Source organism: Nicotiana tabacum, chromosome 17 (genome assembly GCF_000715075.1).
Source record: "Nicotiana tabacum cultivar K326 chromosome 17, ASM71507v2, whole genome shotgun sequence".
Classification (NCBI taxonomy): Eukaryota; Viridiplantae; Streptophyta; class Magnoliopsida; order Solanales; family Solanaceae; genus Nicotiana; species Nicotiana tabacum.
In genome coordinates this window covers 84,282,863-84,859,578 of record NC_134096.1, presented here as the reverse complement: position 1 = coordinate 84,859,578, position 576,716 = coordinate 84,282,863, and the positions used below count along the sequence as shown (strand labels likewise).

General features: G+C 46.8%; 1 long non-coding RNA gene across 1 annotated transcript; it reads left to right on the top strand.

Moving 5' to 3' along the window:
- The first annotated feature begins 153,102 nt into the window (after positions 1-153,102).
- LOC142171416 (uncharacterized) lies at positions 153,103-153,576 on the top strand. The gene is made up of 3 exons (XR_012700981.1): positions 153,103-153,142; positions 153,233-153,316; positions 153,516-153,576. It is a non-coding gene; the product is annotated as an uncharacterized LOC142171416 (long non-coding RNA).
- The last annotated feature ends 423,140 nt before the right edge of the window (positions 153,577-576,716 follow it).

Genomic DNA, 576,716 nt, shown 5'->3' with positions numbered 1-576,716 from the left:
GTAGGTCAATATTACACTGATTAAGTTCATTCATAAGCCCAATGATAGAATTCATGTCCGATTGATAAATAGAACTGTCCGACTTAATCTGAAGTAATCAAACAGCAACAGACAACTTGGAATGCATTGAGCCTTCATACAACGGACAACTAGCTTCCTCTAACTCTTTGAAAAACTTCTTAGCCTTATCATTTGGTTTAGATTGAGCTCCCGGGAACATCTCAAAGGCATCCCTCATCATGTCATTGAATCTAAAAATTTTGACATTATTATCCACTACGGAACTACCCTCCTCACTACCAAAAGAATTATGAAAATCACCATCATTTACGCTATCAAGATTCTCCCCATGAGCAATCCATACATAATAATTTTTCATAAATCCCTTTTTAAAAAGATGACATGTAACAATATCTTTTCCCAATAACTTAACACAATTGCATTTCACACAAGGGCATCTAATCGTTCCTTCAATACGAAAAACATCAAGTGTCCTTGCCATAGCAATAAATCCAGCAACCCTTTCTTTAAATTCATCCCTTAACCCGACACGATTAGAATAATTTCTATTATACATCCACCTACGATGCGCAAATGCCATCTATGCTAACAAAAAAAAATTGAAATTTATAAGATATTTAAAATTATTTAGTTTATTTAAAGTAATTAATAGGTTACGCCAATTCGAAGGTTCAATTTTTTTAAAGCATTATATTCTTTTAAATTAAAATTCATTAACACTCCAAATCGTACATTTATCCCTATTCTAGAATTAGCTGATGCCTTGGCCACCCTAGCCTCAATGCTTCCATATCCGGGTAATACTCACATTGACCTATTAGAAATTAAAATTCGGGATCAACATGGTTATTGCAATACAATTGAAGCAGAACCAAATGGTGAACCATGGTACCGTGATATTAAACAGTTTCTGAAAATAAGAGAATATCTAGAACATGCTAATAGGGATCAAAAGAGAACTATTAGGCGACTCTCTAATGGTCAGACTTTGGTTGTGAGGTTACATGATTATTCGCACGCATGTTGTAATCCCGTTTAGGCCTTATGGCTATATGGGCAAGATGGACCTCGTGATGCACTTGTGTATGAACTTCCAGCATATTATGCTGGAATTCCAACACACGAAAAGTTCCAGCATAATATACTGGAGATTGGAGCACATGTGTTTGAACTTCCAGCATATTATGCTGGAATCCAGCACATGGAAAGTTCCAGCATAATATATTAGAGATTGGAGCATCTGTGTATGAACTTCCAACATATTATGCTGGAACTCCAGTATATTATGCTGGAAGTTCACATGTAAAAAATTCAAACTCTAGTATATTATGCTTGAATATTTTCTGGATTTTGAATAATGTTTTTATTAAGATTTATCTTTACATGAGAAGTGGCTAAATTTCGATTACTTTTGAAACTGTGGCTATTTTTTAATTACCACTTGTAAATCTGTCTATTTTTGAATTTCACCGTGTATTGTGTGGACTCTTTAAAATGTTATCGTACTCGTGTTAGATCCTTGAAAATGCGCTCATAAGGGAAGATGGGCTATATAATATCCATACACTATTAGAAAAAAGCCAATTTCTGACCGTCAAATCAGTCGGAAATCGGTTAGAAATCGTGTTTATACGACGGATTTTCGACCGAAAAAGGTCGGTCGGAAAACACGTGGTCACAAAATATTTGCGACCAAACCAGTCGAAAATTTCCGACGGATTCCATCGCAAACTGAAAAATAAAGGACGCATTTGAATTTTAATTAAAAAAATTCAGAAATTCTCAATTTGCGACCAAATCAGTCACAAATCTGGGTAATTTCTGAATAAATTTGCAACTAATTCAGTCACAAATCTGAAAATTTTTAGCAGAATTCTGTTGTATTTTTAATTAAACCACATGCCAAATAAAACAGCCAACCAAACACCTAACAAAACTGGGTTGGTCTGGACAGGTTTGCGGTCCGCAGACCAGTTATGCGGCCGCAAAATAAACCGCAGAATCACCCTTCAAAATTTTTCATGCTAAATATGCGATGGAAGTGCGGACCGCGAAACGGATATGTGATCGCATAAAGGACCGCAAAATGACCCTCAAAATTCAATAAATTTTCTGCTCAACTCCGCGATGGATATGCGGCTCGCGGAACGGATCTGCGGTCACGAAATTGACCGCATAATTTCCTTCTTCCGCCAAAAATTTCCACCAACTCCTCGGCACCACAAAACCTTAAATTCTTTGGCAAAATGTTACGGGGCCTTACAATGTGGTTAGGCTATGCCGGTATTTTGTGGTAATACTCTTGGTTTTGGCGACCTGTATGAGTTGGTTGAGTTAGAGGGATTCAGTTCTGATGGCGTGATCTTGTGCTAATGGGTTTCGAAGAGTTCTCGATGATTTCTATCACGGCTTGAGATGGATATTTTCTACATGCATGGGGAGTTTGTTGCGCGTTGTGATTTCCTCCTGGATGGGATCAAGTGGAAGGTTTTTGGCTGATTGAGAAAGTATTTTGCTTGCGATTCAGAATCGATAATGGGATTCTCGTGCTTCTATATGATGGTATGATGGGGGCGGTGCATCATGTAGGATTGATATATACATGTGCAAAGTTACAGTTCAGTTTCAAAAGGAAGATCATGAGTTTTAGACAACACATACGGTTTCAGATGTCTAGAAGAGTTCTAGTACTTTTCGGTATCACCTGAGATGGGTGTGCATTTCAGAAAGTCGTATTGTGTTTTGACTTGTGGATGCTTGACTGGTATTACGGTAATATCTTGGTTGACCGATAGTTGATGTTCAGATTTTGCTGTGTGAAACAGAAGAAGTAAGAAAGTATTTCTCGTAAGATGATTGTGCTTGAGAGATGAGTTAGTGCATTTGGTTAAGTGACTTAGTAGACCTAATAAAATCAAGATTTTTCATATTATGTGACAGCTCAAAGTCCTTTCAAACCCTTTTTGAACTGCCAGCTTGAATGTGTTTAATAATTTAAGAAAGAGGAAAGAAAATAAAAATGTAAAAATTGCACGGGCGTCTTATTTGGTCGTTCCCATTTAACCTATACCTATATTTTTAAAATTTTTTAACCTATACCCTAATTTTGACAACTTCAGACGCCTCATCTTCTTCCTCCTGACCCATGCGCTCCTTTCTTCCTCCTCTTCTTTTTCTCTTCTTCTTTTCTCTCTCAAACGCATGAGACTTTGTATAAGTATTATTGATTGGATCTGTAAAGTTTTTATTAAATCTTATCAACTACCATATTCTATGTTGAAGGACGAGTAAATAAAACTCCACAAGTTGGTTAAAGTAGGTGTGATTTGTGTCTTTCCCTGATCCATCCTTCTTAAATATACAACAGCAACTGACTACTACATGTCCTCTCTTCCAAGTTACCTACCACAAGAATGGCACATGCATGTTAAATTTATTATACACAATAGTTGCTCTCGTGATCTCTTGGAATTAGCTTACCCCTTGCTTTATGATATCATTTGCAGGAAAAACGACAGAAAAGGGCTGCAGTACTGAAAAATAAAATATAGGAAAAATAACTTCAGAACATTATTAAAAAAATCAATTAAAATTTCAGCACAATTTGGCTTAAGTTATATTTTAAAGCCATCTAACTTCAAAGAAAGGAAGAACACAACTTCAGCTCTAAGACTGGGTGAAAGCAACTGTGGAAAAAAGAAGTATGATAAGATCTTCTATGGATTTTGCTATAGTATAATTATTTAGTTGGAGCCGGTAACTATCTATATCTTGAATATTATTTCATCTATTGCATATTAGATCATCCACATGACAGGAAGACTAGTAGTTGATGACATAGCATGTTTTTTCTTTGCTAGTTAAACAAATATGTTAGATTCCCCATGACGTATCGCTGCAATATGCTTTTGCTGCACAAACGTTTTGTGTCAGCAAACATTGATGCGGTGCTACAATCATATATTGGGTCATAACCGATGTTCACTAAATACTTTGCGACTTATTATTTTCTTACCTCTATTATCTTGTACCCCTTGAAGGGCTCTTGAATTAAGGGAAGTATATGAAATTACAGAAAAATTGAAAGAAAGCTGGTTAAATATGTGTCCTTGTTGCTAAAAATTCACCAATCACATTGCATCATTTATTTATAATTGGTATTTGATATGTAGGAGTTGAGAAATTTGCTCAGTTTGCCTGCCATCCCGCACCACTTTTGTATTTTCTACCTTGTCTGAGGTAGATAGGGACTCATCCATCTCATGAGGAACCTCTAACAAAAGAGCATCATCATCCATTTCCTCCATATCCTCAGGTAAGTACCAAGCATCAGCAGATACCACCCAAAGGGCCAATGAAGTTATCCGCATGACCAACTCCATAATCTTCTCCAATACCACTTTCATTTCGGATATACTGCAGACTACTGCATCCGAATCCCAGTCCAGTTCCTCAAAAGTATATCGAAGAGCAAGCAAAGCACCATGAACAAAGCTGCCCCTACATGCTTCTGAGAGATCCTTCTCTCCAACCTGAACAACCGCATCCAACCAATCAATCAGTGATCTTAAATACTCTATTGCTGGAGGTGCAAACTTACAAGCCTTATTCTCCCCATTTGGCAGCTTCAACAGTGGTTGCGGAGAGACATCGTTAGATGAGGCATTAACAACCCAACCAAGATCCAAAACATACTTTCTGAATATAAGCCGTAAGGTCAAAGCTCCAGCATCACTCTCTCTGACACGTGGACTACAGACTAGCTTCTTAGCCCAAACAATTGCTTCACTAACCCTGTCCTGGCTATCAATTCCAGGAAGAGGGGTAGGAAAATGTAGCAGAATACGAAAAGAACTCTCTCTAAGTCGGTCCCAACTATCAACAATTGATCCAACCAGCAATAGAGTTGATTCAGGTAAAAGAAGACCCTTATTGTAGGGATAAAGACAGAATTGAGGAGAAACAGCATCAATGTTTCCTTCTGTAGAAAGCACAATAGACCAAACATTTAGCATTATCAATAAAAGCTCCATGGCCATTATCTTTCTCTCATATGGAGCAGATGGGTAGCACGAAAAGAACAGAAAGCAACTCAACCACATCATAAAGTTAAAAAGTTCATCTGCCCTGTCTTCAAACGTATCCCCTGTTCTTTTGGCAACAGAATTTCTCCTTGTGTCATTATGTGCAAGGGGTTGCCAACCTCCCTGCTTAACTTGCCTCTCCAATGCTGTTCGAACCCGGGAAAAGAACTTCCTAAATAAGCTTGTCCACTTCATCTGGAAAGCAGTTGAGCAACATCTCATGTTCAAAGGAACTGCTACCTTCATCAGACTGAGTTCCAATGACGATGGTAAACTTGCGGTCTTTGGATTTATGAACAGAGATTCTGCTGCATCAATCCGAAGCGACTCATCAATATGGGTAAGTGCCAAAACCAGATATTTCACTGGGACTTTAATCTCAATCCCCTTAATGCAGGCAACAGCATCTCTATTTTCCAAGTTCTGCTCCATGTCTTCCGTTGATGACAAAGAATTATTAGACCAATCAATATCCCCTTCCAGCAAAGCAAGTAAACGAGAAACCTTAAACAATGAAACTAAAACAGCCACGCGCTCTTCAAGCGCAGGAGTCATACCCCTAAAATCCAGCTCAGTAAGAAATACTTCACCATTGTCCCCACCACATCCAATGCCAATAAAAGCAAGCATGGGAAATATAGCATCAACATCCAGTTCAAGAACTACTGGCAGTGCATAGGTGTTAAGATTTGAGCGGAGTTTGGAATGTCCAGAAACTAGGCCAGACAAAAGTGGAGGCAGGCAATGACCTCTATATTTGTTGTACCCACTTTCAACACCATAACTACTCCAATACTCATCACGCAAACACTCAAGGAAACACTTGAGGAATGTTGTTGAAGCACAGCACACGTCATCATCAATGTATGCCTTTGTCGTTTCAAACAACAGATCTGGTCTCATACTTAAAAGTGTCCTTGCGCCCAGCCTCTTGGTAAGGGATGCTAAAGGAACGTATCTTCCTTTACAACGTGGTCCCAGGCGAAGAAGATCAAAAGCAACCTTCCGTTAATGTAATTCCTGGTTGTATAAGTAAGAATATAGGTGTATTGTTGGTTGAATTTTTATTAGAAAGAGAATTGATAACAATATCTAACGATTTATCTTTTCCTGATCAAAAGGTTAATAAAAAAGAGAAGGGTGGTAAGTATTACAAACCGTTAGATATGATTAAAGTGGAAGGATGAATTTATTTTACATGACTTACTATTCATTAACATTTGAAAGAATGACCAACACTGTTCAATTGGGGAATTAACAATTTAACATGTTGTTAAGTTGTTTCGCAAAACAATTCCAAATTTAACATTTTAATGTTCATCTGTAGAGGGATTTTGGGTTGATACGTAATCATTAGGTTCCCCTGGTGAAGCATCTGTTATGGCTTCTAGGTTGAGATATTTGCTCAAGCTTGCATCTAGTGCAGCTTCTTGAGGGCAGAGCATGGAGTACATGAAATAAAGATCAGTACAGTAAATACCCTTAGAGGGGCAGCAACAATAAAAAGGAAAGAAACAGGAAAATTAACTCATACCTAATAGTTCACTGCCAGGAAACTAACAATAGGCTCAAACCATATGAACTTTTTTTCCATGAAAGACCTAGAAGCATACCTCAACTCGGCATCACCTTCAGTGATGATATTGTTAAATTTACACTGCAGCCCAGAACTGCAAATTCGCTATGTCACAGAAGCTTTGGATTTTGAATTCCTCGGAAAGCTAGTCTTACGAAGTTGAGGATTTTCTATCGAATAAACAAGAAGACTTCCATCCTTGGTCCCAGCAATAAAGCATTCTTCTGGTGTCAAGGTTATATCTTGCATCCATTACTGATGATCCCTGGCTTTGGCACAAAAAGCTTAGTCATGCTAGCATGCATTTGATTGAAAAACTCTCTAAATATGATTTGGTCATTGGTCTTCCTAAGCTAAACTATTCTAGAAACCATGTATGTGATGTATGTCAGCTTGGTAAGCAAACTATAAACTCTTTCAAACCCAAGGATATTGTTTCCACTAGCAAGCCACTTCAACTACTGCATATGAACTTGTTTGGACCAACTAGAACTGCTAGTATAGGAGGAAAAGGGTATGTTTTTGTTATTGTGGATGACTACTCACGTTGTACTGCCCTCTTGAACCGTGATGTAAACTGCGTACCCCAGTCAGAGATGATAGATATCGGTATGCCGTGAAATCTGACAATCTCGAGAATATAGATTCAAGCCAACTGCTCGGAAGAGTAGGTAGTCACCATAGGATTGCAATGAGCTGACTTGGTCAATCTATCCACAATCACCCAAACTGCATTGAACTTCCTCCGAGTCCGTGAGAGCCCAATAACGAAATCCATAGTGATCCTCTCCCATTTTCATTCTGGAATCACTAACTTCTGAAGCAATCCACTCTGTCATTGATGCTCATATTTCACTTGTTGACAATTTAGACACTTCATATTAACTAGGCAATTTGCGTTAATAAGATCAAACATTACCCATAGTCACAAGACTCTACTAAATCCGTTCATGATTCGTGAGACCTATTTAACCTAGGCTCTGATACCAATCTGTCACGATCCAAACTAACCCTGCCGTGATGGCGCCTATCATCGTATTAGTCAAGCCGACCTTTCCAAGACTCTTTCAAAATTTAACAAAAATGAATTTAAGACATTTAAAATATTCGGAGTTTTTTATATATATATAAATACGGGGTAAAGCCCAAATAAAAACATAAGTGCGGAAAATATCCCGACATCGATGGGTGATGCAGCTCGCCCATGGCTAGCTGAGATTCTTGCTGCCCCGGGGCCACCACAACCATCGATCACTGCTGGGGTTCCTATTCAACAGAACACCCTAAATTTTGAGGTGAAGGGATGGCAGACCTTCGTATGTAGCAGACTAGACCCGTTCCAGAACGAGACAAACTTACCTATTCCACGGGGTGTTCTAGTTGCATCTATTATGGTCGGGTACCCGATCAATGTGGGTGCCGTGATGTCAGCCAACAGGTCAGTAATCACCAGGCAGGATGATACTTCCTATCCGTATCCCAACACTCTCATTGAGTACCTTACAGATGCACGGGTAGAGCCCAGGGATTTTGACACGAAGGTTCAAGAAAAGAAGCCCTTTTCTTGGTATTCTCTGATCGGTGTGGCATGGTAGGGTGTTGCTGTATCAACCACCCATTCTGACTCTTGGCTTGCTAAGTGCATGCATTCCTCCTCCTCGTGAACAAATAAACATGAGTATTGTCGTGGACCATAAAGTATTAGGTATCTTATGAATACAAATGTAAAGACGTAATGATACTTTATATATCATAAATCCATAGTGAAATTTAAGTATAAGAATGATTCTTACCTTTTCCATGTTAACAATTTTCATATACCAACAAGGCTTGGAAGCATTAAAGTGCATCAACCCCATGTTTGAGTTTCTCTTTTCAGCAACGAAGCAATAAGTTACAGGAGGAACAAAAGCGTAGCTTGGAGAGAAACACATAATTCCAATCATACATGTTCATATTTGTTTGGTTAAATGCACACATTTAGATTAATTGGGTTTGACTTTGATAAATAAAAAATTGAGATTGATGAAATACTTGGCATATATATAAGTGAGAGCAGGGTGTACGAACACTACATTAAATTATTGTACACATAGTAATCGAGATTGTACTGTGGATTTGGACCTTTGTCATTGGTGATTGAATTTATTTATCCTCGGGGGTGGACAAGCGATTCTAATTTTTGCAATCATATATTTCTCTTCCTTGGGACGACACATGTCTACTTATTTGGGACATCTGGCATGCACTTCTCTTCTATTTCCCGATCTCTTTCTTTTTTCTTACTATGTGGTTTCTGTTTCTGTTACTTTTCTCTCTGAAAAAGAGTTGCTACATGTTGTTTTTGAAAAATTGGTCGGCACACCGATCATACAAAGTCTCAAATGGAGCCATCTCAATGCTGGACTCATAACTGTTGTTATAAGCAAACTTGGCCAAAGACAAGAATCAATCCCGCTGCCCTCCAAAGGCAATCACATATGTTCTGAGCATATCCTCCAAGATTTGAACCGTCCGCTCCGACTGCCCGTCGGTCTGCGGATGAAAGACTATGCTGAGCTCTACCCGAGTCCTTAACTCACTATGCACTGCCCTCCAGAAATGCAAAGTAAACCGAGGGCCTCTTTCTGATATGATAGAAAGAGGCACACCATGCAACTAAAAAATCTCATAAATGTAAATCTGGGTCAATCTCTCTGAAGAATACGTAGTCACAACAGGAATAAAGTGTGCCGACTTTGTCAACCTGTCGACAATGACCCAAACTGCATCAAACTTCCTCAAGGTCCACGGCAACCCAACTACGAAGTCCATAGTGATGTGCTCCCATTTCCACTCAGGTATAACCATCTGCTGAAGTAGGCCACCTGGCCTCTGATGCTCACACTTGACCTGCTAGCAATTAAGACATCTCGCCACATACTCAACTATGTCCTTCTTCATCCGCCACCACAAATAATATTGTCTTAGGTCGCGATACATCTTCGTAGCCTCTGGATGAATAGAATACTGAGAACTGTGTGCCTCCTCTAGAATCTTCTTCTCAAGCCATCAACATTAGGAACACATAGGCGAACCTGGAGATGCAGAACACCATCCTCACCGATAACAACCTTCTTGGCACCATCCTATAGTACCATCTCTCTGAGAACCAACAAGTGTGTATCGTCATACTGACGAGCCTTGATCTACTCGAATAATGAAGACTGGGCGATGGCGCATGTAAGAACTCAGCTGGGCTCTAAAATATCCAACCTCAGAAGTCTGTTAGCCAAGGATTGAATGTCCCAAGCCAATGGCCTCTCCTCTGCTGAAATGAATGCCAACCTACCCATACTCTCAGTCTTTCTGCTCAAGGCATCTACAACCACATTCGCCTTGTCCAGATGATAAATGATGGTGATATCATAATCCTTTAGTAACTTAAGCCACATGTGCTGCCTCAAGTTAAGATCCCTCTGCTTGAATAAATGCTGCAAGCTGCGATGATCGGTGTAAACCTTACCGGACACCTCATAAAGATAATGCCTCCAGATCTTGAGAGCATGAACTATCGCGGCCAACTCCAAATCATGTACATGGTAATTCTTCTCGTAGGGCTTCAATTGACGTGAAACATATGCAATAACTCGCTCCTCATGCATCAATACAGAACCCATGCCAATGCGTGAAGCATTGCAATACACTGTATACATCCCAGAACCAGAAGGCAACAATAACATCGGTGCTGAAGTCAATGCGATGGTTTTGTGGTGTTGAATGAAATGGTATGGGTTATTGTGCACATGAACTATCCTAGTCGTAGTTAGTGTACCACACAAGCTATATGATGTGGTGTTGAATGAAATAGTTACTCGGTTGCTTAGGCTATGATGTGCACAATAGCGCCCAAAGAAGTAATCCACACCTCTAAGCAACCGAGTAAATTCCTACTTCATGTGCACTACATCTTTCACGAATAACAATTCAAATCATTCCATGATTCTCATATACCCATAAAGTGTAATACAACCCATACCCAGAAATTCCTTTACTCGAGTCATAACTGATTCACCAGTATACCTCAAACCGAAACCAATATAACACATAACCATGCAATCAACTCGTCGATAGCAGACTCTCCTACTTAGCTCAAAGCCTTGGAATAAAACATCTGATAACTTACAATAACCATACCCTATTACTGTCATAATACCGCTGTGAGGTTCAACTAAATCCTTCATAAGCCCTTGTAATACAAACTATCTAATACCTCAAGTCATCTGCAACTCTTGCATTCATCCTCGTGATGGTCAGGTCAACTATTACAACCAATCCAAACTCAAATCGCACAAATATAACCCACTAGTAGATAAGAAATCCTCCACACAACATCATAAAAATCACACATCCGTAGATTACCTCGCAGGTTGTAACCCACCTGCTTAGCCTTAAACTAACACCTACATATCAAGTATGCATGTCTAATGCAATGTAGCACAGTATGAACTCATGTACTCACATTCTCAGAGTACCCAATTACTCAATACTGTATATGGCCAATCCAGCCGAGGGAAGATCCATCCCATATATATATATATATATACATAATAATTGTCATTCAGTCACTCAATATCGTACAGGGCCAATTCAGCCCATGAAACTCCATCCCAAATATAATAAATGATTCAGGCAAAATCCATGCCCAGGTAAATTATAAATAAATAAGGCAACTCCATATCCTAGGAAGTCCATTCTAAATATAAATAATTAAGGCAACTCCATGCCCTTGGAAGTACAATACAAATTGGCAGATCACCTAGCCAATTACTCACTCGATGTAGGACCTATTGAGTGACATTCCTTTGCTCAACTGGACTGTACATGGAGAAGGCATGTGAACGATGATAAACTACAATGCCCATATTTGAGGATAAGAGTTGCAAGACAATGAAAGGGAGAAATGTGATGAGCTCAATGAAGGGGGAAGAGTCCACATATACTCACCTTGTTCAAATCTGTGAGGAGGAGAACATGGTGGGAATTTGTTTTACTAACATTGTGTTCTTTTTTGCATGACAAACTACTATACTCATGTCTAACCATTTAATATAAATTCATTGGGTGATATTAGCACTGGTTGCTCATTCCCATGAACGAATATTAATGGTAGGCATATGCATGGAAATATGGAGTAATTCGATTACCTTAGGGACTATCTGAGATATTAATATTGAAGGACAACTGCGTGGAAATCATAACACAAAGGAAAGACAGTGCCCAATTGTGATTTACATGCTATGGGCTGAACATGACAGATACAAAAGAGACATATGGAAAGAGTTAATGAGGTCATTTGTACTGATGTATGGTGGTATATGCGGCCAGGAAATTAATATTGAAGGACAACTGCGTGGAAATCATAACACAAAGGAAAGACAGTGCCCAATTGTGATTTACATGCTATGGGAAAGAGTTAAGGAGGTCATTTGTACTGATGTATGGTGGTATATGCGGCCAGGAAAAGATGAGACTAATAATGCATAATCATCATCTTCGAAACCTTAGGGAGGAGAGGAATGAAGAACTAAACATGAAATGTCGGGAGGGGAAACACACTGAAGGGAATACAAGATAAAGGACTACAACAGAATGAACACCGGAGCAGTCAATATACCATGAATCAACAGGAATAGTGAATACAGTAAGGAAAAATGCACGGCATCACCCTTTGTGCTTTTACTCTCAATCTCACCATAAAATTAATAGAAACGACACGGCATCACCCTTCGTGCTTTTACTCTCATATCATGGCACGGCATCACCCTTCGTGCATTAACACTCACAATATAGAACGGCATCACCCTTCGTGCATTAACACTCACAATATGGCACGACATCACCCTTCGTACATTAACACTCACAATATGGCACGACATCACTCTTTGTGTATTAACACTCACAATATGGCACGGCATCACCCTTCGTGCATTAACACTCTCCCTTACCATAATACAATGCATAAATAACAACAAGGAGACAGAATGAAGAGTACAAACTTTACTTCAATATTTGGTTCCATAATGTCAATCTCAACTTTTAAATAAAAACTTCATTATCACAAAAAAATCCGTAAATATGATAAGGACGATAAATTGAACAATACTAGCATAACACGTAGCAATTAACATAGGAAAAGATAATATAAGAAAAATAGAGAAACATAGAAAAACAGGTAAATTTGGCGGCATATAAGTACTCGTCACCTATACGCCGCTCACATGGATTTCACTTAGCAAGTAATTTAAGGTTCCTAATTCTCTCAAGTCAAGGTTAGACACAACACTTACCTCGCTCCGAAGGCCACTTAATTCTCAATCACAGCTTTTCGTTTGGAATTCACCTCCAAATCACCCGTATCTATTCAAAAATGACTCAATAATATCAAATATTGCTAAAGGAATCAATTATATTGCATAAATTCAATTTTTCATTTTTTCCTCCAAAAAGTCAAAAAATCAACCCCGGGCCCGTTTGGTCAAAACCCGAGGTTCGGACCAAAATCTTTTTACCCATTCACCCCCGAGCCCGAATATGTAATTAGTTTTGGAATCCGATCTCAAATTGAGGTCTAAATCCCCAAATTCCCGAAATTCCTTTTTTCTACCATAACCCCTAATTCTACCATGAAAACTCTAGTTTTAGGTTGAAAATTCAAGAAATGTAATGGGTAATTGAAAGAAAATAGTTTCGAATCACTTACCAACAATTTGGGGAAGGAATGACTCTTGAAAAATCGCCCCTCACCGTATAGTTTTTGAGAAAAATGAGTTTTTTGGCAAAAATCCCGTTTTGGATTCTGTTAAGTGCTGGGCGACAGTGTTCATCGCGTTCGCGAAAGCACTGTCGCGTTCGCGAAGGGTACTGGCAGCCAAGCCTTCGCGTTCGCGAGACCCAGCTCGCGTTCGCGATGATCTCTCCCCTCTGGCCTTTTGCGTTCGCGCTGAAGGAACGACCAACCCCCCTCCCCTCCCCCCCCAGGTCCCCACATGCTTCGCGTTCGCGTTGAGCCGGTCGCGTTCGCGAAGGGTAAATCCCCCATCACTTCGCGACCAGGCCTTCGCGTTCGCAAAAAAGAAGTCTCAGCCTCATCAGATTACTCTTCGCGTTCGCGAGAGGACTGTCGCTAACGCGAAGAAGGATATGACAGACACTAGAATCTGCAGAAAACCAGATTTTTCCCAAGTCCAAACATCCCGTGGCCTATCCGAAACTCACCCGACCCCTCGGGGCTCCAAACCAAACATGCACACAAGTCCAAAAACATCATACAAACATGCTTGCGTGATCAAATCGCCAAAATAACACCTAGAACTCTAAATTTAGCACCAAATCAAATGAAATTCTCAAGAACACTTTAAAACTTCTAATTTCTCAACTGGACGTCCGAATCACGTCAAATCAACTCTATTTCTCACCAAATTTCACAGACATGTCTTAAATATCATAATGAACCTGTACCGAACTCCGGAACCAAAATACGGACCCGATACTAACAATGCCAAATATCAATCAATTCTTAAAAACAAATAATTTTCAAACTTTTAATTTTCATCAAAAATTCATAACTCAAGCTAGGGACCTCCAAATTCGATTCCGGGCATACGCCCAAGTCCCATAATTCGATACGGACCTACCGGGACCGTCAAAGCATGGATCCGAGGCCGTTTACCAAAAATATTGACCGAAGTCAACTAAAATTAACTTTTAAGGCAAAAATTCTTATTTTCATTAGTTTTCAACATAAAAGCTTTCCAAAAACCTGCCCGGACTGTGCACGCAAATCGAGAAGGGTAAAAATGAGATTTTTAAGGCTTAAGAGCGCAGATTCGAGTTCTAAAATATAAGATGACCTTTTGGGTCATCACATTCTCCACCTCTAAAACAACCGTGCGTCCTCGAACGAACATAGAAAAATACCTGGGCTGGTGAAAAGATGGGGATATCTACTCCGCATAACGGACTCAGACTCCCAAGTAGCTGCCTCAATAGGCTGGCCTCTCCACTGCACTCGAACTGAAGGGTAACTCTTTAACCTCAACTGACGAACCTGCCGGTCTAGAATGGCCACCGGCTCCTCCTCGTAAGTCAAATCCTTATCCAACTAGACAGAACTAAAATCTAACACGTGGGACGGGTCACCATGATATTTTCAGAGTATAGACACATGGAATACCGGATGAACTGAGGATAACCCTGGAGGCAAAGCAAGTCTATAAGCTACCTCCCCCACTCTCTCGAGGATCTCAAATGGACCGATATACCTAGGGCTCAACTTGCCCTTCTTCCCAAATCTCATAACACCCTTCATGGGCGATACCCGAAGCAATATTCTTTCTCCAACCCAGTCCCAAGAGCAACTATATTGCTATAGAGGGAGAAGCGTGTATGTAAAGGATAATAAAAAAGCATGTATCTCCATAGCTCCTACTATAACCGGAGGAAAAAAAGGCGCAGAGAGATGCTAAAACTCAGGCAAAGGGGAAGGCGATGAATGGAAAAGCTCTAGAGGATTTTAGATCCACAAAGAAAGAAAAATAGAGGAGGGGTATGTGACAATTCTTCATAGGGTAAAAGAAACGCATACTAACTTAAGTGAAGAGTAGAAAAGTCCAATATGCCCTTAGTCGGCCATCATAGGTTTCTATAGTATACCTATCTTCGTAGCAAAGAAATATTCTAATCTTCAACTAAGATTGTTCGCTATCAACCACATGATCTAACTGAAAATGAATGGAAAAGCAACTCACTAAATGTTTGTGAAGCATGTTTCCCTAGAAAGGGAGCAATGTTGTGTTAAGTTTAACATATTTATAAAAATTAGCGTACTAATTACACTCCTTTAAAAGTTAAATTCATAATTAAAATAACTCTCATCACTTTTACTTAAAATATTTTCACCACCCAACAAATATTGCACACATGCCTAAAACGCAACACAACCAACATAATCGGAAGCAGATATTAGTATTTTATCTTCTGAGAACAAAGCTCTTGGGTTCTTATATCTTTTGTCATAATTGAAAGCCATTAGATCAGTGTAATTCTCCAATGATTCAGTGATCAATGATCTAATTATATTAATAAACCGTGTACTTCTAAATGCGCTTGGAGCAATATTAAGAAAGTAATAGGATGATCTTCATCTTCATCATAAAGATGATCCTCCAGAATTCAGTAAAAGGGAACTTTTATTTTTTACGACAATCCAGTAAAAACATATAGGAAAAGAAATCCAATAAGCTTCTGGATGTTTTTTATCACCAAGTTTGAAGCAGAACAAACAGAAAAAGGGAGGAATGCACAAGCATTCCCTGAAGAACAGGGTCAACTTTCAATTTTCAAGTTCAAGGTATAGAAGCATCAGGAGCCTGCCTGAAGAACAACATCAATTTTTAGTTTACAAGTTCAAGTCAAAGAGGCATCAGGATCCCGCCTGAAGAACAGGGTCAACTTTCAGTTTTCAAGTTCAAGTTAGAGGCAGCAGGATCCCGCCTGAAGAATAGGGTTAACCTCCAGTTTTTTTCAAGTCAAATCAGAAGTAGCACGAGCCGCATGAAGGACAAGGTTTGAAAGCTCGATTATACCGCATGTTCAAGTTTATTTCAAGTGCAAGCAGCAGGGTGCCCGCCTAAAGAATAGGGTCAACTTCCAGTTTTCTTCAGACTCAAGTCAGCAGGATGCCCACCTAAAGAATGAGGTTGAATTTTCAGTTTCATGATTGAAGGATCAAGTGGATATTCAAGGAAGATTCGAGACAAGAATTAGATAGGATCTTGTATTTTTCTTTATTTTTGATATAATTTTTCCTTTTATTTTTGATGTAATGGCAAGAACCGCGGACCAGAACCTCGACGGCGCCTCAATTGGCTCTCCACCTTGTATACTCCATCACTCTTCTCACTTTTGAACTACATGTGGCCTGATTCCTTTATAACCAAGGATATGTAGGCAGCTCAAATACCAGGGCTCGGTCGCAATCTCTTGTCCATCTTTGTTTCGTTTTGAATAAGCGTCGGGTCATAAATCAATTACGTTGCTTATTGTTCTTTGCTAAAAAAACTCTTCGAGTTTCCGAGCAAAGAGAGGCAGCTGTAAGCACGTAATTTTTGACCCGCGCAACTTTTAAAAGTAGTATTGCTCCTAAGAATATGTCGAGTTCTTGCTCGCCTATTCAAGCTAACCTAACACCTATATGTCTATGGAGTTAGAATCAACAAGAACGCATTTATAATTCTTGTAAATCAACCAAGCAGGGCAATTAGGTATATATTTATCCTAACCATGAGCCCGAAATCCAAATATGTGATTAGATTCCAAACCAAGTCCAAATCGACCTTCAAATCCTCAAAATTCATTTCCTTAAGTTTCAGTGTTCGCTTAATTTTTACTCTTATTTTTTTCTTTTTTATTTCTCAGACCAGTTTATGAAGATTCAACAGCGCAACTGTCAGCTTTTATCCAACTTTATGAAAATAATCGGGCGGATTTATTATTTATTATGTAGTGTATAATTTGATAGATATAGCACTACTCTATCTCTAGTTCAGAGTAGATAAACTTTTACCATTCTTCACCATACTCCTTGATGGTACTAGGGTTCTTTTCTATAATATCACCATGACAAATATTATCGTTCCTCAGGGTTTGGCTGCTTGGTCTTTTGTTGGCCGAGAGTAAGTTCTCTTTATTCATATACTACAAAATTTTCTTCTCATTTGAGTTATATGTACAGATAGTATAAAAATATTTATATTAATAGTGTAAAGATTTTAGTTGAAGGGAGCCTTGGAGCAATGGTAAAATTATCCCCATGCATGTGATGCCCTATAAGTTATGTGCTTGCATCAGTGTAGGACCGGTAAGCTGACTACATCACACCCCCTTACAATGCGACTGTGTTAGTTGAGCTAGCTTCCTATAGACTTCGGGATGTTGCAGTTAATTTGTACGAGTCTTGGGAGTTGTCCAGAGGCGAGGATGCCCCTTTAGCAGTATGGCAAGAGTTTACAGAGGCTTTTCTTCATCATTATTTGCCACCAGAACTTAGACGAGCTAGAGTTTATAGGTTCTTGACCCTTCGACAGGGTAATATGAGTGTTTGGGAGTACAACCTTCAGTTTGATTCTTTGGCTAGGTATGTTCCCACTATTTTAGCTAAGATGGAGGATTGGGTTCACCAGTTCGTGATGGGGTTAGAGCTGCACCTGCTTAATGATTGTATGCCAGTCTCACTTCAGCCAGGCATTGATATTTCTTGTAATCAGCCATACACTCAGGGTGTAGAGGAGTGTAAGCAGAGGTAGAGGGCCTTATTTTCTTTCATTCTCAATTATGTAAATAAATTTTGAGTTTTCATTATTAACATAAAAAGTATCATTACTAACAAATTGTTCTAACTAATTTTTTTACTATTGTCAACATTTTATTATTCCAACATTATACATGCTTAAATACTATTTTTATCTTTTTAATTTATAAATAAAATTTATTTATTCTATAAGTAAAACTATAATATTAATTAAAAGAGAAAAAAAATTATAATATTAATTTTTTTAAAAATAAAAATAAAAAGAAGACAAACGTTGATAATTTAGACGGTAAAATAGGTATATGGTAATTGATGGTAGGCTAGGAACACGTGTTTTAGCCGTATTTTGCACACTAATTCACTATACTTTACTTGTGTTTGAGCTTTAATTGGTAGTGTTTTACACTGATTTTGTGTTTTATACTTTGTAGGAGATGATGCCGAGTTAAGAAGATGTTCTAGAGCTAAATCGGATAATTTGGAGCTTTGAAATCTGAGTAAAAGCCCAAGAAATTAAATCGGAATCGCATCCGGTGCTCGTGGACCGGCGTTGCATACGAAAGTTGGAAGAAAGAGTAAGGGCTAGAGCAAAAGAAAGTACTAGTGTGAGAAATGAGGTATTAAGGAACAATTTATTTGGCAATGTAAGTGTATATTTATCATAATAAAGATCAGACGTGATTTGATGTATTTTGGCGCAAGTTGTAGAAACTAGAAATTTCAAATGCTATACAAATAAATGGGGTTTAATGTACTAAAGAGCACAGAGTGCTGGGTGATGCAATTTCTTAAAGGCTAGAATTAAAGTTAGACCGAAATAGTTAATAAGAGGCAAACAGTAAAACTTGCGATAAATACTTAGTCAAAAAAAGAAAGAGAGTGCAAAACTTGCATAAACTTTCAAACGAAAGAAGACTTAAACAATACTTGAACAAAAAGATGTCTTTATTTACAATAACGTGCCAAAGTGGCACGAATACAAAAATTGGAGAAAAAGAAAAGCTAAACTGCTGCATCTCCGGAACTCGGAGGAAGAGAAGTGTTCGCGCCCTAGGGGAAGTGGGTAGATCCGCCGATGGCTCAACATTTTGGCCTTCAACATCTTTACCTTCCATTTCCTCTCCAGTTCCTGAAGTTTCAGAACCGGAAGCATCAGGCTCTGTCAGGAGACCATTTTTAGTAGCTAACTCAAGCTCATGGGCCTTAGCAATTTCAGCATCAATGTCAATGATACCAGCTTTGGCCTCTTCCTCAGGCTGTACATAACATAAGTTTTCTCAACACTGAGGGAAGCTGCTCGGTGCTTAAGTTCTTCTTTGAGTTGGGTTACCTCGGTAGAAAGGTTTTCTCGGGTGGATCTAACAGATCCGAGGCTAACATCTGGGTCACAGACAGTTGAACTAAAGCGCCTATTATGCTCAATAGTCTTCTTATACCTCTCTTCCAGCTGAGCATGTTTCACCCCCGGAGCAACAAGCTCTTCAGTTTTGGAGTTCAAGCCTGCCTCCAAGTTGGTCAATCTTTCAGTGGAGGCAGCCTCACAGTCGGTTGTAGCAAGAACGACATTATGTACTTCAGCTCTAGCTTCGTCAAATTTAACCCTCAGCGGGCCAATCTCTTAGCTAAGTGTTACCACTTCTTGCTCGCTTTACTGCAAACGAGTCTCCAATACAACGGCCTCAACATCTTTGGCTTCCAATTGTGAGAGGCGAATGTCAATTTGGTCCCGCTCGGCCAGAAGCTGATCCCGTGTGGAGGTAAGTTCTTCCTCTCCCCGAATCAACTTTAGGAGGCCTTTGGAAGCAAGAAAGTTGACTTACAAATCTTAACGGGTGGCCATTTCTTCCCCAAATTGTTGGTAAGTGATTCTAAACCATTTACTTTCAATTACCCATTACATTTCTTGAATTATCAACCTAAAATCTAGAGTTTTCATGGTAGAATTAGTGATTAGGGTAGAAAACTAGGGATTTCGAAAATTTAGGAATTTAGACCTCAATTTGAGGTCGGATTCCAAAACTAATTACATATTCAGGCTCGGGGGTGAATGGGTAAATGGATTTTGGTTCGAACCTCGGGTTTTGACCAAGCGGGCCCGGTGTCAATTTTTTGACTTTTTGGAGGAAAATTTGGGAATTTAATTTATGCAATATAATTGATTTCTTTAGCAATATTTGATATTATTGAGTCATTTTTGAATAGATACGAGTGGTTTGGAGGTGAATTCCAAAGGAAAAGCTGTGATTGAGAATTAAGTGGCCTTTGAAGCAAGGTAAGTGTTGTGTCTAACCCTGACTTGAGGGAATTAGGAACCTTAGATTATTTGCTAAGTGAAATTCATGTGAGCGACGTATATGTGAGGTGTCGAGTACTTATGCGCCGCCAATTTACCTGTATTCCATGTTTCTTCCGTTTTCTTATATTGTTTCTTTCTTATGCCTAATTGCTACATGTTTATACTAGTGTTGTTAAATTGATCGTCTTTATCATGGTTACGAATTTTCTGTTCTGGCAACCTCGATGGCCTCCGTAGACCGGACTACCAAAGCTGAGGAGCTATTTTCTTCTTCTTCTCTTAGTCATTGGACCGAGTCAATCGAAAGGGCAATTATTTTTCTCTTCACCCAGCGAGTTTTGGGCTTGGGATCCTTTGACCGAGAGGAAGCTTTTCGCTTCTTATCTTCCCCCTGTTTAGGGACCAGGGACTTGTTTCCTTCTTCGCCGCTCGAAGGCCTCAAAGCGGCATCCCTGGTTACGCCTGCACAAGAGGAAATTGGTAACGAATAGAACGCAAAGAATACTTCGACTATATCCGAGCACTATATCTTGGTAATCTTTTCAATACCTCAAGTATTCCTCCCTTTATTTCATTTTTTTATTTCTTCTAATAAGGATAAATTCTTAAAGGCGTGGGCCTTGACAAAAGACCTTTGTTTAGAGTTTAAGTTCATGCAAGACTTCCGTTTGTGGTAAATGCTTCCTGGATAATCCGGGAACTTCTTGTCGAAGCACCACAGGAGGGTGCCGCCGAGTTCCCAATAGTACCACCTTCTTTAGGAGATCCCAAGAGATCGGACTTCCCGAAAGAAAATTGCGCACCCTAGGGATGATAGAAATTCTTCCCAAGGCAATCCCTAGGCTACTCAAGATGGTGCTATTGAGGGGTTGGTGTATCCTGACCCTATTACAGTTGACTCTGATGAAGAAAGTCCCAACCCAGTAGTTGTAATCGCGGAGGAAGTGATAGGAATGATCCCGAAAAAAAGATTGGTTCTTGGGTAGTGCACCCAGTCTAGGGGGAAGCTGTAATGCTTCTCCAAGATCCAGAGGTTCAAATATCTCGAGTTCGGCCATTTGCTGAAGAAAGAATCCCATCATGGGATATTGGCGGAGTAGCCGTTCAAGCTTTGGAAAGCTCTACTAGTCATGTTGTAAATGAACAATAGGTTGTTAGTTTCTCGATGCCTAGCGGGGTTGATGTTTTCAAGGATCTCATGCCTATATCCATCCAACTCCCCAAATTGGTGAATCCACAAGAATTGGCTCAAATGAAGCCTATGAGTGCATGAGTGTTGGTGACTCAAATAGCCTACACAACTATTAAATTAAGTTTCATTGATATATTTTTCTTTCATTTGCTTAGTTTATTGTCGTACCAATTCATCCTACCTTCTTGTTTTTGTTAGCTTGCTGCACTTTTCTCGGGGGCCTTGAAGAGAGTCTGAGGGGACATGGCTTTGGCCAAGGAGGTAGTAAGGTATGATCGAGTGTTAAAGACTGAAAATGATAACCTTTAAAAGGAGATTAAGAGCCTCAATTCCAAGAAGGAATCGATCTTATTGCAGACTAAAGCAGTAAAAATGAGTGTTGAACAGAAGATGCATGAGTTTCTCACTAGTGAGGCAACTCTTAGAGTTAACTGGAGCAGATGGCTCTTCAAGAAGAGTTGGCCTCGAAAACAAGCATAGAGGTATGGTTGAAGGAAGATTTCTCTCAGTTAAAGGCCGAAATTCAGGGGGCTAAGATCCGAGTTGGGGTGACTGCTCAAGAGGCCTTTGAAGCTTCACAGAGGAGTATGGTGTTGGACCGAGCATGACAATTTTGGAAACCCGCCTCATTGTCTCCACGAAGCACATATTAGCGAATTGAACATACCCCGCAAAATTTTCCAACTTAAAGCAAAGGCAAGGGAACTTCGGGGCGGCTCTATCTTCCTTCTCCCGATAGGCAAGGACTCATCACCGACATAGATGAGGATTACCTCGAGAATGAGGACGAGGATGAAGAAGAGGTTACTTCTCTCCCCGAATCTTTGGCTCCTCATACTGTGATTGATGTTGAACTGGATGCTCCTTTAACTTCTGCCTCTCAAGGCCCGTCCTTAGACCTTAATCCTGGACCCAAAGCACTCTTCAATATTTCCTAACTTCTTCCTCTTTCGATATGTGAATTAATTATTTTTTGTGAACCTCGTTATGTCTTTTATACTCTCATAGAAGTTTTTGCATTTGGTCTTTGTAGACTTAGAAATTCTAAGAGTTGTTGCTTTGGAAATAGTCATTGCTAGTCATAACATAGAATATTTTTCATAAAAGTTGCCACTATTTTATGTTTGTTAGCAGGTGAAGTTGACGTCTCACCTTCACTTAGGCGCAAAAGAGTGGGAGAGCTTGTCTTAAAATAAAGTGCTACAAATATGTTCATAAGTTAGGAATGAGATATAAGTTCCGGAAAGAAATGAAATTTTATTCATTCCAATGAGGTAAGGAACCTGAATACATTTGACATATCAGATGAAATGAATACATTTGTCATATCAGATGAAATCTGAGTACATAGTTTGGATGGACTCTATAGGACTGAATGTACAATTATGTCTTTCTTTGGGGTGGCTTTATCTAAAGATCTTGTGAGTTTTTCGAAATCTTTCGATCTTCCAATTTGCGCTCTGACCTTCCAGTTACTTTTGTATTTTATAGATCTAATTGGTGTCAGTCCCCTAGTATTCGAGTTTGAAGAATGAAGACTCGAGCACTAGTATTGAACCTTTTTAGCAGATGGTCAAGCAGTCAATCCTGTCATGACTTGCTCTCCAATGGTCATTTTTCCTGTAAGGAAAGTAAAGTGGCAGGGAAGGATTTTTAGATGAAGACTGTACCGGAGCTCTTTTAGTCAGACGTTTCGACCTTGGCTATAAACTATAGTGGTTCTTGAATTTTGATAAGGGTTGGTGTAGTCATCACTCAAATCGAGTTAGCTTAATGCATATCATCTAAAAATGTTAGTAAAAATAAAATAAAATAAATTCGTAATGCATGCATAGGGAAGGAAGTAGAATAATTTTTTTCCTCAGAAGTAGAAGCTTTTGAGGTGTGCCACATACCAGTTCGCCTTCACGGTTTGCCATCCGTTTCTTTAAGCTTATATGACTCCTTGCCTGTTATCTTGATAATCTAGTAGGGCCTTCTCCAATTAGGCCCCAGTTTTCCTATATTCGATTCTTGGGATGCTGAGAATACATTCTACAGCACATGGTCCCTGCTTTGAAGCATCAAAGATTTGACTTCTTATTGTAGTACTTCTTGATTTTTTGCTTTTATGCTACCATTCGAATCATGGCTAATTCTCTTCGCCCTTCTAGTAGATACAAGGCGTTGACTACATCTTTGCTATTTGACTCTTCGGAGGCATGGGAAAACCTTAAGTTTGGTTCTCCTATTTCAACCGGATAAAGGCCTCGGACCCATACACTAGGGAGAAATGGGTTTCCCCTGTTCTCGAAATTGTCGTTGTATCATAAGCCCACAAGACTCCAGGCAACTCTTCTGGCCATTTCTCATTGGTTGCTTCAAGCCTCTTCTTTAAGTTGTTGAGTAAGACCTTATTTGAGGATTCAACTTGTCCATTTTCCCTTGGATGACATTGAATAAAAGTGATTCTTCTGATCTGCCATTCTTCAAGGAATTTAGTTTTTTAGCCTCAATAAATTATGATCCATTATTGCATGCGGTTTCTCGTACGACATTGAATCTACATATGATTTTTCTCCAAATAAAATCTATGACTTCCTTTTCCCGAACTTGTGAGAATGCACCTGCTTCTACTCACTTGGAAAAGTAGTCAGTTAAAATAAGTAGAAACTTTACCTGTCCCAGGGCCTGCAGTAGTAAACCTACTATATCCATTTCCTATTTCATGAAGGGCACATGGTGAGCACCCGACACCTCCCCAAAACATGCAGAATCAAAACCCACCACTGAATCCTCCCGCACCACATCAATACGCGACACCTCCTCAGAACCACAACCCTCCACCGGTACCTACTCCTCAACAACACCATCACCATCCAACTCAATATCCACAAACAACCACATACCACACCCCTCAGAATGCACCACAACTTACTCCTGATCCACAAAACTCAACCAATGACCACCATTACGCCCAGATTCTCAGAGTCCATCAAAGCAATCCCATATATGTGGAAAATTTACCCCATACCCCACCACAAACCCTATATATACCCGAATCTACCGAGAAGGACCTGCTCATCAATAACATGGCGGAAGAACTCAAGAAGCTTACTGGCACAGTTCAAAGTGTCGAAGGTGGAAAAGGCATTGAGGGTTTGAATTATGAGGATTTGTGTATTCAGCCAGATGTAGAACTGCTAGAGGGTTACGAACCTCCTAATTTCGAAATGTTCGACGAAACTGGTGATCCAAAGTTGCATTTGAGAATGTATTGTGACAAACTTGTAGGGGCTAGCAAGGATGAACGAATCCGTATGAAGCTGTTCATGAGGAGCCTCACCGGAGACGCCTTGTCTTGGTACATCAGTCAATGGGTTTATACTGCTTATTCTCATGATAGGGTTAAATATGTCATTAATTTAACCGCGCGAAGCGCGTACATATTTACTAGTTTTAACAATAAAGGGTGAGAGTTGAAATGATGATTTAATTCATTATAGGGTCTTCTTCAAAGTGGGGCGGACTTTGGGTTGGGTAGTGGGTTATTTTAACTGAATCGGGTTAAAATAAAGGGATGGTTCGATTTAATCCGGTGCAGTTACGTGGCACTCCGTCCAAAATAAGAGTATATTTATTATACGGAAAAGGGCCAGAACTACCCCTGAAGTATTGGAATTCGTACAAAATTGCCCTCCGTCCACCTATTTGAATAAAAATGCCCATACCGTTATTTTTTTGGCTCAACATTACCCTTATTACTAACAAAAAAATTCATCTTTCAAATACAATTCCTTCAAATACTACTTTTTGAATAAAAGTCCTTCCAAATAAATATTTTGAATATAATTCTTTCAATTAAAAGTCACCATGTGACACCTCATTTCATAATCATAAATATACGAGTCTCAGCCCTTTTCATATTTTCATAGCACTTCGTGCCCATAATTAAATCATCATATTTTTCCGGGTTCGATGGGAGTTTTCTGTTCTTTAAGTATTCAATATACTTATTCCTCCAATCCCAGGTTAAGCTCGCGGAATTTATTTTGGCATGTCCCTCCTCGATTACAGATCTCGAGAGTTGAACGACATTCCCCGAGTTGATCTTATCTTCCTCGACAGACGACCCCAAATTTGCGAGTACGTCAGCCTCACAGTTTTGTTCTCGAGGCACATGTTGTAGGGTCCATTCTTTGAAATGGTGCAGAATTACCTGTAATTTATCCAGATACCTTTGCATCCTATCTTCTCCAACCTCGAAAGTTTTGTTTACCCGGTTCACCACTAGTAAAGAGTCACATTTAGCTTCGATGACTTCTGCTCCCAGGCTTTTAGCTAGCTCGAGACGTGCAATCATGGCCTCGTACTCGGCCTCATTGTTAATTCCTTTGTAGAGGAGGGCTCGCAGAAGCGAGACATAGTCCGCATAAGCGGTTTGTGACCGCATAAGCGGAAGGTTCTGGCTTAAGTGAAAGTCGCACTTGCGATGGAATTTCTGTAGGTGAGGGGTCGCGGATGCGGCTATTGGTGCACAAAAGCGGGACCACTAGGCGGAAAAGGGGCAGATCGAGGTTTTTTTCCCATGCATCATCTTTTGAGTTATAGACCTCGGTTTTGGGCGATTTTGAGAGAGATTTTCAAGGAGTTGATCGGGGTAAGTGATTTCAACTCGGATTTGACAATTATACATGAATTCATCATTGTTTTTATTATTTAATTAGTGTTTTGAGTTGAAAAAATTGGAAACATTTGTGAAAACTTCATAAGCTATATTTTGAGGATTTGAAGGTTGATTTGAGGTCGGAATTGAATTCTTTTAGTATGGTCAGACTTGTTATTGAATGAGTATTCAGATTTTTGTAAGTTTGGTCGGGTTCCGAGATGCTAGATGGGGGTTGACTTTTTGAGTTAACGTTTTGATTTTCCTTAAAGATTGCAACTTTATTTTTCAGAATAGTTTTCTATGGTTTGTATTTATTGTATAAAGTTATTTTTTCTAGATTTGAACCATTCCGAGTCTGATATTTGCGGAAAAGGCTTACTAGTGGATTGAGTTAGCTTGTTTGAGGTAAGTATCTGGCCTATCTTTGTGTGGGGGAATTACCCCTTAGTATTGGAGTTGTTGTGTGTTATTTGTGGTACGTGAAAGCCGTGTACACAAGGTGACGAGTGAGTACACGGGCTATATGTGGTAATTGACCGGTTTAAGCTATGTACACGTCTAACTCTTTTGCCCTGCAAAACAATCTTGTGAGTGGTAAGATTAATCACAAAGCATTTAGTAGAGGTGAATGCTACCAAGTTACCTCTATCACACAGTTGTGATACACTAATTAGACTGTATTTTAAGCCGTCTATCAAATAGACATTCTCAAAACCTTCATTAGTAGCACCTCTAAACAAGGATACTTATCTGAATACATTTAATATATGTTCGAATTATTGAACATATATTAATTATTTTATATAACTTTTGGATACTTTCGGATTTTTCGGCATTGAATCGAGAATTTTGGTTCTGACCCTACTTGGTATATATACATGGAAAAATGGTTTTTTGAGGACTTTTGACATAATGTAGACCTAAGGAAACTAAGGATAATAGGGAGAAGCAAGAGCACAAGGATTTCACCATTCATCCTCACTCAAGATAAGGGTTTGGATGTTTTATGTTTTCCTTTGACTTAAACTTAATTGTGATGAAGTAGAACATGTATATAGTTTTTTAAATGCATTCATGTATTAACCTTTATTATCTATTTAATTTATTCATTAAAAATATAACAAATACTTCAATACTCTTTACTCCAAGAGCAACTTTTAAAAAATAATTAATTTTTTCTTAATATTTAAAAAAGTAAATACTATAAACCATAAAAAAAAAGGTTAAAAATGAATCAAAGTGAACCAGTTTCGACCCAATTGTCATTTGAAACAATAAGACAAAGAAAAATTAAATACACATCAAGTTAGTTCCATCTTGTGCTTGCATCACCCTCGGATAGGAAAATACTTCGTGCCAATAGGGTCTCGATAGGTAAATTTTGTAAGGGTAAAATAGTCGAACGAACCATGCCCATGTAGATTACTCGAGCCCTAATGGTAAGCATGTACACATGTTAATCTATTGAAAAAAGTATTTTTCCTTATCAGATAGTTCATGCCTTAGAGAAATTTTTACTTTACAATGTCGTGCTTGCAATCTATTGTGGAAACTGGCTTAAGGGCTTGTCACAACTAAAGTTCGAACAATTGACCCCGCACTCGGGGACCACCATCAGAAAAATTGACATGATCGAATTATTAAAACCTCGAGATCGTAAGAACTTAAAAAGGCAACCCTCAATTTTATTGGCCATGGCCACCCCACTCGGGGACGGATACTTCGAACAAGTTCGAAGTATAACAGGGGAATAAGCCCATGACTTCAAATTTTGCACACAAGTCATAATTGACATAACGAAGCTATTCCAATTTTCAAAATCGGATTCCGGCCCCGATATCAAAAAGTCAACCCCCCGGTCAAACTTTCCAAAAAAAATCATCTTTTGCCATTTCAAGCCAAATTCCTCTACAGACCGGCAAATAATTTTTTGGACACGCTCCTAAGTCCATAATCACCATACGGAGCTATTGACATCATCAAAATTTTATTCCGGAGTCGTCTTCGTACAGTTTCGACTACGGTAAAAATTCTAAGACTTAAGCTTCTGTTTTGGGGACCAAGTGTCCCAAATCACTTATATTCATCCGGTATTCTTCGAAGGATCATTCATTCACTGTGTTTATGTATATGTTCATAGGACCTCTTATTAGGTGGATTAAGGGAACACTCATTCATTCGGAAGAAGAGTTTGAATCCCTAAGGTAACCTAATCATCTGTTGAAATCGAAGGAGTCAATAGAAGTTAAGAATGAACTTAACTCAGAGTTACCCGGAACAATAGTTGATCATATATCTTGTCACAACCCTTACTTCTCACCCTGATATTAAATTGTTGTTCCTTAATCATTAAAGTGCCATTAGTTTCTTACAGTAGACAATCTTAGTTTTATTTGTAGTCGATAATAACATCAATCAAAGGTTTATTATCTCGGATAGTGTTGAGCTAAATATTTATTAGAACATTATTTAAATCAATCCTTGTTGAGACGATTTAATGCTATACTATCTTTGATTAGCAAGCCTAAATTTTCTACACCGGTTTTGCGCTCGTCAGTATGCCCGGATTCTGGAATTAAAAAATCACTTTGCCTCGGCTAAAATTTGAACCTGAAATTCACTAACCACTAGGCCATACCTTGATACTTTTATACAATTTCTTCTCATTTTTTTAAATACTATTGGAGTATATCAACTTGGGCACTTCGACTATTCCAATGAGTACATACTACTCGTGTATATATTACGTTTAATGTGAGCGAGACTTAGCCGCAGGTGCGGCTGGTCATGGGTTGTGCGTGTTCCGCAGAAGCGGTCCCGCAGAAGCGGTCCCGCAGAAGCAGAGATTCTTCCGCAGGTGCAGAAAAGCCGTTGAGCAGAAGGGGTGCACCAAGTCCTTAAAATTTCTACTGGGTTTTGGGAGTTGTGACTATTTGAATCGCGGTTTAATTTATTTTTTATGTTGAGATTTGAGTTTCAGTTTTGTATTCCGCATAATTGATAGGCTTACCTAGTCTTAGAGACTAGGTGCCATCACGACATCCTATGGAGGGAAATTGGGGTCATGACATAAAAAGGATTACTTATAAATTATATACAATCTATTATTAGTGCCTTAAATTAGGGGATTTAGTTACATCTTTTCCCTATTTTCTCTCCTCTTGTCTTTCCCTATTCTCTGCGATTCATATTTAGTACTCCATAATACCCCGTCATAACACTACATAGGGAAAGGTGGGCTTATATAGTAGTCGATTAAGCAGACAAACAAGGAAAGAAAATTAATCAAATTCAAGCAGGGAAAAGAAAAATCACATGCATAGCCTATTCCAAATCAGAATAGGTGAAAATCGGACAAACCCTAGTTTGACAAGTAGTAAAATATTAGCCAATAATCTCGATGAATTAGGCCCAAACAACCTTGTTGAGAGTGTATACAGACGGATTTTTGTCTGAATCGTGTAGGTTGAGGACGATTGCATTCGATTTGGAGAGGTAATACTTGCCAAAATCAGGCAAGTACAAAGTAATACCACTAGCGTATGAATGACAACGAGATAGTGCAAATAAGGTAAGCATATCGTGAAAGAATTTCATGATTTAGCCGGGTTTTGAGGGTATTTGGGAGGAGGCGGCTAGGGTTTTGTGTGAGAGTGAGGCGATGAGGGAATGTAAAGGCGGCTGGGCAGGAGGAATGGTCTTTAGGGTTTGGGGTGAGGGATATAAGGAGAAAGGGGGAAGTATTGTGAGTCGTTGATCATTGTTTATCAACAGTTGAGATTTAGATGACATGGGTCTGGTGTAACGGGCCATGGTATTGGTCTAGGAGTTATTAGGCTAGATTTTAGGGTGTGAAATGGATATGTTGTGTGATAAAGAGTTAAGAAGAAAGCAAGCCTCGTGCCGTCGTCATCGTCGTCGCTCGGCTCGGCTTCGGCTACGGCTACGGCTACGGCTTCGGCTTCGGCTTGATCGATTGATTGATTAATTTTTTGGACCAAATTTATTTATTAATAGTAAATATTATGGAGGGTGGACGATTGGTCTTCTTCAACACTGGCTGCTATATATATGTGCAGCAGCTGTTGAAGAAAGACACACACAATACACAAGACCAACAAATTGAAAATCGCTCAACAGATTTGGCTATACATTGCACTCCTTCCTCTCAGCATTTCCATACAATTATCTGAGTTTCTACTCCCTTGTTCTGCATTGTTTTAACTTCAAACAAAGTAACTGTAAGTGTGATTTGCTACCGAACTTTGTGTTCGCTGAAACACTGGGGTTTGAAGTACCGCTACACCAGTGTGTGATTCGTTCTATCTTGGGAGGAAATAATCCATTACCTTAGGTACTAGGAAGGGATTAAATTCCTTAAGGAAACACTGTGAATTCAGTGGGCTCGAATTAATTGCTGTTTCATTACGATAACTTATATTTTGCAGAATTGTTATTTACAAATATAGCAATATTGGCGGGAATAACAATCTTAAGGAATTTAATATTTATTTCTATATTTGTGTTATTCTTATTATTCTGCAAACTAAAACCTTTGTGGTTTTGTGTACTCCCGTTTTGGAGAGTAAAGCCTTCGTGGCGTTTTGTTGGAGATTAAAATCTACGTGATTTTTTACTCCAGTTGGAAAATGTGTATTAAACGTTTGTTTGTGTCATTCTTTTACAGAAAAAATGACGACTGAAAGCGAAAACCAAGCTATTCCGATGGTGACTGCCAACGCATCGACAAGCCGAACACCGGCGTTGGCACCGGCAGAAAAACCCGAAAATTTTTTCGGGATTGATTTCAAGCGCTGGCAGCAGAAGATGTTCTTCTACTTAACTACGTTATGTCTACAGAAGTTCATCAAGGAAGATGTTCCTGATCTGCCAGATAAAACTCCAGAGAATGAACGCTTTCTCGTGATTGAAGCGTGAAAGCATTCTGATTTTTTATGCAAGAATTATATTCTTAGAGGACTGGATGATAATCTGTATAATGTTTACAGTAGCGTGGAGACGTCAAAAGAATTGTGGAATGCGCTTGAAAAGAAATATAAAACTAAAGATGCCAGGATGAAGAAATTCGTTGCCGCAAAATTTTTGGACAACAAAATGGTAGATAGCAAGTCTGTTATTACCCAAGTCCAGGAATTGCAAGTGATTATTCATGATCTACTTGCTGAAGGTCTTATCATCAACGAAGCATTCCAAGTAGCAGCAATGATTGAGAAGTTGCCTCCGTTGTGGAAGGACTTTAAAAATTATTTGAAACACAAACGAAAGGAAATGTCCCTTGAAGATCTCATTGTTCGGTTGAGAATCGAAGAGGACAATAAAGTTGCTGAAAGGAGAGGCCGTGGAAATTCAACAATAATAGGAGCAAATATTGTTGAAGATAACAAAAAGAGGAAGAAGGCTTCTGGTCCGAAATACAACCCAAGCAAGAAGTGGTTCAGTAGAAACTACTACAACTGTGGGAAAACCGGACACAAATCTACGGAGTGTCGTGCTCCGAAGAAAGACAAGAAAAGGGGTCAAGCAAACATGGTAGTAAAGCATGATGATGTTGATAACTTGTGTGCCATGCTTTCTGAATGTAACTTGGTGGGAAATCCTAAACTGTGGTGGTTTGATTTAGGAGCCACTCGCCATGTTTGTGCAGTTAAAGAAGCTTTTGCTACTTATGCTCCTACTGGACCCGGAGAGACAGTTTATATGGGAAATGCTTCAACAACAAAAGTTGAAGGATATGGGAAGATATTTCTGAAAATGACTTCTGGCAAGGTCATGACTTTGAACAATGTCCTTCATGTTCCCGAAATGAGAAAGAATTTAGTCTCTACTGGACTTCTTGTTAAGCACGGTTTTAAGTGCGTTTTTGTGTCCAACAAGGTTGTCATTAGTAAGAATGAAATATTTGTAGGAAAAGGTTACCTCACTGAGGGCCTTTTCAATCTGAATGTAATGGTTGTGGAAAACAATAATAATATTTCAGCTTCTTCTTACTTACTTGAGTCAAATGATTTATGGCATGTACGTTTGGGTCATGTCAATAATAAAACCTTGCGGAAAATGATTAACTTGGAAGTACTACCTAAGTTTGAATGCGAAAAATCAAAATGTCAAACATGTGTGGAATCTAAGTATGTTAAACATCCTTATAAGTCAGTTGAAAGGAATTCAAATCCTTTAGACTTAATTCACACAGATATTTGTGACATGAAGTCAATACCATCTCGCGGTGGAAAGAAGTATTTCATAACTTTTATTGACGATGGTACTCGATATTGCTATGTTTACTTACTGAATAGTAAAGATGAAGCAATAGACGCATTCAGGCAATACAAAAATAAAGTTGAAACGCAACTTAACAAGAAAGTAAAAATGATAAGAAGTGATAGGGGTGGTGAATATGAATCTCCTTTTGAAGAAATATGTTTAGAATATGGAATTATTCATCAAACAACAGCCCCCTACATGCCCCAATCTAATGGGATTGCGGAAAGAAAGAATCGCACATTAAAGGAGATGATGAATGCGTTGTTGATAAGTTCTGGTTTGCCACAGAACTTGTGGGGGGAAGCCATTCTTACGGCTAATCGAATATTAAATCGAGTGCCCCATAGCAAAACACAATCCATTGCTTTACAGCCCTCCAAAACCATGATATAAACTGCGTACCCCAGTCAGAGATAATAGATATCGGTACACCATGAAGCCTGATAATCTCGCGGATATAAATTTGAGCCAACTGCTCGGAAGAATAGGTAGTCATCATATGAATGAAATTAGCTGATTTGGTCAGCCTATCCACAATCATCTAAACTGCATCTAACTTCCGCTGAGTCCGTGGAAGCCCAACAACGAAATTCATAGTGATCTGCTCCCATTTCCACTCTGGAATCTCTAACTTTTGAAGCAACCCACCTGGCCGCTGATGCTCATACTTCACATGCTAGCAATTTAGGCACCGAGCTACATATTCCACTATGTCCTTCTTCATTCTTCTCCAACTATAATGCTGCCTCAAGTCCTGATATATCTTTGCGGCACCCGGATGAATGGAATACCGCGAACTGTGAGCCTCCTGGAGAATCAACTCATGCAACCCATCCACATTGGGCACACATAGCCTGCCCTACATCCTCAATGCACCTTCATCCCCAATAGTGACCTCCTTAGCATCACCGTGTTGGACCGTGTCCTTAAGGACAAGCAGATGGGGGACATCATACTGATGCTCCCTGATATGATCATAAAGAGACGACCGAGAAACCACGCAAGCCAATACTCGACTCGGCTTAGAAATATCCAATATAACAAACTGGCTGGCTAAGGCATGAACATCCAACGCCAATGGCCTCCCTGCTGCTGGTAGATATGATAAGCTCCCCTAACTATCCGCCCATTGACTCAAAGAATCGGCCACCACATTGGCCTTCCCGGGATGGTACAAAATAGTGATATCATAATCCTTAACCAACTCCAACCACCTCCGCTGGCGCAAGTTAAGATCCTTCTATTTGAACAGATACTACAAACTCCGGTGATCAGTGTAAATCTCACAAGGGACACCGTACAAATAGTGCCGCCAAATCTTTAAGGCATGAGCAATAGCTGCTAACTCGAGGTCGTGGACAAGATAGTTCTTTTCATGCACCTTCAGGTGTCTGGACGCATAGGAAATCACCCTACCATCCTGCATCAACACTGTGCCGAGACCAATATGCGAAGCATCACAATATACAGTATAAGACCCCGAACCTATAGGCAATACCAATATTGGGGCTGTAGTCAAAGGTGTCTTGAGCTTCTGAAAGCTCTCCTCACACTCCTCTGTCCACCTGAACGGATCACCCTTATGGGTCACCTGGTCATAGGTGCTGCAATAGATGAGAAACCCTCTACAAATCGACGGTAATACCTCGCCAAACCAATAAAACTTCGGATCTCTGTAGCAGAGGATGGTCTGGGCCAACTCTGCACCGCTTCAACCTTCTTCGGATCCACTTGGATCCCATCACTCGATACTACATGACCCAAGAATTCTACTGAGTCAAGCCAAAACTTACACTTTGAAAATTATGCATACAACTTCTTTTCTCTCAAGATTTGAAGCACAGTCATCAGGTGTTGTTCATGATCCTCTCGAGCCCGAGAGTACACCAAAATGTCATCAATAACACGGTTCATATAATGAATCAGGCCAAGAGAGTGTGCCATACCTAAGGTGCTCTTTCTATCCACTAGAAAACCTGCATAATCAGCATCACCATATCCCACTAGATTGAAATTACTACCTTTTGGATACCATAGACAGAGATCAGTGGTGCCTTTTAGATATCTCAAAATTCTCTTGACAGCAGTCAAGTGAGACTCCTTTGGATTTGCCTGAAATCTTGCACAAAGGCCTACACTGAAAACAATGTCAGGTCTACTAGCAGTGAGATAAAACAATGAGCCAATCATTCCCCTATACAACTTCTGATCAACAGATGAACCAAGTTCATCTATATCCAACTTTGTAGCTGTTGCAATAGGAGTGTCAATTTCTTTGAAACCTTCAATTTAAAACCTTTTAAGTAACTCTTTTACATACTTCTGCTGATTTCCATTTGAATTTTGTTTAATTTGTAAGCCTAAAAAGAAATTAAGCTCACCCATCATGCTCATTTCAAATTCACTCCCCATTAGTTTAGCAAATTCTTTACTCAACTTATCAGTAGTTGCTCCAAAGATTATATCATCAACATATATCTGAACTATCAAGAGATCTTTACCTTTTTCTTTCAAGAACAAAGTATTGCCAATTTTACCTTTCTTGTAGTCATGCTCAAGCAAAAACTTTGATAATATTTCATACCATGCTCTTGGATCCTGCTTGAGCCCATAAAGTGCTTTGTCAAGTTTGTACACATGATCAAACTCTCCTTGATTTCAAACCCCGGAGGTTGTTTGACAAACACTTCTTCCTTTAGATAGCCATTGAGGAAGGCACTCTTGATATCCATCTTGTGAAGGGTGAATTTCATGTAAGCAGCAAAGGCTATGAGGAGCCTTATTGCTTCTAACCTTGCAACTGGAGCAAAGGTTTCATCATAGTCTATGCCCTCCTCTTGGCTATATCCTTGAACAACCAATCTTGCCTTGTTCCTTGTAACTGTTCCATCTTCATCAAGTTTATTTCTGAAGACCCATTTTGTGCCAATTACTGATCTGTCCTTGGGTCTTAATACCAGATGCCAAACTTGACTCCTTTCAAATTGGTTGAGTTCATTTTGCATTGCATTTACCCAGTCTGCATCCTGCAAAGCCTCACCAACATTTTTAGGTTCAATAAGATATAAGAAGGCATCAAAAGCACAAAGATGTTTTAATGAAGATCTGGTTTTGATTCCAAAGGTTGGATCAGTGATTATGTTCTCAATGGGATGAGAACTTTGATACTTGTAAGATTTTACAACCAACTGGTTTCCCTTTGATGTTCCTTTAATGCTTTGTTGTTGTGGAACAGGTTCATGGACAGGTTCCATTGGGGTTTGAGGATCATTTCCTCTCTTGTTCTATTCCCCCTGTCAGGTTTCCCTGGGTAGAAGGACATGTTCCATCACCTGTTCCTTCTTTCAGTGCAGCTTTAGTCTGGGTTGTGGTTTCATTTAAGTTTCTCACCAGCCCAATTGCTTCATCATCATATTCATGTCCATCATGTTCTTGTCTCTCAAAAAGAATATTAGTTTCATTAAAATCCACATGAACACTTTCTTCAACACACATAGTTCTTTTATTATAGACATTATAAGCTTTACTATATGAAGAATATCCCAAGAATACTCCCTCATCACTTCTGGGATCAAACTTACCTAGGGAGTCTTTACCATTATTGTGCACAAAGAACTTGTATCCAAATGCCCTAAGATGGTATATGTTTGGTTTTCTCTCTTTAGGTAACTCATAGGGAGTCTTCTCTACAAGATGTCTAGTCATGCACCTATTTATGATGTAGCATGCAGTATTTACAACTTCTGCTCAGAAGCATTGGGGCAGTTTACTAGAAAAAAGCATAGTCCTAGCCATATCTTCATGTATCATATTCTTTCTTTCAACTACTCCATTTTGTTGTGGAGTCCTAGGAGCAGAAAAATTATTATCTATGCCATGCTCATCACAAAATTCGGCAAATTTAGCATTTTCAAATTCAGTACCATGATCAGACCTAATTGATGCAAGTTGATTACCTAGTTGTTTCTGAGTTTTTCTAACAAAAGAAGGGAACATGTCAAATGCTTCATCTTTAGATGTTAAAAATAATGTCCAAGTAAACCTAGAGTAATCATCAATAAGCACCATCACATATCTTTTACCACCTCTGCTTAATGTTCTCATTGGACCACAGAGATCCATATGGACCACTTCCATCGTCCTGGTGGTGCTTACCACTTTCTTGCATTTAAAAAAGGATCTTACCTACTCCCCCCTTGCACAAGCCTCACAAACTTTGTTTTTCTTGAACTTGATGTTAGGCAACCCTATTACCAGGTCCTTGGAAACTAATTTGTTGAGTTGACTCAGACTTGCATATCCAAATCTCTTATGCCAAAGGAGTGGATCATTGGCCAATACACTTAAGCAAGTAAGTTCATTTTCTGAAAGTGTGGATAGATCTGCAATATATATATTGTTCACTCTTTTTTCCTGCAAAACAATCTTGTCAGTGGTAAGATTAATCACAAAACATTTGGTAGAGGTGAATGCTACCAAGTTACCTCTATCACACAGTTGTGATACACTGATTAGACTGTATTTTAAGCCATCTATCAAGTAGACATTCTCAATAGAGTGAGAATCAGTATTACCTACCTTTTCAACCCCAATGATCTCACATTTCTTTCCATTTCCAAAGGAGACATTACCTCTTTTGAGGTCCTTAAGTGAAAGGAACTGATTCTTGCTTCCTATCTTGTGCTTTGAGCAGCCATTATCCATGTACCATATTTGGCTGCTTCCCAATAGGACCTACAAAAGGAAATCAGGGGTTAGTCTTAGGAACCCAAACTAGTTCGGGTCTCTTTCTATAGGCAAAAGGATCAATCAGATTCTTTTTAGCCCAACTTGGTAGCCTATTCTTCCCTTGATATTTATTATTCAGAGCTTAGTTCATATATCAATAAACTAAGCTCTGTATCTTAGCCATTCTGGGCTCGCTCATAGGTGCTCAGCCATAGTAGGCTCGGTATATAACTTACCATCTGATCAGAGGTTTCCCAATAGGGTCCTGCCCACTGATTATAGCTCGATGGTGGTGAATATACTGTAATATTGTCCAATAGGGGCCTGCCCACCGATTATAGCTCCATGGTGGTGAAAATACTGCAATACTTGTATATATATATATATATATATATATATATATATATATATATATATATATATATATATATATATATATATGAGAGAGAGAGAGAGAGAGAGAGAGAGAGAGAGAGAGAGAGAGAAGCCCTTTTCTCTCTTGACTGGAAGAAGACAATGCTTAATTGAATATGAAGTCCCGATAAGGGAGAATACGATAACTTATGAGACTAGGATAATGTATATAAATTCATGAATACGAACTTCTCTTTATGTCTCGTTATCAAACGCAAGTAGTTACAGGATCATGCCAAAATGAAGGAAAGGTTTAGCCTTAACATAGTTTAACACAATCTGTCCAGTAACCATGTTGAACTCGTCTCGTCGCACTTCAATCTACATCAACTATAATAATGCTATCGTTAAACGACGAAAGATATAACTATTGTACAACAAATGATAAACTTATTTTATATTAAAACGGGCAACATCTCCCCTGTTTTCCTTGCTTTCCCAAGTCCATAAACCAATAGGAATCCAGACAACCTTCATATGTATACTTTGAGCACCACAACACAAATCAAGCTACAAAACAACAAGTACATAAAACATCACCAACGAAACTACTATTTAACATGACGAACAACAAGCTTGGATTGAATCCCTTTTGCACCCTTTAACCCCAAAATCATTCATTAATTAATTTAAAAACATATCCAGCATGATATTAAGTACAATGATAGGATCCTCCAAAGGCTCAACTACAGGCACCTCATCCTGCTCCTCAGTGATAGGATCCTCTATTGGATCCGTTGATGGTACAACGAGAGTATTTCTAGGATGCCCTCCTCCTCTAGCAGTAGCTGGAGCCCTACCTCGACCTCTAGCAACCGGGGGAGCAGCTCCTCCTCCGTCGGGTACATTTGCCGCGCACGTTCTCACCATCTATGAGAGAATAAGAGAAACATACTTATCAGAACATCAAATGCACGATAGGAGATGAAGAAAAAGAAGTTTCCTAACACCCTATAGCCTCTCAAAGATAAGTACGCACGTCTCCGCACCGCTCCGTAAGACTATTAGGCCCGCTCATGACTTGTGAGACCTATGTGAACCTAGTGCTCTGATACCAAGCTGTCACGACTCTCCCAACATCGCCGCTAGGCAAACCAACGGTGAATTATCTATTTAATTATTCATTTTAATATTTTTAAATTCATTAATTTTACTCATTAACGAAACAAATTATAGGAGATCATAGTAATATAATACATAAATTGGCCATGAGAGTAAAATAGTGAATTTAATAATCAAAAATCATGAATATCTACTAAAATTTCTCAAAACTCGGTGTCACAAGTGCACGAGCATCTAGTAGAATATACAAAACTCCCTAAACTATTGTCTGAAATAGAATAGATAAAAATAATAATTAAAACAAGAGGAGGATCTGAGTGATACAAAATGGTGCATGAGAAGCAGCTCACCACTAGGCCTTCGAGTAAGGCGGATGCACGCCTGGACGAACACCAGATGTACCTGCCTCAGAACCTGCACAATTTGTGCAGAAGTGTAGTGTGAGTACGTAAACAACTTGTGCCCAGTAATTATCTAGTCTAACCTCGAAGAAGTAGTGACGAGGGGTCGACATCGACACATACTTGTGGTCAATATACATAAAGTGCAAGAATTATAAATAGCCATGAAATACAACAGTAATATTGGAATAAAAGACAATAAATAAGTGATGCTTAATTAAATAACAAGTTAAAAGTCCTCAAATATCACATGCTATTTTCAATAAGTAACTACAACTTCTAGAGTCATGAAGAATATATCAAGTATAATCGGACTCCTAGCGACAACACGCACGAGTTATGTCGAGGTGGTACGGCCTAGTAGTGTGCTAGGAATATTACGTTTGTCCCAAATTTTATGACGAATACAAGAAGGAGAGTAGTACAAAAACCTTTGGATTGTCTGATTATTTCCTCAATCGAAACAAGAAAGTTGAGGAAGAGTTGATCAAGTTGAGAAAGATGAACATGCAGAAAAAATACCCATGTTGGCTAGAGTTCATGAACCAGTTATCTGAAGTTAAGTTAAGGGAATTCTTAACTTTATTGGATGACAAAGTTGAAAAGGTTAAGTCTAGAATTGATTTGCTCAAAGGGAGTTTTTCCAGCGAAGGATTAAGCCAATTGACTAATTACAATGATAATGTTAATCCTCTATTGGTACAAGGAGGAATGGAATATGGAGGTAATTTCATAAATAATAATCAAGAACAAGTTGCAATTTATCCTTATTGTAATTCCATCATTAATCATCAAGAAATGATGATGTTAATGATGAATGAGAATGATTGGCAATATAATGGTGCATCATCATCTTCTTCCTCCAATGGCATTGACAGCAATAATATGAGGTGTGCATTAATGAAGTATGAGACAATGATGTCTCATAACATGATGCTTAATAGTCAAATGCCATATTCATCACCTTATGTAGCTCCAACAATCCTGCAGCCAAAATTATGACATCTCACCCAACGACATCGCTAGAAGGGTTTAAACAGAGTATTTTTTTATTTTGTATCATATAGAAAATTTTATATCCAATACACAAAGCACATATGATATGGAATCACTTTGGATTTTTTATGCCCAAAACTTAGGTTAAAAATTTTCCTACTAAATGGCAATCCTCCTTGGAATATCCATTATTTTGGTCTCGACCTCCATTGTTTCCTGACGAATAATGGCAGGCTGCTTGGTCTTTTATCTCAATCAAAAGCCACATATTATTTTACTAAATAAGAAGTGTCATATGTTAATCCATACAATACTGTAAGAGCCAATTTACTAAATTTGGTACGATCACAATCACATTATTCCTCCCATCCCATATTTCACGTTTTCTTTTCTAAAATGCAATGTATACTCCTAATTTTAGGTCTCTTGATATAATATAAAGGAACAATTTCCTTAACTTGATTCGGTTCTGAGTATCGAGTCGAGTCCTCCTATTGTGCTCCACTTATGAGTGAGTTTCATAATTCTATAATTTACTTATGTGTTTACTCCTGTTGGGAGATTCCATGGAGATAACTACGCCTATCATTCCATGTTGGTCACTAATAAGATCTGTGAGGCTAAATGTGGCTTTCTGTTACTCATTTCGGTAAGTTTTGATGTAATTTACGGATAATTAATTACAAATTATGAATTATATGCCCTACCAGTGTGGGGTTCATTATGTGTTGTGATTTGGTATAACTGAAATTATTTAAAAGGAGAAAATGGAAATTTTTAATTATCACGATGTGCATATTACTTGTGATTCAGAACTAAGGACGAGATCCTCACATTTTAATATAAATTGATATGTTTAAATTGGACTACGAGCTGCGGTGGAAGTTATATAAGGACGAAATCCTTGTGAGGAAAATTCTTGCGTTAAAATTCTCCCTTGTAAAATTAACGCAAGAATTTTCCTTGTATTGCTAAACTCCCTCCCAAAGCAAGGGCTATCAAGTTTATGTACTTACAGGTCTTGTTTCACCATTGATTGGTCTATTGGCAAAGGTTTAATTTCCTTTGGCTTGAGGTGGAAAAAATCTCTTAGCCCGTAGATCTCGTATGCTTTCCATCTACTCTCGTAACTTTCCATTAGCTGTTCAGTACTACATCCGTATTCTGTAAAGTAGCTATTCTGTGCTAGCTTTCTAGTCTTTGAAGTAGTCGATTCCCTAAGCATTGGTTAAGTAGCGGGGGTTGCGGGTCTATCACCATTCGGGTATCGTTTAGCCAGCGTTGTAGCCCTCCTTTCTTTCTCTATTTATCTAGAACCCCCTATCTCTTTTTACTGCGCCCGAGAAAGAAAAGATCCAGTTCGGGACCTCGGGAGAAAGGACTGACTGCTGCTTCCTCCGCTACAACTGGTGGTTATGGATTCCGAAAAGGAGAAGGTGGATGTAATTCAGCTCGAACGAAGTGAGAGGGGTAATAGACTATTACTGTTCAGTTCATGTGACGAACCGAACCTCTCGGGTGACCTTCCCCTCCTTTTCGCCTTCGTACGACTAGTCTTATTTTCTTTATTCCTTCCTTGTCGGAAATCACCGGTTGGGTTGGTCCGACCAAGAAAGGCATGGGGCTTTTGGGCCTTACTTGGGCCGAGTGTTGTATGGCTACCTAGTAATTTACAACCACCACTCTATCTAGCCTAAGGAATTTGCTATCCGCACTTTTTTTTTCGATCTTGTACCTTAGTACACTGAACACTTACCTAATCTTGAATCTTGAAAGTAGAGTTTCTTTTTCAATCAACTGGCATACCTTGAACCTAGCCCGAAATTCTTTCTTTACTTTATCTTATCAAATTTCTAGTTTGTGATCGAGGGCGGCCAAATATGAGATAAGTTGCAGCTATAGTCAGAACTGAACCTGGCTAATTTTGTAATGTTGACCCCACGGAGCGGTAGCGAAGGAGACAGCAAATGGATGGAAATTCTCCACTTTATGGCTGCCGCCGCTTCTATCTCCGGCGCTCTGAATATCGGGTATGATTGTTACTTTCTTGCCTTGCCCAACTCCCACCCACCTCTTCCGAAAAGACAACCTCGATCATTTATTACATATGATATATCGAGAGTTCAAGACCATAACGTAATTCATTTAGAGAATGTCGATGAGAAAGTAGATCTGGTTCTGAGATCTGGAAAGCTGTGAATACAGTTAGTGAAGCTAGACCGGGAAGTGGGGTATCCCTGGAAAAGAGGTCGGCCTTAAGTTCTAGCTTAGATAGCTTAGACTGAAGAGTTGTAGCTTTGCTTTCTGAAAGAGTCATTTTCTCGTTATTAGAGAGAAGCAGAAGCCTTAGAAGGGAGCACTCGTGGCACACTTACTATATCCCATTCCAGCCTCACCTTACCCTTTCGTTAACTAACCTACCTTGCTTTTCAAATATAAATAGAAAACCACTCAGGTCAATAGCTCCTTTCATCATGGGTCACTTTCCCTAATCAATTTTGATCACTAAAAAAGACCTCCGCAGGACCTTCACCCGGAAGACAGAATCAAAGGTAGACAACAGTCAGTTGTTTCACTTCAGTAAGAGGTAAGGCAGAAAAAGGGAAAAGGGAAAGGCACCTTGCCTTCTTTTCGTTTACGTGGCTATATATCTAACTATTTGTGTATTTTGTTTTTCTTTCCTTCTGTATTTCTAATTTTTGTATGTCAATTGCTTTTCGGTACCAAATGGCTCTTAACGAGGTCCTCGGACATATTCCTTGAGGGGGAGGGGGGGGGGGAGGGGGAGGAGGTATATGAAAATGAAGTGGATGAGGTTCATCTTGAACCTCAAGTACAAAGAAGAGGCCGACCGCCTTATGATAACGTTCCAAACCCTCCCCCACATCCTCCAAGGGCAGCACACCGGGTGTTGCCCAATGAAGGCTATGCAAGTGTAATTGTCCCGCCCCGGATTCAGGCGGGCAATTTTCAAATAGCGAATGTCATGCTTACTCTCTTGGAACAAAGGGGTTTCTTCACCGGAGCTCCACATCAGAACGCATATAAGCATCTCAAAGGTTTTGTAGACACATGTTGGGGGAGCAAGCAGATGAATGTATCTGAGGACGCTTTGAGGTTAAGGCTTTAGATTGGCTTGTGAGGCTACCCAACCATTCCATCTCCACTTGGGATGAGTTAGCCGAGAAGTTCATAGCGAAGTTCTTTTCTCCGGGACATATGGCAACATTGAGAGATGAAATCCTTGCTTTTAAACAAGAGCCAAATGAACCGTTACATGAGATTTGGGAACGGTACCGGATAATGGTCAAAGAATTCGCCAAAAATGATATGACTAAAGCAGGTTCAGTGATTGAGAACTAAAGACGTATCTTCGGTTAATGTACTTTTGAGGAACAATAATGTGGAGGAGATGACTTGGGAAGCTGAAGAAGATATGAAGTCTAGGTATCCTCACTTGTTTCCGCTTCCGGAGGTGGATCAGACTGAGACATCACAGCCTTAGGTGTGTATATGGTACTTGATTCTTATGTTAGTTATTGTCATTGGTCGTGTGAGGCCATTGGTGTTATTGATGATTGTGGCCCTGTGTGGCTTTGTATTGTTGGGTTTTCTATCTGACAGGTTGGTAGTGGTACCATTACAGAGGAGACTCTGCCAAAAGTTTTATAAATCTCTGGGAGTTTAACATTCGAGGACGAATGTTTCTAAGAGGGGGAGACTGTTACACTCTGTACATCCCAAGGTGACGTATAATGAATATAAGACTTGTTAATAATGATTTAAATGCATTTAAAGTCATTATATGACTATATATGATGTTTGGACAAAAAAATATAAAGTTTGGGAAAAATCGGATTTAAGTTGCGGAAAAACCGACTAAGGCTTGTAACAGAGCTTTTTGAGAAATAAATTCGGTTTGCTATATGAGGTATTTTTGGGACATATAATATACTAAATTGAATATCTTGGAATTTAGTTTCAAACGCACTTAACCGTTCATTCATATGACATCCGAATAAAATGATATAAGCGTTGGAAGATGGACCAATGCGAGGATGCCAAGCTAGCACCTCCTTGTCTTTTCAAAAGTTGATATATAGGTCTTAACTCGTCTATCTATCTTCATTTTTACATATAACACGACCATAGAACACCATGAAACCTATCCTTGAGCTCTATAATAGGGTTTCAAAGAATACTAACATCCCGGGTACGAAATCAAGAAGCGATAACATCAGAACGATCCCTAAGACGTAAGTATCACTATACTGCCTCTCTTTTTTCTTTGTAGTTCGAGTTTTGTAAGGTACTTCATAGTTAAGAAACGTCTAATTTCTGAATTTAAGTGTTTAAATATCAAGGAAGGTTGATAAATTGGTTTCCTAATAGTTAGAACTCACGGGACGGTGATCGAAAGCCGTGAGCTCGATTGTTTTTCACTTTTAGTGGACTGTTTTGTAGTCCACTCGTGTTGGCCTATTGTGCTACTGATTTATGGAGTTTTGAAGGATAAAAGGGCATGGAGAAACGCCACATGTGGTAGGGTTGTAGATTGGTCGCTCGTCGTTGCAGTTTCAGGCTAATTGATAACTTGTTGATTGGGTATGTTATGGTATATTTGGGTTTTTTTGTTGTATTGAAGGTTTTGAATTCATGAATCGCACCCCATTCCAAGCTTAATGAACTTTAGAATTTCAAACTTCTACATTTGATGCCGAAACCTATCAAATCACGTCCGATTGACCTCAAATTTTGCACACAAGTCCATTTGACATTACGAACATACTCCAACTTCCGGAATCAGATTCCGACCCCGATATCAAAAGTCCACTTCCGGTCAAACTTCTCAAAACCCTTCAAAAAAAGGATTTGAGAAAACCTACTCCCATCCAAGGAAGGCAGCAGGCGCGCAAATTACCCAATCCTGACACGGGGAGGTAGTGACAATAAATAATAATACCGGGCTCTATGAGTCTGGTAATTGGAATGAGTACAATCTAAATCCCTTAACGAGGATCCATTGGAGGGCACTTGTGGCAATCACTCCAGTGCCGACATGTTAGTTCGAAAAGTGATCAGAGCAGGGTATTATTGGATCAATATGGGCAAAGACGCAAAAGAATTTGTTCGTAAATGCGATAAATGTCAAAGGTTTGCTCCAGTGATCCATCAACCCGGAGAACAACTTCACTCGGTCCTATCCCCATGGCCATTCATGAAATGGGGAATGGACATCGTCGGCCCCCTACCTTTCTCAAGAATAAATACTGCAAAGAGCTCATCCGGTGAACAAAGGATTAAGTCCAGTCGATTCTCATATATGGAGAAATATGTTAAAGATTAGAAACAAAGCGAATCATAACATTAGATGGGGAGTTCAAAAAGGTAAATGCAGCTTCTGGTGGGACAACTGGACCGACAAAGGTGCATTAGCCAATCTCTCACAAGGTGATGGTAGGTTTGCTAAAGTACAAGTGAAGCAGTTCTTGAATAATGGAGGATGAAATATTGACAAACTTCGTTTTCCCTGTTCATCTTACTGACTGCATTGTTCAGTTGGACATTGGTCTTCCGAATGAAGATGACTTTTCTGTTTGGTTTATTTCTAATAATAGGCATTTCTCTTCTAATTTAGCATGGCAATCTATTAGATTTAAAAAGTAAAAGAATGATTTTATAAACAAAATATGGCATAACTCTATCCCCTTTAAAATTGCTTTTATCACTTGGAGACTTTTTAAAAATAGATTGTCGTTTGATGATGTTACATATAGATTTGGCACTAATATCATTTCTAGATGTTCCTGTTGTTCTTCAGCGCAGGTGGAGACAGTGCAACATGTTTTCAACAGTAGTGATGCAACCAATTTCATTTGGAATTCCATTGGATACTTGTTTTTGATAGTGACTTTGTTCAACTGCCAATAATCTATACACATCCTCATCGATCCATCTTTCTTCTTCACAAACCACACAAGTGCACCCCAGGGTGAGACACTAGGTCTAATGAAGCCTTATCAAGCAAATCTTGCAACTGCTCCTTTAATTCTTTCGACTCTAGTGGGGCCATGCGGTATGGAGGAATGGAAATAGGCTGAGTGCTCAGAGCCAAATCAATGTAGAAATCAATAAAAATGGGCTGAGACACGTGCCCCTGAGTGTTTTGACAAAATATATCTCTCCCAAGTTTGGGACAATTTGTTTCTCATGATGTGCCTGGTATCGCGGTATTCATAACAACCCCTTTGCGGGTTTGGCTGCTCATATTTAGTCTGTGCCAGATAACTGGAATAACCATTTGTAGGAACTCATGTCGGTGGTGCATTAAAAGAACTTACTGAAGCACCCTGGGTAATCCGATGTGCGGACTGGGCTGGCCGACTGCCCGAGCCCCTTCCATAATGATTTTTACCTGCAGAGTAAAATCTACTGAATCCCCCAAAACTTCGAGACGTCTTGGCCTCCTTATCTTGGCAATTTCTACCACTAGTGGAAATGAAGTATTAGCCTGTAGCTCCCGAGTCGTACAAAATTTTACGATAATAATTGGGTCTTTCAATGAGTTTGTTGACTCGCTCCCTGGCTGTAGGAAGCAAAGTAGGAATATGATGGGCTAACTTATTGAACCTGATGGCATATTATGACACCATCATGGTGACTTGACGCAACCGTTCTAACACTATGCGCCACGTATTATGGAGAGTCCGAGAACAAAATTTTTCAAAAGTGTTTCTGAGAACTGAGCCAAGTGGGCGGTGTTGCATTGGTTGGTCTGCCCTCTTCATAGGCTTGCCACGGACACATGTGCAGAATTATCTCTCCCAAGGACAATTTCTTCTTTTGTTATGCTGACTTAACACTGTTGAGCTAACCCATTTCTTAACATACTCTTCAATTCTTTTCAGGGGTAACCCTTACCCCTATTTATACACAATGATCACAAAAGTAGAGCTCCATACAGACAAATCTTGGCAGGAACCACATAGTCCAGAATCTCGTCAACCACTGTACTTCCTCTGAAGCACCCCAAAATCCGCAACCATGGCGTCCACGCTGAGTAGACCTTCTGTAAATTTAAAGTTGTTTCTCTAACTCCTTGGGTACTGAAGTATAGGGCCTTCCAATTACATCACTACGTATATAATTTTAGGCGATCCGGTTTCGAGGGGCCCGGGCCCACTCGGAAGGCGTGGGCACACTAAAAAATTGGAATCAGGCGAAATGCTAGTTTTTTGGCCGTAAAAGGCAAAAACATGAGGAACGGTCATGGAGGGGCCGTAACTATGGTTCCTTAGGTCGTATTTGATGACCCAAAAAAATATTTAAGGCGATCCGGTTCCGGGGCCCCTACTTACTAGGAAGGCATGGGCGATAGCACACGAAAGAATGGGAATCGGGCGAAATGCTAGTTTTTTTTGCCGTAAAAGGCAAAAACACGAGGAACGGTCATGGCTGGGCCGTGACTATGGTTCCTTAGGTCGTATTTGATGACCCGAAAACTTTTAGGCAATTCGGTTCTGAGGGGCCCGGGCCCACTGGGAAGGCGTGGATTATAGCACATGAAAATATGGGAATCGGGCGAAATTCTAGTTTTTTGGCTGTAAAACGCAAAAAAATGAGGAACGGTCATGGCGAGGCGGTGACTATGGTTCTTTAGGTCGTACTTGATGACCTAGAAAAATTTTAGGCAATCTGATTCCGGGGGGGAGGGGTCCGGGGTCACTCCGAAGGTGTGGGCTATAGCACACGAAAATATGGGAATCGTGTGAAATTCTAGTTTTTTGGCAGTAAAACGCAAAAAAAAAGGAATTGTCATGACAGGGAGGTGAATATTGTACATTAGGTCGTATTTGATGGCCCGGAAAACGTTTAGGCGATTCGGTTCCGATGGGCCCGGGCACACTCGGAAGGCGTGGGCTATAGCACATGAAAATATGGGAATCGTGCGAAATTCTAATTTTTTGGCCAAAAAATGCAAATAATGAGGAACGATCATGGCGGGGCGGTGACTATGGTTCCTTAGGTTGTATTTAATGGTGCGGAATAATTTTAGGCGATCCGAGTCCCGTGGGGGGGGGGGCACTTGTAAGACGTGGACAATAGCACACGAAAATATGGGAATCATGCGAAATTCTAGTTTTTTGCCGTAAAATGCAAAAAAATGAGAAACGGTTATGGCGGTGCGGTGACTATGGTTCCTTAGGTCATATTTGATATCCCGCAAAACTTTTTAGGCGATCGGGGTCCGGGGGCCCGAACCCACTCGGAAGGCGTGGGCTATAGCACACGAAAATATGGGAATCGGGCGGAATTCTAGTTATTTGGCCGAAAAATGCAAAATATGAGGAACGATCATGGCGGGGTAGTGACTATGGTTCGTTAGTTCTTATTTAATGTCCCAGAATAATTTAAGGCGATCCGAGTCTCGGGGGGGGGGGGGGGGGGGGGGAGATCGGAAGGCATGAAATATAGCACACGAAAATATGGGAATCGGGTAAAATTCTAGTTTTTCGGCCGTAAAACGCAAAATAAACGAGAAACGGTCATGGCGGGGCAGTGACTATGGTTCCTTAGGTCATATTTGATATCCTGAAAACAGGTTTAGGCGATCGGGGTCCAAGGGGCACGGACCAACTCGGAAGGCGTGGGCTATAGCACACAAAAATATGGGAATCGAGCGAAATTCTAGTTTTTTTTCCATAAAACGCAAAGCAACGAGGAACGGTCATGGCGGGGCGGTGACTATGCTTTCTTAGGTCGTATTTGATGGCCCAAAAACATTTTAGGTGATACGGTTCTGAGGGGCCCGGGCCCACTCGGAAGGCGTGGGCTATCGCTCACGAAAATATTGGAATGGAGCGAATTTCTAGTTGTTTAGCTGTAAAACGCAAACAAAATGAGGAACAGTCATGGCAGATGGAGACTATGGTTCCTTAGGTCGTATTTGATGGCCCGAAAAAATTTTAGGCGATCCGAGTTCGGGGGGCCTGGCCTACTCGGAAGGCGTGGGCTATAACACACGAAAATATGGGAATCGGGCGAAGTTCTACTATTTTGGCCAAAAAACGCAAAAAATGAGGAACGATCATGGCGGGGTTCGGGCTCACTCAGAAGGTGTGGGCTATAGCACACGAAAATATGGGAATTATGTGAAATTCTAGTTTTTTGGCCATAAAACGCAAAAAATGAGGAACGGTCATGAAGGGGCGGCGAATATGGTTTCTTAGGTCGTATTTGAAATACCGCAAAAATTTTAAGCGATCGGGGTCTGGGATGCCCGGACCCACTCGGAAGGCGTGGGCTATAGCACATGAAAATATGAGAATTGGGCATAATTCTAGTTTTTTGGCCGTAAAACGCAAAAATACGAGAAACAGTCATGGAGGGGCAGTGACTATATTTCCTTGGGTCGAATTTTTAACCCGGAAAATTTTTAGGCGATCCGGTTCTGGGGGTCCCGGGCCCACTCAGAAGGCGTGGACTATAGCACACGAAAATATGGGAATCGGGCGAAATTCTAGTGTTTTGGCCATAAAACGCAAAATAAACGAGAAACGGTCATGGCGGGGCAGTGACTATGGTTCCTTAGGTCATATTTGATATCCTGAAAACAGGTTTAGGCGATCGGGGTCCAAGGGGCACGGACCCACTCGGAAGGCGTGGGCTATAGCACACGAAAATATGGGAATCGAGTGGAATTCTAGTTTTTTTCCCATAAAATGCAAAGAAACGAGGAACGGTCATGATGGGGCGGTGACTATGGTTTCTTAGGTCGTATTTGATGGCCTGGAAAAATATTAGGCGATCCGAGTCCGGTGGGTCTGATCTAATTGGAAGGCGTGGGCTATAGCACACAAAAATATGGGAATCAGGCGGAATTCTAGTTTTGTCCGAAAAATGCAAAAATTGAGGAACGTTCATGGCGGGGCGGTGACTATGGTTCCTTAGGTCGTATTTAATTGCCCGAAAAAATTTTAGACGTTCCGAGTCAGGGGGGACCGGCCCACTCGGAAGGTGTGAGCTATAGCACATGAAAATATTGGAATCGGGCGAAATTCTAGTTTTTTGGCCGTAAAACACAAAACAAACGAGAAACGCTATGGCGGGGCGGTGACTATGGTTTCTTAGGTCATATTTGATATCCCGGAAAAATTTTTTAGGCTATCGGGGTCCGGGGGGCACGGACCCACTCGGAAGGCGTGCGCTATAACACACGAATATATGGGAATCGGGCGGAATTCTAGTTTTTTGGCCGAAAATGCAAAAAATGAGGAACGATCATGGCGGGGAGGTGACTATGGTTCCTTAGGTAGTATTTAATGGCCCGGAATAATTTAAGGCGATCTGAGTCCCGGGGGAGGGGGACACTCGGAAGGCGTGGACTATAGCACACGAAAATATGGGAATCGGGCAAAATTCTAGTTTTTTGTCCATAAAACGCAAAAAAAAAGAGAAACGGTCATGGTAGGGCAGTGACTATGGTTCCTTAGGTAATATTTGATATCCCAGAAAAAAGTTTAGGTGATCGGGGTCCGGGGGGCACGGTCCCACTCGGAAGGCGTGGGCTATAGCACCCGAAAATATGGGAATCGAGCGGAATTCTAGTTTTTTTCCGTAAAACGCAAAGAAACGAGGAACGGTCAAGGTGGGGCGGTGACTATGGTTTCTTAGGTCATATTTGATGGCCCGAAAACATGTTAGGCGATACGGTTCTGAGGGGCCCGGGCCCACTTGGAAGGCGTGGGCTATAGCACACGAAAATATTGGAATGGGGCGAAATTCTAGTTTGTTTGGCCGAAAAACACAAACAATGAGGAATGATCATGGAAGGGTGGTAAAAATGGTTCCTTATGTCGTATTTGATGGCCCGGAAAGTTTTTAGGCGATCCGACTTCGAGGGGCCTACTTACTGGGAAGGCGTGGGCTATAACACACGAAAATATGAGAATCAGGAAAAATTCTAGTTTTTTGGCCGAAAAATGCAAAAATTGAGGAACGGTCATGGCGGGGTGGTGACTATGGTTCCTTAGGTCATATTGGATGACCCGGAAAAGTTTTAGGCGATCCGGTTCCGGGGGGCCTGGGCCCACTCGGAAGGCGTGGGCACACTAAAATATGGGAATCGGGCGAAATTCTAGTTTTTTGGCCGTAAAATGCAAAAAAAATGAGGAACGATAATGGCAGGGCGGTGACTATGGTTCCTTAGGTCGTATTTGATGGCCCGGAAAATTTTTAGGCGATCGGGGTCCGGGGGTCCCGGGAGCATTTGGAAGGCGTGGGCGCATACGCAAATATGGAAATCGGGTGGAATTCTAGTTTTTTGGCCATTAAAACGCAAAACATGAGGAACGCTCATGTCTGGGCGGTGACTATGGTTTCTTAGGTCGTATTTGATGGCTCGGAAAACTTTTATGCGATCTGAGTCCGGGGGCCTGGCCCACTTGGAAGGCGTGGGCTATAGCACACGAAAATATGAGAATCGGGCAAAATTCTACTTTTTTGGCCAAAAAATGCAAAAACTGAGGAACGATCATAGCGGGGCGGTGACTATGGTTCTTTAGGTCGTATTTAATGGCCTGGAATAATTTTAGGCGATCCGGTTCCAGGGGGCCCGGGCCCACTCGGAAGGTGTGGTAGCACACGAAAAAATGAGAATCGGGCGAAATGCTAGTTTTTTGGCCGTAAAAGGCAAAAACACGAGGAACGGTCATGGTAGGGCCGTGACTATGGTTCCTTAGGTCGTATTTGATGACCCGGAAAAATTTTAGGCGATCTGGCTCCTGGGGGCCCTACTTACTGGGAAGGCGTGGGCTATAGTACACGAAAATATGGGAATCATGAGAAATTCTATTTTGCCGCAAAATGCAAAAATTGAGGAACGGTCATGGCGGGGCGGTGACTATGGTTCCTTAGGTCGTATTTGATTACCGGGAAAAATTTTAGGCAATCCGGTTCCGGGGGGCCTGGGCCCACTTGGAAGGCATGGGTTATAGCACACAAAAATATGGGAATTTGGCGAAATTCTAGTTTTTTTAACTTTAAAACGCAAAATAATGAGGAACGGTCATGGCGGGGCGGTGAATATGGTTCTTTAGGTCGTACTTGATGGCTGGAAAATTTTTAGGCGATTCGATTTCGGGGGGGGGGGGGGGGGGGGGTCCGGGCTTACTCGAAAGGTGTGGGCTAGCACACGAAAAAATGGGAATCAGGAGAAATTCTATTTTTTTGGCTGTAAAACGCAGAAAAATGAGGAACGATCATGGCGGGCGGAGACTATGGTTCCTTAGATCGTATTCGATTGTCCCAGAAAAATTTTCAACTATCCGGGTCCGGGCGGCCCTACCCACTAGGAAGGTGTGGGCTTTAGCACACGAAAATATGGGAATAGGGTGGAATTTTAGTTTTTTGGCCATAAAACACAAACACATGAGGAACGTTCATAGCGAGGAGGTGACTATGGTTTTTAGTTCGTATTTAATGGCCCAGAAAAATTTAAGGCGATCCGAGTCCGGTGGGCCCGACCTAATCGGAAGGCGTGGGCTATAGCACACAAAAATATGGAAATCGGGCGGAATTCTAGATTTTTGGCCGTAAAACGCAAAAAATGAGGAACGATTATGGAGTGGCAGTGACTATGGTTCCTAAGGTCGTATATGATGGCCTTGAAAATTTTTAGGCGATCCGGGTATGGGGGCCCATGCCCATTTGGAAGGCGTGGGCTATAGCACACGCAAATATGGGAATCAAGCGGAATTCTAGTTTTTTGGCCGTAAAATGCAAAAAATGAGGAAAGGTTGTGGCAGGGTGGTGACTATGGTTCCTTAGGTCGTATTTGATGGCTCGAAAATTTTTTAGGCGATCCGGCTCCGGGGCGCCTAATCCAATGGGAAGGCTATAGCACACGAAAATATGGGAATACGGCGAAATTCTAGTTTTTTGGCCGAAAAATGCAAAAATTGAGGAACGATCATGGCGGGGCGGTGACTATGGATCCTTAGGTCGTATTTGATGGCCCGGAAAATTTTAGGAGATCGCGGTCCGGGGGTCCAGGGATCACTTGGAAGGCGTGGGCTATAGCACACGAAAATATGGGAATCATGCGAAATTCTATTTTTTTGGCCGTAAAATACAAAAAATGAGGAACGATCATGGCCGTGCGGTGACTATGGTTCCTTAGGTCGTATTTGATTACCTGGAACAATTTTAGGCGATCGGGGTCCGGGGGTCCCGAGACCCCTAGGAAGGCTTGGGCTATATGGCACACGAAAATATGCGAATCAGGCGGAATTCTAGTTTTCATGTCCGTAACAGGCAAAAAATGAGGAACGGTCATGGCAGGGAGGTGACTATTGTTCTTTAGGTCGAATATGATGGGCCGGAAAAATTTTAGGCGATCCGAGTCGGGCGGAATACTAGTTTTTTGGCCGTAAAATATAAAACATGAGCAAAGGTCATGGCGGGGCGGTTACTATGGTTCCTTAGGTCGTATTTGATGGCCCGGAAAATTTTTAGGAGATTCGGGTCTGGGGGGCTCGGGTCCACTCGGAAGGCGTGGGCTATAGCACATGAAAATATAGGAATCAGGCGAAAGTCTAGATTATTGGCCGCAAAATGCAAAATATGAGCAATGATCATGGCGGGGCGGTGACTATGGTTCCTTAGGTCGTATTTGATGGCCCAAAAAATATTTAGGAAATCGGGATCCTGGTGTCCCGGTACCACTTGGAAGGAGTGGGCTATAGCACATGAAAATATGGGAATTGGGCGGAATTCAAGTTTTTTGGCCGAAAAACGCAAAACATGAGGAACGATCATGGCGGGATGGTGAATTTGGTTCCTTAGGTCGCACTTAATTGCTGGCAAAATTATATCCAATCCTAGTTAGGGGGGGGGGAGAACTCGGAAGGCGTGGGCTATAGCACACGAAAATATGAGAATCGGACAGAATTCATGTTTTTTGGCCGTAAAATACAAAAAATGAGGAAAGGTCATGGCGGTGCGGTGAGTATGGTTCCTTAGGTCGTATTTGATGGCCTGGAAAAATTTTAGGCGATCCGGCTCCGGGGGGCCCTACCAACTGAGAAGGCGTGGGCTATAGTACACGAAAATATGGGAATCGGGTGGAATTTTAGTTTTTTGGCCATTAAAACGCACATGAAGAGGAACGATCATGGATGGGCGGTGACTATGGTTCCTTTGGTCGTATTTGATGGCCCGAAAAAATTTTAGGCGATCCGAGTTCGGGGAGCCTGGCCCACTCGGAAGGCGTGGGCTATAGCACACGAAAATAAGGGAATCGGGCAGAATTCTATATTTTGGCCAAAAAATGCAAAAAAATGAGGAAAGATCATGGAGGGACGGTGACTATGGCTCTTTAGGTCGTATATGATGAACTGGATAAATTTTAGGTGATCCGAGTCCGGGGGGGCGTCCCACTCGGAAGGCGTGGGCTACTGCATATGAAAATATGGGAATCGATTGGAATTCTAGTTGTTTGGCCATTAAAACGCAAAGAATGAGGAACGATCATGGCTGGGAGGTTACTATGGTTCCTTAGGTTGTATTTGATGGCCCGAAAAAATTTTAGGCGATCCGAGTCCGGGGACCCGACGCACTTGGAAGGCATGCGCTACAGAAAAATAGGAATCGGGCGGAATTCTAATTTTTTGGCCAAAAAATGCAAAAAATGAGGAACGATTATGGCGGGGCAGTGACTATGGTTCTTTAGGTCGTATTTGAATGGCCTCGAAAAATTTTAGGCGATTCGAGTCCGGGAGGGTCGGCCCACTCGGAAGGCGTGGTCTATAGCACATGCAAATATAGGAATCGGGCGGAATTCTAGCTTTTTGGTTGTAAAATGCAAAAAATGAGTTAAGTTCATGGCGGGGTGGTGACTATGGTCCTTAGGTCATATTTGATGGCCTGAAAAAAATTTAGACGATCCGGCTCTGGGGGGCTCTACCCACTGGGAAGGCATGGGCTATAGCACACGAAAATATGGGAATCAGGCGAAAGTCTAGTTTTTTGGCCGAAAAATACAAAAAATGAGGAACGATCATGGAGGGGCGGTGACTATGGTTTCTTAGGTTGTATTTAATGGCCCGGAATAATTTTAGGCGATTCGAGTCCGGGGAGTCCAGCCCACTCGGAAGGCGCTGGCTATAGCACACGAAAATATGGGAATCGGGCGGAATTCTAGTTTGTTTGGCCGAAAAACACAAAAAATGAGGAAGTATCATGGCAGGGCGGTGACATTTTTTCCATGTCATATTTGATGACCCGAAAATATTTTAGACGATCGGGGTCCGGGGGTCCCGGGACCACTTGGAAGGCGTGGGCTTCCACACGAAAATATGGGAATCGGGCAAAAATTTAGTTTTTTGGTCGTAAAATGCAAATAATGAGGAAAGGTCATGGTAGGGCGGTGACAATGGTTCCTTAGGTCGTATTTGATGGCCCGAAAAATTTTTAGGAGATCGGGGTCCGGGGGTCCCGGGACCACTTGGAAGACGCGGGCAATAGCACACGAAAATATGTGAATTAGGCGGAGTTCTAGTTTTTTGGCCGTAAAATACAAAAAATGAGGAACGATCATGGCGGGGTGGTGACTATGGTTCCTTAGGTCGTATTTGATGGCCCTGAAAATTTTTAGGCGATCGGGGTCCGGGGGTCCCGGGACCACTTGGAAGGCGCGGGCTATAGCACACAAAAATATGGGAATCGAGCAAAATTCTAGTTTTTTGGCCGTAAAATGCAAAAAATGAGGAACGATCATGGCGAGGCGGTGACTTTGGTTCCTTAGGTCGTATTTGATGGCCCGGTAAATTTTTAGGCGATCCGAGTCCTAGGGGCCTGGCCCACTCGGAAGGCGAGGGCTATAGCACACGAAAATATGGGAATTAGGCGGAATTCTATTCTTTTTGACGAAAAACGCAAAAATGAGGAACGATCATGGCGGGGCGGTGACTATGGTTACTTATGTCGTATTTGATGGCCTAGAAAAATTTTAGGCGATCCGGCTCCAGGGGGCCCTACCCATTGGGAAGGCATGGGCTATAGCACACGAAAATATGGGAAACATGCGAAATTCTAGTTTTTGGCCGAAAAACGCAAAAAATGAGGAACGATCACGGCAGGGCGGTGACTATGGTTCCTTAGGACGTATTTGATGGCCCAAAAAATTTTTAGGGCATCGGGGTCCCGGGACCACTTGGAAGACGCGGGCTATAGCACACGAAAATATGGGAATGGGGTGGAATTCTAGTTTTTTGGCCGTAAAAAGCAAAACATAAGGAACGATCATGGCGGGGTGGTGACTATAGTTCCTTAGGTCGTATTTGATAGCCCGGACAAATTTTTGGAGATCGGGGTTCGGGGGTCCCCGGACCACTTGGAAGGCGTGGGCTATAGCACACGAAAATATGGGAATCAGGCGAAATATTAGTTTTTTGGCCGTAAAACTCAAAAAACGAGGAACGGACTTGGCAGGGCGGTGACTATGGTTCTCTAGGTTATATTTTATGGCCCAAAAAATTTTAGGCGATCCGATTCCGGTGGGCCCTACCGACTAGGAAGGCGTGGGCAATAGCACACGAAAATATGTGAATTAGGCGGAGTTCTAGTTTTTTGGCCGTAAAATACAAAACATGAGGAACGATCATGGCGGGGTGGTGACTATGGTTCCTTAGGTCGTATTTGATGGCCCTGAAACTTTTTAGGCGATCGGGGTCCGGGGGTCCCGGGACCACTTGGAAGGCGCGGGCTATAGCACACAAAAATATGGGAATCGAGCAAAATTCTAGTTTTTTGGCCGTAAAATGCAAAAAATGAGGAACGATCAAGGCGAGGCGGTGACTTTGGTTCCTTAGGTCGTATTTGATGGCCCGGAAAATTTTTAGGCGATCCGAGTCCTAGGGGCCTGGCCCACTCGGAAGGCGAGGGCTATAGCACACAAAAATATGGGAATTAGGCGGAATTCTATTCTTTTGGCCAAAAAACGCAAAATTGAGGAACGATCATGGCGGGGCGGTGACTATGGTTACTTATGTCGTATTTGATGGCCTAGAAAAATTTAAGGCGATCCGGCTCCAGGGGGCCCTAGCCATTGGGAAGGCATGGGCTATAGCACACGAAAATATGGGAAACATGCGAAATTCTAGTTTTTTGGCCGAAAAACGCAAAAAATGAGGAACGATCACGGCGGGGCGGTGATTATGCTTCCTTAGGACGTATTTGATGGCCCGAAAATTTTTTAGGGCATCGGGGTCCCGGGACCACTTGGAAGGCACGGGCTATAGCACACGAAAATATGGGAATGGGGTGGAATTCTAGTTTTTTGGCCGTAAAAAGCAAAAAATAAGGAACGATCATGGCGGTGCGGTGACTATGGTTCCTTAGGTCGTATTTGATAGCCCGGACAAATTTTTGGAGATCGGGGTTCGGGGGTCCCCGGACCACTTGGAAGGCGTGGGCTATAGCACACGAAAATATGGGAATCAGGTGAAATTCTAGTTTTTTGGCCGTAAAACACAAAAAACGAGGAACGGACATGGCAGGGCGGTGACTATGGTTCTCTAGGTTATATTTTATGGCCCAAAAAATTTTAGGCGATCCTATTCCGGTGGGCCCTACCGACTAGGAAGGCGTGGGCTATAGCACACGAAAATATGGGAATTGGGCGGAATTCTATTTTTTTGGCCGAAAAATGCAAAAATGAGGAACGATCATGGCGGAACAGTGACTATAGTTCGTTATGTCGTATTGGATGCCCCGAAAAACTTTTAGGCGATCGGGGTCCGGGTGTCCCGGGACCACTTGGAAGGCGTGGGCTATAGCACACGAAAATATAGGAATCGGGCGAAATTCTTATTTTTTGGCCGTAAAACTCAAAAGACGAGGAACGGACATGGCAGGGCGGTGACTATGGTTCTGTAGGTTGTATTTGATGGCCCGGAAAAATTTTAGGCGATCCGGTTCCGGGGGGCCCTACCGACTAGGAAGGCGTGGGCTATAGCACACGAAAATATGGGAATCGGGCGGAATTCTATTTTTTTTTTTGACGAAAAACGCAAAAATGAATAACAATCTTGGCAGGGCGGTGACTATAGTTCTTTAGGTCATATTTGATGGCCCGGACAAATTTTAGGCGACCGGGGTCCCGGGGGTCCCGGGACCACTTGGAAGGCATGGGCTATAGCACACGAAAACATGGGAATCAGGCAAAATTCTAGTTTTTTGGCCATCAAACTCAAAAAATGAGGAACGAATATGGCAGGGCAGTGACTATGGTTCTTTAGGTTGTATTTGACGGCCCGAAAAATTTTAGGCGATCCGGTTCCGGGGGGGCTCTTCCGACTAGGAAGGCGTGGGCTATAGCACATAAAAATATGGGAAACAGGCGGAATTCTAGGTTTTTGGCCGTAAAATGCAAAAAATGAGGAACGATCTTGGCGGGGCGGTGACTATGGTTCCTTAAGTCGGATTTGATGGCCCAGAAAAATTTTAGGCGATCGGGGTCCGGGGGTTCCGGCAGAACTTGGAAGGCGTGGCTGTAGCACACGAAAACATGGGAATCAGGCGAAATTCTAGTTTTTTGGCCGTAAAATGGAAAAAAACAAGGAACGAACATGGCAGGGCAGTGACTATGGTTCTCTAGGTTGTATTTAATGGCCCGGAAAAATTTTAGGCGATCCGGTTTCGGGGGGCCCTACCCAGTAGGAAGGCGTGGGCTATAGCACACGATAATATGGGAATCGGGCGGAATTCTATTTTTTTTGGCTGAAAAACACAAAAAATGAGGAACGATCATGGAGGGGTGGTGACTATGGTTCGTTATGTCGTATTGGATGCCCCGGAAAATTATTAGGCGATCGGGGTCCGGGGGTCCCGGGACCACTTGGAAGGCGTGGGCTATAGCGCACGAAAATATGGGAATCGTGCAAAATTCTAGTTTTCTGGCCGTAAAATGCAAACAATGTAGAAAGGTCTTGGCGGGGCGATGACTATGGTACCTTAGGTCTTATTTGATGGGCTGAAAAAATTTAGGTGTTCCGAGTCCGGGGGGCTTGGCCCACTCGGAAGGCGTGGGCTATAGTACACGAAAATATAAAAATCGGGCGGAATTCTAGTTGTTTGTCGAAAAACGCAAAAAATTAGGAACGATCATGGCAGGGTAGTGACTTTGGTTCCTTAGGTCGTATTTGATGGCCCGGAAAATTTATAGGAGATCGAGGTCCAGGGGTCCGGGGACCACTTGGAAGACGCGGGCAATAGCACACGAAAATATGGGAATCTGGCGAAATTCTAGTTTTTGGCCGTAAAATGCAATATATGAGGAACGATCATGCGGGGAGGTGACTATGGTTCCTTAGGTCATATTTGATTGCCCGGAAAATTTTTAGGTGATCGGGGTCCCGAGTCCACTTGGAAGGCATGGGCTATAGCACACGAAAATATGGGAATTTGGTAGAATTCTAGTTTTTTGGCCGTAAAACCCGAAACAATGAGGAAAGGTCATGGCAGGGAGGTGACTGTGGTTTTTTAGGTCGTATTTGATGGCCTGGAAAAATTTTAGGCGATCCGAGCACGGAGGGCCCGGCCCACTCGGAAGGTGTGGGTATAGCACACGAAAATATGGGAATCGGGTGGAATTCTAGCTTTTTGGCCGTAAAATGCAAAAAATGAGGAAATGTCATGGCGGGGCGGTGACTATGGTTCCTTAGGTCGTATTTGATGCCCAGAAAAATTTTAGGCGATCCGGCTCCAGGGGGCCTACCCATTGGGAAGGCGTGGGCTATATAGCGCACGAAAATATGGGAAACAGGCGAAATTCTAGTTTTTTTGCCGAAACACGCCAAAAATGAGGAACGATCACGGCGAGGCGGTGACTATGGATCTTTAGGACGTATTTGATGGCCCGAAAATTTTTTAGGACATCGGGGTCTGGGGGTCCTGGGACCACTTGGAAGTCGCGGGCTATAGCACACGAAAATATGGGAATCGGGCGGAATTCTAGTTTTTTGGTCGTAAAAAGCAAAAAATGAGGAACGATCATGGCGGGGCGATGACTATGGTTCCTTAGGTCATATTTGATGGCCCGGACAAATTTTTGGAGATTGGGGTCCGGGGGTCCCCGGACCACTTGGATGGCGTGGGCTATAGCACACGAAAACTTGGGAATCAAGCGAAATTTTAGTTTTTTGGCCATAAAACTCAAATAACGAGGAATGGACATGGCAGGGCGGTGACTATGGTTCTATAGGTTGTATTTGATGGCCCGGAAAATTTTAGGCGATCCAGTTCCGGGGGGCCCTACCGACTAGGAAGGCGTGGACTATAGCACACAAAATATGGGAATCGGGCGGAATTCTATTTTTTTGGCCGAAAAACGAAAAAATGAGGAACGATCATGGTAGAGCGGTGACTATGGTTCGTTATGTCGTATTGGATGCCCCTAAAAATTTTAGGCGATCGGGGTCCGGGGGTCCTGGGACCACTTGGAAGGCGTGGGCTGCACACGAAAATATGGGAATCGGGCGAAATTCTAGTTTTTTGGCGGTAAAATTCAAAAAACGAGGAATGGACATGGTAGGGAGGTGACTATGGTTCTCTAGGTTTTATTTGATGGCCCGAAAAATTTTTAGGCGATCCGGTTCCGGGGGGCCTTACCGACTAGGAAGGCGTGGGCTATAGCACATGAAAATATGGGTATCGGGCGGAATTCTATTTTTTTGGCCAAAAAATGCAAAAATGAGGAACGATCATGGCGGGGCGATGACTATGGTTCCTTAGGTCGTATTTGATGGCCCGGACAAATTTTAGGCGATCGGGGTCCGGGGGTCCCGGGACCATTTGGAAGGGGTGGGCTATAGCACACGAAAACATGGGAATTAGGCGAAATTCTAGTTTTTTGGCCGTAAAACCCAAAAAATGAGGAACGGACATGGCAGGGCGGTGACTATGGTTCTCTAGGTTGAAATTGATGGCCTGAAAAATTTTATGCGATCCGGTTTCGGGGGGGGGGGGGGGCTACCCATACGGAAGGCTTGGCTATAGCACACGAAAATATGGGAATTAGGCAGAAATCTAGGTTTTTGGCCGTAAATTGCAAAAAATGAGGAACGATTATGGCGGGGCGGTGACTTTGGTTCCTTAGGTCGTATTTGATGGCCCGGAAAAATTTTAGGCGATCGGGATCCGGGAGTTCCGGCACCACTTGGAAGGCGTGGGCTATAGCACACGAAAATATGGGAATGAGTCAAAATTATAGTTTTTTGGTCGTAAAACGGAAAAAACGAGGAACGGACATGGCAGGGCAGTGACTATGGTTCTCTAGGTTGTATTTGATAGCCCAGAAAAAATTTTAGGCGATCCGGTTCCGGGGGGCCCTACCGACTAGGAAGGCGTGGGCTATAGCACACAAAAATATGGGAATCGGGCGGAATTCTATTTTTTTGGCCAAAAAACGCAGAAATGAGGAACGATCATGGCGGGGTGGTGACTATGGTTCCTTAGGTCGTATTTGATGGCCTGGACAAAATTTAGGCGATCGGGGTCCAGGAGTCCCTGGACCACTTGGAAGGCGTGGGCTATAGCACACGAAAACATGGGAATCAGGCGAAATTCTAGTTTTTTGGCCATAAAATTCAAAAAATGAGGAACGGACATGGCAGGGCGGTGACTATGGTTCTCTAGGTTGTATTTGATGACCCGAATAATTTTAGGCGATCCGGTTCCGGGGGGCCCTACCGACTAGGAAGGCGTGGGCTATAGCACACGAAAATATGGGAATCGGGCGGAATTCTAGGATTTTTGCTTTAAAATGCAAAAAATGAGGAACGATCATGGCGGGGCGGTGACTATGGTTCCTTAGGTCATATTTGATGGCCCGGATAAATTTTAGGCGATCGGGGTCCGGGGGTTCCGGCACCACTTGGAAGGCATGGGCTATAGCACACGAAAATATGGGAATTTGGTGGAATTCTAGTTTTTTGGCCGTAAAACCCAAAACAACGAGGAACAGTTATGGCAGGGAGTTGAATATGGTTCTTTAGGTCGTATTTGATGGCCTGAAAATTTTTTAGGCGATCAGAGCCCGGAGGGCCCAGCCCACTCGGAAGGCGTGGGCTATAGCACACGAAAATATGGGAATCAGGTGGATTTCTAGCTTTTTGGCCGTAAATGCAAAAAATGAGGAAAGGTCATGGCGGTGCGGTGACTATGGTTCCTTAGGTCGTATTTGATGGCCCAGAAAAATTTTAGGCGATCCGGCTCCAGGGTGCCTACCCATTGGGTAGGCGTGGGCTATATAGCACACGAAAATATGGGAAACATGCGAAATTCTAGTTTTTTGGCCGAAAAACGCAAAAAATGAGGAACGATCACGGCGGGGCGGTAACTTTGGTTCCTTTGGACGTATTTGATGGCTCGAAAAATTTTTAGGACATCGGGGTCCTGGGACCACTTGGAAGGCGCGGGCTATAGTACACGAAAATATGGGAATCGGGCAGAATTCTAGTTTTTTAGCTGTAAAAAGCAAACAATGAGGAACGATCATGGTGGGGCGGTGACTATGGTTCCTTAGGTCGTATTTGATAGCCCGGACAAATTTTTGGAGATCGGGGTCCGGGGGTCATCGGACCACTTGGAAGGCGTGGGCCATAGCGCACGAAAATATGGGAATCAGGCAAAATTCTAGTTTTTTGGCCGTAAAACTCAAATAACGAGGAACGGACATGGCAGGGCGGTGACTATGGTTCTCTAGGTTGTATTTGATAGCCCGAAAAATTTTAGGCGATCCTGTTCCGGGGGGCCCTACCGACTAGGAAGGCGTGGGCTATAGCACACGAAAATATGGGAATCGGGGGGAATTCTATTTTTTGGCCGAAAAACGCAAAAATGAGGAACGATCATGGCAGAGCACTGACTATGGTTCGTTATGTCTTATTGGATGCCCCGGAATATTTTTAGGCGATCGGGGTCTAGGGGTCCCGAGACCACTTGGAAGGCGTGGGCTGCACACGAAAATATAGGAATCGGGCAAAATTCTAGTTTTGTGGCCGTAAAACTCAAAAAACGAGGAACGGACATGGCAGGGCGATGACTATGGTTCTCTAGGTTTTATTTTATGGCCCGAAAAAATTTTAGGCGATCTGGTTCCGGGGAGCCCTACCGACTAGTAAGTCGCGGGATATAGCACTCGAAAATATGGGAATCGGGCGGGATTCTAGGTTTTTGGCCGTAAAAAGCAAACAATGTGGAAAGGTCTTGGCGGGGCGGTGACTATGGTTCCTTAGGTCGTATTTGATGGCCCGGACAAATTTTAGGCGATCGGGGTCTGGGGGTCCCGGGACCATTTGGAAGGCGTTGGATATAGCATACGAAAACATGGGAATCAGGCGAAATTCTAGTTTTTTAGCCGTAAAACTCAAAAAACGAGGAACAGACATGGTAGGGAGGTGACTATGGTTCCTTAGGTCGTATTTGATGCCCCGGAAAAATTTTAGGAGATAGGGGTCCAGGGGTCCCGGGACCACTTGGAACACGCGGGCAATAGCACACGAAAATATGGGAATCAGGCGAAATTCTAGTTTTTTGGCCGTAAAATGCAATATAGGAGGAACGATCATGGCGGGGCGATGACTATGGTTCCTTAGGTCATATTTGATGGCCCGTAAAAATTTTAGGCGATCCGGTTCCGGGGGGCCCTGCCGACTAGGAAGGCGTGGGCTATAGCACACGAAAATATGAGAATTTGTCGAAATTCTAGGATTTTGGCCGTAAAATGCAAAAAATGAGGAACGATCATGGCGGGGCAGTGACTATGGTTCTCTGGGTTGTATTTGATGGCCCGAAAAATTTTAGGCGATCTGGTTCTGGGGGGCCCTACCGACTAGGAAGGCGTGGGCTATAGCGCACGAAAATATGGGAATCGGTCGGAATTCTAGGATTTTGGCTGTAAAATGCAAAAATTGAGGAACGATCATGGCGGGGAGGTGACTATGGTTCCTTAGGTCGTATTTGATGGCCCGGACAAATTTTAGGCGATCGGGGTCCGGGGGTTCCCGCACCACTTGGAAGGCACGGGCTATAGCACATGAAAATATGGGAATTTTGTGGAATTCTAGTCTTTTGGCCGTAAAACACAAAACAACGAGGAACAGTCATGGCAGGGAGGTGACTATGGTTCTTTAGGTCGTATTTGATGGCTTGGAAAAATTTTAGGCGATCCGAGCCTGGAGGGGCAGGCCCACTCGGAAGGCGTGGGCTATAGCACACGAAAATATGGGAATCGGGTAGAATTCTAGCTTTTTGGCCGTAAAATGCAAAAAATGAGGAAAGGTCATGGCGGGGCGGTGACTATGGTTCCTTAGGTCGTATTTGATGGCCCAGAAAAATTTTAGATGATCCGGCTCCAGGGTGCCTACCCATTGGGAAGTCGTGGGCTATATAGCACACGAAAATATGGGAAACAGGCGAAATTCTAGTTTTTTGGCCGAAAAACGCAAAAAATGAGGAACGATCACGGCGGGGCGGTAACTATGGTTCCTTAGGACGTATTTTATGGCCCGAAAACTTTTTAGGACATCGGGGTCCGTTGGTCCCGGGACCACTTGGAAGGCGCGGGCTATAGCACACGAAAATATGGGAATCGGGTAGAATTCTAGTTTTTTGGCCGTAAAAAGCAAAATATTAGGAATGATCATGGCCGGGTGGTGACTATGGTTCCTTAGGTCGTATTTGATAGCCAGGACAAATTTTTGGAGATCAGGGTCCGGGGGTCGCCGGACCACTTGGAAGGCGTGCGCTATAGCAAACGAAAACATGGGAATCAGGCAAAATTCTAGTTTTTTGGCCGTAAAACTCAAATAACGAGGAACGGACATGGCAGGGCGGTGACTATGGTTCTCTAGGTTGTATTTGATAGCCCGAAAAATTTTAGGCGATCCGGTTCCGGGGGGCCCTACCGACTAGGAAGGCGTGGGCTATAGCACACGAAAATATGGGAATCGGGGGGAATTCTATTTTTTGGCCGAAAAACGCAAAAATGAGGAACGATCATGGCAGAGCACTGACTATGGTTCGTTATGTCTTATTGGATGCCCCGGAATATTTTTAGGCGATCGGGGTTCGGGAGTCCCTGGACCACTTGGAAGGCGTGGGCTGCACATAAAAATATGGGAATTGGGCGAAATTTTAGTTTTTTGGCCGTAAAACTCAAAAAATGAGGAACGGACATGGCATGGCGGTGACTATGGTTCTCTAGGTTTTATTTGATGGCCCGGAAAAATTTTAGGCGATCCGGTTCCGGGGAGCCCTACCGACTATGAAGGCGCGGGATATAGCACACGAAAATATGGGAATCGGGCGGAATTCTATTTTTTTGGCCGTAAAAAGCAAACAATGTGGAAAGGTCTTGGCGGGGCGGTGACTATGGTTCCTTAGGTCGTATTTGATGGCCCGGACAAATTTTAGGCGATCGGGGTCCGGGGGACCCGGGACCATTTGGAAGGCGTGGGCTATAGCACACGAAAACATGAGAATCATGCGAAATTCTAGTTTTTTGGCCATTAAACTCAAAAAACGAGGAACGGACTTGGCAGGGCGGTGACTATGGTTCCTTACGTCGTATTTGATGGCCCGGAAAATTTTTAGGAGATCGGGGTCCAGGGGACCTAGGACCACTTGGAAGACGCGGGCAAAAGCACACGAAAATATGGGAATCATGCGAAATTCTAGTTTTTTGGCCGTAAAATGCAATATATGAGGAACGATCATAGCGGGGCGGTGACTATGGTTCCTTAAGTCGTATTTGATGGGCCGGAAAAATTTTAGGCGATCGGGGTCCGGGGGTTCCGTCACCACTTGGAAGGCATGGGCTATAGCACATGAAAATATAGGAATTTGGTGGAATTCTAGTCTTTTGGCCGTAAAACACAAAACAACGAGGAACAGTCATGGAAGGGAGGTGACTATGGTTCTTTAGGTCGTATTTGATGGCTTGGAAAAATTTTAGGCGATCTGAGCCTGGAGGGCTAGGCCCACTCGGAAGGCGTGGGCTATAGCCCACGAAAATATGGGAATCGGGTGGAATTCTAGGTTTTTGGCCGTAAAATGCAAAAAATGAGGAAAGGTCAAGGTGGGGCGGTGACTATGGTTCCCTAGGTCATATTTGATGGCCCAGAAAAATATTTGACGATCCGGCTCCAGGGTGCCTACCCATTGGGAAGGCGTGGGCTATATAGCACACGAAAATATGGGAAACAGGAGAAATTCTAGTTTTTTGGCCGAAAAATGCAAAAAATGAGGAACGATCACGGCGGGGCGGTAACTATGGTTCCTTAGGACGTATTTGATGGCCCGAAACCATTTTAGGACATCGGGGTCCGGTGGTCCCGAGACCACTTGGAAGGCGCGGACTATAGCACACGAAAATATGGGAATCGGGCAGAATTCTAGTTTTTTTGGCCGTAAAAAGCAAAAAATGAGGATTGATCATGGCGGCGCGGTGACTATGGTTCCTTAGGTCGTATTTGATAGCCCGGACAAATTTTTGGAGATCGGGGTCCGGGGGTCCCCGGACCACTTGGAAGGCATGGGTTATAGCACACGAAAACATGTGAATCAGGCGAAATTCTAGTTTTTTGACCGTAAAACTCAAATAACGAGGAACGGACATGGCAGGGCGGTGACTATGGTTCTCTTGGTTGTATTTGATGGCCCGGAAAATTTTAGGCGATCCGGTTCTGGGGGGCCCTACCGACTATGAAGGCGCGGGATATAGCACACGAAAATATGGGAATCGGGCGGAATTCTATTTTTTGGCCGTAAAATGCAAAAAATGAGGAAAGGTCTTGGCGGGGCGGTGAATATGGTTCCTTAGGTCGTATTTGATGGCCCGGACAAATTTTAGGCGATCGGGGTCCGGGGGTCCCGGGATCATTTGGAAGGCGTCGGCTATAGCACACGAAAACATGGGAATCATGCGAAATTCTAGTTTTTTAGCCGTAAAACTCAAAAAATGAGGAACGGACTTGGCAGGGCGGTGACTATGGTTCATTAGGTCATATTTGATGGCCCGAAAAAATTTTAGGAGATCGGGGTCCAGGGGTCCCGGGACCACTTGGAAGACGCGGGCAATAGCACACGAAAATATGGGTATCAGGCAAAATTCTAGTTTTTTGGCCGTAAAATGCAATATATGAGGAACGATCATGGCGGGGTGGTGACTATGGTTCCTTAGGTTGTATTTGATGGCCCGGAAAAATTTTAGGCGATCCGGTTCCGGGGGGCCCTACCGACTAGGAAGGCGTGGGCTATAACACACGAAAATATGGGAATCGGGCAGAATTCTAGGATTTTGGCCGTAAAATGCAAAAAATAAGGAACATTCATGGCAGGGCGGTGACTATGGTTCCTTAGGTCGTATTTGATGGCCCGGAGAAATTTTAGATGATTGGGGTCCGGGGGTTGCGGCACCACTTGGAAGGCATGGGCTATAGCACACGAAAATATGGGAATTTGGTGGAATTCTTGTTTTTTGGCCGTAAAACCCAAAACAACGAGGAACAGTCATGGCAGGGAGGTGAATATGGTTCTTTAGGTCGTATTTGATGGCCTGGAAAAATTTTAGGCGATCCGAGCCCGGAGGGCCCGACCCACTCGGAAGGCGTCGGCTATAACACACGAAAATATGGGAATCGGGTGGAATTCTAGCTTTTTGGCCATAAAATGCTAAAAATGAGGAAAGGTCATGGCGGGGCGGTTACTATGGTTCCTTAGGTCGTATTTGATGGCCCAGAAAAATTTTAGGCGATCCGGCTCCAGGGTGCCTACCCATTGGGAAGGCGTGGGCTATATAGCACACAAAAATATGGGAAACAGGCGAAATTCTAGTTTTTTGGCCCAAAAACGCATAAAATGAGGAACGATCACGGCGGGGCGGTAACTATGGTTCCTTAGGACGTATTTGATGGCCTGAAAATGATTTAGGACATCGGGGTCCGGGGGTCCCAGGACCACTTGGAAGGCGCGGGCTATAGCACACGAAAATATGGGAATCAGGCGGAATTCTAGTTTTTTGGCCGTAAAAAGCAAAAAATGAGGAACGATCATGGCGGGGCGGTGACTATGGTTCCATAGGTCGTATTTGATAGCCCGGACAAATTTTTGGAGATCGAGGTATGGGGGTTCCCGGACCACTTGGAAGGCGTGGGCTATAGCACACGAAAACAAGGGAATCAGGCGAAATTTTAGTTTTTTGGCCGTAAAACTCAAATAATGAGGAACGGACATGGCAGGGCGGTGACTATAGTTCTCTAGGTTGTATTTGATGGCCTGAAAAATTTTAGGCGATCCGGTTCCGGGGGGCCGTACCGACTATGAAGGCATGGGCTATAGCACACGAAAATATGGGAATCGGGCGGAATTCTATTTTTTTTGGCCGAAAAACACAAAAATGAGGAATGATCATGGAAGAGCGGTGACTATGATTCGTTATGTCGTATTGGATGCCCTAGAATATTTTTAGGCGATCGGGGTCCGGGGGTCCCGGGACCACTTGGAATGCGTGGGCTGTACACGAAAATATGGGAATCAGGCGAAATTCTAGTTTTTTGGCTGTAAAACTCAAAAAATGAGGAACGGACATGGCAGGGCGGTGACTATGGTTCTCTAGGTTTTATTTGATGACCTGGAAAAATTTTAGGCGATCCGGTTCCGGGGAGCCCTACCGACTAGGAAGGCGTGGGCTATAGCACACGAAAATATGGGTATCGGGCGGAATTCTATTTTTTTTGGCCGAAAAATGCAAAAATGAGGAACGATCATGGCGGGGCGGTGATTATGGTTCCTTAGGTCCTATATGATGGCCCGGACAAATTTTAGGCGATCGGGGTCCGGGGGTCCCGAGACCATTTGGAAGGCGTGGGCTATAGCACACGAAAATATGGGAATCAGGTGAAATTCTAGTTTTTTGGCCGTAAAACTCAAAAAACGAGGAACGGACATGGCAGGGCGGTGACTATAGTTCTCTAGGTTGTATTTGATGGACCGAAAAATTTTATGCGATCCGGTTCCGGGGAGCCCTACCGACTAGGAAGGCGTGGCTATAGCACGCGAAAATATGGGAATCAGGCGGAAATCTAGGTTTTAGGCCGTAAAATGCAAAAAATGAGGAACGATCATGGCGGGGTAGTGACTATGGTTCATTAGGTCGCATTTGATGGCCCGGACAAATCTTAGGCGATCGGGGTCCGGGAGTTCCGGCACCACTTGGAAGGCGTGGGCTATAGCACACTAAAACAGGGGAATCTGGCGAAATTCTAGTTTTTTGGCCATAAAACGGAGAAAACGAGGAACGGACATGGCAAGGCAGTGACTATGGTTCTCTAGGTTGTATTTGATGGCTCGGAATATTTTTCAGGCGATCCGGTTCCGGGGGGCCCTACCGACTAGGAAGGCGTGGGCTATAGCACATGAAAATATGGGAATCAGGCGGAATTCTATTTTTTTGGCCGAAAAATGCAAAAATGAGGAATGATCATGGCGGGGCGGTGACTATGGTTCCTTAGGTCGTATTTGATGGCCTGGACAAATTTTAGGCGATCGGGGTCCGGGGGTCCCGGAACCACTTGGAAGGCGTGGGCTATAGCACACGAAAACACAGGAATCAGGCGAAATTCTAGTTTTTTGGCCATAAAATTCAAAAAATGAGGAACGGACATGGCAGGGCGGTGACTATGGTTCTCTAGGTTGTATTTGATGGCCCAGAAAATTTTAGGCGATCGGGGTCCGGGGGTTCCGGCACCACTTGGAAGGCGTGGGCTATAGTACACGAAAACATGGGAATCAGGCGAAATTCTATTATTTTGGCTGAAAAACAGAAAAATGAGGAACGATCATGGCAGAGCAGTGACTATGGTTCGTTATGTCGTATTGGATGCCCCGGAATATTTTTAGGCGATCGGGGTCCGGGGGTCCCAGGACCACTTGGAAGGCGTGGGCTGCACACGAAAATATGGGAATCGGGAGAAATTCTAGTTTTTTGGCCGTAAAACTCAAAAAACGAGGAATGAACTTGGCAGGGCGGTGACTATGGTTCTCTAGATTTTATTTGATAGCCCGAAAAAATTTTAGGCGATCCGGTTCCGGAGGGCCCTACCGACTAGGTAGGCGTGGGCTATAGCACACAAAAATATGGGTATCGGGCGGAATTCTATTTTTTTGGCCGAAAAATGCAAAAATGAGGAATGATCATGGCGGGGCGGTGACTATGGTTCCTTAGGTTGTAATTGATGGCCCGGACAAATTTTAGGCGATCGGGGTCCGGGGGTCCCGGGACCATTTGGAAGGCGTGGGCTATGGCACACAAAAACATGGGAATCGGGCGAAATTCTAGTTTTTTGGCCGTAAAACTCAAAAAACAAGGAACAGACATGGCGGGGCGGTGACTATGGTTCCTTAGGTCGTATTTGATGGCCTGGACAAATTTTAGGAGATCGGGGTCTGGGGGTCCCGGAACCACTTGGAAGGCGTGGGCTATAGCACACGAAAATATGAGAATCAGGCGAAATTCTAGTTTTTTGGCCATAAAATTCAAAAAGCGAGGAACGGACATGGCAGGGCGGTGACTATGGTTCTCTAGGATGTATTTGATGGCCCAAAAAATTTTAGGCGATCGGGGTCTGGGGGTTCCGGCACCACTTGGAAGGCGTGGGCTATAGTACACGAAAACATGGGAATCAGGCGAAATTCTATTATTTTGGCCGAAAAACGAAAAAATGACGAACGATCATGGCAGAGCAGTGACTATGGTTCATTATGTCGTATTGGATACCCCGGAATATTTTTAGGCGATCGGGGTCCGGGGGTCCCAGGACCACTTGGAAGGCGTGGGCTGCACACGAAAATATGGGAATCGGGAGAAATTCTAGTTTTTTGGCCGTAAAACTCAAAAAATGAGGAACGGACTTGGCAAGGCGGTGACTATGGTTCTCTAGATTTTATTTGATAGCCCGAAAAAATTTTAGGTGATCCGATTCCGGGGGGCCCTACCGACTAGGAAGGCGTGGGCTATAGCACACGAAAATATGGGTATCGGGCGGAATTCTATTTTTTTGGCCGAAAAATGCAAAAATGAGGAATAATCATGGCGGGGCGGTGACTATGGTTCCTTAGGTCGTATTTGATGGCCCGGACAAATTTTAGGCGATCGGGGTCCGTGGGTCCCGGGACCATTTCGAAGGCGTGGGCTATAGCACATGAAAACATGGGAATGAGGCGAAATTCTAGTTTTTTGGCCGTAAAACTCAAAAAACAAGGAACGGACATGGCAGGGCGGTGACTATGGTTCTCTAGGTCGTATTTGATGGCCCGAAAAATTTTATGCGATCCGATTCCAGGGGGCCCTACCGACTAGGAAGGCGTGGCTATAGCACACGAAAATATGGGAATCAGGCGGAAATCTAGGCTTTTGGCCGTTAATTGCAAAAAATGAGGAACGATCATGGCGGGGCGGTGACTATGGTTCCTTAGGTCGTATTTGATGGCCTGGACAAATTTTAGGCGATCGGGGTCCGGGAGTTCCGGCACCACTTGGAAGGAGTGGGCTGTAGCACACGAAAACAGGGGAATCAGGCAAAATTCTAGTTTTTTGGCCGTAAAATGGAGAAAACGAGGAACGGACATGGCAGGGCAGTGACTATGGTTCTCTAGGTTGTATTTGATAGCCCGGAAAATTTTTTAGGCGATCCGGTTCCGGGGGGCCCTACCGACTAGGAAGGCGTGGGCTATAGCACACGAAAATATGGGAATCGGGCGGAATTCTATTTTTTTGGCCGAAAAACGCAAAAATGAGGAACGATCATGGCGGGGCGGTGACTATGGTTCCTTAGGTCGTATTTGATGGCCTGGACAAATTTTAGGCGATCGTGGTCCGGGGGTCCCGGGACCACTTGGAAGGCGTGGGCTATAGCACACGAAAACATGGGAATCAGGCAAAATTCTAGTTTTTTGGCCGTAAAATCCAAAAAACGAGGAACGAAAATGGTAGGGCGGTGACTATGGTTCTCTAGGTTGTATTTGATGGCCTGGAAAATTTTAGGCGACCCGATTCTGGGGGGCCCTGCCGACTAGGAAGGCGTGGGCGATAGCACACGAAAATATGTGAATCGGGCGGAATTCTATGATTTTGGCCGTAAAATGCAAAAAATCAGGAACGATCATGGCGGGGGGGGGCGGGGCGGTGACTATGGTTCCTTAGGTCGTATTTGATGGCCCGGACAAATTTTAGGCGATCGGGGTCCGGGGGTTCCGGCACCACTTCGAAGGCGTGGGCTATAGCACACAAAAACATAGGAAGCAGGCGAAATTCTTTTTTTTGGCCGTAAAACGGAAAAAAAACGAGGAACAGGCATGGAAGGACAGTGACTATGGTTCTCTATGTTGTATTTGATGGCCCGAAAAAATTTTAGGCGATCCGGTTCCGGGGGGCCCTACACAGTAGGAAGGCGTGGGCTATAGCATACGAAAATATGGGAATCGGGAGGAATTCTATTTTTTTGGCCGTAAAAAGCAAAAAATGAGGAACGATCATGGCGGGGCGGTGACTATGGTTCTCTAGGTAGTATTTGATGGCCCGGAATATTTTAGGCGATCCGGTTTCGGGGGGCCCTACCGAATAGGAAGGCGTGGGCTATAGCACACGAAAATATGGGAATCGGGCGGAATTCTATTTTTTTGGCCGAAAAACGCAAAAATGAGGAATGATCATGGCAGAGCAGTGACCATGGTTCGTTATGTCGTATTGGATGCCCCCGAATATTTTTAGGCAATTGGGGTCTGGGGGTCCCGGGACCACTTGGAAGGCGTGGGCTATAGCACACGAAAACATGGGAATCAGGCAAAATTCTAGTTTTTTGGCCGTAAAATCCAAAAAATGAGGAACGAAAATGGTAGGGCGGTGACTATGGTTCTCTAGGTTGTATTTGATGGCCCGGAAAATTTTAGGCGATCCGGTTCTGGGGGGCCCTACCGACTTGGAAGGCGTGGGCTATAGCACATGGAAATATGGGTATCGGGCGGAATTCTATTTTTTGGCCGAAAAACATAAAAATGAGGAACGATCATGGCGGGGTGGTGACTATGGTTCCTTAGGTCGTATTTGATGGCCCGGACAAATTTTAGGCGATCGGGGTCCGGGGGTCCCGGGATCATTTGGAAGGCGTGGGCTATAGCACATGAAAACATGGGAATCAGGCGAAATTCTAGTTTTTTGGCCGTAAAATTCAAAAAACGAGGAATAGACATGGCAGGGCGGTGACTATGGTTCTCTAGGTTGTATTTGATAGCCCAAAAAATTTTACGCGATCCGGTTTCGGGGGGCCCTACCGACTAGGAAGGCGTGGATATAGAACACAAAAATATGGGAATCAGGCGAAAATCTAGGTTTTTGGCCGTAAAATGCAAAAAATGAGGAACGATCATGGCGGGGCAGTGACTATGGTTTCTTAGGTCGTATTGGATGGCCTATACAAATTTTAGGCGATCGGGGTCCGGGATTTCCGGCACCACTTGGAAGCACACGAAAATAGGGGAATCAGGCAAAATTCTAGTTTTTTTGTTTAGACGATCCGGTTCCAGGGGGCCCTACCGACTAGGAAGGTATGGGCTATACCATAGGAAAATATGGGAATCGGGCGGAATTCTATTTTTTTTGCCGAAAAATGCAAAAATGAGGAACGATCATGGCGGGGCGGTGACTATGGTTCCTTAGGTCGTATTTGATGGCCTGGACAAATTTTAGGCGATCGGGGTCCGGGGGTCCCGGGACCACTTGGAAGGCGTGGGCTATAGCACACGAAAATATGGGAATCAGGCGAAATTCTAGTTTTTTGGCCGTAAAATTCAAAAAACGAGGAACGGACATGGCAGGGCGGTGAATATGGTTCTCTAGGTTGTATTTGATGGCTCGAAAAATTTTAGGCGATCCGGTTCCGGGGGGCCCTACCGACTAGGAAGGCGTGGGCTATAGCACACGAAAATATGTGAATCGGGCTGAATTCTAGGATTTTGGCCGTAAAATGCAAAAAATGAGGAACGATCATGGCGGGGCGGTGACTATGGTTCCTTAGGTCGTATTTGATGGCCCGGACAAATTTTAGGCGATCGGGGTCCGGGGGTTCCGGCACCACTTGGAAGGCGTGGGCTATAGCACTCGAAAACATGGGAATTAGGCAAAATTCTACTTTTTGGCCGTAAAACTCAAAAAACGAGGAACAGACATGGCATGACAGTGACTATGGTTCTCTGTGTTGTATTTGATGGCCCGAAAAAATTTTACGCGATCCGGTTTCGGGGGGCCCTACCCAATAGGAAGGCGTGCGCTATAGCGCACGAAAATATGGGAATCGGGCGGAATTCTATTTTTTTTTGCCGAAAAACGCAAAAATGAGGAACGATCATGGTTGGGCGGTGACTATGGTTCGTTATGTCGTATTGGATGGCCTGTACAAGTTTTAGGCGATCGGGTTCCGGGATTTCCGGCAACACTTGGAAGGCGTGGGCTATGGCACACGAAAATAGGGGAATCGGGCAAAATTCTAGTTTTTTTGCCGTAAATTGGAGAAAATGAGAAGCGGACATGGCAGGGCAGTGACTATGGTTCTCTAGGTTGTATTTGATGCTCCGAAAAAATTTTTAGGCGATCCGGTTCCAGGGGGCCCTACCGACTAGGAAGGCGTGGGCTATAGCACATGAAAATATGGGAATCGGGCGGAATTCTATTTTTTTGGCCAAAAAATGCAAAAATGAGGAACGATCATGGCGGGGTGGTGACTATGGTTCCTTAGGTCGTATTTGATGGCCTGGACAAATTTTAGGCGATCGGGGTCCGGGGGTCCCGGAACCACTTGGAAGGCGTGGGCTATAGCACACGAAAACATGGGAATCAGGCGAAATTCTAGTTTTTTGGCCATAAAATTCAAAAAATGAGGAGCGGACATGGCAGGGCTGTGACTATGGTTCGCTAAGTTGTATTTGATGGCCCAGAAAATTTTAGGCGATCGGGGTCCGGGGGTTCCGGCACCACTTGGAAGGCGTGGGCTATAGCACACGAAAACATGGGAATCAGGCGAAATTCTAGGATTTTGGCCGTAAAATGCAAAAAATGAGGAACGATCATGGCGGGGCGGTGACTATGGTTCCTTAGGTCGTATTTGATGGCCCGGACAAATTTTAGGCGATCGGGGTCTGGGGGTTCCGGCACCACTTAGAAGGCGTGGGCTATAGCACACGAAAACATGGGAATCAGGCAAAATTCTACTTTTTGGCCGTTAAACTCAAAAAACGAGGAACAGACATGGCAGGACAGTGACTATGGTTCTCTATGTTGTATTTGATGGCCCAGAAAAATTTTACGTGATCCGGTTTCGGGGGGCCCTACCCAGTAGGAAGGCGTGGGCTATAGCACACGAAAATATGGGAATCGAGCGGAATTCTATTTTTTTTGCCGAAAAACGCAAAAATGAGGAACGATCATGGTTGGGCGGTGACTATGGTTCGTTATGTCGTATTGGATGGCCTGTACAAATTTTAGGCGATTGGGGTCCGGGATTTCCGGCACCACTTTGAAGGAGTGGGCTATAGCACACGAAAATAGGGGAATCAAGCAAAATTCTAGTTTTTTTGCCGTAAAGTGGAGAAAACGAGGAGCGGACATGGCAGGGCAGTGACTATGGTTCTCTAGGTTGTATTTGATGCTCCAAAAAAGATTTTAGGCGATCCGGTTCCAGGAGGCCCTACCGACTAGGAAGGCGTGGGCTATACCATAGGAAAATATGGGAATCGGGCGGAATTCTATTTTTTTGGCCGAAAAACGCAAAAATGAGGGACGATCATGGCGGGGCGGTGACTATGGTTCCTTAGGTCGTATTTGATGGCCTGGACAAATTTTAGGCGATCGGGGTCCGGGGGTCCCGGGACCCCTTGGAAGGCGTGGGCTATAGCACACGAAAACATGGGAATCAGGCGAAATTCTAGTTTTTTGGCCGTAAAATTCAAAAAACGAGGAACGGACATGGCAGGGCGGTGACTATGGTTCTCTAGGTTTATTTGATGGCCCGGAAAATTTTAGGCGATCCGGTTCCCGGGGGCCCTACCGACTAGGAAGGTGTGGGCTATAGCACACGAAAATATGTGAATCGGGCGGAATTCTAGGATTTTGGTCGTAAAATGCAAAAAATGAGGAACGATCATGGCGGGGCGGTGACTATGGTTCCTTAGGTCGTATTTGATGGCTCGGACAAATTTTAGGCGATCGGGGTCCGGGGGTTCTGGCACCACTTGGAAGGCGTGGGCTATAGCACACGAAAACATGGGAATCAGGCAAAATTCTACTTTTTGGCCGTAAAACGGAAAAAACGAGGAACAGACATGGCAGGACAGTGACTATGGTTCTCTATGTTGTATTTGATGGCCCGGAAAAATTTTAGGCGATCCGGTTCTTGGGGGCCCTAGCCAGTAGGAAGGCGTGGGCTATAGCACACGAAAATTTGAGAATCGGGCGGAATTCTATTTTTTTTGCCGAAAAACGCAAAAATGAGGAACGATCATGGTTGGGCGGTGACTTTGGTTCGTTATGTCGTATTGGATTCCCCAGAAACTTTTTAGACGATAGGGGTCCGGGGGTCCCTGGACCACTTGAAAGGCGTGGGCTATAGCGCACGAAAATATGGGAATCGGGCGAAATTCTAGTTTTTTGGCCGTATTACGCAAACAATGTGGAAAGTTCTTGGTGGGGCGATGACTATGGTTCCTTAGGTCTTATTTGATGGGCCGAAAAATTTTAGGTGATCCGAGTCCGGGGGGCCCGGCCCCCTCGGAATGCGTGGGCTATAGCACATGAAAATATGGGAATCGGCGAAATTCTAGGTTTTGTGCCGTAACATGCAAAAACTGTGGAACGATCATGGTAGGGCGGTGACTATGGTTCCTTAGATGGTATTTGATGGGCCGAAAAAATTTTAGGTGATCCGGCTCCCGAGGGCCCTACCCATTGGGAAGGCGTGGGCTTTTATAGCACATGAAAATATGTTAATCGGGCGGAATTCTAGTTTTCTGGCCGAATAACGCAAACAATGAGGAACGATCATGACGGGGTGGTGACTATGGTTCCTTAAGTCGTATTTGATAGTCCGAAAAAATTTTAGGCGATCGGGGTCCGGGGTTCCCGAGTTCACTTGGAAGGCGTGGGCTATAGCACACGAAAATATGAGAATCGGGCAGAATTCAAGGTTTTTGGCCGTAAAATGCAAAAATGAGGAAAGGTCATGGAAGGGAGGTGACTATGGTTCGTTAGGTCGTATTTGATGGCCCTAAAAATTTTTAGGCGATCCGACTCCAGGGGGTCCTACCCATTGGGAAGGTGTGGGCTATTATAGCACACGAAAATATGGTAATCGGGCGGAATTCTAGTTTTTTGGCCGAAAAACGCAAAAAATGAGGAACGATCATGGCGGGGTGGTGACTATGGTTCCTTAAGTCGTATTTCATGGCCCGGAAATATTTTAGGTGATTGGGGTCCGGGGTTCTTGGGAATGAGAAACAATCATGATGGGGAGGTGACTATGGTTCCTTAGGTCTTATTTGATGGCCCGAAATGTTTTTAGGTGATCCGAGTCAAGGGGGCCCGGCTCACTCGGAAGGCGTGGGCTATTGCACACGAAAATATGCGAATCGGGCGGAATTCTAGTTTTTTGGCCAAAAACGCAAAACATGAAGAACGATCATGGCGAGGTGGTGACTATGGTTCCTTAGGTCGTATTTGATGTCCTGGAAAATTTTTAGGCAATCGGGGTCCGGGGCACCTAGGACCACTCGGAAGGCGTGGGCTATAGCACACGAATATATGAGAATCGCGCGGAATTCTAGTTTTTTGGCAGAATAATGCAAAAAATGATGGTTCCTTAGGTCATATTTGGTGGGCCGAAATTTTTTTAGGCGATTGGGGTTAGGGGATCCCGGGACTACTCGGAAGGCATGGGCTATAGCACACGAAAATATGAAAATCGGGCGGAATTCTAGTTTTTTAGCCGAAAAATGCAAAAAATGAGGAACGATTATTGCGGGGCGGTGACTATGGATCCTTAGGTCGTATTTGATGGCCCAAAAAATTTTTAGGCGTTCCGAGTCCGGGGGCCCGGCCCACTCGTAAGTTGTGGGCTATAACACACGAAAATATGGTAATCGGGCGAAATTCTTATTTTTTTGCCGTAAAATGCAAAACATGAGGAACGGTCATGGCAGGGCTGTGATTATGGTTCTCAAGGTCGTATTTGATGCCCCAGAAAATTTTTAGGCTATCCGAGTTCGGGGGGCCTGACCCACTCGGAAGGCATGGGCTATAGCACATGAAAATATGGGAATCAGGCGGAATTCTAGTTTTTTGGCCGTAAAATGCAAAAAATGAGGAAAGGTCATGGTGGGGAAATGACTATGGTTTCTTAGGTCGAATTTAATGGCCCGGAAAAATTTTAGGCGATTCGGTTCCGGGGGCCGCTACCCACTGGGAAGGCGTGGGCTACAGCAAACGAAAATATAAAAATCAGGTGAAATTCTAGTTTTTTAGCCTAAAAACGCTAAAAATGAGGAACGATCATGGCGGGGTGGTGACTATGGTTGCTTAGGTCGTATTGGATGGCCCAAAAAAGTTCTAGGAGATCGGGGTTCCGGGGTCTCGGGACCACTTGGAAGGCGTGGGCTATAACACACGAAAATATGAGAATCTGGCGGAATTCTAGTTTTTTGGCCGTAAAATGCAAGAAATGAGGACCGATCATGGCGGGGCGGTGACTATGGTTCCTTAGGTCGTATTTGATGGCCCGAAATTTTTTTAGGCGATCAGGGTCTGGGGGTCCCGGGACCACATGGAAGGCGTGGGCTATAGCACACAAAAATATGGGAATCGGGCGGAATTCTATGTGTTTATCCGTAAAATGCAAAACAATGAGTAACAGTCATGTCAAGGTGGTGATTATGGTACTTTAGGTCGTATTTGATGCCCTGGAAAAAATTTAGGCAATCCGAGTCCGGGGGGCCAAGCCCACTTGGAAGGCGTGGGCTATAGCACACGAAAATATTGGAATCATGCGGAATTCTAGTTTTTTTGTAGTAAAATTAAAAAAATGAGGAATGATCATGGTGGGGCGGTGACTCTGGTTCCTTAGGTCGTATTTGATGGGCCGGTAAAATTTTAGGCGATCTGGGTCCGGGAGCCCCGGGTCCACTTGGAATGCGTGGGCTATAGCACTCGAAAATATGGGAATCGGGCAAAATTCTAGTTTTTTGGCCGTAAAATGCAAAAAATGAGGAAAGGTCATGGCGGGGCAGTGACTATGGTTCCTTAGGTCGTATTTGATGGCACGGAAAAATTTTAGGCGATCCGGTTCCGGGGGTCCCGGGACCACTTGGAAGGCGTGGGCTATACACACGAAAATATGGGAATCGGGCGGAATTCTAGTTTTTTGGCCGAAAAATACAAAAAATGAGGAACGATCATGGCGTTGAGGTGCCTATGGTTCCTTAGGTCTTATTTGATGGCCCGAAATAAATTTAGGTGATCCGAGTCCGAGGGGCCCGGCCCACTCGGAAGGCGTGGGCTATAGCACACGAAAATACGAGAATCAGGCAGAATTCTAGTGTTTTGGCTGAAAAATGCAAAATATGAGGAACGATAAGGGCAGGGCAGTGACTATGATTTCTTAGGTCATATTTGATGGTCCGGAAAAATTTTAGGCGATCGGGGTTCGGGGGTCCCGAGACCACTTTGAAGGCATGGGATAGCACATGAAAATATGGGAATCGGGCGGAATTCTAATTCTTTGGCCGAAAAATGCAAAAAGTGAGGAACGATCATGGAGGAGCGGTGATTATGGTTCCTTAGGTCGTATTTAATGGTTCGGAAAAATTTTAGACGTTCCAAGTCCGGGGGTCCCGGCCCACTCGGAAGGTGTAGCACACGAAAATATGGGAATCGGGCGGATTTCTAGTTTTTTCGCTGAAAAATGCAAACAACTAGAAATGTTCATGGCGGGGCGGTGACTATGGTTCCTTAGGTTGTATTTGATGACCTGGACAAATTTTAGGCGATCGGGATCCGGGGGTCCCGGGACCACTTTGAAGGCGTGAGCTATAGCACACGAAAATATGGGAATCGGGCGGAATTCTAATTTTTTGGCCTAAAAACTCAAAAAGTGAGGAACGATCATGGCGGAGCGGTGAATATGGTTCCTTTGGTCGTATTTAATGGCCCGAAAAATTTTTAGACGTTCCTAGTCCAGGGAGCCCGGCCCACTCGGAAGGTGTGGGCTATAGCACACGAAAATATGGGAATCGGGCGGAATTCTAGTTTTTTCGCTGAAAACACAAACAACTAGGAACGATCATGGCGGGGAGGTGACTATGGTTCCTTATGTCTTATTTGATGGCCCGAAAAATATTTAGGTGATCCGAGTCCGGGGGTCCCGGGCCCACTCGGAAGGCATGGGCTATAGCACACGAAAATATTAGAATCGGGCGGAATTCTAGTTTTTTGGCCGTAAAATGCAAAAAATGAGGAATGATCATGGCTGGGAGGTGACTATGGTTCCTTAGGTCTTATTTGAAGGCCCGAAATAAATTTAGGTGATCCGTGTCCGGGGTACCCTGCCCATTCTGAAGGCGTGGGCTATAGCACACGTAAATATGGGAATCGCGCGGAATTCTAGTTGTTTGGCTGAAAAATGCAAAATATGAGGAATGATCATGGCGGGGAGGTGACTATGGTACCTTAGGTCGTATTTGATGGTTCGGAAAAATTTTAGGTGATCAAGGTCCCTACCCATTGAGAAGGCGTGGGCTATTATAGCACACGAAAATATGTTAATCGGGCGGAATTCTAGTTTTTAGGCCGAAAAATGCCAAAATTGAAGAACGAACGATCATGGCGGGGAGGTGACTATGGTTCCTTATGTCTTATTTGATGGCCCGAAAAATATTTAGGTGATCCGAGTCCGGGGGTCCCGGGCCCACTCGGAAGGCATGGGCTATAGCACACGAAAATATTAGAATCGGGCGGAATTCTAGTTTTTTGGCCGTAAAATGCAAAAAATGAGGAATGATCATGGCTGGGAGGTGACTATGGTTCCTTAGGTCTTATTTGAAGGCCCGAAATAAATTTAGGTGATCCGTGTCCGGGGTACCCGGCCCACTCTGAAGGCGTGGGCTATAGCACACGTAAATATGAGAATCGCGCGGAATTCTAGTTGTTTGGCTGAAAAACGCAAAATATGAGGAACGATCATGGCGGGGAGGTGACTATGGTACCTTAGGTCGTATTTGATGGTTCGGAAAAATTTTAGGTGATCGGGGTCCCTACCCATTGGGAAGGCGTGGGCTATTATAGCACACGAAAATATGTTAATCGGGCGGAATTCTAGTTTGTAGGCCGAAAAATGCAAAAATTGAAATGCAAAAAACGAGGAATGATCATGGCTGGGAGGTGACTATGGTTCCTTAGGTCTTATTTGATGGCCCGAAATAAATTTAGGTGATCCGAGTTCGGGGGGCCCGACCCACTCGGAAGGCGTGGGCTAGCACTCGAAAATATGGGAATCGCGCGGAATTCTAGTTGTTTGGCCGAAAAACCCAAAATATGAGGAACGATCATGGCGGGGAGGTGACTATGGTTCCTTATGTCGTATTTGATGGTCCGGAAATATTTAGGCGATCGGGGTCCAGGGTCCCTACCCATTGGGAAGGCGCGGGCTATTATAGTACACGAAAATATGGTAATCGGGCAGAATTCTAGTTTTTTGGACGAAAAATGCAAAAATTGGGGAATGAACGATCATGGAGCGGAGGTGACTATGGTTCCTTAGGTCTTATTTGATGGGCCGAAAAAACTTTAGGTGATCCGAGTCCGGGGGGCCCGGCCCACTTGAAAGGCGTGGGCTATAGCACACGAAAATATGGGAATCGCGTGGAATTCTAGTTGTTTGGCCGAAAAACACATAATATGAGGAACGATCATGGCAGGGCGGTTACTATGGTTTCTTAGGTCCTATTTTATGGCCCGGAAAAATTTTAGGTAATCAGGGTCCGGGGGTCGCGGGACCACTTGGAAGGCGTGGTAGCACACAAAAATATGGGAATCGGATGGAAATCTAGTTTTTTGGCCGAAAAATGCAGAAAATGAGGAACGATCATGGCGAGGCAGTGAATATGGTTACTTAGGTCCTATTTGATTGACCGAAAAAATTTTAGGCGATCCGAGCCCGGGGGCCCGGACCACTCGGAAGGCGTGGGCAATAGCACACAAAAATATGGTAATCGGGCGGAATTCTATTTTTTTGGCCGAAAAATGCAATAAATGAGGAACGATCATGGCGGGGCGGTGAATATGGTTCCTTAGGTCGTATTTGATGGCCCAGAAAAATTTTAAGCGATCGGGGTCCGGGGTTCCCGGCACCACTCGGAAGGCGTGGGCTATAGCACACGAAAATATGGGAATCGCGCGGAAATCTAGTTTTTGGCCGAAAAATGCAATAAACTAGGAACTATCATGGCGGGGCGGTGACTATGGTTCCTTAGGGCGTATTTGATGGTCCGGAAAATTTTTAGGCGATACGGGTCTGGGGGTCCCGGGACCACTCGGAAGGACACGAAAATATGGGAATCGCATGGAATTCTAGTTGTTTGGCCGAAAAACGCAAAACATGAGGAACGATCATGGCGGGGCGGTTACTATGGTTCCTTAGGTCATATTTGATGGCCCAGAAAAATTTTAGGCGATCGGGGTCCGGGGGTCCCAGGACCACTTGGAAGGCGTGGGCTATAGCACACAAAAATGTGGTAATCGGGCGGAATTCTAGTTTTTTGGCCGAAAAATGCAAATCATGAGGAACGAACATGTAGAGGCGGTGACTATGGTTCCTTAGGTCCTATTTTATTGCCCAAAAAAATTTTAGGAGCTCCGAGTCCGGGGGGCCCGGCCCACTCGGAAGGCGTGGGCAATAGCACACAAAAATATGGTAATCGGGCGGAATTCTAGTCTTTTGGCCGAAAAACGCAAAACATGAGTAACGATCATAGCGGGGCAGTGACTATGGTTCCTTAGGTTGTATTTGATGGCCCAGAAAATTTTTAGGAGATCGGAGTCCGGGGGTACCCGGGACCACTTGGAAGGCATGGGTATAGCACACGAACATATGGGAATCGGGCGGAATTCTAATTTATTGGCCGAAAAATGCAAAACATGAGAAACGATCATGGCGGGAAGGTGACTATGGTTCCTTAGGTCTTATTTGATATCCCAAAATTTTTTTAGGTGATCCGAGTCTCGGGGGCCCGGCCCACTCGGAAGGCGTGGGCTATATCATACGAAAATATGTGAATCGGGAGAAATTCTAGGTTTTTGGCCAAAAATCGCAAAACATGAGGAATGATCATGGCGGGGCAGTGACTATGGTTCCTTAGGTCATATTTGATGGCCTGAAAATTTTTTAGGCGATCCGGCTCCGCGGGTCCACTTGGAAGGCGTGGGCTATTATAGCACACGAAAATATGGGAATCAGGCGAAATTCAATTGTTTTGGCCGTAAAATGCAAAAATGAGGAAAGGTCATGGCGGGGCGGTGAATATGGTTCCTTAGGTCATATTTGATGGCCCGGATAATTTTTAGGCGATCCGGTTCCGGGGGGCCCTACCCATTCGGAAGGCGTGAGCTATTATAGCATACGAAAATATGGGAATCGGGCGGAATTCTAGTTTTTTGGCCGAAAAATGGCAAAAATGAGGAACGATCATGGCAGAGAGGTTACTATGGTTCCTTAGGTCTTATTTGATGACCCGAAATAAATTTAGGCGATCCGAGTCTGCGGGACCCGGCCCACTCGGAAGGCGTGGGCTATGGCACACGAAAATATGGGAATCAGGCGGAATTCTAGTGTTTTGGCCGAAAAATGCAAAATATGAGGAACGATAATGGCGAGGCAGTGACTATGGTTCCTTAGGTCTTATGTGATGGCCCGAAATAAATTTTGGTGATCCGAGTCCGGGGGGCCCGGACCACTCGGAAGGCGTGGGCTATAGCACACGAAAATATGGGAATCGCGCGGAATTCTAGTTGTTTAACCGAAAAACGCAAAATATGAGGAACAATCATGGCGGGGAGGTGACTATGGTTCCTTAGGTCGTATTTGATGGTCCGGAAAAATTTAGGCGATCGGGGTCCAGGGGTCCCTACCCATTGGGAAGGCGTGGGTTGTTATAGCACACGAAAATATCGTAATCGGGCGGAATTCTAGTTTTTTGGACGAAAAATGCAAAAATTGAGAAATGAACGATCATGGTGCGGAGGTGACTATGGTTCCTTAGAACTTATTTGATGGGTCGAAAAAATTTTAGGTGATCCGAGTCCCGGCCCACTCAGAAGGCGTGGGCTATAGCACACGAAAATATGGGAATCGCGCGGAATTCTATTTTTTGGCCGAAAAACGCAAAATATGAGGAACGATCATGGCAGGGCGGTTACTATGGTTCCTCAGGTCGTATTTGATGGCCCGAAAAAGTTTTAGGCAATCAAGGTCCGGGGTTCGCGGGACCACTTGGAAGGCGTGGTAGCACACAAAAATATGGGAATCAGACGAAAATCTACTTTTTTGGCCGAAAAATCCAAAAAATGAGGAACGATCATGGCGAGTTGGTGAATATGGTTACTTAGGTCCTATTTTATTGACCAAAATTTTTTTAGGCGATCCGAGCCCGGGGTCCCGGCCCACTCGGAAGGCGTGGGCTATAGCACAAAAATATATGGTAATCAGGCGGAATTCTAATTTTTAGGCCGAAAAATGCAATAAATGAGGAACGATCATGGCGGGGCGGTGACTATGGTTCCTTAGGTCATATTTGATGGCCCGGAAAAATTTTATGCGATCGGGGTCCGGGGTTCCCGGGACCACTCGGAAGGCGTGGGCTATAACACACGAAAATATGGGAATCGCGCGGAAATCTAGTTTTTGGCCAAAAAATGCAAAAGCCTAGGTACTATCATGGCGGGGCGGTGACTATGGTACCTTAGGGGGTATTTGATGGTCCGGAAAATTTTTAGGCGATATGGGTCTAAGGGTCCCGGGACCAATCGGAAGGACACGAAAATATGGGAATCGCGCGGAATTCTAGTTGTTTGGCCGAAAAATGCAAAAAATAAGGAACGATCATGGCGGGGCGGTTACTATGGTTCCTTAGGTCGTATTTGATTGCCCGGAAAAATTTTAGGCGATCAGGGTCCGGGGGTCCCAGGACCACTTGGAAGGCGTGGGCTATAGCACACAAAAGTATGGTAATCGGGCGGAATTCTAGTTTTTTGGCCGAAAAATGCAAATCATGAGGAACGAACATGGCGAGGCGGTGACTATGGTTCCTTAGGTCCTATTTTATTGCCCAAAAAAATTTTAGGAGCTCCGAGTCCGGGGGGCCCGGCCCACTCGGAAGGCATGGGCAATAGCACACAAAAATATGGTAATCGGACTGAATTCTAGTCTTTTGGCCGAAAAATGCAATAAATGAGGAACGATCATGGCGAGGCAGTGACTATGGTTCCTTAGGTTATATTTGATGGCCCGGAAAATTTTTAGGCGATCGGGGTCCGGGGTACCCGGGACCACTTGAAAGGCATGGATATAGCACACGAAAATATGGGAATCGGGTGCAATTCTAATGTTTTGGCCGAAAAATGCAAAACATGAGAAACGATCATGGCAGGAAGGTGACTATGGTTCCTTAGGTCTTTTTTTATGTCCCGGATAATTTTTAGGTGATCCGAGTCCGGGGGGCCCGGCCCACTCGGAAGGCGTGGGCTATATCATACGAAAATATGGGAATCAGGAGGAATTCTAGGTTTTTGGCCGAAAAACGCAAAACATGAGGAACGATCATGGCGGGGCAGTGACTATGGTTCCTTAGGTGGTATTTGATGGCCGGAAAAATTTTAGGCTATCCGGTTCCGGGGGGGCCCTACCCATTGGGAAGGTGTGAGTTATTATAGCACACGAAAATATGGGAATCGGGCGGAATTCAAGTTTTTTGGCCGAAAAATGGAAATAATGAAGAACGATGATGGCAGGGAGGTGACTATGGTTCCTTAGGTCTTATTTGATGACCCGAAATAAATTTAGGTGATCCGAGTCCGCGGGGCCCGGCCCACTCGGAAGGCGTGGGCTATAGCACACGAAAATATGGGAATCAGGCGGAATTCTAGTATTTTGGTCGAAAAATGCAAAATATGAGGAACGATAATGGCGGAGCAGTGACTATGGTTTCGTAGGTCATATTTGATGGCCCGGAAAAATTTTAGGCGATCGGGGGTCCCGAGACCACTTTGAAGGCGTGGGCTATAGCACATGAAAATATGGGAATCAGGTGGAATTCTAATTCTTTGGCCGAAAAACGCAAAAAGTGAGGAACGATCATGGAGGAGTGGTGATTATGGTTCCTTAGGTCGTATTTAAGGGCCCGGAAAAATTTTAGACGTTCCGAGTCTGGGGTGCCCGGCCCACTCGAAAGTTGTGGACTATAGCACACGAATATGGGAATCGGGCGGAATTCTAGTTTTTTCGCTGAAAAATGCAAACAACTAGGAATGTTCATGGCGGGGCGGTGACTATGGTTCCTTCGAGTCCAGGGGGCGCTACCCATTGGGAAGACCTGGGCTATTATAGCACACGAAAATATGGTAATCGGGCGGAATTATAGTTTTTTGGCCGAAAAACGAAAAATATAAGAAACGATCAGGTTGGGGCGGTGACTATGGTTTCTTAAGTCATATTTGATGGCCCGGAAAAAATTTTGGCGATCGGGGTCCGAGGGTCTCGGGATCACTTTGAAGGCGTGGGCAATAGCACACAAAAATATGGAAATCGGGCGGAATTCTAATTGTTTTGCCGAAAAATGCAAAAATGAGGAATGATCATGACGGAGCGGTGATTATGGTTCCTTAGGTCTTATTTAATGGCCCGGAAAATTTTTAGACGTTCCGAGTTCGGGGGGCCCGGCCCACTCGGAAGGTGTGGGCTATAGCACACGAAAATATGGGAATCGGGCGGAATTCTAGTTTTTTCACTGAAAAATGCAAAAGATGAGGAACGATCATGGCAGGGCAGTGACTATGGTTCCTTAGGTTGTATTTGATGGCCTGGAAAATTTTTAGGCGATCGGGGTCCGGGGTACCCGGGACCACTTGAAAGGCATGGGTATAGCACACGAAAATATGGGAATCGGGTGGAATTCTAATGTTTTGGCCGAAAAATGCAAAACATGAGAAACGATCATGGCAGGAAGGTGACTATGGTTCCTTAGGTCTTATTTGATGTCCCGAAAATTTTTTAGGTGATCCAAGTTCGAGGGGCCCGGCCCACTCGGAAGGCGTGGGCTATATCATACGAAAATATGGGAATCGGGAGGAATTCTAGGTTTTTGGCCGAGAAACGCAAAACATGAGGAACGATCATGGCGGGGCAGTGACTATGGTTCCTTAGGTCGTATTTGATGGCCGAAAAAATTTTAGGCGATCCGGTTCCGGGGGGCCCTACCCATTGGGAAGGTGTGAGTTATTATAGCACACGAAAATATGGGAATCGGGCGGAAATCAAGGTTTTTGGCCAAAAAATGGAAATAATGAGGAACGATCATGGCAGGGAGGTGACTATGGTTCTTTAGGTCTTATTTGATGACCCGAAATAAATTTAGGTGATCCGAGTCCGCGGGGCCCGGCCCACTCGGAAGGCGTGGGCTATAGCACACGAAAATATGGGAATAAGGCGGAATTCTAGTGTTTTGGTCGAAAAATGCAAAATATGAGGAACGATAATTGCGGGGCAGTGACTATGGTTTCTTAGGTCATATTTGATGGCCCGGAAAAATTTTAGGCGATCGGGGGTCCCGGGACCACTTTGAAGGCGTGGGCTATAGCACACGAAAATATGGGAATCGGGCGGAATTCTAATTCTTTGGCCGAAAAATGCAGAAAGTGAGGAACGATCATGGAGGAGCAGTGATTATGGTTCCTTAAATCGTATTTAATGGCCCGGAAAAATTTTAGACGTTCCGAGTCCGGGGGTCCCGACCCACTCGGAAGGTGTGGGCTATAGCACCCGAAAATATGGGAATCGAACGAAATTCAAGTTTTTTCACTGAAAAATGCAAACAACTAGGAACGTTCATGGCGGGGCGGTGACTATGGTTCTTTAGGTCGTATTTGATGGTCCGGAAAAATTTTAGGCGATCGGGATCCGGGAAGCCATACCCATTGAGAAGGCGTGGGATATTATAGAACACGAAAATATGGTAATCGGGCGGAATTCTAGTTTTTTGGCTGAAAAATGCAAAATATGAGGAACGATCAGGGCAGGGCGGTGACTATGGTTCCTTAGGTCGTATTTGATGGTCCGAAAAAATTTTAGGCGATCGGGGTCCGGGGGGCCCTACCCATTGGGAAGGCGTGGGATATTATAGCACATGAAAATATGGTAATCGGGCGGGATTCTAGTTTTTTGGCCGAAAAACGCAAAATATGAGGAATGATCACGGCGGGGCGGTGACTATAGTTTCTTAGGTCATATTTGTTTGCCACCATAGTCACCGCCCCGCCATGAACGTTCCTAGTTGTTTGCGTTTTTCAGCAAAAAAACTAGAATTCCGCCCGATTCCCATATTTCCGTGTGCTATAGCACACACCTTTCGAGTGGGTCGTGCCCCCCGAACTCGAAACGTCTAAAATTTTTCCGGGCCATTAAATTCGACCTAAGGAACCATAATCACCGCTCCTCTATGATCGTTCCTCACTTTTTGCATTTTTCGGCAAAAAAATTAGAATTCCGCCCGATTCCCATATTTTTGGGTGCTATTGCCCACGCCTTCAAAGTGGTCCCGAGACCCCCGGACCCCGATCGCCTAAAATTTTTCCGGGCCATCAAATATGACTTAAGAAACCATAGTCACCGCCCCGCCCTGATCGTTCCTCATATTATTCGTTTTTCGGCCAAAAAACTATAATTCCACCCAATTACCATATTTTCGTGTGCTATAATAGCCCACGTCTTCCCAATGGGTAGCGCCCCCGGACCCCAATCGCCTAAAATTTTTCCGGACCATTAAATATGACCTAAGGAACCATAGTCACCGCCCCGCCATGAACGTTCCTTACTTTTTGCGTTTTTCGGCCAAAGAATTAGAATTCCGCCCGATTCCCATATTTTCGTGTGCTATAGCCCACGCCTTCAAAGTGGTCTCGGGACCCTCGGACCCCTATCGCCTAAAAATTTTCCGGGCCATCAAATATGACCTAAGAAACCATAGTCACTGCCCCGCCATTATCGTTCCTCAAATTTTGCATTTTTCGGCCAAAACACTAGAATTCTGCCTGATTCCCATATTTTCGTGTGCCATAGCCCACGCCTTCCGAGTGGGCCGTGCCCCGCGGACTCGGATAACCTAAATTTATTTCGGGTCATCAAATAAGACCTAAGGAACCATAGTAACCTCCCTGCCATGATCGTTCCTCATTTTTTCCATTTTTCGGCCAAAAAACTAGAATTCCGCCCGATTCCCATATTTTCGTGTGCTATAATAGCTCACGCCTTCCCAATGGGAAGGGCCCCCCGGAACCGGATCGCCTAACATTTTTCCGGGCCATCAAATACGACCTAAGGAACCATATTCACCGCCCCGCCATGACCTTTCCTCATGTTTTGCATTTTACGGCCAAAAAAATTGAATTTCGCCTGATTCCCATATTTTCGTGTGCTATAATAGCCCACACCTTCCAAGTGGACCCGCGGAGCCGGATCGCCTAAAAAGTTTTCGGGCCATCAAATACGACCTAAGGAACCATAGTCAGTGCCCTCCATGATCGTTCCTCATTTTTTGCGTTTTTCGGCCAAAAACCTAGAATTCCTTCCGATTCCCATATTTTCGTATGATATAGCCCACGCCTTCCGAGTGGGCCGGGCCCCCCGGACTCGGAGCTCCTAAATATTTTTTGGGCAATAAAATAGGACCTAAGAAACCATAGTCACCGCCTCGCCATGTTCGTTACTCATGATTTGCATTTTTCGGCCAAAAAATAGAATTTCGCCCGATTACCATATTTTTGTGTGCTATAGCCCACGCCTTCCAAGTGGTCCTGGGACCCCCAGACCCCGATCGCCTAAAATTTTTCCGGGCCATCAAATACGACCTAAGGAACCATAGTCACCGCCCCGCCATGATTGGTCCTCATTTTTTGCATTTTTCGGCCAAACAACTAGAATTCTGCGCGATTCCCATATTTTCGTGTCCTTTCGAGTGGTCCCGGGACCCCCAGACCCCTATCGCCTAAAATTTTTCCGGACCATCAAATACACCCTAAGGAACCAAAGTCACCGCCCCGCCATGATAGTTCCTAGTTTTTTGCATTTTTCGGCCAAAAACTAGATTTCCGTGCGATTCCCATATTTTCGTGCGCTATAGCCCACGCCTTCCGAGTGGTCCCGGGAACCCCGGACCCCGATCGCATAAAATTTTTCCGGGCCATCATATACTACCTAAGGAACCATAGTTACCGCCCCGCCATGATCGTTCTCATTTATTGCGTTTTTCGGCCAAAAAACTAGAATTCCGCCCGATTCCCATATTTTAGTGTGCTATAATAGCTCACGCCTTCCCAATGGGTAGGGCCCCCCGGAACCGGATCGCCTAAAAATTTTTCGGGCCATCAGATACGACCTAAGGAACCATAGTCACCTCCCCGCCATGTCCTTTCCTCATTTTTTGCATTTTACGGCCAATAAATTAGAATTTCGCCCGATTCCCATATTTTCGTGTGCTATAGCCCATGCCTTACAAGTGGACCCGAGACTCGCGGACCCCGATCGCCTAAAATTTTACCGGCACATCAAATATGACCTAAGGAACCAGAGTCACCGCCCTACCATGATTGTTCCTCATTTTTTGAATTTTACTACAAAAAAACTAGAATTCCGCCTGATTCCAATATTTTCGTGTGCTATAGCCCACGCCTTCCAAGTGGGCTTGGCCTCCCGGACTCGGATTGCCTAAAATTTTTTCAGGCCATCAAATACGACCTAAAGAACCATATTCACCACCTTGACATGACCGTTCCTCATTGTCTTGCATTTTACGATTAAAAACATAGAATTCTGCCCGATTCCCATATTTTAGTGTGCTATAGCCCACGCCTTCCAAGTGGTCCCGGGACACCCAGACCCCGATCGCCTAAAATTTTTTCGGGCCATCAAATACGACCAAATGAACCATAGTCACCACCCCGCCATGATCGTTCCTCATTTTTTGCATTTTTCATCTAAAAAACTAGATTTCCGCCCGATTTCCATATTTTCGTGTGTTATAGCCCATGCGTTCCGAGTGGTCCCGGGATCCCCGGACCCCGATCGCCTAAAAAATTTTCTAGCCATCAAATGAGACCTAAGGAACCATAGAAACCACCCCGCCATGATCGTTCCTCATATTTTGTGTTTTTCGGCCAAACAACTAGAATTCCGCGCGATTCCCATATTTTTGTGTTCTATAGCCCACGCCTTCCGAGTGGGCCGGGCCCCCCGGACTCGGATCACCTAAATATTTTTCGGGCCATAAAATAAGACATAAGGAACCATAGTCACCTCCCCGCCATGATCGTTCGTTCCTCAATTTTGGCATTTTTCGGCCTAAAAACTAGAATTCTGCCTGATTAACATATTTTTGTGTGCTATAATAGCCCACGCCTTCCCAATGGGTAGGGACCCCGATCACCTAAAAATTTTCCGAACCATCAAATACGACCTAAGGTACCATAGTCACCTCCCCGCCATGATCGTTCCTCATATTTTGCGTTTTTCAGCCAAACAACTAGAATTCCGCGCGATTCTCATATTTACGTGTGCTATAGCCCACGCCTTCAGAGTGGGCCGGGTCCCCCAGACTCGGATCACCTAAATTTATTTCGGGCCTTCAAATAAGACCTAAGGAACTATAGTCACCTCCCAGTTATGATCATTCCTAATTTTTTGCATTTTACGGCAAAAAAACTAGAATTCCGCCCGATTCTAATATTTTCGTGTGCTATAGCCCATGCCTTCCGAGTGGTCTCGGGACCCCCGAACCCCGATGACCTAAAATTTTCCGAGCCATAAATTACGACCTAAAGAACCATAGTCACCTCCCCGCCATTATCGTTCCTCATTTTTGGCATTTTTCGGCTAAAAAACTAGAATTTCGCCTGATTCCTATATTTTCGTGTGTTATAGCCCACGCCTTCCCAGTGGGTAGGGCCTCCCGGAGCCGGATTGCCTAAAATTTTTCCGCGCCATCAAATACGACATAACTAACCATACTCACCTACCCGCCATGACCTTTCCTCAGTTTTTGCATTTTATGGCCAAAAACCTAAAATTTCGCCCGATTCCCATATTTTCGTGTGCTATAGCCCACGTCTTCCGAGTGGGCCGGGCCCACTGGACTCGGATCACCTAAAATTCTTCTGATCCATCAAATACGACCTAGAGAACCATAGTCACCGCCCTGCCATAATCGTTCCTCATTATTTGCATTTTTCGGCCAAAAAACTAGAATTCTACCCGATTCCCATATTTTCGTGTGCTATAGCCCACGCCTTCCGAGTGGGTCGGGACCCCGAACTCGGATTTCCTAATTTTTTTCCGGGACATCAAATACGACCTAAAGAACCATAGTCACCACCCTGCCATGACCATTCCTCGTTTTTCTGTGTTGTTCGGCCAAAAAACTAGAATTCCGCCTGATTCCCATATTTTCGTGTGCTATAGCCCACGCCTTCCAACTGGTCTCGGGACCCCCGGACTCGGATCGCCTAAAATTTTTCCGGTCCATTACATACGACCTAAGGAACCATAGTCACCTCCCCGCCATGATCCTTCCTCGCTTTTAGCATTTTACAGCCAAAAAAACTAGAATTCCGCCCGATTCCCATATTTTCGTGTGCTATAGCCCACGCCTTCCAAGTGGTCCCTGGACCCCCAAACCCTAATCTCCTAAAAAAATTTCGGGCCACCAAATACGACCTAAGGAACCATAGTCACTGCCCCTCCATGATCGTTCCACATTTTTTGCGTTTTTCGGCCAAAAAACTAGAATTCCGCTTGATTCCCATATTTTTGTGTGCTATAGTCCATGCCTTCCGAGTGGGCCTGGCCCCCCGGACTCGGATTACCTAAAAGTTTTTTGGTCCATCACATATGACCTAAGAAACCATAGTCACCGCCCCGCCGTGATCGCTCCTCATTATTTGCATTTTTCGGCCAAAAAACTAAAATTCCGCCCAATTCCCATATTTTTGTGTGCTATAGGCCACGCCTTCTAAGTGGTCCCGGGACCCCCGGACTCGGATCGCCTAAAAATATTCCGGTCCATTGAATACGACCTAAGGAACCATAGTCACTGCCTCTCCATGACCGTTCTCATATTTTGCATTTTTCGGCCAAAAAACTAGGTTTCCGCCCGATTCCCATATTTTCGTGAGCGCCCACGCCTTCCGAGTGGGCCGACCCCCCGACTGGGATTGCCCAATAATTTTTCGGGCCATCAAATACGACCTAAGGAACCATAATCACCGCCCCGTCACGATCGTTCCTCATTTTTTCCATTTATCGGCCATAGAAGTAGAATTTCGCACGATTCCCATATTTTCGTGTGTTATAACCCACGCCTTCCAAGTGGTCCCGGGACCCCCGAACCCCGCTCTCCTAAAAAATTTTCGGGCCATCAAATACAACCTAAGGAACCATAGTCACCGCCCCGCTATGATCATTCCTCATTTTTTAGGATTTTCGGCCAAAAAACTAGAATTCCACCCGATTCCCATATTTTCGTGTGCAATAGCCCACGCCTTCCGATTGGGTCGGGCCCCCTGACTCGGATCGCCTAAAAAAATTTCGGGCCATCAAATACGACCTAGGGAACTACAGTCACTGCCCCTCCATGATCGTTCCTCAATTTTTGCATTTTTCGGCCAAGAAATTAGAATTCCGCCTGATTCCCATATTTTCGTGTGCTATAGCCCATGCATTCCCAATGGGTAGGGCCCCACGGAGCCGGATTGCCTAAAATTTTTCCGGGCCATCAAATACGACCTAAGGAACCATAGTCACCGCCCTGACATGACCTTTCCTTATTTTTTATATTTTACGGCCAAAACACTAGAATTCTGCCCGATTCCCATATTTTCGTGTGCTATAGCCCAAGCCTTTCAAGTGGTCCCGGGACCCCCAAACCCCGATTTCCTAAAAACAAATTGGGCCATCAAATACGACCTGAGGAACCATAGTCACCGCCCCGCCATGATCGTTCCTCATTTGTTTGCGTTTTTCGGCCAAAAAACTTGAATTCCGCGTGATTCCCATATTTTTGTGTGCTAATAGCCCACGTCTTCCGAGTGGTCACGGGCCCCCCGGACCCCGATCGCCTAAAATATTTTCGGTCCATTAAATATGACCTAAGGAACCATAGTCACCGCCCCGCCATGATCGTTCCTCACTTTTTGCATTTTACGGCCAAAAAACTAGAATTCCGCCCGATTCCCATATTTTCGTGTGCTATAGCCCACGCCTTCCAAGTGGTCCCAGGACCCCCGCACCCGGATCGCCTAAAATTTTTCCGGTCCATTAAATACGACCTAAGGAATCATAGTCACTGCCCCGCCATGATCGTTCCTCACATTTTGCATTTTACGGCAAAAAAACTAGAATTCTTCCTGATTCCCCTATTTTCGTGTGCTATAGCCCATGCCTTCCAAGTGGTCCCGGGACCCCCGAACCTCGATCTCCTAAAAAAAATTCGGGCCATCAAATACGACCTAAGGAACCATAGTCACCGCCCCTCCATGAACATTCCTCATTTCTTGCATTTTTCGGCCAAAACACTATAATTCCGCCCGATTCCCATATTTTCGTATGCGCCCAAGCCTTCCAAGTGGGCCGGGGCCCCCTACCTGGGATCACCTAAAAATATTTCGGGCCATCAAATACGACCTAAGGAACCATAGTCACTGCCTCGCCATGATCGTTCCTCATGTTTTAACATTTTCGGCAAAAAAACTAGAATTTCGCCTGATTGCCATATTTTCATGTGCTATAGCCCACGCCTTCCGAGTGGGCCGCCCCCTGACTTGGATCGCCTAAAAAATTTTCGGGCCATCAAATACGACCTAGGAAACCATAGCCACCGCCCCGCCATGATCGTTCCTCATTTTCTGCATTTTTCGGCCAAAAAACTAGAATTCCGCCCGATTCCCATATTTTCGTGTGCTAGCCCACGCCTTCCAAGTGTTCCCGGGACCCCCGGTCCCCAAACGCCTAAAATATTTCTGGGCAAACAATCAGTATTCCGCCTGATTCCCATATTTTCGTGTCCTATAGCCCATGCCTTCCCAATGGGTAGGTCCCCACGGAGCCGGATTTCCTAAAACATTTTCGGGCCATCAAATACTACCTAAGGAACCATAGTCACCGCCCCGACATGACCTTTCCTCATATTTTGCATTTTACGGCCAAAAAACTAGAATTCTGCCCGATTCTCATATTTTCGAGTGCTATAGCCCACGCCTTCCAAGTGGTCCCGTGACCCCCGAACCCCGATCTCCACAACTATTTTCGAGCCATCAAATACGACATAAGGAACCATAGTCACCGCCCCGCCATGATCGTTCCTCATTTTTTATTTTTTCAGCCAAAAAACTAGAATTGCGCCCGATTCCCATATTTTCGTGTGCTATATAGCCCACGCCTTCCGAGTGGTCCCGGGCCCCCGGACCCCGATCACCTAAAATTTTTCCGGCCCATCCAATACGACCTAAGGAACCATAGTCACCGCCCCGCCATGATCGTTCCTCATTTTTTACGTTTTTCGGCCAAAAGACTGGAATTCCGCCCGATTCCCATATTTTCGTGTGCTATAGCCCACGCCTTCCGAGTGGGCCGTGCCCCCTGACTCGGATCGCCTAAAATTTTTTTGGGCCATCAAATACGACCTAGGGAACCATAGTCACCGCTCCGCCATGATCGTTCCTCAGTTTTTGCATTTTTCGGCCAAAAAATTAGAATTCCGCCCGATTCCCATATTTTCGTGTGCTATTGCCCACGCCTTCAAAGTGGTCCCGGGAGCCCCGGACCCTGATAGCCTAAAATTTTTCCTGGCCATCAAATACGACCTAAGGAACCATAGTTACCGCCCCGCCATGACCTTTCCGCTTTTTTTTGCATTTTATGGCCGAAAAACTAAAATTCTGCCTGATTCCGATATTTTCTTGTGCTATAGCCCACGCCTTCCAAGTGGTCTCGGGACCCCCGAACCTCGATGACCTAAAATTTTCGAGCCATAAATTACGACCTAAAGAACCATAGTCACCTCCCCGCCATTATCGTTCCTCATTTGTTGCATTTTTCGGCTAAAAAACTAGAATTTCGCCTGATTCCAATATTTTCGTGTGTTATAGCCCCCGCCTTCCCAGTGGGTAGGGCCTCCCGGAGCCGGATTGCCTAAAATTTTTCCGCGCCATCAAATACGACATAACTAACCATACTCACCTACCCGCCATGACCTTTCCTCAGTTTTTGCATTTTATGGCCAAAAACCTAAAATTCCGCCCGATTCCCATATTTTCGTGTGCTATAGCCCACGTCTTCCGAGTAGGCCAGGCCCACTGGACTCGGATCACCTAAAATTCTTCTGATCCATCAAATACGACCTAGAGAACTATAGTCACCGCCCTGCCATAATCGTTCCTCATTATTTGCATTTTTCGGCCAAAAAACTAGAATTCTACCCGATTCCCATATTTTCGTGTGCTATAGCCCACGCCTTCCGAGTGGGTCGGGACCCCGAACTCGGATTGCCTAAATTTTTTCCGGGACATCAAATACGACCTAGAGAACCATAGTCACCGCCCTGCCATGACCATTCCTCGTTTTTCTGTGTTGTTCGGCCAAAAAACTAGAATTCCGCATATTTTCGTGTGCTATAGCCCACGCCTTCCAACTGGTCTCGGGACCCCCGGACTCGGATCGCCTAAAATTTTTCCGGTCCATTACATACGACCTAAGGAACCATAGTCACCTCCCCGCCATGATCCTTCCTCGCTTTTAGCATTTTACAGCCAAAAAAACTAGAATTCCGCCCGATTCCCATATTTTCGTGTGCTATAGCCCACGCCTTCCAAGTGGTCCCTGGACCCCCAAACCCTAATCTCCTGAAAAAATTTCGGGCCACCAAATACGACCTAAGGAACCATAGTCACCGCCCCTCCATGATCGTTCCACATTTTTTGCGTTTTTCGGCAAAAAAACTAGAATTCCGCTTGATTCCCATATTTTCGTGTGCTATAGTCCACGCCTTCCGAGTGGGCCTGGCCCCCCGGACTCGGATTACCTAAAAGTTTTTTGGTCCATCACATATGACCTAAGAAACCATAGTCACCGCCCCGCCGTGATCGCTCCTCATTTTTGCATTTTTCGGCCAAAAAACTAAAATTCCGCCCGATTCCCATATTTTTGTGTGCTATAGGCCACGCCTTCTAAGTGGTCCCGGGACCCCCGGACTCGGATCGCCTAAAAATATTCCGGTCCATTGAATACGACCTAAGGAACCATAGTCACTGCCCCTCCATGACCGTTCCTCATATTTTGCGTTTTTCGGCCAAAAAACTAGGTTTCCGCCCGATTCCCATATTTTCGTGTGCGCCCACGCCTTCCGAGTGGGCCGCCCCCCCGACTGGGATTGCCCAATAATTTTTTGGGCCATCAAATACGACCTAAGGAACCATAATCACCGCCCCGTCACGATCGTTCCTCATTTTTTCCATTTATCGGCCATAGAAGTAGAATTCCGCACGATTCCCATATTTTCGTGTGTTATAACCCACGCCTCCAAGTGGTCCCGGGACACCCGAACCCCGCTCTCCTAAAAAATTTTCGGGCCATCAAATACAACCTAAGGAACCATAGTCACCGCCCCGCTATGATCATTCCTCATTTTTTAGGATTTTCGGCCAAAAAACTAGAATTCCACCCGATTCCCATATTTTCGTGTGCAATAGCCCACGCCTTCCGATTGGGTCGGGCCCCCTGACTCGGATCGCCTAAAAAAATTTCGGGCCATCAAATACGACCTAGGGAACTACAGTCACTGCCCCTCCATGATCGTTCCTCAATTTTTGCATTTTTCGGCCAAGAAATTAGAATTCCGCCTGATTCCCATATTTTCGTGTGCTATAGCCCATGCATTCCCAATGGGTAGGGCCCCACGGAGCCGGATTGCCTAAAATTTTTCCGGGCCATCAAATACAACCTAAGGAACCATAGTCACCGCCCTGACATGACCTTTCCTTATTTTTTATATTTTACGGCCAAAACACTAGAATTCTGCCCGATTCCCATATTTTCGTGTGCTATAGCCCAAGCCTTTCAAGTGGTCCCGGGACCCCCAAACCCCGATTTCCTAAAAACAAATTGGGCCATCAAATACCACCTGAGGAACCATAGTCACCGCCCCGCCATGATCGTTCCTCATTTGTTTGCGTTTTTCGGCCAAAAAACTTGAATTCCGCGTGATTCCCATATTTTTGTGAGCTAATAGCCCACGTCTTCCGAGTGGTCACGGGCCCCCCGGACCCCGATCGCCTAAAATTTTTCCGGTCCATTAAATATGACCTAAGGAACCATAGTCACCGCCCCGCCATGATCGTTCCTCACTTTTTGCATTTTACGGCCAAAAAACTAGAATTCCGCCCGATTCCCATATTTTCGTATGCTATACCCCACGCCTTCTAAGTGGTCCCAGGACCCCCGCACCCGGATCGCCTAAAATTTTTCCGGTCCATTAAATACGACCTAAGGAACCATAGTCACTGCCCCGCCATGATCGTTCCTCACATTTTGCATTTTACGGCAAAAAAACTAGAATTCTTCCTGATTCCCCTATTTTCGTGTGCTATAGCCCATGCCTTCCAAGTGGTCCCGGGACCCCCGAACCTCGATCTCCTAAAAAAAATTCGGGCCATCAAATACGACCTAAGGAACCATAGTCACCGCCCCTCCATGAACATTCCTCATTTCTTGCATTTTTCGGCCAAAACACTATAATTCCGCCCGATTCCCATATTTTCATATGCGCCCAAGCCTTCCAAGTGGGCCGGGGCCCCCTACCTGGGATCACCTAAAAATATTTCGGGCCATCAAATACGACCTAAGGAACTATAGTCACTGCCTCGCCATGATCGTTCCTCATGTTTTAACATTTTCGGCAAAAAAACTAGAATTTCGCCTGATTGCCATATTTTCGTGTGCTATAGCCCACGCCTTCCGAGTGGGCCGCCCCCTGACTTGGATCGCCTAAAAAATTTTCGGGCCATCAAATACGACCTAGGAAACCATAGCCACCGCCCCGCCATGATCGTTCCTCATTTTCTGCATTTTTTGGCCAAAAAACTAGAATTCCGCCCGATTCCCATATTTTCGTGTGCTAGCCCACGCCTTCCAAGTGTTCCCGGGACCCCAGGTCCCCAAACGCCTAAAATATTTCTGGGCAAACAATCAGTATTCCGCCTGATTCCCATATTTTCGTGTGCTATAGCCCACGCCTTCCCAATGGGTAGGTCCCCACAGAGCCGGATTTCCTAAAATTTTTCCGGCCATCAAATACGACCTAAGGAACCATATTCACCGCTCCGCCATGATCGTTCCACACATTTTGCATTTTACGGCCAAAAAACTAGAATTCCGCCCGATTCCCCTATTTTCGTGTGCTATAGCCCATGCCTTCCAAGTGGTCCCGGGTCCCCCGAACCTCGATCTCCTAAAAAGTTTTCGGGCCATCAAATACAACCTAAGGAACCATAGTCACCGCCCCTCCATGAACGTTCCTCATTTCTTGCATTTTTCGGCCAAAACACTATAATTCCGCCCGATTCCCATATTTTCGTATGCGCCCAAGCCTTCCAAGTGGGCCGGGGCCCCCTACCTGGGATCACCTAAAAATATTTCGGGCCATCAAATACGACCTAAGGAACCATAGTCACTGCCTCGCCATGATCGTTCCTCATGTTTTAACATTTTCGGCAAAAAAACTAGAATTTCGCCTGATTGCCATATTTTCGTGTGCTATAGCCCACGCCTTCCGAGTGGGCCGCCCCCTGACTTGGATCGCCTAAAAAATTTTCGGGCCATCAAATACGACCTAGGAAACCATAGCCACTGCCCCGCCATGATCGTTCCTCATTTTCTGCATTTTTCGGCCAAAAAACTAGAATTCCGCCCGATTCCCATATTTTCGTGTGCTAGCCCACGGCTTCCAAGTGTTCCCGGGACCCCCGGTCCCCAAACGCCTAAAATATTTCTGGGCAAACAATCAGTACTCCGCCTGATTCCCATATTTTCGTGTGCTATAGCCCACGCCTTCCCAATGGGTAGGTCCCCACGGAGCCGGATTTCCTAAAATTTTTCCGGGCCATCAAATACTACCTAAGGAACCATAGTCACCGCCCCGACATGACCTTTCCTCATATTTTGCATTTTACGGCCAAAAAACTAGAATTCTGCCCGATTCCTATATTTTCGAGTGCTATAGCCCACGCCTTCCAAGTGGTCCCGTGACCCCCGAACCCCGATCTCCACAACTATTTTCGAGCCATCAAATACGACATAAGGAACCATAGTCACCGCCCCGCCATTATCGTTCCTCATTTTTTATTTTTTCAGCCAAAAAACTAGAATTGCGCCCGATTCCCATATTTTCGTGTGCTATATAGCCCACGCCTTCCGAGTGGTCCCGGGCCCCCGGACCCCGATCGCCTAACATTTTTCCGGTCCATCCAATACAACCTAAGGAACCATAGTCACCGCCCCGCTATGATCATTCCTCATTTTATATGATTTTCGGCCAAAAAACTAGAATTCCACCCGATTCCCATATTTTCGTGTGCAATAGCCCACGCCTTCCGATTGGGTCGGGCCCCCTGACTCGGATCGCCTAAATTTTTTTCGGGCCATCAAATACGACCTAGGGAACCACAGTCACTGCCCCGTCATGATCGTTCCTCAATGTTTGCATTTTTCGGCCAAGAAATTAGAATTCCGCCTGATTCCCATATTTTCGTGTGCTATAGCCCATGCCTTCCCAATGGGCAGGGCCCCACAGAGCCGGATTGCCTAAAATTTTTTCAGGCCATCAAATATGACTAAGGAACCATAGTCACCGCCCACCCATGACCGTTCCTCATTTTTTGTATTTTACGGCCAAAAAACTAGAATTCTGCCCGATTCTCATATTTTCGTGTGCTATAGCCCAAGCCTTTCAAGTGGTCCCGGGACCCCCGAACCCCGATTTCCTAAAAAAAAAATTAGGCCATCAAATACGACCTGAGGAACCATAGTCACCGCCCCGCCATGATCGTTCCTCATTTGTTTGCGTTTTTCAGCCAAAACACTTGAATTCCGCGCGATTCCCATATTTTTGTGTGCTATAGCCCACGTCTTCCGAGTGGTCACGTGCCCCCCGGACCCCGATCGACTAAAATTTTCCCGGGCCCTCAAATACGACCTAAGGAACCATAGTCACCGCCCTGCCATGACCATTCCTCATTTTTTCTTCGTTTTTCGGCCAAAAAACTAGAATTCCGCCCGATTCCCATATTTTCGTGTGCAATAGCCCACACCTTCCAAGTGGTCCCAGGACCCCCGCACTCGGATCGCCTAAAATTTTTCCGGTCCATTAAATACTACCTAAGGAACCATAGTCACCGCCCCTCCATGATCGTTCCTCACATTTTGCATTTTACGGCCAAAAAACTAGAATTCCGCCCGAATCCCCTATTTTTGTGTGCTATAGCCCATGCCTTCCAAGTGGTCCCGGGACCCCCGAACCTCGATCTCCTAAAAAATTTTCGGGCCATCAAATACGACCTAAGGAACCATAGTCACCGCCCCTCCATGAACGTTCCTCATTAATTGCATTTTTCGGCCAAAACACTATAATTCCGCCCGATTCCCATATTTTCGTGTGCGCCCACGCCTTCCGAGTGGGCCGGGGCCCCCTACCTGGGATCACCTAAAAAAATTCGGGCCATCAAATACGACCTAAGGAACCATAGTCACTGCCTCGCCATGATGGTTCCTCATGTTTTAACATTTTCGGCAAAAAAACTAGAATTTCGCCCGATTGCCATATTTTTGTGTGCTATAGCCCACGCCTTCCGAGTGGGCCGCCCCCTGACTCGGATCGCCTAAAAATTTTTCGGGCCATCAAATACGACCTAGGGAACCATAGCCATCGCCCCGCCATGATCGTTCCTAATTTTCTGCATTTTTCGGCCAAAAAACTAGAATTCCGCCCGATTCCCATATTTTCGTGTGCTAGCCCACGCCTTCCAAGTGGTCCCGGGACCCCCGGTCCCCGATCACCTAAAATATTTCTGGGCAAACAATTAGTATTCTGCCTGATTCCCATATTTTCGTGTGCTATAGCCCACGCCTTCCCAATGGGTAGGTCCCCACGGAGCCGGATTTCCTAAATTTTTTCCGGGCCATCAAATACGACCTAAGGAACCATAGTCACCGCCCCGACATGACCTTTCCTCATTTTTTCCATTTTACGGCCAAAAACTAGAATTCTGCCCGATTCCCATTTTTTCGAGTGCTATAGCCCACGCCTTCCAAGTGGTCCCGTGACCCCCGAACCCCGATCTCCACAACTATTTTCGAGCCATCAAATACGACATAAGGAACCATAGTCACCGCCTCGCCATGATCGTTCCTCATTTTTTATGTTTTTCAGCCAAAAAACTAGAATTTCGCCCGATTCCCATATTTTCATGTGCTATATAGCCCACGCCATCCGAGTGGTCCCGGGCCCCCGGACCCCGATCGCCTAAAATTTTTTCGGTCCATCCAATACAACCTAAGGAACCATATTCACCGCCCCGCCATGATCGTTCCTCATTTTTTGCGTCTTTCGGCTACAAACCTAGAATTACGCCCGATTCCTATATTTTCGTGTGCGCCCGCCGGGCCCCCCGGACTGGGATCGCCTAAAATTTTTTTGGTCCATCCAATACGACCTAAGGAACCAAAGTCACTGCCCTGCCATTACTATTTTTCATTTTTTCTGCGTTTTACGGCCAAAACACTAGAATTCCGCCCGATTCCCATATTTTCGTGTGCTATAGACCACGCCTTCCGAGTGGTCCCTGGCCACCCGGACCCCGATCGCCTAAAATTATTTCGGGTTATCAAATAAGACCTAAGGAACCATAGTCACCACCCTCCATGATCGTTCCTCATGTTTTGCGTGTTTTGGCCAAAAAACTAGAATTCTGCCCGATTCCCATATTTTCGTGTGCTATAGCCCACGCATTCCGAGTGGGACGGGCCCCCAGACTCGGATCGCCTAAAGGTTTTTCGGGCCATCAAATACGACCTAGAGAACCATAGTCACCGCCCTTCCATGATCGTTCCTCATTTATTCTGCATTTTTCGGCCAAAAAACTAGAATTCCGCCCGATTCCCATATTTTCGTGTGCAATAGCCCACGCCTTCTGAGTGGGCCGGGCCCCATGACTCGGATCGCCTAAAAATTTTTCGGGCCATCAAATACGACCTAGGGAACCATTTTCACCGCCTTGCCAAGAACGTTCCTCATGTTTTGCATTTATCGGCCAAAAATCTAGAATTCCGCCCGATTCCCATATTTTCGTGTGCTATAGCCCACGCCTTCCAAGTGGTCTCGGGACCCCCGAACCCCGATCTCCTAAAACATTTTTGGGCCATCAAATACGACCTAAATAACCATAGTCACCGCCCCACCATGATCGTTCCTTATTGTTTGTGATTTTCGGCCAAAATACTTGAATTCCGCATGATTCCCATATTTTCGTGTCCTATAGCCCACGCCTTCCGAGTGGTCCAGTGCCCCCCGGACCTCGATCGACCAAAATATTTCCGGTCCATCAAATACGACCTAAGGAACCATAGTCACAGCCCCTCCATGATCGTTCCTCATTTTTTTGTGTGTTTTTCGGCCAAGAAACTAGAATTTTCCATGATTTCCATATTTTCGTGTGCGCCCACGCCTTCCGAGTGGGCCGGGCCCCCCGGACTGGGATCACCTCAAAATATTTCTGGCCATAAAATACGACCTAAGGAACCATAGATAGCGCCCTGCTATGATCGTTCCTTATTTTTTCTGTGTTTTTCGGCCAAAAAACAAGAATTCCGCCCGATTTCCATATTTTCATGTGCAATAGCCCACGCCTTCCGAGTGGGCCGGGCCCACTGACTCGGATCGCCTAAAATTTTTTTTAGCCATTAAATACGACCTAGGGAACCATAGTTACCGCCCTGCCATGATCGTTGCTCATTTTTGCTATTATCGGCCAAAAAACTAGAAGTCCGCCCGATTCCCATATATTCGTGTGCTATAGCCCACGCCTTCCCAATGGGTAGGGCCCCACGAAGCCGAATTTCCTAAAAATTTTCCTGGCCATCTAATACGACCTAAGGAACCATAGTCACCGCCCCGACATGACCTTTCCTCATTTTTTGCATTTTACGGCCAAAAAACTAGAATTCTGCCCGATTCTCATATTTTCGAGTGCTATAGCCCATGCCTTCCAAGTGGCCCTGTGACCCCCGAACCCCGATCTCCTAAAAAATTTTTGAGCCATCAAATATGACATAAGGAACCATAGTCACCGCCCCGCCATGATCTTTCCTCATTTTTTATGTTTTTCGGCCAAAAAACTAGAATTCCCCCCGATTCCCATATTTTCGTGTGCGCCCACGCCTTACAAGTGGGCCGGGGCCCCCGGACTGGGATCGCCTAAAAATAATTCCAGCCATCAAATACGACCTAAGGAACCATATTCACCGCTCCGCCATGATCGTTCCACACATTTTGCATTTTACGGCCAAAAAACTAGAATTCCGCCCGATTCCCCTATTTTCGTGTGCTATAGCCCATGCCTTCCAAGTGGTCCCGGGACCCCCGAACCTCGATCTCCTAAAAAGTTTTCGGGCCATCAAAAACGACCTAAGGAACCATAGTCACCGCCCCTCCATGAACGTTCCTCATTTCTTGCATTTTTCGGCCAAAACACTATAAATCCGCCCGATTCCCATATTTTCGTGTGTGCCCACGCCTTCCGAGTGGGCCGGGGCCCCCTACCTGGGATCACCTAAAAATATTTCGGACCATCAAATACGACCTAAGGAACCATAGTCACTGCCTCGCCATGATGGTTCCTCAAGTTTTAACATTTTCGGCAAAAAAACTAGAATTTCGCCCGATTGCCATATTTTCGTGTTCTATAGCCCACACTTTCCGAGTTGGCCACCCCCTGACTCGGATCGCCTAAAAATTTTTCGGGCCATCAAATACGACCTAGGGAACCATAGCCACTGCCCCGCCATGATCGTTCCTCATTTTCTGCATTTTTCGGCCAAAAAACTAGAATTCCGCCCGATTCCCATATTTTCGTGTGATAGCCCACGCCTTCCAAGTGGTCCCGGGACCCCCGGTCCCCGATCGCCTAAAATATTTCTGGGCAAACAATTAGTATTCCGCCTGATTCCCATATTTTCATGTGCTATAGCCCACGCCTTCCCAATGGGTAGGTCCCCACGGAGCCGGATATCCTAAATTTTTTCCGGGCAATCAAATACGACCTAAGGAACCATAGTCACCGCCCCGACATGAACTTTCCTCATTTTTTGCATTTTACGGCCAAAAAACTAGAATTCTGCCCGATTCCCATATTTTCGAGTGCTATAGCCCACGCCTTCCAAGTGGTCCCGTGACCTCCGAATCCCGATCTCCACAACTATTTTCGAGCCATCAAATACGACATAAGGAACCATAGTCACCGCCCCGCCATGATCATTCCTCATTTTTTATGTTTTTCAGCAAAAAAACTCGAATTTCGCCCGATTCCCATATTTTCGTGTGCTATATAGCCCACGCCTTTCGAGTGGTCCCGAGCCCCCGGACCCCGATCGCCTAAAATTTTTCCGGTCCATCCAATACAACCTAAGGAACCATAGTCACCGCCCCGCCATGATCGTTCCTCATTTTTTGCGTCTTTCGGCTACAAACCTAGAATTACGCCCGATTCCCATATTTTCGTGTGCGCCCGCCGGGCCCCTCGGACTGGGATCGCCTAAAAAATTTTTGGTCCATCCAATACGACCTAAGGAACCAAAGTCACCGCCCTGCCATGACCATTTTTCATTTTTTCTGCGTTTTACGGCCAAAACACTAGAATTCCGCCCGATTCCCATATTTTCGTGTGCTATAGACCACGCCTTCCGAGTGGTCCCTAGCCACCCGGACCCCGATCGCCTAAAATTTTTTTGGGTTATCAAATAAGACCTAAGGAACCATAGTCACCACCCTCCATGATCGTTCCTCATGTTTTGCATGTTTTGGCCAAAAAACTAGAATTCTGCCCGATTCCCATATTTTCATGTGCTATAGCCCACGCATTCCGAGTGGGACGGGCCCCCCAGACTCGGATCGCCTAAAGGTTTTTCGGGCCATCAAATACGACCTAGAGAACTATAGTCACCGCCCTTCCATGATCGTTCCTCATTTATTCTGCGTTTTTCGGCCAAAAAACTAGAATTCCGCCCGATTCCCATATTTTCGTGTGCAATAGCCCATGCCTTCTGAGTGGGCCAGGCCCCATGACTCGGATCGCCTAAAATTTTTTCGGGCCATCAAATACGACCTAGGGAACCATTTTCACCGCCTTGCCAAGAACGTTCCTCATGTTTTGCATTAATCGGCCAAAAAACTAGAATTTCGCCCGATTCCCATATTTTCGTGTGCTATAGCCCACGCCTTCCAAGTGTTCTCGGGACCCCCGAACCCCGATCTCCTAAAACGTTTTTGGGCCATCAAATACGTCCTAAGGAACCATAGTCACCGCCCCACCATGATCGTTCCTTATTGTTTGTGATTTTCGGCCAAAAAACATGAATTCCGCACGATTCCCATATTTTCGTGTCCTAAAGCCCACGCCTTCCGAGTGGTCCAGTGCCCCCCGGACCTCGATCGCCTAAAATTTTTCCGGTCTATCAAATACTACCTAAGGAACCATAGTCACAGCCCCTCCATGATCGTTCCTCATTTTTTTTGTGTGTTTTTCGGCCAAGAAACTAGAATTTTCCACGATTCCCATATTTTCGTGTGTGCCCACGCCTTCCGAGTGGGCCGGGCCCCCCGGACTGGGATCACCTAAAAAAATTTCTTGCCATAAAATACGACCTAAGGAACTATAGTCACCGCCCTGCCATGATCGTTCCTCATTTTCTTCTGTGTTTTTCGGCCAAAAAACAAGAATTCCGCCCGATTCCCATACTTTCGTGTGCAATAGCCCACGCCTTCCGAGTGGGCCGGGCCCCCTGACTCGGATCGCCTAAAAAAATTTTTAGCCATTAAATACGACCTAGGGAACCATAGTTACCGCCCTGCCATGATCGTTGCTCATTTTTGCAGTTATCGGCCAAAACACTAGAAGTCCGCCCGATTCCCATATTTTCGTGTGCTATAGCCCACGCCTTCCCAATGGGTAGGGCCCCACGGAGCCGAATTTCCTAAAATTTTTCCGGGCCATCAAATACGACCTAAGGAACCATAGTCACCGCCCCGACATGACCTTTCCTCATTTCTTTCATTTTACGGCCAAAAAACTAGAATTCTGCCCGATTGTCATATTTTCGAGTGCTATAGCCCACGCCTTCCAAGTGGCCCCGTGACCCCCGAACCCCGATCTCCTAAAAAGTTTTCAAGCCATCAAATATGACATAAGGAACCATAGTCACCGCCTCGCCATGATCTTTCCTCATTTCTTGCATTTTTCGGCCAAAACACTATAATTCTACCCGATTCCCATATTTTCGTGTGCGCCCACGCCTTCCGAGTGGGCCGGGGCCCCCTACCTGGGATCACCTAAAAATATTTCGGGCCATCAAATACGACCTAAGGAACCATAGTCACTGCCTCGCCATGATGGTTCCTCATGTTTTAACATTTTCGGCAAAAAAACTAAAATTTCGCCCGATTGCCATATTTTCGTGTGCTATAGCCCACGCCTTCCGAGTGGGCCACCCCCTGACTCGGATCGCCTAAAAAATTTTCGGGCCATCAAATACGACCTAGGGAACCATAGCCACCGCCCCGCCATGATCGTTCCTCATTGTTTTGCATTTTTCGGCCAAAAAACTAGAATTCCGCCCGATTCCCATATTTTCGTGTGCTAGCCCACGCCTTCCAAGTGGTCCCGGGACCCCCGGTCCCCGATCGCCTAAAATATTTCTGGGCAAACAATTAGTATTCCGCTTGATTCCCATATTTTCGTGTGCTATAGCCCACGCCTTCCCAATGGGTAGGTCCCCACGGAGCCGGATTTCCTAAATTTTTTCTGGGCCATCAAATACGACCTAAGGAACCATAGTCACCGCCCCGACATGACCTTTCCTCATTTTTTGCATTTTACGGCCAAAAAACTAGAATTCTGCCCGATTCCCATTTTTTCGAGTGCTATAGCCCACGCCTTCCAAGTGTTCCCGTGACCCCCGAATCCTGATCTCCACAACTATTTTCGAGCCATCAAATACGACATAAGGAACCATAGTCACCGCCCCGCCATGATCGTTCCTCATATTTTATGTTTTTCATCCAAAAAACTAGAATTGCGCCCGATTCCCATATTTTCGTGTGCTATATAGCCCACGCCTTCCGAGTGGTCCCGGTCCCCCGGACCCCGATCGCCTAAAATTTTTTCGGTCCATCCAATACAACCTAAGGAACCATAGTCACCGCCCCGCCATGATCGTTCCTCATTTTTTGCGTCTTTCAGCTACAAACCTAGAATTATGCCCGATTCCCATATTTTCGTGTGCGCCCGCCGGGCCCCCCGGACTGGGATCGCCTAAATTTTTTTTGGTCCATCCAATACGACCTAAGGAACCAAAGTCACCGCCCTGCCATGACCATTTTTCATTTTTTCTGCGTTTTACGGCCAAAACACTAGAATTCCGCCCGATTCCCATATTTTCGTGTGCTATAGACCACACCTTCCGAGTGGTCCCTGGCCACCAGGACCCCGATCGCCTAAAAATTTTTCGGGTTATCAAATAAGACCTAAGGAACCATAGTCACCACCCTCCATGATCGTTCCTCATGTTTTGCGTGTTTTGGCCAAAAAACTAGAATTCTGCCCGATTCCCATATTTTCGTGTGCTATAGCCCACGCATTCCGAGTGGGACGGGCCCCCAGACTCAGATTGCCTAAAGGTTTTTTGGGCCATCAAATACGACCTAGAGAACCATAGTCACCGCCCTTCCATGATCGTTCCTCATTTATTCTGCGTTTTTCAGCCAAAAAACTAGAATTCCGCCCGATTCCCATATTTTCGTGTACAATAGCCCACGCCTTCTGAGTGGGCTGGGCCCCATGACTCGGATTGCCTAAAATTTTTTTGGCCCATCAAATACGACCTAGGGAACCATTTTCACCGCCTTGCCAAGAACGTTCCTCATGTTTTGCATTTATCGGCCAAAAAACTAGTATTTCGCCCGATTCCCATATTTTCGTGTGCTATAGCCCACGCCTTGCAAGTGGTCTCGGGACCCCCGAACCCCGATCTCCTAAAACTTTTTTCGGCCATCAAATACGACCTAAGGAACCATAGTCACTGCCCCACCATGATCGTTCCTTATTGTTTGTGTTTTTCGGCCAAAAAACTTGAATTTCGCACGATTCCCATATTTTCGTGTCCTATAGCCCACGCCTTCCGAGTGGTCCAGTGCCCCCCGGACCTCGATCGCCTAAAATTTGTCCGGTCCATCAAATACGACCTAAGGAACCATAGTCACAGCCCCTCCATGATCGTTCCTCATTTTTTTGTGTTTTTCGGCCAAGAAACTAGAATTTTCCATGATTCCCATATTTTCGTGTGCGCCCACGCCTTCCGAGTGGGCCGGGCCCCCCGGACTGGGATCACCTAAAAATATTTCTGGCCATAAAATACGACCTAAGGAACCATAGTCACCGCCCAGCCATGATCGTTCCTCATTTTTTCTGTGTTTTTCAGCTATAAAACAAGAATTCCGCCCGATTCCCATACTTTCGTGTGCAATAGCCCACGCCTTCCGAGTGGGCCGGGCCCCCTGACTCGGATCGCCTAAAAAATTTTTTAGCCATTAAATACGACCTAGGGAACCATAGTTACCGCCCTGCCATGATCGTTGCTCATTTTTGCAGTTATCGGCCAAAACACTAGAAGTCCGCCTGATTCCCATATTTTCGTGAGCTATAGCCCACGCCTTCCCAATGGGTAGGGCCCCACAGAGCTGGATTTCCTAAAAAATTTTCGGGCCATCAAATACGACCTAAGGAACCATAGTCACCGCCCCGACATGACCTTTCCTCATTTATTGCATTTTACGACCAAAAAACTAGAATTCTGCCTGATTCTCATATTTTTGAGTGTTATAGCCCACGCCTTCCAAGTGGCCCCGTGACCCTCGAACCTCGATCTCCTAAAAAGTTTTCGAGCCATCAAATATGACATAAGGAACCATAGTCACCGCCCCGACATGATCTTTCCTCATTTTTTATGTTTTTCGGCCAAAAAACTAGAATTCCCCCCGATTCCCCTATTTTCGTGTGCGCCCACGCCTTACGAGTGGGCCGGGGCCCCCGGACTGGGATCGCCTAAAAAACGTTCGGGCTATCAAATACGACCTAAGGAACCATAGTCACCGCCCCGCCATGATCGTTCCTCATTTTTTGCGTTTTTCAGCCACAAACCTAGAATTACGCCCGATTCCCATATTTTCGTGTGCGCCCGCCGGGCCCCCCGGACTGGGATAGCCTAAAAAAATTTTGGGGCATCAAATACGACCTAAGGAACCATAGTCACCGCCCCGCCATGATCGTTCCTTATTATTTGAGTTTTTTCGGCCAAAAAACTTGAATTCTGCGCGATTCCCATATTTTCATGTGCTATAGCCCACGCCTTCCAAGTGGTCTCGGGACCCCCGAACCCCAATCTCCTAAAACTTTTTTGGGCCATCAAATACGACCTAAGGAACTATAGTCACTGCCCCACCATGGTCGTTCCTTATTGTTTGTGTTTTTCGGCCAAAAAACTTGAATTCCGCACGATTCCCATATTTTCGTGTCCTATAGCCCACGCCTTCCGAGTGGTCCAGTACCCCCCGGACCTCGATCGCCTAAAATTTGTCCGGTCCATCAAATACGACCTAAGGAACCATAGTCACAGCCCCTCCATGATCGTTCCTCATTTTTTTTTTGTGTTTTTCGGCCAAGAAACTAGAATTTTCCCCGATTCCCATATTTTCGTGTGCGCCCACGCCTTCCGAGTGGGCCGGGCCCCCCGGACTGGGATCACCTAAAAAAATTTCTGGCCATAAAATACGACCTAAGGAACCATAGTCACCGCCCAGCCATGATCGTTCCTCATTTTTTCTGTGTTTTTCAGCCAAAAAACAAGAATTCCGCCCGATTCCAATACTTTCGTATGCAATAGCCCACGCCTTCCGAGTGGGCCGGGCCCCCTGACTCGGATCGCCTAAAATTTTTTTTAGCCATTAAATACGACCTAGGGAACCATAGTTACCGCCCTGCCATTATCGTTGCTCATGTTTCAGTTATCGGCCAAAAAACTAGAAGTCCGCCTGATTCCCATATTTTCGTGAGCTATAGCCCACGCCTTCCCAATGGGTAGGGCCCCACAGAGCTGGATTTCCTAAAAAATTTTCGGGCCATCAAATACGACCTAAGGAACCATAGTCACCGCCCCGACATGACCTTTCCTCATTTTTTGCATTTTACGACCAAAAAACTAGAATTCTGCCCGATTCTCATATTTTTGAGTGCTATAGCCCACGCCTTCCAAGTGGCCCCGTGACCCACGAACCCCGATCTCCTAAAAGGTTTTCGAGCCATCAAATATGACATAAGGAACCATAGTCACCGCCCTGCCATGATCTTTCCTCATTTTTTATGTTTTTCGGCCAATAAACTAGAATTCCCCCCGATTCCCATATTTTCGTGTGCGCCCACGCCTTACGAGTGGGCCGGGGCCCCCGGACTGGGATCGCCTAAAAAAAATTTCGGGCCATTAAATACGACCTAAGGAACCATAGTCACCGCCCCGCCATGATCGTTCCTCATTTTTTGCGTCTTTCGGCTACAAACCTAGAATTACGCCCGATTCCCATATTTTCGTGTGCGCCCGCCGGGCCCCCCGGACTGGGATCGCCTAAAAAATTTTTGGTCCATCCAATACGACCTAAGGAACCAAAGTCACCGCCCTGCCATGACCATTTTTCATTTTTTCTGCGTTTTACGGCCAAAACACTAGAATTCCGCCCGATTCCCATATTTTCGTGTGCTATAGACCACGCCTTCCGAGTGGTCCCTAGCCACCCGGACCCCGATCGCCTAAAATTTTTTTGGGTTATCAAATAAGACCTAAGGAACCATAGTCACCACCCTCCATGATCGTTCCTCATGTTTTGCATGTTTTGGCCAAAAAACTAGAATTCTGCCCGATTCCCATATTTTCATGTGCTATAGCCCACGCATTCCGAGTGGGACGGGCCCCCCAGACTCGGATCGCCTAAAGGTTTTTCGGGCCATCAAATACGACCTAGAGAACTATAGTCACCGCCCTTCCATGATCGTTCCTCATTTATTCTGCGTTTTTCGGCCAAAAAACTAGAATTCCGCCCGATTCCCATATTTTCGTGTGCAATAGCCCATGCCTTCTGAGTGGGCCAGGCCCCATGACTCGGATCGCCTAAAATTTTTTCGGGCCATCAAATACGACCTAGGGAACCATTTTCACCGCCTTGCCAAGAACGTTCCTCATGTTTTGCATTAATCGGCCAAAAAACTAGAATTTCGCCCGATTCCCATATTTTCGTGTGCTATAGCCCACGCCTTCCAAGTGTTCTCGGGACCCCCGAACCCCGATCTCCTAAAACGTTTTTGGGCCATCAAATACGTCCTAAGGAACCATAGTCACCGCCCCACCATGATCGTTCCTTATTGTTTGTGATTTTCGGCCAAAAAACATGAATTCCGCACGATTCCCATATTTTCGTGTCCTAAAGCCCACGCCTTCCGAGTGGTCCAGTGCCCCCCGGACCTCGATCGCCTAAAATTTTTCCGGTCTATCAAATACTACCTAAGGAACCATAGTCACAGCCCCTCCATGATCGTTCCTCATTTTTTTTTTGTGTTTTTCGGCCAAGAAACTAGAATTTTCCACGATTCCCATATTTTCGTGTGCGCCCACGCCTTCCGAGTGGGCCGGGCCCCCCGGACTGGGATCACCTAAAAATATTTCTTGCCATAAAATACGACCTAAGGAACTATAGTCACCGCCCTGCCATGATCGTTCCTCATTTTTTTCTGTGTTTTTCGGCCAAAAAACAAGAATTCCGCCCGATTCCCATACTTTCGTGTGCAATAGCCCACGCCTTCCGAGTGGGCCGGGCCCCCTGACTCGGATCGCCTAAAAAATTTTTTAGCCATTAAATACGACCTAGGGAACCATAGTTACCGCCCTGCCATGATCGTTGCTCATTTTTGCAGTTATCGGCCAAAACACTAGAAGTCCGCCCGATTCCCATATTTTCGAGTGCTATAGCCCACGCCTTCCCAATGGGTAGGGCCCCACGGAGCCGAATTTCCTAAAATTTTTCCGGGCCATCAAATACGACCTAAGGAACCATAGTCACCGCCCCGACATGACCTTTCCTCATTTCTTTCATTTTACGGCCAAAAAACTAGAATTCTGCCCGATTGTCATATTTTCGAGTGCTATAGCCCACGCCTTCCAAGTGGCCCCGTGACCCCCGAACCCCGATCTCCTAAAAAGTTTTCAAGCCATCAAATATGACATAAGGAACCATAGTCACCGCCTCGCCATGATCTTTCCTCATTTCTTGCATTTTTCGGCCAAAACACTATAATTCTACCCGATTCCCATATTTTTGTGTGCGCCCACGCCTTCCGAGTGGGCCGGGACCCCCTACCTGGGATCACCTAAAAATATTTCGGGCCATCAAATACGACCTAAGGAACCATAGTCACTGCCTCGCCATGATGGTTCCTCATGTTTTAACATTTTCGGCAAAAAAACTAAAATTTCGCCCGATTGCCATATTTTCGTGTGCTATAGCCCACGCCTTCCGAGTGGGCCACCCCCTGACTCGGATCGCCTAAAAAATTTTCGGGCCATCAAATACGACCTAGGGAACCATAGCCACCGCCCCGCCATGATCGTTCCTCATTTTTTTGCATTTTTCGGCCAAAAAACTAGAATTCCGCCCGATTCCCATATTTTCGTGTGCTAGCCCACGCCTTCCAAGTGGTCCCGGGACCCCCGGTCCCCGATCGCCTAAAATATTTCTGGGCAAACAATTAGTATTCCGCTTGATTCCCATATTTTCGTGTGCTATAGCCCACGCCTTCCCAATGGGTAAGTCCCCACGGAGCCGGATTTCCTAAATTTTTTCTGGGCCATCAAATACGACCTAAGGAACCATAGTCACCGCCCCGACATGACCTTTCCTCATTTTTTGCATTTTACGGCCAAAAAACTAGAATTCTGCCCGATTCCCATATTTTCGAGTGCTATAGCCCACGCCTTCCAAGTGTTCCCGTCACCCCCGAATCCTGATCTCCACAACTATTTTCGAGCCATCAAATACGACATAAGGAACCATAGTCACCGCCCCGCCATGATCGTTCCTCATATTTTATGTTTTTCATCCAAAAAACTAGAATTGCGCCCGATTCCCATATTTTCGTGTGCTATATAGCCCACGCCTTCCGAGTGGTCCCGGTCCCCCGGACCCCGATCACCTAAAATTTTTTCGGTCCATCCAATACAACCTAAGGAACCATAGTCACCGCCCCGCCATGATCGTTCCTCATTTTTTGCGTCTTTCAGCTACAAACCTAGAATTATGCCCGATTCCCATATTTTCGTGTGCGCCCGCCGGGCCCCCCGGACTGGGATCGCCTAAATTTTTTTTGGTCCATCCAATACGACCTAAGGAACCAAAGTCACCGCCCTGCCATGACCATTTTTCATTTTTTCTGCATTTTACGGCCAAAACACTAGAATTCCGCCCGATTCCCATATTTTCGTGTGCTATAGACCACGCCTTCCGAGTGGTCCCTGGCCACCAGGACCCCGATCGCCTAAAAATTTTTCGGGTTATCAAATAAGACCTAAGGAACCATAGTCACCACCCTCCATGATCGTTCCTCATGTTTTGCGTGTTTTGGCCAAAAAACTAGAATTCTGCCCGATTCCCATATTTTCGTGTGCTATAGCCCACGCATTCCGAGTGGGACGGGCCCCCCAGACTCAGATCGCCTAAAGGTTTTTTGGGCCATCAAATACGACCTAGAGAACCATAGTCACCGCCCTTCCATGATCGTTCCTCATTTATTCTGCGTTTTTCAGCCAAAAAACGAGAATTCCGCCCGATTCCCATATTTTCGTGTACAATAGCCCACGCCTTCTGAGTGGGCCGGGCCCCATGACTCGGATTGCCTAAAATTTTTTTGGCCCATCAAATACGACCTAGGGAACCATTTTCACCGCCTTGCCAAGAACGTTCCTCATGTTTTGCATTTATCGGCCAAAAATCTAGAATTCCGCCCGATTCCCATATTTTCGTGTGCTATAGCCCACGCCTTCCAAGTGGTCTCGGGACCCCCGAACCCCGATCTCCTAAAACATTTTTGGGCCATCAAATACGACCTAAATAACCATAGTCACCGCCCCACCATGATCGTTCCTTATTGTTTGTGATTTTCGGCCAAAAAACTTGAATTCCGCATGATTCCCATATTTTCGTGTCCTATAGCCCACGCCTTCCGAGTGGTCCAGTGCCCCCCGGACCTCGATCGCCTAAAATTTGTCCGGTACATCAAATACGACCTAAGGAACCATAGTCACAGCCCCTCCATGATCGTTCCTCATTTTTTTTTGTGTTTTTCGGCCAAGAAACTAGAATTTTCCACGATTCCCATATTTTCGTGTGCGCCCACGCCTTCCGAGTGGGCCGGGCCCCACGGACTGGGATCACCTAAAAATATTTCTGGCCATAAAATACGACCTAAGGAACCATAGTCACCGCCCAGCCATGATCGTTCCTCATTTTTTCTGTGTTTTTCAGCTAAAAAACAAGAATTCCGCCCGATCATACTTTCGTGTGCAATAGCCCACGCCTTCCGAGTGGGCCGGGCCCCCTGACTCGGATCGCCTAAAATTTTTTTTAGCCATTAAATACGACCTAGGGAACCATAGTTACCGCCCTGCCATTATCGTTGCTCATTTTTCAGTTATCGGCCAAAAAACTAGAAGTCCGCCTGATTCCCATATTTTCGTGAGCTATAGCCCACGCCTTCCCAATGGGTAGGGCCCCACAGAGCTGGATTTCCTAAAAAATTTTCGGGCCATCAAATACGACCTAAGGAACCATAGTCACCGCCCCGACATGACCTTTCCTCATTTATTGCATTTTACGACCAAAAAACTAGAATTCTGCCCGATTCTCATATTTTTGAGTGTTATAGCCCACGCCTTCCAAGTGGCCCCGTGACCCTCGAACCTCGATCTCCTAAAAAGTTTTCGAGCCATCAAATATGACATAAGGAACCATAGTCACCGCCCCGACATGATCTTTCCTCATTTTTTATGTTTTTCGGCCAAAAAACTAGAATTCCCCCCGATTCCCCTATTTTCGTGTGCGCCCACGCCTTACGAGTGGGCCGGGGCCCCCGGACTGGGATCGCCTAAAAAACGTTCGGGCTATCAAATACGACCTAAGGAACCATAGTCACCGCCCCGCCATGATCGTTCCTCATTTTTTGCGTTTTTCAGCCACAAACCTAGAATTACGCCCGATTCCCATATTTTCGTGTGCGCCCGCCGGGCCCCCCGGACTGGGATAGCCTAAAAAAATTTTGGGGCATCAAATACGACCTAAGGAACCATAGTCACCGCCCCGCCATGATCGTTCCTTATTATTTGAGTTTTTTCGGCCAAAAAACTTGAATTCCGCGCGATTCCCATATTTTCATGTGCTATAGCCCACGCCTTCCAAGTGGTCTCGGGACCCCCGAACCCCAATCTCCTAAAACTTTTTTGGGCCATCAAATACGACCTAAGGAACTATAGTCACTGCCCCACCATGGTCGTTCCTTATTGTTTGTGTTTTTCGGCCAAAAAACTTGAATTCCGCACGATTCCCATATTTTCGTGTCCTATAGCCCACGCCTTCCGAGTGGTCCAGTGCCCCCCGGACCTCGATCGCCTAAAATTTGTCCGGTCCATCAAATACGACCTAAGGAACCATAGTCACAGCCCCTCCATGATCGTTCCTCATTTTTTTTTGTGTGTTTTTCGGCCAAGAAACTAGAATTTTCCCCGATTCCCATATTTTCGTGTGCGCCCACGCCTTCCGAGTGGGCCGGGCCCCCCGGACTGGGATCACCTAAAAAAATTTCTGGCCATAAAATACGACCTAAGGAACCATAGTCACCGCCCAGCCATGATCGTTCCTCATTTTTTCTGTGTTTTTCAGCCAAAAAACAAGAATTCCGCCCGATTCCAATACTTTCGTGTGCAATAGCCCACGCCTTCCGAGTGGGCCGGGCCCCCTGACTCCGATCGCCTAAAATTTTTTTTAGCCATTAAATACGACCTAGGGAACCATAGTTACCGCCCTGCCATTATCGTTGCTCATTTTTCAGTTATCGGCCAAAAAACTAGAAGTCCGCCTGATTCCCATATTTTCGTGAGCTATAGCCCACGCCTTCCCAATGGGTAGGGCCCCACAGAGCTGGATTTCCTAAAAAATTTTCGGGCCATCAAATACGACCTAAGGAACCATAGTCACCGCCCCGACATGACCTTTCCTCATTTTTTGCATTTTACGACCAAAAAACTAGAATTCTGCCCGATTCTCATATTTTTGAGTGCTATAGCCCACGCCTTCCAAGTGGCCCCGTGACCCACGAACCCCGATCTCCTAAAAGGTTTTCGAGCCATCAAATATGACATAAGGAACCATAGTCACCGCCCCGCCATGATCTTTCCTCATTTTTTATGTTTTTCGGCCAAAAAACTAGAATTCCCCCCGATTCCCATATTTTCGTGTGCGCCCACGCCTTACGAGTGGGCCGGGGCCCCCGGACTGGGATCGCCTAAAAAAAAATTCGGGCCATCAAATACGACCTAAGGAACCATAATCACCGCCCCGCCATGATCGTTCCTCATTTTTTGCGTTTTTCAGCCACAAACCTAGAATTACGCCCGATTCTCATATTTTCGTGTGCGCCCGCCGGGCCCCCCGGACTGGGATCGCCTAAAAAAATTTTGGGGCATCAAATACGACCTAAGGAACCATAGTCACCGCCCCGCCATGATCGTTCCTTATTGTATGAGTTTTTTGGCCAAAAAACTTGAATTCCGTGCGATTCCCATATTTTCGAGTGCTATATCCCATGCGTTCCGAGTGGTCCCGTGCCCCCTGGACCTCGATCGCCTAAAATTTTTCCGGTCCATCAAATACGACCTAAGGAACCATAGTCACAGCCCCTCCATGATCGTTCCTCATTTGTTTTTGTGTTTTTCGGCCAAGAAACTAGAATTTTCCATGATTCCCATATTTTCGTGTGCGCCCACGCCTTCCGAGTGGGCCGGGCCCCCCGGACTGGGATCACCTAAATAGTTTTTGGGCCATAAAATACGACCTAAGAAACCATAGTCACCGCCCTGCAATGATCGTTCCTCATTGTTTCTGCGTTTTTCGGCCAAAAAAAAAGAATTTCACCCGATTCCCATATTTTCGTGTGCAATAGCCCACGCCTTCCGAGTGGGCCGGGCCCCCTGATGCGGATCGCCTAAAAAAACTTTGAGCCATCAAATACGACCTAGGGAACCATAGTTACCACCCTGCCATGATCGTTGTTCATTTTTTGCAGTTATCGGCCAAAAACTAGAAGTCTGCCCGATTCCCATATTTTCGTGTGCTATAGCCCACGCCTTCCCAATGGTTATGGCCCCACGGAGCCGGATTTCCTAAAATATTTCCAGGCCATCAAATACAACCTAAGGAACCATAATCACCGCCTCGACATGACCTTCCCTCTTTTTTTGCATTTTACAGCCAAAAAACTAGAATTCTGCCCGATTCTCATATTTTCGAGTGCTATAGCCCACGCCTTCCAAGTGGTCCCGTGACCCCCGAACCCCAATCTCCTAATAAGTTTTTGAGCCATCAAATACGACATAAGGAACCATAGTCACCGCCCCGCCATGATCGTTCTTCATTTATTATGTTTTTCGCCCAAAAAACTAGAATTCCGCAAGATTCTTATATTTTCGTGTGCGCCCACGCCTTCCGAGTGGGCCGGGGCCCCCGGACTGGGATCGCCTAAAAAATTTTCGGGCCATCAAATATGACCTAAGGAACCATAGTCACCGCCCCGCCATGATCGTTCCTCATTTTTTGCGTTTTTCGGCCACAAACCTAGAATTACGCTCGATTCCCATATTTTTGTGTGCGCCCGCCGGGCCTCTCGGACTGGGATCTCCTAAAAGAATATTGGGCCATCAAATACGACCTAAGGAACAATAGTCACCGCCCCGCCATGATTGTTCCTTATTGTTTGTGTTTTTCGGCCAAAAAACTTGAATTCCGCGCGATTCTCATATTTTTGTGTGCTATAGCCCACGCCTTCCGAGTGGTCCCGTGCCCCCCGGACCTCGATCGCCTAAAATTTTTTCGGTCCATCAAATACGACCTAATGAACCATAGTCACAGCCCCTCCATGATCGTTCCTCATTTTTTTGCGTTTTTCGGCCAAGAAACTAGAATTCCGCCCGATTCCCATATTTTCGTGTGCGCCCACGCCTTCCGAGTGGGCCGGCCCCCCCGGACTGGGATCACCTAAAAAAATTTTGGGCCATAAAATATGACCTAAGGAACCATAGTCACCGCCGTGCCATGATCGTTCCTCATTTTTTCTGCGTTTTTCGGCCAAAAAACAAGAATTACGCTCGATTCCCATATTTTCGTGTGCAATAGCCCATGCCTTTCGAGTGGGCCGGGCCCCCTGACTCGGATCGCCTAAATTTTTTTTGAGCCATCAAATATGACCTAGGGAACCATAGTAACCGCCCTGCCATGATCATTGCTCATTTTTTGCAGTTATCGGCCAAAACACTAGAAGTCCGCCCGATTCCCATATTTTCGTGTGCTATAGCCCAATCCTTCCCAATGGGTAGGGCCCCACGGAGCCGGATTTCCTAAAATTTTTCCGGGCTATCAAATACGACCTAAGGAACCATAGTCACCGTCTCGACATGACCTTTCCTCATTTTTTGAATTTTACGGCCAAAAAACTAGAATTCTGCCCGATTCCCATATTTTCGAGTGCTATATCCCATGCCTTCCAAGTGGTCCCGTGACCCCCGAACCCCGATCTCCACAACTATTTTCGAGCCATCAAATACGACATAAGGAACCATAGTCTCCACCCCGCCATGATCGTTCCTCATTTTTTATGTTTTTCGGCCAAAAAACTAGAATTGCGCCCGATTCCAATATTTTCGTGTGCAATAGCCCACGCCTTCCGAGTGGGCCGGGCCCCCCAGACTCGAATCGCCTAAAGGTTTTTAGGGCCATCAAATACGACCTAGAGAACCATAGTCACCGCCCTTCCATGATCGTTCCTCATTCTTTCTGCATTTTTCGGCCAAAAAACTAGAATTCCGCCCGATTCCCATATTTTCGTGTGCTTTAGACCATGCCTTCCGAGTGGTCCCTGGCCATCCGAACCCCGATCGCCTAAAATGTTTTCGGGTCATCAAATAAGACCTAAGGAACCATAGTCACCGCCCTCCATGATCGTTCCTCATGTTTTGTGTGTTTTGGCCAAAAAACTAGAATTCTGCCCGATTCCCATATTTTCGTGTGCTATTGCCCACGCCTTCCGAGTGGGCCGGGCCCCCGGACTCGGATTGCTGAAAGGTTTTTCGGGCCATCAAATACGACCTAGAGAACCATAGTCACCGCCCTTCCATGATCGTTCCTCATTTTTTCTGCATTTTTCGGCCAAAAAACTAGAATTTCGCCCGATTCCCATATTTTCGGGTGCAATAGCCCATGCCTTCCGAGTGGGCCGGGCCCCCTGACTCGGATCGCCTAAAAAATTTTCAGGCCATCAAATACGACCTAGGAAACCATAGTCAGCGCCCTGCCAAGATCGTTCCTCATGTTTGGCATTTATCGGCCAAAAAACTAGAATTCCGCCCGATTCCCATATTTTCGTGTGCTATAGCCCACGCCTTCCAAGTGGTCTCGGGACCCCCGAACCCCGATCTCCTAAAACTTTTTTGGGCCATCAAATACGACCTAAGGAACCATAGTCACCGCCCTGCCAAGATCGTTCCTTATTGTTTGTGTTTTTCGGCCAAAAAACTTGAATTTCGCGCGATTCCCATATTTTTGTGTGCTATAGCCCACGCCTTTCTAGTGGTCCCTTTCCCCCGGACTGGGATCGCCTAAAAATTTTCCGGTCCATCAAATACGACCTAAGGAACCATAGTTACCACCCCTCCATGATCGTTCCTCATTTTTTGGCATTTTTCGGCCAAGAAACTAGAATTCTGCCCTATTCCCATATTTTCGTGTGCTATAGCGCACGCCTTCCAAGTGGTCTCGGGACCCCCGAACCCCGATCTCCTTAAAAATTTTTGGGCCATCAAATACGACCTAAGGAACCATAGTCACCGCCCTGCCAAGATCGTTCCTCATTTTTTCTGTGTTTTTCGGCCAAAAAATAACAATTCCGCCCGATTCCCATATTTTCGTGTGCAATAGCACACGCCTTCCGAGTGGGCCGGGCCCCCTGACTCGGATCGCCTAAAAAAATTTTGAGCCATCAAATACGACCTAGGGAACCATAGTTACCGCCCTGCCATGATCGTTCCTCATTTTTTGCGTTTTTCGGCCACAAACCTAGAATTACGCCCGATTCTCATATTTTTGTGTGCGCCCGCCGGGCCCCCCGGACTGGGATCGACTAAAATATTTCTGGGCAAACAATTAGTATTCCGCCTGATTCCCATATTTTCGTTTGTTATAGCCCCCGCCTTCCCAATGGGTAGGTCCCCACGGAGCCGGATTTCCTAAATTTTTTCCGGGCCATAGAATACGACCTAAGGAACCATAGTCACCGCCCCGCCATGATCGTTCCTTATTGTTTGTGTTTTTCGGCCAAAAAACTTGAATTCCACGCGATTCCCATATTTTCATGTGCTATAGCCCACGCCTTCCGAGTGTTCCCATGCCCCTCGGACCTCGATCGCCTAAAATTTTTCCGGTCCATCAAATACGACCTAAGGAACCATAGTCACAGCCCCTCCATAATCGTTCTTCATTTTTTTGCGTTTTTCGGCCAAGAAACTAGAATTCCGCCCGATTCTCATATTTTTGTGTGCGCCCACGCCATCCGAGTGGGCCGGGCCCCCCGGACTGGGATCACCTAAAAAGTTTTTGGGCCATAAAATATGACCTAAGGAACCATAGTCACCGCCCCGCCATGATCGTTCCTCATTTTTTCTGCGTTTTGCGGCCAAAAAACTAGAATTCCGCCCGATTCTCATATTTTCGTGTGCTATAGACCATGCCTTCCGAGTAGTCCATGGCCATCCGGACCCCGATCGCCTAAAATGTTTTCGGGTCATCAAATAAGACCTAAGGAACCATAGTCACCGCCCTCCATGATCGTTCCTCATGTTTTGCGTGTTTTGGCCAAAAAACTAGAATTCTGCCCGATTCCCATATTTTCGTATGCTATTGCCCACGCCTTCCGAGTGGGCCGGGCCCCCCGGACTCGGATCGCCTAAAGGTTTTTTGAGCCATCAAATACTACCTAGAGAACCATAGTCACTGCCCTTCCATGATCGTTCCTCATTTTTTCTGCGGTTTTCGGCCAAAAACCTAGAATTTTGCCTGATTCCCATATTTTCATGTGCAATAGCCCACGCCTTCCGAGTGGGCCGGGCCCCCTGACTCGGATCGCCTAAAAAATTTTCAGGCCATCAAATACGACCTAGGGAACCATAGTCACCCCCCTGCCAAGATCGTTCCTCATGTTTTGCATTTATCGGCCAAAAAACTAGAATTCCGCCCGATTCCCATATTTTCGTGTGCTATAGCCCACGCCTCCCAAGTGGTCTCAGGACCCCCGAACCCTGATCTCCTAAAACTTTTTTGGGCCATCAAATACGACCTAAGGCACCATAGTCACCGCCCCGCCATGATCGTTCCTCACTTTTTGAATTTTACGGCCAAAATCCTAGAATTTCGCCCGATTCCCATACTTTCGTGTGCTATAGCCCACGCCTTCCAAGTGGACCAGGGACCCCCGATCTCCTAAAAAATTTCTAGGCCATCAGATACGACCTAAGAAACCATAGTCACCGCCCCGCCATGATCGTTCCTCAATTTTTACTTTTTTCGGCCAAAAAACATGAATTCCGCAAGATTCCCATATTTTCGTGTGATATAGCCCATGCCTTTCGAGTGGTCCCGGCCCCCCGGACTCCGATCGCCTAAAATTTTTCCGGTCAATCAAAAACGACCTAAGGAACCATAGTCACCGCGCCGCCATGATCATTCCTCATTATTTTTGTTTTTCTTTCAAAATTCTAGAATTCCGCCCGATTCCCATATTTTCGCGTGTGCCCACGCCTTCCAAGTGGGCCGGGCCCCCTGACTCGGATCGCCCAAATTTTTTTTGGGCCATCAAATACGACCTAGGGAACCATAGTCACCACCCCGATATGATCATTCCTTATGTTTTGTGATTTTCAGCCAAAAAACTAGAATTCCACCCGATTCCCATATTTTCGTGTGCAATAGCCCATGCTTTCCGAGTGGGCCGGGCCCCCTGACTCGGATCCCCTAAAAAGTTTTCGGGCCATCAAATACGACCTAGGGAACCATAGTCACCACCCCGCCATGATCGTTCCTCATTGTTTGCATTTTTCGGCTAAAATACATGAATTCCGCGCGATTCTCATATTTTCGTGTGCTATAACCCACGCATTCCGAGTGGTCCCGGCCCCCCCGGATCCCGGTCGCCTAAAATATTTTCGGGACATCAAATATGACCTAAGGAACCATAGTCACCACCCCTCCATGATCGTTCCTCATTTTTTGCATTTTTCGGCCAAAAAACTAGAATTCTGCCCGATTCTCAAATTTTTGTATGCGCCCACGCCTTCCAAGTGGTCCCGAAACCCCCGGACTCGTATCGCCTAAAAATTTTCCGGGCCATTAAATATGACCTAAGAAACCATAGTCACCTCCCCGCCATGATTGTTCCTCACGTTTTGTATTTTACGGCCATAAAACTAGAATTCCACACGATTCCCATATTTTCGTGCTATAGCCCACGCCTTCCAAGTGGTCCCGGGTCCCCCGAACCCCGATCTCCTAAAATTTTTTAGAGCAATCAAATACGACCTAAGTAACCATAGTCACCGCCCCTCCATGATCGTTCCTAATTTTTTGCATTTTTCGGCAAAAAAATTAGAATTCCGCCTGATTCCCATATTTTTGTGTGCTATAGCCCACGCTTTCCAAGTGGTCCCGGGACCGCCGGACCCCGATAGCCTAATATTTTCTAGGATATCAAATACGACCTAAGGAACCATAGTCACCGCCCCACCTTGATCGTTCCTCATTTTCTGCGTTTTTTGGCCAAAATATTAGAATTCCGCCCGATTCCCATATTTTCGTGTGTTATACGTCTTCCCAATGGGTAGGGCCCCACGGAGCCGGATTGCCTAAAATTTTTCCAGGCCATCAAATATGACCTAAGGAACCATAGTCAACGCCCCGACATGACCTTTCCCCATTGTTTGCATTTTACGGCCAAAAAACTAGAATTCTGCCGATTCCCATATTTTCGTGTGCTATAGCCCACACCTTCCGAGTTTGCCCGGGCCCACCGAACCCCCAATCGCCTAAAATTTTTCCGGTCCATCAAATAAAACCTAAGGAACCATAGTTGCCGCCCCGCCATGATCGTTCCTCATTTTTTGAGTTTCTCGGCCAAAAAATTAGAATTCCGCCCGATTCCCCTATTTTCGTGTGCGCCCACGCCTTCCGATTGGGTCGGGCCCCCCGGACTGGGATCGTCTAAAAAATTTTTGGGCCATCAAAGACGACCTAAGGAACCATAGTCACCGCCCCGCCATGATAGTTCCTCATTTTTTACGTTTTTCGGATAAAAAACTAGAATTCCACCCAATCCCATATTTTCGTGTTCTATAGCCCGCTCCTTCCGAGTGGGACGGGCCCCCTTTCTCGGATCGCCTAAAAATATTTCGGGTCATCAATAACCACCTAGGGAACCATAGTCATAGCATGTCATGATCGTTCCTCATTGTTTGCATTTTTCGGGTAAAAAACTAGAATTTCGCCCGATTCCCATATTTTCGTGTGCTATAGCCCGCGCCTTCCGAGTGGGCCGGGCCCCCTGACTCGGATCGCCTAAAAAATTTTCGGGCCATCAAATACGACCTAGGGAACCATAGTCACTGCCCCGCCATGAGCATTCCTCATTTTTTGCATTTTCCGGCCAAAAAACTAGAATTCCGCCCGATTTCCATATTTTCGTGTGCTATAGCCCACGCCTTCCTAGTGGTCCCGGGACCCCCGGACCCTGATAACCTAAAAATTTTCCGGGCCATCAAATATGACCTAAGGAACCATAGTCACCGCCCCTCCATGACATTTCCTCATTTTTTGCATTTTATGGCCAAAAAACTAAAATTCCGCTCGATTCCTATATTTTCGTGTGCTATAGCCCACGTCTTCCGAGTGGGCCGGGCACCCCCGGACCCTGATAACCTAAAATTTTTTCGGGACATCAAATACGACCTAGAGAACCATAGTCATCCCCCCCCCCGCCATGACCATTCCTCATTTTTCTGCGTTTTACGGCCAAAAAACTAGAATTTCGCCTGATTCCCATATTTTCGTGTGCTATAGACCACGCCTTCTGAGTGGTCCCTGGCACCCCGGACCCCGATCACCTAAAATTTTTCCGGGCCATCAAATACGACATAAGGAACCATACTCAGTGCCCCGCCATGATCGTTCCTCATTTTTTGCATTTTTCGGCCAAAAAACTAGAATTCCGCATGATTCCCAAATTTTCGTGTGTTATAGCCCACACCTTCCAAGTGGTCTCGGGACCCCCGGACTCGGATCGCCTAAAATTTTTCCGGTCCATTAAATACGACCTAAGGAACCATAGTCACCGCCTCGCCATGATCGTTCCTCACTTTTTGCATTTTACGGCCAAATAACTAGAATTCTGCCCGATTCCCATATTTTCGTGTGCTGTAGCCCATGCCTTCCAAGTGGTCCCGGGACCCCCAAACCTCGATCTCCTAAATTTTTTTAGGGCCATCAAATACGACCTAAGGAACCATAGTCACCGCCCTGCCATGAGCGTTTCTCATTTTTTGCGTTTTTCGGCCAAAAACCTTGAATTCTGACCGATTCCCATATTTTCATGTGCTATAGCCCACGCCTTCCAAGTGGTCCTGGGATCCCCGGACCCCGATCAACTAAAAGTTTTCTGGGCCATCTAATACGACCTAAGGAACCATAGTCACCGCCCACCATGATCGTTCCTCATTTTGTTTTGTGTTTTTCGGCCAAGAAACTAGAATTTCCCATGATTCCCATATTTTCGTGTGCGCCCACGCCTTCCGAGTGGGCCGGGCCCCCCGGACTGGGATCACCTCAAAACATTTCTGGCCATAAAATACGACCTAAGGAACCATAGACAGCGCCCTGCTATGATCGTTCCTTATTTTTTCTGTGTTTTTCGGCCAAAAAATAAGAATTCCGCCCGATTTCCATATTTTCATGTGCAATAGCCCACGCCTTCCGAGTGGGCCGGGCCCCCTGACTCGGATCGCCTAAAATTTTTTTTAGCCATTAAATACGACCTAGGGAACCATAGTTACCGCCCTGCCATGATCGTTGCTCATTTTTGCTATTATCGGCCAAAAAACTAGAAGTCCGCCCGATTCCCATATTTTCATGTGCTATTGCCCACGCCTTCCCAATGGGTAGGGCCCCACGAAGCCGAATTTCCTAAAAATTTTCCTGGCCATCAAATACGACCTAAGGAACCATAGTCACCGCCCCGACATGACCTTTCCTCATTTTTTGCATTTTACGGCCAAAAAACTAGAATTCTGCCCGATTCTCATATTTTTGAGTGCTATAGCCCATGCCTTCCAAGTGGCCCTGTGACCCCCGAACCCCGATCTCCTAAAAAGTTTTTGAGCCATCAAATACGACCTAAGGAACCATAGTCACCGCCCCGCCATGATCATTCCTCATTTTTTGCATTTTTCGGCCAAAAAATTAGGATTCCGCCCGATTCCCATATTTTCGTGTGCTATAGCCCACGCTTTCCAAGTGGTCCCAAGACCCCTGAACCCCGATCTCCTAAATTTTTTTGGGCCATCAAATACGACATAAGGAACCTTAGTCACCACCCCGCCATGATCGTTCCTCATTTTTTACACTTCTTGGCCAAAAAACTAGAATTGCGCCCGATTCCCATATTTCTGTGGGCTACTTTCATATGGTTCCGGGCCCCCCGGACCCCGATTGCCTAAAATATTTCCGGTCCATCAAATACGACCTAAGGAAGCATAGTCACCGGCCCTCCATGATCGTACCTCATTTTTTTGCGTTTTTTGGCCAAAAAACTATAATTCCGCCCGTTTTTCATATTTTAGTGTGCGCCCACGCCTTTCGAGTGGGCCGGGCCCCCCGAACTGGGATCGCCTAAAAAAGTTTTCGGGCCATCAAATGGGACCTAAGGAACCATAGTCACTGCCCCGCCATGATTGTTCCTCATTTTTTACGTTTTTCGCCCAAAAAACAAGAATTCCGCACGATTCCCATTTTTTCGTGTGCTATAACCCTCGCCTTCCAAGTGATCCCGGGATCCCCGGATCCCGATCGCCTAAAATTTTTCTGGGCCATCAAATACTACCTAACTAACCATAGTCACCGCCCCTCCATGATCATTCCTCATTTTTTGCGTTTTTCGGCCAACCAATTAGAATTCTGCCTGATTCTCACATTTTCGTGTGCTATAGCCCACGCCATCCCAATGGGTAAGGCCCCACGGACCCCGATCTCCTAAAATTTTTACGGGCCATGAAATACGACCTAAGGAACCATAGTCACCGCCCCGCCATGATCGTTCCTCATTTTTTGCGTTTTTCGGCCAAAAAACTTGAATTCCGCGCGATTCCCCTATTTTCGTGTGCTATAGCCACGCCTTCCGAGTGGTGACGGCCCCCCCGAACTCCGATCGCCTAAAATTTTTCCGGGCCATCAAATATGACCTATGGAACCGTAGTCATTGCCCCTCCATGATCGTTCCTTATTTTTTACGATTTTCGGCCAAAAAACTAGAATTCCGCCCTATTCCCATATTTTCGTGTGCTATAGCCCACGCCTTCCAAGTGGTCCCGGAATCCCCGAACCCCGATCGCCTAAAAATTTTCCGAGCCATCAAATACGACCTAAGGAACTATACTCATCGCCCCGCCATGATCATTCCACATGTTTTGCATTTTTGGGCCAAAAGGTTAGAATTCCGCCCGATTCTCATATTTTCGTGTGCTATAGCCCACGCCTTCCCAATGGATAGGGCCACACGGAGCCGGATCGCCTAAAAATTTTATGGCCCATCAAATACGACCCAAGGAACCATAGTCACCACCCCAACATGACCTTTCCTCATTTTTTTCATTTTTTATGGCCAAAAAACTAGAATTTTGCCCGATTGCCATATTTTCGTGTGCTATAGCCCACGCCTTCCAGGTGGTCCCGGAACCCCCGAACCCCGATCCCCTAAAACCTTTTCAGGCCATCAAATACGACTTAAGGAACCATAGCCACTGCCCCGCCATGAGCGTTCCTGATTTTTTGTGTTTTTCGGCCAAAAAACTTGAATTCCGCGCGATTCCCATATTTTCATGTGCTATAGCCAACGCCTTCCGAGTAGTCACGGCCCCCCGGACCCCGATCGCCTAAAAAATTTTCGGACCATCAAATACAACCTAAGGAGCCATAGTCACTGCCATGCCATCAGAATTCCTCATTTTTTGCATTTTTCGGCCAAAAAACTAGAATTCTGCCCGATTCTCATATTTTGGTGTGCTACAGCCCACGCCTTCCAGGTGGTCCCGGGACCCCTGAACCCCGATCTCCTAAAAGATTTTCGGGCCATCAAATATGACCTAAAAAACCATAGTCACCGCCCTACCATGAGCATTCCTCATTGTTTGCGTTTTTCGGCCAAAAAACTTGAATTCCGCGCGATTCCCATATTTTCGTGTGTTAATAGCCCACGCCTTCCGAGTGGTGACGGACCCCGATCGCCTAAAAAATTTTCGGGCCATCAAATATGACCTATGGAACCATAGTCACTGCCCCACCATGATCGTTCCTCATTTTTTGCTTTTTTCGGACAACAAACTAAAATTCTACCCGATTCCCATATTTTCGTGTGCTATAAACCACGCCTTCCAAGTGGGTCGGGCCCCCCGGACTGTGATAGCCTAAAATTTTTTCGGGCCATCAAATATGACCTAAGTAACATAGTCACCGCCCCGCCATGATCATTCCTAATTTTTTTACGTTTTTTGGCCCCAAAAAACTAGAATTACGCCCAATTCCCATATTTTCGTGTGCTATAGCCCACGCCTTTTGAGTGGTCCCGGGACCCCCGAACCCCGATAGCCGAAAATTTTTCCTGTCTATCAAATACGACCTAAGGAACCATAGCCACCGCCCCACCATGATCATTCCTCAATTTTAGCATTTTTCGGTAATAAAACTAGAATTCCGCCCGATTCCCATATTTTCGTGTGCTATAGCCCACGCCTTCCGAGTGGTGACGGCCCCCCGGACTCCGATCGCCTAAAATTTTTCCGGGCCATCAAATATGACCTATGGAACCATAGTCATTGCCCCGCCATGATCGTTCCTTATTTTTTACGTTTTTCGGCCAAACAACTAGAATTCCGACCGATTCCCATATTTTCGTGTGCTATAGCCCACGTCTTCCAAGTGGTCCCGGGATCCCCGAACCCCGGTCGCCAAAAATTTTTGCGGCACATCAAATACGACCTAAGAAACCATAGTCACCGCCCCACCATGATCATTCCACATGTTTTGCGTTTTTCGGCCAAAAAGTTAGAATTTCGCCCGATTCCCTATTTTCGCGTGCTATAGCCCACGCCTTCCTAATGTGTAGGGCCCTACGGAGCCGGATCGCCTAAAATTTTTTCGGGCCATCAAATACAACCTAAGGAACCATAGTCACCGCACCGACCTGACCTTTCCTCATTTTTTGCATTTTACAGCCAAAAAACTAAAATTCTGCCCAATTCCCATATTTTCGTGTGCTATAGCCCACGCCTTCCAGGTGGTCCCGGGACCCCCGAACCTCGATCTCCTAAAAACTTTTCGGGCCATAAAATATGACCTAAGGAACCATAGTCACTGCCACTCCATGAGCATTCCTCATTTTTTCCATTTTTCCGCCAAAAAACTTGAATTTCGCGCGATTCCCATATTTTCGTGTGCTATAGCCCACTCTTTCCGAGTGGTCACGGCCCCCCCGAACCCCGATCGCCTAACATTTTTCCGCGACATCAAATATGGCCTAAGGAACCATAGTCACTGCTCCGCCATGATCGTTCCTCATGTTTTGCTTTTTTCGGCCAACAAACTAAAATTCCACCCGATTCCCATATTTTCGTGTGCGCCCACGCCTTCCGAGTGGGCCGGGCCCCCCGGACTGTGATAGCCTAAAATTACTTCGGGCCATCAAATATGACCTAAGGAACCATAGTCACCGCCCTGGCATGATCGTTTCTCATGTTTTGCATTTTTCGGCCAAAAAGTTAGAATTCCGCCCGATTCCCATATTTGCGTGTGCTATAGCCCACGCCTTCCCAATGGGTAGGGCCACACGGAGCCGGATCGCCTAAAAATTTTATGGGCCATCAAATACGACCCAAGGAACCATAGTCACCACCCCGACATGACCTTTCCTCATTTTTTGCATTTTTTACGGCCAAAAAACTAGAATTCTGCCCGATTGCCATATTTTCGTGTGCTATAGCCCACGCCTTCCAGGTGGTCCCGGAACCCCCGAACCCCGATCTCCTAAAAACTTTTCAGGCCATCAAAAATGACTTAAGGAACCATAGCCACCACCCCACCATGAGCGTTCCTGATTTTTTGTGTTTTTCGGCCAAAAAACTTGAATTCCGCGCGATTCCCATATTTTCGTGTGCTATAGCCAACGCCTTCCGAGTAGTCACGTCGCCCCGGACCCCGATCGCCTAAAAAATTTTCGGACCATCAAATACAACCTAAGGAACCATAGTCACTGCCACGCCATGAGCATTCCTCATTTTTTGCATTTTTTGGCCAAAAAACTAGAATTCTGCCCGATTCCCATATTTTCGTGTGCTACAGCCCACGCCTTCCAGGTGGTCCCGGGACCCCCGAACCCCGATCTCCTAAAAAAATTTCGGGCCATCAAATACTACCTAAAAAACCATAGTCACCGCCCTACCATGAGCATTCCTCATTGTTTGCGTCTTTCGGCCAAAAAACTTGAATTCCGCGCGATTCCCATATTTTCGTGTGTTATAGCCCACGCCTTCCGAGTGGTGACGGACCCCGATCGCCTAAAAAATTTTCGGGCCATCAAATAAGACCTATGGAACCATAGTCACTGCCCCACCATGATCATTCCTCATTTTTTGCTTTTTTCGGACAACAAACTAAAATTCTGCCCGATTCCCATATTTTCGTGTGCTATCACCCACGCCGTCCAAGTGGGTCGGGCCCCCCGGACTGTGATAGCCTAAAATTTTTTCGGGCCATCAAATATGACCTAAGTAACCATAGTCACCGCCCCGCCATGATCATTCCTTATTTTTTTACGTTTTTCGGCCCCAAAAAACTAGAATTACGCCCAATTCCCATATTTTCGTGTGCTATAGCCCACGCCTTATGAGTGGTCCCGGGACCCCCGAATCCCGATAGCCTAAAATTTTTCCTGTCTATCAAATACGACCTAAGGAACCATAGCCACCGCCCCGCCATGATCATTCCTCAATTTTTGCAGTTTTCAGTAATAAAAGTAGAATTCCGCCCGATTCCCATATTTTCGTGTGCTATAGCCCACGCCTTCCGAGTGGTGACGGCTCCCCGGACTCCGATCGCCTAAAATTTTTCCGGGCCATCAAATATGACCTATGGAACCATAGTCATTGCCTCGCCATGATCGTTCCTTATTTTTTACGTTTTTCGGCCAAACAACTAGAATTCCGACCGATTCCCATATTTTCGTGTGCTATAACCCACGTCTTCCAAGTGGTCCCGGGATCCCCGAACCCCGGTCGCCTAAAATTTTTGCGGTACATCAAATACGACCTAAGAAACCATAGTCACCGCCCCGCCATGATCATTCCACATGTTTTGCGTTTTTCGGCCAAAAAGTTAGAATTTCGCCCGATTCTCTATTTTCGCGTGCTATAGCCCACGCCTTCCTAATGTGTAGGGCCCTACGGAGCCGGATCGCCTAAAATTTTTTCGGGCCATCAAATACAACCTAAGGAACCATAGTCACCGCACCAACCTGACCTTTCCTCATTTTTTGCATTTTACAGCCAAAAAACTAGAATTCTGCCCGATTCCCATATTTTCGTGTGCTATAGCCCACGCCTTCCAGGAGGTACCGGGACCCCCGAACCTCGATCTCCTAAAAACTTTTCGGGCCATAAAATACGACCTAAGGAACCATAGTCACTGCCACTCCATGAGCGTTCCTCATTTTTTCCATTTTTCCGCCAAAAAACTTGAATTTCGCGCGATTCCCATATTTTCGTGTGCTATAGCCCACGCCTTCCGAGTGGTCACGGCCCCCCCGAACCCCGATCGCCTAACATTTTTTCGCGCCATCAAATATGGCCTAAGGAACCATAGTCACTGCTCCGCCATGATCGTTCCTCATTTTTTGCTTTTTTCGGCCAACAAACTAAAATTCCACCCGATTCCCATATTTTCGTGTGCGCCCACGCCTTCCGAGTGGGCCGGGCCCCCCGGACTGTGATAGCCTAAAATTACTTCGGGCCATCAAATATGACCTAAGGAACCATAGTCACCGCCCCGGCATGATCGTTTCTCATGTTTTGCATTTTTCGGCCAAAAAGTTAGAATTCCGCCCGATTCCCATATTTGCGTGTGCTATAGCCCACGCCTTCCCAATGGGTAGGGCCACACGGAGCCGGATCGCCTAAAAATTTTATGGGCCATCAAATACGACCCAAGGAACCATAGTCACCACCCCGACATGACCTTTCCTCATTTTTTGCATTTTTTACGGCCAAAAAACTAGAATTCTGCCCGATTGCCATATTTTCGTGTGCTATAGCCCACGCCTTCCAGGTGGTCCCGGAACCCCCGAACCCCGATCTCCTAAAAACTTTTCAGGCCATCAAAAACGACTTAAGGAACCATAGCCACCGCCCCACCATGAGCGTTCCTGATTTTTTGTGTTTTTCGGCCAAAAAACTTGAATTCCGCGCGATTCCCATATTTTCGTGTGCTATAGCCAACGCCTTCCGAGTAGTCACGGCCCCCCGGACCCCGATCGCCTAAAAAATTTTCGGACCATCAAATACAACCTAAGGAACCATAGTCACTGCCACGCCATGAGCATTCCTCATTTTTTGCATTTTTTGGCCAAAAAACTAGAATTCTGCCCGATTCCCATATTTTCGTGTGCTACAGCCCACGCCTTCCAGGTGGTCCCGGGACCCCCGAACCCCGATCTCCTAAAAAAATTTCGGGCCATCAAATACGACCTAAAAAACCATAGTCACTGCCCTACCATGAGCATTCCTCATTGTTTGCGTCTTTCGGCCAAAAAACTTGAATTCCGCGCGATTCCCATATTTTCGTGTGTTATAGCCCACGCCTTCCGAGTGGTGACGAACCCCGATCGCCTAAAAAAATTTTGGGCCATCAAATATGACCTATGGAACCATAGTCACTGCCCCACCATGATCATTCCTCATTTTTTGCTTTTTTCGGACAACAAACTAAAATTCTGCCCGATTCCCATATTTTCGTGTGCTATAACCCACGCCGTCCAAGTGGGTCGGGCCCCCCGGACTGTGGTAGCCTAAAATTTTTTCGGGCCATCAAATATGACCTAAGTAACCATAGTCACCGCCCCGCCATGATCATTCCTCATTTTTTTTATGTTTTTCGGCCAAAAAACTAGAATTGCGCCCAATTCCCATATTTTCGTGTGCTATAGCCCACGCCTTTTGAGTGGTCCCGGGACCCCCGAACCCCGATAGCCTAAAATTTTTCCGGTCTATCAAATACGACCTAAGGAACTATAGCAACCGCCCCGCCATGATCATTCCTCAATTTTAGCAGTTTTCGGTAATAAAACTAGAATTCCGTCCGATTCCCATATTTTCGTGTGCTATAGCCCACGCCTTCCGAGTGGTGACGGCCCCCCGGACTCCGATCGCCTAAAATTTTTCCGGGCCATCAAATATGACCTATGGAACCATAGTCATTGCCCCGCCATGATCGTTCCTTATTTTTTACGTTTTTCGGCCAAACAACTAGAATTCCGACCGATTCCCATATTTTCGTGTGCTATAGCCCACGTCTTCCAAGTGGTCCCGGGATCCCCGAACCCCGGTCGCCTAAAATTTTTGCGGTACATCAAATACGACCTAAGAAACCATAGTCACCGCCCCGCCATGATCATTCCACATGTTTTGCGTTTTTTGGCCAAAAAGTTAGAATTTCGCCCGATTCCCTATTTTCACGTGCTATAGCCCACGCCTTCCTAATGTGTAGGGCCCTACAGAGCCGGATCGCCTAAAATTTTTTGGGCCATCAAATACAACCTAAGGAACCATAGTCACCGCACCGACCTGACCTTTCCTCATTTTTTGCATTTTACAGCCAAAAAACTAGAATTCTGCCCGATTCCCATATTTTCGTGTGCTATAGCCCACGCCTTCCAGGTGGTCCCGGGACCCCCGAACCTCGATCTCCTAAAAATTTTTCGGGCCATAAAATACGACCTAAGGAACCATAGTCACTGCCACTCCATGAGCGTTCCTCATTTTTTCCATTTTTCCGCCAAAAAACTTGAATTTCGCGCGATTCCCATATTTTCGTGTGCTATAGCCCACGCCTTCCGAGTGGTCACGGCCCCCCCGAACCCCGATCGCCTAACATTTTTTCGCGCCATCAAATATGGCCTAAGGAACCATAGTCACTGCTCCGCCATGATCGTTCCTCATTTTTTGCTTTTTTCGGCCAACAAACTAAAATTCCACCCGATTCCCATATTTTCGTGTGCGCCCACGCCTTCCGAGTGGGCCGGGCCCCCCGAACTGTGATAGCCTAAAATTACTTCGGGCCATCAAATATGACCTAAGGAACCATAGTCACCGCCCCGGCATGATCGTTTCTCATGTTTTGCATTTTTCGGCCAAAAAGTTAGAATTCCGCCCGATTCCCATATTTGCGTGTGCTATAGCCCACGCCTTCCCAATGGGTAGGGCCACACGGAGCCGGATCGCCTAAAAATTTTATGGGCCATCAAATACGACCCAAGGAACCATAGTCACCACCCCGACATGACCTTTCCTCATTTTTTGCATTTTTTACGGCCAAAAACTAGAATTCTGCCCGATTGCCATATTTTCGTGTGCTATAGCCCACGCCTTCCAGGTGGTCCCGGAACCCCCGAACCCCGATCTCCTAAAAACTTTTCAGGCCATCAAATACGACTTAAGGAACCATAGCCACCGCCCCGCCATGAGCGTTCCTGATTTTTTGTGTTTTTCGGCCAAAAAACTTGAATTCCGCGCGATTCCCATATTTTCGTGTGCTATAGCCAACGCCTTCCGAGTAGTCACGGCCCCCCGGACCCCGATCGCCTAAAAAATTTTCGGACCATCAAATACAACCTAAGGAACCATAGTCACTGCCACGCCATGAGCATTCCTCATTTTTTGCATTTTTTGGCCAAAAAACTAGAATTCTGCCCGATTCCCATATTTTCGTGTGCTACAGCCCACGCCTTCCAGGTGGTCCCGGGACCCCCGAACCCCGATCTCCTAAAAAAATTTCGGGCCATCAAATACGACCTAAAAAACCATAGTCACCGCCCTACCATGAGCATTCCTCATTGTTTGCATCTTTCTGCCAAAAAACTTGAATTCCACGCGATTCCCATATTTTCGTGTGTTATAGCCCACGCCTTCCGAGTGGTGACGGACCCCGATCGCCTAAAAAATTTTCGGGCCATCAAATATGACATATGGAACCATAGTCACTGCCCCACCATGATCATTCCTCATTTTTTGCTTTTTTCGGACAACAAACTAAAATTCTGCCCGATTCCCATATTTTCGTGTGCTATAACCCACGCCGTCCAAGTGGGTCTGTCCCCCCGGACTGTGATAGCCTAAAATTTTTTTGGGCCATCAAATAAGACCTAAGTAACCATAGTCACCGCCCCGCCATGATCATTCCTCATTTTGTTACATTTTTCGGCCAAAAAACTAGAATTGCGCCCAATTCCCATATTTTCGTGTGCTATAGCCCACGCCTTTTGAGTGGTCCCGGGACCCCCGAACCCCGATAGCCTAAAATTTTTCCGGTCTATCAAATACGACCTAAGGAACCATAGCCACCGCCCCGCCATGATCATTCCTCAATTTTAGCATTTTTCGGTAATAAAACTAGAATTCCGCCCGATTCCCATATTTTCTTGTGCTATAGCCCACGCCTTCCGAGTGGTGACGACCCCCCGGACTCCGATCGCCTAAAATTTTTCCGGGCCATCAAATATGACCTATGGAACCATAGTCATTGCCCTGCCATGATCGTTCCTTATTTTTTATGTTTTTCGGCCAAACAACTAGAATTCCTACCGTTTCCCATATTTTCGTGTGCTATAGCCCACGTCTTCCAAGTGGTCCCGAGATCCCCGAACCCCGGTCGCCTAAAATTTTTGCGGTACATCAAATACGACCTAAGAAACCATAGTCACCGCCCCGCCATGATCATTCCACATGTTTTGCGTTTTTCGGCCAAAAAGTTAGAATTTCGCCCGATTCCCTATTTTCGCGTGCTGTAGCCCACGCCTGCCTAATGTGTAGGGCCCTACGAAGACGGATCACCTAAAATTTTTTCGGGCCATCAAATACAACCTAAGGAACCATAGTCACCGCACCGACCTGACCATTCCTCATTTTTTGCATTTTACAGCAAAAAATCTAGAATTCTGCCCGATTCCCATATTTTCGTGTGCTATAGCCCAAGCCTTCCAGGTGGTCCCGGGACCCCCGAACCTCGATCTCCTAAAAACATTTCGGGCCATACAATACGACCTAAGGAACCATAGTCACTGCCACTCCATGAGCGTTCCTCATTTTTTCCATTTTTCGGCCAGAAAACTTGAATTTCGCGCGATTCCCATATTTTCGTGTGCTATAGCCCACGCCTTCCGAGTGGTCACGGCCCCCCCGGACCCCGATCGCCTAACATTTTTCCGCGCCATCAAATATGGCCTAAGGAACCAAAGTCACTGCTCCGCCATGATCGTTCCTTATTTTTTGCTTTTTTCGGCCAACAAACTAAAATTTCACCCGATTCCCATATTTTCGTGTGCGCCCACGCCTTCCGAGTGGGCCGGGCCCCCCGGACTGTGATAACCTAAAATTACTTCGGGCCATCACATATAACCTAAGGAACCATAGTCACCGCCCCGGCATGATCGTTTCTCATGTTTTGCATTTTTCGGCCAAAAAGTTAGAATTCCGCCCGATTCCCATATTTGCGTGTGCTATAGCCAACGCCTTCCCAATGGGTAGGGCCACACGGAGCCGGATCGCCTAAAAATTTTATGGGCCATCAAATATGACCCAAGGAACCATAGTCACCACCCCGACATGACCTTTCCTCATTTTTTGCATTTTTTACGGCCAAAAAACTAGAATTCTGCCCGATTGCCATATTTTCGTGTGCTATAGCCCACGCCTTCCAGGTGGTCCCGGAACCCCCGAACCCCGATCTCCTAAAAACTTTTCAGGCCATCAAATACGACTTAAGGAACCATAGCCACCGCCCCGCCATGAGCGTTCCTGATTTTTTGTGTTTTTCGGCCAAAAAACTTGAATTCCGCGCGATTCCCATATTTTCGTGTGCTATAGCCAACGCCTTCCGAGTAGTCACGGCCCCCCGGACCCCGATCGCCTAAAAAATTTTCGGACCATCAAATACAACCTAAGGAACCATAGTCACTGTCACGCCATGAGCATTCCTCATTTTTTGCATTTTTTGGCCAAAAAACTAGAATTCTGCCTGATTCCCATATTTTCGTGTGCTACAGCCCACGCCTTCCAGGTGGTCCCGGGACCCCCGAACCCCGATCTCCTAAAAAATTTTCGGGCCATCAATTACGACCTAAAAAACCATAGTCACCGCCCTACCATGAGCATTCCTCATTGTTTGCATGTTTCGGCCAAAAAACATGAATTCCGCGCGATTCCCATATTTTCGTGTGTTATAGCCCACGCCTTCCGAGTGGTGACGGACCCCGATCGCCTAAAAAATTTTCGGGCCATCAAATATGACCTATGGAACCATAGTCACTGCCCCACCATGATCGTTCCTCATTTTTTGCTTTTTTCGGACAACAAACTAAAATTCTGCCCGATTCCCATATTTTCGTGTGCTATAACCCACGCCGTCCAAGTGGGTCGGGCCCCCCGAACTGTGATAGCCTAAAATTTTTTCGGGCCATCAAATATGACCTAAGTAACCATAGTCACCGCCCCGCCATGATCATACCTCATTTTTTTACGCTTTTTGGCCAAAAAACTAGAATTGCGCCCAATTCCCATATTTTTGTGTGCTATAGCCCACGCCTTTTGAGTGGTCTCGGGACCCCACAACCAGGATAGCCTAAAATTTTTCCGGTCTATCAAATACGACCTAAGGAACCATAGCCACCGCACCGCCATGATCATTCCTCAATTTTAGCATTTTTCGGTAATAAAACTAGAATTCCGCCCGATTCCCATATTTTCGTGTGCTATAGCCCAAGCCTTCCGAGTGGTCCCGGGATCCCCGAACCCCGGTCGCCTAAAATTTTTGCGGTACATAAAATACGACCTAAGAAACCATAGTCACCGCCCCGCCATGATCATTCCACATGTTTTGCATTTTTTCGGCCAAAAAGTTAGAATTTCGCCCGATTCCCTATTTTCGCGTGCTATAGCCCACGCCTTCCTAATGTGTAGGGCCCTACGGAACCGGATCGCCTAAAATTTTTTCGGGACATCAAATACAACCTAAGGAACCATAGTCACCGCACCGACCTGACCTTTCCTCATTTTTTGCATTTTACAGCCAAAAAACTAGAATTCTGCCCGATTTCCATATTTTCGTGTGCTATAGCCCACGCCTTCCAGGTGGTCCCGGGACCCCCGAACCTCGATCTCCTAAAAACTTTTCGGGCCATAAAATACGACCTAAGGAACCATAGTCACTGCCACTCCATGAGCGTTCCTCATGTTTTCCATTTTTCAGCCAAAAAACTTGAATTTCGCGCGATTCTCATATTTTCGTGTGCTATAGCCCACACCTTCCGAGTGTTCCCGCCCCCCCCCCCCCGAACCCCGATCGCCTAACATTTTTCCACACCATCAAATATGGCCTAAGGAACCATAGTCACTGCTCTGCCATGATCGTTCCTCCTTTTTTGCTTTTTTCGACCAACAAACTAAAATTCCATCCGATTCCCATATTTTCGTGTGCGCCCACGCCTTCCGAGTGGGGCGGGCCCCCCGGACTGTGATAGCCTAAAATTACTTCGGGCCATCAAATATGACCTAAGGAACCATAGTCACCGCCCCGGCATGATCGTTTCTCATATTTTGCATTTTTCGGCCAAAAAGTTAGAATTCCGCCCGATTCCCATATTTGCGTGTGCTAGCCCACGCCTTCCCAATGGGTAGGGCCACACGGAGCCGGATCGCCTAAAAATTTTATGGGCCATCAAATACGACCCAAGGAACCATAGTCACCACCCCGACATGACCTTTCCTCATTTTTGGCTTTTTTTACGGCCAAAAAACTAGAATTCTGCCCGATTGCCATATTTTCGTGTGCTATAGCCCACGCCTTCCAGGTGGTCCCGGAACCCCCGAACCCCGATCTCCTAAAAACATTTCAGGCCATCAAATACGACTTAAGGAACCATAGCCACCGCCCCGCCATGAGCGTTCCTGATTTTTTGTGTTTTTCGGCCAAAAAGCTTGAATTCCGCGCGATTCCCATATTTTCGTGTGCTATAGCCAACGCCTTCCAAGTAGTCACGGCCCCCCGGACCTCGATCGCCTAAAAAATTTTCGGACCATCAAATACAACCTAAGGAACCATAGTCACTGCCATGCCATCAGCATTCCTCATTTTTTGCATTTTTCGGCCAAAAAACTAGAATTCTGCCCGATTCCCATATTTTCGTGTGCTACAGCCCACGCCTTCCAGGTGGTCCCGGGACCCCCGAACCCCGATATCCTAAAAAATTTTCGGGCCATCAAATATGACCTAAAAAACCATAGTCACTGCCCTACCATGAGCATTCCTCATTGTTTGCGTTTTTCGGCCAAAAAACTTGAATTCCGCGCGATTCCCATATTTTCGTGTGTTATAGACCACGCCTTCCGAGTGGTGACGGACCCCGATCGCCTAAAAAATTTTCGGGCCATCAAATATGACCTATGAAACCATAATCACTGTCCCACCATGATCGTTCTTCATTTTTTGCTTTTTTCGGACAACAAACTAAAATTCTGCCCGATTCCCATATTTTCGTGTGCTATAACCCACGCCTTCCAAGTGGGTCGGGCCCCCCGGACTGTGACAGCCTAAAATTTTTTCGGGCCATCAAATATGACCTAAGTAACCATAGTCACCGCCCCGCCATGATCATTCCTCATTTTTTTACGTTTTTCGGCCAAAAAACTTGAATTGCGCCCAATTCCCATATTTTCGTGTGCTATAGCCCACGCCTTTTGAGTGGTCCCGGGACCCCCGAACCCCGATAGCCTAAAATTTTTCCGATCTATCAAATACGACCTAAGGAACCATAGCCACCGCCCCGCCATGATCATTCCTCAATTTTAGCATTTTTCGGTAATAAAACTAGAATTCTGCCCGATTCCCATATTTTCGTGTGCTATAGCCCACGCCTTCCGAGTGGTGACGGCCCCCCGGACTCCGATCACCTAAAATTTTTTTGGGCCATCAAATATGACCTATGGAACCATAGTCATTGCCCCGCCATGATCGTTCCTTATTTTTTACGTTTTTCGGCCAAACAACTAGAATTCCGACCGATTCCCATATTTTCCTGTGCTATAGCCCACGTCTTCCAAGTGGTCCCGGGATCCTCGAACCCCAGTCGCCTAAAATTTTTGCGGTACATCAAATACGACCTAAGAAACCATAGTCACCGCCCCGCCATGATCATTCCATATGTTTTGCGTTTTTCGGCCAAAAAGTTAGAATTTCGCCCGATTCCCTATTTTCGCGTGCTATAGCCCACGCCTTCCTATTGTGTAGGGCCCTACGGAGCCGGATCGCCTAAAAATTTTTTGGGCCATCAAATACAACCTAAGGAACCATAGTCACCGCACCGACCTGACCTTTCCTCATTTTTTGCATTTTACAGCCAAAAAACTAGAATTCTGCCCGATTCCCATATTTTCGCGTGCTATAGCCCACGCCTTCCAGGTGGTCCCGGGACCCCCGAACCTCGATCTCCTAAAAACTTTTCGGGCCATAAAATACGACCTAAGGAACCATAGTCACTGCCACTCCATGAGCGTTCCTCATCTTTTCCATTTTTCGGCAGAAAAACTTGAATTTCGCGCGATTTCCATATTTTCGTGTGCTATAGCCCACGCCTTCCGAGTGGTCACGGCACCCCGGACCCCGATCGCCTAACATTTTTCCGCGCCATCAAATATGGCCTTAGGAACCATAGTCACTGCTCCGCCATGATCGTTCCTCATTTTTTGCTTTTTTCGGCCAACAAACTAAAATTCCACCCGATTCCCATATTTTCGTGTGCGCCCACGCCTTCCGAGTGGGCCGGGCCCCCCGGACTGTGATAGCCTAAAATTACTTCGGGCCATCAAATATGACCTAAGGAACCATAGTCACTGCCCCGGCATGATCGTTTCTCATGTTTTGCATTTTTCGGCCAAAAAGTTAGAATTCCGCCCGATTCCCATATTTGCGTGTGCTATAGCCCACGCCTTCCCAATGGGTAGGGCCACACGGAGCCGGATCGCCTAAAAATTTTATGGGCCATCAAATACGACCCAAGGAACCATAGTCACCACCCCGACATGACCTTTCCTCATTTTTTGTATTTTTTACGGCCAAAAAACTAGAATTCTGCCCGATTGCCATATTTTCGTGTGCTATAGCCCACGCCTTCCAGGTGGTCCCGGAACCCCCGAACCCCGATCTCCTAAAAACATTTCAGGCCATCAAATACGACTTAAGGAACAATAGCCACCGCCCCGCCATGAGCGTTCCTGATTTTTTGTGTTTTTCGGCCAAAAAACTTGAATTCCGCGCGATTCCCATATTTTCGTGTGCGCCCACGCCTTCCGAGTGGGCCGGGCCCCCCGGACTGGGATTACCTAAAAAAATTTCGGGCCACAATATATGACCTAAGGAACCTTAGTCACCGACCCGCTATGATCGTTTCTCATTTTTTACGTTTTTCGGCCAAAAAACTAGTATTCCCCCCGATTCTCATATTTTCAGGTGCTATAGCCCACTCCTTACAAGTGGGCCAGGCCCCTCCTGACGCGGAACGCCTCAAATTTTTTCGGGCCATCAAATACGACCTAGGGAACCATAGTCACCACCCCTTCCATGATCGTTCCTTATTTTTTGCATTTTTCTTCCAAAAAACTAGAATTCCGCCCGATTCCCATATTTTCGTGTGTTATAGCCCACGCCTTCCAAGTGGTCCCGGGATCCCCGGACCCCGATCGCCAAAAATTTTTCTGGGCCATCAAATATGACCTAAGGAACCATAGTCACCACCCCACCATGATTATTCCTCATGATTTGCTTTTTTTGGCATAAAAATTGGAATTCCGCCCGATTCTCATATTTTCGTGTACTATAGCCCTCGCCTTCCCAATGGGTCGGGCCCCACGGAGCCGGATCGCCTAAAATTTTTCCGAGCCATCAAATACGACCAAAGGAACCATAGTTACCGCCCCGACATGACCTTTCCTCATTTTTTGCATTTTACGGCCAAAACACTAGAATTCTACCCGATTCCCATATTTTCGTGTGCCCCATGCCTTCCAAGTGGTTCCAGGACCCCCGAACCCCGATCTCCTAAAACTTTTCGGGCCATAAAATACGACTTAAGGAATCATAGTCACCGCCCAGCCATGATTGTTCCTCATTATTTTGCGTTTTTTGGCCAATAAACTAAAATTTCGCCCGATTCCCATATTTTCGTGTGCGCCCACGCGTTCCAAGTAGGCCGGGCCCCCCCGAACTATGATCGTCTAAAAATTTTTTGGGCCATCAAATACGACCTAAGGAACCATAGTCACCGCCCCGCCATGATCGTTCCTCATTTTTTACGTTTTTCGGTCAAAACACTATCATCGTGCCCGATTCCCATATTTTCGTGTGCTATAGCCCACGCCTTCCGAGTGGGCCGGGCCCCCTAGCTCGAATCGCCTAAATTTTTTTCGGAAAATCAAATACGACCTAAGGAACCATAGTCACTGCACTGCCATGATAGTTCATAAGTTTTTGCATTTTTCGGCCAAAAAACTAGAATTTCGCCTGATTCCCATATTTTCGTATGCTCCCACACCTTCCAAGTGGTCCCGGGAACCCCGGACCCTGATCGCCTAAAATATTTCTAGGCCATAAAATACGACTTAAGGAACCATAATAACTACCCCGCCATGATCATTCCTCATTTTTTGAGTTTTTCGGCCCAAAAACTAGAATTCCGCCCGATTTCCATATTTTCATGTGCTATAGCCCACACATTCCGAATGGGCCGGGCCCCCTTGACTCGAATCGCCTAAAAAAATTTCGGGCCATCAAATACGACCTAAAGAACCATAGTCACCGCCTCGCCATGACCGTTCCTTGTTTGTTTTTCATTTTACGGCCAAAAACCTAGAATTCCGCCCGATTTCCATATATTCGGGTGTTATAGCTAGGGCTGGCAAGTGGGCCAATCCTGGGCCTAAACGGGCCAAGTGGCCCAGTCAAAACGGTCCCGGGCCGGTCCCAAATTAAACGGGCCAAACGGTCCCGGGCCTAAACGGACTTTTTGTAGGGACCGTTTCAGGACCGGGACCGTTTGGTCCCGGGCTAAACGGTCCTGGCCCGTAGGCTAAATGGTCTAAGTGGGCTAGTGGGCCCAACATATTTTTTTTAAAAAAATTAAATAGATATTAGAGACAAAAGGATGTTAAAAAAAATATCTAAGATGTATAGATATTTAAATATATATAGTATATAAGATGTATATATAGTATATCGATATACATTAAAACAGAAATCACCGTTTGACCGGGAACTGGACTTGTTTCACACCTCTCATCTGGCTTTTATATGCCTAGAAGCTTTCCACCAGTTAAAGATTTCTATCTTAATTTATTTGAGAATTCTTAATCTAGCTAATTCAGTACCCTTATATTTAAAGACTGGCGGTAATCCGCACAATCAGTAAGGATAAGAATTGAAATATACTTGAATTTTATATATAGTTTAATGACTGTATGGAAGGTTAAAAACCTTTACTCAAGCAAGGGGTCTGTCATAATATAATACATACTTTTATTGAGCACATGTGTCTAGCAGTTCTAACCATGAAAGAAGATACCCTTTTAACTCCTTTATCGGGTTGAGGTTCACGGCTGGTTAGACGGAGCCACTAAGGCAAAGCCAATAAGAGCAATGTTATATCAGACTGTACCAACCATCTTGACACCAAGTCAAAACTCTATATATAAAACTCATTTATATTTTAATAGATGCCGTCGCTTTCATGGTGTATATAGGAGAGAAGTTAGATACTCAACATAGATATGAAGTCTCTTAGCCGGACATCGTCACGGCCAGAGAGGAGAGACTAGAAGAAAAGCTAACTAAGAAAGACAGAAATATGTACCTTGTGGCCAAGAAGCAAGGCCCTGAAGATGAAGAACTAAAAACTTTTATTTACTTGATCTTCTGTTACAATGAGCAAACTACAAACTAACTCTTTACTTACAACTTAGAGAGAGATAGAGAATTCTAGAGAGAGAGAGTCTCGACTTCTGCCTCTGAAGAATGAACGAATGAATTCTATAAATAGAAAAAGAAAAGGAATCTATGAACAGTAAAAAGTGGGTCCCGTGGGTCCCTGTTACAGTGTTTCTACTGTTAAAACAGTGTATCTACTGTTGATGAACAGTGTATCTACTATTTGAGTGGGGTCCGGTGGCTTCACTGTTGCTGTGGGTCCGGCGGCTTCACTATTTTTGTGGGGTCCAGCTGTTTCACTGTGCTGGTATCTTTTCCGCTTCTTTCATTTTGTGGATGAATTCTTCTGTATCATTTAAGTCTTCTTCAGATAATATTCTTTCTGCTTCAATGGGCTGAGAATCTTCAGCAATATCATCGTTGCTTGTTTCACTCTGCATTGACGTATCTGATTTTTCATATTGATTAATGGAATGAAGTAAATTTCTTTTGACCTCTTCCAAGTATTTATTAATCATCTATGCTTTATCTCCTTCTTGAAAGGAGATCTTTCTGGCAATATGCCTTACTGAACTGTCATCAATTACCTCTTTCTGAGGTTTGCTGGAATATTCTTGGATTTTTATCTCGATTGAATCCAAGAGTTCTTGACCATATAAAGTCTTTGTTTTGGGATCCTTCTTCATTAACTTGTCCCAAAAATTGTTGTAAAAAGTCCTGTATAAGCATGGGACTTGTTCTTCGGTGAATCCGACTTCTGGATTCCATTTGTGTATCCAGGGAATAGAAAATTCCAGAAAGAAATAAATCTGGTTGATTTTGTCTGGGTAGCAGATATGATCTGCGTGATATAAATTGTTTATAAAAGGAGAAATTTTTATCCATTCTTTGTATAACATGAGAAATGGATTAGGTAAAAAAAAAAATTATTGGACCGTGGTATGACCACCAATTTAGAAACCAGTTAGGAATTGGCTCTGCAAATATCTTTGCACATACTTTAATAAACCAAGTATGCTTGTGTCTGTCATTGTTATAGTATAATACTTTATCAAATGCTTGGATATAATCCCAATAAGTAAAATTCATTTTATTTTTATTAAGGCTTATCTGCCTTTCCTTCATTGTGGATATACCCCAGTCTTCAACAGATATAATCTGTTTAATTATAATCTTCGAGAAGTTATAAACATTCTCGTCTGTGCTATACCCAGAAAAGTGCTGAAAATCTGCACTGCCAGTACTGGTTAGTATTGTTTCATAGTAGGAACGGGTTTTGTATGACTCACCCGGATAATATAACCCATTTATTAAATACCTTTGGAATATCTTCCACGGTTCTTCTTTTCTCTGAATGTCAGAATTTTCTAAGAGAAATATCATTTCTCTTTTCGACACTTTCTCGTATGACTTGATATCATCATTGTCATCTTTAGTAATGGAAGCAAAAATATCACTTTGCTTAACAGAAGTATCTTTCTATTTTTGAGCAGTCAAATATGCCTGCAAATGTGCGTATAACGGATTGTCTTCTGGAATATCTTCCAGATGGATGGATGGTCCGATCGATGCTTCTTCTCTGAGAGATATCCTCTCATTGACTAAACTTCTTCTTCCCATTTGTATAATTGGGGAGTTTGATGAGGATCCGTATGACGATCCTGAAGGTGATGACCTTCCTCTAGGTTGTGTGGACGATCTTCCCCAACCTCTACCTCTTCCCCTACCCCAGGGGGGTTCCATCCTGTAAATATTCACGAGATAAGAAGTTTGGCAGAGAATTATCAATTCCCTTTTTATATTGTATTTCAAAATCAAAAGGGGCTAATTGAGCCTGCCATCTTGCAAATATCATTTTCGAGGCATCATGTTTAAAATCTTTGTTAAACATATATTTAACAGATTGTGCGTCAGTTTTTATCAAAAACTTTTGATTGTATAAGTCGTCTTGAAATTTTAAAACACATTTTACTATGGTTAACATTTCATGTGCCACGGTAGCGTATTTTCTCTGGGCTTCAGACCATTTACCAGAGTAGAATCTAATCAGATATTCATGTTTATCATTGGGATTTATCTATTTCAAAATCCCTCCATAACCAATATTAGACGCACCGGTCTCTATAATCTTTTGCCATGCATGATTAGCAAGGGTTAAGCAAGGTAAAGATTTAACACGTTGCTTAATATTTTTGACCAAAGTAGTGTGACTATCAGTCCAAGGATTTTTATAATTCTTTTTTAGCCTATCATATAAGGGGGCTAAATCACGTGACAGATCTTTATAAAAAGGCGAAATATAATTTAAACTTCCCAAAAATCTTTGTAACTGAGTTCTATCAGTAATAACATCGGGAAATTTTGAGGCAAAATCAATCGATCTTTGAATAGGAGTAATCTTTCCTTGACAAATATAATGTCCTAAGAATCGAATGTTAGTTTGGAATAAACTCATTTTTTGTTTTGAGATTACCAAACCATTTTGTATAACAATTCTTTTGAAAATATCTAAATGCTTAATATGCATTTCAAGTGTTTTGAAAAATACCAAAATGTCATCGATATAGACAATGACGAAGTCTAGATAGGGGTTGAAAATATCATTCATAATTTTTTGGAATTCTGAAGGGGCATTTTTCAAACCAAAAGGCATAACATTCCATTCATATTGCCCAAATGGAACATTAAAAGCAGTTGTATAAGTATGCTCTTTAAATATTTGAATCTGCCAATAACCAGATTTTAAATCAAATTTTGAAAATATATTGGCATCATATAATCTAGACAATAAATCTCTTTTATTAGGAATAGGATACCTAACCCATTTCAAATATTTATTTAAGGGCTTATAATTAATGACCAATCTAGGAACACCACGTTCCTTTTCAGCTGCGTTATTAACATAAAAAGCTGTACAAGACCAAGGAGATTTTGAGGGTTTTATCAAACCCTTTGATAGCAAACTATCAATCTCTTTTTTGCAAAATTCTACAATTCTGCATTCATCTGATAAGGTCGAGATTTAGTAGGAATATCATCCTCAGTGAAATTATCTTCATATGGAAGAGTGACAATATGCTTTTTTCGATTCCAAAAAGCACTAGGATGCTCAGCACAAATATCAATAGCAATCTGTTCGGAAATCAATTTAATTTTTTCCTGTACTTTAGTAGAATTCAAAGTATCAAATATATTCATACTAAACATTTCTAATTGTAAATAATCAACATGTTTTTGCTTCATATCAATTAAAGCATTAATAACTCTAGTTACTGGATCTGTAACAAAAGTATAACTAATTTCTTTATCCTTTTAAGTAGCAGTAAAACCTTTCGAGTCTATGCTGGTAAAAGGATAAACGGCGTTAATAAACGGTGTTCCAAGTATAATTGGAGGGTATAACTGGTTTTTTACCAAGAAAAAGAAGTGAGGAATACAGACTTTATTCTGACAAATACCCATATTAGGAAGTTTATACTTTATATCTAAAGCATGTACGGATGCAGATCTAACCATATGAGTAGTTTTTTGAAAATATTTCATAGGTACTAAACCTTCTTGAATGCAACTAACATCTGCTCCACTATCAATCATGGCAATATTTGTAATTGAAAAACTATTATCAATGAGAATAGTACATTTGATATACCATTTATGAGCAGTAATAATTTGCATCATCCCTAAAAACATATCATGTTTAGGATTAAAACTAATAGCTTTTTCTTCAATATCATTTTCAAAAATACCTTTGTTTTTATCATTAGATTTCTCAGCTGGAGAATTGATTTTCTCAATCTGAGTAATCCTATGATCACAAATCATTTGATTTTGTTTAAGAGATTTGATCTCTCGTTTCAAGTTTTCAACTTCAATTTTTAAATCATCGAAAGAAGAATCTCTTGCTGGAGTTGCATTTTTGTTTAACAAACGGTTATTAACCTTTAGTAAAGAATAAGGCGGGGAATATTCAAATTCTTTTTCAAAAGGTTTTGTAAAACTAGAACTTGAATTAGAACTTGAGCTAGCAGCCAAATTAATAATTTTTTCACGAAGTTTTTTATCAGTAACTTCTTTTAAAAGTTCTATTACATTATCAGATGTAATAGTTTTCATATTCAAATTTTCAAATTGTGATTGTAATTTATAAAATTCATCATCACAAGCACATGTATCACCTTTGCAAGTTGTACAAGTATTATCAACATTTTTATCACTATCAGATAAATCAAGTAAATCTATTTCAGCTTCGGATTCTGACTCAGAGTAATAATCTGATTCTGATCCAGAAGTGTATAACAAACCATAAACCTTATCACGTAGTTCATCGTCTAGTCCTAAGGTTTTCAGCTTTTGAAGCTTGCAATTCGGGGCTATATGGCCAAATTTACCACACTTATAACACTTAATGTCGGCTAGATCTCTCTTAGACCTATATTTGGTAAATCTAGTAGCCTTACGATGGGCTTTCTTAGCTTCTCGTTCTTCTTTGGATCTATATCTAGATCTCTTTCTTCTATAAGGACTGTCTTGGTTGGGGTATCTATGATATTTATGTTTCTTCTTCTTATGAGTAGAAGTCTCAGGTAAACCGAACTGGGTGCAAAAGTCCCCTAACTGGTTTCTTTCCTAAAGCTTATCCATCTTAAGCTGTCTGGACAATCTTAATTCATTGCACAAGTTTAATCCTTCCTGTGTGTAAATTCCTATTAACTTACCATAGGTATAGTCTGTGTATGGAATTTCCCCATAACTACCTCTTAAAACCTTTCTAACTCTTTCGGCAAATAAAGAGGGATGGCCATCTATGAACTTAGCTTTCCAATGTTCAAGCTTATTTTCAGGTAGTTCCATCACTCTACTCATAAAGGTGTCTTTATACCACCTAAACTCACTTAAAGTCTTACATCTAAAGCTATTAAGGAGAGTACGAACAGTCTCATTCTGGTTTGTAAATCTACCATTGAAGTGTTCTAATATAGTAAGAATAAGAGTGTAAACAACATCTTCTCTATTTGCTACTAGAGCCATGCCTAAGTTATCAATTCCATCCTTAGTGGCTTTGGCATTAATAACCATTGCCCTTTCATCGATAATCAAATAATTGTCCCACCAGCCACGAAGTTGGCCAGTAAAACCTGCAACAATCATTCTGCAAATATTTCTATCTGTATTTTTAACACTTTTACAGATAGTTGCATACATAAGCATTCTATGCACAAGAATAGTTAATTGTCTATCAGTAAATCCATCAAGATTCCATTCGTAAATTTCGGAACCGCTATAAGACGTATTAGTCTGATTCCAATCACGTTCCTCTATTAAAACATCTTGAGGAGTAGGACAATTGTAATAATAAGTCTGCATTCTAGGTTTATCAGCATATCTGCTATCTGCAAACTTACTATTCTTTTTGGGGTAACTTCTGAGTTTATTAAACTCTGACAAAATATCCTTTTTATAGTCAAAAGTAGAATCTAATTTATCAGCAAAATCATTTGATAAATCAATGGGTTTGATATTCAAACCGGATAACTTTTTATCAAGAAGTTCTTCTAAGTCACCAAAAGATTTAAATTTAAAATCCTGAATATCAGGGGGTCTTTGAATATGAGTGAGAACAATTTGAGGTTCTGATTTGCTTCCTGAAGAAGAGGCAATATCAGTCAAAGTCTTTTTAGTACTCATATCCTTAATCAAGACTGTTAAATCATCAAGTTTTTTATTAAGAAAACTAATGTTTTCACCCAAAACTTTAACATATAAACTCAAATAATTATTTTGAGAAATTAGTTTATTAATTTCTGTGATGCTGACTGCAGCAACATCTTCATCAATAAATTTTTGAAATCCAGTAAAAGTAATACCTGTATTATTAGGTAAAACAAAAGGCGCTTGAGGGGGGTAAATGGCTTTAGTAATATTGTCATTCCCGTCTTTATAAGATCTTTCCAAAACTTTTATAAAAAGTGGTAAATAGGTGGTTATAAACCAAGGAACAAAATACATAATTTGATTATGTAAAGCACAAGTTTCATAAAACTCTTGAGAAATATTGTTTAAATCCTCCTTACTATAAGTATCAAAAAACCAAGTTTTAAACTGGTTCCATTTATCAGTGAAAAATTCTCTTTGAATATAACCTCTAGCTTGTGACCCTGGACTAAAATCAATTTGGTGTGGAATCATTAAGTATCATTGGGGTCAAAATCCATCTCGGACGCAGAAGGAATATCTTTATCAGAAATATTATCATTATCCTGAACAATATTTGTCTTGGGGTTAATCTTAACCCTTTCAACAGGCTTATCACCTACTTTAATAGAAATTGTGTGTAAAGATGCAGCACGATTTCTAGCTGTCCATAGACTGGTTCAACAGGAGAAATGTGTTGAATATCAGGCAACAGTCTACGACTAGTAAAGGAATGTCTATTATAATTAGAACTAATAGTAGACAACAGTCTATTATTAGAAAATGACTGACTACTATAAGTGAAACTATTATCGTCAAACTGAATACAAATCCTACCATCCGGATTTTGAGTAATATGAAAATACTCAGTATTACTGACAGCATCAGTTATCTGACTGGGGGATATAACCGAATCCAAAGTCCATGTGGTTGGAAAATTAATTTCTTCCCACTTAATAGGTCTCTTCGTGGTGACCTTAGACTTTGCAAAATTCGTTTCCACTAAAATAGTCTGATCAGATGTATTATATAATTTACATCTGGGGTTTAACGTAGATAGCAATTTGAAATAAATTCTATTCGATAAACATATAAGTTCAGAACCAGGCGCATAATTATAACCATGCGTTTTCACATTTAATGTTAATGCATCTAGTATATTAACATCAGATAGAGATAATTGCAGATTGGGTTGAGTATTAAAATATACTGGGCCGTAGGCAACAGTAGATTCAATAGAACCCATCAGAGACTGTCTAAAATTCAAATTTCTGGCATCTCTAAGAGCAGCCAAAAATGTCTCTGGTAACCCTTTAAAGGTTAAACACTTAAAAGCAATTTGAACCATACCAATATGCAGATAATTATACTAGTGTTTATAAATATCTACATCATTTTAGTATATAAGATGTATTTATAAGATATGTATGTGTGTGTGTGTATATATATATATATATATATATATATATATATATATATATATATATATATATATATATATATATATATATATATATATATATATAGCTATATATACATCTTATATACTATATATAAGATGTATATATAGTATAGTATATATATTAAATGTATATATATATAAAAGCTATATTCGATAAGCTATATATACATCTTATATATAGTATATAAGATGTATATATAGTATAGTATAGTATCTTTAGTTGGCTGGTTCAACCAATGTGGATGATTATAAGTATGTCAGTTGAACAATATCTTCTAAATTAGCTCTTGTCTTACTTCTCTACTTCTCGATACTAATTAAGATATATTTACTGCTTACCAGAGTTTCTACATGGAGCTGCTGATCTTACACTGGTTCCATCTGCTGCTATCGCAAAGGATCTGGAAGCTTATAAGGTAACAAAAGGTAAAAGGCAGAAACTTCAACTATTCAATTGCTCTCCAATAATGATTTTATTAATTAGTGATAGGAGAAAGAAAAGAAAACCTCCATCTTATCTGTTCTGTCAAAGCAGTTTTTTGCTGGATTCAGATATTTTTACCCATTAAAGCGTTCAGCTTTTAACAAGTTGATCATTCTTTCTGCCTTTTTTGTTCATTCTCAGCTAACAGAATACGTTTGTGGAATAAGGGTGTCGATTCCGAGAGCTTCCACCCCCGTTATCTAATAAGCTATATTCGATAAGCTATATATACATCTTATATATAGTATATAAGATGTATATATGGTATAGTAATGTGGATCCGTATGACGATCCTGAAGGGGATGTCCTTCCTCTGGATTGTGGGGATAATCTTTTTTTTGTTCATTCTCAGCTAACAGAATACGTTTGTGGAATTTAAGCTATATTCGATAAGCTATAAATACATCTTATATACTACGATTGTAATAATAAGTCTGCATTCTAGGTTTATCAGCATATCTGCTATCTGCAAACTTACTATTCTTTTTGGGGTAACTTCTGAGTTTATTAAACTCTGACAAAATATCCTTTTTATAGTCAAAAGTAGAATCTAATTTATCAGCAAAATCATTTGATAAATCAATGGGTTTGATATTCAAACCGGATAACTTTTTATCAAGAAGTTCTTCTAAGTCACCAAAAGATTTAAATTTAAAATCCTGAATATCAGGGGGTCTTTGAATATGAGTGAGAACAATTTGAGGTTCTGATTTGCTTCCTGAAGAAGAGGCAATATCAGTCAAAGTCTTTTTAGTACTCATATCCTTAATCAAGACTGTTAAATCATCAAGGTTTTTATTAAGAAAACTAATGTTTTCACCCAAAACTTTAACATATAAACTCAAATAATTATTTTGAGAAATTAGTTTATTAATTTCTGTGATGCTGACTGCAGCAATATCTTCATCAATAAATTTTTGAAATCCAGTAAAAGTAATACCTGTATTATTAGGTAAAACAAAAGGCGCTTGAGGGGGGTAAATGGCTTTAGTAATATTGTCATTCCCGTCTTTATAAGATCTTTCCAAAACTTTTATAAAAAGTGGTAAATAGGTGGTTATAAACCAAGGAACAAAATACATAATTTGATTATGTAAAGCACAAGTTTCATAAAACTCTTGAGAAATATTGTTTAAATCCTCCTTACTATAAGTATCAAAAAACCAAGTTTTAAACTGGTTCCATTTATCAGTGAAAAATTCTCTTTGAATATAACCTCTAGTTTGTGACCCTGGACTAAAATCAATTTGGTGTGGAATCATTAAGTATCATTAGGGTCAAAATCCATCTCGGACGCAGAAGGAATATCTTTATCAGAAATATTATCATTATCCTGAACAATATTTGTCTTGGGGTTAATCTTAACCCTTTCAACTGGCTTATCACCTACTTTAGTAGAAATTGTGTGTAAAGATGCAGCATGATTTCTAGCTGGTCCATAGACTGGTTCAACAGGAGAAATGTGTTGAATATCAGGCAACAGTCTACGACTAGTAAAGGAATGTCTATTATAATTAGAACTAATAGTAGGCAACAGTCTATTATTAGAAAATGACTGTCTACTATAAGTGAAACTATTATCATCAAACTGAATACAAATCCTTCCAAATTATTTCATAAATTGTAACAATAAAGTAAGCAATAGTAGCAATTATAGAAGTAAATTAGAGAGAGATTGTGATAGATTAATGATTTTGTAAGAAAAAATGAAAGAATGATGGGTATTTATAGTTGAAAATAGGGAAAAAGTGTAATTATAAAAAGTTTGGGATTAAAAAAAAGTTGGGGAGGGGGGAGGTTAGATGGCTATTTTATAAATAGCCAACGGCTATTTTTGCAGCCCAACGGCTATATTTTATTTTATTTTATTTTTTTTAAAAAAATTCTTTTTTTTAAAAAAAAAAATAGCCGTTGGGACCGTTTGGCCCGCTAAGGGACCGGGCCGGTCCCGGGCTAAACGGTCCCGGGCCTGGCGAGCCCAAATCATAGGACCGGCCCACGAGACTGGCCCAGGCCTGCTAAAACCGGGCCAAAACGGTCCTGGCCCGTTTAGCCCGTTTGGCCCGCGGTCCCGGGCCGGTCCCGGGCCTGGACCGGCCCACTTGCCACCCTTAGCTATAGCCCATGCCTTCCTAGTAGGCAGTGCCCCCGGACCGGGATCGCCTAAAATTGTTCCAGGCTATCAAATACGACCTATGGAGCCATAATCACCACCCCGCCATGACCGTTCCTCGTTTTTTGCGTTTTACGGCCAAAAAACTAGAATTTCGCTCGATTCCCATATTTTCGTGTGATATAGCCCACGCCTTCCGAGTGGGCCAGGCCCCCTGACTCGTATCGCCTAAAAACTTTTCGGGCCATCAAATACGACCTAGGGAACCATAGTCACCGCCACGCCATGAACGTTCCTCATATTTTTCATTTTTCGGCCAAAAAATAGAATTCCGCCCGATTTGCATATTTTCGTGTGCTGTAGCCCACGTCTTCCAGGTGGTCCCGGGACCCCCAGACCCTGATCGCCTAATATTTTTTTGGGCCATCAAATACGACCTAAGGAAACAGAGTCACCGCCCTGCCATGATCTTTCCTCATTTTGTATGTTTTTCAGCCAAAAAACTAGAATTATGCCAGATTCCCATAGTTTCGTGTGCTATAGCCCATGCCTTCCGAGTGGTCCCGGGCCCCCCGAAACCCGATCTCCTAAAATTTTTCAAGCCATCAAATATGACCTACGGAACCATAGTCACCGCCCCGCCATGATCGTTCCTCATTTTTTGCGTTTTTCTGCCAACAAACTAAAATTCCGCCTGATTCCCATATTTTCGTGTGCGCCCACGCGTTCCAAGTGGGTCGGGCCCCCACGGAGTGTAATCGCCTAAAATTTTGTCAGGCCATCAAATACGACCTAAGGAACCATAGTCATCGCCCCGCCATGATCGTTCCTCATTTTTTATGTTTTTCGGCCAAAACACTAGAATTGCGCTTGATTCTCATATTTTCGTGTGCTATAACCCACGCCTTCCGAGTGGGCCGGGCCTCCCTGACTCGTATCGCCTAAAATATTTTTGGGAAATCAAATACGACCTAAGGAACCATAGTCACCACACTGCCATGATCGTTCCTAAGTTTTTGCATTTTTCGGCCAAAAAACTAGAATTTTGCCCGATTCTCATATTTTCGTGTGCTATAGCCCACGCATTCCGAGTAGGCCGGGCCCCCTTGACCGTTCCTTATTTTTACAGGCCATCAAATACGACCTAAAGAACCATAGTCACCGCCTCTCCATGACCGTTCCTTGTTTGTTTTGCATTTTACGGCCAAAAACCTAGAATTCCGCCCAATTCCCATATGTTCGTGTGCTATAGCCCATGCCTTCCTAGTGGGCAGTGCCCCCGGACCGGAATCTCCTAAAATTGTTCCAGGCCATCAAATACGACCTATGGAACCATAAACACCACCCTGCCATGACCGTTCCTCGTTTTTTGCATTTTACGGCCAAAAAACTAAAATTCCGTCCGATTCCCATATTTTCGTGTGCTATAGCCCATGCCTTCCGAGTGGGCCGGGCCCCCTGACTCGTATCGCCTAAAAACTTTTCGGGCCATCAAATACGACTTAGGGAACCATAGTCACTGCCTCGCCATGATCGTTCCTCATTTTTTTCAATTTTCGGCCAAAACACTAGAATTCCGCCCGATTCCCATATTTTCGTGTCCTATAGCCCACGTGTTCCAAGTGGTCCCGAGACCCCCGGATCCCGATCGCCTAAAATTTTTTTAGGCCATCCAATATGACCTAAGGAACCATAGTCACCGCCCCGCCATGATCATTCCTCATTTTTTGCTTTTTTCGGCCAAAAATCTAGAATTCTGCCCGATTCAAATATTTTCGTGTGCGCCCATGCCTTCCGAGTGGGCCGGGCCCCCCGGACTGGGATCACCTAAAAAAATTTTGGGCCTTGAAATACGACCTAAGGAACCTTAGTCCCCCCCCCCCCGCCATGAACGTTTCTCATTTTTTATATTTTTCGGCCACAAAACTATTATTCCGCCCGATTCCTATATTTTCGTGTGCTATAGCCCACGACTTCCGAGTGGGCTGGGCCACCTGACTCGGATTGCCTAAATTTTTTTGGGGCCATCAAATATGACCTAGGGAATCATAGTCACCGATCCCGCCCTGATCGTTCCTCATTTGTTTCATTTATCGGCCAAAAAACTAGAATTCCACCCGATTACAATATTTTCTTGTGCTATAGCCCACGCCTTCCAAGTGATCCCGGGACCCCCGAACCCCGATAGCCTAAAATTTTTCAAGACATCAAATACGACCTAAGGAACCATAGTCACCGCCCCGCCATGATCAGTCCTCATTTTTTGTATTTTTAGGCCAAAACACAAGAATTCGGCCCGATTCCCATATTTTCGTGTGTTATAGCCCACGCCTTCCAAGTGGTCCCGGGACTCCCGGACCCTGATCGCCTAAAATTTTTCCGGGCCATAAATTACAACCTACGGAACCATAGTCACTGCCCCGCCATTATCATTCCTCATTTTACGGCAAAAAAACTAGAATTCCGCCTGATTCCCATATTTTCGTGTGCTATAGCCCCTGTCTTCCAAGTGGGTCGTGCCCCCCGGACTAGGATCGCCTAAAAATTTTCCAGGCCATCACATACGACCTAAAAAACCATAGTCACCGCCCTGCCATGACCGTTTCTCATTTATTTTGCGTTTTACGGCCAAAAACTTAGAATTCCGCCCGATTCCCATAATTTTGTGTGCTATAGCCCACGCCTTCCAAATGATCCCGGCACCCCAGATCCCGATCGCCTAAAAATTTTATGGGCCATCAAATACAACCTAAGGAACGATAGTCACCGTCCCGCCATGATTGTTCCTCATTTTTTGCATTTTACGGCCAAAAGACTAGAATTTCGCCCGATTCCCATATTTTCGTGCGCTATAGCCCATGCCTTCCAAGTGTTCCCAGGACGCACGAACCCCGATCTCCTATAATTTTTCTGGGCCATCCAATACGACCTAAGGAACAACAGTCACCGCCCCGCCATGATCGTTCCTCATTTTTTGCGTTTTTCGGCCAAAAACTAGAATTCCGCGCGATTCCCATATTTTCGTGTCTTATATCCCACGTCTTCCGAGTGGTCCCGGGCCCCCGGACCCCGACCGCCTAAAATTTTTACGGGCTATCAAATATGACCTAAGGAACCATAGTCACCACCCCGCCATGATTGTTCCTCATTTCTTGCATTTTTCGGCCAAAAAACTAGAATTCCGCCCGATTCCCATATTTTCGTGTGCTATAGCCCATGCCTTCCAACTGGTACTGGAACCCCCGGACCGTGATCGCCTAAAATTTTTTTGGGACATCAAATACAACCTAAGGAACCATAGTCATAGCCCCGCCATGATCATTCCTCATGTTTTGACGTTTTTCGGCCAAAAAACTAGAATTCTGCCCGATTCCCATATTTTCGTGTGCTATAGCCCACGCCTTCCAAGTGGTCCAGGAACCCCCGGACTCGGATTGCCTAAAATTTTTCCGGATCATTAAATACTACCTAAGGAACCATAGTCACCGCCCCGCCATGATCGTTCCTCATTGTTTGCGTTTTTCGGCAAAAAAACTAGTATTCTGCCGATTCCCATATTTTCGTGTGCTAGCCCACTCCTTCCCAATGGGTAGGGTCCCACGGAGCCGGATCGCCTAAAAGTTTTTCGGGCCATCCAATACGACCTAAGGAACCATAGTCACCACCCCTCCATGACCATTCTTTGTTTTTTTCTTTTTACGGCCAAAGAACTAGAATTCCGCCCGATTCCCATATTTTCGTGTGCAATAGCCCACGCCTTCCGAGTGGGCCGGGCCCCCGGACTTGGATCGCCTAAAATTTTTGCGGGGCATCAAATACGACCTAAGGAACCATAGTCACCGCCCTTCCATAATCGTTCCTCATTTTTGGCATTTTGCGGCAAAAAAATAGAATTCCGCCCGTTTCCCTTATTTTTGTGTGCTATAGCCCACGCCTTCCAAGTGGTTCCGGGACTCCCGGACTCCGATCGCCTAAAATTTTTTCGGGCCATCAAATACGACCTAAGGAACCATAGTCACCGCCCCTCCATGATCATTCCTCATTTTTTGTATTTTACGGCCAAAAACTAGAATTCTGCCCGATCCCCATATTTTCATGTGCTATAGCCCATGCCTTCCAAGTGGGCCGTGCACACCGGACTAGGATCGCCTAAAAATTTTCTGGGCCATCGAATACGACGTAAAGAACCATAGTCACCGCCCTTCCATGACCGTTCCTCATTGTTTTGCGTTTTACGGCCAAAAACCTAGAATTCCGCCCGATTCCCATATTTTCGTATGCTATAGCCCACGCCTTCCAAGTGGTCCCGGGACCCCCAGATCCCGATCGCCTAAAATTTTTCCGGGCCATCAAATACGACCTAAGGAACCATAGTCACTGCCCTGCCATGATCGTTTCTCACTTTTGGCATTTTACGGCAAAAAAATAGAATTCTACCTGATTCCCATATTTTCGTGTGCAATAGCCCACACCTTCCGAGTGGGCCGGGGCCCCGGGACTCGGATCGCCTAAAATTATTTCGGGCCATCAAATACGACCTAAGGAACCATAGTCACCGCCCCGTCATGATCGTTCCTCATTCTTTTGCATTTTTCGGCGAAAAAACTAGAATTCTGCCCGATTCCCATATTTTCGTGTGCTATAGCCCACGCCTTCCGAGTGGTCCCGGGCCCCCCGGACCCCGATCGCCTAAAATTTTTCCGGGGTATCAAATATGACCTAGGGAACCATAGTCACTGCCCCGCCATGATCGTTCCTCATATTTTGCATTTTACAGCCAAAAACCTAGAATTCCGCCCGATTCCCATATTTTCGTGTGCTATAGCCCATGCTTTCCAAGTGGCCACGGAACCCCCAGACTCGGATCGCCTAAAATTTTTTCGTGGCATCAAATATGACCTAAGGAACCATAGACACCGCCCCTCCATGATCGTTCCTCACTTTTTGCGTGTTTCGGCTAAAAAACTAGAATTCCGCCCGATTCCCAGATTTTCCTGTGCTATAGCCCACGCCTTCAAAGTGGTCTCAGGACCCCCGGACTCCGATCGCCTAAAATTTTTCTGGGCCATCAAATACGACCTAAAGAACCATAGTCACCGCCCCGCATAATCATTCCTCATTTTTGCATTTTTCGTCCTAAAAGCTAGAATTCCGCCAGATTCCCATATTTTCATGTGCAAGAGCCCACGCCTTCCAAGTGGTCCCGGGATGCACGAACCCCGATCTCCTAAAACTTTTCTGGGATATCAAATACGACCTAAAGAACCATAGTCACCGCCCCACCATGATCGTTCCTCATTTTTTTTGTGTTTTTCAGCCAAAAAACTAGAATTCCGCGCGATTCCCATATTTTCGTGTGCTATAGCCCAGGCCTTCCCAATGGGTAGGGCCCCACGGAGCCGGATCGCCAAAAAAATTTTTTCGAGCCATCAAATACGACCTAAGGAACCTTAGTCACCACCCCGTCATGACTATTCCTCATTTTTGCATTTTACGGCCGAAAAACTAGAATTCCGCCCGATTACCATATTTTCGTGTGCTATAGAATAGGCCGGGCCCCCCGGACTAGGAACGCCTAAAAAATTTTCGGGCCATTAAATACAACCTAAAGAACCATTGTCACCGCCCCGCCATAATCATTCCTCATTTTTTGCCTTTTTCGGCCTAAAAACTAGAATTCCTCCTGATTCCCATATTTTCGAGTGCTAGAGCCCACACCTTCCAAGTGGTCCCGGGACCCCCGAACCCTGATCTCCTAAAAAAATTTTGGGACATCAAATACGACCTAAGGAACCATAGTCACCACCCTGCCATGATTGTTCGTCATATTTTTTGTTTTTCGGCCAAAAAATTAGAATTCTGCGTAATTCCCATATTTTCGTGTGCTATAGGCCACGCCTTCCCAATGGGTAAGGCCCCACGGAGCCGGATTGCCTAAAAAAATTTTGGGCCATCAAATACGACCTAAAGAACCATAGTCACCACCCCGCCATGATGTTCCTCACTTATTGCGTTTTTCGGCCAAAAAACTAGAATTCCGCCCGATTTCCATATTTTCTTGTGCTATGCCCACGCCTTCCAAGTGGTCCCGGAACCCCCGAACCTCGATCTCCTAATATTTTTCTGGGACATCAAATAAGACCTAAGAAACCATAGTCACCGCCCCTCCATGATCGTTCCTCATTTTTTGTGTTTTTCGGCCAAAAAACTAGAATTCCGCGCGATTTCCAGATTTTCGTGTGCTATAGCCCACACCTTCCGAGAGGTACCGGGACACCCGGACCCTGATCGCCTAAAATATTTTCGGGTCATCAAATACGACCTAAGGAACCACAGTCAACGCCCTGCCATTACCGTTCCTCGTTGTTTTGCGTTTTACAGCTAAAAACCAAGAATTTCGCCCGATTCCCATATTTTCGTGTGCTATAGCCCACGCCTTCCAAGTGGTCCCGGGACCCCCGGACCCCGATCGCCTAAAATATTTTAGGGCCATCAAATACGACCTAAGGAACCATAGTCACCACCCCGCCATGATCGTTCCTCATATTTTGCATTTTTCGGCCAAAAAACTATAATTCCGTTCCCATATTTTCGTGTGCTATAGCCCACGCCTTCCGAGTGGGCTGGGCCCCCCGGACACGGATCACCTAAATTTTTTTCAGGCCATCAAATAAGACCTAAGGAACCATAGTCACCTCCCCGCCATGATCGTTCCTCATTTTTTGCATTTTTCGGCCAAAAAACTAGAATTGCGCTTGATTCCCGTATTTTCGTGTGCTATAGCCCACGCCTTCCGAGTGGGCCGGGCCCCCCTTACTCGGATCGCCTAATTTTTTTTAGGAAAATCAAATATGACCTAAGGAACAATAGTCACTACACTGCCATGATCGTTCCTAAGTTTTTGCATTTTTCGACCAAAAAACTAGAATTCCGCCCTATTCCCAAATTTTTGTGTGCTATAGCCTACGCATTCCGAGTAGGCCGGGCCCCCTTGACCGTTCCTTGTTTTTCCAGGCCATCAAATACGAGCTAAAGAACCATAGTCACCGCCTCGCCATGACCGTTCCTTGTTTGTTTTGCATTTTATGGCCAAAAACCTAGAATTTCGCCCGATTCCCATATGTTCGTGTGCTATAGCCCGTGCCTTCCTAGTGGGCAGTGCCCACGGACCGGGATCGCCTAAAAATGTTCCAGGCCATCAAATACGACCAATGGAACCATAAACACGACCCCCGCCATGACCGTTCCTCGTTTTTTGCGTTTTACGGCCAAAAAACTAGAATTCCGCCCGATTCCCATATTTTCATGTGCTATAGCCCATGCCTTCCGAGTGGGCCGGGCCCCCTGACTCGTATCGCCTAAAAAAATTTTGGGCCATCAAATACGACCTAGGGAACCATAGTCACTGCCCCTCCATGATCGTTCCTTATTTTTTACGTTTTTCAGCCAAAACACTAGAATTGCGCCTGATTCTCATATTTTCATGTGCTATAGCCCACGCCTTTCGAGTGGGCCGGGCCCCCCTGACTCGGATCGCCTAAATTTTTTTCGGGAATTCAAATACGACCTAAGGAACCATAGTCACCGCACTGCCATGATCGTTCCTAAGTTTTTGCATTTTTCGTCCAAAAAATTAGAATTCCGCCCGATTCCCATATTTTCGGGTGCTATAGCCCACGCATTCCGAGTTGGCCGGGGCCCCTTGATCGTTCCTTATTTTTCCAGGACATCAAATACGACCTAAAGAACCATAGTCACCGCCTCGCCATGACCGTTCCTTGTTTGTTTTGCATTTTACGGCCAAAAACCTAGAATTCTGCCCGATTCTCATATGTTCGTGTGCTATAGCCCATGCCTTCCTAGTGGGCAGTGCCCCAGGACCGGGATCGCCTAAAATTGTTCCAGGCCATCAAATACGACCTATGGAACCATAAACACCACCCCGCCATGACCGTTCCTCGATTTTTGCGTTTTACGGCCAACAAACTAGAATTCGCCTGATTCCCATATTTTCGTGTGCTATAGCCCATGCCTTCCGAGTGGGACGGGCCCCCTGACTCGTATCGCCTAAAAAAATTTCGGGCCCTAAAATACGACCTAAGGAACCATAGTCACTGCCCCGCCATGAACGTTCCTCATTTTTTTCATTTTTCGGCCAAAAAACTAGAATTCCGCCCGATTCCCATATTTTCGTGTCCTATAGCCCACGTGTTCCAAGTGGTCCCGGGACCCCCGGATCCCAATCGCCTAAAATTTTTCTGGGCCATCAAATATGACCTAAGGAACCATAGTCACCGCCCTGCCATGATCTTTCCTCATTTTGTACGTTTTTCGGCGAAAAAACTAGAATTATGCCCGATTCCCTATTTTCGTGTGTTATAGCCCACGCCTTCCGAGTGGTCCCGTGCACCCCGAACCTCCATCGGCTAAAAATTTCCGGTCCATCCAATACGACCTAAGGAACCATAGTTATCGCCCCGCCATGATCGTTCCTCATTTTTTGCGTTTTTCGGCCAAAAATCTAGAATTCGGCCCGATTCCCATATTTTCGTGTGCGCCCATGCCTTCCGAGTGGGCCGGCCCCGCCGGACTGGGATCACCTAAAAAAACTTCGGGCCTTGAAATACGACCTAAGGAACCTTAGTCACCCCCCCCCCCCCCGCTATGATCGTTTCTCATTTTTCACGTTTTTCATCCACAAAACTAGTATTCCGCTCGATTCCCATATTTTCGTGTGCTATAGCCCACGCCTTCCAAGTGATCCCGGGACCCCCGAACCCGGATAGCCTAAAATGTTTCAGGACATCAAATACGACCTAAGGAACCATATTCACCGCCCCGCCATGATCATTCCTCATTTTTTGCATTTTTCGGCCAAAACACAAGAATTCGGCCCGATTCCCATATTTTCGTGTGCTATAACCCACGCCTTCCAAGTGGTCCTGGGACACCCGGACCCTGATCGCCTAAAATTTTTCTGGGTCATAAATTATGACCTAAGGAACCATAGTCACTGCCCCGCCATGATTATTCCTCATTTTTTGCATTTTACGGCCAAAAAACTAATATTTCGCCCGATTCCCATATTTTTGTGTGCTATAGCTTACACCTTCTGAGTGGTCCCGGGGAACCCCGAACCCCGATCGCCTAAAAAATTTCCGGGCCATCAAATACGACCTAAGGAACCATAGTCACCGCCCCGCCATGATCGTTCCTCATTTTTTGTATTTTACGGCCAAAAAACTAGTATTCCTCCCGATTCCCATATTTTCGTGTTCTATAGCCCCCGCCTTCCAAGTGGGCCGTCCCGCCGGACTCGGATCACCTAAAATTTTTCCGGGCCATCAAATACAATCTAAAGAACCATAGTCACCGCCCCGCCATGACTGTTCCTTATTTTCTTGCGTTTTATGGTCAAAAACCTAAAATTCCGCCCGATTCCCATATTTTCGTGTGCTATAGCCCATGCCTTCCAAGTGGTCCCGGGACCCCCGGATTCCGATGGCCTAAAATTTTTCCGGATCATTAAATACTACCTAAGGAACCATAGTCACCGCCCTACCATGATCGATCCTTATTTTTTGGGTTTTTCGGCAAAAAATCTAGAATTCCGCCAGATTCCCATATTTTTGTGTGCAATAGCCCACGCCTTCCGAGTGGGCCGGGCCTCCCGGACTCGGATCGCCTAAAATTTTTTCAGGGCATCAAATACGACCTAAGGAACCATAGTTACTGCCCCTCCATGATCATTCGTCATTTATTGCGTTTTTCGGGGAAAAAACTAGAATTCCGCCCGTTTCCCATATTTTCGTGAACTATATAGCCCACGCCTTCCCAGTGGTCTCGGGACTCCCGCACCCCGATCGCTAAAAATTTTCTAGGCCATTAAATACGATCTAAGGAACCATAGTCACCGCCCCGCCATGATCGTTCCTCATTTTTTGTATTTTACGACAAAAAAACTAGAATTCCGCCTGATTCCCATATTTTCATGTGCTATAGCCCATGTCTTCCAAGTGGGTCGTGCCCCCCGGACTAGGATCGCCTAAAAATTTTCCAGGCCATCACATATGACCTAAAAAACCATAGTCACCGCCCTGCCATGAACGTTCCTCATTTTTTTATTTGTGTTTTACGCCCAAAAAACTAAAATTCTGCCTGATTCCCATATTTTCGTGTGCTATAGCCCACGCCTTCCAAATGGTCCCGGGACCCCCAGACCCCGATCGCCTAAAATTTTTCCGGGCCATCAAATACAACCTAAGGAACGATAGTCACCGCCCCGCCATGATTGTTCCTCATTTTTTGAATTTTACGGCCAAAAGACTAGAATTTCGCCCGATTCCCATATTTTCGTGCGCTATAGCCCATGCCTTCCAAGTGTTCCCAGGACCCACAAACCCCGATGCCCTAAAATTTTTCTGGGCCATCCAATATGACCTAAGGAACAACAGTCACCGCCCCGCCATGATCGTTCCTCATTTTTTGCATTTTTCGGCCAAAAACTAGAATTCCGCGCGATTGCCATATTTTCGTGTGTTATATCCCACGTCTTCCGAGTGGTCCCGGGCCCCCCGGACCCCGATCGCCTAAAATTTTTACGAGCCATCAAATATGACCTAAGGAACCATAATCACCACCCCGCCATGATCGTTCCTCATTTTTTGCATTTTTCGGCCAAAAAACTAGAATTCCGTGTGATTCCCCCTCCTTCCAAGTGGGTCTGGCCCCCCGAACTCGGATCGCCTAAAATTTTTTCGGGCCATCAGATACGACCTAAGAAACTATTGTCACCACCCCTCCATGATCGTTCCTCATTTTTTGAATTTTTTGGCCAAAAAATTAGAATTTCTCCAGATTCCCATTTTTCATGTGCTATAGCCCACGTCTTGCGAGTGGGCCGGGCCTCCCGGACACGGATCGCCTAAAATTTTTCCGTTCCATCAAATACGACCTAAGGAACCATAGTCACCGCCCCGCCATGATTGTTCCTCATTTCTTGCATTTTTCGGCCAAAAAACTAGAATTCCGCCCGTTTCCCATATTTTCGTGTGCTATACCCATGCCTTCCAACTGGTACTGGAACCCCCGATCGCCTAAAATTTTTCTGGGACATCAAATACGACCTAAGGAACGATAGTCACCGCCCCGCCATGATCGTTCCTCATTGTTTGCATTTTTTGGCCAAAAAACTAGTATTTTGCCTGATTCCCATATTTTCGTGTGCTAGCCCACGCCTTCCCAATGGGTAGGGTCCCACAGATCCGGATCGCCTAAAAGTTTTCTGGGCCATCCAATACGACCTAAGGAGCAATAGTCACCACCCCGCCATGACCATTCTTTGTTTTTTTCTTTTTACGGCAAAAGAATTAGAATTTCGCCCGATTCCCATATTTTCGTGTGCCGGGCCCCCCGGACTCGGATCGCCTAAAAGTTTTGCGGGGCATCAAATACGACCTAAGGAACCATAGTCACTGTCCCTCCATGATCGTTCCTCATTTTTTGCATTTTGCGGCAAAAAAACTAGAATTCCGACCGTTTCCCATATTTTTGTGTGCTATAGCCCATGCCTTCCAAGTGGTCCCGGGACACCCGGACCCCGATCGCCTAAAATTTTTTAGGGCAATCAAAAACGATCTAAGGAACCATAGTCACCGCCCCGCCATGATCGTTCCTCATTTTTTGCATTTTATGGCCAAAAAACTAGAATTCCGCCCGATCCCCATATTTTCGTGTGCTATAGCCCATGCCTTCCAAGTGGGCCGTGCACCCCGGACTAGGATCGCCTAAAAATTTTTCGGGCCATCAAATTCGACCTAAAGAACCATAGTCACCGCCCTGCCATGACCGTTCCTCGTTGTTTTGCGTTTTACGGCCAATAACCTAGAATTTCGCCCGATTCCCATATTTTCGTGTGCTATAGCCCACGCCTTCCAAGTGGTCCTGGGACCCCCAGACCCCGATCGCCTAAAATTTTTCCGGGCCATCAAATACGACCTAAGGAACCATAGTCACCGCCCTACCATGATCGTTTCTCACTTTTTGCATTTTACGGCAAAAAAATAGAATTCTACCCGATTCCCATATTTTCGTGTGCAATAGCCCACGCCTTCCGAGTGGGCCGGGGTCCCCGGACTCGGATCACCTAAAATTATTTCGGGCCATAAAATACGACCTAAGGAACCATAGTCACCGCCCCGCCATGATCGTTCCTCATTCTTTTGCATTTTTCGGCGTAAACACTAGAATTCTGCCCGATTCCCATATTTTCATGTGCTATAGCCCACGCCTTCCGAGTGGTCATGGTCCCCCCGGACCCCGATCGCCTAAAAGTTTTTCGGGGCATCAAATATGACCTAGGGAACAATAGTCACTACCCCTCCATGATCGTTCCTCATAATATTCATTTTACATCCAAAAAATAAGAATTCTGCCCGATTCCTATATTTTCGTGTGCTATAGCCCATGCCTTCCAAGTGGCCCCGGAACCCCCGGACTAGAATCGCCTAAACTTTTACGCGCCATTAAATACGACCTAATAAACCATAGTCACCACCCCGCCATGATCGTTCCTCATTGTTTGCATTTTTCAACGAAAAAACTAGTATTCCGCCCGATTCCCATATTTTCGTGTGCTAGCCCACTCCTTCCCAATAGGTAGTGTCCCATGGAGCCGGATCGCCTAAAAGTTTTTCGGGCCATCAAATACGACCTAAGGAACCATAGTCACCGCCCCGCCATGATCATTCCTCATTTTTTGGGTTTTACGGACAAAAATCTAGATTTTCTCCCGATTCCCATATTTTCGTGTGCTATGCCCACACCTTGCGAGTGGGCCGGGCCGCCCGGACTCGGATCGCCTAAAAATTTTGCGTGGCATCAAATAAGACCTAAGGAACCATAGTCACCGCCCCTCCATGATCGTTCCTCACTTTTTGCGTGTTTCGGCCAAAAAACTAGAATTCCGCCCGATTCCCAGATTTTCGTGTGCTATAGCCCACGCCTTCAAAGCGGTCTCAGGACCCTCGGACCCCGATCGCCTAAAATTTTTCTGGGCCATCAAATACGACCTAAGGAACCATAGTCACCGCCCCGCCATGATCATTCCTCATTTTTTGCATTTTTCGGCCAAAAAATTAGAATTTCGCCCGATTACCATATTTTCGTGTGTTATAGAGTGGGTCGGGCCCCCCGGACTGGGAACGCCTAAAATTTTTATAGGCCATCAAATACTACCTAAAGAACCATAGTCACCGCCCCGCCATAATCGTTCCTCATTTTTTGCATTTTTCAGCCTAAAAACTAGAATTCCGCCAGATTCCCATATTTTCATGTGCAAGAGCCCACGCCTTCCAAGTGGTCTCGGGATGCCCGAACCCCGATCTCCTAAAATTTTTCTGGGATATCAAATATGACCTAGAGAACCATAGTCACCGCCCCGCCATGATCGTTCTTCATTTTTTGTGTTTTTCAGCCAAAGAACTAGAATTCCGCATGATTCCCATATTTTCGTGTGCTATAGCCCACGCCTTCCCAATGGGTAGGGCCCCACGGAGCCGGATCGCCAAAAAAATTTTCCGAGCCATCAAATACGACCTAAGGAACCGTAGTCACCACCCCGTCATGACTATTCCTCATTTTTTGCATTTTACGGCCAAAAAACTAAAATTCTGCTCGATTACCATATTTTCGTGTGCTATAGAGTAGGCCGGGGCCCCCGGACTAGGAACGCCTAAAAGTTTTTCGGGCCATCAAATACAACCTAAAGAACCATTGTCACCGCCCCGCCATAATCGTTCCTCATTTTTTGCAATTTTCGGCCTAAAAACTAGAATTCCTCCTGATTCCCATATTTTTGTGTGCTAGAGCCCACACCTTCCAAGTGGTCCCGGGACCCCCGAACCCCGATCTCCTAAAAAATTTTCGGGACATCAAATACGTCCTAAGGAACCATAGTCACCGCCTCGCCATGATTGTTCATCATATTTGTTGTTTTTCGGCCAAAAAACTAGAATTCCGCGCGATTCCCATATTTTCGTGCGCTATAGCCCACGCCTTCCCAATGGGTAGGGCCCCACGGAGCCGGATCGCCTAAAAAATTTTCGGGCCATCAAATACGACCTAAAGAACCATAGTCACCACCCCGCCATGATGTTCCTCACTTATTGCATTTTTCGGCCAAAAAACTAGAATTCTGCCCGATTCCCATATTTTCTTGTGCTATAGCCCACGCCTTCCAAGTGGTCCCGGGACCCCCGAACCTCAATCTCTTAATATTTTTTCGGGGCATCAAATAAGACCTAAGGAACCATAGTCACCGCCCCGCCATGATCGTTCCTCAGTTTTTGTGTTTTTCGGACAAAAAACTAGAATTTCGCGCGATTCCCATATTTTCGTGTGCTATAGCCCCCGCCTTTCGAGAGGTCCCGGGACACCCGGACCCTGATCGCCTAAAATTTTTCCGGGTCATAAAATACGACCTAAGGAACCATAGTCAACGCCCTGCCTTGACCGTTCCTTGTTGTTTTGCGTTTTACAGCTAAAAACCAAGAATTCCGCCCGGTTCCCATATTTTCGAGTGCTATAGCCCACGCCTTCCAATTGGTCCCGGGACCCCCGGACCCCGATCGCCTAAAATATTTTCGGGCCATCAAATACGACCTAAGCAACCATAGTCACTACGCCGCCATGATCGTTCCTCATATTTTGCATTTTTCGGCCAAAAAACTATAATTCCGTTCCCATATTTTCGTGTGCTATAGCCCACGCCTTCCGAGTGGGCTGGGCCCCTCGGACACGGATCACCTAAATTTTTTTAGGGCCATCAAATAAGACCTAAGGAACCATAGTTACCTCCCCGCCATGATGGTTTCTCATTTTTTGCATTTTCGGAAAAAACTAGAATTCTGCCCGATTCCAATATTTTCGTGTGCTAATATCCCACGCCTTCCAAGTGGTCTCGGGACCGCCTGACCCCGATGCCTAAAATTTTTCTGGGACATCAAATACGACCTAAGGAACGATAGTCACCGCCCCGCCATGATCGTTCTTCATTGTTTGCGTTTTTTGGCCAAAAAACTAGTATTCTGCCTGATTCTCATATTTTCGTGTGCTAGCCCACGCCTTCCCAATGGGTAGGGTCCCACGGATCCGGATCGCCTAAAAGTTATCTGGGCCATCCAATACGACCTAAGGAGCAATAGTCACCACCCCGCCATGACCATTCTTTGTTTTTTTCTTTTTACGGCAAAAGAATTAGAATTTCGCCCGATCCCCATATTTTCGTGTGTCGGGCCCCCCGGACTCGGATCGCCTAAAAGTTTTGCGGGGCATCAAATACGACCTAAGGAACCATAGTCACTGCTCCTCCATGATCGTTCCTCATTTTTTGCATTTTTCGGCCAAAACACTAGAATTCAGCCCGATTACAATATTTACGTGTGCTATAGAGTGGGTCGGGCCCCTCGAACTGGGAACGCCTAAAATTCTTTCGGGCCATCAAATACGAACTAAAGAACCATAGTCACCGCCAGCCATAATCGTTCCTCGTTTTTTTGCATTTTTCGGCCTAAAAACTAGAATTCCGCCCGATTCCCATATTTTCGTGTGCTAGAGCCCATGCCTTCCAAGTGGTCCCGGGACCCTTGAACCCCGATCTCCTAAATTTTTTCCGGGACATCAAATACGACCTAAGGAACCACAAATACCGCCCCGCCATGATCGTTCCTCATTTTCTGTGTTTTTTGGCTAAAAACATAAAAATCCGCGCGATTCCCATATTTTCGTGTGCTATAGCCCACGCCTTACCAATGGGTAGGGCCCAACGGAGCCGGATCGCCTAAAATTTTTCCGGGCCATCAAATATAACCTAAGGAACCATAGTCACCGCCCCGTCATGACCATTCCTCATTATTTGTATTTTACGGCGAAAAAACTAGAATTCCTCCCGATTCCCATATTTTTATGTGCTATAGCCCATGCCTTCCAAATGGTCCAGGGACCCCCGAACCCTGAACTCCTAAAAATTTTCCGGGACATCGAATAAGACCTAAGGAACCATAGTCACCACCCCGCCATGATCGTTTCTCATTTTCTGTGTTTTTCGGCCAAAAAAATGAATTCCGTGCGATTCCCATATTTTCGTGTGCTATAGCCCACGCCTTCCGAGTGGTCCCGCCCCCCCGCCCCCCCCCGGACCTTGATCGCCTAAAATTTTTCCGGGTCATCTAATACGATCTAAAGAACCATAGTCACCGCCCTTCCATGACCGTTCCTCGTTGTTTTGCATTTTACGGCTAAAAACCTAGAATTTCGCCCGATTCCCATATTTTCGTGTGCGCCCATGCCTTCCAAGTGGTCCGGGGACCCCCCGGATCCCGATAGCCTAAAATTTTTCCGGGCCATCAAATACTACCTAAGGAACCATAGTCACCGCCCCGCCATGGTTGTTCCTCATTTTTTGCATTTTTCAGCCTAAAAACTAGAATTCCGCCCGATTCCCATATTTTCGTGTGCTATAGCCCACGCCTTCCAAGTGGTCCCGGGACCCCCGGACCCTGATCGCCTAAAATTTTTCCGGGCCATCAAATACGACCTAAGGAACCATAGTCACTGCCCCGCCATGATCATTCCTCATTTTTTGCGTTTTTCTACCAAAAAACTAGTATTCCACGCGATTCTCATATTTTCGTGTGCTATAGCCCACGCCTTCCCAATGGAAAGGGCCCCAAGAAGCCGTATCGCCTAAAATTTTTCTGGGCCATAAATTACGACCTAAGGAACCATAGTCACCGCCCCGCCATGACCTTTCCTCATTTTTTGCATTTTACAGCCAACAAATTAGAATTCCGCCCGATTTCCATATTTTCGTGTGCTATAGCACACGCCTTTCGAGTGGTCCCGGACACCCTGAACCCCGATCGCCTAAAATTTTTTTGGGCCATCAAATATGACCTAAAGAACCATAGTCACCGCCCCGCCATGATCGTTCCTCATTTTTTGCATTTTTCGGCCAAAAAACTAGAATTCTGCATGATTCCCATATTATTGTGTGTTATAGCTCACGCCTTCCGAGTGGGCCAGGCCCCCCAACTGTGATCGCCTAATATTTTTTCCAGCCTTCAAATATGACCTAAGGAACCATAGTCACCGCCCCGCCATGATCGTTCTTCATTTTTTGCATTTTTCGGCCAAAACACTAGAATTCCGCCCGATTACCATATTATTGTGTGCTATTGCCCACGCCTTCGAGTGGGCCGAGCCCCCCGTACTCGGATCGCCTAATATTTTTCTGGGGCATCAAATACGACCTAAGGAACCATAGTCACTGCCCCACCATGATCGTTCCTCATTTTTTGCATTTTACGGCCAAAAAACTAGAATTCCGCCCGATCCCCATATTTTCGTGTGCTATAGCCCATGCCTTCCAAGTGGGCCGTGCACCCCGGACTAGGATCGCCTAAATTTTTTCGGGCCATCAAATTCGACCTAAAGAACCATAGTCACCGCCCTGCCATGACCGTTCCTCGTTGTTTTGCGTTTTACGGCCAATAACCTAGAATTCCGCCCGATTCCCATATTTTCGTGTGCTATAGCCCACGCCTTCCAAGTGGTCCCGGGACCCCCAGACCCCGATCGCCTAAAATTTTTCCGGGCCATCAAATACGACCTAAGGAACCATAGTCACCGCCCTACCATGAACGTTTCTCACTTTTTGCATTTTACGGCAAAAAAATAGAATTTTACCCGATTCCCATATTTTCGTGTGCAATAGCCCACGCCTTCCGAGTGGGCCGGGGTCCCCGGACTCGGATCGCCTAAAATTATTTCGGGCCATGAAATACGACCTAAGGAACCATAGTCACCGCCCCGCCATGATCGTTCCTCATTCTTTTGCATTTTTCGGCGTAAACACTAGAATTCTGCCCGATTCCCATATTTTCGTGTGCTATAGCCCACGCCTTCCGAGTGGTCCCGGTCCCCCCGGACCCCGAGCGCCTAAAATTTTTTCGGGGCATCAAATATGACCTAGGGAACCATAGTCACTGCCCCTCCATGATCGTTCCTCATATTTTGCATTTTACATCCAAAAAATAAGAATTCTGCCCGATTCCCATATTTTCGTGTGCTATAGCCCACGCCTTCCAAGTGGCCCCGGAACCCCCGGACTAGAATAGCCTAAAATTTTACGCGCCATTAAATACGACCTAATAAACCATAGTCACCGCCCCGCCATGATCGTTCCTCATTGTTTGCATTTTTCGGCAAAAAAACTAGTATTCTGCCCGATTCCCATATTTTCGTGTGCTAGCCCACTCCTTCCCAATAGGTAGGGTCCCATGGAGCCGGATCGCCTAAAAGTTTTCCGGGCCATCAAATACGACCTAAGGAACCATAGTCACCGCCCCTCCATGATCGTTCCTCATTTTTTGGGTTTTACGGCCAAAAATCTAGATTTTCTCCCGATTCCCATATTTTCGTGTGCTATGCCCACACCTTGCGAGTGGGCCGGGCCGCCCGGACTCGGATCGCCTAAAAATTTTGCATGGCATCAAATAAGACCTAAGGAACCATAGTCACTGCCCCTCCATGATCGTTCCTCACTTTTTGCGTGTTTCGGCCAAAAAACTAGAATTCCGCCCGATTCCCAGATTTTCGTGTGTTATAGAGTGGGTCGGGCCCCCCGGACTGGGAACGCCTAAAATTTTTATAGGCCATCAAATACTACCTAAAGAAACATAGTCACCGCCCCGCCATGATCATTCCTCATTTTTTGCATTTTTCGGCCAAAAAATTAGAATTTCGCCCGATTACCATATTTTCGTGTGTTATAGAGTGGGTCGGGCCCCCCGGACTGGGAACGCCTAAAATTTTTATAGGCCATCAAATACTACCTAAAGAACCATAGTCACCGCCCCGCCATAATCGTTCCTCATTTTTTGCATTTTTCGGCCTAAAAACTAGAATTCCGCCAGATTCCCATATTTTCATGTGCAAGAGCCCACGCCTTCCAAGTGGTCTCGGGATGCCCGAACCCCGATCTCCTAAAATTTTTATGGGATATCAAATACGACCTAGAGAACCATAGTCACCGCCCCGCCATGATCGTTCTTCATTTTTTGTGTTTTTCAGCCAAAGAACTAGAATTCCACGTGATTCTCATATTTTCGTGTGCTATAGCCCACGCCTTCCCAATGGGTAGGGCCCCACGGAGCCGGATCGCCAAAAAAATTTTCCGAGCCTTCAAATACGACCTAAGGAACCATAGTCACCACCCTGTCATGACTATTCCTCATTTTTTGCATTTTACGGCCAAAAAACTAGAATTCCGCCCGATTACCATATTTTCGTGTGCTATAGAGTAGGCCGGGGCCCCCGGACTAGGAACGCCTAAAAATTTTTCGGGCCATCAAATACAACCTAAAGAACCATTGTCACCGCCCCGCCATAATCGTTCCTCATTTTTTGCAATTTTCGGCCTAAAAACTAGAATTCCTCCTGATTCCCATATTTTCGTGTGCTAGAGCCCACACCTTCCAAGTGGTCCCGGGACCCCCGAACCCCGATCTCCTAAAATATTTTCGGGACATCAAATACGTCCTAAGGAACCATAGTCACCGCCTCGCCATGATTGTTCATCATATTTGTTGTTTTTCGGCCAAAAAACTAGAATTCCGCGCGATTCCCATATTTTCGTGTGCTATAGCCCACGCCTTCCCAATGGGTAGGGCCCCACGGAGCCGGATTGCCTAAAAAATTTTCGGGCCATCAAATACGACCTAAAGAACTATAGTCACCACCCCGCCATGATGTTCCTCACTTATTGCATTTTTCGGCCAAAAAACTAGAATTCTGCCCGATTCCCATATTTTCTTGTGCTATAGCCCACGCCTTCCAAGTGGTCTCGGGACCCCCGAACCTCGATCTCTTAATATTTTTTCGGGACATCAAATAAGACCTAAGGAACCATAGTCACCGCCCCGCCATGATCGTTCCTCATTTTTTGTGTTTTTCGGACAAAAAACTAGAATTCCGCGCGATTCCCATATTTTCGTGTGCTATAGCCCACGCCTTCAGAGAGGTCCCGGGACACCCGGACCCTGATCGTCTAAAAATTTTTCGGGTCATAAAATACGACCTAAGGAACCATAGTCAACGCCCTGCCTTGACCGTTCCTCGTTGTTTTGCGTTTTACAGCTAAAAACCAAGAATTCCGCCTGATTCCCATATTTTCGAGTGCTATAGCCCACGCCTTCCAATTGGTCCCGGGACCCTCGGACCCCGATCGCCTAAAATATTTCCGGGCCATCAAATACGACCTAAGCAACCATAGTCACTGCGCCGCCATGATCGTTCCTCATATTTTGCATTTTTTGGCCAAAAAACTATAATTCCGTTTCCATATTTTCGTGTGCTATAGCCCACGCCTTCCGAGTGGGCTGGGCCCCTCGGACACGGATCACGTAAATTTTTTTAGGGCCATCAAATAAGACCTAAGGAATCATAGTTACCTCCCCGCCATGATGGTTTCTCATTTTTTGCATTTTCGGAAAAAACTAGAATTCCGCCCGATTCCAATATTTTTGTGTGCTAATATCCCACGCCTTCCAAGTGGTCTCGGGACCGCCTGACCCCGATGCCTAATATTTTTATGGGCCATCAAATACGACCTAAGGAACCATAGTCACTGCCCCACCATGATAGTTCCTCATTTTTTGCGTTTTTCGGCCAAAACACTAGAATTCAGCCCGATTACAATATTTACGTGTGCTATAGAGTGGGTCGGGCCCCTCGAACTGGGAACGCCTAAAATTCTTTCGGGCCATCAAATACGACCTAAAGAACCATAGTCACCGCCCGCCATAATCGTTCCTCGTTTTTTGCATTTTTCGGCCTAAAAACTAGAATTCCGCCCGATTCCCATATTTTCGTGTGCTAGAGCCCACGCCTTACCAATGGGTAGGGCCCAACGGAGCCGGATCGCCTAAAATTTTTCCGGGCCATCAAATATGACCTAAGGAACCATAGTCACCGCCCCTTCATGACCATTCCTCATTATTTGTATTTTACGGCGAAAAAAACTAGAATTCCGCCCGATTCCCATATTTTCGTGTGCTAATAGCCCACGCCTTCCAAGTGGTCTCGAGACCGCCTGACCCCGATGCCTAATATTTTTCTGGGCCATCAAATACGACCTAAGGAACCATAGTCACTGCCCCACCATGATAGTTCCTCATTTTTTTGCGTTTTTCGGCCAAAACACTAGAATTCAGCCCAATTACAATATTTACGTGTGCTATAGAGTGGGTCGGGCCCCTCGAACTGGGAACGCCTAAAATTCTTTCAGGCCATCAAATACGACCTAAAGAACCATAGTCACCGCCCGCCATAATCGTTCCTCATTTTTTGCATTTTTCGGCCTAAAAACTAGAATTCCATCCGATTCCCATATTTTTGTGTGCTATTGCCCACGCCTTCCGAGTGGGCCGGGCCTCCCGGACACGTATCGCCTAAAATTTTATTGGGTCATCAAATATGACCTAAGGAACCATAGTCACCGCCCCGCCATGATCGTTCCTCATTTTTTGCTTTTTTCGGCCAATAAACTAGAATTCCGCCCGATTCCCATATTTTCGTGTGCTATAGCCCACGCCTTCCTAGTGGTCCCGGGACCCTCGGACCCCGATCGCCTAAAATTTTTCTAGGCCATCAAATACGACCCAAGGAACCATAGTAACCGCACCGGCATGACCGTTCCTCATTTTTTGCATTTTTCGGCCAAAAAATAAGAATTCCGCTTGATTCCCATATTTTCGTGTGCTAAAGCTCACGCCTTCCGAGTGGGCCGGGCACCCCTGACTCGGATTGCCTAAAACTTTTCCGGGCTATTAAATACGACCGAAGGAATCATAGTCACCGCCTCGCCATGATCGTTCCTCACTTATTGCATTTTTCGGCCAAAAAACTAGAATTCCGCCCGATTCCCATATTTTCGTATGCTATAGCCCACGCCTTTCATGTGGTCTCGGGACCCCCGGACCCCAATCTCCAAAAAATTTTCCGGTCCATCAAATATGATCTAAGGAACCATAGTCACCACCCCACCATGATCGTTCCTCATTTTTTGCATTTTTCGGCGTAAACAATAGAATACCGCGCGATTCCCATATATTCGTGTGCCTTCCGAGTGGTCCCGGGACTCCCGGACCCCGATCGACTAAATTTTTTCCGGACCATCAAATACAACTTAAGGAACCATAGTCACCGCCCTGCCATAAACGTTCCTAGTTGTTTGCACTTTTCAGCGAAAAAACTAGAATTTCGCCCGATTCCCATATTTTCGTGTGCTATAACCCACATCTTCCGAGTGGGCCGGGCTCCCCGGACTCGAAACGTCTTAAATTTTTCCGGGCCATTAAATACGACCTAAGGAAGCATAGTCACCGCCCCGCCATGATCGTTCCTCTCTTTTTGTGTTTTTCGGCCAAAAAATTAGAATTTCGCCCGATTCCCATATTTTCGTGTGCTATAGCCCACGCCTTGAAAGTGGTCCCGGGACCCCCGGACCCTGATCGCCTAAAATTTTTCCAGGCCATCAAATATGAGCTAAGAAACCATAGTCACCGCCCCGCCATGATCGTTCTTCACGTTTTGCATTTTTCGGCCAAAAAATTAGAATTCCGCCCGATTCCCATATTTTCGTGTGCTATAGCCCACGCCTTCAAAGTGGCCCGGGACCCCCTGACCCCGATCGCCTAAAATTTTTCTGGGCCATCAAATATGACCTAAGAAACCCTAGTCAACTCCCCGCCATGATCGTTCCTTATATTTTGCATTTTTTTGCCAAAAAACTAGAATTCCGCCCGATTCCCATATTTTCGTATGCTATAGTAGCCCACGTCTTCCCAATGGGTAGGGCTCCCCGGAGCCGGATCGCCTAAAATTTTTCCGGGCCATCAAATACGACCTAAGGAACCATAGTCACCGCCCCGCCATGAACGTTCCTAGTTTGCGTTTTTCAGCGAAAAAACTAGAATTCCGTCCGATTCCCATATTTTCGTGTGCTGTAGCCCACACCTTCCGAGTGGGCCGGGCCCCCTGAACTCGGAACATCTAAAATTTTTTTGGGCCATTAAATACGACCTAAGGATCCATAGTCACCCCCCTGCCATGATCGTTCCTCACTTTTTGCGTTTTTCGGCCAAAAAACAAGAATTCCGTGTGATTCTCATATTTTCGTGTGCTATAGCTCACGCCTTTCGAGTGGGCCGGGCACCCCTGACTCGGATTGCCTAAAACTTTTCCGGGCCATTAAATACGACCTAAGGAATCATAGTCACCGCCTTGCCATGATCGTTCCTCACTTATTGCATTTTTCGGCCAAAAAACTAGAATTCCGCCCGATTCCCATATTTTCGTGTGCTATAGCCCACGCCTTTCAAGTGGTCCCGGGACCCCCGGACCCCGATCTCCAAAATTTTTTCCGGTCCATCAAATACGATCTAAGGAACCATAGTCACCGCCTCGCCATGATCGTTCCTCATTTTTTGAATTTTTTGGCGAAAACAGTAGAATTCCGCGCGATTCCCATATATTCGTGTGCCTTCCGAGTGGTCCCGAGACTCCCGGACCCCGATCGCCTAAATTTTTTCCGGACCATCGAATACTACCTAAGGAACCATAGTCACCACCCTGCCATAAACGTTCCTAGTTGTTTGCACTTTTCAGTGAAAAAACTAGAATTCCGCCCGATTCCCATATTTTCGTGTGCTATAGCCACATCTTCCGAGTGGGCCGGGCCTCCCGGACTCGGAACGTCTTAAATTTTTTCGGGCCATTAAATACGACCTAAGGAAGCACAGTCACTGCCCCGCCATGATCGTTCCTCTATTATTGTGTTTTTCGGCCAAAAAATTAGAATTCTGCCCGATTCTCATATTTTCGTGTGCTATAGCCCACGCCTTGAAAGTGGTCCCGGGACCCCCGGACCCCGATCGCCTAAATTTTTTCTAGGCAATCAAATATGAGCTAAGAAACCATAGTCACCGCCCCGCCATGATCGTTCCTTATATTTTGCATTTTTCGGTCAAAAAACCAAAATTCCGCCCGATTCCCATATTTTCGTGTGCTATAGCCCACGCCTTCCGAGTGGGCCGGGCCCCCTGACTCAGATCACCTAAATTTTTTTCAGCCCATCCAATAATACCTAAGGAACCATACTCACCTCCCCGCCATGATCATTCCTCATTTTTTGTATTTTTCGGCCAAAAAACTAGAATTTCGACCGAATACCATATTTTTGTGTGCTATTGCCCACGCCTTACGAGTGGGACGGGCCCCCCGGACTCGGATTGCCTAAATTTTTCCGGGCCATCAAATAGGACCTAAGGAACCATAGCCACTGCCTCTCCATGATCAATCCTCATTTTTTGCATTTTTCGGCCAAAAAACTAGAATTTCGCCCGATTTCCATATTTTTGTGTGCTATAGCCCACGCCTTCCAAGTGGTCCCGGGACCTCCAGACCCCGATCGCCTAAAGTTTTTCCGGGCCATCAAACACGACCTAAGGAAATATAGTAACCGCCCCGCCATGATCGTTCCTCATTTTTTGCGTTTTTCGGCCAAACAACTAGAATTCCGCGCGATTCCCATATTTTTGTGTGCTATAGCCCACGCCTTCCGAGTGGTCCTTGGACCCCCAGACCCCGATCGCCTGAAAATATTCCGCACAATCAAATACGACCTAAGGAACCATAGTCACCGCCCCACCATGAACCTTCCTAGTTGTTTGCGCTTTTCAGCGAAAAAACTAGAATTCCGCCCGATTCCCATATTTTCGTGTGCTATAGCCCATACCTTGCGAGTGGGCCGGGCCCCCCGGACTCGGAACGTCTAAAATTTTTTAGGCCATTAAATATGACCTAAGTAAGCATAGTCACCGCCCCACCATGATCGTTCCTCACTTTTTGCATTTTTCGGCCAAAATATTAGAATTCCGCCCGATTCCCATATTTTTATATGCTATAGCCCACGCCTTCAATGTGGTCCCAGGACCCCCGGACCCCGATCGCCTAAAATATTTCCGGGCCTTCAAATATGACCTAAGAAACCATAGTCACCGCCCCGCCATGATCGTTACTCATATTTTGCGTTTTTCGGCCAAAAAACCAGAATTCCGCCCGATTCCTATATTTTCGTATGCTATAGCCCACGCCTTCCGAGTGGGCCGGGCCCCCTGACTCGAATCACCTAAATTTTTTTCAGGCCATCCAATAATACCTAAGGAACCATACTCACCTCCCCGCCATGATCGTTCCTCATTTTTTGTATTTTTCGGCCAAAAAACTAGAATTCTCCCCGATTCTCATATTTTCGTGTGCTATACCCACGCCTTTCAAGTGGTCCAGGGAACCCCGGACCCCGATCGCCTAAAATTTTTCTGAGCCATCAAATACGACCTTAGGAAGCATAGTAACTGCCCCGCCACGATCGTTCCTCATTGTTTGCATTTTTGGGCCAAAAAACTAGAATTCCGACCGATTACCATATTTTTGTGTGCTATTGCCCACGCCTTCCGAGTGGGAAGGGCCCCCCGGACTCGGATCGCCTAAATTTTTCCGGGCCATCAAGTAGGACCTAAGGAACCATAGCCACTGCCTCTCCATAATCAATCCTCATTTTTTGTATTTTTCGTCCAAAAAACAAGAATTCCGCCCGATTTCCATATTTTTGTGTGCTATAGCCCACGCCTTCCAAGGAAGCACAGTCACTGCCCCGCCATGATCGTTCCTCATTTTGTGCATTTTTTGGCCAAACAACTAGAATTCCGCGCGATTCCCATATTCTCGTGTGCTATAGCCCACGCCTTTCGAGTGGTCCCGGGACCCCCGGACCCCGATCGCCTAAAATTTTTGCGGACAATCAAATATGACCTAAGAAACCATAGTCACCGCCCCGCCATGATCGTTCCTCATATTTTGCGTTTTTCGGCCAAAAAACCAGAATTCCGCCCGATTCCCATATTTTCGTGTGCTATAGCCCACGCCTTCCGAGTGGGCCGGGCCCCCTGACTCGAATCACCTAAATTTTTTTCAGGCCATCCAATAATACCTAAGGAACCATACTCACCTCCCCGCCATGATCGTTCCTCATTTTTTGTATTTTTCGGCCAAAAAACTAGAATTCTCCCCGATTCTCATATTTTCGTGTGCTATACCCACGCCTTTCAAGTGGTCTAGGGAACCCCGGACCCCGATCGCCTAAAATTTTTTTGAGCCATCAAATACGACCTTAGGAAGCATAGTAACTGCCCCGACACGATCGTTCCTCATTGTTTGCATTTTTGGGCCAAAAAACTAGAATTCCGACCGATTACCATATTTTTGTGTGCTATTGCCCACGCCTTCCGAGTGGGAAGGGCCCCCCGGACTCGGATCGCCTAAATTTTTCCGGGCCATCAAGTAGGACCTAAGGAACCATAGCCACTGCCTCTCCATAATCAATCCTCATTTTTTGTTTTTTTCGTCCAAAAAACAAGAATTCCGCCCGATTTCCATATTTTTGTGTGCTATAGCCCACGCCTTCCAAGGAAGCACAGTCACTGCCCCGCCATGATCGTTCCTCATTTTGTGCGTTTTCTGGCCAAACAACTAGAATTCCGCGCGATTCCCATATTCTCGTGTGCTATAGCCCACGCCTTCCGAGTGGTCCCGGGACCCCCGGACCCCGATCGCCTAAAATTTTTCCGGACAATCAAATATGACCTAAGAAACCATAGTCACCGCCCCGCCATGATCGTTCCTCATATTTTGCGTTTTTCGGCCAAAAAACCAGAATTCCGCCCGATTCCCATATTTTCGTGTGCTATAGCCCACGCCTTCCGAGTGGGCCGGGCCCCCTGACTCGAATCACCTAAATTTTTTTCAGGCCATCCAATAATACCTAAGAAACCATACTCACCTCCCCGCCATAATCTTTCCTCATTTTTTGTATTTTTCGGCCAAAAAACTAGAATTCTCCCCGATTCTCATATTTTCGTGTGCTATACCCACGCCTTTCAAGTGGTCTAGGGAACCCCGGACCCCGATCGCCTAAAATTTTTCTGAGCCATCAAATACGACCTTAGGAAGCATAGTAACTGCCCCGCCACGATCGTTCCTCATTGTTTGCATTTTTGGGCCAAAAAACTAGAATTCCGACCGATTACCATATTTTTGTGTGCTATTGCCCACGCCTTCCGAGTGGGAAGGGCCCCCCGAACTCGGATCGCCTAACTTTTTCCGGGCCATCAAGTAGGACCTAAGGAACTATAGCCACTGCCTCTCCATAATCAATCCTCATTTTTTGTATTTTTCGTCCAAAAAACAAGAATTCCGCCCGATTTTCATATTTTTGTGTGCTATAGCCCACGCCTTCCAAGGAAGCACAGTCACTGCCCCGCCATGATCATTCCTCATTTTGTGCGTTTTTCGGCCAAACAACTAGAATTCCGCACGATTCCCATATTTTCGTGTGCTATAGCCCACGCCTTCCGAGTGGTCCCGGGACCCCCGGACCCCGATCGCCTAAAATTTTTCCGGACAATCAAATATGACCTAAGAAACCTTAGTCACCGCCCCGCCATGATCGTTCCTCATATTTTGCGTTTTTCGGCCAAAAAACCAGAATTTCGCCCGATTCCCATATCTTCGTGTGCTATAGCCCACGTCTTCCGAGTGGGCCGGGCCCCCTGACTCGCATCACCTAAATTTTTTTCAGGCCATCCAATAATACCTAAGGAACCATACTCACCTCCCCGCCATGATCATTCCTCATTTTTTGTATTTTTCGGCCAAAAAACTAGAATTTCGACCGAATACCATATTTTTGTGTGCTATTGCCCACGCCTTACGAGTGGGACGGGCCCCCCGGACTCGGATTGCCTAAATTTTTCCGGGCCATCAAATAGGACCTAAGGAACCATAGCCACTGCCTCTCCATGATCAATCCTCATTTTTTGCATTTTTCGGCCAAAAAACTAGAATTTCGCCCGATTTCCATATTTTTGTGTGCTATAGCCCACGCCTTCCAAGTGGTCCCGGGACCTCCAGACCCCGATCGCTTAAAGTTTTTCCGGGCCATCAAACACGACCTAAGGAAATATAGTAACCGCCCCGCCATGATCGTTCCTCATTTTTTGCGTTTTTCGGCCAAACAACTAGAATTCCGCGCGATTCCCATATTTTTGTGTGCTATAGCCCACGCCTTCCGAGTGGTCCTTGGACCCCCTGACCCCGATCGCCTGAAAATATTCCGCACAATCAAATACGACCTAAGGAACCATAATCACCGCCCCACCATGAACCTTCCTAGTTGTTTGCGCTTTTCAGCGAAAAAACTAGAATTCCGCCCGATTCCCATATTTTCGTGTGCTATAGCCCATACCTTGCGAGTGGGCCGGGCCCCCCGGACTCGGAACGTCTAAAATTTTTTAGGCCATTAAATATGACCTAAGTAAGCATAGTCACCGCCCCACCATGATCGTTCCTCACTTTTTGCATTTTTCGGCCAAAATATTAGAATTCCGCCCGATTCCCATATTTTTATATGCTATAGCCCACGCCTTCAATGTGGTCCCAGGACCCCCGGACCCCGATCGCCTAAAATATTTCCGGGCCTTCAAATATGACCTAAGAAACCATAGTCACCGCCCCGCCATGATCGTTACTCATATTTTGCGTTTTTCGGCCAAAAAACCAGAATTCCGCCCGATTCCTATATTTTCGTATGCTATAGCCCACGCCTTCCGAGTGGGCCGGGCCCCCTGACTCGAATCACCTAAATTTTTTTCAGGCCATCCAATAATACCTAAGGAACCATACTCACCTCCCCGCCATGATCGTTCCTCATTTTTTGTATTTTTCGGCCAAAAAACTAGAATTCTCCCCGATTCTCATATTTTCGTGTGCTATACCCACGCCTTTCAAGTGGTCTAGGGAACCCCGGACCCCGATCGCCTAAAATTTTTCTGAGCCATCAAATACGACCTTAGGAAGCATAGTAACTGCCCCGCCACGATCGTTCCTCATTGTTTGCATTTTTGGGCCAAAAAACTAGAATTCCGACCGATTACCATATTTTTGTGTGCTATTGCCCACGCCTTCCGAGTGGGAAGGGCCCCCCGAACTCGGATCGCCTAACTTTTTCCGGGCCATCAAGTAGGACCTAAGGAACTATAGCCACTGCCTCTCCATAATCAATCCTCATTTTTTGTATTTTTCGTCCAAAAAACAAGAATTCCGCCCGATTTTCATATTTTTGTGTGCTATAGCCCACGCCTTCCAAGGAAGCACAGTCACTGCCCCGCCATGATCATTCCTCATTTTGTGCGTTTTTCGGCCAAACAACTAGAATTCCGCACGATTCCCATATTTTCGTGTGCTATAGCCCACGCCTTCCGAGTGGTCCCGGGACCCCCGGACCCCGATCGCCTAAAATTTTTCCGGACAATCAAATATGACCTAAGAAACCTTAGTCACCGCCCCGCCATGATCGTTCCTCATATTTTGCGTTTTTCGGCCAAAAAACCAGAATTTCGCCCGATTCCCATATCTTCGTGTGCTATAGCCCACGTCTTCCGAGTGGGCCGGGCCCCCTGACTCGCATCACCTAAATTTTTTTCAGGCCATCCAATAATACCTAAGGAACCATACTCACCTCCCCGCCATGATCATTCCTCATTTTTTGTATTTTTCGGCCAAAAAACTAGAATTTCGACCGAATACCATATTTTTGTGTGCTATTGCCCACGCCTTACGAGTGGGACGGGCCCCCCGGACTCGGATTGCCTAAATTTTTCCGGGCCATCAAATAGGACCTAAGGAACCATAGCCACTGCCTCTCCATGATCAATCCTCATTTTTTGCATTTTTCGGCCAAAAAACTAGAATTTCGCCCGATTTCCATATTTTTGTGTGCTATAGCCCACGCCTTCCAAGTGGTCCCGGGACCTCCAGACCCCGATCGCTTAAAGTTTTTCCGGGCCATCAAACACGACCTAAGGAAATATAGTAACCGCCCCGCCATGATCGTTCCTCATTTTTCGCGTTTTTCGGCCAAACAACTAGAATTCCGCGCGATTCCCATATTTTTGTGTGCTATAGCCCACGCCTTCCGAGTGGTCCTTGGACCCCCAGACCCCGATCGCCTGAAAATATTCCGCACAATCAAATACGACCTAAGGAACCATAGTCACCGCCCCACCATGAACCTTCCTAGTTGTTTGCGCTTTTCAGCGAAAAAACTAGAATTCCGCCCGATTCCCATATTTTCGTGTGCTATAGCCCATACCTTGCGAGTAGGCCGGGCCCCCCGGACTCGGAACGTCTAAAATTTTTTAGGCCATTAAATATGACCTAAGTAAGCATAGTCACCGCCCCACCATGATCGTTCCTCACTTTTTGCATTTTTCGGCCAAAATATTAGAATTCCGCCCGATTCCCATATTTTTATATGCTATAGCCCACGCCTTCAATGTGGTCCCAGGACCCCCGGACCCCGATCGCCTAAAATATTTCCGGGCCTTCAAATATGACCTAAGAAACCATAGTCACCGCCCCGCCATGATCGTTACTCATATTTTGCGTTTTTCGGCCAAAAAACCAGAATTCCGCCCGATTCCTATATTTTCGTATGCTATAGCCCACGCCTTCCGAGTGGGCCGGGCCCCCTGACTCGAATCACCTAAATTTTTTTCAGGCCATCCAATAATACCTAAGGAACCATACTCACCTCCCCGCCATGATCGTTCCTCATTTTTTGTATTTTTCGGCCAAAAAACTAGAATTCTCCCCGATTCTCATATTTTCGTGTGCTATACCCACGCCTTTCAAGTGGTCCAGGGAACCCCGGACCCCGATCGCCTAAAATTTTTCTGAGCCATCAAATACGACCTTAGGAAGCATAGTAACTGCCCCGCCACGATCGTTCCTCATTGTTTGCATTTTTGGGCCAAAAAACTAGAATTCCGACCGATTACCATATTTTTGTGTGCTATTGCCCACGCCATCCGAGTGGGAAGGGCCCCCCAGACTCGGATCGCCTAAATTTTTCCGGGCCATCAAGTAGGACCTAAGGAACCATAGCCACTGCCTCTCCATAATCAATCCTCATTTTTTGTATTTTTCGTCCAAAAAACAAGAATTCCGCCCGATTTCCATATTTTTGTGTGCTATAGCCCACGCCTTCCAAGGAAGCACAGTCACTGCCCCGCCATGATCGTTCCTCATTTTGTGCATTTTTTGGCCAAACAACTAGAATTCCGCGCGATTCCCATATTCTCGTGTGCTATAGCCCACGCCTTTCGAGTGGTCCCGGGACCCCCGGACCCCGATCGCCTAAAATTTTTGCGGACAATCAAATATGACCTAAGAAACCATAGTCACCGCCCCGCCATGATCGTTCCTCATATTTTGCGTTTTTCGGCCAAAAAACCAGAATTCCGCCCGATTCCCATATTTTCGTGTGCTATAGCCCACGCCTTCCGAGTGGGCCGGGCCCCCTGACTCGAATCACCTAAATTTTTTTCAGGCCATCCAATAATACCTAAGGAACCATACTCACCTCCCCGCTATGATCGTTCCTCATTTTTTGTATTTTTTGGCCAAAAAACTAGAATTCTCCCCGATTCTCATATTTTCGCGTGCTATACCCACGCCTTTCAAGTGGTCTAGGGAACCCCGGACCCCGATCGCCTAAAATTTTTTTGAGCCATCAAATACGACCTTAGGAAGCATAGTAACTGCCCTGACACGATCGTTCCTCATTGTTTGCATTTTTGGGCCAAAAAACTAGAATTCCGACCGATTACCATATTTTTGTGTGCTATTGCCCACGCCTTCCGAGTGGGAAGGGCCCCCCGGACTCGGATCGCCTAAATTTTTCCGGGCCATCAAGTAGGACCTAAGGAACCATAGCCACTGCCTCTCCATAATCAATCCTCAGTTTTTGTTTTTTTCGTCCAAAAAACAAGAATTCCGCCCGATTTCCATATTTTTGTGTGCTATAGCCCACGCCTTCCAAGGAAGCACAGTCACTGCCCCGCCATGATCGTTCCTCATTTTGTGCGTTTTTTGGCCAAACAACTAGAATTCCGCCCGATTCCCATATTTTTATATGCTATAGCCCACGCCTTCAATGTGGTCCCAGGACCCCCGGACCCCGATCGCCTAAAATATTTCCGGGCCTTCAAATATGACCTAAGAAACCATAGTCACCGCCCCGCCATGATCGTTACTCATATTTTGCGTTTTTCGGCCAAAAAACCAGAATTCCGCCCGATTCCTATATTTTCGTATGCTATAGCCCACGCCTTCCGAGTGGGCCGGGCCCCCTGACTCGAATCACCTAAATTTTTTTCAGGCCATCCAATAATACCTAAGGAACCATACTCACCTCCCCGCCATGATCGTTCCTCATTTTTTGTATTTTTCGGCCAAAAAACTAGAATTCTCCCCGATTCTCATATTTTCGTGTGCTATACCCACGCCTTTCAAGTGGTCTAGGGAACCCCGGACCCCGATCGCCTAAAATTTTTCTGAGCCATCAAATACGACCTTAGGAAGCATAGTAACTGCCCCGCCACGATCGTTCCTCATTGTTTGCATTTTTGGGCCAAAAAACTAGAATTCCGACCGATTACCATATTTTTGTGTGCTATTGCCCACGCCTTCCGAGTGGGAAGGGCCCCCCGAACTCGGATCGCCTAACTTTTTCCGGGCCATCAAGTAGGACCTAAGGAACTATAGCCACTGCCTCTCCATAATCAATCCTCATTTTTTGTATTTTTCGTCCAAAAAACAAGAATTCCGCCCGATTTTCATATTTTTGTGTGCTATAGCCCACGCCTTCCAAGGAAGCACAGTCACTGCCCCGCCATGATCATTCCTCATTTTGTGCGTTTTTCGGCCAAACAACTAGAATTCCGCACGATTCCCATATTTTCGTGTGCTATAGCCCACGCCTTCCGAGTGGTCCCGGGACCCCCGGACCCCGATCGCCTAAAATTTTTCCGGACAATCAAATATGACCTAAGAAACCTTAGTCACCGCCCCGCCATGATCGTTCCTCATATTTTGCGTTTTTCGGCCAAAAAACCAGAATTTCGCCCGATTCCCATATCTTCGTGTGCTATAGCCCACGTCTTCCGAGTGGGCCGGGCCCCCTGACTCGCATCACCTAAATTTTTTTCAGGCCATCCAATAATACCTAAGGAACCATACTCACCTCCCCGCCATGATCATTCCTCATTTTTTGTATTTTTCGGCCAAAAAACTAGAATTTCGACCGAATACCATATTTTTGTGTGCTATTGCCCACGCCTTACGAGTGGGACGGGCCCCCCGGACTCGGATTGCCTAAATTTTTCCGGGCCATCAAATAGGACCTAAGGAACCATAGCCACTGCCTCTCCATGATCAATCCTCATTTTTTGCATTTTTCGGCCAAAAAACTAGAATTTCGCCCGATTTCCATATTTTTGTGTGCTATAGCCCACGCCTTCCAAGTGGTCCCGGGACCTCCAGACCCCGATCGCTTAAAGTTTTTCCGGGCCATCAAACACGACCTAAGGAAATATAGTAACCGCCCCGCCATGATCGTTCCTCATTTTTCGCGTTTTTCGGCCAAACAACTAGAATTCCGCGCGATTCCCATATTTTTGTGTGCTATAGCCCACGCCTTCCGAGTGGTCCTTGGACCCCCAGACCCCGATCGCCTGAAAATATTCCGCACAATCAAATACGACCTAAGGAACCATAGTCACCGCCCCACCATGAACCTTCCTAGTTGTTTGCGCTTTTCAGCGAAAAAACTAGAATTCCGCCCGATTCCCATATTTTCGTGTGCTATAGCCCATACCTTGCGAGTAGGCCGGGCCCCCCGGACTCGGAACGTCTAAAATTTTTTAGGCCATTAAATATGACCTAAGTAAGCATAGTCACCGCCCCACCATGATCGTTCCTCACTTTTTGCATTTTTCGGCCAAAATATTAGAATTCCGCCCGATTCCCATATTTTTATATGCTATAGCCCACGCCTTCAATGTGGTCCCAGGACCCCCGGACCCCGATCGCCTAAAATATTTCCGGGCCTTCAAATATGACCTAAGAAACCATAGTCACCGCCCCGCCATGATCGTTACTCATATTTTGCGTTTTTCGGCCAAAAAACCAGAATTCCGCCCGATTCCTATATTTTCGTATGCTATAGCCCACGCCTTCCGAGTGGGCCGGGCCCCCTGACTCGAATCACCTAAATTTTTTTCAGGCCATCCAATAATACCTAAGGAACCATACTCACCTCCCCGCCATGATCGTTCCTCATTTTTTGTATTTTTCGGCCAAAAAACTAGAATTCTCCCCGATTCTCATATTTTCGTGTGCTATACCCACGCCTTTCAAGTGGTCCAGGGAACCCCGGACCCCGATCGCCTAAAATTTTTCTGAGCCATCAAATACGACCTTAGGAAGCATAGTAACTGCCCCGCCACGATCGTTCCTCATTGTTTGCATTTTTGGGCCAAAAAACTAGAATTCCGACCGATTACCATATTTTTGTGTGCTATTGCCCACGCCATCCGAGTGGGAAGGGCCCCCCAGACTCGGATCGCCTAAATTTTTCCGGGCCATCAAGTAGGACCTAAGGAACCATAGCCACTGCCTCTCCATAATCAATCCTCATTTTTTGTATTTTTCGTCCAAAAAACAAGAATTCCGCCCGATTTCCATATTTTTGTGTGCTATAGCCCACGCCTTCCAAGGAAGCACAGTCACTGCCCCGCCATGATCGTTCCTCATTTTGTGCATTTTTTGGCCAAACAACTAGAATTCCGCGCGATTCCCATATTCTCGTGTGCTATAGCCCACGCCTTTCGAGTGGTCCCGGGACCCCCGGACCCCGATCGCCTAAAATTTTTGCGGACAATCAAATATGACCTAAGAAACCATAGTCACCGCCCCGCCATGATCGTTCCTCATATTTTGCGTTTTTCGGCCAAAAAACCAGAATTCCGCCCGATTCCCATATTTTCGTGTGCTATAGCCCACGCCTTCCGAGTGGGCCGGGCCCCCTGACTCGAATCACCTAAATTTTTTTCAGGCCATCCAATAATACCTAAGGAACCATACTCACCTCCCCGCTATGATCGTTCCTCATTTTTTGTATTTTTTGGCCAAAAAACTAGAATTCTCCCCGATTCTCATATTTTCGCGTGCTATACCCACGCCTTTCAAGTGGTCTAGGGAACCCCGGACCCCGATCGCCTAAAATTTTTTTGAGCCATCAAATACGACCTTAGGAAGCATAGTAACTGCCCTGACACGATCGTTCCTCATTGTTTGCATTTTTGGGCCAAAAAACTAGAATTCCGACCGATTACCATATTTTTGTGTGCTATTGCCCACGCCTTCCGAGTGGGAAGGGCCCCCCGGACTCGGATCGCCTAAATTTTTCCGGGCCATCAAGTAGGACCTAAGGAACCATAGCCACTGCCTCTCCATAATCAATCCTCAGTTTTTGTTTTTTTCGTCCAAAAAACAAGAATTCCGCCCGATTTCCATATTTTTGTGTGCTATAGCCCACGCCTTCCAAGGAAGCACAGTCACTGCCCCGCCATGATCGTTCCTCATTTTGTGCGTTTTTTGGCCAAACAACTAGAATTCCGCGCGATTCCCATATTCTCGTGTGCTATAGCCCACGCCTTCCGAGTGGTCCCGGGACCCCCGGACCCCGATCGCCTAAAATTTTTCCGGACAATCAAATATGACCTAAGAAACCATAGTCACCGCCCCGCCATGATCGTTCCTCATATTTTGCGTTTTTCGGCCAAAAAACCAGAATTCCGCCCGATTCCCATATTTTCGTGTGCTATAGCCCACGCCTTCCGAGTGGGCCGGGCCCCCTGACTCGAATCACCTAAATTTTTTTCAGGCCATCCAATAATACCTAAGAAACCATACTCACCTCCCCGCCATGATCGTTCCTCATTTTTTGTATTTTTCGGCCAAAAAACTAGAATTCTCCCCGATTCTCATATTTTCGTGTGCTATACCCACGCCTTTCAAGTGGTCTAGGGAACCCCGGACCCCGATCGCCTAAAATTTTTCTGAGCCATCAAATATGACCTTAGGAAGCATAGTAACTACCCCGCCACGATCGTTCCTCATTGTTTGCATTTTTGGGCCAAAAAACTAGAATTCCGACCGATTACCATATTTTTGTGTGCTATTGCCCACGCCTTCCGAGTGGGAAGGGCCCCCCGAACTCGGATCGCCTAAATTTTTCCGGGCCATCAAGTAGGACCTAAGGAACCATAGCCACTGCCTCTCCATAATCAATCCTCATTTTTTGTATTTTTCGTCCAAAAAACAAGAATTTCGCCCGATTTCCATATTTTTGTGTGCTATAGCCCACGCCTTCCAAGGAAGCACAGTCACTGCCCCGCCATGATCGTTCCTCATTTTGTGCGTTTTTCGGCCAAACAACTAGAATTCCGCGCGATTCCCATATTTTCATGTGCTATAGCCCACGCCTTCCGAGTGGTCCCGGGACCCCCGGACCCCGATCGCCTAAAATTTTTTCGGACAATCAAATATGACCTAAGAAACCATAGTCACCGCCCCGCCATGATCGTTCCTCATATTTTGCGTTTTTCGGCCAAAAAACCAGAATTCTGCCCGATTCCCATATCTTCGTGTGCTATAGCCCACGTCTTCCGAGTGGGCTGGGCCCCCTGACTCGAATCACCTAAATATTTTTAAGGCCATCCAATAATACCTAAGGAACCATACTCACCTACCCGCCATGATCGTTCCTCATTTTTTGCATTTTTCGGCCAAAAAACTAGAATTCTCCCCGATTTCCATATTTTCGTGTGCTATACCCATGCCTTCCAAGTGGTCCAGGGAACCCCGGACCCTGATCGCCTAAAATTTTTTCGGGCCGTCAAATACGACCTAAGGAAGCATAGTAACTGCCCCGCCATGATCGTTCCTCATTGTTTGCATGTTTGGGCCAAAAAACTAGAATTCCGGCCGATTACCATATTTTTGTGTGCAATTGCCCACGCCTTCCGAGTGGGACGGGCCCCCCGGACTCGGATCGCCTAAATTTTTCCGGGCCATCAAATAGGACCTAAGGAACCATTGCCACTGCCTCTCCATGATCAATCCTCATTTTTTGTATTTTCGGCCATAAAACTAGAATTCCGCCCGATTTCCATATTTTTGTGTGCTATAGCCCACGCCTTCCAAGTGGTCCCGGGACCTCCAAACCCCGATCGCCTAAAGTTTTTTTGGGCCATCAAACACGACCTAAGGAAATATAGTAACCGCCCCTCCATGATCGTTCCACATTTTTTGCATTTTTCGGCCAAACAACTAGAATTCCGCCCGATTTCCATATTTTTGTGTGCTATAGCCCACGCCTTCCAAGTGGTCTCGGGACCTCCGGACCCCGATCGCCTAAAGTTTTTCCGGGCCATCAAACACGACCGAAGGAAATATAGTAACCATACCTTGCGAGTGGGCCGGGCCCCCCAGACTCGGAACGTCTAAAATTTTTACGGACCATTAAATACGACCTAAGGAAGCATAGTCACCGCTCCGCCATGATCGTTCCTCACTTTTTACATTTTTCGGCCAAAAAATTGGAATTCCGCCCGAGTCCCATATTTTCATGTGCTATAGCCCACGCCATCAAAGTGGTCCTAGGACCTCCGGACCCCGATCGTTTAAAATATTTCTGGGCCATCAAATATGACCTAAGAAATCATAGTCACCGCCCCACCATGATCATTCCTCATATTTTGCATTTTTCGGCACAAAAACTAGAATTCCGCCCGATTCCCATATTTTCGTGTGCTATAGCCCACGCCTTTCGAGTGGGTCGGGCCCCTGGCTCGGATTACCTATATTTTTTCAGGCCATACAATAAGACCTAAGGAACCATACTCACCTCCCCGCCATGATCGTTCCTAATTTTTTGCATTTTTCGGCCAAATAACTAGAATTCTGCCCGAATCCCATATTTTCGTGTGCTATACCCACGCCTTCCAAGTGGTCCAGGGAACTCCAGACCCCGATCGCCTAAAAATTTTTCGGGCCATCAAATACGACCTAAGGAAGCATAGTCACTGCCCCGCCATGATCGTTCCTCATTGTTTGCATTTTTGGGCCAAAAAACTAGAATTCCGCGCGATTCTCATATTTTCGTGTGCTATAGCCCACGCCTTCCGAGTGGTCCCGGGACCCCCGGACCCCGATCGCCTAAAATTTTTCCGGACAATCAAATATGACCTAAGAAACCATAGTCACCGCCCCGCCATGATCGTTCCTCATATTTTGCGTTTTTCGGCCAAAAAACCAGAATTCCGCCCGATTCCCATATCTTCGTGTGCTATAGCCCACGTCTTCCGAGTGGGCCGGGCCCCCTGACTCGGATCACCTAAATTTTTTTCAGGCCATCCAATAATACCTAAGGAACCATACTCACCTCCCCGCCATGATCATTCCTCATTTTTTTTATTTTTCGGCCAAAAAACTAGAATTTCGACCGAATACCATATTTTTGTGTGCTATTGCCCACGCCTTACGAGTGGGACGGGCCCCCCGGACTCGGATTGCCTAAATTTTTCCGGGCCATCAAATAGGACCTAAGGAACCATAGCCACTGCCTCTCCATGATCAATCCTCATTTTTTGCATTTTTCGGCCAAAAATCTAGAATTTCGCCCGATTTCCATATTTTTGTGTGCTATAGCCCACGCCTTCCAAGTGGTCCCGGGACCTCCAGACCCCGATCGCCTAAAGTTTTTCCGGGCCATCAAACACGACCTAAGGAAATATAGTAACCGCCCCGCCATGATCGTTCCTCATTTTTTGCGTTTTTCGGCCAAACAACTAGAATTCCGCGCGATTCCCATATTTTTGTGTGCTATAGCCCACGCCTTCCGAGTGGTCCCGGGACCCCCAGACCCCGATCGCCTAAAAATATTCCGCACAATCAAATACGACCTAAGGAACCATAGTCACCGCCCCACCATGAACCTTCCTAGTTGTTTGCGCTTTTCAGCGAAAAAACTAGAATTCCGCCCGATTCCCATATTTTCGTGTGCTATAGCCCATACCTTGCGAGTGGGCCGGGCCCCCCGGACTCGGAACGTCTAAAATTTTTTAGGCCATTAAATATGACCTAAGTAAGCATAGTCTCCGCCCCACCATGATCGTTCCTCACTTTTTGCGTTTTTCGGCCAAAATATTAGAATTCCGCCCGATTCCCATATTTTTATATGCTATAGCCCACGCCTTCAAAGTGGTCCCAGGACCCCCGGACCCCGATCGCCTAAAATATTTCCGGGCCTTCAAATATGACCTAAGAAACCATAGTCACCGCCCCGCAATGATCGTTCCTCATATTTTGCGTTTTTCGGCCAAAAAACCAGAATTCTGCCCGATTCCCATATCTTCGTGTGCTATAGCCCACGTCTTCCGAGTGGGCTGGGCCCCTGACTCGGATCACCTAAATATTTTTAAGGCCATCCAATAATACCTAAGGAACCATACTCACCTACCCGCCATGATCGTTCCTCATTTTTTGCATTTTTCGGCCAAAAAACTAGAATTCTCCCCGATTCCCATATTTTCGTGTGCTATACCCATGCCTTCCAAGTGGTCCAGGGAACCCCGGACCCTGATCGCCTAAAATTTTTCCGGGCCGTCAAATACGACCTAAGGAAGCATAGTAACTGCCCCGCCATGATCGTTCCTCATTGTTTGCATGTTTGGGCCAAAAAACTAGAATTCCGGCCGATTACCATATTTTTGTGTGCAATTGCCCACGCCTTCCGAGTGGGACGGGCCCCCCGGACTCGGATCGCCTAAATTTTTTCGGGCCATCAAATAGGACCTAAGGAACCATTGCCACTGCCTCTCCATGATCAATCCTCATTTTTTGTATTTTCGGCCATAAAACTAGAATTCCGCCCGATTTCCATATTTTTGTGTGCTATAGCCCACGCCTTCCAAGTGGTCCCGGGACCTCCAAACCCCGATCGCCTAAAGTTTTTTTGGGCCATCAAACACGACCTAAGGAAATATAGTAACCGCCCCTCCATGATCGTTCCACATTTTTTGCATTTTTCGGCCAAACAACTAGAATTCCGCCCGATTTCCATATTTTTGTGTGCTATAGCCCACGCCTTCCAAGTGGTCTCGGGACCTCCGGACCCCGATCGCCTAAAGTGTTTCCGGGCCATCAAACACGACCGAAGGAAATATAGTAACCATACCTTGCGAGTGGGCCGGGCCCCCCAGACTCGGAACGTCTAAAATTTTTACGGACCATTAAATACGACCTAAGGAAGCATAGTCACCGCTCCGCCATGATCGTTCCTCACTTTTTACATTTTTCGGCCAAAAAATTGGAATTCCGCCCGAGTCCCATATTTTCATGTGCTATAGCCCACGCCATCAAAGTGGTCCTAGGACCCCCGGACCCCGATCGTTTAAAATATTTCTGGGCCATCAAATATGACCTAAGAAATCATAGTCACCGTCCCACCATGATCGTTCCTCATATTTTGCATTTTTCGGCACAAAAACTAGAATTCCGCCCGATTCCCATATTTTCGTGTGCTATAGCCCACGCCTTCCGAGTGGGTCGGGCCCCTGACTCGGATTACCTATATTTTTTCAGGCCATACAATAAGACCTAAGGAACCATACTCACCTCCCCGCCATGATCGTTCCTAATTTTTTGCATTTTTCGGCCAAAAAACTAGAATTCTGCCCGAATCCCATATTTTCGTGTGCTATACCCACGCCTTCCAAGTGGTCCAGGGAACTCCAGACCCCGATCGCCTAAAAAATTTTCGGGCCATCAAATACGACCTAAGGAAGCATAGTCACTGCCCCGCCATGATCGTTCCTCATTGTTTGCATTTTTGGGCCAAAAAACTAGAATTCTAACCGATTACCATTTTTTTGTATGCTATTGCCCACGCCTTCCGAGTGGGACGGGCCCCCGGACTCGGATCGCCTAAATTTTTTCGGGCCATCAAATAGGACCTAAGGAACCATAGCCACTCTCTCGCCATGATCGTTCCTCTTTTTTTGCATTTTTCGGCTAAAAAACTAGAATTCTGCCTGATTCCCATATTTTCGTGTGATATACCCATGCCTTCCAAGTGGTCCCAAGACCCCCGGACCCCGATTGCCTAAAGTTTTTCCGGGCCACCAAACATGACCTAAGGAAATATTGTAACTGCCCCGCCATGATCGTTCCTCATTTTTGCGTTATTCGGCCAAACAACTAGAATTCCGCGCGATTTCCATATTTTCGTGTGCTATAGCCCATGCCTTCCGAGTGGTCCTGGGACCACCGGACCCCGATCGCCTAAAAAATTTTCGGACCATCAAATACGACCTAAAGAACCATAGTCACCGCCCCGCCAAGAACCTTCCTAGTTGTTTCGCTCTTTTCAGCGAAAAAACTAGAATTCCGCCCGATTCCCATATTTTCGTGTGCTACACAAACCTTGGGAGTGGGCCGGGCCCCCCGGAATCGGAACGTCTATAATTTTTTCGGGCCATTAAATTCGACCTAAGGAAGCACAGTCACTGCCCCGCCATGATCGTTCCTCACTTTTTGCGTTTTTCGGCCAAATAATTAGAATTTTGCCCGATTCCCAAATTTTTATGTGCTATAGCCCACGCCTTCCAAGTGGTCTCGGGACCTCCGGACCCCGATTGCCTAAAGTTTTTCCGGGCCATCAAATATGACCTAAGGAAGCATATTCACTGCCACGCCATGATCGCTCCTCATTGTTTGCATTTTTGGGCCAAAAAACTAGAATTCCGGCCGATTACCATATTTTTGTGTGCTATTGCCCACGCCTTCCGAGTGGGACAGGCCCCCCGGACTCGGATCGCCTAAATTTTTTCGGGCCATCAAATATGACCTAAGGAACCATAGCCACTGCCTCTCCATGGTCGTTCCTCATTTTTTGCATTTTTCGGCCAACAAACTAGAATTCTGCCCGATTCCAATATTTTCATGTGCATAGCCCATGCCTTCAAAGTGGCCCCAGGACCCCCGAACCCCGATCGCCTAAAATTTTTCCGGGCCATCAAATATGACCTAAGAAACCATAGTCACCGCCCCGCCATGATCGTTCCTCATATTTTGCATTTTTCGGCCAAAAAACAAGAATTTCGCCCGATTCTTATATTTTCGTGTGCTATAGCCCACGCCTTCCGAGTGGGCCGGGCCCCCTGACTCAGATCACCTAAAAAAATTTCTTGCCATCCAGTAAGACCTAAGGAACCATTCTCACCTCCCCGCCATGATCGTTCCTCTTTTTTTGCATTTTTCGGCCAAAAAACTAGAATTCTACCTGATTCCCATATTTTCGTGTGCTATACCCTCGCCTTCCAAGTGGTCCCGGGACCCCCGGACCCCGATCGCCTAAGATTTTTCTGGGCCATCAAACATGACTTAAGGAAATATAGTAACTGTCCCGCCATGATCGTTCCTCATTTTCTTGCATTTTTCGGCCAAACAACTAGAATTCCGCGCGATTCCCATATTTTCGTGTGCTATAGCCCACGCCTTCCGAGTGGTCCCGGGACCCCTGGACCCCGATCGCCTAAAATTTTTCCGGACAATCAAATACGAACTAAGGAACCAAAGTCACCGCCCCGCCATGAACCTTCCTAGTTGTTTACGCTTTTCAGCGAAAAAACTAGAATTCCGCCCGATTCCCATAGTTTCGTGTGCTAAAGCCCACACCTTGTGAGTGGGCCTGGCCCCCCGGACTCGATACGTCTAAAAATTTTCCGGACCATTAAATACGACCTAAGTAAGCATAGTCACCACCCCGCCATGATCGTTCCTAACTTTTTGCGTTTTTGGGCCAAAAAATTAGTATTCCGCCCGATTCCTATATTTTCATGTGCTATAGCCCACGCCTTCAAAGTGGTCCCAGGACCCCCGGACCCCGATCGCCTAAAATTTTTCCGGGCCATCAAATATGACCTAAGAAACCATAGTCACTGCCCCGCCATGACATTCCTCATATTGTGCGTTTTTCGGCCAAAAAACTAGAATTCCGCCCGATTCCCATATTTTCGTGTGCTAAGCCCTCGCCTTCCGAGTGGGCCGGGCCCCCTGACTCGGATCACCTAAAAAATTTTCAGGCCATCCAATAAGACCTAAGGAACCATACTCACCTCCCCGCCATGATCGTTCCTCATTTTTTGCATTTTTCGGCAAAAAAACTAGAATTCTACCCGATTCCCATATTTTTGTGTGCTATACCCACGCCTTCGAAATGGTCCAGGGAACCCCGGACCCCGATCGGCTAAACCGTTCCCATCAAATATGACCTAAGGAAGCATAGTGACTTCCCCGCCATGATCGTTCTTCATTGTTTGCATTTTTGGGCCAAAAAACTAGAATTCCGCCTGATTACCATATTTTTGTGTGCTATTGCCCACGCCTTCCGAGTGGGACGGGCCCCCCGGACTCGGATTGCCTAAATTTTTCCGGGCCATCAAATAGGACCTAAGGAACCATAGCTACTGCCTCGCCATGATCATTCTTCATTTTAATGTCGGGGCGGTGACTATCATTCCTTAGTTCTTATTTAATGGCCCGGTTAAATTTTAGGCGATCTGAGTCCGGGAGCCCGGCCCACTCGGAGGGCGTGGGCTATAGCACAAGAAAATATGGGAATATGGCGGAATTCTAGTTCTTTGGCCGAAAAACGCAAAAAATGAAGAACGGTCATGGTTGGGCAGTGGCAATGGCTCCTTAGGTCGTATTTGATAGCCCGGAAAAATTTTTGGCGATCGGGGTCGCGGGGCCACTTGGAATGCATGCGATAGCACACGAAAATATGGGAATCGGGCAGAATTCTAGTGTTTTGGGCGAAAAACACAAAAAATGAGGAGCGATCATGGAGGGGCGGTGACTATGGTTCCTTAGGTCGTACTTAATTGCCCAGTAAAATTTTAGGCGATCCGAGTCCGGGGGCCTTGCCTACTCGAAAGGCATGGGCTATAGCACATGAAAATATAGGAATCCGGCAGAATTCTAGTTTTGTGGCCGAATAATGCAAAACATAAGGAAAGATCATGGCAGGGCGGTGACTATGGTTCCTTAGGTCGTATTTGATGGCCCGAAAAAATTTTAGACGATCCAGCAAAGGGGGCCCCTACCCACTGGGAAGGTGTGGGCTATAACACACGAAAACATGGGAATCAAGCGAAATTCTAGTTTTTTTGCCGTAAAACGCAAAGAAATGAGGGACGGTCATGGCGGGGTGGTGACCATGGTTTCTTAGGACATATTTGATGGCCCGGAAAATTTTTAGGCGATCCGAGTCCGGGGGGCCAACCAACTCGGAAAGCGTGAGCTATAACTCACGAAAATATGAGAATCGGGCGGAATTCTAATTCTTTGGCCGAAAAACGCAAAAAATGAGGAACGATCATGGCAGAGCAGTGACTATGGTTCCTTATTTCGAATTTGATGGACCGGAAAATTTTTAGGCGATCCGAGTTAGGGGGCCCCAGCCCACTCGGAAGGCATGGGCTATAGCACACGAAAATATGTGAATCAGATGGAATTCTAGTTTTTTGGACGAAATATACAAAAAATGAGGAACGATCATGGCGGGGCGGTGGCTATGGATCCTTAGGTCATATTTGATGGCCCCGGAAAAATTTTAGGCGACCAGGGTCCCGGGACCAATTGGAAGGCATGGGTTATAGCACAGGAAAATATGGGAATCGGGCAGAATTCTAGTTTATTGGCCGAAAAACACAAAACATGAGGAACAATCATGGTGGAGCGGTAAATATGGTTCCTTAGGTCATATTTGATGGCCCAAAAATATTTTAGTCGATAAGGGTTCGGGGGTCCCGGGACCACTTGGAAGGCGTGGGCTATAGCACATGAAAATATGGGAATCGGGCAGAATTCTAGCTTTTTGGCCATAAAATGCAAAAAATGAGGAAAGGTCATGTCGGGGCGGTGACTATGGTTCCTTTGGTCATATTTGATTTCCCGGAAAAATTTTAGGCGATCGAGGTCCCGGGACCACTTGGAAGGCGTGGGCTATAGCATATGAAAATATGTGAATCGGGCGAAATTCTAGTTTTTTGGCCGAAAATCGCAAAACACGAGGAATGATCATGGCGGGACGGTGACTATGGTTCCTTAGGTCGTATTTGATAGCCCGAAAAAAATTTGACGATCTCGAGTCAGAGGGGATCGGCCCACTCGGAAGTCGCGGGCTATAGCACACGAAAATATGGGAATCGGCAAAAAACATAAAAAATGAGGAACGATCATGGCGAGGCGGTGACTATGGTTCCTTAGATCGTATTTTATGGCCCGAAATATTTTTACGCAATCCGAGTCAGGGGGCCCGGCACACTCAGAAGGCTTGGGCTATTGCATACGAAAATATAGGAATCGGGCGCAATTATAGTTTTTTGGCCGAAAAATGTAAAATCTGAGGAATGATCATGGCAGGGTGGTGAATATGGTTCCATAGCTCGTATTTGATGGCACGAAAATTTTTTAGGTGATCACGGTCCGGGGGCCCGGCCCACTCTGAAGGCGTAGGCGCACACAAAAATATGGGAATCGGGCGGAAGTCTAGTTTTTTGGCCGAAAAACGCAAAAAATGAGGAATGATCATGGCGGGGCGGTGACTATGGTTCCTTAGATCGTATTTGAGGGCCCGAAAAATTTTTTGGCGATCGGGGTCCGGGGGGCCCGTGACCACTCGAAAGGCGTGTGCTATAGCACACGAAAATATGGGAATCGCGCGGAATTCATGTTTTTGGCCAAAAACCGCAAGAAATGAGGAAAGATCATGGCGAGGCGGTGACTATGGTTCCTTAGGTCATATTTGATGGCCCGAAAACATTTTAGGAGATCGGGCTTCGGGGGTCCCGGGATCACTTGAAAGGCGTGGGCATAGCACACGAAAATATGAGAATCGGGCGGAATTCTAGTTTTTCGGCCGAAAAACGCAAAAAATGAGGAACAATCATGGCGGGGCAGTTGCTATGGTTCCTTAGGTCGTATTTGATGGCCCAGAAAAATTTTAGGCGATCGGGGTTCCGGGACCACTCGGAAGGCGTGGGCTAGACACACGAAAATATAGGAATCGCGCGGAATTCTAGTTTTTTTGTCGAAAAACGCAAAAAATGAGGAACGATCATGGCGGGACGATGAATATGGTTCCTTAGGTTGTATTTGATGGTCCGAAAATATTTTAGGCGATCCTGGGCCCAGGGGTCCCGGGACCACTTGGAAGGCGTGGGCTGTAGCACACGCAAATATGGGAATCGGGCGAAATTCTAGTTTTTTGGCAGAAAAATACAAAAAATAAGGAACGATCATGGCGGGGTGGTGACTATGGTTCCATAGGTCGTATTTAATGGCCGAAAAAATGTTTAGGCGATCCGAGTCCGGGGGCCCGGACTTCTTGGAAGGCGTGGGCTATAGCACATAAAAATATGGGAATCCGGCGAATTCTAGTTTCTTCGTCGAAAAGTGCAACAAATGAGGAACGATCATGGCGTGGAGGTGACTATGGTTCCTTAGCTCGTATTTGATGGCCCGAAAAAATCTTAGGCGATCGGGGTCCCGGGACCACCTGGAAGGTATGGCCTATAGCTCACGAAAATATGGGAATCGTGCAGATTTCTAGTTTTTTGGCCGAAAAACGCAAAATAAAGAGGAACGATCATGGCGGGGCGGTGACTATGGTTCCTTAGGTCGTATTTGATAGCCCAAAAAAAATTTAGGCGATCCGAGTCTGGGGGGCCCGGCCCACTCGGAAGGCGTGGGCTGTAGCACACAAAAATATGGGAATCGGATGGACTTGTAGTTTTTTGGCCGAAAAACGCAAAACATGAGGAATAATCATGGCGGGGCAGTGACTATGGTTCCTTAGGTCGTATTTGATGGCCCGGAAAAATTTTAGGATATCGGGGTCCGGGGGTCCATAAACCACTTGAAAGGCGTGGTCTATAGCGCATGAAAATATGGAAATCGGGCGAAAATCTAGTTTTTTGGCCGTAAAATGCAAAAAAAGAAGAACAATCATGACGGGGCGGTGACTATGGTTCCTTAGGTCGTATTTTATGGCCCAAAATTTTTTTAGGTGATCGGGGTCCGAGGGTCCCGGACCACTTGGAAGGCGTGGGCTATAACACACGAAAATATGGGAATCGGGTGGAATTCTAGTTTTTTGGCCGTAAAATGCAAAACAAACGAGGAACGGTCATGGAAGGGTGGTGACTATGGTTCTTTAGGTCGTATTTGATGTCCCAAAAATATTTTAGGCGATCCGAGTCCGAAAGCCCGGCCCACTTGGAAGGCGTGGGCTATATAGCACACGAAAAGTTGGGAATCAGGCGGAATTCTAGTTTTTTGGCTGTAAAATGCAAAAAATGAGGAACGATCATGGCAGGGCGGTGACTATGGTTCCTTAGGTCATATTTGATGGCCCAAATTATTTTTAGCCAATTGGGGTCCGAGGGTCCCGGGACCACTTGAAAGGAGTGGGCTATAGCACAAGAAAATATAAGAATAAGGCGGAATTCTATGTTTTTGCCGTAAAACGCAAAAAAATGAGGAACGGTCATGGCAGGGTGGTGACTATGGTTCTTTAGGTCGTATTGGATGGCCCGGAAAAATTTTAGGCGATACTAGTCTGGTGGGCCCGGCCACTCGGAAGGCGTGGGCTATAGCACACGAAAATATGGGAATCAGGGCAGAATTCTAGTTTTTTGGCCGTAAAATGAAAGAAATGAGGAAAGGTCATGGCGGGGTAGTGCCTATAGTTCCTTAGGTCGTAATTGAGGGACCGAAAATTTTTTAGGCGATCCGGCTCCGGGGGGCCTTACCCACTGGGAAGGCGTGGGCTTATAGCACACGAAAATATGGGAATCGGGGAGAATTCTTGTGTTTTGGCCAAAAAATGCAAAACGTGAGGAACGATCATGGCGAGGTGGTTACTATGGTTCCTTAGGTTGTATTTGATGGCCCGGACAATTTTTAGGCGATCAGGGTCCCGGGACCACTCGGAAGGCGTGGGCTATAGCACACGAAAATATGAAAATCGGGCGGAATTCTAGTTTTTTGCCGAAAAACGCAAAAAATAAGGAATGATCATGGCGGGGCGGTGGCTATGGTTCCTTAGGTCGTATTTAATGGCCCGGAAAAATTTTAGGCGATCCGAGTCCAGGGTGTCCGGCCCACTTGGAAGGCGTAGGCTGTAGCACACGAAAATAAGGGAATCGGGTGGAATTCTAGTTTTTTTGCCGAAAAATGCAAAAAGTGAGGAACGATTATGGCGGAGGCGGGGGGGAGGGGGGTGACAATGGTTCCTTAGGTCGTATTTAATGGCCCGTAAAAATTTTAGGCAATCCGAGTCCGGAGAGACCGGCCCACTCGGTAGGCGTGGACTATAGCACATGAAAATATGGGAATCGGGTGGAATTATAGTTCTTTGGCCGAAAAATGCCAAACATGAGGAGTGATCATAGCGAGGCGGTGACTATGGTTCCTAAGGTCGTGTTTGATGGCTCGAAATTGTTTTAGGCGATTAGGGTCTGGTTGTCCCGGGACCACTTGGAAGGCGTGGGCTATATCACACGAAAATATGGGAATCAGGCGGAATTCTTATTTTTTTGCCGTAAAACGCAAACAAAACGATGAACGATCATGGCGAGGCGGTGACTACGGTTCCTTAGGTCGTATTTGATGGCCCGAAAATATTTTAGGAGATCTGGGTTCAGGGGTACCGGGACCACTTGGAAGGCGTGGGAGCACATGAAAATATGGGAATCGGGCGGAATTCTTGTTTTTTGGCCATAAAATGCAAAAAATGAGGAAAGGTCATGGCGGGGTGGTAACTATGGTTACTTAGGTTGTATTTGATGGCCCGAAAAAACTTTCGGCAATCCGGCTCCGGGGGACCCTACCCACTGGGAAGGCGTGGGCTATAGCACACGAAAATATAGGAATCATGCGAAATTCTAGTTTTTTGGCCGAAAAACGCAAAAGCTGAGGATTGGTCATGGCGGGGCGATGACTATGGTTCATTAGGTCGTATTTTATGGCCCGGAAAAGTTTTAGGAGATCGGGGTCTGGTGGTCCCGGGATCACTTGGAAGGCGTGGGTTAGAGCACACAAAAATATGAGAATCACGCGAAATTCTAGTTTTTTGGCCGAAAAACGGAAAAAAATGAGGAACGATCATGGCGGGGCGGTGACTATGGTTCCTTAGGTCATATTTGATGGCCTGGAAAAAGTTTAGGCGATCGGGGTCCGGGGGCCCGTGACCACTTGGAAGGCGTGTGCTATAGCACACGAAAATATAGAAATCGCGCGGAATTCAAGTTTTTTGGCCGGAAAATGCAAGAAATGAGGAATGATTATGGTGAGGCGGTGACTACGGTTCCTTAGATCGTATCTGATTGCCCGAAAACATTTTAGGAGACCGGGGTTCGGGGGTCCCGGGACCACTTGGAAGGCGTGGGCTAGTACATGAAAATATGGGAATCGGGAGGAATTCTAGTTTTTTGGCCGTAAAATGCAAAAAATGAGGAAAGGTCATATCGGGGCGGTGACTATGGTTCCTTAGTCGTATTTGATGGCCCGGAAAAATTTAGGCAATCGGGGTCCGGGGGGCCCGTGACCACTCGGAAGGCGTGTGCTATAGCACACAAAAATGTGGGAATCGCGCGGAATTCAAGTTTTTTGGCCGAAAAACGCAAGAAATGAGGAACGATCATGGTGACGTGGTGGCTATGGTTCCTTAGGCTGTATTTGATGGCCCGAAAACATTTTTGGATATCGGGCTTCGGCGGTCCTGGGACCACTCGGAAGGCGTGGGCTATACACACGAAAATATGGGAATTGAGCGGAATTCTAGTTTTTTTGTCGAAAAACGCAAAAAATGAGGAACGATCATGGAGGGACGATGAATATGGTTCCTTAGGTCATATTTGATGGTCCGGAAGTGTTTTAGGCGATCCTGGGACCGGGGATCCCAGGACCACTTAGAAGGCGTGGGCTATAGCACACCAAAATATAGGAATCGGGCGGAATTCTATTTTTTTGGCAGAAAAATGAAAAAAATGAGGAACGATCATGGCGGGGCGGTGACTATGGTTCCATAGGTCATATTTAATGGCCCGAAAAAATTTATGCGATCCGAGTCCGGGGGCCCGGCCCTCTCGGAAGACGTGGGCTATAGCACATAAAAATATGGGAATCGGGTGGAATTCTAGTTTTTTGGCCGAAAAATGCAACAAATGAGGAACGATCATGGCAGGGAGGTGACTATGGTTCCTTATCTTGTATTTGATGGCCCGAAAAAATCTTAGGCGATCGGGGTCCCGGGACCACCTGGAAGTGTGGGCTATAGCACACGAAAATATGAGAATCGTGCAGAATTCTAGTTTTTTGACCGAAAAATGCAAAACATGAGGAACGATCATGGCGGGGCGGTGACTATGGTTCCTTAGGTCATATTTGATGGCCCAAAAAAATTTTAGGCGATCCGAGTCTGGGGGCCCGGCCCACTCGGAAGGCGTGGGCTATAGCACACAAAAATATGGGAATCGGACGGACTTTTAGTTTTTTGGCTGCTAAATGCAAAACATGAGGAATAATCATGGCGGGCAGTGACTATGGTTCCTTAGGTTGTATTTGATGGCCCGGAAAAATTTTAGGATATCGGGGTCCGGGGGTCCATGAACCACTTGGAAGGCGTGGTCTATAGCGCACGAAAATAGGGAAATCGGGCGGAAATCTAGTTTTTTGGCCGTAAAATGCAAAAAAGAGGAACGATCATGACGGGACGGTGACTATGGTTCCTTAGGTCATATTTTATGGCCCGAAAAAATTTTAGGCGATCGGGGTCCGGGGGTCCCGGACCACTTGGAAGGCGTGGGCTATAGCACACGAAAATATGGGAATCAGGTGGAATTCTAGTTTTTTGGCCGTAAAATGCAAAACAAATGAGGAACGGTCATGGAAGGGTGGTGACTATAGTTCTTTAGGTCGTATTTGATGTCCCAAAAATATTTTAGGCGATCCGAGTCCGGAAGCCTGGCCCACTTGGAAGGCGTGGGCTATATTGCACACGAAAATTTGGGAATCGGGCAGAATTATAATTTTTTGGCCGTAAAATATAAAAAAATGAGGAACGATCATAGCGGGGCGGTGACTATGGTTCCTTAGGTCGTATTTGATGGCCCAAAACGTTTTTAGGCAATTGGGGTCCGAGGGTCCCGGGACCACTTGGAAGGAGTGGGCTATAGCATACGAAAATATAGGAATAAGGCGGAATTCTAGTTTTTTGGCCGTAAAATGCAAATAAATGAGGAACGGTCATGGCAGGGTGGTGACTATGGTTCTTTAGGTCGTATTGGATAGCCCAAAAAAATTTTAGGCGATCCGGTTCGGGGGGACCGGCCACTCGGAAGGCATGGTCCATAGCACACGAAAATATGGGAATCGGGCGGAATTCTAGTTTTTTGGCCGTAAAATGCAACAAATGAGGAAAGGTCATGGCGGGGAGGTGACTATGGTTCCTTAGCTCGTATTTGATCGCCCGAAAAAATCTTAGGCGATCGGGGTCCTGGGACCACCTGGAAGTGTGGGCTATAGCACACGAAAATATGGGAATCGTGCAGAATTCTAGTTTTTTGGCCGAAAAACGCAAAACATGAGGAACGATCATGGTGGGGAGGTGACTATGGTTCCTTAGGTCGTATTTTATTTCCCGAAAATTTTTTAGGCGATCGCGGTCCGGGGGTCCAGGGACCACTTGGAAGGTGTAGGCTATAGCACACGAAAATATGAGAATCGGGTGAAATTCTAGTATTTTGGCCGCAAAATGCAAAACAAACGAGGAACGGTCATGGAAGGGTGGTGACTATGGTTCTTTAGGTCGTATTTGATGTCCCAAAAATATTTTAGGCGATCCGAGTCCGGAAGCCCGGCCCACTTGGAAGGCATGGGCTATATAGCACACGGAAATTTGGGAATTGGGGCGGAATTCTAGTTTTTTGGCCGTAAAATGCAAAATATGAGGAATGAACATAGCGGGGCGGTGACTATGGTTCCTTAGGTCATATTTGATGGCCCAAAAATCTTTTAGGCAATTGGGGTCCGAGGGTCCCGGGACCACTTGGAAGGAGTGGGCTATAGCATACGAAAACATAGGAATAAGGCGGAATTCTAGTTTTTTGGCCGTAAAATGCAAAAAGATGAGGAACGGTCATGGCAGGGTGTTGACTATGGTTCTTTAGGTCGTATTGGATAGCCCGGAAAAATTTTAGGTGATACTAGTCCGGGGGGACCGGCCACTCGGAAGGCGTGGTCTATAGGACACGAAAATATGGGAATCGGGTGAAATTCTAGTTTTTTGGCGTAAAATGCAAAACAACGAGGAAAGGTCATGGCGGGGCGGTGCCTATGGTTCCTTAGGTCATATTTGATGGACCCAAAAAATTTTAGGCGATCCGGCTCTTGGGGGGCCCTACCCAATGGGAAGGCGTGGGCTTATAGCACACGAAAATATGGGAATCGGGCAGAATTCTAGTTTTTTGGCCGAAAAATGCAAAAAATGAGTAACGATCATGGAGGGGTGGTTACTCTGGTCCCTTATGTCGTATTGGATGGCCCGAAACAATTTTAGGCGATCAGGGTCCCGGGACCACTCGGAAGGCGTGGGCTATAACACACGAAAATATGGGAATCGGGCGGAATTCTAGTTTTTTGGCCGAAAAATGCAAACATTGAGGAATGATCATGGCGGGGCGGTGGCTATGGTTCCTTAGGTCGTATTTAATGGCCCGGAAAAATTTTAGGCGCTCTGAGTCCGGGGGGCCCGGCCCACTCGGAAGGCGTGGACTATAGCACATGAAAATATGAGAATCGGGCGAAATTATAATTCTTTGGCCGAAAAACGCAAAAAATGAGATACGATCATGGCGAGGTGGTGACTATGGTTCCTAAGGTCGTATTTGATGGCCCAGAAAATTTTTAGGCGATTAGGGTCTGGCGGTCCCGGGACCACTTGGAAGGCGTGGGCTATATCACACGAAAATATGGGAATCAGGCGGAATTCTTGTTTTTTGGCCGTAAAACACAAACAAAAACGAGAAACGGTCATGGCAGGGCGGTGACTATGGTTCTTTAGGTCGTATTTGATGGCTCGACAACATTTTAGGCGATCCGAGTCCGGGGGGCCTGACCCACTCGGAAGGCGTGGTCTATAACACACAAAAATATGGGAATCGGGCGGAATTCTAGTTTTTTGGCCATAAAATGCAAAAAATGAGGAAAGGTCGTGGCGGGGCGGTGACTATGGTTCCTTAGGTCGTATTTGATGGCCTGGAATGGTTTTTGGCAATCCGGCTCCGGGGGACCCTACCCACTGGGAAGGCGTGGGCTATAACACACGAAAATATAAGAATCATGCGAAATTCTAGTTTTTTGGCCGAAAAACGCAAAAACTGAGGAAAGGTCATGGCGGGGCGGTGAGTATGGTTCCTTAGGTCGTATTTGATGGCCCGAAATTTTTTTAGGAGATCGGGGTCCGGGCATCCCGGGATCACTTGGAAGGCATGGGTTATAGCACACAAAAATATGGGTATCCGGCGGAATTCTAGTTTTTTGGCCGAAAAATGCATAACCTGAGGAAAGATCATGGCGGGGCGGTGACTATGGTTTCTTAGGTTGTATTTGATGGCCCGGAAATATTTTAGGAGATCGGGGTCCGGGGGTCACTGGATCACTTGGAAGGCGTGGGCTATAGCACACAACAATATGGAAATCGGGCGGAGTTCTAGTCTTTTGTCCAAAAAAGGCAAAAGATGAGGAATGGTCATGGCGGGGCGGTGACTATGGTTCCTTTGGTCATATTTGAAGGCCCGTAAAAATTTTAGGTGATCCGTCTATGGGGGCCAGTACCCACTGGGAAGGCGTGGGCAGCACACGAAAATATGGGAATCGGGCGGAATTCTAGTTTTTTTGCCGAAAAATGAAAATATGAGGAATGATCATGGCGGGGTGGTGACTATGGTTCCTTAGGTTGTATTTGATTGCCCGAAAATTTTTTAGGCGATCCGGCTCAGGGTGCCCCTACCAACTGGGAGGGCGTGGGCTATAGCACACGAAAATATGGGAATCAGGTGAAATTCTAGTTTTTTGGCCGCAAAACGAAAAAAAACGAGGAACGGTAATGGCGTGGCAGTGACTTTGGTTCCTTAGGCCGTATTGGATGGCCTGGAAAAATTTTAGGCGATCCGAGTCCAGGGGTCCCGGCCCACTCGGAAGGCTTGGGCTATAACAAATGAAAATATGGGAATCAGGCGGAATTCTTGTTCTTTGGCCGAAAAACGCAAAAAATGTGGAACGATCATGGCGGGAAAGTGACTATGGTTCCTTAGGTCATATTTGATGTACCGGAAAAATTTTAGGCGATCAGGGTCCCGGGGGCCCGGCCCATTCGGAAGGCATGGTCTATAGCACACGCAAATATGGGAATCGGGCGGAATTCTAGTTCTTTGGCTGAAAAATGCAAAAAATGAGGAACGATTATTTTGGTGCGGTGATTATTGTTCCTTAGGTCGTATTTGATGGCCCGAAAAATTTTTAGGCCACGGACCACTTGGAAGGCGTGGGCTACATGCAAATATGGGAATCGATAATGGCGGGGTGGTGACTATCGTAGTACCGGAAAACGTTTAGGCGATCAGGGTCCCGAGGGCCCGGCCCATTCGGAAGGCATGGTCTAAAGCACACGAAAATATAGGAATCGAGCAGAATTTTAGTTCTTTGGCCGAAAAATACAAAACATGAGGAACGATCATGGCGGGGTGGTGACTATCGTTCCTTAGGTCATATTTAATAGCCTGCAAAAATTTTAGGCTATTCGAGTTCGGTGGCCCGGCCCACTCGGAGGGCGTGGGTTATAGCACAAGAAAATATGGGAATCAGGCGAAATTCTAGTTCTTTGGCCGAAAAACGCAAAAAATGAGGAACGATCATGGCAGAGCGGTGACTATGGTTCCTTAGGTCGTATTTGATGGCCCGAAAAAATTTTAGGAGATCGGGGTCCGGGGGTCCCTGGACCACTTGGAAGGCATGGGCTATAGCACACGAATATATGGGAACCGGGCGGAATTCTAGTTTTTTGTCCGTAAAACAAAAAAATAACTAGGAAGGTCATGGAGGGGCGGTGACTATGGTTCCATAGGTCGTATTTTATGGCTCGGAAAAATTTAAGGCGATTCGGGTCCGGAGGGGCCCGACCCACTCGGAAAGAGGCCCAAGAAAATATGGTAATGGGGCGGAATTCTTGTTATTTTGGCCGTACAATGCAAAAAACGAGTTCTGGTCATGGTGTGGCGGTGACTATGGTTCAATAGTTAATATTATAAGGCCTGAAATTTTTTTAGGCGATCGGGGTTCAGGCCCACTCGGAAGGCGTGGGCTAGCACGCGAAAATATGGGAATCGGGTGGAGTTCTAGTTTTTTGGACGTAAAATGCGAAAATCGAGTAAAGGTCATGGCCAGGCGGTGACTATGGTTCCTTAGGTCATATTTGATGGCCCAGAAAAATTTTAGGCAATCCGGGTGAGGGGGGCTTTGCCCATTGGGAAGGCGTGGGCTATATTACACGCAAATATGCGAATCGGGCGGAATTCTAGTTTTTTGGCCGTAAAATGCAAACAAAACGAGGAACGGTCATGGAAGGGCGGTGACTATGGTACCTTAGGTCGTATTTAATGGCCCGAAATTTTTTTTTGTGATCGGGGTCCGGGGGTCCTGGGCCCAATCGGAAGGCGTGAGCTATACCACACGAAAATATAGGAATCAAGCGAAATTCTAATTTTTTTACCATAAAACGCAAAAGAACGAGAAACGGTCATGGCAGGGCGGTGAGTATGGTTCCTTAGTAAAGGCGTGGGCTATAGCACACGAAAATATGGGAATCTAGCAAAATTCTAGTTTTTTCGCTGAAAAATGCAAAACATAAGGACCACTCATGACGGGGTGGTGACTATGGTTCCTTAGGTCGTATTATATGTACCGAAATACTTTTAGGCAATCCGAGTCTGGGGGGCCCTACCAACTGGGTAGGCGTGGGCTGTAGCACACGAAAATATGGGAATAAGGTGGAATTCTAGTTATTTGGCCAGTAAAACACCAAAAATGAGGAATGATCATGGCTGGGCGGTGACTATGGTTCCTTAGGTCGTATTTGCTGGCTCGGAAAAATTTTAGGCGATCCGAGTCCGGAGGCCCGGCCAACTCGGAAGGCGTGGGTAGCACACGAAAATAAGGGAGTCGGGCGGAATTCTAGTTTTTTGGCCGAAAAATGCAAAACATGAGGAACGATCATGGCGGGGCGGTGACTATGGTTCTTTAGGTCGTATTTGATGGCTTGGAAAAATATTAGGCGATCCGAGTCCCAAGGGGGGGCACTCTGAAGGCGTGGGCTATAACACACGAAAATATGGGAATCGGGCGGAATTCAAGTTTTTTGGCCGTAAAATGCAAACAATTAGGAAAGGTAATGGCGGGGCAGTGACTATGGTTCCATAGGTCGTATTTTATGTCCCAGAAAAATTTTAGGAGATCCGGCTTCAGGGGCCCTACCCACTGGGAAGGCGTGGGCTATAGCATACGAAAATATGGGAAACAAGCGAAAGTCTAATTTTTTGGCCGAAAAATGCAAAAATGAGTAACGATCATGGCGGGGCGGTGACTATGGTTCCTTAGGTTGTATTTAATGGCCCGGAATAATTTTAGGCGATCCGTGTCCTGGGGGTCCGGCCCACTCGAAAGTCGTTGGCTATAGCACACGAAAATATGAAAATCAGGCAGAATTGTAGTTTGGTTGGCCGAAAAACACAAGAAATGAGGAAGTATCATGGTAGGGCGGTGACTATGGTTCCTTATGTCATATTTGATGGCCTGGAAAAATTTTAGGCGATCGGGGTCCGAGGGTCCCGGGACCACTTGGAAGGCGTGGGCTACCACATGAAAATATGGGAATCGGGCGGAATTTTAGTTTTTTGGCCAAAAAAGGCAAAAAATGAGGAACGATCATGGAGGGGCGGTGACTATGGTTCCTTAGGTCCTATTTGATAGCCCGAAAAAATCTTAGGTGATCGGGGTCTTGGGGTCCCGGGACCACTTGGAAGGCGTGGGCTATAACACACAAAAATATGGGAATCGGGCGGAATTCTATGTTTTTTTCCCTGGCAGGGTGGTGACTATGGTTCTTAAGGTCGTATTTGATGCCCCAAAAATATTTTAGGAGATCCGAGTTCGTGGGGTCTGACCCACTCGGAAGGCGTGGGCTATAGCACACGAAAATATGGGAATTGGGAGGAATTCTAGTTTTTGGGCCGTAAAATGCAAAATATTAGGAACAATCATGGCGAGGCTGTGACTATGGTTCTTAAGGTTGTATATGATGCCCCGGAAAAATTTTAGGCGATGCGAGTCAGGGGGCCCGGCCGATTCGGAAGGCGTGGGCAATAGCACACAAAAATATGGTAATCGGGCGGAGTTCTAGTTTTTTGGCTGAAAAAAGCAATAAATGAGGAACGATCATGGCGGGGCGGTGACAATGGTTCCTTAGGTTGTATTTGATGGCCCAGAAAAATTTTAAGAGATCGGGGTTCGGGGGTCCCAGGACCACTTGGAAGGCGTGGGCTATAGCACACAAAACTATGGGGATCGGGCGAAATTCTAGTTTTTTGCCCAGAAAATGCAAAATATTAGGAACAATCATGGCGAGGCTGTGACTATGGTTCTTAAGGTTGTATATGATGCCCCGGAAAAATTTTAGGCGATGCGAGTCAGGGGGCCCGGCCGATTCGGAAGGCGTGGGCAATAGCACACAAAAATATGGTAATCGGGTGGAGTTCTAGTTTTTTGGCCGAAAAAAGCAATAAATGAGGAACGATCATGGCGGGGCGGTGACAATGGTTCCTTAGGTTGTATTTGATGGCCCAGAAAAATTTTAAGAGATCAGGGTTCGGGGGTCCCGAGACCACTTGGAAGGCGTGGGCTATAGCACACGAAAATATGGGAATCGGGCGGAATTCTAGTTTTTTGGCCGTAAAATGCAAGAAATGAGGAACGATCATGGCAGGGCGGTTACTATGGTTCCTTAGGTCCTATTTGATGGCCCGAAAAAATCTTAGGTGATCGGGGTCTGGGGGTCCCGGGACCACTTGGAAGGCGTGGGCTATAACACACAAAAATATGGGAATCGGGCGGAATTCTATGTTTTTTTCCCTGGCAGGGTGGTGACTATGGTTCTTAAGGTCGTATTTGATGCCCCGGAAATATTTTAGGAGATCCGAGTTCGTGGGGTCTGACCCACTCGGAAGGCGTGGGCTATAGCACACGAAAATATGGGAATTGGGAGGAATTCTAGTTTTTGGGCCGTAAAATGCAAAAAATGCGGAAAGGTCATGGCGGGGTGGTAACTATGGTTCCTTAGGTCGTATTTGATGGCCCGAAAATTTTTTAGGTGATCTGGTTCTAGGGGTCCCTACCCACTGTGGAGGCGTGGGCTATAGCAAATGAAAATATAAAAATCAGGTGAAATTCTAGTTTTTTGGCCGAAAAGCACTAAAAAGGAGGAACGATCATGGCGGTGCGGTGACAATGGTTCCTTAGGTTGTATTTGATGGCCCAGAAAAAATTTAAGAGATCGAGGTTCGGGGGTTCCGAGACCACTTGGAAGGCGTAGGGAATCGGGCGAAATTCTAGTTTTTTGGCCGTAAAATGCAAGAAATGAGGACCGATAATGGCGGGGTGGTGACTATGGTTCCTTAGATCGTATTTGATGGCCCGGAAAAATCTTAGTCGATCGGGGTCTTGGGGTCCCGGTACCACTTGGAAGGCTTGGGCTATAGCACACAAAAATATGGGAATCGGGCGGAATTCTATGTTTTTTTCCGTAAAACGCAAAACAATGAGGAACGGTCATGTCAGGGCGGTGACTATGGATCTTTAGGTCGTATTTGATGGTCCGAAAAAAATTTAGGCAATCCAAGTCCGGGGGGCCCAACCCACTTGGAAGGTGTGGACTATACCACACAAAAATATGGGAATCAGGCGGAATTCTAGTTTTTTGTAGTAAAATTCAAAAAATGAGGAACGGTCATGGTGGGGCGGTGACTCTGGTTCCTTAGGTCGTATTTGATGGGCCAGAAAAATTATAGGCGATCAGGGTCCGGGAGTCCCAGGTCCACTTGGAAGGCGTGGGCTATAACGCACGAAAATATGGGAATCGGGCAATATTTTAGTTTTTTGGCCGAAAAATGCAAAACATGAGGAACGATCATGGCGAGGTGGTGACTATGATTCCTTAGGTCTGATTTGATGGCCCGAAAATTTTTTAGGCGATCAGAGTCCGGGCGCCCGGCCCACTCGGAAGGCGTGGGCAATAGCGCACAAAAATATGGTAATCGGGCGGAATTCTAGTTTTTTGGCCGAAAAACGCAAAATATGATGAACGATCTTGGCGGGGCGGTGACTATGGTTACTTAGGTCGTATTTTATGGCCCGTAAAAATTTTAGACGATCGGGGTTTGGGCTTCCCGGGACAACTCGGAAAGCATGGGCTATAGCACTCGAAAATATGGGAATCGCGCAGAAATCTAGTTGTTTGGCCGAAAAATGCAAAACACTAGGAACTATCATGGCGGGGCGGTGACTATGGTTCCTTAGGTCGTATTTGATGGTGCGGAAAAATTTTAGGCGATAGGGGTCCGGGGGTCCCGGGAGCACTCGGAAGGACACGAAAATATGGGAATCGTGCGGAATTCTAGTTGTTTGGACGAAAAATGGAAAAATGAGGAACGATCATGGTGGGGTGGTTATTATGGTTCCTTAGGTCGTATTCGATGGCCCGGAAAAATTTTAGGCGATCGGGGGTCTGGGGGTCCCGGGACCACTTGGAAGGCGTGGGCATAGAACACAAAAATATGGGAATCGGGCGGAATTCTAGTTTTGTGGCCGAAAATGCAAAAAATGAGGAACGATCATGGCGAGGCAGTGACTATGGTTCTTTAGGTCCTATTTGATGGCCCGAAAATTTTTTAGCCGATCCGAGTCCGGGGGCCCGGCCCACTCGGAAGGCGTGGGCAATAGCACACAAAATATGGTAATCGGGCGGAATTCTAGTTTTTTGGCCGAAAATGCATAAAATGAGGAACGATCATGGAGGAGCAGTGACTATGGTTCTTTAGGTTGTATTTCAAGTCCCGAAAATTTTTTAGGCGATCGGGGTCCGGAATTTCCGGGACCACTTGGAAGGCGTGGGTATAGCACATGAAAATATGGGAATCGGGCGGAATTTTAGTTTTTTGGCCGAAATATGTAAAAAATGAGAAACGATCATGGCGAGAAGGTGACTATGGTTCCTTAGGTCTTATTTTATGGCCCGATAATTTTTTAGGGGATACGAGTCCAGGGGGCCCGGCTCACTCGGAAGGCGTGGGCTATAGCACACGAAAATATGGGAATCGGGCGGAATTCTATGTTTTTGGCCGAAAAACGCAACAATTGAGGACCGATCATTGCAGGGCAGTGACTATGGTTGCTTAGGTTGTATTTGATGGCCCCGAAAAATTTTAGGCGATCGGGGTCCGGGGGGTTTGGGACCACTTGGAAGGCGTGGGCAATAGCGCACAAAAATATGGTAATCGGGCGAAATTCTATTTTTTTAGCCGAAAAGCGCAAAAAATGAGGAACGATCATGGCGGGGCGGTGACTATGGTTCCTTAGATCGTATTTGATGTCCCGGAAAAATATTAGGACATCGGGGTCCGGGGTTCCCGGGACCACTTGAAAGGCGTGGGCTATAGCACATGAAAATATGGGAATCGGGCGGAATTCTAGTTTTTTGGCCGAAAATCGCAATAAGTGAGGAATGATCATGGCGGGGCAGTGTCTATGGTTCCTTAGGTCGTATTTAATGGCCCGGAAAAATTTTAGGCGATCCGAGTCCGGGGGGCCAGGCCCACTCGGAAGGCATGGGCTATAGCACACGAAAATATGGGAATCACGCGAAATTCTAGTTTTTTGCCGAAAAATGCAAAAAATGAGGAACGATCATGGCGGGGTAGTTACTATGGTTCCTTGGGTCGTATTTGATGGCCTGGAAAAATTTTAGGCGATAGGGGTCCGGGGGTCCCGGGACCACTTGGAAGGCGTGGGCTATAACACACGAAAATATGGGAATCGGGCGGAATTCTAGTTTTTTGGCTGAAAGATGCAAAAAATGAGGAACGATCATGGCGAGGCGGTGACTATGGTTCCTTAGGTCCTATTTGATGGCCTGACAAAATTTTAGGCGATCCGAGTCCGGGGGCCCGGCCCACTCGGAAGGCGTTGGCAATAGCGCACAAAAATATGGTAATCGGGCGGAATTCTAGTTTTTTGGCCGAAAAATGCAAAACATGAGGAACGATCTTGGCGGGGCGGTGACTATGGTTGCTTAGGTCCTATTTGATGGCCCGAAAAAATTTTAGGCGATCCGAGTCTGGGGGATCCGGCCCACTCGGAAGGCATGGGCAATAGCATACAAAAATATATAATCGGGCGGAATTCTAGTTTTTTTGCCGAAAATGCAAAAAATGAGGAACGATCATGGCAGAGCAGTGACTATGGTTCCTTATGTCGTATTTGATTGCGTGGAAAAATTTAAGGCGATAGGGGTCCGGGGTTCCCGGGACCACTCGGAAGGCGTGGGCAATAGCGCACAAAAATATGGTAATCGGGCGGAATTCTATTTTTTTAGCCGAAAATCGCAAAAAATGAGGAACGATCATGGCGGGAAGGTGACTATGGTTCCTTAGATCGTATTTGATGGCCCAGAAAAATATTAGGCGATCAGGGTCCGGGGTTCCCGGGACCACTTGAAAGGCGTGGGCTATAGCACACAAAAATATGGGAATCGGGCGGAATTCTAGTTTTTTGGCCGGAAATCACAATAAGTGAGGAACGATCATGGCGGGGCAGTGTCTATGGTTCATTAGGTCGTATTTAATGGCCCGGAAAAGTTTTAGGCGATTCGAGTCCGGAGGGCCAGGCCCACTCGGAAGGCGTGGGCTATAGCACACGAAAATATGGGAATCCCTCGAAATTCTAGTTTTTTTGCCGAAAAATGCAAAAAATGAGGACCGATCATGGCGGGACGGTTACTATGGTTCCTTGGGTCGTATTTGATGGCCCGGAAAAATTTTAGGCGATCGTGGTCCGGGGGTCCCGGGACCACTTCGAAGGCGTGGGCTATAACACACGAAAATATGGGAATCGGGCGGAATTCTAGTTTTTTGGCCGAAAGATACAAAAAATGAGGAACGATCATGGCGAGGCGCTGACTGTGGTTCCTTAGGTCCTATTTGATGGCCCGACAAAATTTTAGGCGATCCGAGTCTGGGGGCCCGGCCCACTCGGAAGGCGTGGGCAATAGCACACAAATATATGGTAATCGGGCGAAATTCTAGTTTTTTGGCCGAAAAATGCAAAACATGAGGAACGATCTTAGCGGGGGGGGGGGGGGGGGTGACTATGGTTGCTTAGGTCCTATTTGATGGCCCGAAAAAATTTTAGGCGATCCGAGTCCGGGGGATCCGGCCCACTCGGAAGGCGAGGGCAATAGCATACAAAAATATGGTAATCGGGCGGAATTCTAGTTTTTTTTGCCAAAAATGCAAAAAATGAGGAACGATCATGGCGGGGCAGTGACTATGGTTCCTTATGTCGTATTTGATTGTGCGGAAAAATTTTAGGCGATAGGGGTCCGGGGTTCCCGAGACCACTTGGAAGGCGTGGGTATAGCACACGAAAATATGGGAATCGGGCGGAATTCTAGTTTTTTGGCCCAAAAATGCAAAAAATGAGAAACGATCATGGCGGGAAGGTGACTATGGTTCCTTAGGTCTTATTTGATGGCCCGAAAAATTTTAGGTGATCGGGGTCCGGGGGGCCTGGGACCACTCGGAAGGCGTGGGCTATAGCACACGAAAATATGGGAATCGGGCAGAATTCTAGTTTTTTGGCCGGAAATCGCAATAAGTGAGGAACGATCATGGCGGGGCAGTGTCTATGGTTCCTTAGGTCGTATTTAATGGCCCGAAAAATTTTTAGGCGATTCGAGTCCGGGGGGCAAGGCCCACTCGGAAGGCGTGGGCTATAGCACACGAAAATATGGGAATCCCTCGAAATTCTAGTTTGTTTGCCGAAAAACGCAAAAAATTAGGAACGATCATGGCGGGACGGTTACTATGGTTTCTTGGGTCGTATTTGATGGCCCGGAAAATTTTTAGGTGATCGGGGTCCGGGGGTCCCGGGACCACTTCGAAGGCGTGGGCTATAACACACGAAAATATGGGAATCGGGCGGAATTCTAGTTTTTTGGCCGAAAGATACAAAAAATGAGGAACGATCATGGCGAGGCGCTGATTGTGGTTCCTTAGGTCCTATTTGATGTCCCGAAATTTTTTTAGGCGATCCGAGTCCGGGGGCCCGGCCCACTCGGAAGGCGTGGGCAATAGCACACAACAATATGGTATTCGGGCGGAATTCTAGTTTTTTGGCCGAAAAATGCAAAACATGAGAAACGATCTTGGCGGGGCGGTGACTATGGTTGCTTAGGTTGTATTTGATGGCCCGAAATTTTTTTAGGTGATCCGAGTCCGGGGGCCCGGCCCACTCGGAAGGCGTGGGCAATAGCATACAAAAATATGGTAATCGGGCGAAATTCTAGTTTTTTGGTCGAAAACGCAAAAAATGAGGAACGATCATGGCGAGGCGGTGACTATGGTTCCTTAGGTCCTATTTGATGGCCCGAAAAAATTTTAGGCGATCCGAGTTCGGGGGATCCGGCCCACTCGGAAGGCGTGGGCAATAGCATACAAAAATATGGTAATCGGGCGGAATTCTAATTTTTTTTGCCGAAAACGCAAAAAACGAGGAACGATCATGGCGGGGCAGTGACTATGGTTCCATATGTCGTATTTGATTGTGCGGAAAAAGTTTAGGCGATAGGGGTCCGGGGTTCCCGGGACCACTTGGAAGGCGTGGGCCCACGAAAATTTGGGAATCGAGCGGAATTCTAGTTTTTTGGCCGAAAAATGCAAAAAATGAGAAACGATCATGGCGGGAAGGTGACTGTGGTTCCTTAGGTCCTATTTGATGTCCCAAAATTTTTTTAGGCGATCCGAGTCCGGGGGCCCGGCCCACTCGGAGGGCGTGGGCAATAGCATACAAAAATATGGTAATCGGGCGGAATTATAGTTTTTTTTGCCGAAAATGCAAAAAATGAGGAACGATCATGGAGGGGCAGTGACTATGGTTCCTTATGTCGTATTTGATTGCGCGGAAAAATTTTAGGCGATAGGGGTCCGGGGTTCCCGGGACCACTTGGAAGGCGGGGGTATTGCACACGAAAATATGGGAATCGGGCGGAATTCTAGTTTTTTGGCCCAAAAATGCAAAACATGAGAAACGATCATGGCGGGAAGGTGACTATGGTTCCTTAAGTCTTATTTGATGGCCCGAAAAATTTTAGGTGATAGGGGTCCGGGGGGCCTGGGACCACTCGGAAGGCGTGGGCTATAGCACACGAAAATATGGGAATCGGGCGAAATTCTAGTTTTTTGGCCGGAAATCGCAATAAGTGAGGAACGATCATGGCGGGGCAGTGTCTATGGTTCCTTAGGTCGTATTTATTGGCCCGGAAAAATTTTAGGCGATTCGAGTCCGGGGGGCCAGGCCCACTCGGAAGGCGTGGGCTATAGCACACGAAAATATGGGAATCCCTCGAAATTCTAGTTTTTTTGCCAAAAAACGCAAAAAATGAGGAACGATCATGGCGGGACGGTTACTATTGTTCCTTGGGTCGTATTTGATGGCCCGGAAAAAATTTTAGGCAATCGGGGTCCGGGGGTCTCGGGACCACTTCGAAGGCGTGGGCTATAACACACGAAAATATGGGAATCGGGCGGAATTCTAGTTTTTTGGCCGAAAGATACAAAAAATGAGGAATGATCATGGCGAGGCGCTGACTGTGGTTACTTAGGTCCTATTTGATGTCCCAAAATTTTTTTAGGCGATCCGAGTCCGGGGGCCCGGCCCACTCGGAAGGCGTGGACAATAGCACACAACAATATGGTATTCGGGCGGAATTCTAATTTTTTGGCCGAAAAACGCAAAACATGAGGAACGATCTTGGCGGGGTGGTGACTATGGTTGTTTAGGTTGTATTTGATGGCCCGAAATGTTTTTAGCTGATCCGAGTCCGGGGGGCCCGGCCCACTCGGAAGGCGTGGGCAATAGCATACAAAAATATGGTAATCGGGCGGAATTCTAGTTTTTTGGTCGAAAACGCAAAAAATGGGGAACGATCATGGCGAGGCGGTGACTATGGTTCCTTAGGTCCTATTTGATGGCCCGAAAAAATTTTAGGCGATCCGAGTCCGGGGGCCCGGCCCACTCGGAAGGCATGGGCAATAGCACACAAAAATATGGTAATTGGGCGGACTTCTAGTTTTTTGGCCGAAAAATGCTAAACCAGAGGAACGATCTTGGCGGGGCGGTGACTATGGTTGCTTAGGTCCTATTTGATGGCCCGAAAAAATTTTAGGCGATCCGAGTCTGGGGGATCCGGCCCACTCGGAAGGCGTGGGCAATAGCATACAAAAATATGGTAATCGGGCGGAATTCTAGTTTTTTTTGTCGAAAATGCAAAAAATGAGGAACGATCATGGCAGGGCAGTGACTATGGTTCCTTATGTCGTATTTGATTGCGCGGAAAAATTTTAGGCGATAGGGGTCTGGGGTTCCTGGGACCACTTGGAAGGCGTGGGTATAGCACACGAAAATATGGGAATCGGGCGGAATTCTAGTTTTTTGGCCCAAAAATGCAAAAAATTAGAAACGATCATGGCGAGAAGGATACTATGGTTCCTTAAGTCTTATTTGATGGCCCGAAAAATTTTAGGTGATAGGGGTCCGGGGGGCCTGGGACCACTCGGAAGGCGTGGGCTATAGCACACGAAAATATGGGAATCGGGCGGAATTCTAGTTTTTTAGCCGGAAATCGCAATAAGTGAGGAACGATCATGGCGGGGCAGTGTCTATGGTTCCTTAGGTCGTATGTAATGGCCCGGAAAAATTTTAGGCGATTCGAGTCCGGGGGGCCAGGCCCACTCGGAAGGCGTGGGCTATAGCACACGAAAATATGGGAATCCCTCAAAATTCTTGTTTTTTTGCCGAAAGACGCAAAAAATGAGGAAAGATCATGGCGGGATGGTTACTATGGTTCCTTGGGTCGTATTTGATGGCCCGGAAAAATTTTAGGCGATCGGGGTCCGGGGGCCCCGGGACCACTTCGAAGGCGTGGGCTATAACACACGAAAATATGGGAATCAGGGGGAAATTCTAGTTTTTTAGCCGAAAAACACAAAAAATGAGGAACGATCATGGCAGGGCAGTGACTATGGTTCCTTAGATAGTATATTATGGCCCGAAAAATTTTTAGGCGATCGGGCTCCGGGGTTCCCTAGGACCACTTGGCAGGCGTGGGTATAGCACACGAAAATATGGAAATCGGGCGGAATTCTAGGTTTTTGGCCGAAAAATGCAGAAATGAGGAACGATCATGGCGGGGAGGTGACTATGGTTCCTTAGGTATTATTTGATGGCCCGAAAAAATTTTAGGCGATCGGGGTCCGGGGGGCCTGGGACCAATCGGAAGGCGTGGGCTATAGCACACGAATATATATGGGAATCGCGCAGAATTCTAGTATTTTGGCCGAAAAATGCAACACATGAGGAACTATCATGACGGGGCAGTGACTATGGTTCCTTAGGTCGTATTTGATGGCCTAGAAAATTTTTAGGCGATCGGGGTCCGGGGATCCCGGGACCACTTGGAAGGCGTGGGTGTAGCACATGAAAATATGGGAATCGGGCGTAATTCTAGTTTTTTGGACGAAAAATGCAAAAAATGAGGAACGATCATGGCGGGAAGGTGACTATGGTTCCTTAGGTCTTATTTGATGGACCGAAAATTTTTTAGGTAATCCTAGTCCGGGGGGCACGGCCCACTCGGAAGGCGTGGGCTATAGCACACGAAAATATGGAAATCGGGGGGAATTCTAGGTTTTTGGCCAAAAAACGCCAAAAATGAGGAACGATCATGGCTGGACGGTGACTATGGTTTCTTAGGTCGTATATGATGGTCCGGAAAAATTTTAGGCGATCGGGGTCCGGGGGTCCCGGGACCAATCGAAAGGCGTGGGCTATAGCACACGAAAATATGGGAATCGCGCGGAATTCTAGTTGTTTGGGCGAAAAATGCAAAAAATGTGGAACGATCATGGCGGGGTGGTTACTATGGTTCCTTAGGTCGTATTTGATGACCCAGAAAAATTTTAGGTGATCGGGGTCCGGGGGTCCCGGGACCACTTAGAAGGCGTGGGCTATAGCACACAAAAATATGGTAACCGGGCGGAATTCTAGTTTTTTAGCCGAAAAACGCAAAAAATGAGGAATGATCATGGCGGGGCAGTGACTATGGTTCCTTAGATAGTATATTATGGCTCGGAAAATTTTTAGGCGATCGGGGTCCGGGGTTCCCTAGGACCACTTGGCAGGCGTGGGTATAGCACACGAAAATATGGAAATCGGGCGGAATTCTAGGTTTTTGGCCGAAAAATGCAAAAATGAGGAACGATCATGGCGGGGAGGTGACTATGGTTCCTTAGGTATTTTTTGATGGCCCAATATGTTTTTAGGTGATCCGAGTCCGGGTGGCCCGGCCCACTCGGAAGGCGTGGGTTATTGCACACGAAAATATGGGAATCTGGCGGAGTTCTAGGTTTTTGGCCGAAAAATGCAAAAAATGAGGAACGATCTTGGCGGGGCAGTGACTATGGTTCCTTAGGTCGTATTTGATGGCCTAGAGAAAATTTAGGCGATCGGGGTCCGGGGGGCCTGGGACCACTCGGAAGACGTGGGCTATAGCACACGAAAATATGGGAATCGCGCGGAATTCAAGTTTTTTGGCCGAAAAACGCAAAATATGAGGAACGATCATGGCGAGGCAGTGACTATGGTTCCTTAGGTCGTATTTGATGGCCCGGAAAAATTTTAGGCGATCGGGGTCCGGGGTTCCCGGGGCCACTTGGAAGGCGTGGGTATAGCACATGAAAATATGGGAATCGGGCGAAATTCTAGTTTTTTGGACGAAAAATGCAAAATATGAGGAACGATCATGGAGGGAAGGTGACTATGGTTCATTAGGTCTTATTTGATGGCCCGAAAATTTTTTAGGTGATCCGAGTCCGGGGGGCCCGGCCCACTCGAAAGGCGTGGGCTATAGCACACGAAAATATTGAAATCGGACGGAATTCTTGGTTTTTGGCTGAAAAGCGCAAAAAATGAGGAACGATCATCGCGGGGGTGTTGACTAGGGTTCCTTAGGTCGTATTTGATGGCCAGGAAAAATTTTAGGCGATCGGGGTCCTGGGTTCCCGGGACCACTTGGAAGGCGTGGATATAGCACACGAAAATATGGGAATCGGGCGGAATTCTAGTTTTTTGGCCAGGAAAAATGCAAAAAATGAGGAACGATCATGGCGGGGAAGTGACTATGGTTCCTTAGGTATTATTTTATGGCCTGAAAACTTTTTAGGTGATCCGAGTCCGGGGGGCCCGGCCCACTCGGAAGGAGTGGGCTATAGCACGCGAAAATATGGGAATCGGGCGGAGTTCTAGGCTTTTGGCCGAAAAATGCAACAAATGAGGAATGATCATGGTGGGGTGGTGACTATGGTTCCTTAGGTCGTATTTGATTGCCCGAAGAAATTTTAGGCGATCGGGGTCTGGGGTTCCTGGGACCACTTGGAAGGCGTGGGTATAGCACAAGAAAATATGGGAATCAGGCGGAATTCTATTTTTTTGGACGAAAAATGCAAAAAATGAGGAACGATCATGGCGAGAAGGTGACTATGATTCCTTAGGTCTTATTTGATGGACCAGAAAAATTTTAGGTGATCTGTGTCCGGGGGGCCCGGCCCACTCGGAAGGCGTGGGCTATAGCACACGAAAATAAGGAAATCGGGCAGAATTCTAGGTTTTTGGCTGAAAAACCCAAAAAATGAGGAACGATCATGGCTGGGTGGTGACTATGGTTCCTTAGGTCATATTTGATGGTCCAGAAAAATTTTAGGCGATCGGGGTTCGGGGGTCACGGGACCACTAGAAAGGCGTGGGTTATAGCACACGAAAATATGGGAATCGTGCGGAATTATAGTTTTTTGGGCAAAAAACGCAAAAAATGTGGAACGATCATGGCGGGGTGGTTCCTATGGTTCCTTAGGTCGTATTTGATGGCCCGAAAAAAGTTTAGGCGATCGGGGTTCGGGATTCCCGGGACCACTTGGCTGGCGTGGGTATAGCACACGAAAATATGGGAATCGGGCGGAATTCTAGTTTTTTGGCCAAAAAATGCAAAAAATGAGGAATGATCATGGCTGGGTGGTGACTATGGTTCCTTAGGTCGTATTTGATGGTCCAGAAAAATTTTAGGCGATCGGGGTTCGAGGGTCCCGGGACCACTCGAAAGGCGTGGGCTATAGCACACGAAAATATGGGAATCATGCGGAATTATAGTTGTTTGGGCAAAAAATGCAAAAAATGAGGAACGATCATGGCTGGGCAGTGACTATGGTTCTTTAGGTAGTATTTTATGGCCCGGAAAAATTTTAGGCGATCGGGGTCCGGGGTTCCCTAGGACCACTTGGCAAGCTAGGTATAGCACACGAAAATATGGGAATCGCGCAGAATTCTAGTTTTTTGGCTGAAAAATGCAAAAAATGAGGAACGATCATGGCTGGGTGGTGATTATGGTTCCTTAGGTAGTAATTGATGGTCCAGAAAAATTTTAGGCGATCGGGGTTCGGGGGTCCCGGGACCACTCGAAAGGCGTGGGCTATAGCACACAAAAATATGGGAATCAGGCGGAATTCTAGTTTTTTGGCCGAAAAATGCAAAAAATGAGTAACGATCATGGCGGAGAGGTGACTATGGTTCCTTAGGTTTTATTTGATGACCCGAAAAATTTTTTAGGTGATCCGAGTACGGGGGGCCTGGCCCACTCGGAAGGCGTGGGCTATAGCTCATGAAAATATAGGAATCATGCGGAATTCTAGGTTTTTGGCCGAAAAACGCAAAAACATAGGAACGATCATGGATGGGCAGTGACTACGGTTCCGTAGGTTGTATTTGAAGGCCCGGAAAAATTTTATGCGATCGGGGTCCGGGGGGCCTGGGACCACTCCGAAGGCGTGGGCTATAGCACATGAAAATATGGGAATCGCGCGCAATTCTAGTTTTTCTGCCGAAAAATGCAAAAACTAAGCAACGATCATGGCGGGGCAGTGACTAGGGTTCCTTAGGTAGTATTTTATGGCCTGAAAATGTTTTAGGCGATCTGGGTCCGGGGTTCCCTGGGACAATTTGGCAGGCGTCGGTATAGCACACAAAAATATGGGAATCAGGCGGAATTCTAGTTTTTTGGATGAAAAATGCACAAAATGAGGAACGATCATGGTGGGAAGGTGACTATGGTTCCTGAGTTCTTATTTGATGGCCCGGAAAATTTTTAGGTGATCCGAGTCCGGGGGCCCGGCCAACTCGGAAGGCGTGGGCTATAGCACACGAAAATATGGAAATCGGGCGGAATTCTAGGTTTTTGGCCGAAAAACGCAAAAAATGAGGAACGACCATTGCGGGGCGGTGACAATGGTTCCTTAGGCCGTATTTAATGGTCTGAAAAATTTTAGGCGATCAGGGTCCGGGGGGCCTGGGACCACTCGGAAGTTGTGGGCATAGCACACAAAAATATGGGAATCGCGCGGAATTCTAGTTTTTTGGCCGAAAAATGCAAAACATGAGGAACAATCATGGCAGGGCAGTGACTATGGTTCTTTAGGTCGTATTTGATGGCCCGAAAATTTTTTAGGCGATCGGGATCCGGGGTTCCCGGGACCACTTGGAAGGCGTGGATATAGCACACGAAAATATGGGAATCGGGCGGAATTCTAGTTTTTTGGCCAAAAAATGCATAAAATGAGGAACGATCATGGCGGGAAGGTGACTATGGTTCCTTAGGTCTTATTTGATGGCCCAGAAAAATTTTAGGTGATCCAAGTCCGGGGGCCTGGCCCACTCGGAAGGCGTGAGCTATAGCAAACTAAAATATGAAAATCGCGCGGAATTCTAGGTTTTTGGCCGAAAAACGCAAAACATGAGGAGCGATCATGGTGAGGCGGTGACTATGGTTCCTTAGGTCGTATTTGATGGCCCAGAAAATTTTTAGGCATTCGGGGTCCGGGGTTCCCGGGACCACTTGGAAGGCGTGGATATAGCACACGAAAATATGGGAATCGGGCGGAATTCTAGTTTGTTGGCCGAAAAATGCAAAAAATGAGGAACGATCATGGCGGGGAGGTGACTATGGTTCCTTAGGTATTATATTGTTGGCCCAAAATATTTTTAGGTGATCCGAGTCCGGGGGGCCCAGCCCACTCGGAAGGCGTGGGCTATATAGCACACGAAAATATGGGAATCGGGCGGAGTTCTAGGTTTTTTTCCGAAAAACACAAAAAATGAGGAACGATCATGGCGGGGCGGTGACTATGGTTCCTTAGGTCATATTTGATGGTCCAGAAAAATTTTAGGCGATCGGGGTTCGGGGGTCACGGGACCACTAGAAAGGCGTGGGTTATAGCACACGAAAATATGGGAATCGTGCGGAATTATAGTTGTTTGGGCAAAAAACGCAAAAAATGTGGAACGATCAAGGCGGGGTGGTTACTATGGTTCCTTAGGTCGTATTTGATGGCCCGAAAAAAGTTTAGGCGATCGGGGTTCGGGATTCCCGGGACCACTTGACTGGCGTGGGTATAGCACACGAAAATATGGGAATCGGGCGAAATTCTAGTTTTTTGGCCGAAAAATGCAAAAAATGAGGAATGATCATGGCTGGGTGGTGACTATGGTTCCTTAGGTCATATTTGACGGTCCAGAAAAATTTTAGGCGATCGGGGTTCGAGGGTCCCGGGACCACTCGAAAGGCGTGGGCTATAGCACACGAAAATATGGGAATCATGCGGAATTGTAGTTGTTTGGGCAAAAAATGCAAAAAATGAGGAACGATCATGGCTGGGCAGTGACTATGGTTCTTTAGGTAGTATTTTATGGCCCGGAAAAATTTTAGGCGATCAGGGTCCGGGGTTCCCTAGGACCACTTGGCAGGCTAGGTATAGCACACGAAAATATGGGAATCGCGCAGAATTCTAGTTTTTTGGCTGAAAATGCAAAAAAATGAGGAACGATCATGGCTGGGTGGTGACTATGGTTCCTTAGGTCGTAATTGATGGTCCAGAAAAATTTTAGGCGATCGGGTTCGGGGGTCCCGGGACCACTCGAAAGGCGTGGGCTATAGCACACAAAAATATGGGAATCAGGCGGAATTCTAGTTTTTTGGCCGAAAATTGCAAAAAATGAGTAACGATCATGGCGAAGAGGTGACTATGGTTCCTTAGGTTTTATTTGATGACCCAGAAAATTTTTTAGGTGATCCGAGTACGGGGGGCCTGGCCCACTCGGAAGGCGTGGGCTATAGCTCACGAAAATATAGGAATCATGCGGAATTCTAGGTTTTTGGCCGAAAAACGCAAAAACATAGGAACGATCATGGATGGGCGGTGACTATGGTTCCGTAGGTTGTATTTGAAGGCCCGGAAAAATTTTATGCGATCGGGGTCCGGGGGGCCTGGGACCACTCCGAAGGCGTGGGCTATAGCACATGAAAATATGGGAATCGCGCGCAATTCTATTTTTTCTGTCGAAAAATGCAAAAACTAAGCAACGATCATGGCGGGGCAGTGACTATGGTTCCTTAGGTAGTATTTTATGGCCCGAAAATGTTTTAGGCGATCTGGGTCCGGGGTTCCCTGGGACCATTTGGCATGCGTCGGTATAGCACACAAAAATATGGGAATCAGGCGGAATTCTAGTTTTTTGGATGAAAAATGCACAAAATGAGGAACGATCATGGTGGGAAGGTGACTATGGTTCCTGAGTTCTTATTTGATGGCCCGGAAACTTTTTAGGTGATCCGAGTCCGGGGGCCCGGCCAACTCGGAAGGCGTGGGCTATAGCACACAAAAATATGGAAATCGGGCGGAATTCTAGGTTTTTGGCCGAAAAACGCAAAAAATGAGGAACGACCATTGCGGGGCGGTGACAATGGTTCCTTAGGTTGTATTTGATGGTCTGAAAAATTTTAGGCGATCAGGGTCCGGGGGGCCTGGGACCACTCGGAAGTTGTGGGCATAGCACACAAAAATATGGGAATCGCGCGGAATTCTAGTTTTTTGGCCGAAAAATGCAAAACATGAGGAACAATCATGGCAGGGCAGTGACTATGGTTCTTTAGGTCGTATTTGATGGCCCAAAAATGTTTTAGGCGATCGGGATCCGGGGTTCCCGGGACCACTTGGAAGGCGTGGATATAGCACACGAAAATATGGGAATCGGGCGGAATTCTAGTTTTTTGGCCAAAAAATGCATAAAATGAGGAACGATCATGGCGGGAAGGTGACTATGGTTCCTTAGGTCTTATTTGATGGCCCAGAAAAATTTTAGGTGATCCAAGTCCGGAGGGCCTGGCCCACTCGGAAGGCGTGTGCTATAGCAAACTAAAATATGAAAATCGCGCGGAATTCTAGGTTTTTGGCCGAAAAACGCAAAACATGAGGAACGATCATGGCGGGGCAGTGACTATGGTTCCTTAGGTCATATTTGATGGCCCCGAAAATTTTTAGGCATTCGGGGTCCGGGGTTCCCGGGACCACTTGGAAGGCGTGGATATAGCACACGAAAATATGGGAATCAGGCGGAATTCTAGTTTGTTGGCCGAAAAATGCAAAAAATGAGGAACGATCATGGCGGGGAGGTGACTACAGTTCCTTAGTTATTATATTGTTGGCCCAAAATTTTTTTAGGTGATCCGAGTCCGGGGGGCCCAGCCCACTCGGAATGCGTGGGCTATATAGCACACGAAAATATGGGAATCGGGCGGAGTTCTAGGTTTTTTTCCGAAAAACACAAAAAATGAGGAACGATCATGGCGGGGCGGTGACTATGGTTCCTTAGGTCATATTTGATGGTCCGGAAAAATTTTAGGCGATCGGGGTCCGGGGGCCTGGGACCACTCGGACGGCGTGGGCTAAACCACACGAAAATAAGGGAATCGCGCGAAATTCTAGTGTTTTGGCCGAAAAACGCAAAAAATGAGGAACGATCATGGCGGGGCAGTGACTATGGTTAACTTAGGTCGTATTTGATGGCCCAGAATAATTTTAGGCGATCGGGGTCCGTGGTTCCTGGGACCACTTGGAAGGCGTGGGTATAGCACATGAAAATATGGGAATCAGACGGAATTCTAGTTTTTTGGACGAAAAATGCATAAAATGAGGAACGATCATGGAGGGAAGGTGACTATGGTTCCTTAGGTCTTATTTGATGGCCCGAAAAAATTTTAGGTGATCCGAGTCCGGGGGCCCGGCCCACTCGGAAGGCGTAGAACATGAAAATATGGAAATCAGGCGGAATTGTAGGTTTGGTCGAAAAGCGCAAAAAATGAGGAACTATCATTGCGGGGTGGTGACTATGGTTCCTTAGGTATTATTTGATGGCCCAAAATATTTTTAGGTGATCCGAGTTCGGGGGGCCCGGCCCACTCGGAAAGCGTGGGCTATAGCACACGAAAATATGGGAATCAGGCGGAATTCTAGTTTTTTGGCCGAAAAATGCAAAAAATGAGTAACGATCATGGTGAGGTGGTGACTATGGTTCCTTAGGTTGTTTTTGATTGTCCGAAAAAATTTCAGGCGATCCAAATCCGAGGGGCCCGTCCCACTCGGAAGGCGTGGGCAATAGCACACTAAAATATGGTAATCGGGCGGAATTCTAGTTTTTAGCCGAAAAATGCAAAAAATGAGGAACGTTCATGGCGGGGCAGTGACTATGGTTCCTTAGGTAGTAATTTTTGGCCCGGAAAAATTTTAGGCGATCGGGGTCCGGGGTTCCCTGCGACCACTTGGCAGGCGTGGGTATAGCACACGAAAATATGGGAATCGGGCGGAATTCTAGTTTTTTTGCCGAAAAATGCAAAAAATGAGGAACGATCATGGCGGAGAGGTGACTATGGTTCCTTAGGTTTTATTTGATGACCCGGAAAATTTTTTAGGTGATCCGAGTCCGGGGGGCCTGGCCCACTCGGAAGGCGTGGGCTATAGCTCACGAAAATATGGGATTCATGCGGAATTCTAGGTTTTTGGCCGAAAAATGCAAAAACTTAGGAATGATCATGGTAGGGCGGTGACTATGGTTCCGTAGGTTATATTTGAAGGCCCGGAAAAATTTTAGGCGATCGGGGTCCGGGGGGCCTGGGACCACTCTAAAGGCGTGGGCTATAGCACATGAAAATATGGGAATCGCGCGCAATTCTAGTTTTTTGGCCGAAAAATGCAAAAACTAAGCAACGATCATGGCGGGGCAGTGACTATGGTTCCTTAGATAGTATTTTATGGCCCGAAAATGTTTTAGGCGATCTGGGTCCGGGGTTCCCTGGGACCACTTGGCAGGCGTCGGTATAGCACACAAAAATATGGGAATCAGGCGGAATTCTAGTTTTTTGGATGAAAAATGCACAAAATGAGGAACGATCATGGCGGGAAGGTGACTATGGTTCCTTAGTTCTTATTTGATGGCCCGAAAATTTTTTAGGTGATCCGAGTCCGAGGGGCCCGGCCAACTCGGAAGGCGTGGGCTATAGCACACGAAAATATGGAAATCGGGCGGAATTCTAGGTTTTTGGCCGAAAAACGCAAAAAATGAGGAACGATCATTGCGGGGCGGTGACTATGGTTCCTTAGGCCGTATTTGATGGTCTGAAAAATTTTAGGCGATCAGGGTCCGGGGGGCCTCGGACCACTCGGATGTTGTGGGCATAGCACACAAAAATATGGGAATCGCGCGGAATTCTAGTTTTTTGGCCGAAAAATGCAAAACATGAGGAACAATCTTGGCGGGGCAGTGACTATGGTTCTTTAGGTCGTATTTGATTGCCCGAAAATTTTTTAGGCGATCGAGGTCCGGGGTTCCCGGGACCACTTGGAAGGCGTGGATATAGCACACGAAAAATATGGGAATCGGGCGGAATTCTAGTTTTTTGGCCAAAAAATGCAAAAAATGAGGAACGATCATGGTGGGGAGGTGACTATGGTTCCTTAGGTATTATATTGTTGGCCCAAAATTTTTTTAGGTGATCCGAGTCCGGGGGCCCAGACCACTCGGAAGGCGTGGGCTATATAGCACACAAAAATATGGGAATCGGGCGGAGTTCTAGATTTTTTTCCGAAAAACACAAAAAATGAGGAACGATCATGGCGGGGCGGTGACTATGGTTCCTTAGGTCATATTTGATGATCCGGAAAAATTTTAGGCGATCGGGGTCCGGGGGCCTGGGACCCCTCGGACGGCGTGGGCTAAAGCACACGAAAATAAGGGAATCGCGCGAAATTATAGTGTTTTGGCCGAAAAACACAAAAAATGAGGAACGATCATGGCGGGGCAGTGACTATGGTTCCTTAGGTCGTATTTGATGGCCCAGAAAAATTTTAGGCGATCGGGGTCCGTGGTTCCCGGGACCACTTGGAAGGCTTGGGTATAGCACACAAAAATATGGGAATCGGACGGAATTCTAGTTTTTTGGATGAAAAATGCATAAAATGAGGAACGATCATGGAGGGAAGGTGACTATGGTTCCTTAGGTCTTATTTGATGGCCCGGAAAAATTTTAGGTGATCCGAGTCCGGGGGGCCCGGCCCACTCGGAAGGCGTAGAACACGAAAATATGGAAATCAGGCGGAATTGAAGTTTTTTGGTCGAAAAGCGCAAAAAATGAGGAACGATCATTGCGGGGCGGTGACTATGGTTCCTTAGGTATTATTTGATGGCCCAAAATATTTTTAGGTGATCCGAGTTCGTGGGGCCCGGCCCACTCGGAAAGCGTGGGCTATAGCACACGAAAATATGGGAATCGGGCGGAATTTTAGGTTTTTGGCCGAAAAACGCAAAAACTTAGGAACGATCATGGCAGGGCGGTGACTATGGTTCCTTAGGTTGAATTTGAAGGCCCGGAAAAATTTTAGGCGATCGGGGTCCGGGGGGCCTGGGACCACTCGGAAGGCGTGGGCTATAGCACACGAAAATATAGGATCGCGCGGAATTCTAGTTTTTTGGCCGAAAAATGCAAAAAATGAGGAACGATCATGGCAGGGCGGTGACTATGGTTCCTTAGGTCGTATTTGATTGCCCGAATATATTTTAGGCGATCGGGGTGCGGGGGGCCTGGGACCACTCGGAAGGCGTGGGCTATAGCACACGAAAATATGGGAATCGCGCGCAATTCTAGTTTTTTGGCCGAAAAATGCAAAAAATGAGGAACGATCATGGTGGGGCAGTGACTATGGTTTCTTAGGTCGTATTTGATTTCCCAGATAAATTTTAGGCTATCGGGGTCTGGGGTTCCCGGGACCACTTGGAAGGCGTGGGTATAGCACACGAAAATATGGGAATCGGGCGGAATTCTAGTTTTTTGGACGAAAAATACACAAAATGAGGAACGATCATGGCGGAAAAGTGACTATGGTTTCTTAAATCTTATTTGATGGCCCGGAAAATTTTTAGGTGATCCGAGTCCGGGGGACCCACTCGGGCGGAATTCTAGGTTTTTGGCAGAAAAATGCAAAAAATGTGGAACGATCATTGCGGGGCAGTGACTATGGTTCCTTATGGCGGGGCGGTGACTATGGTTCCTTAGGTCGTATTTGATGGCTGGAAAATTTTTAGGTGATCGGGGTTCGGGGTCCCGGGACCACTTGGAAGGCGTGGGCTAATAGCACACGAAAATATGGGAATCAGGCGGAATTCTAGTTTTTTGGCCGTAAAATGCAAAAAATGAGGAACGATCATGGCGGGGCGGTGACTATGGTTCCTTAGGTCGTATTTGATGAGCCGGAAAAATTTTAGGCGATCGGGGTCCGGGAGTCTCGGGTCCACTTGGAAGGGGTGGGCTATAGCACACGAAAATATGGGAATCGGGCAGAATACTAGGTGTTTGGCCGTAAAACGCAAAAAATGAGGAATGGTCATGGAGGGGCAGTGATTATTGTTTCTTAAGTCGTATTTGATGGCCCAGAAAAAATTTAGGCGATCCGGCTCCGGGGGCCCCTACCCATGGGGAAGGCGTGGGCTATTATAGCACACGCAAATATGGTAATCGGGCGGAATTCTAGTTTTTTGGCCGAAAAATGCAAAAAATCAGGAATGATCATGGTGGGGCGGTGACGATGGTTCCTTAGGTTGTATTTGATGGCCTGAAAAATTTTTATGCGACCGGGGTCCGGGGTTCCCAGAACCACTTGGAAGACATGGGCTATAACACACGAAAATATGGGAATCACGATGAATTCTAATTTTTTAGCCGAAAAATGCAAAAAAAATGAGGAACGATCATGGCGGGGAGGTGACTATGGTTCCTTAGGTCTTATTTGATGGCCTGAAAATTTTTTAGGTGATCCGAGTCTGGGGGGCTCGGCTCACTCGGAAGGCGTGGGCTATAGCACACGAAAATATGGGAATCGGGCGGAATTCTAGATATTTTGGCCGTAAAATGCAAAAATTGAGGAACGATCAAGGCGAGACGGTGACTATGGTTCCTTAGGTCGTATTTGATGTCCTGGAAAAATTTAAGGCGATCGGGGTCCGGGGCGCCTAGGACCACTCGGAAGGCGTGGGCTATAGCACACGAAAATATGGGAATCGCGCGGAATTCTAGTTTTTTGGCCAATAAATGCAAACAATGAGGAACGATCATGGAAGGGCGGTGACTATGGTACCTTAGGTCATATTTTGTGGCCCGGAAAATTTTTAGGCGATCGGGGTCCGGGGGTCCCCGGACCACTCGGAAGGCGTGGGCTATATAGCACACGAAAATATGGGAATCGGGCGGAATTCTAGTTTTTTTGCCGAAAAGCGCAAAAAATGAGGAACGATCATGGTGGGGCAGTGACTATGGTTCCTAAGGTCATATTGGAAGGCCCGGAAAAATTTTATGTGATCGGCGTCCGGGGGTTTCGGGACCACTTGAAAGGCGTGGGCTATAGCACACGAAAATATGGGAATCTGGCAGAATTCTAGTTTTTTGGCCGAAAAACGCAAAAGATGAGGAACGATCATGGCGGGGCGGAGACTATGGTTCCTTAGGTCGTATTTAATGGCCCGGAAAAATTTTAACGTTCCGAGTCCGGGGGGCCCGGCCCACTCGGAAGGTGTGGACTATAACACACGAAAATATGGGAATCAGGCGAAATTCTCATTTTTTTGCCTTAAAACACAAAAATGAGGATCGGTCATGGCAGGGCGGTGACTATGGTTCTCAAGGTCGTATTTTATACGTCGGAAAAATTTTAGGCGATCCGAGTTCGGTGGGGCTGACCCACTCGGAAGGCGTGGACTATATCACACACAAATATGGGAATCAGGCGAAATTCTAGTTTTTTGGTCGAAAAACGCCAAAAATGAGGAAAGATCATGGTGGGGTGGTGACCATGGTACTTTAGGTCGTATTTTCTGGCCCAAAATAATTTTAGGCGATCGGGGTCCGAGGGTCCGGGGACCACTTGGAAGGCGTGGGCTATAGCACACGAAAATATGGGAATCGCACGAAATTCAAGGTTTTTGGCAGTAAAATGAGGAAAGGTCATGGCGGGGCGGTGACTATGGTTCCTTAGGTCGTATTTTATTTCCCAAAATTTTAGGCGATCGGGGTCGGGGGTCCTAGGACCACTTGGAAGGCGTGGGCTATAGCACACGGAAATATGGGAATCGGGAGAAATTCTAGTTTTTTGGCCGTAAAATGCAAAAAATGAGGAAAGGTCATGGCGGGGCGGTGACTATGGTTCCTTAGGTCGTATTTGATGGCTTGTGAAAATTTTAGGTGATCCGGCTCCGGGGGCCCCTACCCACTGGGAAGGCGTGGGCTATATCACACGCAAACATGGGAATCAGGCAAAATTCTAGTTTTTTGGATGAAAAACGCCAAAAATGAGGAACAATCGTGGTAGGGTGGTGACTATGGCTCTTTAGGTCATATTTTCTTGCCCGAAATAATTTTAATCGATCGGGGTCCGAGGGTCCGGGGACCACTTGGAAGGCGTGGGCTATAGCACACAAAAATATGGGAATCGCACGAAATTCTAGGTTTTTGGCCGTAAAATGAGGAAAGGGCATGGCGGGGCGGTGACTATGGTTCCTTAGGTCGTATTTTATGTCCCGAAATATTTTTAGGCGATCGGGGTCTGGGGGTCCTGGGACCACTTGGAAGGCGTGGGCTATAGCACATGAAAATATGGGAATCGGGCGAAATTCTAGTTTTTTGGCTGTAAAATGCAAAAAATGAAGAATGATCATGGCGGGGCTTTGACTATAGTTCCTTATGTCGTATTTTATGGCCAGGAAAAATTTTAGGCGATCGGGTTCCGGGGGTCCCGGGACCACTTGGAAGGCGCGGGCTATAGCACACGAAAATATGGGAATCAGGCAGAATTATAGTTTTTTGGCCGTAAAACGCAAAACAACGAGGAACGGTCATGGCAGGGCGGTAACTATGGTTCTAGGTCATATTTTATGGCCCACAAAATTTTTAGGCGATCTGAGTCTGGGGGTCGCGGCCCACTCGGAAGGCGTGGGCTATAGCACACGAAAATATGGGAATCGCGCGAAATTCTAATTATTTAGACGTAAAATGCCAAAAACGAGGAAAGGTCATGGCGGGGCGGTGACTATGGTTCCTTAGGTCATATTTTATGTCCCAAAATTTTAGGCGATCGGGGTCGGGGGTCCTGGGACCACTTGGAAGGCGTGGGCTATAGCACACGAAAATATGGGAATCAGGAGAAATTCTAGTTTTTTGGCCGTAAAATGCAAAAAATGATGAACGATCATGGCGGGGCGGTGACTATGGCTCCTTAGGTCGTATTTGATGAGCCGAAAAAATTTTAGGCGATCGGTGTCCGGGAGTCCCGGGTCCACTTGGAAGGGGTGGGCTATAGCACACGAAAATATGGGAATCGGGCAGAATACTAGGTGTTTGGCCGTAAAACGCAAAAAATGAGGAATGGTCATGGAGGGGCAGTGATTATTGTTTCTTAAGTCGTATTTGATGGCCCAGAAAAATTTTAGGCGATCCGGCTCCGGGGGGCCCTACCCATGGGGAAGGCGTGGGCTATTATAGCACACGCAAATATGGTAATCGGGCGGAATTCTAGTTTTTTGGCCGAAAAATGCAAAAAATGAGGAACGATCATGACGGGGCATTGACTATGGTTACTTAAGTCGTACTTGATGGCCCGAAAATTATTTTGGCGACCGGGGTCCGGGGTTCCCGGAACCACTTGGAAGTCATGGGCTATAGCACACGAAAATATGGGAATCAGGAGGAATTCTAGTTTTTTGGCCGAAAAATGCAAAAAATTAGGAACGATCATGGCGGGGAGATAACTATGGTTCCTTAGGTCTTATTCGATGGCCTGAAAACTTTTTAGGTGATCCGAGTCTGGGGGCTCGGCTCACTCGGAAGGCGTGGGCTACAGCACACGAAAATATGGAAATCGGGCGAAATTCTAGATTTGGTGGCCGTAAAATGCAAAAATTGAGGAACGATCAAGGAGAGATGGTGACTATGGTTCCTTAGGTCGTATTTGATGTCCTGAAAAAATTTAAGGCAATCGGGGTCCGGGGCGCCTAGGACCACTCGAAAGGCGTGGGCTATAGCACACGAAAATATGGGAATCGCGCGGAATTCTAGTTGTTTGGCCGAAAAACGAAAAAAATGAGGAACGATCATGGCGGGGCGGTGACTATGGTTCCTTAGGTCATATTTTATGGCCAGGAAAAATTTTAGGCGATCGGGGTCCGGGGGTCATGGGACCACTCGGAAGGCGTGGGCTATAGCACACGAAAATATGGGAATCAGGCGGAATTCTAGTTTTTTGGCCGAAAAACAAAAAACATGAGGAACGATCATGGCGGGGCAGTAACTATGGTTCCTTAGGTCGTATTGGATGGCACGGAAAAATTTTATGCAATCGGGGTCCGGGGTTTCCCGGACCACTTGTAAGGCGTGGGCTATAGCACACGAAAATATGGGAATCTGGCAGAATTCTAGTTTTTTGGCCAAAAAATGCAAAAGATGAGGAACGATCATGGTGGGGCAGTGACTATGGTTCCTTAGGTCGTATTTAATGGCCCGGAAAAATTTTAGGCGTCCCGAGTCCGGGGGGCCCGGTCTACTCGGAAGGTGTGGGCTATAACACACGAAAATATGGGAATCAGGCGAAATTCTAGTTTTTTGGCTTTAAAACACAAAAATGAGGAACGGTCATGGCAGGGAGGTGACTATGGTTCTCAAGGTCGTATTTGATACCCCGGAGAAATTTTAGGCGATCCGAGTTCGGGGGGCCTGACCCACTCGGAAGGCGTGGACTATAGCACACGAAAATAAGGGAATCGAACGGAATTTTACTTTTTTGGCCGTAAAATGCAAAAACTGAGGAATGGTCATGGCGGGGCGGTGACTATGGTTCCTTAGGTCCTATTTGATGGCCCGGAAAAGTTTTTGGCAATCCGGTTCCGGGGGCCCCTACCCATTGGGGAGGCGTGGGCTATAGCACACGAAAATATAGGAATCGGGCAGAATTCTAGTTTTTAGCCGTAAAACGCAAAACACTAGGAACATTCATGGCGGGGCCGTGACTATGGTTCCTTAGGTAGTATTTGATGGTCCGGAAATGTTTTAGGCGATCGGGGTCCGGGGTCCTGGGACCACTTGGAAGGCGTGGGCTATATAGCACACGAAAATATAGGAATAAAGAGAAATTCTACTTTTTTGGCCGTAATATGCAAAAAATGAAGAATGATCATGGCGAGGCGTTGACTATAGTTCCTTATGTCGTATTTTATGGCCCGGAAAATTTTTAGGCGATCGGGGTCCCAAGGTCCCGGGACCACTTGGAAGGCGCGGGCTATAGCACACGAAAATATGGGAATCAAGCGGAATTCTAGTTTTTTGGCCATAAAACGCAAAACAACGAGGAACGGTCATGGCAGGGCGGTAACTATGGTTCTAGGTCATATTTGATGGCCCATAAAAATTTTAGGCGATCTGAGTCCGGGGGTCCCGGCCCACTCGGAAGGCGTGGGCTATAGCACTCGAAAATATGGGAATCGCGCGAAATTCTAGTTTTTTAGCCGTAAAATGCCAAAAATGAGGAAAGGTCATGGCAGGGCGGTGACTATGGTTCCTTAGGTTGTATTTGATGACCCGAAAAAATTTTAGGCGATCCGGCTTAGGGGGCCCTACCCATGGGGAAGGCGTGGGCTATTATAGCACACGCAAATATGGTAATCGGGCGGAATTCAAGTTTTTTGGCTGAAAAATGCAAAAAAAAAGGAATGATCATGGCGGGGCGGAGACTATGGTTCCTTAAGTCGTACTTGATGGCCCGAAAAATTTTTAGGCCACCGGGGGCCGGGTTTCCCGGAATCACTTGGAAGGCGTGGGCTATAGCATACGAAAATATGGGAATCAGGAGGAATTCTAGTTTTTTGGCCGAAAAATGCAAAAAATGAGGAACGATCATGGCGGGGAGGTGACTATGGTTCCTTAGGTCTTATTCGTTGGCCTGAAAACTTTTTAGGTGATTCGAGTCTGGGGGGCTCGGCTCACTCGGAAGGCGTGGGCTACAGCACACGAAAATATGGGAATCGGGCGGAATTCTAGATTTTTTGGCCGTAAAATGCAAAAATTGAGGAACGATCAAGGCGAGATGGTGAATATGGTTCCTTAGGTCATATTTGATGTCCTGGAAAAATTTAAGGCGATCGGGGTCTGGGGCGCCTAGGACCACTCGGAAGGCGTGGGCTACAGCACACGAAAATATGGAAATCGCGCGAAATTCAAGTTTTTTAGCCGTAAAATGCCAAAAAATGGGGAATGATCATGGCGGGGCGGTGACTATGGTTCCTTAAGTCGTACTTGATGGCCCGAAAAATTTTAGGCAACCGGGGTTCCCGGAACCACTTGGAAGGCGTGGGCTATAGCATACGAAAATATGGGAATCAGGAGGAATTCTAGTTTTTGGCCGAAAAATGCAAAAAATGAGGAACGATAATGGCGGGGAGGTGACTATGGTTCCTTAGGTCTTATTCGATGTCCTGAAAACTTTTTAGGTGATCCGAGTCTGGGGGGCTCGGCTCACTCGGAAGGTGTGGGCTACAGCACACGAAAATATGGGAATCGGGCGGAATTCTAGATTTTTTTGCCGTAAAATGCAAAAATTGAGGAACGATCAAGGCGAGACGGTGACTATGGTTCCTTAGGTCATATTTGATGTCCTGGAAAAATTTAAGGCGATCGGGGTCTGGGGCGCCTAGGAACACTCGGAAGGCGTGGGCTATAGCACATGAAAATATGGGAATCGCGCGAAATTCTAATTATTCAGCCGTAAAATGCCAAAAAATGAGGAATGATCATGGTAGGGCGGTGACTATGGTTCCTTAAGTCGTACTTGATGGCCCGAAAAATTTTTAGGCGACCCGGCTCCGGGGGGCCCTACCCATGGGGAAGGCGTGGGCTATAGCACACAAAAATATGGGAATCGCGCCAAATTCTAGTTTTTTAGCCGTAAAATGCCAAAAATGAGGAAAGGTCATGGCGGGGCGGTGACTATGATTCCTTAGGTCATATTTGATGGCCCGAAAAAATTTTAGGTGATCCGGCTCCGGGGGGCCCTACCCATGGGGAAGGCGTGGGCTATTATAGCACACGCAAATATGGTAATCGGGCGGAATTTAAGTTTTTTGGCTGAAAAATGCAAAAAATGAGGAATGATCATGGCGGGGCGGTGACTATGGTTCCTTAAGTCGTACTTGATGGCCCGAAAAATTTTTAGGCGACCGGGGTCCGGGGTTCCCGGAACCACTTGGAAGGCATGGGCTATAGCATACGAAAATATGGGAATCAGGAGGAATTCTAGTTTTTTGGCCGAAAAATGCAAAAAATGAGGAACGATCATGGCAAGGAGGTGACTATGGTTCCTTAGGTCTTATTCGATGGCCTGAAAATTTTTTAGGTGATCCGAGTCTGGGGGGCTCGGCTCACTCGGAAGGCGTGGGCTGCAGCACACGAAAATATGGGAATCGGGCGGAATTCTAGATTTTTTGGACGTAAAATGCAAAAATTGAGGAACGATAAAGGCGAGACGGTGACTATGGTTCCTTAGGTCATATTTGATGTCCTGAAAAAATTTAAGGCGGTCGGGGTCTGGGGCGCCTAGGACCACTCGGAAGGCGTGGGCTATAGCACACGAAAATATGGGAATCGCGCGAAATTCTAGTTTTTTGGCCGAAAAACGCAAAAAATGAGGAAAGATCATGGCGGGGCGGTGACTATGGTTCCTTACATCATATTTTTTAGCCCGGAAAACTTTTAGGCGATCGGGGTCCGGGGGTCCCGGAACCTCTTGGAAGGCATGGGCTATAGCATACGAAAATATGGGAATCAGGAGGAATTCTAGTTTTTTGGCCGAAAAATGCAAAAAATGAGGAACGATCATGGCGGGGAGGTGACTATGGTTCCTTAGGTCTTATTCGATGGCCTGAAAACTTTTTAGGTGATCCGAGTCTGGGGAGCTCGGCTCACTCGGAAGGCGTGGGCTACAGCACACGAAAATATGGGAATCGGGCGGAATTCTAGATGTTTTGGCCGTAAAATGCAATAATTGAGGAACGATCAAGGCGAGATGGTGACTATGGTTCCTTAGGTCATATTTGATGTCCTGGAAAAATTTAAGGCGATCGGGGTCTGGGGCGCCTAGGACCACTCGGAAGGCGTGGGCTATAGCACACAAAAATATGGGGATCGCGCGAAATTCTAGTTTTTTGGCTAAAAAATGCAAAAAATGAGGAATGATCATGGCGGGGCGGTGACTATGGTTCCTTAAGTCGTACTTGATGGCCCAAAATATTTTTAGGCGACCGGGGTTCCCGGAACCACTTGGAAGGCGTGGGCTATAGCATACGAAAATATGGGAATCAGGAGGAATTCTAGTTTTTTGGCCGAAAAATGCAAAAAATGAGGAACGATCATGGCGGGGAGGTGAATATGGTTCCTTAGGTCTTATTCGATGGCCTGAAAACTTCTTAGGTGATCCGAGTCTGGGGGACTCGGCTCACTCGGAAGGCGTGGGCTACATCACACGAAAATATGGGAATCGAGCGGAATTCTAGATTTTTTAGCCGTAAAATGCAAAAATTGAGAAACGATCAAGGCGAGACGGTGACTATGGTTCCTTAGGTCATATTTGATGTCCTGGAAAAATTTAAGGCGATCGGGGTCTGGGGCGCCTAGGACCACTCGGAAGGCGTGGGCTATAGCACACGAAAATATGGGAATCGCGCAAAATTCTAGTTTTTTAGCCGTAAAATACCAAAAAATGAGGAATGATTATGGCGGGGCGGTGACAATGGTTCCTTAAGTCGTACTTGATGGCCCGAAAAATTTTTAGGCGACCGGGGTTCCCGGAACCACTTGGAAGGCGTGGGCTATAGCATACGAAAATATGGGAATCAGGAGGAATTCTAGTTTTTTGGCCGAAAAATGCAAAAAATGAGGAACGATCATGGCGGGGAGGTGACTATGGTTCCTTAGGTCTTATTCGATGGCCTGAAAACATTTTAGGTGATCCGATTCTGGGGGGCTCGGCTCACTCGGAAGGCGTGGGCAACAGCACACGAAAAATATGGGAATCGGGCGGAATTCTAGATTTTTTTGCCGTTAAATGCAAAAATTGAGGAACGATCAAGGTGAGACGGTGACTATGGTTCCTTAGGTCATATTTGATGTCCTGGAAAAATTTAAGGTGATCGGGGTCTGGGGCGCCTAGGACCACTCGGAAGGCGTGGGCTATGCACACGAAAATATGGGAATCACGCGGAATTCAAGTTTTTTGGCCGAAAAACGCAAAAAATGAGGAACGATCATGGCTGGGTGGTGACAATGGTTCCTTACGTCATATTTTATGGCCCGGAAAACTTTTAGGCGATCGGGGTCCGGGGGTCCCGAAACCACTTGGAAGGCGTGGGCTATAGCATACGAAAATACGGGAATCAGGAGGAATTCTAGTTTTTTGGCCGAAAAATGCAAATAATGAGGAACGATCATGGCGGGGAGGTGACTATGGTTCCTTAGGTCTTATTCGATGGCCTGAAAACTTTTTAGGTGATCCGAGTCTGGGGGGCTCGGCTCACTCGGAAAGCGTGGGTTACAGCACACAAAAATATGGGAATCGGGCGGAATTCTAGATGTTTTGGCCGTAAAATGAAAAAATTGAGGAACGATCAAGGCGAGATGGTGACTATGGTTCCTTAGGTCATATTTGATGTCCTGGAAAATTTTAAGGCGATCGGTGTCTGGGGCGCCTAGGACCACTCGGAAGCCGTGGGCTATAGCACACGAAAATATGGGAATCGCGCGAAATTCTAGTTTTTTAGCCGTAAAATGCCAAAAAATGAGGAATGATCAAGGCGGGGTGGTGACTATGGTTCCTTACGTCGTACTTGATGGCCCGAAAATTTTTTAGGCGACCAGGGTTCCCGGAACCACTTGGAAGGCATGGGCTATAGCATACGAAAATATGGGAATCAGGAGGAATTCTAGTTTTTTGGCCGAAAAATGCAAAAAATGAGGAACGATCATGGCGGGGAGGTGACTATGGTTCCTTAGGTCTTATTCGATGGCCTGAAAACTTTTTAGGTGATCCGAGTCTGAGGGGCTCGGCTCACTCGGAAGGCGTGGGCTACAGCACACGAAAATATGGGAATCGGGCGGAATTCTAGATTTTTTGGCCGTAAAATGCAAACATTGAGGAACGATCAAGGCGAGACGGTGACTATGGTTCCTTAGGTCATATTTGATGTCCTGGAAAAATTTAAGGCGATCGGGGTCTGGGGCGCCTAGGACCACTCGGAAGGCGTGGGCTATAGCACACGAAAATATGGGGATCGCGCGAAATTCTAGTTTTTTAGCTGTAAAATACCAAAAAATGAGGAATGATTATGGCGGGGCGGTGACTATGATTCCTTAAGTCGTACTTGATGGCCCGAAAAATTTTTAGGCGACCGGGGTTCCCGGAACCACTTGGAAGGCGTGGGCTATAGCATACGAAAATATGGGAATCAGGAGGAATTCTAGTTTTTTGGCCGAAAAATGCAAAAAATGAGGAACGATCACGGCGGGGAGGTGACTATGGTTCCTTAGGTCTTATTCGATGGCTCGAAAACTTTTTAGGTGATCCAATTCTGGGGGGCTCGGCTCACTTGGAAGGCGTGGGCTACAGCACACCAAAATATGGGAATCGGGCGGAATTCTATATTTTTTGGCCGTAAAATGCAAAAATTGAGGAACGATCAAGGCCAGATGGTGACTATGGTTCCTTAGGTCATATTTGATGTCCTGGAAAAATTTAAGGCGATCTGGGTCTGGGGCGCCTAGGACCACTCGGAAGGCGTGGGCTATAGCACACGAAAATATGGGAATCACGCGAAATTCTAGTTTTTAGCCGTAAAATACCAAAAAATGAGGAATGATCATGGCGGGGCAGTGACTATGGTTACTTAAGTCGCACTTGATGGCCCGAAAATTTTTTAGGCGACCGGGGTTCCCGGAACCACTTGGAAGGCGTGGGCTATAGCATACGAAAATATGGGAATCAGGAGGAATTCTAGTTTTTTGGCCGAAAAATGCAAAAAATGAGGAACGATCACGGCGGGGAGGTGACTATGGTTCCTTAGGTCTTATTCGATGGCCTGAAAACTTTTTAGGTGATCCGATTCTGGGGGGCTCGGCTCACTCGGAAGGCGTGGGCTACAGCACACGAAAATATGGGAATCGGGCGGAATTCTATATTTTTTGGCCGTAAAATGCAAAAATTGAGGAACGATCAAGGCGAGACGGTGACTATGGTTCCTTAGGTCATATTTGATGTCCTGGAAAAATTTAAGGCGATCGGGGTCTGGGGCGCCTAGGACCACTCGGAAGGCGTGGGCTATAACACACGAAAATATGGAAATCGCGCGGAATTCTAGTTTTTTAGCCGTAAAATGCCAAAAAATGAGGAATGATCATGGCGGGGCGGTGACTATGGTTCCTTAAGTCATACTTGATGGCCCGAAAAATTTTTAGGCGACCCGACTCCGGGGGGCCCTACCCATGGGGAAGGCGTGGGCTATAGCACACGAAAATATGGGAATCGCGCGAAATTCTAGTTTTTTAGCCGTAAAATGCCAAAAATGAGGAAAGGTCATGGCGGGGCAGTGACTATGGTTCCTTAGGTCGTATTTGATGGCCCGAAAAAATTTTAGGCAATCCGGCTCCGGGGGGCCCTACCCATGGGGAAGGCGTGGGCTATTATAGCACACGCAAATATAGTAATCGGGCGAAATTCAAGTTTTTTGGCTGAAAAATGCAAAAAATGTGGAATGATCATGGCGGGGAGGTGACTATGGTTCCTTAAGTCGTACTTGATGGCCCGAAAATTTTTTAGGCGACCGGGGTTCGGGGTTCCCGGAACCAATTGGAAGGAGTGGACTATAGCATACGAAAATATGGGAATCAGGAGGAATTCTAGTTTTTTAGCCGAAAAATGCAAAAAATGAGGAACGATCATGGCGGGGAGGTGACTATGGTTCCTTAGGTCTTATTCGATGGCTTGAAGACTTTTTAGGTGATCCAAGTCTGGGAGGCTCGGCTCACTCGGAAGGCGTGGGCTACAGCACACGAAAATATGGGAATCGGGCGAAATTCTAGATTTTTTGGCCGTAAAATCCAAAAATTGAGGAACGATCAAGGCGAGACGGTGACTATGGTTCCTTAGGTCATATTTGATGTCCTGGAAAAATTTAAGGCGATCGGGGTCTAGGGCGCCTAGGACCACTCGGAAGGCGTGGGCTATAGCATACGAAAATATGGGAATCACGCGAAATTCTAGTTTTTTAGCCGTAAAATGCCAAAAAATGAGGAATGATCATGGCGGGGCGGTGACTATGGTTCCTTAAGTCGTACTTGATGGCCCGAAATATTTTTAGGTGACCGGGGTTCCCGGAACCACTTGGAAGGCGTGGGCTATAGCATACGAAAATATGGGAATCAGGAGGAATTCTAGTTTTTTGGCCGAAAAATGCAGAAAATGAGGAACGATCATGGAAGGGAGGTGACTATGGTTCCTTAGGTCTTATTCGATGGCCTAAAAACTTTTTAGGTGATCCGATTCTGGGGGGCTCGGCTCACTCGGAAGGCGTGGGCTACACCACACGAAAATATGGGAATCGGGCGGAATTATATATTTTTTGGCCGTAAAATGCAAAAATTGAGGAACGATCAAGGCGAGACGGTGACTATGGTTCCTTAGGTCATATTTGATGTCCTGGAAAAATTTAAGGCGATCGGGGTCTGGGGCGCCGAGGACCACTCGCAAGGCGTGGGCTATAGCACACGAAAATATGGGAATCGCGCGAAATTCTAGTTTTTTAGCCGTAAAATACCAAAAAATGAGGAATGATCATGGCGGGGCGGTGACTATGGTTCCTTAAGTCATACTTGATGGCCCGAAAAATTTTTAGGCGACCCGGCTCCGGGGCCCTACCCATGGGGAAGGCGTGGGCTATAGCATATGAAAATGTGGGAATCAGGAGGAATTCTAGTTTTTTGGCCGAAAAATGCAAAAAATGAGGAACGATCATGGCGGGGAGGTGACTATGGTTCCTTAGGTCATATTCGATGGCCTGAAAACTTTTTAGGTGATCCGAGTCTGGGGGGCTCGGCTCACTCGGAAGGCGTGGCCTACAGCACACGAAAATATGGGAATCGGTCGGAATTCTAGATATTTTGGCCGTAAAATGCAAAAATTGAGGAACGATCAAGGCGAGATGGTGACTATGGTTCCTTAGTTCATATTTTATGTCCTCGAAAAATTTAAGGCGATCGGGGTCTGGGGCGCCTAGGACTACTCGGAAGGCGTGGGCTATAGCACACGAAAATATGGGAATCGCGCGGAATTCTAGTTTTTTGGCCGAAAAAAGCAGAAAATGAGGAACGATCATGGCGGGGTGGTGACTATGGTTCCTTACGTCATATTTTATGGCCTGGAAAACTTTTAGGCGATCGGGGTCCGGGGGTCCCGGAACCACTTGGAAGGCGTGGGCTATAGCATACGAAAATATGGGAATCAGGAGGAATTCTAGTTTTTTGGCCGAAAAATGCAAAAAATGAGGAACGATCATGGCGGGGAGGTGACTATGGTTCCTTAGGTCTTATTCGTTGGCCTGAAAACTTTTTAGGTGATTCGAGTCTGGGGGGCTCGGCTCACTCGGAAGGCGTGGGCTACAGCACACGAAAATATGGGAATCGGGCGGAATTCTAGATTTTTTGGCCGTAAAATGCAAAAATTGAGGAACGATCAAGGCGAGATGGTGAATATGGTTCCTTAGGTCATATTTGATGTCCTGGAAAAATTTAAGGCGATCGGGGTCTGGGGCGCCTAGGACCACTCGGAAGGCGTGGGCTATAGCACACGAAAATATGGGAATCGCGCGAAATTCTAGTTTTTTAGCCGTAAAATGCCAAAAAATGAGTAATGATCATGGCGGGGCGGTGACTATGGTTCCTTTAGTCATACTTGATGGCCCGAAAAATTTTTAGGCGACCGGGGTGCAGGGTTCCCGGAACCACTTGGAAGGCGTGGGCTATAGCATACGAAAATATGGGAATTAGGAGGAATTCTAGTTTTTTGGCCGAAAAATACAAAAAATGAGGAACGACCATGGCGGGGAGGTGACTATGGTTCCTTAGGTCTTATTCGATGGCCTGAAAACTTTTTAGGTGATCCATGTCTGGGGGGCTCGGCTCACTCGGAAGGCGTGGGCTACAACACACGAAAATATGGGAATCGTGCGGAATTCTAGATTTTTTGGCCGTAAACTGCAAAAATTGAGGAACGATCAAGGCGAGACGGTGACTATGGTTCCTTAGGACATATTTGATGTCCTGGAAAAATTTAAGGCGATCGGGGTCTGGGGCGCCTAGGACCATTCGGAAGGCGTGGGCTATAGCACACGAAAATATGGGAATCGCGCGAAATTCTATTTTTTTAGCCGTAAAATGCCAAAAATGAGGAAAGGTCATGGCGGGGCGGTGACTATGGTTCCTTAGGTCGTATTTGATGGCCCGGAAAAATTTTAGGCGATCCGGCTCTGGGGGCCCCTACCCATGGGGAAGGCGTGGGCTATTATAGCACACGCAAATATGGTAATCGGGCGAAATTCAAGTTTTTTGGCTAAAAAATGCAAAAAATGAGGAATGATCATGGCGGGGCGGTGATTATGGTTCCTTAAGTCGTACTTGATGGCCCGAAAAATTTTTAGGCGACCGGGGTTCCCGGAACCACTTGGAAGGCGTGGGCTATAGCATACGAAAATATGGGAATCAGGAGGAATTCTAGTTTTTTGGCCGAAAAATGCAGAAAATGAGGAACGATCACGGCGGGGAGGTGACTATGGTTCCTTAGGTCTTATTCGATGGCCTGAAAACTTTTTAGGTGATCCGATTCTGGGGGGCTCGGCTCACTCGGAAGGTGTGGGCTACAGCACACGAAAATATGGGAATCGGGCGGAATTATATATTTTTTGGCCGTAAAATGCAAAAATTGAGGAACGATCAAGGCGAGACGGTGACTATGGTTCCTTAGGTCATATTTGATGTCCTGGAAAAATTTAAGGCGATCGGGGTCTGGGGCGCCGAGGACCACTCGCAAGGCGTGGGCTATAGCACACGAAAATATGGGAATCGCGCGAAATTCTAGTTTTTTAGCCGTAAAATACCAAAAAATGAGGAATGATCATGGCGGGGCGGTGACTATGGTTCCTTAAGTCATACTTGATGGCCCGAAAAATTTTTAGGCGACCCGGCTCCGGGGCCCTACCCATGGGGAAGGCGTGGGCTATAGCATATGAAAATGTGGGAATCAGGAGGAATTCTAGTTTTTTGGCCGAAAAATGCAAAAAATGAGGAACGATCATGGCGGGGAGGTGACTATGGTTCCTTAGGTCATATTCGATGGCCTGAAAACTTTTTAGGTGATCCGAGTCTGGGGGGCTCGGCTCACTCGGAAGGCGTGGCCTACAGCACACGAAAATATGGGAATCGGTCGGAATTCTAGATATTTTGGCCGTAAAATGCAAAAATTGAGGAACGATCAAGGCGAGATGGTGACTATGGTTCCTTAGTTCATATTTTATGTCCTCGAAAAATTTAAGGCGATCGGGGTCTGGGGCGCCTAGGACTACTCGGAAGGTGTGGGCTATAGCACACGAAAATATGGGAATCGCGCGGAATTCTAGTTTTTTGGCCGAAAAAAGCAGAAAATGAGGAACGATCATGGCGGGGTGGTGACTATGGTTCCTTACGTCATATTTTATGGCCTGGAAAACTTTTAGGCGATCGGGGTCCGGGGGTCCCGGAACCACTTGGAAGGCGTGGGCTATAGCATACGAAAATATGGGAATCAGGAGGAATTCTAGTTTTTTGGCCGAAAAATGCAAAAAATGAGGAACGATCATGGCGGGGAGGTGACTATGGTTCCTTAGGTCTTATTCGTTGGCCTGAAAACTTTTTAGGTGATTCGAGTCTGGGGGGCTCGGCTCACTCGGAAGGCGTGGGCTACAGCACACGAAAATATGGGAATCGGGCGGAATTCTAGATTTTTTGGCCGTAAAATGCAAAAATTGAGGAACGATCAAGGCGAGATGGTGAATATGGTTCCTTAGGTCATATTTGATGTCCTGGAAAAATTTAAGGCGATCGGGGTCTGGGGCGCCTAGGACCACTCGGAAGGCGTGGGCTATAGCACACGAAAATATGGGAATCGCGCGAAATTCTAGTTTTTTAGCCGTAAAATGCCAAAAAATGAGTAATGATCATGGCGGGGCGGTGACTATGGTTCCTTTAGTCATACTTGATGGCCCGAAAAATTTTTAGGCGACCGGGGTCCAGGGTTCCCGGAACCACTTGGAAGGCGTGGGCTATAGCATACGAAAATATGGGAATTAGGAGGAATTCTAGTTTTTTGGCCGAAAAATACAAAAAATGAGGAACGACCATGGCGGGGAGGTGACTATGGTTCCTTAGGTCTTATTCGATGGCCTGAAAACTTTTTAGGTGATCCATGTCTGGGGGGCTCGGCTCACTCGGAAGGCGTGGGCTACAACACACGAAAATATGGGAATCGTGCGGAATTCTAGATTTTTTGGCCGTAAACTGCAAAAATTGAGGAACGATCAAGGCGAGACGGTGACTATGGTTCCTTAGGACATATTTGATGTCCTGGAAAAATTTAAGGCGATCGGGGTCTGGGGCGCCTAGGACCATTCGGAAGGCGTGGGCTATAGCACACGAAAATATGGGAATCGCGCGAAATTCTATTTTTTTAGCCGTAAAATGCCAAAAATGAGGAAAGGTCATGGCGGGGCGGTGACTATGGTTCCTTAGGTCGTATTTGATGGCCCGGAAAAATTTTAGGCGATCCGGCTCTGGGGGCCCCTACCCATGGGGAAGGCGTGGGCTATTATAGCACACGCAAATATGGTAATCGGGCGAAATTCAAGTTTTTTGGCTAAAAAATGCAAAAAATGAGGAATGATCATGGCGGGGCGGTGATTATGGTTCCTTAAGTCGTACTTGATGGCCCGAAAAATTTTTAGGCGACCGGGGTTCCCGGAACCACTTGGAAGGCGTGGGCTATAGCATACGAAAATATGGGAATCAGGAGGAATTCTAGTTTTTTGGCCGAAAAATGCAAAAAATGAGGAACGATCACGGCGGGGAGGTGACTATGGTTCCTTAGGTCTTATTCGATGGCCTGAAAACTTTTTAGGTGATCCGATTCTGGGGGGCTCGGCTCACTCGGAAGGTGTGGGCTACAGCACACGAAAATATGGGAATCGGGCGGAATTATATATTTTTTGGCCGTAAAATGCAAAAATTGAGGAACGATCAAGGCGAGACGGTGACTATGGTTCCTTAGGTCATATTTGATGTCCTGGAAAAATTTAAGGCGATCGGGGTCTGGGGCGCCTAGGACCACTCGGAAGGCGTGGGCTATAGCACACGAAAATATGGGAATTGCGCGGAATTCTAGTTTTTTGGCCGAAAAACGCAAAAAATGTGGAACGATCATGGCGGGGCGGTGACTACGGTTCCTTACGTCATATTGTATGGCCTGGAAAACTTTTAGGCGATCGGGGTCCGGGGGGCCCTACCCATGGGGAAGGCGTGGGATATTATAGCACATACAAATATGGTAATCGGGCGAAATTCATGTTTTTTGGCTGAAAATTGCAAAAAATGAGGAATGATCATGGCGGGGCGGTGACTATGGTTCCATAAGTTGTACTTGATGGCCCGAAAAAGTTTTAGGCGACCGGGGTCCGGGGTTCCCGGAACCACTTGGAAGGCGTGGGCTATAGCATACGAAAATATGGGAATCAGGAGGAATTCCAGTTTTTTGGCCGAAAAATGCAAATAATGAGGAACGATCATGGCGGGGAGGTTACTATGGTTCCTTAGGTCTTATTCGATGGCCTGAAAACTATTTATGTGATCCGAGTCTGGGGGGCTCGGCTCACTCGGAAGGCGTGGGTTACAGCACATGAAAATATGTGAATCGGGCGGAATTCTAGATTTTTTGGCCGTAAAATGCAAAAATTGAGGAACGATCAAGGCGAGACGGTGACTATGGTTCCTTAGGTCATATTTGATGTCCTGGAAAAATTTAAGGCGATCGGGGTCTCGGGCGCCTAGGACCACTCGGAAGGCGTGGGCTATAGCACACGAAAATATGGGAATCGCGTGGAATTCTAGTTTTTTGGCCGAAAAACGCAAAAAATGAGGAACGATCATGGCGGGGCGGTGACTATGGTTCCTTACGTCATATTTTATGGCCCGGAAAACTTTTAGGCGATCGGGATCCGGGGGTCCCGGGACCACTCGGAAAGCGTGGGCTATATATAGCACACGAAAATATCGGAATCAGGCAGAATTCTAGTTTTTTGGCCGAAAAACAAAAAAAAATGAGGAACAATCATGGCGGGGCAGTGACTATGGTTCCTTATGTTGTATTGGACAGCCCGGAAAAATTTTATGCGATCGGGGTCCGGGGGTTCCGGGACCACTTGGAAGGCGTGGGCTATAGCACACGAAAATATGGGAATCTGGAGGAATTCTAGTTTTTTGGCCGAAAAATGCAAAAGATGAGGAACGATCATGGCGGGGCGGTTACTATGGTTCCTTAGGTCATATTTAATGGCCCGAAAAAATTTTAGGCGTTCCGAGTCCGGAGGGCCCGGCCCACTCGGAAGGTGTGGGCTATAACACACGAAAATATGGGAATCAGGCGAAATTCTAGTTTTTTGGCCTTAAAACACAAAAATGAGTAACGGTCATGGCAGGGCGGTGACTATGGTTCTCAAAGTCGTATTTGATACCCCGGAGAAATTTTAGGTGATCCGAGTTCAGGGGGCCTGCCCCACTCGGAAGGCGTGGACTATATAGCACGCGAAAATAAGGGAATCAAATGGAATTTTAATTTTTTGGCCGTAAAATGCAAAAGATGAGGAATGGTCATGGCGGGGCGGTGAATATGGTTCCTTAGGTCCTATTTGATGGCCCGGAAAAGTTTTTGGCAATCCGATTCCGGGGGTCCCTACCCACTGGGGAGGCGTGGGCTATAGCACATGAAAATATGGGAATCGGGCGGAATTCTAATTTTTAGCCGTAAAACGCAAAACACTTGGAACATTCAAGGCGGGGCCGTGACTATGGTTCCTTAGGTATTATTTGATGGTCCGGAAAAGTTTAAGGCGATCGGGGTCCGGGGCTCCCAGGACCACTTGGAAGGCCACGAAAATATGGGAATCAGGCCAAATTCTATTTTTTGGCCATAAAACGCAAAAAAGGAGGAACGGTCATGGCAGGGCGGTGAATATGGTTCTCAAGGACGTATTTGATGCCCCAGAAAAATTTTAGGCGATCCGAGTTCGGGGGGCCTGACCCACTCGGAAGGCGTGGGCTATAGCACACGAAAATATGGGAATGAGGCAAAATTCTAGTTTTTTGGCCCTAAAATGCAAAAAATGAGGAAAGGTCATGGCGGGGCGGTGACTACGGTTCCTTAGGTCGTATTTGATGGCCCGAAAAAATTTTAGGAGATCGGGGTTCGGTGGTCCCGGGACCACTTGGAAGGCGTGGGCTATATAGCACACGAAAATATGGGAATCGGGCAGAATTCTAGTTTTTTCGTCGAAAACGCAAAACCCTAGGAACGTTCGTGGTGGGGCGGTGACTATGGTTCCTTAGTTAGTATTTGAAGGTCCAAAATATTTTTAGGCGATCGGGGTCCGGGGGTCCTAGGACCACTTGGAAGGCGCGAGCTATAGCACACGTAAATATGGGAATCAGGCAAAATTCTATTTTTTTGGCCGTAAAACGTAAAAAATAAGGAACGGTCATGGCGTAGGGCGGTGACTATGGTTCTTAAGGTCGTATTTGATGGCCCGGAAAAATTTTAGGAGATCGGGGTCCCGGAACCACTTGGAAGGCGTGGGCTAGCACACAAAAATATGGGAATCAGGCAAAATTCTAGTTTTTTGGCCGTAAATTGCAAAAAAATGAGGAACGCTCATGGGGGTGCGATGACTATGGTTCATTTGGTCGTATTTGATAGCTCGGAAAATTTTAGTTGATCGGGGTCTGGGGTTCCGGGACCACTTGGAAGTCAAGGCCTATAGCACACGAAAATATGGGAATCGGGCGAAATTCTAGGTTTTTTGCCGTAACATGCAAAATCTGTGGAACGATCATGGTGGGGTGGTGACTATGGTTCCTTAGATGGTATTTGATGGGCCAGAAAAATTTTAGGCGATCGGGGTCCGGGAGTCCCGGGTCCACTTGGAAGGCGTGGGCTATAGCACACGAAAATATGGGAATTGGGCAGAATTCTAGGTTTTTGGCCGTAAAATGCAAAAAATGAGGAAAGGTCATCGAGGGGCGGTGACTATAGTTCCTTAGGTCATATTGGATGGCTCGAAAAATTTTTAGGCGATCCGGCTCCAACGGGCCCTACCCATTAGGAAGGCGTGTGCTATTATAGCACACGAAAATATGGTAATCGGGCAGAATTCTAGTTTTTTGGCCGAAAAATGCATCATGGCGGGGAGGTGATCCGAGTCCAGGGGCCCCGGCCCACTTGGAAGGCGTGGGCTATAGCACACGAAAATATGGGAATGGGGCGGAATTCTAGTTTTTTTGCCGAAAAACGCAAAATATGAGGAACGATCAGGGCGGGTCGGTAACTATGGTTTCTTAGGTCATATTTTATGGCCCGTAAAAATTTTAGGCGATCGGGGTCTGGGGGTCCCGGGACCACTTTGAAGACATAAAAATATGGGAATCGGGCGGAATTCTAATTCTTTGGCCGAAAAACGCAAAAAGTGAGGAACGATCTTGGCGGAGCGGTGATTAGGGTTCCTTACGTCGTATTTAATGGCCCGGAAAAATTTTAGACGTTCCAAGTCCGGGGGGCCGGGCCCACTTCGAAAGTGTGGGCTATAGCGCACAAAAATATGGGAATCGGGCGGAATTCTAGTTTTTTCGCTGAAAAACGCAAACAACTAGGAACGTTCATGGTTGGACGGTGACTATGGTTCCTTAGGTCGTATTTCATGGTCCAGAAAAATTTTAGGAGATCAGGGTCCGGGGGCCCCTACCCATTGGGAAGGCGTGGGCTATTATAGCTAACGAAAATATGGGAATCAGGTGAAATTCTAGTTGTTTGGCCGAAAAATGGAAAATATGAGGAACGATCAGGGCGGGGCAGTGACTATGGTTTCTTAGGTCATATTTGATGGCCCGAAAAAAATTTAGGCAATCGGGGTCCACTTTGTAGGCGTTGGCAATAGCACACGAAAATATGGGAATCGAGCGAAATTCTAATTCTTTGGCCGAAAAACGCATAAAGTGAGGAAAGATCATGGCGGAGCGGTGATTATGGTTCCTTACGTCGTATTTAATGGCCCGAAAAAATTTTAGACGTTTCGTGTCCGGGGGGCCCGGCCCACTCAGAAGGTGTGGGCTATAGCACACGAAAATATGGGAATCGGGCGGAATTCTAGTTTTTTTGCCGAAAAACTCAAACAACTAGGAACGTTCATGGCTGGGCAGTGACTATGGTTACTTAGATCGTATTTGATGGTCCGAAAAAATTTTAGGCAATCGGGGTCCAGGGGGCCCTACCCATTGGGAAGGCGTGGGCTATTATAGCACACGAAAATATGGTAATTGGGCGTAATTCTAGTTTTTTGGTCGAAAAACGCAAAATATTAGGAATGATCAGGGCGGGGCGGTGACTATGGTTTCTTAGGTCCTATTTAATGGCCCGAAAAAATTTTAGGCGATTGGGTCCGGGGGTCCCGGGACCACTTTGAAGGCGTGGGCTATATAGCACACGAAAATATGGGAATCGGGCGGAATTCTAATTTTTTGGTCGAAAAACGCAAAAAGTGAGGAACGATCATGGGGGAGCGGTGATTATGGTTCCTTAGGTCGTATTTAATGGCCCGAAAAAATGTTAGGCGATCGGAGTCCGGGGGTCGCTACCCACTGGGAAGGCGTGGGCTATTATAGCACACGGAAATATGGAAATCGGGCGGAATTCTAGTCTTTTTGCCGAAAAATGAAAAAAATGAGGAACTATCATGGCTGGGAGGTGATTATGGTTCCTTAGTTCTTATTTGATGGCCCGAAAAATTTTTAGGTGATCCAATCCGGGGGGCCCGGCCCACTTGGAAGGCGTGGGCTATAACACACGAAAATATGAGAATCGCGTGGAATTCTAGTTGTTTGGCCGAAAAACGCAAAATATGAGGAACGATCATGGTGGGGCGGTGACTATGGTTCCTTAGGTCGTATTTGAGGCTCTGAAAAAATTTTAGGCGATCGAGGTCCCGGGGTCCCTAACCATTGGGAAGGCGTGGTCTATTATAGCACACGAAAATATGGTAATCGGGCGGAATTCTAGTTTTTTGGCTGAAAAATGCAAAATATTGAGGAACGAACGATTATGGTGGGGAGGTGACTATGGTTCCTTAGGTCTTATTTGATGGCCCGAAAAACATTTATGTGATCCGAGTCCGGGGGCCCGGCCCACTCGGAAGGCGTGGGCTATAGCACACGAAAATATGGGAATCTCGCGGAATTCTAGTTGTTTGGCCGAAAAACGTAAAATATGAGGAACGATTAGGGCGGTGCGGTGACTATGGTTTCTTAGGTCATATTTGATGGCCCGAAAATTTTTTAGGTGATCGGGGTCCGGGGACCACTTTGAAGGCGTGGGCTATAGCACAAGAAAATATGGGAATCGGGCGGAATTCTAATTTTTTGGCCGAAAAACGCAAAAAGTGAGGAACAATCATGGCGGAGCAGTGATTATGGTTTCTTAGATCGTATTTAATGGCCTGGAAAATTTTTAGACGTTCCGAGTCCGGGGGGCCCGGCCCCACTTGGAAGGTGTAGCACACGAAAATATGGGAATCGGGCAGAATTCTAGTTTTTTCGCTGAAAAATGCAAACAACTAGGAACGTTAATGGCGGGGCGGTGACTATGGTTCCTTAGGTCGTATTTGATGGCCCGGACAAATTTTAGGCAATCGGGGTTCGGGGTTCCCTATCCATTGGGAAGGCGTGGGCTATTATTGCACATGAAAATATGGTAATTGGGCGGAATTTTAGTTTTTTGGCCGAAAAATGCAAAACATGAGGAACGATCATGGCGGGGAGGTGACTATGGTTCCTTAGGTCTTATTTGATGGCCCAAAAATTATTTAGGTGATCCGAGTCCGGGGGTCCCGGCCCACTCGGAAGGCGTAGGCTGTAGCACACGCAAATATGGGAATCAGGCGGAATTCTTGTTTTTTGGCCGAAAAGCGCAATAAATGAGGAACGATAATGGAGGGGCAGTTACTATGGTTCCTTAGGTCGTATTTGATGGCCCGAAATTTTTAGGCGATCGGGGTCTGGGGGTCCCTACCCATTGGGAAGGCGTGGGCTATTATAGCACACGAAAATATGGTAATTGGGCGGAATTCTAGTTTTTTGGGCGAAAAACGCAAAATATGAGGAACGATCATGGCAGAGCGGTGATTATGGTTCCTTAGGTCATATTTAATGGCCCAAAAAAAATTTTGACGTTCCGATATGGGGGCCCCGGCCCACTCTGAAGGTGTGGGCTATAGCACACAAAAATATGGGAATCTGGCGAAATTCTAGTTTTTTTCGCTAAAAATGCAAACATATAGGAACGTTCATGGCGGGGCGGTGACTATGGTTCCTTAGGTCGTATTTTTATGGTCCGAAAAAATTTTAGGCGATCGAGGTCCAGGCGTCCCTACCCATTGGGAAGGCGTGGGCTATTATAGCACATGAAAATATGGTATTCGGGGGTAATTCTAGTTTTTTGGCCGAAAATTGCAAAATATGAGGAACGATCATGGCGGGGAGGTGACTATGGTTCCTTAGATCTTAATTGATGGCCCAAACAAAATTTATGTGATCCGAGTCCGGGGGGCCCAGCCCACTCGAAATGCGTGGGCTATAGCACACGAAAATATGGGAATTTGGCAGAATTCTAGCTTTTTGGTCGAAAAATGCAAAATATGAGGAACGATCAGGGCGGGGCGGTTACTATGGTTTCCTAAGTCATATTTGATTGCCCGAAAAAATTTTAGTCGATCGGGGTCCGGGGGTCCCGATACCACTTTGAAGGCGTGGGCTATAGCACACAAAAATATAGGAAACGGGCGGAATTCTAGTTGTTTCGATGAAAAACGCAAAAAACTATGAGCGTTCATTGCGGGGCGGTGACTATGGTTCCTTAGGTCGTATTTTATGGTCCGGAAAAATTTTAGGCCATCGGGGTCCGGGGGGCCCTATCCCATTGGGAAGGCGTGGGCTATTATAGCACACGAAAATATGGTAATCGGGCGGAATTCTAGTTTTTTAGCCGAAAAACACAAAATATGAGGAACGATTAGGGCGGGGCGGTGACTATGGTTTCTTAGGTCATATTTGATGGCCCGTAAAAATTTTAGGCGATCGGGGTCCGGGGGTCCCGAGACCACTTTGAAGGCGTGGGCTATAGCACATGAAAATATGGAAATCGGGCGGAATTCTAATTCTCTGGCCGAAAAATGCAAAAAGTGAGGAACGATCATGGCGGAGCGGTGATTATGGTTCCTTAGGTCGTATTTAATGGCCCGGAAAAATTTTAGACGTTCCGAGTCCGGGGGGCCCAGCCCACTCAGAAGGTGTGGGCTATAGCACACGAAAATATGGGAAACGGGCGGAATTCTAGTTGTTTCGATGAAAAACGCAAAAAACTAGGAACGTTCATGGCGGGGCAGTGACTATGGTTCCTTAGGTCGCATTTGATGGTCCGGAAAATTTTTAGGCGATCTCGGTCCGGGGGGCCCTACCCATTGGGAAGGCGTGGGCTATTATACCACACGAAAATATGGTAATCGGGCAAAATTCTAGTTTTTTGGCCGAAAAACACAAAATATGAGGAACGATCAGGGCGGGGCGGTGACTATGGTTTCTTAGGTCATATTTGATGGCCCAGAAAAATTTTAGGCGATCGGGGTCCGGGGGTCCCGAGACCAATTTGAAGGCGTGGGCAATAGCGTACGAAAATATGGAAATCGGGCCAAATTTTGATTCTTTGGCCGAAAAACGCAAAAATTGAGGAACGATCATGGCGGAGCGGTGATTATGGTTCCTTAGGTCGTATTTAATGGCCCGAAAATTTTTTAGACGTTTCGAGTCAGGGGCGCCCGGCCCACTCGGAAGGTGTGGGCTATAGCACATGAAAATATGGGAAACGGGCGAAATTCTAGTTGTTTCGATGAAAAACGCAAAAAACTAGGAACGTTCATGGCGGGGCAGTGACTATGGTTCCTTAGGTCGTATTTGATGGTCCGAAAAATTTTTAGGCGATCTCGGTCCGGGGGGCCCTACCCATTAGGAAGGCGTGTGCTATTATAGCACACGAAAATATGGTAATCGGGCAGAATTCTAGTTTTTTGGCCGAAAAATACATCATGGCGGGGAGGTGATCCGAGTCCAGGGGCCCCGGCCCACTTGGAAGGCGTGGGCTATAGCACACGAAAATATGGGAATGGGGCGGAATTCTAGTTTTTTTGCCGAAAAACGCAAAATATGAGGAACGATCAGGGCGGGTCGGTGACTATGGTTTCTTAGGTCATATTTTATGGCCCGTAAAAATTTTAGGCGATCGGGGTCTGGGGGTCCCGGGACCACTTTGAAGACATAAAAATATGGGAATCGGGCGGAATTCTAATTCTTTGGCCGAAAAACGCAAAAAGTGAGGAACGATCTTGGCGGAGCGGTGATTAGGGTTCCTTACGTCGTATTTAATGGCCCGGAAAAATTTTAGACGTTCCAAGTCCGGGGGGCCGGGCCCACTTCGAAAGTGTGGGCTATAGCGCACAAAAATATGGGAATCGGGCGGAATTCTAGTTTTTTCGCTGAAAAACGCAAACAACTAGGAACGTTCATGGTTGGACGGTGACTATGGTTCCTTAGGTCGTATTTCATGGTCCAGAAAAATTTTAGGAGATCAGGGTCCGGGGGCCCCTACCCATTGGGAAGGCGTGGGCTATTATAGCTAACGAAAATATGGGAATCAGGTGAAATTCTAGTTGTTTGGCCGAAAAATGGAAAATATGAGGAACGATCAGGGCGGGGCAGTGACTATGGTTTCTTAGGTCATATTTGATGGCCCGAAAAAAATTTAGGCAATCGGGGTCCACTTTGTAGGCGTTGGCAATAGCACACGAAAATATGGGAATCGAGCGAAATTCTAATTCTTTGGCCGAAAAACGCATAAAGTGAGGAAAGATCATGGCGGAGCGGTGATTATGGTTCCTTACGTCGTATTTAATGGCCCGAAAAAATTTTAGACGTTTCGTGTCCGGGGGGCCCGGCCCACTCAGAAGGTGTGGGCTATAGCACACGAAAATATGGGAATCGGGCGGAATTCTAGTTTTTTTGCCGAAAAACTCAAACAACTAGGAACGTTCATGGCTGGGCAGTGACTATGGTTACTTAGATCGTATTTGATGGTCCGAAAAAATTTTAGGCAATCGGGGTCCAGGGGGCCCTACCCATTGGGAAGGCGTGGGCTATTATAGTACACGAAAATATGGTAATCGGGCGTAATTCTAGTTTTTTGGCCGAAAAACGCAAAATATTAGGAATGATCAGGGCGGGGCGGTGACTATGGTTTCTTAGGTCCTATTTAATGGCCCGAAAATTTTTTAGGCGATTGGGTCCGGGGGTCCCGGGACCACTTTGAAGGCGTGGGCTATATAGCACACGAAAATATGGGAATCGGGCGGAATTCTAATTTTTTGGTCGAAAAACGCAAAAAGTGAGGAACGATCATGGGGGAGCGGTGATTATGGTTCCTTAGGTCGTATTTAATGGCCCGAAAAAATGTTAAGCGATCGGAGTCCGGGGGTCGCTACCCACTGGGAAGGCGTGGGCTATTATAGCACACGGAAATATGGAAATCGGGCGGAATTCTAGTCTTTTTGCCGAAAAATGAAAAAAATGAGGAACTATCATGGCTGGGAGGTGATTATGGTTCCTTAGTTCTTATTTGATGGCCCGAAAAAATTTTAGGTGATCCAATCCGGGGGGCCCGGCCCACTTGGAAGGCGTGGGCTATAACACACGAAAATATGAGAATCGCGTGGAATTCTAGTTGTTTGGCCGAAAAACGCAAAATATGAGGAACGATCATGGTGGGGCGGTGACTATGGTTCCTTAGGTCGTATTTGAGGCTCTGAAAAAATTTTAGGCGATCGAGGTCCCGGGGTCCCTAACCATTGGGAAGGCGTGGGCTATTATAGCACACGAAAATATGGTAATCGGGCGGAATTCTAGTTTTTTGGCTGAAAAATGCAAAATATTGAGGAACGAACGATTATGGTGGGGAGGTGACTATGGTTCCTTAGGTCTTATTTGATGGCCCGAAAAACATTTAAGTGATCCGAGTCCGGGGGCCCGGCCCACTCGGAAGGCGTGGGCTATAGCACACGAAAATATGGGAATCTCGCGGAATTCTAGTTGTTTGGCCGAAAAACGTAAAATATGAGGAACGATTAGGGCGGGGCGGTGACTATGGTTTCTTAGGTCATATTTGATGGCCCGAAAATTTTTTAGGTGATCGGGGTCCGGGGACCACTTTGAAGGCGTGGGCTATAGCACAAGAAAATATGGGAATCGGGCGGAATTCTAATTTTTTGGCCGAAAAATGCAAAAAGTGAGGAACAATCATGGCGGAGCAGTGATTATGGTTTCTTAGATCGTATTTAATGGCCTGGAAAATTTTTAGACGTTCCGAGTCCGGGGGGCCCGGCCCCACTTGGAAGGTGTAGCACACGAAAATATGGGAATCGGGCAGAATTCTAGTTTTTTCGCTGAAAAATGCAAACAACTAGGAACGTTAATGGCGGGGCGGTGACTGTTCCTTAGGTCGTATTTGATGGCCCGGACAAATTTTAGGCAATCGGGGTTCGGGGTTCCCTATCCATTGGGAAGGCGTGGGCTATTATTGCACATGAAAATATGGTAATTGGGCGGAATTTTAGTTTTTTGGCCGAAAAATGCAAAACATGAGGAACGATCATGGCGGGGAGGTGACTATGGTTCCTTAGGTCTTATTTGATGGCCCAAAAATTATTTAGGTGATCCGAGTCCGGGAGTCCCGGCCCACTCGGAAGGCGTAGGCTGTAGCACACGCAAATATGGGAATCAGGCGGAATTCTTGTTTTTTTGCCGAAAAGCGCAATAAATGAGGAACGATAATGGAGGGGCAGTTACTATGGTTCCTTAGGTCGTATTTGATGGCCCGAAATTTTTTTAGGCGATCGGGGTCTGGGGGTCCCTGACCATTGGGAAGGCGTGGGCTATTATAGCACACGAAAATATGGTAATTGGGCGGAATTCTAGTTTTTTGGGCGAAAAACGCAAAATATGAGGAACGATCATGGCAGAGCGGTGATTATGGTTCCTTAGGTCATATTTAATGGCCCAAAAAAAATTTTGACGTTCCGATATGGGGGCCCCGGCCCACTCTGAAGGTGTGGGCTATAGCACACGAAAATATGGGAATCTGGCGAAATTCTAGTTTTTTTCGCTAAAAATGCAAACATATAGGAACGTTCATGGCGGGGCGGTGACTATGGTTCCTTAGGTCGTATTTTTATGGTCCGAAAAAATTTTAGGCGATCGAGGTCCAGGCGTCCCTACCCATTGGGAAGGCGTGGGCTATTATAGCACATGAAAATATGGTATTCGGGGGTAATTCTAGTTTTTTGGCCGAAAATTGCAAAATATGAGGAACGATCATGGCGGGGAGGTGACTATGGTTCCTTAGATCTTAATTGATGGCCCAAACAAAATTTATGTGATCCGAGTCCGGGGGGCCCAGCCCACTCGGAATGCGTGGGCTATAGCACACGAAAATATGGGAATTTGGCAGAATTCTAGCTTTTTGGTCGAAAAATGCAAAATATGAGGAACGATCAGGGCGGGGCGGTTACTATGGTTTCCTAAGTCATATTTGATTGCCCGAAAAAATTTTAGTCGATCGGGGTCCGGGGGTCCCGATACCACTTTGAAGGCGTGGGCTATAGCACACAAAAATATAGGAAACGGGCGGAATTCTAGTTGTTTCGATGAAAAACGCAAAAAACTATGAGCGTTCATTGCGGGGCGGTGACTATGGTTCCTTAGGTCGTATTTTATGGTCCGGAAAAATTTTAGGCCATCGGGGTCCGGGGGGCCCTATCCCATTGGGAAGGCGTGGGCTATTATAGCACACGAAAATATGGTAATCGGGCGGAATTCTAGTTTTTTAGCCGAAAAACACAAAATATGAGGAACGATTAGGGCGGGGCGGTGACTATGGTTTCTTAGGTCATATTTGATGGCCCGTAAAAATTTTAGGCGATCGGGGTCCGGGGGTCCCGAGACCACTTTGAAGGCGTGGGCTATAGCACATGAAAATATGGAAATCGGGCGGAATTCTAATTCTCTGGCCGAAAAATGCAAAAAGTGAGGAACGATCATGGCGGAGCGGTGATTATGGTTCCTTAGGTCGTATTTAATGGCCCGGAAAAATTTTAGACGTTCCGAGTCCGGGGGGCCCAGCCCACTCAGAAGGTGTGGGCTATAGCACACGAAAATATGGGAAACGGGCGGAATTCTAGTTGTTTCGATGAAAAACGCAAAAAACTAGGAACGTTCATGGCGGGGCAGTGACTATGGTTCCTTAGGTCGCATTTGATGGTCCGGAAAATTTTTAGGCGATCTCGGTCCGGGGGGCCCTACCCATTGGGAAGGCGTGGGCTATTATACCACACGAAAATATGGTAATCGGGCAAAATTCTAGTTTTTTGGCCGAAAAACACAAAATATGAGGAACGATCAGGGCGGGGCGGTGACTATGGTTTCTTAGGTCATATTTGATGGCCCAGAAAAATTTTAGGCGATCGGGGTCCGGGGGTCCCGAGACCAATTTGAAGGCGTGGGCAATAGCGTACGAAAATATGGAAATCGGGCCAAATTTTGATTCTTTGGCCGAAAAACGCAAAAATTGAGGAACGATCATGGCGGAGCGGTGATTATGGTTCCTTAGGTCGTATTTAATGGCCCGAAAATTTTTTAGACGTTTCGAGTCAGGGGCGCCCTGCCCACTCGGAAGGTGTGGGCTATAGCACATGAAAATATGGGAAACGGGCGGAATTCTAGTTTTTTCGATGAAAAACGCAAAAAACTCGGAACGTTCATGGTGGGGTGGTGACTATGGTTCCTTAGGTTGTATTTGATGGTCCGAAAAAATTTTAGGCGATCGGGGTCCGGGGGGCACTACCCATTGGGAAGGCATGGGCTATTATAGCACACGAAAATATGGTAATCGGGCGAAATTCTAGTTTTTTGGCCGAAAAACACAAAATATGAGGAATGATCAGGGTAGGGCGGTGACTATGGTTTCTTAGGTCATATTTGATGGCCCAGAAAATTTTTAGGCGATCGGGGTCCGGGGGTCCCGAGACCACTTTGAAGGCGTGGGCTATAAGCACACGAAATTATGGGAATCATGCGAAATTCTAATTTTTTGGCCGAAAAATGCAAAAAGTGAGGAACGATCATGGCAGAGCGGTGATGATGGTTCCTTAGGTTGTATTTAATGGCCCGGTAAAATTTTAGACGTTCCGAGTCTGGGGGGCCCAGCCCTCTCCGAATGTGTGGGCTATAGCATACGAAAATATGGGAATCGGGCGAAATTCTAGTTTTTTCGCTGAAAAACGCAAACAACTAGGAACGTTCATGGCGGGGCCGTGACTATGGTTCCTTAGGTCGTATTTGATGGCCCGACAAATTTTAGGCTATCGGGGTCCTGGGGTCCTTACCCATTGGGAAGGCGTGGGCTATTATAGAACACGTAAATATGGTAATCGGGGGGAATTCTAGTTTTTTGGCCGAAAAATGCAAAACATGAGGAACGATCATGGCGGGGAGGTGACTATGGTTCCTTAGGTCTTATGTGATGTCCCGAAAAAAATTTAGGTGATCCGAGTCCGGGGGGCCCGGCCCACTCGGAATGCGAGGGCTATAGCACATGAAAATATGAGAATTAGGCGGAATTCTAGTTTTTTGGCCGAAAAACGCAAAATATGAGGAACGATCAGGGCGGGGCGGTGACTATGGTTTCTTAGGTCATATTTGATGGCCCGTAAAAATTTTAGGCGATCGGGGTCCGGGGGTCCCGAGACCACTTTGAAGGCGTGGGCTATAGCACATGAAAATATGGAAATCGGGCGGAATTCTAATTCTCTGGCCGAAAAATGCAAAAAGTGAGGAACGATCATGGCGGAGCGGTGATTATGGTTCCTTAGGTCGTATTTAATGGCCCGGAAAAATTTTAGACGTTCCGAGTCCGGGGGGCCCAGCCCACTCAGAAGGTGTGGGCTATAGCACACGAAAATATGGGAAACGGGCGGAATTCTAGTTGTTTCGATGAAAAACGCAAAAAACTAGGAACGTTCATGGCGGGGCGATGACTATGGTTCTTTAGGTTGTATTTGATGGTCCGTAAAAATTTTAGGCGATCGGGGTCCGGGGGCCATACCCATTGAGAAGGCGTGGGCTATTATAGAACATGAAAATATGGTAATAGGGCGGAATTCTAGTTTTTTGGCTGAAAAACGCAAAATATGAGGAACGATCAGGGCGGGGCGGTGACTATGGTTTCTTAGGTCATATTTGATGGCCCGAAAATTTTTTAGGCGATCGGGATCCGGGGGTCCCGGGACCACTTTGAAGGCGTGAGCTACAACACATGAAAATATGGGAATCAGGCGGAATTCTAATTTTTTGGCCTAAAACGCAAAAAGTGAGGAACGATCATGGCGGAGCGGTGATTATGGTTCCTTAGGTCGTATTTAATGGCACGAAAAAATTTTAGACATTCCGATTCCGGAGGGCCCGGCCCACTCGGAAGGTGTGGGCTATAGCACACGAGAATATGGGAATCGGGCGAAATTCTAGTTTTTTTGCTGAAAAACACAAACAACTAGGAATGTTCATGGCGGGGCGGTGACTATGGATCCATAGGTCATATTTGATGGTCCGAAAAATTTTTAGGCAATCGGGGTCCGGGGGTCCCTACCCATTGGGTAGGCGTTGGCTATTATAGCACACGAAAATATGGGAATCGGGCGGAATTCTAGTTTTTTTGACGAAAAATGCAAAAAATGAGGAATGATCATGGCTGGGAGGTGACTATGGTTCCTTAGGTCTTATTTGATGGCCCGAAAAAAATTAGGCAATTCGAGTCCAGGGGGCCCGGCCCACTCGGAAGGCGTGGGCTATAGCACACGAAAATATGGGAATCGCGTAGAATTCTAGTTATTTGGCTGAAAAACGCAAAATATGAGGAACGATCATGGAATGGCGATGACTATGGTTCCTTAGATCGTATTTGATGGTCCAGAAAATTTTTAGGCGATCGGGGTCCGGGGATCCCTACCCATTAGGAAGGTGTGGGCTATTATAGCACATTTTTATTGTATTCGGGGGGTAATTCTAGTTTTTTGGCCGAAAAATGCAAAACATGAGGAACAATCATGGCGTGGAGGTGACTATGGTTCCTTAGGTCTTATTTGATGGGCCGAAAAAAATTTAGGTGATCCTAGTCCGGAGGACCCTGCCCACTCGGAATGCGTGGGCTATAGCACATGAAAATATGGGAATCAGGCGAAATTCTAGTTTTTGGCCGAAAAATGCAAAATATGAGGAACTATCAGGGCGGGGCGGTTACTATGGTTTCCTAGGTCATATTTGATTGCCCGGAAAAATTTTAGGCGATCGGAGTCTAGGGGTCCCGAGACCACTTTGAAGGTGTGGGCTAGCACACGAAAATATGGGAATCGGGCGGAATTCTAATTCTTTGGCCGAAAAATGCAAATAATGAGGAACGATCATGGCGGAGCGGTGATTATGGTTCCTTTGGTCGAATTTAATGACCCGGAAAAATTTTAGACATTCCGAGTCCAGGGGGCCCGGCCCACTCGGAAGGTGTAGCACACGAAAATATGGGAATCGGGGGGAATTCTAGTTTTTTCGCTGAAAAATGCAAACAACTAGTAACGTTCATGGCGGGGCGATGACTATGGCTCTTTAGGTCGTATTTGATAGTCCGTAAAAATTTGAGGCGATCGGGGTCCGGGGGCTATACCCATTGAGAAGGCGTGGGCTATTATAGAACACGAAAATATTGTAATCGGGCAGAATTCTAGATTTTTTGGCTGAAAAACGCAAAATATGAGGAACGATCAGGGCGGGGAGGTGACTATGGTTTCTTAGGTCATATTTGATGGCCCGAAAAAATTTTAGGCGATCGGGATCCGGGGGTCCCCGGACCACTTTGAAGGCGTGAGCTGCACATTAAAATATGGGAATCAGGCGGAATTCTAATTTTTTGGCCTAAAAACGCAAAAGTGAGGAACGATCATGGTGGAGCGGTGATTATGGTTCCTTAGGTCCTATTTAATGGCACGGAAAAATTTTAGACGTTTCGATTCCGGGGGGCCCGGCCCACTCGAAAAGTGTGGGCTATAGCACACGAAAATATGGGAATCGGGCGGAATTCTAGTTTTTTCGCTGAAAAATACAAACAACTAGGAAAGTTCATGGCGGGGCGGTGACTATGGTTCCTTAGGTCGTGTTTGATGGTCCGAAAATTTTTTAGGCGATCGGGGTCCGGGGGTCCCTACCCATTGGGAAGGCGTTGGCTATTATAGCACACGAAAATATGGGAATCAGGCGGAATTCTAGTTTTTTTGCCAAAAAATGCAAAAAATGAAGAATGATCATGGCTGGGAGGTGACTATGGTTCCTTAGGTCTTATTTGATGGCCCGAAAAAAATTAGGCGATCCGAATACGGGGGGTCGGCCCACTCCGAAGGCGTGGGCTATAGCACACGAAAATATGGGAATCGCGCGGAATTCTAGTTGTTTGGCTGAAAAATGCAAAATATGAGGAACGATCATGAAGTGGCGGTGACTATGGTTCCTTAGATCGTATTTGATGGTCCGGAAAAATTTTAGGCGATCGGGGTCCGGGGGTCCCTACCCATTGGGAAGGCGTGGGCTATTATAGCACACGAAAATATGGTATTCGGGGGGTAATTCTAGTTTTTTGGCCGAAAAATGCAAAACATGAGGAACAATCATGGCGGGGAGGTGACTATGGTTCCTTAGGTCTTATTTGATGGGCCGAAAAAAATTTAGGTGATCCTAGTTCGGAGGGCCCGGCCCACTCGGAATGCGTGGGCTTAGAACACGAAAATATGGGAATCAGGCGGAATTCTTGTTTTTTGGCCAAAAAACACAAAATATGAGGAACGATCAGGGCGGGGCGGTTACTATGGTTTCCTATGTCATATTTTATTGCCCGGAAAATTTTTAGGCGATCGGAGTCCAGGGGTCCCGAGACCACTTTGAAGGCGTGGGCTATAGCACACGAAAATATGGGAATCGGGTGGAATTCTAATTCTTTGGCTGAAAAATGCAAATAGTGAGGAACGATCATGGCGGAGCAGTGATTATGGTTCCTTAGGTCGAATTTAATGACCCGGAAAAATTTTAGACGTTCTGAGTCCGGGGGGCCCGGCCCACTCGGAAGGTGTGGGCTATAGCACACGAAAATATTGGAAACGGGCGGAATTCTAGTTGTTTCGCTGAAAAACGCAAAAAACTAGGAACGTTCATGGCGGGGTGGTGACTATGGTTCCTTAGGTCGTATTTGATTGTCCGAAAAAATTTTAGGCGATCGGGGTCCGGGGGTCCCTACCCATTGGGAAGGCGTTGGCTATTATAGCACACGAAAATATGGGAATCAGGCGGAATTCTAGTTTTTTTGCCAAAAAATGCAAAAAATGAAGAATGATCATGGCTGGGAGGTGTCTTATGGTTCCTTAGGTCTTATTTTATGGCCCGAAAAAAATTAGGCGATCCGAATACGGGGGGTCGGCCCACTCCGAAGGCGTGGGCTATAGCACACGAAAATATGGGAATCGCGCGGAATTCTAGTTGTTTGGCTGAAAAATGCAAAATATGAGGAACGATCATGAAGTGGTGGTGACTATGGTTCCTTAGATCGTATTTGATGGTCCGGAAAAATTTTAGGCGATCGGGGTCCGGGGGTCCCTACCCATTGGGAAGGCGTGGGCTATTATAGCACACGAAAATATGGTATTCGGGGGGTAATTCTAGTTTTTTGGCCGAAAAATGCAAAACATGAGGAACAATCATGGCGGGGAGGTGACTATGGTTCCTTAGGTCTTATTTGATGGGCCGAAAAAAATTTAGGTGATCCTAGTTCGGAGGGCCCGGCCCACTCGGAATGCGTGGGCTTAGAACACGAAAATATGGGAATCAGGCGGAATTCTTGTTTTTTGGCCAAAAAACACAAAATATGAGGAACGATCAGGGCGGGGCGGTTACTATGGTTTCCTATGTCATATTTTATTGCCCGGAAAATTTTTAGGCGATCGGAGTCCAGGGGTCCCGAGACCACTTTGAAGGCGTGGGCTATAGCACACGAAAATATGGGAATCGGGTGGAATTCTAATTCTTTGGCTGAAAAATGCAAATAGTGAGGAACGATCATGGCGGAGCAGTGATTATGGTTCCTTAGGTCGAATTTAATGACCCGGAAAAATTTTAGACGTTCTGAGTCCGGGGGGCCCGGCCCACTCGGAAGGTGTGGGCTATAGCACACGAAAATATTGGAAACGGGCGGAATTCTAGTTGTTTCGCTGAAAAACGCAAAAAACTAGGAACGTTCATGGCGGGGTGGTGACTATGGTTCCTTAGGTCGTATTTGATTGTCCGAAAAAATTTTAGGCGATCGGGGTCCGGGGGTCCCTACCCATTGGGAAGGCGTTGGCTATTATAGCACACGAAAATATGGGAATCAGGCGGAATTCTAGTTTTTTTGCCAAAAAATGCAAAAAATGAAGAATGATCATGGCTGGGAGGTGACTATGGTTCCTTAGGTCTTATTTGATGGCCCGAAAAAAATTAGGCGATCCGAATACGGGGGGTCGGCCCACTCCGAAGGCGTGGGCTATAGCACACGAAAATATGGGAATCGCGCGGAATTCTAGTTGTTTGGCTGAAAAATGCAAAATATGAGGAACGATCATGAAGTGGCGGTGACTATGGTTCCTTAGATCGTATTTGATGGTCCGGAAAAATTTTAGGCGATCGGGGTCCGGGGGTCCCTACCCATTGGGAAGGCGTGGGCTATTATAGCACACGAAAATATGGTATTCGGGGGGTAATTCTAGTTTTTTGGCCGAAAAATGCAAAACATGAGGAACAATCATGGCGGGGAGGTGACTATGGTTCCTTAGGTCTTATTTGATGGGCCGAAAAAAATTTAGGTGATCCTAGTTCGGAGGGCCCGGCCCACTCGGAATGCGTGGGCTTAGAACACGAAAATATGGGAATCAGGCGGAATTCTTGTTTTTTGGCCAAAAAACACAAAATATGAGGAACGATCAGGGCGGGGCGGTTACTATGGTTTCCTATGTCATATTTTATTGCCCGGAAAATTTTTAGGCGATCGGAGTCCAGGGGTCCCGAGACCACTTTGAAGGCGTGGGCTATAGCACACGAAAATATGGGAATCGGGTGGAATTCTAATTCTTTGGCTGAAAAATGCAAATAGTGAGGAACGATCATGGCGGAGCAGTGATTATGGTTCCTTAGGTCGAATTTAATGACCCGGAAAAATTTTAGACGTTCTGAGTCCGGGGGGCCCGGCCCACTCGGAAGGTGTGGGCTATAGCACACGAAAATATTGGAAACGGGCGGAATTCTAGTTGTTTCGCTGAAAAACGCAAAAAACTAGGAACGTTCATGGCGGGGTGGTGACTATGGTTCCTTAGGTCGTATTTGATTGTCCGAAAAAATTTTAGGCGATCGGGGTCCGGGGGTCCCTACCCATTGGGAAGGCGTTGGCTATTATAGCACACGAAAATATGGGAATCAGGCGGAATTCTAGTTTTTTTGCCAAAAAATGCAAAAAATGAAGAATGATCATGGCTGGGAGGTGTCTATGGTTCCTTAGGTCTTATTTGATGGCCCGAAAAAAATTAGGCGATCCGAGTACGGGGGGCTCGGCCCACTCGGAAGGCGTGGGCTATAGCACACGAAAATATGGGAATCGCGCGGAATTCTAGTTGTTTGGCTGAAAAATGCAAAATATGAGGAACGATCATGAAGTGGCGGTGACTATGGTTCCTTAGATCGTATTTGATGGTCCGGAAAAATTTTAGGCGATCGGGGTCCGGGGGTCCCTACCCATTGGGAAGGCGTGGGCTATTATAGCACACGAAAATATGGTATTCGGGGGGTAATTCTAGTTTTTTGGCTGAAAAATACAAAACATGAGGAACAATCATGGCGGGGAGGTGACTATGGTTCCTTAGGTCTTATTTGATGGGCCGAAAAAAATTTAGGTGATCCTAGTTCGGAGGGCCCGGCCCACTCGGAATGCGTGGGCTTAGAACACGAAAATATGGGAATCAGGCGGAATTCTTGTTTTTTGGCCAAAAAACACAAAATATGAGGAACGATCAGGGCGGGGCGGTTACTATGGTTTCCTATGTCATATTTTATTGCCCGGAAAATTTTTAGGCGATCGGAGTCCAGGGGTCCCGAGACCACTTTGAAGGCGTGGGCTATAGCACACGAAAATATGGGAATCGGGTGGAATTCTAATTCTTTGGCTGAAAAATGCAAATAGTGAGGAACGATCATGGCGGAGCAGTGATTATGGTTCCTTAGGTCGAATTTAATGACCCGGAAAAATTTTAGACGTTCTGAGTCCGGGGGGCCCGGCCCACTCGGAAGGTGTGGGCTATAGCACACGAAAATATTGGAAACGGGCGGAATTCTAGTTGTTTCGCTGAAAAACGCAAAAAACTAGGAACGTTCATGGCGGGGTGGTGACTATGGTTCCTTAGGTCGTATTTGATTGTCCGAAAAAATTTTAGGCGATCGGGGTCCGGGGGTCCCTACCCATTGGGAAGGCGTTGGCTATTATAGCACACGAAAATATGGGAATCAGGCGGAATTCTAGTTTTTTTGCCAAAAAAATGCAAAAAATGAAGAATGATCATGGCTGGGAGGTGACTATGGTTCCTTAGGTCTTATTTGATGGCCCGAAAAAAATTAGGCGATCCGAATACGGGGGGTCGGCCCACTCCGAAGGCGTGGGCTATAGCACACGAAAATATGGGAATCGCGCGGAATTCTAGTTGTTTGGCTGAAAAATGCAAAATATGAGGAACGATCATGAAGTGGCGGTGACTATGGTTCCTTAGATCATATTTGATGGTCCGGAAAAATTTTAGGCGATCGGGGTTTGGGGGTCCCTACCCATTGGGAAGACGTGAGCTATTATAGCACACGAAAATATGGTATTCGGAGGGTAATTCTAGTTTTTTGGCCAAAAAATGCAAAACATGAGGAACAATCATGGCGGGGAGGTGACTATGGTTCCTTAGATCTTATTTGATGGGCCGAAAAAAATTTTGGTGATCCTAGTCCGGAGGGCCCGGCCCACTCGGAATGCGTGGGCTATAGCACACGAAAATATGGGAATCAGGCGGAATTCTAGTTTTTTGGCCGAAAAACACAAAATATGAGGAACGATCAGGGCGGGGCGGTTACTATGGTTTCCTATGTCATATTTTATTGCCCGGAAAATTTTTAGGCGATCGGAGTCCAGGGGTCCCGAGACCACTTTGAAGGCGTGGGCTATAGCACACGAAAATATGGGAATCGGGTGGAATTCTAATTCTTTGGCTGAAAAATGCAAATAGTGAGGAACGATCATGGCGGAGCAGTGATTATGGTTCCTTAGGTCGAATTTAATGACCCGGAAAAATTTTAGACGTTCTGAGTCCGGGGTGCCCGGCCCACTCGGAAGGTGTGGGCTATAGCCCACGAAAATATGGGAAACGGGCAGAATTCTAGTTGTTTCGCTGAAAAACGCAAAAAACTAGGAACATTCATGGTGGGGTGGTGACTATGGTTCCTTAGGTCGTATTTGATGGTCCAGAAAAATTTTAGGCGATCGGGGTCAGGGGGTCCCTACCCATTGGGAAGGCGTGGGCTATTATAGAACACGAAAATATGGTAATCGGGGGGAATTCTAGTTTTTTGGCCGAAAAATGCAAAACATGAGGAAAGATCATGGAGGGTAGGTGACTATGGTTCCTTAGGTCTTATTTGATGCCTCGAAAAAAATTTAGCTGATCCGAGTCCGGGGGGCCCGGCCCACTCGGAAGGCGTGGGCTATAGCACACGAAAATATGGGAATCAGGCGGAATTCTAGTTTTTTTGCCGAAAAATGCAAAACATGAGGAACGACCAGGGCGGGGCGGTGACTATGGTTTCTTAGGTCATATTTGATGGCCCAAATTTTTCTTAGGCGATCGGGGTCAGGGGACCACTTTGAAGGCGTGGGCTATATCACACGAAAATATGGGAATCGGGCGGAATTCTAATTTTTTGGCCGAAAAATGCAAAAAGTGAGGAACAATCATGGCGGAGCAGTGATTATGGTTTCTTAGGTCGTATTTAATTGCCCGGAAAATTTTTAGGCATTCCGAGTCCGGGAGCCCGGCCCACTCGGAAGGTGTACCACAAGAAAATATGGGAATCAGGCCAAATTCTAGTTTTTTCGCTAAAAAACGCAAGCAACTAGGAATGTTCATGGGGGCGGTGACTATGGTTCCTTAGGTCGTATTTGATGGCCCGGACAAATTTTAGGCGATCGGGGTCCGGGGGTCCCTACCCATTGGGAAGGCGTGGGCTATTATTGCACACGAAAATATGGTATTCGGGGGTAATTCAAGTTTTTTGGCCGAAAAATGCAAAACATGAGGAACAATCATGGCAGGGAGGTGACTATGGTTCCTTAGATTTTATTTGATGGCCCAAAAAAATTTAGGTGCTCCGAGTCCGAGGGGCCCAGCCCACTCGGAATGCATGGGCTATAGCACACGAAAATATGGGAATCAGGCGAAATTCTAGTTTTTTTTGCAGAAAAATGCAAAACATGAGGAACGACCAGAGCGGGGCGGTGACTATGGTTTCTTAGGTCATATTTGATGGCCCGAAAATATTTTATGCGATCGGGGTCAGGGGACCACTTTGAAGGCGTGGGCTATAGCACACGAAAATATGGGAATCGGGCGGAATTCTAATTTTTTGGCCGAAAAATGCAAAAAGTGAGGAACAATCATGGCGGAGCAGTGATTATGGTTTCTTAGGTCGTAGTTAATGGCCCGAAAAAATTTTAGACATTCCGAGTCCGGGGGGCCCGGCCCACTCGGAAGGTGTAGCACAAGAAAATATGGGAATCGGGCGGATTTCTTGTTTTTTCGCTGAAAAATGCAAACAACTAGGAATGTTCATGGCGGGGCGGTGACTATGGTTCCTTAGGTTGTATTTGATGGCCCGGACAAATTTTAGACGATCGGGGTCCGGGGGGTCCCTATCCATTGGGAAGGCATGGGCTATTATAGCACACGAAAATATGGTAATTAGGCGGAATTCTAGTTTTTTGGCCGAAAAATGCAAAACATGAGGAACGATCATGGAGGGGAGGTGACTATGGTTCCTTATGTCTTATTTGATGGCCTGAAAAAAATTTAGGTGATCCGAGTCCGGGGGGCCCGACCCACTCGGAAGGCGTGGGCTATAGCACACGAAAATATGGGAATCAGGCGGAATTCTAGTTTTTTGGCTGAAAAGCGCAATAAATGAGGAACGTTCATGGCGGGGCGGTGACTATGGTTCCTTAGGTCGTATTTGATGGCCCGGACAAATTTTAGGCGATCGGGGTCTGGGGGTCCCTACCCATTGGGAAGGTGTGGGCTATTATAGCACACGAAAATATGGTAATTGAGCGGAATTCTAGTTTTTTGGCCGAAAAATGCAAAATATGAGGAACGATCGTGGCGGAGCGGTGATTATGGTTCCTTAGGTCATATTTAATGGCCCTGAAAAATTTTATACGTTCCGAGTCCGGGAGGCCCGGCCCACTAGGAAAGCGTGGGCTATAGCACACGAAAATATGGGAATCGGGCGGAATTCTAGTTTTTTCGCCGAAAAATGCAAAAAGTGAGGAACAATCATGGCGGAGCAGTGATTATGGTTTCTTAGGTCGTATTTAATGGCCCGGAAAATTTTTAGGCATTCCGAGTCTGGGAGCCCGGCCCACTCGGAAGGTGTAGCACACAAAAATATGGAAATAGGGCGGAATTCTAGTTTTTTTGCTGAAAAACGCAAACAACTAGGAACGTTCATGGCGGGGCGGTGACTATGGTTCCTTAGGTCGTATTTTATGGCCTGAACAAATTTTAGGCGATCGAGGTCCTGGGGTCCCTATCCATTGGGAAGGCGTGGGCTATTATAGCACACGAAAATATGGTAATTGGGCGGAATTCTAGTTTTTTGGCCGAAAAAATGCAAAACATGAGGAACGATCATGGAGGGGAGGTGACTATGGTTCCTTAGGTCTTATTTGATGGCCCGAAAAAAATTTAGGTGATCCGAGTCCGAGGGGCCCGGCCCACTCGGAAGGTGTGGGCTATAGCACACGAAAATATGGGAATCAGGAAAAATTCTAGTTTTTTGGCCGAAAAGCGCAATAAATGAGGAACGATCATAGAGGGGCGGTGACTATGGTTCCTTAGGTTATATTTGATAGCCCGAAAAAATTTTAAGCGATCGGGGTCTGGGGGTCCCTACCCATTGGGAAGGCGTGGGCTATTATAGCACACGAAAATATGGGAATCGGGCGGAATTCTAATTTTTTGGCCGAAAAATGCAAAAAGTGAGGAACAATGATGGCGGAGCAGTGATTATGGTTTCTTAGGTCGTATTTAATGGCCCAGAAAAATTTTAGTCGTTACGAGTCCGGGGGGCCCGGCCCACTCGGAAGGTGTAGCACACGAAAATATGGGAATCGGGCGGAATTCTAGTTTTTTTGCTAAAAAACGCAAACAACTAGGAACGTTCATGGGGGTGGTGACTATGGTTCCTTAGGTCGTATTTGATGGCCCGGACAAATTTTAGGCAATCAGGGTCTGGGGGTCCCTACCCATTGGGAAGGCGTGGGCTATTATTGCACACGAAAATATGGTATTCGGGGGTAATTCTAGTTTTTTGGCCGAAAAATGCAAAACATGAGGAAAGATTACGGCAGGGAGGTGACTATGGTTCCTTAGGTTTTATTTGATGGCCCAAAAAAAATTTAGGTGCTCCGAGTCCGAGGGGCCCGGCCCACTCGGAATGCGTGGGCTATAGCATACGAAAATATGGGAATCAGGCGGAATTCTTGTTTTTTTGCCGAAAAATGCAAAACATGAGGAACGACCAGAGCGGGGCGGTGACTATGGTTTCTTAGGTCATATTTGATGGCCCGAAAATTTTTTAGGTGATCGGGGTCAGGGGACCACTTTGAAGGCGTGGGCTATAACACACGAAAATATGGGAATCAGGCGGAATTCTAATTTTTTGGCCGAAAAACGCAAAAAGTGAGGAACAATCATGGCGGAGCAGTGATTATGGTTTCTTAGGTCGTATTTAATGGCCCGGAAAAATTTTAGATGTTCCGAGTCCGGGGGGCCCGGCCCACTCGGAAGGTGTAGCACACGAAAATATGGGAATCGGGCGGATTTCTAGTTTTTTCGCTGAAAAACGCAAACAACTAGGAATGTTCATGGCGGGGTGGTGACTATGGTTCCTTAGGTTGTATTTGATGGCCCGGACAAATTTTAGGCGATCGGGGTCCGGGGGTCCCTATCCATTGGGAAGGCGTGGGCTATTATAGCATACGAAAATATGGTAATTGGGTGGAATTCTAGTTTTTTGGCTGAAAAATGCAAAACATGAGGAACGATTATGGAGGGGAGGTGACTATGGTTCCTTAGGTCTTATTTGATGGCCCGAAAAAAATTTAGGTGATCCGAGTCCGGGGGGCCCAGCCCACTCGGAAGGCGTGGGCTATTATAGCATACGAAAATATGATAATTGGGCGGAATTCCAGTTTTCTGACCGAAAAACGCAAATTATGAGGAACGATCATGGTGGAGCGGTGATTATGGTTCCTTAGGTCATATTTAATGGCCCGGAAAAAATTTTGATATTCCGAGTCTGGGGGGCCCGGCCCACTCTGAAGATGTGGGCTATAGCACACGAAAATATGGGAATCGGGCGGAATTCTAGTTTTTTCGCTAAAAAATGCAAACAACTAGGAACGTTCATGGTGGGGCGGTGACTATGGTTCCTTAGGTCGTATTTGATGGCCCGGACAAATTTTAGACGATCGGGGTCCGGGGGTCCCTACCCATTGGGAAGGAGTGGGCTATTATAGCACACGAAAATATGGTATTCGGGTGTAATTCTAGTTTTTTGGCCGAAAAATGCAACACATGAGGAACGATCATGGCGGGGAGGTGACTACGGTTCCTTAGGTCTTATTTGATGTCCCAAAAAAATTTAGGTGATCCGAGTCCGGGGGCCCAGCCCACTCGGAATGCGTGGGCTATAGCACACGAAAATATGGGAATCAGGCGGAATTCTAATTTTTTGTCCGAAAAACGCAAAATATGAGGAACGATCAGGGCGGGGCGGTGACTATGGTTTCTTAGGTCATATTTTATGGCCTGGAAAATTTTTAGGCGATCGGGGTTCGGGGGTCCCGAGACCACTTTGAAGGCGTAGGCTATAGCACACGAAAATATGGGAATCGGGCGAATTTCTAATTTTTTGGCCGAAAAATGCAAAAAGTGAGGAACGATCATGGCAGAGCGGTGATTATCGTTCCTTAGGTCGTATTTAATGGCCCGCAAAATTTTTAGACGTTCCGAGTCTTGGGGGGCCAGCCCACTCGGAAGGTGTGGGCTATAGCATACGAAAATATGGGAATCGGGCGGAATTCTAGTTTTTTCGCTGAAAAACGCAAACAACTAGGAACGTTCATTGCGGGGCGGTGACTATGGTTCCTTAGGTCGTATTTGATAGCCCGGACAAATTTTAGGCGATCGGTGTCCTAGGGTCCCTACCCATTGGGAAGGCGTGGGCTATTATAGCACACGAAAATATGGTAATCGGGGGGAATTCTAGTTTTTTGGGCGAAAAATGCAAAACATGAGGAACGATCATGGCGGGGAGGTGACTATGGTTCCTTAGGTCTTATTTGATGGCCCGAAAAAAATTTAGGTGATCCAATACCGGGGGGCCCTGTCCACTCGGAAGGTGTGGGCTATAGCACACGAAAATATGGGAATCAGGCGGAATTCTAGTTTTTTTGCCGAAAAATGCAAAACATGAGGAACGACCAGAGCGGGGCGGTGACTATGGCTTCTTAGGTCATATTTGATGGCCCGAAAATTTTTTAGGCGATCGGGGTCAGGGGACCACTTTTAAGGCGTGGGCTATAGCATACGAAAATATGGGAATCAGGCGGAATTCTAATTTTTTGGCCGAAAAACACAAAAAGTGAGGAACAATCATGGCGGAGCAGTGATTATGGTTTCTTAGGTCGTATTTGATGATCCGGAAAAATTTTAGGCGATCGGGGTTCGGGGGTCCCTACCCATTTGGAAGGCGTGGGCTATTATAGCACACGGAAATATGGGTATCAGGCGGAATTCTAGTTTTTAGCTGAAAAATGCAAAAAATGAGGAACGATCATGGCTGGGAGGTGACTATGGTTCCTTAGGTCTTATTTGATGGCCCGAAAAAAATTTAGGTGATCCGAGTCCGGGGGGCCCGGCCCACTCGGAAGGCGTGGGCTATAGCACACGAAAATATGGGAATCGCGCGGAATTCTAGTTGTTTGGCCGAAAAAGGCAAAATATGAGGAACGATCATGGCGTGGCAGTGACTATGGTTCCTTAGGTAGTATTTGATGATCCGAAAAAATTTTAGGCGATCTCGGTCCGGGGGTCCCTACCCATTGGGAAGGCGTGGGGTATTATAGCGCACGAAAATATGGTAATCCGTGGGAATTCTAGTTGTTTGGCCGAACAACGCAAAATATGAGGAACTATCATGGCGTGGCGGTGACTATGGTTCCTTAGGTAGTATTTGATGGTCCGGAAAAATTTTAGGTGATCGGGGTCCGGGGCTCCCCACCCATTAGGAAGGCGTGGGCTATTATAGCACACGAAAATATGATAATCGGGTGAAATTCTAGTTTTTTGGCCTACAAATGCAAAATATGAGGAACGATCATGGCGGGGAGGTGACTATGGTTCCTTGGGTCTTATTTGATGGCCCAAAAAAAATTTAGGTGATCCGAGTCCGTGGGGCCCGGCCCACTCGGAATGCATGGGCTATAGCACATGAAAATATGAGAATCAGGCAGAATTCTAGGTTTTTGGCCGAAAAACGCAAAATATGAGGAACGATCAGGGCGGGGCGGTGACTATGGTTTCTTAGGTCATATTTGATGGCTATGAAAAATTTTAGGCGATCGGTGTCCGGGGGTCCCGAGACCACTTTGAAGGCGTGGGCTATAGCACACGAAAATATGGGAATCGGGCGGAATTCTAATTCTTTGGCCGAAAAATGCAAATGGTGAGTAACGATCATGGCGGAGCGGTGATTATGGTTCCTTAGGTCGTATTCAATGGCCCGAAAATTTTTTAGACATTCCGAGTCCGGGGTGCCTGGCCCACTCGGAAGGTGTAGCACACGAAAATATGAGAATCGGGCGAAATTCTAGTTTTTTCATTGAAAAATGCAAACAACTAGTAACGTTCATGGCGGGGCGGTGACTATGGTTCTTTAGGTCATATTTGATGGTCCAGAAAATTTTTAGGCGATCGGGGTCTGGGGGGCCATGCCCATTGAGAAGGCGTGGGCTATTATAGAACACGAAAACATTGTAATCGGGCGGAATTCTAGTGTTTTGGCTGAAAAATGCAAAATATTAGGAACGATCAGGGCGGGGCGGTGACTATGGTTTCTTAGGTCATATTTGATGGCCCAGAAAAATTTTAGGCGATCGGGATCCGGGGGTCCCGGCCCACTCGGAAGGCGTGAGCTATAGCACACAAAAATATGGGAATCGGGGGGAATTCTAATTTTTTGGCAAAAAACGCAAAAAGTGAGGAACGATCATGGCGGAGCGGTGATTATGGTTCCTTAGGTCGTATTTAATGGCACGAAAATTTTTTTGACGTTCCGATTCCGGGTAGCCGTATTTAATGGCACAAAAAATATAGGAATAGGGCGGAATTCTAGTTTTTTTGCCGAAAAATGTAAAAAATGAGGAATCATCATGGATGGGAGGTGACTATGGTTCCTTAGGTCTTATTTGATGGCCCGAAAAAAATTAGGCGATATGAGTCCGGGGGGCCCGTCCCACTCGGAAGGCGTGGGCTACATCACACGAAAATATGGGAATCAGGCGGAATTCTAGTTATTTCGCTGAAAAACACATACAACTAGGAACGTTCATGGCGGGGCGGTGACTTTGGTTCCTTATGTCGTATTTGATGGTCCGGAAAATTTTTAGGCAATCGGGGTCCGGGGGGCCCTACCCATTGGGAAGGCGTGGGCTATTATAGCACACGAAAATATGGTAATCGGGCGGAATTCTAGTTTTTTGGCCGAAAAGCGCAAAATACGAGGAACAATCAGGGCGAGGCGGTGACTATGTTTTCTTAGGTCATATTTGATGGCCCGGAAAAATTTTAGGCGATCGGAGTTTGGGGGTCGCGGGACCACTTTGAAGGCGTGGGCTATAGCACACGAAAATATGGGAATCGGGCGGAATTTTAATTTTTTGGCCGAAAAACGCAAAAAGTGAGGAACGATCATGGCAGAGCAGTGATTATAGTTCCATAAGTCGTATTTAATGGCCCGAAAAACTTTTAGACGTTTCGAGTCCGGGGGCCCTAGCCCACTCGGAAGGTGTGGGCTATAGCATACAAAAATATGGGAATCAGGCAGAATTCTAGTTTTTTCGCTGAAAAATGCAAACAACTAGGAACGTTCATGGCGGGGCGGTGACTATGGTTCCTTAGGTCGTATTTGATGGCCCGGAAAAATTTTAGGCGATCGGGGTCCTAGGGTCCCTACCCAATTTGAAGGCGTGGGCTATTATAGCGCACGAAAATATGGTAATTCGGGGGAATTCTAGTTGTTTGGCCGAAAAATGCAAAACATGAGGAACAATCATGGCGGGGAGGTGACTATGGTTCCTTAAGTCTTATTTGATGGCCCGGAAAAAATTTAGGTGATCCAAGTCCGGGGGCCCTGGCCCACTCAGAATGCGCGGGCTATAGCACATGAAAATATGGGAATCACGCGAAATTCTAGTTTTTTGGCCGAAAAATGCTAAATATGAGAAACGATCAGGGCGGGGCGGGGCGGTGACGATGGTTTGTTAGGTCATATTTGATGGCCCTGAAAAATTTTAGGCGATCGGGGTCCGGGGGTCCCGAGACCCTTTTGAAGGCGTGGGCTAAAGCACACGAAAATATGGGAATCGGGCGAAATTCTAATTCATTGGCCGAAAAATGCAAAAAGTGAGGAACGATCATGGCGGAGTGGTGATTATGGTTCCTTAGGTTGTATTTAATGGCCCGGAAAAATATTAGACGTTCCGAGTCCTGGGGGCCCGGCCCACTCGGAAGGTGTAGCATACGAAAATATGGGAATCGGGCGAAATTCTAATTTTTTCGCTTAAAAACACAAACAACTAGAAATGTTCATGGCGGGGCGGTGACTATGGTTCTTTAGGTCGTAATTGATGGTCCGAAAATTTTTTAGGCGATCGGGGTCCGGAAGGCCATACCCATTGAGAAGGCGTGGGCTATTATAGAACACAAAAATATGGTAATCGGGCGGAATTCGAGTTTTTTGGCTGAAAAACGCAAAATATGAGGAACGATCAGGGCGGGGCGGTGACTATGGTTTCTTAGGTCATATTTGATGGCCCAGAAAATTTTTAGGCGATCGGGATCCGGGGGTCCCGGGACCACTTTGAAGGCGTGAGCTATAGCACACGAAAATATGGGAATCGGGCTGAATTCTAATTTTTTGGCCGAAAAATGCAAAAAAGTGAGGAACGATCATGGCAGAGCGGTGATTATGGTTCCTTAGGTCGTATTTAATGGCTCGAAAAAATTTTAGACGTTCTGATTCTGGGGGGCCCGGCCCACTCGGAAGGTGTGGGCTATAGCACACGAAAATATGGGAATCAGGCGGAATTCTAGTTTTTTCGCTGAAAACCACGAACAACTAGGAACGTTCATTGCGGGGCGATGACTATAGTTCCTTGGATCGTATTTGATGATCCGGAAAAATTTTAGGCGATCGGGGTTCGGGGGTCCCTACCCATTTGGAAGGCGTGGGCTATTATAGCACACGAAAATATGGGAATCGGGCGAAATTCTAGTTTTTCGCCAAAAAATGCAAAAAATGAGGAACGATCATGGCTGGGAGGTGACTATGGTTCCTTAGGTATTATTTGATGGCCCAAAAAAAATTAGGCGATCCTAGTCTAGGGGGCCCGGCCCACTCGGAAGGCATGGGCTATAGCACACGAAAATATGGGAATCGCGCGGAATTCTAGTTGTTTGGCCGAAAAACGCAAAATATGAGGAACGACCATGGCGTGGCGGTGACTATGGTTCCTTAGGTAGTATTTGATGATCCGGAAAAATTTTAGGCGATCGCGGTCCGGGGGTCCCTACCCATTGGGAAGGCATGGGGTATTATAGCGCACGAAAATATGGTAATCCGGGGGAATTCTAGTTGTTTGGCCGAACAAAGCAAAATATGAGGAACTATCATGGCGTGGCGGTGACTATGGTTCCTTAGGTAGTATTTGATGGTCCGGAAAAATTTTAGGTGATTGGGGTCCGGGGTTCCCTACCCATTAGGAAGGCGTGGGCTATTATAGCACACGAAAATATGATAATAGGGCAGAATTCTAGTTTTTTGGCCTAAAACTGCAAAACATGAGGAACGATCATGGCGGGGAGGTGACTATGGTTCCTTAGGTCTTATTTGATGGCCCGAAAAAAATTTAGGTGATCCGAGTCCGGGGGCCCCGGCCCACTCGGAAGGCGTGGGCTATAGCACACGAAAATATGGGAATCAGGCGAAATTCTAGTTTTTTTGCCGAAAAACGCAAAATATGAGGAACGATTAGGGCGGGGCGGTGACTATGGTTTCTTAGGTCATATTTGATGGCCCAGAAAAATTTTAGGCGATCGGGGTTCGGGGGTTCCGGGACCACTTTGAAGGCGTGGGCCATAGCATACGAAAATATTGGAATCGGGCGGAATTCTAATTCTTTGGCCAAAAAACGCAAAAAGGGAGGAACGATCATGGCGGAGCTATGACTATAGTTCCTTAGGTCGTATTTAATGGCCCGAAAAAAATTTAGGTGATCCGAGTTCGGGGGGCCCGGCCCACTCGGAAGGCGTGGGCTATAGCACACGAAAATATGGTAATCGGGCGGAATTCTAGTTTTTTGGCCTAAAAATGCACAACATGAGGAACGATCATGACGGGGAGGTGACTATGGTTCCTTAGGTATTATTTGATGGCCCGAAAAAAATTTAGGTGATCCGAGTCCGGGTGCCCCGGCCCACTCGGAAGGCGTGGGCTATAGCACACGAAAATATGGGAATCGCGCGGAATTCTAGTTGTTTTGCCGAAAAACACAAAATATGATGAACGATCACGGCGTGGCGGTGACTATCGTTCCTTAGGTAGTATTTGATGGTCCGGAAAAATTTTAGGCGATCGGGGTCCGGGGGTCCCTACCCATTGGGAAGGCGTGGGGTATTATAGCACACAAAAATATGGTAATCGAGCGGAATTCTAGTTTTTTGGTCGAAAAATGCAAAAAATGAGGAACGATCATGGCGGGGAGGTGACTATGGTTCCTTAGGCCTTATTTGATGGCCCAACAAAAATTTAGATGATCCTAGTCCGGGGGTCCCGGCCCACTCGGAAGGCGTGGGCTATAGCACACGAAAATATGGGAATCGAGTGGAATTCTAGTTTTTTGGCCGAAAATGCAAAAAATGAGGAACGATCATGAAGGGGAAGTGACTATGGTTCATTAGGTCTTATTTGATGGCCCGAAAAAAATTTAGGTGATCCGAGTCTGGGGGGCCCGGCCCACTCGGAAGGCGTGGGTTATAGCACACGAAAATATGGGAATCGTGCAAAATTCTAGATTTTTGGCTGAAAAATGCATAAAATGAGGAACGATCATGGCGGGGTGGTGACTATGGTTCCTTAGGTCGTATTTGATGGCCCGAAAAAATTTTAGGCGATCCGGCTCCGGGGGGCCCTACCATTGGGAAGGCGTAGGCTATTATAGCACACGAAAATATGGTAATCGGGCGGAATTCTAGTTTTTTTGCCGAAAAATGCAAAACATGAGGAACGATCATGGCGGGGAGATGACTATGGTTCCTTAGGTGTTATTTGATGGCCCAAATAAAATTTAGGTTATCCGAGTCTGGGGGCCCGGCCCACTCGGAATGCGTGGGCTATAGCACATGAAAATATGGGAATCGCGCGGAATTCTAGTTGTTTGGCCGAAAATACAAAAAATGAGGAACGATCATGGCGAGGATGTGACTATGGTTCCTTATGTCTTATTTGATGGCCCGAAAAAAATTTAGGTGATCCGAGTCCGGGGTGCCCGGCCCACTCGGAAGGCGTGGGCTATAGCGCACGAAAATATGGAAATCGGGCGAAATTCTAGTTTTTTGGCCGAAAAATGCAAAATATGAGGAACGATAAGGGCGGGGCGGTGACTATGGTTTCTTAGGTGATATTTTATGGCCCGGACAAATTTTAGGAGATCGGGGTTCGGGGGTCCCGGGACCACTTTGAAGGCGTGGGCTATAGCACACGAAAATATGGGAAACAGGCAAAATTCTAATTTTTTTGCCGAAAAAAGCAATAAATGAGGAACGTTCATGGCGGGGTGGTGACTATGGTTCCTTAGGTCGTATTTGATGGTCCGGAAAAATTTTTGGCGATCGGGGTCCGGGGGTCCCTACCCATTGGGAAGGCGTGGGCTATTATAGCACACGAAAATATGGGAATCGGGCGGAATTCAAGTATTTTTGCCGAAAAATGCAAATAATGAGGAACGATCATGGCTGGGAGGTGACTATGGTTCCTTAGGTATTATTTGATGGCCCGAAAAAATTTTAGGTGATCCGATTCCGGGAGGCCTGGTCCATTCGGAAGGCGTGGGCTATAGAACATGAAAATATGGGAATCGCGCGGAATACTAGTTGTTTGGCCGAAAAATGCAAAACATGAGGAACGATCATGGTGGGGAGGCGACTATGGTTCCTTAGGTCTTATTTGATGGCCCGAAAAAAATTTAGGTGATCCGAGTCCGGGGGGCCCGGCCCACTCGGAAGGCGTGGGCTCTAGCTCACAAAAATATGGGAATCGCGCGGAATTCTAGTTGTTTTGCCGAAAAACGCAAAATATGATGAACGATCATGGCGTGGAGGTGACTATGGTTCCTTAGGTAGTATTTGATGGTCCGGAAAATTTTTAGGCGATCGGAGTCCGGGGTTCCCTACCCATTAGCAAGGCGTGGGTGGGGTATTATAGCACATAAAATTATGGTAATCGGGCAGAATTCTAGTTTTTTGGAAAATGCAAAACATGAGGAACGATCATGGAGGGGAAGTGACTATGGTTCCTTAGGTCTTATTTGATGGCCCGAAAAAAATTTAGGTGATCCGAGTCCCGGGGGCCCGGCCCACTGGAAGGCGTGGGCTATAGCACACGAAAATATGGGAATCGTGCAGAATTCTAGGTTTTTGACTGAAAATCGCATAAAATGAGGAACGATCATGGCGGGGCGGTGACTATGGTTCCTTAGGTTGTATTTGATGGCCCGAAATTTTTTTAGGTAATCCGGCTCCGGGGTTCCCTACCCATTGGGAAGGCGTAGGTTATTATATCACACGAAAATATGGTAATCGGGCGGAATTCTAGTTTTTTTGCCGAAAAATGCAAAACATGAGGAACGATCATGGCGGGGAGATGACTATGGTTCCTTAGGTCTTATTTGATGGCCCAAAAAAAAATTTAGGTGATCCGATTCGGGGGGCCCGGCCCACTCGAAATGCGTGGGCTATAGCACACGAAAATATGGGAATCGCGCGGAATTCTAGTTGTTTGGCCGAAAATGCAAAAAATGAGGAACGATCATGGCGGGGATGTGACTATGATTCCTCTTGTCTTATTTGATGGCCCAAAATTTTTTTAGGGGATCCGAGTTCGTGGGGCCCGGCCCACTCGGAAGGCGTGGGCTATATCACACGAAAATATGGGAATCGGGCGGAATTCTAGTTTTTTGGCCGAAAAACGCAAAATATGAGGAACGATAAGGGCGGGGCGGTGACTATGGTTTCTTAGGTCATATTTAATGGCCCGGACAAATTTTAGGAGATCGGGGTCCGGGGGTCCCGGGACCACTTTGAAGGCGTGGGGTATTATAGCACACGAAAATATGGTAATCGGGCAGAATTCTAGTTTTTTGGTTGATAATGCAAAAAATGAGGAACGATCATGGCGGGGAAGTGACTATGGTTCCTTAGGTCTTATTTGATGGCCCGAAAAAAATTTAGGAGATCCGAGTCCGGGGGACCCGGCCCACTTGGAAGGCGTGGGCTATAGCACACGAAAATATGGGAATCGTGCAGAATTCTAGGTTTTTCGTCGAAAAACACAAAAAACGAGGAATGATCATGGCGGGGCGGTGACTATGGTTCCTTAGGTCGTATTTGATAGCCCGGAAAAATTTTAGGCGATCCGGCTCCGGGGGGCACTACCCATTGGGAAGGCGTAGGCTATTATAGCACACAAAAATATGGGAATCGGGTGGAATTCTAATTTTTTGGCCGAAAACTGCAAGCAATGAGGAACGATCATGGCGGGGAGGTGACCATGGTTCCTTAGGTCTTATTTGATGGCCCAAAAAAAGTTTAGGTGATCCGATTCCGGGGGGCCCGGTCTACTCGGAAGGCGTGAGCTATAGCACACGAAAATATGGGAATCGCACGGAATTCTAGTTGTTTGGCCGAAAAATGCAAAAAATGAGGAACGATCATGGAGGGGAGGTGACTATGGTTCCTTAGGTCTTATTTGATGGGCCAAAAAAAATATAGGTGATCCGAGTCCGTGAGGCCCGGCCCACTCGGAAGGCGAGGGCTATAGCACACGGAAATATGGGAATCACGCGGAATTCTAGTTGTTTTGCCGAAAAATGCAAAATATGAGGAACGATCATGGCGTGGCGGTGACTATGGTTCCTTAGGTAGTATTTGATGGTCCGGAAAAATTTTAGGCAATCGGGGTCCGGGGGTCCCTACCCATGGGAAGGCGTGGGTTATTATAGCACATGAAAATATGGTAATCGCTAGTTTTTTGGCCGAAAAATGCAAAACATGAGGAACGATCATGGCGGGGAGATGACAATGGTTCCTTAGGTCTTATTTGATGGCCCAAAAAATATTTAGTTGATCCGAGTCCGGGGGCCCGACCCACTCGGAAAGTGTGGGTTATAGCACACGAAAATATGCGAATCGCGCGAAATTCTAGTTGTTTGGCAGAAAAACGCAAAATATGAGGAATGATCATGGCGGGGCAGTTACAATGGTTCCTTAGGTCATATTTGATGGCCCGTAAAAATTTTAGGCGATCGGGGTCCGGGGGTCTCGGGACCACTTGGAAGGCATGGGCTATAACACACAAAAATATGGGAATCGGGCGGAATTCTAGTTTTTCGGCCAAAAAATGCAAATAATGACGAACGATCATGGCGAGGCTGTGACTATGGTTCTTAAGGTTGTATTTGATGCCCCGGAAATATTTTAGGCGATCCGAGTGCGGGGGCCCGGCCCACTCGGAAGGCGTGGGCAATAGCACACAAAAATATGGTAATCGGGCGGAATTCTAGTTTTTTGGCCGAAAAATGCAATAAATGAGGAACTATCATGGCGGGGCAGTGACAATGATTCCTTAGGTTGTGTTTGATGGCCCAAAAAAATTTTAAGAGATCGGGGTTCGGGGGTCCCGAGACCACTTGGAAGGCGTGGGCTATAGCACATGAAAATATGGGAATCAGGCGGAATTCTAGTTTTTTCGCCGAGCAGGGCGGTGACTATGGTTCTTAAGGGCGTATTCGATGCCCCGGAAAATTTTTAGGCTATCCGAGTTCGGCGGGCCTGACCCACTCGGAAGGCGTGGGCTATAGCTCACGAAAATATGGGAATCGGGCGGAATTCTAGTTTTTTGGCCGTAAAATGCAAAAAATGAGGAAAGGTCATGGTGGGGTGATGACTATGGTTCCTTAGGTCTTATTTGATGGCCCGAAAAAAATTTAGGAGATCCGAGTCCGAGGGACCCGGCCCACTCGGAAGGCGTGGGCTATAGCACACGAAAATATAAAAATCAGGTGAAATTCTAGTTTTTTGATCGAAAAGCGCTAAAAATAAGGAACGATCATGGCGGGGCAGTGACAATGGTTCCTTAGGTTGTATTTGATAGCCCAGAAAAAATTTAAGAGATCGGGGTTCGGGGGTCCCGAGACCACTTGGAAGGCGGGGGGCTATAGCACACGAAAATATGGGAATCGGGCAGAATTCTAGTTTTTTGGCCGAAAATGCAAAAAATGAGAAACGATCATGGCAGTAAGGTGACTATGGTTCCTTAGGTCGTATTTGATGGCCCGGAAAAATCTTAGCCGATCGGGGTCTTGGGGTCCCGGGACCACTTGGAAGGCGTGGACTATAGCACACAAAAATATGGGAATCGGGCGGAATTCTATGTTTTTTTCCATAAAACGCAAAACAACGAGGAACAGACATATCAGGGCGGTGACTATGGTTCTTTATGTTGTATTTGATGGCCCAGAAAAAATTTAGGAGATCCGAGTCCGGGGGGCCCATCCCACTTGGAAGGTGTGGGCTATAGCACACGAAAATATGGAAATCAGGCGGAATTCTAGTTTTTTGTAGTAAAATTCAAAAAATGAGGAACGATCATGGTGGGTCGGTGACTCTGGTTCCTTAGGTCGTATTTGATGGGCCGGAAAAATTATAGGCGATCAGGGTCCGGGAGTCACAGGTCTACTTAGAAGGCGTGGGCTATAGCACATGAAAATATGGGAATCGGGCGGAATTCTAGTTTTTGCCGAAAAATGCAAAAAATGAGGAACGATCATGGCGAGGCAGTGACTATGGTTCCTTAGGTCCTATTTGATGGCCCAAAAACTTTTTAGGCGATCCGAGTCCGGGGGCCCGGCCCACTCTGAAGGCGTTGGCAATAGCGCACAAAAATATGGTAATCGGGCGGAATTCTAGTTTTTTGGCCGAAAAATGCAAAACATGAGGAACGATCTTGGCGGGGCGGTGACTATGGTTGCTTAGGTCGTATTTGATGGCCCGTAAAAATTTTAGGCGATCGGGGGCCCGGGTGTCCTGGGAGCACTCGGAAGGACATGAAAATATGGGAATCGCGCGGAATTCTAGTTGTTTGGCCGAAAAACGCAAAAAATGTGGAACGATCATGGCGGGGTGGTTACTATGGTTCCATAGGTCGTATTCGATGGCCTGGAAAAATTTTAGGCGATTGGGGGTCCGGGGGTCCCGGGACCACTTGGAAGGGGTGGGTATAAAACACAAAAATATGGGAATCAGGCGGAATTCTAGTTTTTTGCCGAAAACTGTAAAAAATGAGGAACGATCATGGCGAGGCAGTGACTATGGTTGCTTAGGTCCTATTTGATGGCCCGAAAACTTTTTAGGCGATCCAAGTCCGGGCAGCCCGGCCCACTCAGAAGGCGTGGGCAATAGCACAAAAAAATATGGTAATCGGGCGAAATTCTAGTTTTTTGGCCGAAAACGCAAAAAATGAGGAACGATCATGGAGGGGTAGTGACTATGGTTCCTTAGGTTGTATTTGAAGGCCCGGAAAAATTTTAGGCGATCGGGGTCTGGAATTTCCGGGACCACTTGGAAGGCATGGGTATAGCACACGAAAATATGGGAATCGGGCAAAATTCTAGTTTTTTGGCTGAAAAATGCAAAAAATGAGAAACGATCATGGCGGGAAGGTGACTATGGTTCCTTAGGTCTTATTTGATGGCCCGAAAATTTTTTAGGTGATCGGAGTCCGGAGAGGCCGGCTCGCTCGGAAGGCGTGGGCTATAGCACACGAGAATATGGAAATCGGGCAGAATTCTAGGTTTTTTGGCCGAAAAACGCAAAACATGAGGACCGATCATTGCAGGGCAGTGCCTATGGTTGCTTAGGTTGTATTTGATGGCCCGAAAAAATTTTAGGCGATCGGGGTCCGAGGTGCCTAGGACCACTCGGAAGGCGTGGGCTATAGCACACGAAAATATGGGAATCCTGCGAAATTCAAGTTTTTTCGCCGAAAAGTGCAAAAAATAAGGAACGATCATGGCGGGGCGGTGACTATGGTTCCTTAGATCATATTTGATGGCCCGGAAAAAGTTTAGGCGATCGGGGTCCGTGGTTCCTGGGACCACTTGAAAGGCGTGGGCTATAGCATACGAAAATATGGGAATCAGGCGAAATTCTAGTTTTTTGGCCGGAAATCGCAATAAGTGAGGAACGATCATGGCAGGGTAGTGTCTATGGTTCCTTAGGTCGTATTTAATGGCCCGGAAAAATTATAGGCGATCAGGGTCCGGGGGTCCCGGGACCACTTGGAAGGCGTGGGGTATAACACACGAAAATATGGGAATCGGGCGGAATTCTAGTTTTTTGGCCGAAAGATGCAAAAAATGAGGAACGATCATGGCGAGGCGGTGACTATGGTTCCTTAGGTCCTATTTGAAGGCCCGAAAATTTTTAAGGCGATCCGAGTCCGTGGACACGACCCACTCGGAAGGCGTGGGCAATAGCACACAAAAATATGGTAATCAGGTGGAATTCTAGTTTTTTGGCCGAAAAATGCAAAACATGAGGAACGATCTTGGCGGGGCGGTGATCATGGTTGCTTAGGTCATATTTGATGGCCCGAAAAATTTTTAGGCGATCGGGGTCCGGGGTTCCCGGGACCACTCGTAAGGCGTGGGCTATAGCACTCAAAAATATGGGAATCGCGCGGAAATCTAGTTTTTTGGCCGAAAAATGCAAAAAAAATAGGAACTATCATGGCGGGGCGGTCACTATGGTTCCTTAGGTCGTATTTGATGATCCGGAAAAATTTTAGGCAATAGGGGTCCGGGGGTCCCGGGAGCACTCGGAAGGACACAAAAATATGGGAATCGCGCGGAATTCTAGTTGTTTGGCCGAAAAACGCAAAATATGAGGAACAATCATGGAGGGGTTGTTAGTATGGTTCCTTAGGTCGTATTCGATGGCCCGCAAAAATTTTAGGTGATCAGGGTCCAGGGGTCCTGGAACCACTTGGAATGCGTAGGCATAACATACAAAAATATGAGAATCGGGCGGCATTCTAGTTTTTTGTCGAAAAATGCAAAAAATGAGGAATGATCATGTCGAAGCGGTGACTATGGTTCCTTAGGTCCTATTTGATGGCCCGAAAAATTTTTAGGCGATCCGAGTCCGGGGAGCCCGACCCACTCGGAAGGCGTGGGCAATAGCATACAAAAATATGGTAATCAGGCGAAATTCTAGTTTTTTGGCCAAAAATGCAAAAAATGAGGAACGATCATAGCGGGGCAGTGACTATGGTTCCTTAGGTCGTATTTGAAGGTCCAGAAAATTTTTAGGAGATCGGGGTCCGGAATTCCCGGGACCACTTGGAAGGCGTGGGTATAGCACATGAAAATATGGGAATCGGGCGGAATTCTAGTTTTTTGGCCGTAAAAATGCAAAAAATTAGGAAAGATCATGGAAGGGCAGCGACTATGGTTCCTTGGGTTGTATTTGATGGTTCGGAAAAATTTTAGGCGATCGGGGGTCCGGGAGTCTCGGGACCACTCGGAAGGCGTGGGTTATACCACACAAAAATATGGGAATCGGGTGGAATTCTAGTTTTTTGGCCGAAAAATGCAAAAAATGAGGAACGATCATGGCGAGGCGATGACTATGGTTCCTTAGGTCCTATTTGATGGCCCGAAAAATTTTTAGGCGATCCGAGTCCGGGAGGCCCGGCCCACTCGGAAGGCATAGGCAATAGCAAACGAAAATATGGGAATCGGGCGGAATTCTAGTTTTTTGGCCAAAAAATTCAAAAACTGAGGAACGATCATGGCGGGAAAGTGACTATGGTTCCTTAGGTCTTATTTGATGCCCCAAAATTTTTTTAGGTGATCCGAGTCTGGGGGGCTCGACCCACTCGGAAGGCGTGGGTATAGCACACGAAAATATGGGAATCAGGCGGAATTCTAGGTTTTTGGCTGAAAAATGCAAAAAATGAGGAACGATCATTGCGGGGCGGTGACTTTGGTTCCTTAGGTCGTATTTGATCGCGCGGAAAAATTTTAGGCGATCGTGGTCCGGGGGGCCTGGGACCACTCAGAAGGCGTGGGCTATAGCACACGAAAATTTAGGAATCGCGCGGAATTCTAGTTTTTTGGCCGTACAATTGTAAAAAATGAGGAATGATCATGGCGGGGTTTTAACTATGGTGCCTTAGATCGTATTTGATGACCCATAAAATTTTTAGGCGATCGGGGTCCGGGGTTCCCAGGACCACTTGAAAGGCGTGGGCTATAGCATACGAAAATATTGGTATGGGGTGGAATTCTAGTTTTTTGGCCAAAAATCGCAATAAGTGAAGAATGATCATGGCGGGGCGGTGACTATGGTTCCTTAGGTCGTATTTAATGGCCCGGAAAATTTTAGGCTATCCGAGTCCGGGGGCCCGGCCCACTCGTAAGGTGTGGGCAATAGCACACGAAAATATGGGAATCACGCGGAATTCTTGTTTTTTGGCCGAAAAACGCAAAAAATGAGGAACGATCATGGCGGGAGTGGTTACTATGGTTCCTTGGGTCGTATTTGATGGACCGGAAAAATTTTAGGCTATCGGGGTCCGGGGGTCCCGAGACCACTTGGAAGGCTTGGGCTATAACACACGAAAATATGGGAATCACGCGGAATTCTAGCTTTTTGCCGAAAAACGCAAAAAATGAGGAACGATCATGGCGGGGAAGTGACTATGGTTCCTTAGGTCGTATTTGATGGCCTAGAAATATTTTAGGCGATCCGAGCCCGGAGGGCCCGGCCCACTCGGAAGGTGTGGGCTATAGCACACGAAAATATGGAAAACGGGTGGAATTCTAGTTTTTTGGCCGTAAAAATGCAAAAAATGAGGAAAGATCATGGAAGGGGACGACTATGGTTCCTTGGGTCGTATTTGATGGTCCGGAAAAATTTTAGGCGATCGGGGTCCGGGGGTCTCGGGACCACTCGAAAGGCATGGGCTATAGCACAAGAAAATATGGGAATCGGGCGGAATTCTAGTTTTTTGGCCGTAAAATGCAAAAAATGAGGACCGATCATGGCGGGGCGGTGACTATGGTTCCTTAGGTCGTATTTGATGGCCCGGAAAATTTTTAGGTGATCAGGGTCTGGGGGTCCCGGGACCACTTAGAAGGCGTGGGCTATCGCACACAAAAATATGGGAATCGGGCAGAATTCTAGTTTTTTTGCCGTAAAACGCAAAAGCACGAGGAACGTTCATGTCATGGCGGTGACTATGGTTCTTTAGGTCGTATTTGATGGCCCGGAAAAATTTTAGGCGATACGAGTCCGGGGGCCCCGACCCACTCGGAAGGCGTGGGCTATAGCACACGCAAATATGGGAATCACGCAGAATTCTAGTTTTTTGGCCGAAAAATGCAAAAAATGAGGAACGATCATGGCGGGGGCGGTTACTATGGTTCCTTGGGTCGTATTTAATGGCCCGAAAAAATTTTAGGCAATCGGGGTCCGGGGGTCCCGGGACCACTTGGAAGGCTTGGGCTATAACACACGAAAATATGGGAATCACGCGGAATTCTAGTTTTTTAGCCGAAAAATGCAAAAAATGAGGAACGATCATGGCGGGGCAGTGACTATGGTTCCTTAGGTCGTTTTGATGGCCTAGAAATATTTTAGGCGATCCGAGCACGGAGGGCCCTGCCCACTCGGAAGGCGTGGGCTATAGCACACGAAAATATGGGAATCGGTTGGAATTCTAGCTTTTTGGCCGTACAAAGGCAAACAATGAGGAGAGATCATGGAAGGGCGGCGACTATGGTTCCTTGGGTCATATTTGATGGACCGGAAAAATTTTAGGCGATCGGGGTCCGGGGGTCCCGGGACCACTTGGAAGGCTTGGGCTATAACACACGAAAATATGGGAATCACGCGGAATTCTAGTTTTTTAGCCGAAAAACGCAAAAAATGAGGAACGATCATGGCGGGGCAGTGACTATGGTTCCTTAGGTCGTATTTGATGGCCTAGAAATATTTTAGGCGATCCGAGCCCGGAGGGCCCTGCCCACTCGGAAGGCGTGGGCTATAGCACACGAAAATATGGGAATCGGGTGGAATTCTTGCTTTTTGGCCGTACAAAGGCAAAAAATGAGGAAAGATCATGGAAGGGCAGCGACTATGGTTCCTTGGGTCGTATTTGATGGCCCGGAAAATTTTTAGGCGATCGGAGTCCAGGGGTCCCGGGACCACTCGGAAGGCGTGGGCTATAGCACACGAAAATATGGGAATCGCGCGGAATTCTAGTTTTTGGGTCGAAAAATGCCAAAAATGAGGAACGATCATGGCGGGGTGGTGACTATGGTTCCTTAGGTCATATTTGATGGCCCGGAAAATTTTTAGGCAATCGGGGTTCGGGGGTCCCGGGACCACTCGGAAGGCGTGGGCTATAGCACACAAAAATATGGGAATCGGGCGGAATTCTAATTTTTTTGCGGTAAAACGCAAAAACACAAGGAACGGTCATATCAGGGTGGTGACTATGGTTCTTTAGGTCATATTTCATGGCCCAAAAAAATTTTAGGCGGTCAGAGTCCGGGGGGCCCGTCCCACTTGGAAGGCATGGGCTATAGCACACGAAAATATGGAAATCACGCGGAATTCTAGTGTTTTGGCCGAAAAATGCAAAAAATGAGGAACGATCATGGCGGGGCAGTGACTATGGTTCCTTAGGTCATATTTGATGGCCCGGAAAATTTTTAGGCAATCGGGGTTCGGGGGTCCCGGGACCACTCGGAAGGCGTGGGCTATAGCACACAAAAATATGGGAATCGGGCGGAATTCTAATTTTTTTGCGGTAAAACGCAAAAACACAAGGAACGGTCATATCAGGGTGGTGACTATGGTTCTTTAGGTCATATTTCATGGCCCAAAAAAATTTTAGGCGGTCAGAGTCCGGGGGGCCCGTCCCACTTGGAAGGCGTGGGCTATAGCACACGAAAATATGGAAATCGCGCAGAATTCTAGTTTTTTGGCCGAAAAAGGCAAAAAATGAGGAATGATCATGGCGGGGTTTTAACTATGGTGCCTTAGATAGTATTTGATGACCCAGAAAATTTTTAGGCGATCGGGGTCCGGGGTTCCCGAGATCACTTGAAAGGCGTGGGCTATAGCATACAAAAATGTGGGTATCGGGCGGAATTCTAGTTATTTGGCCGGAAATCGCAATAAGTGAAGAATGATCATGGAGGGGCGGTGACTATGGTTCCTTAGGTCGTATTTAATGGCTCGGAAAAATTTTAGGCGATTCGAGTCCGGGGGGCCCGGCCCACTCGGAAGGCGTGGGTTATAGCACACGTAAATATGGGAATCACGCGGAATTCTAGTTTTTTGGAAGAAAAATGCAAAAAATGAGGAACGATCATGGCGGGGGCGATTACTATGGTTCCTTGGGTTGTATTTAATGGCCCGAAAAAGGTTTAGGCGATCGGGGTCCGGGGGTCCCGGGACCACTTGGAAGGCGTGGGCTATAACACACGAAAATATGGGAATCACGCGGAATTCTAGTTTTTTAGCCGAAAAATGCAAAAAATGAGGAACGATCATGGCGGGGCAGTGACTATGGTTCCTTAGGTCGTATTTGATGGCCCAAAAAATTATTAGGCAATCGGGCTCCGGGGGTCCCGGGACCACTCGGAAGGCGTGGGCTATAGCACACGAAAATATGGGAATCGAGTGGAATTCTAACCTTTTGGCCGTACAAATGCAAAAAATGAGGAAAGATCATGGAAGGGCGGCGACTATGGTTCCTTGGGTCGTATTTGATGGCCCGAAAAAATTTTAGGCGATCGGGGTTCGGGGGTCCCGGGACCACTCGGAAGGCGTGGGGTATAGCACACGAAAATATGGGAATCCGGCGGAATTCTAGTTTTTTGGCCGTAAAATACAAAAAATGAGGACCGATCAATGCGGGGCGGTGACTATGCTTCCTTAGGTCATATTTGATAGCCCGGAAAAATTTTAGGCGATCGGGGTCTGGGTGTCCCGGAACCACTTGGAAGGCGTGGGATATAGCACACAAAAATATGGGAATCGGGCGGAATTCTAATTGTTTTGCCGTAAAACACAAAAACGCGAGGAACGGTCATGTCAGGGCGGTGACTATGGTTCTTTAGGTCGTATTTGATGGCCCAAAAAATTTTAGGCGGTCAGAGTCCGGGGGGCCCGTCCCACTCGGAAGGCGTGGGCTATAGCACACGAAAATATGGGAATCACGCGGAATTCTAGTTTTTTGGCCCAAAAAGGCAAAAAATGAGGAATGATCATGGCGGGGTTTTAACTATGGTGCCTTAGATCGTATTTGATGACCCGAAAAATTTTTAGGCAATCGGGGTCCGGGGTTCCCGGGACCACTTGAAAGGCGTGGGCAATAGCATACGAAAATATTGGTATGGGGTGGAATTCGAGTTTTTTGGCCGGAATTCGCAATAAGTGAAGAATGATCATGGCAGGGCGGTGACTATGGTTCCTTAGGTCGTATTTAATGGCCCGGAAAAATTTTAGGCGATCCGAGTCCGGGGGCGCCGGCCCACTTGGAAGGCGTGGGCTATAGCACACGTAAATATGGGAATCACGCGGAATTCTAGTTTTTTGGCCGAAAAATGCAAAAAATGAGGAACGATCATGGCGGGGCAGTGACTATGGTTCCTTAGGTCATATTTGATGGCCCGAAAAATTTTTAGGCAATCGGGGTCCGGGGGTCCCGGGACCACTCGGAAGGCATGGGCTATAGCACACAAAAATATGGGAATCGGGCGGAATTCTAATTTTTTTTCCGTAAAACGTAAAAACACGAGGAACGGTCATATCAGGGTGGTGACTATGGTTCTTTAGGTCATATTTGATGGCCCAAAAAAATTTTAGGCGGTCAGAGTCCGGGGGGCCCGTCCCACATGGAAGGCGTGGGCTATCGCACACGAAAATATGGAAATCGCGCGGAATTCTAGTTTTTTGGCCGAAAAAGGCAAAAAATGAGGAATGATCATGGCGGGGTTTTAACTATGGTGCCTTAGATATTATTTGATGACCCGGAAAATTTTTAGGCGATCGGGGTCCGGGGTTCCCGGGATCACTTGAAAGGCGTGGGCTATAGCATACGAAACTATGGGTATCGGGCGGAATTCTAGTTTTTTGTCGGAAATCGCAATAAGTGAAGAATGATCATGGAGGGGCGGTGACTATGGTTCCTTAGGTCGTATTTAATGGCTCAGAAAAATTTTAGGCGATTCGAGTCCGGGGGGCCCGGCCCACTCGGAAGGCGTGGGTTATAGCACTCGAAAATATGGGAATCACGCGGAATTCTAGGTTTTTGGCCGAAAAACGCAAAAAATGAGGAACGAGCATGGCGGGGGCGGTTACTATGGTTCCTTGGGTCGTATTTAATGGCCCGAAAATTTTTTAGGCGATCGGGGTCCGGGGATCCCGAGACCACTTGGAAGGCGTGGGCTATAACACACGAAAATATGGGAATCACGCGGAATTCTAGTTTTTTACCCGAAAAATGCATAAAATGAGGAACGATCATGGCGGGGCAGTGACTATGGTTCCTTAGGTCGTATTTGATGGCCTAGAAATATTTTAGGCGATCCGAGCCCGGAGGGCCCTGCCCAGTCGTAAGGCGTGGGCTATAGCACACGAAAATATGGGAATCAGGTGGAATTCTAACCTTTTGGCCATTCAAATGCAAAAAAATGAGGAAAGATCATGGAAGGGCGGCGACTATGGTTCCTTGGGTCGTATTTGATGGCCCGAAAATTTTTTAGGCAATCGGGGTTCGGGGGTCCCGGGACCACTCGGAAGGCGTGGGGTATAGAACACGAAAATATGGGAATCCGGCGGAATTCTGGTTTTTTGGCCGTAAAATACAAAAAATGAGGACCGATCAATCCGGGGCGGTGACTATGATTCCTTAGGTCGTATTTGATAGCCTGGAAAAATTTTAGGCGATCGGGGTCTGGGGGTCCCGGGACCACTTGGAAGGCGTGGGATATAGCACACAAAAATATGGGAATCGGGCGGAATTCTAATTTTTTTGCCGTAAAACACAAAAACACAAGGAACGGTCATGTCAGGGTGGTGACTATGGTTCTTTAGGTCGTATTTGATGGCCCAAAAAATTTTAGGCGGTCAGAGTCTGGGGGGCCCGTCCCACTCGGAAGGCGTGGGCTATAGCACACGAAAATATGGGAATCACGCGGAATTCTAGTTTTTTTGCCCAAAAAGGCAAAAAATGAGGAATGATCATGGTGGGGTTTTAATTATGGTGCCTTAGATCGTATTTGATGACCCGAAAAATTTTTAGGCTATCGGGGTCTGGGGTTCCCGGGACCACTTGAAAGGCGTGGGCTATAGCATACGAAAATATTGGTATGGGGCGGAATTCGAGTTTTTTGGCCGGAAATCGCAATAAGTGAAGAATGATCATGGCGGGGCGGTGACTATGGTTCCTTAGGTCGTATTTAATGGCCCGAAAAAATTTTAGGCGATCCGAGTCCGGGGGCGCCGGCCCACTTGGAAGGCGTGGGCTATAGCACACGTAAATATGGGAATCACGCGGAATTCTAGTTTTTTGGCCGAAAAATGCAAAAAATGAGGAACGATCATGGCGGGGCAGTGACTATGGTTCCTTAGGTCATATTTGATGGCCTGAAAAATTTTTAGGCAATCGGGGTCCGGGGGTCCCGGGACCACTCGGAAGGCGTGGGCTATAGCACACAAAAATATGGGAATCAGGCGGAATTCTAATTTTTTTGCCGTAAAACGCAAAAACACAAGGAACGGTCATATCAGGGCGGTGACTATGGTTCTTTAGGTCATATTTGATGGCCCAAAAAATTTTTAGGCGGTCAGAGTCTGGGGGGCCCGTCCCACTTGGAAGGCGTGGGCTATCGCACACGAAAATATGGAAATCGCGCGGAATTCTAGTTTTTTGGCCGAAAAAGGCAAAAATTGAGGAATGATCATGGCGGGGTTTTAACTATGGTGCCTTAGATAGTATTTGATGACCCGGAAAATTTTTAGGCGATCGGGGTCCGGGGTTCCCGGGATCACTTAAAAGGCGTGGGCTATAGCATACGAAAATATGTGTATCGGGCGGAATTCTAGTTTTTTGGCCGGAAATCGCAATAAGTGAAGAATGATCATGGAGGGGCGGTGACTATGGTTCCTTAGGTCGTATTTAATGGCTCGGAAAAATTTTAGGCGATTCGAGTCCGGGGGGGCCCGGCCCACTCGGAAGGCGTGAGTTATAGCACACGAAAATATGGGAATCACGCGGAATTCTAGGTTTTTGGCCGAAAAACGCAAAAAATGAGGAACGAGCATGGCGGGGGCGGTTACTATGGTTCCTTGGGTCGTATTTAATGGCCCAAAAAATTTTTAGGCGATCGGGGTCCAGGGATCCCGGGACCACTTGAAAGGCGTGGGCTATAACACACGAAAATATGGGAATCACGCGGAATTCTAGTTTTTTAGCCGAAAAATGCAAAAAATGAGGAACGATCATGGCGGGGCAGTGACTATGGTTCCTTAGGTCGTATTTGATGGCCCAAAAATTTTTTAGGCAATCGGGGTCCGGGGGTCCCGGGACCACTCGGAAGGCGTGGGCTATAGCACACGAAAATATGGGAATCGGGGTGGAATTCTAACCTTTTGGCCGTACAAATGCAAAAAATGAGGAAAGATCATGGAAGGGCGGCGACTATGGTTCCTTGGGTCGTATTTGATGGCCCGGAAAATTTTTAGGCAATCGGGGTTCGGGGGTCCCGGGACCACTCGGAAGGCGTGGGGTATAGCACACGAAAATATGGGAATCCGGCGGAATTCTGGTTTTTTGGCCGTAAAATACAAAAAATGAGGACCGATCAATGCGAGGCGGTGACTATGCTTCCTTAGGTCGTATTTGATAGCCCGGAAAAATTTTAGGCGATCGGGGTCTGGGGTCCCGGGACCACTTGGAAGACGTGGGATATAGCACACAAAAATATGGGAATCGGGCGAAATTCTAATTTTTTTGCCGTAAAACACAAAAACACGAGGAACGGTCATCTCAGGGTGGTGACTATGGTTCTTTAGGTCGTATTTGATGGCCCAAAAAATTTTAGGCGGTCAGAGTCCGGGGGGCCCGTCCCACTCAGAAGGCGTGGGCTATAGCATACGAAAATATGGGAATCACGCGGAATTCTAGGTTTTTTGCCCAAAAAGGCAAAAAATGAGGAATGATCATGGCGGGGTTTTAACTATGGTGCCTTAGATCGTATTTGAAGACCCGAAAAATTTTTTAGGCGATCGGGGTCCGGGGTTCCCGGGACCACTTGAAAGGCGTGGGCTATAGCATACGAAAATATTGGTATGGGGCGGAATTCGAGTTTTTTGGCCGGAAATCGCAATAAGTGAAGAATGATCATGGCGGGGCGGTGACTATGGTTCCTTAGGTCATATTTAATGGCCCGAAAAAATTTTAGGCGATCCGAGTCCGGGGGCGCCGGCCCACTTGGAAGGCGTGGGCTATAGCACACGTAAATATGGGAATCACGCGGAATTCTAGTTTTTTGGCCGAAAAATGCAAAAAATGAGGAACGATCATGGCGGGGCAGTGACTATGGTTCCTTAGGTCATATTTGATGGCCCGAAAAATTTTTAGGCAATCGGGGTCCGGGGGTCCCGGGACCACTCGGAAGGCGTGGGCTATAGCACACAAAAATATGGGAATCGGGCGGAATTCTAATTTTTTTGCCGTAAAACGCAAAAACACGAGGAACGGTCATATCAGGGCGGTGACTATGGTTCTTTAGGTCATATTTGATGGCCCAAAAAAATTTTAGGCGGTCAGAGTCCGGGGGGCCCGTCCCACTTGGAAGGCGTGGGCTATCGCACACGAAAATATGGAAATCGCGCGGAATTCTAGTTTTTTGGCCAAAAAAGGCAAAAAATGAGGAATGATCATGGCGGGGTTTTAACTATGGTGCCTTAGATAGTATTTGATGACCCGGAAAATTTTTAGGCGATCGGAGTCCGGGGTTCCCGGGATCACTTGAAAGGCGTGGGCTATAGCATACGAAAATATGTGTATCGGGCGGAATTCTAGTTTTTTGGCCGGAAATCGCAATAAGTGAAGAATGATCATGTAGGGGCGGTGACTATGGTTCCTTAGGTCGTATTTAATGGCTCGGAAAAATTTTAGGCGATTCGAGTCCGGGGGGCCCGGCCCACTCGGAAGGCGTGAGTTATAGCACACGAAAATATGGGAATCACGCGGAATTCTAGGTTTTTGGCCGAAAAATGCAAGAAATGAGGAACGAGCATGGCGGGGGCGGTTACTATGGTTCCTTGGGTCGTATTTAATGGCCCAAATATTTTTTAGGCGATCGGGGTCCAGGGATCCCGGGACCACTTGAAAGGCGTGGGCTATAACACCCGAAAATATGGGAATCACGCGGAATTCTAGTTTTTTAGCCGAAAAATGCAAAAAATGAGGAACGATCATGGCGGGGCAGTGACTATGGTTCCTTAGGTCGTATTTGATGGCCTAGAAATATTTTAGGCGATCCGAGCCCGGAGGGCCCTGCCCACTCATAAGGCGTGGGCTATAGCACACGAAAATATGGGCCCTGCCCACTCATAAGGCGTGGGCTATAGCACACGAAAATATGGGAATCGGGTGGAATTCTAACCTTTTTGCCGTACAAATGCAAAAAATAAGGAAAGATCATGGAAGGGCGGCGACTATGGTTCCTTGGGTCGTATTTGATGGCCCGGAAAATTTTTAGGCAATCGGGGTTCGGGGGTCCCAGGACCACTCGGAAGGCGTGGGGTATAGCACACGAAAATATGGGAATCCGGCGGAATTCTAGTTTTTTGGCCGTAAAATACAAAAAATGAGGACCGATCAATGCGGGGTGGTGACTATGCTTCCTTAGGTCATATTTGATATTCCGAAAAAATTTTAGGCGATCGGGGTCTGGGGGTCCCAGGACCACTTGGAAGGCGTGGGATATAGCACACAAAAATATGGGAATCGGGCGGAATTCTAATTTTTTTGCCGTAAAACACAAAAACACGAGGAACGGTCATGTCAGGGTGGTGACTATGGTTCTTTAGGTCGTATTTGATTGCATAAAAAAATTTTAGGTGGTCAGAGTCCGGGGGGCCCATCCCACTTGGAAGGCGTGGGCTATAGCACACGAAAATATGAGAATCGAGCGGAATTCTAGTTTTTTGGCCCAAAAAGGCAAAAAATGAGGAATGATCATGGCGGGGTTTTAACTATGGTGCCTTAGATAGTATTTGACGACCCGGAAAATTTTTAGGCGATCGGGGCTCGGGGTTCCCGGGATCACTTGAAAGGCATGGGCTATAGCATACGAAAATATGGGTATCGGGCGGAATTCTAGTTTTTTGGCCGGAAATCGCAATAAGTGAAGAATGATCATGGAGGGGCGATGACTATGGTTCCTTAGGTCGTATTTAATGGCTCGGAAAAATTTTAGGCGATTCGAGTCCGGGGGGCCTGGCCCACTCGGAAGGCGTGGGTTATAGCACACGAAAATATGGGAATCACGCGGAATTCTAGGTTTTTGGTCGAAAAACGCAAAAAATGAGGAACGAGCATGGCAGGGGTGGTTACTATGGTTCCTTGGGTCGTATTTAATGGCCCGAAAAAGATTTAGGCGATCGGGGTCTGGGGGTCCCGGGACCACTTGGAAGGCGTGGGCTATAACACACGAAAATATGGGAATCACGCGGAATTCTAGTTTTTTAGCCGAAAAATGCAAAAAAATGAGGAACGATCATGGCGGGGTAGTGACTATGGTTCCTTAGGTCGTATTTGATGGCCCGAAAATTTTTTAGGCAATCGGGGTCCGGGGGTCCCGGGACCACTCGGAAGGCGTGGGCTATAGCACACGAAAATATGGGAATCGGGGTGGAATTCTAACCTTTTGGCCGTACAAATGCAAAAAATGAGGAAAGATCATGGAAGGGCGGCGACTTATGGTTCCTTGGGTCGTATTTGATGGCCCGGAAAATTTTTAGGCAATCGGGGTTCGGGGGTCCCGGGACCACTCGGAAGGCGTGGGGTATAGCACACGAAAATATGGGAATCCGGCGGAATTCTGGTTTTTTGGCCGTAAAATACAAAAAATGAGGACCGATCAATGCGGGGCGGTGACTATGCTTCCTTAGGTCGTATTTGATAGCCCGGAAAAATTTTAGGCGATCGGGGTCTGGGGGTCCCGGGACCACTTGGAAGGCGTGGGATATAGCACACAAAAATATGGGAATCGGGCGGAATCCTAATTTTTTTGCCGTAAAACACAAAAACACGAGGAACGGTCATGTCAGGGCGGTAACTATGGTTCTTTAGATCGTATTTGATGGCTAAAAAAATTTTAGGCGGTCAGAGTCCGGGGGGCCTATCCCACTTGGAAGGCGTGGGCTATAGCACACGAAAATATGGGAATCGCGCGGAATTCTAATTTTTTGGCCCAAAAAGGCAAAAAATGAGGAATGATCATGGCGGCGGGGTTTAACTATGGTGCCTTAGATCGTATTTGACGACCCGGAAAATTTTTAGGCGATCGGAGTCCGAGGGGCCCGTCCCACTTGGAAGGCGTGGGCTATAGCACACGAAAATATAGGAATCGCGCGGAATTCTAGTTTTTGGCCGAAAAAGGCAAAAAATGAAGAATGATCATGGCGGGGTTTTAACTATGGTGCCTTAGATGGTATTTGATGACCCGGAAAATTTTTAGGCGATCGTGGTCCGGGGTTCCCGGGACCACTTGAAAGGCGTGGGCTATAGCATACGAAAATATGGGTATCGGGCGGAATTCTAGTTTTTTGGCCGGAAATCGCAATAATTGAAGAATGATCATGGCGGGGTAGTGACTATGGTTCCTTAGGTCGTATTTAATGGCCCGGAAAAATTTTAGGCGATCCGAGTCCGGGGGCCCCGGCCCACTCAGAAGGCGTGGGCTATAGCATACGAAAATATGGGAATCACGCGGAATTCTAGTTTTTTGGCCGAAAAACGCAAAAAATGAGGAACGATCATGGCGGGGGCGGTTACTATGGTTCCTTGGGTCATATTTAATGGCCCGAAAAAATTTTAGGCGATCGGGGTCCGGGGGTCCCGGGACCACTTGGAAGGCGTGGTATAACACACGAAAATATGGGAATCACGCGGAATTCTAGTTTTTTAGCAGAAAAATGCAAAAAATGAGGAACGATCATGGCGGGGTATTGACTATGGTTCCTTAGGTCGTATTTGATGGCCTAGAACTATTTTAGGCGATCTGAGCCCGGAGGGCCCGGCCCACTTGGAAGGCGTGGGCTATAGCACACGAAAATATGGGAATCGCGTGGAATTCTAGTTTTTTGGCCGTACAAATGCAAAAAATGAGGAATGATCATGGCGGGGTTTTAACTATGGTGCCTTAGATCGTATTTGATGACCCGGAAAATTTTTAGGCGTTCGGGGTCCGGAGTTCCCGGGACCACTTGAAAGGTGTGGGCTATATAGCATACGAAAATATGGGTATCGGGCGGAATTCTAGTTTTTTGGCCGGAAATCGCAATAAGTGAAGAATGATCATGGCGGGACGGTGACTATGGTTCCTTAGGTCGTATTTAGTGGCCCGGAAAAATTTTAGGCGATCCGAGTCCGGGGGGGCCGGCCCACTCGGAAGGCGTGGGCTATAGCACAGGAAAATATGGGAATCACGCGGAATTCTAATTTTTTGGCCGAAAAATGCAAAAAATGAGGAACGATCATGGCGGGGGCGGTTACTATGGTTCCTTGGGTCGTATTTAATGGCCCGAAAAAGTTTAAGGAAATCGGGGTCCGGGGGTCCCGCGACCACTTGGAAGGCGTGGGCTATAACACACGAAAATATGAGAATCACGCGGAATTCAAGTTTTTTAGCCGAAAAACGCAAAAAATGAGGAACGATCATGGCGGGGCAGTGTCTATGGTTCCTTAGGTTGTATTTGATGGCCTAGAAATATTTTAGGCGATCCGAGCCCGGAGGGCCCTGCCCACTCGGAAGGCGTGGGCTATATCACACGAAAATATGAGAATCAGGTGGAATTCTAGCTTTTTGGCCGTACAAATGCAAAAAATGAGGAAAGATCATGGAAGGGCGGCGTCTATGGTTCCTTCGGTTGTATTTGATGGCCCGAAAAAATTTTAGGCAATCGGGGTCCGGGGGTCCCGGGACCACTCGGAAGGCGTGGGCTATAGCACACGAAAATATGGGAATCCGGCGGAATTCTAGTTTTTTGGTCGTAAAATGCAAAAAATGAGGACCGATCATGGCAGGGTGGTGACTATGCTTCCTTAGGTCGTATTTGATTGCTCGGAAAAATTTTAGGCGATCGGGGTCTGGGGGTCCCGGGACCACTTGGAAGGCGTGGGCTATAGCACACAAAAATATGGGAATCGGGCGGAATTCTAATTTTTTTTGCCGTAAAACGCAAAAACACGAGGAACAGTCATGTCAGGGCAGTGACTATGGTTTTTTAGGTCGTATTTGATGGCCCCAAAAAATTTTATGCGGTTAGAGTCCGGGGGGGCCGTCCCACTTGGAAGGCGTGGGCTATAGCACACGAAAATATGGGAATCGCGCTGAATTCTAATTTTTTGGCCCAAAAAGGCAAAAAATGAGGAATGATCATGGCGGCGGGGTTTAACTATGGTGCCTTAGATCGTATTTGACGACTCGGAAAATTTTTAGGCGATCGGAGTCCGAGGGGCCCGTCCCACTTGGAAGGCATGGGCTATAGCATACGAAAATATGGGTATCGGGCGGAATTCTAGTTTTTTGGCCGGAAATCGCAATAAGTGAAGAATGATCATGGCGGGGCGGTGACTATGGTTCCTTAGGTCGTATTTAGTGGCCCAGAAAAATTTTAGGCGATCCGAGTCCGGGGGCCCCGGCCCACTCGGAAGGCGTGGGCCATAGCACACCAAAATATGGGAATCACGCGGAATTCTAGTTTTTTGGCCGAAAAACGCAAAAAATGAGGAACGATCATGGCGGGGGCGGTTACTATGGTTCCTTGGGTCGTATTTAGTGGCCCGAAAAAGTTTAAGTCAATCGGGGTCCGGGGGTCCCGGGACCACTTGGAAGGCGTGGGCTATAACACACGAAAATATGGGAATCACACGGAATTCTAGTTTTTTAGCCGAAAAAATGCAAAAAATGAGGAACGATCATGGCGGGGCAGTGACTATGATTCCTTACGTCGTATTCGATGGCCTAGAAATATTTTAGGCAATCCGAGCCCGGAGCGCCCAGCCCACTCGGAAGGCGTGGGCTATAGCACATGAAAATATGAGAATCAGGTGGAATTCTAGCTTTTTGGCCGTACAAATGCAAAAAATGAGGAAAGATCATGGAAGGGCGGCGTCTATGGTTCCTTGGGTCGTATTTGATGGCCCGGAAAAATTTTAGGCAATCGGGGTCCGGGGGTCCCGGGACCAATCGGAAGGCGTGGGCTATAGCACACGAAAATATGGGAATCCGGCGGAATTCTAGTTTTTTGGCCGTAAAATGCAAAAAATGAGGACCGATCATGGCGGGGTGGTGACTATGCTTCCTTAGGTCCTATTTGATTGCTCGGAAAAATTTTAGGCGATCGGGTTCTGGGGGTCCCGGGACCACTTGGAAGGCATGGGCTATAGCACACAAAAATATGGGAATCGGGCGGAATTCTAATTTTTTTGCCGTAAAACGCAAAAACACGAGGAACGGTCATGTCAGGGCGGTGACTATGGTTCTTTAGGTCGTATTAGATGGCCCAAAAAAATTTTAGGCGGTTAGAGTCCGGGGGGGCCGTCCCACTTGGAAGGCGTGGGCTATAGCGCACGAAAATATGGGAATCGCGCTGAATTCTAGTTTTTGGCCGAAAAAGGCAAAAAATGAAGAATGATCATGGCGGGGTTTTAACTATGGTGCCTTATATCGTATTTGATGACCCAGAAAATTTTTAGGCGATCGGGGTCCGGGGTTCCCGGGATCACTTGAAAGGCATGGGCTATAGCATACGAAAATATGGGTATCGGGCGAAATTCTAGTTTTTTGGCCGGAAATCGCAATAAGTGAAGAATGATCATGGCGGGGTGGTGACTATGATTTCTTAGGTCGTATTTAGTGACCCGGAAAAATTTTAGGCGATCCGAGTCCGGGGGCCCCGGCCCACTCGGAAGGCGTGGGCTATAGCACACGAAAATATGGGAATCACGCAGAATTCTAGTTTTTTGGCCGAAAAACGCAAAAAATGAGGAACGATCATGGCGGGGGCGGTTACTATGGTTCCTTGGGTCGTATTTAATGGCCCGAAAAAGTTTAAGGCAATCGGGGTCCGGGGGTCCCGGGACCACTTGGAAGGCGTGGGCTATAGCACACGAAAATATGGGAATCACGCAAAATTCTAGTTTTTTAGCCGGAAATCGCAATAATTGAAGAATGATCATGGCGGGGCGGTGACTATGGTTCCTTAGGTCGTACTTAATGGCCCGAAAAAATTTTAGGCGATCCAAGTCCAGGGGGCCCGGCCCACTCGGACGGCGTGGGCTATAGCACACGAAAATATGGGAATCACGCGGAATTCTTGTTGTTTGGCCGAAAAACGCAAAAAATGAGGAACGATCATGGTGGGGGCGGTTACCATGGTTCCTTGGGTCATATTTAATGGCCCAAAAAAATTTTAGGCGATCGGGGTCCGGGGGTCCCGGGACCACTTGGAAGGCATGGGCTATAACACACAAAAATATGGGAATCACGCGGAATTCTAGTTTTTTAGCCGAAAAATGCAAAAAATGAGGAACGATCATGGCGGGGCAGTGACTATGGTTCCTTAGGTCGTATTTGATGGCCTAGAAATATTTTAGGTGATCCGAGACCGGAGGGCCCGGCCCACTTGGAAGGCGTGGGCTATAGCACACGAAAATATGGGAATCGCACGGAATTCTAGTTTTTTGGCCGTACAAGTGTAAAGAATGAGGAATGATCATGGCGGGGTTTTAACTATGGTGCCTTAGATCGTATTTGATGAGCCGGAAAATTTTTAGGCGATCGGGGTCCGGGGTTCCCGGGACCACTTGAAAGGTGTGGGCTATAGCATACGAAAATATAGGTATCGGGCGGAATTCTAGTTTTTTGGCCGGAAATCGCAATAAGTGAAGAATGATCATGGCGGTGCGGTGACTATGGTTCCTTAGGTCATATTTAATGGCCCGGAAAAATTTTAGGGGATCCGAGTCCGGGGGCCTGGCCCACTCGGAAGGCGTGGGCTATAGCACATGAAAATATGGGAATCACGCGGAATTCTAGTTTTTTGGCCGAAAAACACAAAAAATGAGTAACGATCATGGCGGGGGCGGTTACTATGGTTCCTTAAGTCGTATTTAATGGCCCGAAAAAGTTTAAGGAAATCGGCGTCCGGGGGCCCCAGTCCACTCGGAAGGCGTGGGCTATAGCACACGAAAATATGGGAATCACGCGGAATTCTAGCGTTTTGGCCGAAAAACGCAAAAAATGAGGAACGATCATGGCGGGGGCGGTTACTATGGTTCCTTGGGTCGTATTTAGTGGTCCGAAAATGTTTAAGGCAATCGGGGTCCGGGGGTCCCGGGATCACTTGGAAGGCGTGGGCTATAACACACGAAAATATGGGAATCACGCGGAATTCTAATTTTTTAGCCGAAAAACGCAAAAAATGAGGAACGATCATGGCGGGGCAGTGACTATGGTTCCTTAGGTCGTATTTGATGGCCTAGAAATATTTTAGGCGATCCGAGCCCGGAGGGCCCTGCCCACTCGGAAGGCGTGGGCTATATCACACGAAAATATGAGAATCAGGTGGAATTCTAGCTTTTTGGCCGTACAAATGCAAAAAATGAGGAAAGATCATGGAAGGGCGGCGTCTATGGTTCCTTCGGTTGTATTTGATGGCCCGAAAATATTTTAGGCAATCGGGGTCCGGGGGTCCCGGGACCACTCGGAAGGCGTGGGCTATAGCACACGAAAATATGGGAATCCGGCGGAATTCTAGTTTTTTGGCCGTAAAATGCAAAAAATGAGGACCGATCATGGCGGGGCAGTGACTATGCTGCCTTAGGTCATATTTGATAGCCCGGAAAAATTTTAGGCGATCGGGGTCTGGGGGTCCCGGGACCACTTTGAAGGCGTGGGCTATAGCACACAAAAATATGGAAATCGGGCGAAATTCTAGTTTTTTTGCCGTAAAACTCAAAAAACGAGGAACTGTCATGTCATGGCGGTGACTATGGTTCTCTAGGTTGTATTTGATGGCCCGAAATTTTTTTAGATGATCCGGTTCCGGGGGGCCCTACCGACTAGGAAGGCGTGGGCTAGCACACGGAAATATGGGAATCGGGCGGAATTCTAGTTTTTTGGACGAAAAATGCACAAAATTAGGAACGATCATTGCGGGACGATGACTATGGTTCCTTAGGTCGTATTTGATGGCCCAAAAAATTTTTAGGTGATCGGGGTCCGGGGGGCCTGGGACCACTCGGAAGGCGTGGGCTATAGCACACGAAAATATGGGAATCGCGCGAAATTCTAGTTTTTTGGCCGAAAAACGTAAAAAAATGAGGAACGATCATGGCGGGGCAGTGACTATGGTTCCTTAGGTCGTATTTGATGGCCCAGAAAAATTTTAGGCGACCGGGGTCCGGGGTTCCCGGGACCACTTGGAAAGCGTTGGTATAGCACACGAAAATATGGGAATCGGGCGGAATTCTAGTTTTTTGGACGAAAAATGCAAAAAAGGAGGAACGATCATGGCAGGAAGGTGACTATGGTTCCTTAGGTCTTATTTGATGGCCCGAAAAAATTTTAGGTTATCCGAGTTCGGGGGGCCCAGCCCACTCGGAAGGCGTGGGCTATAGCACACGAAAATATGGAAATCGGGCGGAATTCTAGGTTTTTGGCCGAAAAACGCAAAAAATAAGGAACGATCATGGCTGGGCGGTGACTATGGTTCCTTAGGTCGTATCTGATGGTCCGGAAAAATTTTAGGCGATCGGGGTCAGGGGACCACTTTTAAGGCGTGGGCTATAGCACACGAAAATATGGGAATCGCGCGGAATTCTAGTTGTTTGGGCGAAAAACGCAAAAAATGTGGAACGATCATGGAGGGGCGATTACTATGGTTCCTTAGGTCGTATTTGATGGCCCGGAAAAATTTTAGGCGATCGGGGTCCGGGGGTCCCCGGACCACTTGGAAGGCGTGGGCTATATAGCACACAAAAATATGGGAATCAGGCGGAATTCTAGGTTTTTGGCCGAAAAATGCAAAACATTAGGAACGATCATGGCGAGGCGGTGACTATGGTTCCTTAGGTCCTATTTGATTGCCCGAAAAATTTTTAGGCGATCCGAGTCTGGTGGGCTCGGCCACTCGGAAGGCGTGGGCAATAGCACACAAATATATGGTAATCGGGCGGAATTCTAGTTTATTAGCCAAAAAACGCAAAAAATGAGGAACGATCATGACGAGGCAGTGACTATGGTTCCTTAGGTAGTATTTTATGGCTCGGAAAATTTTTAGGCGATCGGGGTTCGGGGGGGCCCGGGACCACTTGGCAGGCGTGGGTGTAGCACACAAAAATATGGGAATCTGGCGAAATTCTAGTTTTTTGGCCGAAAAACGCAAAAAATGAGGAACGATCATGGCTGGACGGTGACTATGGTTCCATAGGTCGTATTTGATGGCCCGGAAAAATTTTAGGCGATCGGGGTCCGGGGTTCCCGGGACCACTTGGAAGGCGTGGATATAGCACACGAAAGTATGGGTATCGGGGGGAATTCTAGTTTTTTTGCCGAAATATGCAAAAAATGAGGAACGATCATGAAGGGAAGGTGACTATGGTTCCTTATGTCTTATTGGATGGTCTGGAAAAATTTTAGGCGATCGGGGTCAGGGGGTCCCGGGACCACTCGAAAGACGTGGGCTATAGCACACGAAAATATAGGAATCGTGCGGAATTCTAGTTGTTTGGCCGAAAAACAGCAAAAAATGTGGAACGATCATGGCAGAGCGGTTACTATGGTTCCTTAGGTCGTATTTGATGGCCCGAAAAATTTTAGCCCGAAAACATTTTAGGCGATCGGGGTCCGGGGGTCCCGGGACCACTTGGACGGCGTGGGCTATATAACACACAAAAATATGGGAATCAGGCGGAATTCTAGTTTTTTGGCCGAAAAATGCAAAAAATGAGGAACGATCATGGCGAGGCGGTGACTATGGTTCCTTAGGTCCTATTTGATTGCCCGAAAAAATTTTATGCGATCCGAGTTCGGGGGGCCCGACCACTCGGAAGGCGTGGGCAATAGCACACAAAAATATGGTAATCGGGCCGAATTCTAGTTTTTTAGCCGAAAAATGCAAAAAATGAGGAACGATCATGGAGAGGCAGTGATTATGGTTCCTTAGGTAGTATTTTATGGCCCGAAAATTTTTTAGGCGATCGGGGTCCGGGGTTCCCGGGACCACTTGGCAGGCGTGGGTATAGCATACGAAAATATGGGAATCGGGCGAAATTCTAGTTTTTTTGCCGAAAAACGCAAAAAATGAGGAACGATCATGGCTGGACGGTGACTATGGTTCCATAGGTCGTATTTGATGGCCCGGAAAAATTTTAGGCGATCGGGGTCCGGGGTTCCCGGGACCACTTGGAAGGCGTGAATATAGCACACGAAAGTATGGGAATCGGGCGGAATTCTAGTTTTTTTGCCAAAATATGCAAAAAATGAGGAACGATCATGGAGGGAAGGTGACTATGGTTCCTTAGGTCTTATTGGATGGTCTGGAAAAATTTTAGGCGATCGGGGTCCGGGGGTCCCGGAATCACTCGAAAGGCGTGGGCTATAGCACACGAAAATATAGGAATCGCGCGGAATTCTAGTTGTTTGGCCGAAAAATAGCAAAAAATGTGGAACGATCATGGCAGAGAGGTGACAATGGGTCCTTAGGTCCTATTTGATTGCCCGAAAATTTTTTAGGCGATCCGAGTCTGGGGGGCCTGGCCCACTCGGAAGGCGTGGGCAATAGCACACAATACTATGGTAATCGGGCGGAATTCTAGTTTTTTAGCCAAAAAATGCAAAAAATGAGGAACGTTCATGGCGGGGCAGTGACTATGGTTCCTTAGGTAGTATTTTATGGCCGGGAAAAATATTAGGCGATCGGGGTCCGGGTTCCCGGGACCACTTGGCAGGCGTGGGTATAGCACACGAAAATATGGCAATCGGGCGAAATTCTAGTTTTTTGGCCGAAAAATACAAAACATGAGGAACGATCATGGCGGGAAGGTGACTATGGTTCCTTTGGTCTTATTTGATGGCCCGGAAAAATTTTAGGTGATCCGAGTCCGGGGGGACCGGCCCACTCGGAAGGTGTGGGCTATAGCACACGAAAATATGGGAATCGGGCGGAATTCTATGTTTTTGGCCGAAAAATGCAAAAAATTAGGAACGATCATGGCAAGGCGGTGACTATGGTTCCTTAGGTCGTATTTGATGGCCCAAAAAAATTTTATGCGATCGGGGTCCGGGGAGCCTCGGACCACTCGGAAGGAGTGGCATATAGCACACGAAAATATGGGAATCGAGCGGAATTCTAGTTTTTTGGCCGAAAAATGCAAAAAATGAGGAACAATCATGGCGGGGCAGTGACTATGGTCTTTCGGTCGTATTTGATGGCCCGAAAAATTTTAGGCGATCGGGGTCCGGGATTCCCGGGACCACTTGGAAGGGGTGGATATAGCACACGAATATATGGGAATCGGGCGGAATTCTAGTTTTTTGGCCGAAAAATGCAAAAAATGAGGAACGGCGAGGAGGTGACTATGGTTCCTTAGGTCCTATTTGATTGCCCAAAAATTTTTTAGGCGATCCGAGTCTGTGGGGCCTGGCCCACTCGGAAGGCGTGGGCAATAGCACACAATACTATGGTAATCGGGCGAAATTCTAGTTTTTTAGCCAAAAAACGCAAAAAATGAGGAACGATCATGGTGGGGCAGTGACTATTGTTCCTTAGGTAGTATTTTATGGCCCGGAAAAATATTAGGCGATCGGGGTCCGGGTTCCCGGGACCACTTGGCAGGCGTGGGTATAGCACACGAAAATATGGTAATCGGGCGGAATTCTAGTTTTTAGGTCGAAAAATACAAAAAATGAGGAACGATCATGGCGGGAAGGTGACTATGGTTCCTTTGGTCTTATTTGATGGCCTGGAAAAATTTTAGGAGATCCGAGTCCGGGGGCACCGGCCCACTCGGAAGGTCTGGGCTATAGCACACGAAAATATGGAAATCGGGCGGGATTCTAGGTTTATGGCCGAAAAACGCAAAAAATTAGGAACGATCATGGCAGGGCAGTGACTATGGTTCCTTAGGTCATATTTGATGGCCCGGAAAAATTTTAGGCGATCGGGGTCCGGGGAGCCTCGGACCACTCGGAAGGAGTGGGCTATAGCACACGAAAATATGGGAATCGAGCGGAATTCTAGTTTTTTGGCCGAAAAATGCAAAAAATGAGGAACAATCATGGCGGGGCAGTGACTATGGTTCTTTCGGTCGTATTTGATGGCCCGAAAAATTTTAGGCGATCGGGGTCCGGGATTCCCGGGACCACTTGGAAGGCGTGGATATAGCACACAAAAATATGGGAATCGGGCGGAATTCTAGTTTTTTGGCCGAAAAATGCAAAAAATGAGGAACGGCGAGGAGGTGACTATGGTTCCTTAGGTCTTATTTGATGGCTCGAAAAATTTTTAGGCAATCCGTGTTCGGGGGGCCTGGCCCACTCAGATGGCGTGGGCTATAGCACATGAAAATATGGGAATCGGGCAGAGTTCTAGGTTTTTGGCCGAAAAACGCAAAAAATGAGGAACGATCATGGCGAGGTGGTGACTATAGTTCCTTAGGTCGTATTTGATGGCCCGGAAAAATTTTAGGCGATCGGGGTCCGGGGGGCCTGGGACCACTCGGAAGGCATGGGATAGCACACGAAAATATGGGAATCGCGCGATAGTCTAGTTTTTTGGCCGAAAAATGCAAAAAATGAGGAACGATCATGGTGGGGTAGTTACTATGGTTCCTTAGGTCGTATTTGATGGCCCAGAAAAATTTTAGGCAATCGGGGTCCGGGGTTCCCAGGACCACTTGGAAAGCATGGGTATAGAACACGAAAATATGGGAATCGCGCGGAATTCTAGTTTTTTGGCCGAAAAATGCAATAAAAGTGGAACGATCATGGCGGGGCAGTGGCTATGTTTCCTTAGTTCGTATTTGATGGCCCGGAACAATTTTAGGCGATCGAGGTCCGGGGGTCCCAGGACCACTTGGAAGGCGTGGGCTATAGCACACAAAAATATAGGAATCATGCGAAATTCTAGTTTTTTGGCCAAAAAATACAAAAAAATTAGGAACGATCATGGCGAGGCGGTGACTATGGTTTCTTAGGTCCTATTTGATTGCCTGAAAAAATTTAAGGCGATCCGAGTCCGGGGGGCCCGGCCCACTCGGAAGGCGTGGGCAATAGCACACAAAAATATGGTAATCGGGCGGAATTCTAGTTTTTAGCCTAAAAACGCAAACAATGAGGAACGATCATGGCGGGGCAGTGACTATGGTTCCTTAGGTATGATTTTATGGCCCGGAAAAATTTTAGGCGATCGGGGTCTGGGGTTCCATGGGACCACTTGGCAGGCATGGGTATAGCACACGAAAATATGGGAATCGGGCGGAATTCTAGTTTTTTTGCCGAAAAATGCAAAAAATGAGGAACGATCATGGCAGGGAGGTGACTATGGTTCCTTTGGTATTATTTGATGGCCTGAAATATTTTTAGGTGATCCGAGTCTGGTGGGCCCGGCCCATTCGGAAGGAGTGGGCTATAGCACACGAAAATATGGGAACGGGCGGAATTCTAGGTTTTTGGCCAAAAAATGCAAAGAATTAGGAACGATCATGGAAGGGCGGTGACTATGGTTCTTTAGGTCGTATTTGATGTCCCGGAAAAATTTTAGGCGATCGGGGTCCGGTGGGCCTTGGACCACTCGGAAGGCGTGGGGGATAGCACATGAAAATATGGGAATCGGGCGTAATTCTAGTTTTTTGGCCTAAAAATGCAAAAAATGAGGAACAATCATGGCGGGGAGGTAACTATGGTTCCTTAGGTCGTATTTGATGGCCTGGAAAAGTTTTAGGCGATTGGGGTCCGGGGGGCCTGGGACCACTCAGAAGGCGTGGGCTATAGCAAATAAAAATATGGGAATCGCGCGAAAGTCTTATTTTTTGGCCGAAAAATGCAAAAAATGAGGAACGATCATGGCGGGGTAGTGACTATGGTTCCTTAGGTCGTATTTGACGGCCCAGAAAAATTTTAGTCAATCGGGGTCCGGGGTTCTCGGGACCACTTGGAAGGCGTGGGTATAACACACGAAAATATGGGAAACGCGCAGAATTCTAGTTTTTTGGCCGAAAAAAGCAATAAAAGAGGAACAATCATGGCGGGGAAGTGACAATGGTTCCTTAGTTCGTATTTGATGGCCCGAAAAATTTTAGGCTATCGGGGTCCGGGGGTCCCGGGACTTATATAGCCCACAAAAATATGGGAATCAGGCGGAATTCTAGTTTTTTGGCCGAAAAATGCAAAACATGAGGAACGATCATGGCGAGGCGGTGACAATGGTTCCTTAGGTCCTATTTGATTGCCCGAAAAATTTTTAGGCGATCCATGTCTGGGGGGCCCGGCCCACTCGGAAGGCGTGGGCAATAGCACACAATACTATGGTAATCGGGCGGAATTCTAGTTTATTTAGCCAAAAAAGCAAAAAATGAGGGACGATCATGGCGGGGCAGTGACTATGGTTCCTTAGGTAGTATTTTATGGCCCGAAAAAATATTAGGCGATCGGGGTCCGGGTTCCCGGGACCACTTGGCAGGCGTGGGTATAGCACACGAAAATATGGCAATCGGGCGAAATTCTAGTCTTTTGGCCGAAAAATACAAAAAATGATGAACGATCATGGCGGGAAGGTGACTATGGTTCCTTTGGTCTTATTTGATGGCTCGAAAAAATTTTAGGTGATCCGAGTCCGGGGGGACCGGCCCACTCGGAAGGTGTGGGCTATAGCACACGAAAATATGGGAGTCGGGCGGAATTCTAGGTTTTTGGCCGAAAAATGCAAAAAATTAGGAACGATCATGGTAGGGCGGTGACTATGGTTCCTTAGGTCGTATTTGATGGCCCGAAAAAATTTTATGCGATCGGGGTCCGGGGAGCCTTGGACCACTCGGAAGGAGTGGCCTATAGCACACGAAAATATGGGAATCGAGCGGAATTCTAGTTTTTTGGCCGAAAAATGCAAAAAATGAGGAACAATCATGGCTGGGCAGTGACTATGGTCTTTCGGTCGTATTTTATGGCCCGAAAAATTTTAGGCGATCGGGGTCCGGGATTCCCGGGACCACTTGGAAGGGGTGGATATAGCACACGAATATATGGGAATCGGGCGGAATTCTAGTTTTTTGGCCGAAAAATGCAAAAAATGAGGAACGATCATGGCGAGGCGGTGACAATGGTTCCTTAGGTCCTATTTGATTGCCCAAAAATTTTTTAGGCGATCCGAGTCTGGGGGGCCTGGCCCACTCGGAAGGCGTGGGCAATAGCACACAATACTATGGTAATCGGGCGGAATTCTAGTTTTTTAGCCAAAAAACGCAAAAAATGAGGAACGATCATGGTGGGGCAGTGACTATGGTTCCTTAGGTAGTATTTTATGGCCCGGAAAAATATTAGGCGATCGGGGTCCGGGTTCCCGGGATCACTTGGCAGGCGTGGGTATAGCACACGAAAATATGGTAATCGGGCGGAATTCTAGTTTTTAGGTCGAAAAATACAAAAAATGAGGAACGATCATGGCGGGAAGGTGACTATGGTTCCTTTGGTCTTATTTGATGGCCCGGAAAAATTTTAGGAGATCCGAGTCCGGGGGCACCAGCCCACTCGGAAGGTCTGGGCTATAGCACACGAAAATATGGGAATCGGGCGGGATTCTAGGTTTATGGCCGAAAAACGCAAAAAATTAGGAACAATCATGGCAGGGCAGTGACTATGGTTCCTTAGGTCATATTTGATGGCCCGGAAAAATTTTAGGCGATCGGGGTCCGGGGAGCCTCGGACCACTCGGAAGGAGTGGGCTATAGCACACGAAAATATGGGAATCGAGCGGAATTCTAGTTTTTTGGCCGAAAAATGCAAAAAATGAGGAACAATTATGGCGGGGCAGTGACTATGGTTCTTTCGGTCGTATTTGATGGCCCGACCAAGTGGTCCCGGGACCTCCGAACCCCGATCTCCTAAAATTTTTACGCGACATCAAATACAAGCTAAGGAACATAGTCACCGCCCCGCCATGATCGTTCCTCATTTTATGTGTTTTACGGCCAAAAAACTAGAATTCCGCGCGATTCTCATATTTGCGTGTGCTACAGCCCACGTCTTCCCAATGGGTAGGGCCCCACGGAGCCGGATCGCCTAAAAATTTTCTGGGCCATCAAATACGACATAAGGAACCATAGTCACCGCCCCGCCATGACCTTTCCACATTTTTTGCATTTTACAGCCAACAAACTAGAATTCCGTGTGATTCCCATATTTTCGTGTGCTATAGCCCACGCCTTCCAAGTGGTCCCGGGACTCTGGGACCCAACCGCCTAATATTTTTTTGGGCCATCAAATACGACCTAAGGAACCATAGTCACTGCCCCGCCATGATCGTTCTTCATTGTTTTCATTTTACGGCCAACAAATCAGAATTACGCCCGGTTACCATATTTTCATGTGCTATAGCCCGCGCCTTCCAATTGGTCCCGGGACCCCCGAATCGTGTAAAAGTTTTGCGGGCTATTAAATACGACCTAATAAACCATAGTCACCGCCCCGCCATGATCGTTCCTCATATTTTGCTCTTTTAGGCCAAAAAACTAGAATTACTCCTGATTCCCATATTTTAGTATGCTATAGCCCACGCCTTCCGAGTAGGCCAGGCCCCCCGGACTCGAGTCGCCTAAAAATTTTCCGGGCCATTACATTCGACCTAAGGAACCATAGTCACCGCCCCGCCATGATTCTTCCTCACTTTTTGCATTTTTCGGCCAAAAAACTAGAATTCCACCTTTCGGCCAAAAAACTAGAATTCCGCGCGATTCCCATATTTTCGTGTGCTATAGCCCACGCCTTCCAAGTGGTCCCGGGACCCCCGGACCCCGATCGCCTAAAATATTTTAGGGTCATCAAATACGACCTAAGGAACCATAGTCACTGCCCCGCCATGATCGTTCCTCATTTTGTGCATTTTTTTGCCAAAAAACTAGAATTCCGCGAGATTCCCATATTTTCGTGTGCTATAGCTCACGCCTTCCGAGTGGTCCCGGGGACCCCCGGACCCCGATCGCCTAAAACCTTTTAGGGTCATCAAATACGACTAAGGAACCATAGTCACCGCCCCGCCATGATCGTTCCTTATTTTTTGCATTTTTCAGCCAAAAAACTAGAATTCCGCGCGATTCCCATATTTTCGTGTGCTATAGCCCACGCCTTCCGAATGGTCCCGGGACCCCCGGACCCCTATCGCCAAAATTTTTTTCGGGCCATCAAATTCGACCTAAGGAACCATAGTCACCGTCCCGCCATGATTGTCCCTCATTTTTTGCGTTTTTCGGCCAAAAAATAGAATTCTGCCCGATTCCCATATTTTCGTGTTCTAACCCACGCCTTCCAAGTGGGCCGGGCACCCCGGACTCGGATCGCCTAAAAATTTACCGGGCCATTAAATACGATCTAAGAAACCAAAGAATCTGCCCCGCCATGATCGTTCCTCATGTTTTGCATTTTTCGGCCTAAAAACTAGAATTCCGTCCGATTTCCATATTTTCGTGTGCTATAGCCCACGCTTTACAACTGGTCCCGGGACCCCTGACCCCAATCGCCTAAAATATTTTCGGGCCATCAAATATGACCTAAGGAACCATAGTCACTGCCCTGCCATGATCGTTCTTCATTTTTTGCATTTTTCGGCAAAAAAATTGGAATTCTGCGCGATACCCATATTTTTGTGTGCCATAGCCCACGCCTTCCGAGTGGTCCCGGGCCCCCCGGACCCCGATCGCAGAAAATTTTTCCGGGCCATCAAATACGACCTAAGGAACCATAGTCACCACCCCGCCATGATCGTTCCTCATTTTTTGCATTTTTCGGCCAAGAAATAGAATTCCGCCCGATTCCCATATTTTTGTGTGCTATTGCCCACGCCTTTCGAGTATGTCGGGCCTCCCGGACTCGGATCCCCTAAAATTTTTCCGGGCCATTAAATAGGACCTAAGGAACCATAGTCACCGCCTCGCCGTGATCGTTCCTTATTTTTTGTATTTTTTGGCCTAAAGACTAAAATTCCGCCCGATTCCCATATTTTCGTGTGCATAGCGCACACCTTCCAAGTGGTCCCGGACCCCGGATCGCCTAAAAATTTTCCGTGCCATCAAATACGACCTAAGGAACCATAATCCCCCCCCTCCCCCCCCCGCCATGATCGTTCCTCATATTTTGCATTTTACGACCAAAAAATTAGAATTCTGCCCGATTCCCATATATTCGTGTGATATAGCCCACGCTTTCCTAGTGGTCCCGGGACCCCCGGACCCCGATCGCCTAAAATTTTTTCGGGCCATCAAATATGACCCAAGGAACCATAGTAACCGCTTCGCCATGATCGTTCCTCATTTATTGCGTTTATTGGCAAAAACATTAGAATTTCGCATGATTCCCATATTTTCGTGTGCTATAGCCTACGCCTTCCGAGTGGGGCGGGCCCCCCAACTCGGATCACCTAAAATTTCTCCGGGCCATTAAATACGACCTAAGGAACCATAGTCACCGCCCCGCCATGATCGTTCCTCATTTTTTGCGTTTTTCGACCAAAAAACTCGAATTCCGCGTGATTCCCATATTTTCGTGTGCTATACCCACGCCTTCCGAGTGGGCCGGGCCCCCCGGACTCGGATCACCTAAAAAATTTTCGGGCCATCAAATAAGACCTAAGGAACCATAGTCACTTTCCCGCTATGATCGTTCCTCATTTTTTGAATTTTTCGGCCAAAAATCTAGAATTCCACCCGATTCCCATATTTTCGTGTGCTATACCCACGCCTTCCAAGTGGTCACGGGAACCCCAGACCCCGATCGCCTAAACTTTTTCAATGCCATCAAATACGACCTAAGGAACCATAGTCACTGCCCCGCCATGATCGTTCCTCATTTTTTGCGTTATTTCAGCTAAAAAACTAGAATTCTGCCCGTTTACCATATTTTTGTGTACTATAGCCCACGCCTTCCAAGTGGTCCCGTGACCCGCAGACCCCGATCGCCTTAAATTTTTCCGGGCCATCAAACACGACCTAAGGAACCATAGTAACCTCCCCGCCATGATCGTTCCTGATTTTTTGCGTTTTTCGGCCAAACAACTAGAATTCTGCGCGATTCCCATATTTTTGTGTTCTATAGCCCACGCCTTCCGAGTGGTCCCGGGATCCCCAGACCCCGATCGCCTAAAATTTTTCCGGACCATCAAATACGACCTGAGGAACCATAGTCACCGCCCCGCCATGAACGTTCCTAGTTTTTTGTGTTTTTCTTCCAAAAAACTAGAATTCCGCGCGATTCCCAAATTTTCGTGTGCGATAGCTCACGCCTACCGAGTGGTCCCGGGACCCCCGGACCCCGATCGCCTAAAATATTTTAGGGTCATCAAATACGACCTAAGGAACCATAGTCACTGCCCCGCCATGATCGTTCCTCATTTTGTGCATTTTTCGGCCAAAAAACTAGAATTCCGCGCGATTCCCATATTTTCGTGTGCTATAGCTCACGCCTTCCGAGTGGTCCCGGGGACCCCCGGACCCCGATCGCCTAAAACTTTTTAGGGTCATCAAATACAACTAAGGAACCATAGTCACCGCCCCGCCACGATCGTTCCTTATTTTTTGCATTTTTCGTCCAAAAAACTAGAATTCCGCGCGATTCCCATATTTTCGTGTGCTATAGCCCACGCCTTCCGAATGGTCCCGGGCCCCCCAGACCCCGATCGCCAAAAATTTTTTCGGGCCATCAAATTCAACCTAAGGAACCATAGTCACCGCCCCGCCAAGATTGTCCCTCATTTTTTGCATTTTTCGGCCAAAAAAATAGAATTCCGCCCGATTCCCATATTTTCGTGTTCTAACCCACGCCTTCCAAGTGGGCCGGGCACCCCGGACTCGGATCCCCTAAAAATTTACCGGGCCATTAAATAGGATCTAAGAAACCAAAGAATCTGCCCCGCCATGATCGTTCCTCATGTTTTGCATTTTTCGGCCTAAAAACTAGAATTCCGTCCGATTCCCATATTTTCGTGTGCTATAGCCCACGCTTTACAACTGGTCCCGGGACCCCTGACCCCAATCGCCTAAAATATTTTCGGGCCATCAAATATGACCTAAGGAACCATAGTCACCGCCCCGCCATGATCGTTCTTCATTTTTTGCGTTTTTCGGCAAAAAAATTGGAATTCTGCGCGATACCCATATTTTTGTGTGCCATAGCCCACGCCTTCCGAGTGGTCCCGGGCCCCCCGGACCCCGATCGCAAAAAATTTTTCCGGGCCATCAAATACGACCTAAGGAACCATAGTCACCACCCCGCCATGATCGTTCCTCATTTTTTGCATTTTTCGGCCAAGAAATAGAATTTTGCCCGATTCCCATATATTTGTGTGCTATTGCCCACGCCTTTCGAGTATGTCGGGCCTCCCGGACTCGGATCCCCTAAAATTTTTCCGGGCCATTAAATAGGACCTAAGGAATCATAGTCACCGCCTCGCCATGATCGTTCCTTATTTTTTGCATTTTTCGGCCTAAAGACTAGAATTCCGCCCGATTCCCATATTTTCGTGTGCATAGCGCACACCTTCCAAGTGGTCCCGGACCCCGGATCGCCTAAAAATTTTCCGTGCCATCAAATACGACCTAAGGAACCATAATCCCCCCCCTCCCCGCCCCGCCATGATCGTTCCTCATATTTTGCTCTTTTAGGCCAAAAAACTAGAATTACTCCTGATTCCCATATTTTAGTATGCTATAGCCCACGCCTTCCGAGTAGGCCAGGCCCCCCGGACTCGAGTCGCCTAAAAATTTTCCGGGCCATTACATTCGACCTAAGGAACCATAGTCACCGCCCCGCCATGATCCTTCCTCACTTTTTGCATTTTTCGGCCAAAAAACTAGAATTCCACCTTTCGGCCAAAAAACTAGAATTCCGCGTGATTCCCATATTTTCGTGTGCTATAGCCCACGCCTTCCAAGTGGTCCCGGGACACCGGGACCCAACCACCTAATATTTTTTTGGGCCATCAAATACGACCTAAGGAACCATAGTCACTGCCCCGCCATGATCGTTCTTCATTGTTTTCATTTTACGGCCAACAAATAAGAATTACGCCCGGTTACCATATTTTCGTGTGCTATAGCCCGCGCCTTCCAATTGGTCCCGGGACCCCCGAATCGTGTAAAAGTTTTGCGGGCTATTAAATACGACCTAATGAACCATAGTCACCGCCCCGCCATGATCGTTCCTCATATTTTGCTCTTTTAGGCCAAAAAACTAGAATTACTCCTGATTCCCATATTTTAGTATGCTATAGCCCACGCCTTCCGAGTAGGCCAGGCCCCCCGGACTCGAGTCGCCTAAAAATTTTCCGGGCCATTACATTCGACCTAAGGAACCATAGTCACCGCCCCGCCATGATCCTTCCTCACTTTTTGCATTTTTCGGCCAAAAAACTAGAATTCCACCTTTCGGCTAAAAAACTAGAATTCCGCGCGATTCCCATATTTTCGTGTGCTATAGCCCACGCCTTCCAAGTGGTCCCGGGACCCCCGGACCCCGATCGCCTAAAATATTTTAGGGTCATCAAATATGACCTAAGGAACCACAGTCACTGCCCCGCCATGATCGTTCCTCATTTTGTGCATTTTTTGGCCAAAAAAACTAGAATTCCGCGAGATTCCCATATTTTCGTGTGCTATAGCTCACGCCTTCCGAGTGGTCCCGGGGACCCCCGGACCCCGATCGCCTAAAACTTTTTAGGGTCATCAAATACGACTAAGGAACCATAGTCACCGCCCCGCCATGATCGTTCCTTATTTTTTGCATTTTTCGGCCAAAAAACTAGAATTCCGCGCGATTCCCATATTTTCGTGTGCTATAGCCCACGCCTTCCGAATGGTCCCGGGACCCCCGGACCCCGATCGCCAAAATTTTTTTCGGGCCATCAAATTCGACCTAATGAACCATAGTCACCGTCCCGCCAAGATTGTCCCTCATTTTTTGCGTTTTTCGGCCAAAAAATAGAATTCTGCCCGATTCCCATATTTTCGTGTTCTAACCCACGCCTTCCAAGTGGGCCGGGCACCCCGGACTCGGATCGCCTAAAAATTTACCGGGCCATTAAATACGATCTAAGAAACCAAAGAATCTGCCCCGCCATGATCGTTCCTCATGTTTTGCATTTTTCGGCCTAAAAACTAGAATTTCGTCCGATTCCCATATTTTCGTGTGCTATAGCCCACGCTTTACAACTGGTCCCGGGACCCCTGACCCCAATCGCCTAAAATATTTTCGGGCCATCAAATATGACCTAAGGAACCATAGTCACCGCCCCGCCATGATCGTTCTTCATTTTTTGCGTTTTTCGGCAAAAAAATTGGAATTCTGCGCGATACCCATATTTTTGTGTGCCATAGCCCACGCCTTCCGAGTGGTCCCGGGCCCCCCGGACCCCGATCGCAAAAAATTTTACCGGGCCATCAAATACGACCTAAGGAACCATAGTCACCACCCCGCCATGATCGTTCCTCATTTTTTGCATTTTTCGGCCAAGAAATAGAATTTCGCCCGATTCCCATATATTTGTGTGCTATTGCCCACGCCTTTCGAGTATGTCGGGCCTCCCGGACTCGGATCCCCTAAAATTTTTCCGGGCCATTAAATAGGACCTAAGGAATCATAGTCACCGCCTCGCCATGATCGTTCCTTATTTTTTGCATTTTTCGGCCTAAAGACTAGAATTCCGCCCGATTCCCATATTTTCGTGTGCATAGCGCACACCTTCCAAGTGGTCCCGGACCCCGGATCGCCTAAAAATTTTCCGTGCCATCAAATACGACCTAAGGAACCATAATCCCCCCCCTCCCGCCCCGCCATGATCGTTCCTCATATTTTGCTCTTTTAGGCCAAAAAACTAGAATTACTCCTGATTCCCATATTTTAGTATGCTATAGCCCACGCCTTCCGAGTAGGCCAGGCCCCCCGGACTCGAGTCGCCTAAAAATTTTCCGGGCCATTACATTCGACCTAAGGAACCATAGTCACCGCCCCGCCATGATCCTTCCTAACTTTTTGCATTTTTCGGCCAAAAAACTAGAATTCCACCTTTCGGCCAAAAAACTAGAATTCCGCGTGATTCCCATATTTTCGTGTGCTATAGCCCACGCCTTCCAAGTGGTCCCGGGACACCGGGACCCAACCGCCTAATATTTTTTTGGGCCATCAAATACGACCTAAGGAACCATAGTCACTGCCCCGCCATGATCGTTCTTCATTGTTTTCATTTTACGGCCAACAAATAAGAATTACGCCCGGTTACCATATTTTCGTGTGCTATAGCCCGCGCCTTCCAATTGGTCCCGGGACCCCCGAATCGTGTAAAAGTTTTGCGGGCTATTAAATACGACCTAATGAACCATAGTCACCGCCCCGCCATGATCGTTCCTCATATTTTGCTCTTTTAGGCCAAAAAACTAGAATTACTCCTGATTCCCATATTTTAGTATGCTATAGCCCACGCCTTCCGAGTAGGCCAGGCCCCCCGGACTCGAGTCGCCTAAAACTTTTCCGGGCCATTACATTCGACCTAAGGAACCATAGTCACCGCCCCGCCATGATCCTTCCTCACTTTTTGCATTTTTCGGCCAAAAAACTAGAATTCCACCTTTCGGCCTAAAAACTAGAATTCCGCGCGATTCCCATATTTTCGTGTGCTATAGCCCACGCCTTCCAAGTGGTCCCGGGACCCCCGGACCCCGATCGCCTAAAATATTTTAGGGTCATCAAATACGACCTAAGGAACCACAGTCACTGCCCCGCCATGATCGTTCCTCATTTTGTGCATTTTTTGGCCAAAAAACTAGAATTCCGCGAGATTCCCATATTTTCGTGTGCTATAGCTCACGCCTTCCGAGTGGTCCCGGGGACCCCCGGACCCCGATCGCCTAAAACTTTTTAGGGTCATCAAATACGACTAAGGAACCATAGTCACCGCCCCGCCATGATCGTTCCTTATTTTTTGCATTTTTCGGCCAAAAAACTAGAATTCCGCGCGATTCCCATATTTTCGTGTGCTATAGCCCACGCCTTCCGAATGGTCCCGGGACCCCCGGACCCCGATCGCCAAAATTTTTTTCGGGCCATCAAATTCGACCTAAGGAACCATAGTCACCGTCCCGCCAAGATTGTCCCTCATTTTTTGCGTTTTTCGGCCAAAAAATAGAATTCTGCCCGATTCCCATATTTTCGTGTTCTAACCCACGCCTTCCAAGTGGGCCGGGCACCCCGGACTCGGATCGCCTAAAAATTTACCGGGCCATTAAATACGATCTAAGAAACCAAAGAATCTGCCCCGCCATGATCGTTCCTCATGTTTTGCATTTTCGGCCTAAAAACTAGAATTCCGTCCGATTTCCATATTTTCGTGTGCTATAGCCTATGCTTTACAACTGGTCCCGGGACCCCTGACCCCAATCGCCTAAAATATTTTCGGGCCATCAAATATGACCTAAGGAACCATAGTCACTGCCCTGCCATGATCGTTCTTCATTTTTTGCATTTTTCGGCAAAAAAATTGGAATTCTGCGCGATACCCATATTTTTGTGTGCCATAGCCCACGCCTTCCGAGTGGTCCCGGGCCCCCCGGACCCCGATCGCAGAAAATTTTTCCGGGCCATCAAATACGACCTAAGGAACCATAGTCACCACCCCGCCATGATCGTTCCTCATTTTTTGCATTTTTCGGCCAAGAAATAGAATTCCGCCCGATTCCCATATTTTTGTTTGCTATTGCCCACGGCTTTCGAGTATGTCGGGCCTCCCGGACTCGGATCCCCTAAAATTTTTCCGGGCCATTAAATAGGACCTAAGGAACCATAGTCACCGCCTCGCCGTGATCATTCCTTATTTTTTGCATTTTTCGGCCTAAAGACTAAAATTTCGCCCGATTCCCATATTTTCGTGTGCATAGCGCACACCTTCCAAGTGGTCCCGGACCCCGGATCGCCTAAAAATTTTCCGTGCCATCAAATACGACCTAAGGAACCATAATCCCCCCCCCCCGCCATGATCGTTCCTCATATTTTGCATTTTACGACCAAAAAATTAGAATTCTGCCCGATTCCCATATATTCGTGTGATATAGCCCACGCTTTCCTAGTGGTCCCGGGACCCCCGGACCCCGATCGCCTAAAATTTTTTCGGGCCATCAAATATGACCCAAGGAACCATAGTAACCGCCTCGCCATGATCGTTCCTCATTTATTGCGTTTTTTGGCAAAAACATTAGAATTTCGCATGATTCCCATATTTTCGTGTGCTATAGCCTACGCCTTCCGAGTGGGGCGGGCCCCCCAACTCGGATCGCCTAAAATTTCTCCGGGCCATTAAATATGACCTAAGGAACCATAGTCACCGCCCCGCCATGATCGTTCCTCATTTTTTGCGTTTTTCGACCAAAAAACTCGAATTCCGCGCGATTCCCATATTTCCGTGTGCTATACCCACGCCTTCCGAGTGGGCCGGGCCCCCCGGACTCGGATCACCTAAAAAATTTTCGGGCCATCAAATAAGACCTAAGGAACCATAGTCACTTTCCCGCTATGATCGTTCCTCATTTTTTGAATTTTTCGGCCAAAAATCTAGAATTCCACCCGATTCCCATATTTTCGTGTGCTATACCCACGCCTTCCAAGTGGTCACGGGAACCCCAGACCCCGATCACCTAAAATTTTTCAATGCCATCAAATACGACCTAAGGAACCATAGTCACTGCCCCGCCATGATCGTTCCTCATTTTTTGCATTATTTCAGCTAAAAAACTAGAATTCTGCCCGTTTACCATATTTTTGTGTACTATAGCCCACGCCTTCCAAGCGGTCCCGTGACCCGCAGACCCCGATCGCCTAAAATTTTTCCGGGCCATCAAACACGACCTAAGGAACCATAGTAACCTCCCCGCCATGATCGTTCCTGATTTTTTGCGTTTTTCGGCCAAACAACTAGAATTCTGCGCGATTCCCATATTTTTGTGTTCTATAGCCCACGCCTTCCGAGTGGTCCCGGGATCCCCAGACCCCGATCGCCTAAAATTTTTCCGGACAATCAAATACGACCTGAGGAACCATAGTCACCGCCCCGCCATGAACGTTCCTAGTTTTTTGTGTTTTTCTTCCAAAAAACTAGAATTCCGCGCGATTCCCAAATTTTCGTGTGCGATAGCTCACGCCTTCCGAGTGGTCCCGGGACCCCCGGACCCCGATCGCCTAAAATATTTTAGGGTCATCAAATACAACCTAAGGAACCATAGTCACTGCCCCGCCATGATCGTTCCTCATTTTGTGCATTTTTTGGCCAAAAAAACTAGAATTCCGCGAGATTCCCATATTTTCGTGTGCTATAGCTCACGCCTTCCGAGTGGTCCCGGGGACCCCCGGACCCCGATCGCCTAAAACTTTTTAGGGTCATCAAATACAACTAAGGAACCATAGTCACCTCCCCGCCACGATCGTTCCTTATTTTTTGCATTTTTCGGCCAAAAAACTAGAATTCCGCGCGATTCCCATATTTTCGTGTGCTATAGCCCACGCCTTCCGAATGGTCCCGGGCCCCCCAGACCCCGATCGCCAAAATTTTTTTCGGGCCATCAAATTCAACCTAAGGAACCATAGTCACCGTCCCGCCAAGATTGTCCCTCATTTTTTGCATTTTTCGGCCAAAAAAATAGAATTCCGCCCGATTCCCATATTTTCGTGTTCTAACCCACGCCTTCCAAGTGGGCCAGGCACCCCGGACTCGGATCGCCTAAAAATTTACCGGGCCATTAAATACGATCTAAGAAACCAAAGAATCTGCCCCGCCATGATCGTTCCTCATGTTTTGCATTTTTCGGCCTAAAAACTAGAATTTCGTCCGATTCCCATATTTTCGTGTGCTATAGCCCACGCTTTACAACTGGTCCCGGGACCCCTGACCCCAATCGCCTAAAATATTTTTGGGCCATCAAATATGACCTAAGGAACCATAGTCACCGCCCCGCCATGATCGTTCTTCATTTTTTGCGTTTTTCGGCAAAAAAATTGGAATTCTGCGCGATACCCATATTTTTGTGTGCCATAGCCCACGCCTTCCGAGTGGTCCCGGGCCCCCCGGACCCCGATCGCAGAAAATTTTTCCGGGCCATCAAATACGACCTAAGGAACCATAGTCACCACCCCGCCATGATCGTTCCTCTTTTTTTGCATTTTTCGGCCAAGAAATAGAATTTCGCCCGATTCCCATATTTTTGTGTGCTATTGCCCACGCCTTTCGAGTATGTCGGGCCTCCCGGACTCGGATCCCCTAAAATTTTTCCGGGCCATTAAATAGGACCTAAGGAACCATAGTCACCGCCTCGCCATGATCGTTCCTTATTTTTTGCATTTTTTGGCCTAAAGACTAGAATTCCGCCCGATTCCCATATTTTCGTGTGCATAGCGCACACCTTCCAAGTGGTCCCGGACCCCGGATCACCTAAACATTTTCCGTGCCATCAAATACGACCTAAGGAACCATAATCCCCCCCCCCCCCGCCATGATCGTTCCTCATATTTTGCATTTTACGACCAAAAAATTAGAATTCTGCCCGATTCCCATATATTCGTGTGATATAGCCCACGCCTTCCTAGTGGTCCAGGGACCCCCGGACCCCGATCGCCTAAAATTTTTTCGGGCCATCATATATGACCCAAGGAACCATAGTAACCGTCCCGCCATGATCGTTCCTCATTTATTGCATTTTTTGGCAAAAAAATTAGAATTTCGCGTGATTCCCATATTTTCGTGTGCTATAGCCTGCGCCTTCCGAGTGGGCCGGGCCCCCCGAACTCGGATCGCCTAAAATTTCTCCGGACCATTAAATACGACCTAAGGAACCATAGTCACCGCCCCGCCATGATCGCTCCTCATTTATTGCATTTTTCGGCAAAAAAACTAGAATTCCTCCCGATTCCCATATTTTCGTGTGCTATAGCCCACGCCTTTCAAATGGTAGCGGGACCCCCGAACCCCGATCGCCTAAAATTTTTCCGGGCCATCAAATATGATCTAAGAAACCATAGTCACCGCCACACCATGATCGTTCCTCATTTTTTGCATTTTTCGGCCAAAAAATATAATTCCGCCCGATTCCCATATTTTTGTGTGCTATTGCCCACGCCTTTCGAGTATGTCGGGCCTCCCGGACTCGTATCGCCTAAAAATTTTCCGGGCCATTAAATAGGACCTAAGAAACCATAGTCACCGCCTCGCCGTAATCGTTCCTTATTTTTTGCATTTTTCGGCCTAAAGACTAGAATTCCGCCCGATTCCCATATTTTTGTGTGCATAGCGCACACCTTCCAAGTGGTCCCGGACCCCGGTCGCCTAAAATTTTTTCGGGCCATCAAATATGACCCAAGGAACCATAGTTACCGCCCCGCCATGATCGCTCCTCATTTATTGCATTTTTTGGCAAAAAAATTAGAATTTCGCGTTATTCCCACATTTTCGTGTGCTATAGCCTACGCCTTCTGAGTGGGCCGGGCCCCCCGAACTCGGATCACCTAAAAAATTTTCGGGTCATCAAATACGATCTAAGGAACCATAGTCACCGCCCTACCATGATCGTTCCTCATTTTTTGCATTTTTCGACCAAAAAACTCGAATTCCGCGCGCTTCCCATATTTTCGTGTGCTATACCCACGCCTTCCGAGTGGGCCGGGCCCCCCGGACTGGGATCACCTAAAACATTTTCGGGCCATCAAATAAGACCTAAGGAACCATAGTCACTTTCCCGTTATGATCGTTCCTCATTTTTTGCATTTTTCGGCCAAAAATCTAGAATTCCACCCGATTCCCATATTTTCGTGTGCTATACCCACGCCTTCCAAGTGGTCACGGGAACCCCAGACCCCGATCGCCTAAAATTTTTCCATGCCATCAAATACGACCTAAGGAACTATAGTCACTGCCCCGCCATGATCGTTCCTCATTTTTTGCGTTATTTCAGCTAAAAAACTAGAATTCTACCCGTTTACCATATTTTTGTGTACTATAGCCCACACCTTCCAAGTGGTCCCGTGACCCGCGGACCCCGATCGCCTAAAATTTTTCCGGGCCATCAAACACGACCTAAGGAACCATAGTAACCTCCCCGCCATGATCGTTCCTCATTTTTTGCGTTTTTCGGCCAAACAACTAGAATTCCGTGCGATTCCCATATTTTGGTATTCTATAGCCCACGCCTTCCGAGTGGTCCCGGGATCCCCAGACCCTGATCGCCTAAAATTTTTCCGGACCATCAAATACGACCTGAGGAACCATAGTCACCGCCCCGCCATGAACGTTCCTAGTTTTTTGCGTTTTTCTTCCAAAAAACTAGAATTCCGCGCGATTACCAAATTTTCATGTGCTATAGCTCACGCCATCCGAGTGGTCCCGGGACCCCCGGACCCCGATCGCCTAAAATTTTTTCGGTCCATCAAATATGACCTAAGGAACCATAGTCACCGCCCCACCATGAACGTTCCTAGTTGTTTGCGTTTTTCAGCGTAAAAACTAGAATTCTGCCCGTTTCTCATATTTTCGTGTGCTATAGCCCACACCTTCCGAGTGGGCCTGGCCCCCCGGATTCGGATCACCTAAAAAGTTTTCGGGCCATCAAATACGACCTAAGGAAGCATAGTCACCACTCCGCCATGATCGCTCCTCACGTTTTGCGTTTTTCGGCCAAAAAATTAGAATTTTGCCCGATTCCCATATTTTCGTATGCTATAGCCCACGTCTTGAAAGTGGTCCCGGGACCACCGGACCCCGGTCGCCTAAAATTTTTCCGGGCCATCAAATATGACCTAAGAAACCATAGTCACCGCCCCGCCATGATCGTTCCTCATATTTTGCATTTTTCGGCCAAAAAACTAGAATTCCGCCTGATTCCCATATTTTAGTGTGTTATAGCCTACGCCTTCCGAGTGGGCTGGGCCCCCCGAACTCGGATCACCTAAATTTTTTTTGGACCATCAAATAAGTCCTAAGGAACCATAGTCACCTCCCCTCCATGATCGTTCCTCATTTTATGCATTTTTTGGCCAAAAAACTAGAATTCCGCCCGATTCCCATATTTTCGTATGCTATAATAGTCCACTCCTTCCCAATGGGTAGGGCCCCCCAGAGCCGGATGGCCTAAAATTTTTCCGGGCCATCAAATACGACCAAAGGAACCATAGTCACCACTCAGCCATGAACGTTCCTAGTTGTTTGTGTTTTTCAGCGTAAAAACTAGAATTTTGTCTGATTCCCATATTTTCGTGTGCTATCGCCCACACCTTCCGAGTGGGCCGGGCCCCCTGGACTCGGAATGTCTAAAATTTTTCCGGGCCATTAAATACGACCTAAGGAACCATAGTCACCGCCCCGCTATGATCGTTCCTCATTTTTTGCATTTTTCGGGCAAAAAATTAGAATTCCGCCCGATTCCCATATTTTCGTGTGCTATAGCCCACGCCTTCAAAGTGGTCTCGAGACCCCCGGACCCCGATTACCTAAAAAAATTTCGGGCCATCAAATATGACCTAAAAAACAATAATCACTGCCCCGCCATGATCGTTCCTCATATTTTGCATTTTTCGGCCAAAAAACTAGAATTCCGCCCGATTCCCATATTTTCGTGTGCTATAGCCCACGCCTTCCGAGTGGGCCGGGCCCCCCGGACTCGGATCACCTAAATTTTTTTCGTGCAATCAAATAAGACCTAAGGATCCATAGTCACCTCCCCGCCATGATTGATCCTCATCTTTTGCATTTTTCGGCCAAAAAACTAGAATTCCACCCGATTCCCATATTTTCGTGTGCAATAATAGCCCACGCCTTCTCAATGGGTAGGGTCCCCCGGAGCCGGATCGCCTAAATTTTTTCCGGGCCATCAAATATGACCTAAGGAACCATAGTAACCGCCCCGCCATGACCTTTCCTCATTTTTTGCATTTTACTCAAAAAAAACTAGAATTCCGCCTGATTCCCATATTTTCTTATGCTATAGCCCACGCCTTCCAAGTGGGCCGGGCCCCCCGGACTCGGATCGCCTAAAATTTTTCAGTGCCATAAAATACGACCTAAAGAACCATAGTCACCGCCCTGACATGACCGTTCCTCATTTTTTTGCGTTTAACGGCAAAAAACCTTGAATTCCGCCCGATTCCCATATTTTTGGGTGCTATAGCCCACGCCTTCCAAGTGGTCCCGGGACCCCCAGACCCCGATTACCTAAAAATTTTCCGGGCCATCAAATAAGACCTAAGGAACGATAGTTACCTCCTCGCCATGATCGTTCCTCATTTTTTTCATTTTTCGGCCAAAAACCTAGAATTTCGCCTGATTCCCATATTTTCGTGTGCTATACCCACGCCTTCCGAGTGGGCCGGGCCCCCCGGACTCGGATCACCTAAAAAATTTTGGGCCATTAAATAAGACCTAAGGAACCATAGTCACTTTCCCGCTATGATCGTTCCTCATTTTTTGCATTTTTCGGCCAAAAAACTAGAATTCTGCCTGATTCCCATATTTTCGTGTGCTATACCCACGCCTTTCATGATCGATTCTCATCTCTTGCATTTTTCGGCCAAAAAACTAGAATTTCGCCCGATTCCCATATTTTCGTGTGCTAAAATAGCCCACGCCTTCCCAATGGGTAGGGCCCCCCGGAGCCGGATGACCTAAATTTTTTCCAAGCCATAAAATACGACCTAAGGAACTATAGTCACCGCCCCGCCATGACCTTTCCTCATTTTTTGCAATTTACGGCCAAAAAACTAGAATTCCGCCTAATTACCATATTTTCGTGTGCTATAGCCCACGCATTCCAAGTGGACCCGGGACTCCCGGACCTCGATCGCCTAAAATATTTCTGGCCCATCAAATACGACCTAAGGAACTAGAGTCACCGCCCCGCCATGATCGTTCCTCATTTTTTGCATTTTACTACAAAAAAACTAGAATTCCGCCTGATTCCCATATTTTCGTATGCTATAGCCCACGCCTTCCAAGTGAGCCGGGGCACCCGGACTCGGATCGCCTAAAATTTTTCCGTGCCATATAATACGACCTAAAGAACCATACTCACCACCCTGACATGACTGTTCCTCATTTTTTTGCGTTTAACGGCAAAAAATCTAGAATTCCGCCCGATTCCCATATTTTTGGGTGCTATAGCCCATGCCTTCCAAGTGGTCCCGGGATCCCCAGACCCCGATTGCCTAAAATTTTTCCATGCCATCAAATAAGACCTAAGGAACCATAGTCACCTCCCCGCCATGATCGTTACTCATTTTATGTATTTTTCGGCCAAAAAACTAGAATTCCGCTCGATTCCCATATTTTCATATGCTATAATAGCCCACTCTTTCCCAATGGGTAGGGCCGCCCAGAGCCGGATCGCCTAAAATTTTCTGGGCCATCAAATACGACCTAAGGAACCATAGTCACCGCCCCGCCATGAACGTTCCTAGTTGTTTGCGTTTTTCAGCGAAAAAACTAGAATTTTGTCCGATCTTATATTTTCGTGTGCTATCGCCCACACCTTCGGAGTGGGTCGGCCCCCTGGACTCGGAACGTCTAAAATTTTTCCGGATCATCAAATAAGACCTAAGGATCCATAGTCACCTCCCCTCCATGATCGATCCTCATCTTTTGTATTTTTCATCCAAAAAACTAGAATTCCACCCGATTCCCATATTTTCGTGTGCTACAATAGCCCACGCCTTCAAAGTGGTCCCGAGACCCCCGGACCCCGATTGCCTAAAATTTTTCCGCACCATCAAATATTACCTAAGAAACCATAGTCACCGCCCTACCATGATCGTTCCTAATATTTTGCGTTTTTCGGCCAAAAAACTAGAATTCCGCCCGATTCCCATAATTTCCTGTGCTATAGCCCACGCCTTCCGAGTTTGCCGTGACCCCCAGACTCGGATCACCTAAATTTTTTTCGGGCCATCAAATAAGACCTAAGGATCCATAGTCACCTCCCCGCCATGATCGTTCCTCATCTTTTGCATATTTCGTCCAAAAAATTAGAATTCCGCCCCATTCCCATATTTTCGGGTGCTATAATAGCCCACGCCTTCCCAATGGGTAGGCCCCCTGCAGCCGGATTGCCTAAATTTTTTTCGGGCCATCAAATACGACGTAAGGAACCATAGTCACCGCCCCGCCATGACCTTTCCTCATTATTTGCAATTTATTGCCAAAAAACTAGAATTCCGCCTGATTACCATACTTTCGTGTGCTATAGCCCACGCCTTCCAAGTGGACCCGGGACTCCCGGACCCCGATCGCCTAAAATATTTTCGGCCCATCAAATACAACCTAAGGAACTAGAGTCACCGCCCCGCCATGATTGTTCCTCATTTTTTGCATTTTACTACAAAAAACTAGAATTTCGCCTGATTCCCATATTTTCGTATGCTATAGCCCACGCCTTCCAAGTGGGCCAGGCCCCATGGACTCGGATCGCCTAAAGATTTTTCCGGGCCATCAAATACGACCTAAGGAACCATAGTATCCACCCCGCCATGATCGTTCCTCATTTTTTGCATTTTTCGGGCAAACAACTAGAATTCCGCGCGATTCCCATATTTTCGTGTGCTGTAGCCCACGCCTTCGGAGTGGTCCCAGGACCCCCGGAGCCGAATCGCCTAAAAGCTTTTCGGGCCATCAAATACAACCTAAGGAACTATAGTTACCGCCCCACCATGACCTTTCCTCATTTTTTGCATTTTCAGCCAAAAAACTAGAATTCCGCCCGATTCCCATATTTTCGTGTGTTATAGCCCACGCCTTCCAAGTGGTCCCGGGAACCCCGGACCCCGATCGCCTAAAATTTTTCTGGGCCATCAAATACGACCCAAGGAACCATAGTCACCGCCCTTCCATGATCCGTTCGTCATTTTTTTGCGTTTTACGGCAAAAAATATAGAATTCCGCCCGATTCCCATATTTTTGTGTGCTATAGCCCACGCCTTCCAAGTGGTCCCAGGACCCCCGGAACCCGATTGCCTAAAATTTTTTGCGTATTTAGCCAAAAAACTAGAATTCCGCCCGATTACCATATTATTGTGTGCTATTGCCCACGCTTTCCGAGTGGGCCGGGCCCCCCAGACTCGGATCACCTAAAACTTTTTCGGGCCATCAAATAAGACCTAAGGAACCATAGTCACTTTCCCGCCATGATCGGTCCTCATCTTTTGCATTTTACGGCCAAAAAACTAGAATTCCGCCCCGATTCCCATATTTTCGTGTGTGATTGCCCACGCCTTCCGAGTGGGCCGTGCCTCCCGGACTCGGATTGCCTAAAATTTTTCGGGGCCATCAAATACGACCTAAGGAACCATAGTCACCACCCTGTCATGACCTTTCCTCATTTTTTGCATTTTACGGCAAAAAAACTAGAATTCCGCCCGATTCCCATATTTTCGTGTGCTTTAATATCCACGCCTTCCCAATGGGTAGGCCCCACCGGAGCCGGGTCGCCTAAAATTTTTCCGGGCCATCCAATACGACCTAAGGAACCATAGTCACCGCCCCGCCATGACCTTTCCTCATCTTTTTCATTTTACGGTCAAAAAACTAGATTTTCGCTCGATTCCCATATTTTCGTGTGCTATTGCGCATGCCTTCCAAGTGGACCGGGGACTCCCGGACCCCGATCGCCTAAAATTTTTCCGGCCCATCAAATACGACCTAAGGAACCATAGTCACTGCCCCGCCATGATCGTTCCTCATGTTTTGCATTTTACTACAAAAAAACTAGAATTTCGCCTGATTCTCATATTTTCGTGTGCCCACACCTTCCAATTGGGCCGGGCCCCCCGGACTCGGATCGCCTAAAAAATTTTCCGGGCCATCAAATACGACCTAAAAAACCATAGTCACCGCCCTAACATGACCGTTCCACTTTTTTTACGTTTTACGGCAAAAAACCTAGAATTCCGCTCGATTCCCATATTTTTGTGTGCTATAGCCCACGCTTTCCAAGTGGTCCCGGGACCCCCAGACCCCGATCGCCTAAAATTATTCCGGGCCATAAAATATGACCTAAGGAACCATAGTCACCACCCCGCCATGATTGGTCCTCATATTTTGCATTTTACGGTCAAAAAACTAGAATTCCGTCATATTTTTGCATGCTATTGCCCACGCCTTCCAAGTGGACCCGGGACTCCCGGACCCCGATCGCCTAAAAATTTTCCGGCCCATCAAATACGACCTAAGGAACCAGAGTTACCACTCCACCATGACCGTTCCGCATTTTTTGAATTTTACTACAAAAAACTAGAATTCCGCCTGATTCCCATATTTTCGTGTGATATAGCCCACACCTTCTAAGTGGGCTGCGCCCCCCGGACTCGGATCGCCTAAAATTTTTTCGGGCCATCAAATAGGACCTAAGGAACCATAGTCACCGCCCTGACATGACCGTTCCTCGTTGTTTTGCGTTTTATGGCAAAAAACATAGAATTCCGCCCGGTTCCCATATTTTTTTGTGCTATAGCCCACCCCTTCCAAGTGGTCACGGGACCCCAAGACCCCGATCGCCTAAAATTTTTTTGGGCCATCAAATACAACCTAAGGAATCATAGTCACCGCCCCGTCATGATCGGTTCTCATTTTTAGCGCTTTTCGGCCAAAAAAATAGAATTTCACCTGAATTTTATATTTTCGTTTGCTATAGCCCACGCCTCCCTAGTGGGTAGGGGCCCCCGGAAACGGATCACCTAAAAATTTTTTGGGCCATCAAATACGACCTAAGGAACCATAGTCACCACCCCGCCATGAACTTCCCTCATGTTTTGCATTTTACGGCCAAAAAACTAGAATTCCGCCCGATTCCCATATTTTTGTGTGCTATAGCCCATGCCTTCCGAGTGGGTCAGGACCCCCGAACTCGGATCGCCTAAAATTTTTCCGCGGCATCAAATATGACATTAAAAACCATAGTCACCTCCTTGCCATCACCATTCCTCATTTTTTGCATTTTTTCAGCCAAAAAAACAATAATTTCGCCCTATTCCCATATTTTTGTGTGTTATATAGTCCACACCTTCAGAGTAGCCGGGCCCACGGACTCGGAACGCCTAATATTATTCTGGGCCATAAAATACGACCTAAGAAACCATAGTCACTTCCCCGCCATGATCGTTCCTCATTTTTTGTATTTTGCGGCCAAAAAACTATAATTCCGCCCGATTCCCATATTTTCGTGTGTTATAGCCCACGCCTTGCAAGTGGTCCCGGGACCCCCGAACCCCGATCTCCTAAATTTTTTCTGGGCCATCAAATACGACCTAAGGAACCATAGTCACCGCCCCGCCATGATCGTTCCTCATTTTTTGCATTTTTCAGACAAAAACCTAGAATTCCGCCCGATTCCCATATTTTCGTGTGCTATAGCCCACGCCTTGCGAGTGGGCTGGGCCCTCAAATAAGACCTAAGGAACCATAGTCACTTTCCCGCCATGATCGTTTCTCATTGTTTGCATTTTTCGGCTAAAAAACTATAATTCCGCCCGATTCCCATATTTTCGTGCGCTATACCCACGCCTTCCAAGTGGTCCCGGGAACCCCGGACCCCGATCGCCTAAAAATTTTCCGGGCAATCAAATATGACCTAAGGAACCATAGTCACCGCCCCGCCATGATCGTTCTTCATTTATTGCATTTTTCGGCAACAAAACTAGAATTTCGCCCGATTACCATATTTTTGTATGCTAGCCCACGCCTTCCGAGTGGGCCAGGCCCCCGTACTCGGATCGCCTAATTTTTTTTCGGGCCATCAAGTAGGAGCTAAGGAACCATAGTAACCGCCTCGCTATGATCGTTTTTCATTGTTTGCATATTTCGGCCAAAAAACTAGAATTCCGCCCGATTCCCATATTTTTGTGTGCTATAGCCCATGCATTCCAAGTGTCCCAGGGACCCGCGGACCCCATTCGCCAAAAAATTTTTGGGCCATAAAATACGACCTAAGGAACCATAGTCACCGCCCTGCCATGACCTTTCCTCATATTTTGCATTTTACGGCCAAAAAACTAGAATTCCGCCCGATTCCCATATTTTCGTGTGCTATAGCCCACGCCTTCCAAGTGGACCCGAGACTCCCGGACCCCGATCGCCTAAAATTTTTCCGGACCATCAAATACAACCTAAGGAACCAGAGTCACCGGCCCGCCATGATTGTTCCTCATTTTTTGCATTTTACTATAAAAAACTAGAATTCCGCCTGATTCCCATATTTTTGTGTGCCCACGCCTTCCAAGTGGGCCGGGCCCCCGGACTCGGATTGCCTAATATTTTTCCGGGCCATCAAATACGACCTAAAGAACCATAGTCACCGCCCTAAAATGACCGTTCCTCTTTGTTTGCGTTTTATGGCAAAAAACCTAGAATTCTGCCCGATTCCCATATTTTTGTGTGCTATAGCCCACGCCTTCCAAGTGGTCCCGGGACCCCCAAAGCCCGATCATCTAAAATTATTCCGGGCCATCAAATACGAATTAAGGAACCATAGTCACCGCCCCACCATGATCGTTCTTCATTTATTGCGTTTTTCGGCCATATTTTTGTGTGCTAGCCCACGCCTTCCGAGTGGGCCAGGCCCCCGGACTCGGATCGCCTAAAATTTTTTCAGGCCATCAAATAGGACCTAAGGAACCATATTCACTGCCTCGCCATGATCGTTTCTCATTGTTTGCATTTTTCGGCCAAAAAACTAGAATTCCGCCCGATTCCCATATATTTGTGTGCTATAGCCCATGACTTCCAAGTGGTTCCGGGACCCCCGGACCCTGATCGCCTAAATTTTTTTTCGGGCCATCAAATACGACCTAAGGAACGATAGTCACCGCCCCGCCATGACCTTTCCTCATTTTTTGCATTTTACGGCCAAAAAACTCGAATTCCGCCCGATTCCCATATTTTCGTGTGCTATAGCCCACGCCTTCCAAGTGGACCCGGGACTCACGGACCCCGATCGCCTAAAATTTTTCCGGCCCATCAAATACGACCTAAGGAACCAGAGTCACCGGCCCGCCATGATCGTTTCTCATTTTTTGCATTTTACTACAAAAAAACTAGAATTCCGCCTGATTCCCATATTTTCGTGTGCCCACGCCTTCCAAGTGGGCCGAGCCCCCCGGACTCGGATCGCCTAAAAAATTTGCGCACCATCAAATATGACCTAACAAACCATAGTCACTGCCCTAACATGACCGTTCCTCTTTGTTTGCGTTTTACGGCAAAAAACCTAGAATTCGGCCCGATTCCCATATTTTTGTGTGCTATAGCCCACCCCTTCCAAGTAGTCCCGTGACCCCCAGACCCCGATCGCCTAAAATTAATCCAGGCCATCAAATAAGACCTAAGGAACCATAGTCACCACCCCACCATGATTGGTCCTCATTTTTTGCATTTTACGGCCAAAACTATTGCCATATTTTTGTATGCTATTGCCCACGCCTTCCAAGTGGACCTGGAACTACCGGACCTCGATCGCCTAAAAATTTTCCAGCCCATCATATACGACCTAAGGAACCAGATTCACTGCCCCACCATGATCGTTCCTCATTTTTTGAATTTTACTACAAAAAACTAGAATTCCGCCTGATTCCCATATTTTCAAGTGCTATAGCCCACACCTTCCAAGTGGGCTAGGCCCACCGGACTTGGATCGCCTAAAAATTTTCTGGGCCATCAAATACGACCTAAGGAATCATAGTCACCGCCCCGCCATGATCGTTCCTAGGTTTTTGCATTTTTTGGCCAAAAACTAGAATTCCGCGCGATTCCCATATTTTCGTGTGCTATAGCCCACGCCTTCCGAGTGGTCCCGGGAACCCCGGACCCCGATCGCCTAAAAGAATTTCGGGCAATCAAATACGACCTAAGGAACCATAGTCACCGCCCCGCTATGATCGTTCTTCATTTATTGCGTTTTTCGGCAAAAATCCTAGAATATCGCCCGATTACCATATTTTTGTATGCTAGCCACGCCTTCCGAGTGGGCTAGGCCCCCGGACTCGGATCGCCTAAAAATTTTTCGGGCCATCAAATAGGACCTAAGGAACCATAGTCACCGCCTCTCCATGATCGTTCCTCATTGTTTGCATTTTTCGGCAAAAAAACTAGAATTCCGCCCGATTCCCATATTTTTGTGTGCTATAGCCCATGCCTTCCAAGTGGTCGAGGGACCCCCGGACCCCAATCGCCTAAAATTTTTTCGGGCCATCAAATACGAGCTAAGGAACCATAGTCACCGCTCCTCCATGACCTTTCCTCATATTTTGCATATTACGGCCAAAAAACTAGAATTCCGCCCGATTCCCATATTTTCGTGTGCTATAGTCCACGCCTTCCAAGTGGACCCAGAACTCCCAGACAGCCATTTCGCCTAAAAATTTTCAGGCCCATCAAATACGACCTAAGGAACCAGAGTCACCGGCCCGCCATGATCGTTCCTCATTTTTCGCATTTTACTACAAAAAACTAGAATTCCGCCTGATTCCCATATTTTCGTGTGCCCACACCTTCCAAGTGGGCCGGGCCCCCGGACTCGTATTGCCTAATATTTTTCCGGACCATCAAATACGACCTAAAGAACCATAGTCATCGCCCTAAAATGACCGTTCCTCTTTGTTTGCGTTTTATGGCAAAAAACCTAGAATTCTGCCCGATTCCCATATTTTTGTGTGCTATAGCCCACGCCTTCCAAGTGGTCCCGGGACCCCCAAACCCCGATCACCTAAAATTATTCCGTGCTATCAAATACGACCTAAGGAACCATAGTCACCGCCCCACCATGATTGGTCCTCATTTTTTGCATTTTACGCCCAAAAGACTCGAATTCCGCTCGATTCCCATATTTTCGTGTGCTATAGCCCACGCCTTCCGAGTGGACCCGGGAACCCCGGACCCCAATCGCCGAAAATTTTTTCGGGCCATCAAAAACGAACTAAGGAACCATAGTCACCGCCCCGCCATGATCGTTCTTCATTTATTGCGTTTTTCGGCCAAAAAATAGAATTTTGCCCGATTACCATATTTTTGTGTGCTAGCCCACGCCTTCCGAGTGGGCCAGGCCCCCGGACTCGGATCGCCTAAAATTTTTTCAGGCCATCAAATAGGACCTAAGGAACCATATTCACTGCCTCGCCATGATCGTTTCTCATTGTTTGCATTTTTCGGCCAAAAAACTAGAATTCCGCCCGATTCCCATATATTTGTGTGCTATAGCCCATGACTTCCAAGTGGTTCCGGGACCCCCGGACCCTGATCGCCTAAATTTTTTTTCGGACCATCAAATACGACCTAAGGAACGATAGTCACCGCCCCGCCATGACCTTTCCTCATTTTTTGCATTTTACGGCCAAAAAACACAAATTCCGCCCGATTCCCATATTTTCGTGTGCTATAGCCCACGCCTTCCAAGTGGACCCGGGACTCACGGACCCCGATCGCCTAAAATTTTTCCGGCCCATCAAATACGACCTAAGGAACCAGAGTCACCGGCCCGCCATGATCGTTTCTCATTTTTTGCATTTTACTACAAAAAAACTAGAATTCCGCCTGATTCCCATATTTTCGTGTGCCCACGCCTTCCAAGTAGGCCGAGCCCCCCGGACTCGGATCGCCTAAAAAATTTGCGGGCCATCAAATATGACCTAAAGAACCATAGTCACTGCCCTAACATGACCGTTCCTCTTTGTTTGCGTTTTACGGCAAAAAACCTAGAATTCGGCCTGATTCCCATATTTTTGTGTGCTATAGCCCACGCCTTCCAAGTAGTCCCGTGACCCCCAGACCCCGATCGCCTAAAATTAATCCGGGCCATCAAATAAGACCTAAGGAACCATAGTCACCGCCCCACCATGATTGGTCCTCATTTTTTGCATTTTACGGCCAAAACTATTCCCATATTTTTGTATGCTATTGACCACGCCTTCCAAGTGGACCTGGAACTACCGGACCCCGATCGCCTAAAAATTTTCCGGCCCATCATATACGACCTAAGGAACCAGATTCACTGCCCCACCATGATCGTTCCTCATTTTTTGAATTTTACTACAAAAAACTAGAATTCCGCCTGATTCCCATATTTTCATGTGCTATAGCCCACACCTTCCAAGTGGGCTAGGCCCACCGGACTTGGATCGCCTAAAAATTTTCTGGGCCATCAAATACGACCTAAGGAACCATAGTCACCGCCCCGCCATGATCGTTCCTAGGTTTTTGCATTTTTTGGCCAAAAAACTAGAATTCCGCGCGATTCCCATATTTTCGTGTGCTATAGCCCACGCCTTCCGAGTGGTCCCGGGAACCCCGGACCCCGATCGCCTAAAAGAATTTCGGGCAATCAAATACGACCTAAGGAACCATAGTCACCGCCCCGCTATGATCGTTCTTCATTTATTGCGTTTTTCGGCAAAAAGCCTAGAATATCGCCCGATTACCATATTTTTGTATGCTAGCCACGCCTTCCGAGTGGGCTAGGCCCCCGGACTCGGATCGCCTAAAATTTTTTCGGGCCATCAAATAGGACCTAAGGAACCATAGTCACCGCCTCTCCATGATCGTTCCTCATTGTTTGCATTTTTCGGCAAAAAAACTAGAATTCCGCCCGATTCCCATATTTTTGTGTGCTGCCCATGCCTTCCAAGTGGTCGAGGGACCCCCGGACCCCAATCGCCTAAAATTTTTTCGGGCCATCAAATACGAGCTAAGGAACCATAGTCACCGCTCCTCCATGACCTTTCCTCATATTTTGCATATTACGGCCAAAAAACTAGAATTCCGCCCGATTCCCATATTTTCGTGTGCTATAGTCCACGCCTTCCAAGTGGACCCAGAACTCCCGGACAGCCATTTCGCCTAAAAATTTTCAGGCCCATCAAATATGACCTAAGGAACCAGAGTCACCGGCCCGCCATGATCGTTCCTCATTTTTTGAATTTTACTACAAAAAACTAGAATTCCGCCTGACTCCCATATTTTCGTGTGCCCACGCCTTCCAAGTGGGCCGGGCCCCCCGGACTCGGATTGCCTAATATTTTTCCGGACCATCAAATACGACCTAAAGAACCATAGTCACCGCCCTAAAATGACCGTTCCTCTTTGTTTGCGTTTTATGGCAAAAAACCTAGAATTCGGCCCGATTCCCATATTTTTGTGTGCTATAGCCCACGCCTTCCAAGTGGTCCCGGGACCCCCAAACCCCGATCACCTAAAATTATTCCGGGCTATCAAATACGACCTAAGGAACCATAGTCACCGCCCCACCATGATTGGTCCTCATTTTTTGCATTTTACGCCCAAAAGACTCGAATTCCGCTCGATTCCCATTTTTTCGTGTGCTATAGCCCACGCCTTCCGAGTGGACCCGGGAACCCCGGACCCCAATCGCCGAAAATTTTTTCGGGCCATCAAATACGAACTAAGGAACCATAGTCACCGCCCCGCCATGATCGTTCTTCATTTATTGCATTTTTCGGCCAAAAAATAGAATTTTGCCCGATTACCATATTTTTGTGTGCTAGCCCACGCCTTCCGAGTGGGCCAGGCCCCCGGACTCGGATCGCCTAAAATTTTTTCAGGCCATCAAATAGGACCTAAGGAACCATAGTCACCGCCTCGCCATGATCGTTTCTCATTGTTTGAATTTTTCGGCCAAAAAACTAGAATTCCGCCCGATTCCCATTATTTTGTGTGCTATAGCCCATGCCTTCCAAGTGGTCCAGGGACCCCCGGACCCTAATCGCCTAAAATTTTTCCGGGCCATCAAATACGACCTAAGGAACCACAGTCACCGCTCCTCCATGACCTTTCCTCATATTTTGCATTTTACGGCCAAAAAACTAGAATTCTGCCCGATTCCCATATTTTCGTCCGCTATAGCCTATGCCTTAGAAGTGGACCCGGGACTCCCAGACCCCGATCGCCTAAAATTTTTCCGGCCCATCAAATACGACCTAAGGAACCAGAGTCACCAGCCTGCCACGATCGTTCCTCATTTTTTGCATTTTACTACAAAAAAAAACTAGAATTCTGCCTAATTCCCATATTTTCGTGTGCCCACGCCTTCCAAGTGGGCCGGGCCCCCCGGACTCGGATCGCCTATAATTTTTTTGGGCCATCAAATATGACCTAAAGAACCATAGTCACCGCCCTAACATGACCGTTCCTCATTGTTTGCGTTTTTCGGCAAAAAACCTAGAATTCTGCCCGATTCCCATATTTTTGTGTGCTATATCCCACGCCTTCCAAGTGGTCCCGTAACCCCCAGACCCCAATCGCCTAAAATTATTCCGGGCCATCAAATACGACATACGGAACCATAGTCGTCGCCCCACCATGATTGGTCCTCATTTTTTGCATTTTACGGCCAAAACTATTCCCATATTTTCGTGTGCTATTGCCCACACCTTCCAAGTGGACCCGGGACTACCGGACCCCGATCGCCTAAAATTTTTCCGGCCCATCAAATATGACCTATGTATCCAGAGTCACCGCCCCACCATGATCGTTCCTCATTTTTTGAATTTTACTACAAAAAACTCGAATTCCACCTGATTCCCATATTTTCGTGTGCTATAGCCCACACCTTCCAAATGGGCTGGGCCCCCCGAACTTGGATCGCCTAAAATTTTTTCGGGCCATCAAATACTACCTAAAGAACCATAGTCACCGCCCTGACATGACCGTTCCTCGTTGTTTTGCGTTTTACGGCAAAAAACATAGAATTTCGCCCGATTCCCATATTATTTTGTGCTATAGCACACCCCTTCCAAGTGGTCCCGGGACCCCAAGACTCCAATCGCCTAAAAATTTTCTGGGCCATCAAATACAACCTAAGGAACCATAGTCACCGCCCCGCCATGATCGGTAGTCATTTTTAGCATTTTTCGGCCAAAAAAACTAGAATTCTGCCCGATTCCCATATTTTCGTGAGTTATAGCCCACGTCTTCCAAGTGGTCCCGGGACCCCCGAAACCCGATCTCCTAAAATTTTTCTGGGCCATCAAATATGACCTAAGGAACCATAGTCACCGCCCCGCCATGATCGTTCCTCTTTTTTTGCATTTTTCTGACAAAAACCTAGAATTCCGCCCGATTCCCATATTTTCGTGTGCTATAGCCCACGCCTTGCGAGTGGGCCGGGCCCCCCGGACTCGGATCACCTAAAAATTTTTCGGGCCATCAAATAAGACCTAAGGAACCATAGTCACTTTCCCGCCATGATGATTTCTCATTTTCTGCATTTTTCGGCCAAAAAACTAGAATTGCTACCGATTCTCATATTTTCGTGTGCTATACCCACGCCTTCCAAGTGGTAACGGGAACCCCGGACCCCGATCGCCTAAAATTTTTCCGGGTCATCAAATACGACCTGAGAAACCATAGTCACTGCCCCTCCATGATCATTCCTCATTTATTTATATTTTTCAGCCAAACAACTAGAATTCTGCCCGATTACCATATTTTTGTGTGCTATTGCCCACGCCTTCCAAGTGGGATGGGCCACCCAGACTTGGATCGCTTAAAAACTTTTCGGGCCATCAAATAGGACCTAAGGAACCATAGTCACCGCCTCGCCATGATCGTACCTCATTCTTTGCATTTTTCGGCCAAAAAACTAGAATTCCGCCCGATTCCCACATTTTTGTGTGCTATTGCCCATGCCTTCCAAGTGGTCCCGGGACCCCCGGACCCCCATTGCCTAAAATTTTTCTGGGCCATATAATACGACCTAAGGAACCATAGTAACCGCCCCGCCATGATCGTTCCTCATAGTTTGTGTTTTTAACGGCAAAACAACTAGAATTCCGCCCGATTCCCATATTTTCGTTTGCTATAGCCCACGCCTTCCAAGTGGACCCGGGACTCCCGGACCCCTATCACCTAACATTTTTTTGGTCCATCAAATACAATCTAAGGAACCATAGTCACCACCCCGCCATGACCGTTCCACATTTAATGCATGTTACGGCAAAAAACCTAGAATTCCACCCGATTCCTATATTTTCGTGTGCTATAGCCTATGCCTTCCGAGTGGGCCGGGACCCCGGACTCGAATCACCTAAAAAAATTTCGGGCCATCAAATAAGACCTAAGGAACCATAGTCACCTTCTCGCCATGATCTTTTCTCATTTTTTTATTTTTCGCCTAAAAAACTAGATTTCCGCCCGATTCCCATATTTTCGTGTGCTATACCCACGCCTTCCAAGTGGTCCTGGGAACCCCAGTCCCCGATCGCCTAAAATTTTTCCGGGCCATCAAATACGACCTAAGGAACCATAGTCACTGCCCCGACATGATCGTTCCACATTGATTTGCGTTTTTCGGCCAAAAAACTAGAATTTCGCCCGATTACCATATTTTTATGTGCTATAGCCCACACCTTCCAAGTGGTCCCGGGACCCCCTGACCCCGATCGCCTAAAATAATTTTGGGCCATCAAATACGACCTAAGGAACCATAGTAACCTCCCCACCACGACGTTCCTCATGTTTTGCATTTTTCGGCCAAACAACTAGAATTCCGCGCGATTCCCATATTTTCGTGTGCTATAGCCCACGCCTTCCAAGTGATCCCGGGACCCCCGAACCCCTATAGCCTAAAATTTTTCCGGACTATCAAATACGACCTAAGAAACCATAGTCACCGCCCAGCCATGATCTTTCCTAGTTTTTTGCGTTTTGCGGCCAAAAAACTAGAATTTCGCACGATTCCCATATTTTCGTGTGCAATAGCCCACTCCTTCCGAGTTGTCCCGGGAACCCCGGACCCCGATCGCCTAAAAATTTTCCGGGCCATCAAATATGACCTAAGGAATCATAGTCACCGCCCCGCCATGATCGTTCCTCATTTATTGCATTTTTTGGGCAAAAAACTAGAATTCCGCCCGATTACCATATTTTTGTGTTCTATTGCCCACGCCTTCCGAGTGGGACAGGCCCCCGGACTCGGATCGCCAAAAAACTTTTCGGGCCATCAAATAGGAACTATGGAACCATAGTCACCGCCTCGCCATGATCGTTCCTCATTTGTTTCATTTTTCGTACAAAAAACTAGAATTTCGCACGATTCCCATATTTTTGTGTGCGCCTTCCAAGTGATACCGGAACCCCTGGACCCCGATCGCCTAAAATTTTTCCGGGCCATCAAATACGACCAAAGGAACTATAGTAACCGCCCCGCTATGATCGTTCCTCATATTTTGCATTTCTCGGCCAAACAACTAGAATTCCGCACGATTCCCATATTTTTGTGTGATATAGCCCACGCCTTCCGAGTGGGCCGGGCCCCCCGGACTCGGATCACCTAAATTTTTTTCGGGCCATCAAATAAGACCTAAGGAACCATAGTCACCTCCCTGCCATAATCGTTCCTCATGTTTTGCATTTTTCGGCCAAAAAACTAGAATTCTGCCCGATTACCATATTTTCGTGTGTTATAATAGCCCACGCCTTCCCAATGGGTAGGGACCCCCGGACCCCGATCGCCTAAATTTTTTCCGGACCATCAAATATGACCTAAGGAACCATAGTCACCGCCCCTCCATGATTGTTCCTCATTTATTGCTTTTTTCGGCCAAAACACTAGAATTCCGCGCGAATCCCATATTTTCGTGTCCTATAGCCCACACCTTCCGAGTGGGTCGGGCCCCCAGACTCGGTATGTCTAAAAATTTTCCGGGCAATTAAATACGACCTAAGGAACCATAGTCACCACCCCTCCGTGACCTTTCCTCATTTTTGCATTTTAACGCCAAAAACCTAGAATTTTGTCCGATTCCCATATTTTCGTGTGCTATAGCCCACGCCTTCCAAGTGGACCCGGGACTCCCGGACCTCGATCGCCTAAAATTTTACTGGCCCATTAAATATGATCTAAAGAACCATAGTCACCGCCCCTCCATGATCGTTCCACATTGTTTGCGTTTTTCAGCAAAAAACAATAATTTCGCCCGATTCCCTTATTTTCTTGTGTTATAGCCCACACCTTCCGAGTGGGCCAGGCCCCCCGGACTCGGAACGCCTAAAAATTTTTCGGGCCGTTAAATATGACCTAAGGAACCATAGTCACCGACCCGCCATGAACGTTCCTCATATTTTGCGTTTTTCGGCAAAACAACTAGAATTCCGCACGATTCCCATATTTTCGTGTGCTGTAGTCCACACCTTCCAAATGGTCCCGGGTACCCCGGACCCCTATTGCCTACAATTTTTCCGGACCATCAAATACGACCTAAGGAACCATAGTCACCGCCCCGCCATGATCGTTCCACATTTTTTGCATGTTAAGGCAAAAAAACTAGAATTTTCCCCGATTCCCATATTTTTGTGTGCTATAGCCCACATCTTCCAAGTGGTCCCGGAACCCCCAGACCCCGATCGCCTAAAATTTTTGGGGGCTATCAATTACGAACTAAGGAACCATAGTCACCGCCCCGCCATAATCGTTCCTCATATTTTGAATTTTACGGCCAAAAAACTAGAATTCCGCACGATTCCCATATTTTCGTGTGCTATATAGCCCACGCCTTCCAAGTGGTCCCGGGACCCCCGAACCCCGATCTCCTAATATTTTTCTGGGCCATCAAATACGACCTAAGGAACCATAGTCACCGCCCCGCCATAATCGTTCCTCATATTTTGCTTTTTTTGGCCAAAAACCTAGAATTCCGCCCGATTCCCATATTTTCGTGTGAGCCTACGCCTTCCGAGTGGGCCAGGCCCCCCGGACTCGGATCACCTAAAAAAATTTTGGGCCATAAAATAAGACCTAAGGAACCGTAGTCACCTTCCCGCCATGATCGTTTCTCATTTTTTGCATTTTTCGACCATAAAACTAGAATTCCGCCCGATTCCCATATGTTCGTGTGCTATACCCACGCCTTCCAAGTGGTCCCAAGAACCCCGGACCCCGATCACCTAAAATTTATCCGTGCCATCAAATACGAACTAAGGAACCATAGTCACTACACCGCCATGTTCGTTCCTCATTGTTTTGTGTTTTTCGGCCAAACAACTAGAATACCGCGCGATTCCCATATTTTCATGTGCAATAGCCCATACATTCCGAGTGGTCCCGGGACCCCCGGACCCCATCGCCTAAAATTTTTTCAGACTATCAAATATGACCTAAGGAACCATAGTCACCGCCCCGCCATGATCGTTCCTAATATTTTGCATTTTTCGGCCAAAAAACTAGAATTTCGAGCGATTCCCATATTTTCGTGTGCTATAGCCCACGCATTCCGAGTGGTCCCGGGACCCCAGGAACCCTATCGCCTAAAATATTTTCAGACTATCAAATATGACCTAAGGAACCATAGTCACCGCCCCGCCAAGATCGTTCCTAGTTTTTTGCGTTTTTCGGCCAAAAAACTAGAATTCCGCGAGATTCCCATATTTTCGTGTGCTAAATCCCACGCCTTCCGAGTGGTCACGGGACCACCGGACCCCGATCGCCTAAAATTTTTCCGGGCCATCAAATATGACCTAAAGAACCATAGTAACCGCCTCACCATGATTCTTCCTCATTTTTTGCATTTTTCGCCCAAACAACTAGAATTCCGAGCGATTCCCATATTTTCGTGTGCTATAGCCCATGCCTTCCGAGTGGTCCCGAGACCCCCGGACCCCTATCGCCTAAAAAATTTTTGGACAATCAAATACGACCTAAGGAACCATAGTCACCGCCCCGCCATGATCGTTCCTCATTTTTTGAAGTTTTCGGCCAAAAACCTAGAATTCCGCCCGATTCCCATATTTTCGTACGCCTTCCAAGTGGTCCCGGGAACCCCTGGCCCCGATCGCCTAAAATTTTGCTGGCCCATCAAATACGATCTAAGGAACCATAGTCACCTCCCCGCCATGATCGTTCCACATTTTATTCATGTTACGGCAAAAAACCTAGAATGTCACCTGATTCCCATAATTTCGTGTGCTATAGCCCACGCCTTACAAGTGGTCCCGGAACCCCCAGACCCCGATCACCTAAAATTTTTCTGGGCTATGAAATACGACCTAAGGAACCATAGTCACCGCACCGCCATGATCGTTCCTCATTTTTTGCATTTTACGGCCAAAAAACTAGAATTCCGCCCGATTCTCATATTTTCGTCTGCTATAGCCCACGCCTTCCAAGTGGTCCCGGGACACCCGAACCCCGATCTCCCAAAATTTTTCCGGGACATCAAATACGACCAAAGGAACTATAGTAAATGCCCTGCCATGATCGTTCCTCATATTTTGCATTTCTCGGCCAGAAAACTAGAATTCCGCAGGATTCCCATATTTTTGTGTGCAATAGCCCACGCCTTCGGAGTGGGCCGGGACCCCGAACCCGTATCACCTAAAAAATTTTCGGGACATCAAATAAGACCTAAGGAACCATAGTCACCTTCCCGCCATGATCGTTTCTCCTTTTTTGCATTTTTCAGTCAAAAACTAGAATTCCGCCCGATACCCATATTTTCGTGTGCTATACCCGCGCCTTCCAAGTGGTCCCGGGAACCCCGGACCCCGATCGCCTAAAATTTTTCCAGACCATCAAATACGACCTAAGGAACCATAGTCACCGCCCAGCCATGAACGTTCCTAGTTGTTTGCGTTTTTCAGCGAAAAAACTAGAATTCCGCCCGATTACCATATTTTTATGTGTTATTGCCCACGCCTTTCGAGTGGGCCGGGCCCCCCGGACTCGAATCGCCTAAAAAAAATTTTGGGTCATCAAATAGGACATAAGGAACCATAGTCACCACCTCGCCATGATCGTTCCTAATTTTTTGCATTTTGAGGCCAAAAAACTAGAATTCCGTCCGATTCCCATATTTTTGTAAGCTATAGCCCTCCAAGTGGTCACGGGACCCCCGGACACCGAATGCCTAAAATTTTTCCGGGCCATAAAATATGAAGTAAGGAACCATAGTAACCGAACCATGATCGTTCCTAGTTTTTGCGTTTTTTGGCCTAAAAACTAAATTTCCGCGCGATTCCCATATTTTCGTGTGCTATATAGCCCACGCCTTCCGAGTGGTCCCGGGAACCCCGGACCCCGATTGCCTAAAATTTTTTCGGGCCATCAAATATGACCTAAGGAACCAAATTCACCGCCTTGCCATGATCGTTCCTCATTTATTGCATTTTTCGGCCTAAAAACTAGAATTCCGCCTCATTACCATATTTTTGTGTGCTATTGCCCACGCCTTCTGAGTGGGCCGGGCCTCCGGACTCGGATCGCCTAAACTTTTTTCGGGCCATCAAATAGGACCTAAGGAACCATAGTCACCGCCTCGCCATGATCGTTCCTCATTTATTTCCATTTTTCGGGCAAAAAACTAGAATTCCGTCTGATTCCCATATTTGTGTGTGTTGTAGCCCATGCCTTCCAAGTGGTCCCGGGACCCCCGAACCCCGATCGCCTAATATTTTTTCGGGCCATCAAATACGACCTAAGGAACCATAGTAACCGCCCCGCCATGATCGTTCCTCATATTTTGCGTTTTTCGGCCAAACAACTAGAATTCCGCGCGATTCCCATATTTTCGTGTGCTATAGCCCACGCCTTCCGAGTGGGCCGGGCCCCCCGGACTCGGATCACCTAAATTTTTTTCGGGCCATCAAATAAGACCTAAGGAACCATAGTCACCTCCCCGCCATGATCGTTCCTCATTTTTTGTATTTTTCGGCCAAAAAACTAGAATTCTGCCCGATTTCCATATTTTCATGTGCTATAATAGCCCACGCCTTCCCAATGGGTAGGGACCCCGGACCCCGATCGCCTAAAATTTTTCTAAACCATCAAATACGACCTAAGGAACCATAGTCACCGCCCCGCCATGATCGTTCCTCATTTTTTGCATTTTTCGGCCATAAAACTATAATATCGTGTGATTCCCATATTTTCGTGTGCTATAGCCCTCGCCTTCCCAATGGATATTGCCCCCCAGAACCGGATCACCTAAAACTTTTCCAGGCCATCAAATACGACCTAAGGAACCATAGTCACCGCCCCGCCATGATCGTTCCACATTGTTTGCGTTTTTTGGCAAAAAACAATAATTTCGCCCGATTCCCTTATTTTCTTGTGTTATAGCCCACACCTTCCGAGTGGGCCAGGCCCCCCAGACTCGGAACGCCTAAAATTTTTCCGGGCCGTTAAATACGACCTAAGGAACCATAGTCACCGACCCGCCATGATCGTTCCTCATATTTTGCATTTTTCGGCAAAACAAGTAGAATTCCGCACGATTACCATATTTTCATGTGCTATAGTCCACACCTTCCAGTGGATAGAGCCCCCCGGAGCCGGGTCGACTAAAATTTTTCTAGGCCATCAAATACGACTTAAGGAACCATAGTCACCGCCCCGCCATGACCTTTCATCAATTTCTGCATTTTACTGCCAAAAACTAGAATTCCGCCCGATTCCCATATTTTTGTGTCCTATAGCCCACGCCTTTCAATTGGTCCTGGGACCCCCGGACCCCAATGGCCTAAGATTTTTCCGGGCCATCAAATATGACCTAAGGAACCATAGTCAGCGCCCCGCTATGATCGTTCCTCATTTTTTGCGTTTTTCAGCCATAAAACTAAAATTCCGCCCTATTCCCATATTTTCGTGTGGTAGCCCACGCCTTCCAAGTGGTCCCGGGACCCCCAGACCCCGATCGCCTAAAATTTTTTCAGGCCATCAAATATGACATAAGGAACCATAGTCACCGCCCTGCCATGATACTTCCTCATTTTTTGTGTTTTTCGGCCAAACAAACTAGAAATCCGCCCAATTCCCATATTTTTGTGTGCTATAGCCAACGCCTTCCGAGTGGGCCGGACCCACCGGACTCGGATCGCCTAAAATTATTCCGGGACATTAAATACAACCTAAGGAACCATAGTCACTGCCCCTCCATGATCGTTACTCATGTTTTGTATTTTTTGGCCAAAACACTAGAGTTTCGCCTGATTCCCATATTTTCGTATGCTATAGCCCATGCCTTCCCAGTTGGTAGGGCCCCCGGGAGCCGGATCTCAAAAAAAATTCCGAGCCATCAAATACGTCCTATGGAACCATAGTCACCGCCCCGTCATGACCTTTCCTCATTGTCTGCATTTTACGGCCAAAAAGCTAGAATTCCGCCCGATTCTCATTTTTCGTGTGCTATAGCCCACGCCATCCAAGTGGTCCCGGGACCCCCGAACCCTGATCGCCTAAAAATTTTCCGGGCCATCAAATACGATCTATGGAACCATAGTCACTAACCCGTCATGACCTTTCCTCATTTTCTTTCCATTTACGGCCAAAAAGCTAGAATTCCGCTCGATTCCCATTTTTTCGTGTTCTATAGCCCACTCCTTCCAAGTGGTCCTGGGACCCCCGGACCCTGATCGCCTAAAAATTTTCAGGGCCATCAAATACGACCTAAGGAACCATAGTCACTGCCCCGCCATGATCGTTCCTCATTGTTTGCGTTTTTCGGCCAAAAAACTAAAATTCTGCCCGATTCCCATATTTTCATGTTACCGCCCACGCCTTACAAGTGGTCCCGGGACTCCTGGACCCCGATCGCCTAAAAATTTTCCGAGCCATCAAATATGACCTAAGGAACCATAGTCACCTCCCCGCCATGATCGTTCCTCATTTTTTGCATTTTACGGCCAAAACACTAGAATTTCGCCTGATTCCCATATTTTCATGTGTTATTTGCCCGCGTCATCCAAGTGGTCCCGGGACCCCTGGACCCCGATCTCCTAAAATTTTTTTGGGCCATCAAATACGACCTAAGGGACCATAGACACCGGCCTGCCGTGATCGTTCCTCATTTTTTGTATTTTTCGGCCAAAAAACTAGAATATCGCGTGATTCCCATATTTTCGTGTGTTATAGCCCTCGCCTTCCCAGTGGATAGTGTCCCCCGAAACCGGATCGCGTAAAACTTTTCCAGGCCATCAAATATGACCTAAGGAACCATAGTCACCGCCCCGCCATGACCTTTCCTCATTTTTTGCATTTTACGTCCAAAAACTAGAATTCCTCCCGATTCCCATATTTTCGTCTACCATAGCACACGCCTTCCAAGTGTTCCGGGACCCCTGGACCCTGATCGCCTAAAATTTTTCTGGGTTATCAAATACGACCTAAGGAACCATAGTCACCACCCCTCCATGATCGTTCCTCATTTTTTGCGTTTATCGGCCAAAAAACTAAAATTTTGCCCGATTCCCATATTTTCGTGTGGTAGCCCACGCCTTCCAACTGGTCCCAGGATAGCTGGACCCCGATCGCCTAAAAATTTTTCGGGCCATCAAATATGACATAAGGAACCATAGTCACCACCCTTCCATGATACTTTCTCATTTTTCGGCCAAACAAACTAGAATTCCGCCCGATTCCTATATTTTCGTGTGCTATAGCCAACGCCTTCCGAGTGGGTCGGACCCCCCGGAGTCGGATCGCCTAAAATTATTCCGGGCCATTAAATACAACCTAAGGAACCATAGTCACCGCCCTGCCATAATCGTTCCTTATTTTTTGCGTTTTTTCGCAAAAAAACTAGACTTTCTCCCGATTCCTATATTTTCGTGTGCTATTGCCCGCATCATCCAAGTGGTCCTGCGACCCCTAGACCCCGATCTCCTAAAAATTTTCCGGGCCATCAAATACGACCAAAGGAACCATAGTCACCGCCCCGCCGTGATCGTTCCTCATTTTTTGCGTTTTTCGGCCAAAAAACTAGAATATCGTGTGATTCCCATATTTTCGTGTGCAATAGCCCACGCCTTCCCAGTGGATAGAGCCCACCGGAGCCGGATCGCCTTAAAATTTTCTAGGCCATCAAATACGACCTAAGGAGCCATAGTCACCGCCCCGCCATGACCTTTCCTCAATTTCTGCATTTTACGGCCAAAAAACTAGAATTCCGCCCGATTCCCATATTTTCGTGTGCTATAGCCCACACCTTTCAATTGGTTTTGGGACCCCCGGACCCCGATTGCCTATAATTTTTCCGGGCCATCAAATACGACCTAAGGAACCATAGTCACCGTCCCGCCATGATCGTTCCTCTTTTTTTGCATTTTTTGGCCAAAAAACTAAAATTCCGCCCGATTCCCATATTTTCATGTGGTAGCCCACCCCTTCCAAGCGGTCCCGGGACCCCCGCACCCCGATCGCCTAAAATTTTTCAGGGCCATCAAATATGACATAAGGAACCATAGTCACCGCCCTGCCATGATACTTCCTTATTTTTTGTGTTTTTTGGCCAAACAAACTAGAATTTCGCCCGATTCCCATATTTTCATGTGCTATAGCCCACGCTTTCCAAGTGGTCCCGGGACCCCCGGACCCCGATCGCCTAAAAATTTTTCGGGCCATCAAATACGACATAAGGAACCATAGTCACCTCCCCGCCATGATCGTTCCTTATTTTTTGCGTTTTTCGGCCATAAAACTAAAATTCCGCCCTGTTCCCATATTTTCGTGTGGTAGCCCACGCCTTCCCTGTTGGTAGGGCCCCCCGGAGCCTGATCGCCTAAAAGTTTTCCAGGATATCAAATTCGACCTAAGGAACCATAGTCACCGCACCGCCATGACCTTTCCTCATTTTTTGCATTTTACATCCAAAAAGCTAGAATTCCACCCGATTGCCATATTTTCGTGTGTTCTAGTCCACGCCTTCCGAGTGGTCTCGGGACCCCCGGACTCGGATCGCCCAAAAGTTTTTCGGGCCATCAAATAAGACCTAAGGAACCATAGTCATCGCCCCGCCAAGAGCTTTCCACATTGTTTGCGTTTTACGGCCAATAAACTAGAATTCCGCCCGATTCCCATATTTTCGTGTGCTATAGGCCTTCCAAGTGGTCCCGAGACCCCACGGACCCCGATCGCCTAAGGAACCATACTCACCGCCCTGCCATGATCGTTCCTCATTTTTACGTTTTTCGGCCAACAAACTAGAATACCGCCGATTCCCATATTTTCGTGTGCTATACCCCACGCCTTCCTAGTTGGTAGGGCCCCCTGGAACCGGATCGCCTAAAATTTTTCCGGGCCATCAAATATGACCTAGAGAACCATAGTCACCGCCCTGCCATGACCGTTCCTCATTTTTTTGCATTTTATGGCTAAAAAACTAGAATTTCGCCTGTTTCCCATATTTTCGTGTGCTATATAGCCCACGCCTTCCCAATGGGTAGGGCCCCCAGGAGCCGAATCGCCTAGAATTTTTCCAGGCCATCAAATACGACGTAAGGAACCATAGTCACCGCCCCGCCATGACCATTCCTCATTTTTTGCATTTTACATCCAAAAAGCTAGAATTCTACCCGATTCCCATATTTTCGTGTGCTCTAGCCCACGCCTTCCGAGTGGGCCGAGCCCTTCGAGCTCAGATCATCTAAATTTTTTCCAGGCCATCAAATACAACCTAAAGAACCATAGTCACCGCCCTGCCATGGCCGTTCCTCGTTGTTTTGGGTTTTACGGCCAAAAAATTAGAATTTCGCCAGATTCTCATATTTTCGTGTACTATAGCCCACGCCTAACAAGTGGACCCGGGACACCCGGACCCCGATCGAAAAAAAATTTCCGGCCAATCGAATACGACCTAAGAAACTATAGTCACCGCCCAGCCATGATCGTTCCTCATTTTTTGCATTTTACGGCCAAAAACTAGAATTTCGACCGATTCCCATATTTTCGTGTGCTATTGCCCGCGTCATCCAAGTGGTCCCGGGACCCCTGGACCCCGATCTCATAAAAATTTTCCAGGCCATCAAATACGACCTAAGGAACCATAGTAACCGCCCCATCGAGATCGTTCCTGATTTTTTGCATTTTTCGGCAAAAAAGTAGGATATCCCGTGATTCCTATATTTTCGTGTGATATAGCCCACGCCTTCCCAGTGGATAGTGCCCCCCGGAGCCGGATCGCCTAAAAATTTTCCAGGCCATCAAATACGACCTAAAGAATCATAGTCACAGCCCCGCCATGATCATTCCTCATTTTTTGCGTTTTTCGGCGAAAAAATAGAATTCCGCCTGATTCTCATATTTTCGTGAGCTATAGCCCACGTCTTCCCAATGGGTAGGGCCCCACGGACCAGGATCACCTAATATTTTTGTGGGCCATCAAATACGACCTAAGGAACCTTAGTCACCGCCCCGACATGACCTGTCCTCATGCTTTGCATTTTACGGCCAAAAAACTAGAATTCCGCCCGATTCCCATATTCTCGTGTGCGCCCACGCCTTCCAAGTGGTCCCGGGACCCCTGGACCCTGATTGCCTAACATTTTTCCGGGCCATCAAATACGACCTAAGGAACCATAGTCACTTCCCCGCCATGATCGTTCCTCATTTTTTGAATTTTCGGCCAAAAAATTAGAATTCTGCCCGATTACCTAATTTCGTGTGCTATAATAGCCCACTCCTTCCCAATGGGTAGGGTCCCCTAGACCACGATCGCCTAAAATTTTTCCGCACCATCAAATATGACCTAAGGAACCATAGTCACCGCCACGCCATGATCATTCCTCATATTTTGCTTTTTTTGGCCAAACAACTAGAATTCCGCGCGATTCCCATATTTTCGTGTGCTATAGCCCACGCCTTCCGAGTGGGCCTGGCCCTCCGTACTCGGATCACCTAAATTTTTTTTGGGCCATCAAATAATACCTAAGGAACCATAGTAATCGCGCAGCCATGATCGTTCCTCATTTTTTGTATTTTTCAGCCAAAAAACTAGAATTCTGCCCGATTTCCATATTTTCATGTGCTATAATAGCCCACGCCTTCCCAATGGGTAGGGACCCCGAACCCCGATCGCCTCAAATTTTTCTAAACCATCAAATACGACCTAAGGAACCATAGTAACCGCCCCGCCATGATCGTTCCTCTTTTTTTGCATTTTTCGGCCAAAAAACTAGAATATCGCGTGATTCCCATACTTTCGTGTGCTATAGCCCTCGCCTTCCTAATGGATATTGCCCCCCAGAACCGGATCGCCTAAAACTTTTCCAGGCCATCAAATATGACCTAAGGAACCATAGTCACCGCCCCGCCATGATCGTTCCACATTGTTTGCGTTTTTTGGCAAAAAATAAAAATTTCGCCCGATTCCCTTATTTTCTTGTGTTGTAGCCCACACCTTCCGAGTGGGCCAGGCCCCTCGGACTCGGAATGCCTTAAATTTTTCCGGGCCGTTAAATACGACCTAAGGAACCATATTCACCGACCCGCCATGATCGTTCCACATATTTTGCATTTTTCGGCAAAACAACTAGAATTCCGCACGATTCCCATATTTTCGTGTGCTATAGTCCACACCTTCCAGTGGATAGAGCCCCCCGGAGACGGGTCGACTAAAATTTTTCTAAGCCATCAAATACGACATAAGGAACCATAGTCACCGCCCCGCCATGACCTTTCATCAATTTCTGCATCTTACTGCCAAAAGCTAGAATTCCGCCCGATTCCCATATTTTCATGTCATATAGCCCACGCCTATCAATTGGTCCTGGGACCCCCGGACCCTAATGGCCAAAGATTTTTCCGGGCCATCAAATACGACCTAAGGAACCATAGTCAGCGCCCCGCCATGATCGTTCCTCATTTTTTGCGTTTTTCGGCCATAAAACTAAAATTCCGCCCTATTCCCATATTTTCGTGTGGTAGCCCACGCCTTCCAAGTGGTCCCGGGACCCCCGGACCCCGATCGCCTAAAATTTTTCCAGGCCATCAAATATGACATAAGGAACCATAGTCACCGCCTTGCCATGATACTTCCTCATTTTTTGTGTTTTTCGGCCAAACAAACTAGAATTCCGCCCAATTCCCATATTTTTGTGTGCTATAGACAACGCCTTCCGAGTGGGCCGGACCCACCGGACTCGAATCACCTAAAATTATTCCGGGCCATTAAATACAACCTAAGGAACCATAGTCACTGCCCCTCCATGATCGTTACTCATGTTTTGTGTTTTTTGGCCAAAAAACTAGAGTTTCGCCTGATTCCCATAATTTCGTATGCTATAGTCCACGCCTTCCCAGTTGGTAGGGCCCCCGGGAGCCGGATCTCAAAAAAAAATTCCGGGCCATCAAATACGACCTATGGAACCATAGTCACTGCCCCGTCATGACCTTTCCTCATTTTCTACATTTTACGGCCAAAAAGCTAGAATTCCGCCCGATTCCCATTTTTTCGTGTGCTATAGCCCACGCCTTCCAAGTGGTCCCGGGACCCCCGAACCCTGATCGCCTAAAAGTTTTCCGGGCCATCAAATACGACCTATGGAACCATAGTCACTACCCCGTCATGACCTTTCCACATTTTCTTTCCATTTACGGCCAAAAAGCTAGAATTCTGCTCGATTCCCATTTTTTCGTGTTCTATAGCCCACTCCTTCCAAGTGGTCGCGGGAACCCCGGACCCTGATCGCCTAAAAATTTTTAGGGCCATCAAATACGACCTAAGGAACCATAGTCACCGCCCCGCCATGATCGTTCCTCATTGTTTGCGTTTCTCGGCCAAAAAACTAAAATTCCGCCCGATTCCCATATTTTCATGTTACCGCCCACGCCTTACAAGTGGTCTCGAGACTCCTGGACCCCGATCGCCTAAAAATTTTCCGAGCCATCAAATATGACCTAAGGAACCATAGTCACCTCCCCGCCATGATCGTTCCTCATTTTTTGCATTTTACTGCCAAAACACTAGAATTCCGCCTGATTCCCATATTTTCGTGTGTTATTTGCCCGCATCATCCAAGTGCTTACGGGACCCCTGGACCCCGATCTCCTAAAATTTTTCTGGGCCATCAATAATGACCTAACGGACCATAGACACTGGCCCGCCATGATCGTTCCTTATTTTTTGCATTTTTCGGCCAAAAAACTAGAATATCGCGTGATTCCCATATTTTCGTGTGTTATAGCCCTCGCCTTCCCAGTGGATAGTGCCCCCCGGAACCGGATCGCCTAAAACTTTTCCTGGCCATCAAATACGACCTAAGGAACCATAGTCACCGCCCCGCCATGACCTTTCCTCATTTTTGGCATTTTACGTCCAAAAACTAGAATTCCTCCCGATTCCCATATTTTCGTCTACTATAGCCCACGCCTTCCATGTGTTCCGGGACCCCCGGACCCTGATCGCCTAAAAATATTCCGGGTCATCAAATACGACCTAAGGAACCATAGTCCCCACCCCTCCATGATCGTTCCTCATTTTTTGCGTTTATCGGCCAAAAAACTAAAATTTTGCCCGATTCCTATATTTTCGTGTGGTAGCCCACGCCTTCCAAGTGGTCCCAGGACCCCCGGACCCCGATCGCCTAAAAATTTTTTGGGCCATCAAATATGACATAAGGAACCATAGTCACCGCCCTTCCATGATACTTTCTCATTTTTTGTGTTTTTCGGCCAAACAAACTAGAATTCCGCCCGATTCCTATATTTTCGTGTGCTATAGCCAACGCCTTCCGAGTGGGCTGGACCCCCCGGACTTGGATCGTCTAAAATTATTCCGGGCCATTAAATACAACCTAAGGAACCATACTCACCGCCCTGCCATAATCGTTCCTTATTTTTTGCGTTTTTTCGCAAAAAAACTAGACTTTCTCCCGATTCCTATATTTTCGTGTGCTATTGCCCGCATCATCCAAGTGGTCCTGCGACCCCTAGACCCCGATCTCCTAAAAATTTTTCGGGCCATCAAATACAACCTAAGGAACCATAGTCACCGCCCCGCCGTGATCGTTCCTCATTTTTTGCGTTTTTCGGCCAAAAAACTAGAATATCGCGTGATTCCCATATTTTCATGTGCAATAGCCCACGCCTTCCCAGTGGATAGAGCCCACCGGAGCCGGATCGCCTTAAAATTTTCTAGGCCATCAAATACGACCTAAGGAGCCATAGTCACCGCCCCGCCATGACCTTTCCTCAATTTCTGCATTTTACGGCCAAAAAACTAGAATTCCGCCCGATTCCCATATTTTCGTGTGCTATAGCCCACACCTTTCAATTGGTTTTGGGACCCCCGGACCCCGATTGCCTAAAATTTTTCCGGGCCATCAAATACGACCTAAGGAACCATAGTCACCGTCCCGCCATGATCGTTCCTCTTTTTTTGCATTTTTCGGCCAAAAAACTAAAATTCTGCCCGATTCCCATATTTTCATGTGGTAGCCCACCCCTTCCAAGCGGTCCCGGGACCCCCGCACCCCGATCGCCTAAAATTTTTCAGGGCCATCAAATATGACATAAGGAACCATAGTCACCGCCCTGCCATGATACTTCCTTATTTTTTGTGTTTTTTGGCCAAACAAACTAGAATTTCGCCCGATTCCCATATTTTCATGTGCTATAGCCCACGCTTTCCAAGTGGTCCCGGGACCCCCGGACCCCGATCGCCTAAAAGTTTTTCGGGCCATCAAATACGACATAAGGAACCATAGTCACCTCCCCGCCATGATCGTTCCTTATTTTTTGCGTTTTTCGGCCATAAAACTAAAATTCCGCCCTATTCCCATATTTTCGTGTGGTAGCCCACGCCTTCCCTGTTGGTAGGGCCCCCCGGAGCCTGATCGCCTAAAAGTTTTTCAGGATATCAAATTCGACCTAAGGAACCATAGTCACCGCACCGCCATGACCTTTCCTCAATTTTTGCATTTTACATCCAAAAAGCTAGAATTCCACCCGATTCCCATATATTCGTGTGTTCTAGTCCACGCCTTCCGAGTGGGCCGAGCCCTTCGGGCTCGGATCATCTAAATTTTTTCCAGGCCATCAAATACGACCTAAAGAACCATAGTTACCGCCCTGCCATGACCGTTCCTCGTTGTTTTGGGTTTTACGGCCAAAAAATTAGAATTTCGCCAGATTCTCGTATTTTCGTGTGCTATAGCCCACGCCTAACAAGTGGACCCGGGACACCCGGTGTCACGCCCCGAACCTAGGAGCGAGACAAGCACCCCGTGCCTCACCTAACCTGGCGTACCAAATTGCGACTAAGGGACTCTGAACACATAATGTCATACTTTGGCCATGGGGCCACCTTGCAAGGCAATTTGCGAAGCAAAATATAAAACTGAATGGAAACTAGCACTAACTAAATATCAATATAAAGCTAGGCCGACAAGGCCGTCATAGCTACTATAGCTGACAAACCACCAATTTATACAAACCCAACATACTGCACTAACCAACAGGATATGCCTACAAGCCTCTACTGATAGATGTATTGTGATCGGAACAGGGCCCCGACCTACCCATAACATATATACAGATATACATAAGATGTACACAAAACTCTAGTCCTGGCAACTCCGAAAGACGTGGAGCTTACCGATCAGGCGAAACTCGGAAAACACCTACTGAGGAGGTCTACCCGTCTGTCTGTCTGAACCTGCACGCATGAAATGCAGCGCCCCCAAAAAAGGGACGTCAGTACGAAATAATGTACCGAGTATGTAAGGCAATAAAATAACTGAAATCTGAAACTGAACTGATAATATGATAACTGAAATTAACTGGGAGTCAAAGATGATCTGGAGATATACTTACCTGCTGATACTGACTCAACTCCTTCAATATAGTAAGTAAAATAATTGTACGGCCTTATAAGGCTCGGTATATATAACTGCTCTGCCATAGTAGGCTCGCTTATAGGCGCTCGGCCATACTAGGCTATGTATCTCGACCATGCTGGGCTCGCTCATAGGCGCTCGGCCACAGTAGGCTCGGTATATAAATTTCCATCTGATCAGAGGTTGCCCAATAGGGGCCTGCCCATCGATTATAGCTCGATGGTAATGAAAATACTGTAATACTGTATATATAGGCTTGTTGCTCTCTTGACTGGAAGAAGACAATACTAAAATTGAATATAGAGTCTCGATAAGGAATAATATTGTAACTTATGAGACTAGAATAGTGTGAATAAATTCATGAATATGAACTTCTCTTTTGTCTCATTACTAACACATGTAGCTACGAGATCATGCCAAAATGAAGGAAGGCTTAGCCTTAACATACCTTATCACAATCTTTTCAATCACCAAGTTGAACTCACCTCTTCGCACCTTAATCTACAAGAATGATAATAATACTATCGTTAAGTTACGAAAGGTACAACTATCGCACAACGAACAACAAACCTATTTTGTATTAAAACGGGCAGCATCTCCCCTATAATATGCCCTTCCTCCAACTTCAAGATAACACCAACAATACAAGGACAGAACAATAATAACATATATACATCATTTTCCAGCCCTATATACACCATCAAATACTACAAAACAGCCCAACACACCCCAATCTCTTCGTACACAAAACGACCACCGTAGTAGTGTCAAACGACCCGAAAATGTTATGACGAACGACCAGCCAACCACCCTACATTTATATGGTGTTTATAAACCCCCTTCCTCCTCCAAAACTCCACAAAATAGTAATAAAACACGCAGCCCAACAGCAACACAAAACAGTCCACAAAACAGTCCGCTACAAGTGAATAACTCGAACTCACGGCTTCCGATCACCATCCTGTGAGTTCTTACAAGTATAGAACGACTTACCATGAATTTACAGCAGAAAAAATGGATGAAAGAGAGCAGTAAACTCACCTTATTTGTTGGATAACTCAGCTCCTATCTTGGTTCTTCAAACTCTAAGTTTTACCTCCAATTGGAACTTGAAAGGGAGAGAAAATCAATTAGGGTTTGTGGGAAATTTTTGGGAGGATTCTTTGCAGAGCTTATGTCTGGTTATTATGCTCTATTTTAAGTCTAATATATGAATAAAATAGGCCCTTAAAAGGCCTCTTTGGACGACCCGAAATGGCCCATTTTTGGGCTTTCATTTAAGCAAGTAGGTGACACACCTACTTGTCACCTAGCAGCTTGCGCAGTATCGCAAAAATGCACATATCTCTCTACTCCGATGTCGTATTGACAAATGGTTTAATGCGTTGGAAAATAGACTCATAGATCTTTAATTTGATGTGTGGAACACACCATAAATCTAAGTATATTGGGAGAAAATTGCAGTTACATTTGACCCAAAGTTTCAGTAAAACTTATGAATGTAACTTGTGATGACTTTCATCGACTTTTGTTCCACAACTCGCTTGACTTAAAAACATAACACACGGATGTAATACGACTAATATAAATCATAACATAATCTCTTTATCATGTTAATCACCCTAGTCTCACCCCAAAGGTACATGTTATAACATTCCCAACTTGTCGACTTTCGATGAAACATTGTTTTATTTAATTGCTTTAGCTTCTGAACTGTCCAACCCTCTTTGTACTTGTTGTTCATGATCTTCAATATTTGTAACCTCAGAGGTAACATGATTAACTTACTTTATATACTTTTAAATATTATCTCATTTTTTTGTCCTACATTAGTTTGCTTACGACGCATTTTTACATACGAAAATATAGGGTGTAACATCACTCCCCCTTGGGAACATTCGTCCTCGAATGTTTACTCTTGGAGACTTTGGAAACTTTTTCCAGAGTATCCTTCGTACACTAGGTTAAAACCAACCTGCACGTAGCCAGAAACATACTATGCATGCCACACATGGCCAATCTTTATAAATAGCAGCAATTTGCCTCTGACATAATCCTGTCTCGTAGCCCTGCTACATCTGGAACACACAAACGACCCTTGTATCTGAGAACCCCATCTCCCTTGAGCTCTAACAATGGCTTCTTCTGCTGCGGAACTCGCTCTCTCAACTCGACGAACTCTGGGTCCTCGTACTGCCTTTCCTTGACTTCAGCTATGAGGGATGATTTTGCAGTGTTTTGGATTACAACTCCACCATCCTCAGAATCTACTAACCGAACCCCCAACGAAGCCAATTGATGAATATCTCTAGCTAATTGTCTTTTCTCGGGCTCTACATGTGCTAAGCTACCCATAGATCGGCGACTTAAGGCATCTGCTACAACATTAGCTTTCCCTGGATGGTAGAGAATGTTAACATCGTAATCTTTCAATAACTCAAGCCATCGCCTCTGTCGCAAATTCAACTCTTTCTGCTTGAAAATATATTGTAGGCTTTTATGATCAGTAAATATATCAACATGAACACCATATAAATAATGCCGCCATATCTTAAGTGCATGGACAACCGCAGCTAACTCGAGGTCGTGGGTCGGATAATTCCTCTCGTGCTTCCTCAACTGCCTTGAAGCATATGCAATTACCTTCCCATGTTGAATCAGGACACATCCTAACCCGACACCTGATGCATCACAATACACGGCATAACCCTCTAGACCCTCTGGAAGTGTTAGAACTGGAGCTGAGGTCAACTTGTTCTTAAGCTCTTGGAAACTCCGCTCACAAGCCTCTGTCCATTGAAACTTAGTTTCTTTCTGTGTCAACTTCGTCAATGGTGCCGAAAGGGAAGAAAAACCCACTACGAACCTCCGATAGTATCCTGCTAAGCCTAGAAAGCTATGAACCTCTGTCGGAGTGGTAGGTCTAGGCCAAGATTTCACGGCCTCAATCTTCTGAGTGTCCACCTTTATCCCTTCATCTGATACAATATGCCCCAAGAATGCTACAGACTTCAACCAGAACTCACATTTAGAAAACTTAGCATACAACTTACGATCACGGAGGGTTTGGAGTACCGCTCGCAGGTGGTCCGCATGCTCATCCTCTGAACGGGAATAAACCAGAATATCATCAATAAATACTATCACGAACAGATCTAAAAATGGCCGGAATAGGCTATTCATCAAGTCCATAAATACAACGGGTGCATTAGTCAACCCGAAGGACATGACAAGGAACTCGAAGTGGCCATATCGGGTCCTGAAGGCTGTCTTCGGAATATCTTTTTCCCGAACTCTGACCTGGTGGTACCCCGACCTCAAATCAATCTTGGAAAAGCATCTAGCTCCCTGCAACTGATCAAACAAGTCATCGATCCTTGGAAGTGGATACTTATTCTTAATAGTTACCTTGTTCAACTGCCTATAATCGATACACATCCTCAACGAGCCGTCTTTCTTCCGCACAAATAGTACCGGTGCACCCCAAGGTGAGGTACTGGGCCTAATGTAACCTTTCTCCAGCAAATCTTTTAACTGCTCCTTCAACTCCTTCAATTCGGCAGGTGCCATTCTATACGGAGGGACGGATATTGGTTGAGTTCCTGGAAGCAAATCGATGCTAAAATCAATCTCTCGCTCTAGAGGAATACCTGGAAGCTCATCTGGAAACACATCTGCATACTCTTTGACTATGGGAATAGACTGAAGTGTAGGTATCTCAGTATCTGCATCTCTAACTCGCACAATATGATAAATGCACCCTTTTGCGATCATTTTCCTCGCCTTCAGATAGGAAATAAACCTACCTCTGGGTGTTGGTGTATTACCTACCCATTCAAGGACTGGCTCACCCGGAAAATGAAATTTGGCTACCTTTGCTCGGCAATCAACTGTGGCATAGCAAGCTGCCAACCAGTCCATGCCCATGATAGCATCAAAGTCCATCATCTCTAGCTCAACTAGGTCAGCTGAGGTCTGACGACTACAAATTGTCACCGTACAACCTCGGTAAACCCGTCTAGCAATAATCGATTCTCCGACCGGTGTAGATACCGCAAAAGGATCACTTAGTATTTCAGGCACTATACCAAACTTCCTCGCGACAAATGGGGTAATATACGATAAAGTAGATCCTGGGTCTATCAAAGCATAAGCATCGTGAGAGCAAATGGTTAATATACCTGTCACAACGTCTGGTGAAGACTCCTGGTCCTGTCGACCCGCTAAAGCATAGATACGGTTCTGATTACCACTTGAACTGGAACCTCTACCTCTGCCTCGACCTCTACCAACCGAAGACTGAGACTCACGCCTTGAAGGATGCACGGACATAGACGATTTTGTTGCTGAACTCGCTGGTTGTGCCATTCCCCCAGAATCTCTATTTGGGCAATCTCGCATCATATGCCCCGGACGCCCACATGTATAACAAGCATCAGAACCTGCTCGGCATTGACCCAAGTGTCCTCTACCACAGATGTCACACCGCGGAGGAAATGACCATGTCTGCGCAGAACCTCGTTGTCGCTGTAAACCCGACGCCCATGAGCTCTCACCTGGTCCTGACTGAGTATAGCGGTCATACCCGTAACCCTGTAACTGAGGTGGCGGAGGCCTAGGTGGCCGTCCGAAGTACTGGGTCCTATAACTACCCTGCGATTGCTCCTGAGACCTGGGAAATCTCATCCTCTTACGTTGCCCTTGCTCAGCCCTCTCTGTACCCTGCTGCCGACGCCTACCCCTTTCTATATTCTGGGCGAATGCCTGAATCCGAGAGATATCCAGACTATCCTGCAATGCAGCGGTGGCACATGCCTCGGTTAACTCTGGGGCTAACCCTGCTATAAACCTGTGAATCCTGTCCCGCATAGTAGAAACTATGGATGGTGCATATCTGGCCAATGAGTCAAAACGGAGACTATACTCTCGAACACTCATATTACCCTGCTTGAGGGCTAGAAACTGATCGACTCGAGCCTGTCGGATCTCCCGCGGTAAGTACTGGTCAAGGAAAGCATCTGAAAAATTTTCCCAAATAGCTGGAGGTGTATCACGTCCCCTGGACCTCTCCCATCCCTCATACCAAAGGATGGCTATATCTCGGAGTCGAAATCTGCTAGCTCAACTGCCTCTTTCTCCGTGGCATGCATAACACGAAAGATCCTGTGAAGCTGATCTATGAAATCCTGCGGGTCCTCCCTCTGATCTGTCCCCGTGAACTCTGGGGGACTCAAAGCAATAAACTCTCGGACCCTTGAACTCCCAGACCCCTCAGAAGTTCCTGCACTAGCTGATGCCCTAGCATGTTGCTGGGTAGCTACCAACTGTGTCAACAAATGCACCGCACTCCTTAAGTCCTGATCTGATGGAAGTGGAGGGGGAACTGGATGTGCGGTTTCCCTAGGAATCTCTGTAGTTGGTGGAGGAGCCGGTAATGGCTGAGTAGGGGTCTCCCCTTGAGCCTCAGACTGGGCCCCATCTACTGGGGGTACCCTGTTGGTCCCCTCACCTACTACTGTATCTCTCCTCTGGCTAGCCGTAGTCTTCCTAGTCACCGTCATCTGTGCATGCAAACACCAACATATAAGTTTAATTCAAATTTCCTATAACTCAGTTCTATAGCACGATTTAGATTTCAAAGAAGTGTAACCAACTCCTAAATGCCCTGTAGTTCCTTGCTTATATAATGTGGTGCACAACACATCTATAAACAAGACCCTACTAGACACGGCTTGTAGACTCCCTAGGACAGAACTGCTCTGATACCAAGTTTGTCACGCCCCGAACCTAGGAGCGAGACAAGCACCCCGTGCCTCACCTAACCTGGCGTACCAAATTGCGACTAAGGGACTCTGAACACATAATGTCATACTTTGGCCATGGGGCCACCTTGCAAGACAATTTGCGAAGCAAAATATAAAACTGAATGGAAACTAGCACTAACTAAATATCAATATAAAGCTAGGCCGACAAGGCCGTCATAGCTACTACAGCTGACAAACCACCAATTTATACAAACCCAACATACTGCACTAACCAACAGGATATGCCTACAAGCCTCTACTGATAGATGTACTGTGATCGGAACAGGGCCCCGACCTACCCATAACATATATACAGATATACATAAGATGTACACAAAACTCTAGTCCTGGCAACTCCGAAAGACGTGGAGCTTACCGATCAGGCGAAACTCGGAAAACACCTACTGAGGAGGTCTACCCGTCTGTCTGTCTGAACCTGCACGCATGAAATGCAGCGCCCCCAAAAAAGGGACGTCAGTACGAAATAATGTACCGAGTATGTAAGGCAATAAAATAACTGAAATCTGAAACTGAACTGATAATATGATAACTGAAATTAACTGGGAGTCAAAGATGATCTGGAGATATACTTACCTGCTGATACTGACTCAACTCCTTCAATATAGTAAGTAAAATAATTGTACGGCCTTATAAGGCTCGGTATATATAACTGCTCTACCATAGTAGGCTCGCTTATAGGCGCTCGGCCATACTAGGCTATGTATCTCGACCATGCTGGGCTCGCTCATAGGCGCTCGGCCACAGTAGGCTCGGTATATAAATTTCCATCTGATCAGAGGTTGCCCAATAGGGGCCTGCCCATCGATTATAGCTCGATGGTAATGAAAATACTGTAATACTGTATATATAGGCTTGTTGCTCTCTTGACTGGAAGAAGACAATACTAAAATTGAATATAGAGTCTCGATAAGGAATAATATTGTAACTTATGAGACTAGAATAGTGTGAATAAATTCATGAATATGAACTTCTCTTTTTGTCTCATTACTAACACATGTAGCTACGAGATCATGCCAAAATGAAGGAAGGCTTAGCCTTAACATACCTTATCACAATCGTTTCAATCACCAAGTTGAACTCACCTCTTCGCACCTTAATCTACAAGAATGATAATAATACTATCGTTAAGTTACGAAAGGTACAACTATCGCACAACGAACAACAAACCTATTTTGTATTAAAACGGGCAGCATCTCCCCTATAATATGCCCTTCCTCCAACTTCAAGATAACACCAACAATACAAGGACAGAACAATAACAACATATATACATCATTTTCCAGCCCTATATACACCATCAAATACTACAAAACAGCCCAACACACCCCAATCTCTTCGTACACAAAACGACCACCGTAGTAGTGTCAAACGACCCGAAAATGTTATGACGAACGACCAACCAAACCACCCTAAATTTATATGGTGTTTATAAACCCCCTTCCTCCTCCAAAACTCCACAAAATAGTAATAAAACACGCAGCCCAACAGCAACACAAAACAGTCCACAAAACAGTCCGCTACAAGTGAATAACTCGAACTCACGGCTTCCGATCACCATCCCGTGAGTTCTTACAAGTATAGAACGACTTACCATGAATTTACAGCAGAAAAAATGGATGAAAGAGAGCAGTAAACTCACCTTATTTGTTGGATAACTCAGCTCCTATCTTGGTTCTTCAAACTCTAAGTTTTACCTCCAATTGGAACTTGAAAGGGAGAGAAAATCAATTAGGGTTTGTGGGAAATTTTTGGGAGGATTCTTTGCAGAGCTTATGTCTGGTTATTATGCTCTATTTTAAGTCTAATATATGAAGAAAATAGGCCCTTAAAAGGCCTCTTTGGACGACCCGAAATGGCCCATTTTTGGGCTTTCATTTAAGCAAGTAGGTGACACACCTACTTGTCACCTAGCAGCTTGCGCAGTATCGCAAAAATGCACATATCTCTATACTCCGATGTCGTATTGACAAATGGTTTAATGCGTTGGAAAATAGACTCATAGATCTTTAATTTGATGTGTGGAACACACCATAACTCTAAGTATATTGGGAGAAAATTGCAGTTACATTTGACCCAAAGTTTCAGTAAAACTTATGAATGTAACTTGTGATGACTTTCATCGACTTTTGTTCCACAACTCGCTTGACTTAAAAACATAACACACGGATGTAATACGACTAATATAAATCATAACATAATCTCTTTATCATGTTAATCACCCTAGTCTCACCCCAAAGGTACATGTTATAACATTCCCAACTTGTCGACTTTCGATGAAACATTGTTTTATTTAATTGCTTTAGCTTCTGAACTGTCCAACCCTCTTTGTACTTGTTGTTCATGATCTTCAATATTTGTAACCTCAGAGGTAACATGATTAACTTACTTTATATACTTTTAAATATTATCTCATTTTTTTGGCCTACATTAGTTTGCTTACGACGCATTTTTACATACGAAAATATAGGGTGTAACACCCGGACCCCGATCGAAAAAAAAATTTCCGGCCAATCGAATACGACCTAAGAAACTATAGTCACCGCCCAGCCATGATCGTTCCTCATTTTTTGCATTTTACGGCCAAAAACTAGAATTTCGCCCGATTCCCATATTTTCGTGTGCTATTGCCCGCGTCATCCAAGTGGTCCCGGGACCCCTGGACCCCGATCTCATAAAAATTTTCCAGGCCATCAAATACGACCTAAGGAACCATAGTAACCGCCCCATCGAGATCGTTCCTGTTTTTTTGCATTTTTCGGCAAAAAAGTAGGATATCCCGTGATTCCTATATTTTCATGTGCTATAGCCCACGCCTTCCCAGTGGATAGTGCCCCCTGAGCCGGATCGCCTAAAAAATTTTCAGGCCATCAAATACGACCTAAAGAACCATAGTCACAGCCCGCCATGATCATTCCTCATTTATTGCATTTTTTGGCGAAAAAATAGAATTCCGCCTGATTCCCATATTTTCGTGAGCTATAGCCCACGTCTTCCCAATGGGTAGGGTCCCACGGACCAGGATCACCTAATATTTTTGTGGGCCATCAAATACGACCTAAGGAACCTTAGTCACCGCCCTGCCATGACCTGTCCTCATGCTTTGCATTTTACGGCTATAAAACTAGAATTCCGCCCGATTCCCATATTTTCGTGTGCGCCCACGCCTTCCAAGTGGTCCCGGGACCCCTGGACCCTGATCGCCTAAAAATTTTTTGGGCCATCAAATACGACCTAAGGAACCATAGTCACCGCCCCGCCATGATCGTTCCTCATTGTTTGCGTTTTTCGGCCAAAAAACTAAAATTCCGCCTGATTCCCATATTTTCATGTGGTAGCCCACGCCTTCCAAGTGGTCCCGGGACCCCAGGACCCCGATCGCCTAAAATTTGTCCGGGCCATCAAATACAACCTAAGGAACCATACTCACCACCCAGCCATGATCGTTCCTCAGGTTTTGCAATTTATAGCCAAAAAACTAGAATTTCGCGTGATTCCCATATTTTCGTGTTCTATAGCCAACGCCTTCCCAGTTGGTAGGGCCCCCGGAGCCGGATCGCCTAAAATATTTTCCGGTCTATCAAATACTACCTAAGGAACCATAGTCACCGCCCCACCATGACCTTTCCTTATTTTTTACATTTTACGGCCAAAAAACTACAATTCCGCCTGATTCCCATATTATCGTGTGCTATAGCCCACTTCTTCCAAGTGGTCCCGGAACCCCCAGACCCCGATCGCCTAAAATTTTTCCGGGCCATCAAATACAGCCTAAGGAACAATAGTCACCAACCCGCCATGATCGTTCCTAATATTTTGCATTTTCGGCCAAACAACTAGAATTCCGTCCCGATTCCTATATTGTCGTGTGTTATAGCCTACGCCTTCCGAGTGGGCCGGGCCCCCGGACTCGGATCGCCTAAAAAATTTCCGGTCCATCAAATAAGACCTAAGGAACCATAGTCATCACCTCGCCAAGACCTTTCCCCATTGTTTATGTTTTACGGCCAAAAAACTAGAATTTCGCCCGATTTCCATATTTTCGTGTGTTATTGTCCACGCCTTCAAAGTGGTCCCGGGACTCCCGGACCCCGATCGCCTAAAAAATTTCCGGGCATCCAATACGACATAACGAACCATAGTCACCGCCCCGCCATGATCGTTCCTCATTTTTGCGTTTTTCGGCCAAAAAAAAAAAATTTCGCCCGATTCCCATATTTTCGTGTGCTATAGCCCACGCCTTCCTAGTCGGTAGGCCCCCCCGGAACCGGACCGCCTAAAATTTTTTCTGGCCATCAAATACAACCTAGAGAACCATAGTCACCATCGTGCCATGTCCGTTCCTCCTTTTTTCAGTTTTATGTCCAAAAAACTAGAATTTTGCCTGATTCCCTTGTTTTCAAGTGCTATAGCCCATGCTTTCCAAGTGGTCCCGGGACCCCGGGACCCCCGGACCCCGATCTCCTAAAATTTTTCCGGGCCATCAAATACGACCTAAGGAACCATAGTCACCGCCCTGCCATAATCGTTCCTCATTATTCGCATTTTACGGCCAAAAAACTAGAATTTCGCCCGATTCCCATATTTTCGTGTGCTATAGCCGCGCCTTCCAAGTGGTCCCGGGACCGCCGGACCCCGATATTCTAAAAATATTTCGGGCCATCAAATACGTCCTAAGGAACCATAGTCACCGCCCCGCCATGATTCTTCCTCATTTTTTGCGTTTTTCGGCCAAAAAACTAGAATTTCGCGTGTTTCCCATATTTTCATGTGCTATATAGCTCACGCCTTCCCAAGGGGTAGGGGCCCTTGGAGTAGGATCGCCTAAAAATTTTCCGGGCTATCAAATACGACCTAAGGAACCATAGTCACCGCCCCACCATGACCTTTCCAGACTTTTTGCATTTTACGGCCAAAAAGCTAGAATTTCACCCGATTCCCATATTTTTGTGTGCTATAGCACACGCCTTCCGAGTGGGCCGGGCCCTCAGGGCTCGGATCACCTAAAAATTTTCCAGGCCATTAAATACGACATAAAGAACCATAGTCACCTCCTTGCCATGACCGTTCCTCGTTGTTTTGGGTTTTACGGCTAAAAAACTAGAATTCCACCAAATTCCCATATTTTCGTGTGCTATAGCCCATGCCTTCCAAGTGGACCCGGGACCCCGATCACCTAAAATATTTTTCGGGCCATCAAATACGACCTAAGGAACCATAGTCACCACCCCTCCATGATCGTTCCTCATTGTTTGCATTTTACGGCCAAAAAACTAGAATTCCGCCTGATTCCCATATTTTTGTGTGATATAGCCCACGCCTTCCGAGTGGGTCCGGGTCCCCCGGACCCCGATCGCCTAAAATTATTCTGGGCCATCAAATACGACCTAAAGAACCATAGTCACCGCCCAGCCGTGGCCGTTCCTCATTGTTTTGCATTTTACAGCCAAAAAACTAGAATTTCGCCCGATTCCCATATTTTCGTGTGCTATAGCCCACGCCTTCCAAGTGGTACTGGGACCCTTGGACCCCGATCGCCTAAAATTGTTTCGGTCCATATAATATGACCTCAGGAACCATAGTCACCACCCCACCATGATCGTTCCTTATTCTTTGCATTTTTCGGCCAAAAAACTAGAATTTCGCCTGATTCCCATATTTTCGTGTGCTATAGCCCACCCCTACCCAGTTGGTGGGGACCCCCGGACCCCGATGGCCTAAAAATTTTCCGGGGCATCCAATACGACATAAGGAACCATAGTCACCACCCCGCCATGATCGTTCCTCATATTTTGCGTTTTTCGGCCAAAAAACTAAAATTCCGCCCGATTCCCATATTTTCTTGTGCTATAGCCCACGCCTTCTGAGTGGGCCGGGCCCCCAGGACTCGGATCGCCTAAAATTGTTTCGGTCCATTAAATAAGACCTAAGGAACCATAGTCATCGCCCCGCCAAAACCTTTCCACATTGTTTACGTTTTAAGGCCAAAAAACTAGAATTTTGCCCGATTCTCATATTTTCGTGTGCTATAGCCCACGCCTTCCAAGTGGTCCCGGGACCCCCGTACCCCGATCGCATAAAATTTGTCCAGGCCATCAAATACTACGTAAGGAACCATAGTCACCGCCCCGCCATGATTGTTCCTCATTTTTTGCATTTTACGGCCAAAAAGCTAGAATTCCACCCGATTCCCATATTTTCGTGTGCTATAGTCCAAGCCTTCCGAGTGGGCCGGGCCCTCCGGGCTCGGGTCGCCTAAAATTTTTCCAGGCCATCAAATATGACCTAAAAAACCATAGTCATCTCCCTTCCATGACCGTTCCTCGTTGTTTTGGGTTTTACGGCCAAAAACTAGAATTCCACCAAATTCCCATACTTTCGTGTGCTATAGCCCACGCCTTCCAAGTGGACCAGAGACCCCCGGACCCCAATCACCTAAAATTTTTTCGTGCCATCGAATACGACCTAAGGAACCTTAGTCACCGCCCCGCCATGATCATTCCTCATTTTTTGCATTTTACGGCCAAAAAACTAGAATTCTGCCGGATTCACATATTTTCGTGTGCTATTGCCCGCGTCTTCCAAGTGGTCCCGGGACCCCAGGACCCCGATCTCCTAAAAATTTTTCGGGCCATCAAATACGACCTAAGGAATCATAGTCACCGCCCTGCCATGATCGTTCCTCATTGTTTGCATTTTTCTGCCAAAAAACTAGAATATCACGTGATTCCCATATTTTCGTGTGCTATAGCCCACGCCATCCTAGTGGATAGGGCCCCTCGGAGCCAGATCGCCTAAAAATTTTCCAGGCCATCAAATACGACCTAAGGAACCATAGTCACCGCCCCGCCATGACCTTTTCTCATTTTTTGCATTTTACGGCCAAAAAATTAAAATTTCGCCCGATTCCCATATTTTCGTGTTGTAGCCCACGCCTTCCAAGTGGTCCCGGGACCCCCGGACCCCGATCGCCTAAAATTTTTTCGGGACATCAAATATGACATAAGGAAAAAATGTCACCGCCCTGCCATGATATTTCCTCATTTTTGTGTTTTTCGGCCAAACAAACTAGAATTTCGCCTGATTCTCATATTTTCGTGTGCTATAGCCCACGCCTTCCGAGTGGGCCGGGTACCCCGGACTCAGATCGCCTAAAACAATTTTGGGCCATCAAATAAGACCTAAGGAACCATAGTCATCTCCCCGCCAAGACCTTTCCACATTGTTTGCATTTTTCGGCCAAAAAACTAGAATTTCGCCCGATTCCCAAATTTTCGTATGCTATAGCCCACGCCTTCCAAGTGGTCCCGGGACCTCCAGACCCCGATCGCCTAGAATTGTCCGGGCCATCAAATACGACTTAAGGAACCTTAGTCACAACCCCGCCATGATCGTTCCTCATTTTTGCATTTTACGACCAAAAAACTAGAATTCCGCCCGATTCCCATATTTTCGTGTGCTATAGCCCGCGCCTTCCAAGTGGTCCCGGGACCCCCGGACCCCGATCACCTAAAAGTTTTTCGGGGCATCCAATATGACATAAGGAACCATAGTCATCGCCCTGCCATGATCATTCCTTATTTTTGCTTTTTTCGGCCAAAAAAATAGAATTCCGCGTGATTCCCTTATTTTCGTGTGCTATAGCCCACGCCTTCCCAATGGGTAGGGCCCCCTGGAGCCGGATCGCCTAAATTTTTTCCAGGCCATCAAATACGACCTAAGGAACCATAGTCACCGCCCCGCCATGACCTTACCTCATATTTTTCATTTTACAGCCAAAAAGCTAGAATTCCACCCGATTCCCATATTTTCGTGTGCTAGCCCACGCCTTCCGAGTGGGCCGGGCCCTCCGGGCTCGGATCTCCTAAAATTTTTCTAGGCCATCACATACGACCAAAAGAACCATAGTCACCTCCCTCCCTTGACCGTTCCTCATTGTTTTGAGTTTTACAGCCAAAAAACTAGAATTCCACAAAATTCCCATATTTTCGTGTGCTATAGCCCACGCCTTCCAAGTGGACCCAGGACCCCCGGACCCCGATCACCTAAAATTTTTTTGGGCCATCGAATACGACCTAAGGAACCATAGTCACCGCCCTGAAATAATCGTTCGTCATTTTTTGCATTTTACGGCCAAAAAACTAGAATTCCACCTGATTACCATATTTTCGTGTGCTATTGCCCGCGTCTTCCAAATGGTCCCGGGACTCCTGGACCCCGTTCACCTAAAAATTTTCCGGGCCATCAAATACCACCTAAGGAACCATAGTCACTGCCCTGCCGTGATCGTTCCTCATTGTTTGCATTTTTCTCCCAAAAAATCAAAATATCGCGTGATTCCCATATTTTCGTGTGCTATAGCCCACGCCTTCCCAGTGGATAGGGCCCCCCAGAGCCCGATCGCCTAAAAATTTTCCAGGCCATCAAATACGACCTAAGGAACCATAGTCACCGCTTCGCCATGACCTTTCCTCATTTTTTGCATTTTACGGCCAAAAAACTAAAATTTCGCCCGATTCCCATATTTTCGTGTGGTAGCCCACGCCTTCCAAGTGGTTCCGGGACCCCCGGACCCCGATCGCCTAAAATTTTTCCGGGACATCAAATATGACATAAGGAAAAAATGTCACCGCCCTGCCATGATACTTCCTCATTTTTTTTGTTTTTCGGCCAAACAAACAAGAATTCCGCCCGATTCTCATATTTTCATGTGCTATAGCCAATGCCTTCCAAGTGGTCCCGGGACCCCCGGACCCCGATCGCCTAAAATTTGTCTGGGCCATCAAATACGACCTAAGGAACCATAGTCATCGCCCCGCCATGACCTTTCCTCATTTTTTGCATTTTACGGCTGAAAAACTAAAATAATTTTACAACCTAAAAGCTAGAATTCCGCACGATTCCCATATTTTTGTGTGCTATAGCCCACGCCTTCCGAGTGGGCCGACCCCCCAGACTTGGATCGCCTAAAATTTTACCACGCCATCAAATACGACCTAAAGAACCATAGTCATCGCCCCGCCATGACCATTCCTCATTTTTTGCATTTTACAACCAAAAAGCTAGAATTTCGCCTGATTCCCATATTTTCGTGTGCTATAGCCCACGCCTTCCGAGTGGGCCGGCTCTCCCGGACTCGGATCGCCTAAAAATTTTCCAGGCCATCAAATACGACCTAAAGAACAATAGTCTCCGCCCCGCCATGATCGTTCCTCATTTTTTGCATTTTTCGGCAGAAAAACTAGAATTCCGCCCGATTCCCATATGTTCGTAGGCCATAGCCCATGCCTTCCGAGTGGGCCGGACCCCCGGACTCGGATCGCCTAAAATTTTTCCGGGCCATCAAATAAGACCTAAGGAACCATAGTCATGGCCCCGCCAAGACCTTTCCACATTATTTGCGTTTTACGGCCAAAAACTAGAATTTCGCCCGATTCCCATATTTTTGTGTGCTATAGCCCACGCCTTCCCAGTTGGTAGGGCCCCCTGGAGCCGGATCACCTAAAATTTTTCTGGGCCATCAAATACGACCAAAGGAACCATAGTCACTGCCCCGCAATGACCTTTCCTCATTTTTTGCATTTTACGGCCAAAAATCTTGAATTCCACCCGATTCTCATATTTTCGTGTGCTATAACCCACGCATTCCGTGTGGGGCCTCCCTCCCCCCCGGACTCGGATCGCCTAAAATTTTTTCAGGTCATCAAATACGACCTAAAGAGCCATAGTCAGGTCCCGCCTTGATCGTTCCTCATTGTTTTGTGTTATTCAGCCAAAAAAATAGAATTCTGCCCGATTACCATATTTTCGTGTGCAATAGCCCACGCCTTCCAAGTGGGCTGGGCCCCCCGGACTCGGATCGCCTAAAATTTTTCTGGGCCATCAAATACGTCCAAAGGAACCATAGTCACTGCCCAGCCATGATCGTTCCTCTTGTTTTGCGTTTTAATGGCCAAAAAACTAGAATTCCACCCGATTCCCATATTTTCGTGTACTATAGCCTACTACTACCCAGTCGGTAGGGCCCCCCGGAGCCGGATTGCCTAAAACTTTTTCGGGCCATCAAATACGACCTAAGGAACCATTGTCACCACACCGCCATGACCTTTCCTCATTTGTTGCATTTTACGGCAAAAAAACTAGAATTCCGTCCGATTCCCATATTTTTGTGTGTTATAGCCCACGCCTTCCAAGTAGTCTCGGGACCCCCGGACCACAATCTCCTAAAATTTTTCCAAGCCATCAAATACGACATAAGGAACCATAGTCACTACCCCGCCATGACCTTTCCTCATATTTTGCATTTTACGGCCGAAAATCTAGATTTCCGTCTGATTCCCATATTTGCGTGTGCTATAGCCCACGCCTTTCGTGTGGGCCAGCCCCCCCAGACTCGGATCGCCTAAAATTTTTCCAGGCCATCAAATATGACCTAAAGAACCATAGTCGCTGCCCCTCCATGATCGTTCCTCATTTTTTGCGTTTTAAGGCCAAAAAACTAGAATTCTGCCCGATTCCCAAATTTTTGTGTGCTATAGCCCACACCTTCATGAGTGGGCCGGGCCCCCCAGACTCGGATAGCCTAAAAATTTTTCGGGCAATCAAATACGACCTAAGGAACCATAGTCACCGCCCAACCATGATCGTTCTTCATGTTTTTAGTTTTAATGGCCAAAAAACAAGAATTCCACCCAATTCCCATATTTTCGTGTGATATAGCCCACGCCTTTCAAGTGATCCCGGGTCCCCCGGACCCCGATCGCCTAAAACATTTCCGGGCAATCAAATATGACCTAAGGAACCATAGTTACCGCCCCACCATGATCGTTCCTCATTTTTTGCATTTTACAGCCAAAAAACTAGAATTCCGCACGATTCCCATATTTTCGTGTGTTATAGCCCACGCTTTTCAAGTGGTCCCGGGACCCCAAGACCCCGATCGCCTAAAATTTTTTTGGGGCATAAAATACGACATAAGGAACCATAGCCACCCCCTGCCATGATCGTTCCTCATTTTTTGCATTTTACGGCCAAAGAAATAGAATTCCGCCAGATTCCCATATTTTCGTGTACTATAGCCCACGCCTTTCAAGTGGTCCTGGGATCCCCGGACCGCGATTTCCTAAAATTTTTCCGCACCATCAAATATGACATAAGGAACCATAGTCACCACCCCGCCATGACCTTTCCTCATTTTTTGCATTTTACGACCAAAAAACTAGAATTTCGCCCGATTCTCATATTTTCGTGTGCTATAGCCCACGCCTTCCGAGTGCCCCCCCCCCCGGACTAGGATCGCCTACAAAATTTTTGGCCATTAAGTACGTCCTAAGGAACCAAATTCACCGCCCCGCCATGATCGTTCCTTATGTTTTGCATTTTTCGGCCCAAAAACTTGAATTCTGCCTAATTTCCATATTTTCGTGTGCTATAGCCCACGCCTTCCAAGTGGTACTAGGACACCCGGACCCCGATTTCCTAAAAAATTTCTGGGCCATCAAATATGACCTTAGGAACCATAGTCACCGCCCAGCCATGATCAATGTTCATATTTTGCGTTTTGCGGCCAGAAAACTAGACTTTCGCCTGATTCCCATATTTTCATGTGCTATAGCCCACGCCTTCCAAGATGGCCCGGGCCCCCCAGACCCGGATCGCCTAAAATTTTTCCGGGCCACAAATACGACCTAAGGAACCATAGTCACCGCACCGCCATGACCTTTGCTCATGTTTTGCATTTTACGGCCAAAAAATTAGAATTCCGCCCGATTCCCATATTTTCGTGTGCTATAGCTCACACCTTCCGCGTGGGCCAGGCCCCCCAAACTCGGATCGCCTAAAATTTTTCCGGGCCATCAGATTTGACCTAAAGAACCATAGTCACCGCCCTGCCATGACCGTTCCTCATTTTTTGCCTTTTGCGGACAAAAAACTAGAATTCCGCCTAATTCACATATTTTTGTGTGTTATATAGCCCACGCCTTCCTAGGGGTCTCGGGACCCCCGGACCCGATCGCCTAAAATTATTCTGGGCAATTAAATACGACCTAAGGAACCATAGTCACCGCAACGTCATGATCGTTCCTCATATTTTGTATTTTACTGCCAAAAAACTAGAATTCCGCACGATTCCCATATTTTCATGTGCTATAGCCCACGCCTTCCAAGTGGTCCCTGGACCTCGATCTCCTAAAAATTTTCGGGCCATCCAATACGACTTAAGGAACCATAGTCACTGCCCCGCCATGATTGTTCCTCAATTTTTGCATTTTTTGGCCAAAAAACTAGAATTTCGCCTGATTCCCATATTTTCGTGTGCTATAGCCCACGCCTTCCCATTGGGTTGGGCCCCCCGAAGCCGGACCGCCTAAAATTTTTCTGAGCCATCAAATACGACCTAAGGAACCATAGTCACCACCCTGCCATAACCTTTCCTCATTTTTTGCATTTTACAGCCAAAACACTAGAATTCCGCATGATTCCCAGATTTGCGTGTGCTATAGCCCATGACATGCAAGTGGGCCCGGGCCCCCTAGACCCGGATTGCCTAAAAATTTTCAGGGCCATCAAATACGACCTAAGGAACCATAGTAACCGCCCCTCCATAATCGTTCCTCATTTTTTGCATTTTACGGCCAAAAAACTAGAACCCCGCCCGATTTCCATATTTTTGTGTGCCGATTAGGTCAGGCCCACCGGACTCGGATCGCCTAAAAAGTTTTCGGTCCATCAAATATGACCTAAAGAACCATAATCACCTCCCCGCCATTACCGTTCCTCGTTTGTTTGCATTTTACAGCCAAAAAACTAGAATTTCACCCGATTTCCATATTTTCGTGTGCTATAGCCCACGCCTTCCTAGTGGGTAGGGCCGCCCGGACTTGGATGATTTAAAAATAATTTGGGCCATCGAATACGACCTAAGGAACCATAGTCTCCGCCCGCCATGACCGTTCCTCGTTGTTTTGCATTTTACGTTCAAAAAACTAGAATTTCTCCTGATTCCCATATTTTCGTGTGCTATAGCCCACGCCTTTCGAGTGAGCCCGGACCCCCCTCCCCCCTGGAATCGGATCGCCTAAAAATTTTCCAGGTCATCAAGTATGACCTAAAGAACCATAGTCACCGCCCCACCATGACCGTTTCTCGTTTTTTTGTGTTTTACAGCCAAAAAACTAGAATTCCGCCCGATTCCCATATTTTCGTGTGCTATAGCCCACGCCTTCCCAATGGGTAGGGCCGCCTGGACTTGGATAGTTTAAACTTTTTCCGGGCCATCAAATATGACCTAAGGAACCATAGTCTCCGCCTGCCATGACCGTTCCTCATTTTTTGCATTTTACGGCCAAAAAACTAGAATTTCGCCTGATTCCCAAATTTTCGTGTGCTATAGCCCACGCCTTACGAGTGAGCCCGGAACCCCCCGGAATCGGATCGACTAAAATTTTTCCAGGTCATCAAGTATGACCTAAAGAACCATAGTCACTGCCCCGCCATGATCATTGTTCATATTTTGTGTTTTGCGGCCAGAAAACAAGACTTTCGCGTGATTCCCATATTTTCGTGTGCTATAGCCCACGCCTTCCAAGTTGGCCCGGGCCCCCCAGACTCGGATCGCCTAAAATTTTTCCGGGCCACAAATACGACCTAAGGAACCATAGTCACCGCACCGCCATGACCTTTGCTCATGTTTTGCATTTTACGGCCAAAAAATTAGAATTTCGCCCGATTATCATATTTTCATGTGTTATAGCTCACGCCTTCCGCGTGGGCCAGGCCCCCCAAACTCGGATCGCCTAAAATTTTTCCGGGCCATCAGATTTGACCTAAAGAACCATAGTCACTGCCCTGCCATGACCGTTCCTCATTTTTTGCCTTTTACGGACAAAAAACTAGAATTTCGCCTGATTCACATATTTTTGTCTGTTTTATAGCCCACGCCTTCCTAGGGGTCTCGGGACCCCCGGACCCCGATCGCCTAAAATTGTTCTGGGCAATCAAATACGACCTAAGGAACCATAGTCACCGCAGCGTCATGATCGTTCCTCATATTTTGTATTTTACTACCAAAAAACTAGAATTCCGCACGATTCCCATATTTTCATGTGCTATAGCCCACGCCTTCCAAGTGGTCCCTGGACCCCGATCTCCTAAAATTTTTCGGGCCATCCAATACGACTTAAGGAACCATAGTCACCGCCCTGCCATGATTGTTCCTCAATTTTTGCGTTTTTTGGCCAAAAAATTAGAATTTCGCGTGATTCCCATATTTTCGTGTGCTATAGCCCACGCCTTCCCATTGGGTTGGGCCCCCTGGAGCCGGACCGCCTAAAATTTTTCTGAGCCATCAAATATGACCTAAGAAACCATAGTCACCACCCTGCCATAACCTTTCCTCATTTTTTGCATTTTACGGCCAAAACACTAGAATTCTGCATGATTCCCATATTTGCGTGTGCTATAGCCCACGCCTTCCAAGTGGGCCCGGGCCCCCTAGACCCGGATTGCCTAAAATTTTTCAGGGCCATCAAATACGACCTAAGGAACCATAGTAACCGCTCCTCCATAATCGTTCCTCATTTTTTGCATTTTACGGCCAAAAAACTAGAACCCCGCCCGATTCCGATATTTTTGTGTGCCGATTAGGTCAGGCCCACCAGACTCGGATCGCCTAAAAATTTTTTGGGCCATCAAATATGACCGAAAGAACCATAATCACCTCCCCGCCATTACCATTCCTCGTTTGTTTGCGTTTTACAGCCAAAAAGCTAGAATTCCGCCCGATTCCCATATTTCAGTGTGCTATAGCCCACGCCTTCCCAATGGGTAGGGCCGCCCGGACCCGGATAGTTTAAAAATTTTCTGGGCCATCGAATACGACCTAAGGAACCATAGTCTCTGCCCGCCATGACCGTTCCTCGTTGTTTTGCATTTTACGTCCAAAAAACTAGAATTTCTCCTGATTCCCATATTTTCGTGTGCTATAGCCCACGCCTTTCGAGTGAGCCCGGACCCCCCTCCCCCCCGGAATCGGATCGCCTAAAAATTTTCCAAGTAATCAAGTACGACCTAAAGAACCATAGTCACCGCCCCGCCATGACTATTTCCTCGTTTTTTTGCGTTTTACAGCCAAAAAGCTAGAATTCCGCCAAATTCCCATATTTCCGTGTGCTATAGCCCACGCCTTCCCAATGGGTAGGGCCGCCCGGACCCGGATAGTTTAAACTTTTTCCGGGCCATCGAATATGACCTAAGGAACCATAGTCTCCGCCTGCCATGACCGTTCCTCGTTTTTTGTGTTTTACGGCCAAAAAACTAGAATTTCGCCCGATTCCCATATTTTCGTGTGCTATAGCCCACACCTTCCGAGTGAGCCCGGACCCCCCCGGAATAGGATCGACTAAAATTTTTCCAGGTCATCAAGTACGACCTAAAGAACCATAGTCACCGCCCTGCCATGACCGTTCCTCGTATTTTAGCGTCTTACGGCCAAAAAACTAGAATTTCGCCCGATTCCCATATTTTCGTGTGCTATAGCCCATGCCTTCCCAGTGGGTAGGGCTTCCCGGACCCGGATAGTTTAATATTTTTCCGAGCCATCGAATACGACCTAAGGAACCATAGTCTCCGCCCGCCATGATCGTTCCTCATTTATTTGTGTTTTACGACTAAATGTTTTCGGGCCCATATTTTCATGTGCTATTTTCCCTCAAAATCATATCGCCAAAAATGTTTTCGTGCCATAAATACGACCTAAGGAACCATAGTCACTGCCCCGCCATGACGTTCCTCGTTTCTTTGCGTTTTACAAAAAAAAAAACTAGAATTCCTCTCGATTCCCATATTTCCTTTGCAATAGCCCACGCCTTCCGAGTGGGTCCGTGCCCCCCGGACACCAATCGCCTAAACTTATTCGGAGATATCAAATATGACCTAAGGAACTATAGTCACCGCCCCGCCATGACCGTTTCTCATTTTTTTTGCGTTTTACGGCCAAAAAAACTAGAATTTCGCCTGATTCCCATATTTTTGTGTGCTATAGCCCACGCCTTCCTATTGGACAGAGCCCCCCGGACACGGATCGCCTAGATCGCCTAAAATTTTTTCGGGCCATCAGATACGACCTAAAGAACCATAGTCACAACCCTTTCATAACAATTCCTCTTTTTTTGCGTTTTACAGCCAAAAAACTAAAATTTCACACGATTCCCATATTTTCGTATGCTATAGCCCACACCTTCCGAGTGAGCCCGGACCCCCCAGGAATCGGATTGCCTAAAAAATTTCCAGGTCATCACGTACGACCTAAAGAACCATAGTCACCTATCCACCATGACCATTCCTCGTTTTTTTGCATTTTACAGCCAAAAAACTAGAATTCCGCCCGATTCCCATATTTCCGTGTGCTATAGCCCACGCCTTCCCAGTGGGTAGGGCCGCCCGGACTCGGATAGTTTAAAATTTTTCCGGGCCATCGAATACGACCTAAGGAACCATAGTCTCTGCCTGCCATGACCGTTCCTCGTTTTTTTCTGCATTTTACGGCCAAAAAACTAGAATTTCGCGTGATTCCCATATTTTCGTGTGCTATAGCCCACGCCTTTCGAGTGAGCCCGGACCCCCCAGGAATCGGATCGCCTAAAATTTTTCCAGGTCATCAAGTACGACCTAAAGAACCATAGTCACCGCCCTGCCATGACCGTTCCTCGTATTTTTGCGTCTTATGGCCAAAAACCTAGAATTCCGAACAATTCCCATATTTCTGTGTGCTATAGACCATGCCTTCCAAGTGGGTATGGACGCCCGGACCCGGATAGTTTAAAATTTTTTAGGGCCATCGAATAGGACCTAAGGAACCATAGTCTCCGCTCGCCATGACCGTTCCTCATTTTTTTGCGTTTTACGGCTAAAAAACTAGAATTTTACCCCATTCCCATATTTTCGTGTGCTATAGCCCACACCTTCCGAGTGGGCCCCGGCCCCTCAGAACCGTATCGCCTAAAATGTTTTTGGGCCATCAAATACGACCTAAGGAACCATAGTCACCGCTCCGCCATGACCGTTTCTCGTTTCTTTGCGTTTTACGGAAAAAAACCTAGAATTCCGCTCGATTCCCAAATTTCCGAGTGGGTCCGTGCCCCCGGACACCGATCGCCTAAACTTTTTTCGGGGATATCAAATATGACCTAAGGAACCATAGTCACCGCCCCACCATGACCGTTTCTTGTTTTTTTGCGTTTTACGGCCAACAAACTAAAATTTCGCCCGATTCCCAAATTTTCGTGTGCTATAGCACACGCCTTCCCAGTGGGTAGGGACCCCCGGAGCCGGATCGCCTAAAATTTTTCCGGGCCATCAGATACGACCTAAAGAACCATAGTCACTGCCCTGTCATGACAATTCCTCTTTTTTGTGTTTTGCAGCCAAAAAACTAGAATTTCACACGATTCCCATATTTTCGTGTGCTATAGCCCACACCTTCCGAGTGAGCCCGGACCCCCCAGGAATCGGATTGCCTAAAAATTTTTCAGGTCATCAAGTACGACCTAAAGAACCATAGTCACCTCTCTACCATGACCATTCCTCGTTTTTTTGCATTTTACAGCCAAAAAACTAGAATTCCGCCTGATTCTCATATTTCTGTGTGCTATAGCCCACGCCTTCCCAGTGGGTAGGGCCGCCCAGTCCCGGATAGTTTAAAATTTTTTGGGCCATCGAATACGACCTAAGGAACCATAGTCTCCTCCCTCCATGACCGTTCCTCATTTTTTTGCATTTTACGGTCAAAAAACTAGAATTTTGCTCGATTCCCATATTTTCGTGTGCTATAACCCACGCCTTCCGAGTGGGCCCGGGCCTCTCTGAACCGAATCGCCTAAAAGTTTTTCGGGTCATCAAATATGACCTAGGGAACCATAGTCATGGCCCCGCCATGACCGTTCCTCGTGTTTTTGCTTTTTACGGCAAAAAAACTAGCATTTCGCCCGATTCTCATTTTTTCGTGTGCTATAGCCCACGCATCGCATCGTCTTTAATTTTTTTTCGGGTCATCAAATACGACCTAAGGAACCATAGTCACCGCCCCGCCATGACCGTTCCTCAATTTTTTCATTTTTCGGCCAAAAACTAGAATTTCTCCTAATTCCCATATTTTCGTGTGTTGCAGCCCACGTCTTCCTAGTGGGTAGGCCCCACGGAAGGCATGGGCTGTAGCACACGCAAATATGGGAATCAGGTAAAATTTTTGTTTTTTGGTCGAAAAACGCAAAAAATAAGGAACGATCACAGCGGGGCAGTGACAATGGTTCCTTAGGTCGTATTTGATGGCCAGGAAAAATTTTAAGCAATCGGGGTCTGGGGGTACCTGGACCACTTGGAAGGCGTGGGCAATAGCACACGAAAATATGGGAATCAGGCGGAATTCTAGTTTTTTGGCCGTATAACGCAAAAAAATGAGGAACGATCCTGGCAGGGCGATGACTATGGTTATTTAGGTCGTATTTGATGGGCTGGAAAAATTTTTAGGCTTTCCGAGTCCGAGTGGCCCGGCCCACTCGGAAGGCGTGGGCTATAGCGCACGAAAATATGAATCGGGCGAAATTCTATCTTTTTGGCTGTATTATGCACAAAATTAGAAAAGGTCATGGCGGGGCGGTGACTATGGTTCCTTATTTCATATTTGATGTCCCGGAAAAATTTTAGGCGATCCGGTTCTGAGGGGCCCGGGCCCACTCGGAATGCGTGGGCTATAGCACACGAAAATATGGAAATCGTGTGAAATGCTAGTTTTATAGCCGTAAAACGCAAATACTCGAGGAACGGTCATGGAGGGGCAGTGACTATGGTTCCTTTGGTCGTATTTGATGACCCAGAAAAATTTTAGGCGATTCAGTTCCGGGGCGGCCGGGCCCACTCGGAAGGCATGGGCTATAGCACATGAAAATATGAGAATCGGGCAAAATTCTAGTTTTTTGTCCGTAAAACGCAAAAAAATGAGGAACAGTCATGACAGGCGTAGACTATGGTTCCTTAGGTTGTATTCGATACCCCGGAAAAAATTTATACTATCCGAGTCCGGGCAGCCCTACCCACTGGGAAAGCGTGGGCTGCACACGAAAATATGGGAAACGGGCGAAATTCTAGTTTTTTGGCCGTAAAATGCAAAAAAATGAGGAACGGTCATGCGGGGCGGTAACTATGGTTCATTAGGTCAAATTTTGACCCTAAAAAATATTAGGCGATCCGGTTTTGGGGGGCCCGGGCCCACTCGGAAAGTGTGGGCTATAGCACAAGAAAATATGAGAATCGGGGGAAATTCTAGTTCTTTGGTAGTAAAATGCAAAAACATGAGGAACGATCATGGCAGGGCGGTGGCTATGGTTACTTAGGTCGTATTTGATGGCCCGAAAAAATTTTACGCGATCGGGGTGCGGGGTTCCCGGGACCTCTTGGAAGGCGTGGGCTATATACAACACAAAAACATTCGAATCGGGCGGAATTATCGTTCTTTGGCCGTAACATGCAAAAAATGAGGAATGGTCATGGCAGGGAGATGACTATGGTTATTTAGGTCGTATTTGATGGCCCGGAAAAATTTTAGGCGATTCGAGTCTGGGGGGACCGGCCCACTCGAAAAACGTGGGCTATAGCACACGAAAATATGGGAATAGGGCGGAATTCTAGTTTTTTGGCCGTAAAATGAAACAAATGAGGAAAGGTCTTGGCGGGGCGGTGACTATGGTTCCATAGGTCGTATTTGATGGCCTGGAAATATTTTAAGCGATCCGGCTCCGCGGGGCCTACCCACTGGATAGACGTGGGCTATAGTACACGAAAATATGGGAATCAAGCGAAAGTCTAGTTTTTGGCCGAAAAACGCAAAAAATGAGGAACGGTAATGGCAGGGCGATGACTATGGTTTCTTAGGTCGTATTTGATGGCTCGGAAAATTTTTAGGTGATCGGGGTCCAGGGGTCCCGGTAACACTTGGAAGGCGTGCGCTATAGCACATGAAAATATGGGAATCGGGTGGAATTATAGTTTTTTGGCCAAAAAACGCAAAACATGAGGAACGATCATAGCACGATGGTGAATATGGTTCCTTAGGTCATATTTAATGGCCCAGAAAAATTTTAGGCGATCCGAGTCCGGTGGGGACGGCCCACTCGGAAGGCGTGGGAATAGCTCACGAAAATATGGGAATCGGACGGAATTCTAGTTTTTTGGCCAAAAAACGAAAAACATGAGGAACGATCATGGTAGGACGGTGAATATGGTTCCTTAGGTCGTGATTAATAGCCCGGAAAATTTTTAGACGATCTGAGTCCGTGGGGGCCAACCCACTCGGAAGGCATGGGCTATAGCACACGCAAATATAGGAATCAGGCGAAATTCTAGTTTTTTGGGCGAAAAACGCAAAAAATGAGGAACGATCACAGCGGGGCGGTGACAATGGTTCCTTAGGTCGTATTTGATGGCCAGGAAAAATTTTAAGCAATCGAGGTCCGGGGGTCCCTGGACCACTTGGAAGGCATGGGCTATAGCGCACGAAAATATGGGAATCATGCGGAATTCTAGTTTTTGGGAATCGGGTGAAATGCTAGTTTTATAGCCGTAAAATGCAAAAACTCGAGGAACGGTCTTGGAGGGGCGGTGACTATGGTTCCTTAGGTCATATTTGATGACCCAAAAATATTTTAGGCGATTCGGTTCCGGGGGGGCCGGGCCCACTCGGAAGGCAATTGGCTATAGCACATGAATATATGGGAATCGGGCAAAATTCTAGTTTTTTTGCCGTAAAATGCAAAAAAATGAGGAACGGTCATGGAAGGCGGAGACTATGGTTCCTTAGGTTGTATTCGATACCCCGAGAAAATTTTAAACTATCCGAGTCCGGGCAGCCCTACCCACTGGGAAGGCGTGGGCTGCACACGAAAATATGGGAATCGGGCGGAATTCTAGTTTTTTTGGCTGTAAAACGCAAAAAAATGAGGAACGGTCATGCAGGGCGGTGACTATGGTTAATTAGGTCAAATTTTGACCCTGAAAAACATTAGGCGATCCGGTTTCGGGGGGCCCACTCAAGGCGTGGGATATAACACACGAAAATATGGGAATCGGGAAAAATTCTAGTTCTTTGTCCGTAAAACGCAAAATCATGAGGAACGATCATGGCGGGGCGGTGGCTATGGTTCCTTAGGTCGTATTTGATGGCCGAAAAAATTTTACGCGATCGGGGTGTGGGGGTCCCGGGACCTCTTAGAAGGCGTGGGCTATATACAACACGGAAATATTCGAATCGGGCGAAATTCTCGTTCTTTGGCCGTAAAATGCAAATAAATGAGGAACGGTCATGGCAGGGCATTGACTATGGTTCCTTAGGTCGTATTTGATGGCCCGGAAAATTTTTAGGCGATCCGAGTCCGGGGGGCCCGGCCCACTCGGAAGGCGTGGGCTATAGCACACGAAAATATGAGAATCGGGCGAAATTCTAGTTTTTTGGCCGTAAAATGCATAAAATGAGGAAAGATCATGATGGGGCGGTGACCATGGTTCCGTAGGTCGTATTTGATGGCCTGGAAATATTTTAGGCGATCCCGCTCTGGGGGGCCTACCCACTGGGAAGACGTGGGCTATAGCACACGAAAAAATGGGAATCAAGCGAAAGTCTAGTTTTTTGGCCGAAAAACGCAAACAATGAGGAACGGTCATGGCAGAGCGGTGACTATAGCTCCTTAGGTCGTATTTGATGGCCTTGAAAAATATTAGGTGATCAGGGTCCAGGGGTCCCGGTACCACTTGGAAGGCGTGGGCTATAGCACACGAAAATATGGGAATCAGGCGGAATTCTTGTTTTTTGGCCGAAAAATGCAAAACTTGAGGAACGATCATGGCAGGACGGTGAATATGGTTCCTTAGGTCGTATTTAATGGCCCGAAAAACTTTTAGGAGATCTGAGTCTGGGGGGCCGGCCAAAAAGGATGGCGTGAGCTATAGCACACGAAAATATAGGAATCAGGCGGAATTTTAGTTTTTTGGCTGTAAAATGCAAAAAATGAGGAAAGTTCATGGCGGGGCGGCGACTATTGTTCCTTAGGTTGTATTTGTTGGGCCGAAAAAGTTTTAGGTGATCCGGCTCCGGGGGGCTCAACCTACTGGTAAGGCGTGGGCTATAACATACGAAAATATGGGAATCAAGCGAAATTCTAGTTTTTTGGCCGAAAAATGCAAAAAATGAGAAATGATCATGGCGGGGCTGTGACTATGGTTCCTTAGGTCATATTTGATGGCCCGAAATTTTTTTAGGAGATCGGGGTCCGGGGGTCCCGGGACCACTTGGAAGGCGTGGGCTATAGTACACGAAAATATGGGAATCGAGCGGAATTCTAGTGTTTTGGCCGTAAAATGCAAAGGATGAGGAATGATCATGGCGGAGCGGTGACTATGGTTCCTTAGGTCATATTTGATGGCCCGAAAAAATTTTAGGCGATCGGGGTTCGGGGACCATTTGGAAGGTGTGGGCTATAGCACAAGAAAATATGGTAATCAGGCGGAATTCTAGTTTTTTGGCCGTAAAACGCAAAAAATCAAGGAACGATCATGGCAAGGCGGTAACTATGGTTTCTTAGGTCGTATTTGATGGCCTGGAAAACTTTTAGTTGATCCGAGTCCGGGGGGCTCGGCCCACTTGGAAGGCCTGGGCTATAGCACACGCAAAAATGGGGATCAGGCGGAATTCTAGTTTTTTGGCCGTAAAATGCAAAAAATGAGGAAAGGTCATGGCGGGACAGTGACTATGGTTCCTTATGTCGTATTAGATGGCAAGGAAAAATGTTAGGCGATCCGGCTCCGGGGGGGTTAACCCACTGGGAAGGCGTGGGCTATAGCACACAGAAATATGGGAATCGGACGAAATTCAAGTTTTTTGGCCGAAAAACGCAAAAATTGAGGAACGATCATGGATGGCGTTGACTATAGTTCCTTAGGTCGAATTTGATGGCCCGTAAAAATTTAGGAGATCGGGGTCTGAGGGTCCCGGTACCACTTGGAAGGCGTGGGCTATAGCACACAAAAATATGGGAAACGGGCGAAATTCTAGTTTTTTGGCAGTAAAATGCAAAGAATGAGGAACGATCATGGCGGAGCGGTGACTATGGTTCCTTTGGTCATATTTTATAGCCCAGAAAAATTTTAGACGATCGGGGTCCGGGGGTCCCAGGACCACTTGGAAGGCGTGGACTATATAGCACACGAAAATATGCGAATCGGGCGGAATTCTAGTTCTTTGGCCGTAAAATGCAAAAATGAGGAATGGTCATGGCAGGGCGGTGACTATGGTTCTTTAGGTCGTATTTGATGGCCCGGAAATATTTTAGGCAATCCGAGTCCGGGGGGCCCGACCCACTCGGAAGGCGTGGGCTATAGCACACGAAAATATGGGAATCGAGCGGAATTCTAGTTTTTTGGCCGTAAAATGCAAAAAATGAGGAAAGGTCATGGCGGGGTGGTGACTATGGTTCCTTAGGTCGTATTTGATGGCCTAGAAAACTTTTAGGCGATCTGGCTCCGGGGGGCCTACTCACTGGGAAGGCGTTGGCTATAGCACACGAAAATATGGTAATCGGGCAAAATTCTAGGTTTTTAGCCGAAAAATGCAAAACATGAGGAACGATCATGGCGGGACGGTGAATATGGTTCCTTAGGTCGTATTTAATGGACCAAAAAAAATTTAGGCGATCCGAGTCTGGGGGTCGGGTAACTCGGATGGCGTGGGCTATAGCACATGAAAATATGGGAATCAGGCGGAATTATAGTGTTTTAGCCGTAAAATGCAAAGAATGAGCAACGATGATGGCGTGGCGGTGACAATGGTTCCTTAAGTCGTATTTGACGGCCCGGAAAAATTTTACGCGATCGGGGTCCGGCCCACTCTGAAGGCATGGGCTATAGCACACGAAAATATGGGAATCAGGCGGAATTCTAGTTTTTCGTCCGAAAACGTAAAAAAACGAGGAACATTCATGGCAGGGCAGTGACTATGGTTCCTTAGGTCGTATTTAAGGGCCCGGAAAAATTTTAGGCGATTCGGGTCTGGGGGTCCCGGCACCACTTGGAAGGCGTAGGCTATAGCACACGAAAATATGGAAATCGTGCGGAATTCTAGTTTTTTGGCCGGTAAATACAAAAAATGAGGAACGATCATGGCGGGGCGGTGACTATGGTTCCTTAGGTTGTATTTGATGGCCCAAAAAGTTTTTAGGCAATCGGGGTCCGGGAGTCCCGGACCACTTGGAAGGCGTGGGATAAAGCACACGAAAATATGGGAATCAAGCAGAATTCTAATTTTTGGGCCGTAAAATGCAAAAGATGAGGAAAGGTCATGGCAGAGCGGTGACTATAGTTCCTTATGTCATATTTGATGGCCCCAGAAAAATTTTAGGCGATCCGGCTCTGGGGGCCCTACCCATTGGGAAGGCGTGGGCTATAGCACATGAAAATATGGGAATCGGGCGGAATTCTAGTTGTTTGGCCGTAAAATACTAAAATTGAGGAACGATCATGGCGGGGCAGTGACTATGGTTCCTTAGGTCGTATTTGATGCGCCAAAAAGTTTTTAGGCGATCGGGGTCTGGGGATCCCGGGACCACTTGGAAGGCGTGAGTTATAGCACACGAAGATATGAGAATCGGGCGGAATCCAAGTGTTTTGGATATAAAACGCAAAAAAGTGAAGAACGGTCATGGCGAGGCGGTGACTGTGGTTCTTTAGGTCATATTTGATGTCCCGAAAATATTTTAGGCGATCTGAGTCCGGGGGGCCCGGCCCACTCGGAAGGTGTGGGCTATAGCTCACGAAAAAGGGGAATTGGGCGAAATTCTTGTTTTTTGGCCGTAAAATACAAAAATTGAGGAACGATGATGGCAGAGCAGTAACTGTGGTTCCTTATGTCATATTTCATGGATCGGAAAATTTTTAGGCTATCGGGGTTTGGGGGCCACTGCCCACTCGGAAGGAGTGGGCTATAGCACACGAAAATATGGGAATCGGTCTGAATTCTAGTTTTTTGGCCGTACAACACAAAAAATGGAGGAACGGTTATGGCGGGGAAGTGACTATGGTTCCTTAGGTCGTATTTGATGGCCAGAAAAAATTTTAGGCGATCCGGTTCCGGTGGGCCTGAGCCCACTCAGAAGGCATGGGCTATAGCACACAAAAATATGGGAATCGTGCGGAATTCTAGTTACTTGGCCATAAAACGCAAAACAACGATGAACGGTCATGGCGGGGCGGTGAATATGGTTCCTTAGGTTGTATTTGATGGCCCGAAAAAGTTTTAGCCTATCCGGGTCCGGGCGGCCCGGGCCCACTCGGAAGGCGTGGGCACACGCAAATATGAGAATCGGGCGGAATTCTATTTTCTTGGCCGTAAAACAAAAACAATGAGGAACGGTGATGGAGGGGCACTGAATATGGTTCCTTAGGTCGTATATGATGACCCAAAAAAATTTAAAGCGATCCAGGTCCTAAGAGGCCCGGCCCACTCGGAAGGCGGCACACGAAAATATGGCAATCAAGCTGAATTCTAGTTTTTTGGCCGAAAAACGCAAATAAATGTGAAACGGTCATGGCAGGGCAGTGACTTTGGTTCCTTATGTCATATTTGATGGTCGGGAAACATTTTAGGCGATCGGGGTTCGGGGCCCCCGGGCCCACTGGGAATGCGTGGGCTATACACGAAAATATGGGAATCGGGCGGAATTCTAGTTTTTTGGCCGTAAAGCGCAAAACAACTTGGAAAGATCATGGCGAGGTGGTTAATATGGTTCCTTAGGTCATATTTGAAGGCCCGGATAAACTTTAGGCGATCCGGGTCCGGGGGGCCCTGCCCACTGGGAAGGCATGGGCGATAGCATACGAAAATATGAGAATCGGGCGAAATTCTAGTTTTTTGGCTGTAAAACGCAAAAAGTCGAGGAACGTTCATGGCGGGGCCATGACTATTGTTCCATAGGTCGTATTAGATGCCTCGGAAAAATTTTAGGTGATCCGGTTCGGGGGGGCCCGACCCACTCGGAAGGCATGGGCTTATAGCAAACAAAAATATGGGAATCGGGCGGAATTCTAGTTTTTTGGCCGTAAAATGCAAAAACAATAGGAACGGTCATGGTTGGGCAGTGACTATGGTTCCTTAGGTCGTATTTGATTGCCCAGAAAAATTTTAGACTATCTGAGTCCGGGTGGCCCGGGCCCACTCGTAAGGGGTGGGCTATAGCACACGAAAATATGAGAACCGGGCATAATTCTAGTTTTTTGGTCAAAAAAGGCAAAACATGAGAAAGGATCATGGCGAGGCGGTGACTATGGTTCTTTAGGTCGTATTTGATGGCCTGGAAAAACTTTAGGCGATCGGGGTCCGGCGGTCCCGGGACCACTCGGAAGGCGGCACAAGAAAATATGGTAATCGAGTTGAATTCTAGTGTTTTGGCTGTAAAGCTCAAAAGAATGAGGAACGATCATGGCGGGATGGTGAATATGGTTCCTTAGGTCATATTTGATGGCCCGGAAAAATTTTAGGCGAACAGGGTCCGGGGGCCCCGGATCCACTAAGAATGCGTAGGCTTATAGCACACGAAAATATGGGAATCGGGCGGAATTCTAGTTTTTTTACTGTAAAACGCACAATAACGAGGAACGGTCATTGTGGGGCGGTGACTATGATCCCTTAGGTTTTATTTGATGGTCCAAAAAACTTTTAGACTATCCGGTTATGGGGGGCCCTGCTCACTGGGAAGGCGTGGGCAATAGCACACAAGAATATGGGAATCGGGCGGAATTCTAGTTTTTTGGCCGTAAAAATTTAGGTGATTGGGGTCTGGGGCCCGGGCAAACTAGAATTCCGCCCGATTCCTATATTGTCGTGTGTTATAGCCCACGCCTTCCGAGTGGGCCCGGGCCCCCAGACCCCGATCGCCTAAAAAATTTTCGGACCATCAAATACGACTTAAGGTACCATAGTCACCGCCCGACCATGACCGTTCCTCTTTTGTTTTACGTTTTACAGCAAAAAAACTAGAATTCCGCTCGATTCCCACATTTTCATGTGATATAGCCCACGCCTTCCGAGTGGGCCCGGGCCCCCCGGACATGGATCGCCTAAAATGTTTCTAGGCCATCAAATATGACCTAAGGAACCATAGTCACCGCCCCGCCATGACATTTTCTAGCTTTTTTGCGTTTTACGACCAAAAAACTAGAATTCTGCCTGATTCCCACATTTTCGTGTGCTATAGCCCACGCCTTTCGAGTGGGTCCGGGCCCCCCGGATCTAGATCACCTAAAAATTTTCCGGGCCATCAAATACAACCTAAGGAACCATAGTCACCGCCCCGCCATGACTGTTCCTCATTTATTTGCGTTTTACGACCAAAAAACTAGAATTCTGCCTTATTCCCACATTTTCGTGTGCTATAGCCCACGCCTTTCGAGTGGGTCCGGGCCCCGCGGATCTGGATCTCCTAAAATTTTTTGGACCACCAAATACGACCTAAGGTACCATAGTCACCGCCCCACCATGACCGTTCCTCATTTGTTTGCGTTTTACAACCAAAAATCTAGAATTTCTCCCGATTCCCATATATTTGTGTGCTATAGCCCACGCCTTCCGAGTGGGCCCGGGCCACCCAGACCCCGATCGCCTAAAAATTTTCCATACCATGAAATACGACCTAAGGAACCATAGTTACTGCTCCGCCATGATCGTACCTCATTTTATTGCATTTTACGGCCAAAAAACGAGAATTCCGCCTGATTCCCATAATTTCGTGTGCTATAGCTAACGCCTTCCCAGTGGGCAGGGCCCCACGGACCTGGATTGCCTAAATTTTTTTCGGGCCATGAAATACATCCTAAGGAACCATAGTCACCGCCCCGCCATGATCGTTCCTCGTTATTTTGTGTTTTATGGCCAAAAAACTATAATTTCGCCCAATTCCCATATTTTCGTATCCTATAGACCAGGCCTTCCGAGTGGGCCCGGACCCCCGGACCCCGATCGCCTAAAAATTTTCCGGTCCATCAAATACGACCTAAGGAATCATAGTCAGTGCCCCGCCATGACCATTCTTCGTTATTTTGCATTTTACGGCCAAAAAACTATAATTACGCCTGATTCCCATATTTTCGTGTGCTATAGCCCATGCCATCCGAGTGGGCCCGGGCCACCGGAACCGGATCGCCTAAAATTTTTCTGGGACATCAAATACGACCTAAGGAACAATAGTCACCACTCCTCCCTGACCGTTCCTCATTTTTTTGTGTTTTATGGCCCAAAAACTATAATTCTGCCCGATTCCCATATTTTCGTATGCTATAGACCACGCCTTCCAAGTGGGCCCGGGGCCCACTGAACCAGATCGCCTAAAACTTTTCCGGGCCATAAAAGACGAACTAAGGAACCATAGTCACCGCCCCACCATTACCGTACCTTTTGTTTTTGCATTTTACGGCCAAAAAACTAGAATTTTGCCTGATTCCCATATTTTTGTGTCGCCTTCCTAGTGGGCGGGGCCCCCGGACCCGGATAGCCTAAATATATTCCGAGCCATTAAATATGAACTAAGGAACCATAGTCACCGCCCCGCCATGACCGTTCTCCATTATTTTGCTTTTTACGGCCAAAAAACTATAATTCCGCCCAATTCCCATATTTTCGCGTGCTATAGCCCACGCCTTCCGAGTGGGCCAGAGGCCCCCGGAACCGGAACGCCTAAAATTTTTTCCGGGCCATCAAAATACGACCTAAGGAATCATAGTCACCGCCCCTCCATGACCATTCCTCGTTATTTTGCATTTTACGACCAAAAAACTATAATTCCGCCCGATTCCCATATTTTCGTGTTCTATAGCCCACGCCTTCCTAGTGGGCGGGGCCCCTGGAACCGGATCGCCTAAACTATTTCCGAGCCATCAAATACGATCTAAAGAACCATTGTCACCGCCTCGCCATGACCATTCCTCTTTATTTTGTATTTTACGGCCAAAAAACTATTATTCTGCCTGATTCCGATATTTTCGTGTGCTATAGATCACGCCTTCAACTGGGCCCGGGGCCCACTGAATCGGATCACCTAAAAGGTTTTTGGACCATGAAATACGAGCTAAGGAACCATAGTCACCGCCCCACCATAACCGTTCCTTTTGTTGTTTTGCATTTTACGGAGAAAAAACTAGAATTCTACCTAATTCCCATATTTTAGTGTGCTATGGCCCACGCCTACCCAGTGGGCAAGGCCCCCCGGACCCGGATAGGCTAAAAATTTTTTGGGCCATCAAATATGACCTAAGGAACCATAGTCACTGCCCTGCCATGACCGTTCCTCGTTATTTTGCGTTTTACGCCAAAAACCTATTATTCCGCCTGATTCCCATAGTTTCGCGTGCTATAGCCCACGCCTTCCGAGTGGGCCCGGGGCCCCCGGAACCGGATCGCCTAAATTTTTTTCGGGCAATCAAATTCGACCTAAGGAATCATAGTCACCACCCCTCCATGACCGTTCCTCGTTTTTTTGCGTTTAACGGCCAACAAACTAGAATTCCCCCCGATTCCCATATATTCGTGTGTTATAGCCCATGCCTTCCGAGTGGGCCCGGGCCTCCTGACTCCGATCACCTAAAAATTTTCCGGGCTATGAAATACGACCTAAGGAACCATAGTTACCGCCCCGCCATGATCGTTCCTTGTTGTTTTGCATTTTACGGACAAAAAACTAGAATTCTGCCTAATTCTCATATTTTAGTGTGCTATAGCCCACGCCTACCCAGTGGGCAAGGCCCCCCGGACCCGGATAAGCTAAAAATTTTTTGGGCCATCAAATATGACCTAAGGAACCATAGTCACCACCTCGCCATGACCGTTCCTCATTATTTTGCGTTTTACGACCAAGTAATATGAATTCTGCCCGATTTCCATATTTTCGCGTGTTATAGCGCACGCCTTCCCAGTGGGCAGGGGCCCCCCGACCCGAATCGACAAAATTTTTTCCGGGCCATCAAATACGACCTAAGGAACCATAGTCACTGCCCCGCCATGACCGTTCCTCGTGTTTTATATTTTTGGCCAAAAAAAAGAATACCACCATATTCCCATATTTTCGTGTGGTTTAGCCCATGCCTTCCGAGTGGGCTCGGACCCTCGATCGCCTAAAAGTTTTCTAGGCCATCAAATACGACCTAAGGAACCATAGTCACCAATCCTCCATGACCGTTCCTCGTTGTTTTTGCATTTTACGGCCAAAACAAAAGAATTCCGCCCGATTCCCATATTTTCGTGTGCTATAGCCCAAGCCTTGCGAGTGGGCCGGGGCCCACCGCACCCGGATCGCCTAAAATTTTTCTGAGCCATTAAATACGACCTAAGGAACCGTAGTCACTACCCAGCCATGACCGTTCCTTATTTGTTTGTGTTTTACAACCAAAAAACTAGAATTCTGCCCGATTCGCATATTTTTGTGTGCTATAGGCCACACCTTTCGAGTGGGCCTAGGCCCCCCAGACACCGATCGTCTAAAAATTTTCCAGGCCATGAAATACGACCTAAGGAACCATACTTACCGCTCTGCCATGATCATTCCTCGTTGTTTTGAGTTTTATGGCCAAAAAACTAGAATTCCACCCGATTACCATATTTTCTTATGCTATAGCACACCCATTCCCAGTGGGCCTCGCCAAACCCGGATAGCCTAAATTTTCTCCGGGCCATCAAACACGACCTAAGGAACCATAGTTACCGCCCCGCCATGTCCGTTCCTCATTTTGTTGCATTTTACGGCAAAAAAATAGAATTTCGCCGGATTCCCATATTTGTGTGTGCTATATCCCACGCCTTCCGAGTAGGCCAGTACCCCGGACCCCGATCGCCTAAAATTTATTCGGGCCAGCAAATACGACCTAAGGAACCATAGTCACCACCCTGACATGACCATTCCTCGTTATTTTGTGCTTTATGGCCAAAAAACTATAATTCCGCCCGATTCCCATATTTTCATATGCTATAGACCACGCCTTCCGAGTGGGCCCGGGCTCCCCGACCCCGATCGCCTAAAAATTTTCCGGGCCATCAAATACGACCTAAGGAACCATAGTCACTCCCCCGCCATGACTGTTCCTCGTTATTTTATGTTTTACGGCCAAAAAACTATAATTGCGCCTGATTCCCATATTTTCGTATGCTATAGCCCACGCCATCCGAGTGGGCCCGGGCACCCGGAACCGGATCGCCTAAAATTTTTCCGGGCCATTAAATATGACCTAAGGAACCATAGGCACCGCCTCGCCATGACCGTTCCTTTTTTGTTTTTGCATTTTACGGCCAAAAAACTAGAATTCCGCCTGATTCCCATATTTTCGTGTGTTATAGCCCTCGCCTTCCCAGTGGGCAGGGCCCCCAGACCCTAATAGCCTAAAATTTTTGCGAGCCAGCAAATACGACCTAAAGAACCATAGTAACTGCCCCGCTTTGACCGTTCCTCATTTTGTTTTGCATTTTATTGCCAAAAAACTAGAATTTCGCTCGATTCCCATATTTCGTGTGCTATAGGCCACGCCTTCCGAGTGGGCCCCGGCCCTCCGGACCCAGATCACCTAAAGTTTTTCGGGCCATCAAATAGGACCTAAGGAACCATAGTAACCGCCCCGCCATGACCATATTTTCGTGTGCAATAGCCAACGCCTACCGTGTGGGCCGGGCCCCCCGGACTCGCTATGACCAAGCCTCATTGTTTTGCGATTTACGGCCAAAGACTAAAATTCTGCCCGATTCCCATATTTTCGTGTGCTATAGCCCATGCCTTCCGAGTTGGCCCAGGCCCTCCGGAACCGGATCGCCTGTAATTTTTCCGGGCCATCAAATAGGACCTAAGGAACCATAGTCACCACCTCTCCATAACCGTTCCTTTTTTTTTGCATTTTACGGCCAAAAAACTAGAATTTCGCCCGATTCCCATATTTTCGTGTGCTATAGCCCTCGCCTTCCCAGTGGGCAGGGCCCTCAGACCCTAATCGCCTAAAATTTTTGCGAGCCAGCAAATACGACCTAAAGAACCATAGTAACCGCCCCGCCATGACCGTTCCTCATTTTGTTTTGCGTTTTACGGCCAAACAACTAGAATTCCGCTCGATTCCCATATTTCGTGTGCTATTGGCCACGCCTTCCAAGTAGGCCCCGACCCTCCGGACCCAGATCGCCTAAAATTTTTCGGGCCATCAAATAGGACCTAAGGAACCATAGTAACCGCCCCGCCATGACCATATTTTCGTGTGCAATAGCCAACGCATACCATGTGGGCCGGGCCCCCCGGATTCGGATCACCTAAAATTTTTATCGGGACATCAAATACGACCTAAACTAGTATAGTCACCGCCTCGCTATGACCAAGACTCGTTGTTTTGTGATTTACGGCCAAAGACTAAAATTCTGCCCGATTTCCATATTTTCGTGTGCTATAGCCCATGCCTTCCGAGTGGGCCTGGGCCCTCCGGACCCGGATCGCCTGTAATTTTTCCGGGCCATAAAATAGGACTTAAGGAACCATAGTCACCACCCCTCCAGGACCGTTACTTTTTTTTTTGCGTTTTACGGCCACAAAACTAGAAGTCCGCCCGATTCCCATATTTTTGTGTGCTATAGCCCTCGCCTTCCCAGTGGGCAAGGCCCTCAGACCCTAATCGCCTAAAATTTTTACGAGCCAGCAAATACGACCTAAAGAACCATAGTAACTGCCCCGCCATGACCGTTCCTCATTTTGTTTTGCGCTTTACGGCCAAACAACTAGAATTCCGCTCAATTCCCATATTTCGTGTACTATTGGCCACGCCTTCCGAGTAGGCCCCGGTCCTCCGAGCCCAGATCGCCTAAAATTTTTCGGGCCATCAAATAGGACCTAAGGAACCATAGTAACCGCCCCGCCATGACCATATTTTCGTGTGCAATAGCCAACGCCTACCTTGTGGGCCGGGCCCCCCGGATTCGGATCACCTAAAATTTTTATCGGGACATCAAATATGACCTAAAGTAGTATAGTCACCGCCTCGCTATGACCAAGCCTCGTTGTTTTGCGATTTACGGCCAAAGACTAAAATTCTGCCCGATTCCCATATTTTCGTGTGCTATAGCCCATGCCTTCCCAGTGGGCCCGGGCCCTCCGGACCCGGATCGCCTGTAATTTTTTCGGGCCATCAAATTGGACCTAAGGAACCATAGTCACCACCCCTCCATGACCATTCCTTTTTTTTTTTGCGATTTACGGCCAAAGACTAAAATTCTTCCCGATTCCCATATTTTCGTGTGCTATAGCCCACGCCTTCCGAGTGAGCCCGGGACCTTCGGACCCGGATCGCCTGTAATTTTTTTGGGGAATCAAATAGGACCTAAGGAACCATAGTCACCACCCCTCCATGACCGTTCCATTATTTTTGCATTTTACGGCCAAAAAACTAGAATTCCGCCCGATTCCCATATTTTCGTGTGCTATAGCCCTCGCCTTCCCAGTGGGCAGGGCCCCCAGACCCTAATCGCCTAAAATTTTTGCGAGCCAGCAAATACGACCTAAATAACCATAGTAACCACCCCACCATGACCGTTCCTAATTTTTTTTTGCGTTTACGGCCAAAAAACTAGAATTCCGCTCGATTCGCATATTTCATGTGCTATAGGCCACGCCTTCCGAGTGGGACCAGGACCTCCAGACCCGGATCGCCTAAAATTTTTCTGGCCATCAAATAGGACCTAAGGAACCATAGTAACCGCCCCGCCATGACCATATTTTCGTGTGCAATAGCCAACGCCTACCGTGTGGGCCGGGCCCCCCGGACTCGGATCACCTAAAATTTTTATCAGGACGTCAAATATGACCTAAAGAAGTAGAGTCACCGCCCCGCTATGACCAAGCCTCGTTGTTTTGCGATTTACGGCCCAAGACAAAAATTCTGCCCGATTCCCATATTTTCGTGTGCTATAGCCCACGCCTTCTGAGTGGGCCAGGGCCCTCCGGACCCGGATTGCCTGTAATTTTTTTGGGCCATCAAATAGGACCTAAGGAACCATAGTCACCACCCCTCCATGACCGTTCCTTTTGTCTTTTGCGTTTTACTGCCAAAAAACTAGAATTCCGCCCGATTCCCATATTTTCGTGTGTTATAGCACTCGCCTTCCCAGTGGGTAGAGCCCCCAGACCCTAATCGCCTAAAATTTTTGCGGTCCATCAAATACAACGTAAAGAACCATAGTCACCGCACCGCCATGACCTTTCCTCGTTGTTTAGCGTTTTACGGCCAAAAAAACTAGAATTCCGCCTGATTCCCATATTTTCGTGTGCTATAGCCATGCCTTCCGAGTGGGATCAGGCCCTACGGACCCGGATCGCTTGATATTTTTCCGGGCTATCAAATAGGACCTAAGGAACCATATTCACCGCCCCTCCATGACCGTTCCTTTTTTTTTGGCATTTTACGGACAAAAAACTAGAATTCCGCCCGATTCCCATATTTTCGTATGCTATAGCCCTCGCCTTCCCAATGGGCAGGGCCCCCAGACCGTGATCGCCTAAAATTTTTGCGGGCCATCAAATACGACCAAAGGAACCATATTCACCGCCCCGCCATGATCGTTCCTCATTTTTTGCATTTTACAGCCAAAAAACTAGAATTTCGCCCAATACGCATATTTTCGTGTGCTATATAGCCCACGCCTTCCGAGTGGGCCCGGGACCCCCGGACCCGGATCGTCCAAAAAATTTTTGAGCCATCAAATACGACCTAAAGAACCATAGTCACCGCCCCGCCATGACTGTTCCTCATTTTATTGCGTTTTACGGCCCAAAAACTAGAATTCCGCCCGATTCCCATATTTTCGTGTGCTATAGCCCATGCCTTCCGAGTGGGCTCGGGCCCTCCGGACCCGGATCGCCTAAAATTTTTCGGGGCCATCAAATGCAACCTAAAGAACCATAGTCACCGCCCCGCCATGACCGTTCCTCGTTTTTTTGCGTTTTACAGCCAAAAAACTAGAATTCTACCCGATTCGCATATTTCGTGTGCTATTGCCCATGCCATCAAATACGCCCTAAAGAGCCATAGTCACTGCCCCGCCATGGCTATTCCTCATTTTTTTTGGTTTACGACCAAAAAACTCGAATTCCACCAGATTTCTATATTTTTGTGTTCTATAGCACACGCCTTCCGAGTGGCCCGGGCCCCTAGACCCGAATCGCCTAAAAAAAGATTGGGCCATCAAATACGACCTAAGGAACCATATTCACCACCCTGCCATGATCGTTCCTCATTTTTTGCGTTTTACGGCCAAAAAACTAGAATTTTGCCTGATTCCCATATTTTCGTGTGCTATTAATAGCCCATGCCTTCCGAGTGGGCCGGGCTCCCGAGACTCGAATCGCATAAAATTTTTGGTGAGCCAGCAAATACAACCTAAAGAACCATAGTCACCGCCCCGCCATGACCGTTCCTCATTTCTTTTGCTTTTTACGGCCAAAAAACTAGAATTCCGCCCGATTCCCATATTTTCGTGTGCTATACCCACGTCTTCCGAGTGGTCCCGGGCCCTCCGGACCCGGATCGCCTTAAAGTTTTCGAGCCATCAAATAGGACCTAAGGAACCACAACAACTGCCCCGCCATGACCGTTCCTTGTTGTTTTGAGTTTTTCGGCCAAAAAATTAGAATTCCGCCTGATTCCCATATTCTCGTGTGCTATAGCCCTCGCATTCCCAGTGGGCAGGGCCCCCAGACCCTGATCGCCTAAACTTTTTGCGGGCCATCAAATACGATCTAAGGAACCATAGTCACCGCCCTGCCTTGATCGTTCCTCGCTATTTTGCGTTTATCGTCCAAAAAACTAGAATTGCGCCTGATTCCCATATTTTCGTGTGCTATAGCTTACGCCTTCCGAGTGGGCCCGGGACCCCCTGATCTGGATCGCATAAAAATTTTCTGGGCCATCAAATAAGACCTAAAGAACCATAGTCACCACCCCGCCATGACTATTCCTCATTTTTTGCGGTTTACGGCCGAAAAATTAGAATTCCGCCTGATTCCCATATTTTTGTGTGCTATACCCATGCCTTCCGAGTGGGCCCGGGCCCTCCGGACTCGGATCGCCTAAAATTTTTTGGGCCATCAAATAGGACCTAAGGAACCATAGTAACCGCCCTGCCATGACCGTTGCTCTTTTTTTGCGTTTTCATCCAAAAACCTAGAATTTCGCCCGATTACCGTATTTTCGTGTGCAATAGCCCACGCCTACCGAGTGTGCCGGGCGCCCCGGACTCGGATCACCTACAATTTTTATCGGGACATCAAATACGACCTAAAGTACCAAAGTCATCGCCCTGCCATGAACAATCCTCATTGTTTTGCAATTTACGGCCAAAGACTAAAATTCTGCCCGATTCCCATATTTTCGTGTGCTATAGCCCAAGCCTTCCGAGTTGGCCCGGGCCCTCCGAACCCGGATAGCCTGTAATTTGTTCGGGCCATCAAATAGGACCTAAGGAACCATAATCACCTCCCCTCCATGACCGTTCCTTTTTTTTGCGTTTTACCGCCAAAAAACTAGAATTTCGCCCGATTCCCATATTTTCGTGTGTTATAGCCCTCGCCTTCCCAGTGGGCAGGGCCCCCAGACTCTAATCGCCTAAAATTTTTGCGGGCCATCAAATACAACCTAAACAACCATAGTCACCGCCCCGCCATGACCTTTCCTCTTTTGTGCATTTTACGGCCAAAAATAATATAATTCCCCCCGATTCACATAGTTTCGTGTTCTATAACCCACGCCTTCCGAGTGGGCCCGGGCCCCCCAGACCCGGATCGCCTGAAATTTTTTCGGGCCATCAAATATGACCTAAGGAAACATAGTCACCACCCCGCCATGATCGCTCCTCGTTTTTTGTATTTTACGGCCAAAAAACTAGAATTCCGCCCGATTCCCATATTTTCGTGTGCTATAGCCCACGCCATCCGAGTGGGACCGGGCCCTCCGGAGCCGGATCGCTTGATATTTTTTCGGGCCATCAAATAGGAACTAAGGAACCATATTCACTGCCCCTCCATGACAGTTCCTTTTTATTTTTTGTGTTTTACGGCCAAAAAACTAGAATTCCGCTCGATTCCCATATTTTCGTATGCTATAGACCTCGCCTTCCCAGTGGACAGGGCCCCCAGACCCTGATAGCCTAAAATTTTTATGGGCCATCAAATACGACCTAAGAAACCATAGTCACTGCCCCACCATGATCGTTCCTCGTTTTTTGCATTTTACGCCAAAAAAACTAGAATTCCGCTCGATTCCCATATTTACGTGTGAAATAGCCAACGCCTACGGAGTGGGCCGGGCCCCCCGGAATCGGATCGCCTAAATTTTTTCCGGGCCATCATATAAGACCTAAAGAACCATAGTCACCGCCCCTCCATGACCGTTCCTCGTTGTTTTGCGTTTTACGGCCATAAAACTAGAATTGCGCCCGATTCCCATATTTTCGTGTGCTATAGCTTACGCCTTCCGTGTGGGCCCGGGTCCCCCGGACCTGGATCGCCTAAAATTTTTTCGATCCATCAAATACGACCTAAAGAACCATAGTCACCGCCCTGCCATGACTATTCCTTGTTTTTTTGCGGTTTACGGCCAAAAAACTCGAATTCCGCCCGATTCCCATATTTTCGTGTGCTATACCCATGCCTTACGAGTGAGCCCGGGCCCTCCAGACCCGGATCGCCTAAAATTTTTCGGGCCATCAAATAGGACCTAAGGAACAATAGTAATCGCCCTGCCATGACCATTGCTCTATTTTTGCATTTTCATCCAAAAACCTAGAATTTTGCCCGTTTACGATATTTTCGTGTGCAATAGCCCATGCCTACCGAGTGGGCCGAGGCCCCCGGACTCGGATCACCTAACATTTTTATCGGGCCATCAAATACGACCTAAAGAACCATAGTCACCACCCCGCAATGGCTGTTCCTCGTCTTTTTTCCGTTTACGGGCAAAAAACTATAATTCCTCCCGATTCGCATATTTCGTGTGCCATTGCCCACGCCTTCCGAGTAGGCCCGGGCCCTCTGGACCCAGATCGTCTAAATTTTTTTCGAGCCATCAAATACGATATAAAGAACCATAGTCACTACCCCTCCATGACTGTTCCTCATTTTTTGCAAACTAGAATGCCGCCCGATTCCCATATTTTCTTGTGCAATAGCCCATGCCTTCCGAGTGGGCCGGTCCCCCAGACTTGGAACGCTTAAAAATTTTTGTGAACCAACAAATACGACTTAAAGAACCATAGTCACCACCCCGCCATGACCGTTCCTCATTTTTTTGCGTTTTACAGCCAAAAAACTAAAATTCCGCCTGATTCACATATTTCGGGTGCTATTGCCGACGCCTTCCGAGTGGGCCCGGGCCCTCCTGATCCAGATCGTCTAAAATTTTTCCGAGCCATCAAATACGACCTAAAGAACCATAGTCACTACCCCGCCATGACTGTTCCTCATTTTTTGCAGTTTATGACTAAAAACTAGAATTCCGCCCGATTCCCATATTTTCTTGTGCAATAGCCCATGCCTTCTGAATGGGCCGGGCCCCCCAGACTTAGATCGCCTAAAAGTTTTTGCGAGCCAGCAAATACGACTTAAAGAACCATAGTCACCGCCCCGCCATGACCGTTCCTCGTTTGTTTTGCATTATACGGCCAAAAAACTATAATTCCGCCCGATTCCCATATTTCGTGTGTTATAGCCCACGCCTTCCTAGTGGGCCCGAGCACTCCGGACCCGGATCGCCTAAAAAATTTTGGGCCATCAAATAGGACCTAAGGAATCATAGTCAGCGCCCCTCAATAACCGTTCCTTATTATTTTGCATTTTACGGCCAAAAAACTAGAATTCCGCCTGATTCTCATATTTTCGTGTGCTATAGCCCTCGCCTTCCCAGTGGGCAGGGTCCCCCAGACCCTAATTGCCTAAAATTTTTGCGGGCCATCAAATACAACCTTAAAAACCATAGTCACCGCCCCGCCATAACCTTTCCTCATTTTTTTGCATTATACGGCCAAAATACTATAATTCCGCCCGATTTTCATATTTCGTGTGCTATAGCCCACGCCTTCCGAGTGCGCCCGGGCACTCCGGTCCCGGATCGACTAAAATTTTTTGGGCCATCAAATAGGACTTAAGGAACCAAATTCACCGCCCCTCAATAACCGTTCCTTATTATTTTGCGTTTTACGGCCAAAAAACTAGAATTCCGCCCGATTCCCATATTTTCGTGTGCTATAGCCCTCGCCTTCCCAGTGGGCAGGGCACCAAGAACCTAATCGCCTAAAATTTTTGCGAGCCATCAAATACAACCTAAAGAACCATAGTCACCGCCCCTCCATGACCTTTCCTCATTTTTTTGCGATTAACGGCCAAAATACTATAATTTCGCCCGATTCCCATATTTTTGGGTTCTATAGCCCACGCTTTCTGAGTGGGCCCAGGCCCCCTGACCCAGATCGTCTGAAATTTTTTCGGACCATCAAATAGGACCTAAGGAACCATAGTCACCGCCCCGCCATGATCGTTCCTTGTTTTTAGCGTTTTACGGCCAACAAACAAGAATTCCGCCCGATTCCCATATTTACGAGTGCAATAGCCCACGCCTAACGAGTTGGCCGGGCCCCCGGACTCGGATCGCCTCAAATTTTTTCGGGCCATCAAATACGACCTAAAGAACCATAGTCACCGTCCCTGCATGACCGCTCCTCGTTGTTTTGCGTTTTACGGCCAAAAAACTAGAATTCCACCCGATTACCATATTTTTGTGTGCTATAACCCACGCCTTCTTAGTGGGCCCGGGCCCCCAGACCCTAATCGCCTAAAATTTTTTCGGGCCATCAAATACAACCTAAAGAACCATAGTCACCGCCCATCCATGACCTTTCATCGTTTATTTGCGTTTAACGACCAAAATACTATAATTCCGCCCGATTCCCATATTTTCGTGTGCTATTGCCCACGCCTTCCGAGTGGGCCCAGGCCCTCCTGACCCGGATCGCCTTAAATTTTTCTGGACCATGAAATAGGACCTAAGGAACCATAGTCACCGCCCCGCCATGTACGTTCATTGGTTATTGCGTTTTACGGCCAACAAACAAGAATTCAGCCCGATTCCCATCTTTGAGTGTGCAATAGCCCACGCCTAACGAATTGGCCAGGCCCCCCGGACTCGGATTGCCTAAAATTTTTCCGGGCCATCAAATATGACCTAAAGAACCATAGTCACCGCCTCGCCATGACCTTGCCTAGTTGTTTTGCGTATTACGGCCAAAAAACTAGAATTCCACCCGATTCCCATATTTTCGTGTGCTATAGCCCACGCCTTCTTAGTGGGCCCGGGCCCCCAGATCCGGATCGCCTAAAACTTTTTCGGGCCATCAAATAAGACCTAAAGAACCATAGTCACCGCCCCGCCATAGCTGCTCCTCGTCTTTTTGCCATTTACGGCCAAAAAACTAGAATTCCGCCCGATTTCTATATTTTCGTGTGCTATAGCCCACGCCTTCCGAATGGGCCCGGCCCCAAAACCCGGATTGCCTAAAACTTTTTCGGGCCATCAAGTACGACCTAAGCAAGCATAGTCACCGCCCTGCCATGATCGTTCCTCATTTTCGGCATTTTACGGCCACAAAACTAGAATTCCGTCTGATTCCCATATTTTCGTGTGCAATAGCAACCACCTTCCGAGTGGGCCGCGCCCCCGGACTCGGATCGCCTAACGGGCCATCAATTATGACCTAAAGAACCATAGTCACTGCCCCGCCTAGACCGTTCCTCGTTGTTTTGTGTTTTACGACCAAAAACTAAAATTCTGCCTGATTCCCATATTTACATGTGTTATAGCCCACGCCTTCCGAGTGGGCCCGGGCCCTCCGGACCCAGATCGCCTGAAATTTTTTTGGGCCATCAAATAGGACCTAAGGAACCATAGTCACTACCCCTCCATGACCATTCCTTTTTATTTTTGCGTTTTATGGCCAAAAAACTAGAATTTCGCCCGATTCCCATGTTTTTGCGTGCTATATCCCTCGCCTTCCCAGTGGGTAGGGCCCCCAGACCCTAATCGCCTAAAATTTTTGCGGGCCATCAAATACAAACTAAAGAACCATAGTCACCGCCCATCCATGACCTTTCCTCGTATTTTTGCGTTTAACGGCCAAAATACTATAATTTCCCCCGATTCCCATATTTTTGTGTGCTATAGCCAACACTTTCTGAGTGGGCCCAGTCCCCCTGACCCGGATCCCCTGAAATTTTTCCGGACCATCAAATAGGAGCTAAGGAACCATAGTCATCGCCCCGCCATTATCTTTCCTTGTTTTTTGCATTTTACAGCACACAAATTAGAATTCTGCCCGATTCGCATATTTCGTGTGCTATTGCCCACGCCTTCTGAGTGGGCCCGGGCCCTCCGGACCTAGATCGTCTAAAAATTTTCCAAGCCATCAAATACGACCTAAAGAACCATAGTCACTACCCTGCCATGACTGTTCTTCATTTTTTGCAGTTTATGACTAAAAAACTAAAATTCTGCCTGATTCCTATATTTTCTCGTGCAATAGCCCATGCCTTCCGAATAGGCCGGGGCCCCTAGACTTGGATCGCCTAAAAAATTTTGCGAGCCAGCAAATACGACTTAAAGAACCATAGTCACCGCCCCGCCATGACCGTTCCTCGTTTTTTTGGGGTTTACGGCCCAAAAACTAGAATTCCGCCCGATTGCCATATTTTCGTGTGCTATACCCATGCCTTCTGAGTGATCCCGGGCCCTCCAGACCCGGATCGCCTAAATTTTTTTGGGCCACCAAATAGGACCTACGGAACCATAGTAACTGCCCCGCCATGACCTTTCCTCGTTTTTTTGCATTTTACGGCCAAAATATTATAATTCCACCTGATTTCTATATTTTCGTGTGCTATAGCTCACGCCTTCCGAGTGGGCCCGGGCCCTCCGAACCCGGATCGCTAAAATTTTTTCGGGCCATCAAATAGGACCTAAGGAACCATAGTCACCGCCCCTCCATGACCGTTCCGTTTTATTTGTGCGTTTTACGGCCAAAAACTAGAATTACGCCCGATTCCCATGTTTTCGCGTGCTATAGCCCTCGCCTTCTAAGTGGGCAGGTCCCCCAGACCCTAATCGCCTAAAAGTTTTGCGGGCCATCAAATATAACCTAAAGAACCATAGTCACCGCCCATCCATGACCTTTCATCATTTTTTTGCGTTTAACGACCAAAATACTATAATTCCGCCCGATTCCCATATTTTCGTGTGCTATTGCCCACGCCTTCTGAGTGGGCCCAGGCCCTCCTGACCCGGATCGCCTTAAATTTTTCTGGACCATGAAATAGGACCTAAGGAACCATAGTCACCGCCCCGCCATATACGTTCATTGTTTTTTGCGTATTACGGCCAACAAACAAGAATTCAGCCCGATTCCCATCTTTGAGTGTGCAATAGCCCACGCCTAACGAGTTGGCCAGGCCCCCCGGACTCGGATTGCCTAAAATTTTTCCGGGCCATCAAATATGACCTAAAGAACCATAGTCACCGCCCCGCCATGACCTTGCCTAGTTGTTTTGCGTATTACGGCCAAAAAACTAGAATTCCACCCGATTCCCATATTTTCGTGTGCTATAGCCCACGCCTTCTTAGTGGGCCCGGGCCCCCGGATCCGGATCGCCTAAAACTTTTTCGGGCCATCAAATAAGACCTAAAGAACCATAGTCACCGCCCCGCCATAGCTGCTCCTCGTCTTTTTGCCATTTACGGCCAAAAAACTAGAATTCCGCCCGATTTCTATATTTTCGTGCCTATAGCCCACGCCTTCCGAATGGGCCCGGCCCCAAAACCCGGATTGCCTAAAACTTTTCCGGGCCATCAAGTACGACCTAAGCAAGCATAGTCACCGCCCTGCCATGATCGTTCCTCATTTTCGGCATTTTACGGCCACAAAACTAGAATTCCGTCCGATTCCCATATTTTCGTGTGCAATAGCAACCACCTTCCGAGTGGGCCGTGCCCCCCGGACTCGGATCGCCTAACGGGCCATCAAATACGACCTAAAGAACCATAGTCACTGCCCCGCCTAGACCGTTCCTCGTTGTTTTGTGTTTTACGACCAAAAACTAAAATTCTGCCTGATTCCCATATTTACATGTGTTATAGCCCACGCCTTCCGAGTGGGCCCGGGCCCTCCGGACCCAGATCGCCTGAAATTTTTTTGGGCCATCAAATAGGACCTAAGGAACCATAGTAACTACCCCTCCATGACCGTTCCTTTTTATTTTTGCGTTTTACGGCCAAAAAACTAGAATTTCGCCCGATTCCCATGTTTTTGCGTGCTATATCCCTCGCCTTCCCAGTGGGTAGGGCCCCCAGACCCTAATCGCCTAAAATTTTTGCGGGCCATCAAATACAAACTAAAGAACCATAGTCACCGCCCATCCATGACCTTTCCTCGTATTTTTGCGTTTAACGGCCAAAATACTATAATTTCCCCCGATTCCCATATTTTTGTGTGCTATAGCCAATGCTTTCTGATTGGGCCCAGTCCCCCTGACCCGGATCCCCTGAAATTTTTCCGGACCATCAAATAGGAGCTAAGGAACCATAGTCACCGCCCCGCCATTATCTTTCCTTGTTTTTTGCATTTTACGGCACACAAATTAGAATTCTGCCCGATTCGCATATTTCGTGTGCTATTGCCCACGCCTTCTGAGTGGGCCCGGGCCCTCCGGACCTAGATCGTCTAAAATTTTTCCAAGCCATCAAATACGACCTAAAGAACCATAGTCACTACCCCACCATGACTGTTCTTCATTTTTTGTAGTTTATGACTAAAAAACTAGAATTCCGCCTGATTCCCATATTTTCTCGTGCAATAGCCCATGCCTTTCGAATAGGCCGGGGCCCCTAGACTTGGATCGCCTAAAAAATTTTGCGAGCCAGCAAATACGACTTAAAGAACCATAGTCACCGCCCCGCCATGACCGTTCCTCGTTTGTTTTGCGTTTTACGGCGAAAAAACTATATTTCCGCCCGATTCCCATATTTCATGTGCTATAGGCCATGCCTTCCGAGTGGGCCCGGGCACTCCGGACACGTATCGCCTAAAACATTTTGGGCTATCAAATTGGACCTAAGGAACCATAGTAACCGCCCCGCCATGACCGTTCCTCATTTTGTTGCGTTTTACGGCCAAAAAATCAAGAATTCCGCCCGATTCCCATATTTTCGTGTGCTATAGCCCACACCTTCCGAGTAGGACCGGGCCCTCCGGACCCGGATCGCTTGATATGTTTTCGGGCCATTAAATAGGACCTAAGGAACCATATTCACCGCCCCTCCATGACTGTTCTTTTTTTTTTTGCGTTTTACGGACAAAAAACTAGAATTCCATCTGATTCTCATATTTTCGTGTGCTATAGCCCTCGCCTTCCCAGTGGGCTGGGCCCCCAGACCGTGATCGCCTAAAATTTTTGTGGGCCATCAAATACGACCTAAGGAACCATAGTCACCGCCCCGCCATGATTGATCCTCATTTTTTGCATTTTACGGCCAAAAAACTAGAATTCCGCCTGATTCCCATATTTACGTGTGCAATAGCCCACGCCTACCGAGTGGGCCAGGCCCCCCGGACTCGGATCGCCTAAAATTTTTTTGGGCCATCAAATACGACCTAAAGAACCATAGTCACCCCCCGCCATGACCGTTCCTTGCTATAGCTCATGCCTTCCGAGTGGGCCCGGGACCCCCTGACCCGGATTGCCTATAATTATTCCGATCCATCAAATACGACCTAAAGAACCATAGTCACGGCCATGACTATTCCTCATTTTTTGCGGTTTACGGCCAAAAAACTAGAATTCCGCCCGATTCCCATATTTTCGTGTGCTATACCCATGCCTTCCGAGTGAGCCCGGGCCCTCCAGACCCGGATCGCCTAAAAATTTTTGGGCCATCAAATAGGACCTACGGAACCATAGTAACCGCCCCGCTATGACCTTTCCTCGTTTTTTTTGCATTTTACGGCCAAAATATTATAATTCCAACCGATTCCCATATTTTCGTGTGCTATTGCTCACGCCTTCCGAGTGGGCCCGGGCCCTCCGGACCCGGATCGCTGAAATATTTTCGGGCCATCAAATAGGACCTAAGGAACCATAGTCACCGCCCCTCCATGACCGTTCCTTTTTATTTGTGCGTTTTACGGCCAAAAAACTAGAATTACGCCCTATTCGCATGTTTTCGCGTGCTATAGCCCTCGCCTTCCAAGTGGGTAGGTCCCCCAGACCCTAATCGCCTAAAATTTTTGCGGGCCATCAAATACAACCTAAAGAACCACAATCACCGCCCATCCATGACCTTTCCTCATTTTTTTGCGTTTAACGGCCAAAATACTATAATTTCGCCCGATTCCCATATATTTATGTGCTATAGCCCACGCCTTCCGAGTGGGCCCAGGCCCCGGGGATCCGGATCGCCTGAAATTTTTCCGGACCATCACATAGCACCTAAGGAACCATAGTCACCGCCTCGCCATGATCGTTCCTTGGTTTTTGTGTTTTACGGCCAACAAACAAGAATTCCGGCCGATTCCCATATTTGCGAGTGCAATAGCCCATGCCTAACGAGTTGGTCCGGCCCCCGGACTCGGATCGCCTAAAATTTTTCTGGGCCATCAAATACTACCTAAAGAACCATAGTCACCGCCCCGCCATGACTGTTCCTCTTTGTTTTGCGGTTTACGGCCAAAAAACTAGAATTCCGCCCGATTCCCATATTTTCATGTGCTATACCCATGCCTTCCGAGTGAGCCCGGGCCCTCCAGACCCGGATTGCCTAAAATTTTTCGGGCCATCAAATATGACCTACGGAACCAAAGTAACTGCCCCGCCATGACCTTTCCTCATTTTTTTGCATTTTACGACCAAAATATTATAATTCCACCCGATTCCCATATTTTCGTGTGCTACAGCTCACGCCTTCCGAGTGGGCCCGGGCCCTCCGGACCCGGATCGCTAAAATTTTTTCGGGCCATCAAATAGGACCTAAGGAACCATAGTCACCGCCCCTCCATGACCATTCCTTTTTATTTGTGCGTTTTACGGCAAAAAAACTAGAATTACGCCTGATTCCCATGTTTTCGCGTGCTATAGCCCTCGCCTTCCAAGTGGGCAGGTCCCCCAGACCCTAATCGCCTAAAATTTTTGCGGGCCATCAAATACAACCTAAAGAACCATAGTCACTGCCCATCCATGACCTTTCATCATTTTTTTGCGTTTAACGGCCAAAATACTATAATTCCGCCCGATTCCCATATTTTCGTGTGTTATTGCCCACGCCTTCCGAGTGAGCCCAGGCCCTCCTGACCCGGATCGCCTGAAATTTTTCTAGACCATCAAATAGGACCTAAGGAACCATAGTCACCGCACCGCCATGTACGTTCATTGTTTTTTGCGTTTTACAGCCAACAAACAAGAATTCAGCCCGATTCCCATCTTTGAGTGTGCAATAGCCCACGCCTAACGAGTTGGCCAGGCCCCCCGGACTCGGATTGCCTAAAATTTTTCCGGGCCATCAAATATGACCTAAAGAACCATAGTCACCGCCCCGCCATGACCTTTCCTCGTTGTTTTGCGTATTACGGCCAAAAAACTAGAATTCCACCTGATTCCCATATTTTCGTGTGCTATAGCCCACGCCTTCTTAGTGGGCCCGGGCCCCCAGATCCGGATCGCCTAAAACTTTTTCGGGCCATCAAATAAGACCTAATGAACCATAGTCACCACCCCGCCATAGCTGCTCCTCGTCTTTTTGCCTTACGGCCAAAAAACTAGAATTCCGCCCGATTTCTATATTTTCGTATGCTATAGACCACGCCTTCCGAATGGGCCCGGCCCCAAAACCCGGATTGCCTAAAACTTTTTCGGGCCATCAAATACGACCTAAGCAAGCATAGTCACCGCCCTGCCATGATCATTCCTCATTTTTGGCATTTTACGGCCATAAAACATGAATTCCGCCCGATTCCCATATTTTCGTGTGCAATAGCAACCACCTTCCGTGTGGGCCGTGCCCCCCAGACTCGGATCGCCTAAAATATTTTCGGGCCATCAAATACGACCTAAAGAACCATAGTCACTGCCCCGCCTAGACCGTTCCTCGTTGTTTTGCGTTTTACGAACAAAAACTAAAATTCTGCCCGATTCCCATATTTACATGTGTTATAGCCCACGCCTTCCGAGTGGGCCCGGGCCCTCCGGACCCAGATCGCCTGAAATTTTTTCGGGCTATCAAATAGGACCTAAGGAACTATAGTCACTGCACCTCCATGACCGTTCCTTTTTATTTTTGCGTTTTATGGCCAATAAACTAGAATTCCGCTCGATTCCCATGTTTTTGCGTGCTATATCTCTCGCTTTCCCAGTGGGCAGGGCCCCCAGACCCTAATCGCCTAAAATTTTTGCGGGCCATCAAATACAAACTAAAGAACCATAGTCACCGCCCATCCATGACCTTTCCTCGTATTTTTGCGTTTAACGGCCAAAATACTATAATTTCCCCTGATTCCCATATTTTTGTGTGCTATAGCCAACGCTTTCTGAGTGGGCCCAGTCCCCCTGACCCGGATTCCCTGAAATTTTTTCGGACCATCAAATACGACCTAAGGAACCATAGTCACCGCCCCGCCATTATCTTTCCTTGTTTTTTGCGTTTTACGGCCAACAAATTAGAATTCTGCTCGATTCGCATATTTCGTGTGCTATTGCCCACGCCTTTCGAGTGGGCCCGGGCCCTCCGGACCTAGATCGTCTAAAATTTTTCCGAGCCATCAAATACGACCTAAAGAACCATAGTCACTACCTCGCCATGACTGTTCTTCATTTTTTGCAGTTTATGACTAAAAAACTAGAATTCCGCCTGATTCCCATATTTTCTCGTGCAATAGCCCATGCCTTCCGAATGGGTCGGGGCCCCCAGACATGGATCGCCTAAAAAATTTTGCGAGCCAGCAAATACGACTTACCGAACCATAATCACCGCCCCGCCATGATCGTTCCTTGTTTTTTTATGTTTTACGGCCAACAAACAAGAATTCCGGCCGATTCCCATATTTTCGAGTGCAATAGCCCATGCCTAACGAGTTGGTCCGGCCCCCGGACTCGGATCGCCTAAAATTTTTCTGGGCCATCAAATACTACCTAAAGAACCATAGTCACCGCCCCGCCATGACCGTTCCTCTTTATTTTGCGGTTTATGGCCAAAAAATAGAATTCCGCCCGATTCCCATATTTTCGTGTGTTATACCCATGCCTTCCGAGTGAGCCCGGGCCCTCCAGACCCGGATTGCCTAAAATTTTTCGGGCCATCAAATATGACCTACGGAACCCAAGTAACCGCCCCGCCATGACCTTTCCTCGTTTTTTTGCATTTTACGGCCAAAATATTATAATTCCACCCGATTCCCATATTTTCGTGTGCTATAGCTCACGCCTTCCGAGTGGGCCCGGGCCCTCCGGACCTGGATCGCTAAAATTTTTTTGGGCCATCAAATAGGACCTAAGGAACCATAGTCACCGCCCCTCCATGACCGTTTCTTTTTATTTGTGCGTTTTACGGCAAAAAAACTAGAATTACGCCCGATTCCCATGTTTTCGCGTGCTATAGCCCTCGCCTTCCAAGTGGGCAGGTCCCCCAGACCCTAATCGCCTAAAATTTTTGCGGGCCATCAAATACAAACTAAAGAATCATAGTCACCGCCCATCCATGACCTTTCCTCGTATTTTTGCGTTTAACGGCCAAAATACTATAATTTCCCCCGATTCCCATATTTTTGTGTGCTATAGCCAACGCTTTCTGAGTGGGCCCAGTCCCCCTGACCCGGATCCCCTGAAATTTTTCCGTACCATCAAATACGACCTAAGGAACCATAGTCACCGCCCCACCATTATCTTTCCTTGTTTTTTGCGTTTTACGGCCAACAAATTAGAATTCTGCCCGATTCGCATATTTCGTGTGCTATTGCCCACGCCTTCCGAGTGGGCCCGGGCCCTCCGGACCTAGATCGTCTAAAATTTTTCCGAGCCATCAAATACGACCTAAAGAACCATAGTCACTACCTCGCCATGACAGTTCTTCATTTTTTGCAGTTTATGACTAAAAAACTAGAATTCCGCCTGATTCCCATATTTTCTCGTGCAATAGCCCATGCCTTCCGAATGGGCCGGGGCCCCCAGACTTGGATCGCCTAAAAAATTTTGCGAGCCAGCAAATACGACTTAAAGAACCATAATCACCGCCCCGCCATGATCGTTCCTTGTTTTTTTGTGTTTTACGGCCAACAAACAAGAATTCCGACCGATTCCCATATTTTCGAGTGCAATAGCCCATGCCTAACGAGTTGGTCCGGCCCCCGGACTCGGATCGCCTAAAATTTTTCTGGGCCATCAATTACTACCTAAAGAACCATAGTCACCGCCCCGCCATGACCGTTCCTCTTTATTTTGCGGTTTACGGCCAAAAAACTAGAATTCCGCCCGATTCCCATATTTTCGTGTGTTATACCCATGCCTTCCGAGTGAGCCCGGGCCCTCCAGACCCGGATTGCCTAAAATTTTTCGGGCCATCAAATATGACCTACGGAACCAAAGTAACCGCCTCGCCATGACCTTTCCTCGATTTTTTGCATTTTACGGCCAAAATATTATAACTCCACCCGATTCCCATATTTTCGTGTGCTATAGCTCACGCCTTCCGAGTGGGCCCGGGCCCTCCGGACCCGGATCGCTAAAATTTTTTCGGGCCATCAAATAGGACCTAAGGAACCATAGTCACCGCCCCTCCATGACCGTTCCTTTTTATTTGTGCGTTTTACGGCAAAAAAACTAGAATTACGCCCGATTCCCATGTTTTCGCGTGCTATAGCCCTCGCCTTCCAAGTGGGAAGGTCCCCCAGACCCTAATCGCCTAAAATTTTTGCGGGCCATCAAATACAAACTAAAGAATCATAGTCACCGCCCATCCATGACCTTTCCTCGTATTTTTGCATTTAACGGCCAAAATACTATAATTTCCCCCGATTCCCATATTTTTGTGTGCTATAGCCAACGCTTTTTGAGTGGGCCCAGTCCCCCTGACCCGGATCCCCTGAAATTTTTCCGTACCATCAAATACGACCTAAGGAACCATAGTCACCGCCCCACCATTATTTTTCCTTGTTTTTTGTGTTTTACGGCCAACAAATTAGAATTCTGCCCGATTCGCATATTTCGTGTGCTATTGCCCACGCCTTCCGAGTGGGCCCGAGCCCTCCCGACCTAGATCGTCTAAAATTTTTCGAGCCTTCAAATATGACCTAAAGAAGCATAGTCACTACCCCGCCATGACTGTTCTTCATTTTTTGCAGTTTATGACTAAAAAACTAGAATTCCGCCTGATTCCCATATTTTCTCGTGCAATAGCCCATGCCTTCCGAATGGGCCGGGGCCCCCAGACTTGGATCGCCTAAAAAATTTTGCGAGCCAGCAAATACGACTTAAAGAACCATAGTCACCGCCCCACCATGATCATTCCTTATTTTTTGTGTTTTACAGCCAACAAACAAGAATTCCGGCCGATTCCCATATTTGCGAGTGCAATAGCCCATGCCTAACGAGTTGGTCCGGCCCTCGGACTCGGATCGCCTAAAATTTTTCTGGGCCATCAAATACTACCTAAAGAACCATTGTCACCGCCCCTCCATGACCGTTCCTCTTTGTTTTGCGGTTTACGGCCAAAAAACTAGAATTTCGCCCGATTCCCATATTTTCATGTGTTATACCCATGCCTTCCGAGTGAGCCCAGGCCCTCCAGACCCGGATTGCCTAAAATTTTTCGGGCCATCAAATATGACCTACGGAACCAAAGTAACCGCCCCGCCATGACCTTTCCTCGTTTTTTTGCATTTTACGGCCAAAATATTATAATTCCACCCGATTCCCATATTTTCGTGTGCTATAGCTCACGCCTTCCGAGTGGGCCCGGGCCCTCCGGACCCGGATTGCTAAAATTTTTTCGGGCCATCAAATAGGACCTAAGGAACCATAGTCACTGCCCCTCCATGACCGTTCATTTTTATTTGTGCGTTTTACGCCAAAAAAACTAGAATTACGCCCGATTCCCATGTTTTCGCGTGCCATAGCCCTCGCTTTCCAAGTGGGTAGGTCCCCCAGACCCTAATCGCCTAAAATTTTTGCGGGCCATCAAATACAACCTAAAGAACCATAGTCACCGCCCATCCATGACCTTTCATCATTTTTTTGCGTTTAACGGCCAAAATACTATAATTCCGCCCGATTCCCATATTTTCGTGTGTTATTGCCCACGCCTTCCGAGTGGGCCCAGGCCCTCCTGACCCGGATCGCCTGAAATTTTTCTAGACCATCAAATAGGACCTAAGGAACCATAGTCACCGCACCGCCATGTACGTTCATTGTTTTTTGCGTTTTACAGCCAACAAACAAGAATTCAGCCCGATTCCCATCTTTGAGTGTGCAATAGCCCACGCCTAACGAGTTGGCCAGGCCCCCCGGACTCGGATTGCCTAAAAATTTTTCGGGCCATCAAATATGACCTAAAGAACCATAGTCACCGCCCCTCCATGACCTTTTCTCGTTGTTTTGCGTATTACGGCCAAAAAACTAGAATTCCACCCGATTCCCATATTTTCGTGTGCTATAGCCCACGCCTTCTTAGTGGGCCCGGGCCCCCAGATCCGGATCGCCTAAAACTTTTTCGGGCCATCAAATAAGACCTAAAGAACCATAGTCACTGCCCCGCCATGGCTGCTCCTCGTCTTTTTGCCATTTACGGCCAAAAAACTAGAATTCCGCCCGATTTGTATATTTTCGTATGCTATAGCCCACGCCTTCCGAATGGGCCCGGCCCCAAAACCCGGATTGCCTAAAACTTTTCCGGGCCATCAAATATGACCTAAGCAAGCATAGTCACTGCCCTGCCATGGTCATTCCTCATTTTTGGCATTTTACGGCCATAAAACTAGAATTCCGCCCGATTCCCATATTTTCGTGTGCAATAGCAACCACCTTTCGAGTGGGCCGCGCCCCAGGACTCGGATCGCCTAAAATATTTCCGGGCCGTCAAATACGACCTAAAGAACCACAGTCACTGCCCCGCCTAGACCGTTCCTCGTTGTTTTGCGTTTTACGACCAAAAACTAAAATTCTGCCCGATTCTCATATTTACATGTGTTATAGCCCACGCCTTCCGAGTGGGCCCGGGCCCTCCGGACCCAGATCGCCTGAAACTTTTTTGGGCCATCAAATAGGACCTAAGGAACCATAGTCACTGCCCCTCCATGACCGTTCCTTTTTATTTTTGCGTTTTACGGCCAAAAAACTAGAATTCCGCCCGATTCCCATGTTTTTGCGTGCTATATCTCTCGCTTTCCTAGTGGGCAGGGCCCCCAGACCCTAATCGCCTAAAATTTTTGCGGGCCATCAAATACAAACTAAAGAACCATAGTCACCGCCCATCCATGACCTTTCCTAGTATTTTTGCGTTTAACGGCCAAAATACTATAATTTTCCCCGATTCCCATATTTTTGTGTGCTATAGCCAACGCTTTCTGAGTGGGCCCAGTCCCCCTGACCCGGATCCCCTGAAATTTTTTCGGACCATCAAATACGACCTAAGGAATCATAGTCACCGCCCCGCCATTACCTTTCCTTGTTTTTTGCGTTTTACGGCCAACAAATTAGAATTCTGCCCGATTCGCATATTTCGTGTGCTATTGCCCACGCCTTCCGAGTGGGCCCGGGCCCTCCGGACCTAGATCGTCTAAAATTTTTCCGAGCCATCAAATACGACCTAAAGAACCATAGTCACTACCCTGCCATGACTGTTCTTCATTTTTTGCAGTTTATGACTAAAAAACTAGAATTCCGCCTGATTCCCATATTTTCTCGTGCACTAGCCCATGCCTTCCGAATGGGCCGGGGCCCCCAGACTTGGATCGCCTAAAAAATTTTGCGAGCCCGCAAATACGACTTAAAGAACCATAGTCACCGCCCCGCCATGACCGTTCCTCGTTTGTTTTGCGTTTTACGGCGAAAAAACTATATTTCCGCCCGATTCCCATATTTCGTGTGCTAAAGCCCATGCCTTCCGAGTGGGCCCGGGCACTCCGGACACGTATCGCCTAAAAAATTTTGCGAGCCAGCAAATACGACTTAAAGAACCATAGTCACCGCCCCGCCATGACCGTTCCTCGTTTGTTTTGCGTTTTACGGCGAAAAAACTATATTTCCGCCCGATTCCCATATTTCGTGTGCTAAAGCCCATGCCTTCCGAGTGGGCCCGGGCACTCCGGACACGTATCGCCTAAAAAATTTTGCGAGCCAGCAAATACGACTTAAAGAACCATAGTCACCGCCCCGCCATGACCGTTCCTCGTTTGTTTTGCGTTTTACGGCGAAAAAACTATATTTCCGCCCGATTCCCATATTTCGTGTGCTATAGCCCTCGCCTTCCCAGTGGGCAGGGCCCCCAGACTGTGATCGCCTAAAATTTTTATGGGCCATCAAATACGACCTAAGGAACCATAGTCATCGCCCCGCCATGATCGATCCTTATTTTTTGCATTTTACGGCCAAAAAACTAGAATTTCGCCCGATTCCCATATTTACGTGTGCAATAGCCCACGCCTACCGAGTGGGCCAGGCCCCCCGAACTCGGATAGCCTAAAATTTTTTCGGGCCATCAAATACGACCTAAAGAACCATAGTCACCCCCCGCCATGACCGTTCCTTGCTATTTTGCGTTTTACAGCCAAAAAACTAGAATTGCGCCCGATTCCCATATTTTCGTGTGTTATAGCCCACGCCTTCTTAGTGGGCCCGGGCCCTCCAGACCCGGATCGCCTAAAATTTTTCGGGCCATCAAATAGGTCCTACGGAACTATAGTAACCGCCCCGCCATGACCTTTCCTCGTTTGTTTTTGCATTTTACGGCCAAAATATTATAATTCCACCCGATTCCCATATTTTCGTGTGCTATAGCTCACGCCTTCCGAGTGGGTCCGGGCCCTCCGGACCCGGACCGCTGAAATTTTTTCGGCCCATCAAATAGGACCTAAGGAACCATAGTCACCGACCCTCCATGACCGTTCCTTTTTATTTGTGCATTTTACGGCCAAAAAACTAGAATTACGCCCGATTCCCATGTTTTCGCGTGCTATAGCCCTCGCCTTCCAAGTGGGCAGGTCCCCCAGACCCTAATCGCCTAAAATTTTTGCGGGCCATCAAATACAACCTAAAGAACCACAGTCACTGCCCATCCATGACCTTTCCTCGTTTTTTGGCGTTTAACGTCCAAAATACTATAATTTCGCCCGATTCCCATATTTTTATGTGCTATAGCCCACGCCTTCCGAGTGGGCCCAGGCCCCGGGGACCCGGATCGCCTGAAATTTTTCCGGACCATCAAATAGAACCTAAGGAACCATAGTCACCGCCTCGCCATGATCGTTCCTTGTTTTTTGCGTTTTACGGCCAACAAACAAGAATTCCGGCCGATTCCCATATTTGCGAGTGCAATAGCCTACGCCCAACGAGTTGGTCCGGCCCCCGGACTCGGATCGCCTAAAATTTTTCTAGGCCATCAAATACTACCTAAAGAACCATAGTCACCACCCCGCCATGACCGTTCCTCGTTGTTTTGCGTTTTACGGCAAAAAAACTAGAATTCCACCTGATTCCCATATTTTCATGTGCTATAGCCCACGGCTTCTTAGTGGGCCCGGTCCCCCAGATCCGGATTGCCTAAGACTTTTTCGGGCCATCAAATACGACCTAAAGAACCATAGTCACCGCCCCAACATTGTTGTTCCTCATCTTTTTGCCGTTTGCGGCCAAAAAATAGAATTCCTCCCAATTCGCATATTTCGTGTGCTATTGCCCACGCCTTCCGAGTGGGCCCGGGCCCTCCGACCCAGATCGTCTAAAATTTTTCTGAGCCATCAAATACGACCTAAAGAACTATAGTCACTACCCCACCATGACTGTTCCTCACTTTTTGCGGTTTATGACTAAAAAACTAGAATTACGCTCGATTCCCATATTTTCTTGTGCAATAGCCCATGCCTTCCGAGTGGGACGGGCCCCCCAGACTAGGATCGCCTAAAAAATTTTTGCGAGCTAGCAAATACGACTTAAACAACCATAGTCACTGACCCACCATGACCGTTCCTCGTTTTTTGTTTGTTTTACAGCCAAAAAACTAGAATTCCGCCCGATTCGCATATTCGTGTGCTATTGCCCACGCCTTCCGAGTGGGCCCGTGCCCTCTGGACCTAGATTGTCTAAAATTTTTCCGAGCCATCAAATACGACCTAAAGAACCATAGTCACTACCTCGCCATGACTGTTCCTCATTTTTTGCGGTTTATGACTAAAAAACTAGAATTCCGCCTGATTCCCATATTTTCTTGTGCAATAGCCCATGCCTTCCGAGTGGGCCGGGTCCCCCCAGACTTGGATCGCCTAAAACTTTTTGCGAGCCAGCAAATATGACTAAAAGAACCATAGTCACCGCCCCTCCATGACCGTTCCTCGTTTGTTTTGCATTTTACGGCCAAAAAACTAGAATTCCGCCCGATTCCCATATTTCGTATGCTATAGCCCACGCCTTCGAGCGGGCTCGGGTACTCTTAACCCGGATCACCTAAAAAATTTTCGGGCCATCAAATACTACCTAAAGAACCATAGTCACTGCCCCACCATGATCGTTCCTTGATGTTTGGCGTTTTACGGCCAAAAACTAAAATTTTGCCCGATTCCCATATTTTCATGTGCTATAGCCCATGCCTTCCTTCTGGGCCCGGGCCCTCCCGACCCGGGTCGCCTGATATTTTTCCAGGCCATCAAATAGGACCTGAGGAACCATAGTCACCGCCCCTCCATGACCGTTCCTTTTTTTTGCGTTTTACGGACAAAAAACTAGAATTCCGCCTGATTCCCATATTTTCGTGTGATATAGCCCTCGCCTTTCCAGTGGGCAGGGCCCTAGACCGTGATCGCCTAAAAAAGTTTTGGGCCATCAAATACGACCTAAGGAACCATAGTCACCGCCCTGCCATGATTGTTCCTTAGTTTTTGCATTTTACGGCCAAAAAACTAGAATTCCGCCTGATTCCCATATTTACGTGTGCAATAGCCCCCGCCTACCGAGTGGGCCGGGCCCCTCGGACTCGGATCGCCTAAAATTTTTTCGGGCCATCAAATACGACCTAAAGAACCATAGTCACCGCCCCGCCATGACTGTTCCATGCTGTTTTGCGTTTTACGGCCAAAAAACTAGAATTGCGCCTGATTCCCATAATTTCGTGTGCTATAGCCCTCGCCTTCCCAGTGGGTAGGGCCCCCAGACCGTGATCGCCTAAAAAAATTTTGGGCCATCAAATACAACCTAAGGAACCATAGTCACCGCCCAGCCATGATCGTTCCCCATTTTTTGCATTTTACGTGAAAAAAACTAGAATTTCGCCCGATTCCCATATTTACGTGTGCAATATCCCACGCCTACCGAGTAGGCCAGGACCCCTGGACTCAGATCACCTAAAAATGTTTCGGCCCATCAAATACGACCTAAAGAACCATAGTCACCCCCCGCCATGACCGTTCCTTGCCGTTTTGCATTTTACGGCCAAAAAACTAGAATTGCGCCCGATTCCCATATTTTCGTGTGCTATAGCTCATGCCTTCCGAGTGGGCCTGGGACCCCCTGACCCGGATTGCCTAAAATTTTTCCGATCCATCAAATACGACCTAAAGAACCATAGTCACCGCCATGACTATTTCTCGTTTTTTTGCAGTTTACGGCTAAAAAACTAGAATTCCGCCGCCCGATTCCCATATTTTCGTGTGCTATACCCATGCCTTCCGAGTGAGCTCGGGCCCTCCGTACCCGGATCGCCTAAAATTTATTGGGCCATCAAATAGTACCTAAGGAACCATAGTAACCGCCCCGCCATGACCGTTGCTCTTTTTTTGCGTTTTCATCCAAAAAACTAGAATTTCGCCCGATTACCATATTTTCGTGTGCAGTAGCCCACCCCTACCGAGTGGGCCAGGCCCCCCGGACTCGGATTACCTAAAATTTTTACCGGGACATCAAATACGACCTAAAGTTCCATAGCCATCACCCCGCCATGACCATTCCTCGTTATTTTGCGATTTACGGCAAAAACTAAAATTTTGCCCGATTCCTATATTTTCGTGTGCTATAGCCCATGCCTTCCGAGTAGGCCCGGGCCCTCCGGACCTAAATTGCCTGTAATTTTTTCGGGCCATCAAATAGGACCGAAGGAACCATAGTCACCGCCCCTCCATAACCATTCCTTATTATTTTGCATTTTATGGCCAAAAAACTTGAATTCAGCCCGATTCCCATATTTTCGTGTGCTATAGCCCTCGCCTTCCTAGTGGGAAGGGACCCAGACCCTAATTGCCTAATTTTTTTGCGGTCCATCAAATACAACCTAAAAAACCATAGTCACCGCCCCGCCATGACCTTTCCTCATTTTTTTGCGTTTTACGGCTAAAATACCATAATTCCGCCCGATTCCCATATTTTTGTGTGCTATAGCACACGCCTTCCGAGTGGGCCCGGGCCCCCCGGACCAGGATCGCCTAAAACTTTTTCGGGCCAACAAATACGACCTAAGGAACAATAGTCACCGCCCCACCATGATCGTTCCTTGTTTTTTGCGTTTTACGGCCGAAAAACTAGAATTTCGCCCGATTCCCATATTTATGTGTGCTAGCCCATGCCTACCAAGTGGGCCGGGCCCCCCTAACTCGGGTCACCTAAAATTTTTCTGGGCCATCAAATACGACCTAAAGAACCATAGTCACTGCCCCGCCATAACCGTTCCTCGTTGTTTTGCGTTTTACGGTCAAAAACTAAAATTCTGCCCGATTCCCATATTTTCATGTGCTATAGCCCACGTCTTCCGAGTGGGCCCGGGCCTTCCTGACCTGGATCGCCTGAAATTTTTCCGGGCCATCAAATAGGACCTAAGGAACAATAATCACCGCCCCTCCATGACCGTTCCTTTTTATTTTTGCGTTTTACGGCAAAAAAACTAGAATTCTACCCAATTCTCATGTTTTCGTGTGCTATAGCCCTCGCCTTCCAAGTGGGCAGGGCCCCCAGACCCTAATCGCCTAAAATTTTTGCGGGCCATCAAATACAACCTAAAGAACCATAGTCACCGCCCCGCCATGACCTTTCCTTGTTTTTTTTGCGTTTAACGGCCAAAATACTATAATTTTGCCAGATTCCCATATTTTCGTGTGCTATAGCCCACGCCTTCCGAGTAGGCCCATGCCCCACGGACCCAGATAGCCTAAAATTTTTTCGGACCATCAAATAGGACGTAAGGAACCATAGTCACCGCCCCGCCACGATCGTTCCTTGTTTTTTCCGTTTTACGGCCAACAAACAAGAATTCCACCCGATTCCCATCTTTGCGAGTGCAATAGCCAACACCTTCCGAGTGGGCCGGGCCCCCGGACTCGGATCGTCTAAAATTTTTCCGGGCCATCAAATACGACCTAAAGAACTATAGTCACCACCCCGCCATGACCGTTCCTCGTTGTTTTGCGTTTTACGGCCCAAAAACTAGAATTCCACCCAATTCCCATATTTTTGTGTGCTATAGCCCACGCCTTCTTAGTGGGCTCGGGCCCCAAGATCCGGATCGCCTAAAACCTTTTCGGGCCATCAAATACAACCTAAAGAACCATAGTCACCACCCCGCCATGGCTGTTCCTCGTCTTTTTGCCATTTACGGCCAAAAAACTAGAATTCCGCCCGATTCCTATATTTTCGTGTGCTATAGCCCACGCCTTCCGATATGGCCCGGCCCCAAGACCCGGATCGCCTAAAACTTTTCTGGGCCATCAAATACGACCTAAGAAAGCATAGTCACCGCACTGGCATGATTGTTCCTCATTTCTGGCATTTTACGGCCATAAAACTAGAATTCCGCCCGATTCCCATATTTTCGCATGCAATAGCCAACACCTTCCGAGTGGGCCAGGCCCCCCAGACTCGGATCACCTAAAATATTTTGGGGCCATCAAATACGACCTAAAGAACCATAGTCACCGCCCCGCTGTGACCGTTCCTCGCTATTTAGCATTTTACGGCCAAAAAACTAGAATTCCGCCCGATTCCCATATTTTCATGTGCTATAGCCCTCGCCTTCCCAGTGGGCAGGGCCCCCAGACCCTAATTGCATAAATTTTTTGCGGGCCATCAAATACAACCTAAAAAGCCATAGTCACCACCCCGCCATGACCTTTCCTCATTTATTTGCATTTTACGGCCAAAATACTATAATTCCGCCCGATTCCCATATTTTTGTGTGCTATAGCCCACGCCTTCCGAGTGGGCCTGGGCCCCCCGGACCAGGATCGCCTAAAAAAAATTTGGGCTATCAAATACGACCTAAGGAACCATAGTCACCGCCCCACCATGATCGTTCCTTGTTTTTTTGCGTTTTACGGCCAACAAATTAGAATTCTGCCCGATTCGCATATTTCGTGTGCTATTGCCCACGCCTTCCGAGTGGGCCGGGCCCTCCGGACCTAGATCGTCTAAAATTTTTCCGAGCCATCAAATACGACCTAAAGAACCATAGTCACTGCCCCACTATAACCGTTCCTCATTGTTTTGCGTTTTACGGCCAAAAACTAAAATTCTGCCAGATTCCCATATTTTCATGTGCTATAGCCCACGTCTTCCGAGTTGGCCCGGGCCCTCCCGACCCGGATCGCCTGAAATTTTTTCGGGCCATCAAATAGGTCCTAAGGAACCATAGCCACTGCCGCTCCATGACCGTTCCTTTTTATTTTTGTGTTTTACGGCAAAAAAACTAGAATTCTACCCGATTCCCATGTTTTCGCGTGCTATAGCCCTCGCCTTCCCAGTGGGCAGGGCCCCCAGACCCGAATCGCCTAAAAATTTTGCGGGCCATCAAATACAACCTAAAGAATCATAGTCACCGCCCCGCCATGACCTTTCCTCGTTTTTTTGTGGTTAACGGCCAAAATACTATAATTTTGCCTGATTCCCATATTTTCATTTGCTATAGCTCACGCTTTCCGAGTAGGCCCAGGCCCCCCGGACCCGAATCGCCTAAAATTTTTCCGGACCATCAAATAGGACCTAAGGAACCATAGTCACCGCCCTGCCATGATCGTTCCTTGTTTTTTCCATTTTACGGCCAATAAACAAGAATTCCACCCGATTCCCATCTTTGCGAGTGCAATAGCCCACGCCTAACGAGTTGGCCGGGCCCCCCGGACTCGGATCGCCTAAAATTTTTCCGTGCCATCAAATACGACCTAAAGAACCATAGTCACCGCCCCGCCATAACCATTCCTCATTGTTTTGCGTTTTACGGCCAAAAAACTAGAATTCCACCCGATTACCATATTTTCGTGTGCTATAGCCCACGCCTTCTTAGTGGGCCCGGCCCCCCAGATTCGGATCGCCTAAAACTTTTTCGGGCCATCAAATACGACCTAAAGAACCATAGTCACCGCCCCTCCATGGCTGTTCCTCGTCTTTTTGCCGTTTACGGCCAAAAAACTAGAATTCCGCTCGATTCCCATATTTTTGTGTGTTATAGCCCACGCCTTCCGATAGGGCCCGACCCCAAGACCCGAATTGCCTAAAACTTTTTCGGGCCATCAAATATGACCTAAGCAAGCATAGTCACCGCACTGCCATGATCGTTCCTCATTTTTGGCATTTTACGGCAATAAAACTAGAATTCCGCCTGATTCTCATATTTTCGTGTGCAATAGCCAACACCTTCCGAGTGGGCCGGGCCCCCGGACTCGGATCGACTTAAATATTTTCGGGCCATCAAATATGACCTAAAGAACCATAGTCACCGCCCCGTCATGACCGTTCCTCGCTATTTTGCGTTTTACGGCCAAAAAACTAGAATTTCGCCCAATTCCCATATTTTTGTGTGCTATACCCACGCCTTCCGAGTGCGCCCGGGACCCCGGACTCGGATCGCCTAAAATATTTCTGGGCCATCAAATACAACCTAAAAAACCAGTCACCGCCCGGCCATGACTATTCCTTGTCGTTTTACGGTTTACGGCCAAAAACCTAGAATTCTGCCCGATTCCCATATTTGCGTGTGCTATAGCCCACACCTTTAGAGTGGGCCCGGGCCCCCAGACCCAAATCGCCTAAAAGTTTTCTGCCCTGCCATGATCGTCAACGCCCTGCCATGATCGTCATCGCCCTGCCATGATCGTTCCTCATTTTTGGCATTTTACAGCTAAAAAACTAGAATTACACCCGATTCCCATATTTTCGGGCCATCAAATATGACCAAAGGAACCATAGCCACCGTCCCGCCATGGCCGATACTCAATATTTTGTGTTTTATGGCCAAAAAACTAGAATTCCACCCGATTCCTATATTTTCGTCTGCTATAGCCCACGCCTTCTGAGTGGGCCCAGGACCCCCCGACTCGGATCGCCTAAAATATTTTCGGGCCATCAAATAAGACCTAAGGAACTATAGTCACCACCCCTCCATGACCGTTCCTCGTTGTTTTGCATTTTACGGCCAAAAAACTAGAATTGCGCCCGATTCCCATATTTTCATGTGCTAGCTCACGCCTTCCGAGTGTGTCCGGGACCCCCGGACCCGGATCGCCTAAAATATTTCCGGGCCATCAAATACGACATAAATAACCATTGTCACCACCCTGCCATGACTATTCCTAATTTTTTGCAATTTACGGCCAAAAAACTAGAATTCCACCCGATTCCCATATTTTCTTGTGCTATGCCCACGCCTTCTGAGTCGGCCCGGGCCCTCCAGACCCGGATCGCCTAAAATTTTCTGGGCCATCAAATAGGAAGTAAGGAACCATAGTAACCGCCCCATCATGACCGTTGCTCTTTTTTTGCATTTTCATCTAAAAAACTAGAATTTCGCCCGATTACCATATTTTCGTGTGCAATAGCCCACGCCTACCGGGCCCCCATGACTCGGATCACCTAAAAATTTTATCGGGACATCAAATATGACCTAAAGTACCATAGTCACAGTCCCGCCATGACCGTTCCTCATCGTTTTGCGATTTACGGCCAAACACTAAAATTCTGCCTGATTCCCATATTTTCGTATGCTATAGCTCATGCCTTCCGAGTGGGCACGGGCCCTTCGGACCCGGATTGCCTGCATTTTTTCTGGGCCATCAAATAGGACCTAAGGAACCATAGTCACCGCCCCTTCATGACCGTTCTTTTTTTTTTGCGTTTTACGGCAGAAATACTAGATTTCCGCCCGATTCCCATATTTTTGTATGCTATAGCCCTCGCCTTCCCAGTGGGCAGGGCCTCCAGACCCTAATCACCTAAAAATTTTGCGGGGCATCAAATACAACCTAAAGAACCATAGTCACCACCCCGCCATGACCTTTCCTCATTTTTTGCATCCGGGCCCCCTGACTCGAATCGCCTAAAATTTTTTCGGACCATCAAATACGACCTAGGGAACCATAGTCACCTCCCCGCCATGATCGTTCCTCATTTTTTGCATTTTTCGAAAAAAAAACTAGAATTCCGCCTGATTCCCATATTTTCGTGTGCTATAGCCCACGCCTTCTAAGTAGTCCCGGGACCCTCAGACCCCGATCGCCTAAAATGTTTCTGGGCCATCGAATACAAGCTAAGGAACCATAGTCACCGCCCCGCCATGATTATTCCTCGTTTTTTTGCATTTTTCGGCCAAACAATTAGAATTCCGCCTGATTCCCATATTTTCGTGTGCTATAGCCCACGCCTTCCCTATAGGTAGGGCCCCACGGAGACGGATTGCCTAAAATTTTTCCGAGCCATCCAATATGATCTAAGGAACCATAGTCACCGCCCCGACATGACCTTTCATCATTTTTTGCATTTTACGGCCAAAAAACTAGAATTCTGCCCGATTCCTATATTTTCGTGTGCTATAGCCCACGCCTTCCAAGTGGTCCTGGGACACCGAACCCCGATCTCCTAAAAATTTTCTGGCCATCAAATATGACCTAAGGAACCATAGTCACCGCCCCGCCATGAATGTTCCCCATGTTTTGTGTTTTTCGGCTTAAAAACTTGAATTCCGCGCGATTCCCATATTTTCGTGTGCTATTCCCCACGTCTTCCGAGTGGTCATGGGCCCCCCAGACCCCGATCGCCTACAATTTTTCCAGGCCCTCAAATACGACCTAAGGAACCATAGTCACTGCCCCGCCATGATCTTTCCTCATTTATTGCGTTTTTCGGCCAAAAAACTAGAATTCCGCCTAATTCCCATATTTTCGTGTGCGCCTACGGCTTCCGAGTGGACCGGTCCCCCCCCCCCAACTGTGATCGCCTAAAAAATTTTCGGGCCATCAAATATGACCTAAGGAACCATAGTCACTGCCTCGCCATGATCGTTCCTCATTTTGTTTCGTTTTTTGGCCAAAAAACTAGAATTGCGCCCGATTCCCATATTTTCGTGTGCTATAGCCCACGCCTTCCGAGTGATCCCGGGCCCCCTGGACCCCAATCACCTAAAATTTTTCCGATCCATCAAATACCACCTAAGGAACCATAGTCACCGCAATGCCATGATCGTTCCTCATTGTTTGCATTTTTCGGCCAAAAAACTAGAATTCCGTCTGTTTCCCATATTTTCGTGTACGCCCACGCCTTCCGAGTGGGCCGAGCACCCTAGACTGGGATCGCCTAAAATTTTTCCGGGCCATCAAATACGACCTAGGGAATCATAGTCACCGCCCCACCATGATCGTTCTTCATTTTTTGTGTTTTTCGTCCAAAAAACAAGAATTTCACCTGATTCCCATATTTTCGTGTGCTATAGCCCACGCCTTCAAAGTGCTCCCGGGACCCTCGGACCCCAATAGCCTTAAATTTTTCCTGGCCATCAAATACGACCTAAGGAACCATAGTCACCGCCCCACCATGATCATTTCTCATTCTTTACAATTTTTGGCCATAAAACTAGAATTCCGCCTGATTCCTATATTTTAGTGTGCAATAGCCCACGCCTTCCTAGTGGGCCGGGCCCCCTGACTCAAATCGCCTAAAATTTTTTCGGACCATCAAATACGACCTAGGGAACCATAGTCACCGCCCCGCCATGATCGTTCCTCATTTTTTGCATTTTTCGAAAAAAAAACAAGAATTCCGCCTGATTCCCATATTTTCGTGTGCTATAGCCCACGCCTTCTAAGTAGTCCCGGGACCCTCAGACCCCGATCGCCTAAAATGTTTCTGGGCCATCGAATACAAGCTAAGGAACCATAGTCACCGCCCCGCCATGATTATTCCTCGTTTTTTTGCATTTTTCGGCCAAACAATTAGAATTCCGCCTGATTCCCATATTTTCGTGTGCTATAGCCCACGCCTTCCCAATAGGTAGGGCCCCACGGAGACGGATTGCCTAAAATTTTTTCGGGCCATCCAATATGATCTAAGGAACCATAGTCACCGCCCCGACATGACCTTTCATCATTTTTTGCATTTTACGGCCAAAAAACTAGAATTCTGCCCGATTCCTATATTTTCGTGTGCTATAGCCCACGCCTTCCAAGTGGTCCTGGGACCCCCGAACCCCGATCTCCTAAAATTTTTCTGGCCATCAAATATGACCTAAGGAACCATAGTCACCGCCCCGCCATGAATGTTCCCCATGTTTTGTGTTTTTCGGCTTAAAAACTTGAATTCCGCGCGATTCCCATATTTTCGTGTGCTATTCCCCACGTCTTCCGAGTGGTCATGGGCCCCCCAGACCCCGATCGCCTACAATTTTTCCGGGCCCTCAAATACGACCTAAGGAACCATAGTCACTGCCCCGCCATGATCTTTCCTCATTTTTTGCGTTTTTCGGCCAAACAACTAGAATTCCGCCTAATTCCCATATTTTCGTGTGCGCCTACGGCTTCCGAGTGGACCGGTCCCCCCCCCCAACTGTGATCGCCTAAAAAATTTTCGGGCCATCAAATATGACCTAAGGAACCATAGTCACTGCCTCGCCATGATCGTTCCTCATTTTGTTTCGTTTTTTGGCCAAAAAACTAGAATTGCGCCTGATTCCCATATTTTCGTGTGCTATAGCCCACGCCTTCCGAGTGATCCCGGGCCCCCTGGACCCCAATCACCTAAAATTTTTCCGATCCATCAAATACCACCTAAGGAACCATAGTCACCGCAATGCCATGATCGTTCCTCATTGTTTGCATTTTTCGGCCAAAAAACTAGAATTCCGTCTGTTTCCCATATTTTCGTGTACGCCCACGCCTTCCGAGTGGGCCGAGCACCCTAGACTGGGATCGCCTAAAATTTTTCCGGGCCATCAAATACGACCTAGGGAATCATAGTCACCGCCCCACCATGATCGTTCTTCATTTTTTGCGTTTTTCGTCCAAAAAACAAGAATTTCACCTGATTCCCATATTTTCGTGTGCTATAGCCCACGCCTTCAAAGTGCTCCCGGGACCCTCGGACCCCAATAGCCTTAAATTTTTCCTGGCCATCAAATACGACCTAAGGAACCATAGTCACCGCCCCACCATGATCATTTCTCATTCTTTACAATTTTTGGCCATAAAACTAGAATTCCGCCTGATTCCTATATTTTAGTGTGCAATAGCCCACGCCTTCCTAGTGGGCCGGGCCCCCTGACTCAAATCGCCTAAAATTTTTTCGGACCATCAAATACGACCTAGGGAACCATAGTCACCGCCCCGCCATGATCGTTCCTCATTTTTTGCATTTTTCGAAAAAAAAACTAGAATTCCGCCTGATTCCCATATTTTCGTGTGCTATAGCCCACGCCTTCTAAGTAGTCCCGGGACCCTCAGACCCCGATCGCCTAAAATGTTTCTGGGCCATCGAATACAAGCTAAGGAACCATAGTCACCGCCCCGCCATGATTATTCCTCGTTTTTTTGCATTTTTCGGCCAAACAATTAGAATTCCGCCTGATTCCCATATTTTCGTGTGCTATAGCCCACGCCTTCCCAATAGGTAGGGCCCCACGGAGACGGATTGCCTAAAATTTTTTCGGGCCATCCAATATGATCTAAGGAACCATAGTCACCGCCCCGACATGACCTTTCATCATTTTTTGCATTTTACGGCCAAAAAACTAGAATTCTGCCCGATTCCTATATTTTCGTGTGCTATAGCCCACGCCTTCCAAGTGGTCCTGGGACCCCCGAACCCCGATCTCCTAAAATTTTTCTGGCCATCAAATATGACCTAAGGAACCATAGTCACCGCCCCGCCATGAATGTTCCCCATGTTTTGTGTTTTTCGGCTTAAAAACTTGAATTCCGCGCGATTCCCATATTTTCGTGTGCTATTCCCCACGTCTTCCGAGTGGTCATGGGCCCCCCAGACCCCGATCGCCTACAATTTTTTCGGGCCCTCAAATATGACCTAAGGAACCATAGTCACTGCCCCGACATGATCTTTCCTCATTTTTTGCGTTTTTCGGCCAAAAAATTAGAATTCCACCTAATTCTCAAATTTTCGTGTGCGCCTACGCCTTCAGAGTGGACAGGTCCCGGGAACCCCGAACCCCGATCGCGTAAAAAATTTTCGGGCCATCAAATATGACCTAAGGAACCATAGTCACTGCCCCGCCATGATCGTTCCTCATTTTTTTTTGTTTTTTGGCCAAAAAACTAGAATTGCGCCCGATTCCCATATTTTCGTGTGCTATAGCCCACGCCTTCCGAGTGATCCCGGGCCTCCTGGACCCCAATCACCTAAAAATTTTCCGATCTATCAAATACCACCTAAGGAACCATAGTCACCGCCATGCCATGATCGTTCCTCATTGTTTGCATTTTTCGGCCAAAAAACTAGAATTCTGCCTGTTTCCCATATTTTCGTGTACGCCCACGCCTTCCGAGTGGGCCGAGCACCCTACACTGGGATCGCCTAAAATTTTTCCGGGCCATCAAATACGACCTAGGGAATCATAGTCACCGCCCCGCCAAGATCGTTCTTCATTTTTTGCGTTTTTCGGCCAAAAAACTAGAATTTCACCTGATTCCCATATTTTCGTGTGCTACTGCCCACGCCTTTCGAGTGGTCCCGGGCTCCCCGGACCCCGATCGCCTAAAATATTTTTGGTCCATCAAATACGACCTAAGGAACCATAGTCACCGCCCCTCCATGATCATTCCTCATTTTTTGCATTTTTCGGCCAAGAAACTACAATTCCGCCTGATTCCCGTATTTTCATGTGCGCCCAAGCCTTCCGAGTGGGCTGCCCCCCCCCCCCAGACTGGGATCGCCTAAAAAAATTTCGAGCCATCAAATACGACATAAGGAACCATAGTCACCGCCCCGTCATGATCGTTCCTCTTTTTTTCCGTTTTTCGGCCATAAAACAAGAATTCCGCGCGATTCCCATATTTTCATGTGCTATAGCCCACGTCTTCCGAGTGGGCTAGGGCCCCTTGACTCAGATCGCCTAAAATTATTCCGGGCCATCAAATACGACCTAATGAACTATAGTCACCGCCCGTCATGACCTTTCCTCATTTTTAGCATTTTATGGCAAACAAACTAGAATTCCGCCCGATTCCCATATTTTCGTGTGCGCCCACGCCTTCCGAGTGGGCCGGGACCCCAGGACTGGGATCGCCTAAAATTTTTTTGGGCCATCAAATACGACCTAAGGAACCATAGTCACCGCCCTGCCATGATCGTTCCTTATTTTTTACGTTTTTCGGGCAAAAAACTAGAATTCTGCCAGATTCCCATATTTTCGTATGCTACAACCCACGCCTTCCGAGTGGTCCCGGGCCCCCCGGATCCCGATCGCCTAGAAATTTTCCGGTCCATCAAATACGACCTAAGGAACCATAGTCACCGCACCTCCATGATCATTCCTCATTTTTTGCGTTTTTTGGCCAAAAAACTAGAATTCCACCTGATTTTCGTATTTTCGTGTGCGCCCAAGCCTTCCGAGTGGGCCGCCCCCCTAGACTGGGATAGCCTAAAAAAATTTTGGGCCGTCTAATACGACCTAAGGAACCATAGTCACCGCCCCGCCATGATTGTTCCTCATTTTTTTTTTATTTTTTGCCAACAAAATAGAATTCCGCCCGATTCCCATATTTTCGTGTGTTATAGCCCACGCCTTCCGAGTGATCCCGGGCCTCCTGGACCCCAATCACCTAAAAAATTTCCGATCTATCAAATACCACCTAAGGAACCATAGTCACCGCCATGCCATGATCGTTCCTCATTGTTTGCATTTTTCGGCCAAAAAACTAGAATTCTGCCTGTTTCCCATATTTTCGTGTACGCCCACGCCTTCCGAGTGGGCCGAGCACCCTAGACTGGGATTGCCTAAAATTTTTTCGGGCCATCAAATACGACCTAGGGAATCATAGTCACCGCCCCGCCATGATCGTTCTTCATTTTTTGGGTTTTTCGGCCAAAAAACTAGAATTTCACCTGATTCCCATATTTTCGTGTGCTATAGCCCACGCCTTCAAAGTGCTCCCGGGACCCTCGGACCCCGATAGCCTTAAATTTTTTCTGGCCATCAAATACGACCTAAGGGACCATAGTCACCGCCCCGCCATGACCTTTCCTCAATTTTTGCATTTAATGGCCAAAAAACTAGAATTCCGCCTGATTCCTATATTTTCGTGTGCTATAGCCCACACCTTTCAAGTGGTCCCGGGAACCCCGGACCCCGATAGCCTAAAATTTTTTGTGTGCTATAGCACACGCCTTCCGAGTGGGCCCGGGCCATCCGGACCCGGATCACCTAAAATATTTTTGGGCCATCAAATAGGACCTAAGGAACCATAGTCACCGCCCCGCCATGTCCGTTCCTCGTTTTTTTGCGTTTTACGACCAAAAAACTAGAATTCCGCCTGATTCCCATATTTTCGTGTGCTATAGCCCTTGCCTTCCGAGTGTGCCCGGGTCCTCCGGACCCGTATCGCCTTAAAATTTTCCGGGCCATCAAATAGGACTTAAGGAACCATAATCACCACCCCTCCATGACCGTTCCTCGTTATTTTGTGTTTTACAGCCAACAAACTAGAATTCCGCCCGATTTCCATATTTTCGTGTTCTATAGCCCACGCCTTCCGAGTGGAACTGGGCCCCCCGGACCCGGATCGCCTAAAAAATTTTTGGGTCATCAAATACGATCTAAAGAACCATAGTCACCACCCCGCCATGACCGTTCCTCTTTGTTTTTTGTTTTACGGCCAAAAACTAGAATTCCGCCTGGTTCCCATATTTTCGTGTGCTATAGCTCACGCCTTCCGAGTGGGCCCGGGCCCTTCGGACCCTGATCGCCTAAATTTTTTCGGGCAATCAAATAGGACCTAAGGAACCATAGTCACCGCCCCGCCATGACCGCTCCTCGTTATTATTGTTTTATGGCCAAAAAACTAGAATTCCACCCGATTCCCATATTTTCGAGTGCTATAGCCCACACCTTCCGAGTGGGCCCGGCCCCTCAGACCCTGATTACCTAAAAAAATTTCGGCCCATCAAATAAGACCTAAGAAACTGTAGTCACCACTCCGCCACGACCGTTCCTCGTTATTTTGCGTTTTACGGCCAAAAAACTAAAATTCCGCCCGATTCCCATATTTTTTTATGCTATAGCCCACGCCTTCCGAGTAGGCCCAGGCCCCCCGGACACGAATCGCCTAAAATTTTCCGGGGCTTCAAATAAGACATAAGCAACCATATTCACTGCCCTTCCATGATGGTTCCTCATGTTTTGCGTTTTACGGCCAACAAACAAGAATTCCTCCTGATTCCTATATTTGCATGTGCAATAGCTCACGCCTACCGAGTTGGCCGGGCCCTCCAGAACTGGATCGCCTAAAAATTTTTTGGGCCATCAAATACGACCTAAAGAACCATAGTCGTCGCCCCGCTATGACCGTTCCTTGTTGTTTTGCATTTTACGGCCAAAAAACTAGAATTCCACCCAATTCCTATATATTCGTGTGTTGTAGCCCACACCTTCTGAGTGGGCCCAGGCCCTCCTGGCCCGGATCACCTAAAAGTTTTTTCGGCCCATCAAATACGACCTAAAGAACCATAGTTACCGCCCCTCCATGACTGTTCCTCATCTTTTTGCGATTTACGGCCAAGAAACTAGAATTTCGCCTAATTCCCATATTTTCGTGTGCTATAGCCCATGCCTTCCGAGTGGGCCCGGGCCCCTACACCCGGATCGGCTAAAACTTTTCCGGGCCATCAAATGCGACCTAAGCAATCATAGTCACCACCCTGCCATGATCGTTCCTCATTTTTGGCGTTTTACGGCCAAAAAACTAGAATTCCGCCCGATTCCCATATTTTCTAGTGCTATAGCCCATGCCTTCAGATTGGGCCGGGCCCCCTGGACTCGGATCGCCTAAAATATTTCCGTGCCTGCAAATACGACCTAAAGAACCATAGGCACCGCCACGCCATGACCGTTCCTTATTTTTTTTGCATTTTACGGCCAAAAAACTAGAATTCCAATCGATTCCCATATTTCATGTGCTATAGCCAACGCCTTCCGAGTGGGCCCGGGCCATGCAGACCCGGATCGCCTAAAAAATTTTCGGGCCATCAGATAGGATCTAAGGAACTATAGTCACTGCCCCGCCATGACCGTTCCTCATTGTTTTACGTTTTACAGCCTAAGAACTAAAATTCCGCACGATTCCCATATTTTCGGGTGCTATAGCTCTGGCCTTCCTAGTGGCCAGGGCCCCCAGACCATGATCGCCTAAAAATTTTCCGGGCCATTAAATACGACCTAAAGAACCATAGTAACCACCCCGCCATGACCGTTCCTCGTTATTTTTGCATTTTACGGCCAAAAAACTAGAATTCCACCCGATTCCCATATTTTCGTGTGCTATAGCCCATGCCTACCGAGTGGGCCGGGCCCCCCGGACTCGGATCGCCTCAAAATTTTACGGTTCATCAAATACGATATAAAGAACCATAGTCACCGCCCCGCCATGACCGTTCCTCGTAGTTTTGCATTTTACGGCCAAAAAACTAGAATTCCGCTAGATTCCCATATTTTTGTGTGCTATAGCCCATGCCGTCCGAGTGGGCCCGGGCCCTCCAGACCCGGATCGCCTAAAATTTTTTCGGGCCATCAAATAAGACCTAAGGAACTATAGTCACCGCTCCGCCAGGACCGTTCCTCGTTATTTTGTGTTTTACGACCAAAAAACTAGAATTCGCCCGATTCCCATATTTTCGTGTGCTATAGCTCACGCCTTCCGAGTGGGCCCGGGCCCTCCGGACCTGGAATGCCTAAGATTATTCCGAGCAATCAAATAGGACCTAAGGAACCATAGTCACCACCCCTCCATAACCGTGCATCGTTAGTTTGTGATTTACGACCAAAAAACTAGAATTCCGCCTGATTCCACTATTTTCGTGTGCTATAGCCCACGCCTTTCGAATGGGCCCGGGCCCGCGGACCCGGATCGCCTAAAAATTTTCCGGCCCATCAAATAAGACCTAAGGAACTATAGTCACCGCCCCGCCATGACCGTTCCTCGTTATTTTGCATTTTACGGCCAAAAAACTAAAATTCAGCCTGATTCCTATATTTTCGTGTGCTATTGCCCATGCCTTCCGAGTGGGCCTGGGCCCCCTCACCCGGATCGCCTAAACCATTTCTAGGCCATCAAATACGAGCTAAAGAACCATAGTTACAACCCCGCCATGAGATCGTTCCTCATTTGTTTGCGTTTTACGGCCAAAAAACTAGAATTCCGCCCGATTCCCATATTTTCATGTGCAATAGCCCACGCCTTCCGAGTGGGCCCGGGCCATGAGAACCTAGATCACCTAATATTTTTCTAGAATATCAAATAGCACCTAAGGAACCATAGTCACCGCCCCGCCATGACCGTTCATCGTTATTTTTGCGTTTTACGGCCAAAAAACTAGAATTTCGCCCGATTCCTATATTTTCGTGTGCTATAGCCCACGCCTACCGAATGGGCCGGGCCCCTCTAACTCGGATCGCCTAAAAATTTTCTGGGTCATCAAATACGATCTAAAGAACCATAGTCACTGCCCCACCATGACCGTTCCTCGTAGTTTTGCATTTTACGGCCAAAAGTCTAGAATTCCGCCGGATTCCCATATTTTCGTGTGCTATAGCCCATGCCTTCCGAGTGGTCCCGCGCCCTCCGGACCCAGATCAGCTAAAATGTTTTCGGGCAATCAAATAGGACCTAAGGAACCATAGTCACCGCCCCGCCATGACCGTTCCTCGTTATTTTGTGTTTTACGGCCAAAAAAATAGAATTTCGTCTGATTCCAATATTACCGGGCCCCGATCGCCTAAAAATTTTTTGGGCCATCAAATAAGACCTAAGGAACTATAGTCACCGCCCCGCCAGGACCGTTCCTTGTTATTTTGTGTTCTACAGCAAAAAAATTAGAATTTCACTTGATTCCCATATTTGCGTGTGCTATAGCCCACGCCTTCCGAGTAGGCCCGGGACCTCCGGACCTGGATCACCTAAGATTTTTCCAAGCCATCAAATAGGACCTAAGGAACCATAGTCACCACCCCGCCATGACCGTTCCTCATTATTTTGTGTTTTACGGCCAAAAAACTTGAATTCCGCCCGATTCCCCCATTTTCGTGTGCAATAGCCCACGCCTTTCGAGTGGGTCCGGGCCCCCGGACCCGGATCGCCTAAAAATTTTCCGGGCCATCAAATAAAACCTAAGGAACTATGGTCAAGGCCCCACAACAACCGTTCCTCGTTATTTTGTGTTTTACGGCCAAAAAATTAAAATTCCGCCTGATTCCCATATTTTCGTGTGCTATAGCCCACACCTTCCGAGTGGGCCTGAGCCCCCCGGACTCGGATTGCCTAAAGTTTTTATGAGCCAGCAAATACGACCTAAAGAACCATAGTCACCACCCCGGCATGACCGTTCCTCAATTTTTTGCATTTTACGGCCAAAAAACTAGAATTCCGCCCGATTCCCATATTTCGTGTGCTATAGCTCACGCCTTCCGAGTGGGCCCGGGCCATGCAGACTCGGATCACCTAAAAAGTTTTCGGGACATCAAATAGAACCTAAGGAACCATAGTCACCGCCCCGCCATGACCGTTCCTCATTATTTTTGCATTTTACGGACAAAAAACTAAAATTCCGCATGATTCCCATATTTTCGTGTGTTATAGCCCTCGCCTTCCTAGTGGGCCGGGCCCCCCGGACTAGGATCGCCTAAATTTTTTCAGGGTCATCAAATATGATCTAAAGAACTATAGTCACCGCCCCGCCATGACCTTTCCTCGTAGTTTTGCATTTTACGGCCAAAAAACTAGAATTCCGCCTGATTCCCATATTTTTTTGTTTTATAGCCCACGCCTTCCGAGTGGGCCCGGGCCCTCCGGACCCGGGCCCTCTAGACACGGATCGCATAATATTTTTTCGAGCCATAAAATAGGACCTACGGAACTATAGTCATTGCCCCGCCATGACCCTTACTCATTATTGTGTTTTACGGCAAAAAAATTCGATTTCGCCCGATTACCAAAACTTCGTGTGCTATAGCCCATGCCTTCCGAGTGGGCCCGGGCCCTCCGGACCCGAATCGCCTAAAATATTTCCGGGCCATCAAATATGACCTAAGGAACCATAGTCACCGCCCACCATGTCCGTTCCTCGTTTTGTTGCATTTTACGGCCAAAAAACTAAAATTCCGCCCGATTCCCATATTTTCGTGTGCAATAGCCCACGCCTTCCGAGTGGGCCCGGGACCACGGACCCGGATCTCCTAAAATACTTCTGGGCCATCAAATAGGACCTATGGAACCATAGTCACCGCCCCGCCATGACCGTTCCTCGTTATTTTGTGTTTTACGGCCAAAAAATTAGAATTCTGCCCGATTCCCTTATTTTCGTGTGCTATAGCCCACATCTTCCGAGTGGGCCCGGCCTTCCCGGACCCGGATCGCCTAAAATTTTTTCGGGCGATCATATAAGACCTAAGAACTATATTCACTGCCCCACCATGACCGTTCCTCGTTATTTTGCGGTTTACGGCCAAAAAACTAGAATTCCGCCCGATTCCCATATTTTAATGTGCTATATCCCACACCTTCCAAGTGGACCCGGGCCCTCCGGACCCGGATCGCCTAAAATTTTTCTGGTCCATAAAATAGGACATAAGGAACCATAGTCACCGCCCTGCCTTGAACGTTCCTCGTTTTTTGGCGTTTTACGGCCAAAAAACTAGAATTCCGCCCGATTCCCATATTTTTGTGTGCAATAGCCCACGCCTTCCGAGTGGGCCAGGCCCCCCGGACTCGGATCGCCTAAAATATTTCCGTGCCAGCAAATACGACCTAAAGAACCTTAGTCACTGCCCCGCCATGACCGTTCCTCATTGTTTTGCGTTTTACGGAAAATAAAGTATTCCACTTGATTCCCATATTTTCATGTGCATAGCCCACGCCTTTAGAGTGGGCCTGGGACCCCCGGACCCAGATCGCCTAAAATTTTTCCAGGCCATCAAATACAACCTAAAGAACCATAGTCACTGCCCCACCATGACTGTTCCTCGTTTTATTGCGGTTTACGACCATCAAACTAGAATTCCGCCTGATTCCCATATTTTCTTTTGCTATATCCCACACCTTCCAAGTGGAGGGAATCCCGGACCCCGATCTCCTAAAATTTTTCCGGACCATCAAATACGACCTAAGAAACCATAGTCACCGCCTCGCCATGATCGTTACTCATATTTTGTTTTTTTCGGCCAAAAAACTAGAATTACGCCCGATTCCCATATTTTCGTGTGCTATAGCCCACGGCTTCCGAGTGGGCCGGGTCTCCCGGACTCGGATCGCCTAAACCTTTTCCGGGCCATCAAATACGACCTAAGGAACCATAGTCACCGTTCCGCCATGATCGTTCCTCATTTTTTGCACTTTTCGGCCAAAAAACTAGACTTTTGCCCGATTCCCATATTTTCGTGTGTTATATAGCACACGCCTTCCAAGTGGTCCCGGGACCCCGATCGCCTAAAAAAATTTCGGGCCTTAAAATACGACCCAAGGAACCATAGTAACCACCCCGCCATGATCGTTCCTCATTTTTTGCGTTTTTCTTCCAAAAAACTAGAATTTCGCGTGATTCCCATATTTTCGTCTACTATTGCCCATGCCTTCCGAGTGGGTCGGGCCTCCAGGACTCGGATCACCTAAAATTTTTCCGGGCCATCAAATACGACCTAAGAAACCATATTCACCGCCCCGCCATGATCGTTCCTCATTTTTTGCATTTTTCGGCCAAAAACCTAGAATTCCGCCCGATTCCCATATTTTCGTATGCAATAGCCCACGCCTTCCGAGTGGGCTGGGCCCCCCGGTCTCGGATCACCTAAAATTTTTTTGAGCCATCAAATACGACCTAAAGAACCATAATCACCACCCCGCTATGGCCTTTCCTCGTTGTTTTACGTTTTATGTCTAAAGAACTACAATTCCGCCTCATTCCCATATTTTCGTGTGATATATCCCACGCCTTCCGAGTAGGCCCGGGCCCCGAGACCCTAATCGCCTAAAAGTTTTCCGAGCCATCAAATAAGACTTAAGGAACCATAGTCACCACCCTGCCATGGCCGTTCCTCGTTGTTTTACATTTTTTGGCCAAAAAACAAGAATTTTGCCTGTTTTTCATATATTCATGTGCTATAGCCCTCGCCTTCCGAGTGGGCCCGGGGCCCCCGACTCATATCGCCTAAAAACTTTTCGGGCTATCAAATAAGACCTAAGGAACTATAGTCACCACCCCTCCATGAACGTTCCTCGTTATTTTGCGTTTTACGGCTAAAAAACTAGAATTCCCCCCGATTCCCATATTTTCGTGTGCTATAACCCACGCCTTCCGAGTGGGCCCGGGACCCTCGGACCCAGATCGCCTAAAAAACTTTCGGGCCATCAAATACGACCTAAAGAACCATAGTCACCGCCCCGCCATGACTTTTCCATGTTTTATTGTGGTTTACGGTCAGAAAACTAGAATTCCGCCCTATTCCCATATTTTCGTGTGCTATAGCCCACGCCTTCCGAGTGGGCCCCGGGCCATCCGGACCCGGATCGCCTAAAAAATTTTCGGGATATCAAATAGGTAATAAGGAACCATAGTCACCGCCCCTCCATGACCGTTCCTCATTTTTTTGCGTTTTACGGCCAAAAAAATAGAATTCCGCCCGATTCCCATATTTTCGTGTGCAATAGCCCACGCCTTCCGAGTGGGCCAGGCCCCTCGGACTCGGATCGCCTAAAATATTTTTGAGCCACCAAATACGACCTAAATAACCATTGTCACTGCCCCGCCATTACCGTTCCTCGTCGTTTTGCGGTTTATGGCCAAAAAACTAGAATTCCGATCGATTCCCATATTTTCGTGTGCTATAGCCCACGCCTTCCGAGTGGGCCCGGGCACCTAAACCTGGATCGCCTAAAACTTTTTTGGGCCATCAAATACGATCTAAGAAAGCATAGTCACCGCCCTGCCATGATTGTTCCTCATTTTTGGCGTTTCACGGCCAAAGAACTAGAATTCTGCCCGATTCCCATATTTTCGTATGCAATAGCCCACGCCTTCCGAGTGGGCTGGGCCCCCCGGACTCAGATCACCTAAAAAAATTTTGAGCCATCAAATACGACCTAAAGAACCATAATCACCACCCCGCTATGGCCTTTCCTCGTTGTTTTACGTTTTACGTCTAAAGAACTACAATTCCGCCTCATTCCCATATTTTCGTGTGATATATCCCACGCCTTCCGAGTAGGCCCGGGCCCCCCAAAATCCGATCACCTAAATTTTTTTCGGGACATCAAATACGACCTAATGAACCATAGTCGTCGCCCCGCCATGACCGCTCCATGGTTTTTTGCTTTTTACGGCCAAAAAACTAAAATTTCGCGTGATTGCCATATTTTCATGTGCTATAGCCCTTGCCTTCCCGGTGGGTTCGGACCGCGATCGCCTAAAATTTATCTGGGCTATCAAATACGACCTAAGGAACCATAGTCACCGCCCTCGCCATGGCCGTTCCTCGTTGTTTTACATTTTTCGGCCAAAAAACTAGAATTCTGCCTGTTTTTCATATATTCATGTGCTATAGCGCTCACCTTCCGAGTGGGCCCGGGACCCCCCGACTAGGATCGCCTAAACTTTTTTAGGGCCATCAAATAAGACATAAGGAACTATAGTGACCACCCTTCCATGACCGTTCCTACTTATTTTGCGTTTTACGGCTAAAAAACTAGAATCCCCCCCCCCCCGAATCCCATATTTTCGTATGCTATAGCCCACGCCTTCCGAGTGGGCCCGAGCCCATCGGACTAGGATAGCCTAAAATTTTTCCGAGCCATCAAATACGACCTAAAGAACCATAGTCACCGCCCCGCCATGACTTTTTCGAGTTTTATTATGGTTTACGGCCAAAAAACTAGAATTCCCCCTGATTCCCATATTTTCGTGTGCTATATACCACACCTTCCAAGTGGGCCCGGGCCATCCGAACCCGGATCGCCTAAAATGTTTCCGGGTTATATCAAATAGGACATAAGGAACCATTGTCAGCACCCCGCCATGGCCGTTCCTCGTTGTTTTGCGTTTTACGGCCAAAAAACTAGAATTCAGCCCGATTCCCATATTTTCGTGTGCAATAGCCCACGCCTTCCGAGTGGGCCAGGCCCCCAGACTCGGATCGCCTAAAATATATCCGAGCCAGCAAATACGACCTAAATAACCATAGTCACTGCCCCGCCATTACAGTTCCTCATCTTTTTGCGGTTTACGGCCAAAACACTAGAATTTTGACCGATTCCCATATTTTCGTGTGCTATAGCCCACGCTTTCCGAGTGGGCCCGGGCACCTAGACCCGGACCGTCTAAAACTTTTACGGGCCATCAAATACGACCTAAGCAAGCATAGTCACCGCCCTGCCATGATCGTTCCTCATTTTTGGCGTTTTACGGCCAAAAAACTAGAATTCCGCCCGATTCCCATATTTTCGTGTGCAATAGCCCACGCCTTCCGAGTGGGCTGGGCCCCCCGGACACAGATCACCTAAAATTTTTCCGAGCCTAAAGAACCATAAACACCACCCCTCCATGACCTTTCCTCGTTGTTTTACGTTTTACGTCTAAAAAACTAGAATTCCGCCTGATTCCCATATTTTTGTGTGATATATCCTACGCCTACCGAGTGGGCCGGGTCCCACGGACTCGGATCGCCTAAAAGTTTTTCGAGTCATAAAATACGATCTAAAGAACCATATTCATCACCCCACCATGACCGTTCCTCGTAGTTTTGCGTTTTACGGCCAAAAAACTAGAATTTTGCCCGATTCCCATATTTTCATGTGTTATAGCCCACGCCTTCCGAGTGGGCCCGGTACCCCAGAACCCAGATCGACTAAATTTTTTTCGAGCCATCAAATATGACCTCAAGAATCATAGTCACCGCCCCGCCATGACCGTTCCTCGTTATTTTTGATTTACGATGAAAAAACTAGAATTCTGCCCGATTCCCATATTTTCGTGTGCTAGCCCACGCCTTCCGAGTGGGCCGGGGCCTTCCGGACCCGGATCGCCTAAATTTTTTCGGGCTATCCAATAGGACCTAAGGAACCATAGTCACTGCCCCTCCATGACCGTTCCACGTTGTTTTGCATTTTACGACCAAAAAACTAGAATTCCCCCTGATTCCCATATTTTCGTGTGCTATAGCCCATGCCTTCTTAGTGGGCCCGGGGCCCCAGACCCAGATCACCTAAAACTTTTTCGGGCAATCAAATACGACCTAAAGAACCATATTCACCACCCGGCCATGGCCGTTCCTCATCTTCTTTCCGTTTACGGCCAAAAAACTAGAATTCTGCCCGATTTTCATATTTTCGTGTGCTATAGCCCACGCCTTCCGAGTGGGCCCGGGCCCCCAGTCCCGGATTGCCTAAAACTTTTTCGGGCCATAAAATACGACCTAAGAAAGCATAGTCACTGCCCTACCATGATCGTTCCTCATTTTTGGCATTTTACGGCCAAAAAACTAGTATTCCGCCCGATTCACATATTTTCGTGTGCAATAGCCCACGCCTTCCGAGTGGGCCAGGGACCCCAGACTCGGATCGCCTAAAATATTTTCGGGCCATCACATACGACCTAGAGAACCATATTCACGGCCCCGCCATGACCGTTCCTCGTTATTTTGCGTTTTATGGCCAAAACACTAGAATTTCGCCTGATTCCCATATTTTCATGTGTTATAGCCCACGCCTTCCGAGTGGGCTCGGTACCCCCGGACCTAGATCGCCTAAAACTTTTTCGGGCCATCAAATACGACCTAAAGAACCATAGTCACCGACCTGCCATGACTGTTCCGCGTTTTATTGTGGTTTACGGCCAAAAAACTAGAATTCAAATCGATTCCCATATTTTCGTGTGTTATATCCCACACCTTCCAAGTGGGACCGGGCCATCCGGATCGCCTAAAATTTTTTCGGGCCATCAAATTGGACATAACGAACCATAGTCTCCGCCTTGCCATGACCGTTCCTTGTTTTTTTATGTTTTACAGCCAAAAAACTAGAATTCCACGTGATTCCCATATTTTCGTGTGCAATAGCCCACGCCTTCTGAGTGGGTCGGGCCCCCCGGACTCGGATCGCCTAAAATATTTCCAAGTCAACAAATACGACCTAAAGAACCATAGTCACTACCCCTCCATGACCATTCCTCGTTATTTTGCGTTTTACGGCCAAAAAACTTGAATTCCGCCCAATTCCCATATTTTCGTGTGTTATAGCACACGCCTTCCGAGTGCGCCCGGGACCCCGGACCCGGATTGCCTAAAAAATTTTCAGGCTATCAAATACGGCCTACAGAACCATAGTCACCGCCTCGTCATTACTGTTTCTCATCTTTTTGCGGTTTACGGCCAAAAAACTAAAATTCCGACCGATTCCCATATTTTCGTGTGCTATAGTCCACGCCTTCTGAGTGGGCCCGGGCCCCCAAACCCGGATCGCCTAAAACTTTTTCGAGCCATCAAATACGACCTAAGCAAGCATAGTCACCGCCCAGCCATGATCGTTCCTTATTTTTGGCATTTTGAGGCGAAAAAACTAGAATTCCGCCTGATTCCCATATTTTCGTGTGTTATAGCCCACGCCTTCCTCGTGGGCCCAGGCCCTCCAGACATAGATCGCCTAAAAAAATTTCGGGCCATCAAATAGGACTTAAGGAACCATAGTCACCGCCCTGCCATGACCATTCCTCATTTTTTTACGTTTTCGTGTGCTATAGCCCTCGCCCTTCTAGTGGGTAGGGCCCCTAGACCCGGATCGCCTAAAACTTTTCCGGGCCATCAAATACGACCTAAAGAACCATAGTCACTGCCCCGCCATGATCGTTCCTCGTTATTTTTGCGTTTTACGGCCAAAAAACTAGAATTCCACCCGATTCCCATATTTTCGTGTGCTATAGCCCACGCCTACCGAGTGGGCCGCGTCCCGCAAACTCAAATTGCCTAAAAGTTTTTCGGGTCATCAAATACGATCTAAAGAACCATAGTCATCACCCCGCCATGACCATTCCTCATAGTTTTGCGTCTTTCGGCTAAAAAAATAGAATTCCGCCCGATTCCCATATTTTCGTATGCTATAGCCCACGCCTTCCGAGTGGGCCCGGGCCCTCCGGACCCAGATTGCCTAAATTATTTTGGGCCATCAAATAGGACCTAAGGAACCATAATCACTGCCTCGCCATGACCGTTTCTCGTTATTTTTGTTTTACGGCCAAAAAACTAGAATTCCGCCCGATTCCCATATTTTCGTTTGCTATAGCCCACGCCTTCCGAGTGGGCCCGAGCCTTCCAGACCCGGATCGCCTAAAAATTTTCCGGGCCCTCAAATAGGACCTAAGGAACCATAGTCACCGCCCCGCCATGACCGTTCCTCGTTATTTTGTGTTTTACGGCCAAAAAACTAGAATTCCACCCGATTCCCATATTTTCGTGTGCTATAGCCCACGCCTACCGAGTGGGCCGAGTCTCGCGGACTCAAATCTCCTAAAAGTTTTTCGGGCCATCAAATACGATCTAAAGAACCATAGTCATGGCCCCGCCATGACCGTTCCTCGTAGATTTGCGTTTTACGGCCAAAAAACTAGAATTCCGCCCATTCCCATATATTTGTGCGCTATAGCCCACGCCTTCCGAGTGGGCCAGGGCCCTCTGGACCCGGATCGCCTAAATTTTTTCGGGCCATCAAATAAGACATAAGAACGATAGTCACCGCGCTGCCATGACCGTTCCTCGTTATTTTTTTTTACGGCCCAAAAACTAGAATTCCGCCTGATTCCCATATTTTCGTGTGCTATAGCCCATGCCTTCCGGAACCGGATCGCCTAAAATTTTTTCGGGCCATCACATAGGACCTAAGGAACCTTAGTCACCGCCCCTCCATGACCGTTCCTCGTTATTTTTGTTTTACGGCCAAAAAACTAGAATTCTACCTGATTCCCATATTTTCGTGTGCTATAGCCCATGCCTTCCGAGTGGGCACGGGACCCCCGAACCCAAATCGCCTAAAAGTTTTACGGGCAATCAAATACGACCTAAAGAGCCATAGTCACCGCCCCTCCATGACTGTTCCTCGTTTTATTGCGGTTTACAGCCAAAAAACTAGAATTCCGCCCGATTCCATATTTTCGTGTGCTGTAGCCCACGCCTTCTGAGTGGGCCTGGGCCCTCCGGACCCGGATCGACTAAAACTTTTCAAGTCCATCAAATAGTACCGAAGGAACTATACTCACCACCCCTCCATGACCCTTCCTCGTAGTTTTGCATTTTACGGCCAAAAAACTAGAATTCCGCCCGATTCCCATATTTTCGTGTGCTATTGCCCACGCCTTCCGAATGGGCTGGGCCCCCCGGTCTCGGATCACCTAAAATTTTTTTGAGCCATCAAATACGACCTAAAGAACCATAATCACCACCCCGCTATGGCCTTTCCTCGTTGTTTTACGTTTTATGTCTAAAAAACTAGAATTCCGCTCGATTCCCATATTTTCATGTGCTATATAGCCCACGCCTTCCGAGTGGGCCCGGGTCCCCCGGGCCCAAATCGCCTAAAAGTTTTCCGGGCAATCAAATACGACCTAAAGAACCATGGTCACCGCCCCTCCATGACTGTTCCTCGTTTTATTGCGGTTTACGGCCAAAAAACTAGAATTACGCCTGATTTCCATATTTTCGTGTGTAATAGGCCACTCCTTCCAAGTGGGCCCGGACCCTCCGGACCCGGATCGCCTAAAACTTTTCCAGTCCATCAAATAGTACCGAAGGAACTATAGCCACCACCCCTCTATGACCATTCCTCATTATTTTGCATTTTACGGCCAAAAAACTAGAATTCCGCCCGATTCCCATATTTTCGTGTGCTATAGCTCACGCCTTCTGAGTGCGCCCGGGACCCCGGACTCGGATCGCCTAAAAATATTTCGGGCGATCAAATTAGACCTAAAGAACCATAGTCACCGCCCCGCCATGACTGTTCCTCGTCTTTTTGCGGTTTACGGCCAAAAAACTAGAATTTCGCCCGATTCCCATATTTTCGTGTGCTATAGCCTTCCGAGTGGGAGTAGGCCCGGCCCCCTGACCCGGATCGCCAAAACTTTCCGGCCCATCAAATACGACCTAAGCAACCATAGTCACCGCCTTGCCATGATCGTTCCTCATTTTTGGTATTTTACGGCCAAAAAACTAGAATTCCGCCTGATTCCCATATTTTTTTGTGCTATTGACCACGCCTTCCGAGTGGAACCGGGCACCCCGGACCCGGATCCCCTAAAATTTTTATGGGCCATCAAATACGACCTAAAGAACCATAGTCACAGTCCTGCCATAACCCTTCCTCATAGTTTTGCATTTTACGGCCAAAAAACTAGAATTCCGCCTAATTCCCATATTTTGTACGCTATAGCCCACGCCTTCTGAGTGGGCCCGGGCCCTCCAGACTCGGATCGCCTAAAAATTTTTTGGGCCATCAAATAGGACTTAAGGAACCATAGTCACCGTCCTGCCATGATCCTTCCTAGTTATTATTGCGTTTTACAGCCAAAAAACTAGAATTCCGCCTGATTCCCATATTTTCGTGAGCAATAGCCACGCCTACCGAGTGGGTCGGGTCCAACGGACTCGGATTGCCTAAAAGTTTTTTGGGTCATCAAATACGATCTAAAGAACCATAGTTACCACCCTGCCATGACCATTCCTCGTAGTTTTACATTTTATGGCCAAAAAATAGAATTTTGCCTGATTCCCATATTTTCGTGTGCTATAGCCCACGCCTTCCGAGTGGGCCCAGGCCCTCCGGACCCGGATCGCCTAAATTATTTCGGTCCATCAAATATGACCTAAGGAACCATAGTCACTGCCTCGCCATGACTGTTTCTCATTATTTTTGTTTTACGGCCAAAAAACTACAATTCCGCCCGATTCCCATATTTTCGTTTGCTATAGCCCACGCCTTCCGGACCCGGATCGCCTAAAAATTTTCTGGGCCATCAAATAAGACCTAAGAAACTATAGTTACCGCCCCTCCATGACTGTTCCTCGTTATTTTGCATTTTACAGCCAAAAAACTAGAATTTCGCCCGATTTCCATATTTTCGTGTGTTATGCCCACGCCTTCCGAGTGCGGAACCGCCGGACCCAGATCACCTAAAATTTTTCCGGGCCATCAAATAAGACCTAAAGAACCATAGTCACCGCCTCTCCATGACTATTCCTCGTTTTATTGCGGTTTACTGCCAAACAACTAGAATTCCGCCTGATTCCCATATTTTCGTTTGCTGTAGCCCATGCCTTCCGAGTGGGCCTGGGCCCTCCAGACCCAGATCGCCTAAAACTTTTCCAGTCCATAAAATAGTACCGAAGGAACCATAGTCAAAGCCCTGCCATGACCGTTCGTCGTTATTTTGTGTTTTACGGCCAAAGAACTAGAATTCCGCCCGATTCCAATATTTTTGTGTGCTATAGCCCATGCCTTCCGAGTGGGCCCGGGCCCTCCGGACCCGTATCACCTAAAATATTTTCGAGCCATCAAATAGGACCTAAGGAACCATAGTCACCGCCCCGCATGTCCGTTCTTCGTTTTTTTGTGTTTTACGGTCAAAAAACTAGAATTCCGCCTGATTCCCATATTTTCGTGTGCTATAGCCCTTGCCTTCCGAGTGGGCCCGGGTCCTCCGGACCCGTATCGCCTAAAAATTTTCCGGACCAGCAAATAGGACCTAAGGAACCATAGTCACCACCCCGCCATGACCGTTCCTCATTATTTTGTGTTTTACAGCCAACAAACTAGAATTCCGCCCGATACCCATATTTTCGTGTTCTTTAGGCGATCCACGTCTTCCGAGTGGAACAGGGCCCCCCAGACCCGGATCGCCTAAAACGTTTTTGGGTCATCAAATACGATTTAAAGAACCATAGTCACCACCCCGCCATGACCGTTCCTCATTGTTTTATGTTTTACGGCCAAAAAACTAGAATTCCGCCTGGTTCCCATATTTTCGTGTGCTATAGCTCTCGCCTTCCGAGTGGGCCCGAGCCTTCCAGACCCGGATCGCCTAAAAATTTTCTAGGCCATCAAATAGGACCTAAGGAACCATAGTCACCGCCCCGCCATGACCGTTCCTCGTTATTTTGTGTTTTACGGCCAAAAAACTAGAATTCCACCCGATTCCTATATTTTCGTGTGCTATAGACCGCGCCTACCGAGTGGGCCAAGTCCCGCGGACTCAAATCTCTTAAAAAAATTTCGAGTCATCAAATACGCTCTAAAGAACATATTCATGGCCCCGCCATGACCGTTCCTCGTAGATTTGCGTTTTACGGCCAAAAAACTAAAATTCCGCCCATTCCCATATTTTCGTGCGCTATAGCCCACGCCTTCCGAGTGGGCCTGGGCCCTCTGGACCCGGATCGCCTAAATTTTTTTGGGCCATCAAATAAGACATAAGAACGATAGTCACCGCGCTGCCATGACCATTCCTCATTATTTTTTTTACGGCCAAAAAACTAGAATTCCGCCTGATTCCCATATTTTCTTGTGCTATAGCCCACGCCTTCCGAGTGGGCCCGGGCCTTCCGGACCCGGATCGCCTAAAATTTTTCCGGGCCATCACATAGGACCTAAGGAACCATAGTCACCGCCCCTCCATGACCGTTCTTCGTTATTTTTGTTTTACGGCCAAAAAACTAGAATTCCACCTGATTCCCATATTTTCGTGTGCTATAGCCCATGCCTTCCGAGTGAGCCCGGGACCCCCGAACCCAAATCGCCTAAGAGTTTTATGGGCAATCAAATACGACCTAAAGAGCCATAGTCACCGCCCCTCCATGACTGTTCCTCATTTTATTGCGGTTTACAGCAAAAAAACTAGAATTCCGCCCGATTTCATATTTTCGTGTGCTGTAGCCCATGCCTTCTGAGTGGGCCTGGGCCCTCCTGACCCGGATCGACTAAAACTTTTCAAGTCCATCAAATAGTACCGAAGGAACTATAGTCACCACCCCTCCATGAACCTTCCTCGTAGTTTTGCATTTTACGGCCAAAAAACTAGAATTCCGTCCGATTCCCATATTTTCGTGTGCTATTGCCCACGCCTTCCGAGTGGAACCGGGCATCCCAGACCCGGATCGCCTAAAAATTTTCTGGGGCCATCAAATAAGACCTAAGGAACTATATTGACCGCCCTGCCATGACCGTTCCTTGTTATTTTGCATTTTACGGCCAAAAAACTAGAATTTCGCTCGATTCCCATATTTTCGTGTGCTATAGCCCACGCCTTCCGAGTGGGCCCGGGACCCCCAGACCCAAATCACCTAAAAGTTTTCCGGGCAATCAAATACGACCTAAAGAACCATAGTCACTGCCCCTCCATGACTGTTCCTCGTTTTATTGCGATTTACGGCCAAAAAATTAGAATTCCGCCTGATTCCCATATTTCCGTGTGTAATAGGCCACTCCTTCCGAGTGGGCCCGGACCCTCCAGACCCGGATCACCTAAAACTTTTCCAGTCCATCAAATAGTACCGAAGGAACTATAGTCACCACCCCTCCATGACCGTTCCTCGTTATTTTGCATTTTACGGCCAAAAAACTAGAATTCCGCCCGATTCCCATATTTTCGTGTGCTATAGCCCACGACTTCCAAGTGCGCGTGGGCCCCCGGACCCCGAACGTCTAAAAATTTTCCGGGCCATCAAATAGGACCTAAGGAACTATAGTCACCGCCTCGCCATGACCGTTTCTCGTTATTTTTGTTTTACGGTCAAAAAACTATAATTTCGCCCGATTCCCATATGTTCATTTGCTATAACCCACGCCTTCCGAATGGGCCCGGGCCTTCCGGACCCGGAACGCCTAAAAATTTTCCGGGCCATCAAATAGGACCTAAGGAACCATAGTCACCACCCCGCCATGACCGTTCCTCATTATTTTAATTTTACGGCCGAATAACTAGAATTCCGCCCGATTGCCATATTTTGACCCGGATCGCCTAAAACTTTTCTGGGCCATCAAATAAGACCTAAGAAACTATAGTCACCACCCCGCCATGACCGTTCCTCGTTATTTTGCATTTTACAGCCAAAAAACTAGAATTCCGCCTGATTCCCATATTTTCGTGTGTTATGCCTACTCCTTCCGAGTGCGGGACCGCCGGAACGAGCTCACCTAAAATTTTTCCGGGCCATCAAATACGACCTAAAGAACCATAGTCACCGCCTCTCCATGACTGTTCCTCATTTTATTGTGGTTTACTGCCAAACAACTAGAATTCCGCCTGATTCCCATATTTTCATTTGCTGTAGCCCACGCCTTCCGAGTGGGCCCGGGCCCTCCTGACCCAGATCGCCTATAACTTTTCCAGTCCATCAAATAGTACCGAAGGAACCATAGTCACCGCACTGCCATGACCGTTCGTCGTTATTTTGTGTTTTATGACCAAAGAACTAGAATTCCGCCCGATTCCAATATTTTTGTGTGCCATCAAATAGGACCTAAGGAACCATAGTCACCGCCCCGCCATGTCCGTTCCTCGTTGTTTTGCATTTTACGGCCAAAAAACTAGAATTCCGCCTGATTCCCATATTTTCGTGTGCTATAGCCCTTGCCTTCCGAGTGGGCCCGGGTCCTCCGTACCCGTATCGCCTAAAAATTTTCCGGGCAATCAAATAGGACCTAAGGAACCATAGTCACCACCCCGCCATGACCGTTCCTCGTTATTTTGTGTTTTACAGCCAACAAACTAGAATTCCGCCCGATTCCCATATTTTCGTGTTCTATAGCCCACGCCTTCCGAGTGGAACTGGGACCCTCGGACCTGGATCGCCTAAAATTTTTGTGGGTCATCAAATACGATCTAAAGAACCATAGTCACTGCCTCGCCATGACCGTTCCTCGTTGTTTTTTTTTACGGCCAAAAAACTAGAATTCCGCATGGTTCCCATATTTTCGTGTGCTATAGCTCACGCCTTCCGAGTGGGCCCGGGCCCTCCAGAGCCGGATCGCCTAAATATTTTCTGGCTATCAAATAGGACCTAAGGAACCATAGTCACCGCCCCGCCATGACCGCTCCTCGTTATTAGTGTTTTATGGCCAAAAAACTAGAATTCCACCCGATTCCCATATTTTCGAGTGCCATAGCCCACGCCTTCCGAGTGGGCCCGGGCCCCTCACACCCTGATTACCTAAAAAAAATTTGGCCCATCAAATAAGACCTAAGAAACTGTAGTCACCACTCCGCCACGACCGTTCCTCGTTATTTTGCATTTTACGGCCAAAAAACTAAAATTCCGCCCGATTCCCATATTTTTTTGTACTATAGCCCACGCCTTCCGAGTAGGTCCGGGACCCCCGGACACGGATTGCCTAAAATTTTTCCGGGGCATAAAATAAGACATAAGCAACCATATTCACCGCCCTTCCATGATGGTTCCTCATGTTTTGCATTTTACGGCCAACAAACAAGAATTCCGCCCGATTCCCATATTTGCGTGTGCAATAGCTCATGCCTACCGAGTTGGCCGGGCCATCCAGAACTGGATCGCCTAAAATTTTTCCGGGCCCCGCTATGACCGCTCCTTGTTGTTTTGCGTTTTACGGCCAAAAAACTAGAATTCCACCCGATTCCTATATATTCGTGTGTTATAGCCCACGCCTACCGAGTGGGCCGGGGCCCCCGGACTCGGATCTCTTAAAATTTTTACGGGTCATCAAATACGATATAAAGAACCATAATCTTCGCCCCGCCATGACCGTTCCTCGTAGTTTTGCATTTTACGGCCAAAAAACTAGAATTCCTCCCAATTCCCATATTTTCGTGTGCTATAGCCCACGCCTTCCGAGTGGGCCCGGGACCACGGACCCGGATCGCCTAAAATATTTCCGGGCCATCAAATTGGACCTAAGGAACCATAGTCACCGCCCCGCCATGACCGTTCCTCGCTATTTTGCGTTTTACGGCCAAAAAATTAGAATTCCGCCCGATTCCCATATTTTCGTGTGCTATAGCCCACGCCTTCCGAGTTGGCCCGGGACCCCCGGACCCAGATCGCCTAAAAATTTTTCGGGCCATCAAATACGACCTAAAGAACCATAGTCACCGCCCCGCCATAACCGTTCCTCGTTAGTTTGTATTTTACGACCAAAAAACTAGAATTCCGCCCGATTCCACTATTTTCGTGTGCTATAGCCCACGCCTTTCGAATGGGCCCGGGCCCGCGGACTCGGATCGCCTAAAATTTTTCTGGGCCATCAAATAAGACCTAAGGAACTATAGTCACAGCCCCGCCACGACCGTTCCTCGTTATTTTGTATTTTACGGCCAAAAAACTAAAATTCCGCCCGATTCCTATATTTTCGTGTGCTATTGCCCATGCCTTCCGAGTGGGCCTGGGCCCCCTCACCCAGATCGCCTAAACCATTTCCAGGCCATCAAATACGAGCTAAAAAACCATAGTTACCGCCCCGCCATGACCGTTCCACATTGTTTTGCGTTTTACGGCCAAAAAACTAGAATTCCGCCCGATTCCCATATTTTCGTGTGCAATAGCCCCCGCCTTCCGAGTGGGCCCAAGCCATGAGAACCTAGATCACCTAATATTTTTCTGGAACATCAAATAGCACCTAAGGAACCATAGTCACTGCCCCGCCATGACCGTTCATCGTTATTTTTGTGTTTTACAGCCAAAAAACTAGAATTTCACTTGATTCCCATATTTGCGTGTGCTATAGCCCACGCCTTTCGAGTGTGCCCGGGACCTCCGGATCTGGATCACCTAAGATTTTTCTGGGCAATCAAATAGGACCTAAGGAACCATAGTCACCACCCCGCCATGACCGTTCCTCGTTATTTTGTGTTTTACGACCAAAAAACTTGAATTCCGCCCGATTCCCCTATTTTCGTGTGTAATAGCCCACGCCTTTCGAGTGGGTCCGGACCCCGCACCCGGATCGCCTAAAAAATTTTCGGGCCATCAAATAAAACCTAAGGAACTATAGTCAAGGCCCCGCAGCAACCGGTCCTCGTTATTTTGTGTTTTACGGCCAAAAAATTAAAATTCCGCCCGATTCTCATATTTTCGTGTGCTATAGCCCACGCCTTCCGAGTGGGCCCGAGCCCCCCGGACTCGGATCGCCTAAAATTTTTCTGAGCCAGCAAATATGACCTAAAGAACCATAGTCACTGCCCCACCATGACCGTTCCTCAATTTTTTGCGTTTTACTGCCAAAAAACAAGAATTCCGCCCGATTCCCATATTTCGTGTGCTATAGCCCACGCCTTCCGAGTGGGCCCGGGCCATGCAGACTCGGATCACCTAAAATTTTTACGGGACATCAAATAGAACCTAAGGAACCATAGTCACCGCCCCGCCATGACCGTTCCTCGTTATTTTTGCATTTTACGGCCAAAAAACTAAAATTCCGCCTGATTCACATATTTTCGTGTGTTATAGCCCTCGCCTTCCTAGTGGGCCGGGCCCCCCGGACTAGGATCGCCTAATTTTTTTCAGGGTCATCAAATATGATCTAAAGAACCATAGTCACCGCCCCGCCATGACCTTTCCTCATAGTTTTGCATTTTACGGCCAAAAAACTAGAATTCCGCCTGATTCCCATATTGTTTTGTTCTATAGCCCACGCCTTCCGAGTGGGACCGGGCCCTCCGGACCCGGATTGCATAATATTTTTCCGAGCCATCAAATAGGACCTACGGAACTATAGTCATTGCCCCGCCATGACCGTTACTCGTTATTTTGTGATTTACGGCAAAAAAATTAGAATTTCGCCCGATTACCAAATTTTCGTGTGCTATAGCCCACACCTTTCGAGTGGGCCCGGGCCCTCCAGACCCGAATTGCCTAAAATATTTCCGGGCTATCAAATAGGACCTAAGGAACCACAGTCACCGCCCACCATGTCCGTTCCTCGTTTTGTTGCATTTTACGGCCAAAAAACTAAAATTCCGCCCGATTCCTATATTTTCGTGTGCAATATCCCACGCCTTCTGAGTGGGCCGGAGCCCCCGGACTCGGATCGCCTTAAATAATTCTGAGCCAACGAATATGACCTAAAGAACCATAGTCACCGCCCCGCCATGACCGTTCCTCGCTATTTTGCGTTTTACGGCCAAAAAACTAGAATTCCTCCCAATTCCCATATTTTCGTGTGCTATAGCCCACGCCTTCCGAGTGGGCCCGGGACCACGGACCCGGATCGCCTAAAATATTTTCGGGCCATCAAATAGGACCTAAGGAACCATAGTCACCACCCCGCCATGACCGTTTCTCGTTATTTTGTGTTTTACGGCCAAAAAACTAGAATTCTGCCCGATTCCCTTATTTTCGTGTGCTATAGCCCACATCTTCCGAGTGGGCTCGGCCCCCCTGGACTCGGATCGCCTAAAAAATTTTCGGGCGATCATATAAGACCTAAGAACTATATTCACTGCCCCACCATGACCGTTCCTCAATTTTTTGCGTTTTACTGCCAAAAAACAAGAATTTCGCCCGATTCCCATATTTCGTGTGCTATAGCCCACGCCTTCCGAGTGGGCCCGGGCCATGCGGACTCGGATCACCTAAAATTTTTACGGGACATCAAATAGAACCTAAGGAACCATAGTCACTGCCCCGCCATGACCGTTCCTCGTTATTTTTGCATTTTACGGCCAAAAAACTAAAATTCCGCCTGATTCCCATATTTTCGTGTGTTATAGCCCTCGCCTTCCTAGTGGGCCGGGCCCCCCGGACTAGGATCGCCTAATTTTTTTCAGGGTCATCAAATATGATCTAAAGAACCATAGTCACCGCCCCGCCATGAACTTTCCTCGTAGTTTTGCATTTTACGGCCAAAAAACTAGAATTCCGCCTGATTCCCATATTTTTTTGTTCTATAGCCCACGCCTTCCGAGTGGGACCGAGCCCTCCGGACCCGGATCGCATAATATTTTTCCGAGCAAATCAAATAGGACCTACGGAACTATAGTTATTGCCCCGCCATGACCGTTACTCGTTATTTTGTGTTTTACGGCAAAAAAATTAGAATTTTGCCCGATTACCAAATTTTCGTGTGCTATAGCCCACACCTTTCGAGTGGGCCCGGGCCCTCCGGACCCGAATCGCCTAAAATATTTCTGGGCCATCAAATAGGACCTAAGGAACCACAGTCACCGCCCACCATGTCCGTTCCTCGTTTTGTTGCATTTTACGGCCAAAAAACTAAAATTCCGCCCGATTCCCATATTTTCGTGTGCAATATCCCACGCCTTCTGAGTGGGCCGGAGCCCCCGGACTCGGATCGCCTTAAATAATTCTGAGCCAATGAATACGACCTAAAGAACCATAGTCACCGCCCCGCCATGACCGTTCCTCGCTATTTTGCATTTTACGGCCAAAAAACTAGAATTCCTCCCAATTCCCATATTTTCGTGTGCTATAGCCCACGCCTTCCGAGTGGGCCCGGGACCACGGACCCGGATCGCCTAAAATATTTTTGGGCCATCAAATAGGACCTAAGGAACCATAGTCACCGCCCCGCCATGACCGTTCTTCGCTATTTTGCGTTTTACGGCCAAAAAATTAGAATTCCGCCCGATTCCCATATTTTCGTGTGCTATAGCCCACGCCTTCCGAGTTGGCCCGGGACCCCCGGACCCAGATCGCCTAAAATTTTTTCGGGCCATCAAATGCGACCTAAAGAACCATAGTCACCGCCCCGCCATGTTCGTTCCTCGTTGTTTTGCGTTTTACGGCCAAAAAACTAAACTTTCTCCCGCTTCCCATATTTTCATGTGCAATAACCCACACCTTCCGAGTGGGCCCGGGCCCTCCGAACCCGGATCTCCTAAAATATTTCCGGGCCATCAAATAGGACCTAAAGAACCATAGTAACCACCTCGCCAAGTCCGTTCCTCGTTGTTTTGCGTTTTACGGCCAAAAAACTAGAATTCCGCCTGATTCCCATATTTTCGTGTGCTATAGCCCTTGCCTTCCGAGTGGGCCCGGGTCCTCCGGACCCGTATCACCTAAAAAAATTTCGGGACATCAAATAGGACCTAAGGAACCATAGTTACCACTCCGCCATGACTGTTCCTCGTTATTTTGTGTTTTACAGCCAACAAACTAGAATTCCGCCCGATTCCCATATTTTCATGTTCTATAGCCCACGCCTTCCGAGTGGAACTGGGCCCCCCGGACCCGGATCGCCTAAAAAGTTTTTGGGTCATCAAATACGATCTAAAGAACCATAGTCACCGCCCCGCCATGACCGTTCCTCGTTGTTTTTTCTTTTACGGCCAAAAAACTAGAATTCCGCCTGGTTCCCATATTTTCGTGTGTTATAGCTCACGCCTTCCGAGTGGGCCCGAGCCTTCCTGACCCGGATCGCCTAAAAAATTTGTTGGACCATCAAATAGGACCTAAGGAACCATAGTCACCGCCCCGCCATGACCGTTCCACGTTATTTTGTCTTTTACCGCTAAAAAACTAGAATTCCGCCTGATTCCCATATTTTCGTGTGCTATAGCCCACGCCTTCTGAGTGGGCCCGGGCTTTCCGGACCCGGATCGCCTAAAATTTTTCCGGACCATCACATAGGACCTAAGGAACCATAGTCAACGCCCCTCAATGACCGTTCCTCGTTATTTTTGTTTTACGGCCAAAAAACTAGAATTCCACCTGATTCCCATATTTTCATGTGCTATAGCCCATGCCTTCCAAGTGGGCCCGGGACCCCCGAACCCAAATCGCCTAAAAGTTTTATGGGCAATCAAATACGACCTAAAGAGCCATAGTCAACGCCCCTCCTTGACTGTTCCTCATTTTATTGCGGTTTACAGCCAAAAAACTAGAATTCCGCCCGATTCCATATTTTCGTGTGCTGTAGCCTATGCCTTCTGAGTGGGCCTGGGCCCTCCGGACCCGGATCGACTAAAACTTTTCAAGTCCATCAAATAGTACCGAAGGAACTACAGTCACCACCCCTCCATGACCCTTCCTCGTAGTTTTGCATTTTACGGCCAAAAAACTAGAATTCCACCCGATACCCATATTTTTGTGTGCTATTGCCCACGCCTTCCGAGTGGAACCGGGCACCCCGGACCCGGATCGCCTAAAATTTTTTTGGGCCATCAAATAAGACCTAAGGAACTATATTCACTGCCCGCCATGACCGTTCCTCATTATTTTTGCGTTTTAAGCCAAAAAACTAGAATTCCGCCTGATTCCCATAATTTCGTGTGCTATAGCCCACGCCTTCCGAGTGGGCCCGGGACCCCCGGACCCAAATCACCTAAAAGTTTTTCGGGAAATCAAATACGACCTAAAGAACCATAATCACCGCCCCTCCATGACTGTTCCTCGTTTTATTGCGGTTTACGGCCAAAAAACTAGAATTCCGCCTGATTCCCATATTTTCATATGCTATAGCCCACGCCATCCGAGTGGGCCCGGGCTTTCCAGACCCGGATCGCCTAAAATTTTTTCGGGCCATCACATAGGACCTAAGGAACCATAGTCAACGCCCCGCCATGACTGTTCCTCGTCTTTTTATGGTTTACGGCCAAATAACTAGAATTCCACCTGATTCCCAAATTTTCGTGTGCTATAGCCCATGCCTTCCGAGTGGGCCCGGGACCCCCGAACCCAAATTGCCTAAAAGTTTTATGGGCAATCAAATACGACCTAAAGAGCCATAGTCACCTCCCCTCCTTGACTGTTCCTCATTTTATTGCGGTTTACAGCCAAAAAACTAGAATTCCGCCCGATTCCATATTTTCATGTGCTTTAGCCCATGCCTTCTGAGTGGGCCTGGGCCCTCCGGACCCGGATCGACTAAAACTTTTCAAGTCCATCAAATAGTGCCGAAGGAACTATAGTCACCACCCCTCCATGACCATTCCTCGTAGTTTTGCATTTTACGGCCAAAAAACTAGAATTCCGCCCGATTCCTATATTTTCGTGTGCTATTGCCCACGCCTTCCGAGTGGAACCAGGCACCCCGGACTCGGATCGCCTAAAATTTTTCTGGGCCATCAAATAAGATCTAAGGAACTATATTCACCGCCCTGCCATGACCGTTCCTCGTTATTTTTGCGTTTTACAGCCAAAAAACTAGAATTCCGCCTGATTCCCAAAATTTCGTGAGCAATAGCCACGCCTACCGAGTGGGTCGGGTCCAACGGACTCGGATCGCCTAAAAGTTTTTTGGGTCATCAAATACGATCTAAAGAACCATAGTCATCACCCTGCCATGACCATTCCCCGTAGTTTTGCATTTTACGGCCAAAAAAATAGAATTCCGCCCAATTCCCATATTTTCGTGTGCTATAGCCCACGCCTACCGAGTGGGCCCGGGCCCTCCGGACCCGGATCGCCTAAATTATTTCGGGCCATCAAATAGGACCTAAGGAACCATAGTCACCGCCTCGCCATGACCGTTTCTCGTTATTTTTGTTTTACGGCCAAAAAACTACAATTCCGCCCGATTCCCATCTGTTCATTTGCTATAGCCCACGCCTTCCGAGTGGGCCCGGGCCTTCCGGACCCGGATCGCCTAAAAATTTTCCGGCTCATCAAATAGGACCTAAGGAACCATAGTCACCGCCCCGCCATGACCGTTCCTCGTTATTTGAATTTTACGGCCAAAAAACTAGAATTCCGCCCGATTCTCATATTTTGACCCGGATCGCCTAAGTCTTTTCTGGGCCATCAAATAAGACCTAAGAAACTATAGTCACCGCCCCGCCATGACCGTTCCTCGTTATTTTGCATTTTACAGCCAAAAAACTAGAATTCTGCCCGATTCCCATATTTTCGTGTGTTATGCCCACGCCTTCCGAGTGCGGGACCGCCGGACCGAAATCACCTAAAAAATTTTCGGGCCATCAAATACGACCTAAAGAACCATAGTCACCGCCTCTCCATGACTGTTCCTCGTTTTATTGCGGTTTACTGCCAAACAACTAGAATTCTGCCTGATTCCCATATTTTCGTTTGCTGTAGCCCACGCCTTCCGAGTGGGTCCGGGCCCTCCGGACCCAGATAACCTAAAACTTTTCCAGTCCATCAAATAGTACCGAAGGAACCATAGTCACCGCCCCGCCATGACCGTTCGTCGTTATTTTGTGTTTTACGGCCAAAGAACTAGAATTCCGCCCGATTCCAATATTTTTGTGTGCTATAGCACACGCCTTCCGAGTGGGCCCGGGCCCTCCGAACCCGGATCAACTAAAATATTTTCGGGCCATCAAATAGGACCTAAGGAACCATAGTCACCGCCCTGCCATGTCCGTTCCTCGTTTTTTTGCGTTTTACGGCCAAAAAACTAGAATTCCGCTCGATTCCCATATTTTCATGTGCTATAGCCCACGCCTTCCGAGTGGGCCTGGGACACCCGGACCCAAATCGCCTAAAAGTTTTCCGGGCAATCAAACCTAAAGAACCATAGTCACCGCCCCTCCATGACTGTTCCTCGTTTTATTGCGGTTTACGGCCAAAAAACTAGAATTCCGCCTGATTCCCATATTTTCGTGTGATAGGCCACTCCTTCCGAGTGGGCCCGGACCCTCGGGACCCGGATCGCCTAAAACTTTTCCAGTCCATCAAATAGTACCGAAGGAACTATAGTCACCACACCTCCATGACCGTTCCTCGTTATTTTGCATTTTACGGCCAAAAAACTAGAATTCCGCCCGATTCCCATATTTTCGTGTGCTATAGCCCACGCCTTCTGAGTGCGCCCGGGACCCCGGACTCGGATCGCCTAATAAATTTTCGGGCCATCAAATACGACCTAAAGAACATAGTCACTGCCCCGCCATGACTGTTCCTCATCTTTTTACGGTTTACGGCCAAAAAACTAGAATTCCACCTGATTCCCATATTTTCGTGTGCTATAGCCCATGCCTTCCGAGTGGGCCCGGGACCCCCGAACCCAAATCGCCTAAAAGTTTTATGGGTAATCAAATTCGACATAAAGAGCCATAGTCACCGCCCCTCCTTGACTGCTCCTCATTTTATTGCGGTTTACAGCCAAAAAACTAGAATTCCGCCCGATTCAATATTTTCGTGTACAGCCCATGCCTTCTGAGTGGGCCTGGGCCCTCCGGACCCGGATCGACTAAAACTTTTCAAGTCCATCAAATAGTACCGAAGGAATTATAGTCACCACCCCTCCATGACCCTTCCTCGTAGTTTTGCATTTTACGGCCAAAAAACTTGAATTCCGCCCGATTCCCATATTTTCGTGTGCTATTGCCCACGCCTTCCGAGTGGAACCGGGCACCCCGAACCCGGATCGCCTAAAATTTTTCTAGGGCCATCAAATAAGACCTAAGGAACTATATTCACCGCCCCGCCATGACCGTTCCTCGTTATTTTGCATTTTACGGCCAAAAAACTAGAATTCCGCTCGATTCCCATATTTTCGTGCGCCATAGCCCACGCCTTCCGAGTGGGCCCGGGACCCCCGGACCCAAATCGCCTAAAAGTTTTCCGGGCAATCAAATACGACCTAAAGAACCATAGTCACCGCCCCTCCATGACTGTTCCTCATTTTATTGCGGTTTACGGCCAAAAAAGTAGAATTCCGCCTGATTCCCATATTTTCGTGTGATAGGCCACTCCTTCCGAGTGGGCCCAGACCCTCCAGACCCGGATCGCCTAAAACTTTTCCAGTCCATCAAATAGTACCGAAGGAACTACAGTCACCACCCCTCCATGATCGTTCCTCGTTATTTTGCATTTTACGGCCAAAAAACTAGAATTCGGCCCGATTCCCATATTTTCGAGTGCTATAGCCCACGCCTTCTGAGTGCGCCCGGGACCCCGGACTCGGATCGCCTAATAAATTTTCGGGCCATCAAATACGACCTAAAGAACCATAGTCACCGCCCCGCCATCACAGTTCCTCGTCTTTTTGCGGTTTACGGCCAAAAAACTAGAATTCTGCCCGATTCTCATATTTTCGTGTGCTATAGCCCACGCCTTCCAAGTAGGCCCGGGCCCCCTGACCCGGATCGCCAAAAACTTTCCGGCCCATCAAATATGACCTAAGCAACCATAGTTACCGCCTTGCCATGATCGTTCCTCATTTTTGGCGTTTTACGGCCAAAAACCTAGAATTCCGCCCGATTCCCATATTTTCGTGTGTAATAGGCCACTCCTTCCGAGTGGGCCGAGCCCCCGGACTCAAATCGCCTAAAATAATTCCGAGCCAGCAAATACGACCTAAAGAACCATAGTCACAGCCCTGCCATGACCGTTCCGCATTGTTTTGCATTTTATGGCCAAAAAACTAGAATTCCGCCTAATTCCCATATTTCGTACGCTATAGCCAACGCCTTCCGAGTGGGCCCGGGCCCTCCGGACCCAGATCGCCTAAATTTTTTTGGGCCATCAAATAGGACCTAAGGAACCATAGTCACCGCCTCGCCATGACCGTTTCTCGTTATTTTTGTTTTACGGCCAAAAAACTACAATTCCACCTGATTCCCATATGTTCGTTTGCTATAGCCCACGCCATCCGAGTGGGCCCGGGCCTTCCGGACCCGGATCGCCTAAAAAATTTTCGGCTCATCAAATAGGACCTAAGGAACCATAGTCACCGCCCCGCCATGACCGTTCCTCGTTATTTTAATTTTACGGCCAAATAACTAGAATTCCGTCCGATTCCCATATTTTGACCCGGATCGCCTAAATCTTTTCGGGGCCATCAAATAACACCTAAGAAACTATAGTCACCGCCCCGCCATGACCGTTCCTCGTTATTTTGCATTTTACAGCCAAAAAACTAGAATTCCGCCCGATTCCCATATTTTCGTGTGTTATGCCCACGCCTTCCGAGTGCGGGACCGCCGGACCGAAATCACCTAAAAAATTTTCGGGCCATCAAATACGACCTAAAGAACCATAGTCACCGCCTCTCCATGATTGTTCCTCGTTTTATTGCGGTTTACTGCCAAACAACTAGAATTCCGCCTGATTCCCATATTTTCTTTTGCTGTAGCACATGCCTTCCGAGTGGGCCCGGGCCCTCCGGACCCAGATCACCTAAAACTTTTCCAGTCCATCAAATAGTACCGAAGGAACCATAGTCACCGCCCCGCCATGACCGTTCGTCGTTATTTTGTGTTTTACGGCCAAAGAACTAGAATTCCGCCCGATTCCAATATTTTTGTGTGCTATAGCACACGCCTTCCGAGTGGGCCCGGGCCCTCCGGACCCGGATCAACTAAAATATTTTCGGGCCATCAAATAGGACCTAAGGAACCATAGTCACCGCCCCGCCATGTCCGTTCCTCATTTTTTTGCGTTTTACGGCCAAAAAACTAGAATTCCGCTCGATTCCCATATTTTCGTGTGCTATAGCCCACGCCTTCCGAGTGGGCCTGGGACCCCCAGACCCAAATCGCCTAAAAGTTTTTCGGGCAATCAAACCTAAAGAACCATAGTCACTGCCCCTCCATGACTGTTCCTCGTTTTATTGCGGTTTACGGCCAAAAAACTAGAATTCTGCCTGATTCCCATATTTTCGTGTGATAGGCCACTCCTTCCGAGTGGGCCCGGACCCTCCGGACCCGGATCGCCTAAAACCATTCCAGTCCATCAAATAGTACCGAAGGAACTATAGTCACCACACCTCCATGACCGTTCCTCGTTATTTTGCATTTTACGGCCAAAAAACTAGAATTCCGCCCGATTCCCATATTTTCGTGTGCTATAGCCCACGCCTTCTGAGTGCGCCCGGGACCCCTGACTCGGATCGCCTAATAAATTTTTGGGCCATCAAATACGACCTAAAGAACATAGTCACCGCCCCGCCATGACTGTTCCTCGTCTTTTTACGGTTTACGGCCAAAAAACTAGAATTCCACCTGATTCCCATATTTTCGTGTACTATAGCCCATGCCTTCCGAGTGGGCCCGGGACCCTCGAACCCAAATCGCCTAAAAGTTTTATGGGTAATCAAATTCGACCTAAAGAGCCATAGTCACCGCCCCTCCTTGACTGCTCCTCATTTTATTGCAGTTTACAGCCAAAAAACTAGAATTCCGCCCGATTCAATATTTTCGTGTACAGCCCATGCCTTCTGAGTGGGCCTGGGCCCTCCGGACCCGGATCGACTAAAACTTTTCAAGTCCATCAAATAGTACCGAAGGAACTATAGTCACCACCCCTCCATGATCCTTCCTCGTAGTTTTGCATTTTACGGCCAAAAAACTTGAATTCCGCCCGATTCCCATATTTTCGTGTGCTATTGCCCACGCCTTCCGAGTGGAACCGGGAACCCCGAACCCGGATCGCCTAAAATTTTTCTGGGGCCATCAAATAAGACCTAAGGAACTATATTCACCGCCCCGCCATGACCGTTCCTCGTTATTTTGCATTTTACGGCCAAAAAACTAGAATTCCGCTCGATTCCCATATTTTCGTGCGCCATAGCCCACGCCTTCCGAGTGGGCCCGGGACCCCCGGACCCAAATCGCCTAAAAGTTTTCCGGGCAATCAAATACGACCTAAAGAATCATAGTCACCGCCCCTCCATGACTGTTCCTCGTTTTATTGCGGTTTACGGCCAAAAAGTAGAATTCCGCCTGATTCCCATATTTCTGTGTGATAGGCCACTCCTTCCGAGTGGGCCCGGACCCTCCAGACCCGGATCGCCTAAAACTTTTCCTGTCCATCAAATAGTACCGAAGGAACTATAGTCACCACCCCTCCATGATCGTTCCTCGTTATTTTGCATTTTACGGCCAAAAAACTAGAATTCCGCCCGATTCCCATATTTTCGAGTGCTATAGCCCACGCCTTCTGAGTGCGCCCGGGACCCCGGACTCGGATCGCCTAATAAATTTTCGGGCCATCAAATACGACCTAAAGAACCATAGTCACCGCCCCGCCATGACAGTTCCTCGTCTTTTTGCGGTTTACGGCCAAAAAACTTGAATTCTGTCTGATTCCCATATTTTCGTGTGCTATAGCCCACGCCTTCCAAGTAGGCCCGGGCCCCCTGACCCGGATCGCCAAAAACTTTCCGGCCCATCAAATATGACCTAAGCAACCATAGTTACCGCCTTGCCATGATCGTTCCTCATTTTTGGCGTTTTAGGGCCAAAAATCTAGAATTCCGCCCGATTCCCATATTTTCGTGTGTAATAGGCCACTCCTTCCGAGTGGGCCGGGCCCCCGGACTCAAATCGCCTAAAATAATTCCGAGCCAGCAAATATGACCTAAAGAACCATAGTCACAGCCCTGCCATGACCGTTCCGCATTGTTTTGCGTTTTATGGCCAAAAAACTAGAATTCCGCCTAATTCCCATATTTCGTACGCTATAGCCAACGCCTTCTGAGTGGGCCCGGGCCCTCCGGACCCGGATCGCCTAAATTATTTCGAGCCATCAAATAGGACCTAAGGAACCATAGTCACCGCCTCACCATGACCGTTTCTCGTTATTTTTGTTTTACGGCCAAAAAACTACAATTTCGCCCGATTCCCATATCTTCGTTTGCTATAGCCCACGCCTTTCGAGTGGGCCCGGGCCTTCCGGACCCGGATCGCCTAAAAAATTTTCGGCTTATCAAATAAGACCTAAGGAACCATAGTCACCGCTCCGCCATGACCGTTCCTCGTTATTTTAATTTTACGGCCAAATAACTAGAATTCCGCCCGATTCCCATATTTTGACCTGGATCGCCTAAATCTTTTCGGGGCCATCAAATATGACCTAAGAAACTATAGTCACCGCCCCGCCATGACCGTTCCTCGTTATTTTGCATTTTACAGCCAAAAAACTAGAATTCCGCCCGATTCCTATATTTTCGTGTGCATAGCCCACGCCTTCCAAGTGGTCCCGGGACCTTCGGACCCCGATAGCCTAAAATTTTTCTAGGCCATCAAATAAGACCTAATGAACTATAGTCATCGCCCGCCATGACCTTTCCGCATTTTTAGCATTTTATGGCAAAAAAACTAGAATTCCTCCCGATTTCCATATTTTCGTGTGCGCCCACGCCTTCCGAGTTGGCCGGGCCCTCCGGACTGGGATCGCCTAAAATTTATTCGGGCCATCAAATACGACCTAAGGAACCATAGTCACCGCCCCGCCTTGATCGTTCCTTTTTTTGTACGTTTTTCGGCCAAAAAACTAGAATTCTGCAAGATTCCCATATTTTCGTGTGCTACAGCCCACGCCTTCCGAGTGGTCCCGGGCTCCCCGGACCCTGATCGCCTAAAATATTTTTGGTCCATCAAATACGACCTAAGGAACCATAGTCACCGCCCCTCCATGATCATTCCTCATTTTTTGCATTTTTCGGCCAAGAAACTAGAATTTCGCCTGATTCCCGTATTTTCATGTGCGCCCAAGCCTTCCGAGTGGGCCGCCCCCCCCCCAGACTGGGATCGCCTAAAAAAATTTCGAGCCATCAAATACGACCTAAGGAACCATAGTCACCGCCCCGCCATGATCGTTCCTCTTTTTTTCCGTTTTTCGGCCATAAAACTAGTATTCCGTGCGATTCCCATATTTTCATGTGCTATAGCCCACGTCTTCCGAGTGGGCTGGGGCCCCTGGACTCAGATCGCCTAAAATTATTCCGGGCCATCAAATACGACCTAATGAACTATAGTCACCGCCCACCATTACCTTTCCTCATTTTTAGCATTTTATGGCAAACAAACTAGAATTCCGCCCGATTCCCATATTTTCGTGTGCGCCCACGCCTTCCGAGTGGGCCGGGCCCCCCGGAATGGGATCGCCTAAAATTTTTTCGGGCCATCAAATACGACCTAAGGAACCATAGTCATCGCCCTGCCATGATCGTTCCTCTTTTTTTTACGTTTTTCGGGCAAAAAACTAGAATTCTGCCAGATTCCCATATTTTCGTATGCTACAACCCACGCCTTCCGAGTGGTCCCGGGCCCCCCGGATCCCGATCGCCTAGAAATTTTCCGGTCCATCAAATACGACCTAAGGAACCATAGTCACCGCACCTCCATGATCATTCCTCATTTTTTGCGTTTTTTGGCCAAAAAACTAGAATTCCACCTGAATTTCGTATTTTCATGTGCGCCCAAGCCTTCCGAGTGGGCCGCCCCCCTAGACTGGGATAGCCTAAAAAAATATTGGGCCGTCTAATACGACCTAAGGAACCATAGTCACCGCCCCGTCATGATCGTTCCTCATTTTTTCCATTTTTCGGCCATAAAACTAGAATTCCGCGTGATTCCCATATTTTCATGTGCTATAGCCCACGTCTTCCGAGTGGGCTAGGGCCCCTGGACTCAGATCGCCTAAAATTATTTCGGGCCATCAAATACGACCTATATAACCATAGTCACTGCCCCTCCATGACCATTCCTCGGTTTTTCTGCGTTTTACGGCCAAAAAACTAGATTTCCGCTTGATCCCCATATTTTTGTAAGCTATAGTCCACGCCTTCCGAGTGTTCCCTGGCTCCCCGGACCCCGATCTCCTAAAATTCTTCGGGGCCATCAAATACGACTTAAGGACCATAGTCACCGCCCTACCATGATCGTTCCTCATTTTTTGCGTTTTTCGGCCAAAAAACTAGAATTCCTCCCGATTCCCATATTTTCGTGTGCTATAGCCCACGCCTTCCAAGTAGTCCCGGGAGCCCCAGATTCGAATTGGCTAAAATTTTACCGGGCCATTAAATACGACCTAAGGAACCATAGTCACCGCCCCGCCATGATAAATCCTCACTTTTTGCGTTTTACGGCCAAAAAATTAGAATTCCGTCCGATTCTCATATTTACGTGTGCTATAGCCCACGCCTTCCGAGTGGGCCGGGCCCCCTGATTCGGATCGCCAAATTTTTTTTTGAGCCATCAAATAGGACCTAGGGAACCATAGTCACCGCCCCGCCATGACCGTTCCTCATTTTTTGCATTTTTCGGTCACAAAACTAGAATTCTGCCTGATTCCCATATTTTTGTGTGCTATAGCCCACGCCTTCTAAGTGGTCCCGGGACCCTCGGACCCCGATCGCCTAAAATTTTTTGGGCCATAAAATACGACATAAAGATCCATAGTCACCGCCCCACCATGATCATTCCACATTTTTTTCATTTTTCGGCCAAAAAACTAGACTTTTGCCTAATTCTAATATTTTTGTGTGCTATAGCCCACGCCTTCCGAGTGGGCTGGGACCCCGGAGCCGGACTGCCTAAAATTTTCTAGGTCATAAAATACGACCTAAAGAACCATAGTCACCGCCATGCCATGATCGTTCCTCATTTTTTTGCATTTTCGGCCAAAGAACTAGAATTCCGCCTGATTCCCATATTTTCGTGTGGTATAGCCCGCGCCTTCCAAGTGGTCCCGGGACCCCCGAACCCCGATGGCCTAAAATTTTTCTAGACCATCCAATACGACCTAAGGAACTATAGTCACCGCCCCGCCATGACCTTTAATCATTTTTTGCATTATATGGCCAAAAAACTAGAATTCCGCCCGATTTCTATATTTTCGTGTGCGCCCACGGTTTCCGAGTGGGCCGGGCCCCCCGGACTGGGATCGCCTAAAATTTATTCGGGATATCAAATACGACCTAAGGAACCATAGTCACCGCCCCACCATGATCATTCCTCATTTTTTGCATTTTTCGGCCAAGAAACTAGAATTCCGCCTGATTCCCGTATTTTCATGTGCGCCCAAGCCTTCCGAGTGGGCCGCCCCCCCCCCCCCAGACTGGGATCGCCTAAAAAAGTTTCGAGCCATCAAATACGACCTAAGGATCCATAGTCACCGCCCCGTCATGATCGTTCCTCTTTTTTTCCGTTTTTCGGCCATAAAACTAGAATTCCGCGCGATTCCCATATTTTCATGTGCTATAGCCCACGTCTTCCGAGTGGGCTAGGGCCCCTGGATTCAGATCGCCTAAAATTATTCCGGGCCATCAAATACGACCTAATGAACTATAGTCACCGCCCGCCATGACCTTTCCTCATTTTTAGCATTTTATGGCAAACAAACTAGAATTCCGCCCGATTCCCATATTTTCGTGTGCGCCCACGCCTTCCGAGTGGGCCGGGACCCCAGGACTGGGATCGCCTAATATTTTTTCGGGCCATCAAATACGACCTAAGGAACCATAGTCACCGCCCTGCCATGATCGTTCCTCTTTTTTTACATTTTTCGGCCAAAAAACTAGAATTCTGCCAGATTCCCATATTTTCGTGTGCTACAGCCCACGCCTTCCGAGTGGTCCCGGGCCCCCCGGATCCCGATCGCCTAGAAATTTTCCGGTCCATCAAATACGACCTAAGGAACCATAGTCACCGCACCTCCATGATCATTCCTCATTTTTTGCGTTTTTTGGCCAAAAAACTAGAATTCCACCTGATTTTCGTATTTTCGTGTGCGCCCAAGACTTCCGAGTGGGCCGCCCCCCTAGACTGGGATAGCCTAAAAAAATTTTAGGCCGTCTAATACGACCTAAGGAACCATAGTCACCGCCCCGCCATGATCGTTCCTCATTTTTTTTATTTTTTGGCCAAAAAACTAGAATTGCGCCCGATTCCCATATTTTCGTGTGCTATAGCCCACGCCTTCCGAGTGATCCCGGGCCTCCTGGACCCCAATCACCTAAACATTTTCCGATCTATCAAATACCACCTAAGGAACCATAGTCACCGCCACGCCATGATTATTCCTCATTGTTTGCATTTATCGGCCAAAAAACTAGAATTCTGCCTGTTTCCCATATTTTCGTGTACGCCCACGCCTTCCGAGTGGGCCGAGCACCCTAGACTGGGATTGCCTAATAATTTTTCGGGCCATCAAATATGACCTAGGGAATCATAGTCACCGCCCCGCCATGATCGTTCTTCATTTTTTGGGTTTTTCGGCCAAAAAACTAGAATTTCACCTGATTCCCATATTTTCGTGTGCTATAGCCCACGCCTTCAAAGTGCTCCCGGGACCCTCGGACCCCGATAGCCTTAAATTTTTTCTGGCCATCAAATACGACCTAAGGGACCATAGTCACCGCCCCGCCATGACCTTTCCTCAATTTTTGCATTTAATGGCCAAAAAACTAGAATTCCGCCTGATTCCCATATTTTCGTGTGCTATAGCCCACACCTTCCAAGTGGTCCCGGGACCCCCGGACCCCGATAGCCTAAAATTTTTCTAGGCCATCAAATATGACCTAAGAAACCATAGTCACCGCCCTGCCATGACCTTTCCTCATTGTTTTGCATTTTTCGGCCAAAAAACTAGAATTCCGCCCGATTACCATATTTTGGTATGCATAGCCCACGCCTTCCAAGTGGTCCCGGGACCTTCGGACCCCGATAGCCTAAAAATTTTCTTGGCCATCAAATAAGACCTAATGAACTATAGTCATCGCCCGCCATGACCTTTCCTCATTTTTAGCATTTTATGGCAAAAAAACTAGAATTCCTCCCGATTCCCATATTTTCGTGTGCGCCCACGCCTTCCGAGTTGGCCGGGCCCTCCGGACTGGGATCGCCTAAAATTTATTCAGGCCATCAAATACGACCTAAGGAACCATAGTCACCGCCCCGCCTTGATCATTCCTCTTTTTGTACGTTTTTCGGCCAAAAAACTAGAATTCTGCCAGATTCCCATATTTTCGTGTGCTACAGCCCACGCCTTCCGAGTGGTCCCGGGCTCCCTGGACCCCGATCGCCTAAAATATTTTTGGTCCATCAAATACGACCTAAGGAACCATAGTCACCGCCTCTCCATGATCATTCCTCATGTTTTGCATCTTTCGGCCAAGAAACTAGAATTCCGCCTAATTCCCGTATTTTCGTGTACGCCCACGCCTTCCGAGTGGGCCGAGCACCCTAGACTGGGATTGCCTAATAATTTTTCGGGCCATCAAATATGACCTAGGGAATCATAGTCACCGCCCCGCCATGATCGTTCTTCATTTTTTGGGTTTTTCGGCCAAAAAACTAGAATTTCACCTGATTCCCATATTTTCGTGTGCTATAGCCCACGCCTTCAAAGTGCTCCCGGGACCCTCGGACCCCGATAGCCTTAAATTTTTTCTGGCCATCAAATACGACCTAAGGGACCATAGTCACCGCCCCGCCATGACCTTTCCTCAATTTTTGCATTTAATGGCCAAAAAACTAGAATTCCGCCTGATTCCCATATTTTCGTGTGCTATAGCCCACACCTTCCAAGTGGTCCCGGGACCCCCGGACCCCGATAGCCTAAAATTTTTCTAGGCCATCAAATATGACCTAAGAAACCATAGTCACCGCCCTGCCATGACCTTTCCTCATTGTTTTGCATTTTTCGGCCAAAAAACTAGAATTCCGCCCGATTACCATATTTTGGTATGCATAGCCCACGCCTTCCAAGTGGTCCCGGGACCTTCGGACCCCGATAGCCTAAAAATTTTCTTGGCCATCAAATAAGACCTAATGAACTATAGTCATCGCCCGCCATGACCTTTCCTCATTTTTAGCATTTTATGGCAAAAAAACTAGAATTCCTCCCGATTCCCATATTTTCGTGTGCGCCCACGCCTTCCGAGTTGGCCGGGCCCTCCGGACTGGGATCGCCTAAAATTTATTCAGGCCATCAAATACGACCTAAGGAACCATAGTCACCGCCCCGCCTTGATCATTCCTCTTTTTGTACGTTTTTCGGCCAAAAAACTAGAATTCTGCCAGATTCCCATATTTTCGTGTGCTACAGCCCACGCCTTCCGAGTGGTCCCGGGCTCCCCGGACCCCGATCGCCTAAAATATTTTTGGTCCATCAAATACGACCTAAGGAACCATAGTCACCGCCTCTCCATGATCATTCCTCATGTTTTGCATCTTTCGGCCAAGAAACTAGAATTCCACCTGATTCCCGTATTTTCATGTGCGCCCAAGCCTTCCGAGTGGGCCGCCCCCCCCCCCAGACTGGGATCGCCTAAAAAAATTTTGAGACATCAAATACGACCTAAGGAACCATAGTCACCGCCCCGCCATGATCGTTCCTCTTTTTTTCCATTTTTCGGCCATAAAACTAGAATTCCGCGCGATTCCCATATTTTCATGTGCTATAGCCCACGTCTTCCGAGTGGACTGGGGCCCCTGGACTCAGATCGCCTAAAATTATTCCGGGCCATCAAATACGACCTAATGAACTATTGTCACCGCCCACCATGACCTTTCCTCATTTTTAGCATTTTATGGCAAACAAACTAGAATTCCGCCCGATTCCCATATTTTCATGTGCGCCCACGCCTTCCGAGTGGGCCGGGCCCCCCGGACTGGGATCGCCTAAAATTTTTTCGGGCCATCAAATACAACCTAAGGAACCATAGTCACCGCCCTGCCATGATCGTTCCTCTTTTTTTACGTTTTTCGGGCAAAAAACTAGAATTCTGCCAGATTCCCATATTTTCGTGTGCTACAACCCACGCCTTCCGAGTGGTCCCGGGCCCCCCGGATCCCGATCGCCTAGAAATTTTCCGGTCCATCAAATACGACCTAAGGAACCATAGTCACCGCACCTCCATGATCATTCCTCATTTTTTGCGTTTTTTGGCCAAAAGACTAGAATTCCACCTGAATTTCGTATTTTTGTGTGCGCCCAAGCCTTCCGAGTGGGCCGCCCCCCTAGACTGGGATAGCCTAAAAAAATATTGGGCCGTCTAATATGACCTAAGGAACCATAGTCACCGCCCCGTCATGATCGTTCCTCATTTTTTCCATTTTTCGGCCATAAAACTAGAATTCCGCGTGATTCCCATATTTTCATGTGCTATAGCCCACGTCTTCCGAGTGGGCTAGGGCCCCTGGACTCAGATCGCCTAAAATTATTCCGGGCCATCAAATACGACCTATATAACCATAGTCACTGCCCCTCCATGACCATTCCTCGGTTTTTCTGCGTTTTACGGCCAAAAAACTAGATTTCCGCTTGATCCCCATATTTTTGTAAGCTATAGTCCACGCCTTCCGAGTGTTCCCTGGCTCCCCGGACCCCGATCTCCTAAAATTCTTCGGGGCCATCAAATACGACTTAAGGAACCATAGTCACCGCCCTACCATGATCGTTCCTCATTTTTTGCGTTTTTCGGCCAAAAAACTAGAATTCCTCCCGATTCCCATATTTTCGTGTGCTATAGCCCACGCCTTCCAAGTAGTCCCGGGAGCCCCAGATTCGGATTGGCTAAAATTTTACCGGGCCATTAAATACGACCTAAGGAACCATCGTCACCGCCCCGCCATGATAAATCCTCACTTTTTGCATTTTACGGCCAAAAAATTAGAATTCCGTCCGATTCTCATATTTTCGTGTGCTATAGCCCACGCCTTCCGAGTGGGCCGGGCCCCCTGATTCGGATCGATAAATTTTTTTTTGAGCCATCAAATAGGACCTAGGGAACCATAGTCACCGCCCCGCCATGATCGTTCCTCATTTTTTGCATTTTTCGGTCACAAAACTAGAATTCTGCCTGATTCCCATATTTTTGTGTGCTATAGCCCACGCCTTCTAAGTGGTCCCGGGACCCCCGGACCCCGATCGCCTAAAATTTTTTGGGCCATAAAATACGACATAAACATCCATAGTCACCGCCCCGCCATGATCATTCCACATTTTTTTTATTTTTCGGCCAAAAAACTAGACTTTCGCCTAATTCTAATATTTTTGTGTGCTATAGCCCACGCCTTCCGAGTGGGCTGGGACCCCGGAGCCGGATTGCCTAAAATTTTCTAGGTCATAAAATACGACCTAAAGAACCATAGTCACCGCCATGCCATGATCGTTCCTCATTTTTTTGCATTTTTCGGCCAAAGAACTAGAATTCCGCCTGATTCCCATATTTTCGTGTGGTATAGCCCGCGCCTTCCAAGTGGTCCCGGGACCCCCGAACCCCGATGGCCTAAAATTTTTCTAGACCATCCAATACGACCTAAGGAACTATAGTCACCGCCCCGCCATGACCTTTAATCATTTTTTGCATTATATGGCCAAAAAACTAGAATTCCGCCCGATTTCTATATTTTCGTGTGCGCCCACGGTTTTCGAGTGGGCCGGGCCCCCCGGACTGGGATCGCCTAAAATTTATTCGGGACATCAAATACGACCTAAGGAACCATAGTCACCGCCCCACCATGATCATTTCTCATTCTTTACGATTTTCGGCCATAAAACTAGAATTCCGCCTGATTCCCATATTTTCGTGTGCAATAGCCCACACCTTCTTAGTGGGCCGGGCCCCCTGACTCGAATCGCCTAAAAAAATTTTTGGCCATCAAATACGACCTAGGGAACCATAGTCACCGCTCCGCCATGATCGTTCCTCATTTTTTGCATTTTTCAAAAAAAAAACTAGAATTTCGCCTGATTCCCATATTTTCGTGTGCTATAGCCCACGCCTTCTAAGTAGTCCCGGGACCCTCAGACCCCGATCGCCTAAAATGTTTCTGGGCCATCGAATACAAGCTAATGAACCATCGAATACAAGCTAAGGAACCATAGTCACCGCCCCGCCATGATTATTCCTCATTTTTGTGCGTTTTTCGGCCAAACAATTAGAATTCCGCCTGATTCCCATATTTTCGTGTGCTATAGCCCACGCCTTCCCAATGGGTAGGGCCCCACGGAGCCGGATTGCCTAAAATTTTTCCGGGCCATCAAATACGACCTAAGGAACCATAGTTACCGCCCCGACATGACCTTTCCTCATTTTTTGCATTTTACGTCCAAAAAACTAGAATTCTGCCCGATTCCTATATTTTCGTGTGCTATAGCCCACGCCATCCAAGTGGTCCCGGGATTCCCGAACCCCGATCTCCTAAAATTTTTTCAGGCCATCAAATATGACCTAAGGAATCATAGTCACCACCACGCCATGATTGTTCCCCATGTTTTGAGTTTTTCGGCTTGAAAACTTGAATTCCGCGGGTTTCCCATATTTTCGTGTGCTATAGCCCACGTCTTCCGAGTGGTCACGGGCCCCCTAGACCCCGATTTCCTACAATTTTTCCGTGCCCTCAAATACAATCTAAGGAACCATAGTCACTGCCCCGCCATCATCGTTCCTCAGTTTTTGCATTTTTCGGCCAAAAAACTAGAATTCCGCCTGATTCCCATATTTTCGTGTGCGCCTACGCCTTCCAATTGGACCGGTCCCCCCGCACTGTGATCGCCTAAATATTTTTTGGGCAATCAAATATGATCTAAGGAACCATAGTCACCGCCCCGCCATGATCGTTCTTCATTTTTTATGTTTTTTGGCCAAAGAACTAGAATTACGCCCGATTCCCATATTTCCGTGTGCTATAGCCCACGCCTTCCGAGTGATCCCGGGCCCCCTGGACCCCAATCACCTAAAATTTTTCCGATCCATCAAATACCACCTAAGGAACCATAGTCACCGCCATGCCATGATCGTTCCTCATTGTTTGCATTTTTCGGCCAAAAAACTAGAATTCCGTCTGTTTCCCATATTTTCGTGTGCGTTCACGCCTTCCGAGTGGGCCATCAAATACGACCTAGGGAACCATAGTCACCACCCCGCCATGATCGTTCTTCATTTTTGCATTTTTTGATCAAAAACTAGAATTTTGCCTGATTTCCATATTTTCGTGTGCTACCACGCCTTCCAAGTGGTCCTGGGACCCCCGGACCCCGATAGCCTAATATTTTTCTAGGCTATCAAATACGACTTAAGAAACCTTAGTCACCGCCCCGCCATGACCTTTCCTCATTGTTTTGCATTTTTCGGCCAAAAAACTAGAATTCCGCCCGATTCTCATATTTTCGTGTGCATAGCCCACGCCTTCCAAGTGGTCCCGAGACCCTAGGACCTCGATAGCCTAAAATTTATCTAGGCCATCAAATACGACCTAATGAACTATAGTCACCGCCCGCCATGACCTTTCCTCATTTTTAGCATTTTATGGCAAAAAAACTAGAATTTCGCCCGATTCCCATATTTTCGTGTGCGCCCACGCCCTCCGAGTGGGCCGGGCCCCCCGGACTGGGATCGCCTAAAATTTATTCGGGCCATCAAATAAGACCTAAGGAACCATAGTCACTGCCCCGCCATGATCGTTCCTCTTTTTTTACATTTTTCGGCCAAAAAACTAGAATTCTGCCAGATTCCCATATTTTCGTGTGCTACAGCCCACGCCTTCCGAGTGGTCCCAGGCCCCTCGGACCCCGATCGCCTAAAAATTTTCCGGTCCATCAAATACGACCTAAGGAACCATAGTCAACGCCCCTCCATGATCATTCCTCATTTTTTGCATTTTTCGGCCAAAAAACTAGAATTTCGTCTGATTCCCGTATTTTCGTGTGCGCCCAAGCCTTCCGAGTGGGCCGGCCCCCCCAGACTGGGATCACCTAAACTTTTTTCGGGCCATCAAATACGACCTAAGGAACCAGTCACTGCCCCGTCATGATCGTTCCTCATTTTTTCCCTTTTTTCGGCCATAAAACTAGAATTCCGCGCGATTCCCATATTTTTATGTGCTATAGCCCACGTATTCCGAGTGGGCTGGGGCCCCCGGACTCAGATCGTCTAAAATTATTTCGGGCCATCAAATACGACCTATATAACCATAGTCACCACCCCGCCATGACCATTCCTCGGTTTTTCTGCATTTTACGGCCAAAAAACTAGATTTCCGCATGATCCCCATATTTTTGTGTGCTATAGTCCACGCCTTCCGAGTGGTCCCTGGCTCCCCGGACCCTGATCGCCTAAAATTTTTCCGGGCCATCAAATACGACTTAAGGAACCATAGTCACCGCCCCGCCATGATCGTTCCTCATTTTTTGTGTTTTTCGGCCAAAAAACTAGAATTCCTCCCGATTCCCATATTTTCGTGTGCTATAGCCCACGACTTCCAAGTAGTCCCGGGACCCCCGGATTCGGATCGACTAAAATTTTACTGGGCCATTAAATACGACCTAAGGAACCATAGTCACCGCCCCGCCATGATAAATCCTCACTTTTTGCATTTTACGGCCAACAAACTAGAATTCCGCCCGATTCCCATATTTTCATGTGCTATAGCCCACGCCTTCCGAGTGGGCCAGGCCCCCTGACTCGTATCGCCAAATTTTTTTTTGAGCCACCAAATACGACCTAGGGAATCATAGTCACCTCCTCGCTATGATCGTTCCTCATTTTTTACATTTTTTGGCCAAAAAACTAGAATTCCGCCTGATTCCCATATTTTCGTATGCTATAGCCCGCGCCTTCCAAGTGGTCCCGGGACCCCCGGACCCCGATGACCTAAAATTTTTCTAGACCATCAAATACGACCTAAGGAACTATAGTCACCGCCCTGCCATGACCTTTAATCATTTTTTGCATTATATGGCCAAAAAACTAGAATTCCGCCCGATTCCCATATTTTCGTGTGCTCCCACGATTTCCGAGTGGGCTAGGCCCCCCGGACTGGGATCGCCTAAAATTTATTCGGGCCATCGAATACAACCTAAGGAACTATAGTCACCACCGCGCCATGATCGTTCCTTATTTTTTTTTACGTTTTTCGGCTAAAAAACTAAAATTCCGCCAGGTTCCCATATTTTTGTGTGCTACAGCCCACGCCTTCCGAGTGATCCCGGGCCCCTCGGACCCTGATCGCCTAAAAATTTTCCGGTCCACCAAATATGACCTAAGGAACCATAGTCACCGCCCCTCCATGATCGTTCCTCATTTTTTGCATTTTTCGGCCAAAATACTAGAATTCCACCCGATTCCCATATTTTGGTGTGCGCCCAAGCCTTCCGAGTGGGCCGGGGCCCCCGGACTCGGATCGCATAAAAAATTTTTGGGCCATCAAATACGACCTAAGGAACCATAGTCACCGCCCCGTCATGATCGTTCCTCATTTTTTCCGTTTTTCGGCCATAAAACTAGAATTCCGCCCGATTCCCATATTTTTGTGTGCTATAGCCCACGTCTTCCGAGTGGACTGAGCCCCCTCCACTCAGGTAGCCTAAATTTTTTTTGGGCCATCAAATACAACCTATATAACCACAGTCACTGCCCCGCCATGACCATTCCGAGTGGTCCCTGGCCCCCCATCCCCCGATCGCCTAAAATTTTTCCGGTCCATCAAATACGACCTAAGGAACCATAGTCACCGCCCCGCCATGATCGTTCCTAAGTTTATGCGTTTTTCAGCCAAAAAACTAGAATTCCTCCCGATTCCCATATTTTCGTGTGCTATAGCCCATGCCTTCCAAGTAGTCTCGGGACCCTCGGATCGCCTAAAATTTTGCCGGGCCATTAAATATGACCTAAGGAACATATTCACCGCCCCGCAATGATCGTTCCTCACCTTTTGCATTTTACGGCCAAAAAACTAGAATTCTGCCTGATTCTCATATTTTTGTGTGCTATAGCCCACGCCTTCCGAGTGGGCCGGGCCCCCTAACTCGGATTGCCTAAATTTATTTTGGGCCATCAAATACGACCTAGGGAACCATAGTCACCGCCCCGCCATGATCGTTCCTCATTTTTTGCATTTTTCGGCCAAAAAACTAGAATTCCGCTTGATTCCCATATTTTCGTGTGCTATAGCCCACGCCTTCCAAGTGGTCCCGGACCCCAATCGCCTAAAATTTTCGGGCCATAAAATACAACCTAAAGAACCATAGTCACCGCCCCGCCATGATCGTTCCTCATTTTTTGCGTTTTCTGGGCCAAAAAACTAGAATTTCGCCTGATTCCAATATTTTCGTGTGCTATAGGCTATAACCCTCGCCTTCCGAGTGGGCCAGGACCCCGGAGCCGGATCGCCCTAAATTTTTTCGGTCCATCAATTACGACCTAAGTAACCATACTCACCTCCCCGCCATGACCTTTCATCATTTTTTGCATTTTACGGCCAAAAAGCTAGAATTTTGCCCGATTCCCATATTTTCGTGTGCTATAGTCCACGCCTTCCGAGTGGGACCGAGCCCCCCGGATCCTGATCGCCTAAACTTTTTCCGAGCCATCAAATACGACCTAAGGAATCATAGTCACCGCCCCACCATGATCGTTCCTCATTTTTTACATTTTTCGGCCAAAAAGCTAGAATTCCGCTAGATTCCCATATTTTCGTGTGCTACAGCCCACGCGTTCCGAGTGGTCCCGGGCCCCCGGACCCTGATCGCCTAAAAATTTTCCGATCCATCAAATACGACCTAAGGAACCATAGTCACCGTCCCTCCATGAACATTCCTCATTTTTGCATTTTTCGGCCAAAAAACTAGAATTCCGCCCGATTCCCACATTTTCGTGTGCATAGCCCACGGCTTCAGAGTGGGCCGGGCCCCCTGACTCAGATCGCCTAAAATTTTTTCGGGCCATCAAATACGACCTATAGAAACATAGTCACTGCCCCGCCATGACCTTTCCTCTTTTTTTGCATTTTATGGCCAAAAAACTAGAATTCCGCCCGATTGCCATATTTTTGTGTGCCATAGCCCACGCCTTCCAAGTGGTCTCAGAACCCCCGGACCCCGATAGCCTAAAATATTTCTAGGCCATCAAATACGACCTAAGGAACCATAGTCACCGCTCCGCCATGATCGTTCCTCAGTTTTTGCATTTTACGGCCAAAAAACTAGAATTTCGCCCGATTCCCATATTTTCGTGTGCTATAGCCCACGCCTTCCAAGTGGTCCCGGGACCCTGGACCGCGATCGCCTAAAAATTTTATGGGCCATAAGATACGACCTAAGGAAACATAGTCACATTCCCACCATGATCGTTCCTCATTTTTTGCGTTTTTCGACCAAAAAAACTTGAATTTCGCGCGATTTCCATATTTTTGTGTGCTACACAGCCCACGCCTTCCGAGTGGTCCCGAGCCCGCCCAATTTTTTTTTCGGTCCATCAAATATGACCTAAAGAACCATAGTCACCACCCCGCCATGATCGTTCCTCATTTTTTGCGTTTTTTGGCCAAAAAACTAGAATTTTGCCTGATTCTAATATTTTCATGTGCTATAGCACACACCTTCCAGTGGGTAGGGCCCCCTGAAACCGGATCGCCTAAAATTTTTTCGGGCCATCAAATATGACTAAGGAACCATAGTCACTGCCCCGTCATAATCGTTCCTCATTTTTGCATTTTTCGGCCAAAAAACTAGAATTCTGCCCGATTCCCATATTTTCGTGTGCGCCCAAGTCTTCCAAGTGGGCCGGGCCCCCCGGACTCGGATCGCCTAAAATTTTTTTGGGCCATCAAATACGACCTAAGCAATCATAGTCACCGCCCCGTCGTGATCGTTCCTCATTTTTTCTGTTTTTTGGCCATGAAACTAGAATTCCGCACGATTCCCATATTTTTGTGTGCTATAGCCCACGTCTTCTGAGTGGGCTGAGCCCCCTGGACTCAGATAGCCTAAAATTTTTTTGGGCCATCAAATACAACCTATATAACCACAGTCACTGCCCTGCCATAACCATTCCTCGGGTTTTCTGCATTTTACGGCCTAAAAACTAGATTTCTGCGTGATTCCCATATTTTCGTGTGCTATAGACCACGCCTTCCGAGTGGTCCCTGGCCCCCGTACCCCGATCGCCTAAAATTTTTCCGTTCCATCAAATACGACCTAAGGAACCATAGTTACCGCCCCGCCATGATCGTTCCTCATTTTTTGCGTTTTTCTGCCAAAAAACTAGAATTCCTCCCGATTCCCATATTTTCGTGTGCTATAGCCCATGCCTTCCAAGTAGTCTCGGGACCCCCGGACTCGGATCGCCTAAAATATTGCCGGGCCATTAAATATGACCTAAGGAACATATTCACCGCCCCGCCATGATCGTTCCTCACCTTTTTGCATTTTACGGCTAAAAAACTAGAATTCCGCCCGATTCCCATATTTTCTTGAGCTATAGCCCATGCCTTCCGAGTGGACCGGGCCCCCTTACTCAGATCGCCTAAAAAAAATTTGGTTCATAAATTACGACCTAAGTAACCATACTCACCTCCCCGCCATGACCTTTCATCATTTTTTGCATTTTACGGCCAAAAAGCTAGAATTTTGCCCGATTCCCATATTTTCGTGTGCTATATAGCCCACGCCTTCCGAGTGGGACCGGGCCCCCCGGATCCCGATCGCCTAAACTTTTTCCGATCCATCAAATACGACTTATAGAACCATAGTCACCGCCCCGCCATGATCGTTCCTCATTTCTTACATTTTTCGGCCAAAAAGCTAGAATTCTGCCAGATTCCCATATTTTCGTGTGCTACAGCCCACGCCTTCCGAGTGGTCCCGGGCCCCCCGGACCCTGATCGCCTAAAAGTTTTCCAGTCCATCAAATACGACCTAAGTAACCATAGTCACCGCCCCTCCATGATCATTCCTCATTTTTTGTGTTTTTCGGCAAAAAACCTAGAATTCCGCCCGATTCCCATATTTTCGTGTGCTATAGCCCACGGCTTCAGAGTGGGCCGGGCCCCCCAGACTCGGATCGCCCAAAATTTTTTCGGGCCATCAAATACGACCTAGAGAAACATAGTCACTGCCCCGCCATGACCTTTCCTCATTTTTTGCATTTTATGGACAAAAAACTAGAATTCCGCCCGATTCCCATATTTTCATGTGCCATAGCCCACGCCTTCAAGTGGTCCCGGAACCCCCAGACCCGATAGCCTAAAATTTTTCTAGGCCATCAAATACAACCTAAGGAACCATAGTCACCGCTCCGCCATGATCGTTCCTCACTTTTTGCATTTTACAGCCAAAAAACTAGAATTCCGCCAGATTCTCATATTTTCGTGTGCTATAATAGCCCACGCCTTCCAAGTGGTCACGGGACTCCCGAACCCCGATCTCCTAAAAATTATATGGGCCATCAGATACAACCTAAGGAAACATAGTCACATTCCCACCATGATCGTTCCTCATATTTGCGTTTTTCGACCAAAAAACATGAATTTCGCGCGATTTCCATATTTTTGTGTGCTACAGCCCATGCCTTCCGAGTGGTCCCGGGCCCGCCCAAAAAAAATTTTCGGTCCATCAAATACGACCTAAAGAACCATAGTCACCGCCCCGCCATGATCGTTCCTCATTTTTTGCATTTTTTGGCCAAAAACTAGAATTTTGCCTCATTCTAATATTTTTGTGTGCTATAGCACACACCTTCCCAGTGGGTAGGGCCCCCCGGAGCCGGATCGCCAAAATTTTTTCCCGGCCGTCAAATATGACTAAGGAACATAGTCACCGCCCCGTCATGATCGTTCCTCATTTTTGGATTTTTCGGCCAAAAAACTAGAATTCCGCCCGATTCGCATATTTTCGTGTGCTATAGCCCACGCCTTCCGAGTGGGCCGGATCCCCGGACTCGGATTGCCAAAAAGTTTTTCGGGCCATCAAATATGACCTATGGAACGATAATCACCGCCTCGCCGTGATCGCTCCTCATTTTTTGCATTTTTCGGCCAAAAAACTAGAATTTCGCCATATTCCCATATTTTCGTGTGCTATAGCCCACGCCTTCCAAGTGGTCCCGGGACACCCGGACTCGGATCGCCTAAAGGTTTTACGGGCCATTAAATACGACCTAAGGAACAATAGTCACCGCCCCGCCATGATCGTTCCTCACTTTTTGCATTTTTCGGCCAAAAAACTAGAATTGCGCCCGATTCCAATATTTTCGTATGCTATAGCCCACGCCTTCCGAGTGGTCCCGGGCCCCCAGACCCCAACTGCCTAAAATTTTTCCGGTCCATCAAATACGACCTAAGGAACCATAGTCACCGCCCTCCATGATCGTTCCTCATTTTTTTGTGTTTTTCGGCCAAAACACTAAAATTCTGCCCGATTCCCATATTTTTGTGTGCTCCCACGCCTTCCGAGTGGGCCGGGCAACCCGGATTGGGATCGCCTAAAATTTTTTTGGGCTGTCAAATACGACCTAAGGAACCATAGTCACCGCCCCGCCATGATCGTTCCTCATTTTTTACATTTTTCGGCCAAAAAACTAGAATTCCGCCCGATTCCCATATTTTCGTGTGCTATAGCCCACGCCTTCCGAGTGGGCCGGGCCCCCTGACTCGGATCGCCTAAAATTTTTTCGGGCCATCAAATACGACCTAGGGAACCATAGTCACCGCCCCGCCATGATCGTTCCTCATTTTTTGCTTTTTTTGGCCAAAAAACTAGAATTCCGCCCGATTCCCATATTTTCGTGTGCTATACCATGCCTTCAAAGTGGTCCCTAGACCCCGGCCCCCGATAGCCTAAAATTTTACCTGGCCATCAAATACGACCTAAGGAACCATAGTCACTGCCCCGCCTTGACCTTTCCTCATTTTTTGCATTTTATGGCCAAAAAAACTAGAATTCCGCTTGATTCCCATATTTTCTTGTGCTATAGCCCACGCCTTCCAAGTGGTCCCGGGGCCCCCGAACCCCGATCAACTAAAAATTTTCGGGCCATAAAATAAGACCTAAAGAACCATAGTCACCACCCCGCCATGATCGTTCCTCATTGTTTTGCATTTTTCGGCCAAAAAACTAGAATTTCGCATGATTCCAATATTTTCGTGTGTTGTAGCCCACGCCTTCCCAGTGGGTAGGGCCGCCCGGAGCCGGATCGCCTAAAATTTTTCTGCGCCATCAAATACGACCTAAGTAACCATACTCACCTCCCTGCCATGACCTTTCCTCATGTTTTGCATTTTATGGCAAAAAAACTAAAATTTCGCCCGATTCCCATATTTTCGTGTGCTATAGCCCACGTCTTTCGAGTGGACCGGGCCCCCTGGACTCGGATCACCTAAAATTCTTCCGGACCATCAAATACGACCTAGAGAACCATAGTCACCGCCCTGCCATGATGATTCCATGTTTTTTCTGCGTTTTACGGCCAAAAAACTAGAATTCCGCCAAATTCCCATAATTTCGTGAGCTATGGCCCACGCCTTCCAAGTGGTCCCGGGACCCCCGGACTCGGATTGCCTAAAATTTTTCTGGTCCATTAAATACGACCTAAGGAACCATAGTCACCGCCCGCCATGATTGTTCCTCACTTTTTGGATTTTACGGCCAAAAAACTAGAATTCTTCCTGATTCCCATATTTTCGTGTGCTATAGCTCACACCTTCCAAGTGGTCCCGGGACCACTGAACCTCGATCTCCTAAAACATTTTTGGGCCATCAAATACGACCTAAGGAACCATAGTCTCCGCCCCTCCATGAATGTTCCTCATGTTTTGCGTTTTTCGGCCAAAAAACTAGAATTCCACCCGATTCTCATATTTTCGTGTGCGCCCACGCCTTCCGAGTGGGCTGGGTCCCCCGGACTGAGATCCCCTAATATTTTTTCGGGGCATCAAATACGACCAAAGGAATGATAGTCACTGCCCCGCCATGATCGTTCCTCATTTTCTGCATTTTTCAGCCAAAAAACTAGAATTCCGCACGATTCCCATATTTTCGTGTACTAGCCCTTGCCTTCCAAGTGATCCCGGGACCCCCGGACCCTGATCGCCTAAAATTTTTCTGGGCCATCAAATACGACCTAAGGAACAATAGTCACCACCCCTCCATGATCGTTCCTCAATGTTTACGTTTTTCGGACAAAAAACTAGAATTACGCCCGATTCCCATATTTTCGCGTGCTATAAGCCTTCCGAGTGGTTGCGGGCCTCCCGGACCCCGATCGCTTAAAATTTTTTCGGTCCATCCAATACGACCTAAGGAACCATAGTTACCGCCCCACCATGATCGTTCCTCTTTTTTTGCATTTTTCGGCCAAAAAACTAGAATTACGCCCGATTCCCATATTTTCGTGTGCCCCCGCCGGGCCCCCTGGAGATGGATTGCCTAAAATTTTTCCGGGCCATCAAATACGACCTAAGAAACCATAGTCACTGCTCGTCATGATCGTTCATCATTTTTTCCATTTTTCGGCCATAAAACTAGAATTCCGCCCGATTCCCAAATTTTCGTGCGCTATAGCCCACGCCTTGCGAGTGGGCCGGGCCCCCTAGACTCGGATCGCCTAAATGTTTTTAGGGCCATCAAATATGTACTAAGGAACCATAGTCACCGCCCTGCCATGATCGTTCCTCATTTTTTACGTTTTTTGGGAAAAAAAACCTAGAAATTTGCCCGATTCGCATATTTTCGTGGGAACCATAGTCACCGTCCCGCCATGATCCTTCCTCATTTTTTGCATTTTTCGGCCAAAAGACTAGAATTCCGCCTGATTCCCAAATTTTCGTGTGCTATAGCCCACGCCTTCCAAGTGGACCTGGGACCCCCGAACCCCGATCGCCTAAATTTTTTCGGGCCATAAAATACGGCCTAAAGAACCATAGTCACCGCCCCGCCATGAGCGTTCCTCATATGTTTGCATTTTTCTTCCAAAAAACTAGAATTTCGCCTGATTCTAATATTTTCGTGTGCTATAGCCCACGCCTTCCCAGTGGGTAGGGCCCCCGGAGCCGGATCACCTAAAATTTTTCCGGGCCATCAAATACGACTTAAGAAACCATAGTCACCGCCCCGTCATGATCGTTCCTCATTTTTTGCATTTTTCGACCAAAAAACCAGAATTCCGCCTGATTCCCATATTATCGTGTGCTATAGCCTACGCCTTCCTAGTGGGCCGGGCCCCCCGGACTCGGATCGCATAAAAGTTTTTTGGGCCATCAAATACAACCTTAGGAACCATAGTCACCGCTCCGCCATGCTCGTTCCTCATTTTTTGCATTTTTCGGCCAAAAAACTAGAATTCCGCCCGATTCCCATATTTTCGTGTGCGCCCACGCCTTCCAAGTGGTCCCGGGACCCCTGGACTCGTATTGTCTAAAACTTTTCCGGGCCATTAAATACGACCTATGGAACCATTGTCATCGCTCCGCCATGATTGTTCCTCACTTTTTGTATTTTACGGCCAAAAAACTAGAATTTCACCTGATTTCCATATTTTTGTGTGCTATAGCCCACGCCTTCCAAGTGGTCCCGGGACCACCGAACCCCCGATCTCCTAAAAATATTTCGTGCAATCAAATACAACCTAAGTAACCATCGTCACCGCCCCGCCATGATCGTTCCTCATTTTTTGCGTTTTTCGGCCAAAAAACAAGAATTCCGCCCAATTCCCATATTTTCGTGTGCTATAGCCCACGCCTTCCAAGTGGTCCCGGTACCCTCGAACCCCGATCTCCTTAATTTTTTCGGGCCATAAAATACGAATTAAATGACCATAGTCATCTCCCTGCCATGATCGTTCCTCATTTTTGGCATTTTTCGGCCAAAAAACTAGAAATTCGCCTGATTCCAATATTTTCGTGTGCTATAGCCCTCGCCTTCCTAGTGGGTTGGGCCCCTGGAGACGGATCGCCTAATAATTTTCCGAGCCATCAAATACGACCTAAGGAACCATAGTCATCGCCCCGTCATGATCGTTCCTCATTTTTTGTGTTTTTTGGTCAAAAAACTAGAATTTCGCCCGATTCCCATATTTTCGTGTTCTATAGCCCATGCCTTCCGAGTGGGCCGGGCCCCTCGGACTCGGCTCGCCTAAAAGTTATTTGGGCCATCAAATACGACCTAAGGATCCATAGTCCCCGCCCCACCGTGATCGTTCCTCTTTTTTTGCATTTTTCGGCCAAAAAACTAGAATTCCGCCCGATTCCCATATTTTCGTGTGCGCCTACGCCTTCCAAGTGGACCCGGGACCCCCGGACTCGTATCGCCTAATAATATTCCGGGCCATTAAATACGACCTAAGTAACCATTGTCACCGCCCTGCCATGATTGTTCCTCACTTTTTGTATTTTACGGCCAAAAAACAAGAATTCCACGTGATTCCCATATTTTCGTGTGCTATAGCCCACGCCTTCCAAGTGGTCCCGAGACCGCCGAACCCCGATCTCCTAAAAAGTTTTCGTGCAATAAAATATGACCTAAGTATCCATCATCACTGCCCCGCCATGATCGTTCCTCCTTTTTTGTATTTTTCGGCCAAAAAAATAGAATTTCGCCCGATTCCCATATTTTCGTGTGCTATAGCCCACGCCTTCCAAGTAGTCCCTGGACCCTCGAACCCCGATCTCCTTAATTTTTCCGGGCCATAAAATATGACCTAAATGACCATAGTCACCGCCCCGCCATGACCGTTCCTCATTTTTCACGTTTTTCGGCTAAAAAACTAGAATTTCGCCTGATTCCAATATTTTCGTGTGCTATAGCCCACGCCTTCCTAGTGGGTTGGGCCCCCGAAGCCGGATAGCCTAAAAATTTTCCGGGCCATCAAATACAACCTAAGGAACTATAGTCATCGCCCCGTCATGATCGTTCCTCATTTTTTGTGTTTTTCGGCCAAAAAATTAGAATACCGCCCGATTCCCATATTTTCGTGTTCTATAGCCTACGCCTTCCGAGTGGGACTGGCCGCCCGGACTGGGATCGCCTAAAAAAATTTCTGGCCATCAAATATGACCTAAGGAACCATAGTCACTGTCCCGTCACGATCGTTCTTCATTTTTTCCGTTTTTCGGCCATAATACTAGAATTCCGCCCGATTCCCATATTTTTGTGTGGGCCGGGCCCCTTGGAATCGGATAGCCTAAAATTTTATCGGGCCATCAAATAAGCCCTAAGGAACCATAGTCACTGCCCCGCTATGATCGTTCCTCGTTGTTCACGTTTTTCGGCCAAAAAACTAGAATTACGCCCGATTTGCATATTTTCGTGTGCAATACCCCACGCCTTCCGAGTGGGTCGGGCTCCCTGACTCGGATCGCCTAAAAATTTTTCGGGCCATCAAATACGACCTAGGGAACCATAGTCACCGTCCCGCCATGATCCTTCCTCATTTTTTGCATTTTTCGGCCAAAAGACTAGAATTCCGCCTGATTCCCAAATTTTCGTGTGCTATAGCCCACGCCTTCCAAGTGGACCTGGGACCCCCGAACCCCGATCGCCTAAATTTTTTCGGGCCATAAAATACGGCCTAAAGAACCATAGTCACCGCCCCGCCATGAGCGTTCCTCATATGTTTGCATTTTTCTTCCAAAAAACTAGAATTTCGCCTGATTCTAATATTTTCGTGTGCTATAGCCCACGCCTTCCCAGTGGGTAGGGCCCCCGGAGCCGGATCACCTAAAATTTTTCCGGGCCATCAAATACGACTTAAGAAACCATAGTCACCGCCCCGTCATGATCGTTCCTCATTTTTTGCATTTTTCGACCAAAAAACCAGAATTCCGCCTGATTCCCATATTATCGTGTGCTATAGCCTACGCCTTCCTAGTGGGCCGGGCCCCCCGGACTCGGATCGCATAAAAGTTTTTTGGGCCATCAAATACAACCTTAGGAACCATAGTCACCGCTCCGCCATGCTCGTTCCTCATTTTTTGCATTTTTCGGCCAAAAAACTAGAATTCCGCCCGATTCCCATATTTTCGTGTGCGCCCACGCCTTCCAAGTGGTCCCGGGACCCCTGGACTCGTATTGTCTAAATCTTTTCCGGGCCATTAAATACGACCTATGGAACCATTGTCATCGCTCCGCCATGATTGTTCCTCACTTTTTGTATTTTACGGCCAAAAAACTAGAATTTCACCTGATTTCCATATTTTCGTGTGCTATAGCCCACGCCTTCCAAGTGGTCCCGGGACCACCGAACCCCCGATCTCCTAAAAATATTTCGTGCAATCAAATACAACCTAAGTAACCATCGTCACCGCCCCGCCATGATCGTTCCTCATTTTTTGCGTTTTTCGGCCAAAAAACAAGAATTCCGCCCAATTCCCATATTTTCGTGTGCTATAGCCCACGCCTTCCAAGTGGTCCCGGTACCCTCGAACCCCGATCTCCTTAATTTTTTCGGGCCATAAAATACGAATTAAATGACCATAGTCATCTCCCTGCCATGATCGTTCCTCATTTTTGGCATTTTTCGGCCAAAAAACTAGAAATTCGCCTGATTCCAATATTTTCGTGTGCTATAGCCCTCGCCTTCCTAGTGGGTTGGGCCCCTGGAGACGGATCGCCTAATAATTTTCCGAGCCATCAAATACGACCTAAGGAACCATAGTCATCGCCCCGTCATGATCGTTCCTCATTTTTTGTGTTTTTTGGTCAAAAAACTAGAATTTCGCCCGATTCCCATATTTTCGTGTTCTATAGCCCATGCCTTCCGAGTGGGCCTGACCGCCCGGACTGGGATCGCCAAAAAAAATTTCTGGCCATCAAATACGACCTAAGGAACCATAGTCACCGCCCCGTCATGATCGTTCCTCATTTTTTCCGTTTTTCGGGCATAAAACTAGAATTCCGCCCGATTCCCATATTTTCATGTGCTATAGCCCACGCCTTCCGAGTGGGACGGGCCCCTTGGAATCAGATAGCCTAAAAGTTTATCGGGCCATCAAATAAGCCCTAAGGAACCATAGTCACCGCCCCGCCATGATCGTTCCTCGTTGTTTATGTTTTTCGGCCAAAAAACTAGAATTACGCCCGATTCGCATATTTTCGTGTGCAATATCCCATGCCTTCCGAGATGGTCAGGCCCCCTGACTCGGATCGCCTAAAATTTTTTCGGGCCATCAAATACGACCTAGGGAACCATAGTCACCGTCCCGCCATGATCTTCCCTCATTTTTTGCATTTTTCGGCTAAAAGACTATAATTTCGCCTAATTCCCATATTTTCGTGTGCTACAGACCACGCCTTCCAAGTGGTACCGGAACCCCCGGACCCCGATCGCCTAAATTTTTCCGGGTCATAAAATACGACCTAAAGAACCATAGTCACCGCCCCGTCATGATCGTTCCTCATTTTTTGCATTTTTCGGCCAAAACACTAGAATTCCGCCTGATTCCCATATTTTCGTGTGCTATAGCCTACGCCTTCCTAGTGGGCCGGGCCTCCCGGACTCGGATGGCCTAAAAGTTTTTTGGGCCATCAAATACGATCTTAGGAACCATAGTCATCGCCCCGCCCTGATCGTTCCTCATTTTTTGCATTTTTCGGCCAAAAAACTAGAATTCCGCCCGATTCTCATATTTTCGTGTGCACCCACGTCTTCCAAGTGGTCCCGGGACCCCCGGACTCGTATCGCCTAAAATTTTTCTAGGCCATTAAATACGACCTAAGGAACCATTGTCACCGCCCGACCATGATTGTTCCTCACTTTTTGTATTTTTCGGCCAAAAAACTAGAATTCCACCCGATTCCCATATTTTCGTGTGCTATAGCCCACGCCTTCCAAGTGGTCCCAGGACCCCCGAACCCCGATCTCCTAAAAAAAATTTGGCAATCAAATACAACCTAAGTAACCATAGTCACCGCCCCGCCATGATCATTCCTCATTTTTTGCGTTTTTCGGCCAAAAACACTAGAATTCCGCCCGATTCCCATATTTTCATGTGCGCCCACGCCTTCCGAGTGGGCCAGGCCCCCGGACTGGGAACGCCAAAAAAGATTTCGGGCCATCAAATATGACCTAAGGAACCATAGTCACCGCCCCTCCATGATCGTTCCTCATTCTTTCTACGTTTTTCGGCCAAAAAACAAGAATTCTGCCCGTTTCCCATATTTTCGTGTGCTATAGCCCACGCCTTCCAAGTGGTCCCAGGACCCTCGAACCCCGATCTCCTAAATTTTTTCGGGCCATATAATATGACCTAAATGACCATAGTCACCGCCCCGCCATGATCGTTCCTCATTTTTTGCATTTTTCGGCAAAAAAACTAGAATTTCGCCTGATTCCAATATATTCATGTGCTATAGCCCACGCTTTCCCAGTGGGTTGGGCCCCCCGGAGCCGGATCACCTAAAAATTTTCCGGGCCATCAAATACAACGTAAGGAACCATAGTCATCGCCCCGTCATGATCGTTCCTCATTTTTTGTGTTTTTCGGCCAAAAAATTAGAATACCGCCCGATTCCCATATTTTCGTGTTCTATAGCCTACGCCTTCCGAGTGGGACTGGCCGCCCGGACTGGGATCGCCTAAAAAAATTTCTGGCCATCAAATATGACCTAAGGAACCATAGTCACTGTCCCGTCACGATCGTTCTTCATTTTTTCCGTTTTTCGGCCATAATACTAGAATTCCGCCCGATTCCCATATTTTTGTGTGGGCCGGGCCCCCTGGAATCGGATAGCCTAAAATTTTATCGGGCCATCAAATAAGCCCTAAGGAACCATAGTCACTGCCCCGCTATGATCGTTCCTCGTTGTTCACGTTTTTCGGCCAAAAAAACTAGAATGCCGCCCGATTCTCATATTTTCACGTGCAATAGCCCATGCCTTCCGAGTAGGCCGGGCCCCCTGACTCGGATAGCCTAAAATTTTTTCAGGCCATACAATACGACCTAGGGAACCATAGTCACCGTCCCGCCATGATCCTTCCTCATTTTTTGCATTTTTCGGCCAAAAGACTAGAATTCCGCCTGATTCCCAAATTTCCGTGTGCTATAGCCCACGCCTTCCAAGTGGACCTGGGACCCCCGAACCCCGATCGCCTAAATTTTTTCGGGCCATAAAATACGGCCTAAAGAACCATAGTCACCGCCCCGCCATGAGCGTTCCTCATATGTTTGCATTTTTCTGCCAAAAAACTAGAATTTCGCCTGATTCTAATATTTTCGTGTGCTATAGCCCACGCCTTCCCAGTGGGTAGGGCCCCCGGAGCCGGATCACCTAAAATTTTTCCGGGCCATCAAATACGACTTAAGAAACCATAGTCACCGCCCCGTCATGATCGTTCCTCATTTTTTGCATTTTTCGACCAAAAAACCAGAATTCCGCCTGATTCCCATATTATCGTGTGCTATAGCCTACGCCTTCCTAGTGGGCCGGGCCCCCCGGACTCGGATCGCATAAAAGTTTGTTGGGCCATCAAATACAACCTTAGGAACCATAGTCACCGCTCCGCCATGCTCGTTCCTCATTTTTTGCATTTTTCGGCCAAAAAACTAGAATTCCGCCCGATTCCCATATTTTCGTGTGCGCCCACGCCTTCCAAGTGGTCCCGGGACCCCTGGACTTGTATTGTCTAAAATTTTTCCGGGCCATTAAATACAACCTATGGAACCATTGTCATCGCTCCGCCATGATTGTTCCTCACTTTTTGTATTTTACGGCCAAAAAACTAGAATTTCACCTGATTTCCATATTTTCGTGTGCTAAAGCCCACGCCTTCCAAGTGGTCCCGGGACCACCGAACCCCCGATCTCCTAAAAATATTTCGTGCAATCAAATACAACCTAAGTAACCATCGTCACCGCCCCGCCATGATCGTTCCTCATTTTTTGCGTTTTTCGGCCAAAAAAACAAGAATTCCGCCCAATTCCCATATTTTCGTGTGCTATAGCCCACGCCTTCCAAGTGGTCCCGGTACCCTCGAACCCCGATCTCCTTAATTTTTCCGGGCCATAAAATACGAATTAAATGACCATAGTCATCTCCCTGCCATGATCGTTCCTCATTTTTGGCATTTTTCGGCCAAAAAACTAGAAATTCGCCTGATTCCAATATTTTCGTGTGCTATAGCCCTCGCCTTCCTAGTGGGTTGGGCCCCTGGAGACGGATCGCCTAATAATTTTCCGAGCCATCAAATACGACCTAAGGAACCATAGTCATCGCCCCGTCATGATCGTTCCTCATTTTTTGTGTTTTTTGGTCCAAAAAACTAGAATTTCGCCCGATTCCCATATTTTCGTGTTCTATAGCCCATGCCTTCCGAGTGGGCCTGACCGCCCGGACTGGGATCGCCAAAAAAAATTTCTGGCCATCAAATACGACCTAAGGAACCATAGTCACCGCCCCGTCATGATCGTTCCTCATTTTTTCCGTTTTTCGGCCATAAAACTAGAATTCCGCCCGATTCCCATATTTTCATGTGCTATAGCCCACGCCTTCCGAGTGGGACGGGCCCCTTGGAATCAGATAGCCTAAAAGTTTATCGGGCCATCAAATAAGCCCTAAGGAACCATAGTCACCGCCCCGCCATGATCGTTCCTCGTTGTTTATGTTTTTCGGCCAAAAAACTAGAATTACGCCCGATTCGCATATTTTCGTGTGCAATATCCCATGCCTTCCGAGTTGGTCAGGCCCCCTGACTCGGATCGCCTAAAATTTTTTCGGGCCATCAAATACGACCTAGGGAACCATAGTCACCGTCCCGCCATGATCTTCCCTCATTTTTTGCATTTTTCGGCTAAAAGACTAGAATTTCGCCTAATTCCCATATTTTCGTGTGCTACAGACCACGCCTTCCAAGTGGTACCGGGACCCCCGAACCCCGATCGCCTAAATTTTTCCGGGTCATAAAATACGACCTAAAGAACCATAGTCACCGCCCCGTCATGATCGTTCCTCATTTTTTGCATTTTTCGGCCAAAACACTAGAATTCCGCCCGATTCTCATATTTTCGTGTGCTATAGCCTACGCCTTTCCTAGTGGGCCGGGCCTCCCGGACTCGGATGGCCTAAAAGTTTTTTGGGCCATCAAATACGATCTTAGGAACCATAGTCATCGCCCCGCCCTGATCGTTCCTCATTTTTTGCATTTTTCGGCCAAAAAACTAGAATTCCGCCCGATTCTCATATTTTCGTGTGCACCCACGTCTTCCAAGTGGTCCCGGGACCCCCGGACTCGTATCGCCTAAAATTTTTCTAGGCCATTAAATACGACCTAAGGAACCATTGTCACCGCCCGACCATGATTGTTCCTCACTTTTTGTATTTTTCGGCCAAAAAACTAGAATTCCACCCGATTCCCATATTTTCGTGTGCTATAGCCCACGCCTTCCAAGTGGTCCCAGGACCCCCGAACCCCGATCTCCTAAAAAAAATTTTGGCAATCAAATACAACCTAAGTAACCATAGTCACCGCCCCGCCATGATCATTCCTCATTTTTTGCGTTTTTCGGCCAAAAACACTAGAATTCCGCCCGATTCCCATATTTTCATGTGCGCCCACGCCTTCCGAGTGGGCCAGGCCCCCGGACTGGGAACGCCAAAAAAGATTTCGGGCCATCAAATATGACCTAAGGAACCATAGTCACTGCCCCTCCATGATCGTTCCTCATTCTTTCTACGTTTTTCGGCCAAAAAACAAGAATTCTGCCCGTTTCCCATATTTTCGTGTGCTATAGCCCACGCCTTCCAAGTGGTCCCAGGACCCTCGAACCCCGATCTCCTAAATTTTTTCGGGCCATATAATATGACCTAAATGACCATAGTCACCGCCCCGCCATGATCGTTCCTCATTTTTTGCATTTTTCGGCAAAAAAACTAGAATTTCGCCTGATTCCAATATATTCATGTGCTATAGCCCACGCTTTCCCAGTGGGTTGGGCCCCCCGGAGCCGGATCACCTAAAAATTTTCCGGGCCATCAAATACAACGTAAGGAACCATAGTCATCGCCCCGTCATGATCGTTCCTCATTTTTTGTGTTTTTCGGCCAAAAAATTAGAATACCGCCCGATTCCCATATTTTCGTGTTCTATAGCCTACGCCTTCCGAGTGGGACTGGCCGCCCGGACTGGGATCGCCTAAAAAAATTTCTGGCCATCAAATATGACCTAAGGAACCATAGTCACTGTCCCGTCACGATCGTTCTTCATTTTTTCCGTTTTTCGGCCATAATACTAGAATTCCGCCCGATTCCCATATTTTTGTGTGGGCCGGGCCCCTGGAATCGGATAGCCTAAAATTTTATCGGGCCATCAAATAAGCCCTAAGGAACCATAGTCACTGCCCCGCTATGATCGTTCCTCGTTGTTCACGTTTTTCGGCCAAAAAACTAGAATTACGCCCGATTTGCATATTTTCGTGTGCAATACCCCACGCCTTCCGAGTGGGTCGAGCTCCCTGACTCGGATCGCCTAAAAATTTTTCGGGCCATCAAATACGACCTAGGGAACCATAGTCACCGTCCCGCCATGATCCTTCCTCATTTTTTGCATTTTTTGGCCAAAAGACTAGAATTCCGCCTGATTCCCAAATTTTCGTGTGCTATAGCCCACGCCTTCCAAGTGGACCTGGGACCCCCGAACCCCGATCGCCTAAATTTTTTCGGGCCATAAAATACGGCCTAAAGAACCATAGTCACCGCCCCGCCATGAGCGTTCCTCATATGTTTGCATTTTTCTGCCAAAAAACTAGAATTTCGCCTGATTCTAATATTTTCGTGTGCTATAGCCCACGCCTTCCCAGTGGGTAGGGCCCCCGGAGCCGGATCACCTAAAATTTTTCCGGGCCATCAAATACGACTTAAGAAACCATAGTCACCGCCCCGTCATGATCGTTCCTCATTTTTTGCATTTTTCGACCAAAAAACCAGAATTCCGCCTGATTCCCATATTATCGTGTGCTATAGCCTACGCCTTCCTAGTGGGCCGGGCCCCCCGGACTCGGATCGCATAAAAGTTTTTTGGGCCATCAAATACAACCTTAGGAACCATAGTCACCGCTCCGCCATGCTTGTTCCTCATTTTTTGCATTTTTCGGCCAAAAAACTAGAATTCCGCCCGATTCCCATATTTTCGTGTGCGCCCACGCCTTCCAAGTGGTCCCGGGACCCCTGGACTCGTATTGTCTAAAATTTTTTCGGGCCATTAAATACGACCTATGGAACCATTGTCATCGCTCCGCCATGATTGTTCCTCACTTTTTGTATTTTACGGCCAAAAAACTAGAATTTCACCTGATTTTCATATTTTCGTGTGCTATAGCCCACGCCTTCCAAGTGGTCCCGGGACCACCGAACCCCCGATCTCCTAAAAATATTTCGTGCAATCAAATACAACCTAAGTAACCATCGTCACCGCCCCGCCATGATCGTTCCTCATTTTTTGCGTTTTTCGGCCAAAAAACAAGAATTCCGCCCAATTCCCATATTTTCGTGTGCTATAGCCCACGCCTTCCAAGTGGTCCCGGTACCCTCGAACCCCGATCTCCTTAATTTTTCCGGGCCATAAAATACGAATTAAATGACCATAGTCATCTCCCTGCCATGATCGTTCCTCATTTTTGGCATTTTTCGGCCAAAAAACTAGAAATTCGCCTGATTCCAATATTTTCGTGTGCTATAGCCCTCGCCTTCCTAGTGGGTTGGGCCCCTGGAGACGGATCGCCTAATAATTTTCCGAGCCATCAAATACGACCTAAGGAACCATAGTCATCGCCCCGTCATGATCGTTCCTCATTTTTTGTGTTTTTTGGTCAAAAAACTAGAATTTCGCCCGATTCCCATATTTTCGTGTTCTATAGCCCATGCCTTCCGAGTGGGCCTGACCGCCCGGACTGGGATCGCCAAAAAAAATTTCTGGCCATCAAATACGACCTAAGGAACCATAGTCACCGCCCCGTCATGATCGTTCCTCATTTTTTCCGTTTTTCGGCCATAAAACTAGAATTCCGCCCGATTCCCATATTTTCATGTGCTATAGCCCACGCCTTCCGAGTGGGACGGGCCCCTTGGAATCAGATAGCCTAAAAGTTTATCGGGCCATCAAATAAGCCCTAAGGAACCATAGTCACCGCCCCGCCATGATCGTTCCTCGTTGTTTATGTTTTTCGGCCAAAAAACTAGAATTACGCCCGATTCGCATATTTTCGTGTGCAATATCCCATGCCTTCCGAGTTGGTCAGGCCCCCTGACTCGGATCGCCTAAAATTTTTTCGGGCCATCAAATACGACCTAGGAAACCATAGTCACCGTCCCGCCATGATCTTCCCTCATTTTTTGCATTTTTCGGCTAAAAGACTAGAATTTCGCCTAATTCCCATATTTTCGTGTGCTACAGACCACGCCTTCCAATTGGTACCGGGACCCCCGAACCCCGATCGCCTAAATTTTTCCAGGTCATAAAATACGACCTAAAGAACCATAGTCACCGCCCCGTCATGATCGTTCCTCATTTTTTGCATTTTTCGGCCAAAACACTAGAATTCCGCCCGATTCTCATATTTTCGTGTGCTATAGCCTACGCCTTCCTAGTGGGCCGGGCCTCCCGGACTCGGATGGCCTAAAAGTTTTTTGGGCCATCAAATACGATCTTAGGAACCATAGTCATCGCCCCGCCCTGATCGTTCCTCATTTTTTGCATTTTTCGGCCAAAAAACTAGAATTCCGCCCGATTCTCATATTTTCGTGTGCACCCACGTCTTCCAAGTGGTCCCGGGACCCCCGGACTCGTATCGCCTAAAATTTTTCTAGGCCATTAAATACGACCTAAGGAACCATTGTCACCGCCCGACCATGATTGTTCCTCACTTTTTGTATTTTTCGGCCAAAAAACTAGAATTCCACCCGATTCCCATATTTTCGTGTGCTATAGCCCACGCCTTCCAAGTGGTCCCAGGACCCCCGAACCCCGATCTCCTAAAAAAAATTTTGGCAATCAAATACAACCTAAGTAACCATAGTCACCGCCCCGCCATGATCATTCCTCATTTTTTGCGTTTTTCGGCCAAAAACACTAGAATTCCGCCCGATTCCCATATTTTCATGTGCGCCCACGCCTTCCGAGTGGGCCAGGCCCCCGGACTGGGAACGCCAAAAAAGATTTCGGGCCATCAAATATGACCTAAGGAACCATAGTCACCGCCCTCCATGATCGTTCCTCATTCTTTCTACGTTTTTCGGCCAAAAAACAAGAATTCTGCCCGTTTCCCATATTTTCGTGTGCTATAGCCCACGCCTTCCAAGTGGTCCCAGGACCCTCGAACCCCGATCTCCTAAATTTTTTCGGGCCATATAATATGACCTAAATGACCATAGTCACCGCCCCGCCATGATCGTTCCTCATTTTTTGCATTTTCGGCAAAAAAACTAGAATTTCGCCTGATTCCAATATATTCATGTGCTATAGCCCACGCTTTCCCAGTGGGTTGGGCCCCCCGGAGCCGGATCACCTAAAACTTTTCCGGGCCATCAAATACGACCTAAGGAACCATAGTCATCGCCCCGTCACGATCGTTCCTCATTTTTTGTGTTTTTCGGCCAAAAAACTAGAATTCCACCCGATTCCCATATTTTCGTGTTCTATAGCCCACGCCTTCCGAGTAGGCCTGGCCGCCAGGACTGGGATCGCCTAAAAAATTTTCTGGCCATCAAATACGACCTAAGGAATCATAGTCACCGCCCCGTCAAGATCGTTCCCCATTTTTTCCGTTTTTCGGCTATATAACTAGAATTCCGCCCGGTTCTAATATTTTCGTGTGCTATAGCCCACGCCTTCCGAGTGGGCCGTACCCCCTGGACTCGGATAGCCTAAAAGTTTATCGGGCCATCAAATAAGCCCTACGGAACCATAGTCACCGCCCCGCCATGATCGTTCCTCATTGTTTACGTTTTTCGGCCAAAAAACTAGAATGCCGCCCGATTCTCATATTTTCACGTGCAATAGCCCATGCCTTCCGAGTAGGCCGGGCCCCCTGACTCGGATAGCCTAAAATTTTTTCAGGCCATACAATACGACCTAGGGAACCATAGTCATTGCCCCGCCAAGATCGTTCCTCATTTTTTGCATTTTTCGGCCAAAAAACTAGAATTTCGCCCGATTCTCATATTTTTGTGTGCTATAGCTCACGCTTTCCAAGTGGTCCCGGGAACCCCGGACCCCGATCGCCTAAATTTTTCCGGGCCCTAAAATACAACCTAAAGAACCATAGTCACCGCCCTGCCATGATCATTCCTCATTTTTTGCATTTTTCGCCCAAAAAACTAAAATTCCGCCCAATTCCCATATTTTCGTGTGCTATAGCCCACGCCTTCCGAGTGGGCCGGGCCACCCGGAGCCGGATTGTCGAAAAGCTTTTTGGGCCATCAAATATGACCTAATAAACCATAGTCACCACCCTGCTGTGATCGCTCCTCATATTTTGCATTTTTCGGCCAAAAAACTAGAATTCCGCCCGATTCCCATATTTTCGTGTGCTACAGCCCACGCCTTCCAAGTGGTCCCGGGACCCCGTACTCGGATCGCCTAAAGTTTTTCCGGGCCATCAAATACGACCTAAGGAACCATAGTAACCGCCCCATCATGATCGTTCCTCATTTTTTGCATTTTTTGGCCAAAAAACTAGAATTCCGCCCGATTCCCATATTTTCGTGTGCTATAGCCTACGCCTTCCTAGTGGGTCGGGCCCCCCGGACTCGAATCGCCTAAAACTTTTTTGGGCCATCAAATACGACCTTAGGAACCATAGTCATCACCCCGCCGTGATCGTTCCTCATATTTTGCATTTTTCGGCCAAAAAACTAGAATTCCGCCCGATTCCCATATTTTCGTGTGCACCCACGCCTTCCAAGTGGTCCTGGGACCCCCGGACTCGTATCGCCTAAAATTTTTCCGGGCCATTAAATACGACCTAAGGAACCATTTTCACCGCCCCACCATGATTGTTCCTCACTTTTTGTATTTTACGGCCAAAAAACTAGAATTCCACTCGATTCCCATATTTTCGTGTGATATAGCCCACGCTTTCCAAGTGGTCCCAGGACCCCCGAACCCCGATCTCTTAAAAACTTTTTGGGCAATCAAATACGACCTAAGTAACCATAGTCACCGCCCCGCCATGATCATTCCTCATGTTTTGCATTTTTCGGCCAAAAACACTAGAATTCCGCCCGATTCCCATATTTTCGTGTGCGCACACGCCTTCCGAGTTGGCCGGGCCCTCGGACTGGGATCGCCAAAAAAAATTTCGGGCCATCAAATACGACCTAAGGAACCATAGTCACCGCCCCTCCATGATCGTTCCTCATTCTTTATACGTTTTTCGGCCAAAAAACAAGAATTCTGCCCGATTCCCATATTTTCGTGTGCTATAGCCCACGCCTTCCAAGTGGTCCCGGGACCCTCGAACCCCGATCTCCTAAATTTTTCTGGGCCATATAATATGACCTAAATGACCATAGTCACCGTCCCACCATGATCGTTCCTCATTTTTTGCGTTTTCCGCCAAAAAAACTAGAATTTCGCCTGATTCCAATATATTCGTATACTATAGCCCACGCTTTCCCAGTGGGTTGGGCCCCCCGGAGCCGGATCACCTAAAACTTTTCCGGGCCATCAAATACGACCTAAGGAACTATAGTCATCGCCCAGTCATGATCGTTCCTCTTTTTTTGTGTTTTTCTGCCAAAAAACTAGAATTCCACCCGATTCCCATATTTTCGTGTTCTATAGCCCACGCCTTCCGAGGGGGCCTGGCCGCCAGGAATGGAATCGCCTAAAAACTTTTCTAGCCATCAAATACGACCTAAGGAATCATAGTCACTGCCCCGTCAAGATCGTTCCCCATTTTTTCCGTTTTTCGGCTATATAACTAGAATTCCGCCTGGTTCAAATATTTTCATGTGCTATAGCCCACGCCTTCCGAGTGGGCCGTGCCCCCTGGACTCGGATAGCCTAAAAGTTTATCGGGCCATAAAATAAGCCCTAAGGAACCATAGTCACCGCCCCGCCGTGATCGTTCCTCATTGTTTACGTTTTTCAGCCAAAAAACTAGAATTCCGCCCGATTCCCATATTTTCACGTGCAATAGCCCATGCCTTCCGAGTAGGCCGGGCCCCCTGACTCGGATAGCCTAAAATTTTTTCGGGCCATACAATACGACCTAAGGAACCATAGTCACTGCCCCGCCAAGATCGTTCCTCATTTTTTGCATTTTTCGGCCAAAAAACTAGTATTTCGCCCGATTCTCATATTTTTGTGTGCTATAGCTCACGCTTTCCAAGTGGTCCCGGGAACCCCGGACCCCGATCGCCTAAATTTTTCTGGGCCATAAAATACAGCCTAAAGAACCATAGTCACCGCCCTGCCATGATCATTCCTCATTTTTTGCATTTTTCGCCCAAAAAACTAGAATTTCGCCCAATTCTCATATTTTCGTGTGCTACCACGCCTTCCGAGTGGGCCGGGCCCCCCGGAGCCGGATTGTCGAAAAGTTTTTTGGGCCATCAAATATGACCTAATGAACCATAGTTACCACTCTGCTGTGATCGCTCCTCATATTTTGCATTTTTCGGCCAAAAAACTAGAATTTCGCCCGATTCCCATATTTTCGTGTGCTACAGCCCACGCCTTCCAAATGGTCCCGGGACCCCCGTAGTCGGATCGCCTAAAGTTTTTCCGGGCCATCAAATACGACCTAAGGAACCATAGTAACCGCCCCGTCATGATCGTTCCTCATTTTTTGCATTTTTCGGCCAAAAAACTAGAATTCCCCCCGATTCCCATATTTTCGTTTGCTACAGCCTACGCCTTCCTAGTGGGTCGGGCCCCCCAACTCGGATCGCCTAAAACTTTTTTGGGCCATTAAATACGACCTTAGGAACCAAAGTCATCACCCCGCCGTGATCGTTCCTAATATTTTGCATTTTTCGGCCAAAAAACTAGAATTCCGCCCGATTCCCATATTTTCGTGTGCACCCACGCCTTCCAAGTGGTCCTTGGACCCCCGGACTCATATCGCCTAAAAATTTTCGGGCCATTAAATACGACCTAAGGAACCATTGTCACCGCCCCACCATGATTGTTCCTCACTTTTTGTAATTTACGGCCAAAAAACTAGAATTCCACTCGATTCCCATATTTTCGTGTGCTATATCCCACGCCTTCCAAGTGGTCCCAGGACCCCCGAACCCGGATCTACTAAAACCTTTTCGGGCAATAAAATATGACCTAAGTAACCATAGTCACCGCCCCGCCATGATCATTTCTCATTTTTTGCATTTTTCGGCCAAAAACACAAGAATTTCGCCCGATTCCCATATTTTCGTGTGCGCCCACGCCTTCCGAGTGGGCCGGGCCCCCGGACTGGGATCGCCAAAAAATAATTTGGGCCATCAAATACGACCTAAGGAACCATAGTCACCACCCCTCCATGATCGTTCCTCATTCTTTCTACGTTTTTCGGCCAAAAAATAAGAATTCTGCCCGATTCCCATATTTTCGTGTGCTATAGCCCACGCCTTCGAAGTGGTCCCGGGACCCTCGAACCCCGATCTCCTAAATTTTTCCGGGCCTTATAATATGACCTAAATGACCATAGTTACCGCCCCGCCATGATCTTTCCTCATTTTTTGCGTTTTTCGGCCAAAAAACTAGAATTTCGCCTGATTCCAATATATTCGTGTGCTATAGCCCACGCTTTCCCAGTGGGTTGGGCCCCCCGGAGCCGGATCGCCTAAAACTCTTCCGGGCCATCAAATAGAACCTAAGGAACCATAGTCATCGCCCCTTCATGATCGTTCCTCATTTTTTGTGTTTTTCGGCCAAAAAACTAGAATTTCACCCTATTCCCATATTTTCGTGTTCTATAGCCCACGCCTTCCGAGTGGGCCTGGCCGCCCGGACTGGGATCGCCTAAAAACTTTTCTGGCCATCAAATACGACCTAAGGAATCATAGTCACCGCCCCATCAAGATCGTTCCACATTTTTTCCGTTTTTCGGCCATATAACTAGAATTCCGCCCGGTTCCTATATTTTCGTGTGCTATAGCCCACGCCTTCCGAGTGGGGCATGCCCCCTGGACTCGGATAGCCTAAAAGTTTATCGGGCCATCAAATAAGCCCGAAGGAACCATAGTCACCGCCCTGCCGTGATCGTTCCTCATTGTTTACGTTTTTCAGCCAAAAAACTAGAATTCCGCCCAATTCCCATATTTTCACGTGCAATAGCCCATGCCTTCCGAGTAGGCCGGGCCCCCTGACTCGGATCGCCTAAAAATTTTTCGGGCCATCCAATATGACCTAGGGAACCATAGTCACTGCCCCGCTAAGATCGTTCCTCATTTTTTGCATTTTTCGGCCAAAAAACTAGAATTTCGCCCGATTCCCATATTTTTGTGTGCTATAGCCCACGCCTTCCAAGTGGTCCGGGGAACCCCGGACCTCGATCGCCTAAATTTTTCCGGGCCATAAAATACAACCTAAAGAACCATAGTCACCGCCCCGCCATGATCATTCCTCATTTTTTGCATTTTTCGCCCAAAAAACTAGAATTCCGCCCGATTCCCATATTTTCGTGTGCTATAGCCCACGCCTTCCGAGTGGGCCGGGCCCCCGGACTCGGATCGCCTAAAATTATTTTGGGCCATCAAATATGACCTAAGGAACCATAGTCACCGCCCAGCCATGATCATTCCTCATTTTTTGCATTTTTCGACCAAAAAACTAGAATTCCGCCCGATTCCCATATTTTAGTGTGCTATAGCCCACGCCTTCCAAGTGGTCCCGGGACCCCCGGACTCGGATCGCCTAAAGTTTTTTCGGGCCATCAAATACGACCTAAGGAACTATAGTCACCGCCCCGCCATGATCGTTCTTCATGTTTTGCATTTTTCGGCAAAAAAACTTGAATTCCGCGCGATTCCCATATTTTCGTGTGCTATAGCCCACGCTTTCCACGTGGTCCCGGGACCCCGGACCCCGATCGCCTAAATATATTTCGGTCCATCAAATACGACCTAAGGAACCAAAGTCCCCGCCCCGCCATGATCGTTCCTCATTTTATGCATTTTTCGGCCAAAATAATAGAATTCCGCCCGATTCCCATATTTTCGCGTGCGCCCACGCCTTTTGAGTGGGCCGGGCCACCCGTACTGGGATAGCCTAAAAACTTTTCGGGCCATCAAATACGACCTAAGGAACCATAGTCACCGCCCGCCATGATAATTCCTCATTTTTTACGATTTTCGGTCATAAAACTAGAAATTCGCCCGATTCCCTTATTTCACGTGCAATAGCCCACGCCTTCCGAGTGGGCCGGGCCCCCTGACTCGGATCGCCTAAAAAATTTTCAGGCCATCAAATACGACCTAGGGAACCATAGTCACCTCCCCGCCATGATCGTTCCTCAGTTTTTGCATTTTTCGAGAAAAAAAACTAGAATTCCGCCTGATTCCCATATTTTCATGTGCTATAGCCCATGCCTTCCCAATGGGTACGGCCCCACGGAGCCGGATTACCTAAGATTTTTCCAGGCCATCAAATACGACCTATAGAACCATAGTCACCGCCCCTCCATGACCATTCCTTGGTTTTTCTGCGTTTTACGGCCAAAAAACTAGATTTCCGCCTGATTCCCATATTTTCGTGTGCTATAGACCACACCTTCCGAGTTGTCCCTGGCCCCCCGGACCCCGATTGCCTAAAATTTTTCCGGGCCATCAAATACGACCTAAGGAACCATAGTCATTGCCCCGCCATGATCGTTCCTCATTCTTTCTATGTTTTTTGGCCAAAAAACAAGAATTCCGCCCGATTTCCATATTTTCGTGTGCGCCCACGCCTTCCAAGTATTCCCGGTACCCCCGGACTCGGATCGCCTAAAATTTTACCGGGCCATTAAATACGACCTAAGGAACCATAGTCACCGCCCCGCCATGATCGTTCCTCACCTTTTGCATTTTACGGCTAAAAAACTAGAATTCCGCCCGATTCCCATATTTTTGTGAGCTATAGCCCATGCCTTCCGAGTGGACCGGGCCCCCTTACTCAGATCGCCTAAAAAATTTTTGGGCCATCAAATACGACCTAGGGAACCATAGTCACCGCCCCGCCATGATCGTTCCTCAGTTTTTGCATTTTTCGGCCAAAAGACTAGAATTCTGCCTGATTCCCATATTTTCGTGTGCTATAGCCCAAGCCTTCCAAGTTGTCCCAGGACCCCCGGACCCCGATCGCCTAAAATTTTCCAGGCCATAAAATACGACCTAAAGAACCATTGTCACCGCCCCGCCATGATCGTTCCTCATATTTTGCATTTTTCGGCCAAAAAACAAGAATTTCGCTAGATTCCAATATTTTTGTGTGCTATAGCCCACGCCTTCCGAGTGGGCCGGGAACCCGGAGCCGGATCACCTAAAATTTTCCGGGCCAATAAAATACGACCTAAAGAACCATAGTCACCGCCCCGCCATGATCGTTCCTCATTCTTTGCATTTTTCGGCAAAAAAACTAGAATTCCGCCCCATTCCCATATTTTCGTGTGCTATAGCCCACGCCTTCCAAGTGGTCCCGGAACCCCCGGACCCCGATAGCCTATCATTTTTCTAGGCCATCAAATATGACTTAAGGAACTATAGTCACCATCCCGCCATGACCTTTCCTCATTTTTTGCATTTTATGGCCAAAAAACTAGAATTTCGCCCGATTCCCATATTTTCGTGTGCACCCACGCCTTCCGAGTGGGCCGGGCCCCCCGGACTCGGATCGCCTAAAATTTATTCGGGCCATCAAATACGACCTAAGGAACCATAGTCACTGCCCCTTAATGATCGTTCCTTATTTTTTACGTTTTTCGGCAAAAAAACTAGATTACCGCCAGATTCCCATATTTTCGTGTGCTACAGCCCACGCCTTCAGAGTGGTCCCGGCCCCCCATACCCCGATCGCCTAAAATTTTTCCGGTACATCAAATACGACCTAAGGAACTATAGTAACCGCCCCTCCATGATCGTTCCTCATTTTTTGCGTTTTTTTGCCAAAAAACTAGAATTCCGCCCGATTCCCATATTTTCGTGTGCACCCAAGCCTTTCGAGTGGCTCGGGCCCCCTGGACTCGGATCGCCTAAAAAAATTTCGGGCCATCAAATACGACCTATAGAACCATAGTCACCGCCCCGCCATGTCCATTCCTCGGTATTTTTTCTTTTTACGGCCAAAAAACTAGATTTCCGCCTAATTCCCATATTTCTGTATGCTATAGACCACGCCTCCGAGTGGTCCCTGGCTCCCCAGACCTCGATCGCCGAAATTTTTTTTGGGCCATCAAATACGACCTAATGAACCATAGTCACTGCCCCACCATGATCGTTCCTCCTTTTTGCATTTTATGGCTAAAAATCTAGAATTCCCCCCGATTTCCATATTTTCGTGAGCTATAGCCCATGCCTTCCGAGTGGACCGGGCCCCCTGACTCGGATCGCCTAAAAACTTATCGGGCCATCAAATACGACCTAGGGAACCATAGTCACCGCCCCGCCATGATCGTTCCTCAGTTTTTGCATTTTTCGGCCAAAAGACTACAATTCCGCGTGATTCCCATATTTTCGTGTGCTATAGCCCAAGCCTTCCAAGTGGTCCCGGGACCCCCGGACCCCGATCGCCTAAAATTTTTCGGGCCATAAAATACTACCTAAAGAACCATAGTCACTGCCCCTCCATGTTCGTTCCTCATTTTTTGCATTTTTCGGCCAAAAAACTAGAATTTTGCCAGATTCCAATATTTTTGTGTGCTATAGCCCACGCCTTCCGAGTGGGCCGGGAACCCGGAGCCGGATCGCCTAAAATTTTTCGAGCCATAAAATACGACCTAAAGAACCATAGTCACCGCCCCGCCATGATCGTTCCTCATTCTTTGCATTTTTCGGCCAAAAATCTAGAATTCTGCCCCATTCCCATATTTTCGTGTGCTATAGCCCACGCCTTCCAAGTGGTCCCGGAACCCCCGGACCCTGATAGCCTACAATTTTTCTAGGCCATCAAATATGACTTAAGGAACTATAGTCACCGTCCCGCCATGACCTTTCCTCATTTTTTGCATTTTATGGCCAAAAAACTAGAATTTCGCCCGATTCCCATATTTTCGTGTCCGCCCACGCCTTCCGAGTGGGCCGGCCCCCTAGACTCGGATCGCCTAAAATTTATTCGGGCCATCAAATACGACCTAAGGAACCATAGTCACTGCCCCTTAATGATCGTTCCTTATTTGTTACATTTTTTGGGCAAAACACTATAATACCGCCAGATTCCCATATTTTTGTGTGCACCCAAGCCTTCCGAGTGGGCCGGGCCCCCTGGACTCGGATCGCCTAAAAAATTTTCGGGCCATCAAATACGACCTATATAACCATAGTCACCGCCCTGCCAGGTCCATTCCTCGGTATTTTTGCTTTTTACGGCCAAAAAATTAGATTTTCGCCTAATTCCCATATTTTCGTGTGCTATAGACCACGCCTCCGAGTGGTCCCTGGCGCCCCAGACCTCGATCGCCGAAATTTTTTTCGGGCCATCAAATACGACCTAATGAACCATAGTCACCGCCCGCCATGATCGTTCCTCCGTTTTTGCATTTTTCGGCCAAAAACCTAAAATTCCGCTTGATTCCCATATTTTCGTGTGCTATATAGCCCACACCTTCAGAGTGGGCCGAGCCCCTCGGACTCGGATCGCCTAAAAATTTTTCGGGCCATCAAATACGACATAGGGAACCATAGCCACTGCCCTGCCATTGCCATTCCTCGTTTTTACTGTGTTGTTTGGCCAAAAAACTAGAATTCCGCCCGATTCCCATATTTTCGTGTGCTATAGCCCACGCCTTCCAAGTAGTCCCGGAACCCGCGGACTCGGATTGCCTAAAATTTACCGGGCCATTAAATACGACCTAAGGAACCATAGTCACTGCCCCTCCATGATCGTTCCTCATATTTTTGCGTTTTTGGGCCAAAAAACTAGAATTTCGCGCGATTCCCATTTTTTCGTATGCTATAGCCCACGCCTTCCAAGTGGTCCCGGGACCCCCGGACCCCGATAGCCTAAAATTTTTCTAGGCCATCAAATACGACCTAAGGAACTATTGTCACCGCCCCGCCATGACCTTTCCTCATTTTTTGCATTTTCGGCCAAAAAACTAGAATTCCGCCTGATTCCATATTTTCGTGCGATATAGCCCACGCCTTCCAAATGGTCCCGGGACCCCCTGACCCAGATAGCCTAAAATTTTTCTAGGCCATCAAATACAACCTAAGTAACCATACTCACCTCTCCGCCATGACCTTTCATCATTTTTTGCATTTTATGGCCAAAAAATTAATATTCCTCCCGATTCCCATATTTTCGTGTGCTATAGCCCATGTCTTCCAAGTGGGCTGGGGCCCCTGGACTCGAATCGCCTAAAAAAATTTTGGGCCATCAAATACGACCTATAGAACCATAGTCACCTCCCCACCATGACCATTCCTCGGGTTTTCTGCTTTTTACGGCCAAAAAACTAGATTTCCTTCTAATTCCCATATTTTCATGTGCTATAGACCATGCCTTTCGAGTGGTCCCTGGCCCCCAGGACCCCGATCGCCTAAAATTTTTTCGGGCCATCGAATACGACCTAAAGAACCATAGTCACCGCCCCGTCATGATCGTTCCTCATATTTTGCGTTTTTCGGCCAACAAACTAAAATTTTGCCTAATTCCCATATTTTTGTGTGCTATATCTAACGTCTTCCGAGTGGGCTGGGCCCCCTAGACTCGGATCGCCTAAAAGTTTTCCGGGACATCAAATACGACCTACAGAACCATAGTCACCGCCCTGCCATGACCATTCCTCATTTTTACTGCGTTGTTTGGCCAAAAAACTAGAATTCTGCCCGATTTCCATATTTTCGTGTGCTATAGCCCACGCCTTCCAAGTAATCCCTGGACCCCCGGACAAATTTTTTCAGTCCATCAAATACGACCTAAGGAACCATAGTCACCGCCCCTCCATGATCGTTCCTCATTTTTTGCGTTTTTCGGCCAAAAAACTAGAATTCCGCCCGATTCCCATATTTTCGTGTGCACCCACGCCTTCCGAGTGGGCCGAGCCCCCCGGACTGGGATCGCCTAAAATTTTTTCGGGCCATCAAATACGACCTAAGGAACCATAGTCACCGCCCCGCCATGATCGTTCCTCATTTTTACGTTTTTTCGGCCCAAAACTAGAATTCCGCCCGATTTCCATATTTTCGTGTGCTATAGCCCACACCTTTCGAGTGGGCCGGCCCCCTGACTAAGATTGCCTAAAAAATTTTCGGGCCATCAAATATGAACTAGGGAACCATAGTCACCACCCCGCCATGATCGTTCCTTATTTTTTATATTTTTCGGCCAAAAAACTAGAATTTCGCCTGATTCCCATATATTCGTGTGCTATAGCCCACGCCTTCCAAGTGGTCCCGGGACCCCCGGACCCCGATTTTAGTAACCGCCCCACCATGTTCATTCCTCATTTTTTGCGTTTTTCGGCCAAAAATTTAGAATTCCGCATGATTACCATATTTTCGTGTGCTATAGCCCACGCCTTCCCAATGGGTAGGGCCCCACGGAGCCGATTGCCTAAAATATTTCCGAGCCATCAAATACGACCTAAGGAACCATAGTCACCGTCCCGACATGACCTTTCCTCATTTTTTGTGTTTCACGGCCAAAAAACGAGAATTCTCCCCGATTCCCATATTTTCGTGTGCTATAGCCCACGCTTTCCAAGTGGTCCCGAGACCCTCGAACCCTGATCTCCTAAAAAAATTTTGGGCCATCAAATACGACCTAAGGAAACATAGTCACCGCCCCGCCGTGATCGTTTCTCATTTTTTGCTTTTTTCGGCCCAAAAACTAGAATCCGCCTGATTCCCATAATTTCGTGTGCTCCCACGCCTACCGAGTGGACCGGGCCACCCGGACTGTGATCGCCTAAAAATTTTTCGAGCCATCAAATATGACCTAAGGAAGCATAGTCACCGCCCTGCCATGATCGTTCCTCATTTTTTATATTTTTCGGCCCAAAAAACTAGAATTCCGCCTGATTCCAATATTTTCGTGTGCTATAGCCCATGCCTTCCGAGTGGTCCCTGGCCCCCCGGACCCCGATCGCCTAAAATTTTTTCGGGCCATCAAATAAGACCTAAGGAACGATAGTCACTGCCCCGTCATGATCGTTCCTCATATTTTGCGTTTTTCGGCCAACAAACTAAAATTTCGCCTAATTCCCATATTTTCGTGTGCGCCCACGCTTTCCCAGTGGGCCGGGCCCCCCGGACTGGGATTGCCTAAAAAATTTTCAGGCCATCAAATACGACCTAAGGAACCATAGTCACCACCCCGCCATGATCATTCGTGTCCTATAGCCCAAGCCTTCCGAGTGGGACAGGCACCCAGACTCGGATCACCTAATATTTTTTTGGGCCATTAAATATGACCTAGGGAACCATAGTCACCGCCCACCATGATCGTTCCTCATTTTTTGTATTTTTCGGCCAAAAAACTAGAATTCCGCCCGATTCTCATATTTTCATGTGTTATAACCCACGCCTTCCAAGTGGTCCCGAGAAACCCCCGGACCCCGATTGCCTAAAATTTTTCTAGGCCATCAAATACAACCTAAGGAACATTATTCACCGCCCCACCATGATCGTTTCTAATTTTTTACATTTTTCGGCCCAAAAAACTAGAATTCTGCCTGATTCCAATATTTTCGTGTGCTATAGCCCATGCCTTCCGAGTGGTCCCTGGCCCCCCGAACCCCGATCGCCTAAAATTTTTTCGGGCCATCAAATAAGACCTAAGGAACGATAGTCACTGCCCCGTCATGATCGTTCCTCATATTTTGCGTTTTCAAACTAAAATTTCGCCTAATTCTCATATTTTCGTGTGCGCCCACGCTTTCCCAGTGGGCCGGGCCCCCCGGACTGGGATTGCCTAAAACATTTTCGGGCCATCAAATACGACCTAAGGAACCATAGTCACCACCCCGCCATGATCATTCGTGTCCTATAGCCCAAGCCTTCCGAGTGGGACGGGCACCCAGACTCGGATCACCTAATATTTTTTTGGGCCATTAAATATGACCTAGGGAACCATAGTCACCGCCCACCATGATCGTTCCTCATTTTTTGTATTTTTCGGCCAAAAAACTAGAATTCCGCCTGATTCCCATATTTTCATGTGTTATAACCCACGCCTTCCAAGTGGTCCCGAGAAACCCCCGGACCCCGATCGCCTAAAATTTTTCTAGGCCATCAAATACAACCTAAGGAACATTATTCACCGCCCCACCATGATTGTTTCTAATTTTTTACGTTTTTCGGCAAAAAAATTAGAATTCTGCCCGATTCTCATATTTTCGTTTGCTATAACCCACGCTATCCTAGTGGGCAGTGCCCCCCGGACCCAGTTCGCCTAAATATTTTCCTGGCCATCAAATACGACCTAAGGAACCATAGTCACCGCTTTCCATGAGCGTTCTTCCTTTTTTGCATTTTGTAGCAAAAAAACTAGAATTCCGCCTGATTCCCATATTTTCATGTGGTACAGCCCACGCCTTCGGAATGTGTCCGGGCCCCTCGGACCCCGATCGTCTAAAATTTTTCCGGGCCATCAAATACGACCTGAGAAACCATAGTCACCACCCCTCCATGATCGTTCCTCATTTTTTTGCGTTTTTCAGCCAACAACCTAAAATATCGCCCGATTCCCATATTTTCGTGCGCGCCCACGCCTTCCGAGTGGGCCGGGCCTCCATGGACTGTGATCGCCTAAAAGATTTTTAGGCCATCAAATACAACCTGAGGAACCATAGTCACCGCCCTTCCATGATCGTTCCTCATGTTTTATGTTTTTCGGCCAAAAAACTAGAATTGCGCCCGATTCCCTTATTTTCGTGTGCTATAGCCTACGCCTTCCGTGTGGGCCGGGCCCCCCTGACTCGGATCGCCTAAAATTTTTTTGGGAAATCAAATACGAACTAAGGAACCATAGTCACTGCCCCGCCATGATCGTTCCACATTTTTTGTGTTTTCGGCCAAAAAACAAGAATTCCGCGTGATTCCCATATTTTCGTATGGTATAGCCCACGCCTTCCCAATGGGTAGGGCCCCACGGAGCCGGATCGCCTAAAATTTTTCCGGGCCATCAAATACGATCTAAAGAACCATAGTCACCGCACCGCTATGATTGTTCCTCATTTTTTGCATTTTTTGGCCAAAAAACTAGAATTCTGCCCGATTTCCATATTTTCGTGTGCTATAGCCCATGCCTTCCAAGTGGTCCCGGGACCCTCGCACCCCGATCGCCTAAAAATTTTCCGGGCCATCAAATACGACCTAAGGAACCATAGTCATCGCCCCGCCATGATCGTTCCTCATTTTTTGCATTTTTCGGCTAAAAAACTAGAATTCTGCTAGATTCCCATATTTTCTTTGTGCGCCCACGCCTTCCGAGTGGGCTGGGACCCCCGGACTGTGATCGCCTAAAAATTTTTTGGGCCATCAAATACAACCTAAGGTACCATAGTCACTGCCCTGCCATGATCGTTCCTCATTTTGTTTGTTTTTTTGCCAAAAACCTAGAATTGCGCCGGATTCTCTTATGTTTCGTGTGTTGTAACCCACGCCTTCCGAGTGGGCCGGGCCCCCTGACTCGGATGGCCTAAAATTTTTTCGAGCCATCCAATACAACCTAAGGAACCATAGTCACCACCCTGCCATGACCGTTCCTCGTTCTTTTGCATTTTACGGCCAAAAACCTAGAATTCCGCCCGATTCCCATATTTTCGTGTGCTATAGCCCATGCCTTCCAAGTTGTCCAGGGACCCCCGGACTCCGATCTCCTAAAATATTTCCGGACCATTAAATACGACCTAAGGAACCATAGTCACCACCCTGCCATGATCTTTCCTCATTTTTTGAGTTTTTCAGCCAAAAACCTAGAATTGCACCCGATTCCCATAATTTCGTGTGCAATAGCCCACGCCTTCCGAGTGGGCCGCTCCCCAGTGAATCGGATCGCCAAAAAAATTTTCTGGGCCATCGAATATGACCTAAGGAACCATAGTCACTGTCTCGCCATGATCGTTCCTCATGTTTTGCATTTTTCGGCCAAAAAACTAGAATTTCGCGCGATTCCCATATTTTCGTGTGTTATAGCTCACGCCTTCCAAGTGGTCCCGGGTCCCCGGACCCCGATCGCCTAAAATTTTTACGGGCCATCAAATAAGACCTAAGGAACCATAGTCACCGCACTGCCATGAACATTCCTCATTATTTTGCATTTTTTGGCCAAAAAACTAGAATTCCGCTCGATTCCCATATTTTCGTGTGCAATAGCCCACGCCTTCCGAGTGGGCCGGGCCCCCGGACTCGGATCGCCTAAAAATTTTCGGGGCCATCAAATACTACCTTAGGAACCATAGTCACCGCCCCGCCATGACCTTTCCTCATTTTTTGCATTTTACAGCCAAAAGACTAGAATTCGCCCGATTCCAGTATTTTCGCGTGCTATAACCCACTCCTTCCAAGTGGGCTGTGCCCCACGGACTCGGATCGCCTAAAATTTTTCTGGGCCATCAAATACGACCTAAAGAACCATAGTTACCGCCCTTCCATGACTGTTCCTCGCTGTTTTGCATTTTAAATCCAGAAACCTAGAATTCCGTCCGATTCCCATATTTTCGTGTGCTTATAGCCCACACCTTCCAAGTGGTCCCGGGACTCCAGGACCCCGTTCACCTAAAAATTTTCCGGGCCATCAAATATGACCTAAGGAACTATAGTCACCGCCCAACCATGATCGTTCCTCATTCTTTGCATTTTACGGCCAAAAGATTAGAATTCCGCCCGATTCCCATATTTTCATGCACTATAGCCCACGCCTTCCAAGTAGTCCCGGAACCCTCGGACTAGGATTGCCTAAAATTAACTGGGCAATTAAATACGACCTAAGGAACCATAGTCACCGCCCCGCCATGATCGTTCCTCATTTTTTGCATTTTTCGACCAAAAAACTAGAATTCCGCGCGATTCCCATATTTTCGTGTGTTATAGCCCACGCCTTCCGAGTGGTCCTGGGCCCCTCGGACCCCGATCGCCTAAATTTTTACGGGCCATCAAATACGACCTAAGGAACCATAATCACCGCCCCTCCATGATCGTTCCTGATTTTTTGCGTTTTCGTCCAAAAAACTAGAATTCTGCGTGATTCCCATATTTTCCTATGCTATAGCCCACGCCTTCCAACTGGTTATGGGACCCCCTGACACCGATCGCCTAAAAATTTTCAGGGCCATCAAATACAACCTAAGGAACCATAGTCATCGCCTCACCATGATCGTTCCTCTTTTTTTGCATTTTTTCATCCAAAAACCTAGAATTCCGCGCGATTCCCATATTTTCGTTTGTTATAGCCCACGCCTTCCGAGTGGGCCAGGTCCCCCAGACTGTGATCGCCTAAAAAATTTTCGGGCCATCAAATAGGACCTAAGGAACCATAGGCACTGCTCCTCCCTGATCGTTCCTCATTCTTTATGTTTTTCGGCCAAAAACCTAGAATTACGCCCGATTCCCATATTTTTGTGTGATATAGCCCACGACTTCCGAGTGGACCGGGCCCCACTGACCCGGAGTACCTAAAATTTTTTAGGGCCATCAAATACGACCTAACGAACCATAGTCACCGCACAGCCATGATCATTCCTCATTTTTTGCGTTTTTCGGCCAAAAAACTGGAATTCCGCCCGATTCCCATAGTTTCGTGTGTTATAGCCCTCGTCTTCCCAATGGGTCGGGCCCCACGGAGCCGGATCGCCTAATATTTTTTTGGGCCATCAAATATGACCTAAGGAACCTTAGTCACCGCCCCGCCATGACCTGTCCTCATGCTTTGCATTTTACGGCCAAAAAACTAGAATTCCGCCCGATTCCCTTATTTTTGTGTGCTATAGCCGACGCTTTCCAAGTGGTCCCGGGACTCCCGTACCCCGATTGTCTAAAATTTTCCGGGCCACCAAATACGACTTAAGAAACCAAAGTCACCGGCCCGCCATGATCGTTCCTCTTTTTTGCATTTTACGGCCCAAAAACTAGTATTCCGCTCGATTCCCATATTTTCGTGTGCTATAGCCCACGCCTTCCAAGTGGTCCTGGGACCCCCGGACCCCGATCGCCTAAAATTTATCCGGGCCATCAAATACGACCTAAGGAACCATAGTCACTGCCCCGCCATGATCATTCTTCATTTTTTGCGTTTTTCGGTGAAAAAAATAGAATTCCGCCCGATTCCCATATTTTCGTGTGCTATAGCCCACGTCTTCCCAATGGGTATGGCCCCACGGACCAGGATCACCTAATATTTTTGTGGGCCATCAAATACGACCTAAGGAACCTTAGTCACCGCCCCGCCATGACCTGTCCTCATGTTTTGCGTTTTACGGCCAAAAAACTAGAATTCCGCCAGATTCCCATATTTTCGTGTGCTATAGCCGACGCCTTCCAAATGATCCCGGGACTCCCGGACCCCGATCGCTTAAAATATTTCTGGGCCACCAAATACGACCTGAGGAACCAAAGTCACTGCCCCGCCATGATCATTCCTCATTTTTTGCATTTTACGGCCAAAAAACTAAGATTTCGCATGATTCCCATATTTTCGTGTGCTATAGCCCACGCCTTCCAAGTGGTCCCGGGACTCCCGGACCCTGATCGCCTAAAACTTTTCAAGGCCATCAATTACGACCTAAGGAACCATAGTCACCGCCCCGCCATGACCGTTCCTCATTGCTTTGCGTTTTGCGGCCAAAAACCTAAAATTCCGCCCGATTCCCATATTTTCGTGTGCTATAGCCCACGCCTTCCACGTGATCCCGAGACCACCGAACCCCGACCGCCTCAAATTTTTTCTGGCCATCAAATATGACCTAAGGAACCATAATAACTGCCCCGTCATGATCATTTCTCATTTTTTGCATTTTACGGTAAAAATACTAGAATTCCACCCGATTCTCATATTTTCGTGTGCTATAGCCCACGCCTTCCAAGTGGTCCCGAGACCCCCGGACCCCGATAGCCTAATATTTTTTCGGACCATCAAATACGACCTAAGGAATCATAGTCACCGCCCTGCCATGAATGTTCCTCATTATTTGCCTTTTTCGGCCAAAATAATAGAATTCTACCCTATTCCCGTATTTTCATTTGCAATAGCCCATGCCTTCCGAGTGGGCCGGGCCCCCGGACTCGGATTGCCTAAAATTATTTCGGGCCATCAAATACGACCTAAGGAACCATAGTCACCACCTCGTTATGATCGTTCCTCATTCTTTTGAATTTTTCGGTTTAAAAACTAGAACTCCGCCCGATTCCCATATTTTCGTGTGCTATAGCCCATGCCTTCTGAGTGGGCCGGGGCCCCGTACTCGGATCGCCTAAAATTATATCGGGCCATCAAATACGACCTAAGGAACCATAGTCACCGCCCCGCCATAATCGTTCCTCATTTTTTGCATTTTTTGGCCTAAAAACTAGAATTCCGCCCGATTCCCATATTTTCGTGTGCTAGAGCCCTCGCCTTCCAAGTGGTCCCGGGACCCCCGAACCCTGATCTACAAAAAATTTTCCGGGACATAAAATACAACCTAAGGAACCATAGTCACCGCCCTGCCATGATCGTTCCTCATTTTTTGTGTTTTTCGGGAAAAAACTAGAATTTCGCCCGATTCCCATATTTTCATGCGCTATAGCCCACGCCTTCCAAGTAGTCCCGGAACCCGCAGACTCGGATTGCCTAAAATTTACCGGGCCATTAAATACGACCTAAGGAACCATAGTCACCGCCCCGCCATGATCGTTACTCATTTTTTTGCATTTTTTGGCCAAAAAACTAGAATTCCGCGCGATTCCCATATTTTCGTGTGTTATAGCCCACGCCTTCCGAGTGGTCCCGGGCCCCTCGGACCCCGATCGCCTAAATTTTTTACGGGCCATCAAATACGACCTAAGGAACCATAATCACCGCCCCTCCATGATCGTTCCTCATTTTTTGCGTTTTTCAGCCAAAAAACTAGAATTTCGCCCGATTCCCATATTTCGTGTGCTAATAGCCTACGCCTTCCAAGTGGTCCACGGACCCCGATCGCCTAAACAATTTTCCAGGCCATCAAATATGACCTAAGGATCCATAGTCACTGCCCCGCCATGACAGTTCCTCAGTTTTTGCATTTTTCAGCCAAAAATTTAGAATTCCGCCCGATTACCATATTTTCGTGTGCTATAGAGTGGGTCAGGCCCCTCGGACTGGGAACGCCTAAAAATTTTTCCGGCCCACCAAATGAACAATAGTCACCGCCCCGCCATGATCTTTTCTCATTTTTTGCATTTTAGGGCAAAAAAACAAGAATTCTCCCCGATTCCCATATTTTCGTGTGCAATAGCCCACGCCTTCCGAGTGGGCTAGGGCCCCCAGACTCGGATCGCCTAAAATTATTTCGGGCCACCAAATACGACCTAAGGAATCATAGTCACCGCATCGCCATGATTATTCCTCATTCTTTTGCATTTTTCGGTGTAAAAACTAGAATTCTGCCCGATGCCCATATTTTCGTGTGCTTTATAGCCCACGCCTTTCGAGTGGTCCCGGACCCCCGGACCCCGATCGCCTAAAATTTTTCCGGGGCATCAAATATAACCTAAGGAACCATAGTCACCACCCCGCCATGATCGTTCCTCATTTTTTGCAGTTTACAGCCAAAAAACTAGAATTCCGCCCGATTCCCATATTTTCGTGTGCTATAGCCCACGCCTTCCACGTGATCCCGAGACCCCCGAACCCCGATCGCCTAAAATTTTTCCGGGCCATCAAATACGACCTAAGGAACCATAATCACTGCCCCGCCATGATCATTTCTCATTTTTTGCATTTTACGGCAAAAATACTAGAATTCCACCCGATTCTCATATTTTCGTGTGCTATATAGCCCACGCCTTCCAAGTGGTCCCGAGACCCCCGGACCCCGAGAGCCTAATATTTTTCCGAACCATCAAATACGACCTAAGGAATCATAGTCACCGCCCCGCCATGAACGTTCCTCATTATTTGCCTTTTTCGGCCAAAATACTAGAATTCTGCCCTATTCCCGTATTTTCGTTTGCAATAGCCCACGCCTTCCGAGTGGGCCGGGCCCCCGGACTCGGATCGCCTAAAATTATTTCGGGCCATCAAATACGACCTAAGGAACCATAGTCACCACCTCGCTATGATCGTTCCTCATTCTTTTGAATTTTTTGGTTTAAAAACTAGAACTCCGCCCGATTCCCATATTTTCGTGTGCTATAGCCCATGCCTTCTGAGTGGGTCGGGGCCCCGGACTCGGATCGCCTAAAATTATTTCGGGCCATCAAATACGACCTAAGGAACCATAGTCACCGCCCCGCCATAATCGTTCCTCATTTTTATCATTTTTCGGCCTAAAAACTAGAATTCCGCCCGATTCCCATATTTTCATGCGCTATAGCCCACGCCTTCCAAGTAGTCCCGGAACCCGGGGACTCGGATTGCCTAAAATTTACCGGGCCATTAAATATGACCTAAGGAACCATAGTCACCGCCGCGCCATGATCGTTCCTCATTTTTTTGCATTTTTCGGCCAAAAAACTAGAATTCCGCGCGATTCCCATATTTTCGTGTGTTATAGCCCACGCCTTCCGAGTGGTCCCGGGCCCCTCGGACCCCGATCGCCTAAATTTTTTACGGGCCATCAAATACGACCTAAGGAACCATAATCACCGCCCCTCCATGATCGTTCCTTTTTTTTTTTTGCATTTTTCGGCAAAAAAACTAGAATTTCGCCCGATTCCCATATTTCGTATGCTAATAGCCCACGCCTTCCAAGTGGTCCCCGAACCCCGATCGCCTAAAATTTTTCCGGGGCATCAAATATGACCTAAGGAACCATAGTCACCACCCTGCCATGATCGTTCCTCTTTTTTTGCATTTTACAGCAAAAAAACTAGAATTCCGCCCGATTCCCATATTTTCGTGCGCTATAGCCCACGCCTTCCACGTGATCCCGAAACCACCGAACCCCGATCACCTATAATTTTTCCGGGCCATCAAATACAACCTAAGGAACCATAATAACTGCCCCGCCATGATCATTTCTCATTTTTTGCATTTTACGGCAAAAATACTAGAATTCCACTCGATTCTCATATTTTCGTGTGCTATAGCCCACGCCTTCCAAGTGGTCCCGAGACCCCCGGACCTCGATAGCCTAATATTTTTCCGGACCATCAAATATGACCTAAGGAATCATAGTCACCGCCCCGCCATGTACGTTCCTCATTATTTGCCTTTTTCGGCCAAAATACTTGAATTCTGCCCTATTCCCGTATTTTCGTTTGCAATAGCCCACGCCTTCCGAGTGGGCCGGGCCCCCGGACTCGGATCGCCTAAAATTATTTCGGGCCATCAAATACGACCTAAGGAACCATAGTCACCACCTCGCTATGATCATTCCTCATTTTTTTGAATTTTTCGGTTTAAAAACTAGAACTCCGCCCGATTCCCATATTTTCGTGTGCTATAGCCCATGCCTTCCGAGTGGGCTGAGGCCCCGTAATCGGATCGCCTAAAATTATATCGGGCCATCAAATACGACCTAAGGAACCATAGTCACCGCCCCGCCATAATCGTTCCTCATTTTTTGTATTTTTCTGCCTAAAAACTAGAACTCCGCCCGATTCCCATATTTTCGTGTGCTATAGCCCATGCCTTCCGAGTGGGCCGGGGCCCCGGACTCGGATCGCCTAAAATTATTTCAGAACATAAAATACAACCTAAGGAACCATAGTCACCGCCCTGCCATGATCGTTCCTCATTTTTTGTGTTTTTCGGGAAAAAAAACTAGAATTTCGCCCGATTCCCATATTTTCATGCGCTATAGCCCACGCCTTCTAAGTAGTCCCGGAACCCGCGGACTCGGATTGCCTAAAATTTACAGGGCCATTAAATACGACCTAAGGAACCATAGTCACCACCCCGCCATGATCGTTACTCATTTTTTTGCATTTTTCGGCCAAAAAACTAGAATTCCGCGGGATTCCCATATTTTCGTGTGTTATAGCCCACGCCTTCCGAGTGGTCCTGGGCCCCTCGGACCCCGATCGCCTAAATTTTTTACGGGCCATCAAATACGACCTAAGGAACCATAATCAACGCCCCTCCATGATCGTTCCTCATTTTTTGCGTTTTTCGGCCAAAAAACTAGAATTTCGCCCGATTCCCATATTTCGTGTGCTAATAGCCTACGCCTTCCAAGTGGTCCCCGGACCCCGATCGCCTAAAAGTTTTTCCAGGCCATCAAATATGACCTAAGGATCCATAGTCACTGCCCCGCCATGACAGTTCCTCAGTTTTTGCATTTTTCGGCCAAAAATCTAGAATTCCGCCCGATTACTATATTTTCGTGTGCTATAGAGTGGGTCGGGCCCCTCGAACTGGGAATGCCTAAAAATTTTCCGGGCCATCAAATATGTCCTAAGGAACAATAGTCACCGCCCCGCCATGATCCTTTCTCATTTTTTTGCATTTTAAGGCAAAAAAACTAGAATTCTACTCGATTCCCATATTTTCGTGTGCAATAGCCCACGTCTTCCGAGTGGGCCAGTGCCCCCAGACTCGGATCGCCTAAAATTATTTCGGGCCATCATATACGACCTAAGGAACCATAGTCACCGCACCGCCATGATCGTTCCTCATTCTTTTGCATTTTTCGGCGTAAAAACTAGAATTCTGCCCGATTCCCATATTTTCGTGTGCTTTATAGACCACGCCTTCCGAGTGGTCCCGGACCCCGATCGCCTAAAATTTTTCCGGGGCATCAAATATAACCTAAGGAACCATAGTCACCACCCCGCCATGATCGTTCCTCATTTTTTGCAGTTTACAGCCAAAAAACTAGAATTCCGCCCGATTCCCATATTTTCGTGTGCTATAGCCCACGCCTTCCACGTGATCCCGAGACCCCCGAACCCCGATCGCCTAAAATTTTTCCGGGCCATCAAATACGACCTAAGGAACCATAATCACTGCCCCGCCATGATCATTTCTCATTTTTTGCATTTTACGGCAAAAATACTAGAATTCCACCCGATTCTCATATTTTCGTGTGCTATATAGCCCACGCCTTCCAAGTGGTCCCGAGACCCCCGGACCCCGAGAGCCTAATATTTTTCCGAACCATCAAATACGACCTAAGGAATCATAGTCACCGCCCCGCCATGAACGTTCCTCATTATTTGCCTTTTTCGGCCAAAATACTAGAATTCTGCCCTATTCCCGTATTTTCGTTTGCAATAGCCCACGCCTTCCGAGTGGGCCGGGCCCCCGGACTCGGATCGCCTAAAATTATTTCGGGCCATCAAATACGACCTAAGGAACCATAGTCACCACCTCGCTATGATCGTTCCTCATTCTTTTGAATTTTTTGGTTTAAAAACTAGAACTCCGCCCGATTCCCATATTTTCGTGTGCTATAGCCCATGCCTTCTGAGTGGGTCGGGGCCCCGGACTCGGATTGCCTAAAATTATTTCGGGCCATCAAATACGACCTAAGGAACCATAGTCACCGCACCGCCATGATCGTTCCTCATTCTTTTGCATTTTTCGGCGTAAAAACTAGAATTATGCCCGATTCCCATATTTTCGTGTGCTTTATAGCCCACGCCTTCCGAGTGGTCCCGGACCCCTGGACCCCGATCGTGAAAAATTTTTCCGGGGCATCAAATATGGCCTAAGGAACCATAGTCACCACCCCGCCATGATCGTTCCTCATTTTTTGCATTTTACAGCCAAAAAACTAGAATTCCGGCCGATTCCCATATTTTCGTGTGCTATAGCCCACGCCTTCCACGTGATCCCGAGACCCCCGAACCCCGATCGCCTAAAATTTTTCCGGGCCATCAAATACGACCTAAGGAACCATAATCACTGCCCCGCCATGGTCATTTCTCATTTTTTGCATTTTACGGCAAAACTACTAGAATTCCACCCGATTCCCATATTTTCGTGTGCTAGAGCCCTCGCCTTCCAAGTGGTCCCGGGACCCCCGGACCCCGATAGCATAATATTTTTCCGGACCATCAAATACGACCTAAGGAATCATAGTCACCGCCCCGCCATGAACGTTCCTTATTATTTGCCTTTTTCGGCCAAAATACTAGAATTCTGCCCTATTCCCGTATTTTCGTTTGCAATAGCCCACGCCTTTCGAGTGGGCTGGGCCCCAGACTCGGATCGCCTAAAATTATTTCGGGCCATCAAATACGACCTAAGGAACCATAGTCACCACCTCACTATGATCGCTCCTCATTCTTTTGAATTTTTCGGTTTAAAACCTAGAACTCCGCCCGATTCCCATATTTTCGTGTGCTATAGCCCATGCCTTCCGAGTGGGCCGGGCCTCCAGACTCGGATCGCCTAAAATTATTTCGGGCCATCAAATACGACCTAAGGAACCATAGTCACCGCCCTGCCATAATCGTTCCTCATTTTTTGCATTTTTCGGCCTAAAAACTAGAATTTCGCCCGATTCCCATATTTTCGTGTGCTAGAGCCCTCGCCTTCGAAGTGGTCCCGGGACCCCCGAACCCCGATAGCATAATATTTTTTCGGACCATCAAATACGACCTAAGGAACCATAGTCACCACCGCGCCATGATCGTTCCTCATTTTTTACAGTATACAGCCAAAAAACTAGAATTCCGCCCGATTCCCATATTTTCGTGTGCTATAGCCCACGCCTTCCACGTGATCCCGAGACCCCCGAACCCCGATCGCCTAAATTTTTTCCGGGCCATCAAATACGACCTAAGGAACCATAATCACTGCCCCGCCATGATCATTTCTCATTTTTTGCATTTTACGGCAAAAATACTAGAATTCCACCCGATTCTCATATTTTCGTGTGCTATATAGCCCACGCCTTCCAAGTGGTCCCGAGACCCCCGGACCCCGAGAGCCTAATATTTTTCCGAACCATCAAATACGACCTAAGGAATCATAGTCACCGCCCCGCCATGAACGTTCCTCATTATTTGCCTTTTTCGGCCAAAATACTAGAATTCTGCCCTATTCCCGTATTTTCGTTTGCAATAGCCCACGCCTTCCGAGTGGGCCGGGCCCCCGGACTCGGATCGCCTAAAATTATTTTGGGCCATCAAATACGACCTAAGGAACCATAGTCACCACCTCGCTATGATCGTTCCTCATTCTTTTGAATTTTTTGGTTTAAAAACTAGAACTCCGCCCGATTCCCATATTTTCGTGTGCTATAGCCCATGCCTTCTGAGTGGGTCGGGGCCCCGGACTCGGATTGCCTAAAATTATTTCGGGCCATCAAATGCGACCTAAGGAACCATAGTCACTGCCCCGCCATAATCGTTCCTCATTTTATGCATTTTTCGGCCTAAAAACTAGAATTCCGCCCGATTCCCATATTTTCGTGTGCCATAGAGTGGGTCGGGCCCCCGGAGTGGGAATGCCTAAAAGTTTTTTGGGCCATCAAATACGACCTAAAGAACCATAGTCACCGCCCCACAATAATTGTTCCTTATTTTTTGCATTTTTCGGCCAATAAACTAGAATTCCTCCTCATTCCCATATTTTCGTGTGCTAGAGCTCACGCCTTCCAAGTGGTCCAGGGACCCCCGAACCCCGATCTCCAAAAAATTTTCTGGGACATCAAATACGACCTAAGGAACCATAGTCACCGTCCCGCCATGATCGTTCCTCATTTTTTGTGTTTTTCGTTAAATAATCTTGAATTCCGCGCGATTCCCATAGTTTCGTGTGCTATAGCCCACGCCTTCCGAGTGGGCCTGGCCCCCGAATTCGGATCGCCTAAAATTTGTTCAGGCCATCAGATACGACCTAAGAAACCATAGTCACCGCCCCGCCAATATTGTTGCTCATTTATTGCTTTTTTCGGCCAAAAAATCAGAATTCTGCTCGATTCCCCTATTTTCATATGCTATAGCCCACGACTTCCGAGTGGGCTGAGCCCCCATGACTTGGATCGCCTAAAAAATTTTCGGGACATCAAATATGACCTAAGGAACCATAGTCACTGCCCCGCCATGATCGTTCCTCAATTTTTGCAATTTTCGGCCAAAAAACTAAAACTCCGCCCGATTACCATATTTTCGTATGCTATAGAGTGGGTTGGGCCCCCAGGGCTGGGAACACCTAAAAATTTTCCGGGCCATCAAATACGACCTAAAGAACCATAGTCACCGCCCCTCCATAAACGTTCCTCATGTTTTGCATTTTTCGGCCTAAAAACTAGAATTCCGCCCGATTCCCATATTTTCGTGTGCTAGTGCCCACGCCTTCCAAGTGGCCTCGGGACCCCAGAACCCTGATCTCCTAAAATTTTTCCGGGACATCAAATACGACCTAAGCAACCATATTCATCGCCCCTCCATGATCGTTCCTCATTTTTTGTGTTTTTCGGCCACAAAACTAGAATTCCGCGCGATTCCCATATTTTCGTGTGCTATAGCCCACGCCTTCCCAATGGGTAGGGCCCCACGGAGCCAGATCGCCTAAAATTTTTCTGAGCCACCAAATACGACCTAAGAAAACCTTAGTCACCACCCAGTCATGACCATTCCTAATGTTTTGCACTTTACGGCCAAAAAACTAGAATTCCGCCCGATTATCATATTTTCGTGTGCTATAGAGTAGGCCGGGCCCCCCGGACTAGGAACGCCTAAAAATTTACCGGGCCAACAAATACGACCTAAAGAACCATAGTCACCGCTCCTCCATAATCGTTCCTCATTTTTTGCATTTTTAGGCCGAAAAACTAGAATTGCGTCTGATTCCCATATTTTCGTGTGCTAGAACCCACGCCTTCCAAGTGGTCTCGGGACCCCCGAACCCCGATTTCCTAAAAATTTTCCGGGACATCAAATACAACCTAAGGAACCATAGTCACCACCCCGCCTTGATCGTTCCTCATTTTTTGTGTTTTTCGGCCAAAAAATAGGAATTTCGCCCGATTCCCATATTTTCGAGTGCTATAGCCCACGCCTTCCCAATGGGCCGGGGCCCCGGACTCGGATCGCCTAAAATTATTTCGGGCCATCAAATACGACCTAAGGAACCATAGTCACCGCCCCGCCATAATCGTTCCTCATTTTTTGCATTTTTCGGCCAAAAAACTAGAATTCCGCCCGATTCCCATATTTTCGTGTGCTATAGCCCACGCCTTCCAAGTGGTCCCGGGACCCCCGAACCCCGATCTCCTAAAAATTTTCCGGGCCATCAAATACGACCTAAGGAACCACAGTCACCTCCCCGCCATGATCGTTCCTCATTTTTTGTGTTTTTCGGCCAAAAAATGAGAATTTCGTGCGATTCCAATATTTTCGTGTGCTATAGCCCACGCCTTCCGATTAGTCCCAGGACCCCCGGACCCCAATCGCCTAAAATTTTTCTGTGTTATCAAATACGACCTAAGGAACCATAGTCACCACCCTGCCAAGACCGTTCCTCGTTGTTTTGCGTTTTACGGCTAAAAACCTAGAATTCCACCCGATTCCCATATTTTCTTGTGCTATAGCCTACGCCTTCTGAGTGGTCCCGGGACCAACGTACCCCGATCGCCCAAAATTTTCCCAGACCATCAAATACGACCTAAGGAACCATAGCCACTGCCCCACCATGATAGTTCCTCATTTTTTGCATTTTTTAGCCAAAAAACTAGAATTCTGCCCGATTACCATATTTTTGTGTGCTATAGAGTAGGCCGGGCCCCCCGGACTAGGAACGCCTAAAATTTTTCTGGGACAACAAATACAACCTAAAGAACTATAGTCACTGCCCCGCCATAATCGTTCCTCAGTGTTTGCATTTTTCGGCCTAAAAACTAAAATTCCGCCCGATTCCCATATTTTCGTGTGCTAGAGCCCACGCCTTCCAAGTGGTCCCGGGACCACCAAACCCCGATCTCCTAAAATTTTTACGGGACATCAAATACGACCTAAACAACCATAGTCATCGCCCCGCCATGACCGTTCCTCATTTTTTGTGTTTTTCGGCCAAAAAACTAGAATTCCGCGCGATTCCCATATTTTCGTGTGCTATAGCCCACGCCTTCCCAATGGGTAGGGCCCCACGGAGCCGGATCGCCTAAAATTTTTCCGGGCCATTAAATACGACTTAAGGATTCATAGTCACCGCCCCTCCATGATCATTCTCACTTATTGCATTTTTCGGCCAAAAAACTAGAATTCCGTTCGATTCTCATATTTTCGTGTGCTATAGCCCACGCCTTCCAAGTGGTCCCGGGACCCCCGAACCCCGATCTCCTAAAATTTTTTCGGGACATAAAATAAGACCTAAGGAACCATAGTCACCGCCCTGCCATGATCGTTCCTCATGTTTTGTGTTTTTCGGCCAAAAAACGAGAATTCCACGCGATTCCCATATTTTCGTGTGCTATAGCCCACGCCTTCCGATTGGTCCCGGGAGCCCCGGACCCCAATCGCCTAAAATTTTTCCGGGTCATCAAATACGACCTAAGGAACCATAGTCACTGCCCCGCCATGACCGTTCCTCGTTGTTTTGCATTTTACAGCTAAAAACCTAGAATTTCGCCCGATTCCCATAGTTTCGTGTGCTATAGCCCACGCCTTCCGAGTGGTCCTGGTACCCCCGTACCCCGATCGCCTAAAATTTTCCCGGACCATCAAATACGACCTAAGGAACCATAGTCACTGCCCCACCATGATAGTTCCTCATTTTTTGTGTTTTTTAGCCAAAAAACTAGAATTCCGCCCGATTACCATATTTTCGTGTGCTAGGCCGGGCCCCCCGGACTAGGAAGGCCTAAAATTTTTCCGGGCCAACAAATACAACCTAAAGAACCATAGTCACCGCCCCTCCATAATCGTTCCACAGATTTTGCATTTTTTGGCCTAAAAAATAGAATTCCACCCGATTCTCATATTTTCGTGTGCTAGAGCCCACGCCTTCCAAGTGGTCCAGGGACCCCCGAACTCCGATCTCCTAAAAATTTTCCGTGACATCAAATACGACCTAAGGAACCATAGTCACCGCCCCTCCATGATCGTTCCTCACTTATTGTGTTTTTCGGCCAAAAAACTAGAATTCCGCCCGATTCCCATATGTTCGTGTGCTATAGCCCAAGCCTTCCAAGTGGTCCCGGGACCCCCGATCTCCTAGATTTTTCCGGGACATCAAATAAGACCTGAGGAACCATAGTCACTGCCCTACCATGATCGTTCCTCATTGTTTGTGTTTTTCGGCCAGAAAACGAGAATTCCGTGCGATTTCCATATTTTCGTGTGCTATAGCCCACGCCTTCCGATTGGTCCCGGGACGCCTGGACCCCAATCGCCTAAAAATTTTCCGGGTCATCAAATACGACCTAAGGAAACATAGTCACCGCCCTGCCATGACCGTTCCTCATTGTTTTGCGTTTTACGGCTAAAAACCTAGAATTTCGCCGGATTCCCATATTTTCGTGTGCTATAGCCCACGCCTTCCAAGTGGTCCCGGGACCCTCGGACCCCGATCGCCTAAAATATTTCCTGGCCATCAAATACGACCTAAGGAACCATAGTCACCGCCCCGCCATGATCGTTCCTTATTTATTGCTTTTTTCGGCCAAAAATTTAGAATTCTGCCCGATTCCCATATTTTTGTATGCTATAGCACACGCCTTCCGAGTGGGATGAGTCCCCCAGACTTAGATCGTCTAAAAAAATTTCGAGCATTAAAATACGACCTAAGGAATCATAGTCACCGCCCCGCCATGATCGTTCCTCACTTATTGCGTTTTTCGGCCAAAAAACTAGAATTCCGCCCGATTCCCATATTTTTGTGTGCTATAGCCCACGCCTTCCAAGTTGTCTCGGGACCCTCGAACCCCGATCTCCTAAAAAATTTTCGGGACATCAAATAAGACCTAAGGAACCATAGTCACCGCCCCGCCATGATCGTTCCTCATTGTTTGTGTTTTTCGACCAAAAAATGAGAATTCCGCACGATTCCCATATTTTCGTGTGCTATAACCTACGCCTTCCGATTCGTCCCGGGACACCCGGACCCCAATCGCCTAAAATTTTTCCGGGTTATCAAATACGACCTGAGGAACCATAGTTACCGCCCTGCGATGACCGTTCCTCGTTGTTTTGCGTTTTAAGGCCAAAAACCTAGAATTCCGCTCGATTCTCATATTTTCGTGTGCTATAGCCCACGCCTTCCGAGTGGTCCCGGGACCAACGTACCCCGATCGCCTAAAATTTTTCCTGGCCATCAAATACGACCTAAGGAACCATAGTCACTGCCCCGCCATGAACGTTCCTAGTTTTTTGCATTTCTCGGCCAAAAAACTAGAATTCCACGTGATTCCCATATTTTCGCGTGCTATAGCCCAAGCCTTCCGAGTGGTCCCAGGACCCCCAGACCCCGATCGCCTAAAATTTTTTCGGACCATCTAATACGACCTAAGGAACCATACTCACCGCCCCGCCATGACCTTTCCTCATTTTTAGCATTTTACAGCCAAAAAACTAGAATTCCGCCCGATTTCCATCTTTTCATGTGCTATAGCCCACGCCTTCCAAGTGTACGCTGGACTCCCGAACCCCGATTGCCTAAAATTTTTTCGGCCTATCAAATATGACCTAAGGAACCAGAGTCACCGCCCCGCAATGATCGTTCCTCATGTTTTGCATTTTACTACAAAAAAACTAGAATTCCGCGTGATTCCCATATTTTCGTGTGCTACAGCCCACGCCTTCCAAGTGGGCCGGGGCCCCCGGACTCGGATTGCCTAAAATTTTTCTGGGCCATAAAATACGACCTACAGAACAATAGTCACCGCCTTGACATGACCGTTCTGCGTTTGTTTGCATTTTACGGCAAAAAACCTAGAATTTCGCCCGATTCCCATATTTTTGTGTGATATAGCCCACGCCTTCCAAGTGGTCCCAGGACCCCCAGACCCCGATTGCCTAAAATTTTTTTGGGCCATCAAATAAGACCTAAGGAACCATAGTCAACTCCTCGCCATGATCGTTCCTCATTTTTTGCATTTTTCGGCCAAAAAACCAGAATTCCGCCCGATTCCCATATTTTCGTGTGCTATACATACGCCTTCCAAGTGGTCCCGGGAGGCCCGGACCACGATTGCCTAAAAAATTTTCGGATCATCAAAAAAGACCTAAGGATCCATAGTCACCTCCCCTCCATGATCGTTCCTCAGTTTTTGCATTTTTCGGCCAAAAAACTAGAATTTCGCTCGATTCCCATATTTTCGTGTGCTATAGCCCACGCCTTCCAAGTGGTCCAGGGACCCCCGAACCCCGATCTCCTAAAATTTTTCCGGGACATAAAATAAGACCTAAGGAACCATAGCCACCGCCCCGCCATGATCGTTCCTCATGTTTTGTGTATTTCGGCCAAAAAATGAGAATTCCGCGCGATTCCCATATTTTCGTGTGCTATAGCCCATGCCTTCCGATTGGTCTCGGGACCCCCGGACCCCAATCGCCTAAAATTTTTTCGGGTCATCAAATACGACCTAAGGAACCATAGTCACTGCCCTGCCATGACCGTTCCTCGTTGTTTTGCATTTTACAGCTAAAAACCTAGAATTTTGCCCGATTCCCATAGTTTCGTGTGCTATAGCCCACGCCTTCCGAGTGGTCCCGGGACCCCCGTACCCCGATCGCCTAAAATTTTCCCGGACCATCAAATACAACCTAAGGAACCATAGTCACTGCCCCACCATGATAGTTCCTCATTTTTTGCGTTTTTTAGCCAAAAAACTAGAATTCCGCCCGATTACCATATTTTCGTGTGCTAGGCCGGGCCCCCCGGACTAGGAAGGCCTAAAATTTTTCTGGGCCAACAAATACAACCTAAAGAACCATAGTCACCGCCCCGCCATAATCGTTCCACAGATTTTGCATTTTTAGGCCTAAAAAATAGAATTCCACCCGATTCTCATATTTTCGTGTGCTAGAGCCCACGCCTTCCAAGTGGTCCAGGGACCCCCGAACCCCGATCTCCTAAAAATTTTCCATGTCATCAAATACGACCTAAGGAACCATAGTCACCGCCCCGCCATGATCGTTCCTCACTTATTGTGTTTTTCGGCCAAAAAACTAGAATTCCGCCCGATTCCCATATGTTCGTATGCTATAGCCCAAGCCTTCCAAGTGGTCCCGGGACCCCCGATCTCCTAGATTTTTCTGGGACATCAAATAAGACCTGAGGAACCATAGTCACCGCCCTACCATGATCGTTCCTCATTGTTTGTGTTTTTCGGCCAGAAAATGAGAATTCCGCGCGATTCCCATATTTTCGTGTGCTATAGCCCACGCCTTCCGATTGGTCCCGGGGCCCCCGGACCCCAATCGCCTAAAAATTTTTCGGGTCATCAAATACGACCTAAGGAAGCATAGTCACCGCCCTGCCATGACCGTTCCTCATTGTTTTGCGTTTTACGGCTAAAAACCTAGAATTCCGCCCGATTCCCATTTTTTCATGTGCTATAGCCCACGCCTTCCAAGTGGTCCCGGGACCCTCGGACCCCGATCGCCTAAAATATTTCCTGGCCATCAAATACGACCTAAGGAACCACAGTCACCGCCCCGCCATGATCGTTCCTTATTTATTGCTTTTTTCGGCCAAAAATTTAGAATTCTGCCCGATTCCCATATTTTTGTATGCTATAGCACACGCCTTCCGAGTGGGATGAGTCCCCCAGACTTAGATCGTCTAAAAAAATTTCGAGCATTAAAATACGACCTAAGGAATCATAGTCACCGCCCCGCCATGATCGTTCCTCACTTATTGCGTTTTTCGGCCAAAAAACTAGAATTCCGCCGGATTCCCATATTTTCGTGTGCTATAGCCCACGCCTTCCAAGTGGTCTCGGGACCCTCGAACCCCAATCTCCTAAAATTTTTCCGGGACATCAAATAAGACCTAAGGAACCATAGTCACCACCCCGCCATGATCATTCCTCATTGTTTGTGTTTTTCGACCAAAAAATGAGAATTTCGCGCGATTCCCATATTTTCGTATGCTATAGCCCACGCCTTCCGATTAGTCCTGGGACACCCGGACCCCAATCGCCTAAAATTTTTTCGGGTTATCAAATACGACCTGAGGAACCATAGTTACCGCCCTGCAATGACCGTTCCTCGTTGTTTTTCTTTTTAAGGCTAAAACCCTAGAATTCCGCCCTATTCTCATATTTTCGTGTGCTATAGTCCACGCCTTCCGAGTGGTCCCCAGGACCAACGTACCCCGATCGCCTAAAATTTTTCCTGGCCATCAAATACGACCAAAGGAACCATAGTCACCGCCCCGCCACGAACGTTCCTAGTTTTTTGCATTTCTCGGCCAAAAAACTAGAATTCAACGTGATTCCCACATTTTCATGTGCTATAGCCCAAGCCTTCCGAGTGGTCCCAGGAACCCCGGACCCCGATCGCCTAAAATATTTCCGGACCATCTAATATGACCTAAGGAACCATAGTCACCGCCCCGCCATGACCTTTCCTCATTTTTTGCATTTTACGGCCAAAAACCTAGAATTCCGCCCGATTACTATCTTTTCATGTGCTATAGCCCACGCCTTCCAAGTGTACGCGGGACTCCCGAACCCCGATTGCCTAAAATATTTTCGGCCCATCAAATACGACCTAAGGAACCAGAGTCACTGCCCCGCCATGATCGTTCCTCATGTTTTGCATTTTACTACAAAAAAACTAGAATTCCGCGTGATTCCCATATTTTCGTGTGCTATAGCCTACGCCTTCCAAGTGGGCCGGGGCCCCCGGACTCGGATTGCCTAAAATTTTTCCAGGCCATAAAATACGACCTACAGAACAATAGTCACCGCCTTGACATGAACGTTCTGTGTTTGTTTGCGTTTTACAGCAAAAAACCTAGAATTTCGCCCGATTCCCATATTTTTGTGTGCTATAGCCCATGCCTTCCAAGTGGTCCCAGGACCCCAGACCCTGATTGCCTAAAAAATTTTCGGGCCATCAAAAAAGACCTAAGGAACCATAGTCAACTCCTCGCCATGATCGTTCCTCATTTTTTGCATTTTTCGGCCAAAAAACCGGAATTTCGCCCGATTCCCATATTTTCGTGTGCTATACACACGCCTTCCAAGTGGTCCAGGGAGGCCCGGACCACGATTGCCTAAAATTTTTTCAGATCATCAAAAAAGACCTAAGGATCCATAGTCACCTCCCTGCCATGATCGTTCCTCAGTTTTTGCATTTTTCGGCCAAAAAACTAGAATTTCGCCCGATTCCCATATTTTTATTTGCTATAATAGCCCACGCCTTCCCAATGGGTAAGGCCCCCCGGAGCCGGATCGCCTAAATTTTTTTCGGGCCATCAAATACGACCTAACGAACCATAGTCACCGCCCCGCCATGACCTTTCCTCATTTTTTGCTTTTTACGGGCAAAAAACAAGAATTCCGCCCGATTACCATCTTTTCATGTGCTTTAGCCCACGCCTTCCAAGTGGACCCGGGACTCCTGGACCCCGATCTCCTAAAAATTTTCCGGCCCATCAAAACAACCTAAGGAACCAGAGTCACCGCCCGCCATGATCGCTCCTCATTTTTTGCATTTTACTACAAAAAACTAGAATTCCACCTTATTCTCATATTTTCGTGTGCTATAGCCCACGCCTTCCAAGTGGGTCGGGCCCCCGGACTCGGATTGCCTAAAATTTTTCCGGGCCATAAAATACGACCTAAATAACAATAGTCACCGCCCTGACACGACCGTTCCTCATTTTTTTGCGTTTTACGGCAAGAAACCTAAAATTCTGCCCGATTCCCATATTTTTGTGTGCTATAGTCCACGCCTTCCAAGTGGTCTCGGGACCCCCAGACCTCGATTGCCTAAAAGGTTTCGGGGCCATCAAATAAGACCTATGGAACCATAGTCACCTCCCCACCATGATCGTTCCTCATTTTTTACATTTTTCGGCAAAAACTAGAATTCCGCCCGATTCCCATATTTTCGTGTGCTATACCCACGCCTTCCAAGTGGTCCGGGGAGCCCCGGACCCCGATCGCCTAAAAATTTTTAGGGCCATCAAATACGACCTAAGGAACCATAGTCACTGCCTCGCCATGATCGTTCCTCATTTTTGGCATTTTTCGGCAAAAAAACTAGAATTCCGCGCGATTCCCATATTTTCGTGTGCTATAGACCACGCCTTCCGATTGGGCCAAGCCCCCGGACACCGATCGCCTAAAATTTTTCTGGGCCATCAAATACGACCTAAGGAACCATAGTCACCACCCCGCCCTGATCGGTCCTCATTTTTTGCATTTTACAGCCAAAAAATAAGAATTTTGCATTTTACAGCCAAAAAACAAGAATTCCGCCTGATTGCCATATTTTCATGTGCTATTGCCAAAGCCTTACGAACCTCGATCGCCTAAAATTATTTCGGGTCATCAAATATGATCTAAGGAACCATAGTCACCTCCCCGCCATGATCGTTCCTCATTTTTAGCATTTTTCGGCAAAAAAACTAGAATTCCGCGCGATTCCCATATTTTCGTGTGCTATAGCCCATGCCTTCCGAGTGGTCCCAGGCCCCCCGGACCCCGATCGCCTAAAATTTTTCCGGGCCATCAAATAGGACCTAAGGAACAATAGTCACCGCCCCACCATGATCGTTCCTCACTTTTTGGGTTTTTAGGCCAAAAACCTAGAATTCCGCCCGATTCCCATATTTTCGTGTGCTATCCACGATTTCCGAGTGGGCCGGGCCCCCCGAACTCGGATCACCTAAAATTGGTCCGGACCATCAAATACGACCTAAGGAACCATAGTCACCGCCTCGCCATGAACGTTCCTAGGTTTTTGCATTTTTCTTCCAAAAAACTAGAATTCCGCCCGATTCCCATATTTTTGTGTGCTATTGCCCACGCCTTCCGAGTGGGCCGGGCCTCCCAGACCCCGATCACCTAAAATTATTTCGGGCCATCAAATGCGATCTAAGGAACCATAGTCACCTCCCCGCCATGATCATTCCTCATTTTTATCGTTTTTCGGCAAAAAAACTAGAATTTCGCGTGATTCCCATATTTTCATGTGCTATAGCCCACGCCTTCCGAGTGGTCCCAGGCCCCCCGGACCCCGATCGCCTAAATTTTTTTCCGGGCCATCAAATATGACCTAAGGAACCATAGTCACCTCCCTGCCATGATCGTTCCTCAGTTTTTGAATTTTTCGGCCAAAAAACTAGAATTCCGCTTGATTCCCATATTTTTTTGTGCTATATCCACGCCTTCCAAGTGGTCCCGGGAACCCGGACCCCAATCGCTTAAAATTTTTCCGGGCCATCAAATACGACCTAAAGAATCATAGTCACTGCCCCGCCATGATTGTTCTTCATTTTTTGCATTTTTCGGCCAAAAAACTAGAATTCCGCGCGATTCCCATATTTTCATTTGCTATAGCCCACGCCTTCCGAGTGGTCCCAGCCCCCCCGGACCCCGATCGCCTGAAATTTTTTTGGGCCGTCGAATACGACCTAAGAAACCATAGTTACCGCCTTGCCATGATCGTTCCTAACTTTTTGCATTTTTCGGAAAAAAACCTAGAATTTCGCCCGATTCCCATATTTTTGTGTGCTAGCCCACACCTTTCGAGTGGGCCGGGCTCCCCGGACTCGGATCACCTAAACAAATTTCGGGCCATCAAATAATACCTAAGGAATCATAGTCACCTCCCCGCCATGATCGTTCCTCATTTTTTGCATTTTTCGGCCAAAAAAATAAAATTCCGCCCGATTCCCATATTTTCGTGTGCTATAGCCCACGCCTTTCGAGTGGTCCCAGGCCCCCCGGACCCCGATCGTTTAAAATTTTTCCGGGCCATCAAATACGACCTAAGGAATCACCGTCACCGCCCCACCATGATGGTTCCTCCTTTTTTGCGTTTTTCGGCCAAAAACCTAGAATTCCGCCCGATTTCCATATTTTCGTGTGCTATAGCCCACGCCTTCCGAGTGGGCCGAGCCCCCCGAACTCGGATCACCTAAAAAAAATTCAGGCCATCAAATAAGACCTAAGGAACCATAATCACCTTCCCACCATGATCGTTCCTTATTTTTTGCATTTTTTTGTCCAAAAAACTAGAATTCCGCCCGATTCCCATATTTTCATGTGCTATACCCACGCCTTCCAAGTGGTCCCGTGAACCCCGGACCCCGATCGCCTATAAAATTTCCAGGCCATCAAATACGACCTAAGGAACCATAGTCACCGCCTCGCCATGATCGTTCCTCATTTTTTGCGTTTTTTGGCCAAAAGACTAGAATTCCGCCCGATTTCCATATTTTCGTGTGCTATAGCCCACGCCTTCCGAGTGGGTCGGGCCCCCGGACTCGGATCACCTAAAATTTTTTTGGGCCATCAAATAAGACCTAAGGAACCATAGTCACCTTCCCGCCATGATCGTTCCTCATTGTTTCCATTTTTTGACCAAAACACTAGAATTTCACCCGATTCCCATATTTTCGTGTGCTATATCAACGCCTTCCAAGTGGTCCCGGTATCCCCGGACCCCGATCGCCTAACATTTTTCCGGCCATCAAATATGACCTAAAGAACCATAGTCACTGCCCCGCCATGATTGTTCCTCATATTTTGCATTTTACGGCCAAAAAACTACTATTCCGCGCGATTCCCATATTTTCATGTGCTATAGCCCACGCCTTCTGAGTGGTCCCAGGCTCCCCTGACCCCGATCGCCTAAAATTTTTTTGGGCCATCAAATACGACCTAAGGAACCATAGTCACCGCCCTGCCATGATCGTTGCTCATTTTTTGCATTTTTCGGCCAAAACCTAGAATTCCGCCCGATTCCCATATTTTCGTGTGGTACACCCACGCCTTCCATGTGGTCTCGGGAACCCCGGACCCCGATCGCCTAAACATTTTTCGGGCAATCAAATATGACCTAAGGAACCATAGTCACCGTCCTACCATGATCGTTCCTAAGTTTTTGCGTTTTTCGGCCAAAAACCTAGAATTCCGCCCGATTCCCATATTTTCGTGTGCAATAGCCCACGTCTTCCGAGTGGGCCGGGCCCCCCGGACTCGGATCACCTAAAACTTTTTCGGGCCATCAAATAAGACTTAAGGAACCATAGTCACCTCCTCGCCATGATCGTTCCTCATTTTTTGCATTTCTCGGCCAAAAAATTAGAATTCCGCCCGATTCCCATATTTTCGTGTGCTATACCCACCCCTTCCAAGTGGTCTCGGGAACCCCGGATCTCGATCGCCTAAAATTTTTCTGGGCCATCAAATACGACCTAAGGAACCATAGTAACCGCCCCGCCATTAACGTTCCACATGTTTTTGTTTTTTGGCCAAACAACTAGAATTCCACGCGATTCCCATATTTTCTTGTGCATAGCCCACGTCTTTCGAGTGGTCCCAGGACCCCCCGACCCCAATCGCCTAAAAATTTTATGGGCCATCAAATACGACCTAAGGAACTATAGTCACCGCCCAGCCATGACAATTCCTCATGTTTTGCATTTTTTGGCCAAAAACATAGAATTCCGCCCGATTCCCATATTTTCGTGTGCTATCCAAGATTTCCGAGTGGGCCGGGCCCCCCGGACTCGTATCACCTAAAATTTTTTCGGGCCATCAAATATGACCTAAGGAATCATAGTCACCACCCTGCCATTATCGTTCCTAATTTTTTGCGTTTTTCGGCCAAAAACCTAGAATTCCGCCCGATTCCCATATTTTCGTGTGCTATAGCCCACACCTTCCGAGTGGGCCGGGCCCCCCGGACTCGGATCACCTAAAAAAAAGTTGGGCCATCAAATAATACCTAAGGAACCATTGTCACCTCCCCTCCATGATCGTTCCTCATTTTTTGTATTTTTCGGAAAAAAAACTAGAATTCCGCCCGATTCCTATATTTTCGTGTGCTATACCCACGCCTGCCAAGTGGTCCCGGGAACCCTGGACCCCGATCGCCTAAAAATTTTCCGGGCCATCAAATAAGACCTAAGGAACCATAGTCACCTTCCCGCCATGATCGTTCCTCATTTTTTGCATTTTTCGTCAAAAACACTAGAATTGCGCCCGATTCCCATATTTTCGTGTGTTATACCCACGCCTTCCATGTGGTCCCGGGAACCCCGGACCCTGATCACCTAATATTTTTTTGGGCCATCAAATAAGACCTAAGGAACCATAGTCACTGCCCCGCCAAGATCGTTCCTCATTTTTTGCATTTTTCGGCCAAAAAACTAGAATTCTGCGCGATTCCCATATTTTCGTGTGCTATAGCCCACGCCTTCAGAGTGGTCCCAGGCCCCCCGGACCCCGATCACCTAAAATATTTCCGGGCCATAAAATACGACCTAAGAAACCATAGTCACCACCCCGCCATGATGGTTCCTCCTTTTCTGCATTTATTGGCCAAAAATCTAGAACTCCACCTGATTCCCATATTTTCGTGTGCTATAGCCCACGCCTTCCGAGTGGGCCGCCCCCCCGGACTCGGATCACCTAAAAATTTTTCGGGCCATCAAATAAGACCTAAGGAACCATAGTCACCTCCCCGCCATGATTGTTCCTAATGTTTTTGCATTTTTCGGCCAAAAAACTAGAATTCAGCGCGATTCCCATATTTTCGTGTGCTATAAGCCCACGCCTTCCGAGTGGTCCCAGGCCCCCCGGAGCCCGATCGCCTAAAATTTTTTCGGGTCATAAAATAAGACCTAAGGAACCATAGTTACCGCCCTGCCATGATCGTTCCTAATTCTTTTGCGTTTTTCGGCCAAAAACCTAGAATTCCACCCGATTCCCATATTTTCGTATGTTATAGCCCACGCCTTCCGAGTTGGCCGCCCCCCCCGGATTCGGATCACCTAAAAAATTTTCGGGCCTTCAAATAAGACCTAAGGAACCATAGTCACCTCCCTGCCATGATTGTTCCTAATTTTTTGCATTTTTCGGCCAAAAAACTAGAATTCCGCGCGATTCCTATATTTTCGTGTGCTATAAGCCCACGCCTTCCGAGTGGTCCCAGGGCCCCCGGACCCCGATCGCCTAAAATTTTTCCGGGCCATCAAATACGACCTAAGGAACCATAGCCACTGCCCTGCCATGAACGTTCCTAATTCTTTTGCGTTTTTCGGCCGAAAACCCAAAATTCCGCCCGATTCCCATATTTTCGTGTGCTATAGCCCACACCTTCCGAGTGGGCCGGGCCCCCCGGACTCGAATCACCTAAAAAGTTTTAGGCCATCAAATAATACCTAAGGAACCATAGTTACCTCCCCGCCATGATCGTTCCTCATTTTTTGTATTTTTCGGCCAAAAACCTAGAACTCCGCCCGATTCCCATACTTTCGTGTGCTATAGCCCACGCCTTCCGAGTGGGCCGCCCCCCCGGATACGGATCACCTAAATTTTTTTTGGGCCATTAAATAAGACCTAAGGAACCATAGTCACCTCCCCTCCATGATCGTTCCTCATTTTTTGCATTTTTCAGCCAAAAAATAGAATTCCGCCCGAATCCCATATTTTCGTGTGCTATATCCACGCCTTCCAAGTGGTCCCGGGAACCCCGGACCCTGATCGGCTAAAAATTTTATGGGCCATCAAATACGACCTAAAGAACCATAGTCACTGCCCCGCCATGATTGTTCCTCATTTTTGGCATTTTTCGGGCAAAAAACTAGAATTCCGCGCTATTCCCATATTTTCGTGTGCCATAGCCCACGCCTTCCGAGTGGTCCCAGGCCCCCCGGACCCCGATCACCTAAAATTTTTCCGGGCCATCAAATATGACCTAAGGAACCATAGTTACTGCCTCGCTATAATTGTTCCTCATTTTTTGCATTTTTCGGCCAAAAACCTAGAATTCCGCCCGATTCCCATAATTTCGTGTGCTATACCCACGCCTTCCGAGTGGGCCAGGCCCCCCGGACTCGGATCACCTAAAAATTTTTTGGGCCATCAAATAAGACCTAAGGAACCATAGTCACCTTCCCTCCATGATCGTTCCTTGTTTTATTAATTTTTCGGCCAAAAAACTAGAACTCTACCCGATTCCCATATTTCGTGTGCTATACCCATGCCTTCCAAGTGATCCCGGGAACCCCAGACCCTGATTGCCTAAAATTTTTTCCGGGCCATCGAATACGACCTAAGGAATCATAGTCACTGCCCCGCCATGATTATTCCTCATTTTTTGTATTTTTCGGCGAAAACACTAGAATTCCGCTCGATTACCATACTTTTGTGTGCTATTGCCCACGCCTTCCGAGTGGTCCCGAGACCCCAGGACCCCGTTTGCCTAAAAATTTTTCGGGCCATCAAATACGACCTAAGGAACCATTGTAACCGCCCCACCATGATCGTTCCTCATTTTTTGCATTTTTCGGCCAAAAAAATCGAATTCCGCATGATTCCCATATTTTCGTGTGCTATAGCCCACGCCTTCCGAGTGGTCCCGGGACCCCCAGAGCCGGATCGCCTAAAATTTTTTCGGGCCATCAAATTTGACCTAATAGTCGCCGCCCTTTCCATGACCTTTCCTCAATTTTTGCATTTTACGGCCAAAAAACTAGAATTCCACCTGATTCCCATATTTTCGTATGTTATAGCCCACGCCTTCCAAGTGGACCCGGGACTCCCGGACCCCGATCGCCTAAAATTTTTCCGGTCCATCAAATACGACCTAAGGAACCAGAGTCACCGCCCCCCATGATCGTTCCTCATTTTTGGAATTTTACTACAAAAACCTAGAATTCAGCATGATTCTCATATTTTCGTGTGCTATAGCACACGCCTTCCAAGTGGGCTGGGCCCCCCGGACTCAGATCGCATAAAATTTTTCCAGGCCATCAAATATGACCTAAAGAACCATAGTCACCGCCCTAACATGACCGTTCCTCATTTTTTTGCGTTTTAAGGCAAAAACATAAAATTCCGCCCGATTCCCATATTTTTGTGTGCTGCCTTCCAAGTGGTCCCAGGACCCCAAGACCCTGATCGCGTAAAAAAATTTCGGGCCATCAAATACGACCTAAGGAACCGTAGTCACTGCCCCGCCATGATCGGTCCTCATTGTTTGCATTTTACGGCCAAAAAACTAGAATTCCGCCCGATTCCCATATTTTCGTGTGCTATAGCCCACGCCTTCAGAGTGGGTCGGGCCTCCTGGACTCGGGTCGCCTAAAAATTTTCAGGGCCATCAAATACGACCTAAGGAACCATAGTCACCGCCCCGTCATAACCGTTCCTCATTTATTGCATTTTATGGCCAAAAAACAAGAATTCCGCGCGATTCCCATATTTTCGTGTGCTATAGTAGCCCACGGCTTGCCAATGGGTAGGGCCCCCCGGAGCCGGATCGTCTAAAATATTTTTGGGCCATCAAATATGACCTAAGGAACCATAGTCACCGCCCCGCCATGACCTTTCCTCATTTTTTGCATTTTACGGCCAAAAAACTAGAATTCTGCCCGATTCCCCTATTTTGGTGTGCTAGAGCCCACGCCTTCCAAGTGGACCCAGGACTCCCGGACCCTGATCGTCTAAAATTTGTCCGGCCCATAAAATATGACCTAAGGAATCAGAGTCACCACCCCGCCATGATCGTTCCTCATTTTTTGCATTTTACTACAAATACGACTTAAAGAACCATAGTCACCGCCCTAACATGACCATTCCTCTTTTTTTACGTTTTGCGGCAAAAAACCAAGATTTCCGCCCGATTCCCATATTTTTGTGTGCTATAGCCCACGCCTTCCAAGTGGTCCAGGGATCCCCAGACCCCGATCGCCTAAAATTATTCCAGTTGATCAAATACGACCTAAGGAACCATAGTTACCGCCCCGCTATGATCGGTCCTCATTTTTTGCATTTTAGGGCCATAAAACTAGAATTCCGCCCGATTCCCATATTTTCGTGTGCTACTGCCCACGCCTTCCGAGTGGGCCGGGCCTCCCGGACTCGGATCGCCTATAATTTTTTCGGGCCATCCAATACGACCTAAGGAACAATAGTCATCGTCCCGCCATGATTGTTCCTCATTTTTTGTATTTTTCGGCTAAAAAACTAGAATTATGTCCGATTCCCATATTTTCGTGTGCTACTGCCCACGCCTTCCGAGTGGGCCGGGCCCCCCGGACCTCAATCGCCTAAAATATTTCCGGGCCATCAAATACGACCTAAGGAATCTCAACCCCCGCCCCGCCATGACCATTCCTCGTTCTTTTGCTTATTACGGTCAAAAAACTAGAATTCTGCCCGATTCCCATATTTTTGTGTGCTATAGCCCACGCCTTCCGAGTGGACCCAGGCCCCCAGACCCCGATCGCCTAAAAATTTTTCGGTCCATCAAATACAACCTAAGCAACCATAGTCACCGCCCCGCCAGGATCATTCGTCATTTTTTGCATTTTTCGGCCAAAAACCTAGAATTCCGCCCGATTCCCATATTTTCGTGTGCTATAGCCCACGCCTTCCGAGTGAGCCGGGCCCCCTGGACTCGGATCACCTAAAAAATTTTCGGGCCATCAAATAAGACCTAAGGAACCATAGTCACCTTCCCGCCATGATCGTTTCTCATTTTTGCATTTTTCGGCCAAAAAACTAGAATTTCGCCTGATTCCCATATTTTCGTGTGCTATAATACCCCACGCCTTCCCAATGGGTAGGGACCCCCGGACCCCGATCGCCTAAAATTTTTTCGGGACCATCAAATACTACCTAAGGAACCATAGTCACAACCACGCCATGATCGTTCCTCATATTTTGCGTTTTTCAGCCAAACAACTAGAATTCCGCGCGATTCCCATATTTTTGTGTGCTATAGCCCACGCCTTCCGAGTGGGCCGGGCCCCCAGACTCGAATCATCTAATTTTTTTCGGGCCATCAAATAAGACCTAAGGAACTATATTCATCTCCCAGCCATGATCGTTCCTCATTTTTTGAATTTTTCGGCCAAAAAACTAGAATTCCGCCTGATTCCCATATTTTCGTGTGCTATATAGCCCACGCCTTCCCAATGGGAAGGGACCCCCGAACCCCGATCGCCTAAAAAATTTTCGGACCATCAAAGACGACATAAGGAACCATAGTCACTGCTCTGCCATGAACGTTCCTAGTTGTTTGTGTTTTTCAGCGAAAAAACTAGAATTCCGCCTGATTCCCATATTTCCATGTGCTATAGCCCACACCTTCCGAGTCGGCTGGCACCAGCGGAATCGGAACGTCTAAAATTTTTCCGGGCCATTAAATACGACCTAAGGAACCATAATCACCGCTCCGCCATGATCGTTCCTCACTTTTTGCGTTTTTCGGCCAAAAAATTAGAATTCCACCCGATTCCCATATTTTCATGTGCTATAGCTCATGCCTTCAAAGTGGTCCCGGGACCCCCAGACACCGATCGCCTAAAATTTTTCCGGGCCATCAAATATGATCTAAGAAACCATAGTCACCGCCCCGCCCTGCTCGTTCCTCGTATTTTTCATTTTTCAGCCAAAAAACTAGAATTCCGCCCGATTACCATATTTTCGTGTGCTATAATAGCCCATGCCTTCCCAATGGGTAGGGCCCCCCGGACCCCAATCGCCTAAAATGTTTCCGGACCATCAAATACTACCTAAGGAACCATATTTAACGCCCTGCCATGAACATTCCTAGTTGTTTGCGTTTTTCAGCGAAAAAACTAGAATTCCGCCCGATTCCCATAATTTCGTGTGCTATAGCCCACACCTTCCGAGTCGGCTGGCACCAGCGGAATCGGAACGTCTAAAATTTTTCCTGGCCATTAAATACGACCTAAGGAACCATAATCACCGCTCCGCCATGATCGTTCCTCACGTTTTGCATTTTTCGGCCAAAAAATTAGAATTCCACCCGATTCCCATATTTTCGTGTGCTATAGCTCACGCCTTCAAAGTGGTCCCGGGACCCCCGGACACCGATCGCCTAAAATTTTTCCGGGCCATCAAATATGACCTAAGAAACCATAGTCACCGCCCCGCCCTGATCGTTCCTCGTATTTTTCATTTTTCGGCCAAAAATCTAGAATTCCGCCCGATTACCATATTTTCGTGTGCTATAATAGCCCATGCCTTCCCAATGGGTAGGGCCCCCCGGACCCCGATCACCTAAAATGTTTCCGGACCATCAAATACGACCTAAGGAACCATATTTAATGCCCTGCCATGAACATTCCTAGTTGTTTGCATTTTTCAGCGAAAAAACTAGAATTCCGCCCGATTCCCATATTTTCGTGTGCTATAATTGCCTACACCTTCCGAGTGGGCCGGGTCCCCGGACTCGGAACGTCTAAAATTTTTTCGGGCCATTAAATACGACCTAATGAACCATAATCACCGCTCCTCCATGATCGTTCCTCACTTTTTGCATTTTTCGTCCAAAGAATTAGAATTCCGCCCGATTCCCATATTTTCGTGTGTTATAGCCCATGCCTTCAAATTGGTCTCGGGACTCCCGGACCCCGATCGCCTAAAATTTTTCAGGGCCATCAAATATGACTTAAGAAACCATAGTCACCGCCCCGCCCTGATCATTCCTCATAATTTGCATTTTTCGGACAAAAACTAGAATTCCGCTCGATTCCCATATTTTCGTATGCTATAGCCCACACCTTCCGAGTGGGCCGGGCCCCCAGACTCGGAACGTCTAAAATTTTCCCGGGCCATTAAATACGACCTAAGGAATCATAATCACCGCTCCGCCATGATCGTTCCTCACTTTTTACGTTTTTCGGCCAAAACATTAGAATTCCGCCCGATTCCCATATTTTCGTGTGCTATGCCTTCAAAGTGGTCCAAGGACCCCCGGACCCCGATCGCCTAAAATTTTTCCGGGCCATCAAATATGACCTAAGAAACCATAGTCACCGCCCCGCCTTGATCGTTCCTCGTATTTTTCATTTTTCGGCCAAAAAACTAGAATTCCGCCCGATTACCATATTTTCGTGTGCTATAATAGCCCATGCCTTCCCAATGGGTAGGGCCCCCCGGACCTCGATCGCCTAAAATGTTTCCGGACCATCAAATACGACCTAAGGAACCATAGTTAACGCACTGCCATGAACGTTCCTAGTTGTTTGCGTTTTTCAGCGAAAAATACTAGAATTCCGCCCGATTCCCATATTTTCGTGTGCTATAGCCTACACCTTCCGAGTGGGCCGGGCCCCCCGGACTCGGAACATCTAAAATTTTTTCGGGCCATTAAATACGACCTAAGGAACCATAATCACCGCTCCTCCATGATCGTTCCTCACTTTTTGCATTTTTCGTCCAAAGAATTAGAATTCCGCCCGATTCTCATATTTTCGTGTGTTATAGCCCACGCCTTCAAATTGGTCTCGGGACCCCCGGACCCCGATCGCCTAAAATTTTTCAGGGCCATCAAATACGACCTAAGGAACCATAGTCACCGCCCCGCCCTCATCGTTCCTCATATTTTGCATTTTTCACCCAAAAAACTAGAATTCCGCCCGATTACCATATTTTCGTATGCTATAGCCCACACCTTCCGAGTGGGCCGGGCCCCCCAGACTCGGAACGTCTAAAATTTTCCCGGGCCATTAAATACGACCTAAGGAACCATAATCACCGCTCCGCCATGATCGTTCCTCACTTTTTACGTTTTTCGGCCAAAACATTAGAATTCCGCCCGATTCCCATATTTTCGTGTGCTATGCCTTCAAAGTGGTCCAGGGACCCCCGGACCCCGATCGCCTAAAATTTTTCCGGGCCATCAAATATGACCTAAGAAACCATAGTCACCCTTCCGCCCTGATCGTTCCTCATATTTTGCGTTTTTCGGCCAAAAAACTAGAATTCCGCCCGATTATCATATTTTCGTGTGCTATAATAGCCCACGCCTTCCCAATGGGTAGGGCCCCCCGGACCCCGATCACCTAAAATTTTTCTGGACCATGAAATACGACCTATGGAACCATAGTCACCGCCACGCCATGAACGTTCCTAGTTGTTTGCATTTTTCAGCAAAAAAACTAGAATTCCGCCCGATTCCTATATTTTCGTGTGCTATAGCTCACGCCTTCAAAGTGGTCCCGGGAACCCGATCGCCTAAAATTTTTCCGGGCCATTTAATATGACCTAAGAAACCATAGTCACCGCCCTGCCCTGATCGTTCCTCATATTTTGCATTTTTCAGCCAAAAAACTAGAATTCCGCCCGATTACCATATTTTCGTGTTCTATAATATCCCACGCCTTCTCAATAGGTATGGCCCCCCGGATCCCGATCGCCTAAAATTTTTCCGGACCATCAAATATGACCTAATGAACCATAGTCACCGCCCCGCCATAAACGTTCCTACTTGTTTGCGTTTTTCAGTGAAAAAACTTGAATTTTGTTCGATTCCCATATTTTCGGGTGCTATAGCCCACACCTTCCGAGTGGGCCGGGCCCCCCGGACTCGGAACGTCTAAAATTTTTCCGGGCCATTAAATACGATTTAAGGAACCATAATCACTGCTCCTCCATGATCGTTCCTCACTTTTTGCATTTTTCGTCCTAAGAATTAGAATTTCGCCCGATTCCCATATTTTCGTGTGTTATAGCCCACGCCTTCAAATAGGTCTCGGGACTCCCGGACCCCGATCGCCTAAAATTTTTCAGGGCCATCAAATATGACCTAAGAAACCAGAGTCACCGCCCCGCCCTGATCATTCCTCATATTTTGTGTTTTTCGGCCAAAAAACTAGAATCCCGCCCGATTACCATATTTTCGTGTGCTATAATATCCCACGCCTTCCCAATGGGTAAGGCCCCCCGGACCCCGATCGCCTAAAATTTTTTCGAACCATCAAATACGATCTAAGGAACCATAGTCACCTCCCTGCCATGAACGTTCCTAGTTGTTTGCGTTTTTTCAGCGAAAAAACTAGAATTCCGCCCGATTCCCATATTTTCGTGCGCTATAGCCCACACCTTCCGAGTGGGCCGGGCCCCCGGACTCGGAACGTCTAAAATTTTTCTTGGCCATTAAATACGACCTAAGGAACCATAATCACCGCTCCGCCATGATCGTTCCTCACTTTTTGCATTTTTCGGCCAAAGAATTAGAATTCCGCCCGATTCCCATATTTTCGTGTGCTATAGCCCACGCCTTCAAAGTGGTCCCGGGACCCCCCGGACCCCGATCGCCTAAAATTATTCCAGGCCATCAAATATGACCTAGGAAACCATAGTAACCGCCTTGCCCTGATCGTTCCTCATATTTTGTATTTTTCGGCAAAAAAACTAGAATTCCGCCTGATTCCCATACTTTCATGTGCTATAGCCCACGCATTCCGAGTGGGCCGGGCCCCCCGTACTCGGATCACCTAAAATTTTTTCGAGCACTCAAATAATACCTAAGGAACTATAGTCACCTCCCTGCCATGATCGTTCCTCATGTTTTGCATTTTTCGGCCAAAAAACTAGAATTCCCCCCGATTACCATATGTTCGTGTGCTATAATAGCCCACGCCTTCCCAATGGGTAGGGACCCCCGGACCCCGATCGCCTAAAATTTGTCAGGGCCATCAAATACGACCTAAGGAACCATAGTCACCGCCCCGCCATGAAACGTTCCTAGTTGTTTGCGTTTTTCAGCAAAAAAAACTAGAATTCCGCCCGATTCTCGTATTTTCGGGTGCTATAGCCCAAATCTTCCGAGTGGGCCAGGCCTTTTGGACTCGGAACGTCTAAAATTTTTTCGGGCCATTAAATACGATTTAAGGAACCATAATCACCGCTCCTCCATGATCGTTCCTCACTTTTTGCATTTTTCGTCCAAAGAATTAGAATTCCGCCTGATTCCCATATTTTCGTGTGTTATAGCCCACGCCTTCAAATTGGTCTCGGGACTCCCGGACCCCGATCGCCTAAAATTTTTCAGGGCCATCAAATATGACTTAAGAAACCATAGTCACCGCCCCGCCCTGATCAATCCTCATATTTTGCGTTTTTCGGCCAAAAAACGAGAATCTCGCCCGATTACCATATTTTCGTGTGCTATAATATCCCACGCCTTCCCAATGGGTAGGGCCCCCCAAACCCCGATCGCCTAAAATTTTTCCGGACCATCAAATACGGCCTAAGGAACCATAGTCACCTCCCCGCCATGAACGTTCCTAGTTGTTTGCGTTTTTCAGCGAAAAAACTAGAATTCCGCCCGATTCCCATATTTTCGTGCGCTATAGCCCACACATTCTGAGTGGGCCGGGCCCCCCAGACTCGGAACATCTAAAATTTTTCTAGGCCATTAAATACGACCTAAGGAACCATAATCACCGCTCCACCATGATCGTTCCTCACTTTTTGCATTTTTCGGCCAAAAACCTAGAATTCCGCCCGATTACCATATTTTCGTATGCTATATCCCACACCTTCCGACTGGGCTGGGCCCCCCAGACTCGGAACATCTAAAAATTTTTCGGGCCATTAAATACGACTTAAGGAACCATAATCACCGCTCCGCCATGATCGTTCCTCACTTTTTATGTTTTTCTGCCAAAACATTAGAATTCCGCCCGATTCCCATATTTTCGTGTGCTATGCCTTCAAAGTGGTTCAGGGACCGCCGGACCCCGATCGCCTAAAATTTTTCCGGGCCATCAAATATGACCTAAGAAACCACAGTCACCCTTCCGCCCTGATCGTTCCTCATATTTTGCGTTTTTCGGCCAAACAACTAGAATTCCGCCTGATTACCATATTTTCGTGTGCTATAATAGCCCACGCCTTCCCAATGGGTAGGCTCCCCCGGACCCCGATCACCTAAAATTTTTCCGGACCATGAAATACGACCTATGGAACCATAGTCACCGCCCCGCCATGAACGTTCCTAGTTGTTTGCGTTTTTCAGCAAAAAAACTAGAATTCCGCCCGATTCCCATATTTTCGTGTGCTATAGCTCACGCCTTCAAAGTGGTCCCGGGACCCCGATCGCCTAAAATTTTTCCGGGCCATTTAATATGACCTAAGAAACCATAGTCACCGCCCTGCCCTGATCGTTCCTCATATTTTGCATTTTTCAGCCAAAAAACTAGAATTCCGCCCGATTACCATATTTTCGTGTTCTATAATATCCCATGCCTTATCAATGGGTATGGCCCCCCGGATCCCAATCGCCTAAAATTTTTCCGGACCATCAAATACGACCTAAAGAACCATAGTCACCGCCCTGCCATGAACGTTCCTAGTTGTTTGCGTTTTTCAGCGAAAAAGCTAGAATTCCGCCTGATTCCCATATTTTCGTGCGCTATAGCCCACACCTTCCGAGTGGGCCGGGCCCCCCGGACTCGGAATGTCTAAAATTTTTCTAGGCCATTAAATACGACCTAAGGAACCATAATCACCGCTCCACCATGATCGTTCCTCACTTTTTGCATTTTTCGGCCAAAAACCTAGAATTCCGCCCGATTACCATATTTTTGTATGCTATAGCCCACACCTTCCGAGTGGGCTGGGCCCCCCAGACTCGGAACGTCTAAAAATTTTTAGGGCCATTAAATACGACCTAAGGAACCATAATCACCGCTACGCCATGATCGTTCCTCACTTTTTACGTTTTTCTGCCAAAACATTAAAATTCCGCCCGATTCCCATATTTTCGTGTGTTATGCCTTCAAAGTGGTCCAGGGACCCCCGGACCCCGATCGCCTAAAATTTTTCCGGGCCATCAAATATGACCTAAGAAACCACAGTCACCCTTCCGCCTTGATCGTTCCTCATATTTTGCGTTTTTCGGCCAAACAACTAGAATTCTGCCCGATTACCATATTTTCGTGTGCTATAATAGCCCACGCCTTCCCAATGGGTAGGGCCCCCCGGACCCCGATCACCTAAAATTTTTCCGGACCATGAAATACGACCTATGGAACCATAGTCACCGCCCCGCCATGAACGTTCCTAGTTGTTTGCGTTTTTCAGCAAAAAAACTAGAATTCCGCCCGATTCCCATATTTTCGTGTGCTATAGCTCACGCCTTCAAAGTGGTCCCGGGACCCCGATCGCCTAAAATTTTTCCGGGCCATTTAATATGACCTAAGAAACCATAGTCACCGCCCTGCCCTGATCGTTCCTCATATTTTGCATTTTTCAGCCAAAAAACTAGAATTCCGCCCGATTACCATATTTTCGTGTTCTATAATATCCCACGCCTTCTCAATGGGTATGGCCCCCCGGATCCCGATCGCCTAAAATTTTTCCGGACTATCAAATACGACCTAAAGAACCATAGTCACTGCCCTGCCATGAACGTTCCTTGTTGTTTGCGTTTTTCAGCGAAAAAACTAGAATTCCGCCCGATTCCCATATTTTCGTGCGCTATAGCCCACACCTTCCGAGTGGGCCGGGCCCCCGGACTCGGAACGTCTAAAATTTTTCTTGGCCATTAAATACGACCTAAGGAACCATAATCACCGCTCCACCATGATCGTTCCTTACTTTTTGCATTTTTCAGCCAAAGAATTAGAATTCCGCCCGATTCCCATATTTTCGTGTGCTATAGCCCACGCCTTCAAAGTGGTCTCGGGACCCCCGGACCCCGATCGCCTAAAATTATTCCGGGCCATCAAATATGACCTAGGAAACCATAGTAACCGCCCTGCCCTGATCGTTCCTCATATTTTGCGTTTTTCGGCAAAAAAAACTAGAATTCCGCCTGATTCCCATATTTTCATGTGCTATTGCCCACGCATTCTGAGTGGGCCGGGGCCCCCGTACTCGGATCACCTAAATTTTTTTCGAGCCCTCAAATAAGACCTAAGGAACCATAGTCACCTCCCCGCCATGATCGTTCCTCATGTTTTCCATTTTTCGGGCAAAAAATTAGAATTCCCCCCGATTACCATATGTTCGTGTGCTATAATAGCCCACGCCTTCCCAATGGGTAGGGACCCCCGGACCCCGATCGCCTAAAATTTGTCAGGGCCATCAAATACGACCTAAGGAACCATAGTCACCGCCCCGCCATGAACGTTCCTAGTTGTTTGCGTTTTTCAGCGAAAAAACTAGAATTCCGCCCCGATTCCTATATTTTCGTGTGTTATAGCCCACGCCTTCAAATTGGTCTCGGGACTCCCGGACCCCGATCGCCTAAAATTTTTCAGGGCCATCAAATATGACCTAAGAAACCATAGTCACTGCCCCGCCCTGATCAATCCTCATATTTTGCATTTTTCGGCCAAAAAACTAGAATCCCGCCCGATTACCATATTTTCGTGTGCTATAATATCCCACGCCTTCCCAATGAGTAGGGCCCCCCGGACCCCGATCGCCTAAAATTTTTCTGGACCATCAAATACGACCTAAAGAACCATAGTCACCGCCCTGCCATGAACGTTCCTAGTTGTTTGCGTTTTTCAGCGAAAAAGCTAGAATTCCGCCCGATTCCCATATTTTCGTGCGCTATAGCCCACACCTTCCGAGTGGGCCGGGCCCCCCGGACTCGGAACGTCTAAAATTTTTCTAGGCCATTAAATACGACCTAAGGAATCATAATCACCGCTCCACCATGATCGTTCCTCACTTTTTGCATTTTTCGGCCAAAAACCTAGAATTCCGCCCGATTACCATATTTTCGTATGCTATAGCCCACACCTTCCGAGTGGGCTGGGCCCCCAAGACTCGGAACGTCTAAAAATTTTTCGGGCCATTAAATACGACCTAAGGAACCATAATCACCGCTCCGCCATGATCGTTCCTCACTTTTTACGTTTTTCTGCCAAAACATTAGAATTCCGCCCGATTCCCATATTTTCGTGCGCTATGCCTTCAAAGTGGTCCAGGGACCCCCGGACCCCGATCGCCTAAAATTTTTTCGGGCCATCAAATATGACCTAAGAAACCACAGTCACCCTTCCGCCCTGATCGTTCCTCATATTTTGCATTTTTCGGCCAAACAACTAGAATTCCGCCCGATTACCATATTTTCGTGTGCTATAATAGCCCACGCCTTCCCAATGGGTAGGGCCCCCCGGACCCCGATCACCTAAAATTTTTCCGGACCATGAAATACGACCTATGGAACCATAGTCACCGCCCCGCCATGAACGTTCCTAGTTGTTTGCGTTTTTCAGCAAAAAAACTAGAATTCCGCCCGATTCCCATATTTTCGTGTGCTATAGCTCACGCCTTCAAAGTGGTCCCGGGACCCCGATCGCCTAAAATTTTTTCGGGCCATTTAATATGACCTAAGAAACCATAGTCACCGCCCTGCCCTGATCGTTCCTCATATTTTGCATTTTTCAGCCAAAAAACTAGAATTCCGCCCGATTACTATATTTTCGTGTTCTATAATATCCCACGCCTTCTCAATGGGTATGGCCCCCCGGATCTCGATCGCCTAAAATTTTTCCGGACCATCAAATACGACCTAAAGAACCATAGTCACTCCCCTGCCATGAACGTTCCTAGTTGTTTGCGTTTTTCAGCGAAAAAACTAGAATTCCGCCCGATTCCCATATTTTCGTGCGCTATAGCCCACACCTTCCGAGTGGGCCGGGCCCCCCGGACTCGGAACGTCTAAAATTTTTCTAGGCCATTAAATACAACCTAAGGAACCATAATCACCGCTCCACCATGATCGTTCCTTACTTTTTGCATTTTTCGGCCAAAGAATTAGAATTCCGCCCGATTCCCATATTTTCGTGTGCTATAGCCCACGCCTTCAAAATGGTCTCGGGACCCCCGGACCCCGATCGCCTAAAATTATTCCGGGCCATCAAATATGACCTAGGAAACCATAGTAACCGCCCTGCCCTGATCGTTCCTCATATTTTGCGTTTTTCGGCAAAAAAACTAGAATTCCGCCTGATTCCTATATTTTCATGTGCTATAGCCCACGCATTCCGAGTGGGCCGGGCCCCCCGTACTCGGATCACCTAAATTTTTTTTGAGCCCTCAAATAAGACCTATGGAACCATAGTCACCTCCCTGCCATGATCGTTCCTCATGTTCTGCATTTTTCGGGCAAAAAACTAGAATCCCCCCCGATTACCATATGTTCGTGTGCTATAATAGCCCACGCCTTCCCAATGGGTAGGGACCCCCGGACCCCGATCGCCTAAAATTTGTCAGGGCCATCAAATACGACCTAAGGAACCATAGTCACCGCCCCGCCATGAACGTTCCTAGTTGTTTGCGTTTTTCAGCGAAAAAACTAGAATTCCGCCCGATTCCTATATTTTCGTGTGTTATAGCCCACGCCTTCAAATTGGTCTCGGGACTCCCGGACCCCGATCGCCTAAAATTTTTCAGGGCCATCAAATATGACCTAAGAAACCATAGTCACTGCCCTGTCCTGATCAATCCTCATATTTTGCATTTTTCGGCCAAAAAACTAGAATCCCGCCCGATTACCATATTTTCGTGTGCTATAATATCCCACGCCTTCCCAATGGGTAGGGCCCCCCGGACCCCGATCGCCTAAAATTTTTTCGGACCATCAAATACAACCTAAGGAACCATAGTCACCTCCCCGCCATGAACGTTCCTAGTTGTTTGCGTTTTTCAGCGAAAAAACTAGAATTCCGCCCGATTCCTATATTTTCGTGCGCTATAGCCCACACCTTCCGAGTGGGCCGGGCCCCCCAGACTCGGAACGTCTAAAATTTTTCTAGGCCATTAAATATGACCTAAGGAACCATAATCACCGCTCCACCATGATCGTTCCTCACTTTTTGCATTTTTCGGCCAAAAACCTAGAATTCCGCCCGATTACCATATTTTCGTATTCTATAGCCCACACCTTCCGAGTGGGCCGGGCCCCGCAGACTCGGAATGTCTAAAAATTTTTCAGGCCATTAAATACGACCTAAGGAACCATAATCACCGCTCCGCCATGATCGTTCCTCACTTTTTATGTTTTTCTGCCAAAACATTAGAATTCCGCCCGATTCCCATATTTTCGTGATCTATGCCTTCAAAGTGGTCCAGGGACCCCCAGACCCCGATCGCCTAAAAATTTTCCGGGCCATCAAATATGACCTAAGAAACCATAGTCACCCTTCCGCCCTGATCGTTCCTCATATTTTGCGTTTTTCGGCCAAACAACTAGAATTCTGCCCGACTACCATATTTATGATTCCCTAGGTCGTATTTGATGGCCCGGAAAAATTTTAGGCGATCCCAGTCTAGGGTGCTCGGCCCACTCGGAAGGCGTGGGCGTACACGAAAATATGGGAAACAGACGGAATTCTAGTTTTTTGGCCGAAAAATGCAAACAATGAGGAACGATCATGGCATGGCGGTGACTATGGTTCCTTAGGTGGTATTTGATGGATCGGAAAAATTTTAGGTGATTGGGGTCCAGGGGGCCCGGGATCACTCGGAAGGCGTGGGCTATAGCACACGAAAATATGGGAATCGGGCGCAATTCTAGTTTTTTGGCCAAAAAACGAAACAAAATGAGGAACGATCATGGCGGGGCAGTGACTATGGTTCCTTAGGTCATATTTGATGGCCTGAAAATTTTTTAGGCGATCACAGTTGGGGGGGGGGGGGGACCGGTCCACTCGGAAGCCGTAGGCGCACACGAAAATATGGGAATTAGGCGGAATTCTAGTTTTTTGGCCGAAAAACGCAAAAAATGAGGAAAGATCATGGCGGGGCAGTGACTATGGTTCCTTAGGTCGTATTTGAGGGCCCGGATAAATTGTAGGCGATCGGGGTCTGAGGGGCCAATGACCACTCGGAAGACGTGGGGAATAGCACACGAAAATATGGGAATCGCGCGGAATTCAAGTTTTTAAGCCGAAAAACACAAAACATGGGGAACATTCATGGCGGGGCGGTACTATGGTTCCTTAGGTCATATTTGATGGCCAGAAATTTTTCGGAGATAGGGGTTCGGGTGTCCCAGGAGCACTTCGAAGGCGTGGGCTATAGCACACGAAAATATAGGAATCGGGCAGAATTCTAGTTTTTTGGCCGTAAAATGCAAAAAATGATGAAAGGTCATGTCGGGGCGGTGACTATGGTTCCTTAGATCATATTTGATGGCCCGGAAAAATTTTAGGCAATCCGTCTCCGTGGGGCCCTACCTATAGGGAAGGCGTGGGCTATAGCACACAAAAATATGGGAATCAGGCGGAATTCTAATTGTTTGGCCGAAAAACGCAAAAAAATGAGGAATAATCATGGCGGGGTGGTGACTATGGTTCCTTAGCTTGTATTCGATGGCCCAGAAACATTTTAGGCGATCGGGGTATGAGGGTCCCGGGACTACTTAGAACGCGTGGGCTATAGCACACGAAAATATGGGAATCAGGCGGAATTCTATTTTTTTTTTCGAAAAATGCAAAAAATGAGGAACGATCATGGCGCGGTGGTGACTATGGTTCCCTAGGTCATATTTGATGGTCCGAAAAAATTTTAGGCGATTCGAGTCAGGGGGCCCGGCCCACTAGGAAAGCGTGGGCTATTGCACACGAAAATATGGAAATCAGGCGGAATTCTAGTTTTATGGCCAAAAATCATAAAGAATGAGAAATGATCATGGTGGGGCGGTGACTATGGTTCCTTAGGTCGTATTTGATGGCCTGAAAATTTTTTAGGCGATCCCAGTCTAGGGGGGCCCGGCCCACTCGGAAGGCGTGGGCGCACGCGAAAATATGGGAATCGGGCGGAATTCTAGTATTTTGGCCGAAAAATGCATAAAATGAGTAACGATCATGACGGGGTGATGACTATGGTTCCTTAGGTGGTATTTGATGGACCGGAAAAATTTTAGGCGATCGGGGTCCGAGGTCCCGGGACCACTTGTAAGGCGTGGGCTATAGCACACGAAAATATGGGAATCGCTCGGGATTCAAGTTTTTTGGCCGAAAAACGCAAAAAATGAGAAACGCTCACGGCGGGGCGGTGACTATGGTTCCTTAGGTTGTATTTGATGGCCCGAAATTTTTTTAGAAGATCGGGGTTCGAGGATCCCGGGACCACTTGGAAGGCATGGGTATAGCACATGAAAATATGAGAATCGGGCGGAATTCTAGTTCTTTGGCCGTAAAATGCAAAACGTGAGGAACGATCATGGCGGGGCGGTGACTAGGGTTCCTTAGGTCGTATTAAATGTCTTGGAAATACTTTAGGCGATCTGAGTCCGGGGGTCCCGGGACCACTTGGAAGGTTTGGGCTATGGCACACGAAAGTATGGGAATCAGGCGGAATTCTAGTTTTTTAGCTGAAAACTTCAAAAAATGAAGAGCGATCACGGATGGGCGGTGACTATGGTTCCCTAGGTCATATTTGATGGCCCACTCGGAAGGCGTGGGCTATTGCACGCGAAAATATGGTTATCGGGCGGAATTCTAGTTTTTTGGCCGAAAAACATAAAAAATGAGGAACGATCATAGCGGGGCGGTGACTATGGTTCCTTAGGTCTTATTTGATGGCCCAAAAAACTTTTAGGCTATCCAAGTCCAGGGGGCCCAGCCCACTCGAAAGGTGTGGGCTATAGCACACGAAAATATGGGAATCGGGCGGAATTCTAATTTTATGGCCGAAAAATGGAAAAAATGAGGAACGATCATGAAGGGGCGGTGACTATGGTTCCTTAGGTCGCATTTGATTGCCCAAAAAGTTTTTTAGGCGATCCCAGTCCGGGGGTCCAGGCCCACTCGAAAGGCGTGGGCTATAGCACACGAAAATATGGGAATCAGGCGGAATTCTAGTTTTTTGGCCGAAAAACGCAAAGAATGAGGAACGATCATGACAGGGCGATGACTATGGTTCCTTAGGTCTTATTTGATGGCTCAGAAAAATTTTAGGTGATCCGGCTCTGGGGGGCCCTACCCACTTGGAAGGCGTGGGCTGTATCACACGAAAATATTGGAATCAGGCGAAATTCTAGTTTTTTGGCCAAAAAATGCAAAAAATGAGGAACGGTCTTGGCGGGGCGGTGACTATGGTTCCTTAGATCGTATTTGATGGCCCGGAAAACTTTAGGCGATCCGAGTCCGGGGGTCCCGGGACCACTTGGAAGGCGTGGGCTGTAGCACACGAAAATAAGGGAATGGGGCGAAATTCTAGTTTTTTGGCCGAAAAATGCAAACAATGAGGAACGATCATGGAATGGAGGTGACTATGGTTCCTTAGGTGGTATTTTAGGTGATTAGGGTCCAGGGGGCCCAGGACCACTCGGAAGGCGTGGGCTATAGCACACGAAAATATGGGAATCAGGCACAATTCTAGTTTTTTGGCCAAAAAACGTAAAAAAATGAGGAACGATCGTGGCGGGGCGGTGACTATGGTTCCTTAGGTCATATTTGATGGCCCGAAAAAATTTTAGGCGATCACAGTGCGGGGGGACCGATCCACTCGGAAGGCGTAGGCGCACACAAAAATATGGGAATCAAGCGGAATTCTAGTTTTTTGGCCGAAAAATACAAAAAATGAGGAATGATCATGGCGGGGCTGTGACTATGGTTCCTTAGGTCGTATTTGAGGTCCCGGAAAAATTGTAGGCAATCGGGGTCTGGGAGGCCCGTGACCACTCGGAAGACGTGGGCTATAGCACACGAAAATATAGGAATCGCGCGGAATTCAAATTTTTAAGCCGAAAAACACAAAACATGGGGAACAATCATGGCGGGGCGGTGACTATGGTTCCTTAGGTCGTATTTGATGGCCAGAAAAAAATTTAGGAGATCGGGGTTCGGGGGACCCGGGACCACTTGGAAGGCGTGGGCTATAGCACACGAAAATATAGGAATCAGGCAGAATTCTAGTTTTTTGGCCGTAAAATGCAAAAAATGAGGAAAGGTGATGTCGGGGCGGTGACTATGGTTCCTTAGGTCGTATTTGATGGCCCGAAAAAATTTTAGGCAATCCGGCTCCGTGGGGCCCTACCCATTGGGAAGGCGTGGGCTATAGTACACGAAAATATGGGAATCAGGCGGAATTCTAATTGTTTGGCCGAAAAATGCAAAACAATGAGGAATAATCATGGCGGGGCGGTGACTATGGTTCCTTAGCTTGTATTCGATGGAGCAGAAACATTTTAGATAATCGGGGTCTGAGGGTCCCGGGACAACTTAGAAGGCGTGGGCTATAGCACAAGAAAATATGGGAATCAGGCGAATTCTAGTTGTTTTTTTTTTTTGAAAAATGCAAAAAATGAGGAACGATCAAGGCAGGGCTATGACTATGGTTCTCTAGGTCGTATTTGATGGCCCGAAAAAATTTTAGGCGATTTGAGTCAGGGGGCCCCAGCCCACTAGGAAGGTGTGGGCTATTGCACACGAAAATATGGGAATCAGGCGGAATTCTAGTTTTATGGCCGAAAATCATAAAGAATGAGAAATGATCATGGTGGGGCGGTGACTATGGTTCCTTAGGTCGTATTTTATGGCCCGAAAAAATTTTAGGCGATCCTATTATGGGTGACCCGGCCTACTCGGAACGCGTGGGCGCACGCAAAAATATGGGTATCGGGCAGAATTCTAGTATTTTGGCCGAAAAACGCATAAAATGAGGAACGATCATGGCGGGGCAGTGACTATGGTTCCTTAGGTGGTATTTGATGGACCGGAAAAATTTTAGGCGATCGGGGTCCGAGGTCCCGGGACCACTTGGAAGGCGTGGGCATAATCACACGAAAATATGGGAATCGCGCGAGATTCAAGTTTTTTGGCCGAAAAACGCAAAGAATGAGGAACGCTCACGGCGGGGCGGTGACTATGGTTCCTTAGGTTGTATTTGATGGCCCGAAAAACTTTTAGGAGATCGGGGTTCGAGGGTCGTGGGACCACTTGGAAGCCGTGGGTATAGCACATGAAAATATGGGAATCAGGCGAAATTCTAGTTTTTTGGCCGTAAAATGCAAAATGTGAGGAACGATCATGGCGGGGTGGTGACTATGGTTCCTTAGGTCATATTACATGTCTCGAAAATACTTTAGGTGATCCGAGTCCGGGGGTCCCGGGACATTGCACACTAAAATATAGGAATCAGGCGGAATTCTAGTTTTATGGCCAAAAATTGTAAAGAATGAGAAATGATCATGGTGGGGCGGTGACTATGGTTCCTTAGGTCGTATTTGATGGCCAGGAAAAATTTAAGGCTATCGGGGTCCGAGGGTCCCGGGAGCACTTTGAAGGCGTGGGCTATAGCACACGAAAATATGGGAATCAGGTGAAATTCTTGTTTTTTGGACGAAAAATGCAAAAAATGAAGAACGATCATGGTGGGGCGGTGATCGGGGTTCGGGGGTCCAAGGACCACTCGGAAGGCGTGGGCTATAGCACACGAAAATATGGGAATCGGACGGAATTCTAGTTTTATGGCCGAAAAACGCAAAAAATGAAGAACGATCATGGCGGGGCGGTGACTATGTTTCCTTAGGTTGTATTTGATGGCTCAGAAAAATTTTAGGCGATCCGGCTCCGGGGGGACCTACCCACTGGGAAGGCCTGGGCTATAGCACACAAAAATATTGGAATCAGGCAAAATTCTAGTTTTTTGGCCGAAAAATACAAAAAATAAGGAATGCTCATGGCGGGGCGGTGACTATGGTTCTCTAGGTCGTATTTGATGGTCCGGAAAAAGTTTAGGCAATCCGAGTCCGGGTGGCCCGGCCCACTCGGAAGGCGTGGGCTATAGCACACGAAAATATGGGAATCGGGCGGAATTCTAGTTTTTTGGCCGAAAAACGCAAAAAATGAGGAACGATCATGACGGGGCGGTGACTATAGTTCCTTAGGTCGTATTTGATGGCCCAGAAAATTTTTAGGCGATCCGGCTCTAGGGGGCCCTACCCACTGTAAAGGCCTGGGCTATAGCACACGAAAATATTGGAATCAGGCGAAATTCTATGTTTTTGGCTGAAAAATGCAAAAACTGAGGAACGCTCATGGCGGGGTGGTGACTATGGTTCTTTAGGTCGTATTTGCTGGCCCGGAAAAAGTTTAGGCGATCCGAGTCCGGGTGGCCCGGCCCACTCGGAAGGCGTGGGCTATAGCACACGAAAATATGGGAATCGGGCAGAATTCTAGTTTTTTGGCCGAAAAACGCAAAAAATGAGGAACGATCATGACGGGGCGGTGACTATAGTTCCTTAGGTCGTATTTGATGGCCCAAAAAATTTTTAGGCTTTCCGAGGCAGGGGACCTTGCCCACTTGGAAGGCTTGGGCTATTGCACACCAAAATATGGGAATCGGGCAAAATTCTAGTTTTTTGGCCGAAAAACGTAAAAAAATGAGGAACGATCATGGCAGGGCGGTGGCTATGGTTCCTTAGTTCGTATTTGATGTCCCTAAAAACTTTTAGGCAATCCGAGTCTAGGGGGTGCCACTCGGAAGGCGTGGGCTATAGCACACGAAAATTTGGGAATCGGGCGGAATTCTAGTTTTATGGCCGAAAAATGCAAAAAATGAAGAACGATCATGGCGTGGCGGTGACTATGGTTCCTTAGGTCATATTTGATAGACTGGAAAATTTTTAGGCGATCGGGGTCTGGAGGGGCCGGGCCCACTCGAAAGGCGTGGGCTATAGCACCCGAAAATATGGGAATCGCGCGGAATTCAAGTTATTTTGGCCGAAAAATGCTAAAAATGAGGAACGATCATGGTGGGGCGGTGACTATGGTTCCTTAGGTCGTATTTGATGTCCCGAAAAATTTTTAGGCGATCGGGGGTCCTGGGACCACTTGGAAGGCGTGAGCTATATCACACAAAAATATGGGAATCGGGCAGAATTCAAGTTTATTGGTCATAAAATGCAAAAAATAAGGGAAGGTCATGTCGGGGCGGTGCCTATGGTTCCTTAGGTCATATTTGATGGCCCGAAATTTTTTTAGGCGATCCCAGTCCGGGGGCCCCGGCCCACTCGAAAGGCGTGGGCGAACACGAAAATATGGGAATCAGGTGGAATTCTAGTTTCTTGGCCGAAAAATGCAAAAAATGAGGAACGATCATGGAGGGGCAGTGACTATGGTTCCTTAGGTCGTATTTGATGGACCGGAAAAATTTTAGGCGATCGGGGTCCGGGGGGCCCGGGACCACTCGGAAGGCGTGGGCTATGGCACACGAAAATATGGGAATTGCACGGAATAAAGTTTTTTGGCCCAAAAACACAAAAAATAAGGATCGATCATGGCGGGCGGTGACTATGGTTCCTTAGGTCATTTTTGATGGCCCAACAAATTTTTAGGAGATCGGGGTTCGGGGGTCCCGAGACCACTTGGAAGGCGTGGGCTATAGCACACGAAAATATGGGAATCGGGCGGAATTCTAGATTTTTGGCCGATAAATGCAAAAAATGAGAAACGATCATGGCAGGGCGGTGACTATGGTTCCTTAGGTCGTATTTGATGGCCCGAAAATTTTTTAGGCGATTCGAATCAGGGGGCCCAGCCCACTCGGAAGGTGTGGGCTATAGCACACGAAAATATGGGAATCGGTTAGAATTCTAATTTTTTGGCCGAAAAATACAAAATAATGTGGAACGATCATGGCGGGGTGGTGACTATGGTTCGATATGTCATATTTGATGGCCCGAAAATATTTTAGGCGATCAAGGTCCGGGTGGCCAGGGACCACTCGGAAGGCATGGTCTAGTGTTTTGGCCGTAAAACGCAGAACAAATGAGGAATGGTCATGGCGGGGCGGTGACTATGTTTCCTTAGGTCGTATTTGATGGACCGAACAAATTTTAGGCGATCCAAGTCAGGGGGGCCCGGCGGGCGCACACAAAAATATGGGAATCAAGCGTAATTCTAGTTTTTTGGCCGAAAAATGCAAAATATGAGGAATGGTCATGGTGGGGCGGTGACTATGGTTCCTAAGGTCGTATTGGATGGATCGGAAAAATTTTATGCGATAGGGGTCCGGGGGGCCCGGGACCACTCGGAAGGCGGGGGGCTATAGCACACGAAAATATGGGAATCGGGCGCAATTCTAGTTTTTTGGCCGAAATACGTAAACATTGTGGAACGATCATGGCGGGGAGGTGACTATGGTTCCTTAGGTCGTATTTGATTGCCCAAAAATTTTTTAGGCGATCACAGTCCGGGGGGCCCGGCCCACTCGAAAGGCATGCCGCACACGAAAATATGGATATCGGGAGAAATTCTAGTTTTTTGGCCGATAAATGCAAAAAATGAGGAACGACCATGGCAGGGCAGTGACTATGGTTCCCTAGGTCGTATTTGATGGCCCTAAATATTTTTAGGCAATTCGAGTTAGCGGGGCCGGCCACTCGGAAGGCGTGGGCTATTGCACACGAAAATATGGGAAGCGGGCGGAATTCTAGTTTTTTCCCCGAAAACCACAGAAAAATAAGGATCGATCATGGCAGGGCGGTGACTATGGTTCTCTAGGTCGTATTTGATTGTCCGAAAAGTTTTTAGGCGATCCGAGTCCAGGGGCCCTGGCCCACTCGGAAGGCGTGGGCTATAGCACACGAAAATATGAGAATTGTTAGAATTCTAGTTTTTTGGCTGAAAAACGCAAAAAAATGTGGAACGATCATGGAAGGGCGGTGACTATCGTTCCTTATGTCGTATTTGATGGCCCGAAAACTTTTTTGGCGATCGGGGTCCGGGTGGCCAGAGACCACTCGGAAGGCATGGTCTAGTGTTTTGGCCGTAAAACGCAGAAAAAATGAGGAATGGTCATTGCAGGGCGCTGACTATGTTTCCTTATGTCTATTTGATGGACCGAACAAATTTTAGGCAATCCATGTCCGGGGGGCCGGGCAGTCGCACACGAAAATATGGGAATCGGGCGTAATTCTAGTTTTTTGGCCGAAAAACGCAAAAAATGAGGAACGATCATGGCAGGGCGGTGACTATGGTTCCTTAGGTCGTATTGGATGGACCAGAAAAATTTTAGGCGATCAGGGTCCGAGTGGGCCGGTACCACCCGGATGTCGGGGCTATAGCACACAAAAATATGGGAATCGGGCGCATTTCTAGTTTTTCTGCCGAAAAACATAAACATTGAGGAATGATCATGGAGGGGTGGTGATTATGGTTCCTTAGGTCATATTTGATGGCCCGAAAATATTTAGGTGATCCGAGTCCGGGGGCCCGGCCAACTCGAAAGGCGTGGGTGCACACGAAAATATGGGAATCGGGGGAAATTCTAATTTTTTGGCGGTAAAACGCAAAAAATGAGGAACGATCATGGCGGGGCGGTGACTATGGTTCCTTAGGTCGTATATGATGGCCCGAAAATTTTTTAGGGGATCGGGGCCCCCGGGGGGGGGGGGGGGGCTGACCACTCGGAAGGCGTAGGCTATGCACACAGAAATATGGGAATCGTGCGGAATTCAAGTTTTTTGGATGATAAACACAAAAAATGAGGAACGATCATAGCGGGGCGGTGACTATGGTTCCTTATGTCGTATTTGATGGCCCAAAATATTTTTAGGAGATCGAGGATTGGGGGTCCCTGGACCACTTGGAAGGCGTGGGCTATAGCACTCGAAAATCTGGGAATCGGGCAGAATTCTAGTTTTTTGGCCGTAAAATTAAAAAAATGAGAAAAGGTCATGTCGGGGCGGTGACTATGGTTCCTTAGGTCGTATTTGATAGCTGAGAAAAATTTTAGGATATCCGGCTCCGTGGGGCCCTACCTATTGTGAAGGCGTGGGCTATAGCACACGAAAATATGGGAATCGAGCGTAATAAAAAAAATTTGGCCAAAATTTGCAAAAAATGAGGAATGATCATAGCGGGACAATGACTATGGTTTCTTAAGTCATATTTGATGGCCCAGAAAAATTTTAGGCGATCGGGGTCCGGGGGTCCCGGGACCACTTGGAAGGCGTGGGCTACACGAAAATATGGGAATCAGGCAGAATTCTAGTTTTTCGGCTGAAAATGCAGAAAATGAGGAACGATCATGGCGAGGCGGTGACTATGGTTCCCTAGGTCGTATTTGATGGCCAAAAAAATTATTAGGCGATCTGAGTCGGGGGGGCCGGCCCACTTGGAAGGCGTGGGCTATAGCATACGAAAATATGGGAATCGAACGAAATTCTAGTTTTTTGGCCGAAAAATGTAAAACATGAGGAACGATCATGGCGGGGCAGTGACTATGGTTCCTTATGTCGTTTTTGATGGCCCAAAATCTTTTTAGGCGATCCCAGTCTGGAGGGCCCGGCCCACTCGGAAGGCGTGGGCGCACACGAAAATAAGGGAATCGGGCAGAATTCTAGTTTTTTGGCCGAACAATGCAAAACATGAGGAACGTTCATGGAGGGGTGGTGACTATGGTTCCTTAGGTCGTATTTGATGGCCCGAAAATTTTTTAGGAGATCGAGGTTCGGGGGTCCCGGGACCACTTTAAAGGCGTGGGCTATAGCACACGAAAATATGGGAATCGGGCGGAATTCTAGTTTTTTGGCCGTAAAATGCAAAAGTGAGGAACAATCATGGCGGGGCAGTGACTATGTTTCCATAGGTCTTATTTAATGGACTGGAAAAATTTTAGGAGATCCGAGTCCCGGGGTCCCGGGACCACTTGGAAGGTGTGGGCTATAGCACACGAAAATATGGGAATCTAGCGGAATTCTAGTTTTTTGGCCGAAAAATGAAGAAACAATGCGGAATGGTCATGGTCATGGCAGGGCGGTGACTATGGTTCTCTAGGTCGTATTTGATGGTCCGGAAGAATTTTAGGTGATCCGAGTCCAGGGGGCCCGGGCCACTCAGAAGACGTGGACTATAGCACACGAAAATATGGGAATGAGGCGGAATTTTAGTTTTTTGGCCATAAAATGCAAAACATGAGGAAATGTCATGGCAGGGAGGTGAGTATGGTTACTTAGGTCGTATTTGAAGGCGCCGAAAAATTTTAGGCGATCCGGCTCCGAGCGGCCCTACCCACTGGGAAGGCGTAGGCTATAACACACGAAAATATTGGAATCAGGCGAAATTCTAGTTGTTTGGCCGAAAAATGCAAAATAATGAGAAACGATCATGGCGGGGTGGTGACTATGGTTCTTTAGGTCATATTTTATGGCCCGAAAATTTTTAGGCGATCGGGGGTCCTGGGCCACTTGGAAGGTGTGAGCTATAGCACAAGAAAATATGGGAATCACGCAGAATTCTAGTTTTTTTGGCCATAAAATGCAAATAATGAGGAAAGGTCATGGCGGGCGGTGACTATGGTTCCTTAGGTCATATTTGATGGCCAGGAAAAGTTTTAGGCTATCGGGGTTCGGGGGTCCTGGGACGACTTTGAAGGCATCGTATAGTACACGAAAATATGGAAATCGGGCGAAATTCTAGTTTTTTGGCCAAAAAATACAAAAAATGAGGAACGATCTTGGCGAGGCGGTGACTATGGTTCCTTAGGTCGTATTTGATGGACCGGAAAAGTTTTAGGCGAGGCGGTGACTATGGGAACGATCCCGGGACCACTCGGAAGGCGTGGTTTATCAGGCGGAATTCTACTTTTTTGGCCGTAAAACGCAGAAAAAATGAGGAATCGTCATGGCAGGGAGGTGACTATGGTTCTCTAGGTCGTAATTGATGGCTCGGAAAATTTTAGGCGATCGGGGTTCGGCGGTCCCGGGCCCACTTGGAAGGTGTGGGCTATAGCACAAGAAAATATGGGAATCAGGCGGAATTCTAGTTTTTTGGCCATAAAATGAAAAAAAATGAGGAAAGGTCATGGCGGGGCGGTGACTATGGTTCCTTAGGTCATATTTGATGGCCAGGAAAATTTTTAGGCGATCCCAGTCCGGGGGGCCCGGACCACTCGGAAGGCGTGGGCGCACACGAAAATATGGGAATCGGGCGGAATTCTAGTTTTTTGGCCGAAAAACGCAAAACATGAGGAACGTTCATGGAGGGGCGGTGACTATGGTTCCTTAGGTCGTATTTGATGGCCCGAAAAACTTTTAGGAGATCGAGGTTCGGGGGTCCCGGGACAACGTTGAAGGCGTGGGCTATAGCACACGAAAATATGGGAATCGGGCGGAATTCTAGTTTTTTGGCCGCAAAATGCAAAAAGTGAGGAACGATCATGGCGGGGCGATAACTATGGTTCCTAATGCTGTATTTAATGGACCGAAAAAATTTTAGGTGATCCGAGTCCGGGGGTCCCGAGACCACTTGGAAGGTGTGGGCTATAGCACACGAAAATATGGGAATCTGGCAGAATTCTTGTTTTATGGCCGAAAAATGAAGAAACAATGAGGAATGGCCATGGTCATGGCAGGGCAGTGACTATAGTTCTCTAGGTCGTATTTGATGGCCCGGAAAAATTTTAGGCGATCCGAGTCTGGGGGGCCCGGCCCACTCGGAAGGCGTGGGCTACAGCACACGAAAATATGGGAATCGGGCAGAATTCTAGTTTTTTGGCCGAAAAACAAAAAAAATGAGGAACGATCATGGCGGGACGGTGACTATGGTTCCTTAGGTCGTATTTGATGGCCCAGAAAAATTTTAGGCGATCGGGGTCCGTGGGGCCAGGGACCACTCGGATGGCGTGGTCTATAACACACGAAAATATGGGAATCAGGCGGAATTCTACTTTTTTGGCCGTAAAACGCAGAAGAAATGAAGAATCATCATGGCAGGGCGGTGACTATAGTTCTCTAGGTCGTATTTGATGGTCCAGAAGAATTTTAGGTGATCCGAGTCCATGGGGCTCGGCCCACTCGGAAGATGTGGGTTATAGCACCCGAAAATATAGGAATCGGGGAGAATTTTATTTTTTTGGCCATAAAATGCAAAAAATGAGGAAAGGTCAAGGCAGGGAGGTGAGTATGGTTACATAGGTCGTATTTGAGGGCCCGAAAAATATTTAGGCGATTGAGGTCATGAGGGCCCGGGACCACTCGGAAGGCGGGGGCTATAGCACACGAAAATATGGAATCGGGTGCAATTCTAGTTTTTTGGCTGAAAAACATAAAATCTGAGGAACCATCATGGCGAGGCAGTGACTATGGTTACTTAGGTCATATTAGATGGCCCGAAAATTTTTTAGGCGATCACAGTCCGGGGGGCCCGGTCCAATCGGAAGGCGTGTGCTATAGCACACGAAAATATGGGAATCAGGCGGAATTCTAGTTTTTTGGCCGAAAACGCAAAAAATGAGGAATGATCATGGCGGGGCGGTGACTATGGTTCCCTAGGTCATATTTGAGGGCCCGAAATTTTTTTAGGAGATCGGGGTTCGGGGGTCCCGGGACCACTTGGAAGGCGTGGGCTATTAGCACACGAAAATATGGGAATCGGGCAGAATTCTAGTCTTTTGGCCATAAAATGCAAAAAATGAGGAAAGTCCATGTCGGGGCGGTGACTATGGTTCCTTAGGTTATATTTGATGGCCCGAAAAAATATTAGGCAATCCGGCTCCGTGGGGCCCTACCCATTAGGAAGGCGTGGGCTATAGCACACGAAAATATGGGAATCAGGCGGAGTTATAATGTTTTGGCCGAAATACGCAAAAAATGAGGAACGATCATGGTGGGGCAGTGACTATGGTTCCTTAGGTCATATTTGATGGCCCGAAAATTTTTTAGGTTATCGAGGTTCGTGGGTTCCGGGACCACTTGGAAGGCGTGGGCTATAGCACACAAAAATATGGGAATCGGGCAGAATTCTAGTTTTTTGGCCATAAAATGCAAAAAATAAGGAAAGGTCATGTAGGGGCGGTGACTATGGTTTCTTGGATCGTATTTGATGGCCCAGAAAAATTTTAGGCAATCCGGCTCCGTGGGGCCCTACCCATTGGAAAGGTGTGGGCTATAGCACACGAAAATATGGGAATCAGGCGGAATTCTAATTTTTTGGCCGAAAAATGCAAAAAATGAGGAATGATCATGGCGGTGCGGTGACTATGGTTCCTTAGGTTGCATTCGATGGCCCAGAAAAATTTTGGGCGATCGGGGTCCGGGGGTCCCGGGACCACTTGAAAGGAGTGGGCTATATAGTACACGAATATATGGGAATCAGGCGGAATTCTAGTTTTTTGGTCGAAAAATGTAAAAAATGAGGAACGATCATGGCGGGGCGGTGACTATAGTTCCTTAGGTCATATTTGATGGCCTGAAAATTTTTTAGGCGATCCCAGTCCGAGGGGCCCGACCCACTCAGAAGGCGTGGGCGCACACGAAAATATGGGAATCGGGCGGAATTCTAGTTTTTCTGCCGAAAACCGCAAAACATGAGGAACGATCATGGCGGGGCGGTGACTATGGTTCATTAGGTCATTTTTGATGGCCCAAAATTTTTTTAGGAGATCGGGGTTCGGGGGTCTCGGGACCACTTGGAAGGCGTGGGCTATAGCACACGAAAATATGGGAATCGGGCGGAATTCTAATTTTTTGGCTGTAAAATGCAAAAACTGAGGAACGATCATGGTGGGGAGGTGACTATTGTTACTTAGGTCGTATATAATGGCCCGAAAAAACTTTAGGCGATCCGAGTCTGGGGGTCCCGGGACCACTTGGAAGGTGTGGGCTATAGCACACGAAAATATGGGAATCGAGCGAAATTCTAGTTTTTTGGCCGAAAAATGAAAAGAATGAGGAGCATTCATGGCTGGGTGGTGACTATGGTTCCTTAGGTCTTATTTAATGGCCCAAATAACTTTTAGGCAATCTGAGTCCTGGGGGTCCCGGCCCACTCGGAAGGCATGGGCTAGCACACGAAAATATGGGAATCGAGCGGAATTCTAGTTTTTTTGCCGAAAAACGCATAAAATGAGGAACGATCATGGAGGGGCGGTGACTATGGTTCCTTAGGTCGTATTTGATGGCCCGAAATACTTTAAGCAATCCGGCTCCGTGGGGACCTACCCATTGGAAAGGCGTGGGCTATAGCACATGAAAATATGGGAATTAGGTAGAATTCTAATGTTTTGGCCGAAAAACGCAAAAAATGAGGAATGATCATGGTGGTGCGGTTACTATGGTTCCTTAGGTCGTATTTGATGGATCGGAAAAATTTTAGGCGATTGGGGTACTTGGGGCCCGGAACCACTCGGAAGGCGTGGGCTATAGCACACGAAAATATGGAAATCGGGCGCAATTCTAGTTTTTTGGCCAAAAAACGTAAAAAAATGAGGAACGATCATTGGCGAGGCGGTGACTATGGCTCCTTAGGTCGTATTTGATGGCCGAACAAATTTTAGGCAATCACAGTCCGGGGGGCCCGGTCCACTCAGAAGGCGTGGGCGCACACGAAAATATGGGAATCAGGCGGATTCTATTTTTTGGCCGAAAAATACAAATAATGAGGAACGATCATGACGGGGCGGTGACTATGGTTCCTTAGGTCATATTTTAGGGCCCGAAAAATCTATAGGAGATCGGCGATCACAGCCCGGGGGGGCGGGACCACTCGGAAGGCGTGGGCTATAGCACATGAAAATATTGGAATCACGCGGAATTTAAGTTTTTTGGCCGAAAAATGCAAAACACGAGGAACGATCATGGCGGGGCGGTGACTATGGTTCATTAGGTCATTTTTGATGGCCCAAAAATTTTTTAGGAGATCGGGGTTCGGGGGTCTCGGGACCACTTGGAAGGCGTGGGCTATAGCACACGAAAATATGGGAATCGGGCGGAATTCTAATTTTTTGGCCGTAAAATGCAAAAACTGAGGAACGATCATGGTGGGGAGGTGACTATTGTTACTTAGGTCGTATATAATGGCCCGAAAAAACTTTAGGTGATCCGAGTCTGGGGGTCCCGGGACCACTTGGAAGGTGTGGGCTATAGCACACGAAAATATGGGAATCAGGCGAAATTCTAGTTTTTTGGCCGAAAAATGAAAAGAATGAGGAGCGATCATGGCTGGGTAGTGACTATGGTTCTTTAGGTCATATTTAATGGCCCGAATAACTTTTAGGCAATCTGAGTCCTATGGGGCCCGGCCCACTCGGAAGGCGTGGGCTAGCACACGAAAATATGGGAATCGAGCGGAATTCTAGTTTTTTTGCCAAAAAATGCAAAAAATGAGGAACGATCATGGCAGGGCGGTGACTATGGTTCCTTAGGTCGTATTATGGCCCGAAATACTTTTAGGCAGTCCGGCTCCGTGGGGACCTACCCATTGGAAAGGTGTGGGCTATAGCACATGAAAATATGGGAATCAGGTAGAATTCTAATTTTTTGGCCGAAAAACGCAAAAAATGAGGAATGATCATGGTGGTGCGGTGACTATGGTTCCTTAGGTTGTATTTGATGGATCGGAAAAATTTTAGGCGATTGAGGTACGGGGGGCCCGGGACCACTTGGAAGGTGTGGGCTATAGCACACGAAAATATGGGAATCGAGCGAAATTCTAGTTTTTTGGCCGAAAAATGAAAAGAATGAGGAGCGTTCATGGCTGGGTGGTGACTATGGTTCCTTAGGTCATATTTAATGGCCCGAATAACTTTTAGGCAATCTGAGTCCTGGGGGTCCCGGCCCACTCGGAAGGCGTGGGCTAGCACACGAAAATATGGGAATCGAGCGGAATTCTAGTTTTTTTGCCGAAAAACGCATAAAATGAGGAACGATCATGGCGGGGCGGTGACTATGGTTCCTTAGGTCGTATTTGATGGCCCGAAATACTTTTAGGCAATCCGGCTCCGTGGGGACCTACCCATTGGAAAGGCGTGGGCTATAGCATATGAAAATATGGGAATTAGGTAGAATTCTAATTTTTTGGCCGAAAAACGCAAAAAAATGAGGAATGATCATGGTGGTGCAGTGACTATGGTTCCTTAGGTCATATTCGATGGCCCAGAAAACTTTTTGGCGATCGGGGTCCGGGGGTCACGGGACCACTTGAAAGGCGTAGGCTATAGTACACGAAAATATGGGAATCAGGCGAAAATATGGTTCCTTAGGTCGTATTTGATGGCCCGAAAATTTTTTAGGCGATCCTAGTCCGAGGGGCCCGACCCACTCAGAAGGCATGGGCGCACACGAAAATATGGGAATCGGGCGAAATTCTAGTTTTTTGGCCGAAAAATGCAAAACATGAGGAACGATCATGGTGGGGCGGTGACTATGGTTCCTTAGGTCGTATTTGATGGACCAAAATTTTTTTAGGTGATTGGGGTCCGGGGGGGCCCGGGACCACTCGGAAGGCGTGGGCTATAGCACATAAAAATACGGAAATTAGGCGGAATTCTAGTTTTTTGGCCGAAAATCCTAAAAGATGAGGAATGATCATGGAAGGGCGGTGACTATGGTTCCTTAGGTCGTATTTGATAGCCCAAAATTTTTTTAGGCGATCCCATTACGGGTGGCCCGACCCACTCGAAAGGGGTGGGTGCACGCGAAAAAATGGGAATCGGGCGGAATTCTAGTATTTTGGCCGAAAAATGCAAAACATGAGGAACGATCATGGTGGGGCGGTAACTATGGTTCCTTAGGTCGTATTTGATGGACCGGAAAAATTTTAGGCGATCGAGGTCTGGGGGACCGGGAACACTCGGAAGGCGTGGGCTATAGCACACGAAAAAATTGGAATCGCGCGGAATTCAAGTTTTTTGGCCGAAAAACGCAAAACATGATGAACGATCATGGCGGGGAGGTGACTATGGTTCCTTAGGTCGTATTTGATGGCCCGAAAAAGTATTAAGAGATTGGGGTTTGGGTTTTCCGGGACCACTTGGAAGGCGTGGGCTATAGCACACGAAAATATGGGAATCGGGCGGAATTCTAGTTTTTTGGCCGTAAAATTCAAAAACTGAGGAACGATCATGGCGGGGCGGTGACTATGGTTCCTTAGGTTGTATTTAATAGCCCGAAAAAACTTTAGGCGATTCGAGTCCGGGGGTACCGGGACCACTTGGAAGGCGTGGGCTATAGCACACGAAAATATGGGAATCGGGCTAAATTCTAGTTTTTTGGCCGAAGTATGAAACAAATGAGGAGCGATCATGGCTGGGCGGTGACTATGGTTCCTTAGGTCATATTTAATTCCCCGAAAAAACTTTTAGGCAATCTGAGTCCGGGGGGCCCGGCTCACTCGGAAGGCGTGCACACGAAAATATGGGAATCGGGCGAATTCTAGTTTTTTGGCCGAAAAAAGCAAAAAATGAGGAACGATCATGACGGGACGATGACTATGGTTCCTTAGGTCGTATTGGATGGCCCGGAAAATTTTTAGGTGATCCGGCTCCGAGGGGCCCGACACACTGGGAAGGCATGGGTTTAGCACACGAAAATATTGGAATCAGGCGAAATTCTAGTATTTTGGAAGAAAAACGCAAAAAATGAGGAACGATCATAGCGGGGCGGTGACTATGGTTCTTTAGGTTGTATTTTATGTCCCGGAAAAATTTAGGCGATCAGGGTTCCGGGACCACTTGGAAGGCGTGGGCTATAGCACACGAAAATATGGGAATCGGACGAAATTCTACTTTTTTGGCTGAAAAATGCAAAAACTCAGGAACGATCAAGGCAGGGCAGTGACTATGGTTCCCTAGGTCGTATTTGACGGCCCGAAAATTTTTTAGGCAATCCGAGTCAGGGGGCTCGGACCCCTCGGAAGGCATGGGCTATTGCACACGAAAATATGGAAATCGGGCGGAATTCTAGTTTTATGGCCGAAAAATGTAAAACATAAGGAACAATCATGGCGGGGCAGTGACTATGGTTCCTTAGGTCGTATTTGATGGCCTGAAAAAATTTTAGGCGATCCCAGTCCGTGGGGCCCGGCCCAGTTAGAAGGCGTGGGCGCACACGAAAATATGGGAATCGGGCGGAATTCTAATTTTTTGCCAAAAAATGCAAAAAATGTGGAACGATCATGGAGGGGCGGTTACTATGGTTCCTTAGGTCATATTTGATGGCCCGGAAAATTTTTAGGAGATCGGGGTTCGGGGGTCCTGGGACCACTTGGAAGGCGTGGGCTATAGCAAACGAAAATATGGGAATCGGGGGGAATTCTAGTTTTTGTGGTCGTAAAATGCAAAAAGTGAGGAACGATCATGGCTGGGCGGTGACTATGGTTCCTTAGGTCGTATTTAATGGACCAGAAAAATTTTAGGCGATCCGAGTCCGTGGGTCCCGGGACCACTTATATGGCGTGGGCTATATCACACGAAAATATGGGAATCGGGCAGAATTCTAGTTTTTTGGCCGAAAAACGCATAAACAATGAGGAATGGTCATGGCAGGGCGGTGACTATGGTTCTCTAGGTCGTATTTGATGGCCCGAAACAGTTTTACGCGATCCGAGTCAGGGGGCCCGACCCACTCGGAAGACGTGGGCTA